Here is a 576,716-nt window from a genome sequence, read left to right as displayed (position 1 = left end):
CTCAGAAATGGAAGACTAGCTCTCTGAAATCAGACAGTTGACAAAAATGAAGAAAAAAGAATGAAAAGGAATGAAAAAAACCTACAAGAAATATGGGATTATGAAAAAAGCCAAATCTACAAATCATTGGCATCTCTGAAATGGATGGGGAGAAAGGTAACAATTTGGAAAACAATTTAGGATACCATCCATGAAAACTTCCCCAATCTTGCTAGAGAGGCCAATAGTCAAATTAAGAAAATAAAGAGAATCCCTGCCAGATTCTACACAAGATCATCCCAAGACACACAATCATCAGCTTTTCCAAGGTCAAAATGAAAGACAGAATGTTAAAGGCAACTACAGAGAAAGGGCAGGTCATCTACAAAGGGAACCCCATCAACCTAACAGCATACCTCTCAGCTGAACCCCTACAAGCCAGAAGAGATTGTGGGCCTATATTCAACATTTTTAAAAATATATATATTCAGCCAAGAATTTCATATCTAACCAGACTAAGCTTCCTAAGCAACAGAGAAATAAGATCCCTTTTAGATAAGCAAATGTTGAGGGAGTTCATTACCACCAGACCTGACTTACAAGAGATCTTAAAAAGAGCACTAACTATAGAAAGGAAAGACAGCTACTAGCCAGTACAAAAATACACTTAAATTCACAAACCACTGACACTATAAAGCCACCACACAAACAAGCCAGCATAAAAACACAATGAGAGCATCAAATTCATGCATACCAATACTAGCCTTGAATGTAAATGGGCTAAATGCCCAACTTAAGAGGCACAGAGTGGCAAGCTCGATAAAAAAGCAAGACCCAATTAATTAATTATATGCTGTCTTCAAGAGACCCATCTCACATGTACTGACACCCAAAGGTTCAAAATAAAGGGCAAGCAAATGGAAATCAGAAAAAAAGCAGGGGTTGCAATCCTAATTTCAGACAAAACAGACTTTAAGCCAACAAAGACCAAAAAAGACAAGAAAATTCCATAATGGTAAAGGGTTCAATTCAACAAGAAGACCAACTATCCTAAATATATATGCACCCAACACAGGAGCACCCAGCTTCGTAAAGAAAGTTCTTAGAGACCTACAAAGAGACTTAGATGTCAACACAATAATAGTGGGAGACTTCAGCAGTCCACTGACTGTATTAGACAGATCATCAAGGCAGAAAAGTACAAAGATATTCGGGACCTGAACTCAACATTGGACCAAATGGATCTGATAGACCTCCACAGAACTCTCTATCAACAGTAGAATATATATTATTCTCATAATCATATAGCACATTCTCTAAAAATCAACCACATAATTGGACATAAAACAATCCTCGGCAAATGCCAAAGAACCAAAATTATACCAAAAACATCCTCAGATCACAGCTCAATAAAAATAGAAGCCAAGACTAAGAAAATTACTCAAAACCATACAATTACATGGGAATTAAACAACATGCTCCTGAATGACTTTGGGGTAAATAATAAAATCAAGGCAGAAATCAGGAAGTTCTTTGAAACTAAAGAGAATTAAGAAATAACATACTGGAATCTCTGGGACACAGCTAAGGTAGTGTTAAGAGGGAAATTCATAGCACTAAACACTCACATCAAAAAGAAAGATCCCAAAGTAAGACCCTAACATCACAACTTGAAGAATTAGAGAAACAAGACCAAATCAACCCCAAAACTAGCAGCAGGCAAGGAAAACCAAAATCAGAATTGAATTGAAGAAAGTCAAGACATGAAAAAACATTCAAAAAATCAGCAAATCCAAGAGTTGGCTTTTTTAAAACATTAATAAGATAGATAGACTGCTACCTGGCTAACAAAGAAGAAAAGAGAGAGAAGACCCAAATTAACTCAATTACAAATGACAAGGGGGATGTTAGCATTGACCCTACAGAAATAAAAATAACCATCAGAAACTACTACAAACAGCTCTATGCACACAAACTAGAAAACCTAGAAGAGATGGATAAATTACTGGACACATACACCCTCCCAAGACTGAACCAGGAAGAAATTGATTCCTTAAACAGGCCAATAATGAGCTCCAAAATTGAATCAGTAATGAATAGCCTACTAGGAAACAAAAGACCAGGACTGGATAGATTCACAGCTGAATTCTACCAGATATGCAAAGAAGAGCTAGTACCATTCCTACTGAAACGTCAAAAAAAAAAAAAAAAAAAAAATTGAGGAGGAGGGACTGCTTCCCATTTTATTCTATGAGGCCAGCATCATCCCGATACCAAAACCTGGCAAAGACACAACAACAATAAAAACTTCAGGTCAATATCCTTGATGAACACTGATGCAAAAATCCTCAACAAAATACTTGCAAACCTAATCCAGCAGCACATCAAAAAGCTAATCCATCATGATCAAATAGGCTTCATCCCTGGGAGGCAAGATTGGTTCAACATATGTAAATCAAAAAATGTGATTCATCACATAAATATGACTAAAGACAAAACCCACATTATTATCTCAATAGATGCAGAAAAGGCTTTTGATAAAATGTACCACCCTTCATGTTGAAAACTCAATAAACTAGGTATTGAAGGAATATGTCTCAAAATAATAAGAGACATCTATGACAAACCCACAGCCAACAATATACTGAATGGGCAAAAGCTGGAAGCATTCCCCTTGAAAATCAGCACAAGGTAAGGATGCCCTCTCTCATCAGTCCTGTTCAACACAGTATTGGAAGTCCTGGTCAGAGCAATCAATCAAGGGAAAGAAATAAAGAGCATCCACACAGGAAGAGAAGAAATCAAACTATCCCTGTTTGCAGATGACATGATTCTATATCTAGAAAACCCCAAAGTCTCAGTCCAAAAGCTCCTTCTCTGATAATCAACTTCAGCTAAGTTTCAGGATACAAAATCAAAATACAGAAATCACTGGCATCCCTATACACCAACAGCCAAGCTGAGAGCCAAATCAGGAACACAATCCCATTCACAATTGCCACAAAAAATAAAATACCTAAGAATACAGCCAACCAGGGTAGTGATAGATCTCTACAATGAGAATTATAAAACACTGCTCAAAGAAACAAGCGAATGGAAAAACATCCCATGCTGATGGATTGGAAGAATCAATATAATCAAAATGGCCATACTGCCCAAAGTAATTTACGGATTCATTGCTATTCCTATCCAACTGCCAATGACATTCTTCACAGCACTATTAAAAAACTATTTTAAAATTTATATAGAACAAAAAAGGGGCCAGAATAGCCAAGGCAATCTTAACAAAAAGAAGAAAGGTGGCAGCATCACATTACCTGTCTTCAAACTACACATCAGGGCCATAGTAACCAAAACAGCATGGTACTGATAAAAAATAAAAATAATTTTAAAAAATTTAAAAAAACAGACACATAGACCAGTGGGACAGAATAGAGAGCACAGATATAAGGCCAAACCTACAGCCATCTGATCTTTGGCAAAGCTGACAAAAATCAAGGTCTAATATCCAGCATCTATAAAAAACTTAAATTTTCAAGAAATAAACCAACTCCATTAAAAAGTAGACAAGAGACATGAACAAACACTTTTCTACAGAAAACATACAGGCAGCCAACAAGCATATGAAAAAATGCTCAATATCACTGATAGTTGGAGAAATGCAAATCAAAACCACAACGAGAAACCATCTCATGCCAGCCAGAATGGTTGTAGAGAAAAGGGAACACTTATACACTGTTGGTGGGACTGTAAATTAGTTCAACCATTGTAGAAAGCAGTCCAGTGATTCCTCAAAGAGCTAAAAACAGACCTAACATTCAACCCAGCAATCCTATTACCGGGTATATACCCAGAGGAATATAAATTACTCTATCATAAAGTCACATGAATGTGAATGTTCATTGCAGCACTAATCATAATAGCAAAGACTTGGAATCACCTATATGCCTATCAATGACAGATTGGATAAAGAAAATGTGGTACATATATACCGTGAAATACTATGTAGCCATAAAAAAGAAAGAGATAATGTCTTTTACAGGAACATGAATGGAGCTGGAGGCCATTATCCTTAGAAAAGTAACACAGGAACAGAAAACTAAATACTGCATGTTCACACTTATAGTGGGAACACTTAAGTGGGAGCTAAATGATGAGAACTCATGGACACAAAAAGGGGAGCAACAGACACTGGGGCCTACTTGAGGGAAAAGAGTGGGAGTAGGGAGAGGAGCAGGAAATACTAAGTATTGGGTACTAGGCTTAGTACCTAGGTGACAAAATAATCTGTACAACTAACCCCCGAGACACAACTTTACTTATGCAAAAAACCTGCACATGTAACTCTGAACTAAAAAAAAAAAAAAAAAAGTTAAAATTAATTAAAATAGAATTAAAAAGTTTCTGAAAAAAAAAAAAGAGAGAGAGAGAGACTCAAAGAAACAGTCTTCCACCCCTTGACCATGTGCCTTGAAGACCCATTATGCAGAAATAGACAGGTGCGCAGACAAAATCAGCAGTGGGTGGACCACATTCATGGATAGGAATTTGCACAGCTTTCTCTGAAATGATCATTTTGTCACATGGACTGTAGGTCAAAACCAATTTGTTATGTGGGCAATGGAATTTATCTCACCTTGGGTTTTTCCCCAGCCAGTGATGTAACATTCAGTCTGGTTGGCGACTGCATAATTTGGGGATGGCAGACAAGCTGGGATTACTTTGTCAGTGATGATGGCAGAACTGAAAGAAAAGCATCAGCAGTTATGTTTCACTGCTCTGCTGGAAGTTGCAACACCCACAACCAGGCATCCCTGCCTTGAGGCCCCGGAGCCCTCTGAGCTGGCACTCTCTTTCTTCACTGACACAGAGCAACGTAGAACATAGCGTTTCACCCTCACATTTGCCTGTGGTTGCCTATGGACTACACAGATATAATGTTTCATTTGAAAGGCATCAGTTGCATACCAGAAATTGCTGGTGGCCTTCACGTTTGAAAGTAGAGATGACAAAGGCACACTTCTCATGTATATTCTGTGCACAACTGGAATCTCATGCCAAGTGCATCCTTTTACATTAATTGAATAGGGCATTGATCAGTGCACAGAATGTCTGACTGAGACGCCTCCAAGAGGCTGTAAAATTGCAAATGCATTTGTGTGCCCAGAGCAACTTGCTCCATCCTTGGATCCTCCACTTCCTCCTCAGTGAATGTTACTACACCATGGTTGTAAGAACCCAGTAAAATACTTGATACCAAATGAAAGTGAGAACATTGAGATGAATGTTTTCAAAGCTGCAACATGTATGGGGAGTCGTGCAAACTGGTTCTGTTATTGGGAATGAAGTCTGTCACTGACTGCTTGACTTGAGCCCAGCCCAGGGGACACAGAGCAGAGAGCTGTATATCATGGAGTGAACTGGGTCATGGACGTGTAACAGAAGACCAGTTGAGAGTCTGAATGTTATTCTGGGGCACATGTGAGTCTAGGACTGGTGCCAAGAGCATGTAAATGAACAACAAGCAAATATTGAAGGTGGGCCACTTGTTTTTCATTGCTAATTGGCTGCCCAATTTTTAAACAGTCTGCAGCACACACTGTCACATGGGAATGATGTTTTACAGTGACATATTTAGAAGGGAGAGAAAGGATAAACATACATTTTTTACAATTTAAAATTTTCACTATTACCAAACAAAAATATCCACTCAAAATACAACTCAACAATGCAGCAGTCATCTAACAGCAAAGAAATGCAGAGAAAAGCAAAACCACAGGTGACTCTGCATAAAGAGTGAATGTAGTCTCAAATCCTCAAAGAGCAGTATTTATTTCACTGATTCAATGAATGAATAATTAATTCAATGAATGAAATGAATACTCGTATTCAATTCTGATGTGCTTTAAGGATGAATATGCTCATTTTACACTTAGCACAGACTTTGTGTATATTGTCCCCTGTCCTCTACAGAAAGTTTCTTCCTCATTGTTAAAGTTTCCCTTTGGTACCAATTTTTTCTGTCCACATAAAGTATTTCATTTAAAAATCTCAGCATAAAATATACACTGAAAAGAGTCTGAAAGTGCTATGTGAGCTCTGGCATCTCCATTGAGCTCACTGTTCCCCTGCAGTTGTTCTTTCCCCAGTAGCTATTCCTTATTCTTCTTTCTTTGTGGAACCTCTCCCTGTGCATACACAGCTTTGTATTTAGCCAAAGACTTGAGGACTTTTCTTTTTCTTTTTTTTTTTTTCTGAGATGAAGTCTTGCTCTTGTCGCCCAGGCTGGAGTGCAATGGCTCGATCGTGGCTCACTGCAACCTTCGCCTCCTGGATTCAAGCAATTCTCCTGCCTCAGCCTCCCGAGTAGCTGGGATTACAGGCGTGTGCCACCATGCCCGGCTAATTTTTTTTTTTTTTTTTTTAAGTAGAGATGGGGTTTCAACATGTTGGCCAGGCTGGTCTCGAACTCCTGGCCTCAGGCGATCCGCCCACCTTGGCCTCCCAAAGTGCTGGGATTACAGGAGAGAGCCACTGCACCAGGCCTATTGCTTCTTTAAATAAGGGACAAGAAATTTAAAGAGAAAATAGGAAGCACCTTCCCCCACTGTAACTTATTAAGTAAGAAGCTAATTGATCATGTGGTAACAAGGAACCAAATAAAAACTGTGCCTCAAAATATTAGGAGCACTGCTTCAGTGAAATCATTTAAAGTAAATGCCCATATTAGTCATCCATTGATATACATACTTATTTTCCTAAGTGAATTCACCGCAATTCTGAAAATCAGTGAAAAGATCATCTCATGTCACTTCTACACAAAACCAAGTAGCGCATGTGACTCTCCATGTTTCAGGGCATACACATCCCTTTCCACCAGGGATCAATGTGCCCTGTGGAAAGCAACTTCTTGCCTTTTAAACTAAATTCAGTAAACAAAAATTGTTTTGTATAGCTGACATAGGATCACATCAATTGCACGAAAAACCTCAGTCTGTGGAAGGAACTTACAACGCTGAATGAGGCACGTTAAGAAGGCGTAACCCATCACATTGGATTTTCTGCTGTTCGAATTTTTTTTCTGGTCAAAAATACAGGTGCTAAGACTCCCCGAGTCCAGCAGATGTTAGAACAGAGGAAGGCAGAGGGCAGCCTCCCGCAAAACATCTCCTACTCCTGCCAGTTTCTAATCCAGGGTCCAGGAGCTGGAGCATCCGGGCTCCACATGCTTGCGCTTGGAAGCAGAAATGCCCTCCCTCAAACCCCACTTCTCCCAGGGGCTCCGACCCACCTACCTGAGGGTCAGTCCGGGAGCCAGCGTCTGGACAGAGCGGGGTCGCGCCCTGGAACACAGGGCAGGCGAGGAAGGAGAAGAGCCCAGCTGGCAGCGCAGGGGCGAGCGTCCTGCCTTTCCCAGCGGCCTTGGCCTGGCCATCCTGGCCCTGCGGGAGGGAGTCCGCCCACCCGCGCCCCATCCATGTCTCCGCCCCGTTCCCGCGCCCTGTGTCCGCGCCCCCGCCTCCTGTCCCTTGCCACCGTCTCGTGTCCCTCAGACCGCGCCTCCGCGGAGCGCAGGCGGCCTTGGTCCGGCCCCGCCTTGGACCCTCGCGCGCGCTCCAGAAGCATCAGTGTCCTCCGGGCGGCCATGGGCCCGCTGCGGCTCCCACCTTGGCGCCCCTGGATTGCTCTCCCCACTCTCAGCCTCACGCCCCCCACTACTACCACCTCGTATTTTGCAGCCTCAGGACATGAACCGTCTGCTGGCTGAAGTCGCTTGGGATAAAGCCCGCGACACGTTTCTGGAGCCGGAAACTCCCTCCCACCTGAGCATGGACAAAGTGTGGGGTCTGCTGCCCCCTGCCGCCCTGGCTGACGTTCGCTTCTGTTTGCACGCTGCCCACCAATGTTCCAACTAGAACATTTCAAAGGCAAGGCTGAGAATAAATGCTGTTTACAAATTCCAGAAAAGAAAAAAAACAATGTTGCTCTTCTGCTTAGCAATAGGTTTTCCCAGCCAAGCCAGCACTTCTGTGGGTTGTATTTAAGTCTTAAGTGCGTCAGAGCTGTTGCCTGCAGGCGCTGGTATTCTCCAATGGGGGAAGTTTGAGGACAATGTCTCTGAAAACTCCAGGCTTTTGGATGAAGCAACCTTTCACATTAAGTATGTAACATAAGACCTAGTAGAGTTCTCCTACGATTTACCCATCATGCAAAGGGACTGAGTCTCTGCAAAACAGGGCTTTCAAAGAACCTTTTTCAGGAGAAGAGAATGTTGGAAGAGCTGATTCGTTGCCTATTTGTTTTTGACTTCGCATCTAAACTGATAAAGGTATTTATGGGTATGGACAACAAATAATGAAAGGGATCAAAATAGGAATGTTTCATTCAGTTTAACCTGGCCCATGCAGTGCACTTCAGGTCCTAGACTCTGGTTTGAACTCTGCAATTTCTACCATTCCTTGGCTTTGTTTGTTTCATTGCTTGGACTTTCAGACTGATCAGAATTCTGTGAATACAGTAGGTGCTCGATAAATGCGTACTCTGGGTACTACCACTGATGCCTGTGGTAGTGACTGCAGATGAGCGGGCTCCGGCAGCAGTGAGGTGTGGGGCTGGAGGGCCTGGCTGTGGCATCCAATCCTGCTCCATCCGCCACACTAGCTGTGTGACTTTGGGGAAGCTATGAACCTCTGCTGAACTCTCTATTAGTAAGATGAGAGTGTTAGTAATAGCACCTCCCTCATAGGGTCCGAGTGAGGAGTAAATCAAATAACCTGTGTAAAGGACCTAGTTTGGTGCCTCGTATATGTGAAAACTACTCATGGGACAGGGGACTAGTATCCAGAATATACAAGGAACTCAAACATCTCCACAGCAAAAAACCAACCCAATTAAAATATGGGCAAATGACCTGAGTAGACATGTCTCAAAGAAGACATACAAATGTCCAGTAAATGAATGAAAATGTGCTCAACATCACTAATCCTCAGAGAAATGCAAACCTAAACCACAATGAGCTATTATATCACCCCAGTAAGGATGGCTATTATCAAAAAGACAAAAAAATAGCATGCTCGTGAGGATGCAGAAAAAAAGAGAAATTTCCTACACAGTAGGAATTTAAACTAGCACAATCACTCTGGAGAACAGTATGGAGGTTCCTTTAAAAACTACAAATAGAAGTACCATATGATCCAGCAATGTCACTACTGGGCATTTATCCAACAGAATGGAAATCATTATATCAAAGAGTCATCTGAAGCCCCAGGTTTATTGCAGCTCTGTTCACAATAACCAAAACATGGAATCAACCTAGTTGTCTGACCACCAATGAATGGATAAAGAAAATGTGATATACACATATCATGGAATACTATTCAGCCATAAAAAATAATGGAATCTTATCATTCACAGTAACATGGGTGAAGTTAGAGGACATTATGTTAAATAAGCCAAGAACAGAAAGGTTAGCACTGCATGTTCTCACTCATATATGGCAGCTAAAAGAAGTTGAACATAGGAAGTAAAAAGTAGGACAGAAAATACTAGAGGCTGAGAAGGATCCAGGGCAGGGAGGGATAGGAAGAGAGTTGTTAAAGGCTATAAAATTACAGCTTGATAGGAGGAATATGTCCTAATGTTCTATACCACTGTAGGATGTCAGCAATAATATAGTCAATAGTTTCAAATACCTAAAAGGGGGATGTTGAATGTTCCCAACACAAATATATAAAAAATGATAAACATTTGAGATGATGGATATGTTAATTACCCTGATTTGATCACTATACATTATATGTATTGAAAATCTCTATGTACACCATGAATATGTACAATTATTACTTGTCAATTAAAACTTTAAAAAAAAACAAACAACTTGATCTCATAGAATTAGAAAGTAGAATAATGGTTATCAGAGGCTGAGAAGGGTAGTTGGAGAGAGGACAATGGAGAAAGGTTGGTCAATGGGTCCAAAGTTCCAGTTAGAAATAATACGTTCTGGTTGTTCTATTACACACTAGGGTGACTATAGTTAATAATAATGTATTGTATATTTGAATAACTAGAAGAGAGGATTTTAAATCTTCTCACCACAAAGAAAGGATAAATGTTTAAGGTGATGGATATGCTGATTACCCTAATTGATCATTATACCATGTATCCATGCATTAAAACATCACACTATACCCCATAAATATGTATGATTCCTATGTGTCAATTATAAATGAAATGAAACATTTAAAAAAGAGCTTAGTATGGTGCCTAGACACTTTAGGCATTAATCAATCAAATAATATCAATCAAGATATTATTATTATTCCTCCTCCCAGCAGTAAATGGCAGTGCAGTGGTTAAAAGTAATCACTTAAGACCCAGATATTTGGGTTAGAATCTGGCTCTGCCAATTTCTGTCGGCATAACCTTAGGCAAATAAGTTTCAATGTCCTGATCTATAAAATGGTAATAATAACAGAGAAAACCTCTGGTGATTGGAGCACGGTATAGGTAAGTCATAGTGCTGTTTGTGCCTGGCACAGATGGACAAGCCTACAATAAATCATAGCTAGCAGTAAAATAAAAATCATAAAAAGGGTATATTTTGATTAGCCACCAATGCTTAATTGTCCTCTAAGGTAATAATGTAATTGTCTAATTTCACCTTTCCAGTTACTTGCTTATCGGAAGGTTGATAGCTAGGGATTGCCAGAGTGTCTGAACTCAGAGGCAACTTCCCACGTGAAGATCAAGGGCTGTCTGCAGCCCCTGATGGAAGCCTGGTTGCCAACATCAGTCCTTCCACTTGGAGCAATTCTTGTGCAGTCACTGATGCAAAGTAATATTGAAATAATTGCCTCAAGGATGTTCAATGGTTATTACTATTGACTGTGGCCTGGTAGGTGGAAAGGCTGCTCAGAGGGACCAAATGCAGCGACCTTAGCTCCCACAGTTATTTGTATATTGGAACTTGGTTTTGCGAAGTAGATCAAATGAAACTGAACAAGGTTTGCAATAATCCATCACTGCTGGCCAGACAGGGAAGGGTTTTGGACTAAGAACTGGGCTAAGGAACCCTGCAGGTTTGAGGTGAGTTATGAGTTGGTGCTCCCTTGCCTACAGATTATTTCAAAACAATGTCCCTACAACTTACTGAACTGGAATGTCAACTCAGTGGATTCTTTCTTCTCTGGCCACTCTTAAGGGACTCACATACTGCTGGATTCAGAAGAGGGCTTTTAAAAATTCGGGGAACCACCTTCCCTTACTGAGCTCTAACACTAAGAACCAGAGGACCTATTCTTTCATGAAGGTCAAATGACCTTTGAAAAGGGGGACCTCCTTTCTCCACAAATGACATTCTTTTCTTTTACAAGGCGCTTAGGGCTCCCCAAATTTGTGGCACACCCTGCCTTCAGGGGCTTGCCATAGTCTTTGGGTTAAAATGCACAATATTTAGCAAGACAGTCTCCCCAGTCATCTGGCCCAGTCTGGTTTCCTCTCTCACCCCTCCCCCAGTACTCCTCACCTGCTTATTCCGGTTTAACCAGGTGCCTTAGTCAGCTGGGCCTGCCATCACAAAATACCACACACAGGAGGCAGGGCGGTAGGGCTGGGGGTTAGACACAGACATTTATTTCTCACGGTTTTGGAGGCTGGATGTCCAAGATCAAGGTGTTGGCAGATGCAGTGTCTGATGAAATCTCTTTCCTTGCTTTTAGACAGCGCCACTCCTGGCTGCACCCTTACATGGCATCTCCTCAGCTTGTTCGAGGAGGGAAAGGAACGGTGTGTGTGTGTATGTGTGTAGATTGGTGTGTTCCTCTTCCTATATGGGCACTAATCCCATCATGGGAACCACACCCTCATGACCTGATCTAACCCTCATCACCTCCAAAGGCCCTGCTTCCAAATACTAGCACATTGTGAGTCAGGGCTTCAGCATATGAATTTTGGGGGGACACAAACCTTCAGCCCATCACATCAGGGATTGCAAACACAGTCAGCCTCAGGGGCCAGGCAGGTACAATGAATTCTTGGTGAGAGAAGGAAATTTAATATTTCAAATACAGTCGTTTGTCACTGACACTCCAGTCAGCCACACAAAACCAAGTTCACTGTCCCTCTCTCCTCTAAGTCCCCTCTCCTCCCCACACCCAGATTCAGCCCAGGGCAGCTCACACACTCCATTCCCAGCCAAGTGGGGTCGTGGCCCCTCCAACATCCCCAAGCTGGGGGTGCTTCCGGTAGGATGACGGGCCTGGAAGCCGAGTAACTAGCCGGCCCCAAGGACAAGGTGCCCACGATGAATGACGACACGAGCAAACCAGGCCACAGCTGATCCTCCTGAGGCTGCAGGGGCCCTGTGTTCCCACCCGTTCCCTCTGTGTGTCTCCTCATCGGGTGCAAAACCTCGACTCCCTCAGTTCTCCTGCCCCACCCCGCACCCTTCATGCTCTGAAGATGGAGGCGCCTTGTACTTCCGGGCGGCAAAAAGCCCTGAGGGAACCTCCTTCCGTTTCCTGCTGTGAGGACAGCGGACCCCCTGTCGCCGCCCAACTCCTTTGTCCTTTCCCCGCAGGGACTACCTTTCGTCGAGTGACAGCCCCACTCTCCTCAGGAACTCAGGCTTTGTAACCCCTTCTTTCTTCTCGCCGTCTATGGATGCTCTCCTGTGAGCACTGAAATGCCGTCTGCACTCCCTGGACCTCCAACTCCTTCTCTCTTGGCTTCATGGCAGACACATTTCTTCAGAGTTACCCTAATATGCTGTTTCCATTTTGTTTCCCACTGACTCTTCAGCTGTGATGCTGTGGTCTGAATGTATCCCTCAAAATTCACGTCTTACAAACGGTTTTTTGTTTTTTGTGCGTGTGTGTGTGTGTTTTTTTTTTTTTTTTTTTTTGAGACCAGGTCTCACTCTGTCGCCCAGGCTGGAGGGCAGTGGTGCAATCTCGACTCACTGCAGCCTCGACCTCCTGGTCTCAGGTGGTCCTCCCACCTCAGCCTCCCAAATAGCTGGGACTACAGGTGTGTGCTACCACACTTGGCTAATTTTTGATTTTTGGTAGAGACAGGGTTTCTCCATGTCGCCTGCACTGGTCTCAAATTCCTGAGCTCTAGGGATCCACTGCTTTGGCCTCCCAAAGTGCTGGGATTACAGGTATGAGCTGCTGCCCTCAGCCCAACATGTTGCAAACTTAATCCCCTATGCAACAGTGTTCGGAGACGGGGACTTTTGGGAATTTAGGCCGATTAATGCTGCTTTAAAGGGAGCTTGTGGGAGTGAGTTCAGGCTCTTTCACTGTCCTGCTGTGTGAAGACACAATGTTCATCCTCTTACCATCCGCCTTCTGCCACGTGAGGACACTGTAATAATTGGCACATTGATCCGGGGCTTTGAAGCCTCCAGAACTGTGAGATGATACATTTCTGTCCTATATGGGTTACCCAGGCTGTCATCTGGGTAATCCATAAAGGACTGTGACACTTTGTTACAGCAGCACAAATGGGCTGAAACATATGGCATGATTTCTCTTCCCACCCCTCTACTAACTCTCATCACCAAACTCAGTGAGCATTTTTTAGTCTTTATCTTTCTAAAAGGACATCTTGGTAGAGTGGGGACTGGAGCTCTGACAGTGCTGGTGATTAGGGTTGGCGTGTCTCCCTAGTTGATCTACAGTTGGGGCTTGGACACTGTTTTAAACTTGGGAGGAGCCTCCTAACCATCTAAACACAACCCTGATTCACCTGGTAGGCCAGAGCTCTGCCTGGAAGAAAAATACTGAGATGCCAGCACTCTAATGATTATTGAGGTGCAGGGATATAAAATCTTCTACAAATTGGGATGACTCTGGGCCAAGATCAATTTGTTAGAAACAGCCAGGCTTCCTGAGGGAATGTTCCATTAAGGGAAAAAGGAGGTTGGTTGGGCTTGACCAGGCAGTTTTCTCCCTTGGAGTCTCTCATAAGGTTACTGTCAGATGGTGGTACAGCCACAGAAGTGGCTCCATACCACATGGCTGGCTGTGCCAAGCACTCAGAGGTCTCCCCCAACACCATGATGTCAGGTTGAAGGGACTATTTGTTTGAGATAGAAAGTGGGACGAATGCCAAAAATCCATTTTAACCCTGCCACCACAGCACCAAAAAGCACATCCTTCAGCATGCTTTGTGGAAGAAGGATTGCATGTTTATGGCAATTAAATATTGCAACACTTTTGATTCCCATAAAACTGTACGTATTTACACCTCTGACTGAACACAAGGGGGGCTATCCTCTGAAATAGCAGAAATCTAACTTCCTGTGTGCAATGACAGCCAGAGCTTATTCCCCAGGTACCACGTGCCATAAATATACAAGTCCCTTTACCTAACAAAGACACAGTGATATTGGGGGTTCGTGCCACCACTAGTGGAGGGGGAGGAGACTAACCTGTGGCTCAACCTTCAGTGGAAGCAGATGTGCTTGAAGCTATTTGGGCAACAGAGTTCAAGGATTTGACCTGTGTCAACGTGGGAGAGAGGAGGATTATAGCGAGACACTTTTGGCAGGCTCTGGAAGGAGATGAATTATGGAACATGCATAAATAGAGAAGGATGCACAGGGAAACTAATAACATTCAGGCTCAGGTTTCCTTCATTGCATGAGTCCCATGGCAGATTGTATTTTCCAAGATGGCAGCCACAAGACTCCAACCACATGTACTCTTCTTACAGTGTGAGGCCGATAGTCCTCCCATGGAAAGGTGCGGTCTATATGTCCTTCCCTAGAACCTGGGGAGACTTGTGACTCTCATGTAGATGATGCTGGAGTATTTCCAGGCTAGACTGTAAAGGAGAAATAACTTCTGCCCGATTCTCTTGGAAGCCAGTTACATGCTTCTAGGAAGCCCGGACACATGGAGAAGTTCTGAGTGTTTTGGCCGATAGTCCCAGACGAGATTCCAGCAACAGCTGGGATTACCCATGAGATGTAAGTGAGGAAAGCTTTGAGATGGTTTCAGCCCTAACCACCACTGACCTCATAAGTGACCACAAGAAAGAGAATCCCCTGGTCAAGCCCAGCAGACCTTCAGAATTCAGAAATAAAATAATTCATCTTATTTTAAGCCACTATGTTTTGGGTTGATTCATCCCATAGCAAAAGACAACTCCAACAGTCCCTTTCTGAGGCTCTGGAGGGGCCCTGGCAATGTATTCATTTGGTCATTTGCTTTTGTCAAGTTTGCAAAAGCAGACATTTTAGCTGTAATTGGCTAAAATTCTGATCTCTTTCTACCCTCATGTTGGGTGGTGATGGAGATGATGTGGGCATTTTGAGGATCCAACAAAAGAAGAATTGAGTTGAGTCATTGAGTATGGGTTCCTTGGGATTTATTTATGTGGTATGGAGTCACTTCTATATATGTTATTACTAGCTGTCCCTGTGTAAAACAGATTTCAGAATAGTCCTAACCTCCCTTGTGCTGACTTACCTGGTGGTGTAACGTAAATATGCAAGACCATAGATTACATCACAATTGTGTCATATGACATGTGGATTTGCAGGAACATGGATGGAGCTGGAGGCCATTATCCTTAGCAAACTAACACAGGAACAAAAAACCAAATATCGCATGTTCTCACTTGTAAGTGGAAGCAAAATGATGAGAATGCATGGACACATAGAAGGGAATAACACACACTGGGGCCTATTGGAGGGTAGAGTGTGGGAAGAGAGAGAGCATCAGGAAAAATAACTAAAGAGGACTAGGCTTAATACCTGGGTGATGAAATAATTTGTACAACAAAACCCCATGTCAAAAGTTTACATATGTAACAAACCTGAACTTCTACCACTGAACTTAAAATAAAAGTTAAATAAGAACAATAGAAATGTACAGAGCTAGAAAAAAGTCTAGCTCCTCCCATCTGGGAATTATTCCAAATCTTACAGCTCCTGCACAAAAATAGTTTGGTGGAAGTTTTCCTAAATTAGCCAAGAATCCTGAAAACTTATCTTATATTATCAATCATGAGCTATGAAGCCAGAAGAAAAATGTAAATCTATCAACAATAAAATACTAGAGCCAAAATAGTTTATTATTCTCTTCTCTCATAGAATATGATATTACAACATTATTGAAGAGGCAATCAAAGAGTACGCAGGCAAAAATGTTGGGAAGGAGTATTACAGAGATAGGTCAGGAATTTATTTAATTAAAATTGCTATTTTACTGAGTTTTACATATATTTAGTGGTAGCGGTAGCCAGAGTAGAATTTGCTAGGAGCCTGGGCCATTGAGATTGGTATTATTCAGGTTATGTTGGGCTCATTTGCTGTCACCTTCTGGCACACACAGGATACATCTCACTTGATTTCTCACAAGTCTTTGGTACCCACGACCACTCCCACCTTTTTACAATTTTCACTTTCGCTGGTTTCTCTGGACTCACACCGTCAATTCTCCCCTCTGGCTAATTGCTCTCAGTCATCCCTAGAGAATTCTCTTCTTCTGGGTCCTTGCGTTGTTGAGGGCTTTACCCCAAGGCTTCTTTTTCTCTCTCTGAGCAAGCTTGTCCACCCCCATTGCTTCAACCCCACCTACCTGCTGACAACTGCTGATTCCACATCTCCAGCTCAGACCTATTTCCTAGGCCATACACCAGGAATTGGCAAACTTTTTCTGTAAAGCAAAAGATAGCAAATATTTTATCATCATTGTACCATCTCTGTCACATCTGCTAAGGTAGTGCAAATATAGCCACAGACAATAGTAAAAGAATGGGTGTGGCTCTAAATACAACTTTATCTTTTTAAATAGGGGCTGCCCCATGGGCTGTAGTTTGCCATCCCCTCCTATACATCAGGATATCCAACTCCCTTCTGGAAATTTCCACTTGAGTTTTCTCAAGTTCCTAAACATAACATTGTCCCCAGGCAATTTCATCTTATTCTCTCCTATGTGTTCCTTCTTAATGAATGATGCTGCTATCCATCAGATGTCCAAGCCAGAAATTCAGGCAGCATCCTTGATTTCATTCCCCACATTCAATCAGTCACAAAATCATGTCAATTCTACTTTCTCAATATCCCCCTAATCCATTCCCTTTTCTTTCTCCACTGCCTTCCTCAGCCCCTCTCATCTCTCTTACAATCTCAGCTTCTTACAATCTTCTTACCATGCTACAATCAGAGGGATCAGGCCACCCTTCGATTTTAAAAGCCTTCAGTAACAGTACTCTCTGCCTTTCTTTGGTTGAAGTCTAAGCTTCTTGAAACAGAGTGAGAAGCCTGGACAATTGGACCATTTTCCCATGTTAGCCAAATTCCTCTCATCTGCCTGTACCTCCTGCCTCTGGGACCCTGCACATACATTTCTTCTGCTTAGGGAATATGTAGCTGGTGATCAGTAACTATCTGAGGCCAGTATCCCATGGGCAGTAAGAAGCATTTACCAAGACGGTTGTAGATAAAGAAAGGCAGATTTATTAAAGAAAGTATAAAAACATGTTGCAAGGGAGCAATAGGCAGGCCAGCAAGAGAAGAGCTGACTGCCAAGAGACAAAGGCTTGCTGGGGATTTTATAGGATGTTGCTTGTACTGTGTGCTGAAGAGGGCTTTGTGCAGTGATGATAATGCCAAGGTTGCGGTGGACTAACCTGCATTTTTCTATCAGCTGAGGGCTTGTTGATAGCTGGGCATAGGAAGATTGTGAGTTATTTGTGCAGGAGGGCTATGGTCCTGGACCATGAAGAAAGGCAGACTACAGCTTATCTGCTTTCTCTTTCTGTTTTGCCTCCATCCCGCCAGCCTCACTCCTTTTGCCTAATTAGGACTCCATGGAATTCTTCTCCCTTCTCATCCCTCTGTCTGTCTTCTAAGTCTCAACTTGGGATGTCACTTCCTCTGGGAAGTGTCTCCTCACCTCTCAAGACTGTCTCTCTGTGCACCACTACAACAAATGGGACCTGGGCCACTTCACTTTTACAATTCCGGTTTACAGACCTGCATTGCCCCAAACCCACGAGACCAAAAACTCCCTGAGGGCAGAAGTGGCCCCTTATTTACTTTTGATTTCCCAGCACCTAGCACAGCACTAAACACTGTACCCACTGAAAGAACATCTGAAGGATGAGCTTTTATAGCAAAAGTGGTGTCCACTGACATTCCCTTCTCTCCTCCCCAACTTTGGATTGAGGAGCCCAGGAGCTGGTCAGGTGGCAGGATGAGATGAGAAAGGAGAAGTCATTACTTGGGGCCTCTGTTTTGCTGGTGCGTGGAGATGGTGGGTTTCCCTTGAATACCTGGGAGGCAGGAGCAGGCATGAATTACTCCAGCCTCCAGGTTCTGGACCCACATGGGGGGCTGCTGCTCTCTAGCACCCATTAGTCTTTAACCATCTGGTCTCCAGCCAGGGAGGGAGCGTGGTGGTGGTGAAGCCTCTCTATCCCACCCACTCATCCCAGGAGCTCATGAGAATCAGCCAAAATCCGAGTTCTACACCCTGAGTTAGGAACTCTATAACTTTAGACTTTCCCTAAACTTTGGGAATTCTCTTAACTAGTATGAAAGCAGTTACATCATCCTAGGTCCTCCTATAATAGACACATGTATCCAAATATAGGCACATGTATATGCAAACATATACATGTATACACATATATAAATATATACATATAATTTTTGTTTTGAAATAAGTATAAACACAATGAGTTATAAATATAGTACTGAGAGGTTCTTGTGCCTATGGCCCCGCCTCCCTCAGGCAGTATCTTACGTAACTATAGTTCATGATTACAACTGGAAAGTTGCCATTGGCACAATATCAGAAACTAGTCTGCAGACTTTGCTCAGATTTCACCAGGTTTTTTTGTGTGCTCATTTGCTTTCCTGAAAAGATTTTAATGTTTTTCTACATGACTTATCTCCCTGACATACTGTGAGATAAGATTTTTTTTTTCCTGTATGAACTTAGAGAACACTGAATGTGAGAGATGGGAAGGATGATTCGGTGCATCTCTGTTTTATCCATGGTGAGTCTGGACCTCAGGGCAGAATGACCCTCGACTCTCCTCTGGGGAGTCCTGGTGCTGCCTCAATGCCAGCTACTAAGTTATCCGGGATTGACGGTCTTCTTCTCTGCTAATATTTGTCGTAAGTATGTAATATGGCCATGCTTATTAATGATGAGGAGATGGCCAATGAAAATTAATTTTTTTCAAAGATGAATAGATACCAAGATTTTTTCAAGCACAACTCAGTTAAGAAAACATCACCTCACTGAACCCCGAATGAGTTAGATCTCACTTAGAAAGTGTCCCCTAGTGCCAGGCAAGTGTCTCATATTTGTAATCCCAGCACTTCTGGAGACTGAGATAGGAGGATCCCATGAGCCCAGCCTGGTAACATGGCAAAACCCCGTCTCTACAGAAAAGACAAAAAAAAAAAAAAATAGCTGGGCATGGTGGCGTGCGCCTGTGGTCCCAGCTACTCTGGAGTCTGAGGTGGGAGGATCGCTTGAACCCAGGAGGTTAAGTCTACAGTGAGCTGTGTTTGCACCACTGTACTCCAGTCTGGGTGACAGAGCCAGCCTCTGTTTCAAAAAAAAAAAAAGAAAAAAAAAAAGAAAAAGAAGGAAGGAAGGAAGGAAGGAAGAGAAAGAAAATAAATGTCCCCCAGTGGATTACATTTTAACCACTGTGCTAACAGAGAGATAGCCTGCTATCTCTTTACGGGACATGAGGGCTGATAAGCATCTCATTGCATGGTCCTGGGGACTGATGAACAAAGGCTAACATGTGGAAAAGGGCAACTAAAGAAAGAAGAGCTGCCTCCAGGTTAATTAGTACAAGTCTCCTCGCTGATATGCCCTATTACACTAAAACAGCAGTAAAAACAATCTGCACATTGGCATGGAGGGCACAGATAAACTTTCTGAGGACCCTTACCATGACAGAGGGATGCTGTACATGAGTCCTTAGTAGATTAATTAAGTTCTTGCTATTTCCATTTGGAAATGATACTGTCCTCTTGCGGCTATGCAGAGATGTTCATTTTGATGAAATGAGTTGTCCTAGAATGGCAGTTCCCAGGCAGCAGAGCCTGGGCTGGAGGAAGGTGGAAAGTGGGGGTGGCAAGGAGCTGGCAGGTGCAAATGTCAGGCCAGCAATGCAGTCCAGCTTGCATGGACATGCATCACCTAGGAAGTTGTGACTTGGCTGCAGTTTCCACTTCAGATGAGACGGAAGGGTGAACTGTACCTCACCTCCTGGTGAGGTTGATGTTTCCTGGTGTTTATAACTTTCTTTGTAAATACTTGCAAGGAATTTACCATTTTAATGCTGGAAGAGACGTCTATTCCTTCATAAGAGGACCTGAGTGGATCTTGATTGCAGGCCTTATGCAGGGCAGAGCTAAGGAAATTCAATTTGTCTCCAATCTTATTTGAATGTTCTTTTCTCTTTTTTTAAGACAGAGTCTTGCTGTCTCACCCAGGCTGGAGTGCAATGGCACAATCTCGGCTCACTGCAACCTCCGCCTGCTGGGTTCAAGCAATTCTCCTGCCTCAGTCTCCCCAGTATCTGGGACTACAGGAGCATGCCACCATGACTGGCTAATTTTTTGTATTTTAAGTAGAGATGGGGTTTCACCATGCTGGCCAGGCTGGTCTCGAACTCCTGACCTCATGATCCATCCGCTTTGGCCTCCCGAAGTGCTGGGATCACAGGCGTGAGCCACCGCACCCAGCCTATTTGAATGTTCTTATGCCTGCTACAAGTGCAGCAGCAGAATCTCCACACATTTTGCATTTGAAAGTTTTCTGTAGTTCCTTTAGCATACAGAGGCTGGGGAAGGTTAGAGACTGATTTGTACGTTTTAGACATATAGTTGATCATTGAACAACACATGTCTGAACTGTTACAGATTTTTTTCAATAAATGTGTCAGAAAATGTTTTGGATTTTTTGCAACAATTTGAAAAAAACTCAAAAGACAAACCATGTAGCTAGAAATATCAAAAAAAAAGTAGAAAAAGTTAAGTATGTCATGAATGCATAAAATATATGTAGATACCTAGTCTATTTTATTATTTACTACCATAAAATATATACAAAACTATTGCAAAAGTTAAAATTTAGTAAAACTTATTTACACAAACACTCACAGATCGTATATGGTGCTATTCTCAGTTGAGAGAGGCGTACATAAACATAAAGATGCAGTATTCAATTGTAACTGCATACATTTAACCTTAGCGCATACCACACTACTGTAATAATTTCGTAGCCTCCTCCTGTTGCTGTTGCGACGAGCTCAGGTGTTGCCAGTATCCACTTAAAACATGCTGTGGCCGGGCACGATGGCTCAAGCCTGTAATCCCAGCACTTTGGGAGGCCGAGACGGGCGGATCACAAGGTCAGGAGATCGAGACCATCCTGACTAACACGGTGAAACCCCGTCTCTACTAAAAAATACAAAAAAAAAAAAAAAAAAAAAACTAGCCGGGCGAGGTGGCGGGCGCCTGTAGTCCCAGCTACTCAGGAGGCTGAGGTAGGAGAATGGCGTAAACCCGGGAGGCGGAGCTTGCAGTGAGCCGAGATCTGGTCACTGCACTCCAGCCTGGGCGACAGAGGGAGACTCCGTCTCAAAAAAAAAAAAAAAATGTGCTGTGATGCTCAACATCCCGGCACGAGCAGTTCATCCCCAGTGTGCATCACAGTAAAAAGTGCCCTCTCCCTGTTCGCATGTATTTTCCTCCCGTTTCGTGCTGTACTGTAAACCTTGAATAACACCGTCAGCACTAGTGATGCTGGAAGTGCTCCCAAGAAGCAGAGAAAAGTCATGACATTTGACATTACAAGAAAAACTTCATCTGCTTGATATGTAACAGAGACTGAGGTCTGCAGCTGGGGTTGCTTCCATTTCAGACAGATGATTGATCTTGTAAACAGGCAGTGTAAACTTATTGTATGGATAAATACTGAACAGTACTGTAGATGTATTTTCTCTTCCTTATGATTTTCTTACAAGTGTTCCCTTTTCCCTAGCTTACTGTATTGTAAAAATACGATATATAATACATATAACATACAAAATACATGTTATTAACTATTGCTGGCCAACAACAGGCTATTAGTAGTTAAGTTTGGGGGAGTCAGAGTTATACCTGGATTTTCTACTGTGTATGGACAGGGTGCCAAGCCCCCAAGTTGATCAAGGGTTAACTGTAATCCTAAAAGAATCTAATATAATATTATACACAGTAAGTGGTCAATAAATAATGAATTGAACTAAATAAGAATACATAAATCTCAGAATATGTGCAACCTGATTGTAGTACACAGAGATCTCTCTCTATATATATATATCGTTTCTCAGTTCATGCCATTCTTTCAGGTAGAAAGCGCCTTATTTTGAATTAGTTGTCTTTAGAGCAAAAATCCCTCTAAGAGTGCAGTGCAGATTCCTATGCACAATCTGGAATAGTCCATTGCTTCGTGCCTACCCTGGACATGAAGGGCCGTGCCACAGCAGAAGTGTCTATGCGCCCACCCCTGTCTATACCTGAGCAACGCATTCATTCCTCTTTGCTCCTCTCTTACAGGCTACAGAGTGTGGTGGCTCCAGCACAGAGCTCTGCTCAACATCCCTCTGTGCTTTCATTATGCTGATGGATTATGAAGGTAGGGAAGAATGTACAGCCAGGAGGCCATTAGGAGGGCAACTAATTTACAAAATCACATTTGTAGAATTGAGTGCATCCAACAACTACCAGGGGAAAGTTGGGCAAGAGCTATACCAACACCACCCAAGTCAAAACCAAAACAACAGGAAAAGAAAATTATGTGGATATAGAATTTCTGACAACATCATTCCCAAGGTGCCTTATCCAAGAGGAACTGCTAAAATAATATTTTAAGTGGAAGTAAATACATGCTGGAAGCATTATATATTAGTAGAGTCTGTTTTTTTTTCCCCCAAAGTACTTTCTAAAGCACACCCAACATAAGCCCCCGAAGAGACATTCCACATTAAATATAAAACGTGTGTTCACTGCTGGTTTCTCAACTTACCTCCATCTTCTCTCCCCTTTAATGAACTGGGCCATGAGGTGAGTCAGAGAGGATAAAGGGAGTGGTAAGAATCTGAGGAGAAAAGAGAGTGAGGCTAAAATAGGAAATCAGGAAATGTGATTAGGTCCCCCCGTCCCTCACATGGGGCCGCCCTCTTATTGCCCAGCGTAGTTTCTTCTCGAGGGTTCTGCATGGTTCCTCAATCCCAGGGAATTCGCAGGACGTTCCATCCAAGACCACTGGGCTCCCACCTCTACTCTTTTGCTAGTTAACGAATAAGAAGGAATTTCACTGCCTGGAAACAGGAACGATGCTTTCTGGTCCTTATTTCACATCTAAAACAGAGAAGTCAATTGGATTATTCCTAAATATCTTTGAACACTAAAATAGAAGTTTTTTTTGTTTTGTTTTGTTTTGTTTTCAACAGCCAGACCAAAAATAAAAAGTTAGACAATTGTATTCCCAAGAGGGTACGGGCTGCAGAAAATACAGTTAAAATGGTTATCCATTCCCTGTAGGAATACCATTGAGATTGAAAAAAGAAAAAGCACATGTCATCTGTATAAGTCATCACCCACCCAGTGACAGACCCTGTCAAAAGGAATGTGTATTCCCTAGCACATTCCCAAATCAGCAAGTTCCCTTACAGATCATCAAGTGACATTAAAATAGAAGTTTTAAAGCATATGTACTATCTGGTCGCTCTAGCCTTAAGTCAGGGAAAAGTACAGATTCAACATTTAAAATTGACATAGACGCTTTTCACTTAATGCTACCACTCTTGCTTTATTTCATGAGAATGAGAATATAATAATATGCCATACGTTCATTTGGGTGAAAGATTGATGTCTTATAACATAGTTTATAATTACAGAAAACATGTGAATTCACTGGGAATAAAGAAATTTTGAAGATAATAAAATATTTTCACTTACGTTGTAATTTCTATGTCATTTGGTGTAGGATGTGGAGATATTAATGTTTACACCTAACTTAAGTCTGTCATCTAAGACCTGAAAGGGTTGCCTCTATCAGCTGCACCCCTGGGTAGCCACACAACCTCGGGGGAAGGCCTCAGCCCCATCCCTGGAACAGCAGGAATGAGAACAGCACTGCCTGTTGGGAAGATTGAGGGAAGCTATGAAGGTGCAGTGCTTGGCAGAGGGTCTCGTCACGGAAGGTACCAGCAAATGTGAGATACTTTTATGATTTTATTTTCTCCAAAAGAAAGGGAATAAAAGAAGAGGGGAGGAAACAAGACTAATTGCGAGAGATCAAGTACGAGGGGTGAGGGAAGGAGTAAGGAGACATGAAGGCAGCGTGGAGCAACCGAGGGGGGAGATGGCTTTCACCACTTCCCAGCATCTATTGCAGATTCCACCCTCAAACATTTTGTAAGGACCCTTTATTCAAGGTAATGTTTGAACCCTGCTGAGCCAGTGGTGTGGGTCTCTGAGAGAATAATTAACTTAATTTGACTATCTGGTTTGTGGATGCGTTTACTCTCATGTAAGTCAACAACATCCCGGGATTGGAACACACTTTCTGGGCACTGCTGGCCAGTCCCAAAATGGAACATAAGGAAGTGGTTCTTCTACTTCTTTTATTTCTGAAATCAGGTAAGACATAGTTTTTTTTTGTATAATAATTATTTTTTCTCCCACAATGTAGTAAAAATACATATGCCATGGCTTTATGTGCAATTCGTTTAATTTTTGATTCATGAAACTCCCAGTTGAAAATCTTGTATAAGATTGAGGAATTCTTCAAGAAATAAGTTTAATTTTCCAGTGAAGATTGTCAGAGTGCTGGAATGAATGGGCAGAGAAAATAATGGGTGATTTTTCTAATCTAAATGAGTGCCCCCACATAATGGCTGGTCTAATTGAAGAGCAGCCAACGTAGCTAACTATGCAAAGGATGGCTAAGCTCTTCGCCTCGTTCCCAGTTTGATTAATTTATATCATCTCTGTTACGGTGTTATGCTCCCCTCACTTGCAAGTTAAAACAATGAAATATCTCTGAATATATTCTGTTCCCTCACCAGTTCATGGTGGCGGTGGGGTCGGGGAGTCAGCATTTCTCTCTTTGTTATGGCCTGAATAAGGCTTTCCATAGGTATGCGTTTGCTGCTTATCCCTGGAGAAATTACACACATCCATTTGCCAGATGCTGTATGCAGATAGTGATTCAACAAATACTCACTTAGTGCTTGGGTTAGGTCCCCACATTTTTATACATACATACATACCTGTGTGTAAATGTCAGTGTGAGTGTGTGTTCTTTACAAACAGTAGCTTATTTAGCTCGTGGTATAGGTAGGGTGGCATATTCATCCTCATTTTATAAACAAAGAAATCTAGACTTAGGAAAATCATGTTTATTCTCAAATCAGGAAAATAAAGAAACCTGGATTTAAGCCAGGTTTCCCAGAAGGAATCTAGGGCTATTCTCACTTTTCAGCTTTGTTTAAGCCTTTGAAAGAATATTCTAAACATGTTCTAGTAGTTCTTTTTATTTTTTTTAAAAAAAAAAGCTTTATTGAGATATAATTAACATATAGAATTCACTCATTTAAGGCATACAATCCAATGGATTTCAATATATTGAGAGTTGTGCAGCCACCATCAGAATACATTTTTAAACTATTCATACCCCCAAAAAGGCACTCCATTCTCCTTAGCTGTTACCCCCAATCTGCAGCTTCTGGCAACCACTAATCTACTTTCTGTATTTATATCTTTGCCATTTTGAACATTTCATAGAAACGGAATCATACAATTTGCTAGTAGTTCTTCGTGTAAATAATGTATACATACTTGAAATTCAATCTATAAATTACCAGATAAAATTTTACAAGTTGCACTTTAGAGCCAAATACATTTGAATTTAGTGGAAGCCATTCAAGGAACTATCAAAGAAAATACAGAGCAGGAGAAAATTAAGCAAAGAAACTTTTGTAAGAAATCGATGTGTGTTGGGGGGTATGAATATTATATTTCAGCCCATGGAAACTAGAACATAGATCACTACGAACTTACTCAGCGGGCTACACCAAAAGGCTAGAACAAACTTCTCTGCCACAGGATTAACATATGTTTTAACCAACCTAGGGGGCACATTCTCTCATTTTTGGAAAGCAAGGCTTTCTGTGGATATATCATCTTTCCAGTATGTTGGAATGCCAGGGGAGAGGAAAAGGTTTCTTTTACAGCCATGCTTAGTGGGAAGTGGAGAAACATGTTCCATTTCACAAATTACTAAGTCTTTAACACATGCAAATATGCGTACACATTCACACACCACAGTGAGGAAGAAATTCTCACAGCATTAATAAAATACATTTGCATCAGTAGCAATATATATCTGCATTTTACCTACAATATAAATGTATTTTTCCACTAAAAGATTTGTTCGATGTTTCCTTGCCAGCAAATGAGCCCTATCAAATCCTATTGCCACATGAGTCCTAGAGGTGAATAAGAGAAAAGAAAATGGGGGAAAATTATTTCAAATTAAAAAGAAAAATGTTTGTTTATGATTTGGGATATTTCCTAGGAACAGGAGCTGGGGAGGGGATCTCAGCAGTGATGTGCTATGAAGCATAATAACATGACACAGAGGTAACTTAATTGAAGGGGGAAATAAATGGAAGTTTTCTTTTTTTGAACATCAGTTGTAGCCTGCTCTGCTATACTTTAAAAAAACTCTTCAGAAAGTTTAACTTAACTCACTGTAGGACACACTTTGTGGATTTATGGTGTGTTTTGAAGTCACATTCTGAGCTGTAGAAGTAACCAAAACACAACTCTTCTTGGAAATGAGAGTTCAAGTTGACAGAAAGTGCAAGGTGAAGACATGGATACGGGCCTAAAGCATCTATTTCTTTGCGATCTTTTGATACATCTCTCAAGTGCTTTTTGGTGGATTGGGTTTAGAATGCATCAGCCAACTCCTGCTCAATAATCCATTTTTCCAGCCTGGAGCATCTTAAATTGAGGAAGGACAAAGTCCCAGAGGTGGGGAGCAGGGGAACTTTGGCCTAGGACTTTGCATGAATCGATGAGGATGCATCCCCCTCCCTGTCCTGCCCCTTGTGCTCTGTGTACTCTCAGGAGGTCAGGACCGGCCTTTCTGAGAATGAGAATCTGTTCATTTGCCTTCCTACTGGATACTTGTCACCAGCATACAAACCAATGCGCTCTGAAGTGTGCCATCTTTCAGAACCTCCCCTGACCGCATGTTCCCTGGAGGGCTCGCTGTCTTCAGAGTCAGGCTTGTCTCCTGCTGCTGCCTCCACTGCTCTCCCAGTCACTCTGTAACCCACTCCCTCTGCCTGCGGCCCCCACCACACCTCTCAAAGTGGTCAAGGTTGTCCCATTGTCTTATTCCGTAGAGCTTGGCTATCTTCATCTTATTAGCCTCTTTTGGCCTCTCACGCCTGTGAAAATCACTAGCATTCTGTGCCAAGGATGAAGCTGGCATCTCCAGGCTTGAAGTCGAGCTGCCAAAGCTCAGTCAGGTGTCCGGAAGAGCCTCAGGACAGGAGACACTCTGTAGCCTTGTGGTCGGAGCACAGCTGAGGCCCCCTTGGCCACCCTCTGCCACGACCAGGCAGAAAGCAGCTTTCGGACAGATTCATTGTCTCAGATTTGATCTCAAGGAAAAACCAAGACCAGTATTTGTCCCAGGTTCTGCTTTTTTACAATTTCCTCCAAAATCCAGATACCTGTCAACACCTTGAAAAAACTGATTTCTCCCCAATTAGTAGTGTTGTGTGACTGTAGGAAGCCCAGTACAAAAATGGCCTGCTTTGCTGGGGAGCTTCTTACCCTCCAGTGTTTTGCCCAATTTTTGTCCGAGGTGGTAACGTAATTTAGTTCAGTTCTTATTTATTTCCAACATCATCCATGCACCAAAATCTCTGTATCTCAAGGGGGACCATTCAGAGGATGCCCCCCACCAGTTAAAGTGACAGTGTCAGAACCAAAGCACATATTGTAAGAAATCAAACAATGGCCTCCAAGTTCCATTTCTACCCAGGGATGAACAAATCAACATCAATCTTGGTAATACAACTGCCACTGGTGGTGCCTTACTTTTCTCTCATGACATGGCACAATCGATAGCAAACATAATTTGTTCTTATTTAAGGATTTATCTCCATTAATGTGGTAACATAGTGGTTCCATAGTTCTAACCTGTTTATCAATCCAGTTAATCTTTTACTATCTTGCAATCTGTTAATGAAACTGTTTTTCTTTGTTTTATAATTTCAACTTTTAGAGTCAGGGGTACATGTGCAGATTTGCTACATAACTAAATTGCGTGACACTGAGCTTTGGGGTACAAATGATCCCATCACCCAGATAGTGAGCTAAATACCTACTAAACAGGTAGTTTTTCAGCCCTTGCCTCCCTCCCTCTCTCCCTGGTAGTCCCCAGTGTCTTTTGTTGCCATCTTTATGTATATCCACAGGCCTGACTCTGTGTTCTTAACTAAACATTTGATCCATAGCTACCCATTCTACTCCCAGTAAACAGCAAGTTTTACTTGGTTAATGCTAACCAAATAGCTTAAAAGGAAGTCATGACAATTAGACATTGGCATTGATTTCCTGACCATTTGTTCCACTTGGATCTCCCATCTCTAGGTCAAGGAGAGCCTCTGGATGACTATGTGAATACCAAGGGGGCTTCACTGTTCAGCATCACTAAGAAGCAGCTGGGGGCAGGAAGCATAGAAGAATGTGCAGCAAAATGTGAGGAGGAGAAAGAATTCACCTGCAGGTATTTCCACTGTCGTTGCACCTACCCAGAAATCTGTAATTCGGATGGCAAGTAATTTACTCATAAATGTATTGACAATTTAAGAGGAAAGAGAAATTGATGGAATCAGAGTTTGGAACTGTATTTGCTCAAAGTATGTGAAGCCATACTAACAGCTTCTTGTTAAGGTTTATTGGAGTCTTCGTTAGAAAAATACCCTAAAAGGAAGTTATTTGTTTTTACACCGGACATAAACATTAGCAGCTATTGTTCTGAGCTCCAGTTTTTAACATGATCATCAGTAAATGTTTGCTGAGGATCATGTGAATGAAAGTGTCCTAGACAGATCTGAGCAATGACTTATAGTTACAAGATCCAGTGCCTGCCCTTTAGGATTTAAGGTATAGTCAAAGAAACTGGACATAATGTTAAAAAAATAAAAATAAAAAGACAGCCCAAGTGGGGTACTGCAATAATGTTAAAAAAAAAAAAAAAAAAAAAAAAGACAGCCCAAGTGAGGTACAGGCATAATCAATGCATGCTCTACCCAGATCCAGAAGAAAGAACAGTGCCTAAGGTTGAGGCAGCTAGAGGAGGCTCAGGGAGGAGCTGGGAACTGAGCTGGGTTTGGAGTTGATTGAGCTCTTGACAACCACCAGGCAGGCGGGGGAAGATGCGGCCCTGCAGCTTCTGAGGGGGACCATTAAGAGATCAAGTTGACTAAAGTAGAGACTTTATGTAGGTGATGGGCCTGGGAAGGTAGCTATGGATGCCAGACTGAGCACCCACGGCAGGACCACGGGATGGAGATGGGAGGGGCCAGGGCGGGGTGGAATGTGGAGCAGAGGTTCAGGGGAACTGATCAGAGTTGGGAGGTCACGGAGATAGCCTATCTTGGGGAATGGGTTCAAAGCAACCAGAGTTGCTTCTTTCCAACCCAAAAACAAAAATTAAGAGGATGAGTAAAGAAGAAGTAAAGCAGTTGAAACAGAAAGAAAGAGCAAATGATGAGGGAGGGAAGATGGGGCATGAGACAACAAGATTTACTGCCACATTGGTGTATTTTGTTCAGTACTTCATTGATGCCATGCCCAAATAACTGAAAGAGGCAGCAGTTCTGAACTCCCTGGTCCATCAAGAGATTCAATGATCTTTAGCATGTATCACTTATTAATAAACATTTGTTTTCTTTAAATAAAGAAAAATACTTATTGGATTTCCTGCTTTTTTCTGCAGGTCATTCCAATATCACAGTAAAGAGCAACAATGTGTGATAATGGCTGAAAACAGGAAGTCCTCCATAGTCATTAGGATGAGAGATGTCGTTTTATTTGAAAAGAAAGGTGAGTACATTTTCTTCCTCCTCCTCCTTCTGTCCTCCCCATCCTCCCACTCTTCCTCCTTGTCTATTCTATCTTTAATTTATGAGACCGGAGGAGGAAGGCACTATGGTGTCGTAAAATTGAATTCTGAGTTAGGACAGGATTTGATTACTAACTAGCCATGTGAGCTTGAGTATATTACTTCACTTCTTGGGTTTAATTTTTTTGTTGTTCAAAACATGAAACGACTGGATTTACAAAATCACTTCTCCACCTCTATGACCCTGAAAATAAGATTTTTGAAATATTATGTTATATTTAACAAGGAGATGGGAAGTCTAAGCATTCCTTTTGATCTTGGCTTCTTACTCTGCAGGGTGACCATGGTCCTTGGGCCCTAACGTCTGGACGAAGTCTTGTAAAATAGAAATACTGAGGTGTTTTAATCCTCAGAAACATTTGGATAGGGACACAAATCTTATTTTTATTCTTATTCACATTTTGGGAGACATGGTCTATATTTTTCTCAGATTTCTTAAATGTTGTCTTTTAAAAATGTGCAAAAGTTACAGTTCCTTTTCTATAGTTTATTTTAAAATGTGGGTCAATAGTCCCACTGTTTAGAATAAGAGGCAGACAGGATTTCAACAGAAATTGCATGCCTTTTTAGATGTGCAAATGTTTCATTAAGCGTATGAAGATTTGAAGGGATGTATGACACTTTAAAAACTGTTTCCTACACTGTGTTGGTGGCCAGGTATTAAGACCGTTAATAATAACAATTTAGCTCTCCAAATATTCTGCATCACAGGTGTTAAAGAGGACTGGAAACACCTTAGTTCTTGTATTCTTGAGGATGATTTGCTATATTGTGTCTAGTATCATGGCAAAACTCCAAGTCGCATTTTAAATAGTATTTATTTGGGTTGGAATTATTTCTACACATTAACTCATCTTCCTGGGTTTCATTAGCTGTAGGCATTGTACTTTCTTCCTTACCACTATTTATCTCTAATTCTTGAGATTAAAGTACAGATTAAATCTAAACTTTATCTGGTGAAGTTATTAGTTCTTACAAGTAGCAAGCAAGCAGTAAAGTAAATAGGATCACCTAATTGTACCAGATTAAAAAAAAAAAAAAAAGCCTGATTCTGTCTACAAAATGCTAACATTTAAATATGTCATTTGTAAATTGTTAACCAGAAGGAACATGGGAATGACTGTAGGTTGAGTTTGAAGTCTGAAGTTTGAAGGCTGTTTGCTTGTTTTCAAAGTGACAGAAGAGAGCAAAAGGTTATATAAACTCCAGTGGGTACATACAAACAAAAGAGAAGTGAAAAGTCAAAAGTCAGTCATTTTTTTTGGTCCTTGTTTCTTTGCTGTGGGATATTGACCTGCTGCTAACTTACCTGCCAGGGTTTTGCCAGGAACAGTGTTAGATCACATTTACTTCTGCCACTTGCCACTAGCCACACTGCCTTCACCAAGTCCAAGACCCTATCACCACTGGTTGGGGCTACTTGTAGCTGTGCACGTGATCTCTTAGAAATATAACTGCCCTGTTTAAAGCCCTTCCCAGTGCCCTTAAAATAAGACCCAAAGACTTTCCAAATGTGCTAGGGCCCGGCATTATTTAAGTAACCCCCGGCTGCTGTTTGCTTGGCTTGCTAAACTTTCCTACACTGGCCTTACCTCTGTTCCTTCACCACTCCAAGCACACGCCCTCCTGCCTGGGACCCTCTTCACCTTTGTCCTGCTGTGCCAGCTCCTTCTCATCTCCTAGGTGTCAGCCCAATCATCACCTCCTTTGCAAATCTTCCTTGACCCCTAGACCTCCCTTTCCTAAAGTACTTTGAGTTTACACTTTCGATGAGTGTCTTATGTCTACTGTAATACTAGGTCCCAATGAAGATGTACTTGCAATCATAACACATAGCATTGGGTTCCCAATGAAGATGTACTTGCAATCATAATACATAGTATTGGGTTAAAAGCATTAGTTTGCTGTAGGTATGTTAGGAGTACTTTCCCCAAGTGATTGATCAATGAATTAAAAAACAGCTAAAGTGGGTAACCTTAAATGATGGTTCAAATATACCTTAAACATTTTATATTTTCATTGAAAACACAAGTGTACCTGACACCTTTTGATGTAGAGCAGAGGCTTTTTTTCTTTGAATATGGGGTCACCAGTAGAAGGTCTCTGGTGCATTTCCTGCATAAACTATGCTCTAGTGCAACATCTACAATCATCACTTTCCTTATTTTTGAAGTGGACCATATCGCAACATTTATTAATCAATCTGAATGTGTAAAACCTTTAGATTTTTATGAGTTCCTCCTGAAGCTTTATAGTCAACTATATGAGTGGGTTGCCCTCCGTGGATTTGATAGCAATTTTTTTTTTTTTTTTTTTTTTTTTTGGAGACGGAGTCTCGCTCTGTCGCCCAGGCTGGAGTGCTGTGGCCGGATCTCAGCTCACTGCAAGCTCCGCCTCCCGGGTTCACGCCATTCTCCTGTCTCAGCCTCCGGGGTAGCTGGGACTACAGGCGCCGCCACGTCGCCCGGCTAGTTTTTTGTAGTTTTTTTTTTTTAGTAGAGACGGGGTTTCACCGTGTTAGCCAGGATGGTCTCGATCTCCTGACCTCGTGATCCGCCCGTCTCGGCCTCCCAAAGTGCTGGGATTACAGGCTTGAGCCACCGCGCCCGGCCATGATAGCAATTTTTTAAATGATTCATGTTTCAACTCCTTAAAAACATTTAATTTAGTTAAAAAACCAAACAAAAAAGAGCTTTGTTTCTTTTCACATTTATTTCTGAGTTTAGATCATCTTTAATTAAATATAACTGTAAGAAAGTTGGAAAATGCAAAGAAATGACTCGTTGTAAGCACATAACTCATGTAGGGGGAACAGACATGGGTGGGCACACTAGCAAACACCTGCCAGCTGCATGTGGACCCAGGTGGACACCGGACTGTTTTAAAGGCAGGAGAGGGCCCATTGGCTAACTGGTGAGTTGGTTGAGTGGATGCTGGTTGAGAACTTTTACTGCAAACTATTTACAGTAGACCACAATTTTATAGCCCTGTCTGGCACTTTTTCATATCCCTGGGAGCCTGAAGAAATAAAAGTGGGTTGGATCTCTTTCAGTCTCTGAAAAGCCTGCCATTCCCCCATCTAAAAAGCCTTTTCCCCATTCTCTCACTCTGTCTCATCATGTATGTAACATGCATCGTCATGAATTGATCTCATTTCATATTGTTTCCTTGAATATTTCCTGTAACCCCCTGCCTGATTCCACTAGAACGTGAGCTCCATGACGGCCAAGCCTCTGGCTGCACTGTGCCCCATGTGTCCCCAGCATCCTGGTGGGGCTGGATACACAGAGAGCTCATAAGTAGCATTTGAATATATGAATCAAAGTATGGAATGGCTCGGTTTACTGCAACCTTTTTGCAGATGGTCTTTTAGAAAGCAGAAACAAGGGGTCTGGTGCATGAGATCTTTCTCTCAACGTGACTGTGCTGTTGCAGACCTTCATGTGGTGTCTTGTGAAAGACTTTGACCACTGTGTGGACTTCCCTTCAGTATATCTTTCAGAGTGCAAGACTGGGAATGGAAAGAATTACAGAGGGACGATGTCCAAAACAAAAAATGGCATCACCTGTCAAAAATGGAGTTCCACTTCTCCCCACAGACCTAAGTAAGACTTTCCCTTTCATCTTTGTGTTCATCTACTGTACAGTTGTCCCTCTGTGTCTGTGGGATATTGGTTCCAGGACCCTTGTGGCTACCAAAATCCGTGCTTCCCAAGTCCCTTATATAAAATGGTGCAGTATTTGCATATAACCTACATACATTCTCTTGTATAATACCTAATATAATGTAAATGCTATGTAATCGTTGTTATACGGTATTGTTTTTATTTGTATTGTGTTTTATTGTCATATTGTTATTTTATCTTGTCTTTTTCAAGTCTTTTCCATCCACAGTTGGTTGAATTTGTGGATGTGGAACCCATGGATACAGAGGATCAACTGTATTTAGGATAATTTCATCACTTTTAATTCAAACCAGAATATGTGAATAAGCAGACAGAAAGAATCTTTTTGATGTTGATGTTCAATTATTTATAGCACCATAGTAGAACATGGTTGCTTTCTATTTTTTCTTGGGTATGGAGGTTTCTTGAAGACCTAGGACATAGAATAATGCCTAGTTAAAAACAAAATCAATGAAACTATGAGTTTTAGGCCAAATCTGGGAAAAGACCAAAGATGACTATGTTTGGGACTGAAGAAAACATATCAAGTTAGAACTCTCATCACATGTTCAACTCAAATTGTGGAGCAAAAGAGTAAATAAAATATAAAAATGAAAATGCAGATACGTGAAATTCAAATCTCGTAACTTGCCTATTATTTATTTTAGTGCATTTTTTGTACTTTTCCCAGTTTGGTGTTAGGTGGCATTAAGTTCTCAGTGATGACGCTTATCAAATAGGAAATTAGTGCCTGTTACTTATCCATTCCCCCAACACTCAACAAATTGCCTTTGCTATATCCCTATGAGATGAGCAGATCGAATATTCCCCATGAGATAATGAAAACTGATTCAACCAAATGGCAAAGTCAGGGACTATCGAGGGCCATGGAGACACTCTGGGCCATTTTTACGAGGTAGTCTAGGCTTATCTTTATGAGGCAACTGAGGTCTTGGGGGGGTGGGGTTACCCCAAATAGGTTCACAGAAGAACCAGAAATAAAATCTGCCTTTATAGACTGTAAGTCTTGTGATTTTCATCTAAATGGTTGTCTCTATACAGCAACACATCTCTAGAACTGAAAATAAGCTTAACTCCCTCCTCCATCCCCCATTAATTCAAGCTGCATTTCAGAGAAAACTAGGATTTTGGAATCAGACAGATCAACTTTGAATTCTTGATCTGCTTCTTCATAGCTATTTACGCTTAGGCACATTTTGTTTTGTTTTGTTTTACGTTGCCACTCAGTCTTCTCTTCTGTAAAACAGGGATAATAACACCTTCCTCAAATGATTTTTGTTATTAGGACTAAAAGAGAGAATGTGTAGAAAGATGTTAGTGGAATTCCTGGTGCATAGTTCACATGGACAAAACGGTATTAACTACGAGAAGTTTTACAGGGAGAAAGATAACTGACAAAAACAGGTGTTTGGAATGAATTAAGACCATGGCAGGCTTTTGAGGCCTTTATATTTCTCCTGACTGTGCAATTAAAATACTTTGACTCTCTAAGATTTGGCTGTCACAGTAGCAATAGTAATATTAGCTACTGTGCCAGAAGCAGCCTATCAATAGAGAAATTGAAAATCTGGCCACACAAATGCTGCAGCACCCAGCTGAAATGCATTTGCATGACAATCTCAGATGGGAATCAAGAGTGTCTCCTTTTGCCTTGCTAACAGCAAGCTGATTTTTAGAATATAGTCTAAGTGCTTCTTTTCCATCCTCCCCAGATTCTCACCTGCTACACACCCTTCAGAGGGACTGGAGGAGAACTACTGCAGGAACCCGGACAACGATGGGCAGGGGCCCTGGTGCTACACTACTGATCCAGAACAGAGATATGACTACTGCGACATTCCCGAGTGTGAAGGTCAGGAGTGGCTCTAGAAAATGTTTTCATTTCTACCCTTCACCCTATAAAATAATTTGTTGCAAAGCCCCTTCCCACAGGGATATTATTAATAATTGAGTAACGTATTCACCTCTCGGGAAGGAGCTAAACTTTGTTCAGACCCCCAGAATTAACCTGAATTTTTTTTTTTTTTCTGAGACAGAGTTTTGCTCTCGTTGCCCAGGCTGGAGTGCAATGGTGCGATCTCGGCTCACCACAACCTCCGCCTCCAGGTTCAAGCGATTCTCTTACCTCAGCCTCCCAAGTAGCTGGGATTACAGGCATGTGCCACCAAGTCTGGCTGATTTTGTACTTTTAGTAGAGACAGGGCTTCTCCATGTTGGTCAGGCTGGTCTTGAACTCTCGGCCTCAGGTGATCCGCCCGCCTCAGTGTCCCAAAATGCTGGGATTACAGGCGTGAGCCACCGTGCCCAGTCGACCTGAATTATTTTTATTAAAATACTGTATCAACATGTACAAATAAAAAACTACATCTAAACTCTAAGTACAAACTTCTTATGCTTAAAACTCTTACACAGTGTTAACCCCAAGACAGATTTGCAATTAAGTAGTTAAAATAAAACAACAAAATCAATAAAAGTCAAATAAACAATATACATTTGATGCAGTAAACTTTGCTGTTTTGCTGAAGCTAAGCAAGGAACCAGTTTTAAAATCAGCAATCCATTATTTTCATGGACTGACCAATTTAATAGTGCACCTCAAAGGTCAATGCTAAAAAATTAAAAAACAATCCTACCAAAAACAACTGTCTTCATTTCACATTTCTGGCTACATTTGTTAGTGCAAAAGGGAATGAATAAAGGTGAGATTTGTGTGACAGTGTGGATGTGGACTGTGTGACAACTCAGTTCCAACATCACTTCCACCTATTTGAATCACAGGGATCCTTTATTTGTACACCATGTTATAGGTACTTGCCCTTAAGTGCCACCAATGCATCACTTTTATATTGTCTGCCCCTGTTTTCCTTAGTACTCCATAAAATTCAAGTCACATATTACTCTGCCTCACCATGTTACTTCAATAATTCTGAATCAAAGTTTAAGTTTGCAAATAATTTTGAAAAAAAAAGAGCCAATCATGCTTCTCAACAATATAAAAAGAGAAGCGCTGTCACTTCAGGTGAATATTGTTCTCCATGAGGTCATGAGCATAAACAAAAACTCCAGACTAAAACCCTGAGAAGGTGCCAGCTCATTCAGTAGTCAATGGAATGATCAGAATAATTTCATACAAAGTTGTAAAGATCATTATTGAAATGAAGATGCCAAATATTGAAAACTCCTCATGGAGAACGTAGACTCCTGAGAATATATGCACCCCTGGCTCCCCACTGGCCTGAGCATCCTGGTTTAAGGACATGGCATCATGGAAATTCTGCATTTGGTCATGACTACGATAGTTGAGGGGGTATTGACTAAAATATGTGAATGCTACGGTTTAAAAGGAAAATGACATTTGGATTATGTTAGAAAATCCTGAGTCCTTATTACCAATTTTATTGCCAAGTGCCTGTTGTGAATTACATCAGAATGAGGGGCAAGTCGCACTTAAGTGAGTAGGATTCTGGTTTTTATTCTCTATTTTTTTTCATCCATTTCAGTTTTCTTCTTCCTCTCTGTCCTTCCTTCCCACTCTGTCCAGATGAATGTATGCATTGCAGTGGAGAAAATTATGATGGCAAAATTTCCAAGACCATGTCTGGACTGGAATGCCAGGCCTGGGACTCTCAGAGCCCACACGCTCACGGATACATTCCTTCCAAGTAAGTCTCACTGGGAAAAACATTCCACGTTTAAGTCTCTGCGGTTCTATCAGACATTTGCTGTTATTTAGATATTTTAGCATTCCTCAAGAAGTGAATGCCTGATGTTTTTAATTTCAAAGCTAACATCCTCCCACAAGATTGCAAGTGAAATACGCATTCTTGCTGCTCAAAATGTGGTCCATGGGTCAGCAGCAGGGATGTTTTCTGAGAATTTGTTGGAAATCCAAAATGTCACACCCTCTGAATCTGATTTTTATAATAACCAGATCCTCAGCCGATGTGCACACTCATTCAAACACTAATGTGGGTATGAATACATTAACATCTGTCTTGAGAAATACACACACACACACACACATGTTGCTGGTGTATTTCCCAAACATTTTTCTTTTCTCTTTACTCCTTGTCTTTCTTTTCCCTTCGTACCAATAAGATTCAAGTCTCCTAACCTTTGACCTATGAGCAGATATCATGGATTTCTGAATCCCTGGTGTTTTATGTGTATTTACATCAGTGCATTTTTCTGGAATGAGGATTCATAACTTCTATCAGATTCTCTAAGGGGACCATGAATTTAAAATGAGAATAAGCTTCTTGCTCTAGAAAGTCATGATGGTGCCTAGAATAAGGTCGTGTGAGTATTCTATTTCACATTAATTGTGCTGGAAAACACCTCCCATTCCACAGTCGCTTCTGGTCTTCCTCTTCATTCTTTGATGACTACAGGGCCATACCAGGACTTTCAATAATGCAGAAATGAGGTTAAGCCACAGATTCCACTGTGGAAAGCAGCTCTACTGAATTTGTATACCTCCCACTCCAAATAGCTAGCTTAAAACACAGCAGCTGCCATTTTCCTTCAAAGGAGAAATACAGGAAAGGCCTAAGGGTCCAAAACTGGGTAAAGTCACTTCCAGGAAACCAGAAGGAGAAGAGGATTGCTTAAGCCGCTGCTGGCTCCTCTTCCCATCCTAGTAAGCATTTACAATCTCAGAGAGGGAATGAATAAGCACAGAGGGCCACCAGGCATGGAGTGCATCCAACAGCCCTAGCCACTGGGCCCCACTGAGGAAGGATCCAGCCCATACTGCATGGTGAGACCCTTGCAGGAGCACAGCTTCTCCTCTTGGTTTTTCTAAGCTTCAAGGCTGGTGGGAGCAGAGCCTGGTAGATCAGAAGGACCATTCCTTTAACTTATGAAGATGCCCATTTCTTGGATCTATTAGGTATTAGATGAGTATCTTTAGTCAGGGAACACTTTGCATTTTAAAGACTGCTATTATTTGTGGTTGAATAACTAGAGTTTGCTTACATCAGCTTTCTAGATAGCCAAAATGATAAAGTCACTGATTCTGTTGAGTGATTTTTACACATGTAAACTGTTAGAAAAACAGTGCTTGGCAGCTGGACATGGTGGCACATGCCTGTAGTCCTAGTTACTTAAAGGGCGGAAGCGGGAGAATTGCTTGAGTGAGTTCAAGGCAAGCCTAGGCAATAAGTGGGACCCTGCCTCTAAAAACAAAACAGAAAAAGAAAGTCCTTGGAATACGGGGCCAGCCTTGTTTCCTAGTTGGCGTCTCTGAACACAGCCTTCATCCAATCACCTCCTCTGTGCCTGACTGTGCCTAGCACACAGCAGGTGCTCAGTGTTTGCTCTTGAAAGAGACTCATCCATGAACGTAAATGTTCCGTGCTACTAAAATATTTCTTGTCCATTCAGATTTCCAAACAAGAACCTGAAGAAGAATTACTGTCGTAACCCCGATGGGGAGCCACGGCCTTGGTGTTTCACCACCAACCCCAACAAGCGCTGGGAACTTTGCGACATCCCCCGCTGCAGTGAGTATGGTGCACACCCAGATTCCGGGATTCTGACCTGCCCTGTTCTTGAAATCAGAAGAAAACATGTGTCAGTGCCTGAGTGCAGCCTCTGAAAAGTGACCTACGAGTCCTATGGAATGTTATTGGTCTTTATTTTATTGCTGGTTTAAAACAGTTATGGTTATTGGTTACTGCAGGTGATTGATCAGAGCGTCCATTTATCATATTCTTCTTTCTTTGCATCTGAAACTTCCGCCTCAGAAGTTCACTGAAATGTAGGCTTTGGGTGTTGTTCGTCCTATTCTAATTTTCTCTGTGCTAAAAGGAAATCAGACCCATGCTCTCTGACACATGAATTTCATTTTAACCAGAGTTCTAATAGTTGTTTTGTAAACAGTGTCTTTGTTTACAATGTTCAGGTCTGTGGGTGTCCAGTTTTCCAACTTGGGGAGCAGAGGGTGAGGGGTGGGGGTGGGGAAGAGTTCAGGAGGAGAAGATGAAATGGCAGACCTAGTAGAAATGATGTGGAGTAAACAATTTTATCATATTTTTCTCTCTGAGAATTTGAAGCAAAGGATTACACACTAAGACAAAGACAGGCTTGAAAGGTTAAAAAGGATTCAGTGAGGGTTGGCCTCCCCTCCTTTCCTCTGACATGTGTCCTTTGAAAGCAGAAGTTCCTCAGGCATTCTCCCTTTTTGTGAATATCAATTTCTCTTTTTCCGGTTTCTCTTTTTGTCATCTTCTTTTTTTCCTCAAGAATGACTTGATTTCTGGATGCACACACTTTTCCTTGGAGGTGTTTTTTGCCTCCTTTCTATGGACTCTTTCCCTGTTGTTTGGCTTTTATGGAATGTTGGGTACCACTCAGTTATGTCTACTCAGTGAATAATTTATTCTTCAGGAAATAGAGTGGACCTTTGGTGTATGTGAGAATTTGGGGTGGGACGTGACATGTGTTGATACTTACCAGGTAGGAAGGACTGAGCAAAGAGAACATAGAAAGAAGCATCTACCCAAGTGTCTTTCCCTGGAGGAGTTCCTCATGAAGGGTCTCACAGGCATAGATGCTACTAAATTTATTTCTTCTGAAAACATGAACAATTTTCAAGTGCCAAATTCCAAGAGAGGCTGAGGAGAAGACAAGCAGGCCAGAGCACCCTGCAGCCATCCTCATTAACATCCATCTGTGCGTTCTCTATTTTAAAATTATTCATTGTAGGGCTGGACACGGTGGCTCAGCCTGTAATCCCAGCACTTTGGGAGGCAGAGGCAGGCAGATCATGAGGTCAGGAGTTCAAGACCAGCTTGGCCAATATGGTGAAACTCCACCTCTACTAAAAACACAAAAAAATTAACCAGGTGTGGTGACACTCTCCTATAGTCTGAGCTACTTGGGAGTCTGAGGCAGGAGAAAGACTTGAACCTGGGAGGTGGAGGTTGCAGTGAGCTGAGATCGTGCCGCTGACTCCAGTCTGGGCAACAGAGCGAGACTCTGTCTCAAAAAGAAAAACATTATTCATTGTAATTTATTTTTCCCATTCAAGCAACACCTCCACCATCTTCTGGTCCCACCTACCAGTGTCTGAAGGGAACAGGTGAAAACTATCGTGGGAATGTGGCTGTTACCGTGTCCGGGCACACCTGTCAGCACTGGAGTGCACAGACCCCTCACACACATAACAGGACACCGGAAAACTTTCCCTGCAAGTAAGTCCCCTCCAGTCTCATTCTGCTGCTATGGAATGTGAAATCCCATTGACTTTGCCTTAGCTTTAGTTACTATAGGAATGCAGGATAAAGTATTCTCGAAGAAAAACTGATCTAGTCATAAGTAAAGGAAATGAACTTTAGCACGTTTTCTCCCGTAACAGTTGTTCTCAAAGTGTGGTTCCCCAGACTTTTTTTTTTTTTTTTTTTTTTGGAAAGCTAAACTCACAACCACTTCTTTTTCAGAAATTTGGATGAAAACTACTGCCGCAATCCTGATGGAGAAAAGGCCCCATGGTGCTATACAACCGACAGCCAAGTGCGGTGGGACTACTGTAAGATACCGTCCTGTGAGTCCTCCCCAGTATCCACGGAACCCTTGGATCCCACAGGTAAGCAAGGGTATGGGAGCTTACTGAGGACCCAAGTGCTCTCCTTATTTTTGTACACCAGTGGCGTCATCACAGTATACAGTAGCTTTGTTAGTTTAATGCTATTGTGGTCAGACAGCGTGCCCTATATGATTTCAGTTATTTTAGATTTGTTGAGGTTTGTCTTATGGTTCAGGATATAGTCATCTCGGTGAATGTTTCATGTGCTCTTGAAAAGAACGTGTCTTCTGCAGTTGTGGAGTGGGATGTTCCCTCAAGGTCATTTACGTGAAGTTGGTTGCTGGTGTTCTTCTGTATCCTTACTGATTGTCTGTCTCCTCCTTCATTGACTACTGAGGATGAATGGTGATGTGTCCAACTTTAACTGTAGATTAGTCTATTTCTCTTTTAGATCATAACTCTGTTTTGTATCTTTTGAAGCTCTGTTGTTAGGCACATATTTATTTAGGATTGTTATGTCTTCTTGATGAAAGGACTCCTTTATCATTATGTAATGTTTCTTCTTATCTCTGGGAATATTCCTTCTTCTGAAGTTCTGAACTCTCTTTATGGTGATATAAATACAGTCTTACAGCTCTATTTTCACTAGTATTTGTATGATATATCTTTTAAATTTGTATATCTTTTAAATTTATCTCAGCTTTTAAATTGAGATGTTCAAACCATTTGCATTAATGTAATTGTTAATAGAGTTGAATTTATATCTACCATCAAGTTAGTTATTTCTTTTTGTCCCATTTAAACTTTATTCCTTTTTTCATCTTTTTCTGCCTTCATTTAGATTGAGTTTATCTCCACTACTTACTTATGAAATTAATTTTTAATGGTTTTAGTATTTTCTACAATGGCTAATACGGTGAAACCCCGTTTCTACTAAAAAATACAAAAAACTAGCCGGGCGACGAGGCGGGCGCCTGTAGTCCCAGCTACTCGGGAGGCTGAGCCGGCCACTGCACTCCAGCCTGGGCGGCAGAGCAAGACTCCGTCTCAAAAAAATAAAAAAATAAAAAAATAAAAAAATAATAATAATATACATTTTTGACTTTGCACATTCCACCTTCAAATAATATAATTCTACTTGACATATAAAAACCTTACATCATTGCAATTCTACTTCTACCCTCCCAAAATGCTACATTATTACTCTTTGTAATAGCAGCTTACTTCTACTATCTCACAATACATTGACACTATTTTTGCCCTAATAGTGTGTTTTAAAGTGATTACAAATAAAACTATTTTAAGTATTTTCTTTCTTTCTTTATTTTACATTTCTGGTGCTTCTCATCTTTTGGGGTAGATCTCAATTTCCATCTGGTGTCAGATTCTTTCTGTGAAAAACAACCTTTAGCATTTTTTGTAGCACAGGTCTCCTACTGCTGAAGTCTTTCAGATTTTCAGTGTCTGAAAAAGTATTTTGCCTTCAGTTTTTAAAAGTAATTTTGCTGAATATAGATACTGGGTTGAGAGTTTCATTCCTTGCAACGCTTTAATGATGATGTTCCATTATCTTCTGTTTTAAATAGTTTGACTAGAAATCCGATCTTTGTTCCTATGTTTTCAATAGGTCATTTTTCTCTGACTACCTTTAAGATTTTCTCATCTTTGTTATTCAACAGTTTGACTATGATGTGTTTATTATGAATTTCTTTGTGTTTAATCTGCTTGAGATATTCTGAGTTCCTAGATTTGTAGATTGTTGATTTTTTTCTTTTTTTCTTTTTTTTTTTTTTTTCTGAGATGGAGCCTCACTCTGTCACCCAGGCTGGAGTACAGTGGCGCAATCTTGGCTCACTGAAACCTCCACCTCCCAGGTTCAAGTGATTCTTCTGCTTCACTGCAACCTCCACCTCCCAGGTTCAAGTGATTCTCCTGCTTCAGCCTCCTGAGTAGCTGGGACTACAGGCATGTGCCACCAGGCCCAGCTGATTTTTGTATTTTTGGTAGAGACAGTTTTGCCATGTTGGCTGGGCTGGTCTCAAACTCTGACCTCAGACGGTCCATCACCTTGGCCTTCCAAAGTGCTGACAGTACAGGTGTGAGCCACTGTGCCCAGCCTAGATGGTCGATTTTCATTGTCCTTGTAAAATTCATAGCCATTATATGTTCAAATGCTTCTTTTTTCACTTTTCTCTCTCTGTATTTTCCTTTTGGGACTCTAAATACCCACGTGTTAGAACATTCATGTTGTTTCATAAATCTTGTAAGTTTGTTCTCCTCTTTTTATCAGTAACTCTTTTTCTTTCTTTGTGTATTGGTTTGGATTAAGTTCTAGTAACTATTACCAAGTTTATGGATTATTTTGTCAGTTGTGTCTAGTTATCTCCTCAGCCCACTGAGAGAATTCTTCATCTCTGATATTGTGACTTTTTTTCTAGCATTTTCATGTTACTCTTTTCCATAGTTTCCATCTCTTTGCTGAAATTCTCTACCTATCCATGCATACTGTCCACCATTACGACAAGATCCTTTAATATATTAACATAGGTATCACACAGTCCCAATCTGATAGCTTCCAGATGGCATCTTCTGTAAGTCTGACTCTCTGGATTGCTTTATTATTCAACAGTGGCTTCCCCCCCACCCTTGGGTTTTTGGTGTGTCTTGTAATTCTTTAATCAAACACTAGACATTATAAATAGAAGAACAGTAGAGGTTACAGTAAATATTATTTATACTTTGAAACGGACACCCTTCTCTTGCAAATATATGTTGTGGATAATTGAGTCAATGTAGTCACTAGTTTAACTAAATTTGGGATTTGTGATTGCTAGTTTTACCTTAAGTGCAAAACAGATATAAATTCCTCCAGTGATGTGCTGCTGCTATCTTTTGCTTAGAGTGGGGCCTGGGGTGCTGAAGAGTTTTCTCCAGATTTCAGCAGTCACTGCATGCCTGCACTACAGAGGAGATATCTTCATACACATAATCTAACCCCACTGACACTCGGCTGTTTCTTGTTGCTGAGTGCTCACTTTTTGGTGGACATAGGAGAATACTTATCTCCCTGGCCTACCTCCCTCTTAGGCCAGTTGAGCACAGCTCGGCTTTGAAAGTAGCGATTTTTCAGTGTTCTTTTGCCTCCTTCTGATGAAACTTGTACCTGTGGTGGGTTTGGAAAGAAAGAGTAGCAGGCTTCTGTTTCATTGCAATGCAGGATGTTGGACACAAGAGGATTCCCTGTAACTTCTCCAAGGGAATAAGATTTTTGGCTCCACCGCCCTCTGAGCTGTGGGATCTTTGCCTGCAGTCCTAGATGCAGGGCCATCTCCTGCCCTATCACCCAGAAGCTTTGGTCTTTGGCTTTGTTTGAGGAAGGATCTAGAGAAATGTGCAAAGGTTTCATGTCTGCCCCCGACTGACAGCCACTCACCACTCACAATCTGCACTGCCTAATGCATCCCTCTCTCATCTGCCCTCATGTTCTCATGAACACTCAGTAGAGATCCATAAAAAAGAGCTTGCACATAAGTGCAGTTTCCAATTTTAAGTACTCTATCTATTCTTTCCCACCCAGGTTTTAAATGAAATATTACTAAGAACTTATTAATGTTCTAAAATGCTATAAATCTACTTTTAATGTTAATCTGCTAATACAGAAAAGAGAACAGTCATAATTCTCAGAGGCTACTGTACTGTTTTTGTCATAAATTGCTTCACGCTTCTTTTTTTTTTCAGTATTTGCTAAGCTTGATTTCTTTTATTTTAATTTCAGCACCACCTGAGCTTACCCCTGTGGTCCAGGAGTGCTACCATGGTGATGGGCAGAGCTACCGAGGCACATCCTCCACCACCACCACAGGAAAGAAGTGTCAATCTTGGTCATCTATGACACCACACCGGCATCAGAAGACCCCAGAAAACTACCCAAATGCGTATGTCTTTGATTTTTACTGTAAGAGGGGCATCAGCCAAATGAAATTTCTGTTAAAAGAGCCATGCTTCATTCTTCAAGCCAACTTCCTAGGACCAAATTTCTCTTAGACCCAGAATGTGTAGAAAAATGTCTCAAGAACCTTGCTTTGGAAGAAAGGGCCTGAGAGAAGAGAAATTTTAGGCTGGCTATATTTCCTGAGTAGTTTTATGGAAGCAGGAGGATATCTGCAGGTGATGAGATCACATTAATTGAAAACTCAGGAGTGCATATGAGCAAATGCTTAGAAACAGTACCATTCCACAATGCCCACTAAATATCAGTGCAATATTTCTACCATAGAAATCTACCATTTTAACCTCCAACCCCTGAAATGAAGGTTGAATTTGCTATTTTTGTCTTGGGTCACAAGTATGTATACTTTATATGCTTTATATAAGTATGAATATATGTACACATATACATGTATACATATGCGTGCATATACACACATATATATGTATATCATATACTTGTATATACTTGTATATATATACTTGTATATACTTATGATATACTTGTATATCATATATGTGTGTATATATGTACGCATATATGTGTGTGTATATTAGAATATATATAGCGCATATATATATATATATATATATTCTGACCTGTATAAACATAGTGGGTCCTGAACACCCAGGTCTGAAAGGATATGGGTTGCTGGGAGATGAAGAACAAAAGCAGGATACACAGATGCTGAAAAGCGAAAGAGGCCGTTAGATGAACAGAAAACCAGGTCTAACAAGGACAGCCTTTCTTCCATAAATGAGTATACAATATATCGAAAAAACTGTTTTTACATATTGGAGAACAGATAAACTGAGATAATTTAGAAAGGGAATCAAATGAAATCAACCCCATAATACCCTCGGCTTTGTTCCTGGAGACCCCTCCTGGGCTGAAGAACAAGGAGATGAAGCCCAAGCCGACCACCGCAGTCTTGCTGAACTGAGGAAGGAGACTGGAGTTTGGGATTACTAAAACAACTGAGATTTTCTAAGCTAGGTAATAATATGAAAGGATTTGTACAGGAAAGGAGCTCCAGGAATGTCCATAGAAAAGTCCTCAAGTCTTTGGCTACACAGAAAGCTGCATATGCACAGGGAGAGGTTCCAGAGAGAAAGTAGGATAAAGAACAGCTGCTGGGGAAAGAAAAACTGCGGGGGAACAGTGAGTTCAATGGAGATACCAGAGCTCACATAGCACTGGGGATATCTGAGTTCTGACCAGCCAGAGGAGAGACCTCACTGAACATCTTGGGCATTCACCAGTCACCACATAAAGCCATAGTTTGGAAGTAGGATTAGTGTATTCCTATAATAAAGGCCACTCCAGAAGCAGCATAGTAAAGCTGAAAAGCAAGTCTAAAAACATCAACATGATCTCCAAATCAATTAATTGGTTGCCAGAAGAAACTTCAACCCTCTTTAGAGGCAAACAACAAAATCAAGTTGCTCAGTTATGTGGCATCCACAATGTGTGACCTAAATTTCTAACTTTACCAGACAGTGTGGTCCATAACCAGGAGAAAAAGCACTCAATACAAACAGACCCAGAAATGAAGAAATTGGCAAGAAGATTTGAAATATAGATATCATAATTGTGTTCAAGGATTTAAAGAAAACATGAACAGGAAAGAAACAAATGGATAATACCAACAGAGGAAAATTATAAAATAGCCAAAAGGAAATTGAATAACTAAAAAATGTACATGTTTAGTGAAAAATTTACTGGATAGACTTACCATCAGGTTAGACATTACAGAAGAAAAAGTTAACAAGAAAATAATTCAATAGAAGTGATGCAAACTGCAGTACACACATACAAAGACTGAAAAAATAAAGAAACGGAGCCTCAAGAATACCTGTGAAAATATCAAAAGATTTCATATATGTGTAAAGCAAGTCACAAGAGAGGAAAGAGATATTAGGACAGAAAAAACACTTGAAACAACAAGAAAAATCTTATTAGAAGCCAGAAGAAGAACACATATATTTACACAGAAGAATAGTGGTCAAAATGACTGATGCCTTCTCGTCAGAAATTACGCTGGTCAGAAGCGATGAGATAACAGCTTTAAAGTGATAGAAAAAAATAAAAAAGATTAACATAGAATGTTATATCCAGCAAAAATATCCCTTGAAAATGAATGTTATATAAATACATATCCTGCCTCCCCCCGGCAAATAAAAAAAACACTAAGAGAATATTTCATTACTAGGTTTATATAATAAAAGATGTTCTAGAAATCTATTTTGGTAGAAGAAAAATAGTGCCTCATGGGAGCTTTATACTAAGCAATGAAGAACCCTGGAAATGGCAAATGTAAAATATTTATATTTAATGTCTAATTTCTTTAAAAGATAATTGATGGGAGACCAATTTGGGCAGATCATGAGGTCAGGAGTTCAAGACCAGCCTGACCAACATGGTAAAACCCCATCTCTACTAAAAATAAAAAATTAGCTGAGCATGGTGGTGCATGCCTGTAATCCCAGCTACTCAGGAGGCTGAGGCAGAAGAATCGCTTGAACACAGGAGGCAGATGTTGCAGTGAGCTGGGATCGTGCCATTGCACTCCAGCCTGGGCGACAGAGCGAGACTCAAAACAAACAAACAAACAAACAAACAAAAAGATAATAATAGACTACTTGAAGTAAAATGATAGCAATGTATTGCTATTTTAACGTATGTAAAGGTAAAAATTTTTTAAATAGTCACATAAATAATGTAGGAGATAAATGGAAGTATACTGTTCTAAGTTTATTACATTATCCATGAAGTTATATAATATAAACAAATGGTTGAAGGTGGTAAGTTAAAAAGGGTTATTGTAAATCATAGAGCAACTAAAAAAATTTAAACTTAGAGGAATAGATAATAATAAGAATATTCCATTTATCCAAAAGGACAGAAAGAAAGAAAAAAGAATGAAGAAGATATGGCAAAGAGAGAAAATACATAGCATTATGGTAGACTTAAACTGAACTGAAAGCATATTTAATATACTCCTAACTATATGAAATATAAAGGGATTAAACATTGCACATAAAAGGCAGAGATTGTTAAGCGGAATACAATTCAAAGCCCAATTATGTTATTTTTAACATACATGCTCTTTAATTGTAAAGAGCTAGCTCAAAAACCAAGTGTGGAAAATGATGTATCATGAAAATAAGAATCAGAAGAAAGCTGGAGTGGTAATGTTAATCCCAAAGTAATCTACAAGAAATAATCCCAAGATGAAAAAGTTATTTCTTAAGTGAAAAAAGGTTTATTCATTAAGACTTAACAATGCTAACTGGGTTGTACTCTCATAAGAGCCCTTCTGATATATGAAGCAAAAACTGACAGAACTAAAGAGATGAACAGATAAGCCCACAATTAGAGTTAGAGATATCCTAATGTCTCTCTCCATATGGTTATACATCTTCCCAAACAAAATATAATAGAAAAAATGCACAAAAAATCAGAAAGAATACATATGTTTTAAAGGAAATTGTCAACCTATTTAACACTATGCCAAACTGCAGAATACACATTCAAGTATGCATGGGGCATTCACCAACATATACCATATGTGTGGCCTTATGGCAAGTCTCAACAGATTTAAAAGAATTAAAATGATACAGAGTCTGTTTTCTGAGCAAAACAGAATTAAATGAGATATAAATAACAGAAAAATTGGGAAATTATCAAATATTTGAAAATGAAACAACGCATTTCCAAATACTTCGTAATTCAAAGAAGAAATCACCAAGGAATTTAGAAAAGTTTTGAACTGAATAATAGTAGAAATACAATATATCAAACTTTGCATGATGCAGCAAATATTTTTAGGGTTTTATAACTTTAAATGCTTTGAGTAGAAAATAGAAACATGTAAAAATCAATGACTTAAGATAGCATTTCTCAAAGTATAGTCTGGAGAAACCTGAAGAAGTCTCTTGAGATCCCTTCAGAAACAGTCTATGAGGTTAAAACACTTTAAAATTAAAAAAAAAAAAAAAAAAGATTTTATTTACCATTTCACTTTCATTTCCTGATAAGTGTACAGTAGAGTTTCCCAGAGGCTACATAATGTTTGATCACATTATCTCTCTGATGGCTAATAAAATGTGTGATTGTCTATTATGTTTAAAAACATTTTTAGTTTCAGATGCAATAAATATTCATAGTATATATTACAAAATGAAAGCTCTTTAGGATCCCCAATACCTTTTAAGAGTTAAAGGGGTCCTAAGACCAAAAACTTTGAGAACTGTTGATTTAAGATAACTTAAAAATCTAGAAAAGGAGAAGAAAGTGAGATCCAAGGCAAGTGGAAGAAAAGAAAGAATGAAAATCAGTGAAATCTGGTGCATGAGAATATAGACAAACAATTGAGTAAATCTGTGAAACAGAAAGTTGGTTCTTTTCAAAGATCCATGTGATTGATAAAACTCTGCCTAAACTGACAACAAAGGAGGGAGTACCACCAACAACATCAGGAGTGAAAAAGGGGAAGAGTCATTGCTATAGGATCCTTTACATATTAAAGCTAATAAACAAATATCGAGAGCAACTTTATGTTGACAAATTCAATAACTTAGATAATATGGACTAATTCCTTAGGAAAAAAAAACAAATAAGCAAATTGGACACTGAATAAACTGAATTTCTAACCAACCTGATATCTATTAAAGGCAACATGTGTATATAATCTTTAACAGGTTAATATATATTAATAAATCAATAAACTTCCCACAGGCAACACTCTAAGCCCAGATGGCATCATTAGAAATTTTATTATTATTAAAAAGAAATCCAATTCTTCATAATCTGTTACAGAAAATAGAGGAGAAGGGAACACTTCTCAACTCAATTTGTGAGAAAAAAAAAAACCCTAGTTGTAAAAAAGTAGACAAGGATATTGTGAGAAACTATAGCACATTATGTGTTGTGAACATAAACATAAAAAGATGTAACAAAATTTTAATCATTAACATGATGAACATCCCAAACAAGTGACGCTTCTCTTCAAGAATCCAAGGCTGGCTTAACATCTACAAAACAATCCATGTTATCCAACATGTTAACAGAATAAAAGTGATAAATCATATGATTATATAATAGATTCAGAAGAAAAATGTGACAAAAAATTTAACACTCATCCATGATAAAATGTCTCAGAAAACTATGAATAGACTGGAACTTCTTTAACTTGATCAAGAGCATCTACAAAAGACCTCCAGATAACATCAACTTAATAGTAAAAGATGAATGTTTTCTCTCTAAGATTGGGAATAAGAAAAATACGTTTGCTCTCAATACTTCTAATCAGCATTTTACTACATTGGTCACAACCATTGCCATAAGACCTGAACACAAAACAAAAAGAGAGAAAAAAAGGAAGGAAAGAAAGAAAGGGCCTAAAGTTTGGAAAGGAAGAAGTAAAACAGCCTATATTCACAGAAAGCTTAATTAATGGATGCAGAGGGTCCTGAAGACTAATAATTAAATATTGCAAGATTGGAGAACACATAAGTATATACATGGACAATATATTAAAAGTAGTTGTATTTTTATACATTGCCAATAATCAACTGGAAAATAAAAATGTCAGAGCAATATCACTGACAATAGTATCAAATCCACAAAATATTTAGTGATACATTTAACATAATATGCACAAGAACTATATACTGCATACTAAAAAACATTGTTAAGGAAGAAGTCAAAAGATCTAAATAAAGATGTATCATGCTTATATATTAAAAGAGTCAGTATCACTTCTCACCAAATTCATCTTTGGATTCAGCCCATTCCCAATTGTTAAGGAAGAAATTAAAAGATCTAAATAAAAATATATCACGCTTATATGTTAAGAGAGTCAATATCACTTCTCACCAAATTGATCTTTGGATTCAGCCCACACCCAGGCAGATTCTCAGCAGTCTTTTTTTTTTTTTTAATGTGACAATGTATATGCTAGAATCACCAGGACAATATTTAAAGAGAAGAAAAAAGTTGGAGGACTTAGACTTACCCAAAGGTAAAGACTTATAAAGGCACAGTAAACAAGATATGTGGTACTGGAAAAAAAAAAGTATACAGATATAGAAATGGATGGTCCAACAACAGATCCACATATACATGATAAATTTAGTTTCTATGTAGGTGACAAGGCAATTCAATAGGGAAAAACATCTTTTCCAAAATCATTGTGAAACAACTGGATATCCATCTAGAAAACAAAAATAAAAACAAATTTTGACTTCTATTTTCCACCCCAAATTAATGTGCAAAAGCTCCTAGATCTAAATGTAAGAGCTAAAACTTAAGCTGAAATAAAACAATTCCAGGAAAATGTATAATATTTTCACAAACTTGAGGAAGGCAAAATGTTTTTCAGGCAGGACCCAGAAAACACTAGAGCTAAAAGAAAATAAATTATAATTTGGGCTTTCATAAAATGAAAATTATGTTCATCAAAAGTCATTGTTAAAAAATCAATAGGTAAGTAGAAGACTGGAAGAAAAATCCTCTCCATCCATATATCTGACAAATGATTTGTACCTAGAGTATAAACGTTTCTCCCACTCACTAACCAAAGGACAAACAACCTAATTAAAATGGGCAACAGAATTGAATAGGAAATTTCTCAGGGGACGATGGACAGATGGACAATAAGCACCTGAAAAAATGCTCAACATCTTAGCCATCGAAGAAATAAGAATTACAACCATCACGAGATGTCACCATCACTTAATGGGCATGGGTATCATTAAGAAGACACAACAATAAGTGCTGTCACTGATGTGGAGTGAGGATGAGCAGCTCTCTCACATGCTGGTTAAAGTACCAAATGGTACAGCCACTTTGGAAATCAGTCTGCTGGTTTTTTGTAAAGTTAAATAAATATGAGTCTACCCCACAAAACTGCAATTCTATTGCTGAATATTTACCCCATGGAAATGAAAACAGAAGTCCACAAAGAGATCTACAAGAATATTCACAGCAGCTCTAGTTCTTATAACCCCACACTGTAAACAACTACAATGTCAGTCAATGAGAAAAGGCCGGGCGCGGTGGCTCAAGCCTGTAATCCCAGCACTTTGGGAGGCCGAGACGGGCGGATCGCGAGGTCAGGAGATCGAGACCATCCTGACTAATACGGTGAAACCCCGTCTCTACTAAAAACTACAAAAAACTAGCCGGGCGAGGTGGCGGCGCCTGTAGTCCCAGCTACCTGGGAGGCTGAGGCAGAAGAATGGCGTGAACCTGGGAGGCGGAGCTTGCAGTGAGCTGAGATCCGGCCACTGCACTCCAGCCTGGGTGACAGAGCAAGACTCAGTCTCTAAAAAAAAAAAAAAAGAAAAGAAAAAAAAAAGAAAATGAATCGATAATTTGTGATCTATTCATATAATGGAATATTATTAAGCAATTAAAATGAAGAAGTGACTGACCCTCTCAAATAGGATGGATGGAAATCAGAAACATTATATTAAGGAAAGAAAGCAGATACAAAATTGTATGTTCTGTGTGAGTCCATTTATATCAGGTTTGAGGAGAGGCAAAACTAATTTTTGGTGAAGGAAACCAATAGTATTTTCCTCTGGCACTGGGAAGAGGGTAGCAGGAATTGAATGAGCCTTGACACAGGGTGTTTCTAGAGTATTGGAAGTGTTCTGTATCATATGGGAGTGTGGGTTACACAAGTATAGGTGATCAACAAAACTCACCAAACGACATTTAAGATCCATGCATTTCCACGTATGTTTATTGCGGCACTATTCACAAAAGCAAAGACTTGGAACCAACCCAAATGTCCATCAATGACAAACTGAATGAAGAAAATATGGCACATATACACCATGGAATACTATGCAGCCATAAAAAAGGATGAGTTCATGTCCTTTGTAGGGACATGGATGCAGCTGGAAACCATCATTCTCAGCAAACTATCCCAAGAACAGAAAGCCAAACACCACATGTTCTCACTCATAGGTGGAAATTGAACAATGAGAACACTCAGACAAAGGAAGGGGAACATCACACACCAGGGCCTGTTGTGGGGTGGGGAGAGGGGGAAGGGATAGCATTAGGAGATATACCTAATGTAAATGACGAGTTAATGGGTGCAGCACACCAACATGGCACATATATATATATATGTAACAAACCTGCACGTTGTGCACATGTACCCTAGAACATAAAGTATAATAATAATAATAATAATCTGTGCATTTCACACTATGTAAAAGTATACCTCAATTGAAAAGAGTGGAAATCTGTTTCAAGTGCTCAGCCTTTTAACACATTCAGTTGCTTGGACTACGAGCTTCCTCAAATGGGGTGTCTGGGCGTGAGACTAGATCACATGTGCAGAGTCTCTAGAGAGACAATGTTGCATTTCCATGGTACATAATACATTTCCCATTTTCTCAGACAGTCACAGGTCATGAATGTGAGGATACTGAGAGGTTGGAGCAACATTCTTGGGAGGCATGAAGGAGAGCACATTCTCCAAGATCCCCCCAGCCCGGGGTCCTCGCCTGCTTTGCCTCTTACTCCCTTGTTTTCGGACTCCTCCGTAGCTGCCCAGCCTCTTCAGATCCCATAGTCTACCCAGCAGTCTCCCTTTATGTCTTGAGTCCCACTGTTCTTTCAACTCATCCCCCATTCCCTCAGACCCGGAGTGGCTGTGGCCAGCAGAGGATGGACTGAGAGCAGGAGAGGAGGTCTTGCCCAGGAACCCACCCTAAAGAAATGGCATCCTGCCTGGGAATTAGTTTGCCAGGACGGCTTTGATAAGTCTTGCAGAAACAAACCCACTTGACACACCTGACACGGTATTGACAGTAACACTATTTTCATGGTTGTTTTTCATAGTAAAAGTAGAGCCCTTTAGTTACACTATGAGTACTTAGAGTAAGGTGACTGGCCCGGAAATGATACCATCTTGGATGTCATTTCCTCCTTGGAGAAATATATTTTAGTTCCAACGCACATGTCACAATATAGTCCTACAGAGAGAAATACAGAGAGCTAGAGAGAGATACATTTTTATGTGCATAAAAATATAAAATATACACTTTAAAATCTGTACCTGTTATTCCTGAGAAATGTATTTGGCAGAAGGTGGGAGGAGGAAATTCTGATCCTTTTATTTACAGATTTATGTATGATCTGAGTTTTTAATATGGAGCATATACTACATTTGATTTTTTAAATAAAAATTAAAATCTGTCTTTGAAATGTACACAGTTGGTCAGAAGTTGAGGACCATTTGTGCTTGGTACAACATTATTGCACCTATAATGGGAATATTTCAGAGCCACTTGTTAACACTTTGTTAGAACAAAACGTGGAGGGTGCTGGGTGCCCCTGAATATTCTCCCACCTCTTGTGACCTCTATTGTTTTGGAATTTCCAGTGGCCTGACAATGAACTACTGCAGGAATCCAGATGCCGATAAAGGCCCCTGGTGTTTTACCACGGACCCCAGCGTCAGGTGGGAGTACTGCAACCTGAAAAAATGCTCAGGAACAGAAGGGAGTGTTGCAGCACCTCCGCCTGTTGCCCACCTTCCAGATGCAGAGACTCCTTCCGAGGAAGGTAAGAAATCTGTGGCTAGACATCTACACACTTGGACCCTGGGATGAAAAACCATGGAAAATCTCACTGATGCAGAAGCCTTCCATGCTACATGGGAAATCAAATGTTTTTAGAGGGTCTGGCCATGTGGAAGGAAGCCTCAGTGCACTCTCTGGAGGAGGCAGAGGTGTGACTTTTGGCACAACGTGAGTGGGCTGTGCCTTTGGGACAGGTGCAAACCCTCCAGGGTGTTCAACTTAACCACTCACCTTGTTCTAAAATGGGTTATCTCAGCGTCCCAGTCCAAATTCCTATTCTATCATGCTGCCATATTTGTGACTCTTTCCGAGCCAATAAGCATCTCCAGTCATTTCTTAAGGTGGGCAGTGTTCACTGCAGTCTTCAGCACTGCAGTTTCTGAGGAATGTGGCCCCTGATTCTGTCATCCTAGAGAAATCTGACATGACTGTATTGATTCCATATCATCCTGGGTCTGTGCGGCTGTTCGTAAGCATCCATTTTTCCCCCTGTACAGACTGTATGTTTGGGAATGGGAAAGGATACCGAGGCAAGAAGGCAACCACTGTTACTGGGACGCCATGCCAGGAATGGGCTGCCCAGGAGCCCCACAGACATAGCATTTTCACTCCAGAGACAAATCCACGGGCAGGTCTGGAAAAAAACGTAAGCCACTTTGATTTGGACTCTTTTGCCTTTTGCTCACCAATCTTTGCAAACAGAATTGGTTCTGCATTACAGAAAATCTGCCTGGACTGCTCTTTTTCGTAAGTTGGGAGAGGGGGCAGAAGAAAATATTGGAAAGGCATCAGGGGCCTAAGCTAGAATATAATCAGCCTCAGTATAGAAAGTAGAGGCAGCACAGGCCAGGAAACCTCCACGCATATGAGGGTTCTCAGGCCTCTTCCCTTTAGTGACATTTCTTTAAAGTTTCCATTATTGGGCACTGTTTCTAGTTTCTAGTGTTTTATGCTAGGCTCCGGTAATCAAAGATGCCCTTTATGAAGTTTAAGTCAGATTTTTCTAGAAAAGATTTGGATGGGCCATCAGGTCACCATGGGACTTCCCTTAGCCTCATGCATTCCCTGCGATGGTTTCCTTTGGGGCCTGTATATAGGGAAGACTGAGATATAAGGAAAACCAAAGTGCCTATGTTCCCCCACTGTCACACCCATGCAACATAACACTTCTCACACCAGATGGGTGTGATTCCTCCTCACATCCCAAGCGAGTCTCCAGCAGATACCAGCTGGGTGTCCTACAATGTAACTCAGTCCTGACACTGTATCTGGAGACAGTGTCAGATCCCATAAGTTAAGGCTCAGTCCCACAAGACTGCCCCACTGCAGATGCCAATCCCAAGTTCCAGGCTGTGACCTGTACTTCTGCCCAACTGGATAAAAAATCTGTTTTTCTACATGACCCTCCTTGGGTTTGATTACTTTGCTGGAGTGGCTCAGAGAACTCAGGGGAACACGTTACTTTTATTTACCCATTTATTATAAAAGATATTACAAAGGATCCCAGTGAACAGCCAGACAGAAGAGATGCACAGGGCAAGGCATGTAAGCAGGAGCTTCAGAGCTTCCATGCCCTTTCCAGTGCACAAGCCCCTGGTACCCCAAGTGTTCAGCAACCCAGAAGCTCTCCAAGTGCAGTCTTGCTGGGATTTTATGGAGGCTTCATTACAGAGGCACAGTTGAATACATCATTGGCCATTGAAGACCAGCTCACCTTCAGCTCCTCTTCCCTCCCTGGAGGTTGGACGTGGGGGGCTGAACGGTTCCAACCCTCCAATCACATGGTTGATTCCCTTGGCAACCAATCCCATCCTAAGACTATCCAGGAACCCACCAAGAGTTGCTTCATTCGAACAAAAGATGTTCCCTTCACTCAGGAACCTCCAAGGGATTTAGGAGCTCTATGTCAGGAACTGGGGGGGCAGAGACCAAATACACATTTCTTATTCTATCACAGTATCATATGAAGGGAAGGACAACACTGCCTTTCTGTGTCTTGCCCCATAGAGGGTGCACAATGCATGGAAATAAATGTTTCTGAATCAACAGAAAACAGGCTTCATCGGGCAGGAGAGCACAGAGCCCTCCACGGAAAATGCACATCAATGATGTCCCACTGTCTTGCGGTGCTGGGGCTCTAAGACTTCCACTGGGTCAGGCTCCTGAAGGGGAGACCCAGTCCCCAAAGACCCCTCAGGGTCACCACTCTCTGTCCAGGGGGGTGGCCTTATAACTCCTTTTGAACAGGGGCACAGGACGGACGGCTTTAGAGCATTCAAAAAATAACTTTGCCAAAAAAATACAATAACAATAATAATAATAATAGAAAGGAAGGAAGAAGAGGCCGGACGTGGTGGTTCACACCTGTAATCCCTACACTTTGGGAGGCTGAAGCAAGTGGAACACCTGAGGTCAGGAGTTCGAGACTAGCCTGGCCAAAATGGTGAAACCTCGTCTCTACTAAAAATACCAAAAAAAAAAAAAAAAAAATTAGCCAGCCATGGTGGCGCACACCTGCAGTTGCAGCTACTCAGGAGGCTGAAGCAGAAGAATCGCTCGAACCCAGGAGGTGGAGGTTGCAGTGAGCTGAGATTGTGCCACTGAGCGCTCCAGCCTGGATGACAAGAGCGAGACTCCATCTCAAAAAAAAAAAGAAAAAGAAAAAAGGAAGGAAGGGAAAAGAAACACTCCCTTATGTCTTCTAAGGATAGACATGAAATGCATGAGCCTCAGAACACCTTCTCCCTCTCCTGCCCCACGTGAGCTGGAGCTTACATGCCTTCTTGTTTTCAGTACTGCCGTAACCCTGATGGTGATGTAGGTGGTCCCTGGTGCTACACGACAAATCCAAGAAAACTTTACGACTACTGTGATGTCCCTCAGTGTGGTAGGTTGCCTTCTTTTTGGTAAGGAAACTGCTTCCTTAACATGGATTTGCAACAAAAAAGGAAAAGGGCTTCTGAGCAGAGTGGTTCTCGGGAGGAGATGGCTGCCCTCTTCACCAGACCTCACTCTTCATCATGGGTATCTTGAACCTGTCCTACTACTGCCCACATTTGTTAGGGGAACACCCGCCCATCGCCCCAGACACACATAAATAAAATAAATGTAAAACTCCCAAAGAGCAAGCTTAGAGGTAATCTAGTCAGCCTCAGGATGGTCCCACTGAATGCTGCCATGTCCAGCATGGGATGCATGAAACATTTAGAGTCATTCAGATGAAAAAGTTTCCCCTTCTGGCCAGGTGCGGTGGCTCACGCCTGTAATCCCAGCACTTTGGGAGGCCGAGGTGGGCGGATCATGAGGTCAGGAGATCGAGACCATCCTGGCTAACATGGTGAAAACTCTAGTAAAAACACAAAAAATTAGCCGGGCACGGCAGCAGGCGCCTGTAGTCCCTGCTACTCGGGAGGCTGAGGCAGGAGAATGGCGTGAACCTGGGAGGCGGAGCTTGCAGTGAGCCCAGATCGCACCAGTGCACTCCAGGCTGGGCCACAGAGTGAGATTCTGTCTCAAAAAAACAAAAAAACAAAACAAAAAACCTTACCCCTTCCACTGAGAAGAAAGAAAATACAAACAGCAGGAAACAGGTAAGCATGTAATGCACATTGTAAACCTCAGATGGCCATCCTAGGAATTAGTGAAAGGTAGTGCAGCTCTTTAGCCCCAGATGGCCTTTCTCATAAGTTTACTACTCACAGGTCACATTAGTGACATAGCTTAGAGACTGCTTTTTGGGTTCCTTCCTATTGTTCTGAGACTTTTATTGGGAGTATGAGGCTTGGATCAGGGGAAAGGGAGCTGACATTAGCCCTTAAACAATTGGAATAACAAATCCATGGGTAGTTCTGGAAAAAAAAAAAAAAAGGAAGCTACTTGGAATTGTCCCATATTTAATATTCTGCTGACCAATCAATTTGTCCTAGTTACAGAAAGCCACCCTGGACTTCTCCTATGCATAATTTGGTTGCTTGTGGTTGGGTCTGCCATGTGGAGGGACCTTGAGCTGGGGGAAGGAAGGAGCTTGGCCTTCAAGTCCACTGAAGACCAGCATCCCAAGATTGCCTGGGGAGGTGGTACAAGGCAGTGATGACGATCATGAGAGCCACACTGCCCATCATCACATTTGGGCCACTCCTAGGGAGAGCAAGAGGGAGGAAGCAGGGGTTAGGATGATAGGAAAGATTCTACTTGGCCAGTACTGTTGTAATGCGGCATTGTGGTCTGTGGATTTAGTGTGAGTTAATAACTGACTTTTTCCTCGAGTGGGTGCTTTTGTCTGTTCTGCAGAAGCATCTTGGTGGCTCCTCTACCTCAAAGTCCCTCCATGGGGTCAGTTCCAGTTCTCCACTTCTGGCCCCGTCTGGTACACGCCACTGCCTCTCACTGCCCGGGCTCTCTATCCTTGACAGGCTGCCTTGAAGTTGAGCCCAGACTGACTTTCTTGCCTCAGACCCCACTACCGTGCCTGGGACTCATGCACCTTTGACTCTCATGGAAGGGAGGTGCAGTAGCTTCCCCAGTGCGATTCTGGTGTCCTCACCCACACTGAGGATGTACAAGAATCAGGTTCTTAGAGACTGGAGAAAGAAGGAAGAATGGGAACAATAAAGGACGAGTTGATGGGTGCTGACAAGTTGATGGGTGCAGCACACCAACATGGCACAAGTATACATATGTAACAAACCTGCACGTTATGCACATGTACCCTAGAACTTAAAGTATAATAAAAAAAAAAAAAAAAAAGAATGGGAACAAGATTTTTCCCAAGGACTGTGAGGTCCCCCACCTTACCTTGATGTGAGACAAGTGAGGTTAACCCCAAGCCTGGTGAGAAGGGTTCCCACCAGACACTTGGAAATCCTGAGGACTGTTTCACACAGAACGATGTGGTTTATTCAGATCTGACTCGTACTTGAGAAAGCTAGAACCTCTGGTGGTCAATGATTTTAATAACTATTTCCTTTCCACCAACATATACAGTACAAATAACAAATAAGTAAAAATAAATAGAAACGTTCAGTTTTGTTTTTAATAGTAGGAGCAGGGGTACCATTATTTCTGTAGTTACTCTTTTAGTACAATGATGCATGTCTACTGTATGTAAGGCATACTAGCAGAAATTGAGCTCAGCACTAGAGAAGATGATTGCATTCTACGCCTTGCTTCTTTTTTTAGAAAGTCTTCCACAGACAGATTCTCAGAACAGCCCATGGCAAATGTAAAGTTATTTGGAAAATCCAGGTTCCAGATTCACTAGAGCGTAGAATCTCTGGTTGGTTGGGAAGAAATTTCCTCTTACAGTTGTTATTAATAATTTATGAATAATTATTAGCAATATTAACATTTATATTTTTGAAGATCTTGAAGGGCTGGAGACAACAGAGAAGCATTTTTGAACACTCTCTGTAGCCCCTGCACTTTTGTAGGCATTGGTGGATGATACCAAAGATGGGACACTGTCCCTACCTCCAGAGACCTTGTGGGCTGGCTGCAGAGAGAAGGCAGGGAAGAGGAAAAGAAGAATAAAGGCCCATGTATTTAAGTCACCCCCACGGCCGTCGGTTAGTCATGGGAGGCTCCCCAGAGGAGCTGTCCTGAAGCTGGCTGAGAGAAGGCAACATTTCAACTTAGGACAGTAATCCTTGCTACATACAATCACATACACACACGCACACACATGCACACACAGAGACTCACATGGAAAAAGAAAACTTTGTGCCTTTCAGCAGTGATGACAATTATGGTTTTTAGTAAACTTTACACGGTTTAGATGGTGATGGTGATGATGATGAATTTGGGAAGGATGACACCGTGTTCTAAACATACTGCATGGAGTCAGAATAACAATGACAAATAACCCTTTGTCCCAATCAAGGTCTTCTCAGAAAATATCTCATTCTGATGCTAAACTATACCAATTTGTTTGATCACTTATCCAACAAAATAATTATAAAGTGCTTTTATTTTCTTGAAAAGAGAGGATCCTGTGTTGTCTACTACCACTTTTGAAACTTAGAGAAAATATTCCAAAAGATGCTTATGATTTTACTATTTAGTTTGGCCTTTGAGATGTCAAAAACTCAGGGCTTGGAATTTGTCTCGATTTACACCACAAAATTGCTACCTTGTCTCAAATGGGATTTCTTTCCCACCTTGTGCCACAGCATCCGCTTCATTTGATTGTGGGAAGCCTCAAGTGGAGCCGAAGAAATGTCCTGGAAGGGTTGTAGGGGGGTGTGTGGCCTACGCACATTCCTGGCCCTGGCAAATCAGTCTTAGAACAAGGTAAGAACAGGCCCAGAAATGATTTATACTGTCCCTCCACGTAAGCCCTGTAAAACCCTTCTACATTTACACAAAACCCACACAGCTAAGGCATCAGTACCTGCCCCTAAGTTTTCTGAAGGGGAAAAAAAGCTACAAAAATTGAAATATATATATATATATATATTATATATTATATATTATATATTATATATTATATATATTTTTATATATTATATATTATATATATTATATATATTATATATATTAAAAAATATATTTTTTTATAGGTTCTGTACTGTGAAAATGGCCAAAATTGCTGTCTTTTTCTTGATCTGGGCAGCTCCATCAAAATCTGTAGGCACAGTGGTTTACACCAAGTTCCAATATTGCTGGAAAATATTGAAGATGCTCCGAGGATTTCTATGGATATCCACTGTCTCATTGTCAGATGAAAAGAGAGGGAAGTTTTTAGAAATGTGACACTTTCTGGGTTGGGAGAGCAAGGACAAAATTATCTACAGTCTATCACAGGCAACAGATTTTTTTTTCTTTGGACACTTTTGTGAATCATTGAATTCAATTCAGAGGCTACTCATCCATTCATAAACATAAAAAAATTCTAGGTCATGATCCCCATAAATTAAGAGTGATCAGTCCAATCCCAGGGAACCGGGACATTTTGGGTATTGTTTCAGTGGAACATGCCTTTCATAAGTTCCATTTTCTTGGGTATCTCTCAGGAAGCATGCGTAGGAAACAGGCCCATCTGCCTGCCTGTTCTGCTTCCTCATCTCATTTCTACACCAGGACACCTGTGCTCAACTGCTGTTCTCCCGTAAAGAGACTCCTTTCCATAAATTTGTGAAATGCCATCGACAAACCTGATCGCACTGCATTTCACTCTGCTGTTGAGTTGATTTTTCTTTATCGTTTACTAAATCCCTGCTCTACAGAGCTTTCACCTTCCACATAGTTCAGATTCATTCCTTCCTAAACTGTGTGGTGGTCTACATCCTCACTGACTTATCAACATGCTGTCATCATGCACTTCCTGTCTCTATTCCTCTTCATTACAATCTGGTTCCAAGTGGCTCACACCAGTATTCTGAGCTATTACCTGCCCACACAGTCCTAGAAAGTAAGTGATTCAGGAAACATTCCTCAAAAGCGAAGTTTCTCAGGTAAGATCAGAAGACCCCCATGAGTCACTGTTGTTCAGAATCACATCTGGCTCCTTGAAGAGTGATTCATCAGACCTTGCATAGATCTTGTCATAAAAATGAAACAGACCTCGGGGGAAGGTCTTGGGCTAGTCGCTTCTGTTGGAGTCCTGGGCTGTGGGGTGGAAGTCACGACTGTAGAGCTTTATGCTGAGTCACTTAGCTTTGCTCTCCTGTGGACAGGCTGTGCCTGTGCCTCCCCAAAGCATCGGAAAAAGTGGCATAGATGGGCCCTTTTGAAAAATCCCACTCCTGGAGCACTGGTCAAAGATACTACCGTCCTGATGCTGGGCTTGCAGTCCTTTCCTTTGGGAATATGAACATGGTCAAAATTAAGTGAACGTGTCAGAAAGACACATTTTCTGTATGTTTTCTGTACAATGGAGCAGAACAAAGTATCGATTTGACTAAAATTTGAACTAAATCCTCTTTCTAGGTTTGGAATGCACTTCTGTGGAGGCACCTTGATATCCCCAGAGTGGGTGCTGACTGCTGCCCACTGCTTGGAGAAGTATGTTTAGGGGACAATTGACATGAGGTTTTGTCTTAAATACTTTTTCCCTCCTTTCCTCCTTTCCTTTCTCTCTCTTCCTCCCTTCCTTCTCTGGCTGTGACACTAGGGACCAGGCCAGGGCAATCGGATAAGAGAGAAGGGAAGGGTTTCTAGAGAGAAACTGCAGAGGAAAGACACAGTACAGATGATTTTGTGGGCCTGAATAAACTGCAGAATAGAGCTGTTCACTACCATAGGCATCAGTCTCCACCCAAACAGCCTGAGAACATTCCCTAACTGCCTGTTTCGAGCAAATCATGAATTTTGCTTCTTGCCACTCAGAAGTCACTAATTCTAAGTGGCCAAGGGTGTCAGGGAGACAGCATCAAGTTCACGGCACAGAGGTTACCTGAAGGGGCCGGACCATATTTTGCTCTTGACATCCTCATCTTTTCTAGGTCCCCAAGGCCTTCATCCTACAAGGTCATCCTGGGTGCACACCAAGAAGTGAATCTTGAACCGCATGTTCAGGAAATAGAAGTATCTAAGATGTTCTCGGAGCCCGGAGGAGCAGATATTGCCTTGCTAAAGCTAAGCAGGTACTCGCTCACCTGTGGTCTTCACCCTATGCTGGTGAAGATATTTGCTTTATGTCTGGGTTTAATGGGTCATGGTCACTGCATGGCAGTGGGGAGGGGCTGTCTATCACATGAAAGGCTCAAGGGCTCTGGGGGCAGCATCAGTCTTTAACCCCAGCCCTGCCACATGCTAACTGTGCTCTTGAGAAAGGCAGCAGGACTCAGTTTTCTCATGTGGAAAAAATTGAAATATGAGGTACTCTGCTACCCCTAAAACTCACGGAATGTTCACCAGTTCATCCACATTCATGATCAGAGAACAATGCAGTTATTCCAGGATGACAATTCTCCTTTCATCATAATACGTTTAAGAGAATCAAATAAGACTCTACTTATTTCAAAGCACTTGAAAAACCACAACATCGAGCTGGGTGTCTGGTGTGGATGCCTGTAATCCCAGCTACTTGGGAGGCTGAGGCAAGAGGATCACTTGAGTCCCAGAGTTTGAGGCTGCAGTGAGTTATGATCATGTCACTGCATTCCAGCCTGGGAGACAGAGTAAGACCCTGTACCAAAACAAAAACAAAGCAAAAAAAATTTTACAATGTCAAAAAAATCACAAATACAATTTATAAGTGCAAATTACATTATTATTATTGTCTTCTTTGATTTGATTTTCTCTTTCCTGTTGAAATGTTGTTTCATTAAGCCTGACAAAGTGATACGTTTGCTTATGTCACTTATTAAGTTAGTGCTGCTTGGAGCCAGATACTAGCTGAGTCAGCTAAGAAACAGCTATTTGTAGGAGAAGCAGATTTGGGACAGGTGACAAGGCACGCAGGGCGCTCGCTGTGCTGGCGGCTCTGGAAGACAGGGTGTCACCATGGACAGGGATGAGCATGGCCTGGATGGGAAGGCATGGGGCAGGAGCCTGAGCTGCTCTCCTAGACCTGGCCACAATCCCGGGGCAACTTCTCTGGGTCTGTGAACTGAGGAGTGATGTCCTGGGATGCTCTGACACTCTAGAAGGAGACAAGAGCCTTTCCAGCTCAGTCTTTATAAACAGTAGCTGATCTCCTTTGTGCTCTCCAGTGTCCTCCCCACCCAGCAAATGTGCAAGTAGAAGGTTCCTCATGGTCCTCAGAGAGCTGTGGTGTTCTGATGGTTTGAACAAATAATTTGGAAATTTTGGGTTTTGGAGTTCTCTGATAGGCTGATACATTTCGAGTCTAGAGTTCCCACCCCACATCCCCACTCCCTAAGAGCCTAGGGCATTTAGTGTTCCACCAGGGAACCTGTAGAGTGAGGACGTCTGCATGATAGGCTGGGCCTTCTGATGATGCTCAGAAGCAGAAAGTGTGCCTGCTTCAAAGTTGGTGAAAATGATGATTCTTGATCAAAATAGGGCATTTCTCATTTCCAATCCTTTATCCCCTTGAACTTACTAAAGTAGAATCAGGTCTAAAAACCAGAGTTCTAATGTTTGAGAGTCCCTGGGACTCTAAAGTATATGAATGTTCTTTGAACACAATACCATTTTGTTCAAGCAAGAGGCTTATTTCCAATCTTCTTTCATTTGGTATCAAGTATTTTACTGGATTCTTACAACTATGGTGTAGCAACTTTCACTGAGGAGGAAGTGGAGGATCCAAGGATGGAGCAAGTTGCTCTGGGCACATAATGCATTTGCAATTTTACAGCCTCTTGGTGGCATCTCAGTCAGACACTCCACGCATGGATCAATGCCCTACTTAGTTAATACGAAAGGACGCACTCAGCGTGAGATTCCAGTTGTGCACAGAATATGCATGAGAAGTGCACCTTTGTCATCCCTACTTTCAAAGGTGAAGGCCACCAGCAGTATCTTGCATGCAACTGATGCCTTTCAAATGAAACCTTATGTCTGTGTAGTCCATAGGCAACCACAGGCAAATGTGAGGGTGAAACGCTATGTTCTACATTGCTCTGTGTCAGTGAAGCAAGGCAGTGCCAGCTCAGAGGGCTCCGGGGCCTCAAGGCAGGGATGCCTGGTTGTGGGTGTTGCAGCTGCCAGCAGAGCAGTCAAACATAACTGCTGATGCTTTTCTTTCAGTCCTGCCATCATCACTGACAAAGTAATCCCAGCTTGTCTGCCATCCCCAAATTATGTGGTCGCTGACCGGACCGAATGTTTCATCACTGGCTGGGGAGAAACCCAAGGTGAGATAAATTCCATTGCCCACATAATGAACAGGTTTTAACCTACAGTCCATGTGACAAAATGAGCATTTAGGAGCAAGCTGTGCAAATTCCTATCCACGAATGTGGTCCACCCACTCCTGATTTTGCCTGGGTACCTATGTCTTAATCAGTCTTCAAGGCACATGGTCAAGGGGAGGAAAATGGTGTCTTTGAGTCTCTTTCTTTGTTTTCAGAACGTTTTTATTTTAATTAATTAATTAATTTTTAACTTTTATTTTAGGTTCAGGGGTACATGTGCAAGTTTCTGGTATATGTAAACAGTGGTTTGTCGTACAGATTATTTTGTCACCTAGGTACTAACCCAATACTTAGTATTTCCTGCTCCTCTCCCTCCTCCCACTCTTCTCCCTCAAGTAGACCCCAGTGTCTGTTGCTCTCTTCTTGGTGTCCATGAGTTCTCATCATTTAGCTCCCACTTGAAAGTGTGAACATGTGGTATTTGGCTTTCTGTTCCTGTGTTAATTTTCTAAGAATAATGGCCTGCAGCTCCATTCATGTTCCTGTAAAAGACATTACCTCATTCTTTTTTATGGCTATACAGTATTCCGTGGTGTATATGTACCACATTTTCTTTCTCATGTGTCACTGATGGGCATATAGGTGATTCCACGTCTTTGCTACTGTGAATAGTGCTGCAGTGAACGTTTATGTGTATGTGTCTTCAGGGTAGAATGATTTACATTCCTCTGGGTATATCACCAGTAATAGGATTGCTGGGTTGAATGTTAGTTCTGTTTTTAGCTCTTTGAGAATCACCATACTGCTTTCTACAGTTGTTGAACTAATTTACAGTCCCACCAACTATAAGTGTTCTCTTTTCTCTGCAACTTTGCCAGTATCTGTTATTTTTTGACTTTTTAGAAATAGCCATTCTGGCTGGTGTGAGATGATTTTTCATTGTGGTTTTGATTTGCATTTCTCTAACGATCAGTGATATTGAGCTTTTTTCATATGCTTGTTGGCCGCAGGCATGTCTTCTTTAGAAAAGTGTTTGTTAGTGTCCCTTGTCCACTTTTTAATGGTTTTTATTTCTTGTAAATTTGTTTTAAGTTCCTCATAGATGCTGGATATTAGACCTTTTTCAGTGCATAGTTTGCAAATATTTTTTCCCATTCTCTAGGTTTTCCATTTACTCCCTCGATAGTTTCTTTTTCTGTCCAGAAGCTCTTAAGTTTAATTAGATCTCATTTGTCAATTTTTGCCTTTGCTGAGATTGCTTTTGGCATCTTCATGAAATCTTTGCCCGTTCCTATGTCCAGGATGGTGTTGCCTAGGTTGTCTTCCAGGATTTTTATACTTTTGGATTTTACATTTAAGTCTTTAATTCATCTTTAGTTGATTTTTGTATATGGTGTAAGGAAAGGGGTCCAGTTTCCATCTTCTACCTATGGCTAGCCAGTTACCCCAGCACCATTTATTGAATAGGGAGTTATTTTCCCATTGCTTGTTTTTGTCAGCTTTGTCAAAAATCAGATGTCCGTAGGTGTGTGGCCTTATTTCTGGGCTCTCTATTCTGTTCCATTGATCTACGAGTCTTTTTTGTTTGTTTGTTTGTTTGTTTTTGTTGTTTTTACCAGTACCATGCTGTTTTTGTTACTGTAGCCCTGAAGCGTAGTTTGAAGAGAGGTAATGTGATGTCTCCAGCTTTGTTCTTTTTGTTTAGGATTGCCTTGGCTATTCTGGCTCCTTTTTGGTTCTATATAAATTTTCAAAATAGTTTTTCTTTTAATAGTGCTGTGAGGAATGTCACTGACAGTGTGATAGGAATAGCAATGAATCTGTAAATTACTTTGGGCAGTATGGCCATTTTAATGATATTGATTCTTCCAATCCATGAGCATGGGATGTTTTTCCATTCATTTGTGTCATCTCTGATTTCTTTGAGCAGTGTTTTGTAATTCTCATTGTAGATATCTTTACCTCTCTGGTTAGCTGTATTCTTATGTATTTTATTCTTTTTGTGACATTTGTGAATGGGACTGTGTTCCTGATTTGCCTCTGGGCTTGGCTTCTGTTGGTGTATAGGGATGCTAGTGATTTTTGTACATTGATTTCATATCCTGAAACTTTGCTGAAGTTGATTATCAGCTGAAGGAGCTTTTGGGCTGAGATTATGGGGTTTTCTAGATATAGAATCATGTCATCTGCAAACAGGGATAGTTTGATTTCCTCTCTTCCTATTTGGATGCCCTTTATTTCTTTCTCTTGCCTGATTGCTCTGACCAGGGCTTCCAATACTATGTTGAATAGGAGTGGTGAAAGCAGGTGTCCTTATCTCATGCCAGTTTTCAAGGGGAATGCTTCCAGCTTTTGCCCATTTAGTATGATGTTGGCTGTGGGCTTGTCATAGATGTATCTTATTATTTTGAAATATATTCCTTCAGTACCTAGTTTTTTGAGAGTTTTCAACATAAAGAATGGTAAATTTTATCAAAAGCCTGTTCTGCACCTATTGAAATAATTATGTGGGTTTTGTCTTTAGTTCTATTTATGTGATGAATCACATTTATTGATTTATGTTTGTTGAACCAAGCTTACATCCTGGGGATAAAGCCTACTTGATCATGACGTGATGAATTAGCTTTTTTATGTGCGGCTGGACTTGGTTTGCAAGTATTTTGTTGAGGATTTTTGCATCAATATTCATCAAGGATATTGGCCTGAAGTTTTTTGTTGTTTTTGTGTCTCTGCCAGGTTTTGGTATCAAGATGATGCTGGCCTCATAGAATGAATTGGAGAGGAGACCCTCCTCCTCAATTTTTTGAATGGTTTCAGTAGGAATGGTCATAACTCTTCTTTGTACATCTGGTAGAATTCAGCTGTGAATCTATCCGGTCCTGGGCTTTTGTTGGTTAGTAGGCTATTTATTACTGATTCAATTTTGGAGTTCATTATTGTTTCTTCAAGGAATCAATTTCTTCCTGGTTCAGTCTTGGGAGGCTGTATGTGTCCAGGAATTTATCCGTCTCTTCTAGGTTTACTAGTTTGTGTACATGGAGTTGTTTGTAGTAGTTTCTGATGGTTATTTTTATTTTTGTGGCACCAGTGCTAACATCCCCTTTGTCATTTCTAATTGTGTTTATTTTGATCTTATCTCCCTTTTCTTCTTTAGTAGCCTAGCTAGCAGCCTACCTATCTTATTACTGTTTTCAAAAAAATAACTCCTGGACTTGTTGATCTTTTGAATGAATTTTCATGTCTTGACTTTCTTCAGTTCAGCTCTGATTTTGGTTATTTCTTGCCATTGCTAGCTTTGGGATTGATTTGCTCTTGTTTCTCTAATTTTTTCCATTGTGATGTTAGGTTCTTAATTTGAGATCTTTCTTCTTGATGCTAGCATTTAGTGCTATGAATTTCTCTCTTAACCCTACTTTAGCTCTATCCAAGAGATTCTGGTATGTTGTATCTTTATTCTCATTAGTTCAAAGAACTTCCTGATTTCTGCCATAATTTCATTATTTACCCAAAAGTCATTCAGGAGCATGTGATTTCCATGTAATTGAATGGCTTCGAGTAATTTTCTTAGTCTTGACTTCTATTTCATTGTGCTGTGGTCTGAGGGTGTGTTTGGTATGATTTTGGTTCTTCTGTATTTGCTGAGAATTGTTTTATGTCCAATTATGTGGTTGATTTTTAGAGTATGTGCCATGTGGTGATGAGAATAATGTATATTCTGTTGCTTTTGGAAAGAGAGGTCTATCAGATCCATTTGGTCCAATGTTGAGTTCAGGTCCTGAATATCTTAGTTAATTTTATGCCTCGATCTGTCTAATACTGTCAGTGGAGTACTGAAGTCTCCCACAATTATTGCGTGGGCATCTAAGTCTCTTTGTAGGTCTCTAAGAACTTTCTTTATGAAGCTGAGTGCTCTTGTGTTGGGTGCATATATATTTAGGATAGTAGGTCTTCTTGTTGAATTGAACCCTTTACCATTATGTAATGCTCTTCTTTGTCTTTTTTGGTCTTTATTGGTTTAAAAGTCTGTTTTGTCTGAAATTAGGATGGCAACCCTTGCTTTTTTTCTGATTTCCATTTGCTTGGTAGATTCTCCTCCATCCCTTTATTCTGAGCCTATGGGTGTCATTACATATGAGATGGGTCTCTTGAAGGCAGCATACTATTGGGTCTTGCTTTTTATCCACCTTGCCATTCTGTGCCTCTTAGGTCGGGTATTTAGCCAATTTACATTCACGGTTAGTATTGGTATGTGTGAGTTTGATGCTCTCATTGTGTTGTTATGCTGGCTTGTTTGTGTGGTGGTTTTATAGTGTCATTGGTCTGTGTATTTGAGTATTTTTGTATTGGCTGGTAGCCATCTTTCTATAGTTGTGCTCTTTTCAAGATCTCTTGTAAGGCAGGACTGATGGTAACCAACTCCCTCAACATTTGCTTATCTGAAAAGGATCTTATTTCTCTGTTGCTTAGGAAGCTTAGTTTGGCTGGATATGAAATTCTTGGTTGGATATTTTTTAAGAATATTGAATATAGGTCCTAATCTTTTCTAGCTTATAGGGGTTCAGCTGAGAAGTATGCTGTTAGCTTGATAGGGTTCCCTTTGTAGATGACCTGTCGTTTCTCTCTAGCTGCCTTTAACATTCTGTCTTTCATTTTGACCTTGGAAAATCTGATGATTGTGTGTCTTGAGGATGATCTTCTTGTGTAGAATCTTGCAGGTGTTCTCTGTATTTTCTAAATTTGACTATTGGCCTCTCTAGCAAGGGTGAAGAAGTTTTCATGGACGATATCCTGAAATGTTTTCTAAATTGTTTACTTTCTCCCTGTCCATTTCGGAAATGCCAGTGATTTGTAGATTTGACCTTTTTACATAATCCCATGTTTTTTAGAGGCTTTGTTCATTCCTTTTCATTCTTTTTTCTTAATTTTTGTCAACTGTCTTATTTCAGAAAGCCAGTCTTCCATTTCTGAGATTCTTTCCTCAGTTTGGTCTATTTTGCTATTAATACTTGAATTGCTTTGTGAAATTCTTATAGTTTGTTTCTTAGCTCTCAGCTCTGTCAGATCCATTAGGTTCTTTTTTATAACAGTGATTTTGTCTTTCAGCTTCTATATCATTTTATTGTGATCCTTAATTTCCTTAGATTGGATTTTGCCATCCTCCTGGATCTTGATGATCTTCATTCCTATCCAAAATCTGAATTTCCATTCTTTCATTTCAGCCAGCTCACCCTTGTTAAGAACCCCTGATAGAGAACTGGTGTGGTTGTTTGGAGGGCATATGGCACTCTGGCCTTTATGTTCCTTTTTTTTTTTTTTTTTTGAGACGGAGTCTCGCTGTGTCGCCCAGGCTGGAGTGCAGTGGCCGGATCTCAGCTCACTGCAAGCTCCGCCTCCCGGGTTTACGCCATTCTCTCGCCTCAGCCTCCCGAGTAGCTGGGACTACAGGCGCCCGCCATCTCGCCCGGCTAATTTTTTTTTGTGTATTTTAGTAGAGACGGGGTTTCACCGTGTTAGCCAGGATGGTCTCGATCTCCTGACCTCGTGATCCGCCCGTCTCGGCCTCCCAAAGTGCCGGGATTACAGGCTTGAGCCACCGCGCCCGGCCTTATGTTCCTTTAACTGCAGTGTAGGTTGAATACAGCCAATAGACTTGTTCTTTGGATGTTTTTACAGGACCAAAGCCTTGTGCAGGGTCTTTATTTGTAGTTGATTTCTTGTCTTTGGTTTCATAGTGGGGTATGTTAGCAAGGTATTTTTGGTGTTGAAGCTTTGGGATGTGATCCATTTTTTATTTGTATATTTCCCTTACACCTAAAACAAGCAAAAAACCAGTAAAGGTCTTTCAGTCTCTTAATCCATAATTTCAGCATTCATATTGCTTCCCTAGGTAAGTGGGGTTTTCACCCAGCTGTCAAGTTAAGAGAGTTAGGTTATTTTTCATGTGAAATTAGCCAGACTGGGTTTCTAAACATGGTGCAAAACATTAACAACAAAAGTTACAATTAAACTAGTCTTCTTCCCAAATACCCGTAGGTCTAATATGTATGGGATGGGGTTAAACAGAGGGCTTACAGCAAGGGGAGAGGCAGACAGGTCCCATGGCCCCAAGTCTAGGATGACATTTGGTATTGGTTGATGGTTGTGGGTGAGAACAAGAGAGGGAACATTTGTGCAGGATGTGGTATCAGCACCTGTAATACATTTTAGGGATTCCTTCTTCTCTTTGCAGTATGCCCTGACAATAATTATATCCATCAGCCTAGCCCCCTTGGCTGTTGAAACACTAAGACTGTCTTAGGATCCCTGCTTCAGTTTCTCAGAAGTGCTGGTGAGGGCATTAGGAGTCTGAAGACCTGGAAATGCGTTCTGATTCTGCCACTAGCCAGACAGACCTGAACTAGGCATGTTACCTCTTTGTACCACTCAGCCCTAACCCCTCATTCAAAAACCCAGAATTTTCAAGTGGTGTTTTTCACATCAGCCTTTGCATAAGTTTTCATTTGAAGGAAGGTTTGTTTTGGTTTTGGTTTTGGTTTTGATTTTGGTTTTGGTTTAACCAAACGTTTAAAAACGAATGGTCTGGATGATATCAAAGTTGGCTTCCCTTTTTTTGTGTTTTTCCTACTATTTAAAAACTTCACCTCCTTGATTTCTTGATCTTTCTTTCTGCACTGCTGGGTCTGGGAGCATTGAGGTCAAGTAAAAGGTAGCTTGGCAAATGAGGAACACCTATGGGTGTGCCAGGCTGCTCCCAGTGTTTTACATTTTTAAAAATTTAAATGCTGCAAACCTCTATGAATTAGATATTATTGTTCCTAGTTTACAAATGAGGAACCTGAGGCTCAGAGAAGATGTGGGATGGTACAGACAAACCTGAATTGGAACCCTGGCTCCCACTTACTGGCTGTCGGGACTTAGAAAAGTCATAAACTCTCTGGCCGGGCATGGTGTCTCAAGCCTGTAATCCCAGCACTTTGGGAGGCCAAGGCGGGCAGATCACAAGGTTAGGAGCTCGAGACCAGCCTGACCAACATGGTGAAACCCCGCCTCTACTAAAAATACAAAAATTGGCCGGGTGTGGTGGCACACCCCTGTAATCCCAGCTACTCAGGAGGCTGAGGCAGAAGAATCGCATAAACCTGGGAGGTGGAGGCTGCTGTGAGCTGAGATCGTGCCACTGCACTCCAGGCTGGGTGACAGAGTGAGACTCCATGTCAATAGAAAAAGAAAGAAAGGAAAGAAGAAAGAAAGAAGAAAGAAAGAAAGAAAGAAAGAAAGAAAGAAAGAAAGAAAGAAAGAAAGAGAGAAGGGAGGGAGGGAGGGAGGGAGGGAGGGAGGAAAGAAGGAGAGAGGAGAGGAGAGGAGAGGAGAGGAGAAGAGAGGAGGAAGAGAGAAAGAAAGAAAAGTCATGGGCTCTCGTTGATTGTTTCCTCAGCTGAAATGAGGGCTGCAGGGCTGTTGGGGGAGAAACAAGAAGAAAGTGCATCAAGCACCGAGCACATGTTAAGCACTCCATCATGGCAGCTCCTGATAATAATATGGAATAGAGTTGTATCTAACATGACTCTTTCTTGCAAGTGACAGAAAATCCCACTTAAGTTGGATTAAGCAAAAAAGGGAAATTCTTAGTGAACTGAAAATTCTGCAGGCTCACATCATGGCTCCAGGCCCTGTCCAGCCATGGAATAGGCATTATTCTTGGGCACAAAGGTGATATTCTCGTGGCTGCAGATGCTGTGGTGGCTCTGGCTCTGCCAGGAAAGAAATAAGGAAGGCCACTCTCCCCATTACACAAACAATAGTTTTCCAGCTCTGAGAGGTCGAACTTGTGTCACCAGCCTGGCCTTAAACCCGTCACTGATTAACTCCAACTTACATCAGCTGTTCCATGCTGGAGGTGGACACAGGACCACACTTATACCAAGATGGGAGCAAAGGGTAGTTCCCTCAACAGGATTATAGGATATAGTGTGATAGGCTGCTGGGCAACCAAAAAGCAAACAGATCCTCTACAATTCCTCAACTGATGAAAGCACGAAACTAAAATCATAAAGATCTGTGTGTGAGTTCTGGCTCTCCCATCCTCCTTGTGAGACTGAGCAGTTAGTGAATCTCTTTTAGCCTCAGTTTCCTCACCTGTACCAACATATAAGGTCACTGTTAGGATTAAGATTATGCCTTATCATCATCACCATCATCACCATCCATATTGCAAACACAACTACCATCATCATCCCCTCAAACATCACCACCACCGCCACCACCACCACCATCACAATTATCATTACCACCACTATCACCATTGTCACCCTCAACATCATCACCATCATCACTATCATCACTACCACCATCATCACTATCATCACCACCACCATCATCATCACTACCACTACCATCACTGTCATCATTCCACCACCATCACCGTTAACATTACCATCACTATCACCACCACCACCAGCACCACCACCATCATCATCACTACCACTACCATCACTGTCATCATTCCACCATCATCACCACCATCACCATCATTATCAACCATCATCACCATCATTCCACCACCATCACCATTATCATCACCACCACCATCACCACCATCATCACCACATCAACCTGATAGTCATTATGATCACTACCACCATTAGCATTAGCATTACCACCACCACTACCATCACCATCACCATCACCACCACTGCCACCTCTATGATCATCACCACCCACCACCATCACCATCACCATCATTTCACCACCAGCACAATTATCATTACCACCACCATCACTACCACCCTCATCACAACCCTCATCACCACCATTCCACCACCGCCACCATCATGACCACCAACACCACCACCGTCACTATCATTATCAAAAGACATCACATAACCAGTTTGTAGCTGGGTCTTGAGCACAGAGCCCACTCACTGTTTCTTCAGTCCCACCACCAACCACCAGGACGAGTCACAAAACATAACTCAGGCCTGTTCATCAATTTTCTACATGTCAATAATGACATTAAATCAGTGGGTGTTCTCAGCTTCTCAGAGGGAGGTTAAAATTCTCCTGCTCTTCCCTTCGCGTTTCCAGATGTTCCCTGACTTGGATATTCCAAATGCAGAGTTTGGAGTTGTTGAGGCCAAGGGGTTTTTCCAGGTCAACCATCATCTGCAATCACTGAGCTGATCCTGATGCTGGACTTTCCCTGTTGCCCTCTCTCCAAGGCCCCATCAGGGAGGGCTTCAATCCTCAGGTCACCTGTGGCCTTCCGGCCCTCAGAGGTGCCATCTCTACATCTACCACTGGAAGGCAGCACCTACCCACAGACTGCATCAATTTCCCTGCAACTCATGGTGGGTTTTTCCCCTTATCAGGGTGTTTGCCTTGCTCAGAGAGCAGATCCCAGAGCAGTGACACCTAACTTAATTTTCAGTAAAATATTTTGAGAAGGGTGCTCCCTCACACATCTACACAGTCCAGGTGATGCACCCACTGCCCAGTGCTTGGTAGTCAAGAGGAGCTTCCTCCCTGCAGCTCTGCCCAGATAGGGCTGAACTGGGCTCTGGAGCGAGGCGCTGGGATGAGCCTCTTCAATGCAGCTCATGTAAACTCCAGAATCAGTGTCAGTTTTCTGAACCCAAGACAATGATCTAAACGCAGTCAAAGGCTTTGGGGAAAGAAAGAGAGAGTGCCTCGGTTCTTGCCTGTGTCATGCTCGCAAAGCAAAGAGTTTTGCAAAATTTCAATGAAACGTGGGCTTGCAAAATTAGAAAACTGGATTATTTGTGAGAACACTGAGACATCCCTGGGCATGTCTATCTGGAAAAACGACATTTTCTCTGGCAATTTTGCAGACATTCTATTTCAATTTGGCAAAGAAAATAAAGCAGTTTTTCACAAAGGCAGAAATACAATTAGAATGTTCACTCTCCCTAATTGTCAAAGAAGTGTAAATTGGAAAATGAATCGTGACGATTTCAACCTATTTGATTAGCTAATATTTTAAAAACTGAACACTCATACAAGTGAGGTGAAGTGATTGCTTTCTAGTGACACGGTACACCGTCATACCCTTTTACAAATAATTTGGCAACGTTATTGGGGGACAGAAATACGTCTATGTAATTTATGGGAACTTAGGCTCAGAAAATATTAAGGAATAAGAATGAACTTTATGAACAAACATGTGGAAGGTTGGAAGCAAGAGTGGGACCAATGTTCATGGGGAGGAAGCATTAGGGCACTGACTCCACAGACCCAGGCTCAAGCTGAACTACACAACCTCCTTATGCCTCAGTTTCCTTAGCTGTAGAAGAGAAATGATAAAAATGCCTATTTCATAGGACTGTTGCGAGGATTAATTGAGATACACCACATTAAGAGCTTGTGCCTGGAAAGGTTAATTCTTGGTAAATGATGACTATTCTTTTTATTGCAATAAAATATACAAAACGTAAGGTTTACTATTTTAACCCTTTTGGAAGGTACCATTGAGTGGCATTTAGTACATTCACAATGGTGTGCAACCATCATTATATTTCCAGAACATTTTCCTCATCCCCAAAGGAAACCTCATGCTCATTAAGCAGTAGCTCCCCATTAACATATTAGTTATGAAGACTGTAGAATTATACAAAACTCATGATACAATGTTGAGTGAAAAAATCAATATGTGAAATTTTGTGTTATGATGTAATTAGTAAAAGAAGCATATTAAAAGTTCTGAAAAAAGAATATATAAAATAGCAATTGCATTTTTCAGACTCTACATTTTAAACATTATTCTTTATAGTTGTAAAAGCAAAAAGTAGAGCAACAACAATCAACTCCAAACCACCATGACAAAGTCCAGATTGTTAAATCCAGGTCTCAGGAACAGAGAATCATATGTGATGTTTACACTCTGCAGGGTCAGAGACTTCAGCGGCATTGGTTGATGCCTTGTGTTCTGCAGCCTCACAAACAGACAGGAGGTCCAGCGCTGCTGCTCTGTTCTTCTGGAATTTCCTCCTGAATATGTTTTGGGTGCAGTAACCATTTATTTCATCTTTCTAAAAACAGGTACCTTTGGGGCTGGCCTTCTCAAGGAAGCCCAGCTCCCCGTGATTGAGAATAAAGTGTGCAATCGCTATGAGTATCTGAATGGAAGAGTCAAATCCACCGAGCTCTGTGCTGGGCATCTGGCCGGAGGCACTGACAGTTGCCAGGTAAGAAAAGATCAAGAGACCAAAGTTAGTCTTGTGCTCTCCCATCTCGGTCTCAGCCCCTTAGACTTCATTCCCCAGGTGGCAAATTCAAGGATTTTCCACCGAAGACTCCTAAGTGTTGCTCAGAAACTCCCTAGATCTGTCCCTGAAAGAGTATTCAGATCATCTAAGGGGATGTCTTGGGGCTTGAGTTCCAGATCTGTAGCAAGGGAGTTTTAAGTGCCATAACTACCTCAGGTCACTCACCCTCCTGGAGTGTGCTTGTGGCCAGGGACAAAAGTGGTGACTTTTCTGGTAGGGAAGGAGGTAGAGGGTACAGGACAGAGACCAACTGCACACACTTTACAGTGATGCCCAGGCTAGGCCAGTCTAAAGGGAACACCAACATAGGGAGAGATGTGTGCAGGATTCACAAGGGGTTTTTTACCCCCAGGAGAAACTAAGTGGTGTGGTTTTGCTGAACAGATTTTGCTAAGTACTTAAGCACTGCAGATGCTCGAGTAATATGTTCATAAGTCCCTTTCTGATTTCAATTACTGGGAAAATGTATATATGGATAATAGAAGGATGGCATACCATAATAAAAGACTGGCAGCCTAACCCTCACATGGATTTTTCTCCCTCTGTATAGGGTGACAGTGGAGGGCCTCTGGTTTGCTTCGAGAAGGACAAATACATTTTACAAGGAGTTACTTCTTGGGGTCTTGGCTGTGCACGCCCCAATAAGCCAGGTGTCTATGTTCGTGTTTCAAGGTTTGTCACTTGGATCGAGAGAGTGATGAGAAATAATTAATTGGACGGGATTACAGAGTGAAGCATTGACTCACCTAGAGGCTGGAATGTGGGTAGGGATTTAGCATGCTGGAAATAATTGACAGTAAACAAACGAGGACATTGTCCCCAGCTACCAGGGAAGCCAAACCTCAGCATTTTTTGTATTATTTTCTGACTGCTGGATTCTGTAATAAGGTGACATAGCTATGACATTTGTTAAAAATAAACTCTGTACTTAACTTTGAGTTAATTTTGGTTTTGGTCTTCAACATTTTCATGCACTTTGTTCATCCCACCAATTTTAAATGGGCAGACAGGGGGATATAGCTGCTTTTGATAAGGAACAGCTGCATAAAGGACTGGGCAGGCTGCAAGGTGACAGAGGGTAGAGCCAAGAATTCCTAAGAAGTTGTCCACGCGTTAAAGTTAAGCTGTTATCAGCATAAAATAGCCTGATATAACTATAAGACTTTTTTGTAAGCATCATGGTAACCACAAAGCAAAAGCATAAAGTAGATATACAAAAGATAAAAAGGAATCAAAGCATCCCACTAGAGAAAATCACTTAATCACACAGAAAGATAGTAAGGAACAAAGAGTCTACAAAACAACCAGAAAGCAATTAACAAAATGGTAATGGCAGACTCTTACCTATCAATAATTATCTTGAATGAAAATGGATTAAATTCTCCAATAAAAAGATATACAGTGGCTGAATAATTAAAAAATAAGATCCAACTACATGCTACGTACAGGACACTCACTTCACCTATAAGGACACAAATAATGTCCTTAAATAATGGGATGGAAAAAATATTCCAGCAAATGGAAACCAAAAGAGAGCACGTGTAGTTATACAGATTGAGTATCCCTAATCCAAAAGTCTGAAATCTGAAATACTCCAAAATTAATAAAATTTTAAGTGCCGACATGATGTTCAAAGGAATTACTCATTGGAGCATTTTGGATTTTGGTGTTTAGGGATGCTAAAACAGTGAATATATAATGTGTATTAGTCCATTCTCAGACTACTATAAAGAATACTACCTGAGACTGCATAACTATGAAGAGGTTAATTGACTCAGTTCCACAGGCTTAACAGGAAGCATGACTAGGAGGCCTCAGGAAATGTAACCATGCCGGAAGGTTAAGGGGAAGCAGGCACCTTCCATCAGATTTCATGAGAACTCACTCACTTTCATGAGAACAGCAGGAAGGAAACTGCTCCCATGATCCAATCACCTCCCACTGGGTCCCTCCCTTGACACGTTGCCATTATGGGGATTACAATTTAAGATGAGATTTGGGTGGTGACACAGCCAAGCCGTATCATAATGCAAATATTCCAAAATAAAAAAAATTTCAAAATTCTAAAAAACTAAATCATATTGTAATTCAAATATTCCAAAAAAAATTCAAAATTGAAAACACTTCTGGTTTTAGGAATTTTGGATAAGGGAAACTCAATCTACATGAGGTAAAACAGACTTTAAGTAAAAAACTGTAAAAAGAGACAAAGAAGATCATAATATAATGATAAAGACATCAATTTGTTAAAACAATTATAAATACTTATTAATATATATACCCAAACTTCTAATACATACATATAACAGCTAAAAAAATTAATAGATCTCAAAGGAGAGCTAGACTGTAATACAATCATAGTAGCAGACTTCAATAGCTCCACTTAGCTCCATAGTAGCAGACTTCAACAGCTCCAGACAGAGAATCATGATGGAAACATGAGACTTAAACTACACTTTAGGCCAAATGAACCTAACAGAAATATACAGAACATTCTGTCCAATGGCAGTAGAATACACATTATTCTCAAGTGCACATAGAACGTTCTCCACAATAGATCATATGTTAGGTCACAAAACAAGTAAACAAATTTAAGAAGATTAGAATCATACCAGGTATTCCTTTCAGATTATAATTGTATGAAACTAGAAATCAATGACAAGAGAATATTGGAAAATCCACAAATACATAGAAATTAATCAACATGCTCCTGAACAATCAATGAGTCAAAGAAGATATTAAAAGATAAATTTTAAAAAACTCAAAACTAATGAAAATGGGCACACTAACATACCAATAACTTACAGTATGCAGCAAAAGTGGTTCTAAGAAGGAAGCTTTTAGCAATAAATACTTACATCAATAAAGAAGAAAGATATCAAATATGCAACCTAACATTACACCTCAAAAAAATAGACAAAGAAGAAAAGAAAAACCAACCCAACAGTTAGTAGAAGGAAAGAAACAATAAAGATCACAGCAGAAATAGTGAAGTAGAGACTAGAAAAATGATAGAAAAAGGAAATAAAACTAATATTGGTTTTTAAAAAGATAAAAAATGACCAACTTTTAACTAGATTAAGAAAAACAAAGAAAACTCAAATAAAATCAGAAAGAGGAGACATTACAATAGATATTACAGATGTACAAACAATCATAAGAGAACAATTATATGTCAACAAATTGGATAACTTAGAAGAAATGAATGAATTCCTAGGAGTGAAAAACCTACCAAGACTGACTCAGAAAGAAATAGAAAATCTGAACAGAGCAATACTAAGTATAATATTGAATCAGTAATAACAAGTCTTCCATCAACAAAAAGCCCAGGACCTAATCATACCTGAATCACTGCTGAATCATACCAAACATTAAAAGAACTAACATCAATCCTCCTCAAACTCTTCCAAAAAGTTAAAGAAAAGGGAATGCTTTCAAGGTCATTTTATGAGGACAGCATTATACTGATATGAAACACAGAAAAGAATACTGTAAGGAAAGAAAGTTACAGGCAATACCCCTGATGAACATATGTGCAAAAATCTTCAACAAAACACTAGGAAATGGAATCCAACAGAACATTAAAAGGATCATTCACCATGATCAAGTGGGAATTGTCCCAGGAATGCAAGGATAGTTCAACATACGCAAATAAATAAATGAAAGGATAATGGATGATAAAAATGTGTGTATACATATGTGTATGAGTCTGTGTGCTATATACACATTGTTATATGTGTGTGTATATATATAGATATATATACACACACACACATACACACATTGTGTGTGTGTCTGTGTCTTATATACAGACACACACACAATGGAATATTTTCAGCCTTAATGAAGGAAATCCTGCCTTTGCATCAACATGGATGAACCTGCAGGACATTATGATAAGTGAAATAAGCCAGACACAGGGAGGAAAATACTGCGTAATTCTCACTTACATGTGGAATCTAAGAAAGTTGAACTCTTAGAAACGGAGTAGAATGGTGATTACCAGGGCTGGGGAAGGGGGAAATGGAGGGATATTGGTCAAAAAATACAAATGTGCAGTTTTGCAAGATAAATAGGTTCTAGAAATCTAATGTACAGAATAGTGACTACAGTTAACAATACTGTATTGCATACTTGAAATTTGCTAAAGGAGTTGATCCTAAGTGTTCTTACCATGTATACAAAAGTATGTGAGATGATGGCTATTTTAATTAGCTTGATTATGGTAATAATTTCACAATGTATATTTCTATTAAAACATTACATTGTACATCTTAAATATACACAATTTTTGTCAAGTGTGTCTCAAAAAACTGGAAAATATAATTGAAGAGTAATGGAAAAAAGTAAAAGCTATTATGTGTCAAAGGACATTATCAACAAAGTGAAAAACAACCTATGGATGAAGCCAACCTACTAACAAAGGCCTGGTATCCAGAATATATTAAAATCTCTAGGCTGGGCTCAGTGCCTGACACCTGTAATCCCAGCACTTTGGGAGCCCAAGGTGGGAGGATCACTTGAACCCAGGGGTTCAAGGCTGCAGTGAGCTATGACTGGGTCACTGAACTCCAGCCTGGGTGACAGGGTGAGACCACCATCACTTAACCCATTTCTTGTTCAGAAAAAAAAAAGTACAGCAGTGCAGCTCACTGCCAGCACAGTATTCTTTGAGCAAACAAGAAGAGAAATGGGGGGGAAAAAAAAAGAAAACTCTTATAATTCAACAACAAAAAGAAAAACAAGAATGTAAAGAGACATTTTTCCAAAAAAATATACAAATAGCCAACAAGTGAAATGATGGTTTCATTAGTCATTAAGAAAATGCCAATAAAATCATAATGAAAGACTTCATACACATTAGGATGTCTATAATTTTAAAAATAGAGAATAAGTGGTGGTGAAGATGTAAAGAAATTAGAATCCTGTCCATTGTTGGTGGGAATGTAAAATAGTTCAGCCACAGTGGAAAACAATTTGGCACTTCCTTAAAATGGTAAACATAGAATTACCATATGATCTAACACTTCTACTCTTAGGTATATAGACAAAAAAATTGAAAGCAAGTACCCAGATACCTTGCATGAGAAGGTTCATAACAGCACTATTAGAAAAGCCACAAGTTGTAACAACCCAAATGCCAATCACTAGATGAGGGGATAAACAAATTGTGGTTTATAGAGCCACAAAAGGGAATGAAGTACTGGTACATGCTGCATGGCTAAACCTTGAAAGCAAGGGCTGGGATGGGGGCATGGAAAGTAAGAGCTTACCGGGTACCGCATTGTATTTTGGGGCGATGAAAATGTTTTGGAACTGGATGGAGGTGGTGGTTGCCATGTACTACATAAAACTAATTGTTCACTTTAAGATGGCTAATTTTCTTATGAGAATTTCTTAATTATAAAATACCTTCCAGGTATTCTTTCTAAGGATGACACTAGATTTCATTGAGTATCAGATACAGAGATTTGCTCTAGCAAAATGAAGAAGTAATTTTTCTGAAAAAGGACAATGTGGGATTCAAGATATGGGGGATGAAACGTCAGAGAAGCAAGGGGATCTTCTGGATGACAGTCCATGGAGATCCCATGACAGCTGGACAGCAGGCCAGCCGTGTACCCAGGACTGGCCAGAGCAGGGACGATGGCTCCCGAGAAGCTCTAAGAACATCGCTAGATGGCCTAATGGGTTTGTGGGCATATTGAAAAGGTGTATAAAACTGAGAATTTGGAGTAGAATTAGAAAAATGACATAAAAGCTTACAGAAAAGAAAATAATGAATTCTAGGGAGAAATATAAAAGTATACTACATGCCTCAGTTATAAATAGCATTTTCATAGTCATGAAGAAATATGAACACTGAATATTTACTTAACCAAAATTACAATATATTACATAATTAGGTACATATAGCAAAAGGATGTGTGTGTATATGTAGTATGTATGGTGTATGTGGTGTGTGCATGGTATGTGCACGGTGTGTCTGTATGATGTGTGTATGGTGTGAGGTGTGTGCAGTGTGTGGCGTTTGTGTATGTGTGTGTACAGTGTGGTGTGTAGGTGGTTATGTGGTGCATATGGTGTCTGTGAGAGTGTGTTGTGAGTGTGCAGTATGTGTGTGAGGTGTGTGGTATACGTGGTGTATATGTGCATAGTATCTATATGGGGTGTGTGGTGCGTAAGGTCCATGTGGTGTGGTGTGTGTGAATCTGTGTTGTGTATAGTGTGTTGTACGGTATAAGTGTATGCATCGTGTCTGTGGTGTTATGTGGTGTGTGTGTGCATAGTATATATGGGATGTGTGTGTATGTGGCATGTGTGTAGTGTGTGGTATGATGTTGATGGTGCATTAAACAGAGTTAAATCCTAATATTCCCAGGTGGGAAGTCTATAGGTGTGTTAGTCCATTCTCACATTGCTATAATACCTGAGACTGGGTAATTTATCAAGAAAACACGTTTAATTGGCTCACAGTTCTGCAGGCTGTACAGGAAGCACAGGCTTCTACCTCTGGGGAGGCTCTGGGAACCTTCCAATCATGACGGAAGACAAAGTATGAGTAAGATGCAGATGGCGGCTGGGTGCGGTGGCTCACACCTGTAATCCCAGTACTTTGGGAGGCCCAGGTGGGCGGATCACGAGGTCAGGAGATTGAGATCATCCTGGCTAACATGGTGAAATCCTGTCTCTACTAAAAATACAAAAAATTAGCTGGGCATTGTGGTGGGTGCCTGTAGGGAGGCTGAGGCAGAATGGCGTGAACCCGGGAGGTGGAGCTTGCAGTGAGCCGAGATGACACTGCTGCACTCCAGCCTGGGTGACAGAGTGAAACTCTGTCTAAAAAAAAAGAGAGAGAGAGAGAGAAAAGATTCAGATGGTGGGAGCAGGAGCAAGGTTGGAGGAGGCGCCACACACACTTAAACAACCAGATCTCCTGAGAACTCACTATCAGGAGAACAACACGAGGGGATGGTGCTAAACCATTCATGAGTGACTGCCCTATGAGCCAATCACCTCCCATCAGACCCCACCTCCAGAGTGGGGATTACAATTTGACATGAGATTTGGGCGTGGACACAGATCCAATTGGTATCAATAGGTAATGATTAAAACTGAAAAAAGAAGTACCAGGGTCAGAAAGTTATTTAAAGAGTTGAAGGTAAATGCCAATAGGATCAGTGGAAAGAGTCGGAAGTGTTTGCCTCAGGAGAGAAGGAAATTCAAGCTTTTTTATAGAGCTTTTTGACTCTAAACTATGCACATACATAAAGTTGATTTTAGAAAACTAAAACTTTTAAAACGTTCCAAAACAGATTGGATGAGTACACACTTCATCATGATTGTGGCTGAGGGAGATTGGGTCAGAGAAGAGAGTATGAGACCAGGAAGTTCCAGGGATTGAGGAAAAGTTGAAATGCCGAAATGTTCACAATTGTTAATGGCAGGTTGTGGGAAAGTTGGTAAGTTGCTTCAGTGTTTGTTCACTTTGTACTTTTTCACATATTTAACATTTCTTAAATTAGTATAATAATGAACTATGTAATCAGCTACAGAGTTGAGGGTGTGGAGCTCACCCAGGACAGCTGAGCTACCAGTGTAAAATGAACGGTATTGTAAAAAATGACTATTTGAGGAATTAACAGAACTAGGACACCCTAGTCAAGGGTTGATAAGAAAGGACCCTAGGGCTCTGTCTCAGCTCTCCTGGCCACACCTGGAGGACATGGGCTTCTCCAAGGTCACACGTTCACTTTCAGGAGGTGTTGATGAAGGATATGGAGAGACCTGAAGCTCTGGGCGCTGCATGATCTGAGAAGAGAAGCTCCCGGAAGGTGGGAGCTGAGTTTCAGATACCTGAGGGCTGTCATCCAGCAGAGGGAGTAGGTGACGACTGGCCTAGGGAGAGACCCTTATCAAGGCTACATTCGTTGATGGCCTTCTTTGTGTGAGGCGCTGCTATGACTACATTAAATTTCCACTTACCTAAATCCAATTTTGTGCACTTGTTTTCTACTCTTGTAGGAAGGACAACAGCGACAACCTCAAACCAGTAATCTAGTCAAAGGAGCAATTCCCAAGGCACGACATGTAGGGAATGCAGATTCATCAGCACCCACAGAGACTACAGCGATTGCCAATAATGCCAGCTTAATGCCTGGCCTTGATCCAGCATGGATCGTGACCTCCACTTTTCTTTTGTGTTTACAGAACCACAAAAAAGTCCAGTGTTTTCATTCTTGTTGCTTGTTTCACAGGTCTACATAATCTACTTTTTAAAGTCAAAAACGGTCTTAGTGCTGGACAATAAAAGTATAAACTCAGTACAGTGCATAGTATCTTTTTCATATACATGTGAATATATATACGCTTTTACACATGTATGCATATGTATCATATGGATCAAAACACTAGATGGAATGGAATTTTTTAACTGAAATAATTTCCGGTTATTAAGCATATCAGCTACTTTTAAAGTATTAATTTTACTGTATTTATATTAATTATTGAAGCTTGAACTTCAGAATAGTGGAGAACAAAAGTTAAACATCGCAAGAAGATTTCTCCTTTATTACTTCTTTAAATCAGAGAAAAGACATTTAAAGAGAAAATAGGAAGTATCTTCCCTACTCCACATAATTTATGAAGTAAATTATCATACCATAAAGAGACACCAAATAAAATCTACGTCTCTCAAAACATTAGGAGCACTGCTTCTGTGAAATCAGTTAAAGTAAACACCCATATTGGTCATCCACTGAAATATATATTTTCCTAAGTAAATTCTCCACAATTCTGAAAATCGGTGAAAAGATCATCTCATGTTACTTCTACACAAAACCAAGCAGCGCATGTGACTCTCCATGTTTCAGGGCATACACATCCCTTTCCACTGGGGATCAACATGCCCTATGGGAAGCAACTTCTTGCCTTTTAAACCAGATTCAGTAAACAAAAACTGTTTTGTATAGCTGACACAGGACCACATCGATTGCACGAAAAAGGTCAGTCTGTGGAAGGAAGGTTACAAAGTCAAACAGGGCACGTTAAGGAGGCGTAACCAATCACATTGGATTTTCTGCTGTTAGAATTTTGGGAGGGTCAAAAATACAGGTACTAGGACTCCCTGAATCCAGCAGGTGTTAGAGGAAGGCAGAGGGCGGCCTCCTGCAAAACATCTACCTTTGCCAGTTTCTAATCCAGGGTCCAGGAGCTGGAGCATCCGTGCTCCCGGTGCTTGCGCTTGGAAGCAGAAACGCCCTCAACCCTCACTTCTCACAAGGCCTCCGACCCACCTACCTGGGGCTCAGCCCGGGAGCCAGCGGCTGGACGGAGCGGGGTTGCGCCCTGGAACACGGGGCAGGCCAGGAAGGAGAAAAGCCCAGCTGGCGGCTTAGAGGCGAGGGTCCTGCCTTTCCCAGAGGCCTCGCCCTGACCATCCTAACCCTGAGGGAAGGGGTCAGCCCAACCGCGCCCCGTCCACCTCTCCGCCTCCCGCCCCCGCACCGCGCCGCGCCCAAGTCCCCGCCCAGTGCCCGCGACTCCGTGGAGCGCAGGCGACCTTGGTCCAGTCCCGCGGGGCCCCTCGTGCGCTCCAGAAGCATCAGTGGCCTCCCAGAGGCTGGCTGAAGTCGGTTCATCTGCTTCATCTGCTGGCTGAAGTCGGTTGGACTGAACCCCGCCAAAGATTTTGGCAGCTGCACACTCACTCCCAGGGAGGTGAGGGCGCCCGGCGAAGTGTGGGGTCTGCCGCCCCCTGCCGGCCTGGCTGACGTTCGCTTCTGTTTCCACGGGGCCCAGCAATGTTCCAAGTGCAACGTTTGGAAGGTAAGGTTGAGAATAAATGCTGTGTGCCAATTCCAGAAAAGAAAAAAAAAAAAATGTTGCTCTTCTGTTTAGCAAAAGTTTTTCCCAGAACTTCTGTGGGTTGTATTTAAATCTTAAGTGCAACCGAGCTGTTGCCTGCAGGCGCTAGTATTGCCCAAGGGGGCTAGTTTCAGGACAACGTCTCTGAAAACTCCAGGCTTTTGGATGAAGCAGCCTTTCCACATGAAGTATGCAGCATCATGTACCAGGTCCTACGATTTACCCGTCATGCAAAAGGAGCAAGTCTCAGCAAAACAGGGCTTTCAAAGAGTCTTTTCAGGAGAAAAAAAAAAATGTTGGAAGAGCTGATTCGTTGCCTATTTGTTGTTGACTTTACATCAAAACTGATCACCTGAAAGGTATTTATGGGTATTAACGATGAATAATGAAAAGGATCGAAATAGGAATGTTTCATTCAGTTTAACCTGGACTATGCAGTGCACTTCAGGCCCTAGACTCTGGTTTGAACTCTGCGATTTCTACCATTCCTTGGCTTTGTTTGCTTCAGGCTGATCAGAGTTCTGATCAGAGTTCTGTGAATACAGTAGATGCTCGATAAATGCTTATTCTGGTTACTGCCATTGATGCCTGTGGCAGTAACTGCAGACCGGCAGGCTCCCGCAGCAACGAGGCCTGGGGCTGCAGGGCCTGGCTCTGGCATCCAACCCTGCTCCATCCGCCACACTAGCTGTGTGACTTTGGGGAAGCTATGAACCTCTGTGGAACTCTCTATTAATAAGATGAGAGTGGTAGTAATAGCACCTCCCTCATAGGGTTGGAGTGAGGAGTAAATGAAATAACCTGTGTAAAGGACCTAGTGTGGTGTCTTGTGTTGTGTAAACTACTCATGGGACAGGTGACTCGTATCCAGAATATACAAGGAACTCAAACATCTTCACAACAACAACAACAAAAAAATTAAAATATGGGCAAATGATCTGAATTATCAAAAGAAGACATTACAAATGTGCAACAAGTGTATGAAAATGTGCTCAACGTCACTAATCCTCAGGGAAATGCAAATCTAAACCACAATGAGTTATTGTCTCATCCCAGTAGGATGACTATTGTCAGACAAAAAATAACACATGCTGGTGAGGATGCAGAAAAAAACGGGAACTTTTCTACACAGTTGGTGGAAATTTAAACTACTACCGTAATTCTGGAGAACAGTATGGAGGTTCCTTAAAAACCTACAAATATAAATACCTTATGATCCAGCAATCTCACTACTGGGCGTTTATCCAATGGAATGGAAATCATTGTATCAAAGAGTCATCGGCAGCCCCAGGTTTATTGCAGCACCAGTCACAATAGCCAAGATACGGAATCAACCTAGTTGTGTGACTACACATGAATGGACAAAGAAAATAAGGTATATACATACAATGAAATACTATTCAGCCATAAAAAATAATGGAATCCTATCGTTTGCAGCAACATGGATGAAACTAGAGGACAGTATGTTAAGTAAGCCAAGAACACAAAGGTAAACACACACTCATAATGTTGCCATAGGTGGCTATTAAGGTATGAGCAGGGCAGGAGAGGGCTTCCCCCACCACTGCCCAAACACGCACCAGGAGTGTTGCCAACCATCAGGTGATGGTCAGGATGGTTATTAACGGTCTCTCTAAAGTAATAATTGGTCACAGCTGGCACAAGTGAAAAGCAGTCTCCCAAGAGATAGAAAACACCTATCATCAGCAGCTTCCTGATAAGATCTCAGGAATTGGGCAAGTGGGTAGAAGGGACCTAAGACATCAGAGGCATACCAATGTATAAAACCCCCAAGTCCAAAGGTCAAGGTGCACACTTGCCTTTCAAGTCACCCGCTTGGCCCTATTCCAACTGTACTTTCCTTCCTTTCATTCCTGCTCTAAAGTTTTTTAATAAACTTTCACTCCTGCTCTAAAAACTTGCCTCAATCTCTCCTTCTGCCCCATGCCCCTCAGTCAAATTCATTCTTCTGAGGAAGCAAGAATTGAGGTTGCTGTAGACCCATATGGATATGGATTTGCCGCTGGTAACAATATGCGGCAGCTAAAAAAGTTTATCTCAAAGAAGTAAAAAGTAGAACAGAGGACAGTAGAGGCCTGGAAGGGTGGAGAAAGGGGGAATGGGGAGAGCTTGGTTAAAGGCTACAAAATTACAGCTAGATAGCAGTAGTATGTTCTAGGGTTCTGTACCACTGTAGGATGAATATGGCTAACAATAATATAAAGTTTCAAGCAGCTAGAAAGAGCATATTGAATGTTTCCAACACAAATAAGTGATAAACTTTGAGATGATTGGTGGATATGCTAACTACCCCTCTTTGATCTCTATACATTATATGTATTGAAATATCTCTATGTACTCTGTGAACATGTGCAATTATTATTTGTCAGTTATTTATTTTTTATTTTGATCTCATAGAATTAGAGAGTAGAATGGTGTTTACCAGAGGGTGAGGAGGGTAGTCGGGGAGAGGAGAATGGAGAGAGGTTCGTCAATGGGTACAAAGATCCAATTAGATAGAAATAATAAGTTCTGCTGTTCTGTTACACACTAGGGTGACTATAGCTAATAATTATGTGTTGTACATTTCAAGGTAACTAGAAGAGAGGATTTGGAACCTTCTAAGAAGGAAGGATAAATGTTTAAAGTGAGGGGTATGCTAATCACCCTGATTTGATCCTTATACAATGTATCCATGCATTGAAACATCACACTGTACCCCATAAATATGTACAATTATATGTGCCAATCATAAATAAAACTTCTAAAAGGAGTTTAGTACAGTGCCTAGCATATAGCGATTAACCAATCAAGTATAGCCACTATTATTATTATTCCTTCCTCCCAGTAGTAAATTACAGTGCAGTGGTTAAAAGTAATCACTTGAGACCCAGATATTTGCGTTGGAACCTGCCTCTCCCAATTTCCACTGATGTAACTATAGCGAGTTTCAATGCTCTGATCTATAAAATGGTAACGACAATAACAGAGAAAAATCTGGTGATTATATCATGGTATGGATAATTCATAGTGCTGTTGGTGCCTGGCACAGATCCACAAACTTACAATAAGTTATAGCTAGTAGTAAAATAAAAATTCTAAGCAAGTGTATTTAGATTAACTACCAATGCTTAATTGTCCCCTGAGGTAATAATTCTTTATCTAATTTCACCTTTCCATTTATTTGCTTACTGGAAGATTGATTCCTAGAGGAAGGCTGAGTCCAGAGTGTCTGAACTCAGTGACAGCTTCCCACGTGAAGGTCAAGGGTTGTCTGCAGCCCCTGGTGGAATCCTGGTTGCCAACGTCGGTCCTTCCACTTTAGAGCAGTTCTTGTGCAGTCTTTGATGCAAGGTAATTTTGGAAGAATTGCCTCAAGGACATTCAATGGTGATGACTACTGATCGTGGTCTGGGTAGGTGGAAAGGATACTCATAGGGACCAAATGCAGTGACCTTAGCTTCCCTAGTTATTCATTATTTGAACGTGGTTTTCAAAGTAAGTCAAATGAAACTGAACAATGTTTGCAATAATCCATTACTGCTTGTGGGACAGGGAAGGGTTCTGGAAGGGACTGGGCTGGAGAACCCCGCAGGCTTGAGATAAGTTATGGGTTGGTGCTCCCTTGCCTATGGATTCTTTCAAAACAATGTCCCTGCAACTTACTGAATTAGATGTCAGCTGGGTGGATTCTTTCTTCTCTGACCACTCTTAAGGGACTCACGTACCGTTGGATTCAGAAAACGGCTTCTACAAATTCAGGGAACCACCTTCCCTTACTGAGCTCTAACACTAAGAACCAGAGGACCAATGCTTTTATGAAGATCAAATGACCTTCGAAAAGGGGGAACCTCCTTTTCTCCACAAATGACATTCTTTTCTTTTCCAAGGGGCCTGGGGCTCCCCACGCTTGTGGCACACCCTGCCTTCAGTGGCCTTTGTGTAAAAATCCACAATATTTAGCAAAGCAGTCTCCCCTCCCCCAGTAATCCAGCCCAGTCTAATTTCCTCTCTCACCCCTCCCCCAGTGCTCCTCACTGGCTTATTTAGGTCTAATCAGGTGTCTTAGTCAGTTTGGGCTGTCATCACAAAATACCATACTTGGGGTTTAGACACAGACATTTATTTCTCGCAGGTCTGGAGGCCGGAAGTCCAAGATCAAGGTGTGGGCAGATGCAGTGTCTGGTGAAATCTCTCCCCTTGGCTTTAGATGGCCTGAATCCTTGCTGCACCCTCACATGGCATCTCCTCTGCTTCTGTGAGGAGGGAAAGGGATGGTGTGTGTAGAGATGGCTCTCCTTATTGAGGCGTGCATCCCATCATGGGAATTTCATCATGGCCTTCTGCCACATGAGGACACAGTAATAAGGGGTCACCAGATGCTGGCACCTTGACTGGGGACCCCGCAACCACCAGAACTGTGACACAGTCCATTTTTGTCCTCTATAGATTACCCAACCTGTGACATTTTGTTACAGCAACACAAACAGACTGAGACATATGGTGTGGCTTCTATTCCCACCCCTGTAGTGACTCCTTTGCTAAATGGGAATGAAAGGAGAGAGGAGGAAACCAGACTAATCAGGAGACATGAAAGTGTAATGGTAAGGGGAGGAGTAAACGGAATAAAGTCAGCGTGGAGCAGCTGAGGGGAGGAGATGGCTTTCGCCACTTCCCAGCATCTATTGCAGTTTCCACCCTCAAACATTTTGTAAGGACCCTTTATTCAAGGTAATGTTTGAACCCTGCTGAGGCAGTGGCGTGGGTCTCTGAGAGAATAATTAACTTAATTTGACTGTCTGGTTTGTGGATGCGTTTACTCTCATGTAAGTCCACAACATCCTGGGATTGGAACACACTTTCTGGGCACTGCCGGCCAGTCCCAAAATGGGACATAAGGAAGTGGTTCTTCTACTTCTTTTAATTTTGAAATCAGGTAGAACAAAGATTTTTTGTATAATAATAATTTTTTCTCCCACAATGTAGTAAAAATATATATGCCATGGCTTTATGTGCAATTCATTTAATTTTTGATTGATGAAATTCCTAGTTCAAAATCTTGTATAAGATTGAGGAATTCTTCCAAAAATATGTTTAATTTCCTTGTGAAGACTGTCAGGGTGCTGGAATGAATGGGCAGAGAAAATAATGGGTGATTTTTCAAATCTAAATGAGTGGGCCCACATGATGGCCAGTCTACTTGAAAAAAAAAAATAGCCATTGTAGCCAACTATGCGATGGATGACTAAGCCCTTCACCTGGTTCTCAGTTTGATTAATTTACATCATTTCTGTTCAGGTGCCATGCTCCCCTCCCTTGCAAGTTGAAACAATGAAATATCTCTTTGAATATATTCTGTTCCTTGACCAGTTCACGGAGTGGAACTCAGTATTTTTCTCTTTGTTAGGACCTAAGTAAGGCTTTACATAGATATACATTTGCTTCTTATCCCTGGAGAAATCACAGGCATCCATTTGCCAGATGCTGTATGCATACAGTGACTCAGCAAATCCTCACTTAGTGCTTGGGTTAGGCCCCCATGTTGTTATACATACATATATGCGTACATACATACATACACACCTGTGTGTGAGTGTAACTGTGAGTGCGTGTCCTTTACAAATACTAGCTTATTTAGCTTGTGGTGTAGGTAGGGTACTATATTCATCCCCATTTTATACACAAGGAAATCTAGACATAGAAAATCGTGTTATTTGCCCAATGACCAAACTCCCAAATCAAGGAAATAAAGGAACCTGGATTTAAGCCAGATTTCCAAGAAAAAATTTAGGACTCTTCTCACTTTTTCAACTATGTTCCAACCTTTGAAAAAATAATCTAAACACATCCCAGTGTAACTGAAGAGCAGGTCAGTTGTTTGCCACTTGCAGAACCCAATTAAGAAGAGAGAAGTCTGGTATAAAGTGATTTACTTCCAATGCTAGCTCAGGGGAAGAAACACAGGAGTCCTGCTGTACCACTTCACTTTTGGAGCAGAAAGTGGCACTTTTGAAAGGTAGGGGAGGAAGCAAGGTGCAGGGGTCCATGCTAGCTTCGGAGCCTTATCTGTCAGCTGACTGAACTGGTGACTGCTAGTACCTTTATAAGCAGGCTGTTGTCTCTTGAGGCAACTCCCTGGAGGGTGAGAGTTCTCTAGTGGGTATGCTTTGGTTTATAAATGGAGTGTGAACTCAAGAGTTCCATCTTAAAGCACATAGTTAGATGAACTTGCCCTGTAGGGAGACTCTGATGAAGGGAATGTAAAAGACCATATTTGCATTTCTAAAGGGCTAAGTAGGAAATGGGAAACTAGGAGAATAAAGAAAAAAGAGAAAAAAAATAATGAAGCTATATTGGAGAAATGGAGGTCCTCGGTCACACTAGTAGGCTCTCTTAAACAGCTTTATTGAGGTGTCATTCACCCATTTAAGTCATACAATCCAATGGATGTAAATATATTGAGAGTTGTACAGCCACCTTCACAATAAATTTTAAAATATTTTCATACCCCAAAAGGCACTCTACTCTCCTTTACTGTTGCCCCTCCTCTGCAGCTTCTGGCAACCACAAATCTACTCTCTGTTTTGGACACTTCATATAAATAGAACCATACATTTTGATAGTTGTTCTCCATATAAACAATGTCCAGATGCTTGTAATTTAATATATAAATTACCAGATACAATTTTACAAGTTGAATTTAGAGTCAAATACATTTGAATTCTGTGGAAGCCATTCAAGAAAATATCAAAGAAAATACAGAGCAGGAAAAGATTAAGCAAAGAGACTTTTGGGGGAAATTGGTGTTTATGTGTGTGTGTGTGGATGGGGGCAGGGCATATTAACATTCTATTTCCGCCCATGGAAACTAGGACGTGGATCACTATGAACTTATTCAGCGGGCTACACCCAAAGGCTAGAACAAACTTCTCTGCCACAGGATTAACATATGTTTTAACCAACCTGGGGGGGCACATTCTCTCATAAGCTCTTTTGGAAAGCAAGGCTTTCTGTGGATGTGTCATCTTTCCAGTGTGCTGCAATGCCCAGGGAGAGGAAACAGTTTTATAGCCATGCTCAGTGAGATGCAGAGAAACATCTTCCATTTCACAAATAGTACTAAGTCTTTTCTCTTACACATGCAATATGCACACACATTCACATGCCACAGGGAGGAAGAAATTCTCACAGCATTAATAAAATAGAGTTACTTCAGTAGCAACATACATCTACATTTGCCTATAATATAAAAGTGTTTTTTCCACTAAAAGATTTGCTTAATGTTTCTTCACCAGCAAATAAACCCTAATAAATCTCATTGCCTTATGAGCCCTGGAGGTGAATAGGAGAAAATAATCCTTGGGGGAAAATTATCATTTTCAGAGAAAATCAGAGAAAAATTTGATTCTTTTTGGGATATTTCCTAGCAACATGAGCTGGGGAGGGAATCTCAGCAGTGATGCACTATGAAGCATAACACGACACAGTGACAGGTAACTTAGTTAAAGGCGGAAATAAATGGAAGTTTCTCTTTTTGAATATCAATTGTAGCCTGCTCTGCTACATTTCAAAAAACATCTTTAGAAAGTTTAACTTAACTCACTCTAAGACTTTACAGATTTATTGCGTGCTTTGAAGTCACACTCTGAGCTATAGAATTTCCCAAAGCACAACTCTTCTTGGAAATGAAAATTCAAATGGGAAGAAAATGCAGAGTGAAGACATGAATATGGGCCTAAAATATCTACTTCTCTATGATCTTTTGATACATCTCTCAAGTGCTTTCTGGTGGACTAGGTTTAGAATGCATCAGCCAACTCCTGCTCAATAACCCATTTTTCCAGCCTGAAGTGTCTTAAATTGAGGAAGGACAAAGTCCCAGAGGTGGGGAACAGAGGGACTTTGGCTGAGGACTTTGCGTGAATCAGTGAGGGTGCATCCCCCTCCCTGTCCTGCCCCTTGTGCTCTGTGTACTCTCAGGAGGTCAGGACCGGCCTTTCTGAGAGTGAGAACCTGTTCATTTGCCTTCCTACTGGATACTTGTCACCAGCATACAAACCAATGCGCTCTGAAGTGTGCCATCTTTCAGAACCTCCCCTGACCGCATGTTCCCTGGAGGGCTCGCTGTCTTCAGAGTCAGGCTTGTCTCCTGCTGCTGCCTCCACTGCTCTCCCAGTCACTCTGTAACCCACTCCCTCTGCCTGTGGCCCCCACCACACCCCTCAAACTGGTCAAGGTTGTCCTGTTGCTTCATTCCATGGAAGCTTGGCTATCTTCATTTTATTAGCCACTTTTGGCCTCTCACCCTGTGAAAATCACTAGCATTCTGTGCCAAGGATGGAGCTAGCATCTCCAGGCTTGGAGTCGAGCTGCCAAAGCTCAGCCAGGTGTCCTGAGGAGCCTTGGGACAGGGGACACTGTAGCCTTGTGGTGTGAGCACAGCTGAGGCCCCCTTGGCCACCCTCTGCCACGACCAGACAGAAAGCAGCTTTTGGACACGTTTGATTTCCCAGAAAAATCAAGGCCAGTATTTAGCCCAGGCTCTTCTTTTTTACAATTTCCTCTAAAATTCAGATGCCTGTCAACATCATGGACAGATGTATTCCTCCCCAGTTAATAGTGGTGTGTCACTGTAGTAAACCCAATACAAAAATTGCCCCCTTTTGTAGGGGGGCTTTTTACCTTCCAGTTTTTTGCATAATTTTTGTGCAAGATGGCAACATACTTTAAGTTCAGCTCTGATTTATTCCCAACATCATCAGTGCACCAAATTTTTTGTATCTCAAGAAGAGACCATTTAGAGGATGCTTATCACCAGTTAAAGTGACAATGTCACAACCAAAGCACATATTGTAAGAAATCAAACAATGGCCTCCAAGTTCCATTTCTACTCAGGGATGAACAAATCAACATCAATCTTGGCAACGCAGTTGCCACTGATGGGACCTTACTTTTCTATCATGACATGGCAATCAAGAGCAAATATACAATTTATTCTTATTTTAGGTTTTATGGTTAGAACAGGAAGACAGCTAGACATGAGCAAGAGGGGCAAGCCCCTGAGAAAAGGTAGGTGTGGAAAATCTCACACCCCAGAAATTGCCTGAGTCCTGCATGCTGGATATGAGCAGAGGAGGGGGAATACTTAGGCAGAGAGGAATGCCCCTTAACATGCCCAGCAATCGCTCACCCTGTAGTTAACTTTTCCAGATGTCACCAGGCACATGCCGATAGGGAGGGAAGAGGGCAAAGGAGAAATTCTTAAGAGATACACAGCTGCAGTTAGTATAGATCTGAGTGCTATGCAACCTTCCTGGTGTAGCGGCAATGAGCAAGGGAGCTGGTAGGTAGAAGTTGTATCTGATATGGTTTAGCTGTGTCCCCACTCAAATCTCATCTTGAATTATAGCTCCCATAATTCCATGTGTTGTGGGACGGACCCAGTGGGAGATAATTGAATCATGGCGGCAGTTTCCCCCATACTGTTCTCATGGTAGTGAGTAAGTCTCATGAGAGCTGATGGTTTTATAACAGAAAACCTCTTCGGCTTGGCTCTCATTCTCTCTTGTCTGCCCACGTGTAAGATGTGCATTTCACCTTCCACCATGATTATGAGACCTCCTCAGTTATGTGGAACTGTGAGTCCACTTAACCTCTTTTTCTTTATAAATTACCCAGTTTCGGGTATGTCTTTATCAGCAGCATGAAAACTGATTAATACAGTCTCCAACGCCAGGACCATGCATGCACATCAACTAATACTAGGGGAAGGTCCCACAAGCCTAGAGTGAGGCTAGGACTTAAGGCAGGAGCAAGAAATCTAGACAAGGAAAAAAGGCAGAGACTTAAGACAGAGGTGGAAACTTCAGGAAAGAGTTTGACATCATAGTAACCCAGTGCAGAACTCTTGGAGAGCTTTTGGCTCCCTCCCTTTCAACAGCCCGCTCTGCCTTATCTTTCAGGGTGTACTGTCTCTCTGTGTAAACTCTCTGCTTTCTACCTTCATTCCATAAATTGTCTTTTTTGGCTAAATTGGTCACTTAGCAGAATTCTTTCTCCCAAGTAAGACTAAGATCTGAGGATTCCTGCACTTCCAGATAGCATTGTATTCATTAATGTAGTAACACAGGAGTGGTGACATCATTCTAACCTGTTTGTCAATCTAGTTAATCTTTTAATATATTGCAATCTGTTAATGGAAAAGTTTTTTGTATAATTTCAACTTTTATTTTAGATTTGGAGGTACATAAGCAGGTTTGTTACATGAGTAAATTAGCCTATTTTGGCCTCTCACCCTGTGAAAATTGCGTGACACTGAGATTTGAGGCACAAATGATCTCATTACCCAGGTAGTGAGCTTAGTATCCCACAAGTAGTTTTTCAGCCCCTGCCTTCCTCCCTCTCTCCCCACTCTAGTAGTTGCCAGTGTGTCTTTTGTTGCCATCTTTAGATCCATGTGTTGAACTACTTTCTTCATTAAACATCTTGATTTATAGCTACCCATTCTGCTTCCAGAAAAGCAGAAAGTTTTATTTGGTTAATATGAACCAAATAGATTAAAAAGAACTCATGACAATCAGACTTGCTGATTGCACTGGATGCTTCAGTGTTCAGTATCACTAAGCAGCAACTGGGGGCAGGAAGCATAGAAGAATGTGCAGCAAAATGTGAGGAGGAGAAATAATTCACCTGCCGGTATTTGCATTGTCGTTGCACCTACGTAGGAGTCTGTCGTTTGGATGGCAAGTTATTTATTCACAAATGTATTAATGATTTAAGAGGAAAGAGGAATTTGTGGAGTCAGGGTTTGGAACTGTATTTGCTCACAGTATCTGAAGCTATACTAACAGTTTCTCGTTAAGGTTTATTCGAGTCTCCTTTAGAAAAATACCCCAAAAGGAAGTTATTTATTTTTACAGTGGACATAAACATTAGCAGCTATTATTCCGAGGTCTAGTTTTTAACATCATCATTATCAGTAAATGCTTGTTGAAGATCATGTGAATGAAAGTGTCCTAGATAGATCTGAGCAATGACTTATAGCTACAAGATCCAGTGCCTGCCCTTTACTATTTAAGGTGTAGTCAAAGAAACTGGATATAATGTTAAAAAAAAAAAAAAAGAAAAGAAAAGACAGCCCAGGTGAGGTACTGCGAAGTGGCGTAATCAATGCATGCTCTACCCAGATCCAGAAGAAAGAACATTGCCTAAGGTTGAGGCAGCTAGAGGAGGTTCAGGGAGCGGGTGGGAGCTGAGCTGGGTTTGGAGTTGAGAGAGCTCTTGACAAGCACCAGGAAGGCGGGGGATGATGTGGTCCTGCACCCTCTGATGGGGACCATTAAGAGATCAAGTTGGCTAAAGCAGAGGCTTTGTGTAGGTGATGGGCCTGGGAAGGTAGCTATGGATGCCAGACTGAGCACCCACGGCAGGACCATGTGAATGGGGATGGGAGGGGTCAGGGGCCAGTGCGGGGTGGAATGTGGAGCAGAGGTTCAGGAGAAGTGATCAGAGTCGGGAGGTCATGGAGACGAGCCTCCAGAACTGGGAGACAATAAACTTATGTCATTAAAGCCATGCAGTGTATGACCCTCTGTTATTGCTGCCCTAACAAATGGATACAGGTAGCCATTTAGATTGTCTGCTGAGCCCACTCACTAATGATCTGATAAATATATACTCATGTCTGTCCCTCTGGGTATTTGTGATAGTTTTTCTGAGTTATATGTCATAAAATAGGATAGCTGCATCATCTGGTATTCGTATGACCAATATCACTAAATAATGACAGATTTCTCTTCAGAATCACTCTATCAGTTTACGCTTCCTCCATAATGCGGGACAATTGTCTGTTCCCCAACTTCCTGAGCATTTTCAGATTTGTCAGATTTTTGTCATGTGCTTTTAGTATGCCCTGCATTTCCCCTGTCTGGAAATTACCTATTCATAACAATGAAGTTTTCTAATTGAAGTGTAGGATGATTCTCTTAATAATCAGAAGCTGTACCATAAGTACCTTCCCCCACTCTTTGCTCTTTTTAATCTTTTATGCGATTCTTTGATAAGTGGAAACTTTTATTATTCTTTGAAAAATATAAACTTTTATTAATATTTTCCTTCCAAAAAAAATGCATTAATCATGTTTATAGCCTACGAATAGAAATATATAGCTTAGGAATTATTTTCCTATTCTGAAATCAGGGCTAACCCCACCAAATCTTCTTCAAAATGTTTAAGATATGCTTTACACATTTAAGTCTCTGATTCATGTGGAATTTTTCTGTGTGGTGTGAAATAAGGATAATATTTGTATCCCATGCTTCAGACATATTTATTGTCTGATCCATTTTTCCCATTGGGGTGCAATGCCAGGGCCATCACACATGGTATTTTCATGGATTCATATTTCTGTTGCCAAGCTTTTGATTTTGTTCCATTCATCTATTCTTCTATCCATGAACCAACGTCACCTAGCCTTAATCGTGTTAGAGCTACAATAATATATAGTAATCCATTTTTTAGGATTATATGTAAATTTTAAATGCAGTTTAAGTTTCACAAAAGTTCATATAGGAATTCTGATCAGAATTGTATTGAATTAGATTTATTTCAGAAGAACTGACATCATTTAAGAGCCATAAGTCTATTGCCCAACAAGGATATATTAGTCCATTCTAAGACCATCATAAAGAAATACCTCAGACTAGGGGATGTATAAAGAAAAGCAGTTTAATTGGCTCATGGTTCCACGTGCTGTACAGGAAGCATGACTGGGGAGGCCTCAGGAAACTTAAAATCGTGGTGGAAGGCAAAGGGGAAGCAGGCACATCTTCACATGGCTGGAGTAGATGGAAGAGAGATGTGGGGAAGTGCTACACATTTTAAACAACTAGATCTCCTGAGAACTCACTCACTATCCTGAGAACAATACCAAAGGGGAAATCTGCCCCATTATCCAGTCACCTCCCACAAGGCATTGTCTCCATCATTGAGGATTACCATTCAACGTGAGATTTTGGTGGGGACAAAAGTCCAAACCACACCAAAGGATGTATTGGAGAGTTGCTCAAAATTGTGTTATTTAGCCAGACACACTGGCTTGATCCCATATTCCCAGCAACTCAGGAGGCTGAGGTGGTAGAATTGCTTGAACCTAAGAGTTCAAGTCCAGCCTGCGTAATATACTAAGAACTCATTTCAAAAAAAAAGTGATTATTGCCTGACAATTTAATATGGATGTTTTAAAATACGATTCCAAAAGAATTTTGAAAAAGAAAATCCTTTCTAACACATAAGTAGTTTAGTTTAAAAATATTTAATAGCCATTTTATATAAAAAATTTGAGAATTACAGATTATGTAAATAAATTGATTATTATAGAATATACATACATATGTCAATATTTGTTATTCATATCTGCCTTTAATAGATCCCTGGTTATTTCTGAAGTTTTATTTTTACCATGCTCTTATTACTTCTTAGTTGCTCACAGAAATGTATATACCTTTCTTCAAAGTCATGTTTTGTAGTTATAAAATTGGAATTATCAACTTTAATCAGTTCATCTCTGTGGACCCAAATATGCTTTATAAAAATATTGCCACTGTATATGCTAGAATTGCAATGTGTAGAACAACTACTATTAGAGAATACTGTCAGTTATAAACTTGTCACGTAAATATATAAATTTTATAGCTTACATTTTTCCAGAGTATCAGTCTTTTGGTCTTGTTTCGCAGACCCTGTCTTCGGCAAACACGTGTATCAGATAACTCACCAAATAATAATTTACATTGTGATTATTTTGCCAAATGTAGGTGCTACAAAATTCAAAGATTTCTTATGTTCCTTCAATTTTGATACAGGATATAAATTTATTTAATTAAATGTAGGAACACCGTCAAGTGATTATTCTCACAAGATGTTCCACAAGTATGAATTTCAATATTGAAATTTGTGCATCATTATTTTTAGATACTTAATACTACATATTTTCTAAAACGTTGCTTAACATATATAGATTTGTTATTAATTTTTTGAAAAAATGTTTTTAAAATTTGATTTTCATAAAAATATTTTATAGGACCACCAATATAATAAAACTAATTTTTTTGATCAGCAAATAAATATGTTGTTAAATTATGTCATTTTAATTATTCTTTAAAGCCCTCTTTCCCTCTCTAGAGTACCAAAATTGGACAATAAATTCTGTAGTCAGTCTATATATTCCCAAACTCTTCGTAGTCTGCTTTGGTAACTTTTCTTTTTACTCATTTTCCCTCTTTTTTTTTTTTTTTTTAATTATACTTTAAGTTCTAGGGTACATGTGCATAACGTGCAGGTTTGTTACATATGTATACTTATGCCATGTTGGTGTGCTGCACCCATCAACTCGTCAGCACCCGTCAATTCATCATTTATATCATGTATAACTCCCCAATGCAATCCCTCCCTCCTCCCCCCTCCCCATGATAGGCCCCAGTGTGTGATGTTCCCCTTCCCGAGTCCAAGTGATCTCATTGTTCAGTTCCCACCTATGAGTGAGAACATGCGGTGTTTGATTTTCTGTTCTTGTGATAGTTTGCTAAGAATGATGGTTTCCAGCTGCATCCATGTCCCTACAACGGACGCAAACTCATCCTTTTTTATGGCTGCATAGTATTCCATGGTGTATATGTGCCACATTTTCTTAATCCAGTCTGTCACAGATGGACATTTGGGTTGATTCCAAGTCTTTGCTATTGTGAATAGTGCCGCAATAAACATACGTGTGCATGTGTCTTTGTAGTAGAATAATTTATAATCCTTTGGATATATACCCAGTAGTGGGATGGCTGGGTCATATGGTACATTTAGTTCTAGATCCTTGAGGAATCGCCATACTGTTTTCCATAATGGTTGAACTAGTTTACAATCCCACCAACAGTGTAAAAGTGTTCCTATTTCTCCACATCCTCTCCAACACCTGTTGTTTCCTGACTTCTTAATGATTGCCATTCTAACTGGTGTGAGATGGTATCTCATTGTGGTTTTGATTTGCATTTCTCTGATGGCGAGTGATGATGAGCATTTTTTCATGTGTCTGTTGGCTGTATGAATGTCTTCTTTTGAGAAATGTCTGTTCATATCCTTTCCCCACTTTTTGATGGGGTTGTTTGTTTTTTTCTTGTATATTTGTTTGAGTTCTTTGTAGATTCTTGATATTAGCCCTTTGTCAGATGAGTAGGTTGCAAAAATTTTCTCCCATTCTGTAGGTTGCCTGTTCACTCTGATGGTAGTTTCTTTTGCTGTGCAGAAGCTCTTTAGTTTAATGAGATCCCATTTGTCAATTGTGGCTTTTGCTGCCGTTGCTTTTGGTGTTTTAGACATGAAGTCCTTGCCCATGCCTATGTCCTGAATGGTACTACCTAGATTTTCTTCTAGGGTTTTTATGGTATTAGGTCTAACATTTAAGTCTCTAATCCATCTTGAATTAATCTTCGTATAAGGGGTAAGGAAAGGATCCAGTTTCAGCTTTCTACTTATGGCTAGCCAATTTTCCCAGCACCATTTATTGAATAGGGAATCCCTTCCCCATTTCTTGTTTCTCTCAGGTTTGTCAAAGATCAGATGGCTGTAGATGTATGGTATTATTTCTGAGGACTCTGTTCTGTTCCATTGGTCTATATCTCTGTTTTGGTACCAGTACCATGCTGTTTTGGTTACTGTAGCCTTGTAGTATAGTTTGAAGTCAGGTAGCGTGACGCCTCCAGCTTTGTCCTTTTGACTTAGGATTGTCTTGGCAATGCGGGCTCTTTTTTGGTTCCATATGAACTTTAAAGCAGTTTTTTCCAATTCTGTGAAGAAAGTCATTGGTAGCTTGATGGGGATGGCATTGAATCTATAAATAACCTTGGGCAGTATGGCCATTTTCACGATATTGATTCTTCCTATCCATGAGCATGGTATGTTCTTCCATTTGTTTGTGTCCTCTTTTATTTCACTGAGCAGTGGTTTGCAGTTCTCCTTGAAGTGGTCCTTTACATCCCTTGTAAGTTGGATTCCTAGTATTTTTTATTCTCTTTGAAGCAATTGTGAATGGAAGTTCATTCCTGATTTGGCTCTCTGCTTGTCTGTTACTGGTGTATAAGAATGCTTGTGATTTTTGCACATTAATTTTGTATCCTGAGACTTTGCTGAAGTTGCTTATCAGCTTAAGGAGATTTTGGGCTGAGACGATGGGGTTTTCTAAATATACAATCATGTCATCTGCAAACAGGGACAATTTGACTTCTTCTTTTCCTAACTGGATACCCTTGATTTCTTTTTCTTGCCTGATTGCCCTAGCCAGAACTTCCAACACTATGTTGAATAGGCCCTCTTTTCTTTCTATAATTTTTGTTGACTTTCTTGTTTTGTTATAAATACATGACTTTGGATGAATAAACATTGCATTGTTATTTAAATGTTCCTTGCTGCTGTTTTTTTTCTTTTTAAGCATATCTACTTCACTGTCCCCGATTCCAACTTATTTTATATTTTTTAATCTTAAAATTTTGTTTATGAAAAGACACACACACACACACTTAGAATAACACTCCCAGGGCCAAAATCCTCTAAAGATGATGATACCCTTAGGCAAACTAAAACCATAGTGAGATGCTGTTGTGAGTCCCTTTTGCATTGCTCTGAAGGAATACCTGAGGCTGGGTAATTTATAAAGAAAAGAGGCTTTACAGGAAGTATAGCACCAGCATCTATTCCACTTCTCGTGAGGCCTCAGGGAGCTTTTACTCACAGCAGAAGGCCAAGTGTGAGCAGGATATCACATGGCAAGGGAGACAGTGAAGGAGACTTAGCAAGAGAGTGAGGGGTGGGGGATAAATCACTCTTAAACAACCAGAGTTAACCACTCTTAAACTCAGAGCAAGAGCTCACTCATTACTGTGAAGAGGGCACTAAACCATTCATGAGACATTCATTCCCGTGTTCCAAACACTTCCTACCAGGCCCCACCTCTGACACTGGGGATCACATTTCAACATGAGATTTGAAGGGCACAAACATCCAAACCGTATCACATGCTAATTACACCCTGCAGAATAGCTAAACTTAAAAATACAGACAAAACAGTATTTACAAGGATGTAGAACAACTGAGACCCTCATATATTGAGAGTAAGTGTGTAGAATAGTACACCCACTTTGAACAACTGTTTTTTTCAATTTCTTATAACATGAAATAAATGTCCACAGGGAAATTTAGTGACAAATGTTTATGACGGTGTTATTGGTAACAATCAAAAAGTGGAAATCATGGCCAAAAATTGATATTCATATGTCCATCAACAGTGAACGGGTACAAAGTTTGGTAATATTACTACAATGGAACATAACTCAACAAGAAAAATGAGTGTGTTGTGGATATATATAATAACATGGAGGAATCTTATTGACATTGTAAAAAGGGAAAGAAACCAGATACAGACACATACACATGTATTTCAACATGGTAAAAATTATAACAGTGGCTTCCTGGGTAGGAGGGTGTGCTGTGGGGTGAGTGGGTAATGCAAGTCAAAGGAAAAAAGCATTATTGATTGAGGGAGGGGTTTACACAGGTGTCATAGTCATTGAACTCTACTTTAAATCAGTGTGTTTTATTTTATGTAAATTGTAACTTAATGAAGATGGTCAGAAATCCCATGGTTTTTAACATTTCTAAGTTCAAAAAAAACTAATACCAGAAACTATAAGCAAATCTATATTTATATATAATCAATTTAAATATATTTTTCAGTGTAACTAAATAATTGCTTTAAGCCTGTGATACATTTTGGGGAATAAAATACAACAAAATCAATAAAAATTCTCTTTGTTAAATTCAATAGTCTGTTGGGAGTATTTAGATTTTATTCAAATTTCTTTCCTTGCTATTATTTCACCATATAAAAAAACTAAATAAAGCAAATAGATTGGATGCTGTTATTCCCAACTCCTGTTAAGGAAACAAAGTTAAATAATTCTCTTATGTATGAAAAAATACAAACAAGGAGCAAGTAGCGTCTACATATTTTATTACCAGCCAACAGACTTTATATTGGATGAATATTTCCCAAACTGTGTTTCATAAAGCAGTAATTCCCCATAATATCTATTTCAAAAAATACAAATTTTGGCAATATATCTTTGCCAATTTTTGAATAAACAAATATAATGGCATGTATGAGGTATTTTAAGAAGTTGTGCACTATTTCTTGGAAATTCCGGAAGTTGCTTACCACATCACTTGGTATATAAATGCATTGACATTTAGCCAAGGTGGCATTTTTCATAAGGAACCCGCGGTGGACATGTGTGTTGTCAAGTCTTTCAACATATGATTACAAATGCATGTGTTTCTTTCTGTATATGGCTTTTAAATATTCATCATAAAGTATAAAAATAACATATCTTTTTGTGTGTTAAGAAGTTTACAGTTCCACGTTGACACAGTTAGAATGATTTTGTACATCAGTTAATTTACCAATGAGATGTTTTGTTGTTTTCAATAATCCAAACATAAATTTTAGTATTAATGTTAATGCTCTGTCAGTGGATTTTAAAGAAGTGTTCATGAGCAAAAGAAAGAGATGTTTACAATACATAATAGATCTCATTGCTATTTTATTTTTTTGTGACGGAGTCTCGCCCTGTTGCCCAGGCTGAAGTGCAAGGGCACGATCTCAGCTCACTGCAATCTCCGCCTCCCAGTTCAAGTGATTCTCCTGCCTCAGCCTCCCAAGTAGCTGGGACTACAGGCATGCGCCACCGTGTCCGGCTAAGTTTTTGGATTTTTAGTAGAGACAGGGTTTCACCATGTTAGCAAAGATGGTCTCAAACTCCTGACCTCAAGTGATCTGCCTGCCTCAGCCTCCCAAAATGCTGGGATTACAGGCCTGAGCCACGGTGCTCAGCCTTGTTGTTATTTTTAACATTTATCTTCTTGATGGTAGAAATGTTTTTGATACATACAGCAAGAATTTGTTCTTACAGAAATTGATACCTATTTCATATATGGAATAGTTTCCAAGTCTAAAAGGCAACTTTTGGGTCAGTGCACTATTCAAGGGCTCATAGAAGATCTGATTTACGAATATGAAATCCCATAGAATAGTGCCTAAACCGAAAGGCCCCGCTTTATGGTAAAAAGAAGTACAGCAGTGAACATATGGCAGTGGGACCCATCCATTTACCATATCAACCAAAACCTCTCTACCTGTAAGATTGGTTTCTTTTTTAAAAAATTAAAAATTAAAAAATTAAAAAGCTATGGTGTTGGTCTGGGGATGACACCTTCTAAAGTTTTGGCTCTGCCCTCAAAGGTGCATTTGGCTCTGTCCTCAAAGGTGCATTTTCATCCTTTGAGTGAATGACCATCACATGGTGCTTTGTCCCCACTAACTAGAAAACACGGATGATAAACTGGATATATGAAATGGACAATGGCTAGACCATATATAAAAACAGGACACTGACACATAATCTTCAGCAACCAGTCCAGGAAACCAAATAAGGTCTGTTAACAATCAGCCCAAAAGAGTCAGGACTTAATTAAGAACTTCCAGCTTCCTTAATTTTTGCCACCTTTATAACTTTGGACAACCAGAGAAAGTAAAATGTACCTATGAGAACTATGTTCAGGGATATAAGGAAAACCTGACCATCAGAGAAACAATTGCAGAATATCAAGAGAAATAAAAAGAATTAAAGAGCCCAATTGAAATTAAAGAACTGAGAAAAGGCAATCTCTAATGAAGAATTCACTGGATGGCCTTATCATAACGTTAGACATTACCGTAGGAAAAGTGAACTAGAAAATAATTAAATAGAAACTAGACAAACCACAGGAAAGACACACACTCACACACACACACACACACACACACAAAGACTGAACCAACTGATCAACAGAACCTCAAGGACATCCATAAAAACATCCAAACATTTCATATACATGTTAAGCACGTCACAGAAGGAGAGCAAAGAGATATTGTGACAGAAATTGTACTTGAAGCCATGATGGCTGACAACTTTCCAAATATCCAGAAAACAAGAAACTTACAGAGTCAAGAAGCTCAGTGACTCAGATATACAATTCTAAAGAGCAAAACTCTGTGCTCTACTCGGGGACATCATAGTTAAATTGTCCCAGTTCAAAGCTAAGAAGAAAAATCATTTCCAGAAGCCAGAGGAAGGAAAGATCCTTTAACGTAGAGGAGCTATGACAAAAAAAAAAGGCTGATGCCGTCTGGTCAGCAACAATGCAAGTCAGAAACTAGGGAATAACATCTTTAAAGTGATGAAATAGAAACAAAAGATCAACCTAGGACACTGTATCCAGAAAAAAAAAATCCCTTGAAAATGAATGTATACAAAGGAATATTCTGTACCTCCCCAAAACAAACAAACAAAAAGCTAAAAGCTTGTCTGATTGGCAGTTTCCCATAAGAAAAGGTGTTAAGGACCAGGCACATTGGCTCACACCTGTAATCCTAGCATTTTGGGAGGCCAAGGTGGGTGGCTCCCTTGAGGTCAGGTGTTCAAGATGAGCCTGGCTAACAGGGTGAAACCCCATCTCTACTAAAAATACAAATAATTAGCTGGGTGTGGTGGTGCATGCAGGTAATCCCAGATACTCTGGAGGGTGAGGCAGGAGAATCACTTGAACCCTGGAGGCAGAGGTTGCAGTGAGCCAAGATCGCACCACTGCACTCCAGCATGGGCAACAAAGCGAGACTCCCTCTCAACAGAAAAAAAGAAAGAAAAGGTGTTAAAGTCAGGAACGGTAGCTCACGCCTGTAATCCTAGCATTCTGAGAGGTCTAGGCAGGCAGATCACCTGAGATCAAGAGTTCGAGACCAGCCTGTCCAGCATAGTGGAACCCCATCCCTACTAAAAATACAAAAAATTAGTCGGTCGTGGTGACACATGCCTGTAATCCCAGCTACCCAAGAGGCCAAGGCAGGAGAATCGATGGAACCCGGGAGGCGGAGACTGCAGTGAGCTGAGATAGCGGCACTGCCCTCCAGCCTGGGTGACAGAGTGAGACTCTGTCTCAAAAAAAAGAAAAAGAAAAGATGTTGAAGAAAGCTATTTAGGTAGAAGGAAAATAATACCAGGTAAAAACCTTAATCCATACTATGTAATGGAAGAAGCCTGGAAATCATAAATGTCAAGTTCAATGTAAAAGATTGTATTCATCTAATTTATTAATGTCTTTGACAGATCGACTCATTGAAGCAAAATGTATTTTTTTAACATATGTAAAGGCAAAAGTTTGAAAACAGTAGCATCAATAATCTAGGGAATCTGTGGAAGTATACAGTTTGTGATGTCATCCATGATGTTAGGTAATATAAATGTGGGGTTACGTGGTTGAATGCAGTAGGTCCAAGAGGGATATTGTGAGTCCTAGAGCCACCACCATCATTAAAACATAGAGGAATAGATAATAATTAGACTATTCCATTTTCCAAAAGAACGAAGGAAAGGAAGAGTACAAAATAAAGCAGATGAGGTCCAGGCAGAAAATGCATAGCATTCTGACCCGCTGAGACTCAGCCCCTCCTAAGTGAATTCCATGAAACAGGATGATACACTGGACATGAAAGGCAGAGACGGTTAAGTTGAGTAAAACACAAAGCCCAGTGAGGTTCTTTTACAATCAGTGCCCTTTAAATGGAAAAACTGGATGGAAAACCAAAGTATGGAAGTGCTAGTCCTGGAACACGTGAAGCAGAGGAAAGCTGGAGTGGCAATGTCAAGATCAGATAAAGATTTCAGGACAAGAAATCAGACCAAGATCAGAAGGACATTTCATGAATGAAATGGGTTCATCCATGAAGACGTACCAAGGCTAAATGTGTTGTACCCTAATAAGAGCCCTTCTGATATATGAAGCAATGACTGAAAGAACTCAAGAGAGAAATAGATAAGCCAATAACCAGAGTTAAAGGTTTCCTTGCTTCTCTCTCACTATGCTTATAAATCTTCCCCAAACACAATATACTAGAACAAATGTGCAAAAAATCAGGCAAAATTCTATTATCCCTGCAAAATGTTGACCTACTAAACATTATGCCAAACTGCAGAATACACATTCAAGTGTGCATGAAGCATTTGCCGAGGTATACCCTACATGGGGCCTTTCAGCAAGTCTCCATAGATTTAAACGAATTAAAGAGTGTGTTTTCTGAACACAACAGAATGAAGTAATGTACGAATAAGGAAAAGTTTGCCGACTTCTCAAAGATTTGGACGTGAAAAGGCACATTTCAAAATATTCCTTGAGACATAGAAGAAACCACCAAGGAATTTAGAAAAGTTGTGAACTGGATAAGAAAAGAACACAATCTATCCAAACTTGCAGGATGCAATGAATGTTTTTAGGGTTTTCTCTAATGTGTGATGCTCTTAGGAGAAAACAGACATGTAAAAATCAATGATTTCAGACTGCAGTTCTCAAAGTGTGATCTGGAGAAACCTGAGGACCCTTGAGATACCTTCAGAGAGAGTCAATAAGGCTAAAACACTTTGCATTGAGAAAACGAAGATTTTATTGGCCCTTTTGAGACAGAGTCTCGCTCTGTTGTCCAGGCTGGAGTGCAGTGGCATGATCTCAGCTCAATGTAGCCTCCGCCTCCCCAGTTCAATCGATTTTCTTGCCTCAGCCTCCTGAGTAGCTGGGACTACAGGCACGTGCCACCATGCCTGGCTAATTTTTTGTTTTTTCAGTAAAGATGGGGTTTCACTGTGTTAGCCAGGATAGTCTCGATCTCCTGACCTCATGATCCGCCTGCCTCAGCCTCCCAAAGTGCTGGGATTACAGGCATGAGCCACCACGCCCAGCCCAGTTTTGGTTTCTAATGCAATAAATACTCATCATGTATACTGAAAAATGAAAGCTCCTTAAGATCCCCAATACTTTGTAAGAGTCTCAAGGGTCCTATGAGCAAACACTTGACAGTTGTTGATCTAAGATCACAACTTAAATATCTAGACAAGGAAAAGCAAAGAAGATTCAAGGAAAGTGAATGGAAGGAAATAAGCCAAACTAATTACATCCAGTGGACAAGAAAATAGGCCATCAAGGGAGTAAATCCGTGAAACAGAAAGTTGGTTCTTTGAAAAGATCCATATGACTGACCAAAGTCTGGCTAAACAGATGACAGACCAAGGAGGGAGCATATCCATCACCATCAGGAGTAACAGCAGAGAGGCGCCATTGCTATAGCATCTTCCAGGTCTTAAAGCTGAGAAGATATTGAGAACAACTGTATGTTATCAATTCAAGAACATAGATAATGTGGATCGATTCCTTAGGAGAACAACAAATCAGCAAACCAGATGCCAAATAAATCACATAGTCCTATAGAGAGAGATACAGAGAGCCAGAAGGAGGTAAATTTGTATATGCATAAAACAATCTACAAGACACACTTCAAAGTCTTTCTCGGCTAATCTGGAGGAATGTATTTGGCAGAAGGTGGAAGGAGGGTATTTGGATCCTCTCTTGTACACCTGATGTTTTCTCTCAGTTTTCTTCTGGAACATAGATAACTTTGGATGTGTTATAATAAGAATGAGAATCTGTCTTTGAAATGTTCAGAGTTGTTTCAAAGTTGAGAACTGTTTGTGCATATTAGTGTGAATATTTCAAAGTCGCTTGTTAACATTTTGTTACAGCAAAACATAGAGGGTGCCGGATGCCATTGTATCTTCTCTCATCTCTTGTGACCTGTATTGTTTTGGAATTTGCAGCAGCCTGACCAGGAACAACTGCGAGAATCCAGATGCTAAGATTTGCCCTTGGTGTTCCACCACGGGTCCCAGTGTCAGGCGTGAGTACTGCAGCCTGAGGCAATGTCTGGTGACAGAATCAAGTGTCCTCATGACTCCCACTGTGGTCCTGATTCCAAGCACAAGGACTCCTTTTGAACCAGGTAAGAGGTATGTGGCCAGACAACCACACCCTCGGACGTTGGGATGAAAAGAGTTGCAAAATCTTAGTGATACAGAAGCCTTCCATGCCGCACGGGAAGTCGAATGCGTACTCAGGGTCAGCCAATGGGAAGGAAGCCTCAGCGCCTTCTCTGGGGAAACCAGAGCAGTGATGTTTGGCACCCCGTGAGAGGTTGGTGGCATTAGGATGGGTGCAGACCCTCCAGGGCTCTAGATTTACCACTGCCCTGGTTATTCAACAGATCGTTTCAGTGTCCCAGTCAAAATGGGTATTCTAACCTCCTGCCAAATGTGTGATTAACCAAGCCCATCATAAGCCATTCCTGGCATTTCTTCAAGTAGGCAGCGTTCATTGCAATCTTCAGCTTTGCCGATTCGGAGAAATGCAGTTTCTGAATCTGTCGTCCTTGAGAAACCTAACACGACCTCGTTAGTTCCTCATCGTCATGGGTCTATGTAGCAGCACATAGCCAGCAAATGCTCCATCTTCTCAGCCTACCTCCATCTTAGGCAGGCCCTGCACACCTAGGCTTTGAGGGGAGGAATTTCTCAGTGTCCTTGCCCCTCCTTCTCACAGAACTTGTATCTGTGTCGGTGTTTGAGAAGAAGAGTAGTGGACATCTGCTTTGTTGCAATGCAGGATCCTGGGCCCAAGATCCCCTGTCTCCCCTCTAAGGGAATAAAATTTGGGCCTGTACCTCTCACTGAGAGACAATGTGTCTTTGCCTGCAAGTCCTAGATGCAGGACCGCTTCCTGACCCATCCGCCAGAAGCCGAAGGCTTTGGCTTTGGAGGAACAGAGGTCTAGGGGAGTGGGCCAGGGTTTCACGTCTGCCTCCCGCTGACAGCCAGTCACCACCTACAGCCTGTACAGCCTGATACATACCACGATGGTCTCCTGCCTTGTTCTCGTGAACGCCCAGAAGAGGTCTATGCAAAAGAGCATGCACATGACTGCAATTTTGAGTTATAGGTACTCTGATATGTTTTTCTTTCCCTGATTTTAATTGAAATATTTATGACAACTTACTAAATTTCTAGAATCGTTTGAATCTACTGGGTTTTTTTATTTTACATTTCGATTTGTGTGCTAATATAGAAGCGTGAAAAGTGCTAATCCTCAGATTATTCTGCTTCGTGTGTCATAAATTTTTTCACATTTATATTTTGTAGGCAAGACTGAGCTTGATTTCTTCTTTTTAAATTTCAGCACCTGCTGAGCAAAGCCCTTCAGTCCAGGAGTGCTACCAAGGTGATGGACAGAGTTATTGAGGCACATTTTTCACTCTATCACAGGAAGAACATGTCAGTCTTCGTCATCTATGACTCCACACTGGCATTGGTGGATTTTATCACACTATCCAAATGCATATATCTGCCATGGTAGCCATAAGGGGAACAATAGTCAACTAAAATTTCTCTTAGCTGACTCATTCATCAAGCTAACTTCTTAGGTTTAAATTTCCCATAGGCCCAAAATTTGTAGCAAAATGTCTCAGGAACCTTTTTCTTCAGGCAAAGGGTCTGAGTGAAGAGAAATGTTAGGCTTGCCATCTTTCACAATAGTTTGATGGAAGCAGTAGGATATACTGAAGTGGCGAGGTCTCACTAATGTAAAGCTCAGGAGATCAAATGATCAGATGCTTAGACCCAGTCATTCTGCGGTGCCCATTAAAGATCCCTGCAGTCTTTCAACCATGCAGTTCTAGCACTCCCACCTCTCTTCCCTGGAGTGAAGTTTGTGTTTACCATTTTTGACATGGGTCAGGAGTAACAAATTCATACATATTTACGTGTGAACACTAACCTGTCTGAACACACCGGGTTCTAAGCACCAGTTTTCTGAAAGGATATGGGTTGTCAGGATAGGAAGAGTAAAAGCAGAAATGCACATAAGAGTTGGGAAGTAAACAGATGTGGAGATTAAAATGGGCAGGTACATGGACAAAAAAAAAAAAAAACAGGTCTGACAAAAACTGGTCTCTGGCCATAAGTGAGTATGAACGATATGGAAAAACTGTTTGCACATGTTGGACAGCAGGCAGTACAACCTGAGATAATTTAGAAAGAGAAACAAATGAGATCAACCCTGTAATGACCCTGACTTTCTTTCTAGAGGCCCTTCCTAGACTTAAAGACAAGCAGTTTTAACCAAAGCAGACCACAGCAGTCTCGCTAAACTGGGGAGAGAGACTGGAGATTTGTTTTCTAAGAAAACTGAGATTTTTCTAGGCTAGGTAATAATGGAAAGGCTTTGGGGGGAAATGGAGCTCCAGGAATATGCATAAACGTCTCCTTGAATCTAATATAAAGCTGCATATGCACAGGGAGGGATTCTACAGGCAAAGTAGGGCAAAGAACAACTACTGGGGAAAGAACAACTGCAAAAGAACAGTGAGTTCAATGAAGATGCCAGAGCTCACATAGCACTGGGAGGTGTTTGAGGTCTGATCAGCTCGAGGAGAGACACCTCACTGAACATCTTGGGCATCTAGTAGAAACCCCCAAAACGCAATACTTTAGGAGTAGGATTAATGCATTCCTAAAGGCTACTCTAGAAACACCCTAGCAAAGCTTAAAAACCAAGACTAAAAGGATCCAAGTGATCTCAAAAACATTAGTTGCCCGCCAGAAGACAACTTAACCTGCTTGTAGATAAACAACAAAATCAAATTGTTCAGTTATGAGGTATCCACAATGTGTGACATAAATTTAAAAATTTACTAGGCATACAAAAAGCTTTTAGTGTGATCCATAACCAGGAGAAAAAACAGTCAACACCAATAGACCCAGAAATGATAAAAACAATGGAATTGGCAAGGAGATTTAAAATGTATGTATAATAATTGTGTTCAAGGATTTAAAGCAAACATGAACAAGAAATGAATAAATGAATAATATCAAGAAAAAGAAAAAATATAAAAGGGCCAAATCAAAAGTAAAAAACTAAAAAAAGGCATCTCTGTAATGAGAAAAATCACTAGATGGCCTTAAAGATAAAGCTAGCTAGAAAACATTAGGTTTGTGCAAACCACAGCACACACACAGAAAGCCTGAGAAGATAAATAAACAGAGCCTTAAGGACATCTATGAAAATATGAAAACATTTAATATATGTTTAAAGCAAGTCAGAGGGGAGAGGAAAGAGATATTGGAACAGAAAAAGTACTTGAAGCAGTGATGGCTGAGGACTTTCTAACCATGGAGAGAATGATAAACTCACATAGTCAAGAAGCTCAATGAATCAGATAAAGAACTTTTAAAAATAGAACTATGATTTATTTGGATACATCATAGTTAAATTGTCCATAATCAAAGATAAAAAGTAGACTTTTATTCGAAGCCTGAGGGAAGAAACATACCTTTATATAGAGTAACAGTGACACAAATGACTGATGCTACATTTGTTTGTTGTTTCAGGCTTCCCAACAGGCAGTGCTGTTCTCATCCCTAGTGTACGAGGGAGGTGCTGAGGCCTTCCCGAGGTTGTGTGCCTAACCAGGGGTGCAGCTGATAGACACAACCCATTCAGGTCTTAGGTTGCAAACTTAAGCTAGGTGTACCCCTTAACATATCCGCCTCCTATACCAAACTGGATCAAAATTACAATATAAGTGAAAATATTTTATTGTCTTCAAAATGTCTTTATTCCCAGAAAACTCACATTTTCTGTAATTATAAATTGTTATAAAATATCAATCTTTCCTCCAAATAAATTCATGGTGCATTATCATATTCTCAGTCTCATGAAGTAAAGCAAGAGTGGTAGCATTAAGTGGAAAGCGTCTATCTCCATTTTAAATGTTGAATCTGTACTTTTCCCGGCTTAAGGCTACAGCAAAAAGGTAGTATATTTGCTTTAAAACTTCTATTTTAGTGTTCAAAGATATTTAGGAATAATCCAATTGACCTCTCTGTTTTAGATGTGAAATAAGGACCAGAAAGCATCGTTCCTGTTTCCAGGCAGTGAAATTCCTTCTTATTCGTTAACTAGCAAAAGAGTAGAGGTGGGAGCCCAGTGGTCTTGGGTGGAACGTCCTGCGAATTCCCTGGGATTGAGGAACCATGCAGAACCCTCGAGAAGAAACCACGCTGGGCAATAAGAGGGCGGCCCCATGTGAGGGACGGGGGGACCTAATCACATTTCCTGATTTCCTATTTTAGCCTCACTCTCTTTTCTCCTCAAATTCTTACCACTCCCTTTACCCTCTCTGACTCACCTCGTGGCCCAGTTCATTAAAGGGGAGAGAAGGTGGAAGCAAGTTGAGAAACCAGCAGTGGGCAGATGTTTTATTTTTAATGTGAAATGTCTCTTGGGGCTAAGGTTGATCTGTTTGAGAAAGTACTTTGGGAAAAAAAAAAAAAACAGACTCAACTAACATAAAACGTTTCCAGTATGTGTTCATTTCAACTTAAAATATTATTTTAGCAGTTTCTCCTGGATAAGGTGCCTCAGGAATGATGTTATCAGAAATCCTATATCCACATTCTTTTCTTTTTTTTTTTTTTTTTGTCATTTTGTTTTTGACTTGGGTGGTGTTGGTATAGCTTTTGCCCAACTTTCCCCTGGTAGTTGTTGGATGCACTCAATTCTATAAATGTGATTTTGTAAATTAGTTGCCCTCCTAATAGCCTCCTGGCTGTACATTCTTCCCTACCTTCATAATCCATCAGCATCGTGAAAGCATGGAAGGATGTTGAGCAGAGCTCTGTGCTGGAGCCACCACACTCTGTAGCCTGTAAAAGCGAAGCAAAGAGGAATGCGTTGCTCAGATATAGACGGGGGTGGGTGCATAGAGACTTCTGCTGTGGCACGGCCCTTCATGTCCAGGGTAGGCATGAAGCAATGGACTATTCCAGACTGTGCATAGGAATCTGCACTGCACTCTTAGAGGGATTTTTGCTCTAAAGACAACTAATTCAAAATAAGGCGCTTTCTACCTGAAAGAATGGCATGAACTGAGAAAAGAGCTATATAGAGAGAGATCTCTGTGTACTACGATCAGGTTGCATATATTCTGAGATTTATGTATTCTTATTTAGTTCAATTCATTATTTATTGACCACTTACTGTTTGCAATATTGTATTAGATTCTTTTAGGATTACAGTTGACCCTTGATCAACTTGGGGGCTTGGCACACTGACCACACACAGTAGAAAATCCAGGTATAACTCTGACTCCCCCAAACTTAACTACTAATAGCCTGCTGTTGACCAGCAACAGTTAATAACATGTATCTCATATGTTATATGTATTATATACTGTATTCTTACAATAAAGTAAGCTAGGGAAAAGGGAACATGTGTAAGAAAATCGTAAGGAAGAGAAAATACATCTACAGTACTGTTATGTATTTATCCGTACAGTAAGTTTACACTGCCTGTTTACAAGATGAATCATCTGTCTGAAATGCAAGCAACCCCAGCTACAGACCCGCCTCCAGTACGTATCAAGCAATTCAACTTTTTCTTGTAATGTCATGACTTTTCCCTGCTTCTTGGGAGCACTTCCAGCATCACTAGTGCCACTTCATATGGATCCCACGGTGTTATTCAAGGTTTACAGTACAGCACGAAACAGGAGGAAAAATACATGTGAACAGGGAGAGGGCACTTTTTACTGTGATGCGCGATTCACTGGGGATGAACTGCTCGTGCTGGGATGTTGAGCATCACAGAATGTTTTCAGTGGATACTCGCAACACCTGAGCTCATGGCAACAGGTCCCATTTAATGGTATTAAATGATAAAATAGACTAAGTATCCACATACATTTTATGCATTCATGACATACTTAACTTTTTCTTTATTTTTTTCGACATTTCTAGCTACATGGTTCGTCTTTGAGTATTTTTCAAATTGTTGCAACAAAACTCCAAAACATTTCAAACCTGTGTTGTTCAAGGATCAACTACACATCTAAAAAGTATAAATCAGTCTCTACTCTTCCCCAGCCTCTCTACCCTAAAGAAGCTACAGGAAACTTTAATGCACCAGATTTGTGGAGATTCTGCTGCTGCACTTGTAGGAGGCATAAGAATATTCAAAAAAGATTGGAGACAAATTGAATTTCCTTAATTCTGCCCAGCATGAGGCCTGCAATCAAGATTCACTCAGGTCCTCTTATGAAGGAATGGATGTCTTTTCCAGCATTAAAGTGGTAAATTCCTTGCAAGTATTCACAAAGAAAGTCATAAACACTGCCAGGCATGGTGGCTCATGCCTGTAATCCCAGCACTTCGGAAGGCTGAGACAGGCGGATCACCTCAGGTCAGGAGTTTGAGACCAGCCTGGCCAGCATGACGAAACCCCATCTCTACTAAACATACAAAAATTAGCCAGGTATGGTGGCACACACCTGTAAACCCAGCTACTTAGGAGGCTGAGTCAGGAGAATCACTTGAACCCACGAGATGGAGGTTGCAGTGAGCCCAAATCATGCCACTGCACTATAGCCTGAGTGACAGAGCAAGACTTAGAACAAAAGAAAGAAGGAAGGAAGGAAGGAAGGAAGGCAGGAAAGAAGGAAGGAAGGAGAGCGAGAGAGAGAGAAAGAGAAAGGAAAAAAGAAAGAAAGAAAGAAAGAAAGAAAGAAAAGAAAAGAAAGAAGAGAGAAAGACAAAGAAAAAGAGAAAGAAGAAAGTCAAAAGAAAAGAAAGAAAGAAAAGAAAAGGAAAGAAAGAAAGAAAAAGAAAAGACATAAATGCAAGGAAAGGTTAACGTCACCAGGAGGTGAGGTGGAGTTCACCCTTCTGTCGCACCTGAAGTGGAAACTGCAGCCAGGACACAACTTCCTAGGTGACGCACGTCCATGCAGGCTGGACTGCATTGCTGGCCTGATATTTGCACCTGCCAGCTCCTTGCCACACCCACGTTCCACCTTCCTCCAGCCTAGGCTCTGCTACCTGGGAACTGCCATTCCAGGCAAGCTTATTTCGTCACTATGAACATCTCTGCATAGCCCCAAGAGGACAGTATCATTTCCAAATGAAAACAGCAAGAACTTAATTAATCTGTTAAGGGCTCATGCAAAGCATCCGTCTGACATCATAAGGGACCTCAGCAAGTTTATCTGTGCCCTCCATGCCAATGTGCAGATTGTTTTTACTGCTGTTTTAGTGTATTAGGGCATATCAGCGAGGAGACTTGTGCTAATTAACCTGGAGGTGGCTCTTCTTTCTTTAGTTGCCCTTTTCCACATGTTAGCCTTCGTTCATCAGTCCCTGGGATCATGCAATGAAATGCGTATCAGCTGTCATGTCAGGTAAAGAGATAGCTGGCTCAGCACAGTGGTTAAAACGTAATCCACTGGGGGACATTTATTTTCTTTCTCTTCCTTCCTTCCTTCCTTCCTTCTTTTTCTTTTTTTTTTTCTTTTTTTTTTTTTGAAACAGAGGCTGGCTCTGTCACCCAGACTGGAGTACAGTGGTGCAAACACAGCTCACTGTAGACTTAACCTCCTGGGTTCAAGCGATCCTCCCACCTCAGACTCCAGAGTAGCTGGGACCACAGGCGCACGCCACCATGCCCAGCTATTTTTTTTTTTTTTTGTCTTTTCTGTAGAGACGGGGTTTTGCCATGTTACCAGGCTGGGCTCATGGGATCCTCCTATCTCAGTCTCCAGAAGTGCTGGGATTACAAATATGAGACACTTGCCTGGCACTAGGGGACACTTTCTAAGTGAGATCTAACTCATTCGGGGTTCAGTGAGGTGATGTTTTCTTAACTGAGTTGTGCTTGAAAAAATCTTGGTATCTATTCATCTTTGAAAAAAATTAATTTTCATTGGCCATCTCCTCATCATTAATAAGCATGGCCATATTACATACTTACGACAAATATTAGCAGAGAAGAAGACCGTCAATCCCGGATAACTTAGTAGCTGGCATTGAGGCAGCACCAGGACTCCCCAGAGGAGAGTCGAGGGTCATTCTGCCCTGAGGTCCAGACTCACCATGGATAAAACAGAGATGCACCGAATCATCCTTCCCATCTCTCACATTCAGTGTTCTCTAAGTTCATACAGGAAAAAAAAAATCTTATCTCACAGTATGTCAGGGAGATAAGTCATGTAGAAAAACATTAAAATCTTTTCAGGAAAGCAAATGAGCACACAAAAAAACCTGGTGAAATCTGAGCAAGGTCTGCGGACTAGTTTCTGACATTGTACCAATGGCAAATTCCTGGTTTTAATCATGAACCATAGTTACGTAAGATATTGCCTGGGGGAGGTGGGGCCACAGGTACAGGGACCTCTCAGTACCATGTTTGTAACTCCTTGTGTTTATAATTATTTCAAAACAAAAATTATATGTATATATTTATATATGTGTATACATGTATATGTTTGCATATACATGTGCCTATATTTAGATACATGTGCCTATTTTTGGAGGACCTAGGATGATGTAACTGCTTCCATACTAGTTAAGAGAATTCCCAAAGTTTAGGGAAAGTCTAAAGTTATAGAGTTCCTAACTCAGGGTGTAGAACTCGGATTTTGGCTGATTCTCATGAGCTCCTGGGATGAGTGGGTGGGATAGAGAGGCTTCACCACCACCACGCTCCCTCCCTGGCTGGAGACCAGATGGTTAAAGACTGATGGGTGCTAGAGAGCAGCAGCCCCCCATGTGGGTCCAGAACCTGGAGGCTGGAGTAATTCATGCCTGCTCCTGCCTCCCAGGTATTCAAGGGAAACCCACCATCTCCACGCACCAGCAAAACAGAGGCCCTGAGTAATGACTTCTCCTTTCTCCTCTCCTCCTGCAGCCTGATCAGCTCCTAGGCTCTGCAATCCAAAGTTGGGGAGAAGAGAAAAGAATGTCAGTGGAAACCACTTTTGCTATAAAAGCTCATCCTTCAGATGTTCTTTCAGTGGGTACAGTGTTTAGTGCTGTGCTAGGTGCTGGGGAATCAAGAGTAAATAAGAGGCCATCTTTGCCCTCAGGGAGTCTTTGGTCTAATGGGGTTGGGGCAATGCAGGTCTGTAAACTGGAATTGTAAAAGTGAAGTGGCCCAGGTCCCATTTGTTGTAGTGGTGCATAGAGAGACAGTCTTGAAAGGTGAGGAGATACTTCCCAGAGGAAGTGACATCCAAGTTGAGACTTAGAATACAGCCAGAAGGATGAGAAAGGAGAAGAATTCTGTGGAGTCCTAATTAGGCAAAAGGAATCAGGCTGGTGGCACTGAGAGAAAAAGAAAGAGAAAGCAAATAAGCTATAAGTTTGCCTTTCTTCACGGTCCAGGACCATAGACCTCCTGCACAAATAACTCACAATCTTCCTGTGCCCAGCTGTTACCAGGCCCTCAGCTGATAGAAAAATGCAGGTTATCCCACTGTAACCTTGGTGTTATCAATACTGCACAAAGCCCTCTTCAGCACGCAGCACAAGCAACATCCTATAAAACCCCCAGCAAGCCTTTGTCTCTTGGCATTCAGTTCCTCTCTTGCTGGCCTGCCCGTTGCTCCCTTGCAACATATTTTCATACTTTCTTTAATAAATCTGCCTTTCTTTATCTACAACTGTCTTGGTAAATTCTTCTTACTGCCCATGGGATACTGGCCTCAGATAGTTGCTTCACCTGCCACACATTCTTTAAGCAGAAGAATATGTGCAGGATCCCAGAGGCAGGAGGAGAAGGCAGATGAGAGGAATTTGGCTAACATGGGGAAATGGTCCAGTTGTGCAGGCTTCTCACTCTGTTTCAAGAAGTTTAGACTTCAGCCAAAGAAAGGCAGGGAGTACTGTTACTGAAGGCTTTTAAAATCCAAGGGTGGCTTGATCCCTCTGATTGCAGCATGGTAAGAAGATTGTAAGAAGCTGAGATTGTAAGAGAGATGAGAGGGGCTGAGGAAGGCAGTGGAGAAAGAGAAAAAAGAATGGATTAGGGGGATGTTGAGAAAGTAGAATTGACATGATTTTGTGACTGATTGAATGTGGGGAATGAAATCAAGTATGCTGCCTGAATTTCTGGCTTGGACATCTAGTGGATAGTAGCATCATTCATTAAGAAGGAACACATAGGAGCAAATAAGATGAATTTATCTGGATACAATGTTATGTTTGGGAACTTGTGAAATCCCAAGTGGAAATTTCCATAAGGGAGTTAGATATCCTGATGTATAGGAGGGGATGGCAAACTACAGCCCATGGGGCAGCCCCTATTTAAAAAGATAAAGTTGTATTTAGAGCCACACCCATTCTTTTACTATTGTCTGTAGCTACATTTGCCCTACTTTAGCAGATGTGACAGAGATGGTACAATGATGATAAAATATTTGCTATCTTTTGCTTTACAGAAAAAGTTTGCCAATTCCTGGTCTAGAGCCTGGGAAAGAGGTCTGAGCTGGAGATGTGGAATCTGCAGTTGTCAGCAGGTAGGTGGGGTTGAAGCAATGGGGGTGGAGGAGCTTGCCCAGAGAGAGAAAAAGAAGCCCTGGGGTAAAGGCCTCAACAACACAAGGACCCAGAAGAAGAGAATTCTGTAGAGATGACTAAGAACAGTTAGCCAGAGGGGAAAATTGACAGTGTAAGTCCAGAGAAGTCAGTGAAAGTGAAAATTGTAAAAAGGTGGGAGTGGTCGTGGGTACCAAAGACTTGTGAGAAATCAAGTGAGATGTATCCTGTGTGTGCCAGAAGGTAAGAGCAAATGAGCCCAACACAACTTTAATAATATCAATCTAATGGCCCAGGCTCCCAGCAAAGTCTACTCTGGCTACTGCTACCACCAAATATATACAAAACTCAGTAAAATCGCATATTTTAATTAAATAAATTCCTGACCTATCTCTGTAATACTCTTTTCCCAACATTTTTGGCCATGTATTCTTTGGTTGCTTTTTCAATAATATTGTAATATCATATTCTATGAGAGAATAATAATAAACTATTTTGGCTCTAGTATTTTATTGTTGATAGATTTACATTTTTCTTCTGGCTTCATAGCTCATGATTGATAATATAAGATAAGTTTTCAGGATTCTTGGCACACTTAGGAAAACCTTTATCAAACTATTTTTATGTATGAGCGGTAAGATTTGGAATAATTCCCAGATGGGATGAGCTAGACTCTTTTCTAGCTTTGTACATTTCTATTTTTCTTATTCAACTTTTATTTTAAGTTCAGGGATAAAAGTGCAGGGTTGTTACATAGGTCAACATGTGTCCTGGGGGTTTCTTGTGCAGATTATTTCATCACCCAGGTATTAAGCCTAGTACTCATTAGTTATTTTTCCTGAGGCTCTCTCTCTTCCCATCCTCCAACCTCTGATAGGCCCCAGTGTGTGTTGTTCCCCTCGATGTGTCCCTGTGTTCTCATCATTTAGCTCCCACTTATAAGTGAGAACATGCGCTATTTGGTTTTCTGTTCCTGTGTTAGTTTGCTAAGAATAATGGCCTCCAGCTCCATCCATGTTCCTGCAAATCCACATGTCATATGACACAATTGTGATGTAATCTATGGTCTTGCATATTTACGTTACACCACCAGGTAAGTCAGCACAAGGGAGGTTAGGACTATTCTGAAATCTGTTTTACACAGGGACAGCTAGTAATAACATATATAGAAGTGACTCCATACCACATAAATAAATCCCAAGGAACCCATACTCAATGACTCAACTCAATTCTTCTTTTGTTGGATCCTCAAAATGCCCACATCATCTCCATCACCACCCAACATGAGGGTAGAAAGAGATCAGAATTTTAGCCAATTACGGTTAAAATGTGTGCTTTTGCAAACTTGACCAAAGTAAGTGACCAAATGGACACATTGCCAGGGCCACTCCAGAGCCTCAGAAGCAGCCTGTTGACGTTGTCTATTGCTACCCTGCGGAAGTTGGTATGAATATATTGCTATGGGATGAATCATCCCAAAACACAGTGGCTTAAAATAAGAATTGTTTTATTTCTCTCACAATTCTGGTCTGCTGGGCTTGGCCACGTGATTCTCTTCCTTGAAGTCTCTCATGAGGTTACAGTTAGATGGTGGCTAGGGCTGAAACCATCTCAAAGCCTTCCTCATTCACATCTCATGGGTGAACCCAGCTATCGCTGGAGCCTCATCTGGGACTATTGGCCAAAACACTCAGAGCTTCTCCATGTGTCTTGGCTTCCTAGCAGAATGGCAGTTGGTTTCCAAGAGAATTGGGCTGAAGCTAATTCTCCTTTACAGTCTAGCCTGGAAATCTTCAAGCATCATCCACGTCAGAGTCACAAGCCTGCCCATATTCTAGGGAAGAACACATAGACCCCACCTTTCCATAAGAGGCGTATGGACCTCACCCTATAAGAAGAGTACATATGGCTGGGGTCTTTTGGCTGCCATCTTGAAAAATACAATCTGCCATTGGATTCATGCAAGGAAGGGGCCCTGAGCCTGAGCATTACTAGCTTCCCAGTACATTGGTCTCTATTTTCTCATGTTCTATAATTCATCCCCTTCCAGAGCTTGCCAAAAGTGCCCCCTTAAAATCCCTCCCTCTCCCACCTTGACACAGGTGAAATCCTTGAATTTTGTTGCCCAAATAGCTTCAAGAACATCTGCTTCTACTGAAGGTTGAGCCAGAGGTTAGTCTCCTCCCACTGGCCAGTGGAGTCAGTGGTGGCACGAACTCCCAATATCACTGTGTCTGTGTTAGGTAAAGGGACTTCTATATCTACAGCAGGTGGCACCAGAGGAATAAGCTCTGGCTGCCATTGCACACAGAAAGTTAGGCTTCTGCTAATTCAGAGGATAGCCCCACATCATGTTCAGTCGAGGGGTGTAATCACATACAGATTTTTGGGGACTCAAAAGTGTTGCAATCTTTAGCTGCCATAAACATGCAATCCTTCCACAAAGCATGCTGAAGAATGTGCTTTCTGGCACTGTGGTTGCAGGGTTGGAATGGATTTTTGGCATTCGTCCCACCTTCTATCTCAAACCAGTAGTCCCTCCAACCTGACAACATGGTGTTGGGGGAGACCTCTGAGTGCTTGACACAGCCAGCCATATGGTATGGAGCCACTTCTGTGGCTGTACCACCATCTCACTGTAACCTCATGAGAGACCCCAAGGGAGACAACTGCCTGGTCAGGCACAGCCAACCTCCTTTTCCCCTTAATGGAACATTCTCTTAGGAAGCCTGGCTGTTTCTAACAAATTGATCTTGGCCCAGAGCCATCCCAATTTTATATCCCTGCAACTCAATAGTCATTAGAGTGCTGGTATCTCAGTATTTTTCTCCCAGGCAGACTGCTCTGGCCCACCCGGTGAATCAGGGTTGTGTTTAGATGGTTAGGAGGTTCCTCCCAAGTTTAGAACAGTATCTAAGCCTCAACTGTAAATCAATTGGAGAGACACCCCAACCCTAGTAACCAGCACTGCCTGAGCTCCAGTCCCCACTCTACCAAGATGTCCTTTTAGAAAGATAAGGACGAGAAAATGCTCACTGAGTTTGCGATGAGAGTCAGTAGAGGAGTTGGAAGAGAAGCCACTTCCCACTCAGCCTGTCTGTGCTGCTGTAACAAAGAGTCACAGTCCTTTATGGATAGAGACCAATGTACAGGGAAGCTAGTAATGCTCAGGCTCAGGGCCCCTTCCTTGCATGAATCCAATGGCAGATTGTATTTGGCAGATGACAGCTTGGGTAACCCGTACAGGACAGAAATGTATCGTCTCACAGTTCTGGAGGCTTCAAAGCCGCTAATCAAGGTGCCAATTATTACAGTGTCTTCACGTGGCAGAAGGCGGAGGGTAAGAGGAACATTGTGTCTTCATACAGCAGGACAGTGAAAGAGCCCAAACCCACTCCCACAATCTCCCTTTAAAACAGCATTAATCGGTCTAAATTCCCAAAAGTCCCCGTTTTCCAATACTGTTGCATGAGGGATTAAGTCTATACCATGTCCGGCAGGGCGCACTGTAATCCCGTACTTTGGGAGGCTGAGACAGTGGATCTCTTGAGCTCAGGAATTTGAGACCAGCCCGGGCAACATGGGGAAACCCTGTCTCTACCAAAAATACAAAAATTAGCCAAGTGTGGCAGCACACACCTGTAGTCCTAGCTCTCTGGGAGGCTGAGGTGGGAGGATCACCTGAGACCAGGAGGTCAAGGCACTGCACTCCAGCCTGGGCGATAGAATGAGACCCAGTCTCAAAAAAAAAAAAGTTTGTAAGACGTGAATTTTGAGGGACACATTCAGACCACAGCATCACAGCTGAAGAGTCAGTCACAAAATGGAAACAGCATATTAGGGTAACTCTGAAGAAACGTGTCTGCCATGAAGCCAAGAGAGAAGGAGCTGGAGGCCCCGGGAGTGCAGACGGCATTTCAGTGCTCACAGGAGAGCGTCCAAATATGACGAGAAGAGAGAAGGGGTTACAAAGCGTTGAGTTCCTGAGGAAAGTGGGGCTGTCACTCTAGGAAAGGTAGTCCCTGTGGGGAAAGGACAAAGGAGTTGGGCGGCGACAGGGGGTCCGCTGTCCTCACAGCAGGAAACGGAAGGAGGTTCCCTCAGGGCTTTTTGCCGCCCGGAAGTACAAGGCGCCTCCATCTTCAGAGCATGAAGGGTGCGGGGTGGGGCAGGAGACCTGAGGGAGTCGAGATTTTGCACCCGATGAGGAGACACACAGAGGGAACGGGTGGGAACACAGGGCCCCTGCAGCCTCAGGAGGATCAGCTGTGGCCTGGTTTGCTTGTGTCGTCTTTCGTCGTGGGCACCTTGTCTTTGGGGCCAGCCAGTTACTTGGCTTCCAGGCCCGTCATCCTGCCGGAAGCACCCCTAGCTTGGGGATGTTGGAGAGGCCCTGGCCCCACCTGGCTGGGAATGGAGTGTGTGAGCTGCCCTGGGCTGAATCTGGGTGCGGGGAGGAGAGGGGACTTAGAGGAGAAAGGGACAGTGAACTTGGTTTTGTGTGGCTGGCTGGCGTGACAGTGACAAACGACTGTATTTGAAATATTAAATTTCTTTCTCTCACCAAGAATTCATTGTACCTGCCTGGCCCCTGAAGCTGACTGAGTTTGCAATCCCTGATGTGATGGGCTGAACGTTTGTGTCCCCACAAAATTCATATGCTGAAGCCCTGACTGACCATGTGCTAGTATTTGGAAGCAGGGCCTTTGGAGGTGATGAGGGTTAGATCAGGTCATGAGGGTGCTGTTCCCCTGATGGGATTAGTGCCCATATAGGAAGAGGAAGACAGCAATCTACACACACACACACACACACCGTCCCTTTCCCTCCTCCCACAAGCCAAGGAGATGTCATGTGAAGGTGCAGGGAGGAGTCGGACCATCTGAAAGCAAAGAAAGAGGTTTCATCAGACACTGCATCTGCCCACACCTTGATCTTGGACTTCCAGCCTCCAAAACCGTGAGAAATAAATGTCTATGTCTAACCTCCAACCCTACCACCCCACCTCCTGTGTGTGGTATTTTGTGATGGCAGCCCCAGGTGACTGAGACACCTGGTTAGACCAGAATAAGCCAGTGAGGAGTACTGGGGGAGGCCTGAGAGAAGAAACTAACCTGGGCCAGATGACTGGGGGAAGGGAGACTGCCTTGTTAAATATTGTGCATTTTAACCCAAAGGCCATGACAAGCCACTGAAGGCAGGGTGTGCCACAAACTTGGGGAGCCCCAGACTCCTTGGAAAAGAAAAGAATGTCATTTGTGGAGAAAAGGGGCCCCCCAACTTTTCAAAGATCATCTGACCTTTATAAAAGAATAGGTCCTTTGGTTCTTAGTGTTAGAGCTCAGTAAGCGAAAGTGGTTCCTTGAATTTGTAAAAGCCCTTTTCTGAATCCAGCGGTACCTGAGTCCCTTAAGAGTGGCCAAAGAAGAAAGAATCCAATGAGTTGATATTCCAGTTCAGTAAGTTGTAGGGACATTGTTTTGAAATAATCTGTAGGCAAGGGAGCACCAATCCATAACTCACCTCAAGCCCAGTCCCTTCTAGAACCTTTGCCTGTCCGCGAGCAATGATGGATTATTGTAAATGTTGTTTAGTTTCATTTGACCTACTTTGCAAAATCAAGTTTCAATATACGAGTAACTGTGGGAGCTAAGGCCACTGCATTTGGTCTCTCTGAATATCCTTTCTACCTAGCAGGTTGCAATTGGTAGTAATCACCATTGAACATCCTTGAAGCAATTCTTCCAAAATTACTTTGCATCAAAGACTGCACAAGAACTGCTCTAAGTGGAAGGACTGATGTTGGCAACCAGGGTTCCACTAGGGGCTGCAGACAGCCCTTGACCTTCAGGTGGGAAGGCGTCACTGAGTTCAGACACTGGCAATCCCTAGCAATCAACATACTGTTAAGAAATAAGCAGAAAGGTGAAATTAGACAAAGACATTATTACCTTAGAGGACAATTAAGCATTGGTGGCTAATCTAAATATACCCTTACAATTTTTATTTTGCTACTAGCTATGATTTATTGTAGGCTTGTCCATCTGTGCCAGGCACTAACAGCGCTGTGACTTCCCTATACCATGCTACAATCGCCAGATTTTTCTCTATTATTATTACCACTTATAGATCAAGACATTGAAACTCATTTGCCCAAAGTATGCCAATGGAAATTGGCAGAGCCAGGTTCTAACCCAAATATCTAGGTCTTAAGTGATTACTTTTAACCACCGCACTGCAATTTACTACGGGGAGGAGGAATAATAATAATAATAATTAACTATTTATAATTATATTATTATATTAATAATATAACTACATTACTAATATATAATAATATAATAATATATTATTATATATAATAATAAATAATACTTGATTGATTAATGCCTACATACTAGGTACTTTACTAAGTTATTTTTTAAATGTTTCATTTCATTTGTAATTGACACATAGCAATTGTATGTATTTATGGGGTTCAGTGTGATGTTTCAGTGCATGGATACATTGTATAATGATCAATTAGAGTAACCAGCATATCTATCACTTTAAACATTCATCCTTTCTTTGTGGTGAGAAAATTCAAAATCCTCTCTTCTAGTTATTTTGAAATATACAATATATTATTATTAGCTATAGTCACCCTAGTGTGTAATAGAACAGCAGAACTTAATTTTTCTGTCCAGCTGGAATTTTGAAACCATGGACCAACCTCTCTTCTCTCCCCAGCTACCTTCCTCAGCCTCTGGTGACCACTATTCTACTCTAATTATATGAGATCAAGCTTTCAAAAAAAATTTTAATCAACAAATAATAATTGTGCATCTTCATAAGGTACATAAGATGTCTCAATACATATAATGTGTAGTGATCAAATCAGGGTAATTAGCATATATGTCATTTCAAATGTTTATCGTTTATTATATATTTGTGTTGGGAACATTCAACGTCCTCCTTTTAGCTATTTGAAACTATTCTCTACATTATTGTTGACATCCTACAGTGGTGTAGAATGCTAGAACATATTCCTCTTTACAAACTGTAATTTTGTAGCCTTTAACAACTCTCTCCCTATCCCTCCCTTCCTGGGACCCTTCTCAGCCTCTAGTATCCTGTTTACTTTTTACTTCTTGAGATCAACTTCTTTTAGCTACTACCGATGAATGAGAACATGCAGTGTTAACCTTTCTGTTCCTGGCTTATTTAACGTAATGTACTCTAGCTTCATCCATGTTTCTGGGAATAATAGGATTTCATTATTTTTTATAGGTGAATAGTATTCCATGGTATGTGTATACCACATTTTCTTTATCCATTCATGGGTGGTCAGACAACTAAGTTGATGCCATGTCTTGGTTATTGTGAACAGAGCTGCAATAAACCTGGGGCTGTGGAGGACTCTTTGATATAATGATTTCCATTCTGTTGGATAAATGCCCAGTAGTAAGATTGCTGGATCATATGGTACTTCCATTTGTAGTTTTTTGAGGAACCTCCGTATTGTTCTCCAGAGAGATTGCAGTAGTTTAAATTCCCACCAACTGTGAAGAAAAGTTCCCCTTTTTTCTGCATCCTCACCAGCATGTGTTATTTTTTGTCTTTCTGATAATTTTTGTCACCCTAACTGGGGTGAACTAATACCTCATAGTGGTTTTGATTTCCATTTCCCTGCAGATTAGTGATATTGAGCACGTTTTCATATATTTATTGGGCATTTGTATGCCCTCTTTTGAGAAATGTCTACTCAGGTCATTTGCCCATATTTTAATTGCATTGGTTTTTTGCTGTGGAGATGTTTGACTTCCTTGTATATTCTGGGTACTAGTCCCCTGTCCAATTAGTAGTTTACATAACACTAGGCACCACACCAGGTTCTTTACACAAGTTATTCCATTTACTCCTCACTCCAGCCCTATGAGGGAGGTGCTATTACTACCGTTCTCAACTTACTAATGGAGAGTTCAGCAGCGGTTCATAACTTCCCCAAAGTCACACAGCTAGTGTGGCGGATGGAGCAGGGTTGGATGCCAGAGCCAGGCCCTCCAGCCCCACGCCTCACTGCTGCCGGAGCCCGCTCATCTGCAGTCACTACCACAGGCATCAATGGTAGTACCCAGAATAAGCATGTATGGAGCACCTACTGTATTCACAGAACTCTGATAACTCTGAAAGTCCAAGCAATGAAGCAAACAAAGCCAAGGAATGGTAGAAATCGCAGAGTTCAAACCAGAGTCTAGGACCTGAAGTGCACTGCATGGGCCAGGTTAAACTGAATGAAACATTCCTATTTTGATCCCTTTCATTATTTATCATTCATACCTATACATACTTTTAACGGGATTAGTTTTAGTTGCAAAGTGAACAACAAATAGGCAACAAATCAGCTCTTCCAACATTTTCTTCTCCTGAAAAGGCTCTTTGAAAGCCCTGCTTTGCAGAGACTTGCTCCTTTTCCATGACGGGTAAATCGTAGGAGACCTGGTAGATTATGGTACATACTTAACGTCGAAAGGTTGCTTCATCCAAGAGCCTGGAGTTTTCATAGACATTGTCCTGATACTTCCCCTTGGGCAATACCACGCCTGCAGGCAACAGCTCTGACGCACTTAAGGTTTAAATACTACCCACAGAAGTGCTGGCTTGGCTGGGAAAACCTTTTGCTAAATAGAAGAACAACATTTTTTTTTTTTTCTTTTCTGGAATTTGCAAACAGCGTTTATTCTCAGCCTTGCCTTCCAAACGTTCCAATTGGACATTGCTGGGCAGCGTGGAAACAAGAGGCGAACGTCAGCCAGGCCGGCAGGGGGCGGCAGACCCCACACTTCCCTGCGCGCCCTCGCCTCGCTGGGAGGGAGTGTCCAGCTCCCAAAACCTGTCGCGGGTTTTGTCCCAAGTGACTTCAGCCAGCAGTGATTCAAGTCCCGAGGCTGCAAAATTCGGGGTGGAAGGAGTGGGGCGTAAGGCTGAGAGTGGGGACAGCAATCCAGGGGCGCCAGGGTGGGAGCCGCAGCGGGCCCGTGGCGGCCCGGAGGACACTGATGCTTCTGGAGCGTGCGAGGGGTGCCCCGCGCGACAGGACCAAGGCCGCCTGCGCTTCGCGGAGGCGCGGGCACGGGGCGGGGGCGCGGGTGGGCGGCCCCTCTCCGGCAGGCCCATGATGGCCAGGCGAAGGCCGCTGGGAAAGGCAGGACGGTCGCCCATGCCCTGCGAACTGGGCTTTTCTCCTTCGCCCGCCCTGTGTTCCAGGGCGCGACCTCGTTTGGTCCCACCGCTGGCTCCGGAGCTGAGCCCCAGGTAGGTGGGTCGGAGGACCTGAGAGAACTGGGGGTTGAGGGCATTTCTGCTTCCAAGCGCAAGCGCGGGTAGCCCTGATGCTCCAGCCCCTGGTCACTGGATTGGGAACTGGCAAGGGTAGGAGATGTTTTGCAGGAGGCCGCCCTCTGTCTTCCTCTGTTCTAACACCTGCTGGACTCAGGGAATCCTGATACCTGCATTTTTTACCAGGAAAAAATTCTAACAGCAGAAAAGTCAACGTGATGGGTTACGCCTCCTTAACGCGCCCCATTTGACCTTGTAAGCTTCCTTCCACAGACTGACCTTGTTTTGTGCAATCAGTGTGATCTTATGTCAGCTATGCAAAACAATTTCTGTTTACTGAATCTGGTTAAAAAGGCAAGAAGTTGCTTCCCATAGGGCACTTTGATCCTTAGTGGAAAGGGATGTGTATGCCCTGAAACATGGACAGTCACATGCGATGCTTGGTTTTGTGTAGAAGTAACATGAGATAACCTTTTGACTGGTTTTCGGAATTGAGGAGAATTCACTTAGGAAAATAAGCACGTGTATCAATGGATGACTAATATGGACGTGTGCTTTAACTGATTTCACAGAAGCAGTGCTCCTGATATTTTGAGACACAAATTTTATTTGGTTCTTCTTTACCGTATGATCAATTAGCTGCTTACTTCATAAGTTACAGAGGGAGAAGGTACTTCCTGTTTTCTCTTTAAATCTCTTGTGCCTTATTCAAAGAAGCAGTAGAGCACGTGCAGTGCCTCACTCCTGTAATCCCAGCACTTTAGGAGGCCAAGACAGGAGAATTGCTTCAGCACAGGAGTTCGAGACCAGTCTGGGCAACATGGCAAGACCTCATCTCTACAAAATATACAAGAAAAAGTATCCGGGTGTGGTGGTGCACGCCTATAGTCCCAGCTACTTGGGAGGCTGAGGTAGGAGGATGATTGAGCCCAGGAAGTCAAGGCTGCAGTGAGCCGAGATTGCACCACCGCACTACAGCCTGGGTAACAGAGTGAGACCTTGTGCCAAAAAATAAATGTTTTTGAAAAAAGGAAGTAATAAAGGAGAAATCTTTTTGCTACATTTAGCTTATCCTCCACTATTCTAAACTGTAAGCTTCGATAATTTATAAGAACAGTAAAATTAATACTTTAAAATTAGCTGATATGCTTAATAACTGGAAAATATTTCAATTTTTAAAAATTGTAGGTGGGGCACGGTGGCTCACACCTGTAATCCCAGCCCTTTGGAAGGCCAAGGCGGGTGAATCACTAGGTCAGGAGTTCAAGACCAGTGTGACTAACATGGTGAAACCCCATCTCTACTAAAACTACAAAAATTAGCTGGGTGCGGTGGCATGAACCTGTAATCCCAGCTACTCAGGAGGTTGAGGCAGGGGAATCGCTCAAACCTGAAAGGCGGAGGTTTTAGTGAGCTGAGATCACGCCACTGCACTCCAGCCTGGGTGACAGAGCAAGACTCAGTCTCAAAAAAAAAAAAAATTCTATTCCATCTAGTAATTGACCCATATGATACATATGCATACATGTGTAAAAGTGTATGTATATTCATTTGTATATGAAAAAGGTATATTATACATTGTACTCAGTTTATACTTTTATTGTCCATCACTAAGACCTTTTTTGACTTTAAAAGTGGGTTATACAGACCTGTGAAACAAGCAACAAAAATGAAAACACTGAAAACACTGCACTTTTGTGTGCTTCCGTAAACACACAAGAATAGTGGAGGTCAGGATCCATGCTGCTGGCCAGGCATTAAGCTGGCATTATTGGCAATCGCTGTAGTCTCTGTGGGTGCTGATGAATCTGCATTCCCTACATGTCGTGCCTTGAGAATGGCTCCTTTGACTAGATTACTGGTTTGAGGTTGTCACTGTTGTGTTTCTTACAAGAGTAGAAAACAAGGGCACAAAAAATGGATTTAGGTAAGTGGAAATTTAATGCAGTCACAGCAGTGCCTCACACAAAAAGTGATCCACAAATGTAACCTTGATAAGGGTCCCTCGCTAGGCCGGTCGTCACCGACTCCCTCTGCTGAATGACAGCCCTCCGATATCTGCACTCAGCTCCCATGTTCCCGGAGCTTCTCTTCTCAGACACGCAGCGCCCAGGTCTCTCCGTATCCTTCATCAACACCTCCTGAAAATGTGAGACCTTGGAGAAGCCCACGTCCTCCAGGTGTGGCTAGGAGAGCTGAGACAGAGCCCTGGGGTCCTTTCTTATCATCCCTTGTTCGGGTGTTCTGTTTCTGTTAATCCTACAAATAGTCATTTTAAAAAATACCATTCATTTTAAACCAGTAGCTCAGCTGTCCCGTGTAAGCTCCACACCCTCAACTCTATAGCTGATTACATAGTTCATTATTAAGCTAATTTAAGAAAAGTTAAATATATGGAAAAGTACAGAGGGAACAAACTTTGAAGCAACTTACCAATTTTCCCACAACCTGCAGTTAACAATTGTGAACATTTTGTCCTTTTAACTTTTACCCAGCCCCTGGAACTTTCTAGCTCATCCTCTCTTCTCTAACCCGATCTCCCTCAGCCACAATCATGATGAAGTGTGTACTCATCCAACCTGCTTTGGAACATTTAAAAATTATTTTAATTAGTTTTTAAAAATCAACTTTATATGTGCTCATAGTTTAAAAAGTCAAAAAGTTCTATAAAAAAGCTTGAATTTCCTTCTACCCAGAGGCAAACACTTCAACCCTTTACACTGATCCTATTGAAATTTACCTTCAAATCTCTACATAACCTTCTGACCCTGGTACTTCTTTTTTCTGTTTTAGTCGTTACCAGTGGACTTCCCACCCTGCAATATTAGGATTTAATTCTCTTTAATGTACCATCAACAATATACCACACACACACACACACACCATACATGCACTATGTGCATACATACCACACACACCACATACCTCACACACACACCACACACCCACAACACACCATATGCCATGTGCACACACAGATCACCCACCACACGCTGCACACGCACACCATACATACACTATGCACACACTCCATACTTACACCATGTACACACACCTTATATACCACACACCTCCCACACTCCACAAATCCATAACACACATACACTCACAAACACACCATGCACACCATACAGCATGCACACACACATACCACACCCACACACCATGCACACCCTACTCTTCATTGTTTGAGGAACCTCCATTCTGTTTTCCATAATGGCCACAATTTACATTCCCCCCAAGAGTGTGCCAAGCTTCCCTTTTCTCCATATCCTCACCAACACAAGTCATCTTTTGCCTTTTTGATAACAGTCATTCTAGTAGGTTTAAGGTGATACTACAGTGTAGGTTTTTCTTTTGTTTTTTATTTTTAGAAATAAGTCTTACTCTGTCACCTAGGCTGGAGTACAGAGGTGCAGTCATAGCTCACTGTAACTTCAAATTCCTGGGTTCAAGCAATCTTTCTGCCTCAGCCTCCCAAGTAGCTAGAACTACAGGTACACAATACCACGCCCAGCTACTTCTTTATTTCTTTGTAGGGACAGGGTCTCACTATGTGGCTCAGGCTGGTCTCAAAACTCCTGGCCTCAAGCAATTCTCTCTTCCTTAGCCTCCTAAGTGCTGGGATTACAGGCGTGAGCCACCATGCCCATCCCATATGTTTCTTTGATTTGCATTTTTCTGATGAGTAGTGAATTTGAGCACCTTTTTATATACCTGTCTGCCATTTGTCTATCTTTTGTTGATAAATGTCTATTCAGGTCCTTTGCCCATTTAAAAACTTGGGTTATTTGGGTTTTCTTTTTGCTTATTGAGTTTGAGCTTCTTACGTATTTTTGAAATTAACCCCAATCAGATGTATGGTTTGCAAATATTTTCTCCCATTCCTTATGTTACTTTTTCATTCTGTTGATTGTTTCCTTTGCTGTGCAGAAATGTGATGCAATCCCATTTGTCTATTTGGTTTTTGTTACCTTTCCTTTGGGGTCATATACAATAAATCAATGCCCAACCCAATGTCAAGAAGCTTTTCTTCTATGTTTTCTTCCAGTAATTTCACAGTTTTAGATCTTACGTTTAAGTTTTTAATCTATTTTGAGTTATTTTTTGTAGGTAGTATGAGATAAAGATCCAATTTCACTCTTGTCTATGTGAATATTTAGTTTTCCCAGTACCATTTGTGGAGAAGACAATCCATTTCCCATTTTGTGTTCTTGGCACCTTTGTCAAATATCAGTTGCATGAGGATTTATTTCTGGATTCTCTATTTGGTTTCATTGATCTTTGTGTCTGTTTTCATGCCAGTACCATACTGTTTTGATTACTGTTGCTTTGTAATATATATCAGAGAATATAATGCTTCCAGCTGTGTTCTCTGCTCAAGATTGTTTTGGCTATTCAGGTTCTTTTGTGGTTCCATATGAATTTTAGGATTGTTTTTCTTTTTTTGTAAAGTATAATTATATTGGAATTTTCATAGGAATTGCATTAAATCCATAGATCACTTCAGATGGTATAGACATTTTAATGATAGTAATTCTTTCAATCCATGAACACAGGCTGTCCTTCCACTTATATGTGTCTTCTTTAATTTCCTTTATCAATGTTTTATAATTTTCAGTGCACATGCCTTCCACTTCTTTGGTTAAGTTTATTCCTAAGTATTTTATTCTTTTTGGTTCTATTGTAAATGACATTGTTTTCTTGATTTTCTTTTAAAAATAGTTGTGTATAGAAACAATACTGACTTTTATATGTTGATTCTGTATTCTGCAACGTTACTGAATTCATTTTATTAATTCCAACAGTTATTTTGTTGAGGCCCTAGAGTTTTCTACATATATGATCATGTCATCTGCAAACAGAGTAATTTTACTTCTCCCTTTCTGATTTGCATGCCTTTGCTTCTTTTTCTTGTTTAATTACTCCAGCTTGGATTTACAGTACTATGTTGAATAGAAGTGGTGAGAGTGAACATCGTTGCCTTGTACCAGAAAATCTTTCCATTTTCCCCCCTTTGATTATGATGTTAACTGTGGGCTTTTCATATTTACCTTTGTTGTGTTGAGATAAGTTCTTTCTATGCCTATTTTATTGAGTGCTTTAATAATGAATGCATGTTGAACTTGTCAAATGTTTTTTCTCTATTGAGATGATTGTGTTGTTGCTTTCTTTTATTTTGGTAATGTGGCATATCACATTGACTGATTTGTGTATGTTGAACCATTCTATTAATGTGCTGTGGGATTGGGTTTTCTAGCATTTTATTGGGGACTTTCACATCTGTGTTCATCAGGGATATTGGCCTGTAGTCTTCCTTTCTTGTGATATCTTTATCTGGCTTTGGTATTAAGGTGATGCTAGACTCATAAAATGAGTTTGGAAGTTTTCCTTCTTCTGTTTTTTGGAAAAATTCAAGAAAAGTTGCAATTAATTTTTCTTTGCACGTTTAATAAAATGTACCCATGAAGTCACCCAGACCTGGGCTTTTCTTTTTAGGAATGGGAGTGGGGTTGATGACTGACTCAACTTCCTTTTGTTATTGATCTATTCAGGCTTTCTATTTCTTCTTGATTCAGTTTTGGTAGGTTGTATGTATTTAGGAATTGATCCATTCCTTCTAGATTATCCAATTTGTTGGTGTATAATCATTGATAATAGCTCCTTATAATACTTTTGTTTCTGAGGCATCCATTGTAATACCTTTTTTATTCTAGTTTTATTTATTTACATTTCTCTCTTCTTTTCTTAGTCAAGCTAAGAGTTCGTTGATATTGTTTTCTTTTTCAAAAAGCCAAGTCTTAGTTTTGTTGTTTTTTCCGAAGGGAATGGAGTTCTCTTATCTATTTGATTTACTTTTGCTCTGATCTTTATTATTTCCTTTTTTCTGCTAACTTTGCTTGGTTTGTTCTTTTTCTACTTCTTTGAGATGTAAAGTTAGGTTGTTTATCTGATATCTTTATTTTTTTGATGAAGGCATTTTTTGTTATAAACTTCCCTGTTAATACTTCTTTTGCTGCATCCCATAATTTTTGAGATATTTTGTTTTCATTTTCATATTTTTAATACATTCTTTGACTTCCTCTTTGACCTAATGGTTGTTCAGGAGCATGTTGATTGGTTTCCATGTATTTGTGATTTTTTTTTTTACTGTTATTGATTACTAGTTTCATTCCTTTGAGATTAGAAAAGATATTGAAATGAATTTGCTCTTCTTGACTATTTTAAGATTTGTTTTGTGACCTAGTATGTGATATATCTGATGCTGTGTGCACTTGAGAAAATGTGTGTTCATTTGCTGTTGGTTGGAGCAGTCTGTGTATGTCTGTTAGGTCCATTTTGTCTTTAGTGTTGTTAGTTCTGCTGTTACTGCTTTTCTGTCTGGATGATCTATCCATTATAAAGAGTACAGTATTGAAGTCACCTACTATTATTGTATTGCTGTCTGCTTCTCCCTTCAGGTCTGTCAGTGTTTGCTTTATATAATTAGATGCACTTGGATGTTGGGTGAATATATACTTATAATTGGTATATTTTCATGATGAATTGACCCTTTTATCATTGTATAATGACCATCTTTGTCTCTTGTAACAGTTTTTAAAAGTCTATTTTGTCTGATGTAATTATAGCCACTCCTGCTTTCTTTTTGTTATCATTTGCATAGAATGTCTTTTTCTATCTTTTCATTTTCAGCCAAGATGTGTCCTTAAAGTTGAAGTGAGTCTCTTGTAGGCAGCATGTGTTTGATCCTAGTTTTTATCCTATTCAACTACTGTATGTCTTTTGATTGGAGAATTTAATCCATTTACACTAAAGTAATTATTGATAGGAAAGAATTTGCTTTTGTCATTTTGTTAATTGTTTTTCTGACTTATGCCTAATTCCTTTGTTCCTTTCTTCCTGTCTTTCTGTTGTCTTTTGTTAAAAAAAAATAAGTTTTGGAGTGGTATTCTTTGGTTCCTTTCTTTTTATCTTTTGTGTATCAACTAGAGATTTTTTTTTCTTTTGGTTATCAGGAGGCTTACAATAAACATTTTATAGTTGTAACAATCTATTTTAAGTTGATAACATTTTAACTTAGATTGCAGACAAAAACTACACTTTTACTTCTCCTTCATTGCATTTTGTTATTGATGTCACAATTTACATATCTTTATACTGTGTGTCCATTAATACATTATACCTATATTTATTTTGAATACTTTTGTCTTTTATACTAAAGTTAAAAGTGAAATATATACCATCATTACACTATTAGACTATTTTGAATTTGACCATATACTTACATTTGCCAGTGATCTTTATATTTTCATATACTTAAATGTTACTAATTAGCATCCTTTTGTTTCAACTTGATGAATTCCTCTTAGCATTTCTTTTAGGGGAGGTAATTCTAGCAGTGATGAACACCCCCAGCTCTTGTTTGTCTGAGAAAATCTTTATCTCTCCATTTCTACAGACTTTTTTGTGTAGAATTATTGGCTAACAATTTTATTCTTTCAGCACCTTGAATGTAACACCCCATTCTCTCCAGTTCTGCAAGGTTAATGCAGAAAAATTTGCTGATAGCTTATGAGGAGGCGAGCAGCTTATATGTGATGGTCACTTTTCTTTTGCTGGTTTCTAAATTTACTCTTTGTCTTTGACTTTTGCCAATTTAATTATAATGTGTTTTGGTATAATTTTATTTGGGTTGATCCTCTTCGGGGATTTTTGAGGTTGACATTCCTGACGTACATATTCCTTGCAAGGTTTTGGAAGTTTTCAGGCATGATTTATTTAAATAAGGTTTCTGTTTTCCTCTCTCTTTCCTTCTAGGAAAATAATATATATATCCATAATATATATATTGTTTCCCTTTATAATGTCACGTAAATCCTGTTGGCTTTCTTACTTTTTTTCATTTTTATTTTTTTTATCATCTGACTGGATAATTTCATTGACCTGTCTTCAAGTTCACAAATTCTTTCTGATTTGATAGAGCATGCTGCAGAAGCTCTGTTGCATCTTTTTTCCATTTCATTCATTGCATCCTGCAGCTCCAGAATTTCTGTTTAGTTCTTTTTTTATGATTCCTAACCTTTTGTTGAAATTCTAATTTTGTCTTTGAATTGGTTTTCTGATTTTTATAGATTTATCTATTCTTGTTCTCTTGTAGCTCACTGAATTTCCTTAAAAATGGTTATTCTGAATTATTTGTCATACAATTCATATATTTCCTTTTCTTTGGAGTCAGTTACTGGAACTTTATTAGTTTCTTTTGGTGGTGCCATGTTTGCCTGCTTCTTCATGATCCATATAGCCTTGTGTTGATGTCTGTTTATTTGAAGGAGCAAACACTTCTTCCTGTCTTTACACACTGATTTCTGCAGGTAAACACACCCTGCCACGTCCTCAGACTGATGAGACTGCCTCCAGGATTGTAATTGAGTGAGGTTGGAATCAGGTCACATGGATGCTGCAAGGTCTTCAGTTGGATCCACTTGTTACTGGAGGGTGCAGGCAGGCAGGGTTACTGCTGGATCCCCAGGTGCATGGGACTGACTCTGGGGCCACGATCAAGTAAGGCTGGAGCCAAGCTACAAAGACGCTTCTTGGTCTGCGCTTGAGTCCACAGATGGTAGGCCTATTATCAGGGTAGACAGGTGTGGCTCCTGCTGAGTCCCTGAGTGGGCTTACACCTGGATGGATGCCTCTGGAACTGTGGAAGAGCAGAGGTGGAGCTGAGTCACAGAGCTACTTCATGGTATGCAGTCAGGACCAAGGTCAGTAGTCTTGTTACCAGAAGTGTTGATGGGTATAGGGTGCGCTCACGGTCCCTAGGCAGCCAGGCCTGCCTCCAGACCACCATTAAATGGAGCTGGAGCTGGACCACAGGGCTGCATCAGGATACACAGTCGGGACTGAAGTCAGCAGGACTACTACCAGGGGCACAGATAAGTGTCACTGCATTCCTGAGCAGGCAAGACTGACTCAGGACGATGGTAGAGTGGGGCTGGGGCTGGGCCACAAGCCTGCTTCAGGATCCACATTCAGGATAGGGGCAGCAGGTCTGTCACGGGGGGCATAGACAGGCGTGGGTTATTCTGGGTTTCTTACCAGATGGAGCTGGTTGCAGGCTGCAGCCAAGTGGGGCTGGTGCCAACTCCGTAGGAGGATGGGGCTGCTTTTAGTGTACAGCTAGGACCACGTTCAGCAAGCCTCCTATGGGGGTTCAGGTCTGCTTTCTTAAAGTACCTCTCCTCAGTCTTGGGCTTTAGCGGAGTTTCATAACCTCCTACCTGGATCCTAGAGCTCCCACAGAGGCGCTTTTGTCCATGAATGGCTGCCAGATTGTTGTTTGTGTTGAGGAGATGGAGGATGCAAGCTGGAGACCTCCTGTTCCACCATATTAATCATATCACTCCAGTTTTTCTTTCGTTGTGTGTGCTTTTGGTATCATGTCCAAGAATCCTTTGTCAAATTCAAGGTCATGAAGATGAACCTTATATTTTCTTCTAAAAGCATGACAGTTTTAGCTCTTATATTTATGTTCTTTTGCATGTGGCTCTCCATTTGTCCCACCGCCATTTGTTGAAAAGACTGTTTATCTCCATTGGCACCCCTGTTGAATATCAATTGACTCAGTAATCTTACTATCTTGTATGTCTATACATGTCTTAACTCTACCTTTGTACCTAATTAACAGCTTGGCTGGGTAAAAAGCTCCTTTTTACTCAGAACTATTTTTTAGTTTCTGTTGCGCCATTGAGATGCCTTCTGCCATTCTCATTCTTTATGCTTTGCGTGCAACCTATATTTTCTCTGTAATAATTTATAGGACTTTTGTAATGCTAGTACTCTAATACTTCATTATGATATACACCCATGTGGGTTTGTTTTCTGCGTGGGCCATTTAATTACACAAATTCACGTCCTTTAGTTCTAGAGATTTTTCTTCATCTTCATTATAAACACACATATACACACATACATATGCATACATGTGGTTCACTTTTACATTGTTCATATATATAAATACACAGACATTATGACATCTCAGTGATATATACGTGCACATTTTAAGATTTTACCCAAGAATATATGGATATTCTTTTACATAACCGTAATACTCTTTCAACATACTTTGAAAAATTAAAAATAATTCCATAACATTATTTAATACCCTGTTTACATTCTAGTATCTCTAATTGTTCTCAAAATGCCTGTCGTAGTCATCATTGTTCTTTGAGTCAGGATCCAGTCAATGATCACATATTTCATCAGATTGTTGTGTCTCAATTCTTTCTTAACCTAGACTAGCCCTACACACACACACACACACGCACACACACACACATAATATATACACGCACATTTTCTCATTGTTCATTAAATTTGATTTTCCTGATTAGCAAGAATTTGATTTTTTTTCTGTAGATTTCTTCCTACTAACCTGTTGCGAACTTTTATATTCTGACTTGCTTTTGTTTTCATTTGGTTTTTTTGAGATGGAGTCTCTGTCACTAGGCTGGAGTGCGGTGGTGCAATCTCGGCTCACTGCAACCTCCACATCCCGGGTTCAAGTGATTCTCCTGCCTCAGTCTCCTGAGTAGCTGGGATTACAGGCGCCCACCACCATGCCTGGCTAATTTTTTGTATTTTTAGTAGAGAGGGGGTTTCACCATGTTGGCCAGGATGGTCTCGATCTCTTGACCTCATGATCTGCCTGCCTTGGCATCCCAAAGTGCTGGGATTACAGGCATGAGCCACCATACCCAGCTGTTTTGTTTTATTTTTAGACACACACAGGGTCTCTATGTTGCTCAGGCTGGTCTCAAACTCCTGGCTTCAGGTGATCCTCCTGCCTCAGTTTCCCATATAGCTGGGGTTATGAGCACAAGTCACCACATCCAGCCATTTTTTAAAAATATTACCTATCCCTCCCGATGTTCCTTTTCCAAGTCATGATAAAAGCACCGAATAGAACTGGACTGATGACACAACCCTCTGACATGGCACTAGAAAACACTCTTTCAGTGGACGGTGATCTATCCAGCAAGAATTTTTGGATACAGTAATGTCACCTGCTATAATTTCAGTTCATGCTTCTGCTTTTTGCACAAGGCTAGTGTGAGCATCCCTGTGCAATGGCTTATTGGGAAATTGATTTGCATTGCACCAGAGGCAATCTTCTCATCTACCTGCTTACTCATCAGGCTGAAAAAGGAAACACAGACCACCATTCATTGTGTGGCCACAAGGCACTGTGAATTTCACACAGACTACCATTCATTGTGTGGCCACAAGGCACTGTGAATTTCATACAGTATATCTAAAGCCTACAATACTCACCAGAATAAACTATTACTGCCACAATGTAAGAGATGAGTGGAATGAAGCTCAGAGGTAAAGGAATGGGTTTAAGTTACAGTCTTATCCAACTCCAAAAACCATTCTCTTGCTATTCCTTCACACTGCTTATCAGGATCACCATGTCCTGATTTTTTTCTGAGCATTCGGTCTCCTATTTCCTTTCTAAGTGCTCAGCAAAACATTTGCCAGCCCAATTCTTAATTTCATTATCATCAGCAAAATGAATAATCAGAATTAATTAGTGAATGGCTTCTTCCTAGCACCCCTTTAAGAAACTCCCCTGCAGTCTACATGGGCACTAGCTTCAACCCTTGACTTTAAATAACAGTCAGTAATAAAGAATGTGGAAGCCTAATAATAAAGGGTTTGGGTTTTTAATTATTAAAAAAAGTTTTAAATTAAATCTTCTCCAAACACAGACACACACACACACACACACACACACACACACCCGACATGTGAAAATCTCAGAGACAGACAACTAATGATTACTTTTATGCAAATTTATGTGATAGTAAAGAAATGCACAGTAGGTATGAATCTTTACATTTTCCTTACCTATCAAGAAATAACTTTAAAGAAAATAGGAATATTGTTTAGTATAGGAAACTCTGGCCAATAAGCTGAAATCTATACCTGCATCTGGAAGCCTCACCTGAGAGATGGCTAAGCCTATTTCTTAGCTCCCAAATCACCTTGGTGCCTATGCAATCTCCTCATGGGTGATAATCTGAGAAAGCTGTAAAATTCCTTCTTTGATCCCTCTGGGACTTCGCCGATTGGGGTGGCTCTTTTCTTTGGTTCAATTACATCAGAAAATAATTAAACATGTTGGAATGAATAAATAAGTCAACTTCCAACATTTTCTTTATTTTATTTATTTTATGTTTGGAGACAGAGTCTCACTCTATCACCCAGGCTGGAGTGCAGTGGCACAATCTTGCCTCACTGCAGCCTCAACTCCCCTAGGCTCAGGTGATCCTCCCACCTCAGCCTCCCAAGTAGCCGGGACTATAGGCTCATACTAACACACTCAGTGAATTTTTATTTATTTTGTAGAGATGGAGTTTTGCTGTGTTGCTCAGTTTGGTCTTGAACTCCTGGGATACGTGGTCTGCCCACCTCAGCCTGCCAAAGTGCTAGAATTATAGGCAAGAGCCACTACACCTGGCCCAACATTTACAAATGCATAATTGGCAAGAGCCACTACACCCGGACCAACATTTTCAAATGCATAATTGCAAAGTATTTGTCTTTTGAAAACTTTACATTATAAATTTTTTAAATAGAAATAAAAAGTGATTAGAAAACCAAAGATTAAAACGAAAGGCAATAAAATATTGGTTATTCTTCCATGTATTCATACAACAAATGTATGTGGATTGTGCACTGTATCATAGGCCCTGGGACAAAGCTAAAATGAAGAACAGGCAGGCATGGCCATAGCCCACACTGAGCTCACAGGTGAGGGGGGGTGACAGACATGGACACAGGCAATTACACTCAGTGCGGGAAACCCACAGTGGGGAAGCAAGGGGTGGTGGGTGTTCATTGGAGGCCTAACCCAGCATTAGTGGAGACAGTCAGGAGAGACTTCTGAGGTCATTTCTGTGCTGATATCTGAAGGAAGAATGAGTGAGAAAAGTTGTCTGAGGGCATGGGGATGGAAGGAATAATCTTTCAGGCAGAGGGAAGAATATTTGTAAGATCTAGAGCTAATTGAAAGGCACGCACATTGGAGGATATAAGCATAACTGATAGTGCCTGTGAGATGGGTATTGCCAAAATGTGAAGCTGGAGAAGTAAACCAAGATCAGATCATGAAAATCTTAACAACATACCAGGGAGTGACATATTGGGTTGACATTTCAGCAGGGTAATGCTGTGGGTAGGATTCAGTTAGGAGGATGTTAAAATAATGTACGTGCAAGGTGACCGTGGCCTGAACCAGGATAATGGTGAGTGTCTAGGGAAGCAGGTGACCAAGGATGGACTTGAATGGATTGGATTGGGAAGTAGGGGTAGAGTGGTAGGCAAGAAATAGGGAGAGGTGGAGTACAGAACCCAAGTTTCTGATTTGTGTAAAAGGTGATGATGTTCACTGGAGAACATCAGCAGGAGAACACAGGAATAGCAAGAGATGGCAGGGAATGTGGGAAGTTGACGGGTGGGTTGAATGTTTAAGTAAAAACATACAGACAGGTATCAGACATATATGTAGTCTAAGGAATGTAAGCATGGAGTTCCCAGCACAGAGAGGCTTCTTGAAGCTTCAGGAGTCCACGTGCAGGGTGAGAAGGGAAGAGAGGTCAAGGCACAGTCCCTAAGGAATTCCAGCATCAAAGGAGGAGAGCTTTGGAAGACGAGGAAACATGGAGGAAGACATAGGCTTTTAGGGAGACAGTGGAGTATGATGTCACAGGCTTGACAATGAACAAAGGTGCGGTTGCACATACATTGGTGCACAGAAAACATTCTTTCTGAGACTCAAACTTGAGCCCACTGTTTTCTTGTTCAGCTACTCTGTTCCTGGCATATTGATATAAAGGTTTATAAATAATCCTGGCCTGGGAACTTAAACTCTGTGTGACGAAGCCAAACACAGAAATAATAGCATCAGTGACCAAAACAGTGTATTCATTACAGAACCTGAAAGTGCTCATCACTTTGTGGAATTTTGGTTAAACTGTCTTACTACCCATTCACAGGTAGCCCCCTCCTGAGAGAGGCCCACCACAAGGGTAGTGGAGGCATAAAAAGTCCTTCACTCCTCAATGATGAGAATGAGAGGCTAGCCACTGGTGGAAAAGATGGTGGGCTTCCAGTGGGCCGAAAGGCGAAAGTAGTGGTCACTGATGTTCCAGGCTGGAGCGAGCCCATGTAGACACCCATGATATGGGGATGCAGAAGAGAGGGCAGCCCAGGGATTCTGGAGAGGTACCACACTCAGATACAGCCCAGATCCAGGGACAAGAAGGGAGTGATTGAAAATCGATAGAGAAAGCATCGGCCCTTCCTTCACTCACTGCTTCCTACAAAATTCCTAGCCATTAAGACTCTCCTCCCACTGCCCCCAGGCAGGAGGGCAGAAATTTTATCTCTGCAGAAAGGGACGTGCCAGAGACGGGCCTCTGGACACTGACATCTGGGGCTACCCCTGGGAGAATGAGAACACCCTTCCTGAGCACCTTAGGAACACATTTTGTTGGGGCTGGTTTTTCTGTGGGTGGGAGGCAGGCTTGGGAGTCATGTTCTGTGTGAGGGTTGTGATTGGATGGTGTGGCCCAGCAACAAGTCGCATCACCCAAAGGCATTGGGTGCGTTGGGTTGATTGTCTGAAGCCTGCCAACAATGATTTTGGGTAGCAGTTCTATTAGAAAAGTCATGAAATTATATTATGTAAATTGGACCAAGCCCATTGCCATTTAGTTCATTGTTTTATAACCGGTTCATGACGTTAAAAAAAAAGAAAGTGAACATTAAAAAGTTCCATTCATTGGGGTGGTGAAGACCCTAACTTTTGTCTACCTTTGTTTGTTTGCGTGCTTGCTTTTTGTCTTGGGATCTAATTTATTTGTAATTATTTGTCTTGTATGTAGTAACCATCACTTGCTCCCTAACCATTGAAAAGAGAATTTATTGACGAGTTAAATCAGAGGCCATCTCTTACTCAACCTTATCAAATTCTTTCTTTCCCAGTTGTTATTTACTGCACCAGCTGCCGCCCCACCTGCCAATTCTCCTTCAGATATGTCTCCTCTGCAGCATCACTTAAGATGTTTTTATTAGAATTAGAAAGTATAGCAAATCATAAGTTTTTTTTTCTTTCCCTATTGCTTCTGTACAAAATCTCCCCATTTATTTTCTTTGAAACTATTTACAAGTGATTGCTTTAACCCTGCTCCCTCAGCATACCCATGTTTATGTTATCTTTCTTTTATCACAATACATTGAGCTGCCCCTCACGTGGATTCCTCATTTCGATATTATTGACACTTCTTTTATCTTTACTGGACTGCTTCTCCGTGTGCTTTTATGACAGTCATCCTGTCAAGGTTTTCTTTCAATCTATTTGACACATTTTTTCCTTTTTTGTTGTTGTTGTTCTTTGTTTTTCAAGATGGGTCTCGCTGTGTTGCCCAGGCTGGAGTGCAGTAGGACCATCATGGCTCACTGCAGCCTTGAACTTCTGGGCTCAAGGAATCCTCCCACCCCAGCACTCTGAGTAGTGAGACTACAGGCACGTGCCACCTTGCCCAGCTGTTTTTGTTTGTTTTTTTCCTTTTGATGGAGATGGGGTCTCACTTATGTTGCCCAGGCTGGTCTTGAACTCCCAGCCTCAAGTTATCCTCCTGCCTCAGTCTCCCAAAGTGTTGGGATTACAGGCGTGAGCCACCGCACCCAACCTTCCTGTGTTATTAAAGGAGAAATCTTAGTAATGAATAAAAAAAGACTTTAAGGTATAATTGACAATAAGTTGGCCTTTGCCATTTAAATAAGGAAATTGAGGGCAACAAATCCTCTGAATGTGTACAGAAAATGCTGCTGGGGAGTGGTTTATGAATTTTTAATTAAAGAGATCAGAGCCAGGCAAGATGGCTCCCACCTGTAATCCTGGCACTTTGGGAAGCTGAGGCGGGCGAATTGCTTGAGTCCAGGAGACCAGCCTGGGCGATATAGTGAGGCCTCTTCTCGGAAAAAGAAAGAAAATTTTTTAAATTAGCTGAGTGTGGTGGCACACACCTGTAGTCCCAGCTATTCAGGAGGCTGAGGTGGGAGGATACCTTGAACCTAGGAGTTCAAGGCTGCAGTGAGTTATGACCCCACCACTGCACTCCAGCCTGGATGACAGAGCAAGACCTTGTCTCAAAAATAAATAAATAAATAGATCGGAGGCATTACTACCGTAAAGTATTTGCTATTGCTTTTTGATGTCATTATAACAACCAGCATGTTTTGAATATCAGAATTATCTGTGACATTAAGTATGTATTTCAGCAACTATTAAAACTACATGCAATGATGGCTCACATTTGTAATCCCAGCACTTTGAAAGGCCAAGGTGGGTGGATCATTTGAGGTCAGGAGTTCGAGACCAGCCTGGCCAACACGGTGAAACCTGGTCTCTACTAAAAATACAAAAATTAGCCGGACTTGGTGGTACACACCTGTAATCCCAGCTACTTGGGGGGCTGAGGCAGGAGACTCGCTTGAACCTGGGAGGCGGAGGTTGCAGTGAGCCAAGATCATGCCACTGCACTCCAGCCTGGGCGATGGAGTAAGACTCCATCTCAAAAAAAAAACAGCAACAACAACAACAAAGAAAGGAAGGAAGGATGGAAAGAGAGAGAGAAAGAAAGAAAACAAAAGAAAAGAAAGAACAACTATATGTATGTAATCTATTGGATTTCTCAGAAATGTATTTTCCAAAGCAAAAGAAGAGTTTTATTTGACTAGTTTATGTTCATACTATGTTATCTTTTATGCATCTACAGATCAAAGATTACTTGTAACTATGTCAATGTGCCAATGCCCAGAAGAAAGATAAAAATATTTACCAGCATTTCTAGGAAACGAATGATATGGATCAAACAACAGGATATTTTTATTTTTCGTTCACATTTTTAATGAAACCATTCCCCCTTGCATCACCAAAAGTTTTTTCTAGTCAAACAGAGAGAGAGAGAGCTCAATATCACATGTGGTGGCTCAAGCCTGTAATCCCAGCACTTTGGGAGGCCGAGACGGGCGGATGACGAGGTCAGGAGATCGAGACCATCCTGGCTAACATGGTGAAACCCCATCTCTAGTAAAAAATACGAAAAACTAGCCAGGCGAGGTGGCGGGCGCCTGTAGTCCCAGCTACTTGGGAGGCTGAGGCAGGAGAATAGTGTAAACCTGGGAGGCAGAGCTTGCAGTGAGCTGAGATCGCGCCACGGCACTCCAGCCTGGGTGACAGAGCGAGACTCCGTCTCAAAAAAAAAAAAAAAAAAAAAAATCACATGTGGAAACTACCTCAGAGTTTCCTATGCCTCATTTGTTGTTAGGAATCTAGACATTGTAAAAACTCAGAATATCCTCAGGTTTTCATTTTGTTTTGGTTTTGGTTTGGGGTTTTTTTTGAGACAGGGTCTTGTGCTGTCACCCAGGCTGGAGTGCTGTGGTGCTCTCATGGCTCACTGCAGCCTCCACCTCTTAGGCTCAAGCAATCCTCCTACCTCAGCCTCCCAAGTAACTGGGACCATAGCTGCCCACCTCCATGCCCAGCTAATTTTTTGTATTTTTTTGTAAAGATGGGGTTTCGTCGTGTTGCCCAGGCTGGTCTTGAACTCCTGAGCTCAAGCTATCTGCCAGCCTGGGCCTCTCAAAGTGCTGGGATTACAGGCAGGAGCCACTGGGTGCCACCTATCCTCGATTTTTACCTTAATGATTTCAACGGCTATTGCAAATAAGTACAAATGTGTGTGTTTGCTAGATTGGGAATATAATTAGTGAACTCTAGGAGATACTTTTAAAATTGCTTTTGATGATAGGCTTAGGGCCAGTTACATTATTATTCAATGGTATCTTCTTTTTTTTTTTTTTTTGAGACGGAGTCTCGCTCTGTCGCCCAGGCTGGAGTGTGGTGGCTGGATCTCGGCTCTCTGCAAGCTCCGCCTCCCAGGTTTACGCCATTCTCCTGCCTCAGCCTCCCAAGTAGCTGGGACTACAGGCGCCGCCACCTCGCCTGGCTAGTTTTTTTGTATTTTTTAGTAGAGACAGGGTTTCACCGTGTTAGCCAGGATGGTCTCAATCTCCTGACCTCGTGATCCGCCCGTCTCGGCCTCCCAAAGTGCTGGGATTACAGGCTTGAGCCACCGTGCCCGGCCCTATTCAATGGTATCTTAATTTCAAGAAGAATGTAGACTCGCAGATTCAGGACTAATTAAAGTGGAAAGGCACATTTACAGATAATCACAGTCTGTTTTTTTTGTGAGGCACATGAGTGGAGTTTCAACTTACACTATTGTTAAACCTATAATGGCATATCCATAGCCCTCCGTTAATCATTTTTTTGCCTCTTGGTTTATTTTCATATTTCCTTTGAAAGAAAAATACTAATAAAATTACATAAAGGATTTCTTTTCATAATTTGATGACCAAGAAAAGTAATTAACACGTAAGTCTATTATAGCTAAAATTATACTGAAAATACATCTTCACACACCTCATACCACTACTACAACATATATTTGCCTGAGTTCCTTTCCTCTCCACGCCCTAATTTCCTCAAAGCAAAAGGACCATCCCACTACAGAGTAAAACCCTTGGTAGATAGAAACAAAACAGCCAGGGAAGAGTCAGAAATCCAGTTAGAGCCAGCATAGCACAAGATAATCAGTCATTAAAAGAAGTCACATATTTAGGTTTTGCAAAACGTTTTTAAATTTTTTTACTTTAGATATAAAAGGCCAGACTCATTTTTCTGGATTATATCTCACATATATTTTGAGGTTTTGCATTTATAAAACAAAACCATGATTTCCTATGTGTACAATTTCTTGAAAGCGTTTCAACAAACATTTAAGTTTTAATTTTTGTTAAGGAATTACACCAAAGGCCTCTTTTAAAATCTGGTTTTGGGGGGGGGGTTGTTTGTTTGTTTTTTAGCTAAAGTTACTATTTTCCAACTACATGGTACAACACGCAAGCACCTCTGGGCATGTGCACACAAGTGCACAACACACAGCCTCAGTGTTATGGGCAGAAAGCTTATTCACCAAAGACCTATTTTTAGATGAGTGCTGTGCCAAACTATACTGTTTCATTTTTTTAGGTTAAGAGCAATGTTTCATTTAAAAAATGTTTTAGAAAATGTGTTCAAGCTTTCTTGGGAATAATCCAACTGTTTTGCTAAACGTTCCCCTTTCTTCGAGGGTACAGAAATACAAAGAGTATATTCAATTTGTTACATAAAAGAATACTCAAAGAAGACTGAAGCTACCTCCAGTTAGCAAGTTCTTTGCCATTCAGGTAACAATTCATCACGGTTTGACAAGATCACTTTTTAAATTTAGGCTTAAGAAGGAAGGCAGAAATAGCTCTGGGCAGAGAGGAAAGGTTCACATGGATGTATATAATGTGTTGTGATTTGATATTTTATCCCATACCCATATTATAAATAAGCACGACTGAAGTACAGTGTAAAAACCTCCAAATAGTCACTGTGCTAAAACTAAGCATGTTTTGTTAAGAGAAGTGGTATCTACGGTACTTTTCATGATAAAATGCTTATTTTCCTTCCCCTCTCAAAAAAAAAAAAAAAAAAACTTTACAGACTTCTTCATAGTGATTGTATAGTTTGTAATTTGAAGTTCAAATTACATATGGTTAGAGGAGTGCGGTCAATTTTCATTTACAAACTTTGTAGATTATGTGTAGGTAGTTTGCTTTCTTTGGCAATCATTTAAAATCTAGCTGGCCTTTGCTTGCTGGCCAAACACTTCCTGGGATTTCTCTCCTTCCAGAGACCTCTTTAAATTTCCCTAGAGTGGTTGCAAAAATAACTGCTTTTAAAGATAGGCACACCTACTTACGAGAAAGGAGCAAATGCCTGGGGTATCTGAAGCTAATGGGTGTTGTTTTGGTAATCTCCTATTTTGAATGATGATATGAGCAGGCAGTGTGTCATTCACGGAACCAGCCCAGGTGCCAGTCTCCTACCAGTTTGCTTACCTCCAACTACTCCAGAAACAAGTTAAATGATGACTCAGGCCTGGTGTTGTGCTATATTTTAGCACTTAAAATGATTCAACAGAGTATATATTGATTTTATAGTTCCTTTGTAATGAAACCTTGGGAACCATTGTGTTTTTTAAACATAGACAAATGTATATATTATTACCTACCTCGTTGAAATCAGCAACTTTCAGGAATCTTAAAACAATGATTCCTCTTTGGGAGTCCTCTTTTGGGAAACCAAAGCCCCATTATTTTACTCGCTCATATACTAATATCACACTCATTTGAGATGAGAATTAACCACATGTAATACCTGCAACAGCCATTCTTTCATTAAACAAATGTGTCCTGACCTCCTGTTCTCTATCAGGACCATGCCAGGGGTGAGGCATGCAAAGATGAAGGAGGTAATCCCTGTCCTCCAGGAGGTCAAAAACTAAGAAGGAAAAAAAAAGCTAAGGAGGGAAACTGAGCCATAGAGAAATGATTATAATAGAGTTTAGAATATGCAAATGTTAGTGTGTGCACAGGGTTTTCTGAGAACACAGAGAAGCTTGGTCTGGGTGGGGCAGGCAGGGAAGGCTTCCTAAGCGAAGACGCCCGAATTGAGTCAAAGGGGATGAGCACCAGCATGTGGCCAACCAAGCAGGGGGAAGACACGTGTGGGAAGCGGGTGGTACTGGCAGCGGGGACAGGCCCATAGGACACAGCAGCAAATGCACTAAAGAGCATGGTGCACCAGAGGACCTATCAATAGTTTAGCCCTGTTGGCACACGGAGTGAGAGATAAGGAGGAGCAAGCAGGGGAGTTGGAAAGGTAGGCGGGGCTGGCGCATGGAGGCTCTGGGGCTTTAATCAACTTGGACTTCATCTTTAGCCCATAGGCAGCCCATCAAAAGTTTTAAGCGGGGGGAGTCACGTGGTCAGAGCTGCATTTTGGGTAGATCAATGTGTAGAGGACAGAATTGAAGAGAGCAGGACTAGATCCCTGAGAAGAGCTGGGAGACTCTTCTAGTAGTTAAGGTGAGGAGTGAACTAGATGGATTAGGAGTGGAAGGTGAGACGGCCTCCAGAAATGACAACCTTTAGATCAGCAGAACTTGTTGAGTGATGAGATATGAAGGGTGAAGGAGCAAGAGAAGCCAAGAGTGACCGAAGCGCTCGAGCTCAGAACACTGACAGCTAGAGAGATGGGAGCAGGGAACAGGGTCCATTTTGAGGGCAGATGATGGTGGAGGCTTTCCCTCCACCTGCCAGCCCCCTCCGGCCACACACACACACACACACACACACACACTGTTTACATCTTTGTCTTGCTCCCGTAATGCGCCATACTGTCCCCACAAGAACATTGTAGCACTTCATTTTAATTACTTGTCGGTCTTCCTCACTAGTCTGTAAGCTAACTGACGATATGAATGGTGTTTGCCTTCTTCATTGTTCATTCCCAGAGTCAGCAGACTGCCTGGCACAGGTAGGCATCAATAAATAGGAATTAAAGGACTATGTTCCATTTCAGATCATAATTAAGAATCAGCCATACATTTTCAGTTAGTTTTTTGCAATGTTTTTATGACAGACCTGCTGGAGTTGTTTAATAAAGAGACTCCATCTCAAAAAACAAAAAGAAAGAAATTCCTGCTCTTTATAAATTACCCAGTCTTGGGTATTCTATTATAGCAGCACAAAGGAGGCTAAGAAAACATTAAGCACTTTACTGAGTTAAAAAAACAAAAAAACCAAAAAGTTAGAAAAACAGAAAGCCCAGACTCTGAGTATCATTGCCATTAAACTGTTTCCCAACATTTTGGGAAATAAGAAATAAGAAATAAATAAGAAATAAATCTATTCAAGTTTGGGCGTGTTGACTCACGCCTGTAATCCCAGCACTTTGGGAGGCTGAGGTGGGTGGATCACCTGAGGTCAGGAGTTTGAGACCAGCCTGGCCAACATGGTGAAACCCCATCTCTGCTAAAAATACAAAAAATTAACCGGGCATAATAGTGGGTGCCTGTAATCCCAGCTATTCAGGAGGCTGAAGCAGGAGAATCGCTTGAATCTGGATGTTGCAGGGAGCCAACATTGCTCCATTGCACTCCAGCAACAAGAGTGAAACTCCAACATGGGAAACAAGAGCAAAGGTCAAAAAAATAAAAATTAATTAATAAATCCAAGAGTGGCATTTGCAGTTTTCTGTGTGCCTCCCCATTGTCTTATGACCCCAGTGGTTGAACAAGGTAAGAAGCGGGTCCAAAGAAGACATCAGCATCCATCGTGTGCTCCGTGAGTGCCTGCGTTCTCCCCAAAGCCGCTCACTGTGTGCTGCAAGCTCTCTTTTGTTGCCAGTGCCTGTCCATCCCTAAAAAGCTTTGCATTGATTCTGCTTCTAAATGGTTTTCCCTTTTTGCAAAGCATCATTTATACCCCCAGAGAAAAGAATGCAAGCTCAGAGGCGTCTTTGTCCAAAGGAACTTTGAAGGCAGATTCCTTGAGCTCTCAAGACATTCCACAGACAGTAGTTCCTTTCCTCATGGATGCATGTATTTAACTCTGGCAGGAACCTTTGACATATTTTTTTCCATAGTTCCTTTTATTGTGATTCCCTAGGAACATTTCAGTGTTGAAAATGTAAGTAGAAAAGAAAATATGCAATATTCTTGCTAGGTTTCAAGCAAACAAGAAACTCTTGTTTTACATTTTTTTGATAATAACTTTCTGATGAAAACTATGGGTATAACTTGCTTACATGGAAAGTGTGTTATGAAATAATGTGTACAGATTACATTTCTGTGAATCAAGTCCTACTAGGCGAGATGGTTAAAGGAATTTGTTTTGCTCTTTTTTAAAAGTGCAAAGTGTATTTTATAGGGCAGTCTCTTAACTTGCCTGTGTGCTAATCCTATGCATTATTACATCAGAATAACTACTTCCCCTGACCCTGACCCAAGTCATGGCTACTTCTTCACCTTGATGACCATTAGGGTCTCCTCACTAGCCCCTTAATTCCACCCGTGCTTTTAGTACAGCATCCTTAGTGATTCCTTTAAGACATAAATACATTTTGAAACTTAACTCCTCTATTCAGAACACTCCAACAGCCCTCCATTTCCTTGAGAGTGGAATCCAGAGTTCCTACAATTGCACTCACCTTTTTGACCCAGCAATCCCATTACTGAGTATATACCCAAAGGGTTATAAATCGTTGCATTACAAAGATATATGCACACATAGGTTTATTGCATCACTCTTCACTATAGCAAAGACATGGAACCAACCCAAATGCCCATCAATGATAGACTGGATAAAGAAAATGTGGTACCTATACACCATGGAATACTAAGCAGCCCTAAAAAGGAATGAGATCATGTCCTTTGCAGGAACGTGGATGAAGCTGGAAACCATCATCCTCAGCACACTAACACAGGAACAGAAAACCAAACACCGAATGTTCTCACTCCTAAGCGGGAGCTGAACAATGAGAACACATGGATACGGGGTGGGGGGGTACAACACACACTGGGGCCTGTCAGTGGGGAACGAGAGGAGGGAGAACACCAGGAGAAATAGCTAATGCATTCAGGGCTTGATACCTACGTGACAGGTTGATGGGGACAGCAAACCACCATGGCACGTGTTTACCTGTGTAACAAACCTGAACGTTCTGCACATGTATCCCAGAACTTCAAGTGAAATAAAAATAAAAATAAACGTACAGGCACTGGCTTCTCCCTCCACCCGGAATGCCCTTCCCTACCTACCCACATGGCCATTCCCCTCGTCTCTTTGAAGACTTCCCTCAACTTTCACCTTCCCAGGAGGCCTGCTATGACCACTCTGTGTAAAACTGCAGTCCCCCCTCACTCCCTCCTCCACTTTCCCTGCTCTGTTTTTGGGGTTTAATACACTATCTAATACACTATCATGTATTTCTAATACATGCTACACTATCATGTGTATAATACACTATCATGTATTTGCTTATGTTTATTGTCCTCATCACTAGAAAGTAAACTAAATGAAGACAGAATCGTTTCCTATTTGGATGGCTGCTATGTCTGCAGTGCCTAGCCTGGTTCCAGTACAGAAAAGAAATCCAAAACATTTATTAGATGAACAAGTGCATGAGTTCCTTGGGTGTTTTTCATGTGTAATCTAAACAGAAGCAAATTTTAATTTTCTGTATAGTTTAAAACTACAAGAAGGGTAAAGTCCATTAATGTGTGTATTTTGAAAACTAGTTTTTGTAAGCCAAGCACGGTGGCTCACACCACTAATCCCAGCACTTTGGGAGGCTGAGATGGGTGGATCGCCTGAGCTCAGGAGTTCAAGACCAGCCTGGGCAACATGACGAAACCCTGTCTCTACCAAAAATACAAAAAAATTAGCCAGGCATGACGGTGTGTGCCTGTGGGCCCAGCTACTCAGGAGGCCGAGGTGGGAGGATCACTTGAGCCTGGGAGGCAGAGTTTACAGTGAGCCGTGATTGTGCCACTGCACTCCAGCCTGGGTGATAAAGCGAGGGCTGATCTCAAAATAAATAACTAGAGAGAAATTCTTTTTTTCTTTTTCTTTGCGCTGGTCCAAGAATTTCCTAAACCTGGGGAGGCATAAGAGATAGTAGTAAGAAAGCCCAGACTTAGGGCTTGGTCAGGGCATTTGACCACTCTCAGTTTTTGTCTCAGTAAAATATGCATAAAGATAGCTGCTATTGTTGGGAGGATTAGAGATAATGTACGTGAAGTGCCTGGCCCACCTCGATGACTACTACCTAAATGAGCTTTATGACATTCTTTGGATCTGTCCTCAGCAGTCCCAACAACTTAAGACATCTAGAGAGAAAACAAACAAGCAACAAACAAAAAACTCCTGTTTCCTACAGGGAGCCCTTTGCCTGCCACACCTGAGGAGCTCTTTTAGAGACTGCGTAGTGAGGACATCAAAGCTAGGCACCATCCTGCAGCTGGGAAGGAACACTGAGTCAAGGACCAGATCCTCTCTCCTGGCCCAGGATAAAGCAATTGCTTCCTTCTGTAGACTTGGTGCGGCTCGCATTTTGCATCTGTGGACTCAGGTGTTTTCAAGTCTTTTCCGTGTATCATTGTCCCACAGTAGTCCTGTGAAGGAGATAAGGCAGCTACAGATACTCTCAGCAACAGGCTCCAAACGACATGCCTGTGGCCCCGGGGTGTCCTGAACTTCAAGTGAGTGCCCATTTCTGCAACAAATATTTGACTCCTTGTTTTCTGCCAGGTGCTGTTCTAGGCACTGAGAAGAAAGTAATGTCTCTGTTCTCATGGAACATACGTTCTAGCGGAGCGGAAAGGAACAAGAAGCAAATACAAGTAAATATGCAACATGCCAGGTACACAGAGTGATGGGCTGCAGATGTGCTGGGGACTGGCATTTGACAGAGAGAAATCAAGTAAAGCCTTGCGAGAAGATGACATTTGGGAGGAGACTGAAGCATGTTGCAGTGCTGATGCGGCAAGGGCAAGGGCCCTGAGGCAGGACCACACCTGGATGCCTGAAGCACAACACGAAGGCCAAAGAGGCTGGAGCTCAGTGGGTAGGTGGGAGAGAGTCGGGAGAGGTGCTCAGAGAGCATGCAGAGGATCAGGGCTTGCCTGCCTCTCTAGGCCATCATAAGGTTGGATTTTTACTGTGAGTGAGATCAGATGGGAAGCACTAAGGGTTTTCAGAAGGGGAGTGACAGCATCTGACCTACCTGTTATCAGAATCATCTGGCTGAGGTCACCAGACAGGAGGGAGCCAAAGGGAACCAGGGAGAGCAGCTTGCAACAGGTGCAGCCGGGAGGTATTGGCAGCTGAGACCAGGCCTGTGGCCATGGGGTGTTGAGACGTGGTTCGACTCTGGCTATATCTTGCAGGTAGAACTGGAAGATTTTCCTGAAAGGTTGGACGTGGCGTTCAGAGAAGTAAGAGATTTTAATGACAAACTCCCAAGTTTTTGGCTGGAGCAAATCGAAGAATGAGGTTGCCATGAACCAAAAAGAGAGATTGCAGGTGGAGCAGATTTTTGTGCGTTTTGTTTGTCTGATTGTTTCTTCAAGGAGTGTAGGTCAAAGCAGGAATTAAGCTTGGGGCATGTGAAGTTTATTAGATATCCAAGGGGAGATGCCTCACAGGCATGCTGGTAAGATGCTGGTAGGAGCCCAGGGCCTCATCTGGTATCAAGATTCATCAGTGTTTAGAGTGTAGAGGCTGCTTAAACCCACGAAAGTAGAAGAAATCATCTCAAAAGTGGTGTAAACAAGGCAGCAGCCAGAGGTTGCAATGCAGTAGGACTCTAGCATTTGCTGGTTAGGGGAGGGAAGGAACCAGCACAGGAAGCTCACAAGGTGTGACCCACAGCAGGAGGAGAGCTGGGGAGAGATGGTGTCTGGAAGGCCAGGGAAGAAAGTAGGGGCTGGGGTGACCTCTGTCTGTCATATGGTGCTGATAAGTCAAGCACCTGAGATCCGAGATGTGACTGTCCTTCTAGCAATGTGGATGGGGGTAGCTTTGGTGAGCTAACCACCCATTCTTTCTCACATATACACACACACACACACAAAAATGTATATATATACATATATATAAACAAGATTAAAGTCTCAGGCTTTATTGGTAAAAATTAAAATCTCAGACTTTAATATTATTTTTTATGTTGGCAAGATGAATAAATTGTTTTCTATATTGGAAAGAGAAATATTTTTAACAATAAAAAATCCAAGGGGGAGCTTGGATTTTTATTTTTAGGTTATAACTTAAAAAATTTTTTATTTATAGAGCTGGCCAGGCGCAGTGGCTCACACCTATAATCCCAGCACTTTGAGAGGCCAAGGTGGGCAGATCACCTGAGGTCAGGAGTTGGAGACCAGCCTGACCAACATGGAGAAACCCCATCTCTACCAAAAAAATACAAAATTAGCCGGGCATGGTGGCGCATGCCTGTAGTCCCAGCTACTAGGGAGGGTGAGGCAGGAGAATCGTTTGAATCTGGGAGGTAGAGGTTGCTCTGAGCAGAGATCGCACCATGGCACTCCAGCCTGGGCGACAAGAGTGAAACTGTCTCAAAAAAAAAAAAAAAAAAAAAAAAAAAAAAAAAAAAATTTATAGAAATATACAGAAACAGAAAAATTGCTCATAATCCCATCCTCCAGAGGCATTTTAATGCATTTTTTCTTATATATTTGAGACCATGTTATGTATGTATATTTTGGGCATGTAGAACCTTCTTTTATAAGTATAATATATCCCTAGGTCATTGAAAGCACTATGCACACATTATTTTTAGTGACTAGACTGCATATCCTCTACCATGATATGCAGTAATTTATTTCATTATTCCTCTGCTACTGGATCTAGGTTCCCAAATGTTTACTATTATATATAGTATTGATAATCACTTCCAAGCTCTCACTGGAAGTTGGTTGTATAGGATAGCTAGCTAGAAGTGATGGAAATCAAAGGGAGTCAAGGGTGCACGCATTTAGAACTCTTACTACCTATCACCAAATTGCTTTTGAGAAAGTTTGTGTGAACATATACACTCACCCAAAATGAAGGTCTTACCACTCTGTGTCGGCTCTGATATCATCAATTGTGTTCAAATGTGTCTTTCTGATTATGAAAGCAATATTTTCACTGAAAATTTGAAAAACCAGAAGTGCATAGAGAATTTTAAAACACAGTAGAGACAAGAGTCTTTTAATATTTTTGGATTTTTTTATGAATTAGAATCATACCTTGTGTGCTCTCACACACATACTATATATAGGCATATGTATTTATTGCTTAATTTGGCGTTACTTGGTGAAGTGTTTTCCATGTCACTAAATATAATTCCCAAACATGGCTTCTAATTACCCTGTAGTGGGAATTAAAATTGGAGTTGGAGCGCTATTACTTATTTGGTATCCTGTGATTGCTGAGTGTTTGTATCCATTTTTAGGATCAAAAATAATGCTTATATTCAAATCATCATATGCATCATTTGATTCTTCAATAGAAACTCCTAGGCCTGGAGTTACATGGTCAAAAATGAAACTGTATTAGAAATCTTCCCCCAGAAAGACTATACTAATTTTTGCTGCTACCTACATTGTGAAAAAGGAATGCTTGTCTACTGTGGCTACCCCAACACTGTGTATCAGTCATTTTTCAATTTTTTGGATAGTAGGGTAGGAAGAGTTTTTCTGCGATGTCTGCCTTTTTTCATGAGTCTATTATGGATTCCAAAGATGTGGCTTTTGTTCATGTCTTTCATCAGTTTATCTGTTGGAGTTGGGTATTCTTCTTGGTTATCTGGCGAAGCCATTTATGCAGTAAGGGTATTGATGTTATGCCGTATTTGGGGTAAGTATTGCCCCCACTAATTTGCATTGATTTTATAATGGCATTATATAATATATAAAGTTTTAAGATCTTATGTAGTCACATTTATCAATATTTTTCTTTTAATTTTAGAAAATTCTTTGCCACGTGACAGTAATATACATCTACATATTTATAAACTATAACTCAAGATTTCTCTTAACTGTTTTAAAAGTTATTTATTTCGCCGGGTGTGGTGGCTCACGCCTGTAATCCCAGCACTTTGGGAGGCCGAGGCAGGTGGATCACAAGGTCAGGAGATCGAGACCACGGTGAAACCCCGTCTCTACTAAAAATACAAAAAATTAGCGGGGCTTGGTGGCGGGCGCCTGTAGTCCCAGCTACTCGGGAGGCTGAGGCAGGAGAATGGCGTGAACCCGGGAGGCGGAGCTTGCAGTGAGCCGAGATCGCGCCACTGCACTCCAGCCTGGGAGCAGAGCAAGACTCTGTCTCAAAAAAAAAAAAAAAAAAAAAGTTATTTATTTCTGTGTATAGCCAAAGGTAATACCCTAAACTGCCTTTTTTCCCTAGGAGTAACTAAATTTACTCACATCGGCCAGGAATTTCTATGACGTATTCCAAATTCAGCCTCTCACTGAACAATTCCAGAGCAAGGCAACATAAATCGTAAGTGACCTATTTGAACAGTTCTAATAGTGTGGCTTTGTTTGGGAATCAGTCAGCGTATCACAATCTGCACTGCAGTCATCAACAGCTCACATCTCTTCTACGCCTTGTCTGGAAGTGAAACCCCTTATTTCTACCTATAGCCCATGGGCCAGAACTAGTCACATGGCCCTACCTAATTGCAGGGGCCTGGGGAAGGCGGAGAAGCCAATGGAGTGGTTTGGGAGCATCACTCCCCTGCTTCCTGCCATTTGCTATCTTATTACCCCGAGAACACAGAGTAAGGCTTTTTCATATGTGTTTTCAAATATTCCAGAATAGCAATGATATTGCCCTTCCCCACATATACCTGTTGCCATGCACGTACAAATCCTGAGTCCTTGGTAGTATTCTGATTTTCAGGAAGACAAACCCCTGTTCTTTTGATTGTTCATTCTTTCTATGATGTGGTTTCTCATCTCCTTGTCATCCTGGTGACCCCTTTCTGGATGCTTTGTCACTTATTAATACCCAAAATGTCTTGTGATTAAAAGAGAGATGTGTATTCTACTTATTTTTCCATTTCATTAGCTTTTGGTCTTATATTCTTGAAGGCAGAGCCTTCATCTTCTTCTCCTTGATAGCCCCTTCCACTACACCTTCCTATCCAGCTAGCGCAAGGCCTGATTAGTAGCTTCTCAGTTTGCCGAATGAATTGTACACCAGTAGTTTCCATTGACTTGGGACTGTGATTCTAACCAACTCAAGAACCCATATCCTAGAGCCATTACCAGAAGCAATTCATTCAGTTACTCTTAACTGCTTTCTGTTATAATCTGCTCAAGTCATACCATTCCATACCATTTCCGTGCTTCAGCCTCTCGGTGCTCACTGCTGCTACATGTTTTCCCATTGGGTCTTGATGAATCACTGGAGAGTGAAAAAGTAGACAACCTAGAAAGACAATGTCGCCAACCTGACAGTGATTGTGAAAATCTTGAAGTCTCTGCTGATGTAGAATGAGGAGGAAGAAGGGACTTTTTAAGACCTCTTCTCCAACTCCTCATACTCTTTTTAGATAGGAAAATCTGCCTTATCAGTCTTGTATTCGTTGAACAAAAAGGCTTCCTTCTTTGCCACCCTCCCCCACAGGGAGCTTCATTGTTCCCACAGAGGCAGATGGTGACGGTGGGGCCGGAGGAGTCTGTAAGGGCCAGACTTTTTCGCAGATGCTTCTGCCAGGAAAATTTGCCCTGGTGACATTTGAGAGTGTTTACAGGGCAGTATAAAGTTGGCTTCTGTATTACCCAATTATCTGTGCCTTATTTATGTTCCAAGCCTGTTTAAAATGCTAAGCAGAAATACTTGCATCTTACAAGCCATGATAAACGCTGTGCTAAACATCTGTGTGATAGCTCGTCATTACATGTATATTAAACCCTTGTTGGGACCCAGAGACACAGGTAGTTCTAACAGCCTGGATTCAAACTTTTATTGGGACACCTAAGTATACTGAAGCTTGAGCTTAACTTTCCCCTTTAACCTACCTAATAGTTTCCAAACACACATTCATCTACTCATCATCTTCTAACTTCCTTCATTATCATGACTGAGTGCTAGGAGTCTATTCTTCAAAAGAGCAAGACTATCATTATGCCTCCCTTGAAACCAGTGAAGTCCAACTCATGTCAAACTGCCATTCATTAAATGCACACTAAATGCATCTTTAAAACCCAACAGTTCTATGCACTACCCTAAAGGTATTTTCTAACATTATTTCCAAAACACTTTTTTGTTCCAAGTAATGTGAGTAGGCCTGGCAATTAACTAATTTCCAGCCAAGCCTGAAATATCAAAGGTTAGTCCTCAGAGATGGTAGTGTGCAGAAGAATGGGAGCTCTTGTTTGAAAATTCAGCTGTGTTGATTTTACAAGTCAGGACTGGAAAACGGCCAAAAGACTTTATTAGCCTTCTTTTCAGTCTTTCCTAAGAATTCTCTCATATCTAGGATGCCGATTACACTCCACAAATTCATGCTTATTTTGTGGTGCCCTGGGGGTGCCTGCCTGCTGTTATCAGTAGAGTTAACTGCAGTGGGTAGAGGTTTGGGACTGAAAGAATCCATTTGAACCCAAGGACAGGGCATCTGTTTCCCCTGGCATCTCAGTCAAGTCAGTGGCTCGTAGGATGCCCCAAAGAAGAGGAAGGACGTTCCAACACACATTCATTCTTTGAGGCTTGGCTGGTGTCTTCGTGCTGACTGTAGCCTGGTTTTCTCCTGTCTCTGTTGACTATCCTGAGCCTCCTTTTAGTTCCTATTACTCTTGACTCAGAGGTTGGAATCTTTATTGCTTTCTCAACTGTGCTTTTGCTTCTCCATTCCTCACCTCTGGCCCTTTCTATCCTCAGGCCCTAAGACTCTCTCCCTTGGTCTGCCCCAGCTCTGAGGATGGGGTCTACAGAGCCACACTCCCCAGGTTTAAAAATGCCTGCTCTTATCACTCAGGAACATGACAGAGAAAATCCAAATACAATGTGTTTATGGTATGATGTGTCTCAATTTGAATGTACTTCAAGAAGAGGAACATGAACAGTTTAAAGTGCAAAAACTGAAATTCATTCAGAAATAGATGTTAGTAAACTTTTACATACAAATGCAAAATATATAAAAATGGTGAAGTATTTTGTATGGACAGTGAACCCTGCACAGAAATTTTTTTGTAGCACAGCAATAAGCCCAGATTTCACATAGAGAAGAAGCTGGAAGCTGGGATGATACACAGATTATAAACCTATCAATCTTTAAAAAGTAACCTATTCCCCCTTCTCCATCAAAAAAACATAGTCATGTACATTCATTTCTCTCTAGTAGTATTCATTCTGGTAAAGACTGTGTTCACGTTGTCATAATTAAAGGTCTACAAATTGAGAAACTTTCATAAAAGTCAACTGTCAAAATGTCTGAAACATGTAAAGTGTTGATATAATTGAAACCCCTCTTCAGTACTTGCTAAATACATGTTTCCCATCCCTTAACATCAAATACACCATTGTATAGCTATGTTTGGAGTTTAGGATTACAAGGCCTGGTGGATTCAAAATACCACAGAAAAACAACTTACTCTGGTCTTTTCTAAATTCATCAATTATTTTAGAAATAACTATAAACTACATAACTGGAATGCTTTTTAAAAAAAAAAAAAGAAACATTGTATCAGATTGACTGGTTATTTGGGATACAATACCCTCCACATTGTAGAAGGTAATAAAAAATGGTCCTAAAGCTCACCTGCTCACGAATTCCAAATAACTTAGGTAGATACTCCCTGCCTCAAGGAGGTGAGGCATAACTCTCCTCTCTGCAAATGCAGGCTGCTCATTGTATAGTAATTTCCTTCCAAAGTGTACTAAACAGAGAACAGAGTAACTTTACACTGAGAAACCTACAAACACTGTCAGGCAGGTGGTCAAGGTGAATGCCAGCAGCGATACGTGCCCTTGACAGGATGTGATGAGGAGGGCTCTTCACCTCTGTGATCTTCCTTCCAAAAACCCGTAACCTTAGTCTAACCATGAGGAAAACATCAGACAAACCCCAACTGATGTCCTTTCTACAAAACACCTGACCACTACTCCTTAAAACTATCATCAAAAATCAAGGAAAACCTGACAAACTGTTAGAGTCAAGAGGTACCTAAGGATACATGATAATTAAATGTACTGTGGTATCTGTGAGAGGACCCCTGTGTACTTTAGTCAATAATAATGTATCAGTGTTGGCTCATTAATTGTGACAAGTGTACCACACTAATTGAGATGTTATTAACCGGGTAAACTGTGTGTGGAGGTTACAGGAACTCTCCGCGCTGTGAGTTCACAGTGGTTATATAAATCTAGAACTATTCTAAAATAAAAATGTATTTAAATAAATAGTCCTAACAAACCATCCAAATGGGCCAAATGTGACTTTCTGTACAACGAAGTATACTTTTTAACAACTGACTTCCAAACCACCACGGCTGCTACATCTGATTCACACCCAGCGACCTGTCTCTAGACCTAATGTGGGACAACTTCTTTTGAGTGGTTCCACGTATCTGAAGCCAGGTTAGAAATTTCCAGGAGTCATCTGAATGTGCGTCTACCCTAGAACAAAGTCCCGTGCGGATGTGTTAGGATGCATTTGCCGTCCATTGCCTGCCTAAACATTCCTTCCTACCTTCTGAGTCTCGCTGCTATAGAAGTTGAAAATCCCAGCCCCCAGCCCAGGGCTGTGTCCTCTCGTCCACTGTCAGACACACCTGTGCCAAGTGTAGAATCAGGAGACAGGTGGGAGGCATCTGCCCAGTGGCAGTGCTGCGATGTGGCTAGGGGCAGTGTGGGCTAGCAGGATGGGCTTGTAACAGGGCACCAGCATCCTCCCTGGACCAATTCTGCAGCAGCCTGTGGGCATTTGTTCCTATCCATGAAACCCCAAACCTGGTTTTCTGGCCCTCCCGGCCAGGCTGAAGCCATGCATTATTCTTGATATCCAATTATTTATTTTAATATGCATATGAAAGGCTGCACGAATTATACAAATGTGGCCTAATTTTCACCAAGCAAGCAGATCCTTATTAGGACTCATAGTGAGAAACAAGACCCTAGAAACCCCCTTTGCACCCCGTATCAGTGCACACTGATCCCAAAAGGTAATCACTCTTGTGACTTCTCAGAAAATGGCTTGCTCATAATCTAGTTTTGCCTGTTTTGAAGTGGAATCATACAGTGTACTCTCCAGTGTTGGGCTTTTTTGACTCAGTATTTTGTGGTGAGAAGTTTCCTTCTGGTTCACATCATTGTAGCTGGTTCATTCTGACTGAGGTGCTGTTTTCCATTAGAAGGATATACATACCACAATCCATTTATCCATTCTACCGTCGATAGACATTTGGCTTGGGTCCAGGTGTGACTCCTATGAATAGTGCCACTATGAACACTCTTGTACGTGTCTTTTGGTGCTAGTATTTTAAAAGATAAATTCCCTTTTTACTTAAACATGCCAGAATTCACGTTTGTTGCTTTTAGCTAAGAACTCTTATGCTTGAAGTTACTGCAGCTGTAAAATCTCCAGAGGCTCTGGTCATTTCAAAGCTGAAAGCCAAAGATATTTGGAACAGCGAAGGTAGAATTACATGATGATAGCTATATGTGATGATTCATGGTATGATGCCAGTTCTAAAGTGTTATATATTCTTATGCTTAAGCTTTGATATTTAAAGATCACTTTGTATCCGCTTTTGCTTTTTTAATCTTGTAAAGCTATTTAGCCAAAAACAATACTTCAGTCTGACAATGCTAGTTTTTAATGGGATAGAAAAAAAAGATGAATAGCAGTATTTCTTCATCTCTACCCAAGAAACAGTATACGTTCTTGTTATGGTGTGCATGAGAAGATCAACACTAGGCATTTTGCTACATTTTAGACTCATTTTGTTCAGAGATCTTTAAGGGTTAGTAGGTCTGAGTTTTTAAAATATTTTATTTCTTGCAGTGCTTAACACAGCGTCTTATTAATACGGTTAATTAAACTGATATTTGCATTATAATGACATAAGCTTGTGACAGCACTTTTGAATCAAAGTGCAATTAAGTCAATACTATTATTTTCTTAGGCTCAGCTTGAAAGACATTTAAAGAGGAGTTACAATAGCAGACTGGTTCAGTCACTTGTTAGATGGACTGTTGTTTGTACTGAATTCTTCTTATGGTAGATTAAAATGAAATATTTTAAGGGCTTGGTCCTTTTCCAAGTAATAAGTATTCACATTGTTATAGTCCAGTGATTTATTGTTAATGATTTTATAGTGCTTTCAAGTCACCTCTGAGTTATTTCTCATTCATGTTAATATGGGCAAAGCCCACTCATAACCAGGGTTCTGCAAAGGAATAGGGGAATACTCCTAGTTTATAATTTTTAACAATTAGATTAGAATGATATTAATAGCCCTCTATCTGGTATGTTTTATAGTGGAAATAATTTTGGGGTTAAGTATGCAGGGGTTCAAATATTGGCTCCACCACTTACTGGGTCTGTGACTTTGAGTCACATAGTGACATAGGTAATGTCCCTAAGCCTCCATTCTATCAATGAAAATGGGGTCATGGCATTTATTTTGCAGCACATTTGGGAAGCTTAGGTGAAATAATGCATGTAAAAATGCCCACACTGTACTTAGTGTCAAGTACCTACATGTTAATTTCCTACCATCTGCATTTCATTTTTAAAAATCTTCTCTACTTTAGACATGATGCCTGATTCCTAGATGTTTCTTAGTTGATTAGCATACCCTGTGATTTCACTTCTGTCTGCACTGGACAAAGCAAGCCTTAGAACATCATCCACACAACACCCGTAAGGGAACTACCCACTCAGGATCCCTGCTGGCTGGGCAGACAGGTGTGGTGTTCCATCATCTCCATCTTCCCCCAGCCTCCCAAGCCATAACCAGCTGGACAGGCATCTGGCCTGAGATAAACAAATCCATAAGCTGGCCAGGGATATATCGCACTGGAAGTCGAGTGGGCCAAAACCATAATCTCTGTTAGGAAAATGCGCTGGCAAATGCTGGGCAGCAGCTGAAAGGATGTCTGTCAGGAGTGAGAGTTTGAACCATGCACTCTGAGTCCATAAGGCTGTTATGAGGTGGAGGAAGCTGGCCAGGAGAGACAAGGGACAGCTAGGAGGGGCCAAGTCTCCATGTGGCCGAGCATCAGCCCCTGACCTGCCTTCTGTCAGGTTCCACTTCCATTCCTCTTGTGTCCTTATGAAAAGCCCTGTTTTTCCTGAGTTGGTTCAAGGATGCTTCTGTTCCTCGAAGCCAAAATAGTCTGGACAGAAAACTGTCTTAAATACACATACAGGAATCACAGAATCCTCCAGGAAAACTGTGATTCGCTCACATCAAATTTCATGGGAAGGAACACCTTCAAAACTATTAGCTTTGGAAGGATAATTAAGGACACTACAGCATGAAAAATGAGATGTCATTGACTGAGAGAGGATCTTGCTCTGTGGCCCAGGCTAAAGTGCAGTGGTGTGATCATGACTCACTGCAGCCTTGACCTCCTGGGCTCAAGTGATTCTCTCGTTTTGGCCTCCCCAGTAGCTGAGACTACAGGTGCAGACCACTATGCCCAGCATTTTTATTTTAAATAATTTAAGACCACCATGCCCAGCTTTCTTTTCCTTTCTTTTTTTTTTTTTTTTTTTTATAATTTTTAGGGACAAAGGCTTGCTATGTTGCCCAGGTTGGTCTTGAACTCTTGGGCTCAAGCAATCCTCCCACCTCATCATCCCAAATGTTAGGATTACAGTCATGAGCCACCATGACCAGCCGATCTGTCATTTAAAGGTTAGGCTTAAAACTATGTTATTTACAGGATTAGATCTGATCTTGAAATAGAAAATAAGGAGTTGGCATGCCAAAAATACTCCACTGATTCCTGTTCAACGATTTTTAGTGAATCATTTCTGTACTTTCCTTCCTGTTGCTCCTTGTGATCATAGGAAGCTCTCTTCCTACAACCACATTCAGATTCTGGACTAAAAGATACTGTATGAGTGGAAGCATGATTTTACATGGCAAAGATTCTAATATGTTGCTGTCAAAGTCTGTGTCAAGTCCAGATGTTTGAGAGGAAGCTAAAATGATAGCACCAAATAAGAGTATCTTTTGCTCATGTGTCTGCTAACAGCATGAGTGTGTCAAACTTGAGGAAATGCATCTAGAAGGCCCTGCACGATGTTAAAGGAAGCACCTATAAATTCTCATGCTGGGAACTCTGTAAGCCACCAGAATACTTTAGCTGATGACACTGAGTCTCAGTTTGTGCTGAGATAGACATCGTGGCACTGTCTCCTCTCACAGCATTGTGCCTTTTGTACAGCTCGTGGGAACACACATAGACATTAGAGAGAGCGTACAGGAATCTTAGGCTGAGCAGGGCTGCAACCAGAGTATGTTAACATTTCTCATAGGTGCACTCAGAGTTCTAAGTGCTTTAAACTGTTTTTTTGTTTTTTTTTTTTCTGATTTATTTTACTCATTTGGTCTTACCTAGATATGTTTATTTGTGATTATTTGCTTAGCACCTGCTATGCAAAATCCAGTAAAGAATTCCCAATTAATGTCTGTGGCATTTTTTCTTCACTTTCATTTGAGCTCCTGAATCTTTTTCCATCTTTCCACCTGTGTATCCCCAGCACTGGGGGCAGTGGCTGGCTCATAAGAGGAACTCAAAATCTGTACTTATTAAATGAATAACTTTGCAGTGTTTTGACCTCCAAAAGGAACTTGATCCTTTGAGGGTGATTTTACATAAATGAAGCAGAGAGGATACAGAAGGTATTGGACTTCACGTGTTGGCTCTGATATTTATTAGCTGTATCTTAACTAAGGAAGCTAACCTCTTGGCCTCGATCCCATTCTGTGAAATAGGGATAATATCTAACTGCCTTGCAGGTTTCCTCCCAGGACTAAAGGATGGAGTGTATGTGATGCTCCTGGCACAGAGTGGTGCTCATGATCATGGCTATAAGTCTTCTAAGAGTTAAGTGGTTGAGAATGAGGACTTGAGAATCAGACCATGGGCCTAGTCTACCATTGTCTTGCTGTGTGGTACACGTAAATCACACGGCACTGAGCCTGGCACACAGTGAATGATGGGTACATCAGTACCATTATTATTAACAAAAGTCAATTATCATTACGGATATTATTAAGTTACTTCTTTAAAGCAACGTATAACAATATTCAAATCCATTTAGAAGGAAGAGAAATAAAATTTTAGAAGAACTCAAGATGAGAAAATTCTGTAACACAGCACCAAATTTAGCTTTGGGTTTCTGGGCAACCATGGCAATAGAAAGAAACACAACAGGTTACATCATGATTATCAGTTATAATTAGTCCACTAGAGCTGTGCTTCCCATTACGGGAACTGGTGGCCACAATTGGCTGTTGAGCATTTGAAACATGGCTCATAGGAATAATAATGTGCTGTAAGAGTAAAATACCCTGAATCTTGAAGACCTGCTATGAAAAAATAAAATACCTCGCTAATAAACTTCTATATTGGTTGCACAGGGAAATTGTAGTATTTTGGTTATTTGGATTAAATAAAATATATTATTAAAATTACTTTCACTTATTTCTTCTGACTTTTAGTATGGCTGTAGAAAATCAAAAATTTCATATGTGGCTTACATTTGTGTCTCACATTATATCTCAATTAGTCAACATTAAACTTTTTTTTACTCTCAGTATTGTAAGTAGAATTTATACTATTTATATTAATATAAAATATCATAATTATAAAATCATTATATAATTATATATTATAAACATTATAAATATATAATAAAATATATAATGCATGGTAGAAATGTATTAATAATAACAAATATCTGTAATATAATGATTAATAAAATATAAATATAAAATAGAATATTATATATTCATTTATTATTATATACTTTCTATTGTTTATAAAAGAGGCTTTGGATGTTCAAATGGGTAATAGCTTCACCTACAATTTTAAAGAAAATGTGATAACTATCTTGGCAGGGAGAGAAGTATTAATATTAATAATCATAATAGCTACCATTTATTGAATGCTTCCATATGTGCCAGACACAGTCCTAGTTTCTTTGCATATATCAGTCATTTAAAAACTCATAAGTGGTACAATGAACTGAATGTTTATGTTTTCCTCCAAATTCATATGCTAAAACCTTATCACTAGGTGATGGTATGAGAAGGCAGAACTTTCAGAAGGCGGTTGGATGAATGGGATTGGTGCCCTTATAATAGGGGCCCAGACTGGGCGCAGTGGCTCACACCTGTAATCCCAGAACTTTGGGAGGCTGAGGCAGGCGGATCACCTGAGGTGAGGAGTTCGAGACCAGCCTGGCCAAAATGGTGAAACCCCATCTCTCCTAAAAATACAAAAAAATTAGCTGGGCGTGGTGGCACACGCCTGTAGTCCTAGCTACTTGGGAGGCTGAAGCAGGAGAATCACTTGAACCCAGGAAGCGGAGGTTGCAGTGAGCTGAGATCACACCACTGCACTTCTGCCTAGGCGACAGAGCAAGACTCCGTCTCAAAAAAAAAAAAAAGAGGCTCAGGGAGTTGCCTCACCCCTTCTACCAGGTGAGGACACAGCAAGAAGGCACTGGTTATGAACTGGGAAGCAATCCACACCAGAAACCAAATATGCCAGTGCCTTGGTCTTGAACTTCCCAGCCTCCAGAACTGTGAGAATGACATTTCTGTTGTTTATAAGCCACCAATTTATGGTATTTTATGATAGCAGCCTGAACAGACTAAGACAAGTGGTATGATTATTCTTACATTAAACCAAAACCCTTCATGACTGCCATAAGATATAAAAATATCTTCTTCTACCTCTTTGGTATCATTCACAGCATTGACCAAGATGCAATAAGTGGGTGTTGCATCTATTGCTCAATAAGTGGGTGTTGATCAGTAGAATACCTCGTCTTTCCCTATGTCCCTCAGCTCAGTAATAGCAAGATATGTAAAGGCCTATGAAATTAGGGAATACATTGTCACCTGGAATTTTGTTGTGATTTGCAGTCTGCGAGAGGAACATTGTGTGAGAAATATCAAGTGAGAGTGGAAGAGTCTGCAGAGGGCCTCCCTGGGGCTCACCTGTGCTTTTGCTTGAGCCTCACTGTGTCAAGGTAAACTGAGTCAGAAAACCATGTCAGCAAAAAGCATCTCCAATTTTTTTTTTAAAATCTCAAGTACTGTGAAGAAATATGTTACAGCTTGTTTTGAAGGAGTTCATAAAAACTCTCAAAGAATAGTTTTCCTAAGAGGTAAAAGTGTAAAAGACAGCAAATGAATCTGGTCTGCTTGTCCTCAGCCAGATACACTCAACTGGAACCAGCAGAAGAAAACCATGCAATTTAGGAAGATACGTTTTAAAGTTTAACTGTATGCCACAAATATAAAGATGAGTCCTGCTCTAAGTGTGAATTGCAAGAAGAGCCAAAAAAACTTGTCTCTAGTTTAGGCGTCAAGACTTCTGAAGATGGGGAAAGCTTAGAAGTCACTTGTGTTAGCCTGTTCTCATGCTGCTAGTAAAGACATACCCAAGACCGGGTAATTTATAAAGGAAAGAGGTTTAATAGACTCACAGTTCCATATGACTGAGGAAGCTTCACAATCATGTCAGAAGGCAAAGGAGAAACAAAGGCACGTCTTAAATGGCAGCAGGCAAGAGAGCTTGTGCAGGGGAACTCTCATTTATAAAACCACCCCATCTCGTGAGACTTATTCGTTACCACAAGAACAACATGGGGGAAACTGCCTGCGTGATTCAATTATCTCCACCTGGCTCCACCCTTGACACATGGGGATTATTACAATTCAAGGTGAGATTTGGGTGGGGACACAGCCAAACCACATCATCATTCAAAAGTGGTGGGTGTAGCTTTGGAAAATAGGTCTAATGAGCAAAGAATATGGTAGGCTATGTTATTTTTCTGAGGAAAAGCGAGGAAGTTAGTAGTGATTTAAGCTCTCAGCTACCTGTGACAGTTTGAAGGTTTTCCATTAGATGAAACTGAGTCCTTGGCCATGCTCATTGGAAAGCAGCATATTACACATAGCTGTCCTCCCTAAACACAGTGACCTTGACCTGCACAAGGCATTTTGACAACAGCTTTCCTAAATTCAGGATGCTTCATCCATGTCTTATTAGTTCTCAAAACACACAATGAGGTAGGAAGGATGCAGTTACTCATTCTTCTATAGGACTGAATTTGAGAAAATGAAATATAGAGCTTCAGGAACTGGCCCTTATTTGCATAAGTGGATCCAGGATCACAAAGAAAACGCTTTTCATAAAATATAAAGCTTTTCCTGAAGGCTGTGAGACAATTTGCAGGAAAAATTTTGCATGTTATGCTTTCTGAATTGCAGCAAATACATTTTAATTCAAAACTCCTTGCACTCAACCAGTATAAAATACCCATGACTGAGGCCACGTTTCACATTTCCACAAGGTCATTCTTCAGTAGTTGATGAAGGCACAAAAATTCTCTATGTTGGGTCATTAGATCTGTGGAGCCCACAGAGCCCTCCACACCTTGTCACAAATCAGAATACAAATTTGTCTGATCAGCTGGGCCTGGCTCATGCCTGGAATCCCGGCACTTTGGGAGGCTGAGGCAGGAGGATTGCTTGAGTCCAGGGGTTCAAGACCAGCCTGGGCAACTTAGTGGTACCTCCTCTCTATGAAAAATAAACATTAGCCAGGAATGGTGGTGCGTGCCTATAGTCCCAGATACTCTGGAGGCTGAGGTGAGAGGATCTCTTAAGCTTGGGAGATCAAGGCTGCAGTGAGCCGTGATCACACCACTATACTCCAGCCTAGGCAACAGAACAAGACCGTGTCTCAAAAAACAACAACAAAAAATTCTTCTGATCACATTGGCAAGATTCTGCAGCTTAAAAGCTGCCATGGTTTATTCATTTCAATGAACTACAATTTTTGTTCCAATATAAACATCTCAGTAAGGCCATTGATGATCAGAACCTAAAACTACAGCTAACTGAAACCCGACTCCAGTGTTGGTGGTTTTTAAAAGCTACTTACGTGGAAGCTGGGTAGCAAGTAGAAACCCGTTTCCAGCAGACACAAAGGGCTGCTACTGCCATGGCTATGACTCATCTCGATTCATAAATGTAGACATGGCTCTTAGGCACATTAGATTGCGATACAAGTTGATTTTTAAAAAATATTTGTCATAAAAACATTGTTAGCATCAGAGCATAAAACTAATAGCAATTTAAGGTAAGCATGAGGGGCTGGGCGCGGTGGCTCATGCCTGTAATCCCAGCACTTTGGGAGGCCGGGGTGGGCAGATCACAATGTCGGGAGTTCGAGACCAGCCTGACCAACATGGTGAAACCCCATCTCTACTACAAATACAAAATTAGCCAGGCATGATGGCATGCACCTGCAATCCCAGCTACTCAGGAGGCTGAGGCAGGAGAATCGCTTGAACCCGAGAGGCGGAGGTTGCAGTGAGCCGGGATTGCGCCATTGCACTCCAGCCTGGGCGACAGAGTGAGACTCCGACTCACACACACACACACACATACACACACACACACACACAAAGATAAGCATGAGGGATCTCTGGCTTCATCATAATTATCTTTATTGAAAGGTTCCAAGGAGAATAACAAAGATTTCAAAAAGATTCCTGTGTCTCTTCCAGCATCATACCACTGGAAAATCTAGGGGCACCTGGGATTGTCATTGAGGGGCTTTTTGCTTATTTGTGTGTTCAGAAATTAGCTCAGAACTCGCGCTGGGCTGGTTAGGAATGGCCTCAGTGTGATGATGGTTAACCCACTGACCATTACATTCGGAGCCTCCTGCTTGTCAAGGCCACAGCCATTGCCATTGACTTCTTCAAGTTCCTTCTGCTCTCCCGGTTGCCCCTACTCCTCTCTAGGCTGCCATGGGTGTAAATAGTTGCTCACAAGTCTTGTGGGCTGAGCCCTGGGCTTTATTATTTGACTAGTGAGCCTTTTCCAGGTGTTAGTTGTTGAGGAGAATGTAAAGGAAATGGGAAACCTCTGCTCCCCCAGAGAATGCAGTCCAGCCAGGGAACAAATGTAGCACACACAAGACAATCAAGTCTCAGGCCAAGGCTGTGCGGGAGGAAGTGGCCATGTGGGCCAGGAAAGTCAGGGCAGGGGATGAAAGGGGCCGCCTGGGAGGCTGAGGACCTCATCACGAAGGAGGTGGGGTAGCAGCTGGATCCAGAAGGATGAGAGCGGGGGTGTGGCTGGGCAGAGAGCAGAGCGGACACTTACTGTTTGAAGCTGTTACTGAAATGTCATGCGTGCTTGTCTTATCTCCCAGCTGGGTTGCACACTCCCTGGGGTAGTGTAATGACCTTTCCCTCGGTAACCCGCGCAGAGCCATGCATACAGTAGGAGAATAATACACCTCTGCGAAATGAGGTCATTCTGAAAGTGTTCAGAAATAAAGTCAGGAAGTTAATTTGCAATTACTGAAACTTACTATTGGTAATGAGACATCTTTTGAAAATGATTGTTATTCTCTTCTGAAGATCTCAACGCATATATTCATGACAAAACTTGACTGGTTATCTTAACTTGTTAATTGTTTCATGCTGTGATGTTGACAAGGTTTTTTTCTTAAACTCAACATGAGGATTTTTTTAAAAACAAACTTTTATCCCAACCTAAAGTGCATCAGAGCCACTTCTACAAAGCAGGGAGGGTGATTTGCAAAACATGGCCTAGAGGAACTGGCATTTTGTTTTGTTTTGTTTAATAATTAGGAGATGAGCTCATTGAACTTGGACGCCTGATAGCAATGGGAAGCCGACTCTGGACTGCAGATGTAGAAGGTCCACTGGGTGGGACTTGTCCATGTGCATAGTGTGCAGTGAGGCTGCAGTGTGGGTAGTGACGGGACTCCCTGTCGCCACCTGCTCCACTGGACCCAGGAACTAGAGGTGAAACTAAGCAAAGAGAAAGACTGCATGTGGAAGGCAAGGAGTATCTTCACACAAATGCGTTTTCCTATTTTTTTTTGACATTAACCAACAACTCTTACTTTGTATTGATACAAAGCACCTTAGTTTCTTGTCTTCCCAAGGAGAAATGGGAGCAAACCCAGTACCCAGATAAAAGAATCAGAACACCCTCCCACACACCTGCCCTCATGTGGCTGAGGCACTCGGCCAGTTCATAAACAAGCCATGGTGATGACCTACAACAGACGCGTCCCAACCTGGCAGACCGCAGGGGACATGAAGAAGCTTGGCCTGACATATTCTGACGTGTCCCAGCCTCACACTCACGTGGTTCCTGGGCACCCAGAAAAAGGGGGCCTGGGAATACTCCTATTGAGAATCTGGCATGAATGAATCACACCAAAGACTGCCAGCTAACTGAGAGATTTACAGTCTCCAACCTTGAGTTCTGAGTGTTTTCAGATGTGGACAGGGCTGAGACTCTCACGTGACATGGCATGGGTCCTATGTCGAGGCAGACTCCTGCTCTGTGCTGCTACTAGGGAACCGCAGCAGCTTCGAAATGCATTCTAATCCGCCCTCTTATTGTGACAGTTTGTATTGTCCTTAGAACCTTAGACTCTAAACTGAGAAAAGTAACAGGCTGTCCAGTAGCCACTGTGGATTTGCATGCAAAGTGCAGATTGACATTTGAAACTCTTCACTTTTTACCCCCCACTCATCTTTTCAACCTTGTCGCCCAGATCATCTGAGTGGTCTCCATCCTGCAATCCCTGCATGCACCTTTGCTTTCTGTCCTTCCCTCTCCCTCAGTTCTCTCCCACCCGCCATGATTTGAATGCTTGCCCCTTCAAGCAATGTAATTGCCATTGCAATGGTACTGGAAGGTGGGACCTTTCAGAGGTGTTTGGGTCATGAAGGCTTTATTTTTCTTATTGTGGGAATGGGTTTGTTATCCTGGGAGGGGGGTTCAACCCTCTTGCTGCCTCTCCCTCTCCCCCTTTCTGCCCTTCCTCTATGTGATGCCTTCTGTCGTGTTATGATGCAGCAAGAAGGCCCTTGCCAGATGCTAGCACTTTGATCTTGGGCTTCCCAGCTTCCAGAACTGTCAGCCAATAAATTGCTGCTCATTATAAATTACCCAGTCTATGGTATTCTGTTATGGCAACATGAAACAGATTAAGACACCACCCTTTCTGTCTAGTGACATCCCATTTGTCTCTCAAGGCCCTGCTCAAATGCCACGTTGTGCTTGAAGCTATCTGTTTAATCAGCTCCCTTAGAGTGATCCTTCCCTCTCCTCTAAGAAAGGCCCACATATATTGGTTTAGAACAATCATGTTTGGTAAATGAATAATCTACCAATTTTAGCTTGATGACCCATTGCTCAATATAATTTATTAAGCTTACTTTGCCACATCAGGTACAGAATTAGACACTGGGGAGAGCAGAGATGCAAAGAAAGCCAATGAGCTAACAAAACACCGGACTCTAGTTTGCACACTGATGTGCAGTATTTCTAATGTACCCATAAACATATTTTTATGCAACATTTATACAAAGGTTTAAATTTCATATCAACAGATAATTATTCTCTTTAATATAGAAGTATAGTATTATATGTATAATAAATATTTAAACATACTGTATATATTATATTACATACTTATAAATCTATTATTTATACTTATTTCTAAATGTGAACTGAATAATTTGTTTAAAATATAGATACCTGGGTCCTGCCCCAGCGTTCTGATTCACTTATTCCTAGATGAGGCCAAATGATCTGTGTTTTCATGTAGAGATTCCTAGGCTAGTGGTTCAAGGACCTGCTGGGAGAGACATGAGCCTGGGACGCCCTGGCACTGCTCGGACCTCTCCTCCTTCCTTCTTTCCTCAGATTTGGTTATCGAAAAAAAGAGTCAAACTCTGTAAAATATTGGAAGAGGTTTGTTCACAGCCAAATATGAGTGACCATGGCCCGTAACGCAGCCCTTAGGAGGTCCTGAGAACATGTGTCCAAGGTGGTTGGGGTGCAGCTTGGTTTTGGATGTTTTAGGGAGGCATGAGACATCAATCAAATACAGTTAAGAAATACATTGGTTTGGTCCAGAAAGGTGGGACAGCTCAAGCAGGGGCCCCCAGGCTATAGGCGAATTTAAACATTTTCTGATTGACAATTGATTTAGTTTGTCTAAAGACCTGGGATCAATAGAATGGAAATGTTCAGGTTAAGATAAAAGCTTGTGGAGACCAATGTTCTTTTGAAGTCTTATAGAGGCTGCCCATAGAGGCAATAGATGACAAATGTTTCCTGTCAAGGCTTTTAAAAGGTGCTAGACGCTTAGTTAATCTCTTGAGGATTGGGAGGGCCTGGAAGAAAAAGATCTAGCTATGTTAGTAGAGATTCTTTACAGACGCAAATTTTCCCCCACATAGGACAGCTTTGCAGGGCTATTTCAAAACAGGGCAAAGAAACATGTTTTGGGGTAAAATATTTTGACTTTCTTCCTTGTCGCATAATGTTATGCCAGAGTCAGATTGGAAAGTAGTCACAATATATAGGGTTAAATAAAACCCATCTCATGAGAATTGATGGTTTGTAGTACGTGACTCTCCAGATCCCTTAGACAGGAATTTGGGCAAGAGGAAAAATAAAAATCAGAGCTTAGTCCTCACGGTCCTCTCCAGTCTTGGACTCAGTGAGAATCCTGTGTGCTGGCTAATTTTATGTCATCTTGGCTGGGTTATGATGCCCAGACACATGGTCAAGTATTATTCTGGGTGTTTCTGTGAGGGTGCTTTTGGATGATATTGACATTGAAATCAGTAGACCTTGGGCCAGGTGTGGCTGCTCACGCCTGTAATCCCAGCACTTTAGGAGGCCAAGGTGGGCAGATCACTTGAAGTCAGGAGTTCAAGACCAGCCTGGTCAACATGGTGAAACCCTGTCTCTACCAAAAATACAAAAATTAGTAGCTGGCCTGAAGTCCCAGCTACTCAGGAGGTTGAGGTAGGAGAATCTCTTGAACCCAGGAGGCAGAGGTTGCAGAGAGCCAAGATCACACCAATGAACTCCAGCCTGGGGGACAGAGTAAGAACCTGCCTTAAAAAAAAAAAAAAAAAAAAAAATCCGTGGATTTTAAAAGCAGTTTGCCCTCCATAATGTGGGCAGGCCTTATCCAGTCAATTGAAGGCCTACATAGAACAAAAGCCTGACCTCCCCTGAGCAAGAGGGAATTGTATCCACAGACAGCCTTTGGACCTGAACTGCAATGTCAGCTCTTCCTTTAGTCTCCAGCCTGCCGGTCCACCCAACTGATTTTGGACTTGCCAGCCTCCATAATCATGTGCATCAATTCTTTAAAATAAATTTCTTTCTATACATGCTGTAAACCAAAAAGTGTCTGAAACAGGTCTCAATCAGTTTAGAGGTTTATTTTGCTAAGGTTGAGGATGTGCCCGGGAAGAAGAGACGCCGCTGCAGACAGGTCTGTGGCCTGTGCTTTTTCCAAAGAGGGTTTTGAGGACCTCAGTATTTAAAGGGGAAAAAGTGAGCAGGAGGAGGAAGAGGAACAGTCAATTACGCATTTGTCTTGCACTCTGTAAATCTGCATTTTACATAAGATAAATAGAGTAGAAGAAGGTGGGGAGACGATTTCTAGTCTTGTCTTTGTCCCCTACCTGTGAAGATGTGTTGTTAATTTACATTGTCAGGATGAGGGAGGCCACCTGGGGATATATGTGGCCTTCTGTCTTGCAGTTACCGGTTTAGGAACAAAACAAAGGCATTTTTGTTGTTTTTTTGTTGTTGTTGTTGTTTTGTTTTTTTTTTTTTTTGAGTCAAAGTCTCACTCTGTCACCCAGGCCGGAGTGCAATGGCATAATCTTCAGCTCACTGCAACCTCCACCTCCCAGGTTCAAGCAATCCTCCTGCCTCAGCCTCCCGAGTAGCTGGGATTACAAGTACCTGCCACCATGCCCAGCTAATTTTTGTATTTTTAGTAGAGATGGGGTTTCACCATATTGGCCAGGCTGGTCTCTTGGCCAGGCTGGTCTCAAACTCCTGACCTCGTGATCTGCCTGCTTTGACCTCCCAAAGTGCTGGGATTACAGGCATAAGCCACTCCACCCAGCCTGGAAGGCTGTTTTTGTGTGTGACTCAGTTCCCAACCTTAACTTTTCCCTTTGGCATCATGAGTTTGGGGGGGTCCCAAGATTTTTTTTTCCTTTCACAATGCTCTTTGTTCTGTTTCTCTTGAGAACCCTGACTAATATGCCTCTGATAATTTGAACTCAGCTCCTTACTGTGGAGCACATGCAGTCAAACCCCATGCCTGTGCCTCCTGGCACATGTAGCAAGAGGCTCAACTCCATCAGAACCATATAGGGAGCCCATGGAAAGTACAGGTTCCTGGTCTGCCTCCTCAGAGGCTCTGACTCAAGAGGGCTTGGGTTGGCTCTGAAATATGCAATTGCAGAGTAGTTGGCTATTTTTTTTTTAGTATGTGACTCTAAGTCATTTCAAAATGTGAGTTCCTCTAGTGTAGAGCGCTGTGAAAAGCACAAACATCAATAAAAACCAATCCTTCTGGGGATTTCAGAAATCGAGCGAGAAATTCTATTTTGTAGTATTTTTTGAGTAACAGAACCACACTGACCCATTGTGCTTAGTTGAATAGCATCACCCTAAAATACACGTCTTTCCCGGAATCTCAGAATGTGATTATATTTGGAAATAGGGTTGTTGCAGAGGTAATTAGTCAAGTTTAGATGAGGTCAAGCTGGAAGAGGGTGGGTCATTAGTTCAGCATGACTAGTGTCCTTATAAGAAGAGGAAAAGAGACACAGAGACAGACACAGAGAGAAGATGGCCACATGATGACCTGTATAGAGATTGGAGTCATACAGTTGCAAACCAGGGGATGTCGAGGACCTCTGGCAACCACGGAACAGATTCTCTGCTTCAGCGTCCCCCAGAAGGAACCAACATTTCTCACACCTTGAGTTTGCACGTCAAGCTTTTAGAACTGGGAGAGAATAAATTTCTGTTGCCAACCAGTTTGTGGTACTTTATTATAGCAGCCCTAGAAAACTAATATGCCCACCCACTGTAAGCAACTGGAAAATGGGACAAAATATGTAAAACAACTATTTTCAGACATTGAACAACTGGTAGTGCAGGTCTGTGATCCTTGAGAGAAGGCAAACCAATGGGGTGGGGCAGCACCCATGTGAACAAGCATCCCAATCAGGGCTAAGTGTGGCAAGTTCTCCATTTGTAGTACTGGGTCCCTACTGGAAGGAACTTTTCACAATGGTCAGCAGCTGGTTATCTAAACTGCTGCATTCCCAGCTGTAGCCTGCACAGTGCTGTTTAGATTGGGCACTAAGTAAAATACTTGAGGACTATTCTTGGGCCACATTTCCTAAGCTGACTGTCTTTGAAGGTGTGGACCTATAACAGTGATTCTCAGCCCTGGTTGGACATTAGAAGTACCTGAAGAATGTTTTCAACGTGTGGGTGCTGGGGCCCCATCTCAGACGAATTAAATGTAGATCTATTAGAGAGATGGGATCCAAGCATTACTGTTTTTTACAACCTCCTCAGATGACTGTATCGTGCAGCCAAAGAAGACACTCATAGATCTTTATCCTACTTTCCAACCAGTCACTAAGTCTCTTTTAATAATCCTGCTAAAATCTAATGTATACAGATTTTTTTCTTGTGGGTGTCCTATAAGTTACCATCTAATATTACGTAAGTGCATTCTTACATATTCTTCTGAATAGGTAGACACTTTGTGTCACAGGTTATTGTCATGTTAGTGTCTTCCCACCCCACTCTAGGCACTTTTCCGCCGAGAGCCACATCAAAGCTTCTTGGTGCCCACGAGGGGATTCCTGGCTCAGGCCTGTAATCCCAGCACTTTGGGAGGCCGAGGCGGGCAGATCACGAGGTCAGGAGATAGAGACCATCCTGGCTAACACCGTGAAACTCCATCTCTACCAAAAATACAAAAATTAGCCGGGCGTGGTGGCACGTGCCTGTAATCCCAGCTACTCAGGAGGCGGAGACAGGAGAATCACTGGAGCCCGGGAGGCAGAGGTTGCAGTGAACCGAGATTGCACCACTGCACTCCAACCTGGGTGACATAGCTAGACTCCGTCTCAAAAACAAACAAAAAACAAACAAACAAACAGTAGAAATCTGGGCTTTCACAGTTCTGCAGGTCGGAAGTCCCAAATCAAGGTGACAGCAGACCATGTTCTCTTTGAAGGCTGTAGATGAGGATCCTGCCTAGTCTCTTTCTAGCATCTGGTGGTCTGTCTCAGTCTATTCTTCCCTTCTTGTAAGGACACCACTTACACTGACTGAAGGACCCAACCTACTCCAGTATCTTACTCATGTTAACTTGATTATGTCTGTAAAGGCTGTCTTTCCAAATGAGGTCACATTCACAGGTACCAGGCGTTAGGACTTTGCTAGGGCTTGAATGTTTATGTGTCCTCCAAAATTCATGCTGGAACTTAAACCCCAACATGATAGTATTAAGAGGTGGTGCCTTCGGGAGGTGATTATGTCATGAGGGCAAAACCCTTATGAGTGGGATTAGTGACCTTATAAAAGGGTAGCTTGGCTTTTTTTTTTTTTTTCTTTTTTTGCCCTTCTGTTTCTCCTGCCATGTGAGGATGCAGCACTTTTTCCCTCTGGAAGAAGCAGCATTCACCTTGGAACCACCTTGACTTTATCATTCAAAGTCACCAGATGGGGAATCTGCCAGTGCCTTGATCTTAGACTTCCCAGCTTCTGTAGCTGTGAGCAATAAATGTGTGCTACTTATAAACTATCCAGTCTCATGCATTTTGTTATAGCAGTATGAACAGATGAAGACAGACATAAACATATCTTTTTGACAGATGCAATGCAACCCATACCACCACCAGGACTGCCACATGCTTGCTGATTTCACCTGGTAGGGGGATTTAGCTATCTTGGCTTGAATGTAATACCTCCATATTTTCTCTTGGTCATCCTCTTTTTTTTTTATTTTATTTTATTTTATTTTATTTTTTTATTATACTTTAAGTTCTAGGGTACATGTGCATGACGTTTATATCATGTATAACTCCCCAATGCAATCCCTCCCTCCTCCCCACTCCCCATGATAGGCCCCAGTGTGTGATGTTCCCCTTCCCGAGTCCAAGTGATCTCATTGTTCAGTTCCCACCTATGAGTGAGAACATGCGGTGTTTGGTTTTCTCTTCTTGTGATAGTTTGCTAAGAATGATGGTTTCCAGCTGCATCCATGTCCCTACAAAGGACGCAAACTCATCCTTTTTTATGGCTGCATAGTATTCCATGGTGTATATGTGCCACATTTTCTTAATCCAGTCTGTCACAGATGGACATTTGGGTTGATTCCAAGTCTTTGCTATTGTGAATAGTGCCGCAATAAACATACGTGTGCATGTGTCTTTGTAGTAGAGTAATTTATAATCCTTTGGGTATATACCCAGTAGTGGGATGGCTGGGTCATATGGTACATCTAGTTCTAGATCCTTGAGGAATCGCCATACTGTTTTCCATAATGGTTGAACTAGTTTACAATCCCACCAACAGTGTAAAAGTGTTCCTATTTCTCCACATCCTCTCCAACACCTGTTGTTTCCTGACTTCTTAATGATTGCCATTCTAACTGGTGTGAGATGGTATCTCATTGTGGTTTTGATTTGCATTTCTCTGATGGCCAGTGATGATGAGCATTTTTTCATGTGTCTGTTGGCGGTATGGATGTCTTCTTTTGAGAAATGTCTGTTCATATCCTTTCCCCACTTTTTGATGGGGTTGTTTGTTTTTTCTTGTATATTTGTTTGAGTTCTTTGTAGATTCTGGATATTAGCCCTTTGTCAGATGAGTAGGTTGCAAAAATTTTCTCCCATTCTGTAGGTTGCCTGTTCACTCTGATGGTAGTTTCTTTAGCTGTGCAAAAGCTCTTTAGTTTAATTAGATCCCATGTGTCAATTTTTGCTTTTGCTGCCGTTGCTTTTGGTGTTTTAGACATGAAGTCCTTGCCCATGCCTATGTCCTGAATGGTACTACCTAGATTTTCTTCTAGGGTTTTTATGGTATTAGGTCTAACATTTAAGTCTCTAATCCATCTTGAATTAATCTTCGTATAAGGGGTAAGGAAAGGATCCAGTTTCAGCTTTCTACTTATGGCTAGCCAATTTTCTCAGCACCATTTATTAAATAGGGAATCCTTTCCCCATTTCTTGTTTGTCTCAGGTTTGTCAAAGATCAGATGGCTGTAGATGTGTGGTATTATTTCTGAGGACTCTGTTCTGTTCCATTGGTCTATATCTCTGTTGTGGTACCAGTACCATGCTGTTTTGGTTACTGTAGCCTTGTAGTATAGTTTGAAGTCAGGTAGCGTGACGCCTCCAGCTTTGTCCTTTTGACTTAGGATTGTCTTGGCAATGCGGGCTCTTTTTTGGTTCCATATGAACTTTAAAGCCGTTTTTTCCAATTCTGTGAAGAAAGTCATTGGTAGCTTGATGGGGATGGCATTGAATCTATAAATAACCTTGGGCAGTATGGCCATTTTCACGATATTGATTCTTCCTATCCATGAGCATGGTATGTTCTTCCATTTGTTTGTGTCCTCTTTGATTTCACTGAGCAGTGGTTTGTAGTTCTCCTTGAAGAGGTCCTTTACATCCCTTGTAAGCTGGATTCCTAGGTATTTTATTCTCTTTGAAGCAATTGTGAATGGAAGTTGATTCCTGATTTGGCTCTCTGCTTGTCTGTTACTGGTGTATAAGAATGCTTGTGATTTTTGCACATTAATTTTGTATCCTGAGACTTTGCTGAAGTTGCTTATCAGCTTAAGGAGATTTTGGGCTGAGATGATGGGGTTTTCTAAATATACAATCATGTCATCTGCAAACAGGGACAATTTGACTTCTTCTTTTCCTAACTGGATACCCTTGATTTCTTTCTCTTGCCTGATTGCCCTAGCCAGAACTTCCAACACTATGTTGAATAGGAGTGGTGAGAGAGGGCATCCCTGTCTTGTGCCAGTTTTCAAAGGGAATTTTTCCAGTTTTTGCCCATTCAGTATGATATTAGCTGTGGGTTTGTCATAAATAGCTCTTATTATTTTGAGGTACATTCCATCAATACCGAATTTATTGAGCGTTTTTAGCATGAAGGACTGTTGAATTTTGTCAAAAGCCTTTTCTGCATCTATTGAGATAATCATGTGGTTCTTGTCCTTGGTTCTGTTTATATGCTGGAGTACGTTTATTGATTTGCGAATGTTGAACCAGCCTTGCATCCCAGGGATGAAGCCCATTTGATCATGGTGGATAAGCTTTTTGATGTGCTGCTGAATCCGGTTTGCCAGTATTTTATTGAGGATTTTTGCATCGATGTTCATCAGGGATATTGGTCTAAAATTCTCTTTTTTTGTTGTGTCTCTGCCAGGCTTTGGTATCAGGATGATGTTGGCCTTGTAAAATGAGTTAGGGAGGATTCCCTCTTTTTCTGTTGATTGGAATCGTTTCAGAAGGAATGGTATCCGCTCCTCCTTGTACCTCTGGTAGAATTCAGCTGTGAATCCATCTGGTCCTGGACTTTTTTTGGTGGGTAGGCTATTAATTGTTGCCTCAATTTCAGAGCCTGTTATTGGTCTATTCAGGGATTCAACTTCTTCCTCGTTTAGTCTTGGGAGAGTGTAAGTGTCCAGGAAATTATCCATTTCTTCTAGATTTTCTAGTTGATTTGCGTAGAGGCATTTATAGTATTCTCTGATGGTTGTTTGTATTTCTGTGGGGTCGGTGGACTTTATCATTTTTTATTGCGTCTATTTGATTCCTCTCTCTTTTCTTCTTTATTAGTCTAGCTAGCGGTCTGTCAATTTTGTTGATCTTTTCAAAAAACCAACTCCTGAATTCATTGATTTTTTGGAGGGTTTTTTGTGTCTCTATCTCCTTCAGTTCTGCTCTGATCTTAGTTATTTCTTGCCTTCTGCTAGCTTTTGAATGTGTTTGCTCTTGCCTCTCTAGTTCTTTTAATTGTGATGTTAGAGTGTCAATTTTAGATCTCTCCTGCTTTCTCTTGTGGGCATTTAGTGCTATAAATTTCCCTCTACACACTGCTTTAAATGTGTCCCAGAGATTCTGGTATGTTGTATCTTTGTTCTCATTGGTTTCAAAGAACATCTTTATTTCTGCTTTCATTTCGTTATGTACCCAGTAGTCATTCAGGAGCAGGTTGTTCAGTTTCCATGTAGTTGAGCGGTTTTGATTGAGTTTCTTAGTCCTGAGTTCTAGTTTGATTGCACTGTGGTCTGAGAGACAGTTTGTTATAATTTCTGTTCTTGTACATTTGCTGAGGAGTGCTTTACTTCCAATTATGTGGTCAATTTTGGAATAAGTGCGATGTGGTGCTGAGAAGAATGTATATTCTGTTGATTGGGGTGGAGAGTTCTATAGATGTCTATTAGGTCCACTTGGTGCAGAGATGAGTTCAATTCCTGGATATCCTTGTTAACTTTCTGTCTCGTTGATCTGTCTAATGTTGACAGTGGAGTGTTGAAGTCTCCCATTATTATTGTATGGGAGTCTAAGTCTCTTTGTAGGTCTCTAAGGACTTGCTTTATGAATCTGGGTGCTCCTGTATTGGGTGCATATATATTTAGGAGAGTTAGCTCTTCCTGTTGAATTGATCCCTTTACCATTATGTAATGGCCTTCTTTGTCTCTTTTGATCTTTGATGGTTTAAAGTCTGTTTTATCAGAGACTAGGATTGCAACCCCTGCTTTTTTTGTTCTCCATTTGCTTGGTAGATCTTCCTCCATCCCTTTATTTTGAGCCTATGTATGTCTCTGCATGTGAGATGGGTCTCCTGAATACAGCAGACTGATGGGTCTTGACTCTTGATCCAGTTTGCCAGTCTGTGTCTTTTAATTGGAGCATTTAGTCCATTGACATTTAAGGTTAATATTGTTATGTGTGAACTTGATCCTGTCATTATGATATTAACTGGTTATTTTGCTCGTTAGTTGATGCAGTTTCTTCCTAGCCTTGATGGTCTTTACATTTTGGCATGTTTTTGCAGTGGCTGGTACCGGTTGCTCCTTTCCATGTTTAGGGCTTCCTTCAGGGTCTCTTGTAAGGCAGGCCTGGTGGTGACAAAATCTCTAAGCATTTGCTTATCTGTAAAGGATTTTATTTCTCCTTCACTGATGAAACTTAGTTTGGCTGGATATGAAATTCTGGGTTGAAAATTCTTTTCTTTAAGAACGTTGAATATTGGCCCCCACTCTCTTCTGGCTTGTAGAGTTTCTGCCGAGAGATCTGCTGTTATTCTGATGGGCTTCCCTTTGTGGGTAACCCGACCTTTCTCTCTGGCTGCCCTTAAGATTTTTTCCTTCATTTCAACTTTGGTGAATCTGGCAATTATGTGTCTTGGAGTTGCTCTTCTGGAGGAGTATCTTTGTGGCGTTCTCTGTATTTCCTGAATATGAATGTTGGCCTGCCCTACTAGGTTGGGGAAGTTCTCCTGGATGATATCCTGAAGAGTGTTTTCCAACTTGGTTCCATTTTCCCCCTCACTTTCAGGCACCCCAATCAGACGTAGATTTGGTCTTTTTACATAATCCCATACTTCTTGCAGGCTTTGTTCATTTCTTTTTCTTCTTTTTTCTTTTGGTTTCTCTTCTCGCTTCATTTCATTCATTTGATCCTCAATCGCTGATACTCTTTCTTCCAGTTGATCGAGTCGGTTACTGAAGCTTGTGCATTTGTCACGTATTTCTCGTGTCATGGTTTTCATCTCTGTCATTTCGTTTATGATCTTCTCTGCATTAATTAGTCTAGCTGTCAATTCTTCCACTCTTTTTTCAAGATTTTTAGTTTCTTTGCGCTGGGTACGTAATTCCTCCTTTAGCTCTGAGAAGTTTGATGGACTGAAGCCTTCTTCTCTCATCTCATCAAAGTCATTCTCTGACCAGCTTTGATCCGTTGCTGGCGATGTGCTGCGCTCCTTTGCAGGGGGAGATGCGCTCTTATTTTTTGAATTTCCAGCTTTTCTGCCCTGCTTCTTCCCCATCTTTGTGGTTTTATCTGTCTCTGGTCTTTGATGATGGTGACGTACTGATGGGGTTTTGGTATAGGTGTCCTTCCTGTTTGATAGTTTTCCGTCTGACAGTCAGAAGGACTGTCTGTTGGTCTGTTGGAGATTGCTTGAGGTCCACTCCAGACCCTGTTTGCCTGGGTATCAGCAGCAGAGGTTGCCGAAGATAGAATATTGCTGAACAGTGAGTGTACCTGTCTGATTCTTTCTTTGGAAGTTTCCTCTCAGGGGTGACTCCACCCTGTGAGGTGTGGGGTGTCAGACTGCCCCTAGTGGGGGATGACTCCCATCTAGGCTACTCAGGGGTCAGGGACCCACCTGAGCAGGCAGTCTGTCCGTTCTCAGATCTCAACCTCCGCGTTAGGAGATCCACGGCTCTCCCCAAAGCTGTCAGACAGAGTCGTTTGTGTCTGCACCGGCCCCCGCTCTTTCCCGTGTTGGACTGCAGCTGTGCACTGTCCGCAGAGGTAGAGTCTACAGAGACAGGCAGGCTTCCTTGAGCTGCTGTGAGCTCCACCCAGTTCGAGCTTCCCAGCGGCTTTGTTTACCTACTTAAGCCTCAGCAATGGCGGGCGCCCCTCCCCCAGCCTCGCTGCTGCCTTGCGGATAGATCGCCGCAGACGGCTGTGTTAGCAGTGAGGGAGGCTCCGTGGGCATGGGACCCTCCCGGCCAGGTGTGGGATATATTCTCCTGGTGTGCCTGTTTCCTTAAAGCGCAGTATTGGGGTGGGAGTTACCCGATTTTCCAGGTGTTGTGTGTCTCAGTTCCCCTGGCTAGGAAAAGGGATTCCCTTCCCCCTTGCGCTTCCAGGTGAGGCGATGCCTCGCCCTGCTTCAGCTCACGCTGGTCAGGCTGCAGCAGCTGACCAGCACCGATTGTCCGGCACTCCCTAGAGAGATGACCCCAGTACCTCAGTTGAAAACGCAGAAATCACCGGTCTTCTGTGTCGCTCGTGCTGGGAGTTGGAGACTGGAGCTGTTCCTATTCGGCCATCTTGCTCCGCCCTCCCCTTCTCCTCTGGTCATCCTCTTTAAGCAGAGGACTTTTATCTACCCAAGCAGAATTCTGTGTTCTTGCTATTTGAAGTGCAGCCCAGCATCCCACAGCTGCTACATCACCTGTGATGCTTGACAGAGATGCAGACTCTCTGGTCCCACCTCAAACTTACTGACTTGGGAATCTGCAGCTTACCAAGATGTCCAGGTGATCCATGTACACTTCAAATTTTGAAAAGCAGTGGTTTGCATAACAAAAAAGATTCAGCTTCTGATATGGTTTTGATTTGTGTCCGTGCCCAAATCTCATGTCAAATTGTAATTCCCAATGTTAGAGGAGGGGCCTCGTGAAAGGTGATTGGATCATGGGGGCAAACTTCCACCTTACTGTTATCATGATAGTGAGTGAGTTCTCATGAGATCTGTTTTTTTTTTAAAGTTTAAAAGCACGTCCCCCTTCACTCTCTCTTCCACCTTCTCCAACAATATAAGATGTGCCTGCTTCCCCTTCATCTTCCACCGTGATTCTAAGTTTCCTGAGGAATCTCCAGCCATGCTTCCTATACAGCCTGCAGAATTGTGAGTCAGTTAAACCTCTTTTCTTTATACATTACCCAGTTTTAGGTGCTTCTTTTTTTTTTTTTTTTTTTTTTTTTTTGAGGCGGAGTCTTGCCCTGTCGCCCAGGCTAGAGTGCAGTGGCCGGATCTCAGCTCACTGCAAGCTCTGCCTCCCGGGTTCCCGCCATTCTCCTGCCTCAGCCTCCCAAGTAGCTGGGACTATAGGCGCCCGCCACCTCGCCCGGCTAGTTTTTTGTATTTTTAGTAGAGACGGGGTTTCACTGTGTTCGCCAGGATGGTCTCGATCTCCTGACCTTGTGATCCGCCCGTCTCGGCCTCCCAAAGTGCCGGGATTACAGGCTTGAGCCACCGCACCCGGCCAAGGTGCTTCTTTATATCAATACAAACATGGACTAATATAGAAAATTGGTACCTAGGAGTGGGGCATTGCTATAAAGATACCTGAAAATTTGGCAATGACTTTGGAATTGGGTAATGGGCAGAGTTTGGAACAGTTTGGAGATCTTAGAAGAAGACAGGAAGATGTGAGAAAGTTTGAAACTTTTTAGAGACTTGTTGAATGGTTGTGACCAAAATGCTGATAGTGATATGGACAATGAATGAAGTTCAGACTGAGGTGGTCTCAGATGCAAATGAAAAACTTATTGGGAACTAGGGTAAAGGTCACTCTTACTATGCTTTAGCAAAGAGACTGGTGGCATTGTGCCTGTCCTCTAGGGATCTGTGGAACTTTTAACTTGAGAGAGATGATTTAGGGGATGCAAACCAAAAATGAAATTTAAGGCCCCCCCAACCATCTGAATGGACTTCCTCCTAGGCCATGGCACTTTAAAATTTAACCTGAAAGACTGGTTCAGACAATGATAGGAAGTGGGGGTTGGACATGCCTCATTATGCCTATTCAGCATTAACATCAACACACACCTTAAGTCTGATAAGACATATTTACAACATAATCTCTCTGAAGCCTGCCACCTGGAGGTTTCACCTACATGATAAAACTTTGGTCTTCACACCTCTTATCCCAACACAGACCTTCCTTTCTATTGATAAATCTTTCAACAAATTGCCAGTTAGAAAAATGTTCAATCTACCTATAATCTGGAAGCCCCTGCTTCAAGTTGTCCCACATTTCCAGACTGAACCAATGTATTTCTTAAGTGTATTCAATTGAAGTCTCATGTCTCCCTAAAACGTATAAAACCAAGCTGCACCCCAACCATCTTGGACACATGTTCTCAGGATCCCCTGAAGTCTGTGTCACAAGCCATGGTCACTCATATTTGGCTCAGAATAAATCTCTTTAACTATTTTACAGATTTGGACTCTTTTCATCAACAGGTATTTGGCAGAAGAAATTTCTAAGCAGCAAAGTATGAAAGATGTGACCCAGCTGCTTCTAACAGCATAATCTCATGTGTGAGCAAAGAGACGATCTGAAACTGGAACTTATATTTTAAAGGGAAGGAGAACATGAAAGTTTAGAAAATGTGTAGCCTGACGATGTGGTAGAAAAGAAAATCCCATTTTTCTGGGGAGGAATTCAAGCTGGCTGCATAAATTCGCATAAATAAAGAGGAGCCAAATGTTAATAGCCAGAACAATGGGGAAAATGCCTCAAAGGAATTTCAGAGACCTTTGTGGCAGCCCTTCCCATTACAGGCCTGAAGGCCTAGAAGGGAAGAATGGTTTCATGGGCCAGGCCAAAGGCCCTGCTGGGGCAGCCTTGGGACACTGCTCCCTGTGTCCCAGTCGTTCCAGCTCCAGCCATGGCTAAAAGGTCCCCAGATACGTCTGAGGCCACTGCTCCTGAAGATGCCAGTTATAAGCCTCGACAATTTCTATGTGGTGTTAAGCCTGTGAGTGCACAGAGGGCAAGAGGTGAGGCTTAGGATCCTCCACTTAGATTTCAGCAGATGTATGGAAATGCCTGGATTTCCAGGCAGAAGTCTGCTGCAGGGGTGGAGCCCTCATGGAGAACCTCTGCTAAGGGCAGTGTAGAGGGGAAATGTGGAGTTGAAGCCCTCACACAGAGTCACCTCTGGGGCACTGCCTAGTGGAGTTGTGAAAAGGCGGCCACTGTCCTCCAGATCCCAGAATGGTAGATCCACTGGCAGCTTATACCATGTGTCTGGAAAAGCCTCAGGCACTCAACACTGACCTTTGAGAGTATAGTCCCAGATAGACTACTGGCTAGACATAATAGGGAGACAGATTTGGGATTGTCACAAGCATTAATATATCCTATGAATAAGATTTGGTAGCTGAGCCCTGCAGAGCCACAGGGACGCAGATGCCCAAGGCCTTGGGAGCCCACCCCTTGCATCATTGTGTCATGGATGTGAGACATGGAGTCAAAAGATATTATTTTGAAGCTTTACAATTTAATGACTGACCTGCTGGGTTTCAGACTTGCATGGGGCCTATAGCCCCGTTGTTTGGGCTGATTTCTCCCTTTTGGGTCAGGTGTATTTACCTGATGCCTGTACCCTCATTGTATCTTGGAAGTAACTAACTTGTTTTTTATGTTATAGACTCATAGGCAGGAGTGACTTGCTTTGTCTTAAATGAGACTTGGACTGTGGACTTTTGAGTTAATGCTGAAATGAGTTAAGACTTGGGGGACTGTTGAGAAGGGATAATTTATTTTGCAATGTGACAAGGACATGAGATTTGGGAGGAGTCAGGGGTGGAATGATACGGGTTGGATTTGTGTACCCACCCAAATCTCATGTTAAATTATAATCTCCAATGTTGAAGGAGGGGCCTAGTAGGAGGGGTGATTGGATCATGGGGGTGGGCGTCCCCCTTGCTGTTCTCACAAGATCTGGTTTTTTAAAAGTGTGTAGCATGGCCAGGTGCAGTGGCTCACACTTGTAATCCCAGCACTTTGGGAGGCCAAGGCGGGCGGATCACGAGGTCAGGAGATCGAGACCATCCTGGCTAACACAGTGAAACCCCGTCTCTACTAAAAATACGCAAAAATTAGCCAGACTTGGTGGCAGGCGCCTGTAGTCCCAGCTACTCGGGAGACTGAGGCAGGAGAATGGCATGAACCTGGAAGGTAGAGCTTGCAGTGAGCCGAGATCATGTCACTGCACTCCAGCCTGGGTAACAGAGCAAGACTCCATCTCAAAAAAAAAAAAAGTGTGTAGCACCTCCCCTTCACTCTCCCTTTTTCTCTGGACATGTAAGATGTGTTTGCTTCCCCTTCACCTTCCACCATGATTGTAAGTTTCCTGAGGCCTCCTCAGCCATGTTTCCTGTTCAGCCTGCAGATCTCTAAGACAATTAAACCTCTTTTCTTTATAAATTACCCAGTCTCAGGTAGTTCTTTACAGCAATGCAGGAATGTACTAATACACCTTCCTTTTATACCGGTGAATGATCCTGATTGTTGGAAACACATAATGCCCTTAGTTTAGATTGAAAATTAACCATTAGACAGTCTTTTCTCAACTGTCCTTCAAGTATGTATAGTCCTTCAATTATATTTTGAAATGAATTTGAGGTAAAAACATTCTGAAGTTAAGATTTCAAATTCTCTTAGTTTAAGCAAAATTAGTTAAGTCTGAATTGTCAAGTAAATTATTATAAGCAAAACCTTCTAATAGAATTATCTCCAGCCAGTACTCTCCAAGTCTGAAAGGAGTTGGGGAAGGGAGTGATTAATCTGGAAAAAAAAAATTTTTGTGTTGTCATTTTAGTGGAGAACCATGAAATAATTGTTCTCAAATGTCAAGTAGATTTATTTTATATAGTCCCAGATAGACTACTGGCTAGACATAATAGGGAGACAGATTTGGGATTGTCACAAGCATTAATATATCCTATGAATAAGATTTCTCAAAATATGGAACAGACTTCCTTATCGAATTGAGAAATTTGACCATTGGACACTTTCGTGATTGATGGAAGGTCTTGTTCTCAGAATAAGGGTAAATTAGATGCCTTTCAGCATGTTTCCAACTCAAGGACTTAAAGATGTGGTAAACTACTCTGAAAATGTAAACTTCAGAAGGATGAGTCCTTGACTTTGTGGAACTTATTTCTGGCCCTTGGTTGGCTCAAAATATTTCTGATGTGCATCAGAGCCCTATCTCAATAAAAAATCAGTATTTAAAAGTCAATTTCCATATTTATTTATTATTACTTTTTCCTTACTTCAGTCAGAATGATGTTAGAAGCCTTTTGTTCGTTAGTAAGTGTATCTAAATAAGCAGCCAGTAGAACTAGAAGGATTCTCTACTGTCAGTATAAAAATCTAGGTTATATCTATTCTTCATAGTATTTTTGTGACAAAGGGTTTCATGTATTGTGGAGTTAACATTGCTTTTACCTCCTTATCTGAATGTCTATTTTTTAAATGTAGGTTTCTGTCCTTACTTGTGTCCACCTTGGCTGTCTCCAATTCTTGTGAATGTCTGTTGCACTTAAAAAAAAAAAAAAAAAAAAAAACTTGTTTATGATGTTTCTTATAGTCTACTTGTACTACAGTAATTTATATCTGGGGTTTATTTCCCCATTAATGTATTCAGGCTGTTGCCCAGGCTGGAGTGCAGTGATGTGATCACAGGTCACTGCAGCCTTGACTTCCCAGGCTCCAGTGATCCTCCCATCTCAGCTTCCTGAATAGCTAGTGGGAGTGTGCCACCACGCCCAGCTAATTTTTATACTTTTTGTAGAGACAGGGTTTTGTCATATTGCCTGGACTGGTCTTGAACTCCTGAGCTCAAGCAGTCCTCCCACCTTGGCCTCCCAGAGTGCTGGGATTATTTACTGGTGTGAGCCACTGCACACAGCATTCATTTATTAATAGACATTTTACTGAACGGGTACTGCCTACAGGGTGTTATTCTAGCTGCTGAAGACACAGTGATAAGCAAGAAATATTACCTGCTCTTGAGAAGATCACAAGGAAGAAATACACATGTAATCAATCAAGTATACAGATGCAGATAGGTGATATAGGGCTAAAATAATGGTTTGCCAGAAGTGCTATAGGAACATTGAGGAGGAGCACCTAGCCAGTGGGTTGAAGCAGGCTAGTGGTGGAGCACAGGGAAGTCTTCCAAGAGTGGTGTGGGAGACACACGAACAGCATCGAAAGGAGAAGTGACTTTGCCATGTGGAAGTGAAGGGCAGAGGCCTCTGGCAGAGGGCATGGGAACTCCTTGATGTGATGTCATCTCAGTTCTCCTTGCCTGGTTCCATGTCATGTACATGCACTTGGTGATTTTAAGGGATCTGAAAATAATACAAGAACTGCAGCTTGCTGTTTCTGGTTCTCTAGGCCTTGTACACGGACATCTGAAGGAGAAATGAAAGGATGAGAATCAGGCATGGTCTCTAGATGTTTTGGTGGGAAATCACTGAAATCTTGGCTCATAAGAAGAGTGAGCTCCCTCAGAAATTTCCATTTTTTAAGCTATCTGTTCCTCATGTTAGTAAGATCCTGGAGACGGGTTTTGGGAAGTCAGAGCAGGAATGAAGAAATGTGGGCTCTCCTGGTTTTAGCTGCCTGCGTGTCCCAAAGGAAATGAAGTGGGTGCTCCTCCCTGTGGGTTAGCACATGCTCACGTTTTATATGTTGGAGGTCACGTTCTTTCCCTTTATTCGTTTCAATCATTTGTGTAATTCCACTATTCTAATTATTTTTTGAAAGCATGCAGTCTTTAATTCTTTGTCTAATGATTTGGAGCCCAGGGGTTTCATTTTAGATTCTTCATACAGAGGAGAATGTCTGCAATAAAGGGTGATTTACGTCATGGTGGAGAAATAATAAAAACAGGCAAATCACCTCTCAGAAAATAAACAGTGGAGGTTTTCTCCAACTTCCTACTACTCAGCCAAGAAGGATGAGATTTAAGGTTGTAAGGACTATTTTAAAAGTGTGTAACTACTATTCACAATGGCCAAGACATGGAATCAACCTAAATGTCCATCAGTGGTAGACTGGATGAGGAAAATGAGGGACATATACACTGTGGAATACTATGCAGGCATAAAAGAACAAGATCATGTCCTTTGCAGCAACATGGACGGAGCTTAGCAAACTAATGCAGGAACAGAAAATCAAACATCCATGTTCTCATGTGTAAGTGGGAGCAAAATGATGAGAACACATGGATACATTGAGGGGAACAACACATACTGGGCCTATTGGAGGGTAGAGGGTGGGAAAGGGAGAGGATCAGGAAAAGTAGCTAATGGATACTGGCTTAATACCTTGGTGTTGAAATAATCTGTACAACAAACCCCCATGACACAAGTTTACTTATATAACAAATCTGCAGATGTACACCTAATCTTAAAAGTAAAATTTTAAAAAGTTTACTAGCTTTTGTACATATCCAGTGTTTCTTTGGTGTTTTACCAGTAGATAGAAATAGATGCCACTGTATCATTATGAAACAAAAAATCAATGTGTGTCATGCTTAGTTTAGGTCCTTTCCACTGGACATGAGGTTTGCATTGCTCTCTTTTACTGAGTCTGCCTTTCTCTGCGTGTGCTGGAGTGAAAATTAATCAGCCCCTCTGGTCATGAGCAGATTGCATGTTTGCACTGTCTGTCTTTCTGCCTCTTAGAGCTGGGCGGAGCTGTAGAGGAGCCACCAGAGAGCAGAGGGCCAGAACCGCTGAAGTCTTTGTCTGAATGTTCACACAGGAATCTGGTGAATCTGGGAATTGAGAAACCAGAACAGGAATGAAGAAATGTGGGCTCTCCTGGTTTTACCTGCCTGCACTTCCAGAAGGAAATGAAGGGGTGTGCTCCCTCAGGAATACCACAGGGAGGCGAGGAACTTATTTTAAGTAAAATGCAGCAACACGCTAATAATAATTTAAAAAACTATAGCCTTAGAGTTTTTCTTTTTAATAGCAGACATAACCCTATTTATCACATCGCTTGTTTTATTGAGACCATCCTGGCTAACACGGTGAAACCCTGTCTCTACTAAAAAATACGAAAAATTAGCCAGGCGTGGTGGTACGTGCCTGTAATCTCAGCTACTCAGGAGGCTGAGGCAGGAGAATCTCTTGAACCCGGGAGATGGAGGTTGCAAGTGAGCCGAGATCATGCCACTGCACTCCAGCCTGGGCAACAGAGCAAGATTCCATCTCCAAAAAAAAATTTTTTTTTTATAATCCTGTGGCAAAATTCGTAAAATTGACTAATATACTAGCCTTGAAATATGCTAAGGTGTTACAATTATGCCCTTTGACATTTATCTGTATACATTATATAGAGATGAAGTTTGAGACTTCATAATGGTGGTAGCATGTATCCAAGGGTTTTGAATTTTTTTGCCAAAGCAGAACATGCATATGAATATGTAACTGGTTTTGTGTATGTCAAAATTGGGCTTGAAAGCAATATTCAGAATGTTACGTAGCTCAACCTAGACTAGGTCTTCAGTAGAACCTTAGCTTTTTAAACTCATTTCAAAGTAAAGAAATTCCACAAGGGCTATGTGGATTCAGTCTTGAGGACAAAGAGTGAAAGGTAATTCTCCGAAGATTTTGTTGTCATTGTTTTTAAAAACATGATTAGGCTGGGTGCAGTGGCTTATACCTGTGATCGCAGGGTTCTGGGAGGCTTGAGGCCAGGAGTTCAAGACTAGCTTGGGCAACATAGTGAGGCCTCAGCTCTACAAAAAAAAAATGTTTAAAATTAGCTGGACATGGTGGTATGCATCTGTAGTCCCAGCTACAGCAGAGGCTGAGGTGGGAGGATCACTTGAGCCCAGGAATTTGAGGTTACAGCGAGCTATGATTATGTCACTGCACTCCAACCTGGGCAACAGAGCGAGACCTGTCTCCAAAAAAAAAAAAAACAAAAACCAAAAAACATTATTAAAGATCATGAGACAATAAGACCAACCATGTGCTAAACAAGAATAAAAATTCAGAGACAAAAATCTAATAATATTTTTTAAAAAACTATTTCATGAATGCAACAATACTTACTGAGTTCCTACTAACACCATGTTGGGCACCAGAGACACTTGGTCCCTAGGCAAAGGACAGAAGAAGGAAGAATGGCTTCTTTCCTGAAGGAGCTTACACTATAGCAGAGAAGGCAGAAAAGAAATCTGCAGGCTGTGAGGAGTTCACTGGGAGCCCTGGAGACAAAGTGGGGGCACGGGGTGAGATGAGAGGGTTGTTGGCCAGAGAACAGCTTTCCTGGACCCAGCATGGGGGTGGGGAGAAAACGCACAACACTCACATTGACTATTTAGCACCAGTTAACTTAGATTTCTATATATGATGCATTACTTGATTAGGTAAGTGTAAATTTACTTGGTTTCTGCTAAAATAGATAGTATCCTCAAGTGGAAATTAAAAAACAAGAACAAGCCACAGGTCTCCCGGATGCTGATTATACTTGCTAAGTGTTTTGTGACTTGAATGCACGTGTCTGCATTACCATGTAGCTTAAATTCGGTAGTCATACCAAAGAATACGTAGTACAATGCTGTTTAAAGAAGATATTTATTTTATTATTTAACTTTTAAAGTCTCTAATATGCCTTCTAAGAAGGGTTCTGGCTCAGAAAATTGCAGAAGAAAATCGAGTAGAGAACTAGAATTACTGAAACCTAAGAAATACTTTTACTGAGCTTTCTTTACACAAGAAAATTAATGGAAATGAATTATACATGGATACCAATTTGTGATTTTTAAAAAATTTATAATTTTTAAAATTAAGATAAAAATTAATTTCTTTTGAATACTTTGTTTTATCTCACCCTTTACTAAGCTGTTAGCTTGGTCTGTTGTGCTTACTGCTACAACCCCAGCATCTAGTACAGTTCCTGACACATATATTCACTTAATAAGTATTTGTTGAATGAATGTTGTTGAGTAAATAAGATGAAGGTCAATTCAGAAATTCAGCACTATCAGGCTATATACATAATATAGGCTATTACAAAAAACTAGAATGAAGCAGTTCCTTTTAACAACAGAGAAATGTCAGTAACATACTTTGAGCACAATATAGCTAATTTCACAACTGGTCTTTAAATATAACATACCTATAATCAATTTAATGTTTTTCTTTGTTACCAGCATTGTTCATAACGTGCGTTTTACGTATCAAAGCTCAACTAAGTGAGGTTTAAGAAATCTGCACATTTGAATGTACTTAAAAGATTCTGCTTTTGGATTAACTCTGGATTTCACCCTACGGGAAATTATGTAAATATTTCCAACTTAAAAAAAAATGTGAAGCCCCAGTGCTAAGAGTAAATGATTACTTGGAATTCTAACAGGATTTCTGTAACTCTGAAATAATCTTTAGCTTTTCTTCCTCCCCCCACCCCCTCAGTGTAGGAGCATTCCAGTCCAAGTTTCTGGGAGATCACTATCGAATCTTGTGACACTGGGGTGAGAAGTTCTGCAGGGTTGAAATGAGGGGGTCACTTTAATGGTCTGGAATTCCGGAGACTTTATTTCAAGTCTTAAAAATCCGAGCTTGTGGAAGGCTGCGCTATCAAGAGACTGGAGTTGCGAGCGTCGGGGTGACGTCCGTCCTCCTGGAAGGTGGGATCCTGGGATCCGGGTGGCAGGTCCCTGGGCGGCGACTCTGGCCGGGCTCACAGCGCCGCGCCCGCCCAGCTCATCGGCCCTACCCAGCGTCCCTTCCAGATCGACTACCGCGCAGGAAGCCTCAGGTCCCAGCTCGCCGCACAGCCCGGCCCCGCTTCACAGTGCCCCACTGCCACCGGCCGGGGCGAAACCGGGCGAGCTGGCGAGACCTGGCTCCGGGACCGAATCGCACCGACACTTGACGGCGCTCCCCGCCCCTCCCTGCCGCCGTCTCCGCCCCCGTTCGGTCGGATTCCGGCGCCCGCCGCCTCCGCCGCCGATCTCGGAGGCTTGTCCCTCGCCGCCCACCGTAGCCCCGGCGCTCGGCCGGTCGCCGTTTCCAAGATGGCCGCGGCGCGCACGGCTCCTGCGGCAGGGTAGAGGCGGAGGTGGAGCCGAGTCACTCCCGCACTTCGGGGCTTCGGTGCCCCGCGCCAGGCTGCAGCTTACTGTTGGCCGCGGCCATGCGGAGCTCCGTGCACGGATGAGAGAAGCTGCTGCCGCGCTGGTCCCTCCTCCCGCCTTTGCCGTCACGCCTGCCCCCGCCATGGAGGAGCCGCCGCCGCCGCCGCCGCCACCACCGCCGCCGCCGGAACCCGAGAGCGAGTCAGAACCCGAGTGCTGCTTGGCGGCGAGGTGAGTGTGGCGGCCGCAGTCGGTCGCTCGCAGAAAGCCGGGCGGGTCCTGGCCCGAACTCGGTCGGGCCCGAGGGCCTCTGCTTCCCGCCAGGTGGGGAGGGAAGCATCCAGGCTCTGCAGGCTGGGGCGGGAGGGGCGCGGTGCATCCTTGGGTCCCAGGGGACCGCGGCCGAGTCTGTCCGGCGACTTCTCCCGGAGTTGCGGCTCCGCAGGGTTGTGCTCGAGCGTGTTGCTAGCTCCCCTTCCCTTGCAGGCTCTCCCAGCTCACCCTTAACGCTGCGGGGGCTGGGAGCAGAGTGCAGCTGCCTCCCCTGCCGCTAGCTTCGGAAGAGTGGCCTCACTGAAATGCCTCTCATCATTGCTGAACGCAAGCGGTCCCTCCCGTCTGCCCTCATTCGAGTAAATGAGACATTCGGAAATCGAGTGCGTACTGGCTATTTCCCCGCGTTCTCCTCCTTCTCTCCTTTTGCCCGCTCCAGAGAGTGCCTGTCATCTCTTCGGTGAGAAACTGCACTTAGACTATGCAGACAGACACGTTGCTTTCCTCTTCTGAGGGCCCCTTACTGTGCTTTAGTGCTAGTATTGTGCAGATTGTTGCTCACACGTGCACATAAAGTAAGGATTCATTTGTCTGAAACTTTGCTGCTGCAGGAAGCTCTAAGATGGAACTTCGGTAACCAAGGCATTTGTTGCTTTTTCTTCCATAGAGACTCTATTAACTTACCTTTATGTCTTTTTTTTTTTTTTTTTTTTGGGAGAACAAACTCACCATAACTGAGAATTTCCCTCTTTTTACGTGCCTGTGTTTGTATGTTCAAATGTCCTCTTACTCCCTGTCCTTTGCATCCGAGAGTAAACTTGCAAACTGCTGCCCCCTGTCCCCAGTAATGAAAATACCTCGGCAGCTCCTCTTGGCATCTTATGGTCTTAAGAGCTCTATAGTTCTAGGAATAAGGCAGTAAAGTGTCCTCTTTTTCTTGCTTAAAGAAAATTCACATCTGTAGCTGTAGTTAGAACTGAACACAGGACCCATATTCTTGCTTGTCATCACTCAGTTGGCCCAAGCAAATTTGTTTTATTTTTATAAGCTGTGAAGAAATTAGTTGCCTCTCTTAATTCTGAGATAGTTCTGGGTACTTTTAAGGAACAACTCTGAATAATGGTACAGGGTGTAATGAGAATTCCTTTGGTTCCTTTTGAATACATCTAGTAGTTTTAGAAATTTTGTCAGAAAGTTTATTATGAATTTGTTAACGGATTCAGTTTTTGAGCAATTTTGATACCTTTTTCTTTAAAATTAATAGTGAACACTTAATGCTTAAAATAGGCCATTGTCTTTACTTCTATTAACCCATTGAATCCTTTCAACAACCCTATGAGGTAGGTCCTATTATACTGTCTTTTTTTTAACAGATGAGGAAACTGAGGCACACAGGTTAAGTATCTTGTTTAAGGTTTCACAGCTGGTAATGAAGAAAGGTCTGGCTGCCAAACCCATGTCTTTAACCGCCATGAAGAATTCATTATCCAAATGGGCAGATCAGAAATTAGAATTCTGTATAACCTACTCTAGAAAGAAATGGAAGGGCAGAGAAATGAAAATGTGCTGCAAAATTGACTGCTTCTTCAGTGTTAAAAAGAAACCTTGATTTTTCTGTCAGGCTTCTGTCTTTGTTATAATAAAAATAGGTCAGGATAATGGGTTTCATCCAACTGTAAGTGAACAGCAGTGTACGGAACAAGAAGGCCTTAGAAATATTTTTCTTAGCAACATTGCAGTTAATTTTACAATAGCAAATCTGTAAAACAGATTACTTGACAAAGCTGTTGTTTTCTCTTTTTTATGTCCTCATTGTCACCAGCTGCTCTTCAATACACAGAACTGACCTCTGACAGAATTACTGTAGATCTTTGGTAAAAGATGTTGCAGGGGCTATCTAGTTTGTTCATTTTTTTTTTTAAACCGTTTTAAAGGAGCTCAGTGTACATGTTCAAAATGTGTGAAATGCCACCTTTTTTTTTTCTCACAATTTTCTTTTGTATTTTATTTCAGTAGTTTTTGGGGTACAGGTGTTTTTGGTTACATGGATAAGTTCTTTAGTGTGATTTCTAAGATTTTGGTGCACCTGTCACCCAAGCAGTGTACACTGTACCAAATATGTAGTCTTTATTCCCTCACCCCCCTCTGAGCTTTCCCCCAGTCTTCAAAGTCCATTATGTCACTCTTATGCTTTGCATCCTCCTAGCTTAGCTCCCACTTGTAAGTGAATATGATGTTTGATTTTCCATTCCTGAGTGACTTCACTTGGAATAATGGCCTCCAGCTCCATCCAAGTTGCTACAGTTGCCATTTTTTCGTTCTGTTTTATGGCTGAGTAGTATTCCATGGTGTATATATGCCACATTTTCTTTATCCACTCATTGGTTGATGGGCATTTAGGTTGGTTCCATGTTTTTGCAGTTGTGAATTGCAAATTGCTGCTATAAATATGTGTATACGTGTGTCTTTTTCATATGATTACTTGATTTCCTTTGGGTAGATACTCAGTAGTGGGATTGCTGGATCAGATGGTAGTTCTACTTTTAGTTTTTAGGTTTTTTTTCGTTTTTTTGAGACAGTGTCTTGCTGTGTTGCCCAGGCTGGAGTGCAATTGCGTGATCTCGGTTCACTGCAACCTCCACCTCCTGGGTTTGATCAATCCTCCTGCCTCAGCCTCCTGGGTAGCTGGGATTACAGGTGCCTGCCATCACGCCCAGCTCATTTTTGTATTTTTAGTAGAGTTGAGGTTTCACCATGTTGGTCAGGCTGGTCTTGAACTCCTGACCTTGTGATCTGCCCGTCTCAGCCTCCCAGAGTTCTGGGATTACAGGCGTGAGCCACTGTGCCCGGCCAGTTTTTTAAGGAATCTCCATATTGTTTTCCACAGTGGTTGTACTAGTTTACATTCCCACCAGCAGTGTAAAACAGTTCCCTTCTCACCACATCCATGCCATTGTCTGTTTTTTTTATTATTTTTAAATTATAGCCATTCTTGCAGGAGTAAGGTGGTATCTCATTGTGGTTTTAATTTGCATTTCCCTGATAATTAGTGATGTTGAGCCGTTTTTCTTACGTTTGTGGAAAATGTGCGAAATGCCACCTTTTAATACGTGGGAGACCAATAATGTGGTAATTTATGCTGCCAGGTTAACTGGTTTTGCCACAGACTAGAATAAAACTCTGTTTGCCTTCTTTGTCACGTACTTTATGTCTGTGTGTCGTTGATTAGGAAGGTTGTATTAATGCACAGGCCTTTTGTAGAACTCAGGCCTGTACCTGTTGGCCTTCAAAGCTGCCCGGCAAGTGCTCCATCGTGGCAGATGCAGCCAGCCCGGCACATCTGCTGCATGTGTGCTTTCCTCCTGGCCCAAGAGAATTATGCAATGACCCAACAACACAAAACAGGTGGAGAGGTGAGAGCCCTCTATTCTAGTTTTATTGCTTGCTGTCAGTTGCGGATACTTTTGTCCTTAGTTTTGATAAAGAATTCATGATAAGGATAGCAGTTGTTATTGTTAGTGATTAAACTTTGAAATAAACATTGCTTATCATTTCTTTTTCAAGCTTCCGGGGCAGTTTTAGGAGGATCCTGAGGTGACTAGGAGAGCTGTTAAAACTAACTTGGAACAATTTACCTTTGTGACCTCTTGGATCCGTACACTAAAAACACAGAATCTATTGGATATTAAGGCTGATATAATGATCTTGTTTACTATAACCTTCCATTTAAAATGTTTATATTAAAAATAGCCTCATTGTTCTCATTGACTTTATGAGTACATGCTGCATAAATATAACAATTAACTTTTTTAAAAAAATGACTTTATTATTTACTTTAAATATTTATCGTAAATTCATTTGAAAAACTGGGTTTCACTACTAACAAACTAGTTGAATGTCATCACTCCTAGGCGATTTGATCTGTCTCAGCTTGAATGTCCACGTTGAGCCTGTGTGTTTCAGTCTTGACCTTCTACGTCACCTGTTCTCCCTGGAGAAGTCAGCTTCCTGTGGCGCTCCACACTGGTGGTGCAGTATCAGTGATGGTTGTGGCTTTAGACCACTGTAATAGTAGATACCATTGGCAGGGATGGCTCTAGGCAGAGAGGAGTCATCAAACAGCAGTGATGGCAGAAACTTCATATTTTCAACTGGGGACTTGTCTCTCAAGAGGACTTTGTGGTTCCCTTTAATTTTCTGTCATTGTTAGAGGCCACTCTGTTTCCTTCACGTGTGCTCTCATGGTGTCCTGCAAATCTTGTTCTGAGCTCTACTGAAATATGGGACTATAAAGGTCTTGCCTGCTCACTGGATACATTTGTTGTAATAACTTCCTGTTATTTAGTAATTCCTCATTCCTTGTGACTGTGATTTTACTCATAGCATTCTGTTGTCTCAGCCTTGTCATTTGACCAGGTGGTATGTATGCTGTTTAAAGACTCTTTAACCTTGCCTATTAGTAGGCTATTGGAAATAGTTTCTTTAAAGAGAAAATGGAAAACATGTGAGAGAAGGAGATTAGCTGAAGACTCCGTAGGTCTTTATATAAGCTGGCACTCCCTTGGCACGATAATCAAGGCCCAGACACTGTGCTTCGCTTCTCAGGCACAGATACTCAGCTTTGTCTGTACACCTGGTTAGTCAGTGTATTCTCTTGCCTGTAGAAAGCCAAAGTATAATTAAGAGATTGATTAGTAAGCATGGTATTAGCAAGGGAAATGAGTTGAATGATCCCACTGACTCGTGTTAGCAGACGAGTGAGGTGGACTTGGATCCCTATCAGGTGCACCCCTGCTTCTGAATGAGAGGCAGTGTGATCCAGACTTACTCTTAGGTTTTTATTTTCTAGGCATCGCACAGACTGCTTTTTTCCCTCTTGTCACAAACTTTCCTCCATTGTTTGGTTTATAGTGTGTTTGTTTTTGGTCTTCAGTCTTTAGAGATTATAACAAACCTTGCTTTTCCTGCTTTAATTTGGGGGTATATTTTATCCTTCTCCCTTTAAGACTTTTTTTTTTTTTTTTAAACCTCAGTGGTACGGTATATTTTTACTAATGGTGAGTCTCAGAGGATCACCTTATTGTCTCCATTCCCCCCCGCCCCCATATTCTCCCCATAATCTCTGCCCCACCGCCTCCCGCCAAGAAGCCTCTAGCATAGTTTCTCAGAATGGTGTGGCAAAGATGTCAGTCGGTGGTGCTTTCATAAAATTCTTTTCGAATATTGTGTTTGAAAAGGATCATGATGGTATGTGGCTTTTCTGGATTTAAATCATAAAATTCAATTTAAAGAATTAGAACCATATCAGAATTCTGTCCAGTTATTAAAAACTGTGTTTTTAAATAATGTTTAGTGACATGTGAAAGTGCTCATGATACAACTCCTTTTGGGGTGGTACCTGAGTATCTATTTTTAAGAAAATTCTCAAGTATTTCGGGTGTATACATACTCACCACTGTATTGAGCAAAAATAAGCAGACTATAAAACAGTATTTGCAGAAGATGGAAGCCAACATTTGAGGTGGATGTTCATTTCATACACATATTTGTCCACCAGCTATGTCTGCCCTACCTCCCTGTCTTCCTTCTACCTTATTTGGGGGAATTCCTCTCTTGACTTAAACCACATGGTACATATTGGAGCTGCTCTCTTCTTCCAGATGCCAGGCCATAGGCATGACATTTGACCCAGTCCAAGCCAATTAGGATTCTTTCCTGGGATTTTTCAAATTGGAGCTGGGAGAGAGAAACGCCGATTTTGCTAAAATACATGCTGAGAAGTCATGAGCCTAGAGCTAGCTTCCTGAAGCTCCTACAGAGGACCTAGTCTCAGACAGTGATGTTAACCCCCAGAGAAAAGCAGAGAGGCTGAAAGAGGTCTATGGCCACTTGCCTTTAAAAAAAAAAATAAATAAATATAAAGAAAGAGATGGCAGTCTCTCTATGTTACCCAGGCTGGATTCGAACTTCTGGCCTCAAAAGAATTCTTTTGCCTCAGCCTCCCAAGTAGGTGGAACTACAGGTGTGCACCACCACAGTCTCAGCCAGTTGCCCTTTTATGCTAGATTTGTCCCTATTTTTCTCTTAATTTGATGTGAGCTAATCTCTATTTGTGCTTAAACTATTGAGTTAAGCTTTTTAAAATCCTAATACTCAGTGTGATCCCATTTTTAAAAGTGTATGTGCATAGAAAAAAGATATAAAGAATACATGCTAATTTTTCCTAAAACTTTTTATGATGAACATGTTACATGTTTTATTTTAAAATAAGCTAATCAGAGAGCCTAAATTCTTAACTAGGTCATTTATAATCTTAAATTTCCTTATGTTGAATTGTTACTAAAAACTGAAATTGATGAGAGTCCATATGTCATATAAAGGGAATATTGTTGCCAAATTTTAAATGATTTTATTTATTTTTGGTATCTGTGAACTGTCTGAGCTGGCTGTAGTAGCAAGCTGCTTTTAAAAAATTATTTACTTCATCTTGGGTAAGAGATTATGTAGATTAGAAACAACTCCAACAGTAACAAAACAAACACAGGACTTACGTTAGGGTGGTCTTTTACATTAATAGAAATACTTAAAATCTAGAACTGTGTTCTCAACATGTGTATTGTGTTAACATGCTTTCCCCATTTTAAGGGGTGTACTTGGAATGTCTGTATTTTAAAAGATACATCATTCCACTGGCAGTGAGTATGGTAGGTGCATTTTTAGACCCCTACAGATCTCACACTGTGTAATCGAGTGCCTTTGCCTTTAAATATTTATTCACTAACAGGCAACAGGACGTTTTGTTTTTGAATTACAAGAACATTCGTGTTTTGCAATTTGCAGACCTACCTCAGCAGTATTGGTTTCATGGGTCATATGGATGCCACGTGTTTATAAATTAGCAGGGAAAGCTATTAAGAATATATTAGGCAGTATATCAAAAGCATTTCACACATGGATTTCATTTCAGATGAAATAAGCCTTCTGTGGAGAAAAGTAGATACTGAGCTTTAAAGCTGATAAGATTTGATGTTTTCGGTGGAAGCTTTTTTGTGTGTGAGCAGGCTATTTGAAGATACTGCTGAAATGTGGAACTTTCTGAATAGGGCTTATTACAGAACAGCTAGTTTAGAGTTGTCAAATTAATAGAAATTGTCAACCTTTTTAGTCTTTCAGTGGAGAACTTTTGGAAGATAGTACATTTATTTAAAATCCTAAAGTCTTTTTATGTGGGAACATAAAAATGTAGATATAGCTTGGTTTTCTCACAAAATTTTTGGAGTTAGTTTGTTGTATGTGTAAGTATTTAGTTCTTACTCAGATAAGGATGTAAACATTTGCTAATACAAGTTCCTACAGACGATAGGACTCTTAGTGTTCATTTCATCCAACTTCCTAGCTGTTGCTTACAGAATTACAAGAGTTGAGCTCTTGTAAGATCATCTGGGCTGCGCGTCTCGTTTTAGAGATGAGAAAAATGGCCTAGAGGGGCTGCAGCTTTCCCAGGTCACAGCTTAGGTTCCAGATCTGCAGGCCCTTCTTCCCTTACCCTTGCATTGCCATGTGCTCCCCTGGTCAAGGTCCAAAGCCAAGGTGTTCTCCAGCCACCCGCCATACATAGCCCAGCTTCAGCTCAAGCCTGTGTGCACAGTTACTTGGCAACCATGGAATGCTGTATTTTCTGGATTAATTGGACTTGACAGGATCAAACGAGGTGAAAGATTTGTTTTCAGAAAAAAATGCAAATAGAAAATATGAAATCCTCTTAAAATTCATCATCCACATTTTTTTTCCCTATGAAACTTTTCTTTCTTGCTCACAGAATAAAGAGCCAATGCTCAGACGTTTTAAGATGTGTTATTTTCAGGGATCCGTCTGTAGATCAAGAAGACAGTAAGATTCTAACTTCTGGTCTGTAGTAGTGGTTTTGAAATTGTGGTTATGGTTGTGACCTACAGTAAGAAATACATTTTACGACAGCGTGTGTGTGCCTTGTAACCAAAACAATTTTGAAACAATATTTGACCCTGCAATATATGATACACTCAAATAATTCTTATTCTGTTCTATTAAAAATTGTTCATCATACCCTACTAAATTGATTTTATTACCCACAAATGGGTTGTGACCCTCAGTTTTAAAAGCATAGCTCTATCCAAAATAAAAAGGATGCTGTTGTACTTTGTACCTTTTCCCTTGAGACTGAATCAGGAGAACAAGTACAGTGTTAAATAGAATTTTGGAGAAGCTCGGCAATACTTTCTTCTTGAAGACAGCATTGTTACCGGAAGGCAAGAGTAAGAATGTATCTATGCTTGTCTCTCAATGTTGTTTTCTTGGCTGCTTATCCTTAAACTACAAGAATTGTAAAGATCAGTTTAAAATCTAGGATTAATTTTAGAGTAAAATTGGGATTGGCGTTGTGTGAGTACTTTAGGTAATTTGTTGATCTTTCTCTGAAATACTAACCTGTGTTTAAAATTTTTCACATAGAGCATTCCTTAAGAAAAAAAAGAAACTCATTTTCCCCTGATATATATATGTATATGTGTGTATATATTATATATGTGTATGTTGTATATGTATATATAACATGTTGTGTACACATATATACACATGTGATATACACATATACATATAAAATATGTGTATATTATATACACATATGTGTATATCACATGTATATTACATTATATACATATGTGTATGTATTTTATCTATAGTATATATGTACACATATGCATACATATGTGTATATTATATAGATGTATACACATATATAGTATGTGGTATATTATATATACATATATGTGTACACATATATAAGAAATAATCCAAATAATCCAAATACTGAAAAATGTACAAAAATGTTTTTATCAAGTTATTAATGATAGGTGGAATCATGTATGTCTCAAACTATGTGTTGTAAATGTTATCAAATAATTCAAACAATATTTTCACATCTATATATTCTGTATATGCATGATGTATATGTCATATGTAAACTGTGTTAGGGTACAGCAGTTTCACTTCAGGTCTTAAGCATTGCTTACTTTAGGGTCCATGTTGGCATTTCCCCCGCTTCCCCCCAGAATAGATGAGGTCCTTCTGTTACGTGTCTCAGAGCCCCTGCAGTTTGCCACTGTTTGTAATTATATATTTGTGCACATATTTGTTTATTATGTTTGCCTTCAGTAAAATCCATGAGGTCTGGGGCATCGTCTATTGTTTTGCTTACTTTTATAGCCTAATTGCTGGCTCATTGTCTAACAGTTAGCAGGTTCTTTGCCGACACTTGTATGAAGGAGGCAGAGCATAGGTTTTGGTAGTAGATAGGCTTTGAATGTTACCTTTTGATAGCTAGCAGTAGGATTGTGGGGAAGTAATTTAGCCTCTGTTTCCTCATTTGAAAGGCAAAAATAATAACATCTTCCTAGGTTGTTATTAAGAGTAAATAATTCCTCTTCTGTAGTCAGTGCTCAGTATTAGCTGTTATTATTACATTTCTATTTTCTTCCTCTTTTTGGACTTAAGGTGAAAGAGGCAAGTCTTATAGTGATTTTCTTAAAAAGCCACCAAATATACATTGAGGCTAGATACTTTTAAAAATAGCTGCAATAATCTCCATTCAAGAAACATGTCCCCGCCAACCACCCCTACCCCCGTGTCTGCAGAAGCCATAGAAATAAGAATAAAGTTCTCTTTTTTGGACCTAGCTTTTCCAGATTCTCTCTTTTACTTCAGTTGTGGTTTATTTGGTATATTATTCCTACAGGTGTTTGGAATTCTGACTGGCCTTTGGATCATCATAAATCATGCTACTAACTTAAGAACTGTAACGCTACAGATTGTGATTGTTTAGGTTAATAGGCACAGCTGTCTTTTTCGGTGGAAATTCTTTTTCGTTCATTTAATTTGTGTCTTTATAACTTGGATTAATTTTCTTTTCATTTTTTTAAATGTTAAGAGGAATAGTTTTCAGATTGATCTAGCCACTGCCTAAGAAAAACGAATGAAATCTTTTCACTTAGTAAAACTAGGTTGATCTAGTTACTGCCTGAGAAAAGTGAATGAAATCTTCTCACTTAATAAAACCAACTTAATCAGTTAGAAATTTTCCTGATTATAAAGGTAACATATATCTATTATGGAAAACTATGAAACATATAAAGAAGAAAATAACCAATTCTAATTCTGCCATCTAAAAATAGTTACCATTAATATTTTGGCATATTTCTTTTCTGTGTATTTTTTTTTAACAGTTTGTTTTTACAAGCTACCATATACCATGAGCATTTTCCTATGACAAATGATGGCAAACTGTATTTCTCTTGATGTATATCCCATAATTTAATAGTTTGAATTTGATAACGTGATATAACGTATGGTTTGTGATATATATGATTCCACATTACAATTAGTGACTTGATAGAAATATTTTTGTGAATTTTTCAGTATTTTGGATTGTTTCTTTAGGATAGCTTCCTAGGTCATAAGATATTTAGAGTTTTAAGATTTTTGAGAGGTGTTGCCATATTTCTTTCTAGAAAGGTATTAAGTTATTTTATTCTTACCAGTGTGAAAGACAAAATGCACTGGATAACTTTAGTTACAAAAGCATATTCTCCTAAATTGTAATGAGGTATAGATAGCTTAAGAAGAAAGGACTCCTTATATATTCGGAAAATAAAACATTAGTAACAGCAACAATATTCTCAACAGAATCCACAGTCATCCTTGATTAGTTCATTCAGTCCTATGTAATTCTTTTTCCACTTGATCTTTAGTTAGCTGTCTCATGAATGTATCTTCTTCTTGATTAGAGTTCTAGAAATCTTGACTCAGTCCACTGGTATCTTCTCAAAGTTGTTTAAACTACATCAAAAGACTGTACTGCAAGGTACCTGGCAAAGTCCTTTTCCGTGGGTCCCAAGACAGCTCTTCTTTGTTGAAGACGGACACTCTGGTCTGTAGCTGATTGTAAGTGCTGTCAGGGAAGCAGCAAGGTAAAACAAAAACCTATCTGTAGATGACAAAATAACTTAAAAGTGGCTGTAGTTAGCTTATTACTATAATTTTCAAAAGTGAAAGATCCAATGAGAATTCATTATAAGAACAAAGCAATTAATAAGGATATTTGATTGGTCGGTTGTTATACAAGACAAGATTAAAGTCATTCCAAAATTTTTTTAAAGAAAATATTTATGTAAACATAAGGATTCTATTTTCAAGAAAGAGTGGCTTTTTATGTAAAAAGTATTCTATAATTGGAATTTTTATAAATTAAATGCAATATCTACTCTTTCTTGAAAATGGAGTTAATCTTTACTGGGAAATAAAAGTGTGTAATATATAATCTTTACTGAGAAAAAGAAGTTTAGCTATAACATGTGTTAGTTCTGATATATGCCAACAATATACCAAGCATATAGTTAAAATATACCAACAATATCAGAGAGAGAGATTATGTAAGTCCGGAATATGTGCCGAACATCTGTCTGTGCGTATTAATGAAACATAGATATCTAAGTGATGTGAATATCCAGTTGAAAACCACTGGCTTGGAAGATGCTAGATTCAAGTTAAACAAGTTGGGACCTAGTGAACATTTAAAAAACAAAACTGAAATTATGACTAGTAATGCTGTGCTTTTGTCTAATATTGAACAAAGTAGCACCAGGACTCTGATAAATAGCAATGTATCGTCTTCAGTGAGAGCATTGACAATTTTCTGGTGACTTCTGTAGCAAGCAGAGTGTGAAATTTTTACCACATTTTACCCATACACATTTAACCTTGAGAAGGCTAAGCATCTCTTCTGACTTGACAACTCATCAATAACAACATGCCAGATAAACCTAATTATTTTCTAGCACTTCTTTTTTTAAAAGGTGAAAGAACAAATCTTGTGATTGTTTTGAGGGGCACCATCTGGGAAATCTCAAAGACAGTTTTAGGTGCAAATGATATTTATGATTTGATTTTGGTAAGGTAAAGTATCGAAAGTTGTCAGATTTGAAAAACTTCAATTAAGATAGGATCATGGGTTACCAAGAAATAATAGTTGACTTTATATTTAACCCAAGTGACAATAAAGATTTTGAAAGTAAACATAAGTGGTAACATGATCATAAAGAAACTTTCATGAAAGAGAAACTTGTTCCTTAAATAATCAAGGACATAATAAGTCAGCATAAACCACAGGAGGTTATCATGGTAAAACAGAATCTTCCTGTCTGTGCAGATAATGTAGATAGTAAAGAATACCTTATACAATCTTCTATTAAGAGCAAACCAGTAATCTGAGAAACATTTGACATTGAAACAGAAAACACAATTTTAGTTTTGTATCAGTATAACATTTGATACTAAAGATCTTTTTAAAAACCTTATTTAAAACCACCAAACTTACCAGTCTTGACCATGACAAATAAAATTCCTTTTCCATGAACCTACTACAACTTTCTGTATCAAAATGAACACATTCATTAATGGACTAAAAATAAGACACAAAAGTATATAACCTTTTTTTTTTTTTTTTTTTGAGATAGGGTCTTAACTCTGTTGCCCAGGCTGGGGTACGGTGGCACCATCATGGCTCACTGCAGCCTCGACCTCCTGGGCTCAAGTGATCGTCCCACCTCAGCCTCCCCTGTAGATGGGACTATAGGCACATGCCACCATGCATGGCTAATTTTTAAATTTTTTGTAGAAATGGGGTTTCTCCACATTGCCCAGGCTGGTCTCAAACTCCTGGGCTCAAGCAATCTGCCTGCCTCGGCCTTGCAAAGTGCTGGAATTAGAGGTGTGAGCCATTGTGCCCAGCTTTAAACTTAAATTTTGTTTAGTAGTCAGTGTTTTAGTACTCAGGAATGGTCTGGGCATCTAATGAATACCCATTGATTAAGTCAATTATTAGAAGTTTCAAATTACCTGGAGACAGACCTTCGAAATTATCTTCAAGCCGATGTGATTATTGAAATAAAGTTTGTCAGATAATGATTAAATTTGGTTAAATAGAAATTTACCTTTTTTAGAATCTTAAGCATTAAGTAGTAGTAATGTTAGCTTATTTGATTAATAAACCTGTATAAGTTTAGGAAGGACATTCACCAGTAGAATAAAAATCTGTGTATATATTTAACACACTGATAAGTCAGAGAAGACATAACTGTTTTTTTGTTTTGTTTTGTTTTTTGAGACAGTCTTGCTCTATTGTCCAGGTTAGAGTGCAGTGGCACTATCTTGGCTAACCGCAACCTCCGCCTCCCAGGTTCAAGCAGTTCTCCTGCCTTAGCCTCCCGAGTAGCTGGGATTACAGGTGCCTGCCACCGTGCCTGGCTGATTTTTGTATTTTCAGTAGAGACGGGGTTTCAGCATCTTGGCCAGGCTGGTCTCGAATTCCTGACCTCATAATCCGCCCACCTTGGCCTCCCAAAGTGCTGGGATTACAGGTGTGAGCCGCCGTGCCCGGCCCACATAGCTGTTTTATTAAACTAACAATATAAATAGTATCAGTTGCTAAAGGTTTACCTAAATTGTGTGAATTTGAATTCTTAAACTGTTTCTGAGTTAGTTTCCATGATCTGTGTCTTCTTTTTTCTCACATTGAATTAAAGGTTCAATTTCCTTGACTTCTGAGCATTTTAGGACTATTCAATTTATAGAAGGACAGCTGGCCTTCCGTATCTGTGGGTTCTGCATCTATGGATTCAACCAACTGCAGATCGAAAGTATTCAGAGTAAAATTGCTTCTGGGTTGCACATGTATAGACTTTTTAAATTCTCGTTATTATTCCCTAAATAATTCAGTGTAATAATCGTATATATAGTAATTATGTTGTATTAGGTATTATAACTAATCTAGAAATAAAGTATATGGGAGGATGTGCATAGGTTATATGCAAGTACTGTCATTTTATATCAGACGGTTGAGTATCCCAGATTTTGTTTTTCCAAGGGAGGTCCTAGAATCAATCCCTCATCGATGCTGAAGGATGGCTGTACTTCTCTGCGAACCAGCCAGAATTGAGCTCTCTCCTTTAAGGGATTTTGTAGCTTATTTGAGAATATCACCTAGAGGTAGGAGAATATACAAACTATACACTCACATAATGAGAGGTAAAGGCCTTTCATAGTTACAGACAAACATACAGACACAGAGAGAACACAAAGAGAAAGCCTATATATTCAATTTTAAAATTTTAGTCATGGATCAAGCATATGCAAATGTAACATTCCCCAGTCCCGAGATCTGCTTCTTGGTGGTCATGAAATTCCTAATTTATTTGAGCTCAAAGTAAACAAACAGAAAAAAATAATCAGGTTCTCTGTCATCTTTCTCCTAACAAAAAAAAATCCCTGTTATAACCCATTCGTGTATGGAGATTGACAGACTGTAAAATCAAAGTATCCGGCAGCAGAAATAAAGCACATCTGAGTAAAAATCAGTTCCGTACTGTGCTGCGGATGAGCAAGGTCCAAAGCACAGGACCAGGAGTTGGACTCGTTATTGTGTCCCCAGGTCGCAGGCCAGAAACAAGGCACAGGGGAACCGAGAGGCCTTGTTACCTGGGTGGAGTCAACAGGGATCCGAAGGCAAGGTCTTCGTCCTGCTTGAGGCCTGGCATCAAAACAAAGGAAAAATGCAGTGGACAGTTAAGGAGACGATTTTATTCGGGATATTACAGTGGGGAAGGACATTCACTAATGAGGAATGTCTTGAAGAGGAGGGAGAAAAGTAGGGTTTTATAAAACATGGGAATTACTGAGGAAGATTGAGGGGCTCATTTTACAACATGCAAGGGCATGGTGGTCCTTTGAGTTAGCCATTTCTTGGAACACAGAAGGTGGAAGGATTTCCTATCTGTTGCTCTCTTAAGGAGCACAGGGCTCAGATAAAGTTAAACAGTTGTCTCAAGTGATGGGTGTGTAAGTGCCCAACTCAGTCTGTCCTTTATAGCATTGAATATTTTCATTTGTATCAAATAGTTTGAAGTAATTAATTTTAAATACCCAGACATGATCCTGTAGAGCTTCTGAAAATCTGTAAATAAAGGTTTTTCTCCTTTTTAAAAAAATTGCTTTGGTTCCTATTTGGTGCTTCTGCTCTTTAACAGACTTTGTTTCTAGTGGTCATGCTTATTTAACTTATAGCTATTGAGCTTTTCGAGAGTAATATTTCATTAAACATAAAAGGCTATCACTTGTAATATGCATCAATAAATTTTATATGTCACTAAGGAAAAACTGCAATGAAACAATGACAGTGCTTTTTTATATCAGTTATAGGGTACAGTGAAATATCAGAGATGTTAAAATTAGGGGAAAACGTGTTTTAAAATGAATGAAATATGGCCTTGACTCTTGCTTCTAATTAAACTTTTAATGTGATAAATATGGTAAGGCATAGCTATTGTCTTCTATAAAATTCTGGTAAACCCATAAAGAGTAGAAAGAAGGTAGGAAGGCAGAAAGTGGGATAGAGTGGAAAGTGGGATGCAGTGATGATATTTATTACATAATATTTGATGTAACTTCAGTCTACCAGTAGGAACCTTTGTTGGGTAGAAGCTGCATACTCACTTTTACTGGGTGTTTTCTGGTATTTCTCTTCTAGGAAGCTGTTTGTGATCTTAATTTAACCAGTCTTTTGTTGGACTTTAGGATGTTTCTGTTTCTTTTGCTGTTATGAACAAGGTTAAAAGCATTGTTTTTAGCTCAATCTTTATGTCTATTTAAGATGTTTTATTAGAGTAAAATCCTGGAAATATAATTACTGTATCAAAGTGTGTGTGTGTGTGTATAAATATGTGTAAAATTATAATCCATTTTATTCTTTACAAAATTTTACATACTGAATTTTATGTATAATGGGCGGAGCTATGTAAACGTTGACATAATGTGGTAATAGATGAAACAGGAGCGGGCAGTTGACCATTTATGTAGGACCTTGTAGGTTCCCCTCTACTTTGTGTTTAAATTTTTGTATGATATTTATTGTTACATAATTTATCAAAGACGTATTTGTGTATATTACATGTGTAGCCTGATAAATTGTCCAAAAGTGAATATAGCGTTACAAAGTTTACCTAAGTGAAGAAATAAAATGTGAGCAGCATCCTGGAAAATCTCTTCCTACTTCCTACACACACTACCCTTTCTTTCCTCATTCTCCTGATGTTTACTGATACTTTACATCTACTACTTTCACTCAGCATGGTGCTTGTGAGGTTCATCTATGTTGTTTTGGTGACAGTGGTGGTTCTTTCATTCTTGCTACTGTAAAATACTTGTTACTGTAAAATGTGTAACATTTTGCTCAATGGGTATAATGTTTATACCCATTGTATAAATGTATCATGGCATATTCATTGTTTTAAACCATCTGAACCTTTTTTTTTTTGAGATAGAGTCTTACTGTCACCAGGCTGGAGTGCAGTGGCATGATCTCGGCTCACTGCAACCTCCGCCTTGCAGGTTCAAGCGATTCTCCTGCTTCAGCCTCCCGAGTAGCTGGGACTACAGGCGTGTACCACCACACCCAGCTAAGTTTTGTATTTTTAGTAGAGAAGGGGTTTCACACCTGTTGGCCAGGATGGTCTCTATCTCTTGACCTCATGATCCACCCGCCTTGGCCTCCCAAAGTGCTGGGATTACAGGCGTGAGCCACTGCGCCCAACCTGAACCATTTTTAAGGGTACAGTAGTGGTGTTGTTAAGTACATTTATTTACACTATTGTGCAACAAATCTCCAAAACTCTTTTTATCTTGCAAAACTGAAACTCTATACCCGTTAAAGAACTCCCCATCTACCCCAGTAAGCACTGTTCTACCTTACAGTTTCATGAATTTAACTACTCTGGATATCTCATGTAAGTGGAATCACACAGTATTTGTCTTTTGCTGATTGTTTTATATCACTTGGTGTAATTTTCTTAAGGTTCATCCATGTTATAGGGTGTCAGAGCTTTCTTCCTTTTTAACACTGAATATTATTCCATTGTGTGTACATATCATACTTTATCCATTCATCCATTGATGAACACTTTGGTTGCTTCTATCTTTTGGAATATGTGCATTTAAAGAAATCTTTGAAATGCTCTTCAGAATATTTGTGTCAGTTTCCACCAGGAATATATGAGTTTATTCTTGACATTACAATAATAATTTTTAAGTCTTTGCTAGTTTGATAAGTTGAAAAACCCTGAGAACACATGGACACAGGGAGGGGAACACCACTTACTAGGGCCTGTTGGGGGAAGGAGGTGGCGGGGGAGAGCACTAGGGAAAAGAGTTAATGCATGCTGGGCTTCATACCTAGGTGATGGGTTGATAGGTGCAGCAATCCACTATGGCACATGTTTACCTGTGTAACAAACCTGCATGTCCCGCACGGGTACCCTGGAACTTAAAAAAAAAAAAAAAGCTCTTAGTTTTAAATTCTTGCATTTTAAATTGTTTGTGAGGTTGAATGTTGTTTTATGTCTCTCAGCTATTTACGTTTCTCCCTATTATATTTTAAAAATTATTCATATATCCTCTTGACTGTACTACTTGAGAGTGGTAACTGTTATCATAGGTATTCCATTTATCTCTAAGTGCCTGGTACTATATGCACCACATGAGATGCACAGGATGTTTGGTAAATAAATCAGTAACTTTCTTTGTTGACCTGTTAGAACCTCATAAAATTGTATCCTTATAATGTTTTTTGGTTTGTTACAACTTGTTTTTAAAGTATTTCTTAAATAGTTACATAATAAATAATCTCAAGTAATATTTGTTAGAAATTATCCAATTATCCCTATTTTAGGCTAATAAAAATGTTTATTTTTAATTAAATTTCTTGGGTCAATACAATATAGTGTATGTGTTTTGTTTTTTAAAATGGTTTTTAAAAAGTTCACTTAAAAATCACGTTATTCCATTAAATTTTGTTTTCCTACTTAGTCCAAGTTTATTGCACAATTGCCTACTCTTTATGTTTGTTTAATCAGAGCAGATAAGCTTGACAGTGTTACTAAGCCTAGGTTGAGAATCATTACTAATCACTTCGTTATATTTACTATGACTAACCCCTGTTAAATACTCAAACACTGATAGTTTAAGAAGTTTAAAGAAGAATTTATCCTTCTACCTGCAGATATCTGATAGAACCTACTTGTAGGTTGCAATTTTATGCAATTTTTGAATTCACTACTCTGGAAATTTTGAGTTAAGGTTAATTAATTGAAGGCTGTGAGATTATTTTTATTGTGTATAGCTTTGGGTGTGGTTTTTTTTTTCTGTCTTTTATTCCTCCGAGTGTTAGAAATGTATGATCCTTAGAGTACCATAAGGCAGTCACTGAAGAAAGAACTGTACCACCTCTGGTGCTTTTGCTTTAGACACTTCATTGGTGTGTAATTCTCAAAATTCTTGTAAGGAGAGTGAATAAATGAAGAGGACAGCAGAAAGAAAGGTGGGAAGGAGTTAGGGATGACAAAGAAAGAGAAGGTGGGGAGAAAACAAGGTCCTGTGTTACTTCAAATGACATTCATGTCCTAATAGGCTCATGAGAGGGACGTCTGATGAGGAGTTTGAAAGTAAAATGCTTTTAAGGAAAGTTTCTCTGGTAGAGTAAACCCAAACGACTCTTTTAATGCAACGGTTCCTAAACAGGCATTGAAGTTACCAACCTCCATGCAGGTAAATTGATAAAATGAGTGTGGTGACTTTTTTTCTATAAAGTTAAATTAATTTTTCAGGATTAAATGATGTTTTTTGGGAAACAGTGGTGACAGTAGATTTTAGGTATTTTCGGTGTCTGAGTAAAATGGTGGCAGTCTTGTATTGGTTGCCTTTCAACCCCCTCTCCCCTCTTCACACACTTAATTTTAGGTATGTCTTGAACAGAAATAAAGAATTTAAAAACTGTTTCTTTATACTCAATTATCTGAAGAAGTACGATGTCAGAAGTAAGTGAAGGAAAATGCTTCTGGAAATGCCAGAAACTGTCATGAAACTTAACCCCAGAACTGAGCTTTTATTTTGCGAAGGAAGCCCTTAGAGGTTTATTTGGCTCTTTGAATATCTGAGTGTTGTTTAACAGAGAACCAGAGGAGGAGTATGTGTGTATTGAGGAACAGTTACTAAAAAGGGAGAGCAGTTAGCCTGACTAGGTGAATGCAATAGTAAAGCTTGACTGTACTGACGCGTAGTCAGTAGTAGCTCACTGCTGCGGTCCATCCTACCCATCTGGTTTATTCCTTTCCTGACAGACTCATTCATGCATTAAGTGCTGGCTGTGTATTAGGCAGTGCTAGTGCTAGACCATGGGGCCCCAGCGGTGAATGAAATTGTTATGGTCTCTGCCTAGTGACTGGGTCCTTTGAGAACCTTGATTAGGCCCAGAGAGCTTTTTGAGTTGGCGATCTCCCCACCCTCAGATTTAGCTGCAATTAGGGTGGCCACGCATTTCAGTTCGAGTCCACATTCATGAAGAGGCCTTAACTTGCATCCCTACACCAGTTTGCCACTCAGCAATAGCCAAGTGTGAGGCTTCTTTAAGCTTGAGATCCAGGCCCACTAGTCGTGCTGAACCCCTTGCCTCTGAGAATTTAGAGTCTTAATTCACTGAACATCTTCCTAGTTCCTGAACATTCTCTGTTCTTTCTTAGCTTCATTCTTTTGTGTGGGTTGGTTCCTATGCGTCAGTTGCCCTTTCCTCTATTTTCTTTTGAAATCATTTCAAGTGGTGTTTCTCTTGGGAATATTCCTGTACTCCCCAGCCAGATACTCTTTTTATTATACAAATCATAATCTAAAGCATCCCCTGCCTTCAGAGAATTTATAAGCTAGTTGGAAAAGATATAAGATGATAGAAACGATAATTCATGGTCTGGTGCAGAACTGTAATAAATTGACATCTATAATCTATATGCTATCATTCAAGTGGCATAACATGTTGCTTTATATAATTATTACAAGATCTTATAAAATAGACATGCATTTTCAGATAAGGGAGGTGAGCCTTTAAGAGATGTATTAGTGCAGAATACCAGGAACCTGGTCTCAAATCCATATTTGTGACTCTATTTTATATGTTATTTCCTTAGACATAAACGGGAAAAGACGTTGTGGAAGATTTAAATAATAGTTTATTACGGCAGTAAGAGAGATCACAGGAATCATTAATTGCTGAGTAAACTATGCAGGGATGGGAGGAGGTCCTTTAGGCTGAGGTGGGAATGATATCTAAATGTACTGTGAGCATTTGCCATGTTAATAAAAATATTGTAACATCATTTAAAAATGGTCCCATCATATTTCATTTTATGATTATACCATAAAGCTGGAAGTTACTACCAGTTTCTTCTTCTAGACAAAACTGCAGTAAACCTCTCGGTACATACCACAAGCTTTTCTGGCTGCTCTCTTTTTTTTTTTTTTTTTTTTTTTTTTTTTTTTTTTTTTTTGAGACGGAGTCTCGCGCTGTCACCCAGGCTGGAGTGCTGTGGCCGGATCTCAGCTCACTGCAGGCTCCGCCTCCCGGGTTCACGCCATTCTCCTGCCTCAGCCTCCGAGTAGCTGGGACTACAGGCGCCGCCACCTCGCCCGGCTAGTTTTTTGTATTTTTAGTAGAGACGGGGTTTCACCGTGTTAGTCAGGATGGTCTCGATCTCCTGACCTCGTGATCCGCCCGTCTCGGCCTCCAAAGTGCTAGGATTACAGGCTTGAGCCACCGCGCCCGGCCTCTGGCTGCTCTCTTAAAATAATTTCCTGAAAGTAGAATTTGAAAGAATTTTGAACATTTTTAAAGGTTTTAATATCACAATAATTTCCTCTGGAAAGGCTGCACAAATGTGTATAGGTCATATTAGTGCTTACCTTACTGTATTCTTTCTAGCTTGGAGTATTACTAAGAACTGTTTGCTAATTTCATAGGCCAGAGAGAGTTATCTTGTTTTAATTTGGGTGTCTGGTTATTAGCATAGGTGAAACAGTTTTCGTGTTTTATTGCTATATAAATTTATTTTGTGAATTGTCTTTTTGTTTGCTCATTTTCTTGTTGGTATTTTGCAGCTTTTCTTAATGAGCCTTTTATAAATTTAAGACACTATCCTCAGTTTAACTTTTAATATGGCTTAGGTAATTTTTTTATACATATATAGAAGACTTAAGCATTCTTTTTTTTTTTTTTTTTTTTTGAGACGGAGTCTCGCTCTGCCGCCCAGGCTGGAGTGCAGTGGCCGGGTCTCAGCTCACTGCAAGCTCCGCCTCCTGGGTTACGCCATTCTCCTGCCTCAGCCTCCCAAGCAGCTGGGACTACAGGCGCCCGCCATGTCGCCCGGCTAGTTTTTTGTATTTTTTAGTAGAGACGGGGTTTCACCATGTTAGCCAGGATGGTCTCGATCTCCTGACCTCGTGATCCGCCCGTCTCGGCCTCCCAAAGTGCTGGGATTACAGGCTTGAGCCACCGCGCCCGGCCGACTTAAGCATTCTTATAGTTAAATCTTTCCCTTTAAGTTTTCTTTCATTTGTTTAACACTAGAAACCCCAACACATGAAATTAAGGGAAATAATTTCAGGTTCATTTTCTAGCAAAATAAATGATGCAGGGCAGGCAAGCCCAAAAGTGGGGTTTAGCCCGTGGGGTTCTTGGCTTTGCCCAGGAAAGAATTGAGGGGCACACCAGAGGCAGAAGATAACAGCTTTATTGAAGAGGCATTGTTACAGCTCTAGTGGTGTTAAGCTCCATGACTGCTCCTGCAGAGCAGGGCTGCCCCGTAGGCAGAGAGTAGCAGCTCAGGGCAGCTCTGCAGTCATATTTATACCTGCTTTCAATTACATGTACATGAAGGGGCAGTTTATGCAGAAATGTCTAGGGAAGGGGTAGTCACTGCTAGGTCATTGCCATGGAAAGGGGCGGTAACTCCTGGGTGTTGTCACGTCAGTAGTAAACTGATAGGGCACACCGGTGGGTGTGTCTTATGGAAAGCTGTTTCTGCCTCATCGCTGTTTTAGCTAGTCCTCAGTTTGGTCTGGTGTCTGATCCCTATCTGTGGAGTCCAGTCCTGCCTTCATTGTAAACTCTAAAAGAGCTTATAATACAGGTTTTATGTATTTTGTATATCACATAGTAGGCACTGAATAATTGGTGGTGGAATGAATTGTCATTAACATGACTTTTCTAATAACCTTGCTGGTTCTTGGCACCTCTTTATGGAAAATGCTCTCATTTTCTGAGAATTAGTCAACTAATTAAAGACAAAGGAGGGCCCTTTCCTTTTAGGCTTCTTACGCAAGATTTCTACCCCTTTTGTACCACTGAGTATTACATCTTATGTACCTGGTAAAACTTTCTTCCTGGAAATGGTGTTTGAATGAGAGTTAATGTAGAACCTGTCATAAAATCCTCATTTCCCCTTGTTTTAGTGTAAGTAGGTTTGCTTTCCTTTCAAATCCTGCTAGTTTACGGCCGGGCGCGGTGGCTCAAGCCTGTAATCCCAGCACTTTGGGAGGCTGAGACGGGTGGATCACGAGGTCAGGAGATCGAGACCATCCTGCCTAACATGGTGAAACCCCGTCTCTACTAAAAATACAAAAAAAAAAAAAAAAAAAAAAAAAGACAAATCCTGCTAGTTTGCTAGTGCTTTTTAAAATTAATTTTTCAGAATTTGAGTAATAGGTGATTATTAAAGTGAGTTAATTTGGTTATGCAGAGAGCTGTTCCATATAGTTTCCAAATTTATTGCTATTCACAATTTCTTCTAGAAATAACAGGTAAGATAGTCCCTTTTTTTGTATGAGGAGGCTGAAATCCTATACTAATCTTAAAGTATATATATTTGAATTCTGGACTACCAGAAAACATTGTGTCTCTAGGATATCAGAAAGTGTTCTCACTGGAATTGGAATTCACACGGAGAGGAAGAGAACTGTAACGGTAGGGCTTTTGACTTTACTTATTTTTTGGATAGCTTTGTTGAGATAGACTTCATATGTCATCCACCCATTTAAAGTGTCCAAATCAGTGGTTTTAGTATATTCACAGATATATGCAACCATTACCACAGTCAATTTTCAAACATTTTAATCACCTTGAAAAGAAACCCTGCACCACTTAGCCATTACCAACCCCCTGCCCGATCCCCAACCCTCCCATTGCTAAGTAACTGCTAATTTACTTTCTGTCTCTGTATATTTTCCTATTCTGAACATTTTATATAAATTGAATCATATAATATGTGTGTTTTTTTGTGACTGGCTTCTTTCACTTAGCGTAAGATTTTCAAGTTTTGTCGTAGTATAAATTATAGTGCATTCATTTGTATGGTTTCAGCAGTATTCTATTTAATGCGTATCTTTGTCCATTTGTATTGCTGTAAACTTTGCCAGGGACATGGATGGAGCTGGAGGCTATTATCCTCAGCAAACTAACACAGGAATGGAAAACCAAACACCACATTTTCATTGAGAGCTGAACAACGAGAACACATGGACACATGGTGGGGAAACAGCACACACTGGGGGCCTGTTTATGGTGGAGGGAGGGAGAGCCTCAGGAAGAACAGCTCATTGATGCTGGACTTAATACCTAGGTGATGGGTTGATCTGTGTAGCAAACCAGCATGGCACACGTTTACCTATGTAACAAACCTGCACATCCTGGAACTTAAAATGAAAGTTGAAGAAAAAAAATCAAGTCGCCACCATCACTACCACCACCAACAGAAGAATACCTGAGACTGGGTAATTTATAAAGAAAAGAGGTTTACTTAGATCACGGTTCTTCAGCCTGTACAGGAAGCATGATGTCAACATCTGCTTCTGGTGAGGGCCTCAGGAAGCTTCCACTCAAGGTGGAAGGAGAAGGGAGCCAGCATGTGCAGATCACGTGGCAAAGGAGGAAGCAAGAGGCGGTGCGGGCCGGGGGGAAGGTGCCAGGCTCGTTTTAACAACCAGCTTCTAGGGTAGCACTTGCGGGAACACATAGAGAGAATTCATTCATTACTGTGAGGCCGGCACCAAGTCATTCATAAGGGATCTGCCTCCATGACCCCAGACTCCTCCCATTAGTACCCACCTCCGACACTGGGGATAAAATTTCAGCATGAGGTTTGGGCGTCGGATACCCAAACTATAGCAGTGGGAGTACTATGTGTTGTTTTTCCACTCCAGCAGTTCATGGACATTGGACTGTTTTCACCTTCTGGTTATTATGAATAATACTGCTATATAAATTAATGTATAATGATTTCTCCATATCCTTGTCAACATGTTGTCTGATGTTTTGATTATAACCATCCTAGTGCGTATAAAGTGCTATTTCATTATGGTTTTGCATTTTTCCAGTGGTAGTGATTATCTTTTCAGGTGCTTGTTGACCATTTGTATATCTTTTTTGGAAGATTGTTTCACTGTTTTTTTGTCTTTTTAAAATTGAATTTTAAGAGTTCTTTTTTTTTTTTTTTTTAGTAGAGACAGGGTTTCACCATGTTGGCCAGGCTGGTCTCGAACTCCTGACCTCAGATGATCCACCCGCCTCAGCCTCCCAAAGTGTTGGGATTACAGGCGTGAGCCACCATGCCCGGCCTTTTAAGAGTTCTTTGTATATTCTTTATGTAAGTCTCTTATTAGATACGTGATTTGCAAATATTTTCTCTCATTTCGTGGGCTGTCTTTTTTACTTTCTTAATTGCATCTTTTGTGTAAAAGTTTCTAATTTTGATGCGGTCGATTTATCCGTTTTGTCTTTTGTTGTTTGTGCTTTTGTATCATATTTAAGACCTCATTGACAAATATGAGATCCTATGGCTTTACCCCGTTTTCTCTTACACATTCTGGTTGTTACATTTTGATCTTCTGTTCATGTTGAATCAATTTTCACATATGGTGTGAATTAGGGGTCCACCTTCATTCCTTTTCTTGTAGCTGGTTGTCCCAGCACCATTTGTTGAAAAGACTGTTCTTTTCCCGTTGAACATTATTGGCACCCCATTGAAAATCCATTGACCCTAGACATACGAGTTTATAGCTGGACTCTCTCAGTTCTGTTCCACTGATCCCGTGTGTCTGTCCTTATGCCATCATCACACTGTCTTAATTACCTTTGCTTAGTTTTAAAAGTTGGAAAGTGAGTCCTCCAGCTTTACTGTTTTCCAGGATTGTTTTGGTTGCCGTTATCTTTTAACGCCATGTATTCTTGCACTCGGAATAGTGCTTAGCACATCATAGCTGTTTGTAAGTGTTTATTGCATGGATGGTTTAAAGTACCCAGTGCATCTGCAGTTGGAATGGTGAATTAATATCTTTAAACAGAATTGTCTAGCTGTGTCTATTTTTCAGCATTTTGTAACATATCCCAGTCCCTTGTTATTTCTATGTTAATAAAAGTTGCTAGTAATGTTATGTATCTTGGGAGTATATTGCTTTATTAAAGGTCTTGTGTGCACTGAAAAAAGAATTATAGAAGCGAAAAAAGAACAACAAAGGCCTTAGTTTAACCAACATTATATTAAATTATAAGGAAATGTTTAGGTTGTATACAGTTAAAATTATTCTTGGTAGAGGAGTGATACATTTGTATAATTAAATGTAGGTTTTTGGAAATTGAGTGGTTTCTTGTCTTAATTAGTATATTAGAATTGTTATTTCGATGATCCTAGCTAAGTCAAAACAATTTGGTGGCATACTTGTTTCTGTTAATGATGTTTCCCCCTCAGTAATAGAGATCAAGGGAATAGAACTACTAACTGTTTTTCTGACAAGCATATAAGGAACTGCCAAAAGTGTTATTTATTTGGTCTTCTGGTACCATCTGTAGTTGAGAAGTATGTCACTTTCTATTTATTTGGATATTTTAAATAGTATTAGCTTCGTTAAAGCCTAAGTTTTAGAACTTTTATATGCCTGAAAATTAGGTCCACAAAAAATCTTTGTGATCTTATGTAAATTATGGAAACTGGGGCCCAAAGAGGTTAAATTTTTACAAAATAAATGGGTTGAATTTGACTATCTGTAAGTATGTTAGCCTCCAAAATGAGATGATTTTTGCCTTTTTATGTAAAGTAAACATAAACATATACATATTTTTGAACAAAATTTCCTTTCTCCTTTGCTTCCTAAAGACACTGCTGTGTAATCCTATTATATAATACTTAGCTACATCATGTAGTCAGTCACTTTGAAGGTTGAAGGTCAAGTAGTTTTTCCCATATGTGTGATGAAGCTGATTGTGCGTCATTTTATTATAATCCTAAAAATACACAGAATAGCTTTTTAGATTAAAAAATAAAAATATGCTGGATTTTAGTGATGTACAATAAACTCTTAATGCTATTTGGAATAGACTTGAGTATAGAGCGACTGTTTCAGACATTAGACAGCAGATTGTGCAAGATAGTAATCCCTGAGGCAAGGGAAACAAATAAGGCCAGCCTTTTGATTACCCTGGCTTTTGCCTGGAAGCCTATTCCAGACTGTGTTGCAGGGAGGAATACCAGGCAAAGCAGAGTGAACTTGCTGAGTAGAGGAAGCAGATTGGAGTTTGAGGAGGCTGAGGCAGTTGGAAGTTGAGGGTAGAGTTCTGGAGAGGAAAGGGTGATCTAGAAAAAGAGCTCCAGAAAATTTATATAAGGCCTCCTTGAGTCTTTGATGAATAGATTGTGTGGAATAGAAACTCAGCAAATTAGGTAAACAGCTGTTGAGGAGCTGTGAGCTGTGAAAGGTTTGCAGAGCTCACACGAGGCTGAGAGGAACTTGAGTACCAGTTGGTTGAAGTGGAAAGTCTTTGTTGTGTTGGACATTTGGGACATTCAGTAAAGACTTGGAAAGATCACAGCTTAGTAGTGAGGTTAGGCTGTTTCTAGAGGAAAAGCTTCTATGGAATTGACTTTAACTAAGCTTGAAAACAAATCTTAAAAGAATCAAAAGGAATTTGAGATAATTTAGTAGCCTACAAAAATACTCAAAGTCTAATCCTCTTTAAAGGAAGACAGTAAAATTCAGATAACAGCAACAGACAATTCATAATATCCAACATCTAATCAAAATATGTCAATAAGCAAGAAAATATGACCTATAACCAGGAGAAAAATTAGCCAACAGGAACAATCCTAGAGTAACAGATGATGGAAGTACCAGGAGTTGCTAAAATTGTATGATTATAATTAGGCTCATGTATTTAAATGAAAACATGAATATTGGAGAAAAAAGATGTAAAAAAGATCCAAATGGAACTTCTGAAAATGAAAAATGCATTATGTGACATGACAGATACGCTGGGTGGGGTATCAACAGAGTAGACACTGCAGAAAGACATCAGTGAATTTCGGGATATAACAGTAGAAAATATGCAAAATGCAATGCAGAGAGAACAAAAACTGGAAAAAATGTACCAGAATACCAGTGACCTGTGGGATAGTATCAGGTGGTTAGCGTGTGTATTGAGTTTTAGGAGAAAAGAAAGAGGAGAACTGAAAAAATTTTTTTAAGAAATAATGGTTGTAAATGTTTCAAATTTGAGAAGTGCTATCAACCAGATTCAGAAAGCTCAGTGAGTTTAAAGTAGGATGAACACAGAAGAAACCCCATCACTGGAAGGTCACTGCTTAAATCTCTTGTTCATCTATAGTTTTTATCTTTGTTGCCTGTCTTAAAAATAACTTTGTTCTTATAGTGGTTTTTTTCCTTCTAATTTTACATCTCTGGTGTTATATTTTGGAAACATTCTCCTTTCTCTCATTTACCAAATCAGTTTCTTCCATGTTTGCTTAAGATCTCTCTCTTTTTTTTTTTTGAGACGGAGTCTCACTCGCCCAGGCTGGAGTGCAGTGGCGTGATCTCAGTTCACTGCAACCTCCACCTCCCGGGTTCAAGCGATTCTCCTGCGTCAGCCTCCCAAGTAGCTGGAATTACAGGTGTGCACTACCATACCCAGCTAATTTTTGTATTTTTCTAGTAGAGACGGAGTTTTGCCATGTTGGCCGGGCTGGTCTCGAACTCTTGACCTCAAGTGATCCACCCGCCTTGGCCTCCCATAGTGTTGGGATTACAGGCGTGAGCCATCTGGCCCAGTCTCTTTCAAAAGGCTTTTTTATTCTGTTTAGTCATAACCTTAATTATGAACCATTTAAGGAGTTTTCTAATTATTCTTGTTAACTGTTACTAGATAAAATGTTAATTTATGTTAACCTTTTTTTTTTTTTAATTTTTAAAACTCAAATTTGTCTGAATACGTAACCATTTTTGTAGGGTATATGGAGGCCAGTATCACTCCAAACATGAAACAACAGTGTGTCATAAAAGATGGAAAATTATTTCGTTCAGTGAATCTTTTGACATTTACATGATTTTGTAAAAAAAATCAGTTTTGAATAAATCCTATGTATGTGGGTGGGTGGAGATATCTCTGTCCCTGGCTAGTACAAGAGGAACTTTGTAGCTTGAGCCTTGGCATTGAATTAGTTATGCATCTGACACCTGTATCCTTTAAGTGTTGAATGCACGTCACCGTGAGATATTTCTAAAAGAGAACCTTGCTAAATATGTGATAAATATTAGGTCAATGCTTCTTATCCTTTTTTGGATCATAGCATTTGAGAACCTGACAAAAACTATAGACTGTTTTTTTTTTTTTTTGAGACAGAGTCTTGCTCTGTCACCCAGGCTGGAGTGCAGTGTCTCCCTGCCCTCACATGTGCATTTTTTTAAGTAAACAGTCCTAGGCCAGGCACGATGGCTCACGCCTGTAATCCCAGCACTTTGGAAGGCTGAGGTGGGCGGGCACAAGGTTAGGAGTTTGAAACCATCCTGACCAACATGGTGAAACCCCGTTTCTACTGAAAATACAAATATTAGCTGTTCGTGGTGGTGCATGCCTGTGGTCCCAGCTACTTGGGAAACTGAGGCAGGAGAATTACTTGAACCCAGGAGGTGGAGGCTGCAGTGAGCTAAGATCACACCACTGCACTTCAGCCTGGGTGACAGAGCAAGACTCTGTCTTAAAAAAAAAAAAGAAAAGAAAAATGCACACATGCACATAATGAAAATTTACATCCAAGTTCAGGGAATTCTTAGTTTTCATGGTTGAAATATAAAGTAATAACAGCTTTGATGCCATAGCTATTTTTTAAATATTCCCTGTGTTTTGTACATGTTGTGTTTAATGATACACTGTGAGACATTTCTTTTCTAAAACTATATGTGGTATTTATATTGGGAATACACAGGGCCTTTAAGCCCCACATTTCCAGTGAATTCCACATTGACCTTATGTGTTCAACCACAATTACCAATTATGTCCTCCTTAGTGAAGAAAGCTTTCAAGTTAAAAATAGGAGGTTTTATTTTTTCTTCTAAAATTTTTTAGACTCATTTACATTTTTTCTGAGTTTACATAGCTTTTAATTAAGAAAGTTACAGTTTTCATGAGATAAACCTGTGTGTATCTTTGATTTCATCTTTGATGTTGGGTCATGTTTTATTCCCTCTTAGATAGTAACTTGCCATTTGTAAAGATTTTATAATTCCAAAAGGCATTGTTCCTCTCAAGTGAACAATTCTTTTCCCACTGTTAGCTACCAACAGGTCACTTGGTCTTGATTGCTGGAGTATAGACAGAAGCTGTTGGGGATAAGACATAACGTAGTCTGTGCCTGCTCCTGCCTGCTGCTTCTGGGACTCGGATTCACTCTGCCTGCCCTGCCCGCCCTGGCTCATCATGAGCTCCTTTCACTCTCAGATGAGCCCTTGAGCCCTGCTCTCTTCTGCCTCAGATCCTCTGCACATGCTGTTCCTTCTGTCTTAGCGGCCCCCACTTTCCGCCTCCTTTTTCTGGGCAATTTCTTCAGAACTTTTAAGTGTCAGTTGAAATGCTTCTCCTTCAGAGAAGCTTTCTTTGTTACCATCTTCCCAGTTCTCCAGGTTAGGTCCTATCTGCTGGTGGACTTCGTCCCAGCACTTTGTTCCCTGTAATCTTCCTTCATAGCATAGTTCATAAGTATACTTGAAATACACTTGTATGTAATTCTGTGCTAAGTCTCCAGTTCTCTGTAGATTGAAAGCTCTATGAGGGCAGGAACAGTAATGTGTTTTTTCCTCTATTCTTAGCACACCTCTTGTCTGATGGGGTCATTGTTGAAATAAAGACATGACAGTGATTTCCCTTGAGGAGCTATTAGTGTTATTTGACACACAGTGTGGTATGAAACAGATAATGTGTATTTTCAACTGTAAGTAAGTCAGTCATATTATTAAAGACCCAAGAAAACAAAAGTGAATAAAAGAAAATGGTATACATTTGACACATTGGTATATCTTCTTGGTCTCATCCGTCACAGAATCCTGTTCTTAATGAAAAAAAAAAAAAGTTGTTGTTAATTCAAAATTACCATTCTCTAGTTTAAAAAGCCCATTTTCTATTTCAGCACACACACACCTACACACACCCTGGCTCATGTGAAAGGAACAGAGAGACTCAAGCCTGATCTGATGAGGTTCTGTTAGAAGTGCTGTACATTGACCTTCCTGGAAGGCAGGGTGTAATCCCTACATTTGGTATGGAAGATAAATAGCTATCTGAAAGAGACGATTTCAGTTAGACCTTTTATTTGACATATACAGATAAATAAACCAGGCAGAATCCCCGCTTTTTCTTTCATTTAACTTGTAGCCAAGCTAGGTCTCCCTGGAACTGAATTTAGATGCAGTATCTTATCCAGAATAATACCTTTATTTATAGCTGAGAAAATTGAGATCTAGGATGGTTAAAATGCTTCACCAAAGACGTAAGTCCTAGAGCGGACCAGAAAACTGGCTCTCTGAACTGCCAGTCCATACTTTCTCCTGGTCTCTCTCTTGTGCTATGCTCTCTTTCCACCTGGAGGGACTTTGTCCCACAGGAGAAGTGATCCTTATCAGAGTGAGCTACAAGTGAATGGTCTGCTGAAGATGGGAGGGCCTTGGGCCTTGGAGTTCGATCGGGAATCCAGTTCTGGCCCAGACACTTGCAAGATGAGCCATCCTTTTCCCTACTCTGGGGCCTAGGAATTATGCTAGTACCTGTAGGAGTCCTTGGGTACCTAGTACGTAACAGAGCGCCTCTCATCATCAATAGGAATTAACCTCCTGTACAAAGGATCCTTCCCTAAAATGGTTCTATAAGGTTCTGGTAAAGATGAAATGAGACTGTGTATGATATCAAGCATAGTGCTTACCAAGCATGGTGAGTACTCAGTGCCTAATGGTAGCAATTATACTGTTACAGTGAAAATTCTTCATAACTTAGTAAGTAACAAATTATAGAGCTGATTCAAAACATAAACAAATATAAATGTTTTATTCCTATTTAATGTTATTTTATTGTTTTTTGACCATTGTCTTAATTTTGAATCTTCATTCATCTGTCTTTTGCAGCTTTTTATAAAAAGTAGCACTGGAGTTTAACTAGTACAGTGTTTTTCAATCTTCCACCATTTGTGTAACACCTTACAATTTTTGCTATATCCTTGTACCACCTATCCTATTATTTTCCTTTTTTTAAAAATTTATTCTCTTTTTAGGAAGTCTGTTTTAGAAGGAAACTTTATCATGATAGTAAATATGGAAAACCTAGATAATTTTGCCCTAAATAGAAAATAGTTGTAACAATAAATGACTTTAAGCACATTATACATGTGCCTCCAGAAGTCTTTTAATTACCACATTATGAAAAACATTGCATATGGTCTTCCATCATGCTGACCTAGAGCCATTAATCAGTATTTTTAGGTTATGCTTCTTCACTCAGCCTCCTGGAGGAGGAATGGTAACTTCTCCATAAGAATGGAAGAGCAGAACTTGCCGTTAAAGTAGGAACAAAAGACATTATTTGTGGCAGTTGATCAGACTCTGTTTATGGCACTGGTCCATGGATCACTTGCTCCTGTAATGATTATTACAATAAATATTTCCAAGCCCTGTTTCAGACTTCCTGGTCAGAATTTCTTGTGGAAGATACTGAAATCTGTATTTTTAACAAGAAGGTCAAAAATTCTGATGCACATACCAGTTCTGGCAGTCACTGTTTTAAATGGCATTTTTTCAGCCTATCATTTTGAAATTGTTTACAACCACAATTATCAGTGTATCTATAAAGAATTGCTTAATTTTATAATTTTACATTTTTAAGTTTAGTTTTGGCTCTTAGTCTTTTATACCTACCTGTACAGTAACATCATGATTTTTCAGCAGTCATGAAACTGTTCCATGTAATGTAATTAGTCTTAAATAAACTTTTAATTTTAGAATAGCTTAATTTAAATTTTCTTTCTTTTTTTTTTTTTTTTTTAAGAGATAGAGTCTCACCCAGTTGCCCAGACTGGAGTACACTGGTACAATCATGGCTCATTGCAGCCTCGGAATTTTGGGTTCAAGCGATCCTCTTGCCTCACCCTCCTGAGTAGCCGGGACTACAAGTGTAGACCTCCAAACCTGGCTCATTCTTTTGTTTTTTTGCAGAGATGTGTGTCTCACGATATTGCCCAGGCTGGTGTGAAACTCCTGGCTTCCGGTGATCCTCCTGCCTCCGCCTCCCAGAGTGTTAGGATTACAGATGTGAGCCGCCACACCGGGCCCCTAGAGTAGTTTTAGATTTAGAGACAGTTGCAAAGATAGTTCCTAGAATTCCCCTATACCCTATGCCCGGTTTCCCCTTTTATTAAATTTTATAGAACTTTATACATTTGTCACGACTAATGAACCAATATTGACACCTTATTGTTAACTCAGAACTTTATTCAGATTTCATTTGTTTTCCCCAGATGTTCTTTTTCTGTTCCCAGATCCTATCCAGGGACCACATTAGTGTGTCTCCTCAGCCTCTTCTTGGCTGGTAACGGTTTCTCACACTTTGTTTTTGATGACTTTGACAGTTTTGAGAAGTAATGATTAGTTATTCTGTAGAAAGTCCCACAACTGGGGTTTGTCAGGTGATTTTGTCTTAGTTTGAGGTTATGGGTGTTTAGGAGGATTATCACAGAGATGAAGTGACTTTGTCATCATATCATATCAGAGGCACGTGCTGTCAGCATGGCTTACCACTGATAGGTTAACCTTGACCGCCTGTTTGTTGTCAGGTTACTCCATTATAACGTTACTTTTTTCCCCACCTTTCTGTCACCAGAAATGTAGCCCACACTTAAGGAGTAGAGAGTTCAACTCCACCTCCTTGAGAGGGAAGTAGGTAAATTATTTGGATTTTTATTTTCTATACAGGAGATATGTATGTATGTATGTATGTACCTGTCTGTCTGTCCGTCTGCCTGCCTGCCTGCCTGCCTGCCTATCTATCCATCCATCCATCCACCCACCCACCCAGTAGTTGTCAATATGGGCTCATGGTTGTAATCCAGTGTTACCTCATTTATTTTGTTGCTCAAAGTGCCCCAGCTTCGGCCAAATGAGAGCTCTTTGAGTTGGCTCCTGTGTCTCTGTAACATACCTGGTGGTTCTGTTTTTGAATATTCCTCACTTGCTGGTGATGCAGGATGCTCAGGCTTATACTGCACCTTCCTTGCCCTAGTCCCACAATCAGCCATTTCTCCAAAATTCTCTTTATTGGAGAATGGTATTGGAAACCAAGATCTAGTCCCTGGATAAACAAGCTCTTTCTGTGCTGTGAAAGCAAAGGTGAGAGATTTTTGTGCCCCGATTGTCCTAGTTGGCCTTCCCCTCTCTAGTTTCCATTTTCCTTCTCCGAATACTTTGGGAGAATACGTCATATGCTCGTATTTCCTTGTTTTATCCTCCCAGCAGTTGGAACTAATGTTTTGAGTGTGTGATGTGTGTCTTAGGCCATATTTACAGTTAACTAATTTTGTAATGCAAATTTTAAGAAAAAGTAACTTCAGCTAAGGAGATCCAGGCGGCTCATCTGTCCCCTACAGAGATGGTTCTTCAGTTGCTTGATTTCTAAGAATGCCAGTGATATAAAATGTTTTTTCCACAAGTAAATTTAATTTAGAATAAGGAGATTTTAAAAAACGTTCTTATTTGCAAGAAAAGAGAGTGGGTAGAAGACTGTAATTCATTCTTTTTTTTTTGAGACAGAGTCTCGCTCTGTCGCCCAGGCTGGAGTGCAGTGGCCAGATCTCAGCTCACTGCAAGCTCCGCCTCCTGGGTTCACGCCATTCTCCTGCCTCAGCCTCCCACGTAGCTGGGACTACAGGCGCCCGCCACCTCGCCCGGCTAGTTTTTTGTATTTTTTAGTAGAGACGGGGTTTCACCGCGTTAGCCAGGATGGACTCGATCTCCTGACCTCGTGATCCGCCCGTCTCGGCCTCCCAAAGTGCTGGGATTACAGGCTTGAGCCACCGCGCCTGGCCTGTAATTCATTCTTGAATGAATTAACCTTTAATTAAAGTTTTAAACGTTTTTCTTGTTTCTCTGTAAACTCTTTCATGTTTTGTCTTTGGCTTAGCCCCTTTGTTTTTCCTCCCAGCTTTTGACAGTTTTTTATCTTCTAAGTTTTCCTGTCTTAGCCCTATGGTTCTCTTTAGTTAAGCCTAAAACAACTGTTTGAATGAATCACGATGTTTATTTTTTGTTGCTTTCCTTTGAATATTTTTTGGTTGGCATTTCATGGTAGAATGTACCCATGGTGATACTGACGTGTCATAATTCTTTCCTTGTTTCAGGGACATGCTCCCACCTGTGCTCCCTGCTGCACTGTTGTGCAGTCAGGCCCAGTCTAAGAAGGAAGGCTTTTCTTTTCTTTTTTTTTTTTTTTTGAGATAGAGCCTTGCTCTGTTGCTCAGACTGGAGTGCAGTGGCCTGATCTCACTGCAAGCTCTGCCTCCCGGGTTCACGCCATTCTCCTGCCTCAGTCTCCCTAGTAGCTGGGACTACAGGCGCCCGCCACCACACCCGGCTAATTTTTTTTTTGTATGTTTAGTAGAGACGGGTTTTCACCATGTTAGCCAGATGGTCTCGATCTCCTGACCTTGTGATCCGTCCGCCTCAGCCTCCCAAAGTGCTGGGATTACAGATATGAGCCACCAAGCACATCCAGAAGGAAGGCTTTTCTTATAGTTTTGATTTGCTTCTCACTATCCTATACACATATGATCTGGTATTTATCCTCGAAACTTTGGATGAAGATATATATAGACACACTCACACAATTTTTGGAGGTAGTAGATTTGGTAAAAAAAATAAAGCACCCCTGCAAAATGTCTTATTCTTTGTCCTCTGTTTTTAAGTACTCAACTATTTGCAACAAAATTGCAAAAATAACAGAAATAATTACTTTGTAATTTTTTTTTTTTTTTTTTGAGACGGAGCCTCGCTCTGTCGCCCAGGCTGGAGTGCAATGGCACAATCTTGGCTCACTGCAAGCTCTGCGCCCCGGGTTCACACCATTCTCCTGCCTCAGCCTCCCGAGTAGCTGGGACTATAGGTGCCCGCCACCACGCCCAGCTAATTTTTTTTTTTAAATATTTTTAGGGGAGAGGGGTTTCACCATGTTAGCCAGGATGGTATTGATCTCCTGACCTCGTGATCCACTGCCTCGACCTCCCAAAGTGCTGGGACTGCAGGCGTGAGCCACCGCGCCCAGCCATGTTTGTCTTTTTATGTGTTATGGGACTCATTTGTATTGGAATGTCCAAAGAGTTCGCTCTCTTTTTCTTTTGATTTTCTTTTTTTTTTTTTTGGAGTTCTCATTGGAGAGTCTTTCTGAATTGAATTAATTAGTATAAAGTCTTTAAAGTGTTTTGCTATGTTGTTATTTATATAGTTTTATGAGAGTTTATTTTCTGAAAGCCTTCATCTGAATTATAAATAGCTTATAATTATTTTTATTTCTAATGATGAGTAAAAAGTTTATCCGTGTGGGCTAATTTGTCTCTTTACATATATTTGTTTTCTATCTTTATGCATTCTTTTTTGTTTTATTTAGTTGAGGACTGATACAATATGCTGTATAAATCTATGAGTGAAACAAGACTTTATGCCAGAAGACATAAATCAGGCAGGCCTCAGCCACTTATCTACTTGTCCAAGACCTGGTCCTATTCATTTCTTTTTTCTTTTTTTTTTTTTTTTTTTTTGAGACAGAGTCTTGCTTTGTCACCCAGGCTGGAGTACAGTGGCAGGATCTCCGCTCACTGAAAGCTCCACCTCCCGGGTTCCCGCCATTCTCCTGCCTCAGCCTCCCGAGTAGCTGGGACTACAGGCGCCCACCACCACGCCCTGCTAATTTTTTTGTATTTTTAGTAGAGACGGGTTTCACTATGTTGGCCAGCGTGGTCTCGAACTCCTGACCTTGTGATCTGCCCGCCTCAGCCTCACAACGTGCTGGGATTACAGGCATGAGCCACCGCGCCCAACCCTATTCATTTCTTATGTAAAACTTACCAACTGATGTTCACAGCATCATGAATACTGATAGCTAATAGGCTGCTCTAGAATATAGAATGTGATACAGGCAGTGATTTTCTGTCCCCACTAATTGAACTGTATACTTAACAAGAGTTGCTGGTTTGTTCCTAAATCTATTTAGATCTGTACTTTTTAATTGTGATTGTGTAACTCAGTAGACTGTTATACAAATCTATGAAATGTGAGTGTGAAAGAGAATTGTAGCTTCTACATAAACTAACTTTTAATGCTTTGCAAAGCGTCAGTATAGGTGAATAACTTGCAAAACAGTTGCCATCAAATTAGGTGTAAGAGAGAACTGTGAAAGCTTAGGAAAAAAAATCATGAACATCCAGAAAAATCACTCTACAAAAGTATTTAAATTTTTGTTGTATTTTAGAGAAATAGATTGTAGATGCTGCATTGTGCAACATCTGATAAGCCACAAAGTTGACTCAGAACTTCCATCAGTGGACCCACACTAAAAGACAAGGCTGTAGCCCTCATCAAAGTAGTGGTGGATTAAAACCCATTCATGGGTTGAAGCAAAAATAAAATGTAAGGTTTGTATGTGTGGCAGTTATGTATTACAGTTTAACAAACCATACTAATGTTTAATGGCTTAAAATAAAAACCATTTATTAGCTGTCATAGTATTGAGTGGTTTTTCTGCTGCTTATGGTGTTGGCTGCAGAGCAGGGACAAATGGAGATTCAAAATAGCCTCACTCTCAGGGCTAGCAAGTTAAGTTAGTGCTGGCTGTCAGCTGGGAGCTCTGCTAGTTTGAGCTAGCTAGCTTCTCCTTCATGCACTTCTCCACCTAAGTTGGGTTCCTTACCTGGTGGCTAGCTTTCCCAGGAGTACACAGGTGGCCTTCTTAAGGTTTAGACCCGGGAGTGGTCCAGTGTCATTTTTGCTACATTGCATGGGTTAAAGCAGTCACAAAGTCATTCCACATTGAGAAGTGGATATGCAAGTTTGTGACCATGAGGAGGCCAGTTTCATCAAGGACCACCAAAGTAACAGCTGCCACAGTATATTGTTTTTTGTCTGCATGTTTCATTTTTAGTGTTTTTCATGTATGTATGTTTAATTAGCTGTCCAACCACAAGTTCCCATAGCATTGGATCAGACTTCTAAATTAAAGTGTTTGCAAGAAAACAGTAATTTGGTAAAAACTTGTATTCTTACCAGTAAGTGTAGGGGCATAGGGATTTCAGCCCATGTTAATCTGATTCCAAAACATTGCCTACATCATACCCCATTGCTGTCATTTTGGTTAGTAGAGAGTCATCTTTGCACCCAGGGTTACAGAATCACTTAAACAACATTATTGTCAAAAATCAACAATCCTTCATTTTTGTAGCCTTTAAAAAATATATTTTAAAAATAGTGAAATGTTATGTATTTAAAGGGATTTGGATAACGATTAAATCCAAAATGTAAAAGATAAACTTATTTAACTTGACTTGTTTGTTCAATCAGCAAGTAGTTTTGAACACATAATCTGCACCAGCCACTGTTCTAGACACCGGAGAAGCAGTGGTAAGGATGACAAGCTCCTGCTCTTCAGTAATTGTTGGGGAGATAGTTTCTTACTCATTTCCATAGGAAATGTGTGTGTGTTTTTTTAATCTACATTTGTTTTAAAAAGATGAATTTTCATTAAAAAAGTCTAAATGTCTACCTTGAAAAATAACCAAGATTAGTTAGGTTTGTAAAGAGTCTATGCTCTGAATCAGTGCAAAAGTTAAAATAGTACATATTAGATAAGCTCGAGGTTTGACTGTTCACCTGGAGGTGAGCTGATAAATGTTCAGCTGTAGGTTGATGATAAAGATAACTAACTTATTGATAAATTGACTCGTGTAATAGGGATAACGTATTAATAAATTGGCTTTTGTAGTATGAACCAAAAATACAACCTCAAACTGAGCTTAGCTCCCTTTGATTAATCCTGCAGACCAAGCAAGCTATACAAATTGTTTAAAGGAAAAAGAAACCTAGAAAATCTATCCCTTCTGCCTATATCCCTCCTCTCTTTCCCCCAATAGCAGAAATCTCCCTAGTACTTATTACCTAATAGAGAATAGGTGGAGGTGGAGGTAGATGAGAGAACTTCACACAGATGAATATTATACTTCACAAGTGGATAAAATATCCTTTTATTTCGAAGGATGTCACTAAATGAAGAGTTTTTTGTTTTTTGTTTTGGCCGGAGTGGTGTTGGGGGGCAGGGATGGCTTTTGCAGAACCACAAATGTTTTCAGACTCATCTAATCCGACTTCATCATTTTACAGATAGCTATTTCAGGTACCATTGTGGTTTTCCTAATATGTCAGAGTAGAACTATTTAACCCCAAGTAACTTGAATTTTTGTTTTGTTTTCTTTTCACACATTTTTCCTTTAAAACCTACACCAAACTCCTTTGGGTTGAGTTCACGACATACTTTGCCTAGACCAGATTGTAGTGTAATAATAGTACTTAGCAGTGTTGGTAAAAGAGTGAAATAAATGTTGTTTTACGTGACTGTCAGAAATTTAGTACCAGAAAGACATTTCACATTTGTATGTTATTAAACACAAGTAAGACAAATGTTTCAGGGCAGCTGATGTAGACCTTGCACTGCTTTCCTCATCCCAAATCATTGGTATCCATGTAAACATTTTCATCTGGTCAGCTGACCACATTAGCTCATCTCACATGAACGATTACAAAATGAGGTTTTGGATGCTTACGGTTAATTGAAATGATGCAAGTTCTTTTGAACTTACCACTAGTATTTTTCTAGATTTTGTGTATAAGTGTTTTTTTGTTTTGTTTTAAGAAAAAAGAATAAAAGTTTGCTTGATTTCTTTCCCTCTTATGTTACTTCTAAGCTAAGGCTCTCAAACTAAGTTTTCTCTGGCTGCTTTTAATATTTTTCTCTTCATCATTGGTTTTCAGCAGTTTGGTTATGATGTACATTACAACAGACTGGGAGTTTTCTTTATAGTTATTTTGCTCAGAGTTCGTTGGATCTGTGAGCTTATGGTTTTCTCCAGATTTGAAAAATTTTCAGTCCTTCTTCAGAGATGTTTTTCTGTGCCTTCCTTCTCTAGTTTTGAACTCCAGTAACACATGGTTAAACTGCTTGATACTGTCACACAGGACACTGGTACCCTGTTTGTTTTTTTTTCTCCCAATCTTTCTCTCTCTGATTCATTTTCGATAGTTTCTGTTGCTGTATCTTCAAGTTCACTGATGTTTTTCTCCTGCGTCTGATCTGCTGTTAAACCGACAGAGTATATTTCAGATATATTTTTCATCTTTATAATGTCCACTTGAGTCATTTCTGGTCTGTTTCTTTCGGTTTTTCTCCTGGTTTGGATCATATATTTTTTTCTTTGGTATTTTTGTTTGTTTGTTTGTTTGAGCTCACTCCTAGGTGAGCTTCTCTTTCAAGGTGAAGCGGATGAACAAGAACTCAGGTTCTCTCAGTGAGCACAGTGACCTCCAACGCCTGTGATATGAGTGGTGTCAAGCATTTAGTGAACACTTACTATCTTCTGACTCTGTGGTTAAGTATTCATTATTGGGTTTAATCCTCATAGGAATAAGTGTAAGTCTAAGTATTTATTATCCTTATTTTATAAATGTGCACGGTAGAGACAAAATTTGTCCACGGTCCGCCCAGCTAATAGGCAGTACAGCTAGGATTTAAATGTGGGTCTACTACACCACCAAGCCTATGCTGCTTATCATTCCAAACAGTGTTATTAACCACTGCAACACATGGAAAATAAATAAATGATTTTGATGCTTATAGCCATGTTTTTTTTTTTTTCTTTTTTCTTTTTTTTTTTTTTTGAGGCGGAGTCTCACTCTGTCGCCCAGGCTGGAGTGCAGTGGCTGGATCTCAGCTCACTGCAAGCTCCGCCCCCTGGGTTACGCCATTCTCCTGCCTCAGCCTCCCGAGTAGCTGGGACTACAGCTTTGTTTGTCACCCAGGCTGGAGTGCAGTGGCACCAGCTCAAGTGATCCTCTTGCCTCTGTCTCCTTGAGTAGCTGGGACCACAGGTGCATGCCACCACACCTGCTTTTTTTTTTTTTTTTTGTGGAGATGTGGTTTTGCCATGTTGCCCAGGCTGGTCTCGAACTTCTGAGCACAAGCAATTTGCCCACCTCAACCTCCCCAGGTGCTGGGATTACAGACATGAGCCATTGCACTTGGCTGGTAATTTTTTGATAGGATGGAAAACATTTGTGAATTTTATTTATTAGGTGCTAGACTCTTTTTAAAAGAAAGTTTCTTTAAATACTGTTGGATTTTGTTCTGACATGTATGTATTACTAAGTTGCTTGGATGGAATGTAAACCAGCATCTTTTCCAACAAGTGAGAATACCATGTTGACCGCATTAAGTAAATCCTAAGAAAGTATTAAATTCATTTTAATTATGAATTATAAGTATAGTGGCTGGTAGTACCATATGACATTTTCCTAACTCGTTTTCTGTGATGCTTAATGAGTAAGAAGGGATAAAATATACTGTGTTTTGTCTTATTTTAATATTTTGTTTATGACAGTAATCATCTTCATTTAAGTGTGATTTTTACATGTTTACTATTAGAATAATTAGATAGTTTAGAAATACTTTGAAGTCAGTAGTTGTTCATTGTGTCTATGTGAATGTATAAGGATAAGACAGATGACTTTTGGTTTTGTAATAAATGCAGATGGGAAAACAAGGGATTGTTAGCTTCTGTAGAATTATTACAAGGATTTATTCTTGTACTTTTATTTGAGAGTACAGCCACATTAATTTTTCCACGTGTAGAGCAACAGTTTGTCCCCAGTTGGAGGATAGCACAACACAAATACTCTTCTGGGTCCCCAATGTGTAGTCTTCATACAAGTTAGCCTTTTTATTATATGTACTTTCTTAGACCCTCTTTATCTGCTAATGCACAGAACTCAATTCCCATGGCATGTAGATCCCACAAAGGTACTTATTTATTTATTTTTTTAAAACTCAGCTGTGCTTGTCATTTTAGATCATGACTCTCCTCAGGTTGAGGGGCTTGACATTTGGGTCACTGAGGTTTGATATTGTCAGTCCCTCTTCACAAAAATTCTCCTCCACTTTCACTCTGCGTTGCGTTAATTCGTCATCCACACGGTATAGCCAGATACTAGCAAAACAGACCATTTTATATTTTTCATAGCCCTTTATTTCTGTTACTTTAATTTTTTAAAAGAAATCTTTACAACTGAATTTCCTGAAATAGTTAGAATGTAGACCTTTAAAATTCCAAATTATTAGTTTTAATAGTCTTAGAAAGATTCAATAATGGATGCTTCACCCATCCAGGACAGCTGAGATGTGGCCTTAGCTTCTGAGTTCACATTCCTCCTCACCACAAAGGATGTGTTTTGAAAGAGATTTTGTTTGCTTTTTCGTATCTGACTTCATTTTTTAATTATCTTGGTATTCCCTGCTGTCTGGCTTTGATGTATTTAACCGACTAAACATTTGTGCTATAGTTTCCTGGCAGTTACCATTCTTATGTGTTAAGTGCATTATTATGAAAAGCACTGAATGTTTGAGAGCACTCTATGCTGGACACTCCTGGAGATTCAAAAGTAATAAAATACAGTCTTTTCTTGGAAATTAAATGAAAACAGAAACCTTATAATAATGAGTTTGAAAGAATTCAAAAGATGTTTAAAATGTCAGAAGTGCTTCCAGGCCTATACCATGCCGAACTCCTAGGTGAGCTTCTCTTTTAAGGTGAAGCGGATGAACAAGAACTCAGGTTCTCTCAGTGAGCACAGTGACCTCCAAGGCCTGTGTCAAGCATTTAGTGAACACTTACTATCTTCTGACTCTTTGGTTAAGTATTCATTATTGGGTTTAATCCTCATAGGAATAAGTGTAAGTCTAAGTATTTATTATCCTTATTTTATAAATGTACACGGTAGAGACAAAATTTGTCCACGGTCCGCCCAGCTAATAGGCAGTACAGCTAGGATTTAATTGTGGGTCTACTACACCACCAAGCCTATGCTGCTTATCATTCCAAACAGTGTTATTAACCACTGCAACACATGGAAAATAAATAAATGATTTTGATTCTTATAGCCATGTTTTTTTTTTTTTTTCTTTTTTCTTTTTTTTTTTTTTTGAGGCGGAGTCTCGCTCCGTCGCCCAGGCTGGAGTGCAGTGGCCGGATCTCAGGTCACTGCAAGCTCCGCCTCCCGGGTTACGCCATTCTCCTGCCTCAGCCTCCCGAGTAGCTGGGACTACAGGCGCCCGCCACCACGCCCGGCTAGTTTTTTGTATTTTTTAGTAGAGACGGGGTTTCACCGTCTTAACCAGGATGGTCTCGATCTCCTGACCTCGTGATCCGCCCGTCTCGGCCATGTTTTTTAATCAGTCAAATCAACTATTACACAGCGAGTATAGAAGAAGTGGGTGTAAGAAATTTCAAGTTAATCTGTAAGTTTACACTTCATTGTGTGATATTATGAGACTTATAAATGTAGTTTAAGGAAATAGGCAAGTGCATTTAAAACGTATTTCTAAATTTGCATATGGTTTAAAGTTAGCTTTCAGGACATTTAACTTGTATGTCTTGTGTGTACACACGTGTTTAGGAGCACGTGTGCATTATCATAAAGTATTTAGAGTGGTCTTTAAAAATGCGGTTATTAAAAAATCAGTTTTTGACCCATTAGGGGTCTTTTATAGATTTCAGTTCTGGAAATTTTTATAATTCTGCAACATTTTTATTTTTCAAAAGGTAATTTCTTTTCTGCAGTTTTGTCGATCTAATTCAGTCATAATGGACCATATATTGTAGAGTGACTTTTCTGTTTCGCTCATGACTTTGAAATAGCTTTGATTGTATATCAAGATACAAATTGCCAGGAAGAAATGGTTTATATACTGAATATAATTTGGAGTTATGTTTATAAAATATAAAGCATATTTTATAAATGTTCAGAATTAGGTAGACTGTGATGGTACATATTTGGAAAGAGTTTCATGATTGATTCCTTCTGGTTCACTTTTAAAGAATTGTATTGGCTCTCAATTGGTATCATTAAATCTTATTTTGTTAGCTTTGCAGAAATAGAACTTTGTCAAAATCGTGATGATTTGAGAAGTTGGCTAGGGATAGAGAATTGGCAGGCAGTGTTTTTAGAGAACAAATTAATGAGAAATTGCATTTTGAAGGTGAAAAGAAACATTTTTATTTTTCTTCTTTTACAGCATCCTTCTCCCCTGCACCTTGCTTGAGCTCTGCACTGTGGTTTTTTTTCTTCCCAATTTTTTATTGTGTTACAATACACATAAGATAAAATTTAATGTTTTAATCATTTTCAAGTGGTTCAGTGGTATTAAATACATACGTAATGTCTGTGCTGTAATTTTTATCGGAGAACTTAGAAAATGGACCTGCCATACTTTCTCAGTACTTCCTGCTTTGCTGTGTGGATCATAGCAAAGTGCTCCTATACATTCTGTTTTCTGTGTGTTTCAAAGAGAGAAAGAGGCGAGGCACTGAAGTTCAGAGCAGGACTGAACTTGCCCACTCATCAATTAAACTGTCAGTAGCTAGCACATAAGTACATTTTTAATTCTGTCTGATTTGTATCTTCTAGTCCTTCGCTGTTTTTTCCTTAAGGCGTAAGTTTTTAGTTCTATATTTCTTTTGTGTTAGAAAGAGCTCTATAAACAAGAGAAACAAAGCATAACAGCTCCACCCATGTGGTACTCCCTGTTCATGGTAAGAGCAGTAGCAGTCACAATCATTACTCTCTTCAAGCGAAAGAAAAGTTCTCCTTTTGAGTTTTCACAGGTAAAAACAGAGGAGAAGTATGGTGCTGAAGAGATGTTTACGTACAAAAGTTTTACAAAGAATTATTTTAAAAATTATATATAAATTTGAATTCACTTACTGTGTTACTGAATATTTTCCCTATGCACTGTCTTTCATAGGCAAGAGGGTACATTGGGAGATGCAGCTTGCAAGAGTCCTGAGTCTGATCCAGAGGACTTCTCCGATGAAACAAATACAGAGAATCTGTATGGCAACTCTCCCCCCAGCACACCCCGACAGATTAAACGCATGTCAACCAAACACCAGAGGAATAATGTGGGGAGGCCAGCCAGTCGGTCTAATTTGAAAGGTGAGTCTTGTACTTTAAAAAAGTTGTACGAGAGGGCATGGCACTTGATTGATTCTTTCTGCAATAAGGTTAGCAATTTCTTTTATTTTTAATTTGATGTTCATGCTCCTGTTAAGTTCCATTTTTTATTTTTGAATGATTACTGTTAGTGTTCATAAAAGAGACACATAGTTTTCCAGAGATAGAAAGGTTTGTCCTGAGGATGGTTAAAGCCAGCTTTGCGCGAGGCATTTGAAGATGTGAAAGAGGGCATATGTTTCCCAGTGTACTAATCCAAGATGGCTACGGGTTCCATGGGATAGATGGCCTTCTGTTCTTTCAGTCTCTTAGGCTGAAGTTTCTAGATTCTCTCTGCCCAGAAGTGGTATATTGGGGATTTGAGGAGAGACAGAGCCAGGCTGTCTTCCCCTGGATTCCCTCTGCTCTCTGCTGGTGCCCCGAGGTGCTGCCTTTAGGGTATAGGGCTCTCTTTTTCACACTAAGCACAATGACTAGATGGTACCTCTCACCTAACAACCGTGACAGAACCTGCTTTCTACTTTTCTCTTTCTTTAGGATCGTAAAGTCCACATATTGCTCTACTAGAAGTGGAGAGTTTTGTGCTTTTTTTCCCCCCAGCCTCCTTTTAGTGGGATGTAACTGTTCTTTTTTTGTGGTAGATGAATTGAATGATAGATACTGCACTGTAGCCTCCTTGTGCCCTACGTGATGGCCTGGAACCCTGTGGTTTTAGAATTTACCTGTTAATCATAGCAAACCGGTTGTCCTAAAACAAATGCCATATATTCCTGGAATTTATTCAGCTATTACTGCATGAGATGTGGATTTTAGTCTTCATCTTGCCTGAGAAATTTCTCACTGTTGACCTCACACTCATTTCTACCTCTCCCTTTCTGTAGTCTGTGTTCATTCTTCCTCTTTGTTCTGCTTCCTCTTTCTGTAGATTTCTTCCATATATTGAGCTTTGATGGCTGTTAGTGGCGTCTTCACTTTGCATCCCCATCAGAGCCCTTCCTCAAGAGAGAAGGAGGGCAAGAGGATTGGGTTTTGTTGTGTTGATTTGCTTGAGTGAGATCCTATCCAAGGGAAGTTCCCAAGCAGGAAAGAGTCTTTCCCACAAATGATTTTTCCACATAAGATACTTCTTATAAAACTTGATTTGCTGTAATTTTTTAACCTACCCCTTTGGAAACTTCCCATTGCAATTTGTCATCTTGAAAATCATTTCTTGTGCATTTTCTCAAAGAAATTTCTCAAATGATTATGGAAGTTTCTTATCTATGGTAGGAATCAGTGAAGTAGCATCTACTGAATCAACATTGGTTAATAAATATTTGTTTTGTGTTAGTAAAGTGAGATGATGTCGGTAGTACACTTGCTTTTTCTTGTTGATTCATACTATTTTAGAACATGAGTTGAGAACACAATTTCCCCTTTTTATACATTGAGAAACTGAGGCCCAGGGTTTCAGGGCAACTCTTTAAGTCCAGAAGGCTTGAGATAGTGTCAGGACTAATTTGTACCACTAGTTCTCATGGTACTCTATTTGGACTTCTTCTAGTACAAGCAACAGCGGTTACGCTTATCTGAAGGCAATATTTGAGTTGACTTTGTGGTCTTTCACTAATCAGTGAGACAACCAGTCACTAGATGTTTGTTGAGGTTCTGCTGTCCTGCTGGGCTGTGTGAGAGACAGAGGGAAGGGAAAGGATTGGCCCTTTTCCTCCACAATTTTTAAAATTGTTTATTTCATGAAATTGTAGAATTTTAGAGCTGGAAGGAGCCTCAGAGATTGTTTGCTCAAGTTCCTGCCATTTTTCAGATGAAGAAGCTAATGCTCACAGACCCTTTGATTTATAGCTGTGTGATAGCAGACCCAGGACACCAAAATCCTTAATAACTTATTCTTTTTCTTATTGCAAAAGATAATGTGTTTGTTGCAGGAAATTCAGAAAATACAGACAAAAAAAAAAAAAAAAATCACCCATTGAACCTGATACACAAAAGTAGCTTCTTTTACCATTTGTAAAAGCTTGACTACAGACTCCATAGCTTTTTGCTATATATGTTTATGTTGTTGTACTATCTTTACTATTTTATAATGGCTTCTTAAATTTAATGTTTTACGAACTTTTTATGTCACAGAATAACCTGTACTTTTTAATTTAAGTGTCTGCTATATCATTTGTAGCAGCGTCTTCACAGTTGTCATTAGCAATTACTGGGTGCTTACTGTGGGTTAAGCACTGTGCTTAGCACCTCAAAAGAATTATCTTTTGAATACTGTAATAACCCAGTAAAGTGTTGGTCTTATATAATACAAATTAAGTATCCCTAATCCACATGCTCCAAAGTCTGAGGCCTTTTGAATACAGACATGATGCTCCAAGGAAATGCTAATTAGAACATTTTGGACTTCGGATTTTTGGATTTGTGGTGCTTACTCGGAAAGTATAATGCAAATATTCCAAAATCCAAAACACTTCTGGTCCCAAGCATTTCAGATAAAGGACTTTAAACCTGTACTTATTTTATGGCTAAGGAAACTGGCTCAGAGCAGTTTTACGGCTTTTAATTTTAAATGTCTCAGTCACATATATATTAGAAAGTGGCTTCACATGTATGCCAGCTGGTGAATTATTTCTTGCCAACATTCTTGTTTATGAATGCCAAGACAAGGTGGAAGTGAGATGCCAGCGGTAGACAGGTGGGCCATTTTAATGTTTTAGTCTTGTGTTGTGATGGTTAATAGTCCTTGAGAATTTGTTTGTTCTCAGACTATTGCAGCACAACATAGTGGACAAAAGCAGAAACTTGGTTGCTCGATCGCGCAGACTCCAGTCCTGGTTCCACCACCTTCTGCATATGCAGCCTCCATATATCATTTTCTTTACCTGTAAAATCATCTGCCTTAGAGTGTCGTGAGGATTATGTATTCAGTCTTAGCTATCATCATTATTATTGTAAACTCAGGATTTCTTTTTTTTTTCTGAGGTGGAGTTTCACTCTTGTTGCCCAGGCTGGAGTGCAGTGGCACGATCTTGCCTCACTGCAACCTCTGCCTCCCGGGTTCAAGCGATTCTCCTGCCTCAGCCTCCTGAGTAGCTGGGACTACAGGCACACGCCACCATGCCCAACTAATTTTGTATTTTTAGTAGAGACGATGTTTCACTATGTTGACCAGGCTGGTCTTGAACTCCTGACCTCAGGTGATCCACCTGCCTCGGCCTCCCAAAGTGCTGTGATTACAGGCATGAGCCACCACGCCCGGCCGTAAACTCAGGATTTCTTCCCAACACGTACTACTTTTTTTCTTGACTTAAATCTTAAAGCAAAATTAAATAATTATGTTGTTGACATATCCTTATTAAATGGTGTTCCCATTTTTAGGACCCTGAGTTTTAGATTAAATGATTGTCTGAAGTCATGTGCATGTGGCTACTGTTCCTGCTTCTGTCGCGCCTGGACTACACATTTCCTTGTATGTCTTCCTAGTCCTTTGCTTTATCTCACTACATATGCTGCTAGTACAGTTTATTGTTATTGTTGTTGTTGCCTGTCTTTCCTTCCTTCCATCCTCTTCCTCTCTTTTCTTTCTTCTACCTTTCTCACTCTTTCTCTCCTTACTCCCTTTTTTCCTTTCCTCCCTCTGTTCTTTCCTTACTTCTCCTCCATTCTTTCCATTGAATTAGCATTTGAGTCACTCCGTAGGCATGTGCTCTTTTGGAATATGAATAAGACCTAGTTCCAGGTCAAGTAGGGAGTACCCAAATGACCAACAGTACAGGCTCCTCTGGATGCACACAGGAGGCAGTGTTGAGAAGACCTGGGCTTGGGAAGACTTCTAGAACAAGTGACATTTGTGCTGTGACCTCAAGGCTGAGTCAGGAAGACCAGTATTTCAAACTAGCATGTGACTCCTAATAGTATATTGGCCCCCTCAGTATTTTGAGGAGTTTTTTAGAATTAATTCGATTGGTCAGATTTATTTAAAAAGCTGTCCAAGGAAATGTGAACTGTTACATTATTTCTTTCTCACTGCAACAGGGAAAGGCTCTCTGAGTCATACTATTAACTTTAGAACTGTGGTCAGAGTTGGACTCATCTTTTAAACAAACAGTCACCAATAACATTTGCATTTTTCAGATTATCTATCGTTGTGTAACAAACCACCGCGAAACTTGGTGGCATGAAAGAGCGGTTATTTTATTGCTCATGATACTGTGGTTCAGGTGTGTAGGCAGGGCACAGGTCATCCCTGTCCAGGATGTCTGGAGCCTTGGCTGGAATAGCTCAGTTGGCTGGAAACATCCTGGCTTGGCTGGGGCCCTAAGTCTGAGCCCTCATTTTTTTGTCTGCATGGTGTTTGCTGGATCTCAAACGTCCACGATGGCTCCCTCACTCACATGTGTCTGTTACTTGGGCTGAGAGGGCAGGAACAGCTGAGGGCTGGCTGGCACGGGTTTCTTTCCATGTGACCTTGCACATGGCTAGCCTGGGATGGTCCCTGGGTAATTGGACTTCTTACATGGCAGGTGTCTTTCCTGAGAGCAAGTGTTTTGAGATACCAAGGTGGAAATTGCAGGGCTTCGAGGACTTAGCTTCCGCAGTTGTGTAGCATCACTTCTGTTGTGTTCTCTTAGTTCCATGAGGCTGGCCAAAATTCACTGTGGGAGGGGACTGCTCAAGGCAGCCGTACCAGGTGGGGTTTGTTGGTTACTTTGGGAGGTTAACTCCTACATGCATTCATTGTAAAGCTTTGGGGAATTAGAATCTGGTCAGTCATACTGTCTTTGCGTCCCCTAGTCCCTAACCCACAAAAATGCAAAAAAAAAAAACATCAAGTGCATCCCTGAAGTAATATAAGGACCTAGAAAGGTAACTGAGGGGATGCTTTAGAGGAAGAGATACTAACCAGCAATACTGGCTTTTTAGCTATGGTAGCCATGCTCATGAACTGATTATACGGGTATGATTCTTGAAATGTTATTACTGCTGTAGGCTCAGAGTAGCTACTAATGTCATGTGTTTGTTTTTTATAATTGTAAATTCAGATGTTGAGAAAATTGGTAGCCCTAATAGTGGTGCATATGTGTAATTAGACAATTGACTCATTGAAATTATTTGATGGAATTATAATAGTGCTAATTTCCTGCAAATCATTATCAGTGACATGTTAGAATGGGAAGTTACAGACAGGAGAAATTAGAGATAAAGCATTGGTACTAAGAAGAATGCCTGTATATTAATAAGCTCTTAGTTTTCTAAAGATAAGAGAGATGCACACCATAATATAGCATTATGGAATTTTACAAGGTTAGTTGAGTTAGAACATCCGATATATAACTGCTCTTTTCTACTTAGTAATAGGTGGAGGCCATTGTTCTGTGTAAGCACATTGAAACTAAAGTGTTGTTTGGATCATTATAACCATGTTCCCTATAGTATGTTTCCATATTTTCAAACAAAAAATACTGTTGTGGGGAGCATCTCTGTTCATTTATCTTTACTCATATATGGAGTATTTTTGTAGATAGGGTGGAATTGCTGTATTGAATGGTATGTGTGTTTTAATTTGGTAGATATTGTGCATTCTGCGAAAGTACTATTCATTTTGAATCTTCTACTAACAATGTATGAATACCTTGTTTCTTTGTATTTTCTATATTATTAATATAGAAAATTTTAAATTGCCAATTTAGCTGTTTAAATTTGCCTATTTCTCATTTTACATTTATCTTTACTAAGGAGAATATAGTTGGGGATTGTGGTTGAATGAATTAGGCCAGTATGAAATTTACTGGAAATATGAGACTACATATAAGTACAATATGTAGACATTTATATGGTGTGTGCAACCTACACACACACACAGATATATACAGCTTCAGAAATGTCTCACTTGAATCACAGTATTTAATTGAATGCAACTATTTACAAAATGTGAAGAATCAAAGAGAGTTCAAGTTATCAGAGCCCTATTACTTTATATTGCAGTCATGAGGATTATGGGCCTCCGGAAACTGCAGATTTTATTATGTCATGTGTGCGTTTTTGTAAGGAGTCCATAGTTTTCATCAGATTCACAAATGTAGTCTGTGACCCAAAACAGGTTAAGAAGCATTGACCTAGATAACATTTACCATGAATTTAACAAAACTGCTCAGCTTGACATGGGTTGCACTCAAAGGATAAAGTCGTCAGATGCATAGCAAATTCAGAATCAGTGCAAAGGCTACAAGGCCTCTTCCACACTAGCCAAGAACAGATACCCCCCCAACTCCACATATGCTGGTTTTACAGAAAATGACTTTTTAAAAGGTCATAAATGTCAACAAGTTTGTTCAGTAAGAGGATATTATCTTTGTGCAGATAGGGATAGAAGGGAGACAGCAACTCCTGTGAGGGGCACCCACTTTTTCCCCATTGATCAAACACTGTTTTCCGTGCTGCTGGCCAGTGGGTTCTGCAGGTGCAGTTAACCTCCCTAACCTGTTTTGTTGAGTTAATGAAAGGGAGATTGTCTTCCGTGGGCTGACTTAATCAGAAGCCTGGGAGCTACCTGGAGGAGAAGCTGAAGCAGCCATGGCCAGAGCGTGAGTAGGAGAAGGCTGTGGGTAGAAGGCCAAGGTGGAGCAGAGCTAGAACTGCTGCCCTGGAAGGAGGGCGTACAGCAGGAGGACCAGCCCTACCTCTAGCACCTGCCCGAGGGACATATAGCTCTAGGATTCACTTTCTCAGGACCCAACCTGACTACCTGTCAGCAAGTCCGTGAATGCTGACCATGCTGATGCCTTCCCAGCACCTGTCTGTGGGTAACTATCTGTAACAGGAGCCCCTGGGGGCTGGAGTGCAGTCTACTGGCCTCTCTAGGCTGCCGGTCATCCCTGGTCCCTCCCCTAACCCTGCTGAGGCCCAGGACCCTCAGTCCACAGGCATCTGTGAGGGAGCAAGGAAGTGAACCCCTGAGATATGGCCATTTGCAGGGCTGTTGCATGGAGGACGTGCCTCTAGGGGCCCAGCTGGTATGGGAACAAGGGTAAGGCCAGGAGCCTGTTGTGGGCTAAGGCTCCAGAGAGGACCATGGCCATTGCAGCAGCAGCTTTAGATCTGGTGACTTTCAGGAGCACAGGAAATCATCTTCCTGATGCCTCTGGGGCATGGCCCCCAAATGCACTTGGGCCTCAAGTGGGGCTGCCCTGTGCAGCCACTCCCACTACAGCTTGTACAGGGCTCTAAGCTCAGTGTCTTGTCTTGGACCTTTTAGACCAGTGTGGCTGTTACATGGAGAGTTGACCAGCAGAAACTGGTATCTCTACTTCAGTGTGGACCACTTGTGATACCAGATGGACAGAAGGTGGACAGACCCCACCCACGGACAGGCAGATGCTTTCAGGGAGGGTAAAGGCCTTCAGTTATTGTTTCTTTTTGTTGTTGTTGTTAGAGATGGGATCTCACTATGTTGCCCAGACTGGCCTGAAACCTCTGGACTCAAGTGATCGTCCCGCCTCAGCTTCCAGAGTAGCTGACCCTCCTGGTGCGTGCCACCACCACAAGTTTCAGGCCTTCTTTTAAAGGGCTTTTATGTGATTAAGTCAGGCCCACTCAAGAAAATCTCCCTTTTGATTAAACAAAAATGAGCTGGCTAAGGGCTTTAATTATATCTACAGTCCCTTCTTAGCAGCAGGATGTTAGTGTATGTTTGAACAGTGGAGACAAGGTACTGTGTACTACAGAATGACTGCTGCATCTCATGGCCCAGCCTTCACCAAAAGCTGAAAATTCCTGTTTTATTGGGAAAACTTTCTTAATTTATATGATAGTTTTAAAAAAGGCATTTTATCTAAAGACTGTGTTTGAGTGTTGGGTAAGGATGATTAGCTCTGCATTACCTGGAAGTCTGCTATCTGACTTCCCAGTTGATGTAACCTACCAGGTAAACTCAAATGAACTCAGTAAAAAGTACATTCAGTTTATCTCATAGTTTCAGTAGGTTAAATAGGAATTTAAAAGACACCCAAGCCAAAGCCCTTTTCAGAATGTTGCTGGGTGATCACTATCAGCTTCATTTTGCATTTCTATTCTAGAACTGCCATAGCGGGATGGTCATCAGCCATAGCTGGATTACAGAGATAGAGCAAATATTTTGCAATTTATATGAGAATTTGTACACACACACAAACACACACGTGTCCCTGTTAGGAAATATCTCAAGGGGTGTGTGTGTGTACATGCATGCGTGTGCCTATGTGTGTGTAAATGTGTGTATCTGCTAACAGTAGTGAGATTAGAATGTTTGATTTTTAAAGAATATCATACTGATGTAAAATGGAGCTGGTAAAACGGTTACAAGTCGGATTCAGTTTGTATAGCTAGTGAAATGTTTATGTCAACCAGAGTGGATTTAAATCCATATTTCAGCTCTTTAGTCCAAATGTAGCCTGACTTTCAAGGTTCTGGTTTGTGTTTCCAGGCTTCCATGTACAGACTCGATGTCAGCCACACTCTTTTCTTTGCTGCCTTTGTGTCTCTTCTTGCTCTTCTTTGCTGGCTTCAGATACACTCTTGCATTCTTTGCTTCCCTTATTTAAGCTTCCATTCTTCAAGGCCCCAAATCAAGTACTTGCTTTTACTTTAAGCCTTTACAGACTAGTTAGCCTACGTAATCTTTTGTGGTACTCACTGACTTAGCCTTTCCTTGGTCAGTTGGTACTGGCTTGCAAGCACCTTTGACAAGTCCAAGGATGGTGTGGTGGCACCAACATGGGCTAGGACCCCACTTCTAACATTAACCATCTGTGTAAACATCTGTGTTCTGTGGTAATCTTCATCATCATATTGTTATGAACATTACGACAGTATCTGTAAAGCCCTTACCTGGACAACAGAAGCTGGATAAAGCAATTTCTCCAAATGTGGAGCCTTTGTAGCCATGTCAGAGATAGTGGAAGCAGGCCCAGGAATGTGCCCGTTAGCAGGAACGCAGGTGATTCTGAACATACACTGAAATTTGAGAAACTTGAATGAGATGATCTCAAGCCCCTTCAGGTTGCTGACTTGTCTAGTATTCTAGGTCATCGTTGCTCTGAAGATCGTCTTATACTTAAAGATTATTCATCTGTTTACATCTCATTTGAGAGCTCAAATAAGGCTGGTTTCTAAAATTTGGAAAATACGTATATTGGAGAACATAAAAATTGCAAGAGTTTGATTAAAAATATGATTAATACATATTCTAAAGAGCCATTTTTAGTTGTAGATGGTGGGAATTCATTTGTTTGTCTTATATCCATCAGATGAATCATATTGCTTGTCATTGGTTCTTTTCAGTTTCGTTGTAAAGTTTTCTTTTTAAAAAATGTTCAATGTTCTTCTGATTTTACCGGAATTATTGGTGACTGGCCAAAGGAAGAAGTGTTCCAGAGGTTTGCTTTAATTGTGCTACGAAAATCACACCATTTATTTATTTATTTTTATTTGTGTATTTTTTATTATACTTTAAGTTCTAGGGTACATGTGCACAATGTGCAGGTTTGTTACATATGTATACATGTGCCATGTTGGTGTGCTGTACCCATTAACTCGTCATTTACATTAGGTACATCTCCTAATGCTTTCCCACCACCCTCCCCTCACCCCACGACAGGCCCCAGTGTGTGATGTTCCCCTTCCTGTGTCCAAGTGTTCTCATTGTTCAGTTCCCACCTATGAGTGAGAACATGCGGTTTTTGGTTTTCTGTTCTTGTATTAGTTTGCTGAGAATGACGGTTTCCAGCTTCATCCATGTCCCTGCAAAGGACATGAATTCATCCTTTTTTATAGCTGCATAGTATTCCATGGTGTATATGTGCCACATTTTCCTAATCCAGTCTGTCATATATGGACATTTGGGTTGGTTCCAAGTCTTTGCGATTATGAATAGTGCCACAATAAACATACGTGTGCATGTGTCTTTATAGCAGCATGAAAAATCATACCATTTAATTTATAGTCACTTGGGAGATCAGGTGTCCCATTCATCTTAAGTTATTAGAAACTATTTTTGTAGTGCTGTAATTAGAACTTGCCAAATAAAACATTTTATATATCTAACCCCTGTACTTTTTATTCATTTTCCTTTTCAGAAGCTCTGTTTGCGTTTGACTTTTTTGTTAGTTGCAGGGAAGTTTAGTATTTTTTTTTTTTTTTTTCTTAATCGATATGTTTATTAAAAACATAGACTAATGATCCTGTGCTTAAAAGTCGTTGTGGTTGTGTGTTGATTTCCACAAAAATAACTATTAAGAGACTCTTCACAAATACACTCTGGCAGAAAAGGTAAACAGAAATGACTGACAAGACAGTGCCATTTCAGACACAGCTCCCTCAATACTTGCTAGAAAATGGAGTTTGACATTATTTACAATTATACCAGTATTGTCAGAGGCGAAATGTCACAGGAATAAGGGTACACCAGATCATGATATCGTTTCCTACTTCCCAAATAGTTTTAAATTTTAGCTTGAACGTCAGTTACCAGACCCAAACTTGTTCTTAACAAGCAGAATTTTATGTCCATTCAAGAGTCTCTTACACCTTTCTGGGCCTATTCACTTGCAGAGAGGAGTCGAAACTGTAACCAGGCTCTTCATATTGTGCATTCATATGAGATGTCCAGTCTTCATATGCTGTCCAATTTCTTTAATATAAATGGAGCCTCCTTGCTCCCCGCTACCGTTCAGCTCAGTTCAAGGGCCCCGATGGCTGTAGGATTAGAGTTAAGGGGTGCCCGCCGGTGAGCTCCCCGCTAGTTCACAGTCACAGCCTGAGAGACACTCACTGACTCGCAGCAGGGCCACGTAGATGAGAAAGTTCCGTATGGAGGAGATCACATCCTCGCGCATCTTCCGTTTCATCTCCTCCGGGTCCAGCTTCGGCGCGAGGCCCTCAATCCGGAACATCGCGGCTCTGACTTTGCAGTTTCCAGATGCCGCGCTCTCCTCTTCCCAGTGGGCGCCTCCGGAAGTTTAGTATTAATAGGAAACCAAACAAACAAGCACACCTGTCCATTGGTAATAGGCTTTTGGTTGTTATTAAAAAGTTCCTTAGTCATGTCAGAGTGGGTAAAAACAAAATGTAAAATGCTCAGGGAAATTCCTGTATCTAAGTCTATAGACTTCCCCATCCCCCAGCACCCTAATGTTGTTCTCAGGTCTCCCTTAATTGATAAGTCCCTTATGATTTTATAGAGGCCTAACTGATCTTCAGTTGCCAGAAAGCACTGTTGGGTTTACTCTCTGTGTGAGTCCATTTTGTGTTGGCTATAAAGGAATACTTGAGACTGGGTAATGTATAAAGAAAGAGGTGTATTTGGCTCATGGTCTGTATGCCATACAAGTATGGCACCAGTACCTACTCAGCTTCTGGTGAGGCCTCAAGAAACTTTTACTCCTGGCAGAAGGTGAAGAGGAAGCAGACATGTCACATGGAGAGAGAGGGAACAATAGAGAGCTCTCACATGAACTAATAGAGTGAGGACTCACTGGTTACCGTGGGGAGGGCACTAAGCCATCCGTGAGGAATCTGCCCCCATGACCCAGACATCTCTCATCAGGCCCCACTTCCAACATTGGGGGTCACATTTCAACGTGAGATTTGGAGGGGGCAAACGTCCAAACCAAATCACCCTGTCTCTCCTTCTGTCACAAGTCTTATTTTAAAAAGGTAGCTACTGCTGAGGTGGAGTAATTGGTATATCCTTTTTGCACAGTAGCTAGACTGGAGTCTGTCTATTTTAAGTTTGAATTGCATCATTATTTAAACGAAGATGTATACATTTATATTTTTTCCAGAACCAACTTGGATTATATTTTGGGGAGAAAAAAAAAAAAGAAGCTTCTCCGTCCCATCTTGCTCCTTTCCCAATTTGCTTTTCCTTAAACATACTATGTCGGTCCAAATGTTAAACCATTGCTTTATGTGAACACAAAATTTCAAAAAATTGTGTAATATACTGTTTTGTATCCTGTAGGGTAAACTTAACAAGATTTGTATTTAACTTATAAAAGTTAGTTTTTCAGATTTGCTAAAATGAGATTATGTTTATGTAGAAAAATGGGCTTGTGGCATTTTTTTCTCTTAGGTTGCTTTAATTGTTGGAATAAAGGTCTAGGATGAGAAGCTTCATGTTATTATTTTCATGTTTTGCCCCTGGTAAGTGTAGCGTAGATTTGGAGTAATGCTTGTAGCCAGTCTTCTGGGATTATTAAAGTCATCCTAATGACTGCCATTTAATCCTTGGTTTTCCCTTAGGACCTTTCAATCTAGGTTAGAAGAACTGGAATAAATTATGTAAGAAAAGTAATACTTTTTCACTGTCAACTATTACTTTCCAATTATAAATTGCATGCAGATAGTCTGTGGCCATTATCAATAATGCAGCACAATAGTTTTATAAAGTATTTTAAAATCCCAAAACCTAAGCCAACAAGATCGTTTTTTATTACACAATGTTTTGTTTTCTTTGATTCAGAATCATTTATTTGGATGTACATGATAGTTCATACACGTTCTATTCTAAGTCCTTATTGCCTTTCTTCTGCGCACTTTCTTGGATGTTCTTCTCTCCTATCACGGTATTAAATAATATCTGTACATACTCATAATTTCCAAATCCATTTCTCTGGATTTCTCTCCTGAGCCCAACATCTATGTTTTCTTAGTTACCTATAGATATTTCCACATGGATGTCCCATAAGCATGTCAAATTCAGTGTATTAGAAACTAAATTCATTTTCTTTACCTCCAGTCCTACACAGTGATACAATGTGTATGTCATTTTGTGTTTCCCAGTAGTAAAGTATAATATAAATTCTCTTGAAAAATATAGTGGAGTTAAATGTGGAAGCACTTGTCACTTTTGCTTTCAAAATACCATTTTTTAACCAAATAGTATGTATGTGCTTTGTTAATAAAGGTATAAAACACAGAGTTAAATGCAACAGAGCAAGAGATTTAAAGAGTTGGTCTAAGCAGTTTTTTTTGATATAAATAAGAGTTGATAAGCATTTATAGCTAGAAACAATAAAACTGTGAAGAAATTTTCTTAAATGGGCTATATAAAAAGTTTAAAGACATTTAGAAGTAAATAGATTAGTACTAAAGATAAAAATTCTATCTTAAAAATTTTAAATTTAAAAAATAACAGTAATATTTGTATACTAAAATACAGCAAAAAGTCTCTATGGACACATCAGTTTAAAATCTTTTTTAATGGAACGTAAAGTAAATTTAATATAAGGCATATATAATATAAGGTTAATCAAGCTATAAGTGCTTTTGGGAAATTTGTTTGAAAATCCTTATTTTAAAATGAATTTAAATCAATTAGGAAGTAAATTGGTTTTAAGCAAATTTTCATTGGTGCATTGGTTTGTGGTGTATTGGTTTGTAACCCATGTAAATATACCCTGTCCATCAAATCTGAAGATAGCTAATATGTCTTTAGATATTATATTCACAACTAATCTTTTATATATTCACAACTAATCACCTAAAACTAGGTGATATTATATACTGAGAAAATTATATAATAATTCTTAGTATAATTGTTATATTAATATATAATAAAATTCTAGTATATAAGAAATATACGGCCGGGCGCGGTGGCTCAAGCCTGTAATCCCAGCACTTTGGGAGGCCGAGACGGGTGGATCACGAGGTCAGGAGATCGAGACCATCCTGGCTAACACGGTGAAACCCCGTCTCTACTAAAAAAATACAAAAAATTAGCCGGGCGAGATGGCGGGCGCCTGTAGTCCCAGCTACTCGGGAGGCTGAGGCAGGAGAATGGCGTAACCCGGGAGGCGGAGCTTGCAGTGAGCCGAGATCGCGCCACTGCACTCCAGCCTGGGTGACAGAGCGAGACTCCGTCTCAAAAAAAAAAAAAAAAAAAAAAAAAGAAATATACACTAAGAAATTACAATATATTCTGAGGTAAAAACAGCTTACAATTGATGGTGTGTTCTTATAATTGGAATTTTTATTTATTTAAAGAGATCTTTTATACTTTCTGATATGTAGATACATATTTTACTTATGCATATATATATGTTTTTAAAAAATGGGCCGAGCATAGTGACTCGTGCCTGTAATCTCAGCACATTGGGAGACAGAGGCAGGAGGATTGCTTGAGCCCAGGAATTTGGGACCAGCCTAGGAAACATAGTGGGATCCTGTCTCTACCCAAAAAAAAAAAAAAAAAAATTAGCTGGTTGTGGTGATGTGTGCCTGTGGTTCTGGCTACTTGGGAGGCTGAGGCGGGAGGATCGCTCGAGCCCAGGAAGTTGAGGCTGCACTTCAGCCTGTCTCAAAAAAAGAAAAATGTAAATGAAATATATTGGCAAATATGTCCCTAAAATTTACTTATATCATCATTGATTATATGTAACATTCTGATATCAGAGATGTTAGCATATGAAAAAATGTGTGTCCTAGATTCAATGAAATAAACTATGCCTTGAGAGTAGAGGATAGATTGGGATGGCATTATAGGTTTGGGCATTATCGATATATGATGTGGAAATGAATGAGATCACCCAGGGAGAAGAGATCTAAGATTAGCACTTTGAGAAACATTAACATTTTATGTAGTGAGCAAAGTTCCAAGGAGGTATTTGAAAAGAAGGGAATTAAGGAAGTATAAGAACCCAGAAGCAACAGAATGAAAGGATTTCAGGAACGTAGAGCAATTAATAGTGTTAAAAGTGCCATACAGGAAAGAGGATGTATGTGTGTTCATTTCAAAGCTTGGAGTCAAATTATAGAACCTTTTCTAGTTGTTTGAAAGAAATGTGTGATTTTTGCTTTTTTCACATGAATTGTAAATGATTTTATGTGCCGGTATAACATATTAAACAAATTATACCAAATTAGTCTATATGTCTTCAGTCTTGATAATTTTAAATTTAAAATGTTATTGCCCACTTGTTTGTGGCAAAGAAGAAATAAAGGCATAGAATAAGGTCAATGTTTTTGCCTGTCAGCTTTCAGTTTTTTATGAGAATAATCTTAAGGTGCCTTAAGGATTCTTGCATCAATCTGCGTAATTTTACCAATGACACAAGTGATCCAGATAATTTACGTGATTTCCTGTTAAGTTTACACATTTACCTAATGACAAATGCAGGAATTAAGTATATTTTCTCATCCAAGTTTCCGTCCGATCTCCCATGCTGTTTCTTCCTTCTTAAATTGAAGGTGATTACTTACAGAAGTTTGGTTAAATGATTTGATAACTATGCTTTGTAGCATGGAAATTAACGGCTAGTTTAGGTGATTAGTTGTGAATATAAGAGAATATAGCAAATACTGGAAAAACGGAATTTTTTTAAAATATAGAGAAAAATGTCATATATTTTTTGATTCCTTTAATTTTCAGGATATGGTATGCTGTTTTTCTTCCATTTGCAGCCTAAAAATATAAATACGTGTGAATATCGGTTTTATTGAATATATTGAGAGTAGCTTCATATTTTAGAGTTAAATAATGTTGTTTATTTTTTTTAATAGAAAAAATGAATGCACCAAGTCAGCCTCCACATAAAGACACTGGAAAAACAGTGGAGAATGTGGAAGAATACAGCTATAAGCAGGAGAAAAAGATCCGAGCAGCTCTTAGAACAACAGAGCGTGATCATAAAAAAAACGTACAGTGCTCATTCATGTTAGACTCAGTGGGTGGATCTTTGCCAAAAAAATCAATTCCGGATGTGGATCTCAATAAGCCTTACCTCAGCCTTGGCTGTAGCAACGCTAAGCTTCCAGTATCTGTGCCCATGCCTATAGCCAGACCTGCACGCCAGACTTCTAGGACTGACTGTCCAGCAGATCGTTTAAAGTTTTTTGAAACATTACGACTTTTGCTAAAGCTTACCTCAGTCTCAAAGAAGAAAGACAGGGAGCAAAGAGGACAAGAAAATACGTCTGGTTTCTGGCTTAACCGATCTAACGAACTGATCTGGTTAGAGCTACAAGCCTGGCATGCAGGACGGACAATTAATGACCAGGACTTCTTTTTATATACAGCCCGTCAAGCCATCCCAGATATTATCAATGAAATCCTTACTTTCAAAGTTGACTATGGGAGCTTCGCCTTTGTTAGAGATGGAGCTGGTTTTAATGGTACTTCAGTAGAAGGGCAGTGCAAAGCCACTCCTGGAACAAAGACTATAGGTTACTCAACACATCACGAGCATCTCCAACGCCAGAGGGTCTCATTTGAGCAGGTAAAACGGATAATGGAACTGCTAGAGTACATAGAAGCACTTTATCCATCATTGCAGGCGCTTCAGAAGGACTACGAAAAATATGCTGCAAAAGACTTCCAGGACAGGGTGCAGGCACTCTGTTTGTGGTTAAACATCACGAAAGACTTAAATCAGAAATTAAGGATTATGGGCACTGTTTTGGGCATCAAGAATTTATCAGACATTGGCTGGCCAGTGTTTGAAATCCCTTCCCCTCGACCATCCAAAGGTAATGAGCCGGAGTATGAGGGTGATGACACAGAAGGAGAATTGAAGGAGTTGGAAAGTAGTACGGATGAGAGTGAGGAAGAACAAATCTCTGATCCTGGGATACCGGAAATCAGACAGCCCGTAGACAACAGCTTCGACATCCAGTCGCAGGACTGCATATCCAAGAAGCTTGAGAGGCTGGAGTCTGAGGATGATTCTATTGGCTGGGGAGCACCAGACTGCAGCGCAGAAGCAGGCTTTAGTAGACATTGTCTGACTTCTATTTATAGACCATTTGTAGACAAAGCACTGAAGCAGATGGGGTTAAGAAAGTTAATTTTAAGACTTCACAAGCTAATGGATGGTTCCTTGCAAAGGGCACGTATAGCATTGGTAAAGAACGATCGTCCAGTGGAGGTAGGTTTCCAGTAGGCATTAATACGATGATGTCCTTAGTTCCATTTATTGATTGTAAATTATAATGTTGGTGTTATGTACTTTCATATTCTAATATTTTTAGCACAAATGGCAGTTATAAATTGCACATTTAAGCATTTCTGTAAAGTACTATGATAGATGAGAAATAGATCTATGAAAACTGCATGAAATTTGGTGAATTAAGTGCCAGGTGGTATGTGGAGGGAATAAATTCAACCATGTAAATAGAGGATGGCAGAGGACAGGCCGGGTATAAATAAATACGGAAGGAAGACAATCATAGTCGTGGATGACGACAAGCTGCATGTAAGTCAGGAAAAAAAAAAAATCCACATCACACTCAGGTGTTTTAAATGAATAGGGCACCCAAGGTCACAGAGAGAGTTCTTTCTTTATCCTTTGAAGTTGTTTTCTCTCTTTTGATGAGCATGTCAAGTTTTGGTCACTGTATTTTAAAGAGATGTAAATTATAGAGAAATGTCAGAATGATCAAAGGGAAAAAGCCAGCACTATCTGGCAAGGTTAAGGTGTTCAGTGCAGATGATGCAAGTTTAAGGGAAGTCCTGATTGTTGTCAGATATGTGTTTCGAGATGTGTAGATTTTTGTGAGAGGAATGTGCCCACTAGAGGAAGTGACTTGAAAACAGTATAGATTTGCTTTTGATAGCTTGGCGTGTTATAAATTCCTTATTGTAAAGGGCATAAAGTTAATACTAGAAAAGGGCATTTTGTGGGATATCGCTCTTGAGAGTCCAAAATAGTATTGTACAAGTGATTTTGCTCTTCTGGTGAGTCTGCACGTTCATCTGGCTAAAAGTGAAACCCAAATCTTTGCAATACCTGATCCCCGTGTGAAGTCTGTGATTCTGAATTTTAGTGGCTATATACATATATATGTACAGTCCCCTCGGTATCAGAGGAGGTTTGGTTTTGGAACTTCCCACGAATCACAAAATCCTAAAATGCTCAAGTCCCTGATACAATGATGCAGGATTTGTGTTTAACCAATGCACAGCCTCGTATGCTTTAAATAGTCTCTAGATTATGTGTAATGCCGTATGTAATATAAACGCTATGTAAATGGTGGTTAATACTGTATGGTTTAGGGAATAATGACAAGAAAAAAGTTTGTACATGTTCAATACAGATGTAGTTTTTCTTGCCAAATATTTCTGATCTGCACTTGGTTGAATTCATGGATGTGGAACCCACGGATATGGAGAGCTAATTGTATATACTTGTTATTTTAATTTTTTTAACTTCAGTGTTTTTTACAGAACTGGCTTGCTTTAAATTCATAAACGATAAACAACTTGGAAACTGTGGAGAACAACTGAAGAGAACTTGAGTTTGCAAGATTTTAATATTTTATTCTGACAGCCAGATTATGAGCCCTTAGGAGAAAGGGTTAAGCATTCACATGAATTCAGGAGGATGTTTACAACACGAACCAGTGCTTTATAGCTATATTTTAAGAGATTTACTTTGAATATTATTTTGATTGGAAATCTGAAACATGAATGGCTGGAGTGGTTTAATTTCATTAAGGACATATGTTGGCAAGACAGGGTTGATGTTTAATTTGTATTGTGACCACTGATTTTGAAGTAACTTGAATGAAGAAAAAGTCCTGGCAGTACCGACATCCCTTGGTATCTTATCCCAGGGGGATTTGTTCCAGGACCCCTGTGGACACCCAAATCCTTGGATGCTCCAGTCCCTATATAAAATGGTATAGTATTTACATGCAACCTATGTGCATCCTCCTGTTGCTTTAAATCATCTCTAGATTATAATACCTAACACAATGTCAGTGTTACGTAAATAGTTGTTATACTGTATCTTTTTTATTTGTATTATTACTATTACTGTTTTAGAGACAGGATCTCACTATGTTGTCCAGGCTGGACTTAAACGCCTAGGCTCAAGCAGTCCTCCTGCCTTAGCCTCCGAGTAGCTTGTATTACTGTTTATTGTTGTATTCTTATTTTTAATGTTTTTTCAAACATTCTTGATCTACAGATGCGTATCCCACGGATTCAGAGGGTGACTGTATAACCTCACCTCTAATTCAGTGGTTCTCATAGGAGAGCAGCACGTGAGAAGAGGCCACGGTGGGACACGGGTGGGGTGGACATGTCGGGCTTCCGTAAACTGCTTCACCCACCCTCCCTCCCCAGATTGTCTTCTTCCTCTCCAGGCTCTTCATGGTGATTAACTATTGCTACTAATGAGGATTGTATCCCTTAGATATGTTATAGCAAGAAAAGTTTGAGAACAGGTGCCCTACATTTTATATTAGAACTCATGTTGAAAAAAGACAATAATAGTTTCCCCAGAGTTTTGAATTCTTACCTGAGTTGTAGTTCTTTGGTTTGACCAGTTGAGATTTCACTGAAGACGTCATCTTTGTTATAGAAACAAAGAAACACAAATTCAAAGTTTATAAAGTGTATAAATGAAAGACTTTATTAGAATTTTGTGTGGGTTGTTTGCTTTTCAAAAAATGAACTACAGAAACCCCTGTTGTTTTAAATTTTGGTTCATAAAATGCTAAGTGTTCATCAAATAATGAAAGAGTAACAGAGAGCCAAAGTGGGACTTCTTCGTATTGGTGATTAATCCAAACAAACAAAAGATAAGGCTCTCAATTCTGATTAACTTAGTGGGAAAGTAAGATTTTATTTTTATTCCCACTTTAGGAACATAATTTCTGTAAAGGGAGGCGTGTGTATGTGCGTGTGTGTGTGCGTGGGTATGTGTGTGAATATGTGTACAGTCCCCCACTCCCAGGTTTGTTTTAGTCATTTTACTTGGTGTGTCAGGAAAAGAGTCACAATTTTGAAGTCCATTAAGTGGGTTTCATTCCTCACTGTGACCCTTTCTCACCACAGAATGTTGTAAATTGGAATCTTTCTGACTCGAAGCCTTTGCATTTGTAGAATGGGTATAATACTACCTTCTTACCTACCTCACAGGGTGGTTGTTGTGAGGCTGAAAAAGATGTGTGGTAAGTGGTGTATGTGTTCCCACACTGCTGTAAAGAAATGCCTGAGACTGGGTAATTAATAAAGAAAAGAGGTTTAATTGGCTCATGGTCCCATAGGTTGTATAGGAAGCATGGCAGGCAGCATCAGCTTCTGGGGAGGCCTCAGAGAGCTACAGTCATGATGGAAGGCAAAGCCAGAGCAGGCAGTTGTCATGGCAGGAGCCTGGGCGGGGTGAAGGTGCTCCATTCTTTTAAACAACCAGATCTCTTGACAGCTCACTCACCATCATGAGAACAGCACCAATGGGATGGTTCTAAACCACAAGAAACCCGCCCGCATGATCCAGTCATCTCCCACCAGGCCTCACCTCCAACACTGGGGATTACTGTTCAACATAGCGTGGGGACACAGATCCAAATCATATCAAATGGTAAAATGCTATACAAGTCAACCACAAACTTTTACTTTTAGAAGTTTTATTACTTTTTTTTCCTTGAAGCTAACTGTAAATATGTGGGTGCAATTATACTTTTATTTTTAAAATGTATTCTGCCTTTTAACCTCTGCCAAATAATTGTAAATTTTAAGGGCATACATTTTAAGCAGTAAAACCTTTTAGGTTTAAGGACTGTTTTTTGTTTGTTTGTTTGTTTTGAGGCAAAGTCTCATTCTGTTGCCTAGGCTGGAGTGCAGTGGGTCATTCTGTTGCCTAGGCTGGAGTGCAATGGGACGATCTCTGCTCACTGTAACCTCCGCCTCCCAGGTTCAAGCAATTCTGCTGTCTCAGCCTCCTGAGTAGCTGGGATTTCAGGTTTGCTCTACCACACCTGGCTAATTTAGAGATGGGGGTTTCACCATGTTGGCCAGGCTGGTCTCAAACTTCTGACCTCAAGTGATTCATCTGCCTCAACCTCCCAAAGTGCTGAGATTACAGGCGTGAGCCGCCGCGCCTGGCCAGTGTTTTTGTTAATTGTTAAAATACCTGAACTGACAAGGTGCCACAGATTGTACATAATGCATATTTTGCAGTTTTTATGGTTTTGGTGATAATAGGAATGAATATAGGTGAAGGATTTTGTAGAAAAGAAGAAATACACATGTGATATTTGATTTTTCTTATCTATGTCTTTATATTTTTTTATTAAATTACTTGTAACCAGTGTTTGCAAAGCACATGTGATGTTACATTTAATTTCCCTTTGTTTGTAAGCATGCTTACAAAATAATTTTTTTTTTTTTTGAGACAGAGTTTTGCTCTTGTTGCCCAGGCTGGAGTGCAATGGTGCCATCTCAGCTCTCTGCAATGTTTGCCTTGGGGGTTCAGGCGATTATCCTGCTTCAGCCTCCAGAGTAGCTGGGAATACAGGCATGTGCCACTACTCTTGGCTAATTTTTGTATTTTTAGTAGAGACGGTGTTTCACCATGTTGGTCAGGCTGGTCTCAAACTCCTGACCTCAGGTGATCCACCCGCCTCCACCTCCCAAAGTGCTAGGATTATAGGTGTGAGCCACTGCACCTGGCCCAAAATAATTTTTCTCTAAAACTTTATTATATTTCAAAATATTTTAAAAGAACTGCAACTAGTGATACTAAAAAAAAAAAAATCTGCAGTTTGTTTTCATAATATGAATGCCATAAATACCTTTAATGGTTTGTTCAAAATTATATGAAGTTGTAGCTCCGTACCTTCTGGAAATTGATTTCCTCAGGACACATTTCTAGTTACATAGGCAGTCTGGAATTTAAACACATGGATTAGTTTCCAAAGTTCCCTTGAACAGGCAGTTGTTTGGGATCTTGAAAATACTTCTCTATAGAAACAGTAATGTAAATAAGACAGTCTCAGATTATCAAATGAAGCTTATTTAAATCCATGTAACTGAACTAATAATACCAGCTGCAGTTTTATCCTGACTGTAAGGACTACCATAATATAATAGGAAAAAAGAAGAGGAAACCTTCCCTCCCCCATATCCATTTGTGGGGCCAGATACAATCCAAGATCTTTTTTATATTTTTTCATCTATCTTCTACTTCTCTTATTCCACTGCTGTTTAGAACATCCCAGAATTTTATTGTTTGTACTTATTTTTCCCACTTTGCCGTCATGCCAGTTCTTCTGGTCTGAGTGTTGTTGATCTTGGATGTTAGGGATGAATGTATCAGCCATTTCATAATGTATCATGGTCTCCCTCTGACAGGGATTGTCTCGCCTCCAACTCTTGCTCCTCCTTCATTAGATGTGCTTGTGTGGTGACCCTTCCCAACCCTGCTTAAAAGTTAACAAGAGTCTTCTCAGCAGTCTAGTAGTTTCCAGGTGTCCTTCCCAACAGCTACTGTAGCTAAGGATGGGTTTTGTAATACTATTTACAGTTCAATTTAGCTTAGAAATTAAAACCATGTAAACATATATAAAAGATTTATCCTTAATATCAAAACTACTCCATACAATTGTATTTTTTGGAACAAACTTTTCATCTTGGAGTAATACCAGATTGATAGAAAATTTGCAAAGATAGTGCAGAATTCTTATATGCTCTTCATCCAGCACCCCTTAATACTACTTCTCACTTACCCTATACATTTGTTAAAACTAATATATTAACTTTGATACAAAGTGCTGTTAATAAACTTATTTGGATTTCCCACTTTTTCTACTAATTCCCTTTTCTGTTCTAGGAACCAGTTGAGGACACCACATTGCATTTAGTTGTCACGTCCACGAATCTGAATTTGTCTGATGCATTCTCATGATTAGACTGGGGTGATGGGCTTGGGGATGGATGCCACAGAGTTGAAATGCCCCAGTCGCATTGCATTGTCACTGGTAATGTTAACCTTGATCGCTTGGTTAAGGTGGTGTCTGCCAGGTTTCTCCAGGAGTTACCATGTGTTCCTTTCCATACTCTACTTCTTTGGAAGTAAGTCACTACACACAACCCACTCTCAAGGGGAGGGAAATTAATCTCTACCTCCTGGAGCGGGGAGTATCTAATGTATTAATTGGAATTTCTCCAGGTGAAAGTTTTGCTTCTTCTCATTTATTTGGTCATTTATATCAGTATGGACTCATAAAAGTTTTCTGTTGTTTTTGCTTTGAGTTATAATCCAATCCCATTGTTACTGATTTTGTTGCTCAAGCTGTTCTTCTTTTAGCCCATTGGAGCTCTTTCAGTTGCCTTCTGTGTCCTTTGATACGCTCCCCTCCTTTGTTGTATTATTTTCCTTTTGATTTGCTTTTTGAATCATTTCTTTCTTTCCGGCACCACAAGATGCTCTGGGCTTGTCTTGTATTTTTCCCTCTTTCTGTCCTCTGGTTCCTTTTACTGGATAATGGTATTTAGAAATGAAGATGTGGGCACTGGGTGTGTTCATTGCTATCAGGTTGTCATTGCTTTTGGGCCTTCTCAGTGACAGAATTAGAAAATACAGGTATGTCTTCTAACCCGTGTATACAGGGATCTGTAATTCCGTATCTATCAATCTGAAATAACCATGCGTTCATACTGATGTCTCTGGCTCTGATCCAGCACAAAGTTCATTCTGACTTTCCTCCCTTGCTTATCTGTAACTTTCTTCTCTTACAATGATAAGCCTGGCTCCCATGACTGCAATTAATTACACTTTTGTTCAACCCTACCATACATGTAAAGTAGTTTCAGAATTGCTGACTGGTACCCCTGTGAGGAATAAATTTATCAGCCGAGGTTTTTCTGTCAAGTTCCTTTTGTCTTTAGCCTTAGTCAAAACACTATTCTCCAAAGTAACTTAGGTCAGCACCTTTTTCCTTCACCTTCCTCAGTGAGGTGGTATCATACTTTTGTAATTTAATTAGATTCATTTATTTCATCTGCATTGCATCCTGGGATTCTGCAAAATCCTGATTGACTTTTTAAAATATGCATACTCTAAAGTTCACTCTGTAATGTATAGTTCTGTGGGTTTTGTGCAATTTAAAATGTTAAATACAAAATACTATAATATGGTTATTTTGTGCTCCTTTTTTGATTTCCTTATGAACTTTATTTTCAGAAGAGAAAGATGAATATGTTTTAATGTAATGTACAAAATGTATAATTGTCTGACTTTGTTGCCTCAAATATTAGGAATATTTTTGTTTTGGTTACTGTCTTGATTGCTTTCTTTAGAATTAGAAATGATCATGTAGTTATTATAAATTTAATGGCCAATGAAATACTCTTTGTCTTTGGATTCTAACAATAGTTGTGCTAATTTTTTCCTGTACACACAGGAAACACTGAAGAGGTTGCCGTTTATATTCAAAGCAGACAAACCATGTAGGAACTAGGAAATCTATAACGACAGCTACCGTTTATTGACTCTTACAGTGTGCCAGAGTCAACAACCCTATGAAGTGGTGGTGGTATTTACATTTTACAAATGAAGAAACCAGTTTAGGTATAGTAGATAACTTTCACAAAAATCACAGAGCTATAGATTGTTAGAGGGATTCAAGTTCAGAATTCTGGGATACCAGACTTCATGCTAAATGGTTTCCAAAGCTGGCTGTGCCTCAGCATTACCTAGAGGGCTTTTTGAAAATGCGTGTGCCTAGCCATTCTGAGAGTAGGACAAATCAGAATCTCCCAGTGGGGGATGTGAGCACTGACATTGTTAACAAACCTCCTGCGTGCCTCACGTGGAGCCAGACCAGCCGCAGTGTAGTTCTGGTGCTCACTGGAAACACTGATTAGGCTCCAGGGCTCCTCCGCCCCATGCCGTTAAGATCATGCTGCTTAATACGGTTGTTAGAGTTAACTTTTTACTTGTTTCAATCATTCCCTATCTGATTTCATGAGATTACAAGAACTTTTTAATTGAATGACACCACCAACAAGCACATACTTGCTCATTTGCCTTTAGGTTTTCTGTTTTCTTTTCTTTCTTTTGAGATGGAGTCTCACTGTCGCCCAGGCTGGAGTGCAGTAGCCCGCTCTCGGCTCACTGCAAGCTCCGACTCCCTGGCTTACGCCATTCTCCTGCCTCAGCCTCCTGAGTAGCGGGGACTACAGGTACCCGCCACCACGCCCGGCTACTTTTTTTTTTTTTTTTTTAGTAGAGACGGGGTTTCACCATGCTAGCCAGGATGGTCTCAATCTCCTGACCTCGTGATCCGCCCACCTTGGGCTCCTAAAGTGCTGGGATTACAGGCATGAGCCACTGCGCCTGGCCAGTTTTCTGTTTTCTTAAACATACCAACATACAAAGGAAAGTAGGAAGTTGTGTACATTATTTTGGGCTATAATGAGCAAACTGACTCAAACTGATATAATATCACAGGTAAGCCAGAAGTCATCAGCTTTCAGCTGAGAACTGGATCCCATGATAACAACAGCACAATGGTAATATTATGAAGACTAGTAGCTAGCATTAACTGAACACTGGCTGTATGCTGGGGCAAGGAAGAGGGCTAAGTAACTTATCAGGTCACACACCTAGAAAGTGGCAGAGCCCGGATATGAACCCAGAGCTCTGGCTATAAAGCCATGTATGCTCTTGACAGTGTACAGTCCCCCAAAGTTACATTTTGTCCCACACAGTGTTTTAAATGTTTTTTGACTTAGTGTCTAACATTTTTACGTGGGAAAATCCAGATTTTGTGTTTTCCTTGAAATACTGGGAAGTCTGTCAACACTGGGTCCACATTCCCACATGACTAGCAGCATAAGGGCTCCAGTTTACCACAGTATCCATGGTTCATCTTATGGCCGCCCAAGTGCACCTGTTTAGATCACTTACTGGGCCTGTGTAGGAATTTCAGTTTGTGATAGGATCCCAGTATAGAATCACAGAAACTGACTTTTGAAGGGTAATGTAAAGGCTATTTGTATCTAACACTTCATTTTTAAAAACAGTATGCTTTTGTTTTATTTATTGAAGTATATTTTTAAAGTTCCTGTCCTCTGTCACTGCTCAGAGTAATTATCATCTGGTTTATATTTTCTGGAGTTTTTTGTGATTCTATAAATTATCTTTGTTATGTAATACATGTAATTAGTTAAAACAAATGTGATAATGCTGTACATATCGTACTACAACTTGAGGGGTTTCTCCCATGTTGTCTAGTTTGGATATATATATATATATATAATATATATATATATATATATGGCTCTCGTTGTTAAATTCCATTTAACTGTTACATGGTATTCCATTATATGAATGTACCATAATTATTTCGCTCTTGATGGAAATTTAGTTTTTTTGCTTGTGTAAATAATGTAGCCACATTCTTGTACACACCCCTTTATGAACTTAATCTGTTGTTTTTGTAAGAATGGTTAATTGAAATGGAATTGTTAGGTCATGGGGTATGCACATTCACATCTTTGATATATGTTGCCAAATTGCTGTCCAAAAAGACTATACTAATTTGTACTTTACCCAGCAGTATAGGAGAAATTTGATTTTTCCTCATTTTGTAACCATGATCAGCAAAAAATGTCATTTCATTGATTGATTGATTGATTGATTGACTTTTTTTTTTAAGTCAGAGCCTCACACTGTTGCCCAGGCTGGAGTGCAGTGGCACAGTCTCGGCTTACAGCAGCCTCCACCTCCCAGGTTCTAGCGATTCTCATGCCTCAGCCTCCCGAGTAGCTGGGATTAGGCGTGTGCTACCACACCTGGCTAATTTTTTGTATTTTTAGTAGAGATGGGTTTCATTATGTTGGCCAGACTGGCCTTGAACTCCTGGCCTCAAGTGATCTGGCCACCTTAGCCTCCCAAAGCACTGGGATTACAGGTGTGAGCCACTGGCACCCGGCCTAAATCTTTCTCTTCATTTCTGGTGACACTGAGCCTGTTTTTCCTGTTTATTGGCCATTTGCATTTCTTTTCGCTTTTTTGTTTATTTTGTTCATTTTCTGTTAGGCTGCCTTTCTATTATTGATCTGTTGGAACTATTTATGAATATGATTCATTTTTCTATGATGGTTGTAAATATTTCTTTCAATTTGCCTTTTAACTTGCTTGGGATACTTAACACTGTATAGAAATTTCACATTTTTATATAGCCATGTCTGTTATTATTTTGTGACTACCTTATTTTATTTGTACTGAGAGATTATTTTAAAATTTTATAATTGTCATGATTTCCTTTTTACACTTTGAATCAGTTTGCACATAATGTCCATGTGTTGTCATTTCTAAAGTGTTTTAGTCTATAGATTCTCGCCTGCTTTTTTTTTTTTTTTGCCATATAGCAGAGTTGTTGATCCTGTAGGGTCTGAATTTTTTATGATTGTGTCCCCAGTTGGCCCACATGTTTCTATTTTCTGTGTCTTCTCTGTGAGTTGGCTGTAAAATCAGAGTGGCTTGATCGAATCCAGGATTTTTTTTATTGTTGATTGTATTAACACTACTTTCCCAGGACACACGTATCTGACTCTTTGTGCCATTAGTAGTAGTTGATGAACATTGCCTAGATTCCGCAATTCATTAAGGGCTCAAAAGTGAGGCTGTTCTAATTCTCCTATTTCTTACTCATTTATTAGCTTCTTTATTATTCATTTCACTTATTAGATATGACTATAAGGATGAACTTTTCCTCACCTATTTTATGGTTACTTAGTGGAATAGTTGACACAAATGGCAAGATAAATGTGCTTGATTCTTTCCCTTTTATTTACTATTTTTAAAAATAATAATGTGGTTTATTGGTGACTATTGATATTAGTCTGATTTTGAACTCATGAATTTAAACATATTTGGTATGTCTCAATCCATGGATGTCATTACTGTAATCTATTGAAGTAATTATTAATTATTATAATTAATGTTCACATCCCGTCTTTGGATAATGGAAACATTCAATTGGCTTGACTCCTTTTTTCACAGCCCTTTGATAACTTCCATGCTGTTTAGTGTAACTGGCTATTCTAGTCTGACACTGTATCTGTTGCAGGCTGAGTGTCAGATATATTTTGTTTTTCTTTTTCTTTCTTTCCTTTTTTTTTTTTTCTTTTTTTTGAGACGGAGTCTCACTCTTTTGCCCAGGCTAGAGTGCAGTGGCATGATACTGGCTCACTGCAACCTCTGTCTCCCGGGCTCAAGTGGTTCTCGTGCCTCAGCCACCTGAGAGCTGGGATTACAGGCATGTGCCACCATACCTAGATAATTTTTTTGTATTTTTAGTAGAGACGGGGTTACAGCATGTTGGCCAGGCCGGTCTCAAACTCTGACCTCAAGTTATCTGCCCGCCTTGGCCTCCCAGAGTACTGAGAGTACAGGCACCAGTCACTGCGCCTGGCTGCTGAGAATCAGATATATTTTTAAGGAACCCTAGTTCCTTTTATTGAGAAATGGTATGTTCTAAGACCACAGTCTGGACATCAGCGTTGTTCATTGCAACTGAAATTGTGGCTTGTCATTGTTTTACTCTAGTGGACAGATGAAAACACATACACAGAATGCATCACAAGTCGTTTCTGATACTTCTGATTCAAATTCAGGATTTCAGATTTTTGCTTAATCTCTTCTGACTTAATCCATGAGAGGCCTAATTTTCTGTGATACCAGCGTGATAAAATATCAGATACTGACTATATTCCAGAATATACAATCATCTCAGTGTGATTATTGGAAACCAGTTCCAGTTTTGTTTTTGACCATCCTTAGGTTGTAACCCTCTGTGGATGTAACATCAGATAACTGCATTTTAAAGACTTTTGGAACATTTCTTCTCGTGGCCCTGCCACTGACTAGATATACAATGATTCCGTTCTTTTTTCTACTGCAAAATAATAGCTTCATTGAGATACAATTCACATAGCATAAAATTCACTGTTTTAAAGTGTTCAGTGGTTCTCTATATTTGGAGTTGTGCAACCATCGACACTGCAGCCATCCTCACTGTCTAACCTTGGAACATTTTTATTGCCCCTAAACGAAGTCCTGTACCCTTTAGCTGTCACCTCCACAATTCATGTGCTCACTAGCCCCATCCCTAGGCAACCGCTAATCTATTTTCTGTTTAGGCATTAATATTTGTCTGTTAGGCATTAATATTTGCCTAGCCATATAAATGGGGTCATACAGTATGTGGTCTTTTGAGACGAGCTTCTTTCATTTGCATAATGTTTTCAAGGCTCATCCTTGCTGTGGTATGTATCATTCCTTTTTATGGCTGAATAATATTCCATTGTATGGCTATACCACATTTTGTTGATCTATTCATAGATTTCTTAAAATTTTATTTTTAGGTATTGGTTTTTAATTTGTTTTTATAACAATTATATAAAATACTTGATTTTACAAGAAAATCTAAATGTATTCTCAAAGTTGTTTAGCTTCTCTGACAGGGATAATCTTTTAAAACATTTTATGTTTTATCCTTCTATTTCTTAGTGTAAGCTTTTTGGAAGTATGTAGTTTTGTTTATTTACTTTCAATGTTTAAGATGAGTTTATTTCCCCCAAGATGTCTTTGTATTAATATCTTTACATAATGCCCTTCATATCCCCCCTTCAATTTTTTAATCTCTTTGTTCCCAACTTTGAACTATATTAGAATTATCCTTTTATTTCTCAAGTTTTCATTTAAAGTAATTTTCTTTTACTGCCAGTGAAATGCTAAGGTATTTCATATGCCCTTTCCTTTTCCCCAGATGTTAGTGATGTGGTATTATCTATATTATCAGGTCATACAGCCATGTATGACAGTACTTTTTCCCTCATAGCTGTCATTTAATCTCAGTTCTTCAGGGTTGTGTGTATGTGTGTAGATAAAATATTTATAATAGACATGTAGATAGAAGTTTCTCATTTTCTTTAAAGGCTCATTTTTAATTAATGTGTCCCAGTCTCTTGCATCATTCTGGCTGAGTGACACCTGTTCTTTAGTAGATTTCTGAGTAAGGACTCAGGAGGACAGCCTTTCCTGAGTTCTTCCATGTTTCTAACAGTTTGCAACATTTATACTTGAAAGTTTGTTTGGCTGTCCATAAAGTCTTTGGTTTATATTTTCTTTCCCTGGATCAATTTGTTATTCATTGTCTTTTGACAGGAAGCATTGATGTTGAAAGGTCTGATGACAATGTGATTTTTTGTTTCCACTTACAAGACCTTTGTTTTGTTTGTTTGCTGAATACCTAAAGATTTTTTTTTTTTGTCTTCAAACTCTGCTAGTTTTACATGGTGTTGGTTTTCCAATTTGATATTTTCAGATACATGGTGTATACTTTTAATCCATAGTTTTGTTTTTTTGTCAGTCTGTTTTTAAATTTCTCGTGAGTTTCTTAACTTACGGTTTCACATCTTTTTTTTTGCTTCACTGACCCAGTTCTCTTTGGGAACGGCTCTTTATATATTTTGGATCTACTTTGCCTGCCTTCTCTGTCACTTCATTTCAGACCTTTTCTTTTTCTTAGTTTCTTTTTGAGTTACAAAGTTTTCTTTTGTTGACCTCATTTCAGTGAAGGTATTAACTGTCTTGTTTATTTGCTCTAATGTGCCTTCTAGTTTGTTTTTGATTTGGGAAATAAAATTGACTTGATTTTTGATTTAAAAATTAAATTCTGAGTTCTATCACTGGGTTTTTTTTATTCTTAATTCTAATTTATGTCATTCTTTGATATTTTTTATGATTTTCTTCATTTCTTTTAGCTTATTTCAGAAATCGGACTACGTTTTCATCTGTTTAGTGGACATGTCTTTCTGGCAAGCGCTCAATGTCTGGAGGATTATTCTCCTTTTTCTCTCTCTGCTTATAATAACCTTGTGCTAGATTTTACAACAGTTTTTTTCTGTTGCTTATTTTTAAACATGATACTTGTTACCATGAACTTAAAGGAGAGAGGGAGTTAGGAAAGTGTTTGGGATCGGGGCTCTCAGTACCTTCTTCTCAAGTTTCAAACCATCTTCTCTGTTACTGTTTGAGGTCTGTGGACTGTTCTTCCCATGTTCTCGATCTCCTTTCCTCCTATTATCCTTCACTGGGGAGTTGGATTTCAGTTGAGCAGTTTTTTTCTTGGTGTGGAGCCCAGAATTCCTGGAAGGGAATTTTGGATACTAGTTTTAAGATATTATGGGGCCTAAACCACTCCAGTCCTTTCAGACCTTACTGCCAACCCCTTGCCTTCACTCATGAATAGTGCCAAAATAACTCCTAATTTCACAGAAGTTCTCTGTAGACTCTGAGCTTTTCATAGAGCACTCATCATGACTTGGGAATCTGCCCCTTTACGCCCTTCAGACACCCTGTTAATTTCCTCTGCTTCCCTCCACTAACGCTGATACCACATGGCACTTGGAGCTGTTCATGGCTTTCCCGCCACCTCTTCTCTTTGGGGAGTCATGAAGACCACTTTTCATCTAGTTTCTTTGAAGGTTTTTCTCACAGAGTTTTGGTTTTGCTGTCCTCGTTGCTCCATTTTTATGAGAGGGTGTTGAAGGGAAATTGAAACCCTGTTACCCCCACTTTTCCCCATAATTCTTTTTTTTCAGTTTGACCTGTACTAAATTGCCAATATTTGATCATTTTCAATGATTGAAAGTGGGAATTTTTATAAATTTTAACCTAATGCAGAGCTCTATCTTTAGATTTTACAACATTGGGAATTTCTTTTTCCAAATGTATTGTTCGACATGTATTTTTGTGTTTAATACATGTTTTGATTTCCCATAATAACCAGTAAGAATTTCTAAAACAACTACATAATTTTAGAAATGAATGCTACTTGTGATACTGTGAGGTATAGTATGAGGTAAGCATGTCATTATTTTTCTGTTAATTGCTTATAATATACATTACATAACGCATTATTTTCCAACTTCTTTAAACTGCTGCCTACCTTTTTTTTAAAACATTAAATTATAGATAATTGGGTATGTTTCTGTGTTCTGATCTGTTTATTACTGTGCAGGATTTTTCTGTTTTAAATAGAGTAGGCTTATTAGTAAGGTTTGGTATCTTGTAGGACAGTTTTGCCCATTCTTTCTTTTCAGAAGTTTCTGTGCTGTTTTTATTTTTGTGCATTACTTTCTTCCACATGAACTTCATTATGGATTTGTCAGATCCACGCAACATGACATCAGAATTATTATTGTAATTACATTTCTTGGTCTTAATATAGAATCTCTAAGATGGAGAGCACCCTTTCAATGATTAGAAAAGACACAAGATGGAAATAAAGATTTTATTACTTGCAAATTATGGAGGGTACACAGCACACCTAGAGGCCGCTCACACAGAGGTCAGGAAGTGCAAGCAGGGAGAGAGGGAGGGACCCATGGGCCAACGCCTTCATGGAGTCCAAGGTATTGTCCAAACAGGTTTCCCTCCGGGAAGCTTAATTGGTGGGTTTAAAGCAAGCAGGTACAAGTTGCAGGAGGTCATGCTGTTACAGAGGTAGTCACAGTGCTATGTCTGCACTGTCCATGAGAGGTAGGAGGGTCAGGGCCAGTGAAGCAGGCTGTGTGTAGCTGTCCATAGGGAGGTGGTCACCAGGAGGAAGTTGTATAAGGCAGGTATCTGGATCAGCCACATTGAGAAACTGGGAGGCAGTGTAGAACTGCACCCTATGTCAAGGGTGACAGAGCCCTGCTTCTGCTATGAGAAGGTGCCACTTAGATTCAAAGTGCATGCCAAGGCAACATAAAATTACAATAATTTACTATGCATTTTTATACATGTCCTTATATTATTGAATCTTCCCAGTGTGGCTGGGCTTGATCTGGGGTTTTCCACCGTGTGTGATCCTGTACTCTTCACTGGAATAAGATGATGACAGATACGTGTTCCTGCACTGCACTGTCCCTTTCTGCGCTCGTTGGTTTTATTGTAATAGTTTGGAATGCAAGAGCCAGGTCTTGTCTTTATAGTGTACTTAAAATTGTGTTTTTAATATTTCATTCTAGAACTCGAATTATAGCCAATATCCAAATTATCATCATATAGTTGTATCTGCCTATAGAGATTGAAAATCCCTTATATGATATGCTTGGGACCAGAAGTGTTTTGGACTTCAGGTTTTTCTGGATTTTAGAGTATTTGCAAGAATGGATACCAGTTGAGCATCCCAAACATGTCAGTGCTGAAAAAGTTTTGGATTTCGGAGCATTTCGGATTTGGGGTTTTTGGATTAGGGATGCACAACCTATATAAGTTTTGTTAAATTTACGGCTTTTCACTTCGTTTGCTGTTTTTCTTTCCCTATCTTGTGATTTTTTTTATTCCAGTCTAGTTGTCATTTAACTAGACTCTACCATAGCCATACTTCGAATAGTTTTTCAGAGGAGGTAAATCAATTGTACTTTGAGTTTGTCCCTATTCAGAGGCTGCTGCTGCTTCAAGTCTCAATGATATTTTGACTGTACCAAATGCTTTTCTCCCCTTTTCCTTTTGTTCTTTATGGAACTCCGATTGTTCTTATGTTTGAGCCCTTAGATCTGACATCCATGTCTCTTGTTTTTTACTCAAAGTTTCCATTTCATCTTTTTTTTTTTTTTTTGCTGAGTTATAGTAGTAATTTCTGCAGTTAATTCTAGATTATTAAATCAGTTTTAGCAGTGTTCATTCTATTTTCACTGTCTTTCTTGAGTTTATTTCAGAAGTCTTAATTTATTATTTTCTAGAGGACTTTAATGAGATCTCGTATTAGAGTATTTTTATTGTTCTCTCCTGTTTTCTACATTAAATCAGTATTAATTGAACCCAGCTGTTCTGATTCTTCCCTTTGGTCTCCTGTTAAGGAAATTGCTGTTTCCTCTGAAGTGCTGAATTTTTGAACCATCTGCTCCTCTCTGTCTGGACATGTATTGACATACCAAGCACCTCCAGCAGGAAGGGGTTTCCTCCGTGATTGGAGGTCTGGCCGTTGGCTCTCTCAGGCAATGTGGTCTTGCACTTTTTGAAAACTAGGGATCCTGCCTTTGGCTCAGCGAGCCTGTAAACAAAGTCAGCAGGCTGGGACTGCTTGGAATCCCAAAAGAATTGTTTAGAATTTTATCTTAGAAAGTTGGCTGAATTTTATAAAACATTGTTTTCTGATGTCATTATACCGAAGGCGGTGGAGGGAAGCATTTATAGTGTCTAAAGCCTTTACTTAGGCATAACTTAAGCTGTGAACCCTGAATATCTGAGACAGGTCTGTTACTTTAGAAAGTTTATTTTGCCAGCGTTGAGGATGAACGCACACCTGTGACACAGCCTCAGGACATCTGGATGACATGTGGCCAAGGTGGTTGGGGCACAACTTGGTTTTATGCATTTTAGGGAGACATGAGACATCAATCAGTATATGTAAGATGTACATTGATTCCATCCAGAAAGGCAGGACAACTGGAAGCAGAGATGGTTCTTGCAGGTCACAGGTAGGTGAGAGACAAAACATTGCATTCTTTTGAATTTCTGATTAGCCTTTCCAAAAGAGGCAATCAGATGTGCATCGATCTCAGTGAGCAGAGGAAATATGATGGGGGCAAGTTTGCCCTAAGCAGTTCCCAGCTTGACTTTTGCCTTTAGCGTAATGATTTGAGGGCCCCAAGATTTATTTTCCTTTCACAACCCTGACCACATTTATCATAAGTAATTATTTTAGTGGCTATTTTAGAAATTCTTGCCTGTTAGGGAAACCCAAGTGTGTACTAATTTAAGTGCAGAAGTATGTATTAGATGTGGAAGGATAAATTGATCTTGTTTTCCTTAGTGCTAATGCAGATTACTACGTGGAAACAGTATGTTCTACCAACTTTATATTTTAGTGCTTATATACTAACGTTACTTCATGTCAGGTTATAATAGATTAAAAGTCTATGTTTTAAGAAACAGAAGGGCCGGGCGCGGTGGCTCAAGCCTGTAATCCCAGCACTTTGGGAGGCCGAGACGGGCGGATCACGAGGTCGGGAGTTCGAGACCATCCTGGCTAACACGGTGAAACCCTGTCTCTACTAAAAAATACAAAAAAAACTAGCCAGGCGAGGTGGCGGGTGCCTGTAGTCCCAGCTACTTGGGAGGCTGAGGCAGGAGAATGGCGTAAACCCGGAAGGCGGAGCTTTCAGTGAGCTGAGATCCGGCCACTGCACTCCAGCCCGGGCGACAGAGCGAGACTCCGTCTCAAAAAAAAAAAAAAAAAAAAAAAAAAGAAACAGAAGAATTTTTGTTTTCAGGCATTTAATTTTTATGGGAATTTTATACTAAGAAGAAGGCATATCCTCATTTCTATCATTAAATGTATCTCAGTTATGCCAAGTGTATATGTTATTTTTTTGAAAATCAAAGCATCCACTTGTAAAACTGTAGAACTTGTCAGCCTATCACTATAATAATTACTGTTGGCATTAAGGAGTACAACAGGGAATTTGAGGACTAAGAACTTGTTAACAAGGTTGATGATATCATATGTTCCATTCTTTAGTGTTAGATTGTTAATAGCTGGGGAAGAAGAGACACTGGCACTTTTATAGGAGCGTTTACCTATTAATTTATTCATCAAACATTTGTTCAGCATCTATTACGAGGCAAGTACCGAGCTAAGTTTTAGAGACCCATAGTTAGTTAACTGGAGATAAACAATCCTTTTCATGGAAATGATGATCTAATGGGTAAATTGATAAAATAATGCATTACAGTAAAGCATGATAAACACAATGGAGGAAGCATTTGCAAGGCACAAATACTGTGAGAAACGGGAGAGATTAAATGAGTTATTTGAGGCAGTCACGGAAAACTTCATAGAGGAGGGTGGCATCTGGGCTTCTTCCTAACCAGGGACAGGACACTGTCAGCAGATCAGAACTTCTGATAATGAAAGGGATTAATTTGTGCAAAAGCACAGAGGCATGTTTTTTATGGGTAAAGGAGAAAAAGGTGGTGGCAGGAGATAAGGATCAAGATCTATGCAGGGACCAGGCCATTAGGCTAAATAAAAGTGTCTCACACTTAGGACTGTCAGTGACGCATTGTGTTTTACATTAGAAAGGGTGCTGACGAGTTGATGGGTGCAGCACACCAACATGGCACAAGTATACATATGTAACAAACCTGCACGTTATGCACATGTACCCTAGAACTTAAAGTATAATTAAAAAAAAAAAAAAAGAAGGGCTAAGACAAGCCTTCGAACAAAATCACTTTGTGAGTTATTGAGAGGTCCGTGGATTGACGTGTTGTAATCAGAAAAACAGTTGAAGATCCACAGTGAGTTAAGGCAGTTAGAGTGTTAGAGGAGAAGACGGATTTAAGGACTGTTTAGTAGAACTGATAAAGCATGTTAAACATCTGCATGTATGGTTCAAGGAAAGAAAAGCGTGGAAGGCCATGAATGGGGATTAATTAGTGAAAGCCAAGCTGTCTGTTGGAAATGCGAAAAACACAGAAACAGGGAACCATCGTGAAGAAGATGATAGCCATAAAAATTAGTCCACTCTGCAGCTGAGGCTCTTTGTGATTCATGGAGTCTTCTGAAAGTTCCAGATGTGGGAGTTTGTGCAAACCTGACTTAAGATATGGCTGCTTCTATTTGCTGTAAAGCAACTAATGGTCCAGTAGGAGAGACCAACATGTTAACAGTGGTGATTTTACAAACGTTATTTATAGTATGTTTTTAAAGTGTTTTTCCCATATGTACAGCGTGCCGTTTAATCTTGATAAGAAGTAGATGATAGCTCTGTTTTTAAAATGAAGAAACCAACCCTGAGAGACTACTCAGTGCTTCCACAATCACGTCGCTAATTGACTCGGAACTAGCTTTTCTGATTTTTGGATATTGGTTGTTTTCTCATTAAGCCACACAGTCTCTATCATGAAAGTCAAGGTAAACTCAGGGTTTAGAGTGTTTTGGTTGGCACGCTGTTGGGGGCGAGAAGAAAGTCACTGGAAAGGTATCATGAGGTGAACCTTGAAAACTAAGGATTTTGAAGTGGAAAATAAAGAGGTGAGCATTTCCAGGTGGGAAGGAAGCATGGGCAGCCAGACTGGTAACGGCACACGTGTGTGAGGGTTGGTTGAACGTGTCAGGTGGAGGCAGGAAAGAAGGCAGCGCTGGGGGGTGAGACTGCATAAAGGAGGATCTTCCATAGCAGCTCAAGTTGTTTGGGCCATATTTGGTAGGCAGGCAGGTCGGGGGCAGCACTTGGAAGTGTCAGATGAGGATATCATTCATGAATGCAGCAACAGTTACTGCCTGCTATAATCAGTGCCAGGCTTGGGGACGGTCCTTGGTAGTATAGTGTTAAGGAAGTGAAAGTCCTTGCCCTCAGGAAGTTCTGTCACCAAGTTATGGTGGAATGTGAAATACTATCATGGCAGGGAGTAGGGGTTCTGGTGGGGAATGTTGAGGAGGGAATAAACAGTTTCCATGGAGCAGGGAGAAGGTGGATGAGGACCAAAGGGAGGAGAAGCAGGGGCCTTGGGGAGCCAGGGAGGAGTGGCCAGGTGGAGAGAGAGCACTCCCAACACTCCACATCCCCTACTTTATGGGGAAAGGTGTAAGGAATTTGAGAGGAACAGCTAAAAGAACCGGGGGAGTGGTGGTGGCGTAGGGAACAATGCAACACTAGGGTTCCCAGGAAACATCAACAGAAAACTGAGTCGTGCGAACCAGGTTGATCTTAACAATTTTTTTATTTTTCTATCAGCGTCATTCAGGACAGCTCAGGAGAACAAATGAACAGAAGAACTAGTGGAACTGATTAGTTTTTGTGTTTTCATAAATGCCTACCTAGGATGAGCTGTTACTTGATTTTGTTATGTTTTTTCTAATTTTAGTAATTCTGTGTTTTTTTTTAATCCAGTCTAGAGATAGTTTTGGATAGTGCTGTATATAACCTTAAAAATAAAATGTTCTGATCATTTCAAGTGTGATGCAAAAATGTTAAAGATGAACCTGATTCTTCTTCTAATATACTTTTTTGATAAAAGTATTGCAGTTTGGTTTTAGTTTTCATTATAGTTTCCAGCATTCTTAGAACTTTTTTGATCTATGTTGAAAATGTTGATTTATTGAATTCATTAAATTATTAAATGTTCTTTTCCCTGTAAAATTAGAATTTTGTAGATTCATTAGCATGTTGTAGAGAATAATAGTTTATAACCACAACCATAGGACATTGTCTTGTATGCTCTTTTAATCTGTGCTTGTTGAATTTTTGTTATAGTTTTCTGAATTTCCAGATCCCATGTGGGGTTCAGATTATGTGCAGTTGTCAAGGACACCGCCTTCATCTGAGCAGAAATGCAGTGCTGTGTCGTGGGAGGAGCTGAAGGCCATGGATTTACCTTCATTCGAACCTGCCTTCCTAGTTCTCTGCCGAGTCCTTCTGAATGTCATACATGAGTGTCTCAAGTTAAGATTGGAGCAAAGACCTGCTGGAGAACCATCTCTCTTGAGTATTAAGCAGGTTTGCTTCAAAGACTCTTTAAAATATTTAGCAATTATTATCCTACAGCTTACCATTTTTATTTTAAGAGTTCCTTTTTTTTCTTAATTGTCGCAAATAGTGAGAAATGAGTGTTTGTTCATGGTTTTAAGCTGTATTTTTTAGGCTAATTAAAAATGTTCTTTATATGCAGTCCTCAAAGATAAGATTGTGGTTCATCCTTTCTGTCATCCACTTACTTGTTCTAAGTGTTTTAAAGTTTCAGTCTTTGAAGTCTAAAATTTAAAATTCATTCATTAGAGGTAGAGTATAAGATTCTTAAATTTGGCCGGGCGCGGTGGCTCACGCCTGTAATCCCAGCACTTTGGGAGGCCGAGGCGGGCGGATCACAAGGTCAGGAGATCGAGACCATGGTGAAACCCCGTCTCTACTAAAAATACAAAAAAAATTAGCCGGGCGTGGTGGCGGGCGCCTGTAGTCCCAGCTACTCGGGAGGCTGAGGCAGGAGAATGGCGTGAACCCGGGAGGTGGAGCTTGCAGTGAGCCGAGATCGCGCCACTGCACTCCAGCCTGGGCGACAGAGCGAGACTCTGCCTCAAAAAAAAAAAAAAGATTCTTAAATTTATTTATTTTTTCTATTTGAAGTACATGTATACAGATAAATGTCTAGAATAGGCATAGGGGAGGGCTTTGGACTTTTTGCTTAAACAGTGGTGTGGTTTCAACAGTAGTGACAGCCTATGATTTCTTCGTTGTCGTTCATTCTGGATGGATCTTACGGGTGTTTGCTATCCCAGGAGCAGCAGAGGAATGGGTAGAAGCAGTTGTATCCAGAGTGAGTGCTGAAGAGGGTCTATATTTATGATTTATGATATTAACATATTGACATTCACCATAGAAAATAGAAATTTCCAGACCTTGTCCCCAAAAGAAGAAAGGTTGGTCTGTTTTTTGTAGATTGTACGTGTCTATCCCATAGGGATTGAAGGGCTAAGAGCTCCCCGGCTCTGTGAATGGTGAGACAGAGCATAGGTGAGCAGTACAGATTGAGGAAAGGCAGGTGAATACAGGTCATACACTAGGTACAAAATAGGATTTGTTTGTTTAATTAGGAGTAGAATAGAATGACAAATGAAAGTCATTTGGAGATTGTCCCCTGCATCTCATTTCCATCCCTTCGGTTCATACCCAGCACCAGCCAGAGCTCTGTTTCCACATTAGCTCCCCTTCCTTCTCACCATCTTGTTTCTGGTTCTTGTCTTGCTGTCCACTTTGGTCTTGCTTTTAACTCATCCTCAGCGTCGCAGTGGTTATCTAGGACATTTTGGTAAAAAACTTCGCAGCTCTCTTCTCTATAAAAGAAATACTTCAGAAATATAGCCTGCTTTACTTCAGAAATATAGCCTGGTAAAGCAAGGTGAAGTTTATCTTTTTGCTTATGGGGCTGTTGTGAGGACTAAATAGTATTGTATGTTGTAATACTTTGAAAAATAAAAACAATACTTAGATTAATGTAGCATTGCTAGAGTAAAAAGAAAGTAGAAATTTTGGTTTAAATGCATTCAAAGATCAGTTATAAGCACCTAAGTGACATCTTTAATAGATAAATTGATAATTATATAATCTGAACAGAACACTTTTTGTTAGATTTTACTGTAGCCATAGCTCTCTTACAGTGGATAATTACTTTTAAAACATTTCTGGGAGAGACTTCTGTCAATAAAAACAATCCATGTTTATTTTAGAAATTTAGAAAAGTCTAAAAAATGATACAAACAAAAATCAAAATCAAAAAATAATTTAAAAATCCTGTTATTCTGACATTCAGCGATAACTGCTATAACATTTTGGTGTATTTCCATCCATTTGTTTTTCCTGCACATAACTTCCTACACATACAAGTAAGTATGTGTGTGTGTCATTTTTTTCCCTTTAAGTATTTTTCAAAAGCAAGAATTTAAATGGCTGCAATAGTAGTCTACTGTATACGCACATCACAGTTTATTTGGTTAATCACCATTGATTTAAATAACATTGTGATAAATATGCTTGTATAGAAATCTTAGTTTAGATCTCTGATTATTTCTTGAGTGTAAACCATGACAGTAAATAGATGAGTCATACATTTTAGCCTTTAGAAAGTTTGTATCAGTTTACCTTTCTATTAGCAGCAGTGAAGCTTTCGCTAACATGTATGAAACTGAATGTGACCGTGTGATCTCATACTATAGTCCCTGTTCATTAGAATTTGCGTACGTCGTGTCTCAGTCTTTTGATTAATGGGAAGGGCTTTCCAGGTTGTCTCATTTAAACCTTCTGCCAACATTTGGCAGGTTATTACCTATTTACCTATTCGATCTATATATTGCAAAATTGCCCACCCTTTGTTTTTTCCGTTGATTTTTATCTAATTTCATCACATAATATTAAGTTGGTTGGTTGGTTTTGCTGGTTATTTTTTGATGGTAGACTGGGCCACACATCACAGTAGGTAAACTATGCTGAATTATTGTGAAGGCCACCTGCTTTGTGGTATATAAGTACCTTTGAATCTTTATTTTGTTTTTTATTAAAATTTTCCAATTTCAGTAGGAGATTTTTCACATTTCTGTTAATGTAAATTAGTAGAAAAATTGATTTTATTCTATGGGATTTACTTTCTATCTAAGTTTGTTGGTAAGAGAATTTATTTTAGCAAAGCAGTAATTACCTACATGGTATTTTCTCTGTGTATCCATGCTGTAGTATTATTTTATTTTCACTATTTTGTTGCTACTCAATTAAGACTACTAAGGTATTTACATAAAATGAACTGATCAAGAATCTAGAAACTATTGTAGGTTTTTTAGAGGTTCCTTCTGAGTGTTTTGAAGATTTAAGTAGGAAGATGTAAAACACTGACTGTCTGGTTGGAGTTTATGGCTGCTGGAACCTGTGCGTGTTGTTTTGCAGCTGGTGAGAGAGTGTAAGGAGGTCCTGAAGGGAGGCCTGCTGATGAAGCAGTACTACCAGTTCATGCTGCAGGAGGTTCTGGAGGACTTGGAGAAGCCCGATTGCAACATTGACGCTTTTGAAGAGGATCTGCATAAAATGCTTATGGTCAGAAGCAGTGGGGAGGAATCTTTCTTTCTTTTCTTTCTTTTCTTTCTTTCTTCTTTCTTTTCTTTTCTTTCTTTTCTTTCTTTTCTTTTCTTTTCTTTTCTTTTCTTTTCTTTCTTTCTTTCTTTCTTTCTTTCTTTTCTTTCCTTTCTTTTCTTTTCTTTCCTTCCTTTCTTCTTTGTTTCTTTCTTAAACTTTTTTTAAAAAAGTAAGCCTGCATTTCCTTGTTTTGCAAACAACGTTGGCATACCCATTCGGATAAACTTCTCTAGTAATGAATTATAGAAATGATCCCTGAAAGTATTGCTTGTGTGTGCGTGTTGTGGGGGGCGGTGGTGGTGATCTTGAATCAGAGTCTTTCCATCTGGTATTAGATTACATGTGTTTCTCTGAAATCCACATTTTTAAAATTCTCAATTGTTTTTAAGTTGGAGGACATTTTTGACATATGTTAACCTAGTTCATTCTTTACTTGTAGAATAGTTCATCTTATGGCAGAATGGCTCAGAAGTAGAATCAAAATATGGTCCTACCTTAGTGAACCATCTGTCATCAGCCATTTTTATAATACCTACAATGTGCTGGGGACCTTGCATGGCTCAGGGAGTGTTGAAGATCAACAAGACACTCATAGTCTGGTGGGACTAGGCATGGTAGATGCTAACACCCCCGAGGGCTAGGTGCTAGCAGAGAAGCTTGCTGAGTTGTTTGGGAGGCACTTCCAGTGAGGAAGCTGAATCTTAAAAAGATGAGTTAAGGATTAGTTAAGGAACCTGGCACATTTGAGGACTTGTAAATAGTTTGGGCAGGAGTAGACCTATTTTTATTTTATCCTAAAAAGAGACCTCCTGTTTTCTCACATACACCAAATGTGCCCTGTGCTTTTAACCTGTGTTCACATTCTTCTTTCCTGGTAGAAATGCCCCCTCCTCCACTTTATATGCCTATTTAAGGCTTACTTTCAGGTTTGATTTTTCTCTAGAAAGCTTTATCTGACAGTTTTAACTTTTAACCTATGTTTATCTATACCTTCTTTGAACTCTTTTTAGCAGTTACCATTAGAACTATATGATTTAACTTTTAGCCTATGTTTATCCATACCTTCTTTGAACTCTTTTTAGCAGTTACAATTAGAACAGAGACTCTTTTCTCAGGTTGCCCTAATTAGACTGAAAGCTTCATGAGCCAAGGGCTATAACTTGAAATTCTCTTGTTTTCCGTAATGTCTGATAGTGTTCATGTATCGTAAATACACCTTAGATTCATTAGGGTATATACATAGATAATTGCATAATGTGACAGGTTAATGAAATAATAAAGAAAACTGTGTCCTTGTAGGTGGGGTGCATTCATTCTTGCTTAACATTTACAGTGTCCTCTCTAAGGATGGCTGCAGCACCTGCAGATACCACTCTCACTTTCTAAGCGGGAAGAAAAGGGGAAACAGACCTTACCAGCCAAGTCCAGACCTTTTTATCAGAGCAATAGGAGCTCTCCCGGCAACCCCACCCAGCAAATTTCCCCTGCCTCTTGTTGACCAGACCTATTGCATGCCTCACTGTTGTCATGGAGGCTGGGAATTCACATGTTGAGCTTTCCAGCCTCTGTAGTAGAAGTAGAGAAGGAAGAATGTGGCTGAGAATGAGACATATTATATCTGGCATATTGCAAGAAATCATTTTAATGAGTTAGAAATTATTCTATATAAAAGACCTAAGTGTGTAAAATGGTTGTATTTTGAAATACTATATATTTATTTTCTTTTTTGAGACAGGGTTTTGTTCTGTCACCTAGACTGAAATGCAGTGGTGTGTTGATGGCTTCCTGCAGTCTCAACCTCCTGGGCTCAAGCGATCTTCCTGCCTCAACCTCCCTAGTCACTAGGACTACAGGTGTGTGCCACCACACCTGGCTAATTTTTAAAAATTTTTTTATAGAGTCAGAGTCTCACTGTGTTGCCCAGGCAGGTCTTGAACTCCTGGGCTCAGTGATCCTCCTGCCTTGGCCTCCCAAAGTGCTGAGATTATAGGCATTAGCTACCACACTTGCCCACTATCTATTTCTTATGTCAAAAAAATCTTTATCTTGAAAAGTTGTGGAAAAAAGCAACAAGCAAATTATTATTTTTCTCTCTTTATGGGTAACTAAACCAGAAGTTTAAGAAGACACAATACTTTGGGAGGCCGAGACGGGCGGATCACGAGGTCAGGAGATCGAGACCATCCTGGCGAACACGGTGAAACCCCATCTCTACTAAAAAATACAAAAAAACTAGCCGGGCGAGGTGGCAGGTGTCTGTAGTCTCAGCTACTTGGGAGGCTGAGGCAGGAGAATGGCGTAAACCCAGGAGGGGGAGCTTGCAGTGAGCTGAGATCCGGCCACTGCACTCCAGCCTGGGCGACAGAGCGAGACTCCGTCTCAAAAAAAAAAAGAAGAAGACAGAATATGCTTTGCTTCACAAACTGTCTTTGCTGGCCCTTTATCCTGTAGTGGCAGGGGAGCAGGGTGAGGAACATCAGGCATGTGAACCACGCCTTCCTGGTCAGCCGGTTGGTGAGCCTGTGTGATAGTGGAAGCCTAGGCTAAGTGACTTACCAACATTCCCAGCTAGTTAGTTTTAGAAAGGCTTAGAGTTTAGTTTTGGCATTGCTGTCAATTATCTGCATCTCTTTTCTCACACATGAAAAAACTGGAAACTGTCAGTGTTTTAAAATTATGGCCTATAATGTGCTAGAAGAATCAGGGCAGGGGTGTGTTCTGAGGACTAGGGGAGCCCAAACAAAATCAGTGTTTCTGTTAGGAAGGAAGGAAAGAATAGCAATTGAATTGGCAATCAAATTATGTTTAACACAACACCCTTGTCTGGAAACTCACCGAAAACAGCAAACAGAAAAATTCCTTCTTCTGAGAAGGAGGAAATTGGCCACAGTATCCTTTCCCATACCCTTCCAAAATAAAAAGACTGTTAGAATTATTTGCCTTGAAATGTAAACTAAAATGAAGATGAACCCAAGCTCTAAATACTTTTCCACCTTAGGCCCAGAAGGCCCACGCAGAGATTAACTAGAGCCTTGATATCTAGGGGTGTGACAGCCATAACAGAAGCCGAGCATGTCTCTCCAGGGCTTCTGTTGCTGACTGAAGAATTGTCTGACAGAAGGAGCAGAGCGACACCACAGCTTTCTCTGGTTGCCAGGAAGACTGCTGAATGGGAGCTGTCTTACCAGGAGGAGGGGAAGCAGTGATGAGCAAGTTGTGATGCAGAAAGTCTGTGACCTTGGGGGCTTTACTCTGTGTTACGACATCCACTGTACTCGAAAAACAGACCCTGAAGCATGTAGGTCAAAGGAGATCACTTTAGATTTGAGGTGTCAAATCTAAATCTGAGCTATGAATTGCTACCTCATTTCCTGGGTCCCTGGCCTCAGAAGTAACCAAGACAATAAACAATAATACATGATATAGGAATATGTGATAGCCTTAAGGAAACCACTTAAAAGGATTTATAAGGATTGAAAATATGAAAGTGATGGGCGAGATATGGTAGTTGTAGAAGGCACACGAGAGAGCTGACGTGCACAATTTGAGTTTCTGCAGAAGAATAAAGAGCAAAGGAGCAGGGAAGCTCTTAAGTTTTCATCCTACAGATTAATTATTGGGTATCCACTGTGTGCCAGGCAGGCACCATGCGGGGACCAAGGAACTAGTGCCGAGCATAAACTCCTTCTTAGAGTTTAAGAATGGGGGGGCCGCAGTGATGATAGAACCTTGTGAGCAAGACTACAGCTGAGAAAAATGCCCTCAGGAAAGGCACAGGTCTTTGTGGACTGCGGTTAGATTTGACTTTGTGTGGAGGTCAGGCTTCTCTGAGGAGGGAGCATTGCAACTTATCAGAAATTTATACATGTTATAATCCAGTTCAGGTAACAGATGAAAAACTTAGACCAAACAATACTATATGTTGTAATTTCTATAATAAGAGATTGTTTTTAAAAGCTTATAGACTAGAAGGAAATATAGTCAATTCATGATCATTATTGCCTCTGGGGAGGGAGGAAAGAGATAGAAGTGAAGTGAGAACAAAGGAGAAACTAACTTTCTGGTGTCTTATTTCTTATTGAAAAAATATCTATATGCACCCCAGAACTTAAAAATTAAAGAAAAATCAACAACATACCTAAAGCAAATATGACAAAATGTTAACATTTGTTTATTCTGGGTGATACTTGTGGAATACTTTTTAGAATTTTTTTTAGCCTCTTTTTAATTTGTAAAGAGAGAGACCAAGAGAAGCCCCTTTTTGGCAGCAGGTGCAGTTCATGTGGGAAAGGAGCCCGGCAAGAGGAAGGCACCCCAGGCAGCCCGTGGGGCTCCGGCTGCAGTTGGGGAGTAGGCTCTGGATCCAGAGCAGATGTGAGAGGACAGTTCAAGGCCATTCCAGAATGCACATGCAAGTCCTTGGGTTAGAGGATGTAGCATACATACAGAAAGTATAAGGATTCAGAGGAAACGTAGACAGTGAAATGGCAGGACTCGGGTGGATCAAATGTGGACAAGGTGTTGGGATTGACTGTGGGTGTCCAGCTCCTGCTGCTGGGTGAGTTGAGTGGTGAAGATGTGAGTCCAGTAGGAGTTTTAAATTGGGCTGAGGGCATTTGAAAGCCCTCAGGCTTGATTTTGCTAAGGGAAAGAGATGGGAAAAAAAAAAAAAAAAAATATATATATATATATATATATATATGTATTAATATGTATATATGAGAAAAGGGTGACGTTCCTCAAACTTTTGGAGGAGATGGGTCTCAAAGCACAAGCATTGGGATTAGGAGGAAAAATAGTTCCTCTGCTATAAAGAAGGGAGAAAGAGAGAATATAACCCTGTAGGTTTGCATGTTTGGGACCAGGAAGATGAAAGATTTTATACCAAATGACTTCTATTTTTGTGTGGAGAGGTAGAGATCATCTGCTGAGATTGGGTGGGGATGGGTGTTGGCAGTTGGAGGAAAATGGGGAAGTTTCAAACTAGTGGCTCTAGAGAGAAGGCAGGTGAGCTAAGTAGAGATAGAAATACAATTCCCAGAAATGTTACGTGGCTGGTGATTATGATTAGTCCCCCGGCTTCTCGAATGTGGGCAAGGGGAATGGGATGGTTAGGCTTAAGCCAGTTGTGGGGTCTTGACCAACAGGTGAGATGAAAAGACAGGGGCTGCAGGGTGCGGGCAGCAGTGGGGACGCCGGCATGCTGATAGCAGTGCTATTGAAAGGATAAGACCATGGGATCTGAACTGAAGCTGGAGGAAAGCAAACAAAGGAAGGAGTTGTGAGTTGCAGAAAAATGAGCAGTCAGTGGACTGGGGTTCCAGATAGGGCTAAGACAAGTTGCAGTGGAAGTGGTTGAACAAATGTGAAAAGAGGAGAGGAGGCTTTATTATCAGGTGTTTGAGCAGGTGATTTGGGAGTTGGAGCAGTTCTGGCGATGACAGGATCCGAGGTGGAACCCCATCAAAAGTGGAGGAAGGGCCACTGGAGATGGAGGCAATCAGGAAGCTGGACTGAAGAAGTGTTTGGTGGGTTTTCCGCATGATGCTAAGCCATGGCAGGGCGGCCGAGCCCGAGATGGAGGGAAGACTGTTAGGTGAGGGCCGATTAGAATTGCATAGGTAGCAGTCTAAAGAGGGGGCCAGTGGTGTGGCTGATGACATAAATCTTAAAGGGGCAGGGTCTTTCTTTTGTTTTGCTTTCTAAAGAAGAATATGTACAAATTATGGTTTAAAAGGAGCAGCTGGGGCTGGCTGCAGTGGCTCTCGACTGTAATCCCAGCACTTTGGGAGGCTGAGGCTGGTGGATCACCTGAGGTCAGGAGTTCGAGACCAGCCTGGCCAACATGGCAAAACCCCGTCTCTACTAAAATTATAAAAATTAGCCGGACGTGGTGGTGCACGCATGTAGTCCCAGATACTGAGGAGGCTGAGGCAGGAGAATCACTTGAACCTGGGAGGCAGCGGTTGTAGTGAGCCAAGATCATGCCGTTGCACTCCAGCCTGGGAAACTGAGCAAGACTCTGTCTCAAGAAAAAAAGAAAAAAAAAAAAAAAGCATTGGGAACAGGAGGAAGCTGACTTTGCAACCCTTGATTGCATAGAAAGACAAAGAGTTGGCCAGGCGCGGTGGTTCCTGTCTGTAATCCCAGCACTTTGGGAAGCCGAGGCGAGTGGATTGCCTGAGATTGGGAGTTCGAGACCAGCCTGACCAACATGGAGAAACCCCATCTGTGCTAAAAATACAAAATTAGCCAGGTGTGGTGGCCTGTGCCTGTAATCCCAGCTACTCGGGAGGCTGAGGCAGGAGAATCGCTTGAACCTGGCAGGCAGAGGTTGTGGTGAGCCGAGATCACGCCATTGCACTCCAACTTGGGCAACAAAAGGAAACTCCATTTCAAAAAAAACGAAAAAGACAGATAGTTGTCCCTTGGGGGCTACAAGGAAGAAGTGCTGTCCTCAGGAAGGAGAAACACGGAGATGGGGGAGCTCACCAAGAAGTGAAAGGGTGGTTCTGAGCCTAGTGTTGAGGACGGTAGACCCATGAAATGCAGATTCTGCACACACAACTCTACTCATACCAGACCCAGGACTGCAGAGTCACACCACATACCTGGAGGGTGGAGGACTCAGACACAGTGAACGATATAGCAGAAGAAAGTTGTTTTGAAATAAAGAATAGACTTCAGGCTTGCCTACTGAAAGTTATTACTAGGTCTCAGAAAAATATCCTTCCCAACAATGAAGTCTGAGATGTAGCCTTGTGAAAACACTGAAACCCAAGGATAAAGAAAGGAATCCTGTAAACATCTGAGTGTGGAAACCTGAGTGTAGTCACCTTCAGGATGTGGGAGAGCAGTGGTGGGTGGGTGCTCGGGCTAGCGTCAGACTGCTTCACGCTGAGTCACACTTGGCGTTGGAAGGGAGTGGAGTGATGTCTGAAAAGTTCTGAGAGAGAGAATGTGTATGACTCAAATATTTCCTACCCTGTCAAGCTATTATTTTAAGTAAAGGAGTCCATGGACAGGGTTGTTCTAGAATGCGGCCATTGCAAACCTGTTGAGAAAAACTGCTTGATAGTTGAACCCTGCTGACCACGAGATAAATCCAAAGGAGGATTTAAGAATGGGAAAGCTGTTGTAATAGGACTTGTGGTGGGCATCAATCCCACTTCAGAACAACTGGATATTTTGGTTGTAGATCATCATTTATATGTTGCAAGCCTTGAAAACATTTTATCACACAAATCTGGATGTTAGGAAGGGATGGTGCAAAGAAGGGGGTTGGCGTCCTCCTCTCCGCACATAAGGCACCGTCTCAAGCTAATGTAGGTCATTAAGTGAAGATCCTAACCTCTTAAAGGAATAATGTTGACAGTACATTCATAATGAAAAGTTCTAGGTGCTGTTCTTTTGATTTTTTTCCCCTTTATTGTACATTGTGAACATTTTTGTTACTTTGTTAGGATTTTGAAGGGGTTGTCAATAAGGTGTGAAATTGCTGGGGAGTTAGTTTTGTGATTTTTTTTTTAATCCTCATTCAGACCTCAGCTAACAGTGGTGAGAACCTTGCCTCTCTCAGTGCTCCGTGCCTGTGACATTCCCCCTCTTGCCCTGTGATGTGTCGCTCGCTTCAGGTGAGAGTGCTGAGTTGCTAAGTTCTACTCTCAAATGTCTCCCTTTACATTTTGTATTTGAAGGTGTATTTTGATTACATGAGAAGCTGGATCCAAATGCTACAGCAATTACCTCAAGCATCCCATAGTTTAAAAAATCTGTTAGAAGAAGAATGGAATTTCACCAAAGAAATCACTCATTACATACGGGGAGGAGAAGCACAGGCCGGGAAGCTTTTCTGGTAGGAATCCTTGTGCTTCTGAATGCGACGCTCCCACCTTCTCACTGTCACAGCATTTACTCACAGATCGTCTCCTATGTGTGTGTACGTTGAGTTACATGAAAATTGCAATGATCCATATCTCCTATGTGCGCCCTCTTCCAAGTTTTGAGTGGTGTTTCTCAATCGGGTGATTTTTTTCCCCTTGGGGACATTGGGCAGTATCTGGAGACACTTGACGGTCATGACTGGGAAGATGCTCCTGGCAGTGAGTGGGCAGCGGGGAGGGAGGCTGCTGCGTATCACGGCACACAGAACGGCCCCACCGCAGGGTTATCCACTCAGATGTCAGCTTTGAACCTTAGCACTTCTGCCCTATAGTGAACCCTTTTTCCCCCCAATAGAAGGAAGGAGAATGTAAGTCCTTCAAGGGTAGAATGTACCCGCATATGTCAGTCTTGGTGGGAATGTGCAGAACTTAAGACGTATTTTAAGTGTATTTTTACTGCCACGGTTTGGGGAATGTAGTGCTCATCACAGACTCTCTTTATGAATTGGGTGTGCGTAGGGTGAGGGAATAGAAGTGTAAACAAGGGGGAATCATGAAGAGAGCAGTGCAGTCACAGGGCTGGTCTGTCAGTTCTAGGAAATGAACATCTTGCATGCAAGCTTGGGATCGCTGGGCACAGGCCGCATCTCCATGGTCTTTGCTGGTGGCCACTGCACCTCGGACATGCTTTGACTCAAATGAGATCAGTGTCCTTCTGTGCTTTAGATTCTGCTGCTGTCTTTTGGCACCACCTACTCCCACTTGTCTCATCAGCCATTTTATTTTCTGTTTCCCTTTTATAAAGTATTATAAGAACATGCCTATTCTAGTCCTGGACCCCATTGCATTTTATCTGTTGGATTACAGCGGCAGCTTCTGCTGCCTACCCTGTCTCCCGGTTCCGTTGGTGTGACTTCTGCAGGATTCTAGCTTTAGCTTTGTTCTTGACTCTGCTGATCTTTCCTGTGCTCACTCTCCTAGAATCTTGTATCCACTTCTGTGTTCTAATGGCCAGTTCTTTTTACATCCTCTCTCTTTATTTGGAGTGGACAGTGAACTTGCTCTCCTCTCACAGCTTCCTCCGTTGGGCCATAATCCCCAGGCTGTCTTTGCTTGTCTGTTCAGCTTGGTGCCCATAGTCAGCCTTTTTAAAAAGGGCATTCATTGTCATTCGCAACATCTCTCCCCGCTTACTTTTCCGTGATTCTGCTTTGCCTAATTCCTTCTGTTTGCATTTTCTGTTTCCGTCAAGCTTTGTTGAAAAAATGTTTTTAAAGGTTACTGTTTAGTTTCACTACAAATTCATGTTTAATGTCACCGTACCCTCACTTCCTCTTGTCAGTCTTTGTGTTTCTATCTTTTGCTTGTCCTTCAAATTCCCTAGAGTGCAGTCCCTGGCCTTTGCCTTCATGATCCTTGCTCTGAGAAGCTCAAGGGCTTTTTCATTCTCCCTTCTTGTGAACAGTCCACTTTTATTGTAGTTCTGGACTCCACTGCATTTTATCTGTTGTATTGGAGCAGCAGCGTCTGCTTCAAACACTGTTTCTCCGAGGGTCAGTCAGTGTTGGAATCAACCCTGACTCTTTTGTTTACTGAACACACCACCTCGACTCTCTTTGGCTGTCCTTTGAGGGTATATCCAGAATCTGACCTCTGCCTCTCAAGCAGTCCACACTTCCACTCTTCCCAGGTTGTCATTTCTCATGTGTGTTACTGCAGTAGCTCTCTAAACAGTCTGCCTACTTCTGCCTGAAGCCTCCTAGAGTTTATTCTCAACACCACAGCCAGAATGGTCTGGTTAAAGTATATGTTAGACCATTGTCTCCTCTCAGTTTCCCAGTGGCTCCCCATCTTACTCAGAAAACGTAAGACTGCCTAACAATGGCCCGCAAGGCCTGACATGGTCCGATTTCTCATTACATCTTTGTCCTCCTTCCGGACCCTCCTGTGCTCACTTCCCAGCCACAGTGGCTTCCTCACTGTCTCAGGCCAGGCGTGTTCCAGCCTCAGGCCCTTTTCACCAGCCTGCCCCTCTCCCTGGAGTGCTCTTCCTCCCAGTTCTTTTCATGACTTGTTTCCCCACTTCCTTCAGGTCTTTATCCAGATGTTACCTTCTCAGTATTTTTAAGATGGAAATTCCTACCCACAACTCCTTAGCTTTTTTCTCATTCCTTTTCTCCATAGCCCTTACCAATAACATGAAATACATTTCCCTTTTTTGTTTTATTTATTGTTTTTCTCCATCCACTGGAGGGCTTGTACCAGTTTTGTTTGCTGCTGCTTAGTACATAATAGGCACTCAATATTTGTTGAATAAGTACATTCTAGTTTTTTTAATATAATGTTCTTTTTAAAAGCATGTTTCCAATCAGACCCCTTTCCCAATAAGATATTTTAAAATTTACTCTCTCTGCTTATCAGATGCCAAACTAATGAGCATGACATCCATTGCCCTCCACAGCGTGGCCCCAGGACTTTCCCCTGTCCGTTTGTAGCCTAAATACCCACTACTCTTCAGATTGGATGATTTTCTTTTTTCACGAACATGCTTGCTTGACCGCATCTTCATGCTTTTTAATCATATTTATTGTTCTTCTTGGACTCTCCTTCCGCCTTTTCCATGTTCTTCTTCGCAGATTTTCCTCTTCCTGGTATTAGTCCACCTGTTAAAATTCTGCATTTGCCTGCAAGGCCCACTGCAGGGGCTTTCTGGACGTGAAGGCATGCCTTGAGCTGGGTCCGAAACCGTACCTTCGTGGGGCTTGGTCTTTCTCCTCCTCCGACAAGCCTAGCACTTGCCTCCTGCCACATCTGATATATTGGTTCTATACTTACCTGCTCTCTGTTACTAGATCATAAGTTCTTTTCCTTGAACATCCTAAGTCAGTAAACTGTTGTTGAATTTTACTTCACTCATTTAGATTCATTTTATATACTGGGGTGTACGTTTTAACACTAGTATTTAGAATTGTGTACTCAATGAGAAGGATCAGTCACATAGAGTATTTCATGTTTAGTCACTATGCAAAGCTAATTGTAGGGGAAATTCGTAAGAACAGTTGCAGTTAAGGAATTCACTTTCCCCCTTATCCTTAGTTTGAGGCCATTTTATACCATTTTCAACATTTAAGATAGAAATAACATTTGTGTACTAATCCCGTAGCTACTATGAATCAGTTTAAGATTTTAAGGTTTATAGTGAGATACTGTGGTAATAGAACAAAGGTAGGTACATGCCATAATCCAGATTTCTACTTTTCCACATCTATGGTTTTATATTAAAAGAAGAGAAATTTTTCATTTTTGATTTTTAAACTATTACAGTAGCTGAGCCTTTCAAGTTTCTCCGTCAAGAATTAGGCTATGAGTGGGGACAATTTTTCTTCTCTGTTTTATTTTTATTTTTGTTCCCTTAGTGACATTGCAGGAATGCTGCTGAAATCTACAGGAAGTTTTTTAGAATTTGGCTTACAGGAGAGCTGTGCTGAATTTTGGACTAGTGCGGATGACAGCAGTGCTTCCGACGAAATCAGGTTGGAGTTGTGCTTCCTTTCCTCTTCCACTTCTTCTCTCGTTGTTTTCTTCCTCTTGGTGAGATCCTAGAAGGAGCGTTGTTCAAACCAAATTGTGCTGGCCTAGAAGAATTTGGGCAGTAGATGTAAAGGGATTTATTTATAACTGTCTTGTCTTTTCATGTGATTTCTTAGTTATGGTTTTATGTGAAATTTTCTTTGAAGGGGAACTTAAAATTTATTTAGCGTGATAAAAATAGTGCTAACTGGCTGGGCTCGGTGGCTCACACCTGTAATCCCAGCACTTCAGGAGGCCGAGGTGGGTGAATCACGAGGTCAGGAGTTCAAGACCAGCCTGGCCAAGATGGTGAAACCTTGTCTCTACTACAAATACAAAAAAAGTTAACTGGGCGTGGTGGCACACGCCCGTAATCCCAGTTATTCGGGAGGCTGAGGCAGAGAATTTCTTGAACCCAGGAGGCAGAGGTTGCAGTGAGCTGAGATCGCGCCACTGCACTCCAGCCTGGGCGACAGAGCGAGACTCCATCCAAAAAAAAAAAAAAGCTAACTTAAGATAAAGAGATAAGGTTGACTAGAAAAAAATGAGTAGAATTTTCTTGATCTGCATTGTCTGGGATGCCTTTGTATTAGTTTCTGTTCTTAAAAAATCTATGTAGTGGTCCATTAATGATATTTGGTACATTTTTATTCTTAGTATATTCCTTCTGTTGAACTTTAAACTTAAGTGTATGAAACTGGTTTCTCTGTTGAAATTCCTCCAATCTGTATGGATAGTATTCAGGTCAAACCTTTTGAAATTGCTACTCTTTGTGGTATATATATCAGGCATATAGCAACTTTGTGGCCGTATAATCAGCAAGGTCATATGATTCAAATTTAGGGAATGCTCCAATAGAACTGACTTCTCCAAAGCTAAAATGTTTTCACTCACCATTCAAGGTTTGATGAAAAACACATTTTGAGTTTCAGAACACCTGGTATGTTTTTATGCCAAGGTTAAAGAAAGAAGTTCCCACATGGGTTCTCACCTGGGAAAATATTGAATAGCTGAGAAATGGAATAAATAAGTTTGTAGATCTTACAGTTTTGAGAGCTAACATGGTGGGTTCAAAATAACTCCAAGCATGTAGATTCCAAATAAACATGAGAAGTCAGGAATGAAGATGGTGAACTAGAGAGTGGCTCTCATGACACTGTTTACTCATGATAGATCTAAAAGGGGGGGCAGTGGGCAGTGTTGGAGCCGCTTCTGGCTTGAGGGAGCTGATCGTGCACATCTCTTCCCATTTCATTGCTCAGTAACATCATACTGCTGCCTTGAAATTAGCTATAATGGGAGTATTTACACCACAGAAATAAGCGTGCACTGCGTAAGATAACTATCTTACAGCCAGTTGTTAAATATTTCCCAGACCACACTGTGGATATTTCTTTTTAGATTATGAGCCAGGAGTTAAGAACTTAACCTGAAACTCCAAGAAATGATCATAATGAAATCTTAAGAAAATTGAGCTTCCTCTTATTTGAAGGTTATTCAATGTGCCCTGCTTACATTGAAAGGATATGAATATTTTCTACAAAACTGTCAGGAGCAGGCTTCTGAATGTTTTGACTACATCCTCAATAATTGTTTGTTCCCATTTAAAAATCTGCAGTCTTTATTTATTACTGTGATTTGGAATTTGCTTCATCTTTGTTGTTAAATCACTCTTGCACCTCTGGGGTATTCCCTACTGTGTTCTAACTGGCCTTGAATCCACTTGGCAGGAGGTCTGTTATAGAGATCAGCCGAGCCCTGAAGGAGCTCTTCCATGAAGCCAGAGAAAGGGCCTCCAAAGCACTTGGATTTGCTAAAATGTTGAGAAAGGTGAGCTTGCAATCCTGATTGATTAGTACCTTTTATCTTATTTTTCTTTTATCTTATTTTTTTAATACTAACTCTAAAGAAGTTTCTTTGTAACTGTGATCCTAGGACCTGGAAATAGCAGCAGAATTCAGGCTTTCAGCCCCAGTTAGAGACCTCCTGGATGTTCTGAAATTAAAACAGTATGTCAAGGTAAGTACTTCAGGTGGTGTGATTGAAACATTTTGCCTTTCCTCCTTTATTTTAAAACAGGCAAACTTTTTCTTGAAGGTCCAAATAATAAATATTACAGGCTTTGAAGGCTGTACCACAACCCCAGTTGTAAGACTGTCCTGTAATTCACTTGTGGAATAATGAAAGTCTTTTTCATACTTGACTTATTAACTTGTCTTAAGAGTGTAGATAAATACTAGAAAATTTACTCATGCTGTTTATTAATTTAGTTACACATATTTAAAATAGTGTGTATAAAGAGATAATATTTATTTTAAATAGTGGTTTTGTTTTTCACCCTTATATTTCCTGATGCATTTCAAAGGTTTTACAGTGAGTCTTTGACATCAAGATCCTGGTCATCACTAGAGCCACTTTTTGAGTCAGCAGCTTTACTCCACTTTAAGTTGTTTGAGATTTAGCACTGTTAGAATCCGTATGTGATGTCATCACTGAACATTTTATCCCAAGCCCACAGTTTAATCCCACTCCTATACTGAGAGTGGGAGGCATGACCTGCATCTTGCCACCACATGTGTACCCTTTGAGAAATTGATCTCAAGGAGCCTTCTTATGATGACCCCCTGGCTCCCTGCCCTGGAATAATTAGAGAATCTGTATTAACAATTTTTGCCTTTTTCCCAAGCCAGGTGATTTTCTGTAAGCATCACAAACTAGCAGTGGTTGAGGTTTTTTCAGGCTGTCTTGCCTCCCCCTCGAGTATTTTCTTTGTTGTTAAAAAGAAAGCAGTGAGGAGGATGTCCAGTAATTGGGGAGACTCTGTAAGGCCTCTCCTCCAGTGCGTTCACAGACTCCTCCTGCCTCCTCCAGTCGCACTGAACCCAGCTTCCTTCCTGCAGTTCCCTCACTGCTCCAATTCGTGCCCTTCCCACATCCCCTCCCCAAACCTGCCTCTGCTTTCCTAGGTTCATTTGTTTGTTTTAAATAACATATTTCTCTAATGTACAATGTTCCTTAAGATTTTGGATTATTTCTTTTGCAGGTACAAATTCCTGGGTTAGAAAACTTGCAAGTGTTTGTTCCAGACACTCTTGCTGAGGAGAAGAGTATTATTTTGCAGTTACTCAATGCAGCCGCAGGAAAGGACTGTTCAAAAGATTCAGACGACGTACTCATCGATGCCTATCTGCTTCTGACCAAGCACAGTGATCGAGCCCGTGATTCAGAGGACAGCTGGGGCACGTGGGAGACACAGCCTGTCAAAGTCGTGCCTCAGGTGGAGACTGTTGACACCCTGAGAAGCATGCAGGTACATCTCACCTCCGACTTCTCAGCAGTGTTACTTAAAGGACTTTTAGTAAGAATGAACTGTTAGCCGCTCATGAATGAGGGGTGCAGCTACCCTAGTAATCACAAGTATATACGTCCCAAAAATATGCCTCAGTGTGTTAATAGGTAATTTTGCAGCGTAATTTGTACAATATATCATTCTGTTAAGTTAAATTATTCTGGAATATTTGAAATAAACCGTCTTTCTGGTTTATATCTTTTCTTAGTTCAGTCATGTAGTTAGACCTGTGGAGCTATGATCTAAAAGAAATTATGTCACTAATATAATTTGTAGTTCTAGAAATCCCAGTTCTCCAAGTATTCAGGTTTACTGGTTATTTAATTTTCACTTTTTGTAGTGAAGATTGTCCCCTCCCTACCTAACAGGGACCTTGTGACAGTTTCTATAACTCATTAGTTATAAACTGTGAGCAGCTTTCTCATTTATCTGTGTTCAGCTTAGGAACAGTCATGGCGAGTGTTCATATGCACCTTGAGCTCAGTCTCACAAGAACTGAGTATACACTGGCCTGCTGTGTCCCTTCACCCCAACAACTCTACTTTTATGTTCCGTCTCAGTGAATGGTTCCACTTCACTCACATGTTTAAACCAGAAGTGTGACAGCTAATATAAATTCAGCCTCCCACCTTTCCAGTTAATACCTTGCCAGAAGCATTTCCAGTCAATGATCCTTTCCCTGCATCCCCAGAGCAGCTTCTATAGTCAGAACTTTACCATCCCTCTCCTGAACTATTGCAGTTTCTTACTTTGAGTTTCCCTGCTTCAAACCTCACCTTCTGTCTCTCCAATTCTGTGTTTGTTTTTGTACTTCCAGAATGATCATTTTATAATACATCTGATTGCATCACAGATCTACTTAAAATACTGCAAGGATTCTTTATCTCTTGAAGAACAAAAGTAATAAAGTCTTGATTTCTTAATGTTTTATACATTATAATACATCTGATTGCATCACAGATCTACTTAAAATACTGCAAGGATTCTTTATCTCTTGAAGAACAAAAGTAATAAAGTCTTGATTTCTTAATGTTTTATATAAGGCCCTTCAATTGATGTCTCTTATTCCTACATTTTCCTTCTTCACACTGCTCCAATACACACACGCACACTCACACTCTGCACTAGCAGTACTCAACACTTGAAGTTCTAGGATAGCTCAAAGATGTCCTGCCTGCAGTCCCGAGGGGTTCTTCTCCATGGTGCTGAATATCCCAGCTGTCAATGCCCACTGAAGTGTGTTGCTATGTAGGAGAAGCTTTGCTTAAAAATGACTTTCTGATCAGATGGTTGTTGGCCTGGTATCCCTGAGATTGGCATTGTTTTTGGACTGGTGTTGAACTAGAATAACAACTAGTAACTGGGTTGGTTTTTGTGTCCTGTGCTTGATTTTCCTCCCAGGTGGATAATCTTTTACTAGTTGTCATGCAGTCTGCCCATCTCACAATTCAGAGAAAAGCTTTCCAGCAGTCCATTGAGGGACTTATGACTTTGTGCCAGGAGCAGACATCCAGTCAGCCGGTCATCGCCAAAGCTTTGCAGCAACTGAAGGTATCACGCTGTTCTCTACATTAGCTGAGATTTTTCCTTTTTGATGAAATACTGTGGAAGAGTCAGTGTGTGGTAATGTGTGTAAGGTAATATCATCCAAGGAACTTGAGCTCTTAAATTGACCACCCACTCACCTCTCTTCCCAATACATATTTTCTTACGTCTAAACTACAGATTCTGAGATTCCTGAAGCTGTAGAACTTTGTAATTGGAAAGGATAGAGAATTGAACTTTATGTAACTTATTCATGATGACTACATGACTGGCTAGTGGCAAAGTTGAAAATTTAGGAATATAGGCCTCTTCATTCCCAGTGTAAATTTCATTCTCCTTTCACAATCTCCAGTATTTGCTAGAGGTATTCCATATCAGTAGTGTGTAATAGAAGATTTATTGTTTTGCTTAATAAATCAACCAAATTAAACATAATAGAAAAAAGTTGCAGAGAAGCACAAAGGCCTTTCAAAGTTTATAACAAGCCACAGCCTGGCTGTCTTTTTCCATTATTTTCTGTTTTTGACACTTTCTGTTTTGTATCCCATGTATCAGTCTTGATCTCGTCCACACTTTTGCAGACAATCAGTTACGTCTTCTCACTCACATTAAGGCTTAACTTCTTGAAGAAGAAGCACTCTCTGAAGTTACAAGTCATTTCATAAACATTTGTTTTTCTTCTGTCAGTCTGATTTGTCTAATTTATCTATAAACATTTATTAACTAAATATTTAGGTTCTCTCTCTTTATAGATTGCTGGAAGAATATTTTGTAACCATAGTAAGGGAATTGCCTGATGGAGACCTTGTATGCACTCATGTGTAAGGGTAGAAAGGGAGACCAATTTGGAGCTGTTGTGTTGCCGACAGAGGTGACGAAAGCTCGAGCTATGGCAGGGCTTCTCAGCCTCTTCAGTGTGGACATTTGGGCCGGTAATTCTTTGTTGTGGAGGTCCGTCCTGTGCATTCCAGGACGTGTAGCAGCATTCCTGGCCTCTACTTACCATATCCCAGTAGATTCCACTTTGTCCTCCAAATTTTGACAGTCTAAAACTTCTCTGGACAATGTCTCCAGACGCTGAGGGGAGGGCGAAAAATCCACCCCAGAAGAGAACCCCTGGACTAGAAAGTAGCAGGGACATGAGGACAGCCTGATGCGAGGACACCGTGGAAGTCGTCTAGAAGTACGTGGGCTTTTTCACTCTGTGGAATTGCACCCATACTTATGGTTGAGCATCCGTCCAAGAGGAGAAAACAACAGGTGGTTGATGTATAAAAATATTGAAGATAAAAGCATCTATTCCAAGAGCAGATTACAACTAGACTGTATCATTTTAAATGCATTTTTTCTCTTCTACAGAATGTCAAATAAAATGACATCATTTCTCCTATATTTGGTAATTCCTTTTGATAACTAAAAGTGGCCGAATTGTTTTGTAGTGGTTAATGTCTGTGTGATGATGAACGAAATCTTTCTTTAAAATGTGGTAAGTATTGTATGATTTGCTTCGTTTTGCATTAATCCCGGTTTGGACTCTTTAGAATGATGCATTAGAGCTATGCAACAGAATAAGCAATGCCATTGACCGCGTGGACCACATGTTCACATCAGAATTCGATGCTGAAGTTGATGAATCCGAATCTGTCACCTTGCAACAGTACTACCGAGAAGCAATGATTCAGGGGTACAATTTTGGATTTGAGGTAGGTTCAAAATAAGAGGAAACACACACTACAGTTTAGTAATTGCTTGATAACTTACAGAAAGTTTTAGGAACCTTTTACAGTAAATCTGATATTGTAATCACAGCGTAATCAAGAATATCATCTTACATCACTGCTGTGTATCGGAGATGTTACTGTACTTTTAAACTGTTAGGTAGTTGTCAGACTTTTATTTGGTGCCAACAGCCAACTACTTAACATTTTAAAACTTTAAAGAGGTGTTTTATATCATGAAAGCACATTCTTAATTTAAACTTAGGAGTGAAACATTTATGAAACTGCATATTGAAACACTATACTTTCCATAATTCTTCATAATATTCAAAATATAGAAATTTTAATTGGATTTCACTTTTTGTTTTTAGAAAACATTTTAAACAGACATGGCATTATAGTGGGTGGTATTATTTAATGATCATTTTCTTAATTTTGATATACATGAAATCTTCTTACAGTATCATAAAGAAGTTGTTCGTTTGATGTCTGGGGAGTTTAGACAGAAGATAGGAGACAAATATATAAGCTTTGCCCGGAAGTGGATGAATTATGTCCTGACTAAATGTGAGAGTGGTAGAGGTACAAGACCCAGGTAATGACCAAGTAGGATATTTCTGAAATACGTCATGTGGGGTTGGGAGTATTTGTTCATATATGTCCTATGGGATTTTTTTTTGAGCAGATGACACAGAAGGGAGCACCCTAAACTCTTTGGTGATCAGGTTTTTTTTTTTTTTTTAATGGAAAAATATATAGGGAAAACTACATAATTCTTGGGAAAAAAATTTTTTAAAAATTTGTTCCAAATTGGAGTTGTCTTTAAGGGAACTCATGTTCTCCTTTGACAAGTCTTCCTGATGACTAATGTTTTTTCCTCCCTCGTGAAATTTATTCATTAAGAAACCGTTTTGGAATTTGCAGGGGTGAAATGGGTGAATCATCTGTGAGGCTCAATAGTAGCTCCACTAAAGTAAACATAGTCATTAAAGTGTCATGACTATGTGAAAAATAGCTGAGCGTTCTGTAATTTGTAATGGAGGAGTAGCATGGGGCACTTTTAAAAAGTCATTAAGCAATTTCTCCAAGTTAGAGAAAACACATTTGCTGTGCCTGAGACTCAAGTAGGAACTTTGTGTTACAAAACTCATAAATAATTGTTGAATTACAAATAAATAATTGTTGAATTACAGATGGCACCTATCATGTCTAAAATCCTCTTCCATGCTTCCTATTGGTTTCAAAACAAAATTAAATTTTAAAAAATTATTCTCCTTTCCAAAAGGTCACACTGTAAACTTACTGAACCCAGGCAAAAAAAAAAAAAAAGAAAAGTGTTTTGTCCTAAATAGTAATTATAATTATGTTACTTTTCAGTATTGTACAGTCTAAAACTGCTACAGCATTGTCTTGGTTGTTTTGTGATTGCCGAACTTTTTCATGTACCAGGTGGGCGACTCAAGGATTTGATTTTCTACAAGCAATTGAACCTGCCTTTATTTCAGCTTTACCAGAAGATGACTTCTTGGTATGGAATATTCTAAAGGTTTTTTCATTATAAAATAAGCCAGTCACTCTTTATTTTCTGGTTGTGTATGTTTTATATGTAATAGTGGTTCTTTTTTTTTTTTTTTTGAGACACAGTCTCGCTCTGTCACCCAGGCTGGAGTGCAGTGGCTGGATTTCGGCTCACTGCGAGCTCCGCCTCCCGGATTCACGCCATTCTCCTGCCTCAGCCTCCCAAGTAGCTGGGACTACAGGCGCCCGCCACCTCGCCCGGCTAGTTTTTTGTATTTTTTAGTAGAGACGGGGTTTCACCGGGTTAGCCAGGGTGGTCTCGATCTGCTGACCTCGTGATCCGCCCGTCTCGGCCTCCCAAAGTGCTGGGATTACAGGCTCGAGCCACCGCGCCCGGCCGTAATAGTGGTTCTTACATATTTTTCATGTAATGATAATGCTGAGAAATTTAAAGTACTCCTCATAGCAGAGTAAGATATTTTTTTCTTTTTGTAACATTAGTGTTCAACTAAATCAATGTCTAGTTTGTAAACCCTGGCCCTTCTAACATATTTGGTAGTTTTATATTTTTACTGCTATCGTAGCTGCTGCTTTGGGGCAGAACAAAAATTAGCTCTTTTACCTCAGTGTGCATCATTTGAGAGCATCTCGCTCATGTTAAATATTATCACTGTTAGTCTGATAAATGTCATCAGATTAGCATGATGTTGCTAATAGTGTGAATTCATTTATTTTATTCTCCCAGTAGTAGAGACAATTACATGAGAAGTTCTTTGCTTGTACACATTATTGTGTTATGGGAAGTTGACAGCTAATTTGCTTTTACTTACAAAAAATGAAATACACTGTATTATTTTAAATTACATACAGTTTGTGTTTATACCTATTTTCTTTTAAGCTAACTGAAAATAGTTTGGGTAGCATGTTTTTAAAAATACACTGAAAATTAATTTGTGCTACTTCCATAATTAAGAAAGCATGCCTGTTTTCTCTACTTTTCCCAATTTTTTTTGGTTTCTAGAGTTTACAAGCCTTGATGAATGAATGTATTGGCCATGTCATAGGAAAACCACACAGTCCTGTTACAGGTTTGTACCTTGGTAAGACAGCCGTTACAGCATTTCTTCTGGAACACAATGATTTGAGTGGACAAATCCTCTTGTAATTGCAGTCGTTTAAAATGGTATAAGAGGTGTCTTAACAATATTTAGGAAAACGACAATGAGAGGGACAGAAATGAGGTGTGTAGACAGATAACTCCACAGCAATCTTTCTACATCCGACAGGAAGATTAAAACGTCAGCCATAAGCTATTCCATGCTAGCCAGCAGTATTCAATTAATACATTTTTTTCTATGCCAGTATACCATTCTTTTTTCCCCGTTACCATCTTTTCTGATGGGGAGGAAAGACTGGAGGAGGGTGTTGTCTGCCAAGCAGGAGAAACCACCCCTGCTACAGGTGGCTGCAGATCACTTCCCTGTCCCTCCTTCCTCACCTTTGAGGACAGCAATGTCCATTTCTCCACAGCTGTCCCAAGTACCCACCTTCCCACCAGCTGTAGTAAATTCTGATTTGGTTTTACTCTTTAAAAAATCAAGTTAAGGTATGCTGCTATATATATTACTTTAACTACAATTTTTGATTACAGTTTATGTACAATTTTACAGTCACATTGATTAACGCTTTTACAGTGTATGTCGGAATGTTGAAAACAAAATATATGTCAAAAAAAGCTGTGTCTTATGCCATTCTTGAGATAGTTTGTAAATAAAACAAAACTGTATTTATAGTAAACACCCAAAAATGAAAACTTAGAAATTTTATGCAATTTAAATTACACAAAATATAATTCATAAATGGTACATTTATTGAACATCAACTATATTTCCTATAGGGTACTTGCTAGCTACAGAAAATTAGTAGAATGGGTTTTAATTGTCGGTTTTTTAATCTTCAGTTCATACCTCTTTTTCTCCCAAGGTTGTTGTGAAAATGAAAGTTATCATTTGTAAGACTATTTGAGCATTTTATATAAAGCATGCTATTGTCTTATCAGGCTTTTGCCTAAGCATATTATGAATAATTTTGATTTTCTGATCTCTTAAGACGTTCATGTTTCTCTAAGAACACATGATTGATAGTTCAGTAAGAATTACTTAAAAAATATTTTATTACATAAGGAATCGTTTTCATTGTGGAAAAATTACAACATAGAAAAAGTATCTAGAAAAATATGGAAGATGTACATTTAGAAAATTTATCAATGTAGAAAAAAGATGACAAAAGACCAAAGAAAACCGACTCGTACTTCCTTAATCCCGGGTAACATCTGAGTCGCTCACCTTTCAGTATGCCTGCCACTCCACCCTGCAGTGGGACATTTCATTAATAGCGCTCTCTGGAGACCCACATGGTCCTCTGTCCTCTCAGCCACTGTGGGTTAGTGGAACGAACTGTGGGGACCTGGACAACAATTGACCTGGGGCTGCTCATTTAACATCATTGAGCCTCCCTTTTTAATGAGTGAACTGGATGCTAATGAGGAGTAAATAAGTAATAACATTGTATAAATTCTAGTGTTCCATACACAACAGGGGTCATTTGATTTTGTGTTGTTTTCTTACAAAAGAAATGAATGAAAATGAGAGCACATCAACTGTCATTTTGTTACTGTTGCTTACTTTCTTCCTTTCCCTCTGTTGTAAGCGCATAACAAATAACAACCTGGTATGTAAGCTTCCATATTTTCTGTAGATTCATATAATCACACAAATACATTCTACCTGTACCTTTCTCTGCGAGCATTTCATCACACAGTCATTTATAGGGTGGTTTGTTTACAATTGTAGAAATGTTTCTGTGTCAACAGGTATCGATCTCACTGGTTCTTTTCATTGGCCACACTGTGGCTGTCATGAATGTACTGTAATTCTTTCTACCATTTTTTTTATGGGCTTTTTTTGTTTTGGCCATGAAAAGCATCTCCATAATCAGTGTTTACCAATAGTGAAATGTGAACATCCATTTTGTTTATTAGCCATTTGAATTTTCTTTCCAATGAAGTGGAAAGTTTTGCAGTGTTATGTATACCTCCTATTAAAATAATTGCTTTGTTTCATGCAAAACATATATATGCACATGGTTTTTTTAAACAGAATGTCTTTATTTGTAGGAAAATTTTTACTAATTTTTGACTAGTTCCCAGTATCTTTGCTTAATTACTCACCAAATCATTTTTTTTTTCTTTTAACCTTTGTTACTATTGAATTTCTTCCATTTGCCATTGTAATAGCTAGGATAATGAATCAGAGAGACAAATTGCCTGAGGTTTTTTTGTTAACAGTCCCTTTAAAGTTTTGTAAATTCTGCAAGGGAACTTCAGATCTCTCCATTTTTACTACTTCTGTCTCTCTTGTTTCACCTTATTAATAGGAAACAAAATCATGAAGAAACAGGATTTCCATTTAGGATAAAACTTATTTGGGGTAAAATATATATAGACTGAAAGTATTAACATGAAGAGAAAATATGACATTAAAAATACTAAGAAGGGTTAAAACAGATTGTTAAAAGTCAAGAAGAGAAAAAGCATGTTACGGAGAGTAGGCAAAATATAACACATGTCCATTAATATTGACATCTAGTTATTGGGAAAGTGGAATTGTCAGCATATTTGTAATCACTAGATAAGATCTCTAATTTTAAATTTTATCTAGTTTTAAATTTTTATTTTAAATTTTATTCATATATATCTATTACCAGAATATGTAAAAGAAAAAGAGAAGAAAACATGCTCTTGAAAAAAATAATAACTCAGTTAAATCTACCTGATCTGGTTTAAAGGAACTGGAGTAAAACTCCGTGCACTCAGGAAAATGACAGCGACCTCAAAGGCAGGACCTCTCAAAATGTCACCAGTGACCACAATCTTTTTAACGTGTAGATAACATAAGAACTCCTTTTTATTAGGAGTATCTCTAAAATGAGTTAAATCATTTGTTTAGCTTACATTATGTATGTTTGACTCCAGTATTTTAAAAATGTTTTTTGATGGAGAAAACTGTAAATATATAATAGGGCTTTACTGACTTTTAAAAAGTGACATTTTCCATAATATTTGTATATGTAATATTATTTTTTACTTATATAAATGGACTTACCTTGGTCATTGGCCCAAATAAGTGACATTCCATTTTCCATTTGACTGTTTGGTTTGATGATTTTCTGTGGACCATATTAACAAGTTGCATTTGTTGCCATTTTTGCTGGCAGCCATTCATCGGAACAGCCCCCGTCCTATGAAGGTACCTCGATGCCATAGTGACCCTCCTAACCCACACCTCATTATCCCCACTCCAGAGGGATTCAGGTATTTGGTGCTTGTCTAGTCATTTGCTTTACAGAGTGCTCTCCGATATGCATGCTGATACTTTTGAAACTACTAGATGCTTGCTCTGAGAGCTAAATACCTTTTCCGTGTTGTTCGTACATTTGTAAAAGCTCTTTCTTGCATTATCTTGAAGCCTTTAGTCGCAAAAGAAAAAGATATGCAAATTTAAAACAGACCTGTACCTTTCAAGATAACTTCATTTCTCAGCTTATTTATAACCTCAAGCTACTAAATGCTTTCAGGCTTTGGAGTCATTTTTTCCTTTCCTGCCTTTGAAAAATAACCTTCGGAAAACAAATTTGAATGTGGATAGTGTAGTCAACATTTGAAAACAATACGAAATACCACTGAAAGTGGAGAAAAACTGGAATGACTTTTCCAGATTCAATTTTTATCTGCATATGTAATTACAAAGCAACGTAAACACTAAGTGAATTCAGAAACTATAGTACATTCACGATAACTGCCTTGAATGTGGTGGCATTTCTGCATCTTGAGGTAGTGAGCACCTTCTCTCGCTGTATAATCACTTTTTAAAAGTGTAATTTTATTTAACAATATTTGCTAGATAAGGACCACAGTTATTTATTTTTTTTTTTTTAAAGCTGTGTGGGGACCAGGGTGCAGTGACTCACGCCTGTAATTCCAGCACTTTAGGAGGCCGAGGCGGGAGGATCTCTTGAGCACAGGAGTTGGAGAACAGCTTGGGCAATGTAGCAAAACATCGTCTCCACAGAAAATACAACAAAGATAATAGCTGGGTGTAGTGGCCGTTGCCTGTAGTCCCAGCTACTCAGGAGGCTGAAGCAAGGAGGATCACTTGAGCCCAGGAGGTCAAGGCTGCAGTGAGCTATGATTGCGCCACCGCACTCCAGTCTGGGCAACAGAGTGCGATGCTGTCTCAAAAAAAAAGAAAAGCTTTGAAGTTAGGTTTTTTCTTTTTTACACCTAGACTCAAATCTCAAAGAACAATTTGCATTTTATATTTTTAAACATATTTCACCCCTTGCCATAATTTATTTTTAATTGAAAAAGATTTTCAAGTCCATTCCCTCTTCTCACATGTGTTCCTGAAGCTTTTCTTCTTGTCTTAGCACTCGGAGCGTGCCTTCCGACGCGCGGAGCCACGGCAGCCCTGCTGCTGCTGCTGCTGCTGCTGCTGCCAGTCGGCCCAGCCCCTCTGGTGGCGACTCTGCGCTGCCCAAATCCATCAGCAGTGCCCATGATACCAGGTAGTCTCACCCCACCAGCGTCCCGTACCCTCATCACCCCTCACATGTGCTTGCACAGTGACCATAGCATTAGGGTGTGTGCCGGCTGTTGTTGGGCTGCTTTGCTGTGGTGTGTGAGTGATGCTGTAGGGCCTTCTGCAGGTTGTCACAGCCTGAAGGCTCTGGCACCGACCAGCACGAATAGATACTTGTCTGATGTCAGTATTTCTTTGGAGCTGATATTAGCCAAGATGTCCAAAGACTTTGCGAAGAATAACTTGATGGAGTATCATAGGAAAGGACTGGTCCACAGCAGAAGGGGACATGAGCATTTTGCTTCATGGAGCCTGGAGTCATGAGGTGGTTAAAAGATGACATCTAGTTAATGATCTGAGGTGGTAACATTTTATTTTTTGGGGAAGAGCAGTTTTCTAACCAAATATTCTATTTTAAATAATTGTTGATTAGAAGTAGTTTATAGAACTGGAAAAATGAGTTCATGGGGTTTGTATGTCATATGGACAATAGATCAGTACTTGAGAGAACTCTCAGACAACTTGGCAAGCCCCAGAACAGTTAAGTCTCGCATTGTCTTTTGTATTAGTAAGGAGGGTCTTGTAGGTTTTCCCATTCTAGTTATATTTTGGCAGAGGATTTCTTCATGTTCTCCTATCCTAAGTGGAGGAAGAGCTGTTGTTCTCTCTAAATTTCACCCGTATACCTAAGTAGGAGGAATGCTGTCAGTATTCCCATCTTCCAGTGCAAGTCAAACCAAACTATTTAGGTTGAGGGTATCTGATCTTAAAAGATCAACTTGTGATAGAACCTGGGGCTCTGTGTTCAGCTCTGAGGAGAAAATAGTAGAGTTATCAGGAAGATGATGCCTGGCTTTAGATTTTAAAATAGACTAAAATGTTTTTACACTTACTTTAATAACAGTCTAAAATTTCTACAAATATTTGCAGTCTTTTCACTCATTAATTAATACTTCTAAATTTTAGTGAGAAATGTCTATAACCTAAAAAATGTCAAAGTATTTTACAGCTTAAGCAGTCAACTAAAAAAATTAACAACATTGAACAAATTCCCATTTAGCTTCCTAATTTTTATGTTTAGAGCTTTTCATGGCTGATATCTTCATATATGCTTTTATATCCCTATGAGGGCTGCCAAAACTGTCTTCTTTATTCATGCAGTACAGACTGAAGTGCTTTGGTCTAAAACACAGTCATAATTGAGGAGAGTGCTGGCCCCCTGTGGCTCCTGCCTCCCACACCTGCTCTGTCCATGTTCACATGAGACTGCTCCTGAACTGGATAATGGGGAGTGACCTCCCTCTTTTGAAAGGTTGATGTGCTGTGTTTTAAGGCATTTATAAGTTGGTAGTGTGGTACATTACGTGTATTTTAGTATAAGAGTTAAATACTACAGTTGGCCTTTTCATGGAGTTTAGTCTTTGCATAAGCAGTTTTTCAGCATTTCATCTTAAATGCATAGCATTTCATAAGTATTCATCTTAAGTTTATACATACTTAGACAATCTTGGATGTTTAGAAATTTTAATGGTATCATAGTGTGCTATCTTGAAGGACATTTTTTACGTAGGATTCCCATTCACTTTACTCTCCCTGCTGCATTCAAGCCCTGCGTAAGCCTCAGTGCCTTCACAGTGAGCCTGGTTCGTGGGCCCAGGAGTCACTGGTGGATTCGGCTCACTGCTCCTGAGGCAGACTTCACAGACCCGAGGTCTTGTTTCTCAGCACAGCTGTGGGTTTGTGAATGTGCCACGGGGAGGCAGAATGACACCAGTGTGTGCATCCCTGCCACAGCCATGGGGTATAGCCCTCGCCTGTCTTACAGATACTTCAACCAAAGTTCCACGTCAATTGACCCTAGAGGTTTCGATAAGTATTTTTAATTGATTTTACTTTACCTAGGAAATACCTCTTCTGGGCTTACCTTACCATCATTGGTACAAACACTTTGCAGTGGTGCTGTTGCTGAGGCTTGCTCCTGCTGGCTCTCAAGAGCTGATGGCAAATGTTTGAGAAATTTGGCAAGTTGTTATACCACAGAAATTGGCAAACTCCACAACTCACCTCCCCATCCCCCACATCCCCCTCCAGAGCTAGTTGTTCAGCATTCCCCAGTATGCCACTTCATGAGTATATGTTCTTGCCTTTTACCCATGCAAAAATCTCTTAAGGACATGGAATTGGCCAGTCTCACCTGTGGGAAACTGGGAAAATTAGAGGTGTTTAGTGACTTCTTGGTCTCACCAGTGGTCTTTAGTGCTGCTTAGGAGTGGAATAGGCTTCCTGACTTCAATACCAGAGGTTTTCCCATCAGATAGTGCTGAATTTTTGATGAACTATATGGCAGTAGAAATGTCCCCATCACTTCAGACTTGGCAAGTACTATACTAGATTTGAGGGCTTAGGGAAATACCAGAAAAATGCATATTTTATAATTTGTAAATGTCTGTACAATAGATCATGTTGCCTTCAACCTATCAGTGTATAGTAAGAGCATAAATGCTACCATACTTCATTATGTCATTCACTTAAAAATAATACACTAAATGACTTGAATAAACTAATGCCAAATTTATATGAGGTTCTTCGATTATTCGAATTACAATTTTAACACATTCCCTATTTAGTTTTAGTTTTTACTCTTTATGGGTTCATTCTGGTTGCTGAACATTTCACTTTATTCTGGAAAAGCACCTCATTAACTTTGTTCTTTAATATATGAAGCTTCCTGCTCTTTTGCACTTTTGCTTGGCTACTGCTTGAGAAACCTTTAGGTATTGCCTTCCATTTTCTTATTAAGAAATGTGGAATCTTTTGTACCATGGAATGATTTTAGTACTTTAAACGTAATTAAGACATAAATATAATTTGATGGTAACCTTAGAGATCAGCAAGATTTGGTTAATACGGTTTTATTCACCCTGGGCTTGAGTGATGGAGCTTTTCACATGTCAGTGACACTTCAGTAGTGCTGTGTTTTTATCTCTGTTGTTAATGTAAGACAAGGTTTGATGCAGGCAGGTGTTCTCAGGCTCGGGTGTTGGCTATGGAGAGATGAAAATAGAGCCCTCCTTCCAGACTCTAGAGCTCTGACAGACTGCAGAGGAGGGTCTCCACAGCAGCGCTGTTCGCTTAGGGGAAAAATTCTGGTGGGTCTGTCCTGTGGGTTTTCTGCTGCCCACTAGATGCCAGTAGCACCTTCCCAGAGGTGTCTAAGACATTGCTGGAGACAGAGTTGTTCCTGGCAGGCAGAGTTGCCCCCAGTTGAGAATTAGTTCCTCTAGAAAAATCTCACAGATCTTTCATTTTAAATTCTATTGAATTGATAGCTCAATTGTTAAAAATATTAAAACAGGGGTTCCAGCGTCCCTGAAAATGATCGATTGGCTTCCATAGCTGCTGAATTGCAGTTTAGGTCCCTGAGTCGTCACTCAAGCCCCACGGAGGAACGAGACGGTGAGTGTTTTAAGGTGGTGGCTGCATTCACAATCAGCCTAATCACAACCAGCCTAATCATTTATCCCAGTTCGCCAGTTTCTGTCGTTAATGCCTTTATGAGGATTCCTTGAAGATTCGTTTTTTTGGTCCTTTCTAAAGGAATGAAGGGTAGGAAGCAGCAGAGCTTTCTGAGAAGACTTACTGCTGAGCACGTTGGCCTTTTGATACAGATGCCTTTTTAGCTCTGTTAGCATTTTATAGGTCTACTTTTATTGCTTTAAAAATATTCTTCTAGATATTTTAACTGTTGAATACTTTTATTTATTTAAAAAATACAGAAGTGACACTGTGTTGGTTGATCATATGTAGAAATTTCATTTATAATGCAGCCCTCGGAAACCTTTGCTCAGGAACCACATTGCTGCCTCCATTGGAGCAGGGTTGGGGCTCCTGAAGCCGACGTCTTGAACGAGGTCCCCAAGGAGTCCACTTTTTGCACTGTATTCTGTTGACTGTTACTGGTGAAAAGATGAGTGTAGTTAAAATCCTGTAACCCCATTAACTTCTTAGTTGGTGCAGTTTTTAGAACTGATTGCAAAGATAGTTTCTCACACCCACATCAAACACACCAAAAATCAGTAAACAGAAAGGACACATTGCTTTTAACCATTACCCTTCCTTTCAGTTGTTCTCAAGTAAGCGTATTTATTTCATAAATCTTAATTTGTATAAAAATAACTTCCTGCAGAACCAGCGTATCCAAGAGGAGATTCAAGTGGGTCCACAAGAAGAAGCTGGGAACTTCGGACACTAATCAGCCAGAGTAAAGGTGAGCGGAGTGTTGAAGTTAAACAAACAGACAAACAGACAAAAAAAAATGGTTACACATAAGGGGAGCAGTTTCAGATAAAACTTGATTTAGCTTCTGAATTATTAGACCTCCTCCATTACTATTTTGTGATCTCACACCTCTGACATCACTTTCTATCGTGTACTGTGTTTGTGTACATTTCCTATTTCTTGTAACAAACTACACGCGCCTTTGGGTCTCTAATCTGTTTTACTCATCTTTATATTCTTAAAGCAACTTAGCATAACTTTTTGTCCATGGTAGAAATATAATAAACATTTGTGAAATAGCCATTCATAAATTAGACATTGAGGAAAAGAACTTACCTTACAAAGCAGGTGATTAATATTAATCAAAAGGACAAATAGCAGAAAAATCACTGATCTGGTATTTAATGATGTATAAAATGCTTTCATGTCTTTTTTTGCACAACAATATTGAGCAATAGGCAAAATAGATGTTGTTCTCTTTTTATAAAAGAGAGTTTCTAAGCAGCCCAATAATTTGGCCAAGGTAGTCAATGACAGAGTGAGGACCAGAAGGCACTTGTTACAAGTCCAGTGCACTCCATGGCAGCTTCCCTTTGAACTGTGTGTGACTGACCAGAAGAGTATTTGTCTTCCAAGGCCCAGAGATGTCTGGAAGGATTTTGTGGAGGGAGGAGACTGGGCTGGCCCTCTGAAGGGAAGACAGGTCTGCAGCAAGCCAGGAGGAAAGGAATAGAAGGAAGAGCACCCGGAGGCCTCGTGACTGCAGAGGAGAGCCACTGGGCCGCAGATGCCAGTGCAGGAGAAACTGGAGGGTGAGGGGAGATCAGATCATGGACAGCTGTCAGTGACCAGCTAAGTAATGAAGGCTTTGTCCAGAGGTGGTGGGCAGCCCCAGAGGCTCTTGAGCAGCTGGTGTGTTTGGGATGTGGGAGGCTGGGGATGAGGAAGACGCTGAGATGGTGTAGTCAACTAGCCAGAATTGAGGAGAAGGTGGGCAGGCTCGTTAGAATGCCGTTGCGGAAATTCCGTATAAATAATATGATTTTGGACTAACGGGGGATTTAAAAGAGGTAATGGCAGCAAGAAACAACTGACAAGCCTGCTGACAGAGTAGGTGTGTGTCGAGGGTTCAAGTTGCGGAGTTTTCCTAGGCTTGAGCCTGGTGACAGGAAGCCAGTCTCTTCAGTGGCTCACATGTAATCAGCAGTTCCCAAGGATACCAGATCTTTGCCATGTTTTTCAAATCAAGTACCTTGTGGTCAAGTAAACTTGGGAACCACTTGCGATTTTGTTTCTCTTGTGAGAGTTACAGTTCACACTGACATATTAAAGACAAATGGCTGGGTGCGGTGATTCACGCCTGTAATCCCAGCACTTTGGGAGGCCGAAGCAGGAGGATCACCTGAGGTCAGGAGTTCGAGACCAGCCTGACCGACATGGAGAAACCCCATCTCTACTAAGAATACAAAATTAGCCAGGTGTGATGGCGCATGCCGGTAATCCCAGCTACTCAGGGGGCCAAGGCAGGAAAATTGCTTGAGCCCGGGAGGCAGAGGTTGTAATGAGCCGAGATCACACCGTGGCACCATCGCACCACTGCAGCAAGAGTGAAACTCCGTCTCAAAAAAAAAAAAGGCCAGGCACAGTGGCTCACGCCTGTAATCCCAGTACTTTGGGAGGCTGAGGTGGGTGGATCACGAGGTCAAGAGGTCGAGACTATCCTGGCCAACATGGTGAAACCCCGTCTCTACTAAAAATACAGAAATTAGCTGGGCAGGGTGGTGGGTGCCTGTAGTCCCAGCTCCTCGGGAGGCTGAGGCAGGAGAATCTCTTGAACCTGGGAGGCAGAGGTTGCAGTGAGCCAAGATTATGCCACTGCACTCCAGCCTGGTGACAGAGGGAGACTCCATCTCAAAAAACCAAACAAAGAAAACAAGGAATCTTGATAAATTTTTTTAAAGCATTTCTCAGAAATATTTGACTGTGGAGTGCATGGCCTCACTGCTGTTAAAATCTTGCCCAGTGCTGCGTAGATTTGCTGTGTTGTATATTGAGGCAAAGGAAACAAATTTGGATCCATATTTTAAAGAAATGATTATAATAAGAAATTATAGGCCGGGCGCGGTGGCTCAAGCCTGTAATCCCAGCACTTTGGGAGGCCAAGACGGGCGGATCAGGAGGTCAGGAGATCGAGACCATCCTGGCTAACATGGTGAAACCCCGTCTCTACTAAAAATACAAAAAACTAGCCGGGCGAGGTGGCGGGCGCCTGTAGTCCCAGCTACTTGGGAGGCTGAGGCAGGAGAATGGCGTGAACCCGGGAGGCGGAGCTTGCAGTGAGCCGAGATTGCGCCACTGCACTCCAGCTGGGCGACAGAGCGAGACTCCGCCTCAAAAAAAAAAAAAAAAAAAAAGAATTATAATTGGACCATTATAAATCTTTCAGAATTTCTCTTTTCAGATTAACCTTACAGTCGTCCCAGCCTTCAAGGATCTCTTCATCTGAGCCAGAAAACTTAGGCTCTTGGGTAATTAGGATATGGTATGAAAAATGCTGTCATAGAGAAGAGGACAAACCATGGTTTTCAAGTTGCGGGTTGTGAACCATAAGTGGGTTGTAAAATTTTAGTAGGAGTGATCAGCATTTTTTAAAAAAGAACATGATGAAATCAGAATCACATGTAGTAAGGGTAATAGCTCACAGAACTGTTAAATGTGTAAAAAGTATTTCTTACTGTGAGTCATGATAAAACAAGTTGGAGAAATAGAGATACATTGCCTGATGGGAAAATGGGGAATAATGGCCATAGCTAATGTTATTGAGTTTTACTGTGTTCCGGCCACTGGGCTAAATGCTTTACAGGTATTATTTCATGAAATCCTCACAGTAGGTCTGTGAGACTGGACTTTTTACCTTTATTTTACAGATTAGGTTTTTAATGTTTAAAGAAGTTAATTGCCTTGCCTATTGTCAAACACCTAGAAAATGGCGAGGCCAGGATTTTATCCCAGGAATTTTGATTCTAGAGCCCTTTTTCTGTACTCCTCCCAGAGAAGGGAAAATCCTTCTCATCAGAGATGGCTTCCTAGAAGAGGCATGGCATTTCCGCTGCACTGTGTGAGTGAGATTCACTCAACAGATGCTCAGGTATGAAGAAGGTGTTTTAGGCAGAGGGAAAGGTGTAAAAGTAATGGAAGCAAAAAGTAGTTTGGTGTGTTCTGTAAGAGTCTTTCATTTTGGCTAGTTTGAAAACAGAGAAAAGACAAACTGGGTCCACATTCTGCAGGCGTTTGCATATTTGGTTAGTAGGTAGTGGAGCACCATGAAGTAGGTGTTTTTTTCGGTTTTTTGTTTTTGAGACTTGGTCTTACTCTGTCACCCATGCTGGAGTGCAGTGGCGCAATCTGGGCTCACTGTGACCTCTACCTTCCGGGCACAAGGGAGCCTCCCACCTCAGTCTCCCGAGTAGCTGGGACTACAGGCACGCACCACCACACCTGGCTAACTTTTGTGTGTTTTTGTAGAGATGGGTGTCATGCGCGTCCATGTGAAGAGACCACCAAACAGGCTTTATCTGAGCAATAAAGCTTTTTAATCCCCTGGGTGCAGGCGGGCTGAGTCCGAAGAGAGAGTCAGCGAAGGGAGATAAGGGTGAGGCCGTTTTACAGGATTTGGGTAGGTAAAGGAAAATTACAGTCAAAGGGGATTTGTGCTCTGGCGGGCAGGAGTGGGGGTCACAGGGTGCTCAGTGGGGGAGCTTTTTGAGCCAGGATGAGCCATGGAAAGGACTTTCACAAGGTTAATGTCATCACTTAAGGCAAGGACTGGCCATTTTCCCTTCTTTTGTGGTGGAATGTCATCAGTTAAGGCAGGGGCAGGGCATGTTTACTTCTTTTGTGATTCTTCAGTTACTTCAGGCCCTCTGGGCATATACGTGCAAGTCACGGGATGGGATGACTTGGCTTGGGCTCAGAGGCCTGATAATGGTGTTTTGCCATTTTTCCCAGGCTGGTCTTGAACTCCTAGGGTCAAGCGATCTGACCACCTCGCCTCCCAAAGTGCTGGGATTACAAGCATGAGTCACTGCTCCAGTGAATTAAATTTATGTAGGACAGTAACATGATCACATCTTATGTTTTAATAATATGGCAAACAAGAGCGTGGAATGGAGAGAGGAGAAACTAGAGGCATTTATATTACTGCAAGATTTTAGCCAACGTTCTTGGGAAAGGAAATCGTTTTTGTGTGACTAGCTTATATTTTATCTGTGTACTGTATAAGGGGTGGCATATGCTGGAATTCGTAGCGTTTGAAGAACTTTAATTCACCTGTTTATCTGAGTAGATAATAAGGTTTGCTGTAATGGAGTGCTAATATATATTGCTCTGTCGTTACTGGTTTCTCTTTTGGAAACTGACTTGATAACAGGGATTGGGACTAATGAGGTTTTGGTTCTCTCTGCAGATACTGCTTCTAAACTAGGACCCATAGAAGCTATCCAGAAGTCAGTCCGATTGTTCGAAGAAAAGAGGTACCGAGAAATGAGGAGAAAGAATATCATTGGTCAAGTTTGTGATACGCCTAAGTCCTATGATAATGTCATGCATGTTGGCTTGAGGAAGGTGACCTTCAAGTGGCAAAGAGGAAACAAAATCGGTAAGGAAATTAAGGAACGTGATGTCAAGATAGTCCCTGTTAGAAGTAGCAATAGTTACACTTCTTGAGGTTAAATCCTATAGAGTTGGCCCTTTTTTGTTGTAGATATAACAAATATGCATTGTTACCTTTTTGCAGAGTGGTCTGGATTTTGTTTGTTTAATTTGTAAAATGTATTCTAAGAGCAGTACAAAAGAGGTTTCTAAGTGGTTCATTACATTGGATCGTTTTGCTTAATAACCCTGGAAGTTGCCAGTGTAGAGGCACCAAAAATTGACCCATTTGTTCTAGTCTCTCTCTCTCTCTCTCTCTCCACACACACAGACACACACACACACACAGACACACACACACAGAGGACATGATTTGAAGAGAGACTGGATACAAATGAGGACAAGACAGTCTTCTTTTCTAAAACATTGCCTCATTAATTAATTAATTTCCAGGTGGAATTGCTTCTTGTAAAATAACTAGTGGTAAATTATGTGAGGGAAGAAGTCTTGTTTGTTTCAGATCCTTTCCCCACTTAAATGTATTTATCTGTCGCACATCTAGATCTGAAGGGGACGAACACAGTTGTATTAATAATATGGGACTTTGTCAGCCTGAGGAAACCCGATGTTTCCTTAGAGCTATCAAGGAGGGCAAAAACCACTGAAAACAATCAAGTACTTTATAAATTGGATTAATTACTGTTATCAGTCTTGTTCAGGCACATATCCTCTTGCTTTAATGTCCCAGAAGGTATGTTAGGGGATTTTCTGCTCCCACACACACACACACACACGGACATGTGCCAGTGAGGTAGACAGTGGCCAGGCTTAGTCCTGGCTGTTTTCTTCTGCTTGGAGCCCCAGCCAAGATCTCCTTGAGGGGTGTGAGGGCTCAGAAGTGTACAGCAAGGCTGCTTTTATTGGTCATTTTGATGCTTCTCCTGGGATTTACCAAAGTTGGTTCTGCTCTATTTAAAGATACTTGTAGGTAAGACATATTAAAGAGATTGCCTAAAACTTTAGTTATCAGGGAACATTTAGAAAAATTTTGGATCTTGCAATAGTAAACTGCGGTAAACCTAATTATAAATATATAAATATACATCCAAAATAATTGGACGGTATTATTGCAAGTTTAAGGAATGTAAAACAGCCCGCTGCAGTGGCTGGAAGTGCAGTTTGTTTGCGTTGTTCGCAGGGGAAGGCCAGTACGGGAAGGTGTACACCTGCATCAGCGTTGACACCGGGGAGCTGATGGCCATGAAGGAGGTGAGTCACCTGGCTCCCTGGGGCCTTTGGGCCTGGCGGCTCTGGGTGATAGAAATTCCGTAAAGACGCTGGTGGTGATTCAGTTCTCTGTGCATAGAGCTGTCTTCAGCACCAGCACTGCGACAGTCAGGACCAACCAGGCAGATGCACTGTGATAACACACACAGACAGTGAAGGGGCTTACGATTCCAGAGAGGGTAATAAGTCAAACAGTTCTAACAGCACAGGTGTGAGCAGTGCCTACGAGGGTGGCAGAGCTAAGTTTGGTGAAGGCTTAGAGGAGATGATTAACAGTAGTGTCTTATGGGGGCACTTTTGGGGGAGAAGATAACAGTTATGATAAGCTTCAGAAACAACTGGCATTGAAACCACTGGAAGTAGGATGAGGAAATGGCCAGGGAACCTGAAGTGGAAACAGGACTCACTGCTGTCTGTGGAGACAGCTGGTTTGACATGGAAGGAGAGGAGGAGCGGGGAAGGGAGGCTCCAGCGTCTTGAGCTTGCTGTGGGGCCGCATCCTCCTCTACACGATGCTCCTCACTCCACTCCCTCCCGGAGCAGAGCCTCTTCCTCCTCTGTGCCCGCTTCCTCCTCTACACGATGCTCCTCACTCCGCTCCCTCCCGGAGCAGAGCCTCTTCCTCCTCTGTGCCCACTTCCTCCTCTACACGATGCTCCTCACTCTGCTCCCTCCCGGAGCAGAGCCTCTTCCTCCTCTGTGCCCGGGACCTGGCCGTACTTCTGTGACTTCACTCCAGCTTGGCTATAAACTTCCTTTTTTCTTAATTTTTTGTTATTTTTAATGGACAGATCATGATTATATATATATTTATGGGGTATAAAATGATGTTTCAATGTATGTGTATAATGTAGAGTGATTAAATCAGGCCAGTTAACATATTCGTCACCTCACTTTACAGATTCGATTTCAACCTAATGACCATAAGACTATCAAGGAAACTGCAGATGAACTGAAAATATTCGAAGGCATCAAACACCCCAATCTGGTTCGGTATTTTGGTGTGGAGCTCCATAGAGTAAGCCGACCCTAATGACACTCTTTGTGTGAGGAATCAGTGAGGGCACAGAATGGAGTCCTGTTCTACATCACAGGTCTTCTCATTTCAGAGCACAGTAACTTTGCCTAATTCTCAGGAAATCTCCATGAGTTACATCATTTCTGCCTTCTCTCTGAAACTAGAGGAGTTCTTCCTAAAATGTAAGTTGTAGACTGTAGTCATTAACCCGACATCATAAAGCACTGAAACCCATCCCGCCAGTCAGAAGATTCTTCTAAAACGCCCCTGACACCACTTCTTGTGACTCTTTCTCCATTTTTTTGCTGAACCACTGTTGAGTACACTGTTAAGTAATACTGGTTTTTCTCTTGTATGTATTTAGGGAGCCATTGTGAAATGAGAGAAAATTCAAACCTCAAATTGAGTTTCCCCCTTGTGTTTAGAAATAAACACATCGAGGGAAAGAGGATGACTTGGAGCATCGTGGTGTAGAGCATGAGCTTCCAGGGGAAGTTGGAAATGGATCATTTTTAATGTTTTTACCAATTATGTTTAAAAAGGATGTGTTTCAGTACTTAATAATGTATTTGTAGGGACAACCCTGTTGGTCCCTGTCTGAGATTATATAGCAGACTTAAATTCAGAGGATAATAGAAATTGATTCCCTGTGATTTGGAGATGTTCTTATCCCCAAGAGCTGTATAATTCCAGACAGAGGAGGCAGGCAGACACCTCTGTAGAGGACTTGGAAACGACTGTTGTGAGACACATTCAGTACTCAGGATGCAAGTGTAGTATACCGTTAGAAAGAACATTCCTTTGGGGTGTGACCTAGGACGTTTTCCAGATTTTTCACTAGCGTACGTGTAAGGAAAACCGTAAACACAGAGCTGCCCTTTATTCCTCCCGCAGGAAGAAATGTACATCTTCATGGAGTACTGCGATGAGGGGACATTAGAAGAGGTGTCAAGGCTGGGACTTCAGGAACATGTGATTAGGCTGTATTCAAAGCAGATCACCGTTGCGATCAATGTCCTCCATGAGCATGGCATAGTCCACCGTGACATTAAAGGTAATCCCACACCCGCCTGGCTGCTGTGGGTTAGAGCCACTGGTACCCAGCACGTGGGAGGTGCTCTGAAGACACTCATCCCATTCCCACATGTGATTTCTCTAGATGGAAATACCTTTCATTGAAATATGGCTCTGTAAGGATCCTGTTTTCAGAAGCAAGGTAGAATCCATGTCTCTCTACCCAGGAGTCCACTCTGTCTTTCTGTTCAACACTGCTTTTAGAGAAATCTGTTTTCCCAAAATGAGGTTTGCTATTTTTATAGGCCGATTTGGCATAGCCCATGTAGTTACCAGACATTCGTGATCAAAGCAACCTTTTCTTCTCTCCTATCAGGATTCTTGTCTATTTATATATGAAAATCATGACTATGGAAACCGACAGTAAATCAGATCAGAAATGCACATACAAATTTGAGGCTACGTTTTTGAGACAAGAATGGTGTTTACACAAACCTTGAAATCGAGTTCTGCTGAAGGTTAATTGGCCACGCTGATGGATTAAAAGTGCTTTTCTCATAGCACGGGAGGAATAGCTGTGCGTCTGTCTCAGAATGGTCACCGTGGCATTTGCCTTAACCATACCATGCCCTCCCCCTCACCTTTGTATTTGCAAGTCTTAAGGATAATTAAAATGGGGAAGTATTTTTGTGCCTAATTGGCCCTAGGCTGAAGAGTTTCATTCTGTCCTGTAGTCTGAGGCTAACCTAAACACATTCACTCAGGAACCGACCTGACTTCTGACCAGGGACGAGACCCAGTGTAGGGGCCTGTTTTGGATGACACCAGTCTGCTTTGGTCTGGGTGTAAGAATTGTTCGTGCTCTGTAATGTGGCTCACCCTGAATCACGCAGCATATGCCAGTCTTGTTGGTGACCTGCCTGTCCACTGCCTTGCTTTGGTGTCTCGGGTCATTCTGTTGTTGGCTTAATTAGCTCTTTATCAGGCTATAGCGTTGCCCACGTGTAGTCATTCTGCCACAGACACCACCCTCAGTCTCTGTTCACTGTCACAAAATGGTGTCTTCATGTTTTATTCCGTGGCAGGAAGAGACTCCCTTAGAATCTGAACCAAGTCAGCTCACTGATACCCTTACCGAATGCTTTCTAGTTCAGCATGACTAAGAAGGTACAGATGTAGAATCGTTCGAGAAGATCAAGCTGCCCTTGTAGTCAGTTGTGGGGAGCATCAGCTCTGGGAGCACTGATTTATGAGGATTCGCTGTTGACCTCAGCTCATCAGATGGCTGCTTGTCTATTCCATTGGCTCTGTGTTGTTGCTTTTTGAAGGCGGTACCACAGGACACGATGCCAGAGATAGCATGACTTAGTTGGAGCAGTAATATCTTATAGCCTAGAGCAAAAGGCCAACCTGTCCTGAGAGATGAACAGTATCCCCAAATTCTAACTAGACTACACGTTAAGCATATATATTGCTTGTAGGAATATTTGACAATTGCAGAACAGTTTTCAGTCACAAACAAATCCAAGGGCCTCAGCTGGGAATCTGAAGAACTGCAGTGTGTGTGCAGTTCTCATCTATGTGTCACTTCCTGTTTCAGACGCTGCTGATTGTACACATCTCTAATTCTCCAGACTGCCACCACAAGCATTTGTGTTTTGTATGCGATTTCTTTCTAAGTATCTCTGTGGGTTATTAGTGTTAGAATTTATGCATGTATTTCAGTTCAGAATTTATTGGTCAAGGCTACCTGCGCTGCTGTTAAAATGTTGTTGTTTTGTATTAACATTTGTGAGTGAGTAAGGCTTACAAATCTTTCTGTGATTACACTTTGTAAGTCAAGTTTCATAAGCCTTTCTATTGTTCAGTTTGTGAGTGAAGTTCCTGGTAGTTTAGATTACCACGTAACCTTGTCCACATTGTGTTTCAGAGGCTGCGTAACAACTGCTTGTTTCTTTTTAGGTGCCAATATCTTCCTTACCTCATCTGGATTGATCAAACTGGGAGATTTTGGATGCTCAGTAAAGCTCAAAAACAATGCCCAGACCATGCCTGGTGAAGTGAACAGCACCCTAGGGACAGCAGGTAGGGACCAGCTTGTTTGTTCTTTGCGCTCTGACTTCATGTAGCATGCTTGGGACCTGCATGTTCCCTTCACCTTTCTTTGTCAGTAGAGATGGAAGAGCAGGTAAAGGTTTTCAGTCGTGAGAAGGACTGCTTCCTCACATACTTAGGCTCTCACCCAAGACTGGTAAATTAAATGACTCATTTTAGGTTACAGGAGAGAGGAAAGCCTCTTTTTCTCACCAGAACAGCTCTTTTGTTGCTTGCATTGTCTTTCTTAAAGCCATTGTAGTCTGAACAACACTGTGGTTCAATGGTGATGGTTCGTTTTGATCACTTAGTACCAGGAAATTTTGCCTCCTCCTTTGCAGGTTAAATTTTCTATTTTCATTGTGCATACAATTAATTTGAAAATGTGTACATTCAAACGTTGTCTTTTAAAAGAGAATTTGTCCCTTAAAAAGTTCGTTCAGCAGGTTGATTTGAACTGTCTAAGTTTTTGATGTTTCCTATTAATGCAGGAAAATAATATTGTACAGTATTAATTTATTGCTTGGTTCTATTAATATGTGGTGATATGTTTATAACCCATTACTCTCAACATATCTGTGACTTTTAAAGCATACATGGCACCTGAAGTCATCACTCGCGCCAAAGGAGAAGGCCATGGGCGTGCAGCCGACATCTGGAGTCTGGGGTGTGTTGTCATAGAGATGGTGACTGGCAAGGTAAGTGGAGCCCCCACACCTGGCGGAGGAACTTCAGAAGGGCACTGTGCATTGACAGAACAGTAGTTAATGGATTGATTATTCATTACAAACACTGTAGACACTGAATAATGAACATTATTAGAGACAAAAATCTGATCCATCGAAAGAAACAGTAAGATTAAGACAACTGACAAACTAGGAAACAAATATTTGTAAGCTATATGCCACAGAGAACTCTCAGGAATGAATTTAAGAAGCATAAACCTCTCATTAAAATACAGGGAAGCAGGCAGTTACAAAAAGCAACATTAATAAGTTGGAAACATACCCACACAAAAACCTGCACATGAATGTTAAGGCAGCGTTATTCATAATTACCAAAACTTGGAAGCAACCAACATGTTCTTCAATAGGTAAATGACTCAACTGTGTTATATTCATACAAAGGAATATTACTGAGCGATAAAAAGAAACATACTATCGAGCCACAGAAGGACATGGAGGAGCCGTGAATGCATGTGGCTAAGTGGCAAAAGATGCCAGTCTGAAAGGCTTGCACTCAGCAGTTCATCTCATGATATTTGGGAAGAGGCAAAACCACAGGGACTGTAGAAAGATGAGTGGTTGCCAGGGACTGGGGGAACAGAGAGACGAACAGGACGGAATTCTTACCTACTCTGTAGGATACAGTGATGATAGATACATGTCAGTATGTGAATGTCCAAACCCGCAGAATGTGCGACAGAGTGAACCCTGATGTAAACTGTGGACTTCAGTTAACAGTAGTGCATTGACATTGGTTCATCGCTTCTAAAAAATGGGGCACACTAACATGAGATGTACATAGTAGAGGAAACTGTGGGACAGAGAGGGATATGGGAACTCTCTGTACCTTCCAGTTAATTTTTCTATAAACCCAAAACTGCTCTAAAAAGATTATTAACAAAAGAAAGCATGAAAAGATGACAACCTCATTAACCAGACTTATATATTTAAAAGTGAAATCTTTTTACTTAGCATGTTAGTGACTTTTTTTTTTCTTTCTTTTTTGAGTTGGAGTCTCGCTGTGTCACCCAGGCTGGAGTGCAGTGGTGTGATCTCGGCTCACTGCAACCTCCACCTCCTAGATTCAAGCGATTCTCCTGCCTCAGCCTCCCAAGTAGCTGGGATTACAGGCATGTGCCACCACGCCTGGCTAAGTTTTGTACTTTGGTAGAGACAGGGTTTCATTGTGTTGGCCAGGCTGGTCTCAAAAACTCCTGACCTCATAATCCACCCGCCTCAGCCTCCCAAAGTGCTGAGTGACATTTTTAAAGATTGAGAATTCTCACTTTAAGAGAGTATATAAAGAAACAGACATGTTTTGGACAGAAATTCCATGTGGTGGGGCTGCTCTGGAGATGTTTCCAATCTCTGTCAAAATTTTAAATGTGCATAGCACTTAAACCAAGAAGTTTTCTGCTTCTGAAAATGTATCTTGTGATGATAATATTAATGAGCAATTATACAAACGTATAAAGACGCACATACTGCGTTATGTGTAGCTTACTGTACACATACACTATTATAGCAAAAAAGTTAGAGACCGTTGTTCCTAAGTTAAAAGTTAGTGTTAAGTTACTAGTAGGAAATCAGTTAATTATAATGTAGCTATGCCTTGCAGCTGCTGAAAGAGATCACATATAAGTGCTCAATAAATATTGGCTAACATTATTTCTATTAGCATTAAAATAGAAAGGTGGTGGTTGTGATATCTGTGTTATTCCAGTAAAGCCACACATGAAAGAGCAGGTTCTCATATTGAAGAATACATATTGGCAATAACGAAACAATAGTTTAGAAATTAGAATGCCATACACACTTAGTTCCTTCCCCTATGAATCTCATTTTTCATAGGATCATAATGAAATAAGCTTTGCACTAATGGAATGTTTATTTTTCAATAAGGTAGCATATTAACCATCCCTCTGAGAGAATTGGGTTTTGTAGACTTTTTTATATCATTTTATATATTACATTTTTTAGTTGCATGATGATGGTTTCTAGATAATGTTGGACTAAATAGTGCACCCCAACTGGAGTAGGCAAACTATGCTGGCCACCTGTTTTATAAATAAAGTTTTGTTGCAACAGTTATACCATTTACATGTTGTCCATAGCTGCTACCATGCTGCCGTGACATAACTGAATAGTTGTGATAGAGATCATATGGCCTGTCAACCTGAAAAATTGTTTGGCCCTTTTAGTAAAAATTTGCTGTCCCCTAATATATGTATTAATTATGAGATGCTTAAAAAGGGACTGAATATTTGCATTGTTTGTGGCTATATAATATTAAAATCTGATTTTTTTAAAACATCTTTTTTAGAGGCCTTGGCATGAGTATGAGCACAACTTTCAAATTATGTATAAAGTGGGGATGGGGCATAAGCCACCAATCCCTGAAAGATTAAGCCCTGAAGGCAAGGACTTCCTTTCTCACTGCCTTGAGAGTGACCCAAAGATGAGATGGACCGCCAGCCAGCTCCTCGACCATTCGTTTGTCAAGGTTTGGCAGATGACTGGATAGTCTTTTTCGTGTTGAAGTGTTTTTAAGTTCTGTTTTGTATCCAGACGTTAATGAAGTTTTGAAACTTTAAAGTAGCTATATCTGAAGTGGAAAGGAACTAAATGTATTATTATGCCAGGGATTTTGTATGTGTTTTTTCGTTTGGAAAATGTTCATTGAGGTTCTTCTACTTGATCTCTTTTGATGGTGCATTTGAGATACACTGGAGACAGTAAAATGGAATTTTAAATGGGACTGGATGAAAGAGTTTCCACTCTTGAGAGTGTGTAGTCTACTTGGAGGGTCAAGACAGTAATGACTAATCATTACACTAAGAGCTGTGATAATGCTAGGTAAGGTTACTCAGAAGAGGAATTTAATTAAGTCAGCCAATCTCAGTTCTTTTTTCTCTAGAATGAGGTACTAGAGGCCAGAAGTGGGGGAGCGTGCATGGAAGACAAAGTAAAGAAGCTTGGAAACGCTCACCCTTCAGAGAGAGTGGGATGATCACAGAGCCCTGTGTAGGTAGATCCTGGTGAACACAGGATGTGGAAAAGGGCAGGAAGATAAGGCTAGAACAGTCACCAGGAGCAACATGAAGGAGTTTCCATTTTATTATAAACATAAATGATGACATAGTGTTTTAGAAAGATCACTCTAGAGGCAAAGGAATTGAGAAGGTTCTGATGCAGCCAAGGGGTTGGGAGAGGGCGTTGCAGGTGAGTGATCAGTGGCATTTAAGAGTTAGAGTGTCGTGACTAACCCCAATTGGATGTGAAAGGTGAGTGAGGGGAGGAGTCTAGGGTGGCTCTCAGGTTTCTGGTTTGTGTCCATTTGCCAGAGTAGAGAAAGAAGCAGTTGGGTGAGGGGTGGGTCCGGAGGTGGTGGGTCCTCTTTGGTGGATGAAGCTTGGGGTACGTTTGGAACATCTGCTTGGAGATTTCAGATGGGCATTTGGATATCTGGGGCTGGCACTCAAGAGGGATTTGGGGTAGGGCACAGGTGTGGGAGACAGAAGTATTGCTGGGAGGGTCCACAGAGGACAACGGGATGAGAACAGAGCCCTGGAGAGAAAAGCCTCGCAAGACCCCTGCAGGAGAGCCCCTGGGAAAGGAAAGGAAGGGGCAGAAGAGTGGGGTGATGCTCTTCTTGGTAAGTGGGAGTAAGGGGCAAGCAACTGGACCAGCTATGGAGATGTTAGGGATTTGTAATTAAATAACAATGTATGTCTTAGTTATAAAGTGCCTAACAATTTGTATTGACCTGAGAGTGCACATACGCATTTTAGAAAATGCTTTCATTAGTCAATTCCCAGGCTTAACTTCAGAGCAGTAACTTACCTTTGCCATTGTTCATTACATTTCTTAAGCCTTTCCCTCTGTGACCAGCACTGTGCTGGGAGCATCAGGATGAGTGGATGGGGCCTTCCCCGTAAGGCTCACACTGTGTGTATGCACAAGTACACATCTGCCTCTGCAAGGGCTCAGCTCTCTCCTACTTCCTCACAGGTTTGCACAGATGAAGAATGAAGCCTAGTAGAATATGGACTTGGAAAATTCTCGTAATCACTACTGTATGTAATATTTACATAAAGACTGTGCTGAGAAGCAGTATAAGCCTTTTTAACCTTCCAAGACTGAAGACTGCACAGGTGACAAGCGTCACTTCTCCTGCTGCTCCTGTTTGTCTGATGTGGCAAAAGGCTCTCTGGAGGGCTGGTGGCCACGAGGTTAAAGAAGCTGCATGTTAAGTGCCATTACTACTGTACACGGACCATCGCCTCTGTCTCCTCCGTGTCTCGCGTGACTGAGAACCGTGACATCAGCGTAGTGTTTTGACCTTTCTAGGTTCAAAAGAAGTTGTAGTGTTATCAGGCGTCCTATACCTTGTTTTTAATCTCCTGTTTGTTGAGTGCACTGACTGTGAAACCTTTTACCTTTTTTGTTGTTGGCAAGCTGCAGGTTTGTAATGCAAAGGCTGATTACTGAAATTTAAGAAAAAGGTTCTTTTTTCAATAAATGGTTTATTTTAGGAAAGCTCAGTTATATTGTCTTTTAATGGTTAACAGCTTATGAGGCAACCCAGTATGATTCAGAAGTCTGTCATTTTCACTTACCTGTTCCTCAAAAGGAGGAGCACAATCGTGTGTGCTAAAGGTGGTCACTGGGTTCGGCGTCCCTTTAGGATCGCCTCGCTGAAAAGCAAAGGAAATAAATGAAGCAATACTAGTGACGTAGGGTGGTTCTTTTTAATTATTTTATATTAACCAGCAAATTTATAACAGATAAAAGTTTAAGCCTTGTTATCACATGTTGGGAGTTCACTTTATTTTTAAACCAAGCTGTGTAGGTGCTAGGTCAGTGTAAATACTGCTGAATGAGCTGATGAGAAAGCATCTTCTTCAGAAGTAAACATTTCAGCAGTTAGCTTTCTAAAATAGCCCCAAATTATACATCATTGATGGTGTTCTTTTTTTTTTTTTTTTTTTTTTGCTATTACATTTTTTAAAAAGATTGACCATAAAGCTTCCTGAAATCTTTTTGGAAGATCACTGACTCCTTACACATAGCCACTGACCCTGGGCAAGTAATTTCTCAAGCAGGTTTTGTATTCATCTTCCTTTAGAAGAGTAGATCCCTTCAGCCAAGAAGTTAACGTCCAGAGAATATAGGCATCACAAAAGGATTTATACAACCACTTAGAATTTTAAGACTTCTTAAAATATAGCTTTTTTAGTTACATTTTACATAATATTTGAAGGGTACAATTCAGTAACCTTTAGTATAGTACAGTTGTGTGATCATCGTCACAACCCAATTTTAGAACATTCCCATCACCCCCAAAAGAAATCTCATGTCCATTTGCAGTCATTCCCCATTCTCACCCCCAGCCTTAGGTAACCACTAAATGATTTCTTGTTTCTATAGATTTTCCCATTCTGGACATTTCCTATAAATAGAGTTTTATAATATGTGGTATTTTGTATTTGTCTTCTTTCACTTAGCCTGTGTTTCTGAGATTGATCCATGTTGTAGCAGGTGTTATTATTCCTTGTTATTACTGAGACTGTTCAGACTGCCACACGCTTTATTTATCCATTTACTAGTTGATTGGGTTGTGCCCACTTTTTGCTTATTACAAATAATGCTTCTCTGAACATTCCTGTAGAAGTCTTCGTACAAAAATGTTTTCATTTATCTTGGGATTAGACTTGCTGAGTCGTGTGGTAAATCTATGTTCAACATTTTCAGAAACTTCCAAACTGTTTTCCAAAGTGGTGCACCATCTTATACCCCTACTAGCAATGTGTGAGGGTTCCAGCTGCTCCATACCCTCTCCAATACTTGCAATTGTGCTTTTTTTGGATAATGTCCATTCTAGTTAATGTAAAGTAGTATCCTGTTTTGATTTGCATTTCCCTAAACTTCCAAACTGTTTTCCAAAGTGGTGCACATCTTATACCCTCCGACTCGCAATGTATGAGGGTTCCAGCTTCTCCATAATGCTTTTTTTTTTTTTTTGATAATGTCCGTTCTAGTTAATGTGAAGAGGTATCCTGTTTTGATTTGCATTTCCCTAATGATAGTGAACATCTTTTCACGTGCTTGTTGGATATCTTCTTTGGTAAAACATCTATTCAAATCATTTTAAATTTGGGTTATTCATCATATTATTGGTTTGTAATAATTGTTTGATATGTTCCGGATATAGGTCCTTATGGGACATATGATTTGCAAATCCCCCCCCCCCCAGTCTGTGGCTTGTCTTTTCATTTTGTTTTAACAATGTCTTTTGAAAAAGTACTATTTAAAAAAATTTTTTTGAAGTCCAGTTTATCAACTTGGTCTTTGTTACTTGTGCTCTCGATATCCTATCTAAGAAACCATTGCCTGACCCAAGGTCACAAAGATTTACATCTGTGTTTTTTCTAAGAGTTTTCGAGTTTTAGCACTTACATGAGGCCTGTCTTTAGTTAATTTCTGTGTGTGATATCACATAAGGGTCCACATTCATTCTTCTGCGTGTGAATATTTATTTGGCCCAATATCATTTGTTGAAAAGGCGGTTTTTTTGGCATCCTTGTTGAAAATCAGTTGACCATAAATGAAAAGGTTTATTTCTGGACTTCCAATTATATTCCGTTAATCTCTATGTTTATCTTATGCCACACCATCTTACGCCATACTGTCTTGGTTACTATAACGTTGTGGTTAGTTTTAAAAATGGGAAGTGTGCGTCCTCCAATTTTGTTCTTCTTTTTCAGAATCATTTTGGCTGTTGGGATAATTTGCATTTCCATGTGAATTTTAGGATCATTTTGTTAATTTCTACATAAAAGCAAAACAAAACTACCTGTGATTTGGATTGGGATTACATAGAACTGTAGAACAACTTGAGGAGTATTGTTTTCTTAATCTTTCTTTCAATCAATCTTTCTAAGATTGTCTTTCAATCTTAACACAGGATATATCTCCATTTATTTAGGTATTCAGCACTGCTTTGTGATTTTTGTCGTATACCTCTTGAACTTGTTAAGTTTATAAGTATTCTTTTTATTGCTACTATGGGTGAAAATAATAATTTCATTTCCAGATTGTTCATTGCCCCCCCATACACACACACACACACACACACACACACACACACATAGAGAGAGTGGATATATACACACACACACACAATTGATTTTTATGTTTATCTCTCATCCTATGCTGAATTCAGTTTATAGTTCTATTGTTTTTGTAGGCTGCATAGGATTTTCTACAAATAAAATAATGTTTTCCATGAATAAAACAGTTTTACTTCTTCCTTTACACTCTAGGTACCTTTCATTTCTTTTTCTTGCTTAATTGCACTTGCTAGACCTTCCAGTACAGTGTTGAATAGTGGTGATGAGAATGGACATCCTTGTCCTATTTTTGACATTTTTATCTTAGCTGGAAATTACTCCTTCTTTCACCATTAAGTATGGTGTTACAGGTTTTTCATTAATGCCCTTTTTCCATTGGAGGAAGTTCTCTTTTATTTCTGGTTTGTGGAGAGAGTTTTTGTCATGAATGGGTGTTTTATTTTGTCAGATGCTGTTTATTGAGATGATTGTATGGTTTTGTACTTTATTGTAATATGGTATATTACATTAATTGATTTGGGGGTGTTAAATCAATCTTATATTCCTGGGATAAGTCCTAGTTGATCACTGGGTGTATTCCTTTTTATGTGTTGCTGCATTCATTTGCAGTTATTTTGTTGAGGACCTTTGCTTCCATGTTATATGAAGGATATTGCTCTTGTAGTTTTATTTCTTTTTTTTTTTTTTTTTTTATTTTATTTATTTTTTTATTATACTTTAAGTTCTAGGGTACATGTGCATGACGTTTATATCATGTATAACTCCCCAATGCAATCCCTCCCTCCTCCCCCCTCCCCATGATAGGCCCCAGTGTGTGATGTTCCCCTTCCCGAGTCCAAGTGATCTCATTGTTCAGTTCCCACCTATGAGTGAGAACATGCGGTGTTTGGTTTTCTCTTCTTGTGATAGTTTGCTAAGAATGATGGATTCCAGCTGCATCCATGTCCCTACAAAGGACGCAAACTCATCCTTTTTGATGGCTGCATAGTATTCCATGGTGTATATGTGCCACATTTTCTTAATCCAGTCTGTCACAGATGGACATTTGGGTTGATTCCAAGTCTTTGCTATTGTGAATAGTGCCGCAATAAACATACGTGTGCATGTGTCTTTGTAGTAGAGTAATTTATAATCCTTTGGGTATATACCCAGGAGTGGGATGGCTGGGTCATATGGTACATCTAGTTCTAGATCCTTGAGGAATCGCCATACCGTTTTCCATAATGGTTGAACTTGTAGTTTTATTTCTTTTGATGTCGTTTTCAGGATAATGCTGGCCTCATAGACTGAGTTTGGAAATTTCCCTCTTCTCTGTTTTCTCAGAGATTGTGAAGGATTGGGGGTGTGTGTGTGTGTGTGTGTGTGTGTGTGTGTGTATTTTTAACCAAATTGCTTTTCATGTTTGATAGAATTCAGTAGTGAAACCAGCTAGGCATGAGTGAGTTCTCTTTTTGGGAATATTTTAAGTTACTAATCCAGTCTTTTTGCTTCTTGCAGGTCTATTTGGACTTCATTTCCGTGTGTGCGTGTGTGCAGCTTTTTAAAAAAATTATTTAAATGGGTTTTTGGGGAGCAGGTGGTGTTTGGTTACATGAATAAGTTCTTTAGTGGTGATTTCTGAGATTTTGGTACACCCATCACCCGAGCACTGTACAGTGTACCCAGTGTGTACTATTTTATCCCTCACTGCCCTCCCACCCTTTCCCCTGAGTCTCCAAAGTTCACTGTATCATTCTTATGCCTTTGCGTCCTCATAGCTTAGCTCCCACTTAAGAGTGAGAACACAACAATGTTTGGTTTTCCACTCCTGAGTTACTTCACTTAGAATAATGGACTCCAGTTCCATCCAGGTTGCTGCAAATGCCGTTATTTCATTCCTTTTTGTGACTGAGTAGTATCCATACACATACATGCATACATACATACACACTACATTGTCTTTATCCACACATTCACTAATGGGCATCTGGGCTGGTTCCATATTTTTGCATTTGTGAATTGTGCTGCTATAAGCTTTTCCTCTGGGTAGATACCCAGGAGTGGGACTGCTGGATCCAATGGTAGATCTACTTTTAGTTCTTTAAGAAATCTCCGGCCGGGCGCGGTGGCTCAAGCCTGTAATCCCAGCACTTTGGGAGGCCGAGACGGGCGGATCACGAGGTCAGGAGATCGAGACCATCCTGGCTAACACGGTGAAACCCCGTCTCTACTAAAAATACAAAAACTAGCCGGGCGAGGTGGCGGGCGCCTGTAGTCCCAGCTACTCGGGAGGCTGAGGCAGGAGAATGGCGTAAACCCAGGAGGTGGAGCTTGCAGTGAGCTGAGATCCGGCCACTGCACTCCAGTCCGGGCGACAGAGCGAGACTCCGCCTCAAAAAAAAAAAAAAAAAAAAAGAAATCTCCACACTGTTTTCCATAGTGGTTGTTCTAGTTTACATTCCCACCAACAGTGTAAAGATGTTACCTTTTCACCACCTACACACCAACATCTATATTTTTTTAATTTTTTTATTGCCATTCTTGCAGGAGTAAGGTGGTATCTCATTGTGATTTTGATTTGCATTTCTCTGATCATTAGTGATGTGGAGCATTTTTATGTAGGTTTGTTGGCCATTTGTGTATCTTCTTTTAAGAATTGTCTATTCATGTCCTTAGCCCACTTTTTGATGGGATTTGTTTTTTTGTTTTTTTTCTTGCTGATTTGTTTGAGTTCCTTGTAGATTCTGGATATTAGTCCTTTGTCGGATATATAGATTGCAAAGATTTTTTCCCACTCTGTGAGTTGTCTGCTGATTACTCTGCTGATTATTTCTTTTGCTGTGTAGAAGCTTTTTAGTTTGATTAAGTCCCATCTGTTTACCTTTGTTTCTGTTGTATTTGCTTTTGTGTTCTTAGTCATAAAGTTATTTGTCTTAGCTGATGTCTCAAAGGGTTTTTCCAGTGTTACTGTCTAGAATTTTTATGGTTTCAGGTCTTAGATTTAAATCTCTGATCCACCTTGAGTTGATCTTTGTATAAGGTGAGAGATGAGGATTCAGTCTCATTCTTCTACATGTGCCTTGCCAATTATCCCAGCAGGATTTGTTGAATAGGGTATCCTTTCCCCACTTTATATTTCTGTTTGCTTTGTCAAAGATCAGTTGACTGTAACTAAGTATTTGGCTTTATTTCTGGGTTCTCTATTCTGTTTCATTGGTCTGTATGCTTGCTTTCATACCAGTAGTACCATAATGTTTTGGTGGCTATGGCCTTACGTTTTAAAGTCAGGTAATGTAATGCCTCCAGATTTGTTCTTAGTCTCGCTTTGGCTATACAGACTCTTTCTTGGTTCCATATGAATTTTAGGATATTTTTTTTTCTAGTTCTGTGAAGAATGATGGTGGTATTTTGATGTGAATTGCGTTGAATTTGTAGATTGCTTTTGGTAGTATAGTCATTTTCACAGTACTGATTCTGCCTATCCATGAGCCGGGGATTTGTTTCCAGTTGTTTGTGCCATCTGCGATTTCCTTTTAGAGGTCTTGCACCTCCTTGGTTCAGTGGGTATTTTTGTTTGTTTTTGTTTTTGTTTTTTGCAGCTGTTGTAAAGAGGTTGAGTTCTTGATTTGATTCCCAGCTTGGTCACTGTTGGTGTATGGTAGGGCTACTGATTTGCGTACAATTAATTTTGTATCCAGAAACTTTGCTGAATTCATTTACCAGTTCTAGGAGTTTTTTGGAGGAGTCTTTGGGGTTTTCTAAGTATACCTTCATCATCAGCAAACAGCAAGAGTTTGATTTCCTCTTTACCAACTTGGATGCCCTTTATATCTTTCTCTTTTCTGACTGCTCTGGCTAGAACTTCAGTACTGTATTGAACAGAAGTGGTGAAAGTGGGCATCCTTGTCTTGTTCCAGTTCTCAGGGGGAATGCCTTCAGTTTTTCTCCCTTCAGTATAATGTTGGCTGTGGGTTTGTCATAGGTGGCTCTTATTACCTCAAGGTGTGTCCCTTCTGTGCCAATTTTGCTGAGAGTTTTAATCATAAAGGGATGGTGCATTTTGTCAAACACTTTTTCTATTGAGATGATCATGTGGTTTTTGTTTTTAGTTCTGTTTATGTGGTGTATCACATTTATTGGCTTGTGGATGTTAAACCATCCCTGCTTTCTTGCATGAAACCCACTTGATCATGGTGGATTATATTTTTAATAAAGATTCATGTTGAATTCAGTTAGCTTGTTTTTTGTTAAACATGTTTGCATCTATGTTCATCAGGGATATATTGGTGTCTAGTTTTCTTTTTTTTTTTGTTATGTCCTTTCCTGCTGTTGGTATTAGGGTGATAATGGCTTCATAGAATGATTTAGGGAGGATTCCCTCTTTTTCTTTCTTTTGGAATAGTGTCGATAGGATTGGTACCAATTCTTTTTTGAATGTCTGAAAGAATTCAGCTGTGTATCTGTCTGGTGCTGGACTTTTTTTGTATTGACAATTTTTTTATTACTATTTCAGTCTCACTGCTTGTTATTAGTCTATTCAGAGTTTCTGTTTCTCCTGATTTAATCTAGGAGAGTTGTAGATTTCCAGGAATTTATCCATCTCTAGATTTTTCTAGTTTATGTGCTTAAAGGTGTTCATAGTAGCCTTGAATGATCTTTTGTATTTCTGTGGTATCAGTTGTAATTGTAAGGGTAAACTGAGGCTGGAGCCGAACCGGGAATGAAGACACAAGGCAAATGGCAGTGAGAATAGCCTTTTTTAGGACTCGCAGGCAAGGTTCCTCGGTCCAAAGGTGCGGGCCGAGGAAGTCGCGCTGAGGGAGGAGGGTAGGGGCTTTTTATAGCCCGAGAGGTAGGGAAGCTGGTTGTGCAAACAGGGCCTGGGGGGTCTTGAAACTACTAGGGCAGGAGTTGAGTAAGGGTCATGAGGAAGGGGTCTTTGGAAACTGTTAACCGAAACTGCTGTTTACAAACTTGTGGAATGCAGGTGAGCTGCAGGTCATGGGGGAGTGTGGTTGCCCAGCCGGAATCTCTGACGTATGCAAGTCTGCGGGTGTGTACAAGGGTGAAGGGAGTCTTTAACAAAAGGTCTGCTACGCCGGATAACGCCACCATGTTGGGTCTAGATTCCTGCCTAACAGTAATATCTCCCATTTCATTTCTAATTGAGCTTATTTGGATCTTCTCTTTTCCTATTTTCCTTAGTTTTGCAATTGGTCTATCAATTTTATTTGCCTTTTCAAAAACCAGCTTTTTATTTCATTTATCTTTTGTATTTTTTTGTTTGTGTCAATTTGGTTTACTTTTGCTCTGATCTTGGTCATTTCTTTTCTTCTACTGTGTTTGGGTTTGATTTGTTCTTGTTTCTCCAGCTCCTTGAGGTCTGACCTTAGCTTTTCTGTTTGTACTCTTTCAGACTTCTTGATACAGGTATTTAATGCTATGAACTTTCCTCTTAGCACCACCTTTTCGGTTTTGATAGGTTGTGTCGCTATTATTGTTCTGTTCAGAGAATTTTTAAATTTCTATCTTGATTTCATTGTTGACCCAGTGATCATTCAGGAGCAGGTTGTTTAATTTCAATGTATTTGCATGTTTTTGAGGGTTCCTTTTTGAGTTCATTTCCAATTTTATTCCACTGTGGTTTGAGAGAGTACTTGCTATAATTTTGATTTTCTTAAATTTTTTGAGACTTGTTTTATGGCCTATCATGTAGTCTGTCTTGGAGAATGTTCCATGTGCTGATTGAATAGAGCAGTTGTTGGGTATCTAGAATATTCTGTAAATAACTGTGAAGTCCATTTGTACTAGGGTATAGTTTAAGTCCATTGTTTGTTGACTTTCTGTCTTGATGACCTGTCTAGTACTATCAGTGGGGTATTGAAGTTCCCTCTAGTATTGTGTTGCTGTCTATTTTTTTAGGTCTAGTAGTAATTGTTTTATAAATTTGGGAGCTCCAGTGTTAGGTGCATATATATTTAGAATTGTGATATTTTCCTGTTGGTTTAGTCCTTTTATCATTATATAATGCCTCTCTTTGTCCTTTTTTGTCCCTTTTTTTTTTTTTTCTTTTTGAGACAGAGTTTCACTCTTGTTGCCCAGGCTGGAGTGCAGTGGTGTGATCTCAGCTCACCGCAGCCTCTGCCTCCCAGGTTCAAGCTATTCTCCTGCCTCAGCCTCCTGTCTCTTTGTCTTTTTTAACTGCTGTTGCTTTAAAGTTTGTTTTGTCTGATATAAGAATAGCTACTCCTACTTGCTTTTGGTGTCCATTTGCATGGAATGTCTTTTTTCACCCCTTTACCTTAAGTTTATATGAGTCTTTATGTGTGAGGTGGGTCTCTTGAAGACAGCAGAACCTTGGTTGGTGAATTTTTAGCCATTCTGCCATTATGTATCTTTTACTGGAGCATTTAGGGTTTACATTCGATGTTAATATTGACCTTAGAGGTACTATTCTATTCATTGTGCTATTTGCTGCCTGAATACCTTTTTTTTTTTTCCATTGTTTTATAGGTCCTGTGAGATTCCTGCTTTGAAGAGGTTCTATTTTGATGTGGTTCCAGGATTTGTTTCAAGATTTAGAGCTCCTTTTAGCAGTTCCTGTAGTACTGGCTTGGTAGTGGTGAATTCTCTCAGCATTTGTTTGTCTGAAAAAGACTGTATCTTTCCTTCATACATGATGCTTAGTTTTGCTGGATACAAAATTCTTGGCTGATAATTGTTTTGTTTAAGGAGGCTAAAGATAATACCCCAGTCCCATCTAGCTTGTAGGGTTTCTGCTGAGAAATCTGTTAATCTGATAGGTTTTGCTTTATAGGTTACCTGATGCTTTTGCCTCACAGCTCTTAAGAGTCTTTTCCTTCATCTCAACATTAAACGGACGACTATGTTCCTAGGCAATGATCTTCTTGTGATAAATTTCCCAGGTGTTCTCTGAGCTTCTCTATTTGGATGTCTAGATCTGTAGCAAGGTTCAGGAAGTTTTCCTTGATTATTCCCTCAAATATGTTTTTCAAACTTTTAGATTTCTTCTTTAGGAACACCAGTTATTCTTAGGTTTGATCATTTAACATAATCCTAGACTTCTTGGAGGCTTTGGGCTTTGTTCATTGTTTTTAATTTTTTGTTTCTTTGTCTTTGTCAGACTGGGTTAATTGGAAAGCCTTGTCTTCAAGCTCTGATATTCTTTCTTCTGCTTGTTCAGTTCTATTGTTGATACTTTCCAGTGCATTTTGCAATTCTCTAAATGTGTCCTTTATTTCTAGAAGTTGTGGTTGTTTTTTATTTAGGCTATTTCACTGGAGATTTTTCCATTCATATCCTGTATCATTTTATTTCTTTAAGTTGGACTTCACCTTTCTCTGGTTCCTCCTTGATTTAATAGTTGACTTTCTGAATTTTTTTCTGGCAATTCAGAGATTTTATCTTGATTTGGATTCATTGCTAGTGAGCTTGTGTGATCTTTTGAGAGTGTTAAAGAACCTTGTTTTGTCATATTACCAGAATTGGTTTTCTAGTTCCTTCTCAATTGAATAGACTATGTCAGAGGGAAGATCTAGGACTCAAGGGCTGCTGTTCAGATTCCTTTGTCCCACGGGGTGCTCCGTTGATGCGGTGGTCTCCCCTTTCCCTGAGGAATGGGGCTTCCTGAGGTCTGAACTGTAGTGATTGTTAATTCTCTTGTGGATCTAGCCATCCAGTGGAGCTCCTGGGCTCTGGGCTGGTCCTGGGGAGTGTCTGCAAAGAGTCTTGTGATGTAATCTGTCTTCATGTCTCAGCCATGGATACCAGCACCTGCTCTAGTGGAGGCAGCAGGGAGATGAAGTGGACTCTGTGAGGGTCCTTGGTTTTATTTTTGTTAAGTGAGCTGGTTTTATGTTCGTTGGCCTCCAGCCAGGAGGTGGTGCTTTCAAAAGCGTGTCAGCTGTGGTGGTATGGGGCTGATGAGGCAGTGGGCAGGGCCTTAGAGCTCCCAAGACATTATGTTCTTTGTCTTCAGCTACCAGGGCAGGTAGAGAAAGATCATCAGATGGAGGCAGGGTTAAGCGAGTCTGAGCTCAGCCTCTCCTTGGGCAGGACTTGGTGTGGCTGCTATGGGGGACGGGACGGGGGTGTGGTTTCCAGGCCAATGAAGTTATGTTCCGGGGGGGATTCTGGCTGCCTCTGCTGTGTCACACAGGTCACCCAGGAAGCGAGGGAAAGCCGGCAGTCACAGGCCTCATCCAGCTCCCAAAAGGATGGTCTCATTCCCACCATGTCCCCAACAGAAGCAGGGAGTTTATTACTTCCAGGCAGCCAGTGAACCGGCCGAGAACTTGCCCCAGGCTACAAGGCTCCCCGCTAAGAAAGCTAGCACTCACAGTTCCGCCGCCGCCCACAGAGCCTGCAGTGACAATCCGTCTCCTTCAGAGGGTCTGTGGATTCTCTTCGCTTTCCTGGTATGTGTAGTTCTTGGAGCAAAAGTTGATGATGTGGGTCTCCACACACTGCTCTGTCCATCCGAGTGGGAGCTGCAGGTTAGTCCTGCCTCCCATCTGCCCTTTGCCCTCTCCAGACTCTCTCCTCTAGTTAGTTTCAGTAATTTAAGTCTGTAGGAATTTGTCCATTTTAGCTGAGTTGTCTGATTTGCTGACATACAGTTGTTCATGGTATTCCCTAATAATACTTTTAATTTTTCTAAGGCTGGTAGTGATGTCGGCTTTTATTTGTGTTTTCTCTTTTTCTTGGCTAATATTCAATTTTGTTAGCCTTTTCAAAGAATCAACTTCTGATTTCATTAATACTCTCTTGTTTTGCTGGTTTCCCTTTTTTTTTCCATACTCATCTTTATTCTTTCCTTCCTTCTGCATACTTTGGGTTTAATTTATTCATCTTTTTAAAAGTTTCTTGAGACAGAATGTGGTCAAGACAAAAATGATGGTAAAAATAATCTTTCAGACCATTTTTTAAAATAGTTTGTAAATAGAGCTTATATCTGAAACATTCTAAAGGTGCGTTCTCAATATGAAAAAAAAAAGTAATAATATAAAATCAAGGAGTAGCTTTTTTTCCCCTTCTAGATACCAGCCTCAGTCTGCTGGGATTATATTCCTTAGCGCAGGGTTGGCGGCCCTTTCCAGGAAAGGGCCAGAGAGTGAATATTTTTGGTCTTGTGGTCCATACAGTCTTGGTCACAACAACTCAGCTCTGCTGTTGTGGCACAAAAGCAGCCATAGATCATGTGCAGGTGAATAGAAGTGGCTGTGCCCAGCAAAACTTTATTTACAAAGCAAGCTGCAGGCCAGGGTGGGCTGTAGCCAGAATCAGCCAACCCCTGCTCTAGAACACTAAACAAAATTAAGAAACAGTATATTCTTCTTAGTCTAGCAGAGTTTATATAAAAGAGTATCCTCTTTCAGAAGCAGTCCCCTCTGGGAGCTGGATGTATAATGCTACCTTGTTTTCTGTACTGCAGTAAAAAGGTGGACTATACTCTGCTCAGGTGTGGTGGCTGTGAGATAACAAGACTGATTTCCTGGGCTTATACAGGATACTGAAGGCAGCTCTAACGCGGGACTTTCAAAGGCATGTTGTGTTGTGACACTGGAAATGAGGTGTCATCTCCCAGGGCACAGCAGCCATTAAGATCCATGGACATTCCTTTATGTTTACAGACTCTGTTTAGGTTTTAAAAGCTTTCACAAAAGTCCAAAACGGCCAAGAGGAGTTTCAGCTTGCTGTTGAAGACTGTATTTCTATCTATGGCAGTATGAGTCTGTCCTTTGAAGCTTGCTCTTTTTTTTTCTGTTAAAAGGAAGATCAGCAGATTTTCCCGGAAGGGATCAGTTTGTTATTGGCCATGTGCTGAAGCAGGTAACTTGTTAGTGTGGTGTCTGAGGTCATGGCGAGTCACTGATTTAACGTTGTGATGTGTTTATCATCATCCATCCCTGTAACCTAATAGCCTCGCACATTCCCACCCTCCCCTGAATTAGCAGAAGGGTCACAGGCTTTCCACTCTGAGGCGAGTCCTCTGGTACCCGGCTCCAGTGTTCTGGCATGTTGTCAAGTCACTTTTTCTCTTCTTGAGACAGCTGTTGTCAGCCATAGGAGCAGTTCTTTTCATATATCATTAGGTGGTTTGTTCTTAGTCTGTTGGAATCATTCCTGTTGCAGAGTGACTTACTGCAGACACGTGTGCAACTTCGGTGGTTTTCTACCCACCATGCATTCTTATGTCATCTCTCCTCCTCAGAGTCGATGGGGTTCCTTTGTCACACAACTCCAGGATCTACTGTTTCTATTGCATTTTATTTATTCTTTACTCATAATCTTCCTCAATTGCCTCTGCTTCCACTTCAGAGTTAATTACTGTAAAAAATTTTTTTTGTTTTGGGCTGAAATCAACTTCATCATATTGCTTATTCATGCTCTCTATACTTGACTGTTCCTGTGCGTATTTGAATATTGCTGTCTCCCCTCACTGTAAGTCATTCATCTCTGCTTCCCAAGTTCCTTCTGTAATCGTTTTCTAAAACTGCCTTGGCTTTCCCCGGCCTTGCTTCAGTTGGTCACTACCTTTTTAGAGAATGTCAGAACCGACGCTTACTATAGGTGTTCTGACAGTAGCAAGAGCACTGCATTCTGTGCCATGGATTTATACTAATCTTAATGCAACAAAACAGACATCCCTGCCTTCATGGACTATATAGTCTGTAATCAGGGAGACAGACAGACCTTGAATAGGTAGTTAAATGTGAGACATGCCCCCACTCCAGCCCCACCCCCAGCCCTTTTCTCTCATCCTGGTGAGAGATGATGGGGGATTGGCCTAGAGAGGGAAGTTCAGGGAAAGGCTCTGAGGAATGCAGTCATAAGGAAGGAGAAAAACAGTGAAGCCTGGGGAGAGGGGCAGGGAGAGCATGGCATCATGGTAAAGCTGGAAGAGGCGGGGGGCAGGGGGACGCACTGGTGCAAAGGGCTAGAATGACCCAGACCAGGCAAGGGAGGTAGCAGGGGTCCACTGCAGGGCTGTCCCACTTTCCCTAAAGATACTGGGTGAGGCAGTGTAGAGATGTGCGTTTTTCCAAGTTAAAGTTTCAGTCAATTTTATTTCATACAATCCAGTAAGCTGTGCTGTCTAGTGGTATCCACACATACTTTATTAGTTTTATCTTTGTTCAACCCACCAACAAAAATTTGGAAAGATTGCTACACATGACAGAGCGACAGAACCCTAGGTTGACATGACAGCCCATATTATCAGTTCTCTGTTTCACATTAAAAAGTTACCATTCATTCAATCCAAACATCCACCGAATCCACACATTCTCTCAAAGACCAGCATGGTTCTGTCTAATACCTTGCTATAATTCCAAGTCATTCGTTCTCATAACTTATTTGAAAAGGCACATTTGGTCAGTCTGATGTCATTCTTAGGGCATCTTTGCTCTCTCCTAGCCATTGCTGCCTGCTTTTATGTACCTAAAAGTCATCCATTTAATGATCTGTTCCTGAATGTGGCTGCAAAGCAGTCTGTAAAACCCACTCACTTTCCCTCCTTAAATTGCCTCCCTCAGGTCTGTTTCCTCAAAGATCATCCCTTAGTGGTTCACAATAATCATGAACCCTGGGGACAACTGAAACAGGCTGAGAGGTAAGAATTCGTTGTTCACTTAGAGCAACTCGTTACCTGAGCTGAACCGTGTGTCTTCCACCCTTACCCATGGTTCGATCTCTTTCCTTGACAGAACAAGCAAAAGAGCGGCTGCTCCATCTCCCGTGAACATCTGTTGACTGTGGGCAGCCTGGGCCAGCCTTGTTGTTATTTGCCTCAGATGCGAGTAAGGAAGCTCCAGTTGTAGCCTTGGCTCAGCCCAGGCCATGCCCTTGTTACCCGGAGGCTGGCTCTGCAGCATTGTGACTTAGACACTTTACAAGTCTGAGCCATCCTGTACTAGTTCATCAACTTTCCTTCCTCGTCATCTGCAAAGATCCAGAGAGAATGGCATTCCGAAATTCCATGGATGACTTTTCTGAATTTCCTAGAATGTTTGGCAAAGATCTGGCTAAAACTAGTACTATGGAATAGAAACGGAAAAGTGACATTTGTATAATTTATTTTGGAAATGCAAAGGAATTATTATGCAGCAATCTTAACTTTGTGGACGTACCACTCACCTCCCTTAAAATTCAACAGAACCAGAGGTGCCAGAAATGTCAAAAATAACTAGTCATTCCAACGTGTAAAACAAGACTGCCTTGTTTAAAAAACAAAAAATTAAATGTAAAAGTTGTATGACTCTTACCCAGTGAAAAGCTTTACTAACACAGCCCTGGGTGCTATTTCCAGATACTGAAAAGATCTAAGCAGGTGCTTAAGAACTGCTTTTTAACCCATTCACAACCTTCATATTAAACTAGGATGAGGCTGCAGGAGCTGAGGAAGCGCTGGGTGGGAACCTGGATGTCCTTTCCCAGAGAACAGCTTTGCTATTTCACTGGTAACTCTGCAACTTCCAAGTATTGACTGTGCAAAGTACTCAAGTTCATTTGGGCCTAATTATTCTTAAGAAAGGTGGTTCCTTTTTAGAAAAGGGAAGCAGAAGCTAATTGACATTCCATTACTCAGGCCTCTAGTAAGTGCCCCCTTCATGCAGTCACTATTCACTGAGGTCCCTGCTGGGGGGCAGGGCCGGGCCATGAGCTCAGGAGCCCATCCCTGTGCTCAGAGATGGGACTCCAATGAGGAGACACACTATGTAGGTGCAATTTCTGATATCTTAGTTTTTGACCAAAATAGCAGTAATTTCAAACAGTTGAATGCCGTGATCACTACTGTGCCAGTTGGTGACGAATGCTGTGAATGGTATTGAATGTCCTGGACCCAGAGGAACAGCAACATGTCCTTAGTCCTCGGCCTAAGAAGTCCATCAAGTCCTTCTCTCAAGTTGTACGTCTGTTGTTTTCAAAAGCCATTGTGACAGGTCTAAACCCTGGAGTATTTGGTTGATGTTTAAATGTACTTGACACTCCGGAAACACTCAACCTAAGCCCTGGATGCAGGAGGCGGGGACACCGAGGATGTGAATCACAGTGCCGGGATGTGCTAACTAACGCCTAGAGCGGCGTCAGGCCCCGTGCTGGCTTAGGGGATTCTGTGAGGACCGCGCCCTGGGCCTTCGTGACGGGCTCCGGGTTTGGAGTGCAGAGGGATTGGCGTTTGTAAAGATTGCTTGCTTACCCTTTGTCTGGCATGCACGTTCAGGATGTGACTTCAGCTTCATTCATACTGGCCAAAAAAAAAAAAAAATTCTAAACATTGTTTTCAATTAAATTCCTGAAGATATTTGTAGGGAAACACCCTTCTGAGATGCAACCAATTTCTTGTCCACACAGCTACCATATCCTTATATAGATGGGGAAAAATCCAGACAAGCGGGAATTTCAGCACCCGGCTTGAAGCCCCTTAATGGTCCCTTGGCAGAGGCAAAGAATGAGCCCAGAGCCTGAAATTCAAGATGCTGGTCTCTTCTGAACACACTGTGGAGCAACGCAGTGCACCTGCAGATGCAGCACTCAGCAGCCTGGAATGCCAGCTCACGTGCCCTCACCTAGAAACGCCTTCTCGGCTGAACGGCTGCTCGCTTTCAGCAGCACCTGTCAGCATAGCTCAGTTGCTTCTGCCCCCTGCGCCGAGGTGTGACTAGGACCAGAAGAGTCAGAAAGCATGGCAGAGCTAGCACACTGTGAGCATGTTGCGCGTGGGCTTGCTTAGTATTTCCTTCTCGATAAACATCACTTAGGAGCTACGTCAATTAAGGCATCATAAGACACAGGTGTGATGGAGGCATTATGAGGAGACTACTCCACAGGACCTTGGAGAGTTGCATTTTGTGGGGGCTTTCCTTGAATCTCAGGGGGAAGGAAGCAGTGGCCTCCTGGTCAGCTACAGACACAGGCAGGTTAGGGCCTGTCTTGCTTTCATGTTCTTTTAAACACAAATGGCAGGTCACAAATATTCCTCTAAATATTCCTCCGTACCGCCTAGGGCCCCTCAAGAGACGTGCAAACCAAAGTATTTGTTTTTATTTTCTCTTTAACCTAGTAAGTATGTGAAAAGTCTGGACCATTGCTTTAGAGAAGGCTGGATTAAATCTCTTGTTCTGAGCAGGAGTAGGGACCCTAGAGAATCTTCACTGGATACCTTTCGTCACACTTTGGTCAATAGTTACGAATAAGTTCTAAAGCCTATGCGAAGCCCGTTCTGTTTTGCTTGGGGACCAGCCAGCCCACTCCTCCACTCCAGTGGGGTCTTCTTTGTGTCTTTCACATCAACTATTACAAGTTTTGGCTGGACAATTAATGACATTTACATCACTGTCCCACATATGGATATATTAGAAAAACCCTAATGTTTTAACTTTTTTTTCATCATCAGCTACTTTTACAAGGCTTTGCGTGCATTTGTTTAGGGAATACAGCAGTCAAGAGAGACTCCAGTACTACTGTGTGATCATATGAAAAAGGTTGGTTTTCTCTGTCAAAGTCAACAGGGTGGTAGACTAACTCACAGAGTGCCTTACTTCTTCCTCCCGATTAATCATGTTCACTTTATAGTGGCAGAATCAGTCCAGTCCCCCAGGCCTCAAGCTGCATCTTCCGAATGGTTGGTGTCTTTTAATCGAGTCCCCGTGGGCTGCGTTTCCTGGAAGAAGTCCATTAAATTCCCTGCCTCTGTAAGCTGCAGGAGTTGCCTAGGATATGGCCCGTCACGTCTGGGGATGACCCTGCATCGCTCTCCAGATTTCACTCAAGGTTCGTATTTTTCTCTGCCACCTTGAATTACAGAACAGGCGCTCAGTAGTGTGGTAAGCTTTAAGCCAAAATGAGATGGAAAGGTGGAAAAGACAGGAAGCGTAGCTCTTAGTCCATAGAGCTCTACTTAGGGGACAAAAAGATAGCTTAAGCTCCATGGGTTTTCACCTCGTAGAAAAACTAACACCCTGGGGACCAAAGCAGTTCTTTGCTGAGGAGATGGTGACCTCCGTGTGACCTGAACATGGGGGAAGATACCAGAGGAGGAGCGATGAGCTTCTGTCCAGGAGTACCCGTGGTTGTCTATGTCATTAAGGGTGCAGGGTGGAAGGAAACCAGGTTCCCAGGCCGCATAACAACATTGTTCTTCGTGGACAGGTCAGATGACTGATGAGAAAGAGGTCCAGATCTCTCCCCAGCATGCCACATTCTCTTTCGGCTCTAAGGCAATTCCAAACTTAGCGTTCACTTAGTTATTTCCTAAGAGAATTCTGCCTGCATTCCTCCAGCCTGGCACCCAAGGCCCTAGCAGGCAGCCTGTTTGCTTGCTTGTGTTTTGTGTGATACCAGAGCCAACTCAGAAGAAAATTGAATGTCTGTGGGCCCTTGGATCTACGTTTTCAGAACTTAGATTACCTCTGTGTTGAATGGAAGAATGACAATGAGAAAACACATTTTTGGTACGGCAGGAAAATTTCTGAGCATTTTTGAGAAGTAGCAACACAGAGGCAGCTTTCTTGTCTTTTATCCTTGGCTTAGTGCTTTAGGATTCTTAAAGTGTGCCTCTTTTACCCTTGGCACACCCCAAGAGGTAGATATCATCACCCCCATTTTACAGATGGGGAAATTAAGTCAGCAAGGAAAAGTGTCACCCAAATCCTACAGCCAATGAGCTGCAGAGTTCAGGTGAACAGCGTAACTCAGCATCACGGACCCCTCCAAGAGACGGGCCCGATAATCCAGGCACAGGCCCACAAGGGCGTGTTCACACACACACAATGCTATACACCATGCACACCTCCACTTCTCCAAGGGCCCCTCTTGCCTAAGGTCATGTCCTGGGCTTTTGCCCACAGATCTCTGCCCACACAGATGTCTGAACACGGTGCTTCATGTCCCTGTGCGGGATGGGCAGATGTGCTGGGTGCTCCTATCAACCCTGCCTGCAGGGCCACCAGCTAGTTAACTCAGGCCCTGGGCTCTGCAGTAAGTTCTTCGCACAAGTCAGCCAGGATTTGTTTTCTTTTTCACTTCTGCAGATTCAAATTCATTTGTATCAACAATGCATTATTGTCCTGTAAGCAGAGGGAACGTCTCTAGAGCTGTCTCGTAACTCCTTGGCTTATCTAGTTTGGTTGTGCTTGGTAAACACTTAATGACTAAATGAGCAAATAGCCAAAAACATGACTGCGTAGACTAGGCCTTATTATGTTTGGTCAGTTTTTGTATGGAGCAGTTCATTCCTTCTCATGTTACCATGGCAACACAGGCAGTTTTTCTCAGCAACCTGAAGCTGCACACCAGGAGAAAGACGTATCCTGCCTAACTCATGCTCCAGATGCCCATCGGTCCAAGTGCCTTTGGTGTTTTGGCCTAAGATGACTTAATAGCTAGTATTTAATTGTTCTGCAAAAATAGCACTGCTTTTAGTTTCTTCTTCTTTTGCATTTTTGGCACCCGTTGGCTGACAGCAGTCTGCAAAGGCCACTGGAGATGCTACTGGGCAGAACTCTTCCATGGAGTAAAATGGGAGCAGACAGGAGCCCAGAAGAAAGGCAGAAGCCTGGGGGATTTTTGTACGTGGGATGTTGGCTCTGATTTGACCGTGATCAGAGCAGGACCTGGCTCCTTGAGGGCTGCAGACAAGCTCTACATGCTGGGAAGGGGCGAGGCATTTTATAAAGTGAACCTGCCTTTTATTAGGGGTGACTTTGGCTGTCACTGCTGAGAGGAGCAGTCGATGCAAACTCATCTCACAAGTCGCTACAGAGTGTCCAGGCTGTATGTTCATGATGCTTATGTTCAATTTCAAGATCAGTTTCTTCAGGGAGTTGGGCACATCTTCAAGACTTAGGCTGGGAGACTGCACTGCAGAGACCTAGCGAACCTCTCCCTTGCTGTGTGCCAGGGACACGGTTGGTCTCCACACACATGCTTGCCATCTCTGCCCTCACAAATGCTCATGGGCACCTGGACCTGTGTCTCCTGCAAGGAGCTGTGCTGGCCGCCCGCCCCTCTCAACTGCCCACACCTCCGCGGCTGCTGCCTCCTGTGGGCAGGATCTGAAACACCAAAGCCATGGGCAAGGGCAGGATGGAGGGCAGCGGTCTAGGTAAACATACACCACAGATGACCCAGACAAGCACTTTAATTTTTTTTTTTTTTTGGAGGCATAATTTAGTCATCTCACCTAAAGCACTTTTCACTTTATCTCTGGCAACCAAGGGTTACAGAAAACTCAGCACCAAAGGATGAAAGGGGAACTTGTCCCCTTCGGTCCCCAGCCCTGCCCTCCCCTGCAGCCTAAAATACCCTTTCCATGATCACAGAACAAAGTTCACACTCACCACACAGCCATTCTCACACACACTCGCACAAAAAGAAAACCAAAGCCCACTAAAGCACATGGGGGAAAAAAGATTACAAAACATCTTCCTCCCCATCCGGCCTTCAGACCAGACTCCCTGGCTGGAGAGGCCGTGACTTCCGCCGTGCCCAGCAGGGCTCACCCAGCCTTTGTCACCATGTCCCACTGAGGAGGATATGCAGAGGCCACCAGTTCCCCAAAGTTCCCTTCGGATGGTGACACCTCCCTGAGTCAGTCATTCTGTTTCTGCTTGCTGTCAGAGTTGCCGTAGGCAGAGCCCTTGTCAATTTCCGTCACACCAATCATCCATCGAACTCCCATGGAGGCTGCAGAGACAAGGAGAGCAGATTTAGGAGTCGCCCGAACAGACTACAGGCCCATTTGCCCACAGAGCATGTGAGAAGGCCCGTGGCCACAAATCACAAGCACCAGCTGGGAGCTGGCGGGTTTGAGGTGACATCATCCTCCCAGCTTTACAGTCATCCTTGAGTGTGGACATCTGTGTGACATGAAGAAAAAGCAAGGCTGCTCTGCTGGGGGTTTTCCTCCTTGGACCCTGAAGGTGAACGATTTGGCAAGCCATGCACAGCTGTTCACAGGGACTCAGAGAAATCCCGGGCTTCCTCTGCTGGCTCCCAGGTAAAGAGGATTCTCTTGTGAATGAGGGGCAGGAACTTAACAGGGCATGTTCGGCGAAGTTTTATAAAGAACAGACCAGGAGCCTGAAAGATGCCAGAGCTCGAGTACCGAGTGCCCAATGAGTTTCAGCACTGCTTTTGGTGCAAGTGTTAGAGCAGTGAGAAAACCCCCGCCCTTCCCTCTGATGGCAGGATTTGCCAGCACCAGAGAATGGGCAGGACCCTCGTGGGAGCCCAGTTTCATATAGGAAGCTGGAAAGCAAGGCCCAGTGCTCAGAAGTTGCAATTTCAACTACTCCCTCTGGAGAGGGCAGATTTGGTGAGGTCTTGGGTGCAGGGCCCAAGACTTAATCATTTGATGTGCTCAGCACTGGGCATGGGGCTTGGAAAACAGTCCGTTTATAGTAAATGTTTAAGAATGGATAGACAAATAAGTGAATGAAATCCCCCAAATCATGATGCACAGGGTTACCTAGCATTAGCATCGTGGTCAATTAACTGGGACATGGATGGAAGAGCCTGGGATGGGTGAATCAAGCCCAGCCAGCATGAGGCACGCATCTCCCATGGCTCATTTACAAATGGGAAGACTCCTGCATGGAGTGTGACAGTAGCAGTGAGAGTGGAATTCTTGTAGAGCAGAAAAAAATCAGTAAAATGTGAACCCTGTGGCCTTCGAAGAGGACTAAGACACAAACACAAAGTCCTTCAGGGCAGAATGCAGTCAGGCGCAGGCTCAGGGTGATGGGGCGGGGCAGTCAGCTCCTCAGATGCTCCTGGAGACGTCCTGTGTCCACACTGCACCCTGGGCAGTGCTCAGGCTTCTTTTTTTGGTGCTCGCTACACACCTGGGTGGCCCTGTCTGCAGCCTTCATCCTGAAGGGGCCTTCTCCAAGAGGACACGGGTCTGTGTGTGCCTTGCTGTTGCCTGCTATTGAAACAGAAGGGCTGAGCTTGCCCCCGCCCTACCAGGGACCCCTGGCCAGCCTGAGCAGCATGGTGGGGGATGGGGCTGCCCCCATGCCTGCCTTAAGGAGATGAGGTGCTTTCTTCTCCATCCTCTTACTTTTTTTCCTTACAAGGTGTGGGTGTTAATATTTTAATTTTTTTTTTTTTTTGGAGACGGAGTCTTGCTCTGCCCCCAGGCTGGAGTGCAGTGGCGTGATCTCGGCTCACTGCAAGCTCCTCCTCCCGGGTTCACGCCATTCTCCTGCCTCAGCCTCCCGAGTAGCTGGGACTACAGGCGCCCGCCGCTATGCCCGGCTAATTTTTTTGTATTTTTAGTAGAGACGGGGTTTCACTGTGTTAGCCAGGATGGTCTCGATCTCCTGACCTCGTGATCCGCCCGTCTCGGCCTCCCAAAGTGCTGGGATTACAGGCGTGAGCCACTGCACCCGGCAATATTTTAATTTTTAACATTAAAATGCATCTTAATTTTTCAAAAGACTAGTAGGGTCTATTTGAGGCACAGGAGCCAGCTTGTTCACTGCAACCACATGCTCTAGAATTGGTTGGGTCAGTCGGAATGAATGAGATAGGTTTATGTGCTGTGACCTGTTTTGGTGGTTATGATTCATTAGGTGAAAAGGCTCGTTGAAGAAACTCCACTGACAGGAATTTACATATGCTTGAGACTGGAAAAAGCATGTGCACCAAATTGTCATTAACGATTATCTGGGAAGTAGGCTCAATGGGAATTTTGTCCTGACACACTTTCAATTTTCTGCGCTTGCATATTGCTTGGGCCTTTTATACTGAGCATACTGCAGCTTTGTGTTTCACAGAAGATAACTGAGACCTGTCCGTCTGAAAGCAGCACGTGACCTCTGTGTGCTTGGACAATGTGCCATCTCTCCCAGGCTCTCCAAAGCCTCAGAGAGGATGCCAGGCTTGGGGAGATGGGGCCTTTCACAGGGAAACCCCGAAGTCTTCCTTGCTCCAGGAAGCATGGGCCTGCTGTTCACAGGGCAGGAAGGAGGCACAACAGGCTGCCCCACCACAGAGGCAAGGAGCAGGGTGCACAGAGGCTTGATGCCAAGAAGCAGCAGTAGCCCGAGAATCCTGGTCACCTGGGGCCAGCGCAGATCTGTGAAAAGCTCTGTCAGCAAGCGTCTCCACTCAGTGTCATCCACCTGCAGCAAAGGAGAAGCCACAGGCGCCTCCAGGGGAAGGCAGGGAGCTGCCTATACGTCCCCACTGGCCTCCAGCACAGGGCTTTCTTCAGAAACAGGAAATGATGCCAGCGAGCAGAGCTGTCTGCAGGGGACGGGGAGGGAGCACTCACAGCTGTCGGGGAGTGGAAGTGGCAGCTGCATCACCACCCAAGAGGGAACATGTGAAATCCAGCCCCAGGTGGGAGGCTGGACCATCCAGGCTGTGGAGTGGGTCCTGGGTCTGGTATTCAAGGGCCTCGTACTCATCCTGAAGTCTAATTTTTTTCCCTGTGATTTGCAAGCTAAGCCTGCTCCTCATCCATGGCACAACTGCCTACACAGATGGCCTTGGTCCCAGCCCTGATGCCACCTCTCCCAGGGTGGTGCTGTTAGCACCCACCAGCCCCTTGCCCTCCACTCACCCACGAAGAAGACAAGGATGAAGCTGGCCAGCGTCAGGGAAGACCCGCTCCTGATCATGCTGACCAGGAACTGGAAGAAAGGGTAGAGCACCAGCGAGGCCCAAAACAGCCAGTTCACGAGGGTCCAGGGCCGCCGGGGGGGCACCATGGGCGTCTCTGGGAAGGTGCCTGTCCTGTAGTACTCCTCCTGAAAGGCATCCTGGGGGACAGGAAAGAGGACTGGGCTCAGTGGCAGGTCCCTCCCGAGGCCCCGCTTCCAAGGGAATCGCAGAGATACACGGGTGCCATGGGGGCTCGGCGGAACTGGGGTCTGGGGCTCCTTCCAGAAAGCACTTTGTAGGCAGCTGCTGTCTTCTCAATGCTGCATCTGGCCGCCCCTCCCACAGGGGCACTGGGAGTGGCAGGGCGTGGAGCATGAGGCCTGGCCTCAGGCCAGCCTGGGCTGGGGCTGGGATCCACCCTCTGTGGGTAGGCGCCTGCATCCCTGAGCCCAGGCCCGTCTGTCTGATGGGGCAGCAGTGCCTTCCACGACAGGTCGGCTGCTGCCCGAAGCTGCCCACAGGGGACACTCCGTGGAGACCTGGCTCGCAGTCAGGAGGAGCTCGCCACACAGCCCGGTCCGACACATGCCCTGCCTTCCTGGCCTCCACAGCCCGTTCACCTCGGCTCCTGCGGGACAGCCCACCCACACCTACCACCGTGTTGGCCACTGGAGGGCTCTGAGGGCCGTGATTCAAGGCATCATGAATGACGAAAGCTTGAGGGCTGCTGGGTATGGCTCTCGGAGGTGACAGCAAACTCAGGACTGGGTGTCCAGGGTGACTGACTCTTCTAAGTGACTGTTAGACCGTGGAAAAGGTAAACAGCCTCATGTCCTCCCACTAAGCAGATTCTTAGTGGGAACCACGCACTCATCCACATCCACCCCCAGGGTGTGTGTGTCACAAACAGCTTGCAGAGCAGCTACTCCAGAGCCCTCATGGCGCTCCTTGAAGTCCCTGGGTGAGAACAGGGGACTCACGGCCCCACGTAAATGCACTGCAAAAGAACGCGGTGGCCCTTCCCTGGGTGTCTCATGTCACAGAGCTCCCGCTCAGGGACTGGGGCTCAGCCACAAGGAGCTGCTGGATATAATGGAGGGACCGAGGAACCCGACAGTCAGCAGGAGTGCTCAAGCAGCTGGGAGCTGGGCTGAGCCAGGACCTGGGGGGAACAAGGGGCTGTGGCACCAGGATTCCCACTGGCCCATCTAAGGGCAGGTCCTGGCTGTGAGGGGGGGCCAGGGCAGGAGCCACCTCCAGGGAGCAGAGCTGAGCCAGGCAGCCACAGGGAGTTGCCCGGGTTGTATTGTGGGCAGCTGCCTCAGCTGTTGTAAAAGCTGCACATGGCTGATAGCATGCACGCCACACAAAAACAGGTGTGGGTCCTGGTGAGGCCCAGTTTGTGTCCCATAAACTAGCCTAGTAACGTCCCAGTTCTCTAAGGAGTCGAATTTTCTGAAAAATGAGCTTCCATATAATTGAAACTTACTTACACTACCTTAAATGCTGAATATTTTCCTTTAACAATTTGAGATAGAAAAGTCTAAAGTATCTCATACTTTTCTTCTTTTCCATTCAGGGTATACTGAGTCATAGGCTTTCTTGGCCTCTCAGAGTCACTTTTCATACTAGTCCACACACTAATTAGGCCATTTTGCAAGGAGAATCCCCAACTCCTTCCCTGGGCAGTTCAGGTGCCTCTGCTCTGCCCTCGGCCCCCTGCAGCCCATTAACAAGCCTGGTCTGAAGTGTCACTTGTTGCGTGACTCTGCTCTTGGACATCGGCCAAGGGAAGCTGTGAGGGCTCTCAGGGGAAGTCACATCATCAAGCAGTTGAAGAACAATCGACGTGTGTGCCAAGCACTCCCACCCTCAAGCAGTGAGAGCGATCAGAGGGTGGAGGAGACAAGGAGGTGAGCACCATGACAGTCAGGAGCACGGGCAATGCCCAGAGAGGTGGCATCCGACTCCGCCAGGGTAGGAGGCAGCACTCGCCTGCCCACCAGAACGGGGTGATTTTCTTATCCCAGGTTGGGGCCACAGGGCACCTGATAACTAGACAAGGTGGGTGATATTTTGTGCCTTGTTTTAAAAAAAAAAAAAACAGCTTTCTTAAGGTGTCATTTACATGCCATAGAACTCACCCATTTTTAAAAATTGGCAAATGTGGCTTTTGAAATTATTTTCCTTAACAGTCTTTTTAGTACTGTAATATAGTATAGTAATACCACAAAGGGGAACTCACCTTTTCTGTCTTGTTTCCAGAAAGACATTTGCTAGGCCAAGATTTTTTTATTTGCACCTCTTGCAAGAAGGAAAAAGCACTCCCTTTTCTAGGAGCCGCAGAACTCAGAACTTCCCATTCACTTTATGTTTTTATTTTTTGAGACAGAGTCTCACTCTGTTGCACAGGCTGGAGTGCAATGGCACGATCTCCTCTCACTGCAACCTCCACCTCCCAGGTTCAAGTGATTCTCCCGCCTCAGCCTCCTGAGCACCTGGTATTACAGGCACCTGCTATCATGCCCAGCTAATTTTTGTAGAGATGGGATTTTACCATGTTGGCCAGGCTGGTCTTGAACTCCTGACCTCAGGTGATCCTCCCGTCTCAGCCTCCCAAAGTGTTGGGATTATAGGTGTGAGCCATCGCGCCCAGCCCGATTCACTTTAAAGTTTTGTCTGTGGTTTAAAACACTAACTCTCACCCCCTCCCCTCACTTATGGCCCCTGACATTGCCGCAGGACCTCCCATAGACTGTCGCGGAGAGAACAGCACAGCCAGCTCCGGCCAGACTCCAGGCTCCGGCAGTAGAATGTCCATGGCCAATCTTGGTCATGGGCCCATTTTGTAATAAAATTTGCCCCACAGGGAAAGGCCTCATGTTTTTTGTTTCTGTGTGTTACCGTGTGGCATAGTATAAAGTTGGAACTAGGAAATGTAGTCACTGAACGAAGGAGAGTTGGTTTGTTTCCAGAAAGAAGCATTAGCCCACAAGCTGAAGAGGACGAGATCCTATTGAGAGGCGGCGGATCCCCGAACAAACACCCGCTGCAGCCCGCGACAAAGGCACTTGGGAGGAGGCGTGCGGAGGAGACTCCACACAGCACACCCGCTCAGCTTTCCCAGGCACTCAGCTCAGCAAAGAAATTGTGTCTTAGGGCAGAATTAAGGAGAAGAAAGGAGGGAGAAAAGGACAGGGGCAAGAACAGGAAAGAACAAAGAATAGAAGAGAAAGTTGGGGAACAGAAAGGAAGAAGTAGTTACTCTTAGTCAGCAAGTCTGGGTGGAGAGAGGCTCTGTGAGGACCTCAGCGCGCAGACATCACCCGAGTGCACGGCCAGGACTTGCAAAGGACTTACCATGGGGGTGAAGCCTTGAGGCTCCCTGCTGCCCTTCTAAGGAGCAGTACCCTTATGGTTTAAATAAAAAAACAATTGGCCGGGCACGGTGGCTCAAGCCTGTAATCCCAGCACTTTGGGAGGCCGAGACGGGCGGATCACGAGGTCAGGAGATCGAAACCATCCTGGCTAACACGGTGAAACCCTGTCTCTACTAAAAAATACAAAAAACTAGCCGGGCGAGGTGGCAGCGCCTGTAGTCCCAGCTACTCGGGAGGCTGAGGCAGGAGAATGGCGGGAACCCGGGAGGCGGAGCTTGCAGTGAGCTGAGATCCGGCCACTGCACTCCAGCCTGGGCGGCAGAGCGAGACTCCGTCTCAAAAAAAATAAATAAATAAAAATTAAAAAAATAAAAAAACAATTGCCAGTCCCAAAAATGGTTCTTGCCCTTGAAGGTGAGGAGCAGGAGACCACAGTGTTTTCCACGGGCCACCATGCCTGCACCCGGAGCTCTGCACCCACCCAGAGCTGCTTCCGACCTTGGCCTCCACAAGACAGCTCTGAATGTAGCTTTTTTTTTTCACTTATTTCTCTTTAGAGATAGGGTCTTACTCTGTTGCCCAGGCTGGAGTGCAGTGGTGCAATCATAGCTCACAGTAACCTTGAACTTCTAGGCTCAAGTGATCCTCCCACTTCAGCTTCCCCAGTAGCTGGAACTACCGGTGTGGACCACTAGGCGCACCTAACTTGTAAACTTTTTTTGTAGACAGGGGTTCTCATTACGTTGCCCAGACTGATCACAAACCTGGGCGACCTCTGGCCACAAGTGATCCTCCAGCCTCAGCCTCCCAAAGTGCTTACTCCCAAAGGGATTACTGGCAAGAGCCACTGTGCCCAGCCTCACCTATTTCTTAATGTGCACCATTAATGGCCAATTTATAGTCCCTTCTGCAAATGTCAAATTACAACCTGAAGAAGTACTTTAAGTTAGAAATGAAAAGTTAGAATCTGTTCACCCCATACAATTAAGAAACCATGATGGCTATTGTGACCTTCCTGGAAAAAAGGGGTTCTGAGGTTGTAGGTTCAGCCTGAGAGCGAGTTCATTTGGGAACTGCTTTTTCCACAGAAGATCACACAAGGTCATGAATGGTTTCTCAAAGCCTTCAAACAATAGGAGTCCCAAATGCTGACAAGCAAGAAATATTGTGCATTTTTCATAAAGCTAAATCAGGTCAACTCAAAGGATGGCCCTGCTTTCAGAGATGCTGCCTTTCCCATATTAAATAATTGTGTCACTGGTAGGTGGCGAGTTTCTCTTATGCTTGGAAAGACCAGAATGTTGGCACACCTCTATTGGCTGCCTGCCATCCCCTCCCATTTTGCAGAAACTTTACCTGTCCACGAAATTGAAAAGTCGGAGAACTACTGCCCTAAAATCCCAAGGTCAAAATCAACAGAATTGTCTTTTGACATACACCACACTTCTGACTGAAAGGGTGATCATTAAAATGAAATTCTACTTTGACAAGCTTGGTGGGGCACCCAGATTTGGGGCAAGTAAAGCTTTAGATCTAGGCTCCTAGCAAAATAGGCTGATACAGAAAGGAATTGTCCCTTGACGTCTATTCACCACTCTGCTTGGAGGAACCATGCACCACTTCCCCTTACTGCTCAGCGATCTTCTCGGAAAGGAAAAGGGCCAGCCTCCCAGGTTCGCTCACAGACACATACTGCTTAGAGAACTCGGTGTCGTCCCAGCCCTGCACGGATAGAGAAAGGGCCTGGGCTCCAGCACCTGGCTTTGATCGGTGAGCTGGAAAACTGGGTAAATCACTTAATCCTTCGGACCTTAACTTCCTCATCAGTAGTGTAAGAGCTTTGGAGTAGATGATCATTTTGAGAACCCTTCCAAATTGAACACTATCATTTAAATGTAAACATAGTTTAGAGGAAAACACCGTAAGAGACTTTAACAAGAAGGAGATGTGCCTCTTGGTTTACATGATGACCACAGTTCTGCCTGAACACAGGAGAGGAAGGGCCCATTGAGAAAAATCTCCTTTGCCTTGATGGATTTGAGGGCCCACATTTATTGTAGATTTGTTTGTGTGGCTCTTTACAAAAGAGGCTCATTTTCTAAACCTTTTCTTAGCATACTCTTCTTTCTGCTAAAAGTAACATTTTAGGCTGGGTGCGGTGGCTCACACCTGTAATCCCAGCACTTTGGGAGGCCAAGGCGGGCGGATTACAAGGTCAGGAGATCAAGACCATCCTGGCTAACACGGTGAACCCCCTTCTCTACTAAAAATACAAAAAATCACCTGGGCATGGTGGTGGCGCCCGTAGTCCCAGCTACTCGGGAGGCTGAGGCAGGAGAATGGCGTGAACCCGGGAGGTGGAGCTTGCAGTGAGCCGAGATCGCACCACTGTACTCCAGCCTGGGTGACAGAGCGAGACTGTGTCTCAAAAAAAAAAAAATATTTGGCTACGTTCTTTATTTCCAAGAGAGGGTCAGCTCCGGACTCATGAATAACCGGCTCTGTGACGTCTCACCCACCGGAGAAAGGCCTGCTGCCACACAGCCGCACGGCGCACCCACAGCTGCAACACGAACGGACCCCCGGCACCCAGTGCACTGACCTTCTCCTGGTAGAGCTTGTGCAGCCAGGCCGAGCACCTGTCATCGTCTTCAGGGATGTCTTCCAGTGGGATCCTCCTGCAAAGGCAGAGAACAGCTAGCAGGGAGGAGGTGACGCCCACCCCACAACATACACTTTCCAGTAACGGTGCTGCCATTTTTTGTTTGTATCTAGGTAGCCTAAATAATGTGGAAGTGAAGAGAGTAATGCAAGTGATAGAAAGAAGGGGCGTTCCACATCCACACTGGAGAAACACAGGCCAAAATGCAATTATGATCCATGAAGGAAAAACCCAGGGTCCAATTCAATGACATAGACAGATGCTGTCAGAACAGGGGACACTTGCCTCATTCCATCTTCCCTCCCAACTCACAAAAAGGCCCCCAAAACCTGATTATTTGCCTCTTCCAAAGAGGACAACAGTGCCTCAGTTTCCACATGAGACAATCCAATATACACAGAAGTGATGCATCAGAGACAAGATCCTAGTAATTTCTTCTGAGTCAAGTAACCGACTTACTGGTAATGGCAGATTATCTCCCATCAAATGATTCCTGTGGCCTCTTGGTTAGCCTTGAGGCAGACTTTTTCTGCAAAAGTTTTGACAAGTCAGTGATGTGGACAGTGGGGAATTAAATTATTCCCAGATGCAAGTAGCCAGGGCATCTTCCCCAGGCTCCATGGCTCAGACAGGGGTCCAGAGTCACTGTACACCAGCGATAGCTCAGAGACTTGGGTGGCTGTAGGGACTGGTGCTGGCAAGGGCTTGCTACTCGATCATTTACAAAGAGCCCATACTGAACACGGGGAGGAGTCACTCTGCCATCTTTGCCGTTCCTACTTGTTCTCAGGTTGTTGGCTCTTGTGATTTCAAGGGATGTTCATTTATACTCAGTTTTGTCCATGTCAAAGTCTGCATCTGGCTTGATTTCCCAGGTTATTTCACTCCCTTCTATGGCCTAAGAATATCTTAGTGAGAAGATTTTAGAGCTTATCTATCACACTAGAGTCTGTTAAGAGAATAAACGATGGGATTCCATCTTAAAACAGATTATAGTGAGCGAATTCCTTTTCAAGGCAGTATTGTACAGAGGTAAGTTTTTCACATAATTAGAACTTACCCCATAAGCTCCTCCGGAAATATCCTTTCACCTTTTCTGTTCCTGCGCACACTGTACTTCTGTGAATCCTCTACTTCTTTGCTCTTTGATCTACTCTGCTTTGGAAATGAGATCTCTCAAGTCTGCATAATATTTCTTTATTTGGATAGTGGGAATGTAGTGAGTTTTGCCCTTTTCAGCAACTTGACGTTACCGCCCTTGATGTTTCAGTGCTTTGTACTGACGTATGTTCAGAAAAATGCCTCCATCATTTTTAATGGGCAGCTACGACAAAAAGATGTGTGTTGAACAGCATCAATGCTAACCTTCCTCTGGGGTCAAGTGTGTCATCTGGCTTCAGTGAGTGAACGTGCCAGTATCATTTTGGTGCTGATTCTCACACGTGCTTTGGAGAGCTGCAGCTACCTCAGAGGTGAAATAATCTTCTACATGTCTTGGGGTTTTCCCAAATAACTGAGTCCAGCTGGCCACTGAGTGGAGCTCCTGCCAGCTGTCAGCAAACACGGGGAATAAAACCTCACTTTACTCCTAGGAGAAGGTCTAAAGGTCTCCTTCAGGCAGGTAGGTGATTCTCCTGCCTTCATATGCCACAGAACTGAGTCACAGGGCAGACTCTCGCCTGCACCATCAGACAAGAAGTCAGTGATGATGTCAATGCTGTCCTATTTTGATGGGAAAGCCAGCGTCATTTTTAGATCAGAAGCTACTTAACTTTGGCCGCCAGTCCACCAAAACATCTCCCAGGAAAGCTGGGACATTTGGTGTGGCCTGGTGGGAATGTAGGGCCCTGGATTTTCATGGGGCTGTTTGTAATGTGGCTTCCGTAAGGTCTTGAATCAGAAGGTTATACGCCCCTGGATTAGTTCTCCATTAGTGGGCATTTCAGATTCTCTTGATTAGCATTCAGAGAAGGTGACCCACAGCACAACAAACCAGTCCGGTCCCTGACCCCTGTCACTCTGGGTTTTAATACGTGAATTGCCATTGTGTTTAGTATCTGCTGCACCTTCCAATTCTGTTTCCCACCGAAACAGAGGTGTTCGGCTCATTCTATAGGCAGGGAAGGAGAACTAGTTTGACTAATATGTTCTAGAAGTATCTTCAATAAAATCACTAATAGCCTGGAACATAACACATAAGTAAGACACTGCAAAAGACTTCTGCATTTGTGTCTAGACCGCCTTATATAAATACACATCTGTGTGTATTCCATATAGCAGACCCACCGCTCAAGAAAAGTGTCAATAACACATTCTCTTCACACCAACACCAAAATAATTATAAAATATGGCCTTCCATGTGTTCAACCTGAGCTCTCTGAAACGGAAGAGTTGATTACAGAGGATCCAGAAAGAGCTGGGATGGAAGGAGACTTCAGCAAATCATTCTCAACAGTAGGATGTGTCAAGTTCAAGGCAAAACAGACTGCAAAGAAGTCAGTGTGACCCAGGGATCCCTGGAAGAAAGTCTCTAGGTCATTTGTGATGTGTTTACTTTGAAACAGGCACTGTCTTTTCTGGAAAGGAAACCGTTCAACTTACCTAACATACAAATCTGCATGGTATTTCTTTCCGTTGAGGACTCCCAGCAGTGTTGGATTTTCATTATTTCTGAAATTGAGTGTACAGTCATATACAGCTGAAACTATAAAAAATAAAACAAATACAAAGCAGTATATAGCGTGTGAACCCAATTTTGTTCTGTAGATACACACATTGGAAGACAATAATCAAATGGCTAACTGCTTATCTAGAAATGGAGTGGTCGGATTTCTTTTTTTTTTCTATATGGTCCACATGTTCTACACTGAATGTGTATTATCTTTTGTAATCATAAAATCCCACTAGAACTCAGTAATAGAAAACAGGGTCATTGCTGAAGTCAGATCACTTTTTCTATTTATTTATTTATTTATTTATTTATTTTGGAGATGGAGTCTCGCTCTGTCACCCAGGCTGGAGTGCAGTGGTGCAATCTCGGCTCACTATAATCTCTGCCTCCTGGGTTCAAACAATTCTCCTGCCTCAGCCTCCCAAGTAGCTGGGGTTACAGGCACCACCACTACGCTCAGCTAATTTTTGGATTTTTAGTAGAGACAGGGTTTCACCATGCTGGTCAGACTGGTCTTGAACTCCTGACCTCAAGTGATCCGCCTGCCTCAGCCTCCCAAAGTGCTGGGATCACAGTGAGCCACTGTGCCCAGCCCAGATTGAGCCACTGTGCCTAGCCCAGATCACTTTTAAAGCAGTACTGCAAAGTCAGGTCTAGGGGTGCCACAACGATGACTTGTAACTTTCTAATGTGCCCAGCCTATCATTCAGTCAAGAAACACCGGAATTTAAACAAGTGTGGATGATAAGAAAAATTATTCCAAAGGAAACTAAGGAAGTGTCTCAGTTACAGCAGCATAACCATTCTGTGAGCATTATTTTCCCCTAGAAAAATAAGATAGCTACAAATTATCCTAGGATACTGATGAGAAACTCCTTAAGGAATTGGATCATACTCAGTTGAAGCTTCTTGGATCAAAGGATGGAAGAATATAGAAGGAACGAGTGAGGGAACAGAGGAGATACATGCACAGTGGAAACTGGCCACTTGCTGAAGTGTAAGAGCACCAGACGGTAGGAGTAACAGGTGGGAACCCCGGCGGCTGCCACCTTTTCCCACCGGTGGGATCTTCTCTTGGGCAGCTGGGGCTAGGTCTTGTCCTGGAGAAGGGAGCCTCTGTCACACAGCTGCTGAGATGACAGAGGCCAGGCACTTACTGCAGGGCCCAGCACATGGTTTGTGTTCAATAAATAATGAGCCCGATACTTCACTGGGAGCTTTACATATGTGCAAATATTAATAAAAGGAGTGGGAGAATGGCAGGAAGGAGGAAAGGCACTTGGTCTGATTGGGAATGTGCAGAACCAAGATTCAAAAACAATAAATCACCATCTGTTTTCTTCTACCTGCTGCTTGACCACCGTGCGGGGTCTGCAGGTCCACTGTCTGTGCCACCGGGCAGGGGTCCTCCTGATGGCCTGCAGGAGAGCCTGGGAGCAGCGCCCGGAGTGCCCGAGACCACTCGCCCTCGCCTTGGGGCTGAAGGCGGGACTGTTCTCCTGAGCCCTCCTGAGGAGCAGCTGCCTGGTCAGGGCTGCTGGGAGAGAACCTGGATGCTTATCACATTTCTCAGGCATTTTAAAGCATCAATGGGGATCTGTAGGAACAGCTGTTCAGGCTGTGTGGACCGTGACTGTAGTGTCCTAGGGCTTCCCAGTAAGAAGGGGCCACAGAGCTCACACAGTTCAGTGGTTTTGATGCCTCCTTTCCTCTGACCCGCTCACACAGGGGCCCACGAAGACAACAGAAGAGGCTGACTCTGGTTAAGCAAAGGTGGGGAGAACCCACGGGTTCCCCAAAGAGCCGCCTAAAAGTCAGTGACTTGTACAACTATCTCATTTTCCAAAGCAAAACCTCAAAAAAAGCATCTTGAAAGGAGAGCCAGCCTGATTCTAACTGCAAGGTGCGTCGGAAGGAGTGAGAGCAGCGGCTGCCGGCCCCCGGCATCCAGGAGCACATCCCAGCTCGCCAGGTATTGGCTGAGTCACACTGCACCCGCTCCTTAACTTCTCTGAGTCCCAATGTCCTTCTCTGTGAACTGAAAGCAAAAAGAAAAAGGAATCTCCCTTCCTGAGTCCTGTGAGGACATCCTACATGTACGGTGCGTACAGGGCCTGGCATGTCAGACGCGCCGGAGACCGGTGGTGGCTATTATTGGAGAGAGCCTTGTTAACTCCGTGATGAACAGGACAGAGCTGGACGGCCTTGCGAGGCAAAACCTAGGCAAAGCTCAGTCAGGGAGCCGTGCTGGTCCAACCCAGAGGGGACGGATCAGGATGGGGACACGCAGCCCTGCAAGCTGGGCAACCCCACCAGGGGCAGAAGGTGAGACGTGCAGTGGGAGGCAGAGGGCCCCAAACAACAGCAGCCTTTGATCAAATGTTTATCATGGGCCAGGTGGGATGCTGAGCTCTTTATCCAGCTTTTCTCATTTAATCCTCTTTGCAACCCTAACAGATTTTGCAGAACTCAGAGCAAACTTAGGACCAGAGAGGTAAGGTCACTTGCCCAGAGTCACAGAGGTCAGCAGAGGAAACAGGATTCAGTGAGGCCTCCTGATCAGGGAGCCCCCAGGGTCTTGACACTGCTGGACAGTGCAGAGTGCAGCAGCCTGGGAGGTGGAGCAGGGGTCGAGCAATGGAAGCATCCTTGGCCCTGGGGCCCAGGGTTGGTGTGGGGGCAGGGACTGCAGGGGGCAGGCTAATTCTGACCCTTGGGCTGAGCCCAGAGCAAAAGACACATGTAGGCAGCTGGTGCCCCTCTGTGCCACCGACCTTCTAAGAGGCTGGGCAGAGGGGAAGGAGCTCGGAGGCGGCTGGCCTGGTGGGCCCTCAGTTCTGCAGGCCTGAGTTTGCTGCCGAGACTCCAGAGCCTGCTTTTCTCTCTTCTCTCTGGGAGTAAGAGCTGCTGCCAGGATGTTGTGGGGATTGAAGGTGACACTGTGTGTGGCGTGCACGGCACTGTGCCAATAGAGGTCATCAAGGAACATTGGTGACCAGGAGAAGGGCGATGAGGAAGCAAGGGAAAGAATGTGGGGAAGAAGAAACTGGTTAACAGGGCTAAGGGCAGGGCAGGCACACAGAGGGGAGAGGGGGCCAGGGGCACAGCCCGCCTGGCCTGGGTTCCTGCAGCCCAGAAGAAAGCGAGGCTGGCGCTGGCCTGGGTATGCAGGGGTATGTGAAACAGGCAGCAGAGGCCAGCAGAGAGTGCGGCCCGGGGCCTTAAACCACCGCTTCAGCCAGTGGGTCACCTGGGGACTTTTAGAGGTACCGATTCACCAACCCTGTTGCTCCAGAGGTCCTAATCGGGGGTCAGTCAGGGCTGGAGAAACCAAGGGGCCCCGATGCAGCCCCGGGGAGGAATTTGGGGCCCCCCGCCCTTTGCCGCAGAAGGAGGAGAGGAGACAAGAGGATAAGGCTGAGGAAGGCAGCAGCATGGGGCCAAGAGCCGCATTCAGCTGGGCTCTAGCTCCCTCCAGGAAGAAGCCAGCTTCACCTGAAGTGCTCTGCCTGAGAAGGAGCACAGGAAGCTGCCCCCCGGCCTGCAGCCCAGGGAAAGGGCCAAGGGACTGCGGGGGTGTGGGGAGGCCGGCTGTGCAGGAGACAGAGGGTGTTTCTAACTGGAGACAGAAGGGCCAAAAAGAAGACAAAAGCATGACAAGAGGCCAGAGGCAAGTTGTTGCTATTTCCTTCTTATCAATGGCCATTTAGGGTTCCAGACTCCGAGGTCAGCTGCGACAGGCCACAAGGTCAGAGTTCAGCTGATGCCAATGGGTGGGCAAGAAATGACCCTAAACCCAACTGTGCCGTCTTGGGCCTGCAGGCCTGGACCCAGGTTACCCCATGGACCATCCAGGCACCCAGCACATTTGCACAGCAGAGGGCAGTGCTGGCCCGGGCACCCCAGGAAAAGCAGGCACAGGCCCACCCCAGGTGCCAGCCAGGGGTGCAGGGGCCATTTGTCCTTGGTTCCCAGTCCCAGAGACCAGACTTGAGCAGCCACTCCGAGCTCCGAGCCTCAAGTCAGCCGGGAAGTGCTGGCAGGAAGCAAGCTCTGCCCATCCGGAGCTGGGGCTTGTCTTCCTCGCTGCCGCGGGGAGGCCCAGGACCACACACTCTTCCTTACCTACATTTCTCAAGCTCCTCACGGTGATGGCGAAGCCCTTGGTTCGCGGTAACAGGTGGTGCTTGAGGCGGGGCAGCCCCTTGGCCCGGGCCACCTGCATGCTGATCTCATGCTTCTTCTCCGTGAAGCGCGTGCCCTCACAGTGGATCAGGAACTGAAGGAAGGAGGCAGGTGTCACACACAGCCCCACAGTCACACGCGGCCCCGGGGTCACACACAGTCCTGGGATCACACACAACCCCTAGTTCACATGCGTCCCCACAGTCACACACGGCGACACGATCGCACAAGTCATTAGGTCACACACAGCCCTGGGGTCACACACAGCCTGGGGTCACACACAGCCTGGGGTCACACACAGCCTGGGGTCACACACAGCCCTACGGTCACACACAGCCCTGGGGTCACACACAGCCCTGGGGTCACACACGGCCCTGGGGTCACACACGGCTCTATGGTCACACACAGCCCTGGGGTCACACACAGCCCTACGGTCACACACAGCCCTGGGGTCACACACAGCCCTGGGGTCACACACAGCCCTGGGGTCACACACGGCCTGGGGTCACACACAGCCCTACAGTCACACCCAGCCCTGGGGTCATATATATGTGGCCCCATGGTCACACATGGCCCCATGGTCACATATAGCCCTGGGGTCACACACGGCCCCACAGTCACGTGTCCTGTGGAAGTCACACGGGGGTCCCATGGTCACAGTCCTACAGGAGCCCTTGGGGACACAGCTGCTCTGGTGCCTACGTACAAAATATTTCTCAGGGTAGTCCCGGAGGTGCTGCAAACTGGTAGCAACTGTCTTGCGATCCTGCTCCCACTTGCGCGAACAGAAGACCATCTCGGTGAAGTACCACATCCAGCCGATAATGGGAACGTAGGCCAGCTCTTTCTTGGCCAGGACCTTGGAGCCCTGAAACAGAGGAGGGAGCCCAGGTGCCCATGAAGGAGACGTCAGAGCCACCTCCTGGGGCTGTTAGATACTGAAGTAGAAAAAGAGGAGGGGACACTCACACCAGATGCCTCGGGCCAGTCCCAGAACACATGTTGTCGAGGCCATGGACCCTGATGCCCTCCCCACCCTTCAGCTAGAGGTCCAGGTTGAGCTCACCCTGCCAGTGTGGGGGCAGGAGGCAAGGGGACCGTGGTTCTCAGCATGGACGGCAGGAGTCAAGAAGGCAGCAGCAAGCAGTCATGGATATTCAGGGTCCTGACAATGCTCCCACCACCATCCAAAGGGTTTCTAGGTGATCACCACCATGCACTCACTAAGCCTACTGTGCAGCTGTGTGACACTAATTTATGTACCTCTTTTCTGCGGATCTCATTGAGTTTTGTGATATTACAAAATATAGTAATTCTTGATCGCTGAAAATGTCAAATGCTAGAAAATGTAGCATTCCTGGGCGTGAGGTTACATCCTTCTTGAATAGTTGTTGGCCAAAGATTCATTTGAATCTGATTTTTCCGAGACAGCTCGGCCTACTCTGCTGAGCTCTGCAGTTGAGGCAAACGGGAGTCTCCGCTCATAGAGCAGGCTGCGGAGCCCAGTGGGATCTCCGGGCACAGCTGGTCCAAGCTGGAAGTAAAACCCAGACCAGGAGATGTGCTCGGTGCCCTCCACACCTGCTGCCTGCCAGCATGTCCTTGAGGCTGAGACGGGGCAGAAGCACCTGCCAGAGACCTTCTTGAGGCTGACGCAGGTGCGTGAGCGAGGCCCCAACAGGTCCCCTCTGGGGATCCTCAGGGCAGTCCTGGGTCCCTAGGGCTTGGTGTGGCCCTCCCTAGCCAGGCGTCCACTACATCAGACCCCTACACTGAGGAAGACCAGGGCTTCAGTGGGGTGGACGGGGCAGCGGAGACACAAAAACAGCTTTTTATCTGATGGATGTTTATCTTTTCATCTTAATTTTGGAACTGGCCAAGATGCTCCTTGATCAATGGGTCGATGACTGAGCCCAGGATGTGAGCCATCAGGGCAGCCCGAAACCTAGGATGCACACAGCGCGGAGAGCCCCGGCTTCAACACAGCCCTCTCTCCTCTACTCCCCATTACACCCATGCCTCTCCACAGCTCCAGCTCAGCACGGGGTCAGTAAGCCGTGTCCCCCAACCTACTGGCAGAACAGAAAAAGGTCTAAACAGCCAACTGCTACCCTACTTTAAAAAAACAAGACACTTCTTCCCTCACTTGGAGTAGAAAAGGCAGATACCTTGCAAGTTTAGCATCTCCATTTTCTGATGGAGTTGGTTTTTCACACAAGTCCAACATGCAGATTCTGTCCAAGAGAACTTAGCCATAAAATCGGACTCCGGGACCATCCCCGTGGGTGGGTGAACTCACCGGTACGGGTGTGAGGGCTTACTGTATGCTGTGCCCATGATATTTTTTTTTTTTTTTTTTTTGAGACGGAGTCTCACTCTGTCGCCCAGGCTGGAGTGCAGTGGGCGGATCTCAGCTGGGTTTACGCCATTCTCCTGCCTCAGCCTCCCGAGTAGCTGGGACCACAGGCACCCGCCACCTTGCCCAGCAAGTTTTTTGTATTATTTTTAGTAGAGACGGGGTTTCACCGTGTTCGCCAGGATGGTCTTCATCTCCTGACCTCGTGATCCACCCGTCTCGGCCTCCCAAAATGCTGGGATTACAGGCTTGAGCCACCGCGCCCGGCCCATGATATTTTTTAAAATTAAATTTACCTGAACTCATTCCAAACATGCGACAATCTGACGGAGCTGTGAACGACGATTGGTTCCGCAGCCAGGAGGGGGCCACAGACTAAAGCAGCAGCTATTGGCCCTGGGAAGGTTGGTGGTCCCTTGCAGCCAATCATGGCTTCTGCTGGGGAAAAGCATTCAGGGGGTATTTCCTGTCCACAGTGCTATAGTGGGTCCTAGTGGTTGGCCTCAGACGACCTGCTGCTAAATGGAAACGATAACTTTGACAGTGATGCGGGTATCTAGACCCACAGGTGTTCACCTGGGACGGGAGTCGCTATTTCCATCCCTGTTAGATCACCAAAAGCTGTTTCAATGCCCCACAGTAGATGCGTCCCATGGGTTATGGTGTGTACTATATCTTGTACAACACTACAGAGGAGTCAGCAAGCAGCTGCCCTCGGGACAAGCTGGCTCCTCTGCTGCTTCTGTAAGTGACGTCCTGTGGCCACACAGCCTCTTGGTCATGTGCCTCTTGTCTGCAGCTGCCTTCACGCTACACACAGGAGTGTTTTGTGATAGACACACTATGATCCATAAGGCCTAAACTATTCATTCTCTGGCCCATTCCAGATAACATTTGCCAACCCCTGATTTAGAGCCACTAAAACTTGTTTTCTATGAGTGTGTAATGGCTAGGCAATTGTTTATGGTAAAATACTAAATTTTTAAAAGATCTGGAACAAAGGTGAGTCTATAGCATGATTATAACTTTATGAAAAAAAGTAAAGCAGAGAAAAATAACAGTAGTTGTTGCTGGACAGTCATTTATAAGTGATTTTTACTTTGTTAGATTTTCCAGTTTTTTATTATAAACATATTTCACAGTATTCCTGTAACAATGTCATTTTTAAGAGGGCGTTGACATCAGCGTGCCTTCACCATCTGCTTTGGGAACATAACTGAGGCACTGGGTCAGAAACAGTTTTGGCTTTTTTGTTGTTTTGTTTGTTCGTTTTCTTTTTAGACGGAGTTTTGCTCTTGTCACCCAGGCTGGAGTGCAATGGTACAATCTTGGCTCACTGCAACCTCAGCCTCCTGGTTTCAAGTGATTCTCCTGTCTCAGCTTCCTGGGTAGCTGGTATTACAGGTGCCTGCCACCACACCTGGCTAATTTTAGTATTTTTTTGTAGAGACAGGGTTTTACCATGTTGGCCAGGTCTAACTCCTGACCTCAGGTGATCCGCCTGCCTCGGCCTCCTACAGTGCTGGGATTACAAGTGTTTTTGATGATCAAAAGGAACAGAAAAGAAATAACTTTCTTTATACTGACTTAATCCATCCTTCAGCCTTAAAATTTTGGATATTATCAATATACCTAGTTTTGATGTTAATTATGTTTGGTAAGAAACATGTTAAAATATTAAGGTAGAAGCTTTTACTTCTTCAAACTGAAGAAATGTCACTCAATACCCTTTCCCTGGCAGGGCTGCATGAAAGAAAAGCTCTGGAATGAGACAGTCCTGTTTCTAACCAGGCTCTACCATGACCCGGCTGTGTGACTGTGCTCAAGACACCCAACCTTCCTGAGCTTCTGTTTCCCCTCTGTGTGACGAGGAAGACAACACATATCCCCTGGTGTCCCTGTAAAGACTGACTGATGTATGGAAACATCTACAAAAGCACAGAGTTCAGACTCTGAACTCTGACATGGGCGTTGACTAACTCGTAACTATTATATTCATCACAGAGCAAGCAGTGTCTGAACACCTCTTTATTCAACCCATTTTCTAAGCCATACTGTAGCGTCATAGTAACAATAGACTACATTTATTTAAGCACAACTGAATAGTCCCTGTGCACAGAGTTGCCCAAGTTAACTCACTTATGACAAACAGACTAGAAACTACCATTAAGACATACAGACAGTTCCCCAGGCAAAAAGTGCAATATGCTATAACTGCCATGGCTTTCCCAGGCCACTCAGAGGCTTCCATGCGTGACGCCAACAGCTTTCAGAGAGAGTACAAGAAAATATACCAATTTCACCAATGCTGGATTTATTTCGGAGGCCAACCTGAAAGGATTTACCGATGAGTTAGATTTATCAACAGATCTGTCTAGACACAAGCATATTTAGACAATCTAAAATTTCAGATGGAGTAACCCACTATGGAGAGAGACAGTGAAAAGGAAAGTTGTCTTAGGGTAGCTGCTTGGGGCTAATCTACTTGGCCCATCCTGAGGACCCCCACAGCTCGGGGACGCAGCCAGCCCCAGGACCTGGTCTGCAACTCTGGCAAGTGGGCCAGCCCTTGCAGAGACCCTGGGCATTGGGAAGAGCTGATGCAGAGAGGGCCTGAGACCTGGTACTCCGACCCTGACTTTCAGAAGCTCCACAGACTCTGGGGTGAAAACGGATCAGAATGAGGCCATTCTAGTTAAGATTTTCTCCAAAGTGGCTATTCACTAAGGCTTCAGATGAAGATTCCAAACCCCGGTGCTGCATGCAGTATGGCTGGGAGCAGCAGGGTGTCCTGCTCCTGTACAGCCTCCACCCCCACTAACACCAGCAAGGAACCCCTCAGGGGCTGAGGCTCTGTGGCCAGCTTTGTTTGCAAACGTCCAGTCATTGCTGAAGGTTTCCCAGTAGGGTTACCAGTTAGTCAAATGAGCCAAGGTCGTTTATTTCTACTAAATATATAAAATGAGGTATCTTAAGCAGAACTTTGAAAACAGGTGAGATGTTCCTTAACAATAAAGCAGGCTAAACAGCCTGCCTTTGAGTCCTTTGACTGTTTTCTTGACTACCAGCTGGAGACACTGTAGCAAATGTTTCAGTTCCCTGGAGCCCCAGACAAGCCATCCAGCCCTATAGCTCCAGAGTCCTCATGAGTCCCACATAGCACAGCCTCCATTCTAATGTATGGTGCATAAGCTCATCGAATTGGAATCTTCAACCCAAGGCTACTCTGTCTGTGCAAAGGTATTGATTAAGAAGCCCCCTGTGCCAGGCACTCTGCAGGTGCTGAGAACACAATGCTGGTTAGGATTACCTGTGGCCTTGAGGTGCCCAGAGTCTAGAGGGAAGGGAGAAACTTTCAGTTTCTGTGTTCCATTTCTGCCACTAAACTCTGCCAGTAAGTTGTTGTACAGACCCCTTCTGACAAGAAGGTATGCACAAGAGAGGATGGTATGGGCCTGGAATCTCCGAAACCTGTCCCAAGTTATAGCAAAATGCAGAAAAGACTGGAGCTCAAAATAATGAACCAGTTTCTGTGCACGCATGCATGTATGTGTGTATGTTCATCAAAAGGTGAGAGACTCCATTTTTTTTTTTTTTTTTGACATGAAGTTTCACTCTTTTTGCCCAGGCTGGAGTACAATGGCGCGATCTCAGCTGACTACAATCTCTGCTTCCCTCAAGCGATTCTCCTGCCTCAGCCTCCCAAGTGGCTGGGATTATAGGCGGCCACCACCATGCCTGGCTTGGTTAATTTTTTGTATTTTTAGTAGAGCCATGGGGTTTCACCATGTTGGCTAGTCTGCCCTCGAACTCCTGACCTTCAGGTGATCCACCCACCTTGGCCTCCCAAAGTGCTGGGATTACAGGTGTGAGCCACTATACCCAGCCTTTTTTTTTTTTTTTCTGAGATGGAGTCTTGCTCTGTTGCCCAGGCTGGAGTGCAGTGGTGCAATCTCGGCTCACTGCAACCTCCACCTCCTGGGTTCAAGCGATTCTCCTGCCTCAGCCTCTGGAGTAGCTGGGATTACAGGCGCCCACCACCACACCCAGCTAATTTGTTTGTTTGTTTGTTTTGTATTTTTAGTAGAGACAAGGTTTCATCATGTTGGCCAGGCTGGTCTCGAACTCCTGACCTCAGGCGATCCACCCACCTTGGCCTCCCAGAGTGCTGGGATTATAGACTCCATTCTTGCCAACTGCGGTAGCACAGGTGTGCCTGGCCTTGCTCACACTGCATTCCTTTCTCTTGCTTTCTGCCTTCTCTGATGCTGAGAGGAAAATGGTGTAGACCTTACACTGCCAGAAAATTCTCAAGAGAGTCTCAAAACAAAATGAACGCTGTTCCACAGTTAGTCACAGCCGCAGGGGAAATGCAGACAGCAAACACGAAATGAAAGCACTCTCTAAGAATTCACCTCAGGCTGGAATTAGAGACTTATCCTCTATCCACGTGGGGAAGAGTACAGGGCGCTCTTGCACTCCTGATTGGCCTCCTCCAGCCAACCTCCCCGTTTACCAGGCCCCAAACTATTCTGGGTTTGACAGGCATGCAGATGTGCAGAGAGAAGAGGACCATTCGGAGGACGAACATGGAGGCTTGAACCAGCAAGATACTGATCACTCCTGGCTCTGCTTTGAGGGGCCATGGGCACGGCTGTCAGGACACAAAGATAGGAGAGGAGCTCCCTGCACAAAGCCCTCGTCCACCCTGCCTGGACACAGGTCCTCATGGCCCCTTCCCAGTTTCTCTTCTGAACGGGCAGCCCAGCTCTTGTGGGATGGCATTAGCCCTGCAGATGCGAAGACAGAGCAGAAGCAGTACAGGGGCAGGTGGGAAAACAGGATGTCCCCAGGACAGAACGTAATAGGAGCGATGGGCCTTGCCTAGCACTCTGTAGCCAATAGGTGCTTGCTGAACAGTTGCAGGAAGCACAGGCGGACGGGGCATCAGAGGGCCCTATGCACACAGCAGGTGGGAGTGAGAAAGGGGGGCGGTTCATGGGATGATACTGAGTCAGTGTACAGCAGACAGCACAGGCTGCGAACGTTTACTGAGGCTGTGCACAGAGGAGGAAGAAGCCCCATGCTTTAAGCAACCCTGACTTTATGATTGGTGGAATCAGACTCTGGCTTGTTAAAGACACTGCCAGAGGATCCTGGTCAACAGAGAAGACCCCAGTGTGTCCATCGTGGGACTAGACTTTTACAGGCGAGCATGCGCTTCCACCTCCAGGATGGTAGTCGGTATGAACCCGCGGTGCAGCCATAGTCCCATGAGCTGCCCACTACTTGCCCTGGCCAGTGGTTCACCTGGCTACCTCGGTCATCACCATTATCAGGTTCCTCATCCATGTGATTCCAGATCCCAGCACACCTGCCAAACCAGTGAATGGTAAGAGGCAGAAGGTGGCATCCCTGCCCACTCCTGCTGCCTGCACAGCTGAGGATGAACTCACATGATGGTGGGAAGCACAGGGCATCTGCCATACACTCAGGTGATGCCAGCGGTGAGGAGGGTGCAAGACCACCCTACAGAGCTGACGAAACCATGGCGGTGCGAATCTGCCGAAAACACCTCTCAATCTGTGGAAACTTCTAACTTCTCTTCAGCCAAAGGGCACTTGACAAGCGCATGTGTAGGAAGCTGGGGTAAAGGTGAGTGAAACAATGCTGTGCTGTGTGAACATGGTCTCCTGGAGAAACCACACACAATCAACACTCGCTGGACACGGATTTTGAAGGTATATCAACTGCTATCGTTGTCATCATCGAAAATCCTTCTGTTTAAAGAGGCAGTACAGGGCTTTATGGGCACCCTCCCACGCAGGCCCTCTGCCTAGGAGGGATAAAGCCACTCTCCCCCTCTCACCTTTCTCTGTGCAAAGAAATGCAATGCTGCTATTTTTCATTTGTTTTATTTATTGACTTATGTTTATAGAGATGGGGATCTCACTATGCTGCCCAGGCTGGTCTCGAACTTCTGGCTTCAAGTCATCCTCCCATCTTGGCCTTCCAAACCACTGGAATTACAGGCATGGGCCACTGTGCCAGGCCAGAAATGCAACATTTCAATCTGTGTTCAGGCCCAGCTGTATTATATGTTTACTAAGAGAGCAAGGGAAGGTCTTAGACCAAACGTCATGTCACCGTGGGGTGGGCAGCCGCCGAGGGGCCCTGTGATCCCGGCCTCCTGGCATCCACGCCCCTGTGCACTCCACCCCACATCCCTGAGGCATGGGCTGTGCTCACTGATCCACTTCCAACAAACAGTCTGGATAGAAGGGATGGCAGGTCTCTCTCGGGCCCTGGTTACAGAAGCTTCATGGCTGCTGCCTGGGTGCCCACTCACTCTCTCTTGCATGGCTCACCCTCAGGGGTGCAGCTGCCATGTTCCGGGAAGCCGTGTGTTTTAAAACAAGCCTGTGTGGCGAGGGATAGAGGCCGGACAACAAACCCGTGAGCGCGCTTGGAGGCAGATCACACACAGGCCCCTCCTGAGAGGCGCTGCCAGGTCCCCCACTCAGCTGCACCTGGATTCCCGACCACACAGGCAGGGGATCTTTATGACACGCTTGTTGTTTTAAGCCGCTGTGTTTTGGGTCTCATCACGCTGCCATGGATAACTAACCCACATGGCTTCTTTTTTTTTTTTTTTTTTTGAGACGGAGTCTCGCTCTGTCGCCCAGGCTGGAGTGCTGTGGCCGGATCTCAGCTCACTGCAAGCTCCGCCTCCCGGGTTTAGGCCATTCTCCTGCCTCAGCCTCCCGAGTAGCTGGGACCACAGGCGCCCGCCACCTCACCCGGCTAATTTTTTGTATTTTTAGTAGAGACGGGGTTTCACCGTGTTAGCCAGGATGGTCTCGATCTCCTGACCTCGTGATCCGCCCGTCTCGGCCTCCCAAAGTGCTGGGATTACAGGCTTGAGCCACCGCGCCCGGCCCCACATGGCTTCTTTAAGCATCTGAAGACAAATATCTCAGTTGGCCCGGCAGATAAATATTGCTAATATAATAATAGCTACCGCTCATGGCCTGCTTGCCAGGGCCTGGCGCTGCCCGGAGACTGAACGATCATGCTCTTATGTAACCAGCCGGGGCCTGCAAAGGGAAAACAATAAGCAAACGGGGACGTGAAGCCTCAGGAACCTGACCTGCGCTTGCACACCACGGTTTGTCGGGCACTTTCGTGACCTGTGCCCCAGCTGACCGCGTGTCACTCTCATCTCCAGGGAGGAAAGGCTCAGCGTGTGACTCCAAGATCGACCAAAGCCTTCAGAGCCCTGGCACACGCCAGGAAGCGCCGGCTCCCAGGAGAACCAGAGCCTCTGGGGACAGGCACTGCAGTGAGCAGTGGCCACATGGGATCTTAACTACATTTAAAAGCTTGAAAGCCTCTTTGTTAAAAAGACAATTCCGTTACTTTCCCCCAAAAGACCAATTTTACATTTTAAAATGCCACTTTCACGAATTTCTGCAAATTTCATTGACTTCAATTTAAACTCATTTCCTCTTGGGCTGTGGTAGGTGAGGATGAAATATGCCTGGCCAGGAACCTTCTTCTGCTCCTTTCTTCTTTAAAAAGCAAATTCCACAGACTCCAGAAGGATCTCAACATCATGTATTATTTAAGAAAAAACAGAGAGATGAATGAGGTTTTTCTTTTTTCTTTTTTTTCTGAAGGTCATTGAAGACAAAAGACGCTGCTGAACAATGAATATAAGGCAATGCTGTTCCTTACCCCTTCCAGGGTGGCAGAGATGAGAACCAGCCATCTTACCCACCGTCATGTGTCCACCTGGGCCACAGCTCTCCAGTAGCTGGAAAAGCTGTTCCCTGTGATGTGGGGAGGGGGTTCCCTGGGAGTGTACAGGCTGGCAGCTCCCATCCGCCCTGGCCAGCGCCTGCCATGTGCCTGCCCCACTCTGTCCTCTCCTGGTGCCTGCTCTGTGTAGCACCTTGCTTTGTGAGAATGTGCACAGCAATGGCACTGGCTGTTTCTGTGGTGTCTGGAGAAGAGAGGACTCAGGGCTTAAGGAAGCATTTTAGCAAGAATCCAGAAACCCCAAGGCCCCCATTGAGCAAGGCTCCCAAACTTCCAGCGAGAACAGAAAGGCACTGCCCTGGCCCCAGGCTCCCAGACCTGCCTATTTCACCTGTAAGTGGAGCCCCCAAAGACTCTAATCCTAAGCATAGTTTCCACCATCAGTGGCAGGGCGCAGACCCCCTGACACACAGCATTAGTTGTTTGGGTGTTGATAGTAATGAGTGAAGTCCTATAAATACAGTATCACTGACGAAATGAAGGGTGGAAAGGTGTGGTCCCCAGGCTGCAGGTGGGATGGGCGCGCTGTTGACTTGCTTTCTGGCATCAGCGCTCCCACCCTTATGCCCAGAGTTGTAAAGTGATCACGGATTCAGAAGCCTTTGGGAGTAAAACCCTAAATGGTGCTGAGATTCAATTCCCACTCCATGAAAGTCTCTTCCTGTCTCTGGGCTATGTCCCCTCTCTGGGCCTGGGTCCCTCCCTGCATGTGTTGTGGGGCTCACCTGCTCCCTCATCTGTGCCTGTCCCTGTGCCTGCTAGTGCTGGGCATCTGGGTGCTGCTCAGCATCTCTGCGCATGGCCCTGCTCTACCAGCTCCTGCAACGCCATCCCCAACCCCAGGAAGGTGCGGGTGACTCGTCCCCCTCAGAATGAGGCCTTCACACATCACAAGCCAGGAAGGTGTTAAAAACCTGGTCCTGACTGCAGCTGGCCTCGGTCGTTTTAGGATGGTCAGGGCCCTGTTTCTGGAGCGGGTCTTAGGCCCCAGGGCCCTTGCTTTTGTGTCCCCAACATCTTCCAGGGGAAAGAGCAGCTTTGAAAGCAGACATAGGAGCTATTGTCCTCAGGCCAATCACTCAGCCAAACTGAGGCTCTGGGGATTTATTTATAAAATGTGGATAATAATATCCTAAGAATAAGAAATTACAGAAATAAAGTGAACAGCACACAGAGTGAGCTCGTGGGCGTAACACCACCAAGGGGCAAGCAGCAATTGGAAGGCACCCCCAAGTTCAACAGGCTTTCTGTTCTACCTCAGAGACTCCTGGTCCACGAATTATGAATGTTTCCACATTCTAAGCATGAACACTACCAGAAGGTACTTACAAAGCCTGGAAGATCACCAGCTGCCTCTAAACTACCGTTTGAATTCTAGGAGACGCTGGCATCTCAGAAAGCCTAGCTGTAAAGCTGGTAAGACAGGTGACCTGACAGTCAAGACACACCGGCACCCCATACCCTTCCTCCTGGGTGGGAGAGGAACCCTGCCATTCACCATTCACCCCTGGGATCCATGACGGGGTTAGGACCATGACATTCTAGGGGGTGATCTCTCGTCAGAGAGAATAAATCCACAGAGCTGTAACTCAGATCTCTGCCCAAGTTCTCAGAGAATGGTAGTTACTAGAACGCTTGCTCTTGTTCCTAGAAATATATTTGCGTGCGTGCGCACACGCGCACACACACACACACACACACACGTGTACACACAAGCAGATATCAAGTTAGCCCTGGGAGAATAAATAGGAAAACAAAAGGAGAAGCAGTGGCCAGGAGGCTCTCTTCATCTGCCTCCAGGAACCAGACCCACTGAACCTTCTAGTCCACTGTGTCCTCCATGGCCTCATAGCCCCTATCTCGAATCTTCTATATTCTAAACACCATGATTTTGTCTTCAGGGGATACCAAAAAACAAGGTGATTTCAGCAGCCCCCTTATCTATCTACAGGGCATTGTTCCCAGGTGCAAAACCTTATCTCCAAGTTCTGGAGCAAACTCTTAGGACCTCTCCTGGCCCCCGACCAATGGACACGGTGATTCCTACTGGAATAGCTGAGAGCCGCAGATGGCTTTGATACAGCTACGTGACACAGGCTACATGCTGCAGTGTGTTACAGATGACAAAAGCCAACTGAAGAGACCCTGTTCCAAAGGCACGCAAGCTACGTGCAAGAAGTCAAACTAGTAGGGGAAAAAAACAGAATTTCAGAATAATTCTGATTTTTGCAGTTCACTCCCTCACTTAGGGACTCAAAGTTCTTAAGCCTTCAAGGATCAAAATGCAGAGGTGATGTCTGCCTGTTAGCCAAGGAGGCAGCAGAGCATGGAATGAAGAATTATGGATGGGAGTGAAATCCAAATCTAATTACAGTTGTGTGGCTCTGAGCTGAATATTAAGCTCTATATGACTTAGTTTTTAAAAAATGGAGTGTGGCACATCATCTATTCATGTTGCTGTAAGGATTAAATAAATGAATCGCATGTAAAATGGCTGGCAGGTAGCAACTGTCGAGTGCCTCCTATGATTGCCCATAAGAAGCTGTTAAGCCTGACTCCAAGCAAGAATAAAAAGCAGTTTATTAGGACCATTTCATCAAGTAGAAACTCTGTTGATTCTTCTGCAAGTTCTGAATGACCAGGAGCAAAAGGACAAGCAGTGGGACTGAACCAGAGAAATGTGTGAAGCAGGAAAGAATGTACTTCCGACTTACCCCTAAGAGCCCAAAGCGTTCGGACAGGCTCCAGCCACAGAGAAAGTCAATTTCAAACTTGTGGTTGAGAACCACGATGGCGTTTTCCTTCCCATAGTTGGCGTAGGCGCGCGGGTCCGTGAAGATGGTGCATTCCGTGCCCGACCACCACTCCAGCAGCATCACCAGCTCTGGAACAAACCACAACAGACAGACATTTACTACACACAGCCTTGTCCTGGGAGCCCTCCTGAAAGCAGGGCTCTGCCCTCCCAGCTAGGGGAGAAAGCAACTTCTAGGGGCAAAGTTCTGGATCACTGCAGCACAGACCTTGGTCCTTGAAAGGGTTCAGAGTGGAAGGAAAAACGAGAGAGACTTCACAGCATTCTCCAGGGAAGAAGAGGAGGATGCCTGGAGAAGGTAAATGACTTACATTCCTTGATTCAGTACCTTGGGGGAAAATAAATCAGAAAGCCAGAATCCGTCAAGAATTCACACCCTTGTGTTTATAGAACTCTGAAAGGCAGCGTGAGAGGAGGCACAGAATTCTTAATATCCTGGAAAATCACTAACTGGGATACTTATAAACTCCATCAAAGAATATTAAATACCCAACTTTCCTCTCCCATTTCTGACACTTGAGGGCAGGGAAAGAATGGAGAACGGTAGATCCAGCCGCAGGAGTCCCACCTGCAGGGCAGAGGGAGTGAGAGTCAGCCCACGACTGGTCTGAAGAGAACCATCAAAATAGTCTTTGTAGGTGCTTGTGAAAAGAAACAGATTCTGTTTCCAGGCAATGACGACCACTTGCAGTTTCTTCTTCAGTGATGCCTCCCATCCCAGGGACCTATTCTCAATCTGGCAGGCTCAGGAAAAGCCTCTATGGTAGAAATTTTCCAGAAAAACAGCTGAATGTGGGTGACGGACTTCGAAATGGGCTCTTACAGTTGATGATGTTCAGTAGGGGGTGGGCGCCTGAGTGCTCTGCGAGGGCTGTGCCTCCCCCCTGTTTTTTTTGTTTTTTTTTTGAGACGGGGTCTTGCTCTGTCACCCAGGCTGGAGTGTAGTAGTGTGATCACGGCCCACTGCAGCCTCAACCTCCCAGGCTCAAGTGATCCTCCTACCTCAGCCTCCTGAGTAGCTGGGACTACAGGTGTGCTCCACCAGGCCCAGCTAGTTTTGTTTTGTATTTTTTGTAGAGATGCAGTTTTGCCATGCTGCCTACTGGGTAGACTCCTGGGTTCAAGCAATCCTCCCACCTCAGCCTCCCAAAGTGCTGGGATTACAGGCGTGAGCCACCGTGCTGGGCCATGTGCCCCCTTTTTTAATCACCAGTTGGTGAAACATACACGCAGCAGAGGACCCATTCCCTCCCCACCCCATCCCTACCCTACAGGCAGGTGCATTTGGCCTTCACTCCAACGGTAAGCCTAGTATCGTAGCTCAAGTGGCTGTCATTGGAAACTTTTCTCCTCCAGGTTGGAGGCTAGAGGCTTGATGGGGAACACCAGAGCCCTCTAGAAGGCATCACAGTCCAGTTTTTATGCAGTGAGCGCTGTGGGACTTCAGACAAATTCACCTCATAACACCACAGTGTCTCAATCTTTGGAATGGGGTTGCCCCAAAGCGTTTTGTGAGCATAAAGCGCATAACACATAGTGTGTGCTCAGTGTACAGCACATTGTAAGTTCCCAGCAAACTGAAGCTATCAGTCTCCTTAAAAATGAACAAAACTACTCCCCTTCCTTCTCCAGAAGTGAACAATAAAAAGTGTCTACCTGTTTCTAGGAACTGAGAAAATATCAAGCTCCCATTCAGTTGTTCCACCAGGCCATGGCATTGGTGGAACCAGAAGCGCAAGTCAAGGAATCGTGACGCGTCCTGGGAGTTGGCTGTGGGGGCAGGAGTGGGGAGGGGGGCTAGGGTAACAATATGCAGCCGGGCAGGGCAGCCTGACAAAGGGACGGAGGGACAATTTGTTACCATGGGGTACAAAGATGGCTGTAGTGCTGGGCTGAGTTTTTCTAAGCGCAAGGATGGGAAGGATCAATCTATTCCATTACTGGCCAAGGAGCACAGACAAGCGCCAAAGCACAACTCCACAGGGAATCAGGGAGACAAAGCTGATGCTTCCAAGAGACTCCCATTTCCTATGTCACAGGCCAAATGCCTCTCTGTGGTTCCTGCCCAAGGCCACTCTCACCGCCCCCTACCCCACTCACATGTTCCCCAGCACCCTCCACAGCCCCACCACAGCTGTAACTACAGCATGAGGCTATCTCCTCTACTACAGAGCACAGGCACCACGAGACAGTAACTGTACTGTTTGGTCCACCCCGACCTTAGCCTCAACTCCAAGACTCAGCAAGTGCCTGGCACACGGATGCTTTCGACAAATGCCACGTAATTACTTAATGTGCGCAAGCACTCTGCGAGGTTCAGGAGATGAGCAAACATTCAGATCAGATCCTGGCCCCCCTCCAGCCTACTGTTCAGGGAAAAGACAGCTACACAACCACACAACAACGTGACAGGGAAAGGAGAAAGGCCTGCTAATAGGATGGCTGCTGAATATTGTCCTCATGGATTTGGGAGTCAGACATATACGGGCTCCGATCCTGGTGGAGCCACTTACTACTCGTGAGACTTCGGGCATGCTTCTCAGTGTCCCCCTTCTCTGTAAAATAGGGACAGGTAAACGCGTTAGAGAGGCTGTGGTTATTAAACAACAGCATGGACTCAAGGCACCTAGCACGACATTGGGCATAGTAGGTAATCCATAAATGGACAGCTTTTTAATTACTATTATATGCATGATAATTTTATCACACACAAAGGCTCTGTGACCCCTGAAGGGGAGAGGAAGGGTGGGGAAGAGACAGAGGCAGATGGAGAGAAACCCAGAGAAAGAGCATCACAGAGATTTCCGGGTTACCAGAGTAAAGAGGTATGATTTATGATTTCATTCTAAAGGCAATATAAAAACCACTGGAGCACACACACCAACATCCAATTTAAATAGACACACACCAACATCCAATTTGCATTTGAAAAAAAATCACTCTGACTGAAACAGGAACAGACTGGAATAGGGAGGCGAGCTAGGGAGTGACTACATCAGCACAGTGAGAGGGGACGGTGCTGGCACCAGGTGGGGGAAGACCAAATTTCCCACTCATCTCAGTAGGCTGTTCACTAGACAACTAAACTCTGAACCTCATTGGATAGAAGAGTTTTATTTCCCTTCTTTCTTTTTTCCTTTCTTTTTTTTTTTTTTTTGAGCTGGTGTGTCACTCTGTCACCCAGGCTTGAGTGCAGTGGCGCAATCATGCATAGCTCACCGCAGCCTCAACCTCCTGGACTCAAGCAATCCTTCCACCTTGGCCTCCCAAAGTGCTGGGATTACAGGCATGAGCCACCACGCCTGGCCCCTGTATTTTTTTTTTTTTTTTAATCAAATGATTTCACTTTTTTTTTTAATTCACAGAAACACATTTATACAGTCACATTGTAAAATGATTCAAACAACCCAGAAGTATGTACAAGAAAATATAAAATTCCTCTAAATACCTTTGGGATGTGTTGATTAAGCTGGCCTGGACTACATTTCCCAGACTTCCCTTTCTTGGATATTTCTGGTTAGGGGGCATAAGAGACACTCTTGGGAGGTTTGGAAGGTGGAAAGGAAATAGCACCGTTCTGTAGGTCATGCATGTTTTTGCTGATCTGCTGATTCACGTCTTCAGTGCAAAGCAGCAGCTAGGCCTGCTACTTCTCCTCCTTCCCCTGGATCCCCCACCAGCTTCTCTGAATCCCAGGCCAGGTGCTTGTGTTTTGCTCTGTGATGAAGTTCCCAGCTTCTGCAGGACATCCACACCACCAATGCCAGATGCAAAAGAACTCATGCAAGTTTTAGCCCATTCTCATGGCAGCCCCTTCTCGTGCTGAAGAGCCCTACAGGAACTGCTTCCATTTGAGGTGTGATGTCTGTCACTCAAATTAGATGCCTCTTTTTACCATCATGCATCAAATGCCAGGGCTTTCTAACTGCTCAGGGCTCAGGGCATGCAGCATTTCAAGCACGTTCAGCCTGTCCTTCCACTTTCACCATCAGTTCAGTGGCTGCAGATCTTGGAATTCTCTGCCTCGTTCTCTTCGCACAAGATTCTGTCCCTGTACGCTCACTCATGGAAAGGGCAGTGTCACTTTCTTTCAAAGGACATATTATTTAGAACCTCCAATTTAACTTAGAAAGTTACCAATGGGCACCTGGGCAATCCATCCTGACCAGGAGCTATCAGCAGGTGCTGCACAGCAGAGAGGACTGTAAGAAAGCAGGACTTTCTGTTGTTTAGTTAAGGGAAAATCACTTATTGAGAGTTTCAGGCTGCAATCCTGTAACTAGCATTACAATGCCAGGAGCCCTACCTGGGTAAATCTAAGAGAAGCAAAGATAAGGTATTTGCTCTTTGTCTTAGTCCATTTTATGCTGCTGTAACAGAATAGTTGAGACTGGGTAATTTATAAAGAACAGAGATTTATTTCTTATAGTTCTGGAGGCTGGGAAGTCCAAGGTCAAGAGGGCTGCATCTGGCATGGTCCTTCTTGCTGTGTCATCCCATAGGGGAAGGCAGAAGGCAGAAGGGCAAGCAAGCATGTACTCAAGTGAGAGAAATAAGGGAAAGGAACTGAACTCATCCTCTTAGCAGGAACCCACTCTCTGAATAACTGACCCACTCCTGCAATAACGGCATTAACAAGGGCAAAGCCCTCATGACCTAACCACCTCTTAAACGCCCCTCATCTCAACATTGTTTCATTGGGAATTCAGTTTCTGGCTGGGCATGGTGGCTCACTCCTGTAATCCCAGCACTTTGGAAGGCCAAGGTGGGCGGATCACAAGGTCAGAAGATCGAGACCATCTTGGTTAACACAGTGAAACTCCATCTCTATTTAAAAAAAAAAAAAAAAATTAGCCAGGCGTGGTGGCAGTCGCCTTTAGTCCCAGCTACTCAGGAGGCTGAGGCAGGAGAATGACGTGAACCCGGGAGGCAGAGCTTGCAGTGAGCCAAGATCGCGCCATTGCACTCCAGCCTGGGCGACACAGCAAGACTCTGTCTCAAAAACAAAAAATAAAAAATATAAAAAAAATAAAAAAGTTTCCAACACATGAACTCTGGGGAACACATTCAGAACACAGCAACCCTGAAACATTTACCTTCTTGTCTAGGCATCCAAACTAACACACATTAAAGAACCAGAAAAAGCAACCGAGGCTTTAACTTAATAAGAATTGGAGCCATTTGGTAGTTAATTGAAACACAGTATATCTGGGAATGAAAACAATGCATCAAATCACAATGAAAGCAGGAGAAGAGGAAAGAGGGAAGGGCTTATGACCTCCTACAGAAAAGCCCAGAAACTGTAAATGACATGCACTAAGAGGAACCCTCTGTGGGAGAAGTGCAAGGAGGAAGGACATGGTCAGCAGAGATCCCAGGATCTGGAGATTCTGAGTCTTGCCCTTTAGGGTGAGTGAAATGCATGGCCCAACCACGGACACATCCACTCAGGGCAGTGACCTCCACACCTGCCAAGCACAGGGGGCACCCCATCCAGGTCTGGGGTACACACAGAATGTGGGACTCACTGCAGTGTGTAGAGGGCATCCCAAGGTGCACACACTGCAGGGAATCCCAGGGAGCCAGGGCCACCAAGGAAGCCTGTCCCTAGCCAGGACAGCCACCCGGGAAAGGCCAGCTGGACAGAAAGCCACAGGACAGAAAGGGAAGCCCGCCACCCACAGACATGCAGCCAGGGCTTCTTCAATATCATATGGCAATTTTTGAAACTTTTGTCATATTTTTATTATTTTTTATTATTATTATTATACTTTAAGTTCTAGGGTACATGTGCACAACATGCAGGTTTGTTACATACGTATAGATGTGCCATGTTGGTGTGCTGCACCCATCAACTCATCATTTACATTAGGTATATCTCCTAACGCTATCCCTCCCCGCTCCCCACTCCCCCTATCCTGACAGGCCCTGATGTGTGATGTTCCGCACCCTGTGTCCAAGTGTTCTCATTGTTCAATTCCCACCTATGAGTGAGAACATGAGGTGTTTGGTTTTCTGTCCTTGCGATAGTTTGCTCAGAATGATGGTTTACAGCTTCAGCCACATACCTACAAAGGAGATGAACTCATCCTTTTTCATGGCTGTGTAGTAGTCCATGGTGTATATGTGCCACATTTTCTTAATCCAGTCTGTCACTGATGGACATTTGGGGTGGTTCCAAGTCTTTGCTATTGTGAATAGTGCCGCAATAAATATATGTGTGCATGTGTCTTTATAGCGGCATGACTTTTAATCCTTTGGGTATATACCCAGTAATGGGATCGCTGGGTCAAATGGTATTCTAGTTCTAGATCCTTGAGGAATTGCCACACTGTCTTCCACAATGGTTGAACTAGTTTACAGTCCCACCAACAGTGTAAAAGTGTTCCTATTTCTCCACATCCTCTCCAGCACCTGTTGTTTCCTGACTTTTTAATGATCGCCATTCTAACTGGTGTGAGATGGTATCTCATTGTGGTTTTGATTTGCATTTCTCTGATGGCCAGTGGTGTTGAGCATTTTTTTATGTGTCTGTTGGCTGCATAAATGTTTTCTTTTGAGAAGTGTGTATTCATATCCTTTGCCCACCTTTTGATGTGGTTGTTTTTTTTCTTGTACATTTGTCTAAATTCTTTGTAGATTCTGGATATTAGCCCTTTGTCAGATGGGTAGATTGTAAAATTGTTCTCCTATTCTGCAGGTTGCCTGTTTACTCTGATGGTAGTTTCTTTTGCTGTGCAGAAGTTCTTTAGTTTAATTAGATCCCATTTGAAAACTGGCAATTTTGTCAATTTTGGCTTTTGTTGCCATTGCTTTTGGTGTTTTAGTCATGAAGTCCTTGCCCATGCCTATGTCCTGAATGGTATTGCCTAGGTTTTCTTCTAGGGTTTTTATGGTTTTAAGTCTAACATTTAAGTCTTTAATCCATCTTGAATTAATTTTTGTATAAGGTGTAAGGAAGGGATCCAGTTTCACCTTTCTACATATGGCTAGCCAGTTTTCCCAGCACCATTTATTAAATAGGGAATCCTTTCCCCATTCCTTGTTTTTGTCAGGTTTGTCAAAGATCAGATGGTTGTAGATGTGTGGTATTATTTCTGAGGGCTCTGTTCTGTTCCATTGGTCTATATCTCTGTTTTGGTACCAGTACCATGCTGTTTTGGTTACTGTAGCCTTGTAGTATAGTTTGAAGTCAGCCTCCAGCTTTGTTCTTTTGGCTTAGGATTGTCTTGGCAATTTGGGTTCTTTTTTGGTTCCATATGAACTTTAAAGTAGGTTTTTCCAATTCTGTGAAGAAAGTCATTGGTAGCTTGATGGGGATGGCATTTAATCTATAAATTACCTTGGGCAGTATGGCCATTTTCATGGTATTGATTCTTCCTATCCATGAGCATGGTATGTTCTTCCATTTGTTTGTGTCCTCTTTTATTTTGTTGAGCAGCAGTTTGTAGTTCTCCTTGAAGAGGTCCTTTACATCCCTTGTAAGTTGGATTCCTAGGTATTTCATTCTCTTTGAAGCAATTGTTCACTCATGATTTGGGAGTTCCCTCATGATTTGGCTCTCTGTTTGTCTGTTATTGGTGTAAAGGAATGCTTGTGATTTTCGCACATTGATTTTGTATCCTGAGACTTTGCTGAAGTTGCTTATCAGTTTAAGGAGATTTCGGGCTGAGATGATGGGGTTTTCTAAATATACAATCATGTCATCTGCAAACAGGGACAATTTGACTTCCTCTTTTCCTAACTGAATGTGCTTTATTTCTTTCTCTTGTCTGATTGCCCTAGCCAGAACTTCCAACACTATGTTGAATAGGAGTGGTGAGAGACGGCATCCCTGTCTTGTGCCAGTTTTCAAAGGGAATGCTTCCAGTTTTTGACCATTATAATATTGGCTATGGGTTTGTCAAAAATAAATAACTCTTATTAGTTTGATATACATCCCATCAATACCTAGTTTATTGAGAGTTTTTAGCATGAATGCTGTTGACTTTTGTCGAAGGCCTTTTCTGCATCTATTGAGATAATCATGTGGTTCTTGTCTTTGGTTCTGCTTATATGCTGGATTACGTTTATTGATTTGCACATGTTGAACCAGTCTTGCATCCTAGGGATGAAGCCAACTTGATCGTGGTGGATAAGCTTTTTGATTGCTGCTGGATTTGGTTTGCCAGTATTTTATTTAGGATTTTTGCATCGATATTCAAGGATATTGGTCTAAAATTATCTTTTTTTGTTGTGTCTCTGCCAGGCTTTGGTATCACAGTGATGCTGGCCACATAAAATGAGTTAGGGAGGATTCTCTCTTTTTCTATTTATTGTAATCGTTTCAGAAGGAATGGTACCAGCTCCTCCTTGTACCTCTGGTAGAATTCGGCTGTGAATCTGTCTGGTCCTGGACTTTTTTTGGTTGGTAGACCATTAATTATTGCCTCAATTTCAGAGCCTGTTATTGGTCTATTCAGGGATTCATCTTCTTCCTGGTTTAGTCTTGGGAGGGTGTATGTGTCCAGGAATTTATTCATTTCTTCTAGATTTTCTAGTTTATTTGCATAGAGGTATTTATAGTATTATCTGATGGTAGTTTGTATTTCTGTGGGATCAGTGGTGAGATCCCTTTTATCATTTTTTATTGCATCTGTTTGATTCTTCTCTCCTTCCTTCTTTATTAGTCTTGCTAGCAGTCTATCAATTTTGTTGATCTTTTCAAAAAAACCAGCTCTTGGATTCACTGATTTTTTGAAGGGTTTTTTGTGTCTCTATCTCCTTCAGTTCTGCTCTGATCTTAGTTATTTCTTGCCTTCTGCTAGCCTTTGAATGTGTTTGCTCTTGCTTCTCTAGTTCTTTTAATTGTGATGCTAGGGTGTCAGTTTTAGATCTTTCCTGCTTTCTCTTGTGGGCATTTAGTGCTATAAATTTCCCTCTACACACTGCTTCAAATGTGTCCAGAGATTCTGGTACGTTGTGTCTTTGTTCTCATTGGTTTCAAAGAACATCTTTATTTCTGTCTTCATTTTGTTATGTACCCAGAGTCATTCAGGACTGGGTACACGGAAACTGAAAAACCTTCTTTTTACTCTTTTTTTCTCTGAACTTTTCTTCTCACTTCATTTCATTCATTTGATCTTCAATCACTGATACCCTTTCTTCCACTTGATCGAATTGGCTACTGAAGCTTGTGCATGCGTCATGTAGTTCTTCTGCCATGGTTTTCAGCTCCATCATGTCATTTAAGGTCTTCTCTATGCTGTTTTTTCCAGTCAGCCATTCGTCTAATCTTTTTTCAAGGTTTTTAGCTTCTTTGCGATGGGTTTGAACATCCTCCTTTAGCTCAGAGAAGTTTGTTATTGCCAATCATCTGAAGTCTTCTTCTCTCAACTCGTCAAAGTCATTCTCCGTCCAGTTTTGTTCCATTGCTGGTAAAGAGCTGTGTTCCTTTGGAGGAGAAGAGGTGCTCTGATTTTTAGAATTTTCAGCTTTTCTGCTCTGGTTTCTCCCCATCTTTGTGGTTTTACCTACTTTTGGTCTTTGATGATGGTGATGCAGATGGGGTTCGGTGTGGATGTCCTTTTTGTTAGTTAGTTTTCCTTCTAACAGTCAGGAGCCTCCGCTGCAGGTCTGTTGGAGTCTGCTGGAGGTCCCCTCCAGTCCCTGTTTGCCTGGGTATCACCAGTGCAGGCTGCAGAACAGCAAGTGCTGCAGAACAGTAAATGTTGCTGCCTGATCCTTCCTCTGAAAGCTTCGTCTCAGAGGGGCACCTGCCTGTAAGAAGTGTCAGATGGCCCCTACTGGGAGGTGTCTTCCAGTTAGGCTACTCAGGGGTCAGGGACCCACTTGAGGAGGCAGTGTGTCAATTCTCAGATCTCAAACTCCGTGCTGGGAGAACCACTACTCTCTTCAAAGCTGTCAGACAGGGACGTTTAAGTCTGCAGAAGTTTCTGCTGCCTTTTGTTCAGCTATGCCCTGCCCCAGAGGTGGAGTCTACAAAGGCAGGCAGGCCTCCTTGAGCTGTGGTGGGCTCCACCCAGTTCCAGCTTCCAGGCTGCTTTGTTTACCTAGTCAAGCCTCAGCAATGGTGGACGCCCCTCCCCCAGCCTCACTGCCACCTTGCAGTTCGATCTCAGACTGCTGTGCTCCCAGTGAGCAAGGCTCAGTGGGTGTGGGACCCTCTGAGCCAGGCACAGGATATAATCTCCTGGTGTGCCGTTTGCTAAGACCGTTGGAAAAGTGCAGTATTAGGGTGGGAGTGTCCCAATTTTCCAGGTACCATCTATTACGGCTTCCCTTGGCTAGGAAAGGGAATTCCCCAGCCCCTTGTACTTCCCAGGTGAGGTGATGCCCCGCCCTGCTTCGGCTCACACTTGCATGGGCTGCACCCACTGTCTGACAAGCCCCAGTGAGATGAACCCAGTACCTCAGTTGGAAATGCAGAAATCACTCGTCTTCTGCATCACTCAGGCTGGCATCTGTAGACTGGAGCTGTTCCTATTCGGCCACCTTGCCATGGTTGATCACTTTTGTCATATTTTTTAAATTTCAGTTTGCCAAATTTTGCAGATGTTATTTTGACTGTGCTGCTCCCTGAGGGCTCAGTGAATGCTGTCTCTCTACAAAGCAGTCACACTCGGATTCTGCTCTTCCAGCCACATCTGGCTCCGACCAGTTGCTGCTGCCTGTTCTACAAACCCCACCTGGAAACCTCACAGAGCTGGTGCCCAGTTCCTCAGGGTGATGACCGGAGAGGGTGCACAGCACAGTAGGTGACCTCTGCGAAGTCCCAAATCATTGCCTGCTATTTAACCACTGCCTGCTATTTAACCATTGCCTGCTACTTCAGGGGCCAACTGAAGAACAAAACTCAGCGGGCCATAAAAAGGTATATTCAGAGGCACAGATTTGGTTTTATTACATTTGCTATTGTGCTGTTCAGCTTAAGAGGTTACTAATAGGAAAAAGAAGCAGATAGACAAAAAGAAAGTGACATTAAGGAAGAGAAGCCCTTGCTGTCCTATCTGTAAATATGGCAGAGGAAAATGATGGCATAATGTTTACTGAGTTCATTTCCAACATGCGTGGGTTGTAGCCCACGCCCCCAGAATTAGGACGTGGGTGGCTGGGAGCCGAATCCAGACACAAGGGCCCAGCACCACTCTCTAAGGTTGCTGAAGACACTAAAAGCCATGATTATACAAAAGACGACTGCGGTGCAGGGGGCTAGAGAAGGGAAACAGGAGGATCAGAGTATACGATCACACCTTGATCTCAGGCAGAGCTGTGGTCAGTTCCTTACCTAGGACATAAAGATTAAAATGCCCACCTCAAAGGTTTGGTGTGAAGAGCAGATGCTAAAATATTTAAAGCACTGAATATATGTCCTGCATCAGCCAGTACATTTTTCTTCTCCTGATTTCTACTACATTTGACCTTTGAACAACATGGGTTCATACTTCATTGGTCCACTTATACATAGATTTTCTTCTGCCTCTGCCACCCCTGAGACAGCAAGACCAACCCCTCTTCCTGGCCTCCTCAGCCTACTCAACATGAAGACAAGGATGAAAACCTCTATGATGATCCACTTCCACTTAGGAATAGTACATACATTTTCTCTTTTTGATGATTTGTTTAATCATGTTTTCTTTTCTCTAGCTTACTTTAGAAGAATACTGGATATAACACATATACAAAATACGTGTTAATCAACTGGTTGTTACTGGTAATAACCATCAGCTGTAGGCTATTAGCCCACTGTAGGCTATCAGTCAACTGTAGGCTATTAGTAGTTAAGTTTTAGGGAGCCAAAAGTTACATGTGGCTATTTGACTCCAAAACAAAATAAATCATTTAAAATCAGAGAAAGACAGGAAAGAAATTATGAAGCATGCCCTGAATCCACTTCTAGGCAGCCCTGAATCTGCTATTCCCAAAGCCCTCCTTGTTCTCAGCCTCTACTCCTCTCTAAGCAGTGGCAAGACCTGGCTGCATTCTGGTCAGGATTCCAGGGGTCCCTATCTCCCTGGAGACCCCAAAAATATTTCAAGCCTCCAGGCAAGCTCTTCCCTGATGCAGGTAGAGAGGGGTCTTAGGCTCCCCTTCCCCACCATTCCCCAAGGCTCCTGCTCCCTCCTTGCTCCACCAGGTGGGCCCAGCTCCTCTCTGGAGCCCATTCCAGAAATGCCATGGAGAATTCTACTAAAACAGGGAGGCAAAGACCCTGTAGGAAAGACCTCACAATCCAAACGCCGCTGATGGAAACCCTGAGGAGTACAGAGTTCATTGTTCAAGCCCACGCCAACAGTCAGAACCTCCCACAGCTGCAGATATGGGCGCCGTGTTACACTAGGAAATGGCCTTATGATCATTAGCTCTGTCCAACTTTAACAATTATATAATTACATAGGTGACTGCTATGAAATATAGTACGTATAATTATATATTTATAATAACCTTTTATCATTTAGCTTTTAACTGATAATAATTTAGGTTAAAAATTAAAGCCCTCATCCTTAGAAGCATCCAAAATGCCGAAGCGAAGCTACTAAGTTTCTGGCACCTGAACGTGGTGTCGTTCTTCCCTGTAGCGGTGCTGGAGGGCAAGCTCTGTCCCCTGGCATCACAAGGGGGCTAGGAGACAGGACGGTGCCTTCACACTCACAACACCCTCACCTGGAGGTCGGTCGTCAAGTTACAAGGTACCCACCAGACCCTCTCTGTGCCTGATAAATAAAGCCAAAACAGACTTGGTTTTATTAGATTTGCTATTGTGCTGTTCAGCTTAAGAGGTTACTAATAGGAAAAAGAAGTAGATACACAAAAAGAAAGGGGAGTTAAGGAAGAGAGGCCTCTGCTGTCCTATCTGTAAAGAGGGAGGAGGAAAATAATGGCACCCTCTCCAGTCACCATCCTGAGGAACCGGGCATCAGCTCTGTGAGAGGTCTGATTTTTATTAATAGAAATTAATAAAAACACAAAGTGAAACTATTAGCACAGAATAAACAGAAAGGCACCACCCAGCTCTAGCCCGAGAGTTCTAGATGCAGGTGTGAAGTGGGTCCCAGTAACGCCGTGAAGGGGAACAGTGCGCAACAGCCCAGTGCTTCTCTTGTGTCCTGGTGCTCAACGCAGTCTGGGATTGCTGAGGGAGACGGGCTGCCTGCTGCTCCATCATCTGCAGGTTCTATTGTGGTGCCAAACAGTCCCTTTGTGCACTAGGCAGCTAGCTCCAAGCTGTGCCACACTTACACTTCCTCCCTTGTCCCCACTCTGTCCCCTCTTCTAAGCCTCCCCATCCCTCCAGGCTCAGTTCACACCCATACTTCCAGGAAACCTCCCCTGGGCGTCAGGCCATGAAGACATGGTGGGGGTGGGGGCGGGCTTCCTAACTGGCCAACACTAAGTGAGCTTGGCTCCTGTGGGCATTTGCTGGTATTTTATTTTTAACTTTTTTTTTTTTTTTTGAGGCGGAGTCTCGCTCTGTCGCCCAGGCTGGAGTGCAGTGGCGCAACCTCGGCTCACTGCAAGCTCTGCCTGTCGGGTTCACGCCATTCTCCTGCCTCAGCCTCCCGAGTAGTTGGGACTACAGGCACCTGCCACCGCGCCCGGCTAATTTTTTTTTGTATTTTTAGTAGAGACGGGGTTTCACCGTACTAGCCAGGATGATCTCAATCTCCTGACCTTGTGATCTGCCCGCCTTGGCCTCCCAAAGTGCTGGGATTACAGGCGTGAGCCACCACACCCGGCCTATTTTTAACTTTTTAAGACAGTCTCGCTCTGGTGCCCAAGCTGGAGTGCAGTGGCACGATCACGGCTCACTGCAATCTCCGCAACCAGATTTCAGCACTTTCTGTGACACCAACTGGGAGCCCAGCTGTGCCTGCCCCATCCCAGAATCTCCCAAGCATCTACTCTTCCCACTCACATGTCCACACCAACAGATGGCGCTCAGGCTAGAAGCACAGGGTCCAAGAAGGTCAACCTATTGAAAGCCATCAGGGTTATATTAGGGAGTGATTTTGCCCCCTAGGGGACAAAATCTGGTTCTTGGAGGGAGTATGGGGTGGACAAAAATCTTACTCTTTTATGTGTAAGGCACAGATATGTCCACAGCACATGAATGATAGTCCCTCTACAGTATTAAAGCATCATGGGAGATGATTAGGGGGGAAAAGTGTCTGAAAAGGCTCCTTAGAGGGGAAATAATGAAGACATTTGAGTAGCACCGCAACCCATCTTTGAGCCAGACCTGTCTGCTCTGAACAGGCAGTGGGGCAAAGCATATTCTTGATGACACCAGTGCTCAGCACAGCCCAGCCCCTCGCCCCAGCATGTCGTCCCAGCCTCTCACCCTATCCCCTCACCCCAGCCCTGTACCCCAGCCTCTCACCCTATCCCCTCACCCCAGCCCCTTGAGGTGCCCATTTCCACGCCACATGTGCCCCTGGCAGGGTGTGAAGGAACCACCTCGGCCTGGAGTGCTCTCTGGAGCTCACGGGTAAAGGATTGCTGCCACGGGCACTACGTCCAGTTCGGCGCAGCCTGGCTCTTGGAGCCTTCCAAACAGGGCAGTCTGCCAGCGGCTGGTACAATAAGGCCTGAGAGGTGGGCAGTGCTACTCCCTGCCCGTGACACAGCCTCCAAAACCCAGGAGAGGGACACTGGGCACTGCTTTTGGGAGAGAGCCCTGACATCTGGAGATTACAGCACATGGACGCAGAGTGGACAACTTCAGGAGTGGACAGGGCTTCCCATCCCATGGCGGAATAAAAAGCTCACAGGTGGAGCTTTCAGAAGAGGAAGCGCCAAGGGATGCCACTGGCTCGAGTGAGGGTAACAAGAGGCAGGGAGGGGCCTGGCACTTCCCACCCTCAATGCACCTCGATGGGAGAAGAGGATGAGGAAGGGCCTAGAGCTTCCCCCTGCCCCCGCCGCCACTGCCACTCTGGTGCCCTGACATTGAGATTTTAAACTCCCTTCCCACAGAGCAGCCCAAGATCATGAAGCCACAACACCATGTGTTTCTGATGACCCAGGCCTGAACCAGTTCATTTTCTTATCCATCAGGTGCTGATGTGCAGCCTGCTGACACCCAGCGCTGCACAAGAGCTTGGATGTGGCAGGGAAGCAAAACAATCCTAGTGGCCAACCAATAAACACACAGCCAGTCACATCACTATAGAAAGTGCTGTGAGAGGCCAGGTGCAGAAGCTCACAACTGTAATCTCAGCACTCTGGGAGTCCCAGGCAGGCAGAGCACTTGAGGCCAGGAGTTTGAGACCAGCCTGGTCAACATGGTGAAAACCTGTCTCTAATAAAAATACAAAAATTAGCTGGGCATGGTGGCGCATGCCTGTAATCCTAGCTACTCAGGAGGTTGAGGCAGCAGAATCGCTTGAACCCAGGAGGTGGAGGCTGCAGTGAGCTGAGATCCTGCCACTGCACTCCAGCCTGGGTGACAGAGAGAGACACTCTGAGAGAACGGAAGGGAAAGAAAAGGAAGGGAAGGGAGGGAAAGGGAAGGGAAGAGAGGAGAGGAGAAGGAAAGGGGAAGGGAAGGGAAGGGAGAGAAAGGGAAGGGAAGAGAGGAGAGGGGAAGGGAAGGGGAAGGGAAGGGAAGGGGAAGGGGAGGGAAGGGGAAGGGAAGGGGAAGGGGAGGGAAGGGGAAGGGAGGGGAGGGGAAGGGGAAGGGAAGGGAAGGAAGGGAAGGGAGGGGAAGGGAAGGGAGAGAAAGGGAGAGGAGGGGAGGGGAAGGGAAGGGGAAGGGAAGGGGAAGGGAGGGGAGGGGAAGGGGAGAGAAAGGGAGGAGAGGGGAAGGGAAGGGAAGGGAAGGGGAGGGGAGGGGAGGGAAGGGGAGGGGAGGGAAAGGGAGGGGAGCTGAGGGGAGGAAAGGGACGGAGGGGAGGGAAAGGGAGGGGAGAAGAGGGGAGGGGAAGGGAAGGGGAGGGGAGGGGAAGGGAAGGGAGGGGAAGGGGAGGGGAGGGAAGGGAAGGGAGGGGAGGTGAAGAGAAGGGAAGAAGGGAAGGGAAGGGGGGAAGGGAGGATAGGGGAAGGGAAGGGAAGGAAGGGAGGGGAAGGGAAGGGAAGGAAGGGAGGGGAAGGGAAGGGAAGGAAAGGGAAGGGGGGAAGGGAAGGGAGGGGAAGGGAAGGGAGGGGAAGGGAAGGGAAGGAAGGGAGGGGAAGGAAAGGGAAGGGGGGAAGGGAAGGGAAGGGAGGGGAAGGGAAGGGAGGGGAAGGGAAGGGAGGGGAAGGGAAGGGAAGGGAAGAGAGGGGAAGGGAGGGGAAGAGGGGAAGGGAGGGGAAGGGAAGGGAGGGGAGGGGAAGGAGGGGAAGGGAAGGGAGGGGAAGGGAAGGGAGGGGAGGGAAGGGAGGGGAGGGGAAGGGAAGGGGAGGGGGGAAGGGAGGGGAAGGGAGGGGAAGGGAGGGGAAGGGAGGATAGGGGAAGGGAGAATAGGGGAAGGGAAGGAAGGGAAGGGAAGGGAGGGGAGGGGAGGAGAGGGGAGGGGAGGAGAGGGGAGGGGAGGGGAAGGGAAGGAAGGGAAGGGCGAGGAAGGGAAGGGAGGGGAGGGGAGAGGAGGGGAGGGGAAGGGAGGGGAAGGGCGGGGAGGGGAGGGGAGGGGAGGGGAGGGGAGGCTGATCCTTTTGCAGGGTCTAGAAGGCCTCTCAGATGACCTGTATGCGAGGAGAGACCTAAGAGAGAGGGGAGCCAGCCTCGTGGCTCACTGGAGACATGGGAAAGCAGGGTGGGTTTCCACATTCAAGGACAGCAAGGAGGCCCAGGAGGGTGGAGCTCAGTGGGCAAGGAGGAAGGGGAGGAGAGGGTGCCAAGGGGCCTCTGAAGGAGGTCTGGCTCTTACTCTTGGTGAGATAGGAAATCACTGGAAGTTTCGCATGATGTATGACTTGATCCACCTGAAATATGGTCTACTAGAACCTGTGCCACAAAGGGATTGGTTTTGCCCATTGGTGTACATCCAGTGCCTAGAACTGGGGACACATTTCAGAGCATGACTTTGGCTGCTGTGTGGAGAACGAAGTGCAGCAAGATATGGGTGGAAGCCAGGTGTTAAAGCAGGCTACTGCAGTCAGCCCAGGAGGGGTGGTGGACTCAGTGGGCATGGTGGGAATGGTGAGAAAGGATCATATTTAGGAGGATATATGCTACAGGTAGAGCCAGTGGAACTTGTTGTTGGGTTCGACGTGGTGTAAGAGACAGAGGAGGATTCAGGAGTGAGGCTAAGGTTTTTGTCCTGAATAGCTGGGGAAGGACTTGTTGTTAACTGGATTGAGGAGCATGGGAGAGAGGCAGGTGTGTGGAGGGAGACAGAGGGGCAGGTGATGGAGGAGTCTGGCATTTGGGTTTGAACACATCAGTCATCCTTGGCTTAGTGGTGGGTGCTGGCGACGTTCTGTGCAGCCCTGGCCTCCCCTGGCCCTGCCCCAGACCCCCTGTTCTCACTTGTCATCCTCTGGCCTCTCTGTCCCTGCTTCCTCCCAGGTTCTGTGGTCCAACTCTGTTCCTCTCCTACACCTGGCGGCACGTCTCCTCACAGCCCGTGCCCGGTGAGTCATCAGGGACAGTTTACCTGCCAGGTTTCCACCCATCTGGGCACTTGGCAAGACTAGCAATCTAACTACATCAAACCTAGGAGCGACGAGAGCTTGGTATTCATAAACACCATCAGCCCTTAGATTTTGTTCTCTGAACACCGTACCTGTGGCGTGTATAGTATTCCTGGGACAACTGTCAAAGCATCAAGCACCCATACGTAACTTCTAGTTCACAGGCAGGTCGAGAGGGAGGAGTAGGTTAAACATCCTCACGGTGAGCGCTCACACACCCAGAACACAGGAGGTTCTACCAGGCAGTGCTGGGCTTTTCACAAATTAAGGAAAAAAGGGGTTGGGTGGGGTGGGGTGGGGGTCTGTTCTAAATTAAGAGAAAGTTCAGAGACATAAAAACTAAATGCAAGGTATAGGCCCTATTTAAATCCCCATTTAAATACTCTAAATGTTAAGAAAGAGAGAGAGAAAGAGGAAGACAGCTTGGAAACAATTAGAGAAATCTGAATATAGGTGGTATTACATTATATTAAGAATATAATTAATTTATATTCTTTTGATAATGACATTGTGAATATGTTTTTAGATGTCTTTTTTTTTTTTTTTAAGACAGGGTCTCACTCTGTCACTCAGTCTGGCATGCAGTCGTGCAATCTCAGCTCACTGCAGGCTTGACCTCCTGGGCTCAGGTGATTCTCCTGCCTCAGCCTCCCAAAGTAGCTGGCGCTACAGGCCTCCCAAACTGCTGGAATTCCAGGCCTGAGCCATCACACCTGGCCAAGATGTCTTGATTCTTTATAAAACACATCTCATGACCATGTGGGGTGCTATTTCATGACATACAATGTCTGGAATTCAATTTTTACATTTTCATCAATCAACTCGATACCTGCCAGTAGGATGAAATATTTAAAGTGAGATCTAGATTCTTTGACTTTGGAGAATCCTTATGCTGTTCTCTCTACTCTTACATAGATTTTACATTTTTCATAATAAAAAAGTTCAAGAAACAAGTTGCCTCTTCCACAGAAAATATGTCCAGAAAGCAATGACTCATCACAGCAGAGGCATCACCCGAAACCTCTCAGTCCTGGCTTGGGCACCGCTACCTCTTCTCTAGGAGCAGCAGGGAGAGAGGCAACGACGAAAATGGCATAAAACTGTTCACTCCTAAAATGTAGACCAAGGCCATGCCTGGATTTTCTTTTTTTTAAATTTCTGAAAGAGATGAAGATTAAAATGCAATCTGAAAATACTTTGCATTTCAATACCACTATATTTGAAGCGATTAAAAGGTCTAAAATTCCCGAAGAGTAAAAGGAGTCCCTTTTCTGCCCCTCCTTTGCTCACTGCATGCAGTAGTGAGAAATTCCTGAAATCTTCCATTTTCTCCTCACCCCGTTACCAAGGAAAGTCCCACTGCCTACTCTGGGCTGAGGGCAGTCAAGCTACTGAGGCTGGACCTTCGAGCCCCCAACTACTTGGGAGGCTGACTGGCTATGGGCAGCTCCAACCCCCATGCCTCAGTCTCCTGATGGCTAACCTGGAACACTCATGCTTAAGACGAGTGAATCAGAGCCTGACTAACGTGACGATGAATCACATTTCTCAGCCTGCAAAGCTGGGGATCAGACTCTGGAACGAGGTACAGGCAGTCTGTGGGAAACCCTACCACCTCCCTGCTGTCTCCCAGGGCTCCTCTATTTTCAGCCACACGATACATTTCCAAGAATTTCAACTTGGAGCAACTCGTGTTCCTGTGCACACCACCGACGGCCCCTGCAGTCCATCGCTCGCTGCCGTCACTGGTTCCGTCCGCCCACACTTCCCATGTCCACCACCGCCTGTCCTCCCTTCCATCTCCGGTGCTGCCCTCCTTGCCCCTTGATGACCCTCCACCCGGTCTCTCTGCCTCCAAAGTCACCCGCTCCACATGCCAGTCTCATGCCTTGCCGCCACTTCGTCCTGTTAGAAGCCTCTGCTGGCTCCGCACCATCAACCAGATGACTGCAGGCTCCCCAGCAAGCCCAACTCCAGGCCACACCCTCCTTCCTCCACTTTTCCCCACTGCACTTCCTGAGTTCAATCCCAGAGCAACTGCAACGCTGTTCCTGGAGCTACCTAGAATTCTCTATACCTACCCCAAGCTCTGGGTTCTTGCTCAAGCTGTTCTCTTGGCCCAAAAGACCCTTCCTTTCTAAAGGATGTCCAGCCTTTTCTGTTTTCCAAGTTACAGTTCAAATAAGACCACCCACTGCCCCCTCACCTCCCTTAGGAGTAATTTCTCTCTCTTCAACTCTCCTAAATCCCCCATGAGGGACACAGCCTCGGACTCTGAAGTCAGACCTGAATTTGAATTCCCATTCCACGATTTACTAATAACATCGGCATATTTCTTTTCTTTTTTTTTTTTTTTTTTTTTGAGGCGGAGTCTCGCTCTGTCGCCCAGGCTGGAGTGCAGTGGCCGGATCTCAGCTCACTGCAAGCTCCCCCTCCCGGGTTTACGCCATTCTCCTGCCTCAGCCTCCAGAGTAGCTGGGACTACAGGTGTCCGCCACCTTGTCCGGCTAGTTTTTTTGTATTTTTAGTAGAGACGGGGTTTCACCGTGTTAGCCAGGATGGTCTCGATCTCCTGACCTCGTGATCCGCCCGTCTCGGCCTCCCAAAGTGCTGGGATTACAGGCTTGAGCCACCGCGCCCGGCCAACATCGGCATATTTCTTAACCTTGCTGGCTTTCAGTTTTATCTGATATCACTCACAGAACTGCTGTGAACATCTAAGAAGAGAAGATGAAAGTTTGCAAAAGAACTGTGAGTGAGGATGACATTGTTGGTCACCCTTTTCTTGGAACCTCTCTCTCCACCTTCCGTACTTTCTTTCTCACATTCTAGTTACAGGCACGTTTTGTCTTGTTCAGCATTCTTCTACCATAAAGTGTGCTTTTCCCAGCGGGAGGGTCTTGTCTTGTTCATTTCGTGGTTGTTGCTGCCCACAGCATGCAAGGCAGGGTTTGCCCAACCATGGGTCTCAGCAAATATTGGAATTCGACCGTACGGGTGACAGCTGGAGTTGTGTAGCTAAGGAAAAATTCACCAGGATCCAAATCACAGCAAAAATCAGTTAAGGACAGTATGGTCCTAAATCCCACTTAATTTTTTTTTTTTTTTTTTTTTTTTTTTTTTGAGACAGGGAGGGTCTCGCTGTCTCGCTCAGGCTGGATGGGGTGCAGTAGCGCAATCTCAGCTCACTGCAACCTCTACCTCCCGCATTCAAATTCTCCTGCCTCAGCCTCCCAAGTAGCTGGGATTACAGGTGTCCACCACCACGTCCAGCTATTTTTTTTGATATTTAGTAGAGACAGGGTTTCACCTGGCTGGTCTCAAACTCCTGACCTCAAGTGATCTGCCCAACTCAGCCTCCCGAAGTACTGGGATTACGGGTGTGAGCCACCGTGCCTGGCCCAACTTTTATTTTGAAAGCACCATTATAAAATAACTAACCTGTTTAGGAATATTTAAAGCAACTTGTAAAATCTACACAAGATAAATACCTGCTCTAAATTTTCATCTAATTAATGTCTTCCCTCACCTTTCCCTTATTGAAGTATAATTTGGCTTATTTTCATTATCCAAATTCATTACCCACAGAGCAGAGAAATATGTATACATTAAAATGCAGTTTTAATATGTATAAATATATATAATAAAATGCTATATATGTACATTCTAATTTTGAAACAGATAAATTAAGATGCTAAAATAGACACAATTACCAAAATAATTTTTACAGGCAGAAATGTGGAAGGGACTCTAAACCAGTAGTTTTTTAAAACACAATTTCTTCACATGATACATTGATTGCCTCCATATCTCAGCCTAGGAGGCCTCGGGATATTTAATTTTGTCTCTTATCTAGTAGAAAACCATATTTTTCAGTAGAGCAGCTTCTAATTATTAAGGATTATGTATAAATTGCGTATTTTTCTATCAGACTTGTGATAAATTAGGTCACCAGATAATTCTGAGATCCTCTCCTTACATCGGTTGTTTCAAGTGAAACTTACTAGTGTTTCCAACAACATAATATTCTGTCCCTATTAAGATGACCAAGTAAAATACAAGGTACCCAGTTATATTTGAATTTCAGACAAATTACACATTATTTTTTAGCATAAGTATGTCCCACGCAATAACTAAACAACATTATGAGGCATGCAGTATCTGGGACACATACTAAAAAATTGTGTTTATATGAAATTTAAATTGAGCTGGGTGTGCTGAATTTTTATTTGTTAAATCTGGTGATTCCAGTCCTTATGAACCCAGCCGTCACCATGGTAACAAGCACGGCCGTGGCTCCGGGAGGGCAGCTTGGGGAAGAACTGAACAGGGCACCTCTGGGTTGAGCAGCCAGCAGCCATTGAATGGGGATTCCGTAAACATCATTCCCTAGAATCCCGAGAGCCACCTGGCTAGATTGGCATCGCCATCTCATTTCACCAATGGCAAATGGAAGAGAGATGGCTTTCTCAAGGTCATGTCCATTCTGGGAAGCAGAATTCCTGTGCCAGGGGCTGCTGTCCCTGATGCCAAGGGCTCAGTCCTCCTGCTTTGCTGGCCTTGTGCATGTGCAGAACACGTGTTTCTTAGAATGTTAATAATTTTCAATAAATCTGTGCCTCTTTTATATCTCCATCTTTAAAACATCCCTGCGAAATCATTTTGCCAGGGTTTTATCTACCAGGTGAGCTTTATCTAATCAAGCTATGAGGCTGGTGAGTGGGCACACAATGGTGTTGCTAAACCCAGACTGCCTGGCAGCCCTGGGAAGACCAAGGCCAGGAATTAGGAGGCTTTTCCATCTGCGTACTGTCCTGCCTCCTCCCCATCTGGCTCTTGGGGTGAAGTCTAATGAGTGTGCCAAGACCAGCAGGGTGCCCAGAGGTCACAGCTCAGGTAATGGGTGGGGTCCAGGGAAGGGACACGAACAGGATGGAGGAGCAGGGAAGAGGAGGAAGGCATTGAGGAATTGGGTTGAAGAGAGAACTCACATGTATTGTACACATACTGTAGCCAGGCATTGAGCGAGGCTCGTCACCTGCGGAACTCACTTACTTAGAACCTTAGTTGCCTGTCCGAACTATCCCTCCTCTGCACAGATTAAGAAGCTGAGGCTCTGAAAGTCTTAGCAACTTGCCCCAGGCCACTGAGAGGGTGCAGACTTACGTCTGTGCTGTGCGCCTGCACAGGGCAGATCCAGGCCAGCTGCACATCTGTCTCCGGGCCCCTCTTCCACCTCACTGTCTCCACCTGCCCCTTCCTCACCCACCGCCCTCCTAACCGCTCTCTCCTCCACCCGAAAAAGGGCTGAATGCCAACCTGAAATGCAGTTCTTTGAGTATTTGTTTTCATTTTCAAGAAAGCACTGAGTTTTGTGCAGGCCCAGGCTCTGTTGTCTCATCAGTTCTGAAATGCTCCGTTGATTCACATTTTAACACGCTGAAATCAGGGTGTGTCTCAGGATTGATGGCATCCCTTAGTTTAATTGGAGCATTTCTTTTCCTTTCTTAGAGATGCATAATAAATATGCACCTTACGATCAATGACTAGAGTCTATGAAACACAGGAATTAAAACAAAACAAGGTGACCTTAGGAAGCTGATGTCATTTAGATGAGCTGTATCTGAAATGCAGCCATGTATCTCGGAAGTGCCAGGGTCAGGGGAAGAGAGGGATGAATAAGGAACACAGGGGATTTTTAGGGCAGTGACACTCTGCTGCAGGACATTGCCATCATGGGCACATGACATTATGCATGGTCAAAATAATGTATCAATATCGATATTGGTTCATCAATTGTCACAAAGGTACCAGACTAATGGAAATGTTGGTGCTAGGGAAAAGACAGAGAGAGAGAGAGAGAGAGAGAGAGAGAGAGAGAGAGAAAGAGAGAGAGAGAGGGAGGGAGGGAGGGAGGGAGAGGGGGAGGGAGAGAGGGAGAGGGAGAGGGAGAGGGAGAGGGAGAGAGAGAGAGAGAGAGAGAGAGAGAGAGAGAGAAAGAGAGTATATGGAAACTATCTGTACTTTCTTCACAAATTTTCTGTAAACTTAAAAGTGGTCTTAAAAAATAGCCCATTAATTTTTTTAAAAGGCAGAGTGATTTGATCCTTTTATAGCTCTCCCATTAAAAAAGGTTAAAGAAAATACATAAAATACTATTTTATGTTTCTGATTCTCCCGCTACCTCCCAACTGGTTTTAGCTATCTGTGACCAATCAGTAGAGCGCTCATGGAAAGCTTTACCCAGAAGAAACCAAGAAAAAAAAACAAGAACCGATCCTTAGACCTTAAGATATTGATCAAAGGAGTAGAAAGATTCTCATTCCACCTTAACTTCTGAATATTCCAAATCTCGCTCTCTAATTATGCCAATGGAAAAGAAAGACAAGCAATATGCCAAGACAGGTCTGAAGGAAAAAGGAACAATTTACATATGATCTAAAATATCCATCTTTAGAATAAAGGCAAGCAGAAATTAATTAATCATTAAAAAGTCAAGTCTATGGTTCTTGGGTAGTAATTAGATGTATTTATCCAATAGACTGTAATCTAAGGTTATAACAATAGTCAGACTTTGTTCTTTCTTCCCAACAAATATATCCAGATGTTCAGAAGAAAAACGTTTTTTCCAGTCTGGATTTCCCATGAAGTCAGATTGGTTAGACCCATGCTAATCTTGGTTCAAATCTCCCTGGCAACCCTGCATTGGTTTTTTAACTCCTTAAGAACATAACATGGAGAAGGCTAATCATTTGATTCCAAATACAATAACATTCACTAAGTGCTTACTATGGGCCACACCTAGTGACAAATGTTTTACAAACATTATATATGTAACAAAGCAGTTAGCGTATACTTGACAGCCGAGAACACCCGAAATGCAGAGGAGTTAACATAAACACCTAGGATCACAAAGCCAGCAGATACCACACCCAGACTCAGCTCAGGCCTGTCTCACTTCACATCCCACACTCTAACCCACTGTGCTGTGCTGCAAATTAGGAATAAGAAGTATGTAAAAGAGTTAAAATGTGGTACTTAGGAACTGAATGAAACCAGGAAAACTATACCATCGCCATACAAATTCAGTTGGAGAGATGTCATTCTGAAAGCTGACTCAGACCAAGGGGGCCAATCCCACCTGCCCCACCATGCCCCTAAAATTAGAATATCTGGGGAACCAAGTATCTGAGACACAAGGAAGGACACTGTCCACTTCCAGCAGCTCTGGAAGTGGGTGAAACTAGAACCAGACAGGACTAAAGATGTATACATATTTTTTCTACCTGTCATAGTCCTGTGGATGTTGATTAATTACATTAAAAGTACAAGGTTAAATTGCAGCTGTTTGACTTTTGTGGACTGACATTTAAAATACCAAAAACAAAGATTGTGTACGATACCAATTACCCGAGTTGGGAGGCTGTCTCTACACCAATCCATGATGTAGGTGCAGAAGAGAGTTACACATAATATGGACAAAACTAAACTTCAAGGAGGCCAATGTTGCCTCAACAAGCCAAGGCTGGTTTGATTTCCTGACTACAGTATTTTCTAGCTGACAATCTTGAACAAGTGATTTAACTGTGTTTCTTTCAATGGTGCTTTCAATTCTCAATTCACCTTCCTCTCCTCTGGTAAAGACCAGAGTTGGGCAGTGTGTAGGGAAGTATAACTGTTCTTGGATTTACAAGGATTGTCCTATTTAGTGCTTTCGGGTTTTTTTTGTTTTTTGTCTCATGTTTCCAAGGTGCCTTTCTTCTCTCTTCCTTCTCCCCGTCTTTTGCAATAACCATTTTTTCCCTCTACTAGTTTAGAAGTTATCCTTTTTTTTTTTCTCTTTTTTTTGGAGACAGAGACCTGCTCTGGTGCCCAAGCTGGAGTGCAGTGGTACAATCTCAGCTCACTGCAACCTCTGCCTCCCGGGTTTAAGCAATTCTCCTGCCTCAGCCTCCTGGGTAGCTAGGATTACAGGTGCCTGCCACCACACCCAGCTAATTTTTGTATTTTTAGTAGAAACGCGGTTCCCACATGTTGGCTAATCTGGTCTCAAACTCCTGACCTCAGGTGATCTGCCCGACTCAGGATTCCCAAGTGCTGGGATTACAGGTGTGAGCCACTGCGCCCGGCTGCAAGTCATGCATTTTTTAAATATCTCAATTTATCCTTCCTAGTGTCTTTTATGTTATTCTGGCCTAACGTTCTAATATTGTCCTTCTAATTTAACTCCACAAGACTTTCTGATTGTTTATACAGTGTTCATTTATATCTATCCACATATCACCTTTTTTTCTCTTCTTTCATTCTCATATCTCAGGCCATCCATCTGAGAGCTTTTTCCTTTTCCTGAATAATTATCTTTAGCATTTTCTTTAGTGAGGATATGATGGTGAAAAACACAATTATTGTTTATCTGAAAATGTGTTTATTTTGCCATTATTCTTGGAAGTTATTTTTGCTGGATGTAGAGTTCTAGACTTAGAACTTATTTTTCTTTCGGCACACATTAAAGATACGATTGCATCATCTTCTGGCTTCTGCTGCTGCTGGGAAGAAGTTAGAGTGTCGCTCTTTGGAAGGTGGCCTGTCTTTTCTCTTCTGGTGACATTTAATGTCTTTTATATTTTGGTGTTCCACAGTTTCACTATGATGCATCTATGTGTGACTGCTTTTTTCTTTTATTTTCCATGGGTTTCATTGGGCTTCTTGAATCTTTGGATTAGTATTATTTGCCAGTTCTAGAAAAGTCTGAGCCATTATCTCCTCAAATACTGTCTCTTTCTTCCCCCCATCCCCATTTTCTGGAAAGACATACTTAATCTCTTTCCTATGTTTGTTAAAAAATATTTTTTCATGTCTGTATCCCTGCTGCATTCTGGATATTTCCTTCTGTTGTGTCTTCCAGTTCACTAACAGTCTTTCCAGCTGTGTTTAAGCTGACATTAAACCTATATGGTGAGCTTTTCAATCCAGTAGTTTCTTATTTCTACAGGTTCTTTTGATTCATTTTAAAACCTCCTAGGTTAATTTTTACAGTTTATTGTTTCTGACAGGTGCCACATGCCCAGTCCAAGACTATCTGAAGCTAACATTATGGTTAGAGATTTCTAGAGCATCTGGGTGATTTGAATACACACTGCAAATCTGCAAGCAGGCTGCTCTTTGGTCACCACTTTTCAGAGACTTTTATTATCTTCAGCTCAACTCAGACCAATACAAACTTCCTTGTTGGCCACTAGACCTGTGGGGTGATCAACCTTCCTTTTGGCTCATCTTTACATTGAGGTTACAGCCTTTCACGGTTCCAGTTTTATGAAGGAAGAATCCCTGTTAGACTCCAAGACAGACTGGGCTTTGACATCTGTGTTGACACTGCTGGAATGCTGACAATCGGATTTGCCTGACTTTGTGCATATCCTCAGCAACGCTGTGGTGCCCTGACTATCTGCACTGTCTTCCCTTAGATTTTGCCTGGTATGTCCTTACTATCTTGACAGCTCTTTGATACTTTTAAGAAGATTTAAAAATATATTTTATCCAATATTTTTAGAAGAAAGGTCAGGCAAAATAACCTAAGCTGCCATATTGTTGAAAATGGAAGTCAATTCTGCTGAAGGTAGTTTACTTTTCTAAGCCATAATTTTCCTGTATGTAAAAGAAGGATACATGCAATCATCGTCTACAGCTGTGCTGTCCACTCCATTAGCCACCAGCCACATGAGGCTGCTGAACATGTGAAATGTGACTAGTCCAAACTGAGATATGCTGTAGGCATAAAATACACACTGGGTTTTGAAGATTTCCAACAAAAAAAGAGAATGCCAAATATCTCATTAATTTTTATAATGGATACATTTTGAAATGGCAATATTTTGAACAGATTATGTTAATCAGATATATTATTAAAATTAATTTCACCTATCTCTTAATGTGGCTACCAGAAAATTTAAAATTACATGTGTAGTTCTCATTGTAATTTGAATGCACGACACTAATCTAAAAGATAATGTTTCTTGGCAATGTTATAACAACACTTTACGAGCCACTCCTGTTTCCTCTGTCAGCCAAACCTGGTCCCCATTCCTTTGCAGAGTAGTGTGTGTGTGTGTGTGAATGTGTGCATGCATGTGTATATATGCATGTCTGTATATGTGCGTGTGTGCATCATGTGTCTATATGTGTATGTGTGCATGTGTGCATGTGCATGTGTATATGTGTGTGTTTGCATGTATATATATGCATGTCTGTATATGTGCGTGTGTGCATGTGTCTATATGTGCATGTGCATGTGCATGTTTGCATGTATATATATGCATGTCTGTATATGTGCGTGTGTGCATCGTGTCTATGTGTGCATGTGTGTATGTGCATGTGTATGTATATGTGTGTGTTTGCATGTGTATATATGCATGTCTGTATATGTGCGTGTGTGCATTGTGTCTATATGTGTATGTGTGCATGTGTGCATGTGCATGTGTATGTATGTATAGGGTGTTTGCATGTATATATGCATGTCTGTATATGTGCGTGTGTGCATCATGGTCTATGTGTGCAGTGTGCATGTGCATGTGTATGTATGGTGTGTTTGCATGTATATATATGCATGTCTGTATATGGCGTGTGGTATGTGTCTATGTGCATGTGTGCATGTGTTTGCAGTATATATGCATGTCTGTATTGTGCGTGTGTGCATGTGTCATGTGCATGTGTATGTGGCATGTATGTCTATGTGTTTGCATGTGTATATATGCATGTCTGTATATGTGCGTGTTGCATTGTGTCTATATGTGTATGTGTGCATGTGTGCATGTGCATGTGTATGTATGTATAGGTGTGTTTGCATGTATATATATGCATGTCTGTATATGTGCATGTGTGCATCATGTGTCTATGTGTGCATGTGTGCATGTGCATGTGTATGTATGTGTGTGTTTGCATGTATATATATGCATGTCTGTATATGTGCGTGTGTGCATCATGTGTCTATATGTGTATGTATGTGTGCATGTGCATGTGCATGTATATGTGTGTGTTTGCATGTTATATATGCATGTCTGTATATGTGCGTGGTGCATCATGTGTCTATGTGTGCAGGTGTGCATGCATGTGGTGCATGTATATAGTGTATATGTGCGTGTGTGCATATGTGTCTATGTGTGCATGTTGTATGTGCAGTGTATGTATATGTGTGTTTGCATGTATATATGCATGTCTGTATATGTGCGTGTGTGCATCATGTGTCTATGTCTATGTGTGTATGTGTGTATGTGCATGTGTATGTATATGTGTGTTTGCATGTGTATATATGCATGTCTGTATATGTGCGTGTGTGCATCATGTGTCTATGTGTATGTGTGCATGTGTGCATGTGCATGTGTAGGTATGTATATGTGTGTTTGCATGTATATATATGCATGTCTGTATATGTGCGTGTGTGCATCATGTGTCTATGTGTGCATGTGTGTATGTGCATGTGTATGTAATATGTGTGTTTGCATGTGTATATATGCATGTCTGTATATGTGCGTGTGTGCATCATGTGCCTATGTCTATGTGTGTATGTGTGTATGTGCATGTGTATGTATATGTGTGTGTTTGCATGTGTATATATGCATGTCTGTATATGTGCGTGTGTGCATCATGTGTCTATATGTGTATGTGTGCATGTGTGCATGTGCATTTGTATGTATGTATATGTGTGTTTGCATGTATATATATGCATGTCTGTATATGTGCGTGTGTGCATCATATGTCTATGTGTGCATGTGTGCATGTGCATGTGTATGTATGTGTGTGTTTGCATGTGTATATATGCATGTCTGTATATGTGCGTGTGTGCATTGTGTCTATGTGTGCATGTGTGCATGTGCATGTGTATGTATATGTGTGTTTGCATGTATATATATGCATGCATATGTGTATGCATTTGTGTGTACGTGTATGTGCATATGCATGTGTATATGTTTGCATGTGCTTGCATGTGCCCTCCACAAGACTGTTTCTTGACAGAGGAAACTTATTTTGTCCATCTTTAAGTTATCAGACTTGGTGCCTGTCACATTACAGGAGTTCCTTAAACACTTGAGAAATTAATGAATAAAATGGTTTCCACTGATGATCTGATACACTTAGCTTTTAAAGAGGAACAACTTCCTTACTTCTAGTTTCCCTTAGAAGGGATCCTTCCCTAGACAAATTCCCGCCTTCCCGCACCTTACTTGCCCCAGGAGATGTTTTGACGACCATCTTCCAAGTCCTTGCTTAATTTCTCAAATTGTTTAGAAATGTAACTGTGAAGAATACTATTTATTGAGGACTTTCTGGGGATCTCGATATTAAGTAAAAAATTAAATACATTCTTCTTTTCTCCAAAAGAATATAATGCAATTTAATTTAATCACACCAGAAGCATCATTCAGAACTTGAAGCAAATGTCTCATTTAACCAAAAACCAAGCTGAAGGATAATTCAAGATAAGAAACTGGCTCCTATTTTCAGGGTAAGAGTCCTGCTTTTCCTTTCCAGTGGCAGTCTTCCCAAAATAAGAGAAAAAAAGTAACTATTCAGAGCAGACAAGCACTGCAGGACAACCACTGCACGGGTTATAAACACCTTTTAAATGAACATTCATTATATGGCGTGCCCTGCAAGGAATGCTCCTACCATTCCAAGATTTAAAGCCACCTAGAAATACAGCAACTTCACGATCATCAGAATGAGAAGTTTGTCCGTAGCCAGTCATCTTTAAAAGCCCAAAGTGTTTCCCAGTGCACACTTCATGTAACAGTTCACTCAGCATGTCCACGATGCCTGTAGTAAAAGCAAACATTGCAGAACTTCATCACGTGGTCAAAGCTGCAGAAGGAGGAAGAGACCTTGCATCAGGCTGTGTCATGCCTCGGTCACCTTTGACTATTCTGAAGAGGACAGAACTCTACGAAGGCCACTCTCTGTCTCTCAGATCCAAAACTACACATGCAGAGAACCTGGAGACACTTAGGGAGGCATGCCATGCCCTCGGGGCTCATCACACAGGCATGGCTCTATGCTTCTCTCTGGGGCAGGTGTCAGGGCCAGCAGGCAGACTGATTGTCTAGCAGTAGCATTAGGGCAAGTCTTGAATGTGAATGTTCTCAAAGTCTGCTCCGATCCTATCTGTTCCCAAAGCTTCCTGACATTGTTCAGGCTCTCCCCACCATGTGCAGAGGCAGCTCACACCCGCAAGGCTCTGTGATTCATGTGCTGGATATTCTAGAGCCCTTGAAGGTGCCAGGACTTTCGGACTTGCATAACTTCATGAGGCTTAATGACACCCAATCCCAAGCCAGAAAGATATCCCTGACCTCTTTCTAGGATGATGTGGTTTGCCGTCTGAAGGGCACTGTCTTTCTAGGAGAAAAGAAATAGGACCATAGTAAGTGAAGGCATCAGACACTGAGTGCTGACGCTTTACCAAGTAACAGCAATGTTAAGAAAAAGCCAGGAACTGGAGAGACCGGGGGCTGGAGGGAAATCTGCAGAAAAGGTGTCCTGGAAACTATGAAAGTGTTTGAAAAGGAAAAAAGGAGGCAGTCAGGGCAAACCCAACAGATAAGTCACATCAAATAACACCCAGTACCTGGGTTGGGGATGATTAAGTCAGCGAGGGGTAGGACCATGGTCCTACGCAGGGTCCCTAATAGGTCTGACGCAACGGAGTTAGGGTAAAGACTAGAGTTACGAATCGCAGTTCAATCCAATGTGTTAAGAAGCAAGGAGAGGGTCCCGCACGGTGACTCAATGCCTGTAATCTCAGCATTCTGGGAGGCCGAGACAAGCGGATCGCTTGGGGTCAAGAGTTCGAGATCAGCCTGGCCAACATGGTGAAACCCTGTCTTTACCAAAAATATAAAAAATTAGCCGAGTGTGATGGTTTGCACCTGTAGTCCCAGCTACTCAGGAGGCTGAGGCAGGAGAATCTCTTGAACCTGGGAGGTGGAGATTGCAGTGGCCCAAGATCGTGCCACTGCACTCCAGCCTGGGCAACAGAGCGAGACTATCTCAAAAAAAAAAAAAAGAGCAAGGAGAGGAAAAATTAGGGGAAGGAGTGGTCAACTGGATGGTCAAGAAAGTCACGTCAGGTCCTGCTCACTGAGCAAACACTTGGGCACTTACTAGGTGCCCGGAACTGCTCCAGGCACTGGGGAAGTCAGCTGTGAACATGAGGCAAAGTTGCTGTCCTCTTAGAACTCCGTGTCCAATGGAGGAGGCAGTAACAGAAGTTCACAAGAGGTGAGTGCTTCACAGGAAAATGACACCAACAACTTTCCCAAACTTGTTCCATGGAACGGATCCAGGAACACTTTAATTTGCCGATGCTAACAAGTGTTTTAGGAGATGGGTCATTTGGAAAAAAACGAGATAAACCAATGCTTTTCCCTTTGGCCTTCTCCGAACATTTAATGTGCTAATGGACAGTGAGCACTTTCAGAGAGGGGCCAGGGCATGGAAGCCCAGACCTTGCACTGCTAGGGATGTTAAAGAACTAGCGTTCCATAAAACAGTTTGGGAAATGCTGCTCTAAGTGATTATTGATGGAGTAAGTACACCTGCTTAGGTTTATTTCTTAAAATGTTATTCCATGTGGTCACGGTAAATATTTTCGACATCTAAACCTAGTCGGCCCCTCCTCTGGGAAATCTTCCACAGTGATAGCTGCCTCTTCTGACTCCCAAATGTTCCCAATGCACCCAACAGGCTCTCTCTCCTCCTACCTCAGCCCTGTAGGAATGTACTGACCGATGTACGCATTACTCCTGGGGCTGATGTTTTCCTCTCCGAACCACTCTGCCTCCTTGCCAGACATCTTTACATTCCCTGCAGCTCCTAACCTAGAGCCGTCATCTTGCAGGAGCTCCTAGAAGGACTGGACAGGTGGAATGGTGGGAGGCTAGAAGGAGAGCCTGGGAAGGAGACCACTGCTCCAGCCCCAGGGAGGTCACCCACAGAGGGCACCCAGGGGAGTTAAGTGCCTGCCGGAGTTCTGGAAATAAAATGACTTACCTGGACTCTAGAGGAAATGTCCTCATCAATAAATACCCACTGTTGATTGACTGAAATGTGGTCTTGGCCTCACTGTCAATAGCAATGAAAAGCTACACATAGGGTTTACCCAGACAATTCAGGCTGGCAACCTGTTGGTTCTATTTTAATAATTTCTCTTTTCGACACGATGCATTTTCTATTTCTGTTTCTCCCAGCTCTTCTTCAGTCTCTCATATTTCATTCTTCCCACTCTTCTGTTTTATATTCCCGTGACTATTCCATAATCAAGAACACATGTTTATTGTACTAATATGCTTATTGAAGAGTTTTGTGTTTCCTCTTCTCAATATTAAAAGTGGATATGCAAAAGATATTTATATTCTTTCCTAAATAGAATAAAAACCTCTAAATTATACTTCTTGCTTGTACCTAAATATAATCTTCAAGTAATTTTTCATGCTTTGGCAAGTGGCTCTCAGCTGAGAGTGATTTAACAATCCCCTCTCCTCTGGGACATTCGTCAATGTCTGGAGACATTTTTCATTGTCACGATTTGAGAGGGGGATGCTACTAATTAAGGGTAGGAGCCCGAGATGCTGTTAAGCATCCTACAATGCACAGAACAGTCCCATGACAAAGAACGATCCAGTCCCAAGTGTCACCACAGCTGAGGTTGAGAAATCTGTCTTATGGCCATGACAGTGAGAAAAATAAACCAGGTGGCAAATACTACCTTTAGGGCAGAATTTAGACACATAATTGCTCAGGCTGGGTTACATCCTGGTCCCACCATCTACTACTTGTGAGACTTTGGACATGCTATTTAACCTGCTGTGCCTCGGTTTCCTCATCTGTCATGGTTGTTATTAGGTTTAAATAAGCTCACATGTAGAAGGAACTTCACGGAGTGCTGAGAACACTACATGCAGTCTGACTGTCTTTTCCTTTATGCTGACGGAGTGCGTGAATGTTAATAGGGAAACTGACCTGGAGCTTACATGTTGTTTCGAGTAAAGACAAAATTACATAGCTTGTTAAGGGGTAAATATCTTGCTTATATTATCCAAGATTCTATATTTTAAACTCCAGCAACTCCTCAAATATATGCCAGAATTACTGCTGATATTGATTCCTTTTCTGAAGCCCTAAGATTTCCTTGTTGAAATTCATGATGCAGTAAGCCTTTGGGACAGATTACGTATATTAATTCTAAAGAACATCTGGATATAACAGAAATGCTTAATAACGCAGGTTTTAAAATGATTCTAGTTTGGTAATTATAGAGGAATTACAAAACACACACATTAATTGGCCTCAGTCTTTTCTGCATAAATAGCACATTGCAACACTGTGCATCGGACTTGCAGAAACATACAAAAAAGCTTTTCTATAGCACTGCAAACGTCTTCAGCAGGCATTCGTTCACCATCTCAACACATCTTCTTGTCATGCCCACCCCCTCCTACAATTCTTTCAGTATTCAAAGCTCAGGCTAACGAGACCAACTTCAAGGGCTCAAACCACATGGCTGGTGTGACGGTCAGTTTTATGAGTCTACTGGCTAGAGTACAGACCCGGTTATTTAATCAAATACCAGGTGTTGCTGGGAAGGCATTTGGTAGATGTGGTCATACACACACACACACACATTATTTCTTAAGGGAATGACTGATTCTGCTGCCCACACCGGCTCCTTGTTGATGACAATGGCAGACCAAGCTGCCTGGGGTTATGGCTGTGGGCATGTGATATGGTTTGGCTCCGTGTCCCCACCCAAATCTCATGTGGAACTGTAATCCCCAATGTTGGGGAAGGGGCTGGTGGGAGGTGACTAGACCATGGGGTGGATTTCCCCCTTGCTGTTCTCGTGACAGCAAGTGAGTTCTCATGAGATCTGATTATTTAAAAGTGTGCACTATGTCCCTTTCACTCTCTCTTCCAGCCATGTAAAGATGTGTCTGCTTCCCCTTCGTCTTCCGCCATGACTGCAAGTTTCCTGAGGCCTCCCCAGCCATGCTTCCTGTACTGTGAGTCGATTAAACCCCTTTTCTTCATAAATTACCCAGTCTCAGGTAGTTCTTCATAGCAGTGTGAGAAGAGACTAAAGCAGCTTGACATCAATGCTGTGTAAAGACTCTGCCTCCTGCCCCCCGAGAACACCGGCTTGTTCCCTAAAAGGCTCCCAGAGGCACAAACTCCCTCAACACTGCCAGGGCAACGGGGAAGGAGAAAGGGAAAGGAAGGGCACTAAGGAGGGCTTCTAAGGGCCTAACTTTGCATTGCGATGAATGTGGACAGAAGGAGGAAGGAAGAAATGAGGACAGACAGCAAAAGGAAAAACTAGAAATTCTGTGTTCATCCTTCAGCCAGGTCCCTATGAGAAAAACGTCAAATTGTACATGACTTCTATGAGAAAATCACAGCAGAATAATGCTAATGAGTGAACACTTACCTATTTATGACTCATGGAGAAAGCATTCGATAAGTGTTAACTAATATTTCACATTAAGGCCTGTGTGCCAGATACTATAGGAAGGGATGCACAGTAAATGATGGGGTGCGCTGTCTGAATTCAGAGTTTTATCTTAAATCGTATGCCATTTTATCTCCAAATAACCACAGTGCAATCTTAATTATCTATGAGAAGGCCTGCACTGTCTTTGGCTCCTTCTATTTCCACCCAGTATCTAACCAGAGCTGGTCTGGACCACGGGAAAAACAGTGTGTGTGCTCGGGCATAACCAGAGGCAGCGTAATCTCATTTTTTGATTGCTCAGGATTACTCTGGAGAGAATTATCAGCACCTCTTCTTTTCTTCAATAATCATATTTACTACATTGACTAGGGACACCATAGGTCCCTCCTCTGCTCTTTGTAAAGAATCGGGGACAAACAAGTGACATATTGGAATTCAAATGAGGCTCCATCTGTTCCTGGAGCCATACAGTCCATGTGTTACACTGCCCTCGCAGGATGGCTCTTGTCTCTGAGAAGGTTATTCTATTTGGCCACAATTTCTGATCCATCCAAACTCATAAACACAGAGACCTTCTATTGCCTCGTTTTAGAATGGCAGATCCCAATCACACTTTGCATTTTGGCTGGAGCTAAAACAACACGCTTCAGCCTGGGGTCACTGCAAAGCTGGGCCAGCCTGTGATCCTTTCCATCAGAACAACAGGGAGAACTGCAGCTTCCTGCAAATGCATCATTTTGCTCTCTAGCCTGCCACCACAATTACAGCTCAGCCAAGGAAGTCATCATGAGCCACACAGTGTTGCAAAGGAAACCTTGTCCCATTGATCAACTCAGGTTCCTCTGCAATATTGATCCTCCAGGTCCTTTCTGGAGAAAATGAGCTGGCAGGGGAGTGGGGATTGGAGGCTGTTCAAGAGAGACTTAATTCTGCACGTACTCAGATAAGGTGAAGGTTAAGAAGCCATTAATGAAAAATGACAATTTTCTTTGGGACTGGATTAATGAGCTCTACAGTCCCAAGAGGGAGGTTAAAGTACCAGAAAAAAAGGAAATTACAGGAACCAATTTACCTTTTTTTTCAGTCTTATTTTTATTCAAAGAGCACTTCAGGTTAAAAATAGAACCTAGAAGTAAGAAAGTCATTTGTAAAAACCAGGAGAAATGGTTTTCTGTTTCTTTAATTAGTTACTTCTGGTTTTCAAGGCTGTCATCCAAATTTCCCCACCATGAACTCTACCTGCGATGTACCAGGAACTCCACTGCAATACAGAGCCTCTGTCTTCTGCAGCAGGGCTTCTCAACTCTAACAAGTTGCATCACTACAATTTGTTACAATGCAGATTCCTAGATCTGAAGGGAGGGGCCTGAGATTCCCCATTTGTAGCAACTCCAAGGTGATGCTGAGGCTGACTTCAAAAGATAGGGGTAGGTAAATTACTGTGGCCCAACTAGGGCCAGGTCCTGCTCTCAGCTCTTTAGATACATTGGCTCTCTTCATTCTCTAACTAGTGCAAGAGGAAGAGGAAGTCCCATTTCACAGACAATTAACCATACTTTGACAACCATTCACCTGTAATTCTTTTCCCATTTCCAATGTTCTTGGATATGCCAATGTTCACATTAGATGTGTGAACTTTGATATGCCAAGTAGGATGCCAGTAAGAAAGATGCTTACTAAATGCCAGGATAAGCCATTTTAGACTTATCAACGTGTTCCTCCTCCAGAAAGTCTACCTGAGCCAGGAACCTGGACAAGGAGGCTGTCATATATACACCCAATACACACTCCTGCATGCCTATATGTCAGGCTCTAGGTACTGGTTATCTATTCCTCATAACCAAAATATGATGGCTCAAAATGACAAAAACACTTATTATCTCCAACAGTTTCTGAAGGTGGAGAATTCAGGACTGACATGGCTGAGCGGTTCTGGCTTGGGGTCTCTTGGAATGTTGCAGTCAAGATGTCAGCTGGGCCTGCCTGAGGCTGGCAAGGTGGTGCTGGCTATTGGCTGTAGATCTCAGTTCCTCTTCTCATGGGCCCATCTGAGGGATGCTTGAATGTCATGGTGGTTGGCTTCCTCTGGGATGACAGAGGACAGAGAAAAAGAGAGAGGAAACCAGGCAGAAGCTATGGCCTCACCCCGAAAGTTACAAAGCACCATTTATGTCACTTAGTTGAAGAGAAGAGAGTCACTAGCCTGCACTTAAGAGTTAGGGAAACGGGGTTTCACTTTTTTCAGGAAAGATTGTCAAAGACATATTTAAAAATGATCATCTACAGCAGACTGTATTTTCCAAAGATGGCTACAACAATATTGTATATCCCCCAGGCTCTTCTAGAACATAAGTCATTCCCCCATCAAGAGGTAAAATGGAATTTCCCCTTTCTTGATCTAAGAGGGCTACTAATTTGCTTGTAACCAGGATAATGTGGCAGAAAAAATGCATGACTCTCAAGGCCACGTCATAATCTTATGACCCGTGAATGGGGACACTGACTTTTGGAGCCCTAAACTACCAGCTAAGAAATGCTACTCCCTTGAAGCTGTCTGCCAGGGGGAAGCCTGGGCTACATGGACAGGCTGCTCCAGTTGACAGTTCCAGTTGAGGTCCCAGCCAACAGCCAACATCAACCCCTAAGTTTGTGAGTAAAGACACCAGCCCTTGATTTCTATCCCCTACTCTGGAGTCTCCCCACTGGGAACCAGGCATCCTGGAGAAGAGCCTAGCTGTTCCCACTGGGCTCTGTTCAGAATCCTAACCCAATGAATCCACTGGCACAATGAAATTGTTATTTTAAGCCTGCAAGTCATGGGGTCATTTGTTACTCAGCATTTAATAACTGGAATATATCCTGCATTTATCATTGTCTGTTGTAGTCTCTCTCTCCCATTAGGTTGTCAGATTGTAAGTCTTCTAGGGCCTAGGGCTATGTCTTACTCATTGCTATAAAGCCAGCACCCAGCATAATGCTTAGTATGTAACCCGTGCTCAACAAGTGTTCACTAAATGAATAATGAATCAATAAAAGTGCTTGGAATTTTGCGGGAGTTTTCTTTTTCTTTTCTTTTTTTTGGGGGGGGCGGTGGGGGACTCTTGTCCCTCAGGCTGGAGTGCAATGGCGTGATCTCAGTTCACTGCAGCCTCCACCTCCTGGGTTCAAGCTATTTTCCTGCCTCAGCCTCCCGAGAAGCTGGGATTACAGGCGCCCGCCACCAAGCCCAGCTAATTTTTGTATTTTTGTATTTTTATAGAGACAGGGGTTTCACCATGTTGACCAGGCTGGTCTCAAACTCCTGGCCTCAGGTGATCTGCCCGCCTCAACCTCCCAAAGTGCTGGGATTACAGGCGTGAGCCACAGCGCCCAGCTGGGAGAGTTTTCTTTGTCTGGAATTTATGAGACCCCACTGGTTTGAAGTCCTCCAGCTGAGTTATCACCATCTACCTGTCCAGATCAGTATTACATGCCATGTCTCCACCCCTTGTAGTTTTTGTTTGTTGGCTGGTTTCAGTTTCCCCCTGCCCTGTGTTTAACCTTCTAAATTCACATTGAAAGCATTCAATCAGCGACTCTTTATGATGCTACACAAAGACTTGCATATCATTAACATAAATAAACAGCAGTAATAATCTTAAAAATGGTTGTGACCTTGAAGCCGAAGACACTCATCATTAATGTTGATTCTAGGTTGTTAAATGTTTAAAAACAGTTTCAGACTCTTGAGTTGACTTGACCTTCTCAAGACTAAACACAAACTCAGGAATGTGTGTTTTAAAAAACTTAAATTTTTCTCAGTTGCATTTGGAGAAGATGAATGTATCTAAACTTCTCATTAGTAAATGTACATAAGAGGGATTTGTGTGTTTATTAATAATTTTGTCTGTCTTTCTATATAAAGGTAGAGTATAGGTTAAACATGTCTGAAATTTGAGGAGATGATCTCTAAGTTGGTATGAATACATTTTCAATCACTGCATTCTGAAAATGTCTTTCAAACTGAACCACTGCCTTATTATTTTACTGGATTTAACAGTGATGCATGTCTCCAATGTAATACTCACATAACCAATGTTATCACCAGCTCCAACCTTAAAGGTAAATACTTCAGTTACTACTTAGTCCCGCTTCCAAAATTCTCCCTTTCCAGCTATATTTATCCTTCAGCTGAAGACAATTATCTAGAAACAGCACTGGATTCTTATTATCTCATGATGAAGTTTAACTCTCCCAAATTTTACAAATGTTAATTAAATCTTAAAAGGCAAACAAAATATCAGTCAAAATTGATGTACGGTTGTTTGTCATCAGCAGCTGTTAAAAAAAAAAAAGTCCCCCAAATTCACAGAATATGAATGCTACAGTGCCAAGCAGAGAGGATACAGACCACGACGGGGCTGATCAAAGAGGCAGGAGCTTTTCCCCCAGAAAGAAACACATATATTCAGTGAAGCAAAGCTTTGAATAGTTCTTTATTCCCTTTTTTAATGATTACAGAGTCAGCTATAAGAATAATTTCAACTGTGGTTAAGAAAAAAGAGTCACCTCCAAATTAGAATGATCAGCAATTTTTACAATAAACCGGGTATGAACAACGACATGACGGTGTTGATGAAAAGGCACTGGACAGAAACCAGGAAGGAAGCCGGCCTGAGCCCTCACCACTGGGGACTGGGCAGAGGAGTCTGAGTGTCGATCTGCGGGCACTTTGTGCTGGAAGGGACGTTTGGGAAGCACAGCAACGCCCGCTAGTTTGTTCAGAGTCAAAACACATCACGATTCTCTGGCACGACTGAACCTAAAATGCGTGTCTTCTACCTCTCGTCCACCTGATCTCCCTCCTGGCTGCCCCACTAGACAGTGGGCATGCACATCCCACTGACCAGAGGGCCTTATGCCAAGCTACTCTCCAGGCATGGTCAAAGAAACTCAAGCAGGGGAGCCAAATGGTGAGAACCAACCCAAAGAGAACATGGGGCAGTTGTAAGGCTCCTTTCTCCTCTATGTCCTGTGGTGGAGGTTAGAGTGTTCCTTTCCTGCACTGCTGCTGAACAATAACTCAGGCACTATCAAGAATGACCTAGAGGGACACTCAAAGGTCAAAAGCCTGAAAGAGCAGCTCTCCCCAGCCAGAGAGAGCAGAGGCACATTTACAGCACATCTCATGGGGAAACTTAAAATCCACTTACTTGGTTTCTACTCAAGATGTCGCCAATTACCATGGAACATCAACTAGATAAATACCTAGTTTTAAAGCAAGAGGCAATTGCACTTTCGGGTGGGGGGGGGTAAGCGGTAGACAATTTCCCACTGGAAGATCACAAAATATCAAAACACCAAGTTGAAGGGAAATCAATTCTAAGAAACAGATCAGAAGAAAAAAGCCACAGAAAGGGTTCTTGAAATTACAATAATAATAATAATAATAACAACAACAACAAACATGCCAACATAAAACCTTTTATTCTTTTTTGATCTTCTTTTCACAGTTGTTTATTCTAAAACAGGAAATTAAAATAGCTCTTCCAGATTTCCAGTTCTGGGATAAGATTGAGTAGGCACACTTCTTCCTATTGCAAAAAGCACAACTAAAAACCCTGGACACTACATGTAAAATAAACATAAGAGACTCTGAAAGGTGGAGATAAGAAGGTAGACCAGCTAGGGAACACCTCAGGATCTGAGGAACATCATGGTGGAGAACTCTTTGTACTCGTATGTTTTTTCATGCCAGTGGGACGTAGACAAAAAAAGCTCCAAGAAAAGCCAGCTCTCTCTAGCTAAAGGATCAGGAAAGTGGCAGCCTAGCAAGCCTGAAAACCTCTAGACAGTAACTGCCCTACACCAATCGAACTCATGGAAAAACTGTGGCCCTACCCCAACCCCCATCAGCAAAGATTGGGGTGGAGGCTGTAATCTCACATCTTCTACCTGCTGGGTGACTGATGTCAGAGAAGGCTAAGTGGGGAGTTGGAACCTCCATCATCCTCCAGTGATAATGAGACCACCCTTTCCTCAATGTAACAAAGCACTCCATCCCCTCCCAGCCAGCACAGCGTCCTGGAGGACCTGGTGGGAAACCTGAACTCCCACCTTTGCCCAGCAGTAATGAGATGCCCTTCTCGATCCAGGTGTCACTGGAGGCAGAGTGGGGAACCTGGACTTCTACTCTTACCTGGCAATAACAAGGTGGCATCCCTTGACCCAGTGACACAATGGCAGAAAAAATCTGTTAAAACAAGTTTAAGTAAGACCCACAGTCTAATAACATAATTCCCCAAATGTCCAAGATACAACTGAAAAATCACTTGACATGCCAAGGACCAGGAAAATCACAACTTGAAAGAAAAAAAGACAACTGACACATGCCAACCCTGGGATGACACAGATATGGAAGACATTTAAGAAGAATTTTCAAACGGCCATCATAAAATTGTTTCAATAAGCAATTATAAAGACACTTGAAACAAATTAAAAAAAAAAAATCTTGACAGACAAAAAAAGATTTTCGAAAAAAGAACCAAATGGAAAAAGTAGTTGGTCAAAATAAGAAACTCAATGGATGAGCTCAGCAGAAGAGTGAAGGAGACAGAGGAAAGAACCAGTGAACTCAGAGGCAGAACAATAGAAATTAGACCATCTGGACAACAGAGAAAATAGGCTGAAAAAAAGTCCTTTCAGTTATCTAATGGAATATTCCATGCAATTCCTGGTTTCCTTGAAAGTATAAAGCTACTGGCTAGGGCCTTTTTCCAATGCAGATAGGAATTTAAGAGTCTTGTGTTTCTACCAAATCTTTGTAGACAGTGTTATCTCTCTTTTGCAAAGAAGTGATTCCAGACAATCCTCTGGAAGTAAAATTGCTAAATGTCTTTAACTGCTTAAAAGTAGTAATGAAATCAGCCACTGAAGATATAAGAGTTCCTCTCACTCCTAACTGCTCTTTTTGTATCCGTCTTCTCTCCAGTGAGTGCCAGTGCCCTGCCTAACACAAAGGCAGGAGCCATGAGAAAACAAAACTCCTGGGTTACGTGATCAGTCTCTAGGCTTTTTTGGGTACCAATTGCCATGCAGTGCACTGAGCCATGTTGTAAAGATGCTATAAAGCTGGGTGAACACATTTAGTAAGAAGATAAAACAAGTATAGTGCAAGGAATGTATGCTTTCAACAAATACTGGCCGGGCGCGGTGGCTCAAGCCTGTAATCCCAGCACTTTGGGAGGCCGAGACGGGCGGATCATGAGGTCAGGAGATCGAGACCATCCTGGCTAACACGGTGAAACCCCATCTCTACTAAAAAATACAAAAAAAACTAGCCGGGTGAGGTGGCGGGCGCCTATAGTCCCAGCTACTCGGGAGGCTGAGGCAGGAGAATGGCGTAAACCCGGGAGGCGGAGCTTGCAGTGAGCTGAGATTCGGCCACTGCACTCCAGCCCGGGAGACAGAGCGAGACTCCGTCTCAAAAAAAAAAAAAAAAAAAAAACAAATACTGATCAGTGCCTGCAAGGTACAAAGCACTGCTCTCTACAGTTGGAGCCCTAGACTGAGATCCCTCCAATAGGCTCCACTTCCAATGAAGTAGCGACCTGCGGAGGCAGAGAGAGATGACAATAAACAACCACCATAAAAAGTAAATGAGTTAGTATGTTAGAAAGTGATATTCCTTTGATAACAGATGGAAAGGTAGAATAGTAGAAGGGAAATGGGGATGGAGTGGAGGTTGGATATGGGGCAAAGAAGATGAATTCACTGAGAGCAAGATACAGTGACCCAGTGTTGGGGAAAAGGAAGTCCTAGAGGAGGAATTGCAAGGGAGAGAGGGATTCTGAGCAGCAGGTTGAGTGGGTGGGGACAGGAGTGTGGCCCCAGCCAGGAGTGGAAAACAGCCTGAAGCTTGAGTAGGAGCCCAAGGCTTAGCAAGATGGATGCAGATCATTCAAGGCATGCCCTGAAGACCTTTATCTTAGATATTCTTATGAGAGGTAGAATGATGAGAGCTGAGAGTGATGGTAATAACCCTTTCCCAGGCTTTGTTAGTAATATTTCCCCCACCTCACAATCCTGTTAAGTCTTGTTCAGAACAAGGCTAGGCTGAGTTCCAATTCTAATAAGAAAAAAACTGAACTGTCAGAAAAAGAGATTTTCTGAAAAGCAAGTATATATTTTACATTTCAGTCTCCTTTTTTATATGAACGTTAGCTACCAAGACAAGCACTGTGTTACTAAAAGTAAGCTACTCAGTATTCCGAGACTCTCTCCAGATGTGCCCTCTGTGGAACTGCCCTAACAAGGGGCTCTTGTACATTTATCATCTTTCTGGCTTTGGCAAGACCTCCCTTTTGTTCCCACCTCGAGGGCTTCTTGTTCTTAACAGCTCAATGAAACTCATGTACACACTTATGTATACAAATGCACACACAGAGCCCCCCCCCGCCCCAACATCTGCAGGTTTAAGGGCTTTTTTTTTTTTTTTGTCCATGATGTTCACAAAGTTTAAAACAAAACCCAATAAAGCATAAGATAACCACTGTCTCCTTAGGTCAAATTTGAATTCACTTAAAACAACAATAACAAAAAAATGCTTGCAATGAACAACTTGGTTAAAAAAAGGTAACTATCATTCATTACTCACATCTTCAAGATTCACAGCAACAGAAAAACAATTAAGAAAAAAGAAATGCAAAAGAAGTCTATGTGTTCAAAAGAAAACTATTTGGTGCTGATTTATTTAAACAAAAAATGCTTTCCCAAGTATTTACATAAGGCACAATAAAATTTGATTTGAAGTCTATCAATTCATAATTTGTAACAATTCAAGCAGAAGGCCAGGATGAAATGCACAGCTGCCTAACAGGAAAAAAATCATTAATAATCAGGTCAAACAATGTAACCAGAACTACCATTGGGGAACACAAGCAAACCCACACCAGAAAGAGTCCGCAGGATGGTAATCATAACCTTATGTTAATTACTGGGGGAAAAAAAAACACACATCAAACAGGAAAAGCTTTCAAGGAAACAAAAGTGTAAACCAAATCAAAGAAGCTGGGTTGCTCATAAATCAGCTTGAAACCTGGTGATAAATAGGCAGATATCACTTTGGTGCCAGAATGAGGCATTCCTCATCAAAGTGGAACTTTGATGAATGACATGAGTTCTCCCACTCCAGCACCCTCTGGAGAAGAGCTGAGCAGAAAGTCACCATCAGGAATCCCAAAGGCTTGCCTGGAGGTGATGGCTGCTTTCTTCTCTACTGGCTTGAATTAATCCATGGGCACCTATCAATTTCACCAACAGCTGTGACACTGTACCTACCATGGGGCTGGATAAAAGGGCTTCATTACCACTCCTCTATGAGGAAAGCCTTGCCAAGCCACTAGAAACTTTTTTGCAAATTTAGCTGTAAAATACATTGATGGTTCTAACAAAGACAGAAAGAGAAGGGAACTTTTCTGTTCCCTTTTTGCTGAATTTGATACTCTGTTCCACAGCCTTGGGCATAATGAGGAGTTGGGACCAGTAGAACAAGGGGACTCTGAAAGCACAGACCAGGAGACACCCGAACTGAGCATATTCATAGCAAGACTCCATGTCAGACCCTAATGGGCTCCTTGAGGGTCAGAGAGGCAAAGCCTTGGATATTCCCATGGAGATATAAGCCCCCAAAGAGCAGGGAATGGGTCCTTATTTGTCTGTCCAGCTTTCGGAACAGTATGCACCTTAAGCAGGTGTTCAACCAATGTTTATTGAGTAAATGAAGTCAATCAAGGCATAAATAGATGATTGGTCAGAGACCAGGCAGGATGTGATGAAGAACAGAAATATCAGGAGGTGAAACAGGGTATGTGGTATGTTCACACCCCAGCAACATAGATAGCCAAGACCCCTGTGTTTTGTTTTGACTAAAATAGTTGCAACAGAGGTTACTTTTGGGTTTTTAATGAAGAGTATGGTTTAGACACTTAGGAATGTCTTTGTTTAAAAAAATTTTTTTTAAGTGCACTGTAAAAGAGTCTAATCTCATAACAATTCTCCCTTTTTGGAGACCCAGGATTCAGTGTGGGTTCTGCCCAGAGCTCAGAGATCCAGTTAAAAGATAGGAAGTCCCTATCTAAATAAAACTGGTCTCCTTATACAATCCTATGATAGATTTCTATAATTTTATGCTTGATTTGGCATCCATCTTTAATTTCCCTCTAGTACCACCAGACTTTTTCTTTCTGTACTTTATAATGTAAATTTTGCTATTTGATTTTCACGTTAGTTGTTTCCTTCAATATGCAAATTTAAGGCTATTTAGCTGACCACTGCCTAAGAGTGTGAAACAGATTATCAAGAATCTGAAAGTCTAAGATAGGAAAAAACGAAAAAGGTTTTTATGAATCTATAAGATGTACTCCTATCGGCATGCCTAATACATCTATGTATTTATGTGTTGTGTATACAATGTTTCACTACTGAAAATATATAAAGGGCTCCAATTAATTAGTTTAAGAAAATTAAAGCACTTGAATCAAATACTTTATCAGGAAAAAGAAAGAGACTAGTCAAATGCTTTTTCAAGTTTATGTAACTTAAGTAATATATTTAATAAATAAGCTAGCTTTAAAATTATTGGTAAAGTAGTATTAGAAATGTCTTAAAAATTGCCAGCACCTATTTTTGTTTGCATTTATTAATCAAGCAATTTCATACTTATCCCTGCCAAAAACTATAAGGTGTCAAAAATTTGGCATAGGGGTTACAAAACTATAAACCCAGCCCAAATCAGAATGATCTTTCCTTGTGTAATCTTTAATAAATAAAACATTAATATTGGTTAAACAGAAATAGCTACATCTTAAATTTAGTAAGATTACCATAACTTATAATATTGTGGCTTTAGGCAGTCTAGCCCACAGGCAGTAAAATTTGTTGTCATCTTTGTTTCAAAACTAAACTATAAACTCGTTCCTCCAAAAGTTAATTTGGCCTATGCCCAGGAATGAGCAAGGACAGCTTGGACGTAAAAAGCAAGATGCAGTCAGTTAGGTCAAATCTTTTTCACTGTCTCAGTTATAATTTTGCAACAGTGGTTCCATAACTTTAAATGATGACTATCACAGTTTCCATAAATAATCTAGGTAAAGAAAATAAAATACTTAGGTAAATGTAAGAGAATAAATACTTGTAGACAAACTCATCATAATTTAGAATCTAAAGTTATACTAAATTAAATAATAGATATTTCATTATTTGGGTATTTACCAATAAAAATATATTTGCAGGGAAACATTATCTCTAAAAACAAAGGGTGCCCTTTTAAAAAGGAAGATGAACAATTTTTTGTCTAATTCAAAGCTTATTTAAAAGTCATGTATAAAACAAGGTAAAAGGAATGAGAAAATAAAATAGATACAAAGAAAGTTATAAAGAGATTTCCTTCACAAGAAAGCTTAAAAAGAAATAATTTCATGTGAGAAAAAAATCTTGTATGGTAAATTTAGTCCTAGAGTAAAATGACTGGTTATTTAAGAAAGAGGGATGTTCAGGACAAACTAGAAAGTCCAAGCATGTCATGAATAGTCTATGTGAGTCACAAAAAGAGGATTTGTTTTAAAAAAAAACTTTTATATGATCAAGTTGTCATACTAAGTTTGGTTTACTTAGGAAAAAACTGAAATTACTTTTTTTTCAATTAAGGTTATTATATCCGTGTATCGTGAGGTATGTACTTTTAAAGTACTTGTGACACTGAGTTACAGGGCTTTGAGTCCTGGGTCTAAAAAGGACACCAAATCCTACTACATTTTAAACACTGACAGCAATTAAAGCCCCATCTTCAGGTCCCATAGAAGATGCCAATCAAAATAAACTACATTCCTGAGACACAGGGCCAGAGATTAAAGCCATTTCAACTAAAGGCCCAGAGACTATCGTGGAAGAGGTGAGTGCATGAGATTGTAAAGACCGATTCTGAAAGATAAAATAAGTTCAGTTTCTCTATAAACTAATCATTAATGTTGCAGGGCACACTGAAGCAAGACTAAAATATGGGCCCCTGTGTCAAATTAACAAAGTTTCCTTGAAGCATTAACTGACTCCTCAATAAACATTATAAAGGTTATAAAAGGCTTATGGAAGCTGTATCTTATGGTCAAGATTAAAATTTTATAGATTGCTTACAAAATTTTGAAAAACAAATTTAATTGACTTTGTGCTATTTTTATTAGGGCTTATTGTTTGGAACATTAAGTCTCCTCTCTTAAAGAATGAAGATGTTTGCCTTCTTTGAAAACCTTGAGTTATCACTTTGGTTAAATGAATGACCCTATTTGATGACATCAAAAGTATTAAACCTTTGATATTTGACAAACTTTCCAAAATCAAATTATAAATTATGTCTTTTTCTTACCTAATTAATCCTTTAAGACATTAGATTCCCTAGAGTCCAAAAGTGACATAATTTGGCTTATTTGGTATAAAAATTATACAGGAAACATTGTCAAATATGAAATGATGTTTGGTTTTCTTTAGGTTGTATTTGTATAAATGTTATTGGTATGTGTTCCAAAATCAGGGTAAACTCCTGTAATTCTAATATGACTTAATGTACATTATCAGTAATAATTATAATTTTTATGTTAAATTGTTGTGTGCCACAAGGTAACAAATTTCCTTGTCAATTGTGTCTTTCCCTATGGCTACCTAAAACCTTTTGTCTTCTATGGACAATTGTCTTGTTTTGGTCCTCCGTAGAAGGTGGTTTTATAATCAGCTATAGAACTCTAACAGGTGTTCTTAAATGCAGGTTTCTGATAACTAACTTATAACAATACAGTTATTTGCATAAGTGTAGTAAGAATCAATTTTCACTTGTAACAGGCCACAGTCAGAGAAACTGTTTATTTTACCAAGACTTTGACTGAAATGGTGTGCTCTCCTTTAAGGAATCAAACTTGACTTATGAAGCCAATAAAAACCCCTTGGAAAAAAGTGGCCTCATACCTTTGTCTATGCAGGCCCTGCACAGGGTTCCTGACCTGTGGTAGGTAAACAGTGTCACTTTCTGACAGGTCCAGGAGCCTCAAGTTTATCTTGGAACCTCAAGAGGAGAGGATCACCCAACTCATAGGTATTTGATGGCACAAATCCATGGCTGGGCTTGGCTTTAAAAAAGTCTTATCTGAGATTCCTCCTATGGAACACAGTTCCACCAAAGCCAATTTAAAAGCCTATGTAAAAATGATTATTCTTGCTGCACTGTATACAAATCATTAGGCCAAGTATAATAAAGCAAACCAGTCCTACCATGATTTCTCTTTAGTAAAAATGGGAAACGGAAGAGAGAATAATTATGTTTCAAAACTGTAGTACACCTGCTGTTAGATTCTAGTCTTATCTAATGTTTTTCAATTTTTATTATTTTCTACAATTTGGACTGAATTCTAAGTTTTCTGGGCTACAAGTCTTAAAAATAATGTTTTCAATGTTTTGTTCCTTCCTTTTTTTCCCAATTTTTCCTAATTCGGAGTCACTGAAAACTAAGCTGTGCTTTTGTAAAGCCCTGTGAACTGAAGCCAGATAACTTAAACTTCAGAAGAAAACAACAGCAACCTATTGACATACATAAGCCACTTTCATACCTGCCTACTGATGTATGGGCTTCAGAGTAATGTGGTCTATATTGATTTTTCCAGGATTGTTCTTTTGCTTGTTGTTGTTTATCTTCCTTCCTCTATTTTCTCTTCATAGAACAACTTTATAAAAATGAGCTTTCCTAATAACTCAGAACCTCCCCGTGTAGGAATAAGTCATCCTAGTCATGAGAGATTAGACAAAACCTGGGAACAGAGACTCATCTTCTTCTAAAATGCTTTCTCCAAAAAATTTTTTTTAATTTTGGGGAACGTGAAAGGAAAATATCTTAGGCCCCCAAGATCACTTAAAAAGAAAATTCAAGCTGGGAACTGCTTAGGGCAAACCTGCCACCCATTCTATTCAAAGTCATCCCTCTGCTCACTGAGATAAATGCCTGTCTGACTGCCTCCTTTGGAGAGGCTAATCAGAAACTCAAAAGAATGCAACCATTTATCTCTCACCTACCTGTGACCTGGAAGCCCTCTCCTTCCTTTGAGTTGTCCTGCCTTTCCAGACCAAACCAATGTTCATGTTACATACGTTGATTGATGTCTCATGTCTCCCTAAAATGTATAAAACCAAGCTGTACTTTGACCACCAAGGCACATGTTGTTGGGACCTCCTGAGGCTGTGTCACAGGCACGCGTCCTCAACCTTGGCAAAGTAAGCTTTCTAAATTTACTAAGGCCTGTCTCAAATTTTGGGGGTTTCAGAAGCCTATTGCTCCTAGGCTGCTCACCTGTACAGCATGTGACTGTACGGAATACTGTAGGGCACTATAACACAATGGTAAGTATTTGTGTATCTAAAATAAACATAGGGCTGGGCACAGTGGCTCATGCCTGTAATCCCAGCCCTTTGGGAGGCCAAGGCAGGCGGATCACTTGAGGTCAGGAGTTCGAGACCAGCCTGGCCAACATGGTGAAACTCCATCTCTACTAAAAGATACAAAAAAATTAGCTGGGCATGGTGGCACACACCTGTAGTCCCAGCTACTTGGGAGGCTGAGGCCGGAGAATCGCTTGAACCCAGGAGGTGAAGGTTGCAGTGAGCTGAGATCGGGCCACTGCACTCCAGCCTGGGCAACAGAGGAAGACTCCATCTCTAAAAAATAAATAAACAAACAAACAAACAAACATAGAAAAGGTACAGCAAAAATACCGTATTACAATCTTAGCAAACACCATTGTAAATGTGGTCTACTGCCTGAAAAGTCATTATGGGGCACGTGACCGTATTTCAAAACTATCTATGTTGACCTCCAAACCTGTTCTGCTGGCCTTCCTTAGATAAGACTGAGATAAAGGCAACAGGCCCATCTGCAGTTTCAAAAAATCAGACCAGATCCAGCTTCGTACTAACAGTTTTTTCTTTGGTAAGACTACCAGCTACATTTTTTATGTGACATTTTAAATACTTATTTAAATACCCCATAGAGACTGTCTAGATGCTTCACATTTCTATAGGCTTGAGTACAATTTTAATACTACTACAAGAATCTTCACAATTTGGCAAGCTACATTAATACCCTATTTAACTTATGATCCTACTCTTCCATAACTCAAACACCGCATGTGTTGTAATCTGTTGCCTAGTTAGCAAATCTCTCTGTAGAATTAGGCTTCCACATATCTGTGGGTTGAAAATGTTTACACATCCCAGCGGACATATTTGTGCTGAATCTCAAGGTTTTTGAAGCCATGGCTCATTCCTTCTCTGCCATTTCCCATACTCTTGGATTTGCAAAACACACATGGGTACCCAGCAAACAGACTGCAGTGACTCACCCTGATCTCGTGCTCAGTGATCAGGTTCAGATACCTTGGTCCTTCAGCATGAGTGTGGTTCTCAGGTCTGTCTCTCTGGCACATGTTACAGGTAAAACCCATATTCTAAATTCGTAACAAGAAATTTTTGAACCTAAAACATTCTAGTATTTACATTCTGAAGCCTAGCACGTGCCTCAAACACTGAGATCTGTGCAATAGCTGAGAGGTATGCCCCCTTGGACCACACAGTAGAATAACCTCCCCTACCTTAAAAAAAAAAAAAAAAAAAAAAAAAACAGAAAACACAAAAACACAAGATCCAAGTCTCCTGTTGATAGCTCAAACTCTAAAAGTCCCACCAGCCACCAACCCATTATAATTTCTGCTTTTTAGGTAGATATACACATTCTTTTATTCTGAATACAGCATTACCTTTCAAACGATACACCAAATTGAGTAGAGTAGACAGTAAAGTTCATCTACGTTTACAAGCAAAACTTTTTGCATGCACCCTGCCATGAAGGGCTATCAACCTTCCTCTGCCCCCAGACCTGGAAAGCTGTCCAGGCTCACACATACTTGCCTCTCTCAACTGCTCCATGTCCAGTTGACTAGGATTAAAGAAAACAAACACAAAATACCATTCAGCTAAAGCCAGATTTGCGAGGCTGCCAAGAGCACGCTTCCCTCCTGCCTTGACAAGGCTTCTTCATAGTCTGACAAAGGAGACTAACACTCTTAGACACAAATAGAAGTTGGAGATGTCTCTGTTTCAAAAAGGGTTCTGAACCCACATTGGGCTGGGTGGGAATAACTCAATGGTTATGACTGAAGCAAAGGGTCAATGCTTTCAGGGCTCTCAGAGTAAAGCCATGAAACAGAAGAGGCAACAGCAGCCCCCGTCTCTTCTGTCCTCAAGCAGATGTCTACAACAAGTGTGTCTCTTGTCCAGGATAGCAGACAACCTCTGCAACTGACTTCTTCAATCTTCAGGCTCACTCTTCTTAGCACAGTGAAACGCTTCCGGGCAATCGTTCTTTCCTCCTTCTTTCCCAGCTTCCTCCCTGTGCTCCACTGTGGAAGCCAAAATGCTGGGGCAGCATCAGCCCCAGTATCCCGGGCCCCACCCCAGCACTCTCTTAATTCAGATGATTTTCCCCAGTGTATTAGTCCGTTTTCACACTGCTGATAAAGACATACTCAAAACTGGAAACAAAGAAAAGTTCAAAAGGTTTAATTGGACTGACAGTTCCACATGGCTGGTGAGTTCTCAGAATCATGGTGGGAGGTGAAAGGTTCTTCTTAGGTAGCCACCGCAAGAGAATATGAGGAAGAAACAAAAGCGGAAACCCCTGACAAACCCATCAGATCTCGTGAGACTTACTATCGCGAGAATAGCACGAGAAAGACTGGCCCCCATGATTCAATGACCTCCTCTTACTTCCCTCCCACAACACATGGGAATTCTGGGAGATACAATTGAAGTTGAGATCTGGGTGGGCACACAGGCAAACCATATCACCCAGTGCTGCCAGCTTCTGCCTTAATTTGACTTTCCCCTCACACGTGGCTTTGATTCACCTTTGCCCACCTGCTAATGCGGTTCTCATGTTGCACGTGTTCTTCACCTTCAGGCTTTCCTGTCCTTGTCACAATTTCCTTTTAGGTGTTTTATCATTAGGGCTTGACTCAGCATTTCAGCAATGAAAGATGAGCGGACAGTGGAGAAGGCAAGCCAGGGGAGGGTCGGAGTGAGCACAGGCGTGGGGACGCGAAAGGACAGGGGAACACCAGAGAACTCGGTCATCCGCTTGGGAGACAGGGAGGAGCTGAGCTGGAAAACCTAGCCTCGGGTCAGAACTGGGCTCCCGTCAATGCCTGGTACGTGGTAACAGAAGGTGCTCAATAGATGTCTACCAAGTTGAATCAAGGGGCATCTCACTGAGCGTGCTTTAAAAAGCCTTATGGTGTGCCAGATGGAGGACGCATTAGGAGAGGCTGTGGTGGAGCCCTGTGTTAACAGACTGTCACAATGTTGCAGGCGATATCCGAGTCCAGAAGAGATGCTTCTCCCTGTGTGTCCCTGGGGGAGTCCATCAGGTGCATGGTAATCCAGTAGGAAGGCATTGGCATTATGCCTACGTTTTCTCTTACTAATCGTATTCAGCTCTAGTTGGAGACATAGGTATATATAATCTGTTCCTTTCCATTTAAAGAAGTTGGCTACTGATGTAGAAATTGTACATGAACAATGTCAATTTATGAACACCATAATTACCCTGGTGAAAGAACTGGCTGGGAGGGGCATGGCATATTCAGAAATCCTCAAAGCCCTGGAATTGGAAGAGGGAATCCAGCCAGAAACCTCCTCCCCTAACCCCACCTGCCCAGGCCACTGCCCTGGGACAGGCTTCACAGGCAGCACAGCTGGTGCCTCTGCTCCTGTGGGGCCCTGCGCATACCAGCTCTGAGTTTGTTCTTGTTTGGATAACACTCAGAGCTCACTGTCACTAGACTGTGATTGGGTTGAAGGACAGGGTCTCTTCCTCATCTCCCAACTCACCTGGTAGCATAGAGCATGTAATATGTGATGCCTGTAAAGACCAACTGAACACGCACGCATTCACCTGGAATGCCCTGTGATGGCTGGTGTCTGTGTCTGATGAGTTGGTGCCTTGTTCTTCTGGCAAGAGAATCACATGCCCTGGGGTGGGCATGCAACCTGCACAAGATGACTGTAGATCTCCACCCCCATCCACAGTGACGGTGCCAATGGTGCTGTGCTGGAAAATGTTTAACAACCAGCTCTTGTGCGGCGGGGAGGAAGCAGGTGGGAGGAAAAAAAGCCCTGATTTACAGTTCTGCTGATTTCTATGGTGCAAATATTCCCACAAAGGTCAATGTCAAGCTATCTATATGAAATGAATGAAGAAGTTGGGAAGAGATTACCAAGTTACCAGAACTCCCTTTTAAAACATGCACAACTCCATCTGCCGGCATGATGGTCTAACTAAGTGGGGAAATCACAGCAAGAATATCTTCACTTTACATTTGTCTAGCACGTTACAATTTATTTCCCTCATCTTACAATAAAAAAACCAAGCCCAGGTAAGTTGACTGAGTCACCAAGGTGGTTAGGCCACTGTTCAGAAGCCAAGACTCCAGGCTCCAAGTGTGTGTTACCATAACACCAGGGCAGGATCCTCTGCTCCACGGCCCTAGCACAGTATGTCCACATTGAATATACCCAAAAATAGCCACATGAAAGCTACAAAGGCAGCCATAAGGATGCTAGAAAATAACTGCTCTCCTCCACACTTTCCATATCATGTAACCATATACTCTGAGGCGGAAGAGGTGAAAAAACACTGCATCTACCAAACAGTATGATAAAACACTGTATCTACCAAAGAGTTTCTAGGATTTTTCCTTCAAAACAGACTGTGGAATTGGAGAATACTTTTAATGTAATATTTCCCCTCCTTTCAGGAGAACCAGAATAGGACCAGAGAAGGGAGGTCTCAAAATGCTTGACAATGCCTTAGATCCCATCTGGGCCCAAGATAAACTGAAATAGAGAAAAATATAAAAATACTTTTTGCCATTAGGATTCCCTTGCTTTAGAGCTTGTTTTTATAAAACCTATTTCCCCCTTACTTTAAGGGTGCTATTTACATTTTTTTTTAAATTTTTTTTTTTGAGACGGAGTCTCTCTCTGTTGCCCAGGCTGGAGTGCAGTGGCGCGATCTCGGCTCACTGCAAGCTCCACCTCCCGGGTTCCCGCCATTCTCCTGACTCAGCCTCCCGAGTAGCTGGGACTACAGGCGCCCGCCACCACGCCCAGCTAATTTTTTTTTATTTTTAGTAGAGACGGGGTTTACCATGTTGGTCAGGCTAGTCTCAAACTCCGGACCTCAGGTGATCTACCGGCCTCAGCCTCCCAAAGTGCTGGATTACACGCATGAGCCACCGCACCTGGCCCCTAACAGCGTATTTAAAGAGATGACACAAACGCCGGATGAACGTGCTGAGCAAGGAACACATGGTAAAGGAAACGTGTGAGGCTTTCCCTCCGGTCAGCAGAAAATCCACCCATTGGGGCTGGGTTTCCAGCATGGCAACCACTGGCTGGACCTGAGTGGGGCAGCTGCCCCCAGGTGAGGTTCCTACACAGTTTATATACAGTTTGTCACCTTCCTCCACGTCCAATGTCACCAGCCCCACTTTACTCCTTTGAGTTCCTGGATTTAAGAGGTGGGAAAAAGGATTTCTTGGCCTGGTCCATGGATAAAAGCAAGGTATTTTATTGCATAATCTCTCATTTCCTATCTTATCAATAAAGTAAAGGTGGGGTGGGAGACATAGAAAGGAGGAAAAGGGAGAGAGAAATAGAGACCATATTAATGTGTCATTTACCAGGAAATTGGACTTCATCGCCACAGTAGAAGGAAAGACTTAGAACACAGACTGGATTCATTTCCTGAGGCTGCCAAAGGACCACAGACTGGGGAATTTAAGTAACAGAAATTGATTGTCTGAGTTTTGGATTCCAGGAACCTCAGATCGGGGTGTTAGTAGGGTTGGTTCCTTCTGAGCATGTGAGGGAGGATGTGCGTCACGGCTCTCTCCCAGCTGCTGGGAGCCAGGTGTTCCTTGGCTTGCAGGGGCCATTGTCCTCGTATCTTCACATCGTCTTCCTCTCTGCATGTCTTTCTCTGTGTCCACATTTCTCCTTTTTATAAAGACACAGGCTTGTGGGATTAGGGCCTACCTTCATGGCCTCATCTTAGCTTGATCACGTATGAAGACTCTGTTTCCAAACAAGTTCACATTCACACGCACTGGGCTTTGAACATCTTGGAGGGATATAATTCAGTCGTGACACCAAGCACGCAGTTCTTTCCTCTCAGTTCCTTTTCATGAATGACTGCAATATTTGGGACGAGGGTTGATTATGCTCTGCTCAGGTCCTGTAAGGCACAGCCTGAAACACCTTCCTTGTCATCCCTGGTCCCAGGTCCTCTGCCACACCCAGCCTGGAAGAGGCAGTCAATCCATCCATCAATCAATCAAAGGTGCTGATGAATTTCACCACACTTGATTTCACAAAGGGCTCACTTTATATTTTCCTTTTCTACTCATTCCAGAAGCTGTTCCTTATTTTGTCCTTTTTTGGTGTTTGGGTTTCATTTTGTATTTTTTCCAGTTTATAAAATACAAGATCATTGTGTAAAACATAAGACATCCAGATAATAAGACAAATTTCTAAAATCATCTCTACTTCCTAAAAATAGCACTCTGAGAAGTTTACTTCCAGTCTATATTTATAAAATTGGTATTCGAATGTACCAACAGTTTTGTATTATGCTATTTTTACTTAATAATATTTAGTAAATGTTATCGCTAAGTAATATGTACTTAGTAATAAAAAAAGTAAGTAAATGTTATTACTTAATAATATTTAGTAAATGGTTCAAGGGAATAATGACCCAGCTGGGCATCTTTCTATAAAAGATTATGCATGGACAGACTTTTTTTTTCAAATTCAAATTAATAGTTTCTCAAGGCACATTTTGAACAATTGTTCAGGTCAAGACAAAAATAAATCTTGAAGTAAACCGATGGTCACAATTATTTAAATTTCTGAGGGATGGATACTTGGAGCCCATCTAGTGACAGAGGGTCAACGGCTGCAAGTTGCTGCTAGGCGCCACTGTATGCATGCCCGCTCTCCTGCAGGTGTCTGTGGATGCTTCCTCTGGCCTCATTCATTTGCACAGCCTCATGACACAGCAAGGTCATGATGACATTTGATAGGTTCATCTCCTTTGGGTGCCTGGCTGCCTGAATAAACCCATTTAGCCACTTGGTGATGCCAGCATATGCTTCTTCCACCTACTGAACCACCTTTCCTCTTGCCAATCACAATTCCCCTCATTCCTCAGCACCTGGCTGGTGATGCTGCTTCACGGGGACGTCACTGTGCCCTGCACAGGATGGCTGGGCTGTCCTGTTCCCTGCACACCCTGTGTACCTCCAGTCTAGCCGTCAACTCGCTGCTCTACCATGCTGGGTCTCTGAGCCTCCTCCACTAGACTGGGTCCCTACCGAGGACAGCAGCTGCACCCCTCTCATCTCTGTTCTCCAGGTGCTGACCCCAGTGCCTGGCCCCCTGGGCTGAGCTCGGGTGCATGTTTGTTAAAGAATGCCTGCTGGGCGGCGACAGGCATTCTGCAGTGAATTAGCATGCACAGGTTTGATCCTAGCAGATGTCTGCTTAACATCATCCTTGGGTGTTAAAATAAAAACTTGCATAGCATTTGACATTTGCTTATTTCAAAGTGTGGTAGAAAAAAATGGATTTTGGAATCTCAGCTCTCTTCCTCACTGTCCAGCCTTAGGCAAGTCATCCATCCGCTAGGCCTCAGTTAACAGGGGAATTGCCTGTTCGCAGAGTGGTGGTGTTAGTAAATGAGGTAATGGCTAGGAAAAGTTTAGCACAATGCTTAATACATAGTCAACACATGACAAATGTAGCAAGTGTAACGACTGCTGCTGAAAATACCTGCCCATTAATGACTGTGCTTCTCTTTTTATTCCATAGCCTCGTGGAGTGGCACCTCAGAAGTCACAGGTTTGAGAGCACATCACTTACTACACTGACCAACTGGACACATGGCCTCACCTCCAGAGCTTGGCTCCTCAAATGCACGGCAGGGCTGGGTTGTGCTAAAGTGAAAGGCTCTTCACTCAAAGACTTCCTGGTCCCAATCTCTGCCCCACCACTTCCTGTGTGGCCCTGGGCAAGTCACTTAAACTCTCTGTGCCTAACTACTCAAAACAGTTCCTGAAACAGTAAGTGCTCAATAAATACTAGCTGGCTAATAAAAAGGCAGAATCAGGAAGTGTTGTTCCTCTTAGCTTGCACAGATCGCGATTTTTTCATTTTTCTCCCGTCTATCATTCCAGTATCATGTACATTCAGATACTTAAATTCTTTAACTTGATAAATAATTTTAAGTGAGATCTAAATTAAAGCAATTTCTGGATTGCTTCTGCTACATTCCATTTGGCATGCTGACTTGCTAGCCTCATATGGTCTTTTGTTGCTGTTTGTTTGTTTGTTGTACTATCCATAAAGCTTTACTAAGAGAGGAGAAAACAGAACAAGGTCCATTTATGCCCAAACATGGGATGGATGGATGGTTCTGTCCTGTTAATGCTGATTAGTATAACATGTGGCAGGTAGCGCTCGTTTTGTAAGAGATTGTAAGATCTTTAGAAAACCAGACTGCAGCCGGGCGTAGTGGCTCACTCCTGTAATCCCAGCACCTTGGGAGGTCGAGGTGGGAGGACTACTTGAGGTCAGGGGTTCAAGACCAGCCTGGGCAACATGGTGAAACCCTGCTATACTAAAAATATAAAAATTAGCCGGGCACGGTTATCCACCCTGACTCTTTCGGATTACCTCCTGCACCCTGACTCCTTCCGATTACCTACTCCAGCCTGATTCATTTGGATTACCTGCTCCACCCTGACTCATTCCAATTACCTACGCCACCCTGACTCATTCGGATTACCTACTCTGTCATAACCATTTTTCCCGCCAAAGCACTCACCCGTCACTCTCTTTAAATTAGCCAATGGGAATTGGGTTAGCCTGTGCAGTCTAACCCTAGCCAATAGGGGAAGGACAGAGCAGCAGGGGCCATGTGCTTCAGGGATGAGAACCCCTTCCTCTCCCTTGTCCAAGTGTGCACTCACCATTGCTCCATCTATAAGGGCGCACCCTTCTATAGAAGTAACTTGCCGGGGGCGGAGCAAGATGGCCGAATAGGAACAGCTCCAGTCTCCAACTCCCAGCGCGAGTGACACAGAAGACCGGTGATTTCTGCATTTTCAATTGAGGTACTGGGGTCATCTCTCTAGGGAGTGCCGGACAATCGGTGCTGGTCAGCTGCTGCAGCCTGACCAGCGTGAGCTGAAGCAGGGCGAGGCATCGCCTCACCTGGAAGCGCAAGGGGGAAGGAAATCCGTTTTCCTAGCCAGGGGAACTGAGACACACAACACCTGGAAAATCGGGTAACTCCCACCCCAATACTGCGCTTTAAGGAAACAGGCACACCAGGAGAATATATCCCACACCTGGCCGGGAGGGTCCCATGCCCACGGAGCCTCCCTCACTGCTAACACAGCAGTCTGCGGCGATCTATCCACAAGGCAGCAGCGAGGCTGGGGGAGGGGCGCCCGCCATTGCTGAGGCTTAAGTAGGTCAACAAAGCCGCTGGGAAGCTCGAACTGGGTGGAGCTCACAGCAGCTCAAGGAAGTCTGCCTGTCTCTGTAGACTCCACCTCTGGGGACAGCCCACAGCTGAGGTCCAATAGGGGAAGCAGCTGGGGCGGTGCAGACGCGAACGACTCTGTCTGACAGCTTTGGGGAGAGCAGTGGATCTCCCAACGCAGAGGTTGAGATCTGAGAACGGACAGACTGCCTGCTCAGGTGGGTCCCTGACCCCTGAGTAGCCTAGCTGCTAGGGGCAGTCTGACACCCCACACCTCACAGGGTGGAGTCATCCCTGAGAGGAAACTTCCAAAGGAAGAATCAGACAGGTACACTCGCTGTTCAGCAATATTCTATCTTCGGCAACCTCTGCTGCTGATACCCAGGCAAACAGGGTCTGGAGTGGACCTCAAGCAATCTCCAACAGACCAACAGACAGTCCTTCTGACTGTCAGATGGAAAACTATCAAACAGGAAGGACACCTATACCAAAACCCCATCAGTATGTCACCATCATCAAAGACCAGAGACAGATAAATCCACAAAGATGGGGAAGAAGCAGGGCAGAAAAGCTGGAAATTCAAAAAATAAGAGCGCATCTCCCTCTGCAAAGGAGCACAGCCCATCGCCAGCAACGGATCAAAGCTGGTCAGAGAACGACTTTGACGAGATGAGAGAAGAAGGCTTCAGTCCATCAAACTTCTCAGAGCTAAAGGAGGAATTACGTACCCAGCGCAAAGAAACTAAAAATCTTGAAAAAAGAGTGGAAGAATTGACAGCTAGACTAATTAATGCAGAGAAGATCATAAACGAAATGACAGAGATGAAAACCATGACACGAGAAATACGTGACAAATGCACAAGCTTCAGTAACCGACTCGATCAACTGGAAGAAAGAGTATCAGCGATTGAGGATCAAGTGAATGAAATGAAGCGAGAAGAGAAACCAAAAGAAAAAAGAAGAAAAAGAAATGAACAAAGCCTGCAAGAAGTATGGGATTATGTAAAAAGACCAAATCTACGTCTGATTGGGGTGCCTGAAAGTGAGGGGGAAAATGGAACCAAGTTGGAAAACCAAGATATCATCCAGGAGAACTTCCCCAACCTAGTAGGGCAGGCCAACATTCAAATTCAGGAAATACAGAGAACACCACAAAGATACTCCTCCAGAAGAGCAACTCCAAGACACATAATTGCCAGATTCACCAAAGTTGAAATGAAGGAAAAAATCTTAAGGGCAGCCAGAGAGAAAGGTCGGGTTACCCACAAAGGGAAGCCCATCAGACTAACAGCAGATCTCTCGGCAGAAACTCTACAAGCCAGAAGAGAGTGGGGGCCAATATTCAACGTTCTTAAAGAAAAGAATTTTCAACCCAGAATTTCATATCCAGCCAAACTAAGTTTCATCAGTGAAGGAGAAATAAAATCCTTTACAGATAAGCAAATGCTTAGAGATTTTGTCACCACCAGGCCTGCCTTACAAGAGACCCTGAAGGAAGCCCTAAACATGGAAAGGAACAACCGGTACCAGCCATTGCAAAAACATGCCAAAATGTAAAGACCATCAAGGCTAGAAGAAACTGCATCAACTAATGAGCAAAATAACCAGTTAATATCATAATGACTGGATCAAGTTCACACATAACAATATTAACCTTAAATGTAAATGGACTAAATGCTCCAATTAAAAGACACAGACTGGCAAACTGGATAAAGAGTCAAGACCCATCAGTCTGCTGTATTCAGGAGACCCATCTCACATGCAGAGACATACATAGGCTCAAAATAAAGGGATGGAGGAAGATCTACCAAGCAAATGGAGAACAAAAAAAAGCAGGGGTTGCAATCCTAGTCTCTGATAAAACAGACTTTAAACCATCAAAGATCAAAAGAGACAAAGAAGGCCATTACATCATGGTAAAGGGATCAATTCAACAGGAAGAGCTAACTCTCCTAAATATATATGCACCCAATACAGGAGCACCCAGATTCATAAAGCAAGTCCTTAGAGACCTACAAAGAGACTTAGACTCCCATACAATAATAATGGGAGACTTCAACACTCCACTGTCACATTAGACAGATCAACGAGACAGAAAGTTAACAAGGATATCCAGGAATTGAACTCATCTCTGCACCAAGCGGACCTAATAGACATCTATAGAACTCTCCACCCCAAATCAACAGAATATACATTCTTCTCAGCACCACATCGCACTTATTCCAAAATTGACCACATAATTGGAAGTAAAGCACTCCTCAGCAAATGTACAAAAACAGAAATTATAACAACTATCTCTCAGACCACAGTGCAATCAAACTAGAACTCAGGACTAAGAAACTCAATCAAAACCGCTCAACTACATGGAAACTGAACAACCTGCTCCTGAATGACTACTGGGTACATAACGAAATGAAAGCAGAAATAAAGATGTTCTTTGAAACCAATGAGAACAAAGATACAACATACCAGAATCTCTGGGACACATTTCAAGCAGTGTGTAGAGGGAAATTATAGCACTAAATGCCCACAAGAGAAAGCAGGAAAGATCTAAAATTGACACTCTAACATCACAGTTAAAAGAACTAGAGAGGCAAGAGCAAACACATTCAAAAGCTAGCAGAAGGCAAGAAATAACTAAGATCAGAGCAGAACTGAAGGAGATAGAGACACAAAAAACCCTCCAAAAAATCAATGAATCCAGGAGTTGGTTTTTTGAAAAGATCAACAAAATTGACAGACCGCTAGCAAGACTAATAAAGAAGAAAAGAGAGAGAATCAAATAGACGCAATAAAAAATGATAAAGGGGATATCACCACCGACCCCACAGAAATACAAACAAACCATCAGAGAATACTATAAATGCCTCTACGCAAATCAACTAGAAAATCTAGAAGAAATGGATAATTTCCTGGACACTTACACTCTCCCAAGACTGAACCAGGAAGAAGTTGAATCCCTGAATAGACCAATAGCAGGCTCTGAAATTGAGGCAACAATTAATAGCCTACCCACGAAAAAAAGTCCAGGACCAGATGGATTCACAGCTGAATTCTACCAGAGGTACAAGGAGGAGCTGGTACCATTCCTTCTGAAACTATTTCAATCAATAGAAAAAGAGGGAATCCTCCCTAACTCATTTTATGAGGCCAACATCATCCTGATACCAAAGCCTGGCAGAGACACAACAAAAAAAGAGAATTTTAGACCAATATCCCTGATGAACATCGATGCAAAAATTCTCAATAAAATACTGGCAAACCGGATTCAGCAGCACATCAAAAAGCTTATCCACCATGATCAAGTGGGCTTCATCCCTGGGATGCAAGGCTGGTTCAACATTCGCAAATCAATAAACGTAATCCAGCATATAAACAGAACCAAAGACAAGAACCACATGATTATCTCAATAGATGCAGAAAAGGCTTTTGACAAAATTCAACAGCCCTTCATGCTAAAAACGCTCAATAAATTCGGTATTGATGGAACGTACCTCAAAATAATAAGAGCTATTTACGACAAACCCACAGCTAATATCATACTGAATGGGCAAAAACTGGAAAAATTCCCTTTGAAAACTGGCACAAGACAGGGATGCCCTCTCTCACCACTCCTATTCAACATAGTGTTGGAAGTTCTGGCTAGGGCAATCAGGCAAGAGAAAGAAGTCAAGGGTATCCAGTTAGGAAAAGAAGAAGTCAAATTGTCCCTGTTTGCAGATGACATGATTGTATACTTAGAAAACCCCATCGTCTCAGCCCAAGATCTCCTTAAGCTGATAAGCAACTTCAGCAAAGTCTCAGGATACAAAATTAATGTGCAAAAATCACAAGCATTCTTATACACCAGTAACAGACAAGCAGAGATCCAAATCAGGAATGAACTTCCATTCACAATTGCTTCAAAGAGAATAAAATACCTAGGAATCCAGCTTACAAGGGATGTAAAGGACCTCTTCAAGGAGAACTACAAACCACTGCTCAGTGAAATAAAAGAGGACACAAACAAATGGAAGAACATACCATGCTCATGGATAGGAAGAATCAGTATCGTGAAAATGGCCATACTGCCCAAGGTTATTTATAGATTCAATGCCATCCCCATCAAGCTACCAATGACTTTCTTCACAGAATTGGAAAAAACTGCTTTAAAGTTCATATGGAACCAAAAAAGAGCCCACATTGCCAAGACAATCCTAGGTCAAAAGGACAAAGCTGGAGGCGTCACGCTACCTGACTTCAAACTATACTACAAGGCTACAGTAACCAAAACAGCATGGTACTGGTACCAAAACAGAGAAATAGACCAATGGAACAGAACAGAGTCCTCAGAAATAATACCACACATCTACAGCCATCTGATCTTTGACAAACCTGAGAGAAACAAGAAATGGGGAAAGGATTCCCTATTTAATAAATGGTGCTGGGAAAATTGGCTAGCCATAAGTAGAAAGCTGAAATTGGATCCTTTCCTTACCCCTTATACGAAAATTAATTCAGATGGATTAGAGACTTAAATGTTAGACCTAATACCATAAAAACCCTAGAAGAAAATCTAGGTAGCACCATTCAGGACATAGGCATGGGCAAGGACTTCATGTCTAAAACACCAAAAGCAACGGCAGCAAAAGCCACAATTGACAAATGGATCTCATTAAACTAAACAGCTTTTGCACAGCAAAAGAAACTACCATCAGAGTGAACAGGCAACCTACAGAATGGGAGAAAATTTTTGCAACCTACTCATCTGACAAAGGGCTAATATCCAGAATCTACAAAGAACTCAAACAAATATACAAGAAAAAAACAAACAACCCCATCAAAAAGTGGGGAAAGTTCGAGACCATCCTGGCTAACACGGTGAAACCCCGTCTCTACTAAAAAATACAAAAAACTAGCTGGGCGAGGTGGCGGGCGCCTGTAGTCCCAGCTACTCGGGAGGCTGAGGCAGGAGAATGGCGTGAACCCGGGAGGCGGAGCTTGCAGTGAGCTGAGATCTGGCCACTGCACTCCAGCTTGGGTGACAGAGCGAGACTCCATCTCAAAAAAAAAAAAAAAAAAAAAAAAAAAAAAAGTGGGGAAAGGATATGAACAGACATTTCTCAAAAGAAGACATCCATACAGCCAACAGACACATGAAAAAATGCTCATCATCACTCGCCATCAGAGAAATGCAAATCAAAACCACAATGAGATACCATCTCACACCAGTTAGAATGGCAATCATTAAGAAGTCAGGAAACAACAGGTGTTGGAGAGGATGTGGAGAAATAGGAACACTTTTACACTGTTGGTGGGATTGTAAACTAGTTCAACCATTATGGAAAACAGTATGGCATTCCTCAAGGATCTAGAACTAGATGTACCATATGACCCAGCCATCCCACTACTGGGTATATACCCAAAGGATTATAAATTACTCTACTACAAGACACATGCACACGTATGTTTATTGCGGCACTATTCACAATAGCAAAGACCTGGAATCAACCCAAATGTCCATCTGTGACAGACTGGATTAAGAAAATGTGGCACATATACACCATGGAATACTATGCCGCCATAAAAAAGGATGAGTTTGCGTCCTTTGTAGGGACATGGATGCAGCTGGAAACCATCATTCTTAGCAAACTATCACAAGAAGAGAAAACCAAACACCGCATGTTCTCACTTATAGGTGGGAACTGAACAATGAGATCACTTGGACTCGGGAAGGGGAACATCACACACTGGGGCCTATCAGGGGGAGGGGGGAGGAGGGAGGGATTGCATTGGGGAGTTATACATGATATAAACGTTATGCACATGTACCCTAGAACTTAAAGTATAATAAAAAATAAAAAAATAAAATAAAAAAAAAAAAGTAACTTGCCTTGCTGAGAATTAAAAAGAAAATTTTATATTCGAGTGCTATTTCTTTTGCAGCACCGAAACTTTATTTATAACAATTCCCCGTCACTTCCCGAGGTCTCCCAGGAGATACACCCCTTAGAACTAGAAAGGAAAACAAGGAAGGTTGCTCTTCGTCCGTTTCTGGAAGCACCCCCACTAGCCCGTCACTGCTGGAGGTGGAGGGATCTCGTGATGTCGAGCCGTCAGGGTGTGCGAGTCCAGGTGAAGGCAGGCTGTGTTTGCCTGTTTCAGCTGTGCAGCGTGGACACACTTCAGAAGTGAAAGGTACCCGCAGGTGACAGGGTAAAAAGAGGAAAAGCTGTCCCAACAGATAAAACTCCTGGAATCCTTGCTCAGTCCAGGGGCCAGGGTTTTGCCTTCGGGTTAGAACCTTACACCCGCAGGCAGAAGGAGGCCTGGGCGGGTCCGAGAGGCTTGGGTCTTTTAAATTCCTTTCCGTCTGACTTGACTCACCAAAGACACTGTTGTGCAGCTACTTTGAAGGGCAAGATCACCAGTTGTAGGATCATGTCCACCCACAGCCAGTTATCTGGGAAGGTGATCACCATCTGGGAACTGATACAGATGACTCTTTGGACCTTCAAAGAGGGGACCCAAATTTGAGGCTGTGACCTCCCAGCAGAGGTAGCCAGTAGGTCCTGCCCAACCCTACATTTTGACAGGCTCGAAGGCAGTGATATGAAGGGTTAGGACAGGGGCCACTCAGGGACACTCCCTTTCTGACATCTTAGAGATGAGTAAGTATTGGGACAAATGAAGGAGTCAAAACCTGTTTGGAACTCAAAGAGTGAAAACTCCGCTTAGATTGAAATGAGAAAAAGCAGCCCTGTCATTAATCAGGCGGGGAGGAGAGGCACAGAGGAAGCCGGCTGCAGAGTTAGCAGAACAAACTGCTTCTCTCAAGGTCATGGGGAGGAGAGGCACAGAGGAAGCCGGCTGCAGAGTTAGCAGAACAAACTGCTTCTCTCAAGGTTATGCAGTGGTTGGAAAAGCCACAGCGATGCTCTCTTTGGGGGATCAACAGCTTTCTTACCCACGACGCCACAGACTTCCCTTGTATTTTCATTTGTGGGGTTGGGGGGTGGCCCACACCCAGTTGTTGCCTGGCCAAGTTGACAAACATCAGGAAGCTGCCACCCTCTGTCTTTTCTCACTTCTCGGAGAGTCAGAAAGGCAGCCAGGCAGCGCTGGAGAGCTAGGTTCACTTGGTATAAACTTTTAACACATAGAATGAAAGCAGATGATCGCACATGGATGCGGCCAGGATTGCCCTCAGTTACCATAGCGGAGGCTCCTGAGAGGTCACCTTGCCTTCCCTGTGCTGCCGGCCAGGAGGGTCTGCAGCTGGTAGGAGTGTCCCCAGCCTGCTGATGGTGGGTTAATATACAGCCATGACAGCAAAATGAAAGTGCTGGCCCAGCACCCACAGCATCATCCTGAGGCCATCAGAATGACAGATGACCTCCCTCGGGGGAGCTCCTAGGTAAAGCAGGGAAGAAGAAGGAAGAAGGAAGAGAAGAAGGAAAGCTTGTTTTGTTTTATAACTTAATAATCCAGTGTGCAAAAAGTACTTTGTCCATAAGGAGGAGGAAATCCAAATTCAGGCCTCACCTAGCAGGTCGCCTGGCAGTCACACACCTGGAGACAGTTTCCAGTGCTGGCAGAAAAGCGAATCAGTCTGCTAGTGTCTGGGATTAGAATGGCATACACAGGAAAGCACACAAAACCAACAGCTCGCACACCTTTCAGGGCAGAGATTCAGAAACACCAGCCTCTAGTAGGTCTCATGTTATGACTCATGTGCCAAAGACTGCTCTGTTCCACAAGTTTGTCTTGTTAGGTTTTCAAACCTACCTGGTGACACCTTGGTCAATAAGCACATGAACAGACTCAAAATTGAGGCACCCTTGCCCAGAGGAGGGACTAAAAAGCACAAGTCCCCAGCCCAGATGGAAGACCTGACTGCCTTTTCGCCCCAAGGCTCTGGCTGGGCGGAATATCTGCTTCCTCTCAGGAAAGCAGTGTGGAGATCTCTAATTCTCCGTGGTCGTCAATTTCAGACAGGTTCCACTAATTACATGACTTGCTCTGCACTTTCTCCAGCAACTCGGAACTCCCAGTCCTCTTGCATGCACAGCCCTTCCTGCCACTGTTCCTGATTGTTACCAGGCCCTGATCCCACCTTCCAGATAGGAGCAGACCAACTTCTGCCAGGCCTCCTGGTCACTGCCAAATCCCTTCTAGAGTAGCAAATCTGAAGTGACTTAGACATCCTGAAGTATGTTACAAATGTTTATTATTATGCCAGGGAGGCACAGATACCATTTTCACCACTACACGCAGTAGTGTTGTAAGAGGTAATATGGAGCTTACTCTCCTTTTGTGAACCTTCTACAAATACAGTGGCAAACACTCATCAAGTGTGCGGTGCGGTGGGGGTGGTGAAAAGGAAGTAAACAACTTCCCAAGAGGAAAATCAAAAATTCTAAACCCTTTATTAGAAAACGATTGGAAGCCTGGTCAACTCTTCCATCCCTTTACTTCAAATGTAGCTGAGTGTTTTGAAGTTACCTGTCCAAGTAACGAACCAATAGGAAGATCAAGACACCCTTGCCAACGCCCCCACTCTTCCTCCTTCCATGGACACAAATTCCAATTTCCATCCTAAATGTGATGTACTTTAAGGAATGTCTAAAGCACTTTCAGACAGAGCATCTCATTCTGCATTTTGAAGCAGCCATTGTGATTGGTCCCGTTATTTGGACTCAGAGAGTTTATGTGGCTCACCGAAGGCGATGGATGGAGCCTGTAGCGGGGGGGCAGAATGTGTCATTTTGCAGGCTGGCACTCCAAATTCTCACTCCCTTCTTGCCACCATGTGGCCTTGCCCATTGAAGGAAGATGTGTAGCTGGGCATCCAACAGCCGTTTAAAACCGTAAACATCATAGTCCAGGAATATTCAGTGGCAGGCTCCAGCTCATAAAGCCTGTTCACAGCAACACTGAATTTGGAAGCACAGCACCAGGGCTGGGGGTGTGGGGTGGGGATGGTCAACACTGAATTTGGAAGCACAGCACCAGGCCTGGGGGTGTGGGGTGGGGATGGTCAACACTGAATTTGGAAGCACAGCACCAGGCCTGGGGGTGTGGGGTGGGGATGGTCAACACTGAATTTGGAAGCACAGCACCAGGGCTGGGGGCTGTAGAATGAGGCTGGTGTATGCTGTGTTTCATTTCACTGGCCCTTTCCAGGACAATTAGGTCATTGGCAATCCTTCCCACCCCCTGCCTTTTTTTTTTTTTTTTAACCCTGACATTAATAGATTCTCCTAATCTTTCTGTTTTGTTTTGAAATCCACAATGTCAGAAAGGAAAAAAAAGCCAGGCTTGGCCACCTTTCCCTAGAGATTAAATGGCACATCCTGCTTAGTGGAAAGGCAATGAAATTCTACCCTTCACCCCTCTTCTTCGAACTTTCTTCCTTCTTTTTACCTTAAAGAAGCTGGCTCCATCCTCCCTTCCTCCTTCAGCATGCCAAGCCAGCCTGACTTGGCCTTTCCTTTCTACAAATCTAGGCAAAAATAAGACAAAGCGACCCTCTAAAAATCATCCATCGAGATTATATTACTTTGAACTTGTTATTCATGAGGTTGGTTGCTGCCAGTAGAATAAAATTCTCTGCTCGGTGTCTCGGTGTGTCCTGCTGTTACCCAGGCTGTCTTTACTGCTTGTTTTGTCTCTATTTGTCTTTTACATCAGCATGGCCTTTTGCATGAGAGCTTTACCACACCAGGGCTGGTAACCGCTTTGAACTTACTTGTTAACACACCAAGCTCTTAACAAATATTTAATGAGATAAGAGACAAAGACATAGCTCTGCTAGAAAAGCGAACACAGAGATGGAAGGGTTCCGTGTCTCAAGGAAACATTTTTTTCTGCCTTTTCCTTAGAAAATCAGCTGCAAATGATGAATGCTCATGACTGTCTAAGCTCAGAGTGACTCATGCACCAGAAGACACAATTAAAGGCATGAACAGTTTCTATCTTAAGTCAGAGGGAAGCAGAGGAGAGTTACAGCACAGACGCTGCAGAGTCATCTCCTAGCTAAGCTGCTGAATTCACCACGAACTGTCTCCTCCTCTGGCTGATCAGTGGCCCAGCAAGGTTTCCTAAACACTCTTTTTACATGGCCTTGGTTACTGTGAAATAATTGACAGATGAAGTCTGTCAATTATCTAGAGCAAGGAAAAGGAAGCAGGAAGAGAACAGCCCTGCTAACACGTATGGGGATACCAGAAACGGAGAATCCTGGCGAGGATTCTCTCAAACCTGGGGATAGCTTGCACGGGCTTATCGCCATGAAGTGCCCATGAGCCACCCAGGATCATCACCCTCACTTTCTACGGTATTCTCTTTTCCCAGCAGCCAGCACTGCTCCTCTAAAGGGAGAAATCTTCTCCCCTTCCCGCTTCAGATTTTTAAAAAATGCTTCTACTATTGCTTGGCCCAAAGCCCTAGGAAGCCTTCCTCCGGGGACATAGGCAAAGGTCATTGCTGGGGTGCACCTGAATGGAGGTGCTTCCTCTGGGGAAGAAGGCACAGAGCATCACTGGGTATACCTGGATGGAGGTGCTTCTAGGTCCTTCAGTGAAATTAGACTGCCCACCCTTCATTGCACCCACTTTGAGATGCCAGTTATCTTAGATGGTTAATTCTTGAGTTTCATTTGGAGTTTGTTCTAAATAATTAATTTGTGATGGATAAAAATCTGCCTTGCTTTCTGAATTTGTTGCCCATCTTAATTTCCACCAGAAACAGATATGCTAACGCATCCTGGGAAAAATATCTCCACAGTCCTGCCATAAACTTAGCATATCTTTACCATCACTCAAAAGAAAAATATGGTGCTCTCGTGGACTCTGATTCCAAATCCTGTTTCTTATTTCTTAACTCCAAACGAGAAGCTCAAGTCTTAACCATCCACTTGAAATTTGGGTAGGGGTTATCACAGTACAAACATACAGGATTTCACATTGCAAACTAACAGATTTTGGAATCTCCATAGGTGCATGCGAGTCATGTAAATGCAGGTTTCAATGAAAAGCGTAATCAGTATTGCTTTGTTAAGTTTAAATTCTGCTTAAATAGAGACCAACTGCTAGAGGGTAAAAAGACATTTAAAATTATAAACATCTTTTAAATCTCAGTCGACTATCTCCTTTCCCTTGATTACAAAAGCTCGTCTCTCTTCAAACAGCTACAGTTCCTGTTCAAATCATCTCCTACTGTCTCTGTGCTGTTTGGACAAGTTTTTCCTTTTTCTATACCACCGTAGAAGCATACATACTAGGAGACCATTGCTGAGTGACGTCTATGACAAGGAAAAGTACATTGCGTTGTATTGGATTGAATTGGTGGTTGTACCCAACAGGCCACAGACAAATAGACTAAAGTTGCTGTTTTACAATGATAACTCAATCTTAGGATCTTATGAAGACTTTCAAGACATATTTCTGTAAAGCATTATAATACAAGACATGGAAGGTCTTGCACTCAAACTATATCTGAAATAGTATCAGGCATATCTGCAAGTTCTGAGTTGGTGAAAAAAGTCATAAATAAGGATATGTCTATGCCTTTTTTTCCTTACAAGTTAGTATTCTGAAGTTTAACAACTAAGACTGGATCAGTGGTAATCCACTTGGATAATTATACATAGCTTGAATTGTTTTGATTCAAATTCAAATTTGATCATTTTATTTAAATGGTATCAAAAATATATCAATAATTTTGGACTCTTGACATAATCTTAGATAGCTGATATTTCTTCGTAGCCAAACTTTTTAAAAGCTCATATTTTAAAATATATTCATACCTACATATATCATTATTAATATCACACTGCGTTCTCTACTTTTGAGAATAGGTATAGGCTTAAGGCTAATCCATACCAACAGCAAAATGCATTTCTAGATGTCCCAATATACTCATTCATCTTTTCAGTTGTTGAAACTCAGGCCAGTCAAATTGGTCATGTTTGAAATGGCCTAGCATAACCAAACATACAGACACATACACACACACAAATGATGTACTTAAAAGTGGAGAAATAGGAGTAGGGTTGTGGATTGTATCAATGGCAGTTTTCTGGTTAGAATATGCTATTTCAGTTGTGCAAGATGCTACCATAGGGAGAAACTGGCCAAGGAGTGTACAGGATTTCTCAGTATTATTTGTTACAACTTTATATGAATCCATTATCTTAAAATAAAAAGCTGAAGAAAAAGGCAAGGAAGAAAACAATATAATATACTGCCACTCGTTTTTTAAAAAATATATGTATGTATATGTATGTATCTATCTATATAGACATATACACAGAAAGATGCACATGCATTTACAAGTATAAGAGCTATATGTATGCTATTTCTATAAGGATAACTAAGAAAGAATTAATACTGATTGGTTCTGAGGATAACTAAAGAAACTAATAGAATGCGTATTTACTTTTCGTCGTATACCTGTCTGTGGCTGTTGAATTTTGAACGACTGGCATTATTCATTCAAAAAATAATTTTGGGGGATTGAGAACAAAGTAGCCATTTCAAACCTAAAACAAACAAAAGCAAAACAAAAAACAGCTCAGCACACAATGAAAGCCTAGTGAATCCATATCAAGAGCCGTAATTCTGATACACACCCACAATAAAGACGAAAATATAGAATCTTAAGTATCTTACGGCTTGAGATGCAATAGGACAGTCTGCAGTTGATCTTCCGGAAAAGCTGCTTGTTAATTGGCCAGAGGAGGAGAGTGAAGAGCTGAACGGTGTTGATGATTAGCCCCGAGGCAATAAAGACGTAGCAGAAGACCAAGTGGCACAGGAACTGAGACTTCAGCAGTCCCGCGAGGTCCATGATGTGTGGACGCTCTTATTCAGAAATAAATAAATACCCACAGTCAAAGATTTCCAGAAGGAAGAAAGATCCAGGACTCAGGAAGGCGTCTAAAACACAAACAAATAGGAAATGTTAGCAAAAACACAATGTGCTTTGGGAGTCAGAAAAAAAAGTGCTCTGAAAAGAAAAATATACACTTGAGGTTAAACTCATTGTGCCTTAGTTGATTTATCTTTATTTTGCCAACATTGATGTAGTGCTTATTTCCTGTCGAGCATAGTCTAAGCCCTTTAACAATAATCCTTCCTTTCATTCTCCCAATATCCCCTCAGGTTGGTACTTCCATTACACGTGAGGAAATTGAGGCCTGGAAGGTGGAGCCACTCCACCAGGGTTCACCACTTCCCAGCTGGGCAGTAGCTGAGCCAGCCATGGAGCCCTGGGTACCACTTGAGTGATGGCTGCCCACAGGACAGGCCACAAATCCGCCTTCCCCTCCTGCTGCCATCGTGGCCTGAGCCCCATTCTCTCACCCCCAGCCCCATGCCATCTCCCTTCTCTCATTTGCCTCCTCCAGATCCCCGCTCACCCCTCACTTCCAGCAGGACTGCCCTGAAGTCAAGCCTGCCCTGGACAAGGACGAGGACATACCCAGAGTGGGTGCCACCCCTCAAGCACCCAGGACTAGGGAAGCATTTACTTGAAAACCACCACTGTTTCTCCAGCACATGAGAGCCATCATTGGCACAGGGTGGGAGCTTAATGTTTAAAAATATTTGTAGAATGATTTAGTGAAGGTAGACAAGGGCTCAATTTTGAGGATATCAGTAAATACAAATAACTATGAAGGTAAGAAAACTACCCCCACCACACCCTGGTCACACACACACAGACACACACACACACACATCCTTAAGGGTTCTGAAATCAGAAAGAAACTCAACACACACAAACAGACTCACAGTCCTCTAATCAGTCTCCAGCTCAAAACAGAATAATGAAATGACTTTACAGTTTGGGAAATAAACGGTTTCCTTTGAGGAAAAGGGCAGGAGTTTCAAATACTCTGATGAAAAGGAAAGCTAAGAGCAGCGGACTCGCTTGTCCTGGAAGCAGAAGAGCCTTGCAGACGACCCCAGGAAGACGTCTAATGTTACAACAAACTTTCTAACAATAATAGTGGAGAGGCCCTAAAATTGTTACAATCTTTATTAATAATGAACAATCTGTATACAGATGGTCCTCGACTCATGCTTCCACTGAAAATTCCCAGCTTTACGATGGTGTAAAAGCAATATCCATTCAGAGAAATTTTAATTCGAGGTCATACAACTCTTCTGTTTTTCACTTTCAGTATAGTATTCAATAAATTACATGGGCTATTCAGCACTTTATTATAAATTAGGCTTTGTGTAAGATGATTTGGCCTAACCGTAGGCTGACGTACATGTGCTGAGCACATTTAAGGCAAGCTAGGCTAAACAATGATGTTTGACAGGTGAGGTGTATGCAATGCCTTTTTGACCTACAATATTTTCAATTTGCAATGGATTAATCGGGATGTAATCCCATCATAAATTGAGGGGCATCTGTAAGAATTTCACACATATGATCTCATTTTAAGGCTCCTATGAATCCCACAAGATGAGTATTCTTATCATCCCATTTTTCAGAATAAGAAACTGAGGCAATGGTGAGGTTGGGCAATTGCCTATGCTTGCCACAATCGGTAGCTGATCTTGGGGGTCAGTTTTAACTCTGAGCTCTTTCTCCTGCATGTGTCAGGAGTGTTTTGCTCCTGAGATGTGAGGCAGGAGCTCTCTTGGGCTCAGAACACCCCTTTACAGAGCAGCCCAGAAATTACCCCAAGGGCAGAAGACAGCACAGCTTTTAGTGCGGTCACTCCTGGGCCATGCAGGTTGGCTCTGAGGACGGTTTCAGGCATACGGAGAGTCACAGGAGGCATGTTTGCACTTACTGGAACTATCTGGAATTCAGGCTGTATTCTTGCAAGATTCCTATACATTTCTGATAGAAGGGAAATGGGAAGAAGCTTTTGGCCTGATTTCTCTGAAATCATCTTAGCTCCACTGAGACATCCCATTCTCTAGGCCCCAGAAGCTCCACTCTCTGGCGCAAATCCAGGCCCTGCAGGGTCTGAATCATCACATCTCTGGCCTTCGCAGACGGCACTTCCACAGACATTTCCAGGCTGGAAAGCTCCGTACTGAGTTTCAACACTCTCAGGCTCCCGTTGAGGAATAGGCGTTAAGCTGGCAGCCCCTGCTCAGTGCACTTGACTTTGGGAGCCACATAAATAGGATGGGTTTACATGGGTTTGCAGTTTGGCAGCAGTAACAGTTTGATGTTGAATATTCATGCAATGTGCCCATTGTCCCCGGATTAGCCACTAATAGCATCAAGACAATCCGGTCAGGCCAAGCTCAAGTTTTCACTAGGTTTCTGGGGTCTAGTGTTTGTAAATTACTTGACAAATCCATTGCTTTGCCAATTCTACACTAAGAAAAGGAAGCCAGCTGACATCGGAAATGCAGGGGATTAAACACTGCCTTCCTCAGTGTCCAGTTTAATATTAGGGCATTAGGAAGAAAAATTAAGAATTCTTTTTTTCCTTATAAGATTTCAAGGTAAACTGAAATTTTACCATATGCCCTCCAGTAAAACCCTCACTAGTAATGCATGAACCAGACTCTCACATGGCATTGGTGAAGTGTAAAGAGGAACCCCAAGCAGAGGAGCCTAAAGAGAAATCAGACAAGGCTTGGTGTGTTTGGGGTCTTAAGTTTCAGCTCCACTTCTGTCCTCAAGGCCCATTTCCTAGCCTGGTGTGTGGTCGTTGCATGTGGGCTTGAGAGTTCAATTGCCCGAGAGTGCGGCTCTGCTCTCTCTCTTCTTGGTTGTATACTGGAACCCTGTTTTGGGCACATTAACTATTCTGCACCTCAGTTTTTCTATCAGTAAAAAGGGACAACAGAGTCTGGCCGGGCGCGGTGGCTCACGCCTGTAATCCCAGCACTTTGGGAGGCCGAGGCGGGTGGATCACGAGGTCAGGAGATCGAGACCATCCTGGCTAACACGGTGAAACCCCGTCTCTACTAAAAATGCAAAAAATTAGCCAGCCGTGGTGGCGGGAGCCTGTAATCCCAGCTACTCGGGAGGCTGAGGCAGGAGAGTGGCGTGAACCCGGGAGGCGAAGCTTGCAGTGAGCAGAGATGGCGCCACTGCACTCCAGCCTGGGCGGCAGAGCGAGACTCCGTTCTCTGGAGGACAGAGTCTAAAAAAAAGGGACAACAGAGTCTAATCAAAATCCCAGAGAGGCTATTGCTTTTTCATTTTGTGAAACTTACGCGGATTCTCAAATTTATATGCAAACGCCAAAACAAGAATAGTCAAGGCATCCTCTGAAGAAGAACCAGAAGTGCTGTGAGGTGTTAAATAATTTAACTGACTTTAGAATGAGGGCTGAGTATTAAAAGAAACATGGCTGAATTATGTCGGGGCGTGTCTGGAGGGCAAATGTGTGACATAGGTCTTAAGTTCGTTCCAGATAGAGGTTTTGGGGACCCATCTGGATTAGTCCATTCTCACACTGCTATAAAGAAATACCTGAGACTGGACAATTTGTAAAGAAAAGAGGTTTAATTGGTTTATGGTTCTGCAGGCTGTTCAGGAAGCACAGCGGCTTCTGCTTCTGGGGAGGCCTCAGGAAGCTTTTACTCATGGCGGAAGGCAAAGGGAGAGTGGGCATCTTACATGGCAGGAGGAAGAGCGAGAGAGAGAGATGGGGGAGGTGCCACACACTTTTAAACAACCAGATATCAAGAGAACTCACTCATTATACAGTACCAAGGCGGGACGATGTTAAACCATTCATGAGAACTCCACCCCCGGTGATCTAATCACCTCCCACCAGGTCCCACCTACAGCGCTGGGGATTACAAATTCAACGTGAGATTTGGGCAGGGACACAGATACAAACCATATCAGCGTCTTTCCCATCCTGAATAAAACAGCACTTTGTCTTCTAATGTGGCAATTAGCCAAGTTCATGTCATGCTGAGGAAAGATGGTATAAATATCTGGCCAGCGATGAAAATAGCTGGAGAGAAACATTTCAAAACTACTTTGCCTATTTCCCTTTTAGCTTTGGAAGTACCTACAATGTGACGGAAAGACACTTTTCAGCAAATCCACTTCAGTAGCTTATTATACGAGGCAAGGATATGACAAAGAACTTATGCTGTTTCTGAGCATATCAGAGCGGTACTCATGGAGTTTCTGGATCAACAGAGAACTAGAAAACTGCTGCTATGCCATATTTCTGTGAAAAAAAAAAAGAAGATGCTTCTTACTATCAAGGCCAAACATGATGAATTCATGTGCTTGACAAAGCAAAGATGATGTATTGCCTTTTTCTGGGTTTTGGTACTTATGAAATGAAACAGCAGGTGTTTTCCCATCAGTGAGCTCAGAAGCAGCGTTTAAGCTTTACTTTTTCCTGAGATTCACCCCATGACCTTGAAAGACCCTAGGGATGGGAGTGCAGGAGGTCAAATCCTACTGGGAATTCACTTTCAACAAGTTCACACAATGAAATCTGGCTACAGAAGCCGGCACAGTTACCTCTGGGGGCAGAAAAATGACCCGATGAGGGCTTAAAGCAAATATTAAAAGTCAGCAGGAGGCCGGGAGCAGGGGCTCACACCTGTAATCCTAGCACTTTGGGAGGCCAAGGTAGGCAGATCACTTGAGGTCAGGAGTTCAAAACGAGCCTGGCCAACATGGTAAAACCCCATCTCCACTAAAAATACAAAAAAAAAAAAAAAAAAAAGCTGGACGTGGTGGTGGTGCCTGTAATCCCAGCTACTCAGGAGGCTGAGGCAGGAGAATCACTTAAACCTGGGAGGCTGGCAGGGCGTGGTGGCTCACGCCTGTAATCCCAGCATTTTGGGAGGCCGAGGTGGGCGGATCACGAGGTCAGGAGATGGAGACCATCCTGGCTAACGTGGTGAAATCCTGTCTCTACTAAAAATACAAAAAACTAGCCGGGCGTGGTGGTGGGTGCCTGTAGTCCCAGCTACTCAGGAGGCTGAGGCAGAAGAATGGCATGAACCTGGGAGGTGGAGCTTGCAGTGAGCCGAGATCATGCCACTGCACTCCAGCCTGGGCAACAGAGCGAGACTCCATCTCAAACAAACAAAAAAAAACCTGGGTGGCAGAGGTTGCAGTGAGCCAAGAGGTGCCACTGCAACTCCAGCTTGGGTGACAGAGTGAGACTCCATCTCAAACAAAAATAAATAAATAAAAGGCAGGGGGAGGCTTCTCTCCAGATAATGAGTCCCAGACAAACTACAACCTAGGAAACTAAGGCAACATGCAAAAATTGTGGAAACACAAAGACATTTTTAAATCATAGAGAATAGGAAAAATGCCAGGAAACCCTATCTGGATACATTATTGGAATTTTCCAGAAGGCAGCACCTGACCCATGAGCTCAATATACATCACCTGAAAATGACTGCACCAGCATTTAAAACACAGACGAAAAGCAGTTGTCACTAGGAATCATAACAGATTCAAGGAGACATAATCTAATCCAAATTACCTTTATTTCCCAGGCCACTGGTAGATTAGTAGATACTGAATTTAGCCAATCATTTGCCAAAGTCTCTGGCAGTCCTCAAGGGCACATATTGAAAAAGTGTTGGCTATGAGTCTGTGTGAAAAGAGCTCATGGCTGTTTGAGAAAGCAGGTAACCGTCATTAACATTAGCACGGCTTCTTACTAAATACCAGAAGGAGTCTCCTTCAGCACCACTTGGATATAAAAACTGAGTCATTCATAGAAGGATGGGAGAGACAAAGGGGGTTAAATACACAGGGGATGTTGACTATAAGCCAACAGTGTACCAAAGTGGGTAAGTCAACTGGTATAGACCTTTAGAGAATATTAGAATACACTGAGTGGGAAAAGTTCACAAAGAAGTATAATTCTTAACTGTAAAATAATAATGTGTGCATATATGTCATTCATACCTACCTCTATTACTATATCTATAACTATCTATTAATAGTGGCTAAATGTTGGCAGAAGAATTATGGCTGATTTCCTTTTCTTCTCTGTGTTTTATCATCCTTTTTTACGACGAGAATGAAATCCACCCCATTTGGGGCACAGAACTGGACAGATTCCATTTCCCAGCCGCCGTGAAGGTGAGGTGAGGACGGATGATAGGCATATGCCACAAAGGTGAGATACTTGCAAGGCTCGGAGGGAGAAAAGGTACACTGCTTGCCAACGTGAGGAAGGACCACAGGGTTGACATGCTCTATTAAAGTGAGCAGAAAGGTGATCATCCAAAGCACCAGATAAGAGAAATTCTGAAATGTGCAGGCAACGCGAGACCACCTGGAAACCAAGCACTGATGTGTGTGTGTGTCTGTGTGTGTGAGACGGGGGTCGGGGGGGCAATGCAGCATAGTTGTTGGAGCTTCTGCTGTGCAGAGGACACTGAGAGTCAGGCAGTCTGGCTACAAATCCAGGGTTGGCCACTTTACAGCTATGGAAGTTGATTCACTTACTTGGCCCTCACTTTCCTCACGTGTAAAATCAGAACAATAAACTTCAGCATGAGGTGGTTGTAAGGATCAAGTATAGTAAGGCATTTGAAACACTTGCCAGGATGCCTGCAACAGGGAGCACCCAAGTAATGGGAGATTTTTCTATCATTTGCAAGAAGGCAAAGAAGGAGCATCTAGGATAGATGACTTCGTCTCCCTGGGAAAGCCAATGAGATGATCAACTCAGTTTTCCTTCTCTACATATCTAGATCAAGACATTGTCTTTAATTTACCTGTAATGTGTTAAAGCATCCTCCCCTAGATGTTTTCATTCTAACCTATACTTTTTTGCTAGTGACTCAGAAATGGGAAATAATGCAGTCACAAACACTCACGTGTACTTCACCTTCCTTAAATATGTAATCTTCCCAAAGCGTGGGATGGAAATGAGGTGATAGGGTTTGGCTGTGTCTCCACCCAAATCTTAGCTTGAATTGTAGTTCCCATAATCTCCACGTGTTGTGGGAGGGACCCAGTGGGAGGTAACTTAATCATGGGAGTGGTTACCCTGATACTGTTCTCGTGATAGTGAGTTCTCATAAGATCTGATGGTTTTTTTTTAGGGACTTTTCACCTTTTTGCTTGGCACTTCTCCTTCCTGTCATCATGTGAAGGAGGTTGCATTTGCTTCCCCTTCTGCCATGATTGTAAGTTTCCTGAGGCCTCTCCAGCCCTGCAGAACTGTGAGTCAATGAAACCTCTTTCCTTTATCAATTACCCAGTCTCGAGTATGTCTTTATTAGCTATGTGAGAATGGACGAATCAAGACACATAAAAATATGTTAAAGTGCAAACGAGACAAATTCTCTCGCTCTAGCACCAAATCTCTCAGGTACCATTTCTACCATGAAGTTCTACAGACACAGACAGCCAGGCATATACATGCTCCAGCACAGCGTTTGGTCGACGGGACTCCTGAAGTGAGTTATGTATGGTGTAAGGCAGATGGTACCATATGCTGCCCAGCCTATGTTGGTGAAAACATAAGCAAATGAAAGAAAACTCAGAATTTCCCCATGAAAGAATCCAAACCGCATCCTTCTCGAAATACAGAGAGCTGTCAGTTTAATGCATTACATTAGGCAACAAGATAACCTTAGTTAAGACTTCATGTTCTTATTCCAAATTCTGAAGCTATGAAATAAGCATGAACTTCAGTCAAACTCAGGAAGACAAGCTAACCCTGAAATGGGATTAACTCTGCCACAAGCTGGATTTAAAAGGTGTTTATGTGTTTGTTCTTAATATATATTCACATTGCAGCACTCAACCAGGTCAGAGTTGTAGAAAAGGCTCCAAAGAATTCAGTCCAAGAAGAACTGCTGAAATAATGCTCCTGCCCAATTTAGCATCATCATTAAAATCTAAACACCTTATTGAAGCTCTTTTGACCTCAAAATCCAGAACATACAAAAAGAGATCAAAGAAATGAATGCAAATTATTTTATACCACTTTTTACATTCCAAACTAGGCTTTTTGTTTTTAATGATAATACTCCACTCTACAGAGATGAGGTAGAATGGGACTCCTAGCCTCAGTGTGAATACAAATCCATCTTTTTAGTAAGCAATTTCACACACATATAAGGACCTTAAACAGCTTCATACCACTTAATAGTAAACAATTTCTGACTATCTCAAGGACAAAATTAACTTTCAGAAAATTCCCCATATATAAAGATACTCAACCACTACGGTTTCCAACACCAAAAATTAGAAACAATTTGTATTTCCGACATAAGGAAACAAAAAACTGAATTATGGAAGACCCACCAAATGGAATAGGTGAAGTGTCACTAAAATAGGTTTGTAGTAAAATGAATACATTCTCATTATGATATTAAGTGACAGGATACAAAATCATGTGGAAAAAATAATCACAACTCTAAAAAACCGGAAGAAAAGAAAGCCTTACCAAAACACTAACAGCAGTTATCTTTGTGTACACACTCACTCACACACACACACACACAAGTCTCTCCACCTGGAAGCCTGGGCTGGGTTCAAAACTACAGCTTCAGCATCTTGATCCTTAGGAAGAAACTGACAAGGTGCACTCCAATATCCCTTCCAAGCCAAACACATGGATGCCCTCCCAAGGCAAGTCTTCCTCAACAGTGATTAAGGGATCCAGCTCTGCCGCTCTTCCCCAACTCCCATCTACAGAGAAGATTCCCAAGTGGCCCAGGTTAACCAGATGAATAAAAGAAAATAAAAACGGCCGGGCACGGTGGCTCAAGCCTGTAATCCCAGCACTTTGGGAGGCCGAGACGGGCGGATCACGAGGTCAGGAGATCGAGACCATCCTGACTAGCATGGTGAAACCCCGTCTCTACTAAAAATACAAAAAACTAGCCGGGCGAGGTGGCGGGCGCCTGTAGTCCCAGCTACTCGGGAGGCTGAGGCAGGAGAATGGCGTGAACCCGGGAGGCGGAGCTTGCAGTGAGCCGAGATTGCGCCACTGCACTCCAGTCTGGGCGACAGAGCGAGACTCCGCCTCAAAAAAAAAAAAAAAAAGAAAAGAAAAACTTCAGGGATTGGCAAAGACAGCAGCACTGTTAAAGTGCGGACAGCTAGCAGATTGTTTCTGAACCAATATTTTGGTCTCCAGGACACAGAATCCCCACGGACTGCGGTGCCCACAGAGGAGAGGGGAGTGGATGCAGTCCCAGGAGAAATGAGGGAGCTGGTGTCCAGCACACATTACATTCAGATCGCCAGCACTCGTCAGGTCGGATGAATGTGGCCAGAGTCTCCACGAGGCAACTAACTTGTGCAAGCCTGAGGAAGGTGCTCAGTTCTCACTCCTGGCAAACAAGGCTGGGTTCAGTTTTGACTCCCTTAGAGTTTGGTTGGCCTAATTCCTAAAACAAAACAGGAGAGAAAGTATTCTAGACTGGATTTAACTGTCTTTGGGACGAGCTCTAAGTAAAATAGTCCTCAATTTAAAAAATCATCATCATTGGCCAGGTGCGGTGGCTCACACCTGTAATCCCAGCACTTTGGGAGGCCAAGGTGGGTGGATCATGAGGTCAGGAGTTCAAGAACAGCCTGGCCAACGTGGTGAAACCCCCGTCTCTACTAAAAATACAAAAACTAGCCGGGCGAGATGGCGGGCGCCTGTAGTCCCAGCTACTCAGGAGGCTGAGGCAGGAGAATGGCGTAAACCCGGGAGGCGGAGCTTGCAGTGAGCTGAGATCTGGCCACTGCACTCCAGTCTGGCGACAGAGCGAGACTCCGCCTCAAAAAAAAAAAAAAAAAAAAATCATCATCATTGGCCAGGTGCAGTGGCTCACACCTGTAATCCCAGCACTTTGGGAGGCCAAGGTGGGTGGATCATGAGGTCAGGAGTTCAAGAACAGCCTGGCCAACGTGGTGAAACCCCCGTCTCTACTAAAAATACAAAACTTAGCTGGGTGTGGTGGCGGGCACCTGTAATCCCAGCTACTTGGGAGGCTGAGGCAGGAGAATTGCTTGAACCCAGTAGGTGGAGGTTGCAGTGAGCCGAGATCGCGCCATTGGACTCCAGCCTGGGCAACAAGAGCAAAACTCTGTCTCAAAAAAAAAAAAAAAATTTATCATCATCTGATGGTATGGCAGAAGCCTATACAAAATTCACGTATTTTAAAATTTCATAGAATAGTCCTTTGTCCAGTACATGATGTCTGTTAAAACAAACCACACTCTGAAGAAACCGTAAATCACATTATGTCCTCTAATAAATAACCTTTAGTCCCTCTTCAAAGCCCCACTGTTGCATGATGAAAACTCAGGTCTATGGAAAAGTGATGCTTCTAAGTTTATATTTAATAGTTGGTTCTGAGTAGCTTGTGAGAGAAAAACAAATTGACAAGAGCTTTTATACCTAGTCCACAGAAAGCTAGACTCAAGCAAACACAGATGGAAAACCTCAGTAACTTACTCTGTCATGAGAAGAAATAAGGCAGAAGGAAATTAAACTAAGTATTCTCTAAGGCTTTCTGTAGCTTTAACTGCTATGAGATGAAAATGTTTTTGTTTTTGTTTGTTTTCGAGATGGAGTCTCCCTCTGTTGCCCAGGCTGGAGTGCAGTGGCGTGCTCTCGGCTCACTGCAACCTCCGCCTCCTGGGTTCAAGCAATTCTCCTGCCTCAGCCTCCCAAGTAGCTGGGATTACAGGTGCATACTATCATGCTTGACTAATTTTTGTAATTTTGGTAGAGATGGGGTTTCACCATGTTGGCCAGGCTGGTCTCGAACTCCTGACCTCAAGTGATCTGCCTGCCTCGGCCTCCCAAAGTGCTGGGAAGATTTCAGGCGTGAGTCACAGCACCTGGCCGAAAATGTTTACAGTTAAACATCACAGGGCTTCTGAATGATAACCAGTGCTGCAGCATCCATATAAACACGTTTAGCATAGATTATCCCATTCGTTCTCACAAAACCCACTATGGGAGGCATTGCCATTCTCATATTATAGATGCAAAAACCACGGTTTAGTTAGAGGAGGTGAAGTGTAAAGGGCTAATGGTGAGTAACTGTGGGGGTCCGGCCTGGGCCAATCTCATGCTTTTAACCACTCTTAACACTTTCTATAAGACAAGAAGCCCAACATGCTAGACTTCATGAACTTCAGCCTTCCGGGACCCCTGGGATTTCAGTCCATGGTCTTGTTTCTGACTGTTGGAGTGGTCGTGAGTATTTAAGCGACTTCCCTTTCAGCCTGGGGAGCCTCAGTGGTACCTTTTCTCCAAGTAGAAGGCCACAACCTCCAAACCCCATCCAGCTCGCCCACAGCCTCAGGGGGCTGAAGGGTGCAGACCTCAGAGTAGGTACACATTCTGAAGGTGCCAGCTGGCTAGATGCATTTCCAACAACCGAGGGTGTGTGAGCTATTTTAAATGATGCTCAGCAGAGGCATATTTTAAAATTATGCTCAGTCTGTGAAAGTCTCCAAAAAATTGTATCAATTCCTAATGAAAAATCCAATATGATAAAACCCCAAACTGAAATGAAATGAGAAAAATTAATCTTCCAAACAGAGAAAACATCCACAAAATTATATTCTGGTTAATAAGGAAACCTTGGCCGGGTGCGGTGGCTCACACCTGTCATCCCAGCACTTTGGAAGGCCGAGGTGGGTGGATCACCTGAGGTCAGGAGATCGAGGCCAGCCTGGACAACATGGTGAAACTCCGTCTCTACTAAGAACACAAAAATTAGCTGGGTGTGGGGGCACGTGCCTGTAATCACAGCTACTCGGGAGGCTGAGGCAGGAGAATTGATTGAACCCAGGAGGCAGAGGTTGCAGTGAGTGGAGATTGCACCACTGCACTCCAGCCTGGGCGACAGAGCCAGACTCTGTCTCAAAAAAAATTGTTTTAATTAAAAAAAAATAATGAAACCTTTTCAAACATGGAAAGAAGGCAGGATGCATGTTGAAATTGTCAGTTTCATCATCGTCATTGCTGCCACGTGGCTGTGGCTGTCAGCTCAATACTAAGCCTATGAGGGCTGGAACGACACAGGAGCTGGGGACACTGAAGGGGTAGCTCTCCCCTTGGGGTTACCAAAGTGGGGAAATGGCCCAAGACCCGGCCCTGGGCCAGCAGAAGCAGACGTGAGGTGGCTGGCATCCCCAGCCGGCACTAAAAACAAAAAGAGAGAGCTTTATTCAGCACCTAAACCACCTCCCACTCTACCCCCACCGTCACCAAGGCAACGTGGTCAGGACTGGCAGCTCACATCAGAGCCTCGGCCATCCTGCGCACATGGCCCACCACAAGGCTGGGTGGCCAGAGCCTGCAGGAGAGGTCCTGTTTCCTAGTTGTGCAATCTTGGGTCAGTAGCTTATGCTCTCTGAGCCTCCAGGTCTGCATCTGCTAACGGAGGTAAAATTCCCTGCCTCCCACCGTGCTGTGACAATTACACACAGGAATGCACAGAAAGCACCCAGCACAATGGCTGCATGAAGAACCCTCAGTGGAAGTCCCTGCCTCCCTCCTGGGCTGACCAGTCTCCTCCTCCCTTGACCCCTTCTCCCTGGACCCCAACCATCACCAGCTTTTCTTATTCACTTCTCCACTGTGGCTCTCATGATCCATTTGTATATTTCAGTAAGATTTTCCTCAGGTGGACATTTTTATCCTGACATCCACTCATCTCCAGGGTGACCCTGAGCTGAAGTGACTCCTAAGACCCTCAAAGCCCACTCACAAGTTTTAAGGAAATGATTACGTCCTTATTCCCAGCCCAGAGGAAGAGAGTTCAAAGTCATTGGTTTTGAGGCTGTCTTCCTAAGAACAGGTTAACTGTCAATTCCCTACATAAATCTCATTGAAGAAATGAGTTGCATATTTGATGTAGGCCTTGTTCCCACCGTGTGGAAGGGAAATAAAAACTGGTATTGAGAAGACCAAGATCCTCATCACTTTGGTGCTCTTCGAATGTACCTGTGTTTTCCTGATCTCATGTTTGAGATCAGGAAAGTCTGTTGACTTACAGCGAGGAGCTGAGGACAGGATTCTAACAAAGACAGAAAACGCAAAGAACAGGTAGGTAACAGTGCTTCTGCCTCCTGCAAAGAAGCAGGAAGTCTTCCGGGCAGGGGTGAGGATGGGGCTGACACCAGCGCAGACAGCACGTTCCTGTGTCACCAGCAAATCATGGCACCAAAGAAGACTTTTTAATAAAATCTGATCTTTAATATTTCAAAATACAACAAAAACAATAATAAAAAGCTTTTCAAGCTAAGGTTGATGGTGAAATTTACAACGTTGGCAGTTTCCTTAAGCTTATTTTATCATTTAGTATTTTCATGTTTAATAACCATTGGGAAAAGGGTTACAAGCATAATCTTTTCAGTATTTCAGCACTCTACAACCTTTAAGCTGGCTCCATTATGGCTAAAGAAACTCACATTTTGATGCTGTGTGAGCCAGGAAACCATGGGGATCATAATACTGAACCACCAGAGATAGCGAACCGCGTTCTCTGACATCTCCGATCCAGTAAAGCCGATAAGGTTGCACACATCTCTCCCTTTGGTCTGGCCTAGCCCACCTACTCTGTCTGGGTCAACTGCTCTAGTAAGAGTGATGCCTTCCAACACTTAGCCTCACTGTCTTTGGCCCCCTGAGCAAAGCTCCTAATCAGTGAAGGTCACCAACCACAGACAGATGGGCCAAAACCCCAGGCCTGGGGAGTCCCAGTGTCAGAGACAGGCTATCTCAGAAAACCAAGGAGATGCGAAGTGATAGCAACCAGAGCCAAAGGCCACGTAGCAAAAGCACGTGGGCATGAGAACTCTCCTGCAAATGCTAACTTAATTTCACACACATGCCTACTGTCAAGCGGTGCACCAACTGGCAACTCATTTTGCACTGGCCTATGCAAACCAGGGTAGAAACCTCCTTGGGAACCTAGAAATGGTGGAATAAATGCAGCAGGGGAGGTACCCAGTATTTAGAGTCAGGGGACCTGAGTGTGATTCTCGATCATCGATCCTCATCACGTCACCTCTGCGTGTTCAGCTTCCTCCTTTGTCAATCCGACATACTGGCACACTCGCCGGACCCACGGGGTGGTGGGAGATGGTAGGAGGTGATGGATGTGGAAGCCTTCTGCAGGGCAGATGCTTAGGCATCGGATAGCAGTCCCAATTTTATGGCTGAGAAAAATGGGAAATGGAGCCACTTGTGCATGTGCCTTTAACCACAGTGCTTCCCATTCATGGAAACTAACACGGCCTTAAGCACCCTAGAGGGCTTACCAGGAGTAGAGCTCAGAGGAGGCACTCTGCTGCCTCTATTGTGGCCACAGGAGCTCACTTTTAGTGGGGTGGTTCAGTGAGGGATGGCTCAGGGGAGCAGTTTAGGGGGATATAAGCAAGTGGCCATTCATTTTCTTCTGCATTTCAGAGACCAAAAAGCAGGCTCTTTTCTCTTCCATGGGCCCTTCCCTCTCCTCGGTGTCCGTGAAGTGCCCTGATCCTTGAGTTCTTGGAGATCCTGTCATTGCCAATCCTAGTTTCTGGTAAGGAGTGCGATGAAAGCGGGAAAATCAATATGGCTGGATTTTAAATCTCTCATTTCTTTGATTTTTCATAAAGGATGCCAAATGAACCCAGGCACCTTCCCCAGCTTGATTCATGCATAATGGACCTGAAGAGAGACTTATTAGAAAACAAATGCACTTAAATGCTTTTCTGACATGAATCATTTATTGAAGACAGAATTGCTGGCTTCGAGTGCCCAAAATAAGTTGACTTGCCGTATCCTTGTTTCTAGATAGCTCTGAAAAATGGCCACAAGAATATTGAAGTACTTGGATATGAAGGATGCTTTTGAGGGCATTACAGACTGGCTATTCCTCGAAAAGTTTCATTAGCAGCAGCAGTGATCAAACATGTCTCAGCGCCTTCTCTCTCTTTTCTTACTTCAGTCATCAAGCTCAGGAGGAAAAAATGCTTGGAGAAGTGGTGAGATTCTTTCCAATTTTTAAGCAGAATCCAGGACAGAGTTGTTTAATTCATGCATACATTCATTCGTCCATTGAAAAGTATATTCATTCATTAGGTTCCCATCCAAGGAGCTACCCGTTCATTCATTCAGTTCAAAATTCATTGATTCATATGTAAGTTCTAGCTGCATATTAACATTGCATTAGACTTCTGAGCACAGGCACAGGGGATTCTTTTTTTTTTTTTTTTTGAGATGGAGTTTCGCTCTTGTTGCCTAGGCAGGAGTACAATGGCATGATCTCGGCGCACAGCAACCTCTGCTGCTGGGTTCAAGCGATTCTCCTGCCTCAGCCTCCCGAGTAGCTGGGATTACAGGCGTGTACCACCACACCCAGCTAATTTTGTATTTTCAGTAGAGATGGGGTCTCTCCATGTTGGTCAGGCTGGTCTCGAACTCCCGACCTCAGGTGATCCACATGACTTGGCCTCCCAAAGTGCTGGGATTACAGGCGTGAGGCACCCCACCGTTCTAGCATAGGGGATTCTTACAGAGCCCCTTGCTAGGTTTTGAGTGGTAAGTACCATGCCCAATAAACTAAAGTGCTTACTGAGTAATACATCCTGGGCCTGGATGACTTCTACCCCTTCCACTTCTTACAGAACAGATAAATACTGATTCAGTCTGAGTCTCTAGATGACCTAACATAATTTAATTTTCATAATGGTAACAATGAATTGTCAAAGACAACGCAAAAGTAAGAGCATAAATGGATAAAGTCCAGGGTTTCTTTCCCATTACATGAAGCACAGGGCAGATGACACACCAAGTTATTCTCCCTGCAAAATCCACGTAGATGAACCCACAAGATTGCTCTCCATACCATTACATGCTGTAAGCAACAGAGTCCTCTTCCTACCAGCACTGAAACTGCATGAGGCGGTATGTAAAACTGACATGAAATTACTCAAATAAAAGCAAATTACCTGCGGAATCCCCTGTAGAGGAGGAACTCAGATGTCGGTTGAGGAACACAGAGTTGACTTTTTTTTAAACAAAGAATCTTCTGTTAAAACACAAATCGAGTGAAACTAAAGGAAATTATACTTGCTGTGTCAATGACTTAGGCAAAGCCAGGAATTTGTGGAAAGGTAAAGTCACTCCATTATAACAGTAATTCATTATACAAAGTGTGTACAACTCTAAAATGTAGACATTTTACCACCTAGAACAGCTATTGACAACATTTTGGTTTATTTTCTTCTTTTCTTTGTGAATGCACAAAGCTTTCCCCTCCCCTTTTCTAGATAAAACCATTTCAGAGGCTTTTTTTATTTTTAAATACACAGTAGTTGAACTCCTTCATGTTAAAAACTCTCAATAAAATAGGTATTGAAGGAACATTACTTAAAACAATAAGAGCCAGCTATGACAAACCCACAGCCAACACATCATACTGACTGGGCAAAAGCCGGAAGCATTCCCCTTGAAAACTGGCACAAAACAAGGATGCCCTCTCTCACCACTCCTATTCAACATAGTATTAGAAGTCCTGGCCGGGCATAGTGGCTCACACTTGTAATAACAAACTTTGGGAGGCTGAGGCAGGTGAATCACTTGATGTCACGAGTTCGAGACCAGCCTGGCCAACATGGTGAAACCCCATCTCTACTAAAATACAAAAATTAGTCACGTGTGGTGGCACACACCTGTAATCCCAGCTACTCAGGAGGCTGAGGCAGGAGAATCGCTTGAACCCAGGAGGCGGAGGTTGCAGTGAACCGAGATTGTGCCATTGCACTCCAGCCTGAGCGACAGAGTAAGACTCCATCTCAAAAAAAAAGAAAAAAAAATGTCCTGGCCACAGCAATTAGGCAAGAGAAAGAAATAAGGGGCATCCAAATAGGAAGACTGGAAGTCAAACTATCCCTGTTTGTAGATGACAGGATCCTATAGCTAGAAAACCCCAGTCTCAGCCCAAAAGCTCCTCAAGCTGATAAACAACTTCAGCAAAGTCTCAGGACACAAAATCAATGTACAAAATTCAGTAGCATTCCTATACGCCAACAATAGACAAGCCAAGGACAAAATCAGCAACAAACTCCCATTCACAACTGCCACAAAAAAGGAATAAAATATCTAGGAATACAGCTAACCAGGGAGGTGAAAGATCGCTACAAGGAGAACTACAAAACACTGCTCAAAGAAATCAGAGATGACACAAACAAATGAAGAAACATTCCATACTTGTGGATAGGAAGAATCAATATCATTAAAGTGTGCATACTGCCCAAAGTAATTTACAGACTCAATGTTATTCCTGTTAAACTACCAATGACGTTCTTCACAGTACTATTAATAGAAAAAAAACTGTTTTAAAATTCATGTGGAACCAAAAAAGAGCCTGAATAGCCAAGGCAATCGTAAGCAAACAGAACAAAGCTGGAAGCATCACACTATCTGATTTCAAACTATACTACAGGGCTACAGTAACCAAACAAGCATGGTACTAGAACAAAAACAGACACATAGACCAATGGAACAGAATAGAGAGCCCAGAAATAAGGCCACACACCTACAACTATCTGATCTTCAACAAAGATGGCAAAAACAAGCAATAGGGAAAGGACTCCCTATTAAAAAAATAGTGCTGGAATAACTGGCTAGCCATATGCAGAAGATTTGAAACTGGACACCTTCCTTATGCCATATACAAAAATTAACCCGAGATGGACTGAAGACTTAGGCGTAAAATCCAAAACTATAAAAACCCTGGAAGAGTCTGGGAGCAGTGGCTCACGCCTATAATCTCAACACTTTGGGAGGCCGAGGTGGGTGGATCACGAGGTCAGGAGTTCGAGACCAGCCTGGCCAACATGGTGAAACCCCCATCTCTACTACAAATACAAAAAGTTAGCCGGGCTTCGTGGTGCATGCCTGTAATCCCAGCTACTCAGGAGGCTGAGGCAGGAGAATTGCTTGAACCCAGGAAACGGAGGTTGCATTGAGCCAAGAATGTGCCATTGCACTCCAGGTTGGGCAACAGAGCAAGACTCCATCTCAAAAAATACAAAAAAGTAATAATAATAAAATAAAAACCCTGGAAGACGACCTAAGCAATACCATTCTGGACATAGGAATGGGCAAAGATTTCATGACGAACACACCAAAAGCAAGTGCAATGAAAGCAAAAATTGACAAATGGGATGTAATTAAACTAAAGAGCGTCTGCACAGCAAAGGAAACTATCAACTGAGTGAACAGACAACCTACAGAATGGGAGGATATATTTGCAAACTATCTATCTGACAAAGGCCTAAAATCCAGCATCCCTAAGGAACTTAAATTTATAAGAAAAAACACACAAAACCATTAAAAAGTGGGCAAAGGACATGAACAGACACTTTTGAGAAGACATACATGAGGCCAACAAACATGAAAACAAGCTCAACATCATGATCATTAGAGAAATGCAAATCGCCGGGCGCGGTGGCTCAAGCCTGTAATCCCAGCACTTTGGGAGGCCGAGACGGGCGGATCACGAGGTCAGGAGATCGAGACCATCCTGGCTAACACTGTGAAACCCCGTCTCTACTAAAAATAAAAAAATACAAAAAACTAGCCGGGTGAGGTGGCGGCGCCTGTAGTCCCAGCTACTCGGGAGGCTGAGGCAGGAGAATGGCGGGAACCCGGGAGGCGGAGCTTGCAGTGAGCTGAGATCCGGCCACTGCACTCCAGTCCGGGTGACAGAGCGAGACTCCGTCTCAAAAAAAAAAAAAAAAAAAAAAAAGAGAAATGCAAATCAAAACCACAGTGAGATAGCATCTCACACCAGTCAGAATGGCTATTATTTAAGTCAAAACATAACAGATGCTGGTGAGGTTGCGGAGAAAAAGGAACACATACACCATTGGTGGGAGTGTAAGTTAGTTCAACCATTGTGGAAAACAGTGTGGCAATTCCTCAAAGACCTAAAAACAGAAATACCATTCGACCCAGCAATCCCATTACTGGTTATACACCCAAAGGAATATAAATCGTTCTCTCATAAAGACACATGCACGCTTATGTTCATTGCAGTACTATTGCAGCTATTCACAACAGCAAAGACGTGAAATCAACCTCAATGCCCATCCATAGTAGACTGAATAAAGGAAATGTGGTACATAGATACCGTGGAATATTATAGAGCTATAAAAAATGAGATCATGGCCTTTGCAGCAGCATGGATGGAGCTGGGGACCATAATCCTTAGCAAACTAACACAGAGACAGAAAACCAAACATCGCATGTTTTCACTTACAAGTGGGAACTAAATGAGGAGAACACATGGACACATCGAGGGGAACAATACACACTGAGGCCTGTCAGAGGGTGGAGGGTGGGAATAGGGAGAGGACCAGGAAATATAACTAACAGGTACTAGGTTTAATACCTGGGGACATAACAGTCTGTACAAGAAGCCCCCAGGACACAAGTTGACCTATATAACAAACCTGCACCTGTACCCCTGAACTTAAAATAAAAGTTAAAAATAAATATACACTAGTCAAGATTTATTTTAAATCTGTTTTATATGCTCTTTTCTAGCCTTTAATGTGAGATCATATTCAGTTGCCATATTAGAATAGAAATATCCTTCTTGCAGTTATACTAGACATATCATAATTATTACCTAAATGCCTCATTATTATATTTAGGCTTCTTTGTGTTTTTTCAAGAATAAATAGTGTAATGTTTAACAATTCTGGGTGCAACTTTTTTTTTTGTTTGTTTGTTTATTTCTTTGTAATATATTCCCAGAAACAACATTTCTGCATTCCAGAAACAAACATTTTAAGGTACCTGGCGAATACTGACAGTTTGCTTGTGTTGTCAAATATTGCCAAAATATTTGTAGCTGTTTATATTCTTTTTTTTTTGAGGCGGAGTCTCGCTCTGTCGCCCGGACTGGAGTGCAGTGGCCGGATCTCAGCTCACTGCAAGCTCCGCCTCCCGGGTTTACGCCATTCTCCTGCCTCAGCCTCCCGAGTAGCTGGGACTACAGGCGCCGTCACCTCGCCCGGCTAGTTTTTGTATTTTTAGTAGAGACGGGGTTTCACTGTGTTAGCCAGGATGGTCTCGATCTCCTGACCTCGTGATCCGCCCGTCTCGGCCTCCCAAAGTGCTGGGATTACAGGCTTGAGCCACCACGCCCGGCCGCTGTTTATATTCTTACTAGCAATATATATAAATACTCATTTCGCTACATGTTTGTCAGCAATAAGAATTCTCATTTAAAAACAATGAGAAACAAAATTAAATCTTTATACAGTCTTACATTAACCTGCATTTCTGAATGGCCATGAAGCTGCATGTTTTAAAATATTTATTAAATGCTGTTTCCCCTTCATGACTTTTTTATTTATTGCACCTTTATCCCTCGAATATTGCTTTCTTAAATAGAATAACATCTCGCCTATTCCATTTAGAGTGACCAAACTTTTCAGTTTGTTTATTTTTATTTTTAGCTTATTGGAGGTTTAAATAATGATGAAGTAAGAACTGTAATTTCTTTCATAATGTTTAAACTTAGGACTTCCTTCTACCCTTATTTCTTATCCTGCAGAAAACTGATAAATGTTCACTCATTTTGTCTAGTTTTGCTATAGTTAATTTTGTTTTTAGCTACTCGATCCACCTCACATTTATTTTTGGTTACAGTCCTCTGTGAAGATTTAAATGGATTTATTTCCAAATAGTAACCAGTTGTATCTAAGACATTCGTTGAGAGATCCTTCCCTACCTCATTGATTCATATGCAGTCTCTCCTACATTGAATACCAATAAACAGAGATGAAATGAACTAAAGGGGTCAATTCTCTAACTGTTCCTTTTATAGATGAGAAAGCTGACAGCTAGAATATTAAGTGACCTGCCTGTCACTCAGCCAGTCAGGACAAAGGAGGGCTCCACCAAGCTTGTGTGCCCCCAGCTCTTTCCTTGGCCAAGGCCTCTCCACCTGATTTCCTCTTCCTCTCCCAGAGGCTGCACAAGGTTACCTGTATTACAGACCAGCCATTCCAGCCACTGGTTAAAGACCCGCAGGGAGGAAGGAAGCTGCGCCTGAGAGCTCCTGTAAGTTCATTTGGGCCAACGTATTCCCAGGTGGGAATGAGGGGAGCCAGGTGGATGCCAAGCCCACTTCCCAGGCCTTACGTTTCCCATTCAAACACAGGAGACGTGCTCTTGATACACATAAGGGCACTGATATTTTACAAATCTACCTATAGGGCGGTTTCTGCAGGAGGAACAAAAGCAGAGACAGGGAGCAGCAGTTTAGATTCTTTTAAAGGGATACATTACCTGTTAGAGATTAGGGAATGGAAGGCCTACGACGGTAGGGAGTTGTAATTATCTTCTTAAACCATTTATGCCAGAGATTGTAATTTTTTGACTTTTTTTGCACAAGTGAAAAATCAGACCTTGGCAATGACCTTGAGCAGTAGGATATAAATAATTCCCACATGCTTAGCGTTCCAGTAATGGAACACTAGGCATAGTGGGTTAATGGTTATAACTGAAGTGCCAGAACTGGAATGTGTGCAGCAGTAGAGGGCGTGACGAGGCCTCTAGAGGCCCTGAGACCACTTTCCTTTGACAAAACTATAGCCTCTGACATGGGGTTGTGGGCGGCAGTCAGTGACTCGTTTCTTGCAGTGGTAATGGGAGAGTCCTCTCTCCAACCCAGACATTTGCTTGATTCATGGTTATTTGGGGTAAAAGTAAATAAATGTTTCACGTTGTGAATTCCCAAACTTTGGGGAATTCCTTCATAAACTAGATGAATTCTGTGTCTTGAATTCTGCTTCTGCTTTTAGGTTATGAGCTCCATCAGGGTCAAATATATTATAAATGCATTAGAAAAAACGTGAACAATTATAAATGAATAAATAGAAAATAATTATAAAATCTGAAAAGGAAGATTCAGCAATTTTGCTTCTTCTAGAAATTCTCCAAAAATACAACTGGACGGGCACAGAGGCTCACACCGATAGTCCTAGCACTTTGGCAGGCCGAGGCGGGAGGATCACTTGGGCCCAGAAGTTGGAGAGCGGCCTTGTCAACACGGTGAAACCCTGTCTCTACAAAAAATACAAAAATTAGCTGGTTGTGGTGGTGCACATCTGTGGTCCCAGTCACTGAGGAGGCTGAGGTGGATCACCTGAGGCTGGGAGGTTGAGGCTGCAGTAAGCCAAGATTATGCCACTGCATTCCAGCCTGGGCGACACAGTGAGACTCTGTTTCAAAAATAAAGAAAATACAATTAAGTCAGAACAGAACGACTTAGGAGGGTCAGGAAAAACAATGAGGAAGTGTATTTAGTGACACAAAGAAGTTTACAATACAGAGTCAACAAAAATGTATATGAGTCCGGTCATGGGGGCTCACATCTGTAATCCCAGCATTTTGGGAGGCCAAGGCAGGCGGATCACGAGGTCAGAAGATCAAGACCATCCTGACCAACGTGAAACCCCGTCTCTACCAAAAATACAAAAATTAGCTGGGCGTGGTGGCAGGAACTTGTAATCCCAGCTACTTGGGAGGCTGAGGCAGGAGAATTGCTTGAACCTGGGAGGCAGAGGTTGTAGTGAACCGAGATCGCGCCACTGCACTACAGCCCGGGTAACAGAGTGAGACTGTGACTCAAAAAAAAAGAAAAAAATAATGAATATGATATGATCTGACTTTTAAAAGGCAAAAAAATTGTGTATCTCTCAAATTAAAAAAAATAAATATTTTATTTGTAATATAAACAAATATATTGCACCCCCAAGGTTGAAATTCATGTGTTTCCTTCTGTTTTTATTCTTTTACTGTATTAACATGTTTTCTAAACAATATGTAATTGATGTTTGAATCCTTTTGTGAGCTCCTTTCTACATTCAACACTGCTATTCTGAAACGTTACATATCTAGTTTTAGTTATTTTAAGTACAAAGGAGTATTCTTTTGGATGACTACCCCAAAATTAACCTATTCCCATACTGACGGATATTCAGGTTATTCCCAATTCGTTTTCAGTGCTATAGACAATGCAGTAATGAACACTGGACTTGGAACTGCTGCCTCATTCTGACATGCACACCTCTGATTTTACTATATATTAGTAAATTGCTTTTTAAAATGGTTGGACAATTAACAGTTCAGGTGGATGTTTGGGGTTAGTGAGATAATAGGAAATACTCATTTTCTTCTTTATGCTTCTCTGTATTTTCTAATTATTCTACCAAGAGTATTAACCACTTGGTTAATACATTTAACTTTTTTTAAAAAAAGAAAAACTTTTCTACTGCATTTTTTTTTTTTTTTTTTTTTTTGAGACGGAGTCTTGCTCTGTTGCCCGGTCTGGAGTGCAGCGGCCGGATCTCAGCTCACTGCAAGCTCCGCCTCCCGGGTTCACGCCATTCTCCTGCCTCAGCCTCCCGAGTAGCTGGGACCACAGGCGCCCGCCACCTCGCCCGGCTAGTTTTTTGTATTTTTAGTAGAGACGGGGTTTCACCGTGTTAGCCAGGATGGTCTCGATCTCCTGACCTCGTGATCCGCCCGTCTCGGCCTCCCAAAGTGCTGGGATTACAGGCTTGAGCCACCGCGCCCGGCCTTCTACTGCATTTTTTAAGATCACATGAGTATGTTAACATATGTCACTTGATATTGAAAAAGCTCTGTGACTTACTAGTGGACCCATTGTACAGCTAAGAAAATAGAGGCTCAGGGAAGTCATATGGCTTATTTTCTTTGGTCACTAACCTGCTCGGGTCCCTACCTTCTCTGATCCTCAGCTTCTTCCTGTCATTCACATCAGCCTAACTGATAACACTATTGAGGGCATAAAATAAGATGATGAATTAGAAATAGTAAAAAATATTAAGTGATTCATATACGTATATACATTTAGATGCAACCCGCTCAGCTAATATTTATAGAGCATCTACTGCGTGGCCCTGGTGATCTTTTCTCATGGCCATGTTCTTTATGTCCTTTCACTCCTCTGCTTACAGTAAGAAATAACTAAGTATTGGGAAATCGAGGAGAAAATGCCTTCTTACAAGCCCTCCAGCTTCCACTCCACTCAGTCCTTCTCATGGAAAGCAGCATGCGTTAGCAAACCTTAGATTTACTGAGGCTACTTACAACTTCCTCTGTTAATCCTTGGTTCTAAGCTGTAACATTCATTTAATTCTCAAAGATCTGTAAATACTGACTCAATTTAGAGAACAAAAATGGATTCAATACTAAAAGCCACTGCGTTTGGGTTTCACATCATTGTCTTCACAGGACTTCCTGGTTTCTAAGAAAGCAAATCCTGGCAAGGCTGGAGAGCTCCAGAAATCCAGTGCCTGGGCTCACAAAAGCCAGCCCTGACTTCACTAAGAAAAAGCCTCAAACTGCCGAACACACCCAGCAAGCTGTTCTCATCATTCCGAGGCCATTGCAGAGCCAGATACGGTTACGCAGCCTTCTGAAGCAAAGATACACTAAGTCTAGACAGGCCCTGGTTCCCTGTGATAAACTCCAGATCATCACCACCACAGGGCCCTGCTCCCAGATACTTCATCTTTCCCTGTAATACCTCACACATACACTTCTCCTTCATTAGCTCTGTGATAATAACTTGACGTAGGTCCAAAGAGCAAAGGAACTTGGATTTGAAAGTCCAAGACCGCTCTGCAAAATACCATTGCTTCTTTCACTTCAGAAAAGATTTTGGGAAGTGAATGAAACACATCCAGCTGTGGTTCTTCTGATGTTAGAGTTACTAAACGACCCAGAAACTCTGCTCCTAGGAATCTACTAAGGAGAAACGAAAACATACATCCACACAAAATCTTGTACACCCACGTTCACGGCAGCATTGCTCTCGATAGCCAAAGGCCGAAACAGCCCCAGTGTTCATCAACTGATGCGTGGATAAATACAATACAGTATATCCATAAAATGGAATATTCTCCAGCCACAAGAAAGAATGAATTAATTACTGCCACATGCTACAACATGGATGAACCTCAAAAACATGTTAAATAAAAGAAAGCCATCACAAAACACCACATACGATACGATTCGGTTTATATGGAAGGTTCAGACTAGGCCAATGTGTGGAGACAGAGAGTGAACTTGCGATTGTCTAGGGCTGGAGCGGGCAGGACTGGGGAGTGACTGCTGATATGTACGGTTTCTCTTTGAGGTGCTAAAAATGCTCTCAAAGTAGATAGTGGTGATGGTTGCACAACCATGAATGTACAAAAAGCCATTGCATTGCACACTTTCAGCAGGTGAATTTTACGGTATGTAATTATATCTCAATAAAGCTGTATGTAAAAACAAAGAAACAAAAACTGGCCCCACAGAAGACAAAACATAAGCACAGTCAGCCTTCAGTCCACACAGTCATGTCAACACAAAGAATGACATGCTGTTTAGATGAAGGAAATGAGCCACAGAAAGTAATCGGGGAGTTTCAGCCTGCAGGAAAAAGCCATTCCACCCTCACCCAGGCAGAGCAAGGTGTCCAGGAGAGGCCCGTTGGCAGGATGTTACTGCCCACCGCAGCACTTGCAAGAAGTAAAACAGACCCCCCCCTCAACTGGAATGATCTCTGAGACTGGTCCATAAGTAGGACTGGCCCTTACCCTGGATCCTGAGTATAGGCAACGGGGAAAGCTGGAAGGATACGAAGACCTGGCTAGCACCCTAAGTTTCCCAGGCAAGAGGAAATCAACCCCAAGCACACATGGTGACGGCAGCGATCGCCACCATCTAGAAGAATTAGGCTTTGTGCCTAAGATAGGGGAAAAGGCTTCAGTGGATCAAATATTTTCTTCTCCTTCCTGTGAGGCTGCTTGGAAAAGCTGAGATTAAATTACGCTCTGCTGATGTTCCCCACCACCAGCGCTGCTCTCTGCCGTGTGTCATGGATGAACATGTTTGCTGTGTTCACATGAAATGTGGGGAGAAGTTTCAGGGTTGAAATACATGACAGACATGACACTCACGCTATGAAACCATCTTCCTCTGATAGCCACAGAGCGGAGCTGACACATCCTCCCTGGAGCAGGCTTGGGAGGCAGAGACGGCGTCTGGTGGCTCCCCCACTCCCTGCAGCCTGTACGCAGTCGACACTGACAAAGAGAGTTCGAAAAGAAATCTGGTGGATTGCCAAAAGCGTCATTAATTAATGAAATCAGTGGGAAGATAAATAATTGAAGGGAAAGAAATGGGTTCATCAGTTTGGCAACACTGAAATTTTCATGCATTCTGCCTAGGAGACGAATAAGTCCACAAGACAGGCATTAAGAATGGATGTGCCCTTTTCTCTAGTTTTAGGTCTGGGAGACTCTCCGCTTTCCCAAAAGTCAGCCTTTGACATCACGATGGAGACGCCTGTTGCGCTCTTCCTGCAGACCAGCCACCTTCGCCAGTGGGCGTGGAGGCGGCTGTCTTCACTTTTCCTCTAAGTCCTCACTAAGAATTTTTCTGTGCCCTAAATGGGATGTTGAAGATGGGGGTAAAGTGACAATGAAAACAGCACTTGTTTCTAACATGACCTTTGGATCAGGATAAAAGTAGTAAACTTAAAATTAGATGAATGCTAAAATATTCCAAATATCCATCACCCGGTGAATGAAGAAATAAGAGATGGTACAGCCACAGGACGGAAGACTACTAACAAGAAGGAACCAACCCCGGCTCCATGCATGCCATGGGTGGACCTCAAACATTATGCTAAATGAACAGAGCCAGACACAGAACAATACATAGTGAATGATCCCACTGATAGGCAATACCCAGCAAAGGCCAAATTACAGACACAGAAACTGGATCACTCCCTGTCTGGGCTACAGACACATGTGAGGATGGATCCCATGGGCATGAGGAGACTTTTGGGATGAGAGAGGCGTTCTAAGCTGGATTTTGGTGATGGTTACGCAACACCAAATGTACCAAAACTCATTGAACTATACATTTAAAATGGGTGAATTTATGGTATGTAAATTATATCTCAGTAATGCCATTAACAAAATTAAATAAAGACAGAAATATTTAAAAGTGCTGAAATCCAACATCAAAAATATGATCAAAGGGTTCCTGAAATATAAGAAGTCAATTTAAATTAATTTTCTTCATGGAAATTCAAAAGGAATGTGGGCAAGAAGGAGAAAGAGATGTGAAATAGAAAAAAGGAAAAGACAGCCTTAGTCCCACTTTCTATTTCATATGGAAGTAAATACAAGCTTATTCTGTTGTTCCATTAGCTATGAACCCACCTGGTCCCAATTCCCAGGTCACAATCATATACACAAGGATGTGGTGATGTAGTCTGTCAAATGTTTACTTTACAGTATCACCCTTGCTCTGGCACTTTCTCAACTAACTCACCCAGTAATGGTACCAATGAAATCAGTGAGGTTAACTCAACATGATTTAGTTTTGGTGCACACATGCTGGCTCCATGGGATCATTTATTACTTCCTACGTTAAAACACTTAGGAAAAAACTCATGCATGCTAGAATGGAAATTCTGGTATTTACACTTCCCAACTTTGGAAAACAGGGAATTTTACTTATCTTCGGTCTTATGATACTTTTTTCCCCCATGAGACCGCAAAGACTGAGAGTGGCAGTTCAGAGAGGAAAACTCTGCGTTCATTCTCTTCCCTAAAAAGTGACTTCCCTTGGCTGCAGTAACTGAAATAACTCAAAACGACTGCACTCTCATCTTCAGGCTGCTCTGTCCTTTCCCATTTGGAAACAAATTTCCCGCAAACGGGTTGGCAGATTCTCCAAATATCTGAGAGTATCCAACAAGCATTTTAAAACTTGTTTTGTACAAAGTTATCTTCTCTGGATCCGTAAACTTTTCCACCCCTTGGTGGAAATTTTCAAATGTATATTTATGTTCATGTCTTGAATCATAAGACAAGCAAAATACAGAAAGAAAAAACACAACGAAAATGGACACAAGAGAGCAATCACCTCTCACAGTCCTGGAAAACAGGAGAGTTCTCTTAATTGGGGCAACTTCAGCCTTGGACTTCACCACCTACATATGTTGGGAGATGGTTTTTATTTCTCCTCCCCACCCCACTCCCCCCTAAAAAAACATAGAAACACCACCCACAGAGAGTCATTATTCAAGCTAGGTTGTAGCAAGACTCGTTTGAAAGTTTAATCACATGGCTAGATGTGAAAGACTTGGGGACTATTTTACCACAAGCATTTAATTTTTTTTTTTTTTTTTTTTTTTTTTGAGAATGAGTCTCACTCTATCGCCCAGGCTGGAGTGCAGTGGCGCAATCTAGGCTCACTGCAACCTCCACCTCCCAGGTTCAAGCGATTCTCATGCCTCAGCCTTCCAAGTAGCTGGGATTACAGGCACCCGCCACCAGGCCCAGCTAATTTTTTATATTTTTAGCAGAGACAGGGTTTCACCATGGAGGCAAGGCTGGTCTCACACTCCTGACCTCAAGTGATCCTCAAGCCTCGACCTCCCAAAGTGCTGGGATTACAGGCATGAGCCACCACACTCGGCCTTAAGTTTTTTTCAATTGGCAAAAAAAAAAAAAACTGTACATATTTATAGTGTACAACATGTTACAATGTATGTTTACATTGTGAAATGATTAAATGAAGCTGGCTAATGTATTGATCACTTCCCATACTTATTTTTCTTACGATGAGAAAGTTTAAAATCTCTTCTTTTAGCCATGTTTAAATACACATTATTCTTAGTTATAGTCGCAATGCTGTATAACAGATCTCCGCACCTCTGAGGCTTTGACAGCACCAACCATCCTTTCTATATTGAGATAGTCCCAATATGACGTTGGCTGTCCATAGCGCGTATGCTTTGAGTTGCTGGGGATCATGGACTTTTGTAGAGACACCCGATCTTTTGCAGGGCAGTCTGGAGTTGGTTGAGTCTAGAGTTAGTGAGTTTTCACACATGTGCCACACTACCAGCACGTGTGAAAACTCACTAACTCTAGACTCAATGCAGGAAAGGTTACATCATTTGCCAGGCCTGGTCAAAATGAGAATGTGGGGTTCCTTTTTCAAAAACTATCAAGAATTTCAACAAGGGAGAACAGAGCCTTACCCCGGAAGTGTGGGGTCCCAGGTCACCGCACAGTTCATGTGCCCAGGAGGGCTCTCTGGCTCCGTGGCACCTTGACCCTACCACAGGGCAACTCCTCAAATATGACCAACTCAGGAAGAGAGTTAAGAACTGCCGAAATTAATGAAAATCTCCTGGTCAGGGGTTCACTTTTTACAACGTCAGCACCTACTTGATGGTATCTATGCACAGGCTGCACCCCCAGGGCCGAGTCGTGAGTTCACCATTGAGTCACACCCTGGTTCTTGCCTCTCTTCTCAGACCCATCCAGGAGTTGCACAGGAAGAAACTTCCATTTGCCTAGCACGATAAATGTTTGGCGCTGGGGAGTCTCTGGAAGTGAACTGCATGCCACTGTAACAAGCTAAGAACCGCATGTGGGGACAGGGCTTTAACAAAAACACAGTGGGATCCAGCAGCCTCTGACTGCTTCAGGCTTCAGTGAACTGCTAGGATGACAGACGGGCCATTACTCCCACCGCACACGGGAGTTTCCACTTTTTCTTATCCCTTTCCATAGGCGATGCCTTTCATTCCTGCAGACAGCGTTTATGAAAGAACCAGCCTGGGGAATGAACACTGACCAGTCCCAAGGAGCTTGTCAAACTGCAGGAAAGCAAGATAAGAAATGCACATTGTAGAGTCCAAGACTAACTGCTACTCTCCTGGAATGTGCAGCGTGGTTTGAAAATAAAAAGCCAGGCCCGGCGCAGTGGCTCACATCTGTAATCCCAGCACTTTGGGAGGCTGAGGCAGGCAGATCACTTGAGGTCAGGAGTTTGAGGTCAGCCTGGCCAACATGGTGAAACCCTATCTCTACTAAAAATATGAAAATTAGCCGGGTGTGGTGGCACACATCTGTAGTCCTAGCTACTCGGGAGGCTGAGGCAGGAGAATCGCTTGAACCTGGGAGGTGGAGGTTGCAGTGAGCCAAGATTCCGTACTCCAGCCGGGGCCACAAAAGGAGACTACATCTCAAAAAAAAAAAAACAGGATTCAGCCTGGGCAACATGGCAAAACCCCCTCTCTACACAAAATACAAACATAGCTGGGTGTGGTGGTTATGTACCCGTAGTCCCAGCTACTTGGGGAGGGCTGAGGCAGGAGGGTCACTTGAGCCAGGGAGGTCAAGGTTGAAGTGAACTGTGTTTGAGCCACTGCACTCCAGCCTGGGTGACAAAGTGAGAGACTGTCTCAAAAAAAAAAAAAGAAAAAAAAAAAAGTCAGTGTTAGGACACCTGATTTCATTAGGCAAGGCCATGAGGAGGTCAGGAAATCTCCTTTGAGGAGTGCACACTGCACACTGAACCACATCTTTGCCTTCTAGAATTTCCTAGAATTTCCTGAGCAGGGCTCACTCTGGTGCTCCAAGCTCGTGTATTCCATTCCACCTGCCTGATGCCCTTCCCTCCCCCTTTTCTCCCACTGTTGACTTGCCAAACATGTTTATCCTTCCAAACCCTGCTTAAGCCAGCTCCTTCTCCTCCCTGCCTCCCGTTGAACAGTCAGGTGCATCTTTCCCTGTTCCTCACAGGCCCTTCTCTATTGGCCATGGAGCTCACTGTCACAGAATGTAGCCACTACTCACTGCACGAGTCCATGAGACAAATGAACAGAAAAGACCCGGCACAGTCCTGGGCCACATGGCATTGACAAGTGCTATTTCCTCTCATGTGTATATCTGCCGTCCCACGAAGCAGGCTCCCTGAGGAGCTCAGTGTCTTTCACCATCATATCCACAGCTCCCAGCATGGACCTGGCATAAGAGGTGGTTAATAAATATCCATAGAATGAATGAACTGAATGGTCAGTCACATCCACCACACTGCTCCAGGAAAACGCCCAGGTCACGGCTAACTCATGATGGGACCTGTCAGAGGGATGTAGCTGCTACCCTGTGACCGGGTAAGGCACCATCATCAACAAAGCCAAAGGAGGGATATTTTATCTTCCACAAATCCAGCTCATCATGTAGTGTTTGTAAACTACATTTGACATGGGACAAGTCAGTAATTGAGCTCTACGTCTTTTCTAGGAATACATGTTTGTAAGAGGGTTTCATCTGCCTGGGTTTGCCCTCTTTATTCCTCTTCTCTTTCTTTATGAGTGGACCTCCGGCTTCTGACTGCATTTGCCTGGCAAAGAGCTGTGAATGCTGCGTGTCCAGAGAGGCTGGAGAGTGAACAGGCATTGACCTTCACCCCTGGGTAGGGGCTCCTGGGCCAGAGACCCAGTTTGCCTGCATGAGCTGTGCAGCCCTGCAGACTGCTGACCCCCAGGCTCCCCATCTGTGAAATGGAGATAAGAAGAGTTCAAGTCAAAGGCTTGTGGTGAGGATTATCCGTAGACCTTTGCCTGGTACATCATCTTAAATGTCGCTGTGCTCATCATTATTGTCATTGTGCCATCACCACGGCCTGGGTCCTGGCTCTGCATTTCTTTTTGTCAAAGTCACCCTCTTCTTGCTAGCCACCCTCCTTCTATCCTGAGGTTCCAGTCCTCTCAGCACAGAATCACTTATAGAACTTAAAGAAAAAAAAAAATGAACCTGAATTGGTTGGTCCAAGGTAGGGCCCAGGGAGGCCTTTTTTTTTTTTTTTTTTCTGAAACGGAGTCTCGCTCTGTCGCCCAGGCTGGAGTGCAGTGGCCGGATCTCAGCTCACTGCAAGCTCCGCCTCCTGGGTTTACACCATTCTCCTGCCTCAGCCTCCCGAGTAGCTGGGACTACAGGCGCCCGCCACCTCGCCCGGCTAGTTTTTTTGTATTTTTTAGTAGAGACGGGGTTTCACCGTGTTAGCCAGGATGGTCTCGAACTCCTGACCTCATGATCCACCCGTCTCAGCCTCCCAAAGTGTTGGGATTACAGGCTTGAGCCACCGCGCCCGGCCCAGGCAGGCTTTTTAAAAATGCTTCCTAGGTAATCCTCATGTGCAGGCAATGTTGAGAACATGGGTTAGACTCTGCCACCAGGACCTGAAAAGCATGATGGAGCTGCAGCCATGGTGGCCAGCTGCCATGTCTGTCCCCGCCACACAGGGGCTGCTGCCCACTGCTGTGTGTCAGCTCCCCAAATCCCAAATTCTTCCACAGCTGGCTCTATACTAGCTCATTCTTTTTTTTTTTTTTTTTTTTTTTACCCCCTCCTCATTATTCTCTCATAGCAAATAAAACTTGGTTTGCTTGTCCCTGGGCAAAGTCCCCAGCCCAGAGTTCCTCCTTCCACATCTTATTGTAAAAACACAGATTTACTGGGGCTGTTAGGGGCTGAGTTCTCCTCTTCTGACCCACTGCAAGCTCTACCCGGCTTCTTCCTTCACTCAGAAGGTTTGGGTCTGATTCTTCTTCAATCCCACGGGGGAGTGAGACCCTCACAGTGAGGGGCACCCTTTGGGTAGCTTCTTGGGATCTGAACTGGCAAATTTCACATGCCTCTTTTGTTTCGAGTTCAAAAGATAACTCCAGTGGAAAAAAAAACCTCTAGGAGAACACGAGGATAACATCATAAACAGAGCTGATGAAAGATGCCAGCAAGCCGTGAGAGCTGAGGCGGCCAGTCCTTGTCTCCAGGGAATGACAGAGGAAGAGAGGCCAGAAGGAGCAGAGCAAGCCCTGGGCTATTCCAGAGAAAGCAAGGGAAGGCCCAACAAGGTGAGTGACCAGAGGCAGAAGAGACAGACCCAAGCCACCCTCCATCCACCCATCAGACCATCAGAAGAGACAGAGAAGGAAAAAGAGCAAAGGCAGGTATATTCTCAGGGTTTGGGGGGTGTTACTCACACCTCCCTGCCCCACCCCTCCCCACCACCAAGATTCCCAGCCACCACTGGGGGATGGGTGGGGGAGGGGCAGGAACGGGGCAGAACTCTAAAACTGCTGTCCTTCCCAGATAGACTCCCTTAGAGAACACTCAGCTCTGTTTCCTTCTCAAAAGTCCCCACAGGTTTCCCTTCAGCAGGGAGCCTGTGCGGGTCTGGAGCTGTCTCCTCAAGGTATCCAGGCAGTTGACTGTGGAAGTCTGCTTCATCTTAAAATTCACATAAATGTTGTGTATTATATCATGGTATATTCATGTTTAATTTTTTAAAAAATTCTTTTCCCTTGGCTGTTTCGGCAACACAGATGCCTGAGTGAGACGGCTGGGTCCCTCCTATGCTCTGGACACCCCTTGTTCACCACAAAGCGGCCCCCGCAGACGGCGCCTCGGCTAAGACCTTTGCATCCACCCTGGACGTCTCGCTGGCCGGGTCAGGAAACAGGGCCGCACTCACATGGACAGAGGATGGGCCAGGCCAACTCACACCAAGAAGAGGAGGCCTGGTCTTGGTGAGTCCGAGGACCCACGGAGGGTACGGAGGGGGCCGTGCTGGGGGCCAAGCCCAGCTGCGTCCCAGCCCCGCTCCGCCAACGCTGCGCGCTGCACAGCCTCTGAGTCAGAGGTCCCACGGAGGGTACAGAGGGGACCAAGCTCAGCTGCGTCCCAGCCCCGCTCCGCCAATGCTGCGCGCTGCACAGCCCCTGAGTCAGAGGTCCCACGGAGGGTACAGAGGGGGCCAAGCTCAGCTGCGTCCCAGCCCCGCTCCGCCAATGCTGCGCACTGCACAGCCCCTGAATCAGAGGTCCCATGGAGGGTACGGAGGGGGCCGTGCTGGGGGCCAAGCCCAGCTGCGTCCCAGCCCCGCTCCGCCAACGCTGCGCGCTGCACAGCCCCTGAGTCCGAGGTCCCACGGAGGGTACGGAGGGGGCCAAGCTCAGCTGCGTCCCAGCCCTGCTCCGCCAACGCTGCACCGCACAACCCCCGAGAGCCCCCAGTCTAGTGGCTCACAGGGAGGGTCAGAAGGAGGCAGGAACCAGTTCCAGGGTCTCATACATGGAAAGTTCCCTCATCTGGAACCTGTAAATCCTCCCTCTGTCCAGACAGACTGAACATTTTTAGGAAACGGCAGCTGAAGGCGGGCTGGCGGTCATAGGGCACAGCCAGGTCGTGATCTTGCAAGCGCCTGCTTAAGGAAGGCGCATTTTCCCTGGTGAGGAAAGCTATACGGGAGCTGCTGAAGACCAGGCTCTCTTTAAAAAGACAAACAACAGGCTGGGCATGGTAGCTCACGCCAGTGATCCCAGCCTGGCCAACATGGTGAAACTCTGTCTCTACTGAAAATACAAAAAATTAGCTGGGTGTGGTGGCGGGCACCCGTAATCCCAGCTACTAGGGAGGCTCAGGCGGGAGAATTGCTTGAATCCGGGAGGCAGAGGATGCAGTGAGCCAAGATCGTGCCACTGTACTCTGGCCTGGGCAACAGAGCGAGACTCGAAAAACAAAACCAAACAAGAAAAAGACAGCAGTTCAGCCATTGGGGAAGACAGAAGGAATGGAAAGCAGGAGATAAGTCCTAATGTGGCAAAAATTGGAATGAATATAAATAATTAAAAGAATTAGGCACATTTTAAATATCTCTCTGCTCCTCTCCCCCAACCTCCTCTCAAACTTGAACCCTATTATTCCTCTAGAGATGGAGGTCAAATGAGGATTTTAGTAATACCGCAACATTTTCATTATATCATTTGGTCTTAAGTAACTTCCAGATTTCCACATGATTTGGAGGCCGCTTTATGGTGAACAAGGGGTGTACAGAGCATAGGAGGGACCCAGCCGTCTCACTCAGATGGGAAGTCTTTTCACCCTAAAAGAAAATTCAGGAAAATTTCAGGAAAGGCAAGAATATGAAATGCATGTCCATGTGATTCTATTACAATATTTAGAGAGTAAAATCACAGTGTGCTCAGGTATTGCTAGCTCTGGGGCTTTGGGAGAGTTAGTTAACCTCTCTGTGCCTCAGTTTCAAGTTAGATTAGAGAAAATAATTGGCAACCCACAGGGCTGGGGGCAAGCTGAAATGAGATCCTATGCAAAGCAGACCGCTTCCAGTAAGTGCTGCGTAGCACATGTTGATTACAAAGTACATAAATGATTATATTATAAGGTGTAATATAAGTGACCATTTGGGAAGAATATCATTGGAAAGTGACCTTTTTTCCCCCTGTATTTACTATCTCAGGGCGTCAAAGACACCGTCCATACAACAAGTCACCAAACCCTGCGGGCTCTCAGACCTGTGCCTTGTCTGCGCCTCCCCTCCCAGAGCTGCAGGACCCTCAGCCGCTGCTTCCTGCTGCGCCAGCCCACCTCGTTCCTCTATTGTTTAGGAAAACTCCAGCCTCCTGCCCTGGCCCGCCTCGCCCACCGGCCCACTCTGGTCTGTGGCACTCCCTGAAAAGCGTGCACACTGGGACCAATACTCCCCGCTTCCAGACCAAAGGCGGGGGCTGTTCTTCTCTAGGAAGTATTTCAGGGAGCCCAGACTGGGCAGGGGTGGCGAGGCGTTCCTCTGGTGTGCCCGCGTGTCCCCGCCCTGTGAGTCTTATCCATTGTGTGGGAACCCCTCACTGAGGTTTCTGTCTCGCCCTCTGGGCAGCAGGCTCCTCAAAGGCACTCGCAGAGTCGGCTTCCTGTGTGTATTCCCATGGGCTGAATATAGGGGTTCCCTAAGAAACACTGAAAGGGGATTCTGGAGTTGGGTGGGGAGCTGGAATAACTGGCCCCACTTCTGTCGACCTTTGAGATCCTGAAAGCGAGAAGGGAGATGGGAAGACAAAAGGGAGGGACACAGCAGTTATGAAACCCTCAGGGTCCCCCAGGACTAGTTATGGGACCCCCTAGAGTCCCCCAGGGCTGGGGAGCTAAAGCCTAACTTCAGGCAGGGCAGGGTGCTGGTCCTGGGAAGGAAGTAAAGGTGGCTCCTCCTGTAAGTGAGAAGCACCAGGGATGGAAAGGGAAAGGCTTGAAATACCAGCAACTGTGGCGATGGATGCTAGGAGGCAAATTAATACTAGTGAGAACTGGGTGCTGGATTACTACTCACTGCTGGGCTGGGTGCTGGATTAGTACCCACTGCTGGACTGGGTGCTGCATTACTACTCACTGCTGGACTGGGTGCTGGATTAGTACCCACTGCTGGACTGGGTGCTGGATTACTACCCACTGCTGGACTGGGTGCTGGATTACTACCCACTGCTGGACTGGGTGCTGGATTACTACCCACTGCTGGGCTGGGTGCTGGATTACTACCCACTGCTGGGCTGGGTGCTGGATTACTACCCACTGCTGGGCTGGGTGCTGATTACTACCCACTGCTGGGCTGGGTGCTGGATTACTACCCCTGCTGGGCTGGGTGCTGGATTACTACCCACTGCTGGGCTGGGTGCTGGATTACTACCCACTGCTGGGCTGGGTGCTGGATTACTACCCACTGCTGGGCTGGGTGCTGGATTACTACCCACTGCGGGCTGGGTGCTGGATTACTACCCACTGCTGGGCTGGGTGCTGGATTACTACCCACTGCTGGGCTGGGTGCTGGATTACTACCCACTGCTGGGCTGGGTGCTGGATTACTACCCACTGCTGGGCTGGGTGCTGGATTACTACCCACTGCTGGGCTGGGTGCTGGATTACTACCCACTGCTGGACTGGGTGCTGGATTACTACTGCAGTGGCGCAGTGCTCACTGTGATGGTCAAGGAAACAGCAATGAAATCCCCAGGTGGGAGCAGGTTGTGAGTACCTCTCTGGATTCTTCTTGAGATATGTTAATCTGTTCACTCCAAAGAGGTTTGGGAAAGGAGGCTTCCTAAACTGGTGGGTGGGGAGGGGAACGAAGAGGGCCTGTCTGCACAGATCTGGGTGTGGAAGGGGTCCTATCAGATCATCGAGCTCGCCCAGTTCCTCGCTGCACCGGGCTGCCTTGGTGCCAGCATGACCCCCACGCAGACTTATCAGGGCAGAAAGCACTAAATATTTGAATACATTACGGCCATGTGTCTACTTTTAAGTTGGTTTACGATTATTTTTCAATTCCCATGTAAAGTATTTCTTCATTTAAATTAATGAATTGCCACTTTTGTTGGGACCCTATTAGTCCTCAGAAATGGGTTTGCTTTGATTGGACCAACCGGATTCCCGAGTGTATCTGACAGGGCTGGGAATTCCCCCTCAAGCAGTGGTTCTCAGTTGTGGGCAAGTTTGTTCCTCTAGGGGATTTTTGGCTGTCACAAGTAGGAGTGGGGTGACTCCTCCTGGCATGTGAGAGGCCAGGAATGTGGCTAAGCATCCCGTTCTGCACAGGTTGGCCTCTTCCACAACAAAGGATTACTGGGCCCAAAATCTCAACATGGAGATTGAGAAACACCTCACCCTCAAGGAATGTCACCCTTGAGGCCCTGGCCAGGAGGCCAGCGATGAGGCAACGCTGATCACCTGACTTCTTGTGCCCATCTCTCCTCTAGGCCACAACACACATTCAGTGCTAGGTACTCTGCTCTCTGCTACAAACGGTGCGATTACACCTGCATGCCATCAATGAGCATCAGTGCAGTTATGAAGAGAGGACTGTAATCATTGTCATGGAATGTAATCATCTAGAAAAAGTGACTGTGTTATGAAGGATGAATGGGGTGATGGGAGAACGTCAGGAAAGCAGAGGCTGGAGGCAGATGCTAGAAATGGACTCACAGGCATAGAAATGGTTCCTATGTAGGCTACCCACACAAGAGGCCGAAGAATCTGCTCACCATCTGCCTTGCAACCGGCCCTTCCCCCAACAGAAAAGAGACAAGAAAAGAAATGAGCCCGATGACTTACTCCTGGGAGGCAGGACACAGTCTGAGATGATTGCATTGATTGTCTGCTGATGGCTGCAGTATCCTGGGAAGAAGATGTGCTTGCATGGACAGATAAGTTCTTTAAAATTTCATCCATCTCGGTTAACCTCTACCCACAGAAGACTGACAGCTCACGAGGAGCCCATGGAGACGGGCAAGAGACCAAATTTCACTCCAGGATCAATTCACGTCTCCCATTCTCATTTCAGAGTTCATCTAAGATAAGCACTGGCAGGGTCTTCGCAGATAATAATTTTCCTTCAGACTCAGTGGTGGATTTGTGGAAAGTCCACTGAAGAACAGAAAGCCTCTGACTCCATCCACCTACCGCCTTGGGAACTCTGAGAGCAGCCACCACAGGTATCCTCGAGAGTAGCTGCTCAGTCAAGTTCAATCCCTGGTTAAACACTGGTTTTAAGAAGAGTTCATCTTTAATTTAATGTATGTACTGCATTGTCACTCAGATGGTTCTAATCACAAGGCCCTTTCCCTTCTCCCACCATCTCTGACTAAACCACAATAAAAACAACACTCCCTGAAAACTATAGTAGCTTGTCATATAAAGTACTGCTGTTAGTTTTTCTCCAAGTTCTAAAACACTACCTTTTCTTGCAGTAATTTTGCTGCTCTTAACAACTAGGATGAAAGGCATGCAAAGGTCTACACAGCAGAGATTTGTTCATTATTTGAAAAATATTAGCTGGGAGCCGGGCACAGTGGCTCACACCTGTAATCCTAGCACTTTGGGAGGCTGAGCTGGGCAGATTGCTTGAGGTCAGGAGTTCGAGACCAGACTGGCCAACATAGAGAAACCCCGTCTCTACTAAAAATACAAAAAAAAAAAAAAAAAAAAAAAATAGCCAGGTGTGGTGGCACATCCCTATAGTCCTAGCTACTCAGGAGGCTGAGGCAGGCTTGAACCCAGGAGGCGGAGGTTGCAGTGACCCGAGACTGCGCCACCACACTCCAGCCTGGGCAACAAGAACAAAACTCTGTCTCAAAAAAAGAAAAGAAAAGAAAAATATTAGCTAGGCATGGTAGTACACACCTGTAGTCCCAGCTACGTGGGAAACTGAAGCGGGAGGATTGCTTGAGCCCAGGAATTCAAGGCCAGCTTAAGCAACAAAGTGAGACTGGCCTCTTAAAAGAAAGACCAGTCTCACTTTTAACATTTTAAACAAAACTAAAAAATAAACTTACTACACATCTGTTATGTGCCAGGCTCTGCACTGGGCATGGGAGACAGACTATGGAATATGCTGTGGCAAGGTATGAATGTGCAGGGGAAAGCAGAGCCCAGATGATCTGAGTTCCCATCTCAGCTCTGCTCCTCCTTATGATCTAACTGAGTTGCTTAATCTCCCTCATCTTTACTTTCTCTCTCTGTAAAATGGAGCATGATGAGCGTGTTCACATGCTCGTTTTGTTATGAGGCTAAAATGAGTTAATAAATGTGAAGTCCATGTACTGGCACATAAGAAGCCCTCAATCAAGGCAGGCTGTTATCATTCTGGCATATCCTGTAGGTCAGTCACCTCAGTGTCTCTAATGACCCCTGCAGGTTACCTGGCATATCCTAGACTGAGGTATCATCTCCTACAGGAATGTTTTATTCTTCTATAAAAAAACACAATGGGGGCCAGGCGCGGTGGCTCACGCTTGTAATCCCAGCACTTTGGGAGGCTAAGGTGGGCGGGTCATGAGGTCAGGAGATCGAGACCATCCTGGCTAACACAGTGAAACCCCATCTCTACTAAAAATACAAAAAATTAGCCAGGTTTGGTGGCGGCACCTGCAGTCCCAGCTACTCGGGAGGCTGAGGCAGGAGAATGGCGTGAACCCGGGAGGCGGAGGTTGCAGTGAACTGAGATCCGGCCACTGCACTCCAGCCTGGGCGACAGAGCTAGACTCCGTCTCAAAAAAAAAAAAAAAAAAAAAAAAAAACACAGTGGGATACATGTGCAGAATGTGCAGATGTGTTACATAGGTATGCGTGTGCCCTGGTGGTTTGCTGCACCTACTGACCCATCCTCTAAGTTCCCTCCCCTCGCCCCACCCTCCAACAGGCCCTGGTGTGTGTTGGTCCCCTCTCCTTACAGGAATTTTAGTGTCTGGCTTCAAAGTACCATAAAGTTCAAAATGCACCTCTCATCTTGGAGGATCCTACACAGAAATGACCATGAAGCAGTTGTGGTGTTTAACCTGAGCAGAGATGCCTGTGCCAACCAGAGTTATTGGGAACAGCGTCATGCTGATATTATCTGAGTTTAAAATAACCAAGAAAAAGAAGAACTTGCTAAATGTTTTCTCCCAAGGTCAGCCAAGCAGAGGGGTGTGGTTTTCCAGAGGAACTTTGTCATGCTGCCCATAGAATTTCCAGGCTGACGGTGGAACTTAAGTGGGGGGAAACAATTCTAGTAAGAAGAGTTTCATGAGAAAGTGCTGCAACGAGGTCTCAACGCTCTTCGTGTTGAGTCTCTAGAGCCTCCGCTAGTTTCTGGATGCACTGCTGTTACAATATAAGACTGAAAGGTGTAGGGGGTTGAAACCCACTTGTTTTTATCAGAACAAGACACAGACTTGCAGTATATTATGAGAAATGGGCTCCAAAGAACATGAGGATATTCAGTAAACGAATGGGTATGTAATTGGACACAGGTAGTTTTTCTTTTTTAAAATGCTATACTTTAAGTCAATGTGGGGGCAGCTATTGTCACCTGGAAATCTATGAGTAATTCACTATGAAAGGGAATCTTGAGAGATTCTCTCTCTCAGCTTCTTTCAGAAAGAGAATACACAGGCCTTCTCTTCCTCTGTGTCTCCTGTATTAGAAATTCCACTCTTCCCATTTAGTTAACTAACAAATGTTTACCATCCTTACGCTCAACCAGCATGGAAGATACAAAAAATATATAAAATGGACAACAGTCAACAGCTAACCACTTGATCCCTCTGTGCCCAGCACAGTTTATGCTGTGTGTGAACAATTTATAAAACTGTTCAATGAAAGAAGCATCCTGTTTCATTAGCCAATAAATGCTTCTATTAGAATACCCCAGGGCAGGCGCGGTGGCTCACGCCTGTAGTCCCAGCTGCTGGAGGAGGGGGGCTGAGGCAGGAGGACTGCTTGAGCTTAGGAGTTAGAGGTTGCAGTGAGCCATGATGGCACCACTGCACTCCAGCCTGGGTGACAGAGCGAGACCCTGCCCACCCCCCCCAAAAAAGTCATACCCCATGGTTTAGGGGGCTGTTTCCACATTGTCTTCCTGATAGATCCTAAGCTCCTTTAAGGAAAAACCAGTTTCCCATTTATTGCTATGTCTATAATATATAGTGCCTGAGACATGATAGTCAACACTATTTGTTGAATAAATGAAGGGATGGATGGGTGGATGGAGGACAGATGGATGTATCATGTATATGTGAATGGATGAAGGAATGGTGACTGAAAGGTAGGACTTACGATCAAGGGAAGAAGTAGAGCAAATTAGATTGGAGAAACAAGTTAAGACAAATAATGAAACCGATGGGAAATTTTTGTGAATCAAGAGAGAGCCAAGGAAAAGAAGACAGGTTAGATGGATTGTTCCATGATAATGTTAAAAAAAAATTATACTCCTTTTAAGATATTTCCTCTTATTCAGTCATTAGAAGAAAATGGATATCAGCCAGTCATGGGGTTTCCCTTGGAAACTCTTTAGACATTTGACAACTATAACTATTTAAACTGTATCTTGTTTTGCTCACAGTTGCATCTGTGGGACCTGACACATATTAAACACATAATAAACATCTGTTGAAAGAAAGAGTTCATGCTTTAAGCTTCCTCTTTCCTACAGCCAGGCAGCAATTGCAGACCCAAGCCCATGCATGAAGCCAGATTTCAGAGTTCCAGCGCTTCCTTTCCAAACTGATTCGCACACAAAGAATAATGAATTTGAGTTGCCCAAGCTCTAGGAAATGTTACATGATTATTATGATTATATTTCAAAATATGAGTGATGAAAGGCGTTTCTCCAAAGATTTAGATGTCAAACACCTTTCAGAAATGTGAATGTGGGCCAGGCGCGGTGGCTCACGCCCATAATCCCAGCACTCTGGGAGGCCACGGTGGATGGATCAACTGAGGTCAGGAGTTTGAGACCAGCCTGGCCAATATAGTGAAATTCTGTCTCTACTAAAAATACAATAAAAATAAAAAATAAATCAGCTGGGCGTGGTACCACCTGCCTGTGATCCCAGCTACTTGGGAGGCTGAGGCAGGAGAATCGCTTGAACCCAGGACGGGGAGGTTGTGGTGAGCCAAGATCACGCCATTGCACTCCAGCCTGGGCAACAGAGCAAGACTTCATCTCAAAAAAAAAAAGAAATGTGAATGCAGCTTTGTCCCATAACCATTGGACCTCCTTTCCAGAATAAAGGAGACTGCACAACATGTGTGACATTTATCAAACCCTCATTTGAGTATCCAATAATTTAAAACAACGGCAATGGCAGGAATTATGAAGATGACATTCTGGGTAAGTTCCTGGCTCCCTCCTCCCCAGTTTCGTACCTGTTTACAGTCTAGTGTAAGTCTGGCCTTTTGTTGTTAAGATGAAGCTAAAAAAAGATTGGATTAGGAAGAATTTTGCCTTCTGTTCAGTCTTTCTTCTAACAGTCTTTTTCTGATTAAGAAAAACTCATCCCCAAATCTACATCTACTTACTCTTTCAACCAGCACAGAGTATACCTGCTCTACTTCTATAATAAAGACTGACCTCTCCCTTCTTGGAGTTAAGAACCCTGAACCATGATCCATTTCTTACTACCCATCTTTGCTATCTAGCACATCCTCTCCTTCTGCCCTTGAACCATCTGCCTCCTCTCCTATAAAGCTTCAGCAGCAGGATCAAGACTCTCCCACTAGTGTTCTTCTCATACTAACTGCCTCTCCTTGACTGGCTGTTACTTCCCCCTTCCTTCCAGCTGTGTGCTCATCTCTTCACCACCCCTGTTTGGTGGATTTTAAACTTGAGAGCACAGACAACAACTGCTGCCTTCTTCACCAATTCCACAGCAGAGCCTCGCAGACAGTGAAATCCCAATACAGTGACGACTGACTCACCCTCTGGGTGTCACCTGTCAGCCTCTTCCATGGGACCCCTACATTTACTTTCTACTCATAGCTCCACTTAGCTTCCCCAGGCCAAAGCTGCTGTTTGAACCTCCACTCAGCATCTGAATATCAGAAAGTGTTTTGTTTGTGCATTCGGTTTGGGTTTTTTGTTGTTTCTGTTTTGGCTATGCTTCCGAGGAAGTCTTGCTCTTTTTCCTTCGAATTCTATTCCATTAGGCTTTTTTGCTGTGAAACTGCTGAGTCTGGAAACTCAAGAGAACCGACATGGCAGACTTTGACTTACATGCTGTCAATCTGCTTTGGAAGGTCATGTGGCAAATCTGCCCTTGAGGACCATTTTCAGGCAGGAAAAACAGTAATTGAAGCCTGGCTGTGCTTTTCAGAATTCTTTGCAAACATCAAACACTCACAATGCAACCGTTTCTCTGTGTACTAACGTGCTTTTCAAAATGAGTGTCATATTCTTTTTAGTAATACTTTCCTATGTTTTATGCCCTTTAAATAGTTCTCGTCTTTAACTCCATGTAGCTCTAGTTTGTTTTATGCCATATGCTATTTTGCCCCATTTTCAGGTAACTTTTCTACCTGAATTCCTTAGGACCTCTGGATTTACAGCAGATGTTATAAGGCATAGATGATAGCATATTTAGATAAGGATCACAGCAAACAGAACCTCATTGAAACCACCCGTTCTTCCTGCTTCCAGGGTTGCTCGAGGTTTATAAGTAATGATTTTGGCTTTAGCAGCCAGAAGGTATGATGAGGGCTAAGTGACCCTCACACATGTTTATCCTAAATTATAGATAATTTTAAGAGTCAAGAATGGGATTACTACTTATCTGTTTTATAAAGGCTAATTATTTGGGATGCCCGTCAGAAGAATGGTATCCCTTATCAAACACTTCCTTAGACGTACTGAATAAAAGCATCAGTTTAGCCGGTACCTGTTAAGAGGCCTATTGGGACTATGTCTTTCTAAGAGATGCGTTATTTTATTCTAATTATAATTAACTTTGCTTATTACTAAGTAGATAATAATTTTCTCATTTATTTTCTCAATATCAATTTTTCTCCCCAGAGAGAACATTCAGAAGATGTAGTCCTTTTAACGTAGAACTCGAGATGTGCCCGTTCTCCCTGCCCGCCTCCCATGTCCCTAAACACACACACACACACACACACACAAACACACACAACACACACAAACACACACCTTCTCCCTTCTCTCCAGATACTTTTTTTCCAACTGAGAGTGGTTGACTAATCACAGATGAGTTAATCCTTCCACAGTTTTGAAAAAGTCTAACAACCCTCACCTGGAAGAGAGTGAATAGCGTGGCTAACCCACCTAAGAACAATGCACGAAAATGAAAAACGGAGAATCCTGCCGGGCAGTTAATTTGTTACTCATACTTGTTGAACTTAAGATTTGGAGCTAAAGAAGTGCAGACGAGAGCAAAGACCCGTCTTTTAAATATTTAGGCTTTTAGGCAAACCTGGGCAGGCAATATCACATTTATCAGTGCGAATTCTCCAATGCTCTCTAAAACTTTATTTCAATGATCTCACCTCCTGTAAGGAATTAATTCCCCCTTAGCTTGACCACAGGATCAATATCATATCTTGAGAAGTGTTTAGGTTTTCTAAAAAAAGACCAGACACTGAAGACTTACATAAACATCAAAGCATTCCTTTTTTAATTCCTCGATATGATGGAGAAATTCACAGGCCGAAAATTAGGTAAATAGAGAGGTAATTACCAATGCCTGTTTCCTTGACAACTCCCCTCCCCCACCCCTCCCGTGATAGGGAAAAACCAAAATGAAAGTGAGGAGGGGTAGCCACAAGCCAGCCTGGATTTTAGCAAACCAAAGCAAGAAGCAGAGCAGACAGCTGCAAACTAGACACGAAATACAAATAAATCAATGTATATCAGGGCTGCATATTGTGTAGTATTTTTGTGGTTGCCATAGAAACGTCAGCGACGGAAGAACATGTTGCATGACACAAAAGAGAGCAATATGTAATAGGAACATTCCCCCCCCACCACCCCCCGCCCAGCTTCGTCTATGGCAGAGAAAATGCTTTAGCCCCGGGAGGGGGCTGGGTGGGTGGGTAAATGAAGCCAGGAACAGCAGCTTGAAATCACAGCCCAGAAAGGGACGCTCACCCGGCCCAGCACAAAGCGAGGGTCCTTTGTACAAAAGGACCAGCAGAGCCTCTCTTCGCCTCCCTCCAGGCGCCCCCTGCACCTTTCCCCTGCCTGCCTGGCACTCCCCCTCCCCCGAAACCTACCCCTTCCAGAGGTCCTAAGGAAATCCAGCCCAGGAGAGAAAATATGATAGGAAGAGGAATGCAAACGTGAGCCACACCCAGCGGGAAAGGTGCCTGCGAACGGCACCAGGAGCACATACCTCCTTCCTGGCAGCCTTTGGCACATGGACTTAGAAACCAGAAGCTGAGACGGAGCCGGCTGGGTTCAGAAATTGCCACTAGTTTATAAGAGCTGTAAGTCAGCCAACACTGGAAAGAAAAAGCGAGACTCCACCCATGGGGTGGACCCTTCAGGAAGGAAAAAAAAAAAAAGTGGTCCTCAGCTGACGTCTCTCCCCACCCATGTCACTTCCTTTTAAAGCTACAAGTTAGCAGTTGCCGAGAGGGAAGAGCGAGCTGGTGTAATATGAGTCACTCCCTTCCCCTTCCAATTAGTGTAAGGCAGTGCTTCAGTTGGCTTCACGTTTGAAATCGCTTTTGAAATCTGGCTCGGGAAGCTGCCAGAATAAAATAAAATAAAAAAATCAAGGCCCCCCTGGAAGTGGCCTTGCTTTCTCTCGCCTTTCTCCCAAATCCTGTTGCATCCCTGCGCCCTAACGGCTCCTCCAACCTCAACCCAGACTCTAGCTCCGTCTGTGTTGCAACCTGGAAATTGTCCTCAGTTGGCTCATTTTTAATTCAGCAAGCATAGGATCAATATGCCCACCCTCAAAACTCTCCTCTCACCTCTCCTCGCTCCGCCGTGCTGGAAGGAGATTGCGTTGCACTCAGAAGAGTCTAAAACCATCTTGAACAAAATAAGCCTCAGCACTCAAGAGATTGAGATGTTAAGAAATGGGATGAAAGAAGCTTGGAGGTCGATTGATGTGTTTTCTGCTTTCAAACCCTGGCACTATGGCTGATTACCACTACACAGGCGTGCACAGCCATGCACACACACACCGTCGCATGCTCACATGCACATGGCATTTACGCAGGTGTATTACAGAGGGTCTGGGTAGATCTTTATGGTAAAATAGTGTCGTCACAGTTTTAAAAAGGGTGGGCTGTTGGGAGTCCAGAAATGCTAGGTTCTAGAAAATTATTTCAATTTCAAAATACTGAAGGTGTATTCATTTCAAATGTCCACTATTACAGCCATTGTCAAAATATTTAACTATTTACTTGGCTCCTGTGTTAACCCTGTTCTTTAGATGTTTACAATCTATAAAGGAAAAATACATGTGCTCACAAATAGCTCGAGCACATTGCAGAATTACTAAGAGCTATGCAAGTGTCAAAACCAGTGTGTCATGAAGACAGAATAGAAAGTGCTTTTTTGATTGCGATGGGGGAAGACATTGATCATTCAGGAAACAGGGTTTGGAGTGGGTCCTATGGGAGGTGGCATTTTTCTTGTCTGTCATGAGAAAGAAGAGAGTGAATCTGAACAGGGTGGAAGAGAAAGGACATGTGAAGCAAAAAAAAAGGATCAGAACAGAAACCCATTTGTGGCAATAATTGTTTTAATATCCATGTGAAAATAAATTTGACCACAGAGTAATGCTTATAAAAGATGTTTATAAAAAGTTTCTTGTAGTCATCATCTCTCATAACTTTTCTTTTTTTTTTTTTTTTTGAGACGGAGTCTTGCTCTGTCGCCCAGGCTGGAGTGCAGTGGCCGGATCTCAGCTCACTGCAACCTCCGCCTCCCAGGTTCATGCCATTCTCCTGCCTCAGCCTCCCGAGTAGCTGGGACCACAGGCGCCCGCCACCTCGCCCGGCTAATTTTTTTGTATTTTTAGTAGAGACGGGGTTTCACCATGTTAGCCAGGATGGTCTCGATCTCCTGACCTCGTGATCCGCCCGTCTCGGCCTCCCAAAGTGCTGGGATTATAGGCTTGAGCCACCGCGCCCGGCCTCTCATAACTTTTCAAACTATGTTTTACCACACATGTGCTTCTAGGTTTGGTGGAAACTTGAGTTTTTCAAAGGATTTTTCAAGTAGAGTTACACTTTTTCACAGTTGAATTCTGAATGGTAATTTATTTCAAAACCTACAAATTGCATAAATTCCTGCTAATATTATAAGTACAGTCAGTGATTTCAGTGGAAATGATAGGAAATTTAAAATCTGGACAATTGTAACTTTTATCCTGATCACAGTACTTTAACATCCTCATTCCATTATTACAATTATTATTGTGCTTGTTATCACTAACACTTTCCTGTCTAGACAATGTTACTCAGCCTCAATTATCTCAGATACAGCTGAGAAATATGGGAGAAAAAATTTACTATTTCTAAAAATTTAGCATAGAAATACAAAATTCATGGATTAAATCCTATGCTTTGTTTTTTTTTGTTGTTGTTTTTTTGTTTGTTTTTTTTTTTTTTTTTTTTTTGAGACAGAGTCTTGCTCTGTTGCCCAGGCTGGAGTGCAATGATGTGATCTCAGCTCACTGCAACCTCCACTTCCTGTGTTCAAACAGTTCTGGTGACGCAGCCTCCCAAGTAGCTGGGATTACAGGCATGCACCACCACACCCAGCTAACTTTTTGTATTTTTAGTTGAGACGAGGTTTCACCATGTTGGCCAGGATGGTCTCTAACTCCTGACCTCAGGAGATCCGCCTCTGCCTCCCAAAGTGCTGTGATTACAGGCAGGAGCCACCACGCCCAGCCCTATGTACACTATTGAGTGCCATTTAGAGTCTATCCTTACATACCCTTATTTAGCTATTTCTATCTATACAAGGAATCGTGAATATTTCCAGGTCACAACATAACAACTCAGTTCAATGAATGTTTATTGAGCATCCATGCTAGTTGCTGAAGATACAAAAACACAGATAAGTCATGGACATTGCTCCAAAGTGCTCAAAGTCTTAGAAGGGAAAGCGAAACGTAAACAATTAAGACCCAGTGGAGGCAATGATTGATATTTGTACAAGGTTCAGAGGTGATTCGAGGATGGGAAAAGGAGAGGGAGGATACATCCACATAGTTTCTTAGGTAACAGTGGACTCTAAAAGGGGTGGGGGTGGACAGTATACTCATCAGTGAGATGGTAAGAAATAAATACTGGGAGTTGGAGAGAGAAGAAATAAATTGAAAAGGAGTTACAAATCATAAACTGGTAACTTAAAAAAGATATGTACATGGTCAGTAAACAAAGAGGCAACCTTACATTAAAAATACAAGTCACAAAGTAAGGATGTTATTTCTTTGCCTAGTCACTTGTCCAACACTCAAAAAGCTAGAATGTGCAGTGGAGAGAATGCCATGGGTTCTTCTGCTGGTGATGGCAAATTGATAGAATTTCTGGAATTCAATTAAATAAGATTTTTCATGAGCCTTTAAAATGTTCATACCCCTTAATCCAATAATTCGACTCAGAATAATTTATACCAAGGACATAAGCAGAGATAAATTCAAAGATTTGGGAACATGTATATTCATCAGAGCCATTTATAATAGTAAAGTCTGGAAACCATCTGAGTGTTTGAAGTAGCAGGTTAGCTATGGAAATGATGTAACATATGATGAAATACCCTACAAAAATTTAAAATTCTATTTTTGAAAGACCTAGGGAAATTCATGGTATCCTAAGTGTAAAGGGAACTAAGCTATATATAAATTATGGTCCCCTTTTCATGATTCTGTAAGTATATATTACAGTGTGTGTAGTGGGTTGAATAAATGTCCCCCACAAATTCATGTTCACCCAGAACCTCACAATGTGAATTTATTTGGAAACAGAATCTTTGCAGATGTTAATCAGCTGAGATGAAGTCATTCTGGATTAGGATGGGCTATAGATAATACCTGGTGTCCTTATAAAAAGAGGAGAGGATAGAGAAAGACACACACATAGAATAAGACCATGTGATGGCAGAGGCAGAGACAGGAATAATGTGTCTACAAGCCAAAGGTTGCTGGCAAACACCAGAAACCAGGAGAGATGCATGGAACAGACTCTCTGAGAGCCTCCAGAAGGACCCAACCCTGCTGATGCCTTAATTTTAGATTCCTGGTCTCCTGAACTGTAAAAGAACAAATTTCTGTTGTTTTAAGTCACACAGTTTGTGGTAATTTGTGATAGCAGCTCTGGGAAACTTAATGCAGTGTGATAAAAGATCATGAAACTGTTAATAATCATTACTTCTGGAGAGTGAGATTGAGGATGATTTTTATCTGCTTCTTTGTTTGTGATTGCACTTTGGAGAACTTTCTACGATGGATGAACTTGTGTGACTTTTACAGTAATAAGATTAGGACTCAAAACCAAATAACCCATCATTTCTGAAACTGTTTCTGCAGTTTAGAACAGACATAAAAAATAATCAGTGATGCTTAAGACATGTTGAGTCCTGAGGAGTAACATATTCTCAAAGCCTACTGAGAGGCAGAATTCTGCATATCTCAGAAACTTCTTTAAACCTAAGTTTTGGTATTTAAAATGATGGATATCACTTATCTGAAATGTGAACTTACACACTATGTATAACTGTTGTGCTAGATAGTGGAGTCACTAACGGCATTGTTTCAAATTGCCCATTCTGTTAGCACAATGTTATTACACATTAACAATACTTTTGCTTTATTTCCATTTGCCTTGTTTTGTGAACATTGATACAATATCCACACAAACCTATATACTGAGTTTTAAAATGTTCTCAAGTTATAAAATATGCAGATATAGATTTGCAACTATGACTACCTCATTATGTGCTACACTGGAAATTGTGGCTGCTTAGAGGAGACAAAAGAAAATTGTAAATGCTAAAGTTAATTTGATATTTGGGATCTATAATCTTATATTTAATAGTTATATATGTCAATTAAACATCCAATCAAGTTTTTAAAATGTCATATGTTTTTATGACCAACAAACTCTTAAGGCTCTCGTTATTATTACAATCATTTCACGTACAATCAAAGACGTGTAACATTAATATGATTGGGGAAAGTGCAGAGGAACTAAGAAAAATTTCCTCCTTTACCAACAATGGTTATGACCTAAGTCATTCCCATAAGATGGGTGCATTTACAGAACCTTCTGTTCTATTGATGAGATCTCAATGAATCTTAATACTGAATTTTATGCTAAAAATTGTTCTTGATATTTACTTAGCTTTTTACTCTTAGAGACATCTTCAGGTCAATTCAGCCTGGCTGAGATGACCCCAAAAACTACCGTGTCCTGAATGCAGGCAATGAGCAACTTGAAATCATAGCATGCAAAAGCAAATCTACCACAACAGAAGGAACTGAATTGAAATCAATTAATGCATAATTGATTGGCAGCAAATTGAAAAGGATACCAGTTTCACGATCCGATTTTAGAAGACAAGGTAATAAGTTGCCAATACTGAAACCTAGCACTTGTATTCTTCATAGCCAAGTGACAAGACAGCACATTAGTTCAAGCAGTAGTTAACTTGGGATGATTCTTCCTGTCATTGCATGGTATGTGATTTTTTTAAGAACAATTTTCATAAGCATGCATTACTTTTACAAACAGAAAAGTAAAGCTATATTTGTACCAGCCTGGGCAACATGGCAAAACCCTGTCTTTACAAAAAACACAAAAATTAGCCAACCATGGTGGTACATGCCTATAGTCCCAGCTACTTGGGGGACTGAGGCAGGAGGATCACCTGAGTCCTGGAGGTCGAGGCTGCAGTGAGCTGTGTTCATGCCACTGCACTCCAGCCTGGGTGACAAAGGAAGACCCTGTTTCAAAAAAAGAAAAAGTTATATTTGTTTTCTAAAATAAATATTTATTGTTACCCATTGTTGACATAATGCTTTTCTTTATTTGGTAGCTGTTATAGCTTACAGCATGATGGCATCTTGGAGGGTGGCCTAATTGGAGTGTGATCCTGAGCCAGCAGCATCAGTATCACCTGGAGGTTTGTTGGAAATGCAGAGTCTCGGGCCCCACCCCAGGCCTGGTGAATCACATACTGCATTTTAACAACATCCGCAGAAGATTCACTAAAGTTTGAGAAGTACTTGGGTCAATCCAAATCCCTTGTTTAACAGAGGATGGATCAGAGCCAGGGAGGCTGGGTTTGCTTGACCAGGGTGACACAAGTAACAGGAAGCAGCACTGAAGCAGACTCAGTGTTTAATGATTCTCACCTCAGAATTCTTTCTACTAAATTTCCTAGGATTTCAGATCCAAAGGCAAGGCTGAAACAAAAGTCTATCAACATGAAAGAGTAAAAAAAGAATTTCTACTTAAACTCATGATCATTCTGCGAAGTGTCATTAAAAGTCCATCTGTAGTACATGCATTTTGAGTTTATATAGAGAGTCCGTTTTACCCCCCCAAAATAGCACTGAAATTAGGCAACTATCAGACAAAAGTTGGCAGAAGTTATAGGAGATCTTTTCTCCATGATCGCTCATTTTATCTTGGTTTAAAGCCAAAGCTATGTCTAGTTCAATGAAACTTAGCTTCAAGATTGATTTGCAAGAGAGGCAGCAGAAAATAAAAGGATCCCAGCTGGCCTCCGTGTCTCTGCTCTTGCCCCCTCCAGTCTGCTTCTCACCCACAGCCTTTGCAAAAGTGAGTTTTGCAAAACAAAAATGAGAACATGCTGCTCTCCTCTCTGAATTCGGGTACCCTGAGAGTCCCCTGTATTCTTTTAATAAATTCTAGCATTAAGCTAGCTCTGTCACTTGCAACAAAGAGTCCTAATTCTTAAGCTTTTGGAGACTCACCTTCCTTATACACAAAATTCATGGGTCTAGTTGTGATGTTCAAATGAGACAGAATGTGTGAAGCACCAGAAATAATGTAGAACCTCAAAAAATGACCACTCTTTCCTCCTCCCTCCACCCCATCTGTTAATATACAGATAACTTTCAGATCTAGATTTCCAGTTGGCATGTTTTTCCTAAACCTCAGACAGTTATCCAATAACCTGGTAAATATCTTCATTTATCTGTCCTAAAGGAAGCTCAAATTGAGCAAGTCCAAAAAACAAATCATTTGGTCCCAATTTGGCCAGTTCTCTGGAGTCTAATTTCCAAATTTTCTAGTTCCACACTTTGGTGCAACTGATGACTTTGAAGTTATCTTCTATTCTTCCCTGTTCCTCTTGCTTCTCTTCCCCCAACCAACCCTTAAAGCATCCTATTATTTATCTTCCCTCACAGCCCCCAAAGCATCCTGTTAATGCTCTTCTCCAAGATATTTCTCCACAGTCCTCTCCTCTCCTCACCACTGCTCCTGGGTTAGTACAGGGCCCTTCCACTCTTGAATGACTTCAAAGAAACCTCTTCTACTTTTTATTTCAGCAAAAAAGTCAAATTCCTTAGAGTGACATGCAAGATGTTTCATGATCCGGCTCTCTCTCTCTCTCTCGTTTTATTTCTTATCTCTTTCCATACTGTCTGAGTCTGTTTTCTACTGCTATAACCGGTTACTACAGACTGGATCATTTATAAAGAACAGATGTTTACTTGGCTGACAGTTCTAGAGACTGAGAAGTCCAAGAGCATGGCATTATATCTGGGAGAGTAAACCTGTGGCAGATGGCATCACATTGTGAGGAAGCATGCACGAGAGACAGAGAGAAAATGAAGACCAAACTTATCCTTTTATCAGTATCCCACTCCCGTGATAGCAAACCCACTCCCCTGAAAACAGCATTAATCCATTTGTGAGACCATAGCCCTCATGACCTAATCACTTCTTCAAGGTCCCACCTTCTAGTTCTGTTACCTTGCCAGTTAAATGTCAACATGAATTTTGTGGGAACGTTCAAATCACAGCACAACTTTTCCAAGAACCACCCTTACCTCACCCCTCATCAGCTGGCTAACCTCCCATAGCCTTTAAGACTAGCTTACCATCCCCTCCAGGAAGCCATCAGCCCAGCTCCTGTCAAAGACAGGGTTACCTGGCCGGGCGCGGTGGCTCAAGCCTGTAATCCCAGCACTTTGGGAGGCCGAGACGGGCGGATCACGAGGTCAGGAGATCGAGACCATCCTGACTAACACGGTGAAACCCCGTCTCTACTTAAAAATACAAAAAACTAGCCGGGCGACGAGGCGGGCGCCTGTAGTCCCAGCTACTCGGGAGGCTGAGGCAGGAGAATGGCGTAAACCCGGGAGGCGGAGCTTGCAGTGAGCTGAGATCCGGCCACTGCACTCCAGCCTGGGCAACAGAGCGAGACTCTGCCTCAAAAAAAAAAAAAAAAAAAAAAAAAGACAGGGTTACCTTGTATTAATCTCTTTTAATGCATTTCACACAATGGAATTTAACTGATTTTTATGTTTATTCCCTACTAGTTTGTGAGGGCAAGATACTTGTTTTCAAAGATCTGGAACAAGAGTCCAATAAATGCTAATTGAATGAGTGAACATTATCACTTGAGTCTTTTTTTTTTTTTTTTTTTTTTGAGACAGGGCCTCTCTCTGCTGCCCAGGCTGGAGTGCAGTGGCACAATCATGGCTCACTGCCACCTTAATTTCCTTGGCTCAAGCAATCGTCCCTCCTCAGCCTCCTAAGTAGGTGGGACTACAAATATGAGCCAACATACCTAGCTAATTTTTAAATTGTTTTGTAGAGATGAAGTATCACCATGTTGTCCAGTCATGTCTTGAACTCCTGGGCTGAAGTGATCCTGCTCCCTTGGCCTCCCAAATGGCTGGGATTACAGGTGTGAGCCACTGCACCCCTCTGTGTCACTTTTTACCAGGGTCAGTTGGGACATTCTGTTTCCACTCCTGTAACTCAAATGAGTTTCTCTTAGATATCACTTTTATTCTTGGTTTTTATATATTATACATACATTTAAGAAAAAGTTTTAAGTCTCCATAAAATCAACTTTCTCCTTTTTCTTATTCACATTCTTTTTTAGTCTTTCTTTATATGCATGCATACTTTATTTAGCTATAACCATAGTGGATATATAAGACTGTTGCCATATTTTTACCTAGCACAACCTAAACACATTTACTTATCAGAATTGTCCTAATTATCTTCTTGATATTTTTCAAGTATTCTACCTACTTAGCATGTAGTATTTTTCTTAATTGCCCTCCTGTGGGATATTGTGCATGGCCAGTCTTCACCTACTGTGGCTCATTCTTCAGTGGCACTTGCTTCTATGTAATGCGCACTAAGAACTTTGTGTCAGATATATTTTTTTTCTGTTTTATAAATGAGGACCTGAAGCTCAGCTTTGTTTTGTCACTTCCTCCAGGTTAGCTAGTAAATATCAGAGGCTGGATTTCAAGTCCAGTGTGCCTAACTCAGAAGATCATATACTTTACCTCTATAGTATACCACCACAACAACACACACACTTTTCTTCTTTTGGCCAAATTTCTAAGATGAAGTCCCAGAAGAAGAGGGTTTTGTGACTAATTACGTGCACTACTGAATGTACCAATACTCATCACCACTTTGCTAATGCCTGAAAAATGTTTTGAAAATTTTACAATTTTGGTGAATACCAATTTTAATTGTTGTACCTTACATGTGAAGTTTAAGGACTTTCTAAGTGTTAGTTTTATCTGTCTTATTTCCTTTCTTATTTCCTTCCTTCCTTCCTTCCTTCCTTCCTTCCTTCCCTCCCTCCCTCCCTCCATTCCTTCCTTCCCTCCTTCCTTCCTTTTCTTTCCTTCTTTCTTTTTCTTCTTTCTTGGAGACGGAGTCTTGCTCTGTCACCCGGGCAGGAGTGCAGTGGTGTGATCTTGGCTCACTGCAACCTCCACCTCCTAGCTTCAAGCAATTCTCCTGCCTCAGTCTCCCAAGTGGCTGGGATTACAGGTGCTCGCCACCACATCTGGCTAATTTTTGTATTTTGAGTTGAGATGGGGTTTCACCATGTTGGCCAGGCTGGTTGTGAACTCCTGACCTCAAGTGATCCACCCACCTTGGCCTCCCAAAGTGCTGGGATGACAGATGTGAGCCACAGCACCCAGCCACCAGCAAACATTTGAAAAGATGGTCAACGTCACTTGAACACATCCATCAGAAATGTTCAAATACAAAAGATGAAATATACCTGCTGTTGGCAGGAATGTGAAGCAATGGGAGTTCACACTGCTGGAGCCAAGGAAAGCAAGGCAACTTGTATGGGAAAGTCACGGAACAGATTCTCCTAAAGTGAAGATACGCATACCTGTGACCTGGAACTTCTGCATTTAAGCACACACCATTAAAAGCAGCACTGGGCCGGGCATTATGGCTGACGCCTGTCATCCCAGCACTTTGGGAGGCCAAAGCGGGCAGATCACTTGAGGTCAAAAGTACAAGACCAGCCTGGTCAACATGGCAAAAACCCATCTCTACTAAAAATACAAAAAAATTAGCTCGGTATCGTGGCACACACCTGTAATCCCAGCCACACGGGAGGCTGAGGCAGAAGAATCGCTTGAACCCAGATGGCAGATGTTGTGGTAAGCTGAGATCATGCCACTGCACTCCAGCCTGGGTAACAGAGTGCAAACAACTGCAAACAAACTGATATTCATAAAAACTAGAACAAGTAAATAAATTGTGGCATACTTAAGCTATAAGATACCACTCAGCAATGAAAATGAATAAAACTCAGCTAAATGCAACAACATGAAAATATATCACAAATATAATTTGGACCCCATGAAGCCAGACACCAAAAATTACCACTCTCTGATTCCAAGATAAGTTTAAAACTGGGGACAATGAGTCTATGTGTCAAGATAATGTTACAAGTCTTTGTGGTTACCTTTGGAGATGCAGGTGGGGTGGGGAGTGGGAGGGGTAGGAAGGGGGCTTCGGAGGTGCTGGTAATGTTCTCCTTCTTGTTTGGGGTCATCATTACATGGCTGTGTGCACTTTAGGGAAATTCATTGATATGTGTACACTTATGGTCTGTGCCCTTTTTTGTATTCATGTGATTTCAATAAAAAAGCTAAAAAGAAAAAATATTCACTCCAATTTCTCCATCTGTTGTCCAAGAGAAAACTCTAGATCTCCCTCCAAAACAACAGATTTTAGTCTCTCCCAGTCCCATACTAATTTTGAAATATCTTTTTTCAGGTTACCCAGGAATGAAATGGATTCTAGCTTTGGTTTCTGAAAAGGGCTTCAGGAACACTATCATAGGTAAGCCTGGCCTATGTGATATGATTGGCATACTCTATAATAGTTTGCATTTGTTGAGACAACCTTTGCGATTATTCTGGTTTTTTTTTTTCACCTGGGTCTGTTTTGACACTTTTCCTTATTATAACAATATGTCATACAATTTAGTATTCTTTTTAACAGCAAAAAATATATTCCATCAAGCCTCTGCTACTTGATACTAACCCTTTGAAGATCGGCTTGATAAATATTGCCAAGAACTACTTACGTAACTCAGGTTGATTCTAGAAAGAGGTCACATCCTATATGAATATAACTTGTCTAAAAGGAACACTGGCTGGAGCATTGCTTTGAGATTACAGCCTGATCCTGTAGTATCTTTGTGGGAACAGTAAGGTATCTTGGCTGAGCAGAGGTTTCATACAGAAGCTCCTACTTGATTTCTAAACATTCACAACCTTAAGTAACATTCATTAAGGCAAAAGCAAACTCTTAAGGAAAATGAGTTTCTTTCTTTCTTTGTCTTTTTTTTTTTTTTTTTTTTAGATGAAGGCTCACTGTAGTCTCAAACCCCTGAGTTCAAGCAGTCCTCCCACCTCAGCCTCCCAAGTAGTTGGGACTACAGGCAAGGGCCACCATGCCCAGCTAACCACACCTGGCTACTTTTTCTAGTTGTTGTTGTTGTTGTTTTGTTTTGTAGAGACAAGATATTGCTATTTTTCCCAGGCTGGTCTCAAACTCCTGGGCTCAATCGATCCCCCCACCTTTACCTCCCAAAGTGCTAGAATTACAGGCATGAGCCACCACACCTGGCCTGAATTTCTTTTTTTTCTCTTGGGAAAATTGTTATATTGTTTTCTTAGAATTCAGCATCTAGGAAATGAGATGTTTGTCTAAGTGTATAAACTTAGTTAAAAAATAAGTTCTGAACACCTAATGTACAGCATGGTGACTACAGTTAATAATGCATTCTATGCTTGAAATTTGCTGAGAGTAGATCTTACACATTCTCACCACAAAAATAGGAATTATGTGAGGTGATGGATGTATTAATTAAGTTGGTTTTGGTAAGCACTTTACAATGTATTCATATATCGAATTTTTATTTGTCAATTATGCCTCAATAAAGCTGAAAAACAACACAGAAACCCAGCAGCCGGCTTAAATCCCAAAGAATGAGAGTCTCTGCAGTTTATTGTATACTCACCCTGTTCCAGGAAGAACAAATGAAAACATATGCTAAGTACATTGCATGCGTATTTCATTTGTTTTTGTGTTTCACAAAGCTATTCTTTGATATAGCATCCCTGTTTTAAGGAAGAGGAAACTGAGGCTCAGAGGGGCTGAGAACTTCCTTCAAGGGGAAGCAGAACTGGACCTAACTCCAGGACAGTTAAGCCCTAACCCTAAGAAGTTCTCAGAGAGGCCAAGGATTCCCACAAGGGTAAGTAGAGCTGTACCTAACACCAGGGAAGTTAGACTGTAAAGCCTGTTGCCTCGGGCACCATGTCCCCTTCCCTACTCCACCTTCTCACTAAGTAGATTCAGGGGTTTGTCTCCCTTGCATTTTCTTTTTTGTCCAGATGCACAAGTCATTTTAGCAAGCAATCTTGATAATTTCCTCTCTTATTTCATCCCCTAAAACATGACATTCCCAGGATCCTCTAGAGCTCAAACTGACAACTTAAGAAAATGCCTATAACGGTCAGGCACAGGGGCTCATCCCTGTAATCCCAGCACTTTGGGAATCTGAGGTGGGTGGATCACCTGAGGTCAGGAGTTCGAGACCAGCCTGGCCAACATGGCAAAACCCCATCTCTACTAAAAATACAAGAAAATTAGCAGGGCGCGGTGATGTGCACCTATAGTTCCAGCTACCTGGGAGGCTGAGGCAGGGGAATTGCTTGAACCTGGGAGGAGGTTGCAGTGAGCCGAGATCACAGCACTGCACTCCAGCCTGGGGGACAGAGCAAGACCCTGTCTCAAAAAAATAAATAAACAAAAAAGAAAGAACGAAAATACCTGTGGTGAGCCAAGTAACCATGCTTGTAGCCCCAGTCGCAGCAAGATTGATTTCAATGTCTTCTGTTGGTGCCTGTGGCTCCCCGTGGGTGCCTTGGCCTCTTACATGTGAATATAGAGCCACAAATCCCAAGAAGTAGCTGTGACACTGATGACTGGCCTAGAGAAGGCTTGTCTCTGGAAAAGGCTGAGGTGGCTCAGTGGTGAGAAGTCACTCTTTCCTGGGGAGTCCCACCTAGCTGGAGGTACAGGGCAACCCCTCTTCCACCTGCATTTGACTGCGAGGCACTGAGGAGGCAGGTGGGGAGAAGAGTCAAAGGTTAAATTCTACAAATGATTTCAGCCAGTGCCCAGGAAGGAGCAGGTGTTTCCTGCAAGCAGCTTAGTTTGCACAAGCCTCATTCATCACTCATTCATTCATTCATTCCACACACATGTGCCTGCTGGGAGGCAGGCCCTCTTCTGGGAGCCTGGCATTCTTCAGGGAACCCAACAGACTCTGGGCATTGTGGAGCTTTCCTTTCTATTGAGAAGAGACTGAAAACAAAGGACAATTATAATAAAAAAAATTGCCTAATAAGTTAGACATTGATATTTAGGGAAGAATGATAAAGTAGAGTTGGGGAGGAGTCCTGGGAGGTGAGCAGTTTGGAATGTGAATAGGTCGGTGATGAGGTCAGCGCCGGCCTCACTAAGGTGAGGTTTGAGCAGCGATTTGGGGGCAGGCAGGAGCTATCTCCATGATGCACACCTGAGCCAAGCGCATTCCGGGAGGAAGGAAGCAGCCAGGGCCATGGCTGTGCAGCAGAAGCATGCTGGCTGGTGGGAGCACCAGGAGGCTGCGGGAGAGGGAGTGGTCTGGAGGAAGAGAGGAGGAGTTAGGGTTCCAGAGACCACAGGGTCACAGGGGCTTTGCAGGATAGAGCAAGGACCTTGGGCTGTTTTGCCAAGTAACATGGGGACCCGCTGCAGGGCGATGGGCTGAAAAGTAACATGGCATGATACATGTTTTAAAAGAGTCACTCTGGCTGGCATGTTGAGAAAAAAACCATGTGAGGCACAGGACAATGCAGGGAAAGGAATGGGAGGTGGTTGCAGTGACCAGCAAGAGGCACTATTGAGGTAGCCCAGGAGGACCAAGGACCTGCTGGCAGATTGGACGTGGGGTGTGAGAAGAACAGAGTCAAGGCTGGGTGCAAGGCTTGTGGGTGCGCAGCTGGGGGGACAAGACTACCTGTGAGTATGGCAAGGAATTGGGGGAACAATGAGTGTTGTTTTTCACATGTTTGGGTTGAGACACCTTTTCATTACCCGAGTGGTGATGGGCCGGAGGCAGCAGGAGCCTGCTGTTCAGGAGAGAGATCTAGGCTAGAGATAAACATTTTTGGAGGAGTCACCATAGACGGTATCACCACGAAACTGTGTGAAATCATCATAGGCTTGGCCAGTGAAACCCAGCATGCCCAGTGACATTTGGACTCCAATAGTGAAGGCTCTTTAGCATAAGTATGTCTTGTGCAATTTTTACTTTTAACTAAGTAAATATTTGGGGCCATGCAATATTTGGGACATATTTATGCCATAAAACTCTTTGTCGTTGATCTGAAATTCGATGTTACTATGAATAGGAGGGCTGGATTTTTATTTGCGGATGCTGGCAGTGCTGCTTTGGGACAGAGAGCAGGCACGGCAGAGGTCTGAGGATGGAAACCCGGGCTCTGCAGCACTCAGAGGAGGGAGAAGAGTAGGAACAAATGAAGGAGTCTGAGTGATGAATGAGGCAGAGGAAATGATCCTAGAGTAGGGCGTCCTGGATCCCTGGGTCAGGGGGAAAGAGCGTTACAGAGGAGGCAGGGATCTGCAGACGTCCAGTCAGACAAGGACTGGAGTTAACTGTCCGATTTGGCAACGGGGGAACCATTGGTCACCCTGACAAGGCAGCTGCCTCCCAGCAGCCTGAGCGTTTTCAACACTGCTTAGGAACTTTGAGTTTCTGGCAGCAGGGGCCTGCAATGCTCTGAATTAGTTCATCCACACTCCATTAGTAAAAGCATTCAAGGTGACTTTCACCTTTGTGCTCACTGTAGAATCTCTTTTTTTTTTTTTTTTTTGAGATAGTCTCACTCTGTCACTCAGGCTGGAGTACAGTGGCGCGATCTCAGCTCACCGCAACCTCTGTCTCCTGAGTTCAAGCGATTCTCCTCCCTCAGCCTCCTGAGTAGCTGGGATTACAGGCACAAGCCACTACCCCTGGCTAATTTTTGTATTTTTAGTAGAGATGGGGTTTCGTCATGTTGGCCAGGCTGGTCCTGAACTCCTGACCTCAGGTGATCCGCCCACCTTGGCCTCCCAAAGTGCTGAGATTCCAGGCATGAGCCACTGTGTCCACCTGAATCTTTCCATCTTGAAGAGGCCCTAGGGGAACACAATCAGTGGAGTTTTCAATGGATTCGCCACTAGCACCCTTCAGAAAAGGGCAGCCTTGCATATGGGTGAGGAATTGAGTAGATAAATGGTAACGTGCACTGATAAAAATAGGGAACTGGCTGCGTGCAGTGGCTCACACCTGCAATTTCAGCCCTTTGGGAGGCTGAGGTGGATACATCACTTGAGATCAGGAGTTCAAGGCTAGCCTGGCCAACATGGTGAAACCCCGTCTCTACTAAAAATACAAAAATTAGCTGGGTGTAATGGCACACGCCTGTAATCCCAGCTACACGGGAGGCTGAGGCAGGAGAATCGCTTGAACCTGGGAGGCAGAGGTTGCAGTGACCCAAGATCGCGCCACTGCACTCCAGCCTGGGTGACAGAGCAAGACTTAAAAAAAAAAAAAAAAAAAGGAAACTGACTGATGATAAAACTGGAGGATTTTCCCACAGGGAGCAGCAGGAAGTGAGGCCCATCCAGAAACTGGAGTTGCAAGAGCAGGGGAGCTGGAGGTGCCCACCACCTACAACACACTAGAGCCACCTTCCAAAGCTCAAATCCCACATATGTTTTTCTGGAAAAAGTAAGCATTGTTGGTACCACTTGAATCTTCTACATCTTTTAAAATATAGTTGTTTCCAGCCAGGCGCAGTGGCTCACGCCTATAATCCCAGCACTTTGGGAGGCTGAGGTGGGCAGATCACTTGAGATCAGGAGTTCAAGACCAGCCTGGCCAACATAGCAAAACCCCGTGTCTACTAAACATACAAAAAAATTAGCTGGACATGGTGGCATGCACCTGCAAATCCAGCTACTCGGGAGGCTGGGGCAGGAGAATCACTTGAACCCGGGAGGCAGAGGTTGCAGTGAGACAAGCTCCCGCCATTGCACTTCAGCCTGAGTGATGGAGTGAGACTCCGTCTCAAAAAAAAAAAAAAAAAGAAAAGAAAACTATTAGCCTGGGAGCACGTCTGTGCACAACCTCAAATTATCTACTTGCCTTTTAAAAAAAAATGTTTACTCTTACAACGTTGTGACTAACTATAGAACCCGTGTACTTAATCCATTTGGTTTTCATGAGTTATCCCCCTAAAAAACTCAATGACATAACTTTGAAAAATAATTTGCATAGAGCTCTATAAGCAAATTATTATATGACTATTTATGAAAGCCTTTTGTGTATTGCACATTTAATCAGAAAGGGATGTTAGTTAACTGTGCTGCTGGTCCTTTAAAAAAATATTTGGTCAAACACAGTGGCTCTCTCCTGTAATCCCAGCACTTTCCAAGGCCAAGGCAGGAGCATCGCCTGAGCCCAGGAGTTTGACACCAGCCTGAGCAACATAGTGAGAGTCTGCCTCTACAAAATAAAATGTAATTCAAAATAATTATTATTGACTTAAATGGAAAATGTTACACATTTATAAATTGTTTGTGAAAACTTACTCTGGTACTGAAGTTAATGTGTCTAATGTATTCTTTCCAATGTTCTTTGATTTTTTTGGAAATAAGTATTATTTACTCCTTGTTATCTGCCTAGCAGTAAAGTGGTGAGGCCCTACTCCACAAATTTTGTGACTCAAACTTCGTTTCTATTAAAGCAGTGGCTATAAAACTTCAGAATATACTAGAATTCCCCAGAGGGCTTATTAAATCATAGAGTTTCTGACTCAGTAAGTTGGCGGGGGGAATTCTGAGAATTTACCTAAGTTCCCAGGTGATGTACCTGGAGAATAACTGTATTAGAGCATATTTATTAAAAAGTTCCCCACACAGGGCTGGTGCCGTAGCTCGAGCCTGTAATCACAGTACTTTGGGAGGCCAAGGCAGCAAGATCACTTGAGCCCAAGAGTTTGAGACCAGCCTGGGCAGCAGAGGGAGACCCCATCTCTACAAAAATAAAAATAAAAATAAAAATAACTAGTTGGGCTTGGTGTTGCATGCCTGTGGTCCCAGCTACACAGGAGGCTGAGGCAGGAGGATCACTTAAACCAGGAAGTCGAGGCTACAGTGAGGCATGATTATGCCACTGACCTCCAGCATGGGTGACAGTAAGACCCTGTCTCAAAAAGAAAAAAAAAAAATCCACACCCACGAAAAAAGTTCCCCATACAGAACCACGTAGGGGCCGTGAGGAACATCTGTCCCCATTTCCTGCTTTATGGATGAGAAAACCATGGTGCAGAATAATGAATAAATGTCAGCATCGCTCCGGGGTCCATGTCCAATCTCCCAGAATTCCATAGGAGCTCATTGCAATTTCCATCCACTGACATTTCCCTCATATCTGTTCCAGGCAGAGAGGAACTAATTTTTTTTTTTTAATCTCTCTTAGTCAAAAGGGAACCTATTTTTAAATTTGTTTAAATTATGCAAGTTTGTTCTTTCTTTTGATAATAGGCAGAAAGGAGTTTGAATCAGGGCTAGAAGAAAGAAATAGCCTTTGTAAATATCAAGGACTTTCACGTTTCTGACTATCCTTCTTTGAACTTGAACCTCAGCCTTGCTTCTCCATCTGAATTAGATAAGCCACACCTTTGATGCCTATGGTCCTTTGGGAAGTTCCTCCCCACAGACCCCTGAGGAGGTACCCTGAAAAAATCCTGGCCGCTCTCACACACAGCTGCTAATGTCTTGGCCTGTATGACTTGGTCCCTCTGATTAGAGGAAGGGGCTCACTCCTGTCACCAGGGAAGGCATTTGGCTGCTCCCTGAGCCCTCCCAGGATCACCCGAACTCTACAAACCTGCCCTAATCCCTGCTACCTGGGCCCCACCCAGGCACCCCTACTCAGGTCCTGGTGGCTCAGGGAACCCTGGGAGGTCTCCATGGACATGGGGCACTTATTTCCCCCATGCTTGGATATCGACCTGTATCTGGGGGGTTCTGCTGCCCCCAGTCAAGGTTGCACACAGGAGGCTGATGCAACAGGCAGCAGGTCTCCTCTGACACACTTGAAAGAGCCTTGACAAAAATTATAACTAAGGAAATTATGACAGTGAAAGTGATCAGACCTAATTGACTCCATCTTGTTTATAACCGTTAAGCTGCCCTGTTCATTCTTGGGCATAGGCCTAACTTTGGGAAGGAATTCAGTTCATGGCTTGACTTGAAACAAAATAGATAATGGCCCTTTCCTGAAAAGACCCCCTTTTTGTCTGGGGACCAGTCTGTCTTTGTAGGACAAACAAATTAGTTACAAGATGAGAAATTACAGTTTAGGGGTCATGTAACCTCTGGCTCCTAGAGTCTGAACCTCCCCAAATTGTTCTTGGGGATAACATCATTATTGTCAAATCTAAGATCACTGCTTGAGATATTTTGTAGACCCTACACTGGCTGGATCAACTAACATCAGCCAGACCTGTAATCTGAACCAGCTCTGCCATCGCACCCAGGAACAGAAGACAGTAAGGAAAGCTCACTTCGACCCCTTGTGATTCCATCTGCAACCTGACCAATCAGCACTCCCCACCTCCTAAGCTCCTACCCACCAAATTATCTTTAAAAACTCTCATCCTGGAATGCTCAGGGAGACAGATTTTCATATCAATAAAACTCTGGTCTCCTGCACAGCAGGCTCTGCGTGAATTACCTTCTCCATTACATTTCTCCTGTCTTGATACATCGGTTCTGGGCAGTGGGCAAGGTGAACTCATTTGGCAGTTACAATTTTGGGGGCTCATTTGGGATTGCCCCTGTCGCTCCCCATGGTTTGGTAGCTCCCCTCCAGTGATGGATCCAGAGGCCGGTCCAAGCAGGTGCCTAGTTCTCTTGAACTGGGGGCTGACTCTGGAACCGGCCTCTACTAGCGGGACACTGCTGACCCAATGAACATGGATTTAACTGTAACGGAAAAATAATTCTGGGGAAACATCCCATAACTGTAGCCTGTCACAGAGTGTCTGTCTGTAGCCCCATTGCGGGTGTTTGTCTGTAGCCCCATTGCGGGTGTCTGTCTGTAGCCCCATTGCGGGTATCTGTCTGTCCGTAGCCCCATTGCGGGTGTCTGTCTGTAGCCCCATTGCAGGTGTCTGTCTGTAGCCCCATTGCGGGTGTCTGTCTGTCTGTAGCCCCATTGCGGGTGTCTGTCTGTAGCCCCATTGCGGGTGTCTGTCTGTAGCCCCATTGCAGGTGTCTGTCTGTAGCCCCATTGCGGGTGTCTGTCTGTCTGTAGCCCCATTGCGGGTGTCTGTCTGTCCGTAGCCCCATTGCGGGTGTCTGTCTGTCTGTAGCCCCATTGGGGTGTCTGTCTGTAGCCCCATTGCGGGTGTCTGTCTGTCCGTAGCCCCATTGCGGGTGTCTGTCTGTCCGTAGCCCCATTGCGGGTGTCTGTCTGTCCGTAGCCCCACTGCGGGTGTCTGTCTGTAGCCCCATTGCGGGTGTCTGTCTGTCCGTAGCCCCACTGCGGGTGTCTGTCTGTCCGTAGCCCCACTGCGGGTGTCTGTCTGTCCGTAGCCCCACTGCGGGTGTCTGTCTGTCCGTAGCCCCATTGCGGGTGTCTGTCTGTCCGTAGCCCCATTGCGGGTGTCTGTCTGTAGCCCCATTGCGGGTGTCTGTCTGTAGCCCCACTGCGGGTGTCTGTCTGTAGCCCCATTGCGGGTGTCTGTCTGTCCGTAGCCCCATTGCGGGTGTCTGTCTGTAGCCCCATTGCGGGTGTCTGTCTGTCCGTAGCCCCATTGCGGGTGTCTGTCTGTCCGTAGCCCCATTGCGGGTATCTGTCTGTCCGTAGCCCCACTGCGGGTGTCTGTCTGTAGCCCCATTGCGGGTGTCTGTCTGTCCGTAGCCCCATTGCGGGTGTCTGTCTGTCTGTAGCCCCATTGCGGGTGTCTGTCTGTCTGTAGCCCCATTGCGGGTGTCTGTCTGTCTGTAGCCCCATTGCGGGTGTCTGTCTGTAGCCCCATTGCGGGGTCTGTCTGTCCGTAGCCCCATTGCGGGTGTCTGTCTGTAGCCCCACTGCGGGTGTCTGTCTGTAGCCCCATTGCGGTGTCTGTCTGTCCGTAGCCCCATTGCGGGTGTCTGTCTGTCCGTACCCCATTGCGGGTGTCTGTCTGTAGCCCCATTGCGGGTGTCTGTCTGTCCGTAGCCCCATTGCGGGTGTCTGTCTGTAGCCCCATTGCGGGTGTCTGTCTGTCCGTAGCCCCATTGCGGGTGTCTGTCTGTCCGTAGCCCCATTGCGGGTGTCTGTCTGTCTGTAGCCCCATTGCGGGTGTCTGTCTGTCTGTAGCCCCATTGCGGGTGTCTGTCTGTCTGTAGCCCCATTGCGGGTGTCTGTCTGTAGCCCCATTGCGGGTGTCTGTCTGTCTGTAGCCCCATTGCGGGTGTCTGTCTGTCTGTAGCCCCATTGCGGGTGTCTGTCTGTCTGTAGCCCCATTGCGGGTGTCTGATTTGGTGAATGTTCTAGACGCTGCCAACAGCCCCTTCCTTCTCCTGCTTTGTTGGCCTCTCTGGAGGTGCTGCTGACTCATGGTAGCCTCTCGGGGTGTCTGTCTGTAGCCCCATGATGGGGTATCTCACTGGATGCAGAATAGGAGACGTGTTTGAAGGAACACTCTTGGTTTGAGACTGAGTCTAGAATCTGTGTCGTGAAGGTCATTTTACCCTGTGCCTATGTGTGTTTTTATGTGCAGAGGGGAACCCTGAAGGAATTGCTGATGGACGTCCAGCAGGCCTAACTCAGGGAGGCTGTCTGTTCTGTGCTCCCTAAAGACGGCATTGGGTCACCGGCCGGAGGTTATCTCTCCTCCCTGTGAATGAACTGCAGACAAGGACCAACAGGAGAAAGTTTGAGCCTTGCCAGATCGATGTTGGGTGCTGAATGAAGTGACTAGTGTCTGTTTTGTTATGTGTATTTTGCCTGTTTTGTGTAGTGTATTTATTATGTATATTTTGTTGTGTGTATTGTGTTATGTGTCTTTTACTGGGATAGAAAATGTTAATTTGGTTCCCCATAGCCTGCTGGGCAGCATCTTGCAAAATTAAGAATTTTTGCCTAGGGTTCCATAAAACAGAAAAGGGTGAATTTTTTTTTTTTTTGTAAAGTGGCTTGACCTCTAGAACTAAGAAACAGGGAACAAGGTCATCAAAAGCCCCTTTGTTCTTCCGGAAGCTGCAGAGAAAGGGAACCTGGAAATCTAGTATGCTGGCAAAAAGGGTAAGAATGTCTTACTAGCCAATTTCTGGTATCCTTCTCTCTCTCTCTCTGCATGTGTATGTGTGTGTTTTTCAGTGTAAATGGTAAACATCACTGTTTGTCTCCTCTGGAAACGTTTGATTAATAGAAACAAAGGATTTGTGAGACTAGTCTTGGGGTATAACAAACCTGGTATACTCTGTGCTATGAGCTTGCCTTTCTGTGTTGTTCTGTAATAGAGGGTTATCACAAGATAAAATGTGAGCATAGAACTCCTAGAAGCCTGCTTTTCAAGTCAGCCTGGCAGGCTGGTCAGTTACAAACTTTACTGGGGATCCCTGAAATCAAAACTGGATGAAGTTTCTCTTTGTTTTATGTCCTTCAGAGCTTAACCATGTGACCATGTGGGATACCTTCGTCTCTGCCATCCAGAGGACTGGAATTTTGGGGTTACTGTCATAGTTAGCCCTACAAATCATCTTGAACAGTTAAAAGCCTTTGCAAGCTTGAAATGGACTCCTCTAGGCTCCTTCTGGAGTGAACAACAAACCCCACACATTTCTGTAGCTCAGTAGCCAAGGCTTTGTCTTCTGACAGGTGGCTCAGATTCAATTCTTGGCTTAGAGAATGAGTCCTTTCTATTTTGTCATTTGTGTAACTTTTTGCCATTTATTGATTCTTTTCCTGCCACAGGAAGCTTCTGATTTCCTGTCTTGAATTTTCCTTTCTCTGAACTACTTTTGGGAAGATGCTCAAAATGATTTTAATTTTAAAAAAGAAAAGAAACGAAACTGCTTACTACCTCTTTGGGAGACCTTATGTGTCCCTGGTTAGGTAATAACCTTATTTAAAACTTATTAATTTCAGCCAGGCGCACTAACTCACGCTTGTAATCCCAGCACTTTGGGAGGCTGAGATGGGCGGATCACAAGGTCAGGAGTTCGAGACCAGTCTGACCAACATAGTAAAACCCCATTTCTACTAAAAATACAAAAATTAGCCAGGTGTGGTGGCTTATGCCTGTAATCACAGCTACACGGGAGGCTGAGGCAGAATCACTTGAGCCTGGGAGGCAGAGGTTGCAGTGAGCTGAGATTGCGCCACTGCATGCCAGCCTGGGCAACAGAGTGAGACTCTGTCTCAAAACAAAACAAAACAAAGTCTTACCAATTTCACATAAGAGGTTACCTATGGCAAAGTTCAAAAGCCAGAAATATTGATTGTCTATCCTGACTAGAGTCTGATAATAAGAAATGTTTTAAAAAATTAAAAGAGCGCTATGGTTAAAATCAGCTTAATTAAAAACAGATATCCAAGCACGCTCTCTATTTTTTTAAAGGGCTTTCTCTCTCTCTCTCTCTCTCTCTCTTCTTGGGTCTTGGTTGTTTTAAGAAAAAGTTTTTATTTGTTTGTTTTTCTTCTCAGGCAACTGAATTATTTCTCCATTTTGCCCCCTTGCTATCCTTGATGCCCACATGCGAAAACTTAATTTCTAACAACTTCCATTCTGGAAAAAACAAAATACCAACAAAAAACCCCTCTGTTTTCCTCATGGAACCCTGTAAGTTGGAAGCAGATAAATTTCTCTCAAAATCTAAGGCTTTCGTTGGTTTGATATTATGTTACCTAACATTTTTTTTCTGTGACTTTTGGGAGCATCAGCCATTTCTTTACATTATGGCAGAAGTTTCAGCCTTGGCGTGTAATGGCATGTCCCTCTTTTTTAGGCTCTGGGATACAATATAAAAATGGGACCCTTAACTTTGGGGATTTGTTTCTTCCCTTCCAGCTATGCCTACTTATTATCCCCTAAAAACTACAGGCTCTCCTGACCCTGTCCCTTGAAGGGCTCCACCCTGAAACCAGTAATCCAATTAAGAAACTTTAAAGAACTGGCAAATGAAAAAAATCTTACAACTACTGGATCTTCTGTCTGTATTTATATGTGTTGTGTATGTATTATTTATATAAAAGAGCTCTAATCAATTGACTTAAAGAAACACTTAAATATTTTGTCAGGAAAATTAAAACGAATGCCTTTTAGTTCACATGACTTTAACCATCTTTCAGAAATAAAGCCAGTTTTAAAGATTATTGGTAAAATAGAAACATCTTCAAAATTTAGATATTTGGTCTAAATTAGGTCAGATATTAAGTTTACTAAATGCTTTAAAGTCATAAACTGCTTCTTTGACTTTCAAAAATTGTTTATCTACCTTGAAGCCATTAAATTCTAGATAAGGCCTAGAGAAGTGTAGAATTAACCATGCTTCCTAAATATACAAAAAAAAAAAAGATTATAATGAAAAGAGATTTTATATAAGAAAATATCTTGTCTGTAAATTCTTGTCCTAAAGTAAGTTCACTGGCTATTTAAAAAGAGAGATGTTTAGTGCAAGACAGAAAGTCTAAACATGTCATAGATGGTCTGTGTATGTTGTAAAAAGATTCGTGAAAGGGAATTTATACAAGAAATGTTGTACAATTCAAAGGTTGTTAGGCCTCCTAAATGCTTCATAAAATACTTCGTAAAATGCCACTATGACTTTTACTGTACAACTTGCCTACTTTACAATGAAATAAGGCCTGGGACATGTGAAATTGACTGTGCCCCCTAACTATACTGGAAAGAGTCAGAGCTTCTGGTGTCCTGTGTCCACACCTGGTATATAATTATCACTTACTCAACAGGTTTTTTACCAAAAATGAAGTTGCTAAGAGTTAACAGTGTAACACTTGAGACTAGTGAATAAACAGTTCTACACACAAGGTGTGTAAGGAAAGCAGAATGTACTTTTGGTATAAAAAAGATTATAAAAAGATCTGGGAGTGTGGATTTCTTGCCTCAGTTTAGAGGCTTAAAGGATTGTTTTAAGCAGGGTAGGCAAAATCTAAAGGTTTGAACAAGTTATGGAAGGTTCACAAAAATTAGTTGTAAAAGATTCTGTGTGTGAACGTATTGACTAAAGTTAAACTGACGTTATTCAGTTCTCCCATAAATTGGACATTTGAATAAAAGCACAACAGAGTTTTCTTAGAACATTGTTTTGCAATAAAAAAAATTGTAAAGGGTTATAAAAGGCTTATACAAAGCTTATGGTCAAACTAAAACTGGAAAAATTTATAGGATTTTATCAAAAACTAGCTTTAGCATTAAAGATGCACTAATACATACATGACATTTGTTTCTTTCTTTTGAAAAAGATTTTTATGTAATATTGAGAGACACTGAAAGATTTTTGTTTGCCTTTTAAGTAAACTACAAAAATAAGGGGAGGGGAAGGAAGAGAGGAGAGAAAACTGGCCTCAAACTATATTCACTGGGTCTTGTTGCTTAGAAAGCCAAGTCTCCTCTCCATCAGAATAAAGGTTTTTTTTTCCCTTTTTAAAATTTTTGAGTTATCATTTTGGCTAAATAAATGACTTACGGTAACCTAGAATTCTATTTTGTAATATCCAGTGTTTTAAATCTTTATATTTAACCAACCTTCCAAAATCAAACTTAAGTTAAAAACAAGAAAAAAAAATTAGGTCCCCTAAAGTCCAAAAAAGACATATTTGACTTAATGTATTAAAATCGTACAGGAAACATAAAATATAAAATGGTGTATAATTTTCTTTGGTTTATGTGCATATGAATTTATTAGTGTGTGTATACATAATTATGTAAGAGTCCTATAATTCTGATATGCCTCAGTATATGTCATCAGTAATAATTATAATTGTTATGTTAAATTATTGTGTGCCACAGAGGTAACAAATTTCCCTGTTAAGTGTGTCTTTGACCGTGGCTTCCCTAAAACTTTTTTGTCATCCACAGAAAATTGTTGTCTTGATTTGGTCCTCTTTAAAAGTTGGTTTTAAAATCAACTATAAAACTCTGACAAGTGTTCTTAAGTACAAGTTTCTGATAACTTTAAAGATTATAACATTAGAGTAAAGGAAAAAAACCTTTCAGGACTCATAGAGAACTAAAATATTAATGAATATCAAACAGAATGAGAATTAACTAAATGGACCGAACTAATAAAAAACTGAAGTAATCTTTTTAAATTTTTTTTTGCTTAAAACATTGCTGACCCTTTTCATTTTTCAGATCAAAAGCAACTTTTCTTTTGAACTATTTCCAACTTTTAACAATTGAATAAAATATACTCCTGTGAAAAAAAAATTAGAACATATATTTTTTCTCTCTACCTAATTTCTCCACAATTTAAAAACTTTTGTGAGCATTCTTTACTTATGACAATATGGGTATTTACATAAGTACAATAAAAGTGTTTTATTTTACAACAGAACACAATTAGAGAAACTGGTTATTTCACCAAGACTCTGACTAGAATGACATACTTTCCTTTAAAGAATCAAACTTGACTTGTAGAACCAATAAAAACCCCTTGAGAATACTGGCCTCATACCTTGTCCACACAGTCCCTACACAGTGTTCCTGACCTGTGATAAATAAAGAATGTCACTTTCTAACAGGCCCGGGTGCCCCATGTTATCTTGGGACCTCAAAAGAAGAGGAATTTACCCAACTCCTAGGTACTTGAGGCTACAAACCCATGACAGGACTCGGCTTTAAAAAGTCTCATCTGAGATTCCTTATGGAACAGAGTTCCATCAAAGCAAAATTTAAAAGCCTATGTAAAAAATAACTATTCTTACTGCACTTTATACAAATAATCAGGCCAAGTATAATAAAATTAAAATTTATTTTACAAACAAGTCAATCCTATTATGATTTGTTTTTAATAAAAATAAGGATTGGAAAGAGAAAAATTATGTTCCAAAAACTATAGTACACCTGTTGTTGGTTGTATTTGAGTTTTTATTTTTATTTTTCTTCAATTTAGACTTAATCCTAAATTATTTATAGACTACAGATCTCCAAACTAGTATTTTTAAATATTTACTTTTAAAACTGAGAATTATACTCCTTATCCTATAACTCATTATTTACCTTACAGTACACTGTCCACTTAAATCTGTGCTAAAACTATAGATGGGAATACTAACACTTTTGTCATAAAAGCCTTGGAGGCTGGGTGTGGTGGCTCACATCTGTAATCCCAGCACTTTGGGAGGCTGAGGTGGGTGGATCACCTGAGGTCAAGAGTTCAAGACCAGCCTGACCAACATAGAGAAACCCTGTCTTTACTAAAAATAAAAAATTAGCCAGGCGTGTTGGTGCATGACTGTAATCCCAGCTACTTGGGAGGCTGAGGCAGGAGAATTGCTTGAACCAAGGAGGCGGAGGTTGCAGTGAGCCAAGATTGCACCATTGCACTCCAGCCTAAGCAACAAGAGCAAAACTCCATCTCACAAAACAAACAGACAAACAACAACAACAACAACAACAACAACAACAAAAACCCTCGGACTCCCAGCCCAGCCTATGCAAGTATGCTCAGAACCCTCAGACAACTACAAAGTGCTTCTACCTGGAAGTTGACTCACCTGGGAGTCAACTCCTACTCCCACTATGCCCCCTGTCAGGAGGAAGAAGCCAGAGTGATTGATGGCCATTTCCCATCTGCATAGCCCACACCTTAAGAATAAGATGCTATGAAACTCAAAGGGAGGGATTGAAACTGCCTTTGCAAAAATTATATCTAAGGAAAGTATGACAGTGAAAGAGATCAGAATGAATCGACTCCATCTTGCTTCTAACCTTTAAGCTGTCCTTTTTCATTCCTGGGCATAGGCCAAACTAACTTTGGGAAGAAATTCAGTTCATGGTTTGACTCTGAAACAAAATTGATAATAGCCCTTTCCTGAAAAGACCCCCTTCTTGTCTGTGGACTAGTTGGCCTTCGCAGGACTAACAAATTAGCTACAAGATTAGAAATTAAGTTTAGAGATCAAGCAACCTCCGGTTTCAAGAGTCTGAACCTCCCCAAATTGCTCCTGGGGATAACATCACTATTGTAGAACCTAATATCAGCGCTTGAGATGTTTCATAGATCCTACACTGGACGGATCAACTAATACCACCTAGACTGGTAATCTGACTCAATCAGTTCTGCCATCCCACCCAGGAACACAAGACAGCAAGAAAATCTCATTTCAACCCTGCTATGATTCCATCTCCAACCTGACCAACAGCACTCCCCACTTCCCAAGCTCCTACCTGGCAAATTATCTTAAAAAACTCCAATCCCCGAATGCTTGGGGAGACTAATTTCAGTAATAATAAAACTCTGGTCTCCCACACAGCTGGCTCTGCATAAATTACTCTTGCTCCATTATAACTGTCCTGTTTTCATAAATCAGCTCTGTCTCGGCAGCTGGCAAGGTGAACACATTTTCTCCCCAGTCTAGAGAGAGAACACAGGACCTTACATTATCATGAATTTTCTAAACTCTTTTACGACATAAACTCAGCTCTGGAAATCCTGTATCTCTTTCTCTTAAGCTCTTATCTTGGTTTATTTTGAAAGTCAGAAGCTAACCCAGCATCATTCACAATAGCCAAAATATGGAAACTACCCAAACGTCTATCAAGAGATGAACGGATAAACAAAATGTGGCATATTCATACAATTTCATGTTATTTGGAAATATAGGCCGGTGCCTGTAGTCCCAGCTACTCGGGAGGGTGAGGCAGGAGAATGGTGTGAACCTGGGAGGTGGAGGTTGCAGTGAGCTGAGATCGTGCCACTGCACTCCAGCCTGGGCGACAGAGCGAGACTCCGTCTCAACAACAACAAAAAAAGAAATAAGTACTGATGCATGCTACGACATGGATAAATCATGAAAACGTCATGCTGCATGAAATCAGTAAGACACAAAAGGACAAATATTGTATGAATCCACTTATATGGGCCTAGAATAGGCAAATTCATAGAGACTATGCAATAGAGGTTACCAGGGGCTTGAGACCGTGGGTACAGGAAGTTATTATTTAATGGTGTTTTAGTTTACTATGGCTACTGTAACAAAATGCCAAAACCTGGCTGGCTTAAAAAAATAGTTAAATAAAAATAGTTAAAATGGTAAAATGCATTTTCTCAGAATTCTGGAGACCAGAAGTTCGACATCAAGATGCTAGCAAGATTGGATTTCTTTCTCCTTGGCTTGCGGATGGCTGTTTTCTCCCTGTGTCTTCACATGGTCTTTCCTCTGTGTCTGGCGTGGCTGTGTCCAGATCTCCTGGTTGATTTATTTATTCATTCATTCATTCATTCATTCATTCGTTTTTTGAGATGGAGTCTTGCTCTGTCGCCCAGGCTGGAGTGAAGTGGAGCGATCTTGGCTCACTGTAACCTCCGCCTCCCAGGTTCAAGCAATTTTTCTGCCTCAGCTTCCCGACTAGCTGAGACTACAGGCATGTGCCACCACAATTTTTGTATTTTTAGTAGAGATGGGGTTTCACCATGTTGGCCAGGCTGGTCTTGAAGTCCTGACTCAAGTGATCCGCCCACCTCGGCCTCCCAAAGTGCTGGAATTACAGGCGTAAGCCACCGCGCCTGGCCCAAATCTTCTGTTATTATAAGGGTACCAGTCATGTGAAATTAAGGCCTACCCCAATGACCTTGTTTTGACCTACTTACCTCTTGGAAGACCATGTCTCCAAATACAATTACATTCTGTGGTACTGGGGTGTAGGACTTCAACATAAGAATTTTGGAGACACAGAGCAGCCAATAGCAAATGAGGACAGAGTTTCTCTCTGGGATCATGAAAAAGTTCTGGAAGGGAAGAGTCATGATTGTGCAACACTGTGAATGTACTTAATGCCACTGAATTGTACACTTAAAAATAGTTAAAATGATAAATTTTATGTTATATTTTGTAAAATTTTTTTCAAAGAAAAAAATCAAAAGTTAAGCAATGTCTCTTTTGGTCTCTTGATGTATGGAAAGTCTTAGCTTCCTGGGCCAGAGGGATGTCCAAGGGTGAAGGGGGGAACACAAAGCTATCTTTGGTATCTCAGTGTTGACGGCCGTCATGTGCAGAAGAGCAGACTGTGTCCTTGTCAAAGCCCACGGATGGGCCAGTGCAAGAACTACTGCCTGGGGTGTCAGGCATGGAGAGGGCGGGCCTTCAAGTTTGGAAACAGCACATGCCTGACGCGTGAAGCTGCACAGCCCGCTCCTGAAGCTATGGCCAGCAGGAAAAGACAGGAACCCTCGCATGCTCAGGCCAGGACTTAAGTGGCTGGATTCCAGTCCTGTAGTGCCAGCAACATATTTTATATGTTTTTTTATATTTTATATGTTCTTTATATTTTATATTTCATAACCTTTCCACCGGGCAAGTCCCTTCTCTAGGAACTGAGGACTAAACTCTGATTTTTTTTATCTTGCCCAAATTCCTATCTAAGGGGTCTGGGGAGTCATGCCTTACAGACTATAAATTCTCATCAGATGGATTTTATTTAAATCCATATACCGTGACTTACTTTCCAAACTGATTCTGGCATTACAAGACAGTCAAAGAAAATAAAAATATTTTAGCCCAAAGCATGTTTCTTTGCCACAGCTTGAAATGGCCCCGCAAAACTGTCCTTTGTGGGGTAAAATTTGCATCTGTAAAGAATCTCTATTAGCATAGCTAGATCTTTTTCTTCCAGACCCTCCCAATCCTAACAAGATTAACTAAAAGTTTAGCACCTTTTAAAGGTCTGAATAGGAAACATCTGTCATCTGTTGACTCTAAGGGCAGCCACAGTAAGACTTCAAAAGAACCTTGGTCTCCACAATCTTAAACAATTTTTTTTTTTTTTTTTTTTAGATGAAGTCTCACTCTGTTGCCCAGGCTGGAGTGCAGTGGCGCGATCTTGGCTCACTGTGACCTCCACCTCCCGGGTTCAAGCAATTCTCCTGTCTCAACCTCTGGTACTACAGGTGCCTGCCACCACACCTGGATAATTTTTTTGTATTTTAAGTAGAAGCGGGTTTTCACGATATTGGTCAGATTAGTCTCTAACTCCTGACCTCAGGTGATCCACCTGTCTCGGCCTCCCAAAGTGGTAGGATTATAGGCGTGACCCACTGCACCCGGCCAGTCTCCACAATCTTTTATCTTAACCTGAACATTCCCTTTCTATTCATTCCAGGTCTTAAACAAACTCATCCAATTGTCAACCAGAAAATGTTTAAATTTAGCTATAGCCTGGAAGGCCCCACCCCCAGCTTTGAGTTGTCCCATCTTTCTCAACCAAACCAATGTATTTCTTAAATGTATTTGATTGATGTCTCATGCCTCCCTATAATGTATAAAACCAAGCTGCGCCCCAACCACTTTGGACACATGTTCTCAGGACCTCCTGAGGGCTGTGGCATGGGCCACAGTCACTCATATTTGGCTCAGAATAAATCTCTTTAAATATTTTACAGAATTTGACCCTTTTTGTCAACAGAACTTTAGGTTTTCACCACCAGATGAAAGCATTGAACCAGATTATTTTTGTGCCTTCTCGAAACTCCAACATTCTATGAGTCTACCTAAACCATTAGTGTTCTGACAAATGTTTGTTGAATGAGTCAATGTAAACAGAAGGATTTGTGCTCCCTTGAGAGAAACCTAGGGGAGGTCCCAGGTCCTTTTTAGGGCAGGGAGGAGCTGGATGAACCTGGGTCTCTGCCGCCCTTGCCAACAGGAGTTCTGGGAGTGCTCCCTTCCCCAGGAGGTCACAGAAAGCAAGCACGTCCAGTATGCCAGAGGATTCGAACTGAGAGAACTACTCTTTTCCTTTAAGAGTGACTGTTCATCTCAGGATAAAATGGGAAAGGAATGACCGAACCAACAAAGCATAAGAAAGAAGAACTCGGAGTCCAGGAAAGTCCTGGTGAGTGAGGGTCAAGGAGACAGAACCATGGAGAGAGGGGCATGTCCTCAGGAAAGACCAGGTCTCTCGCTCCTCTGGACTCTGCCCTGGGTTCTGCAGCTGTAGGTCAGGCGGGTAGGTATCTGTGGGCGTTGTGGTGGTGCTCTTGTCTATTTGGCGGGATATGAATTGAAAAATGAAGACGTCATGTGGCTTTAGCTAAGAGGGAGGGAACAGAGATACAACCACTAAATCCCTTTCTTTTAATTTTGCAATTAATTGCAATTTTAAAATAATTTTAAGACAGAGAGATTCTTGGTATTTGGAAAGCACTGAGATCTTAGGAAAGAAGATGCTGACCGCATTGTAAATACCCAACTTCTGTTTTCTGGGATAATCCTATTTCTGAAAGAAAACTGGAAGTAGATATGGCATGTCAACTTTAAGTGCTATTATACACACAACTATAATATGTTCTTTTGGCTTCGGAACACTAACCTTGAAAAGGCGCAATTTGCAATCTCCTTGTGCCCAGAAGGCTCTGAAGAAGAAACACAAGTGAGACAGGTACACTTTGTGCCCATTGTGCACCGTGGCGGGTGGGAAGCTCCAGTAAAATCAATTTTCCCCTATCTGAACCTTTCATCTGGAAACAACGAAACAGTTTTCAGATTCCAATGACTTTGAAACATTTACACAATAGAGGACAGGCTTGACTCTTCTCCTAACTAGCATATTCAGAACATAATTGAACTTTTTCCTTGTTGACTCACTATGAATCATTACGAATCAAAACCATAAAATTTTAGTACTAAAAGGGACCCTACAAATCAGCTAGCTCCGATTTTTCGTATTCTAGATGCCCAAATGCTGGTGTGATTGGAACTGGGTCGGGGGAGCTGGTCTAGAACCCATGACTTCAATTCTTGTCCAAGCTCAGAAGGCCGTGTCCTGGGCCTGGTGCTCATGGCATGTTAACGGTGGCGGGGGGCGGGGGGTGCCTCTGTGGCTGTGGGTGCCACCCAGGCCAGCTGCCCGCTGGAGAAATGGGCTTGGTCTCTTCCTGCTTCGCATACTTTGACATCGGCTCATTGTGGCTCTGTCTCTGCTCTCCTGGGTAGCTGGTGACCCTGTGCGGGGTGCAGCGCCTGTGCTGTCTGCTTCTGAAGGTAATTCTCCCCCCATCAGGGTACTCCCTACACTCTACGGGCAGGGGCCTCCCAGGGCCTTTCCCCATGGAACCCCGTCTGCTCTCAGGCCTGCTGCCTCGGGGCCTGGGGCCTGGATGGCTTCCTTTCCTCTTAACAGCCCCCGTCTCCCACACCTTCTGCTCCACTTACAGGACTGGCTGCCAGGTGGGCCGCTCAAACCACAGACATTGATTTCTCAGATCCGGAGGCTCGAGGTCCAAGAGCAAGGTGTCATCAGGGTTGGTGTCTCCGTGGCTTTGTTAGACAGCTGTCATCTCCCTGTGTCCCCATGGTCTTCCCCCTGTACCTGTCTGTGTCCCAATCTCCTCCCCTTAAGGGGACACCAGTCATATTAGGGCCTAACCTAATGGCCTATTTGAACTCAATCAACTCTTTACAGACCCCATCTCCAAATACAGTAACGATATGTTACGACTTCAACATACATACAGGGGTTACACTTCTGCCCAATACGGGCCCCTTTCACTTTTCAGCTTACCATAGATCACTCTGGGGAAATACACTTTTTTTTTTTTTTTTTGAGACGGAGTCTTGCTCTGTCGCCCGGTCTGGAGTGCAGTGGCCGGATCTCAGCTCACTGCAAGCTCCGCCTCCCGGGTTTACGCCATTCTCCTGCCTCAGCCTCCCGAGTAGCTGGGACCACAGGCGCCCGCCATCTCGCCCGGCTAGTTTTTTTTTTGTATTTTTAGTAGAGACGGGGTTTCACCGTGTTAGCCAGGATGGTCTCGATCTCCTGACCTCGTGATCCGCCCGTCTCGGCCTCCCAAAGTGCTGGGATTACAGGCTTGAGCCACCGCGCCCGGCCAATACACTTTTAAGGTTCCAGAATTGTATAAAATTCTTACAGCCAAGATCTCTGAATTATAATTTTAGTCTTACTTGCAGGATGGTAAACGGAACGAGGAAGGATGGATGGAGTCACTCACTGATTCCACAAGGATTTTTTCACACATCATTGCAACACAGGCAGTGACTGACGCCACCACCTTTGCCCTGGAGACTGGTTTCTGGGCCCTGCTGGTGCGGGAGGAACATTAAGCCCAGGTGGCTGCCTCTGGACTACAGAGCAGGAGGCGCAGGAAGAGCTGGGGTCAGGGACATCCAGGAACGGCAGCCCTGGAGCCAGAAAACGGGTGGAGGGTTCCTGGGTTGGCAGTATCACGGGCGGTTTTAACCCCTTTCTAGTCCTGTGCCCTTCCCCTTAAGTGACAGTGGGCTAAGAAAAGGCCACAGAAAATACACTGGTCACCTGGGTGCTAGGGAGTAATTAAAAACCAACTGAGGCTGGGTGCGGTGGCTCACGCCTGTAATTGCAGCACTTTGAGGAGGTCAAGGTGGATGGATCATCTGAGGTCAGGAGTTCGAGACCAGCCTGGCCAACATGGTAAAACCCCATCTCTACTAAAAATACAAAAATTAGCCAGATGTGGTGGCAGGTACCTGTAATCCCAGCTACTCAGGAGGCTGAGGCAGGAGAATCACTTGAAGCCAGGAGGCAGAGGTTGCAGTAAGCTGAGATTATGCCACTGTACTCCAGGCTGGGCAAAAAGATAGAAACTGTCTTGAAATAAAATAAAAACCAACTGAAAGCCAGGTGCAGGGGCTCACGCCTGTAATCCCAGCAGCTTGGGAGACTGAGGTGGGGGGATTGCTTGAGCCCAAGAGTTAGAGACCAGCTTGGGCAACACAGCAAGACCCCATTTCTAAAAAAAAAAAAAATTTTAATTAGCTAAGCGCATTGGCACATGACTGTAGTCCCAGCTACTTAGAAGGCTCACTTGAGCCCAGGAGTTTGCAGCTGAAGAGAGCTATGATCATGCTACTGCACTCCAGCCGGGGCAGCAAAGTGAGACCCTGTCACTAAAAGCAATAAAATTTTTTAAAAATACAACTGAGCAGCCGGGCGTGGTGGCTCACGCCTGTAATCCCAACACTTTGGGAGGCCGAGGTGGGCAGATCACGAGGTCAGGAGATCGAGACCATCCTGGCTAACACGGTGAAACCGTGTCTCTACTAAAAATACAAAAAAAAAAAAATAGCCAGGCGTGGTGGCAGGCGCCTGTAGTCCCAGCTACTTGGGAGGCTGAGGCAGGAGAATGGTGTAAACCAGGGAGGCGGCGCTTGCAGTGAGCTGAGATCACGCCACTGCACTCTAGTCTGGGAAACACAGCGAGACTCCGTCTCAAAAAAAAATAAAAATAAAAATAAAACTGAGCAAGTTGTTCTTCTCAACTATGTCTGAGGAGAACAAAAACTTCTTTGTAGGTACAGTGGATTCACAACTCGGCATCTGGTCCCACAAAACCAGACGTTCATCCAGCTGAGCCCAGGACTCCTGAGTGCCTGTCTCTCCATCCTTCCTGACACAGACCTCGGTGCCCGCAGCCTGTCCTCCTCAGTGTCAGGGAGCTCTGTCCGGGCCCTTCCCACGTCCCATCCCGGACTGGCTGTGCAGGGAAAGCCACCCCTCAGCGTCTGCCCACTCTCTGAGCACTGAACCCAAGCAGGGCACCCAGGCCACCCCTCCTCCTTTACTCATTTTCTTACTCATCTAAAAAGGAATAACTGAGAAGCTGGCGACCAACCCTGCAGGCTGGATGTGCTGCTTGAGAACTAAGAGCCCCCAAGAGATCAAAGATGCCAGAGAAAGGGGAATAAATAGGCCAGGCGCGGTGGCTCAAGCCTGTAATCCCAGCACTTTGGGAGGCCAAGACGGGCGGATCACGAGGTCAGGAGATCGAGACCATCCTGGCCTACACGGTGAAACCCCGTCTCTACTAAAAAATACAAAAAACTACCCGGGTGAGGTGGCGGGCGCCTGTAGTCCCAGCTACTCGGGAGACTGAGGCAAGAGAATGGCGTAAACCTGGGAGGCGGAGCTTACAGTGAGCTGAGATCCCGCCACTGCACTCCAGCCCGGGTGACAGAGCGAGACTCCGTCTCAAAAAAAAAAAGAAAAGAAAAGAAAAGGGGAATAAATAGAGCAACCTCCCAGAAGACGCATGAAGGATGCAAGAACACAGATGACAGAGGGGTTGCTTTTATCAGTGAAAAGAAATAATTCTGACTCAGCAAGAGAAGGAAAGGGGAAGGAGGAAATGGACGGTCTCAATTTACTTAGGATGTGGGCGTTAGCAAGAGGTCAAGTCCAATGATTTTTACAACTAAAAGGGACCTTGAGGACCACCTGACCCAGCTTTATCTGTAGCTAGGACTCAGAAAGAAAAACAGCGTATTGCAAGTTATACTGAGGCCTCATTGGAACTTTAGGGCATGCATTTGGGGTGGAGCAAATCTACCAAAACAGAATTCTGGGGTTGGACCTCCAGATGGTAGCACGGCTGAGGCTGGAGTTAGGTTGTCTGTGAGGGTCAAGGATGGGGGCATTGTCTAGGACTGCCAGCTGAGGTGGCCCATAGATCGAAGGTATTAGAGGGCCAAGGAATGGCCGGGCGCAGTGGCTCATGCCTGTAATCCCAGCACTTTAGGAGGCTGAGGTGGGCGGATCACGAGGTCAGGAGATCAAGACCATCCTGGCCAACATGATGAAACCCCGTCTCTACTAAAATTACAAAAACTAGTTGGGCATGGTGGCATGTGCCTATAGTTCCAGCTACTCGGGAGGCTGAGAGAGAATCACTTGAACCAGGGAGGTGGAGGTTGCAGTGAGCCAAGATCACACCACTGCATTCCAGCCTGGTGACAGAGTGAGACTCTGTCTCAAAAAAATAAAAATAAAAAAAATAAGAAGGCCAATGAACCCTGATGTTGAGGCACGTATTACTCAGCATTCTCTAGAGGGACAGAACTAAACTAATAGGATAGATGTATATATGAAGGGGAGTTTATTAAATAGAATTAACTCACGATCACAAGGTGAAGTCCCACAGTAGGCCATCTATAAGCTGAGGGGCCAGGAAGCCAGTCAAGTCCTCAAACCTTATAAGCAGGGAAGCCAACAGCGCAGCCTTCAGTCTGTGGTCAAAGGTCTAAGAGTCCCTGGCAAACCACTGGTGTAAGTCCAAGAGTCCAAAAGCTGAAGAACTTGGAGTCTGATGTTCCAGGGCAGGAAGCATCCAGCACAGGAGAAAGATGGATGCCAGAAGACTCAGCCAGTCAGTTCCTTCTACCTTCTGCCTGCTTTATTCTAGCTGTGCTGGCAGCTGATTAGATGGTGCCCATTTGGATTGAGGGTGGGTCTGCCTCTCCCAGTCCACTGACTCAAATGTTAATCTCCTTTGGCAATACCCTCGCAGGCACACCCAGGAGCATTACTTTGCATCCTTCAATCCAATCAAATTGACACTCAGTATTAACCATCACAAGGTGTCAGAAAGGTCAACCTGAGTGTGAACATCACTACGTGTGATCTGGCTAGCTGGCGGCATCCCATGCCATCTTCCATGGCCTTCTGGAAAGCCCTTCTGAGCCAAGACAAAGCAGGGGGTCTGGTCCATCTTCTTTCTGATTTATATTTATGTGTCCTTTCTGCTTTCCCCTTCACTAAATATCCATCCAAGTGCCGTTGGGACATCCGCATCTGTGGTGCACCTGCAGCACGAAGGCCTGGCACAGGCTGAGGTGAGGGACTCCCTATAGCACAGGCTCCTCTCCAGGCCTCCTTGGACTTGGCCAGGAGACCTTGTGATATGGCTCCGATGAGCGGAGGAACACCAAGTTCTTCATCTCACGTCATTGCAAGAAACCACAGGTACACACAGGGAGTGGTTTTAAGGAGGGGAGAGTTTAATAGGCAAGAAGGAAGGGAGAAGAAAGAAGGAAGAAGCTCCCCTGCTCAGAGACTGAGGGAGGTAGGCTCCAAAGCCTAGAGAGAAGATCCTGCATGGTAGATACAAAGAGGCGGGAGGAGGCGGTGTCTGATTTGCATAGGGCTCAGGGGATTGGTTTAACCAGGCATGTCATTCATATAGCCCTGGCCCTCCCACCCTAGCCTTTTAATATGCAAATGCAGGGCGCCATGATATTCTACACATGTGGGGATATGGAAGGGTAGCCTTGTTGCCAGGCTTATACGAGGGCAAGGAGAAGAGGGCAGGAATCACCATGTTTGAATGGAACTAGTTTCTAATGGCCTGCATTTGCATATCAAAGACTGCCTGCCCAGCTCTAAGAGCTGGGGCTTTCCTGTTAGTCAAGAACCGTTTGGGCCAGGCGAGGTGGCACATGCCTGTAATCCCAGCACTATGGGAGGCCGAGACAGGTGGATCACCTGAGGTCAGTAGTTTGAGACCAGCCTGGCCAACATGGAGAAACCCTGTCTCTACTAAAAATACAAAAAATTAGCCGGGCTTTGGAATGAGTCAGGGTGGAGAATGAGCAGGTAATCGAAAAAGGTTGCTTTACGAGGAAGTTAAGTTTAAAAGTAGAAGACAAAGAGTTGAACATATTGACATATTGATTATTTGAAGAGAAATTTAGAACTCATATCTAACAATCCCTGCTCTTGCCTTTCCTTACAGTTCTTTCTCTTCAAACTTCTTTAACATGTCTTGGCTTAGTTGTTCTGTTTGATTTTCCAAAAGAAGCTTCTCTGGATAAGGTGGAGGATAGTTAAGGGAGGTTTTAGTAAGTGCCATTTTTATGAACCTCTGCACCAACCCACAGATGCATGGTGTGACACAGCACCCATTACGGCTGCGAGGGAAGTAAGAATTGAGGCCATTATCCTTTCCATTTACTAAACCACTTTTCTAGCCATCCTGTAAAGGGGTCATTTACCCCTGAGTTGTTAGCTAACTCACTGGACAGAGCAGTCAGACCCTGCAATGCCTTTGTTATACTTCCATCAGGGGTGGTGTTGTTTGGGATGAAGGTACAACATTGAGTTTTAATCATGATGCAAACTCCTCCTCTTTCTGCTAATATCAAGTCTAAGGCTATCCTATTTTCCCAAGTCATCTGGCTAGTAACCCCTAATTGCTCAGCTATTCCTTTAACTGCATCTCTAGTGTAGTTAATAAATGGCTGTTGGTTGTAGTAGATGTAGTTTATCCAATCTACATTTTTATTAATTGTCACCCACCAAAATATTGACTCAAATTCTGCAGTTATTTGATTTCGGACTTTAAATTGATCTGGTATTCCTCATGGGATTCCAATTGCGTTTAAACAGACATGAGAGTTGAAAGACCAATAAGGGGCTTGTCTTGCATTACAATGTCTTATTTTTCTTTCCTGTGGTTGATGAAGTGCCAGGGTGAAAGGGATAACCAATTGGACTAAAGCACAAGTGCCACTCCAGTTATTCAGCAGAGTGCCCAGTAAAGGTCCATCACAATACCACCACACATCCGCTCGGGGATGAACAAGGGCTGACTGATTGAGAAGCTCTTGAAAATTCTCAAGCTCTCTGCATCCCCTCAGGTCTCCAAGGAATGCTAAGTTTCCTCCCTGTTGTGAGAGATACGAAGTGAACTTAGTGTTGGGAGACGGAAGCTGGATGGCCCTCGGGGGCTGACCCACAGGGTGCCGGACTTCGGGATATAGCAGAGAGAGAGCATGACACAACTTGTTACTCCAGGCTGTAGAATCCTGGAAAAGAGCTACCATGCAGCCCATGCCTAGTCAACTGGAGGACCACCCTATTGAAAAGGGGACAATCTGGGCCTCTGGCCTGCCATGCACACAAGCATAACAATTGCTTTTGTTTAACGTTTGGACAGAATATTTGATCCTTTCCAACCAGGCATTTGCATCTTGGTATCCTGTTTTAATTGCCAACGTTTGTTTTAAGTCTTTAACTTCTACGATAGCTATCTTGGTCTTGTGCTTAGATGGAAGAGGAGGAATTATTCCACTCTGAGAGGTTTTGGAAGAAGGCGTAAAAGAAGGTGCAGGTGGCGGGGGATCAAAGAAATGCATTTTAAAGAATCCAATAGGGTCTATCCCTGAAACCTCAGCCCCCATACCATAAAACTGGCTTAAAGAAGGGAACTGGCTTGGAAAGGGGAAGAACTTTGAGGATTCACGATAATAACCTGTATAGGATTGCACTAGTTTAGCTGAGTTAATGAGGGGCTGTCCCTCTAGTAACATGAATGTACAGTTTTAGGAAATTACAAAAACCGGTTGGGGCAGTCCATCCTTGCTCTTTAGTGGTCCATAGAATGTTGGACCAACTATGGCATAAAAGCCCTACATCAGGATGGCAAGACTCCTGGTAGACACTGGGGTCTTTACCAAAATCTCCTCGGATTCAATGGTCCCAATTCACTAATGCCTAATCTGAGGAGAGTCAGGAGGGACAGAGGTACTTTTCTGAAGTAGAGAGCTGTCTTTGACTTGGCAAGTTCCCACAGGGTATAAAACAAGGCAAGCATCAAATGCAATAGTTTGAGGTGAAATTGACTTGCTTATGTTAATAACTAGATGGTCAGCAATAGAATGAGGAAGGAAGAAAGAGTAATAGAATAGATGAAAGAGAATTAAATTTTTCTTAGCTTTAGTTTGGTAGGGTTTTCCCCAGGGACTATGGCCCACAACTCTGGAGGGGGTGGCACTTTCTTGACTTGGGTGTGATGAGTCCATCCCCTTTCCGCTGCAGGAACAGCAGTCTCAGTGGTTAGCAGCACAAGGTAAGGTCCTTCCCAGGCTGGCTCGAGTTTTCCTTCTTTCCAACCTTTGATGAGAATGTGATCCTCAGGCTGGTGCTGGTTTACCAGAAATTCTAGGACTGGTACCTGTGCTAAAAGACTTTTAGTTTTGAGAGAAAGGAAAGTGGAAGATAAACCAAGTATATAATTTCTAAGAAACTGATCTTTGGTTTTAAATGTGGGGACATCAGTAATGGACTTTATAGTCCTTGGCGCCTTCTTACTGAGAAATTTTCTTTAGCACCTATTTTTATTATTTTTTTAGACCAAAGAAAGTCAAACACCGTTTTACATTTGCCCATGCTTCCTGTCAGATATTTATATCAGATAAGCTAAATTTCACCTTTATATTAGTGTGTTATTAACATTAAACTTAATTTTAATAAAATCTTGTAGATGTGTTTATCCAATTTTTAATGTCTGACCATAAGGTAAGATTTGTATAGATTCTTTTGAAACTTTTATAATTTTTGTAAAGAGCAGGTTAGTGCTTTAAGAAAAATCTGTTGTGCTTTTATTTTAATGTCCAGTTCTCAGAGAAACTGGACATTAACTTTAGCCAATATGTTTACACATAGAATTTTCTTTTCAATTAACATTTCAAAACTTGGTTAAACCTTTAAAACAAACTTTTTTTTTAGCCATTTACATTCTTATATCTCCTTATAACCCTTTTACCAAAAGCATATTTTACTTTCCTTACACATCTTGCACATAAACTGTTGCTTCAATAGTTTTACATTCAGGAGGCCTAATTACTTTTCAATTATACAACATTTCTTGCAGAAACTCCTTTTTATAACTTTTTTTCCACAACTTTCACAGACAATTCTTCAACATACCTCAACTTTCTGACTTGTTGCAAACATCCCTTTCTCTAAACAACCAGTTCATTTATTCTAGGACAAGAATTTACCATATAACATTCCTTTTTACATAAATTCTCCCCCCTTCTTTGTTTTTTCTCAAAGATGATAACATTCTTTTCCAAAGCGAACTTCCTTCATGTCTGTGGACTAGACTGTCTAAGGCCACAAGATAAGAAGTTAGGATAATACATGTTACACTCTTAACTTTTAGCAAACTTTACTTCTGTTGAAAACCTTGTAAGTTTGGGATTTCAATTATTCTTTGCTATTAATAAGACCTTCTTCAGTCCATAGTAACTTAGAATTGGTATAAATGGTTCCTTCCTGATTCTGTAAGTACTTTAAGGCTTGGCTGAGTGCAAACAGCACTCGTGTTTGAGCAGAACAACTGTTAGGGAATTTTCCTAACTCTGCTTCTGCAAGAGTTTCCTTATCACTTACTGAATACCCATTGTGTCTTTTTCCTTCAATCCTCTGTGAGGAACCACCTATGGTCCTGCACCGAAGGAAGTTCCTCCTAGGTCTGGTTGGACCTTTGTATGGTAATTGAGATTTAGGTCCCCTGTTAGGAAACCTGCTGGGTTAAGAGAATTTTCAGTGGTTAATGTTAGATCATCTTTTTCTAACAGAATAGCTCATACTTTAAGGTTCTTGAGTCAGTAAGCTATCTTTTTTTTTTTTTTTTGACTTAGGATAGTTCTGACCTGATGAGGTGTGTTCACAATGAAGTTTACTCTAAAAATTTTTCTACTTTCTTCTGTTAGCAAAGCAGTTGCCGCTACAGATTGAATGCATTTGGGCCATTCACGGGTTACTGAGTTAAGGATTTTTGATTAGGAAGGCTCCAGGTTGTCAGTCGCCTCAGTGCTTTTGGGTTACAACCTTGTTTACACTGACAACAAGGTGGTGGTATTGGAGTGTTATAGGGTCATGGAGGAGACCTTCAATTATTAATTACAGGTTTTAAATTTACCCTGGCTTTTAAAGGAATAGGGTACACTGTTTTCTCTTTACTACTCTCTTTCTGACTCCCTCTTTGTCTCTGTCTCTTTCTCTCTCTCTGACTCTCTCTTTCTCTCTCTTTGACTCTGTCTTTTTCTCTGCCAGCCACTTATGCTGCTGTTCACCCCTCTCCTTCCCTTCCCCTAGGGGAGGGACTGGTGGGAGTGGAGCGACTCTTCCCCCCCGCCCCCCCAGAAGAAAGGAAAGGGGAATTCTGAATATTTTTCTTACTACAGGAGGTTTGTGTGAGGTTCAACCCCCCGAAATCTCAGGAAGGCTCAACCCCTCAAACCAGGCCGTGTCTTGCCTTGCTGCTCTGGGAAGTTGACCTGTTCCCTCCCTTTCCCCCTCTGAAGGTCCCTTGCACACTTCCCACTTGTGTGGCCTCTCTGGCTGCTCCCCACAAGGGAGCATTAGGCCCCTCTTGGTGTTGGCCTACCTGTATAAATCCCTGGCAGGATCCGCCCTAAGCCATATGAGGTAGCTACGGAACCGAGGAGGATACCCACTCACTCCCTCCAGCAGTAGGACTTGTCACCATCCGCACGAACACCACCACAAGTACGGTCGTTTGCGATCATTCACACACACACACACACACACATTTAGCCCTCCAGAATGTTACCAACAAGGAAGTACTTTACCGGCTCCCGTGGCTTCTCCTTCCTTGGTCTGTGCACAGTCATCGCCTCAGTGTGTGAGGCTCCTTTAAGCCAGGTTGTTGGCCAGTTTCTTTCCGCCTTGCTGACAGCTGGGGTTAATCCTCCAACTGGGTGGGTCCTGATTGCTCATCCCTGAGGCTGCCACAAGGGGGCGGGGCGCGCCTCCTCACAAGAGAGAACCAGAGACCGCCCTGGAGGGGAATAAAAATCACGGGGAGCCCCCAAATTGTTACAAATAAAGTTTCAGTGCTGCAAAAGAAATAACACTCGAATAGAAATTTTTATTTGTAATTCTCAGCAAGGCAATGTACTTCTATAGAAAGGTGCACCCTTACAGATGGAGCAATGGTGAGTGCACACTTGGACCAGGGAGGGGAAGGGGTTCTTATCCCTGAGGCATATGGCCCCTGCTGCTGTGTCCTTCCCCTATTGGCTAGGGTTAGACCGCACAGGCTAAACTAATTCTGATTGGCTAATTTAAAGAGAGTGACAGGGTGAGTGGTTTGGTGGGAAAAATGGTTATGGCAGAGCAGGAAATCGGAATGAGTCAGGGTGGAGCAGGAAATCAGAATGAGGCAGGGTGGAACAGGTAATCGGAATGAGTCAGGGTGGAGTAGGTAATCGGAATGCATCAGGGTGGAACAGGTAGTCAGAATGAGTCAGGGTGAAGCAGGTAATTGGAATGAGTTAGGGTGGAGCAGGTAATCAGAATGAGTCAGCATGGAGTTGGTAATAGGAATGAGTCAGGGTGAAGCAGGTAATCTGAATGAGTCAGGGTGGAGCAGGAAATCCGAATGAGTCAGGGTGGAGTAGATAATTAGAATGAGTTAGGGTGAACAGGTAATCCGAATGAGTCGGGGCAGGTAATCAGAATGAGTCAGGGTGGCACAGGTAATCGGAATGAGTCAGCATGGAGTAGGTAATCAGAATGAGTCAGGGTGGAGCAGGTAATAAGTCAGGGTGGAGTGGGTAATCGAAAAAGGTTGCTTTATGAGGAAGTTAAGTTTAAAAGTAGAAGGCAAAGAATTGAACATACTGACATATTTATTCTTTGAAGATAAATTTAGAACTCATATCTAACACAGGCATGAGCCACCGCACCCGGCCCGTATCTGCTATCTTTAAAGAGAGACATATACACATTATATATATATATATATGATGATGGCCCCATAAAATAATAATGGAGTTGAAAAATTTCTAAGGCCTGTTGATATCTTAACTGTCCTAACATCACAATGCAGCACTGTAAACAAATCCACTGTGGGGCCAATCATATAAAAATCCAGCACATACAATTACATACCATACATAATGCTGGGTAATGATAAGAAATGACAGTGTGTCTGGTGTAGGTATTACTAGCCTATACTTTTTATCATTTTAGAGTGTATGCCTTCTCTTTATAAAAAAAAAGTTAACTGTAAAACAGTCTCAGAGAGGTCCTTCAGGAGGTATCCAGAAGACGGACTGTGATCACAGGAGATGGAGCTTCACGGGTGGCCTTGCCCCTGAACACCTCCCAGTGGGACCAGACATCAGAAGACAGTGATATTGGTGATCCTGACCCTGTGTGGTCTTAGGCTAATGTGTGTGTGTTTATATCTTTGTTTTTAAGAAAAAGTTTTAAGAGAAAAAAAAAAAAATTTAAATAGAAAAATGCTGATAGAATAAGGACATAAAGCAAGAAAATTTGTTACAGCTGTACAATGTGTTTGTGTTATAAGCTGTGCTATTACAAATGGGTCCGAAGGTTTTTTAAAAATGAAAAAGTTTTAAAGTAAAAAAGTTACAGTAAGGTAAGATCAATTTATTATTGAAGAAAGACATTTTTAAATGAATTTAGTCTAGCCTAAGTGAACAGTGTTGAGTGGAAAGTCATGTCCTCGGCCTTCACACTCACTCTCCACTCACTCACTGACTCAGAGCAACTGCCAGTCCCGCAGGCTCCACAGTCATAGTAAGTGCCAAACACAGGTGTACCAATTTTTGTCTTTTATACTGTATACTGGATTTTGCTGTACCTTTCTTTTTTTCTTTCTTCTTTTCTTGGAGTTTTGCTCTTGTCACCCAGGTTGGAGTGCAGTGGCATGATCTTGGTTTACTGCAACCACCTCCTGGGTTCAAGCAATTCTCCTGCCTCAGCCTCCTTAGTAGCTGGGATTACAGGTGCCCACCACCAGCTAGTTTTTGTAGTTTTAGTAGAGACGGGGTTTTGCCATGTTGGCCAGGCTGGTCTCGAACTCCTGACCTCAGGTGATTCACTCACCTTGGCCTCCCAAAGTGTTGGGATTACAGGCATGAGCCACCGCTCCTAGCCCTTGCTGCACCCTTTCTATGTTTAGATGCACAAAAGCCATTGTGTTACAATTATCTACAGTATTCAGTAAAGTCCCATGCTGTACAGGTTGGTAGCCTGAAGGAAATAGGTGCATCATGGGCTATACCATCTAGGTTTGTGAAGTGCACTTTATGATGTTTGCACAACAAAGTTGTCTAAGAATGCATTTCTTTCTTTTTTTTTTTTCTTTCTTTTTTTGAGATAGAGTCTTGCTCTGTTGCCCAGGCTGGAGTGCAGTGGCGTGATCTTGGCTCACTGCAACCTCCCTCCTCCGAGTTCAAGCGATTCTCCTGCCTCAGCCTCCCCAGTAGCTGGGATTATAGGAGTGCACCACCATGTCTGGCTAATTTTTGTAGTTTTAGTAGAGACGGAGTTTCACCATGTTGGCCAGGCTGGTCTTGAACTTCTGACCTCAGGTGATCTGCCCTCCTCAGCCTCCCAAAGTGCTGGGATTACAGGTGTGAGCCACTGTGCCTGGCCCTAACAATGGATTTCTCAAAACATGTCCTCATTGTTAAAAGAGGCGTGACCTTATGTACACAGTATATACACATTATACATGTGTGTGTATATGTGTATATATACATATGTGTGTGTATATGTGTATATATACATGTGTGTGTGTATATGTGTATATATACATATGTGTATGTGTATATGTATATATAGTGGCAATGATCATGCTGGCAGGTTCTACAAAATCCTCTTTGTACCTGAACACTGCTGATCCGACGAATGTGACCACAGTGGAATCTGTATGTGTACATATACACACACATATGTATACACTTTTTGCTAAACTGTTTGATATCATAGACATCATGATACTTTACCCCTAAATATATATCTCTCAAGAATAATGACATTCTCCTACTCAATTACAATATAATTATACTCTTCGGGAATTATACATTGCTTCAATAGTAGGATCTAACACAATGTCTTCTACAGCTCGTTTTTTTTCCAGAGATGATGTAATTTTTAACTTTGATTCTGCTCTCTTGCCCCCCTCTGATTAACCTGCTCCACTCAGGATCTACCAAGAGAGGTCACACATAAGGCCCCAAATAACTAAGGGAATGGAATGAATGAAGGCATGGATGCACACATGTGAAAATCCTTTCTGATGTGTCTCCAGGACCTGGAAAGGCGCACGGCCCGGTGTGGGAATTCAGTGACCTTCAAGCCCTTCTCATTGGTCTAGACAGAACCCTTACACCTGGCAGGATATGCATTTTGCAGCTGAGGCTTTTTTTGAGTAGTTTGGTGATATTTAAGTTCCTGGTGATTAGGGAAACCGTCAGGAGCTTGGCAAACCTATTCGAAAGTGCAACATATTAAAATTCCTGTTAATCATAGATCTTAAAAGCTCTGGGCTACAACACTTGGTTAAAATACCAAAAATGCAAAGCGGTTATTATGAGAAAACAAAGCTGGGGAAGTAGGTGGCACTGCCCTGTAGGAGTCCACATTCAGCAACAAAAGAGGGCACAGGCTCTGCTGTGGTCACATTCATTGCATCAGCAGTGTTTGGTACAAAGAGGCGTCTGTGAAACCTGATGGCACGATCATTGCGCAGGGCACACCATTGAACGAAGGCAGACTTTCCCCTTCGATGAAAGGATAATTTTCTTCTTATATTTGACACCAATTAGCTCTAGCAGAGAATTCTATTTAAAGCAATCCCTTGAAATTAGACCACGTAGGCCAAGGGCGGGGCTGTGTATTCGGCCCTCTCTTCCTAGCAGCTCTAGCGATGTGCCCTAAGTATGGGAGGAGAGCATTGAAAAAGTTAGACATAAAAGAGATATATTTAATCATCATGACTACTTAGTATCCCAACTTAGAAGAAATAGTTGGATTTCAATCTCTTTTCCCAATCCAACAGTTCGTTATTTTCCTTTTTTCTTCCAAAATTTCATACACATCCCAAGTTTTAGCATAATGATATCAGCAGCAAGTTGTTAAATAAATTCTGTGGGCTCATCAAAGCAGTTATCTTCAAGTGTTCTATGAAACAGCATTGGTTTAGTGCTGATTGCATTATAAGCTTGAAGAGCACTGCACTTTAGAAACTCCAGCTTACGAAGAATTTTCTGCTTTTCATTTTGGCCTCCTTTTCTACTAACCAATGTGTGTGAAAACCTATAATGTGGCTTTTCAGGTTAGAGGGTGAGTTTTTTAACCCTTCCCTGGCTCTCAACACTATCCCTCTCCATCTCCAGCCTTTGAGTTCTGTCTAGCACTCACCATAGGATATGTCCTGCTGAAAGCCTCATTGTTCCACATCTGGAGAAGATCAGTTGCTGTGCACAGCTGCATGGGAAGTGGATCCAGTCCCCAGCTGGATCTAGGAACAAACTGGTCCCTAGCAGCTTGACAGCCGCTCATTGTCTAGTCAAGGGGGTTGCTTTCTTTTCCTGGAAAATGTCTTCCGGGGTACATTTGATAGGAAGTTTTCACTGCTCATAAAGTTAGGGGGAAGGAGACTGGCAGCTCAGGGCAGAGGTACCACAGTTATCAAGTTCTATTTGTTTTGCAAACTCTACGTTTTCTTTGTTATGTGTTTCCTTTGTCCCCATGAATCTTGTGGCCATCTCTTAGTCTACATTCACGGTATTTTCTCCTGAACAATGGTTCTTCAAATATTACCCAAAATGAAGGAGGGAAGGATCATTTTTAAAAATCCCAAATAGTTCTATTTTATTTGTACAAGTGAATAATTTCCTACAGGATAAAATAAAAGACATTGATAATAAGAATACTAGCATCTATTGTTTAAGAAGCGAGGTTACTATTACAATAGTGGAACTTAAGGACATGTTTTGGTTATTTTATAAATTGCATTATTCTATCCTGTATCTTTTAAATTGAGTAATAGATTTCTTAAAGGAAGCAATAAGATATTAGAACAATCATCATATTTGATAAATACAATGACAACCAGTAAAACTGCCAGCTCCTTGGATGAAAAAAGCATTATATTATTCCCACTGTGAAGGGAGGATAGTGACATTAGATAAGAGTTAGGGAAGTGAAATTGTGGGCAAAATCAACCTGTGTCTTTATGAAACTTTGTCTTTATGAAACATTGTCTTGGATGACATTTCACCTAGTCACCAATGCCTTCCAATGACGCCACCTGTTTGCTTTCATGCACCTGTGGGAAGCCAGAATGTTTGATTCTGGCACATTTTTTACAGTTTGAAGTAAAACCACTGACCGAACTTGATGGATAGAATGAGGAAATAATCCCTGTAGGATAATCTTCTCCACCTGGTAGTGATGCATTCACTTTGAGGCTAACGATGCAAGTGAAAAAAAAAAAAATCTTAGTTTGACAACTCCTGTCCCTAAACAAAGTACTGTGCAGAGAAGCAGTTAAGATCCCGAACCCTGGACTCCAACAAAGTAGGGTTAGATTACTTTCTAGCTGGGCAAACTTTAGTAAGTTAACTTCTTCAAGAATCTGTTTCTTCCTATGCTAGATGAAGTCAACTCTTTCAGAGGGCTGAAAGAGAAAAGCGAAATGAGATCACACATATGAAATGCTTAGCATGGTGCCTGGCACATAAGTATAAATAAATAACAAACAATTGCAATTAGTATTATTAACTCTAATCAGATATTGTTGTTTTAAACAAGGGAGTCACTCAAAAAGGTGTATGTAGACTTCTCTGTAAGAAAAAAATATATATATGTTTACATACACATACACACACATATACATATACATATGTGTGTGTGTATATATATATACACACGGCTAGGGTGTGTGTGTGTGTATATATATGTATGTGTATATATATATATATATAATATATATATATATACACACACGGCTAGGTCTTAATGCCTCTTTCCTCAAATCAAGGCAAAAATCTGTTTCCTTGTCCAGTTACTTCTATTTAGTTTGGGAACTAGGCCTTCCAGTCCATGCATTTGTATTTAATTCTATTCCCGGCCTGCTTAAATTAGAATGAACCTCAAAGATAGAAGACCAAGACATATAGGTACTTGTATACCTATATACAACAAGGTATATAGGTATTTATTTTCATAATGAGAAAAAAAATCTAGTTTTTACCCATACATTCATTCAAGACACATTTATTAAACACCAAATGGGTAACAAGAATGAACGTATTATTAACAATTTTTCTCTCAGAAAGATATTTCCTATGTTCTATATTTCTTATCTGTAGATTCTCTTTTAATGTTTGTTTGCATCTTGCAAATTTCCATGTTACTTTCTGGCTTAACTACCTCAGGCTGGATATGGGAGATGATTTTATACAGAGTTAAAACTTTTTCTTTTTTTTTTTCTTTTTTGATACAGACCCTTACTCTGTTGCCCAGACTGGAGTGCAGCGGCACAATCTCAGTTCACCACAACCTCCGCCTCCTGGGTTCAAGCGATTCTCCTGCCTCAGCCTCCTGAGTAGCTGGGATTACAGGTACATGCCACCACGCCCAGCTAATTTTTGGATTTTTAGTAGAGATGAGGTTTCACTATGTTGGCCAGGCTGGTCTTGAACTCCTGACCTCAGGTGATCCACCTGCCTTGGTCTCCCAAAGTGCTGGGATTACAGGTTGAGCCACTGCACCTGGCCAAATTTCTTAAATATATGTATAATATATAAAAACCAAGGATAAAAGTGATGCCTACAAATAAGCTCATTTGAGTTACAGGAGTAGAAACGGAGTGCTCCAAATGTCCCTGGTAAAATGTGGTGCACCCAGGCACAGTGGCTCACATCTGTAATCTCAGTACATTGGGAGACCAAGGTGGGTGAATCACTTGAACCCAGGAGTTTGAGACCAGCCTGGGCAACATGGTGAAACCCCCATCTCTACAAAAAATTTTAACAAAATTAGCCAGGCTGGGGGATGCACGTTTGTCCCAGCTACTCAGGAGGCTGTGGTGGGAGGACTGCTTGAGCCCAGGAGGTCAAGGCTGCAGTGAGCCATGGTGGTGCCACTGCACTCCAGCCTGGGTGACAGAGTGAGACCCTGTCTCTGAAAAAATGAAAATAAAAGTAAATAAATAAAACAAAATGTAAAAGCCTACCTCATATTTGAAAACAAAGTCTATATCACTATCCTAATTTCATGTCAAGTCAAAATTACAGAATACCCAATGTTTGTGAACATTTTTAAAAGGTTTTTAGAGGGACAAAAATGCTAGCACTCATTCTATTTGTGAGCATCATCTTTTTTGAGGTGGAAAATCTAGAATGTTTCACATCTAACCTAGAGAATCTGAAATGCCCACTAATGGAGACCCAGTCCAGGGGTGTATAACCTTCACGTCTGACCCGAGTTTCTGCGGATCATGTGGCTTGTCCACGGTATTTCCGTGTGTTGTTGTTGTTGTTGTTGTTGTTTTTAGAGCTGGGATTTCACCGTGTTGCTTAGGCTGGTCTTGACTTCCTAGGCTCAAGTTATCCACCCACCTCAGCCTCCCAAAGTTCTGGGATTATAGGTGTGAGCCACTATGCCTGGTCAGAATGGCTATTATTAGAAAGATAAAAAAATAACAGATGCTGGGGAGGATGCAGAGAAAAGGGAACGCTTATCCACTGTTGGAGGGAATGTAAATTAGTACATCCTCTATGGAAAACAGTATGGAAATTTCTCAAAAAGCTAGAAATGGAACTACCATATGATCCAGCAATCCCTCTACTGAATATTTATCCAAAGGAAAAGAAATCAGTATGTCAAAGGGATACCTGTACTCGTATATTTATTGCAGCACTATTCACAATAGCCAAGATACAGAATCCCTCTAAGTGTCCATCAGTGAACGAATGGATAAAGAAAATGTGGTACTGATACACCATGGAATACTACTCAGCCGTAAAAAAGGAATGAAATTCTGTCATTTGCAGCAACATGGCTGGAACTGGAGATGATTACGTTAAGGTAAACACAGGAGGACAAATATCACACGTTCTCACACATATGTGGGAACTAACAATGTTGATGTCATGAAGGTAGAGGATAGAATGATGGTTACCAGAGGTGAGGAAAAACATGTGTTGGGGAGGGGGCATGAAGAGAGATCTGTTAATAGGTACAAACATGCAGTTAGATAAAGGGAATAAGTTCTAATGTTCCAACGAAGAGTAGGGTGACTATAGTTAACAACAATGTATTGCATATTTCAAACTGTATATTTCCAAATAGCCAGAAGAGAGGACTTTAAATGATCCTAACACAAAGTGATGAGAAATACTTGAGGCAATGAACACCGTGAACACCTTGACTTGATTATTACACAGTCTCTGCATGTAATAAAATATCACTTCTGCCCCACAAATATGTACAAATATTTGTATCAATAAAAAATTGTAAAAACAACAAAACAGCACAAATGGTAAAATTCCACCATTACTGATCATCTCTTGAACACCAACCCAAAACATCTAGTAGGCAAGTTCTGGCTTATGTCCAAAGAAAAGCCATTGCTTACTTCAGCAAATTGAGGTTTTAGCTCAACATCCAAAATGGAATGGAAGACACAGCTAGTTAAGAAGTGGTACTGGTGGTCGGGCGCAGTGGCTCACGCTTGTAATCCCAGCACTTTGGGAGGCCGAGGTGGGTGGATCACAAAGTCAGGAGATCGAGACCATCCTGGCTAACATGGTGAAACCCTATCTCTACTAAAATAATACAAAAAAAAAAAATTATCTGGGCATGGTGGTGGGCACCTGTAATCCCAGCTACTTGGGAGGCTGAGGCAGGAGAATGGCATGAACTCGGGAGGCAGAGCTTGCAGTGAGCTGAGATCACACCACAGCTGGGCACGGTGGCTCACGCCTGTAATCCCAGCACTTTGGGAGGCCAAGGCGGGCAGATCACCTGAGGTTGGGAGTTGAAGACCAGCTTGACCAACATGGAGAAACCCTGTCTCTACTAAAAATACAAAATTAGCCAGGCATGGTGGTGCATGTCTGTAATCCCAGTTACTCTGGAGGCTGAGGCAGGAGAATCACTTGAACCTGGGAGGTGGAGGTTGCGGTGAGCCGAGATCGCACCATTGCACTCTAGCCTGGGCAACAAGAGCGAAACTCCTTCTCCAAAAAAAAAAAAAAAAAAAAAAAAACAAGAAAAAGAAAAAGAAGTGGTACTGACAATAGAAAAATAGAAAATGACATTATTATATGTAGATATCTGCCAATTATATAAATTGAGAAGCAATAACAATAGACAGTAGAGTCCACTTGGTATTGTGAAAATAATGTGTGATAAGAGGTCCTGTGGATGAATTTTGCACTTGACATCACTTTGTACCTGGGAAAGTGATTTGATAAACAGAAACACTAAAATACGCCACGGTGCATTTTTGTTTATACAAATAATTCACACAATCTTTTTAAATTTACAGAACATCTTGACAATTAGAAAGTCCTCAGTGGAGCTGGGAAACTGAAAACTTTCCAGGGGAAGCAGAAACCCAGGTTCTGTTACTTTGCTTCTGGAGACTTGAGCTTTTATTGTAAGTGAATTCCAGCCCTCTTGGAAGGGGAAGGAGCCAGGGATACTCCTGTACAGTCCTTATTTATCCACAGGCAAAGTACAGCCTCTGGAAAGATTTTACTGAATTGCCTTAATTTTATGTTTTACCTCTGCTCTGAGGCCAATTCTCCTGTGGCTAAAAGAGCAGTTTACAATTCACTACCAGAATAACCTGGGCTTTCTCCAAAAATGGTCATGCTCAGTACATCTTCCCACAGGAATTACACTGCTGTTACCAGATGATTTCAGCCAGACGAGAAAACAGTCTGCAACCAAGAAATTTAGGTCAAAAAGTGCCCTGGTGAAGACAGATGGGGAATTTGAAAGGAAGACACGAAATAAATCTAAACAGACAATGTTGTAGAAATAGTGTAGGGCATCACATTCACAATGGGGAGGTGGTTTTGCCCCCAGGGGACATTTGGTAACGTCTAGAGACAATTTTGGGCGTCACAGTTGGGGGTGACAATGAGGGTGCTCCTGGCATCCACTGGGAAGGAGCCAGAGATGCTGCTAAACATCCTACAGTGGACAGGACAGTCCCACAGGAAAGAATTCTTCAGCTCAAATGTCAGCGTTGCTGAGCTTGAGAAACCCTGTGTTAGAGAAAGCAAAGTAAGTTTGGATTCGTGGGACAAATGTGCCAACGAGGAGTTTGCATGGATTTTTATAGATTTGTGAATCTGCAGGGGGCTTTTTTCTTAGCTGTCTTTTTGCAAAGAGTTCACAGCACTCTGACCTGAATCTGGGGTGCAGGTGGGAAGGGAGACTGTCCCATGGGAAGCACTCTTTGGGGCAGGTACCTGAGATTTTTCCAGAAGTCTGTAGTGATGATGGCTGGACAGGTGGAGCCCTCCTCACTGCTGGCCCAGGCAGGACCACACTGATGCTCCAGTCCTTTGAACACAGCCATGTCTGGGGGCAAAACATGGGCTGAGACCCAAGCAGGGCTGAGACACAAGCTTTATGTCTGTGATCTTGTGATTCCAGGTTGGACTAATCAGAGTGTGGACCCAGAAAATCTGAGACAGTTCTCAGTTAATTTCAAAAGTTTATTTTGGCAAGGTTGAGGACATGCACCTGTGACAGCCTCAGGACGTCCTGACGACATGTACCCAAGGTGGTCAGGGCACAGCTTGGTTTTATACATTTTAGGGAGACATGAACCATCAATCAATACATGTAAGAAATACATTGGTTTGGTCTGGAAAGTGGGGACAACTCAAAGCAAAGGCAGGAAGACTTAAAGCAGGGAGGGGGCTTCCAAGTCACAGGTAGGGGGGAGACAAATGGTCACATTCTTTTGAGTTTCTGATTAGCCTTTATGACGATTAAATTTGTTTTTCAGAATTTTGTAAACAACCTATACAATTTTAATCTTGATCATAAGATGTAACTTCCATAAGCGTTTTATAACCTTTATAACCTTAATTAAGGAATTGGTTAATGTTTCAAGAAAACCTTGTTATTCTGACACAGGAGTCCCTATGCTGGTCTTGCATCAGTGTGCCTTTGACATTAATGATTAATTTACAGAGAAACAACTTACTTTATCTCATAAAATTGGCCCTTATAATCTCACATGCCCACCTCTTCCATGATAGCCCCTGGGCCTTGAGGAGTTGAATGGCTTTAATTTCTGGCCCTGTATCTCAGGAATGTAGTTTATTTTGATTGGCATCATCTACAATGCCAATCAATAAAGATGAAGCTTTGACCAGGTGCGGTGGCTCACACCCTGTAATCCCAGCATTTTGGGAGGCCGAGGTGGGCAGATCACCTGAGGTTGGGAGTTCAAGACCAGCCTGACCAACGTGGAGAAACCTCATCTCTACTAAAAATACAAAATTAGCCAGGCGTTGTGGCACATGACTGTAATCCTAGCTACTCAGGAGGCTGAGACAGGAGAATCGCTTGAACCCGGGAGGCGAAGGTCACAGTGAGCCAAGATGACACCATTGCACTCCGGCCTGGGCAACAAGAGTGAAACTCCGTCTCAAAAATAAATAAATAAATAAATAAGTAAGATGAAGCTTTAATTGCTGTCAGTGTTTAAGATTTAGCAGGACTTGGTGTCCTTTATAGACCCAGGAGGCAAAGCCCTGTAACTTAATGTCACAAGTACTTTAAAAGCACATACAGAAAGATACACAGATGTAATAACCTTAATTTAAAAAAAGTTTCAGTCTCAGTTTTTTCCTAAGCAAACCAAACTTAATAATAATAGTATAGAAATTATTTTGATAAAACATAAAATCTGTTAGGCCAGTTACCAAAGGGCAAAAGAAAAACTTCTGTAGTATACAGAATACTATGTTGGAAGAAAACATTTCCTTTAGACCTTTAAGAAAACATGCCCTTTAAAAGGGGAGAGAAGGTTGAAAAACCTGGGATGCAATAAAAATTGAACTTTGGGTTAAAAAAAATTAATATCTCTTGTAATTTATTAAGAGTAAATCAACCCTTAAGAAAATCTCATTGTTCTGACCAATAATTTAGGGTATACGTGTTGTTTTTCTTACATCAAGCCCAATCTCTAGGAAGATCATTATAATTTCCCTTTTATTGTAAACAATTTGATCATATAAAAGTTGTTTTTTTAAAATAAATCCTCTTACTGTGACTTATACAGACCATTTATGACATGCCCAGACTTTCTGGTTTCTACTGAACATCCCTCTTTCTTAAACAACTAGTCATTTTATTTTAGGACTAAATTTACCATACAAGATTCTTTCTTATATGAAATTATTCCTCTTTGAGCTTTCCCTTTTTTTATTTTATTTTTTATTTATTATTTATTTATTTATTTATTTATTTATTTATTTATTTGAGACGGAGTCTCGCTCTGTCGCCCAGGCTGGAGTGCAGTGGCCGGATCTCAGCTCACTGCAAGCTCCACCTCCTGGGTTTACGCCATTCTCCTGCCTCAGCCTCCCGAGTAGCTGGGACTACAGGCGCCCACCACCTCGCCCCGCTAGTTTTTTTAAAAATATTTTTTAGTAGAGACGGGGTTTCACCGTGTTAGCCAGGATGGTCTCGATCTCCTGACCTTGTGATCCGCCCGTCTCAGCCTCCCAAAGTGCTGGGATTACAGGCTTGAGCCACCGCGCCCGGCCTTTTTTTTTTTTTTTTTTTTTTTGAGATGGTTACTTACTCTGTCACCCAGGCTGGAGTGCAGTGGCACGATCTCGGCTCACTGCAATCTCTGTCTCCTGGGTTCAAGCAATTCTCCTGCCTCAGCCTCCCCAAGTAGCTGGGACTACAGGTGTGCACCACCATGCCTGGCTAACTTTTGTATTTTTAGTAGAGATGGGTTTTGCCTTGTTGGCCAGGCTGGTCTCGAACTCCTGACCTGAAGTGATCCATTCACCTCGGCCTCCCAAAGTGCTGGGATTATAGGCATGAGCCACCTTGCCTGGGCTAATATAACTTTAGATTCTAAATTATGATGAATTTGTCTACAAGTATTTATCCCATTACATTTACCTAATTATTTTATTTTAAGTGTTTTCCTAGATTATTTATGAAAACTGCAGTAGTCATGATTTAAAGTTATGAAACCACCACTGGAAAATTATAACTGAGACAGTGAAAAAGATATGACCTAACTTGGTTCTATGACTTCATCTTGCTTCTAACCTCCAAGCTGTCCTTGTTCATTCCTGGACTTTGGGAGGAACTTAGTTTCGAGTTTAGCTTTCAAAGAAAGACAGTAACAGTCCTTTCCCAAAACAAACCTCCTTACTGCCTGTGGACTAGACTGCTTAAAGCCACAAGATTGAAGTTATGGTAATTTTACTAAATAATTCAAGATGTAGCTATTGTTTTAACCAATATTAATGTTTTATTTATTAAAGATTACACAAACAAGGATCATTCTGTCTTGTGCTGGGTTTATAGTTTTGTAACCCCTGTGCCAAATTTTGACACAGTATCCCTGCCAGTATTTGGGAGGGATAAGTATGAAATTGCTTGATTAATATATGCAAACAAAAATGTATGCTGGTAATTCTTAAGATGTTTCTAATATTACTTTACCAATAATTTTTAAACTAGCTTATTTATTAAATATTTTACCTAAGTCATATAAACTTGAAATAGCATTTGACTAGTCTTTCCTTTTTCTGATAAAGTATTTAAGTGCTTTTATTTTTCCTCAAGCCAATTAATTAGAGCTCTTTCATATATTTTCAGTAGTGAAACATTGTGTACACAACACATAAATATAGGTGTATTAGACATGCCAATAGAAATACATCTTATAGATTCATAAAGACCCCCCATTTTTTCCTATCTTAAACTTTCAGGTTCTTGATAACCTGTTTCACAATCCTAGGCAGTTGTCAACTAAATAGCCTGAAATTTGCATATTAAAGAAAACAACTCAGGTAAAAATCAAATAGCAAAATTTACATAAGGTACAGAGTGAAAAAGCCTGGTGGTGTTAGAGGGAGATTAAAGATGGATGCTAAATCAAACATAATATTATAGAAATGTATCATAGCTTTGTATAAGAAGACCAATTTTATTTAGATAGTGACTTTCTATCTTTTAACTGGATCTCTGGATTCTGGGCAGAGCCTATGCTGAATCCTAGGTTTCCAAAAAGGGATAATTATTTTGAGGTTAGACTATGTGATGTTTTTACAGTGCATTAAAAAAAAAATTTTTTTTAAGTGTAATATCAGCACTTTGGGAGGCTGAGGTGGGCGGATAACGAGGTCAGGAGTTCGAGGCCAGCCTTACCAACATGGTGAAACCCTGTCTCTACTAAAAATACAAAACTTAGCCAGGCATGGTGGCGTGTGCCTGTAATCCCAGTTACTCAGGAGGCTGAGGCAGGAGAATTGCTTGAACCCAGGAAGCAGAGGTTGCAGTGAGCTGAGATCGCGTCACTGCACTCCAGGCTGGGCGACAGAGTGAGACTCCATCCCAAAAAAGAAAAAAAAAGAAAAAAAAGGACAAAGTCCTAGGAGAGAAAAAAGAAAAACAAAAACATGAAGGCCTTTTAAATACATACACACACACACACACACACACACACACACACACACATCTTGGATGTTAGCTTTTAATTAAGCTGATTTTTAACCATTGAGCTTCTTTTAAAAAAATCTTTTTAAATCTCATACTATATTTCAGCTAGGACAAATTGCTGCCATTTCAGAAGTACCAGTGTAGGACTTCCTGAGGCTTTGTCACAGGCACATCCTTAACCTTGGCAAGATAAACTTTCTAAATTGATTGAGGCCTGTCTAGGATACTTTGGGTTCACTAAATTGGTAATCACGAAGGGATTGTAAGTGGAGGGACCCCGACCTTTGACAAATCTCTGGTGGTTGCTTGGTACCAGTTGGAGCCATCCCTGTGGCTCAAACCAACAGGAAAATTTGCTGAGGCCGGGGCGCCCCCTCCCTCCAGAGTATCACTGTTCTCTCAAAATTTGGTCAAGTTCTAAAGTTTATTTTGCTGTGCAAGTCCTTTTGTGGAGTTTTGCTTGCTTCCAACAATGAAGGCAAGTTTTCCTGCTTCCATGATGATGGAAGGCAGGCAACTCCTTTCTGGACTTGTGGCTCACTTCCAACAGGCAAGGCAAGTTTGAGTTTTTCCCCTGTTTCTAGCATGGTAGAGAGCAGTCCTCAACCTGGGACCCATTCCTAGGTAAGTAGCTTTTTTTTTTTTATCTTGGAAATTCTTCTTATGACTAAAGTTAAGATTAACAACCAGCTAGTATTAATTACGCCTTACCATTAGAGCGCTCAGTAATCGTATAAATTGGGCAATTGTTTGTTTTGCTTAACTCTTGTTTTTGTTATTTGTTTCTGTTTTGTTGTTGTTTGGTCTTTTTCCCATTGGGTTTGACCAACGCCATCCAACTTGATCAAATCCAAAGAAAAGTTTCAAATTATGGGGAAAAAGGCCTCTGACTTGGCTACATTCCTGCAGCTGGAAAAAAAAGGGAAAAGAAAAAAAATGGCCAGCAAAAGGGAAAAAAGGGAACGAGTTTTGATTTTGACTCTCCTGGGGCTTTATTTCCGTAACAAGGCCACGTTTTTGCTAGCCAAGCCAGACTGAAAGAGCCATGGCTGTCGCCCCACACTGCAGTTCAGTAGCTTAGTTCTGCCCTTTTTTTCACTACAACAGCCTGGGTTTGGTTGTAAATCAAGTCCTTTTCGGTTTGATATTTGTGCTACTTTTGAAATATCCGCAGTTTGTCCCAGCTAAAATATGGTAATAAGATTTAAAAAATTTGTTTTAAGGAGCTCAGTGGTTAAAAGTCAGCTTAATTAAAAGCTAATATCCAAAGTGTGTGTGTGTGTGTGTGTGTGTGTGTGTATTTAAAAGATCCTTTTTTTCCTCTCGTAGAACCTTGTTTTTACAAGAAAAGTTTTTTCCCTTTTTTGCTTCTCAGTCGACTGAAATCTGTTTTCTACATTAACTTTTGCAGCCTCTCGTTGCTCTTGACACATTGCTATATGAAAGACCTAAAACATTTACAGCCTGTGATTCCTTAAAGAAAACACAGAAGGTATCAGACTCCCCTTTGGGGTGAAGCCTCTGGGTTTTATTTTGGAACCCTAAAAGTGTAAACAGACAAGTTCACCCCATGTCTTAAATTGCTTGCTTTGGTATTGCGTTACCTGATTTTCTTTTTTTTTTTTTTCCTGACTAAAATAGTTACTTCAGCAGAGGCTACTCTTGGGTGTTTTACTTAAGGAAGAGTGTAGTTTAGACACTTAGAGAAATGTCTTTATTAAAAAATAAGTGCACTGTAAAAGCATCATGTGTTCTAGTCTCATAAGAATTATCTGTTTTGGGAGACAGGATTCAGTGTGGGCTTGCCCAGAGCTCAGAGATCCAGTTAAAAGATAGAGACTAAATTTAGAACTACCTATCTAAATTAAATTGGTCTCCTTATGCAATCCTATGATAGATTTCTATAGTTTCATGTTTGATTTGGCATCTGTTCTTAATCTCTCTCTAGCACATCAGACTCTTTCCCTCTGTATTTTGAGATGTAAACTTTGATATCTGATTTTTTCCCCCTAAGAGCTGTTTCCTTAATATGCAAACTTAGGGCTACCTGGCTTACAATTGCCTATAAACCTAAAACAGGTGTAAAAAGTAAAGTAGAGGTTCCTCTTCAAAGACTTTCCTCCCTATCTAATTAGGAATAAATAGTAACTTCTCTTAGAAGCAAAATTTATTCAAAGACCTGTGCTAACATTCATAAATATCTGCTAGCCATAATAAAGAAATCAATGTTCTTTATGTTCTTAGCTCCGACAATTTAGCCTAAATTTTTCCCAGACAAGCTTATACTGGTCCAAGCAAGCATTAAGTCATTGCCTATTTCTCTTCCTTATTTGAAGGTGTTTTTACCTTTCTCAGCATTCCACAAGCACTTAAATCCCTTATCAGAAGAAATGGAGACTTTAACAACCTCCTCCCGGGTTCAAGCGATTCTCCTGCCTCAGCCTCCCGAGTAGCTGGGATTACAGGCATGCGCCCTGCTAATTTTGTATTTTTAGTACAGACGGGGCTTCTCCATCTTGGTCAGGCTGGTCTCGAACTTTCAACCTCAGGTGATCCATCCACCTTGGCCTCCCAAAATGCTAGGATTACAGGTGTGAGCCACCATCCCAGCCTTGGTCAAGTATTTTTATATTTATCTCTGCTAGGTGTCAAAATTTGGCAGGAGGGTTATAAAGCTATGAACACAGTCTGGGCCAGGCACGGTGGCTCACGCCTGTAATCCCAGCACTTTGGAAGGCCGAGACAGGCGGATCACAAGGTCAGGAGATCGAGACCATCCTGGCTAACACGGTGAAACCCCACCTCTATTAAAAATACAAAAAACTAGCCGGGCATGGTGGCGTGTGCCTGTAATCCCAGCTACTCAGGAGGTTGAGGCAGAAGAATGGCGTGAACCCGGGAGGCGAAGCTTGCAGTGAGCCAAGATCGCACCACTGCACTCCAGCCTGGGTCATAGAGCAAGACTCTGTCTCAAAAAAAAAAAAGAACACAGTCCGAAAGAGAATTATCTTTGTGTAAAATTTAACAAATAAGACATTTAACTCTGGTTAATGAAAACAGCTAAATCCTGAGTTACTGGTAAAACAGAAGAAAAAAACACCTCATTTATGTAACCTTAAGATTTTCTTAGAAATACCTTAAATTCACAGGCTATAAAAAACTTAATGGGGAAATAACTTCAAATGATAACTATTGCAGTTTTCATAAGTAATCTGAGTAAACTATTTCAAAACGTTAATTAGGTAAATGTAATGGCATAAATGTCTGTACATAAATTTGTCATAGTTTAAAACCTAAAGTTATATTAAGTTAAATAACAGAGTCTAATTAAATGTCTAACTTCCAATTTTTAAAAAATTACAGGAAAACATTTTTCAAAAAAAAGTGTTGTTAAATGAAAATAATTTTTATCTAATTCAGAGATTATTTAAAATTTATTTATGATGGCCAAGCACAGTGTCTCACGCCTGTAATCCCAGCACTTCGGGAGGCTGAGGTGGGTTGATCACTTGAGATCAGGAGTTCAAGACCAGCCTGGCCAACATGGTGAAAACCCATCTCTACTAAAAATTCAAAATTTACCCAGGTGTGGTGGGGCATGCCTGTAATCCCAGCTACTCGGGAGGCTGAGGGAGGGGAATCTCTTGAACTTAGAAAGCAGAGGTTGCAGTGAACCAAGACCACACCACTGTACTCCAGCCCAGGCAACAGAGCTCTCGAAAGAAAAAAAGAAAAAGTTATTTATGAAACAAGGTGAAAGTAACCACCTTTTTTTTGGCAAGAAAGGTTAAAAGGAAAATAATTTTGCGTGAGAAAAAAATCTTGTATGGCAAAATTTTGTTCTAAAATGAAATGACTATTTCATTTTCTTTTTTTTTCTTTTTTGTTATCTTTTTTCTTTATTATTTCCTTCTACTATTTTCTGCTGGCAGGAAGTGACTGGTTATTTAAGAAAGAGGGATGTCTAGAATAAAACGGGAAGTCTAAGGATGTATAAATGACTGTATCCAGTTTTCTATAATTAAAGGGAAATTATTATAATAGTCTTTCTAGAGATTGGGTTTGATATAAAAATATACTTATACACTAAATAATTGGTTAGAACAATGACTTTTTTTTTTTTTTTTTTTTTTTGAGACGGAGTCTTGCTCTGTCGCCCGGTCTGGAGTGCAGTGGCCGGATCTCAGCTCACTGCAAGCTCCGCCTCCCGGGTTTACGCCATTCTCCTGCCTCAGCCTCCCGAGTAGCTGGGACCACAGGCGCCCGCCACCTCGCCCGGCTAGTTTTTTGTATTTTTAGTAGAGACGGGGTTTCACCGTGTTAGCCAGGATGGTCTCGATCTCCTGACCTCGTGATCCGCCTGTCTCGGCCTCCCAAAGTGCTGGGATTACAGGCTTGAGCCACCGCGCCCGGCCACAATGACATTTTTAAATGTACTAATTGACTCTTAATAAAATTACAAGAGATTCCATTTTTTTTTTTAACCCAAAGTTCAACTCTTATTGTGTTTTGCTGTTTTCAGTTTTCCCTCCCCTTTGAAAAGGCCTGAGATAATTAGTCTCTCCTTCAACTCATTTTCACCTCCTGGAATTTTTTTCCTGGGGTTCTAACTATTTGTTGTAACTTGATGCTAAAAATATTTTATCTTAAAGTTCTAAAGGAATTGTTTTCTTCCAACATAACATTCTGTGCTTCTGGCTTTAAATTGTACTATGAACCTGAAAATTTGCACTTATTACCCAGGAAACACTCTTCTTATGTCTAATTGAAGTACTCTTTTCATTAGTTTTGACTTGCAGTTTACCTAAATGGATTCCCCAGAGGGAACAGCAATCCCACTGTAGAAGGTCTTCTCTTTGCCTTTTGGTAACTGGCCTAACAGGCAAATTTTATGTTTTATTGAAATAATTCCCACGCCATTGTTATTGAGTTCTGATTTTGCTTAGGAAAAAAAAAACTGAGGTTTTTTTTAAACTTAAGGTTGTTACATCCATGTAACTTTCCGTTTTTTGCTTTTAAAGTCCTTGTGCCATTAAGTTACAGGGCTTTGACTCCTGGGTCTAAAAAGGACATCAAGTCCTGCTAAATCATAAACAGTGAAAGCAGTTAAAGCCTCATCTTCAGGCCCGGTAGAAGACGCCAATCATAATAAACTATGTTCCTAAGACACAAGGCCAGAAGTTATAACTATTCAACTCCTCAAGGCCCAGGAATTGCTGTGGAAGAGGTGGCTACGTGAGATTGGAAGTGCCCATTTTGAGAGAAAAAATTAGTTCAGTTTCTCTGTAAATTAACCATGAATACTGGAGACACACTGATGCAAGACCAGCTTCTGGGCCCAGTGGCAGATTGACAAGGTTTTCTAGGAGCGTTCACCCGCTCCTTAACAAGAACATTGTAAGTTTATAACGAATTTATAGAAATTATATCTTATGGTCAAGATAATTAAAATTTAATAAATTTGTTTATAAAATTTTGAAATACATATTAATTGGCCTCATGCTATCTTTTTTAAGTCTTACTGTTTGGGAAATTAAGTCTCCTCTCTCAAAAAATTAAGGTTTTTTTTTTTTTAAATCTTTGCGTTATTACTTTGGCTTAATGAATGTCTTATTTTACAGTGACCTGTAATTCTATTTTGTGATGTGAGATGTTTTAAACTGTTTTTTTTTTTTTTCTTTGAGATGGAGTTTCACTCTTGTTGCCCAGGCTGGAGTGCAATGGTGCAATCTCGGCTCACTGCAACCTCCACCTCCCAGATTCAAGCGATTCTCCTGCCTCAGCCTCCCGAGTAGCTGGGATTACAGGCATGCACCACCATGCCTGGCTAAATTTGTATTTTTAGTAGACACGGGGTTTCTCCATATTGGTCAGGCTGGTTTTGAGCTCCCCAACTCAGGTGATCCGCCCTCCTTGGCCTCCCAAAGTGCTGGGATTACAGGCGAGAGCCACCATGCCCGACTTTTTGTTGTTGTTGTTGCTTTGTTTTGTTTTCTGAGATGGAGTCTTGCTCTGTTGCCCAGGCTGGAGTGCAGTGGTGGGATCTTGGCTCACTGCAACCTCCGCCTGCCAGGTTGAAGTGATTCTCCTGCCTTAGCCTCCTAAGTAGCTGGGATTACAGGTGTGTGCCACCATGCCCAGCTAATTTTTGTATTTTTAGTAGAGATGGGGTTTCACCATGTTGGTCTAGTTGGTCTTGAACTCCTGACCTCGTGAATCGCCCGTCTCAGCCTCTCAAAGTGCTGGGATTACAGGTGTGAGCCACTGCGCGAGGCCCTCCACCTGGAGCATCACTGGTGGGCAGTTGTGGCATCAGGCACTGTTTCTGCTCTCATCTGCTCTGGCTGGGGCAGCAGGATTGGTTTCATTCAAAAAACAACTGGTTTTCATGGCAGGGGCAATAGTGAGCAGAGCAGAGAATGGGCACTTGAGCGTCCTACTGGCTTTCTTCTTGCCTGAGGCTAGTCCTCCTTGAGCCAATCCTATGTCTTCTAGAGCATTTAGTTGCTCCTCTGTACTTTCAACTTCTGGCTACTGCCCTGTAGTCAAAAATGTGCTACAGACTTAAAACAAACACCTCGCCACCACCTTTTATCTCTCCTACCATCGAGTACCCCCCAAAATTAGGGTTACCTGAGCATGGTGTCTCATGCCTGTAAATCCAACACTTTGGGAGGCTGAGGCAGGAGGATCACCTGAGCCCAGGAGTTCCAGACCAGCCAGGGCAACAAAGTGAGACCCTGTCTCTACAAAAAAAAAAAAAAAAAAAAAAAAAAAAAATTAGCCAAGCATGGTGGCACACACCTGTAGTCCCAGCTACTTAGGAGGCTGGAGGATAGCTTGAGTCTGGGAGGTCAAGGCTGTAGTGAGCTGTGATTGTGCCACTTTGTGCCACTGCACTCCAGCCTGGGCAACAGAGTGAGACCCTGTCTCCAAAAAAAAGAAAATTAAGGTCATATTTGTTGTTTACTTCTCTACCTTCCATTCATTCATTTTTGGTGACAGCTTAATTGAGATAGGATCCAACATATACAATTTACCCATTGAAGTGTATAACTCAATAGTTTTTAATATATTCACAGATTGCTCTCACCCCTAAAGGAAACCCTGTGGCCATTGGCAGTCACTCCCATTCCCTCCTCTGCCCAGCTGTAGGCAACCACGAATCTACTTTCTGTGTATTCTGTGCCATTCATATAAAATGGAATCATACGTTAAGTAGGTGTTCCTTTGTGTCTGGCTTCTTTCTCTTTGCAGAATGTTTTCAAGGTTCATACATTTTGTTGAAACAGGTTTTACCATTCTTCATTTAAAATGTCCACATGTAAGTTATCATACATGTGTAGGGATTCAATTCTTTGGGCCATTTGCAAATAATGTAGCTTATGCACATATAGTGCAAGCAAAATTAGGTGCAAATAACAAGTATTAATATAGAGATACAGCAAGGCATAGGAAAGGAAATTCAGCAGTTGAAGAGGTTTTGTGGCCTGAGAGTCTTTCTAGAATTGTTTGATCAAAAAGGCCCTGAGATATCCTCAGGTCCACCATCGGATCTGCACAGTGACCACCCATGCCACCACCTGGTGTGTGAGGGCCTGGTGACAGTTCACTCACTACTCAGACCCATTGGAAGATATTTAAGTCAACAGAAGCACCTTCAACTCTAACAGAACACCTGGGGCACCCTGGACTTCTCTACCTTTGAGGACTTCTCTACCTTTGAGTCAACTTCTCTACCTTTGAGGACTACGCAAGTGGAGACTGTAGTGTAGCCATATTCCCACATGAACCCCAGTAAAAACTCCCTACCACATATTCACAAAGGAGGCTGGTCGATAGATTTCTATTGGCCTTCTCTAAGTAATGACTTTCATTTTTGTCTTTGAAAATGATGCATCCTTGTTATAAAAATATTCAAGTGATATGGAAAAGCATAAAGAAGGAAGAAAAAGCACCCCAAATTTCACCACCATCCAAAAAGCCAGTATCACCTTAAGTGAGCATCATTCCAGTCATCAATGTTTGCCAAGCATACAGATGGAAGGATGGATGGTGGCTAGAAACCCAAAAAACAATGATTTTATTTTATAAAAAGGAGATCATACTATATGTGCTCTTTTTTTCATGTTAAATAATACTTTTTGGCCAGGTGCAGTGGCTCACACCTGTAATCCCAGCACTTTGGGAGGCAGAGGCGGGTGGATCATGAAGTCAGGAGTTTGAGACCAGGCCAACATGGTGAAACCCTGTCTCTACCAAAAATACAAAAATTAGCTGGGTGTGGTGGCAGGTGCCTGTAATCCCAGCTATTTGGGAGGCTGAGGCAGGAGAATCACTTGAACCTGGGAGGCAGAGGCTGCAGCGAGCTGAGATCACGCCATTGCACTCCAGCCTGGGGGAGGGAGACTTCGTCTCAAAAGAATATATATATATATATGTGTGTGTGTATATAATTTTGTTTCTTAGGAAATTAGAAGAAAAATAAATGAAATGGACTGGACTGCTAAAATTGTGTAAGCATTTCTTTAGATTAGTCCCCTAAAATTGCCTCTAATGTTACATCATTACAATAACCACAAAGGGGTCAAGACTATATTCTTTTAGCCACAGGTTTAAATTGTAGACAACCTGGATCAACTCTGCTCTATAAAACCGGGTGAGAGGCACTCTTCTGCCTCTTCCGACCTCTCTTCCCCAGCCTCCTAATTTTTTTTTGTCCCTATGTATTGTAAATATAATTTCTCCAGGGTTGGTTTGTTTGCTGTTACTTATTTCTTTGGATTGATTCCCTGGGAATCCATGTTTACCATCTGTCCTTTAGCCGTGGCTTCTGTTCTTATCACTGAAATTATGTGTTCACCTCTGATCAGATTATTAATTTGGAAGGAAAATATTTATTCTAAAATAAGCAATTAGAGATGTACTTCTAATCTTGTACAAGTAGGTTGACATAACAAATTCTCTTGAGTCATTTCTTTACAGTTTTAAGCTATCATCTAAAATTATTATTTTGAAGAGTCTATTTATTAAAAATGATTCATTGGTAACATAAAGAGCTACATAAAAAGTATTTCTAGGACTTCTAAGATTCAAGTGTTTACTGAACCTGACCATTGGAGGTCTCACAGACTGTCAGATTCCAGCAGGTGCAAATAGAGCCACCTTTTTCCCACCATCCCCGATTCTCACATGCAAACTTGGCTCTGGCTCTGCTCCTGTGCTCTGCAGCCTGGCTCACAGGACTCCAGGCCCACAGTCATCCAGGAAGAACTTAAGATGTATCCCAGATTCCTCTCTTACTCTTTGGTCACATCCATTTATCACGTAAGTAGAGACTTATGGCCTGCAAAGCCTAAATTATCTACTCTCCGGTTTGTACAGGAGCATTTGCTGGCCCCTGGAATGTACTATGGTTTCCAGTCTTCATGAACACACTTGAGTTCTGGGATTCTCTGATTTCATAATGTTATTACTAAAGAATTTTCAGACCAGCATGGTTCCCTTGCATGACCATGGCACGGCCAACTTTGCAACTGCCATTTCTGTAATACTTTTTTCCCTATCAGAGTCACCATCAGGGACAGGAATAAACACGCATGCGTGAGCCAATTCAAATAAAAGTTTTGCGGTACCTATGAAGCACGACTGGGAACCATAGGACCTTGTTGCTGTCACCTTGTCATTCACTCTTTCACATGAACCTGATAAGCAATCATGACTCTCCTAAGGGGTTGAATGAGGAGGCCAGCGTCCTCCGACATGATTGAATGATGCTGTTGATAGGCCACTACCAGTTATCAACTGCCAGGCATGCTTCCAACTGCTTCTTGGTGTTTGGTGACCCACCGTAGAAATGCGCTATGTTCAGAGTTACTTACTTACAAGGGTGTGATCACTGTGTGTGTCTCTGAATTCTATCGTGGGGTCTCTGATTCCCATCTTGTGCCTTATTCCTGGTGCTTAGAGTTCTTGCAAACACTCGAAACTGAAAAGTGTTTTTGCATTTATGTTTTTGTTATTGTTGAAATTACGCTGCCCTAGGGGTTGTCAACTACTTTCAGAGACAAAAAAAACAACAACAACAAAAAAAAAACAAAAAAAAACTGGTGGGAGGTGCTGCATCGCATTCTTCAGAGAAGAGGTAGCTAGTATTTGCTAAACCAACTAGGAGACCCATTTTAACTAACATTGTTTGGGCTACCAAGATAAAATGAACGAAAAAGCTTGGTGACTAAAAAAACTTCACCTAGAACAATAAATAAGCAGGAAAGGCAAGAAAAGAAAAACAAATGATAATGACTTTTCAGTTACACCCAAATTAAAAGGAACGATGGCAGTTTTTCTAACTGATAGTTTCTTTGGTGGCACTTGGCATGTGTGGTTCTACAATGCCACAGTTTCAAATTGTTTTGCACAGATCCAAGGTGGGTGGGCAATGAAGGGGGATGGAGTGAACCCCTTAACTGACGATTATTCATGATTGGCCTCTACTCATCCGTGAAATCAACAAATACAGCAAGGAACTGCCCTCATGGAGTTAGCACTCTAGCTGGGGAGACCAGCAAAAACCTAATACATAAGTAAACTGTATAATATGTCTAGATACAGGTGAGCACTATGGATGTGATGGGTTGACCTGATAGGCCTTCAGGAAGGGAGGAAGCCGACTGATGTGTGGGAAGAGCATGCCAAGCCTAGAGACCCACGGGGAGCTCATACCTGGAAAATCAGCTGGAGAAAATGGAGACTCAGTGGTGGCTACCCGGAACTCCAGTGAAATCATGACATCTAAATGCCTTTGTGAAAAATGGTCCTGAAGATAAAGCCAGATGCTAAAAGAGAGCTGTTTCAGAATTGAGAGAGTCTCAAATACCACGTGGCAAGTCCCTTGGGAGTATAAAGCCTTGATAGGCTTCAGTTGATCCTGTTTTTAGCGGGATAAGCTTCTTTGGGAGGCATCCGTGTGGGAAGTGTCAGCCTCTTAATTAGTTTGGCTTGAGGGAGGATAGGGGTAAATTTCAGAGATGAGTAGGAGCTTGTTAAGTAAGCAGCCTGAGCCAAAGGGTGCTGAGCCTACGAGGGGGCCTGTGAGTGCATGTTGCTTCTTGCGACCTGCTACTCACAGGCAGGGTGACTAACCCACTCCCCTTTGCCTGTAACTATCCTGATTTTATTTTATTGTTATTTTTTTGAAACGGAGTCTTGCTCTGTTGCCCAGACTGGAGTCCAGTTGGACAATCTTGGCTCACTGCAACCTCCACTTCCTGGGTTCAAGCAATTCTCCTGCCTCAGCATCCCGAGTAGCTGGGATTATAGGCACCCACCACCACGCCCAGCTAATTTTTGTATTTTTTTGTAAAGATGGGGTTTTACCATGTTGCCCAGGCTGGTCTCAAACTCCTGATCTCAAGTGATCCACTCACTTCAGCCTCTTCAAGTGTTGAGATTATAGGTGTGAGCCACTGTGCATGGCCTGGACTTTTAAATTACATATGGAAATGTAAAAGAAACATTTATTAAATTAATTAGCATACAGTAGATCATAATGAATTCCTGAAAAAAATGTCACTTTAGAAATCTATTGACATGGAAAGATGCTCATCATATATTTTTAAGTGGAAATAAGATGCAAAATTGTTTCTAGATGGTAGTTTTTGTTTTCTTTTTTGCCTTTTTTACTTTCTGTAATGGACACGTAACCATGTAATAATAATTTTGTAATGAAAAAAATATAGGCTGGGTGTGGTGGCTCACGCTTGTAATCCTAGCACTTTGGGAGGCTGAGGCGGGTGGATCACGAGGTCAAGAAATCGAGACCATCTTGGCCAACATTGTGAAACTCCATCTCTACTAAAAATACAAAAATTAGCTGGGCGTGGTGGTGCATGCCTGTAGTCCCAGCTACTTGGGAGGCTAAGACAGGAGAATCGCTTGAACCCAGGAGGTGGAGGTTGCAGGAAGCGGAGATCGCGCCACTGTGCTCCAGCCTGGGTGACAAAGACTCCATCTCAAAAAAACAAAAAACAAACAAAAAAAAATATCAAGAAAACCTTACAGGGAGAAATACTGAGTGGTGATTTGATGCTAAACAGCATCTCTCAAAAAAGATACTCTTTGAGTTTGAAATTAAAAATCCAAGAATTGGCCGGGCGCGGTGGCTCAAGCCTGTAATCCCAGCACTTTGGGAGGCCGAGGCGGGAGGATCAAGAGGTCAGGAGATCGAGACCATCTTGGCTAACACGGTGAAACCCCATCTCTACTAAAAATACAAAAAATTAGCCGGGCGAGGTGGCGGGCGCCTGTAGTCCCAGCTACTCGGAGGCTAAGGCGGGAGAATGGCCGGAACCCGGGAGGCGGAGCTTGCAGTGAGCCTAGATCGCGCCACTGCACTCCAGCCTGGGCGACACAGCCAGACTCCGTCTCAAAAAAAATAAAAATAAAAAAAATAAAAATCCAAGAATTGTGGATGAAACAAACTACACACAGAAACACACTAGAGTTTCATTCTGCACATGCAGTGGGAGTTTTCAGGAATATCTAGCTTTCAGTTGAGAGGACCTGAGGCACCGGAGAGCTGGGGGAGGAGCTCCAAGGCAGATCCCCTTGACCAGGTATCTCAGGGACTCTGACATAAGATTACACTGATCTGAAAGCAATGGTTTCCAGTCTGTGCTAGACTTATCTTTGTAATGGAATTTTGTTGTTGTTGTTGTTGAGACAGAGTCTCACTTTGTTGCCCAGGCTGGAGTGCAGTGGCATGATCTCGGCTCACTGCAACCTCCATCTCCAGGGTTCAAGCGATTCTCCCACCTGCCTCAGCCTCCAGAGTAGCTGAGGTTACAGGTGGGCACCACCACACCTGGTTAATTTTTGAATTCTTAGTAGAGGTGGGGTTTCACCATGTTGGTCAGGCTGGTCTCAATCTCCTGACCTCAGGCGATGCGCCTGCCTTGGCCTCCCAAAGTGCTGGGATTACAGGTATGAGCCACTGTGGCCAGCCTCTTATGGAAATTGGTGCTAGCACAACAACTTACCTTTATAGGAACACTTCTGGGACTGTCTAGAAGATAATGCAATACATGTATATGCAACATGAGTCACCCGCCTCCAGCATGAATCCCTAAATCTACAACTGTGTACTCAAATAGATATTCCTGGCACTTGTCATCACTTTGCATTAGTTTTGTGTTTTCTGTTATTTTATTCTGTAGTTTCCAATGACTGGTTCATTTTTTAATAATAGCGAACAATTACCCAGTGCTTCCTTTATCCTATGCACTGTTCTAAGTGCTTTAGGTAAATTAATTAATCGTCACAACAACCTAATGTGGTGCATGCTATTCTTGTCCCCAAAGTTCTTACACAGGTGAGTTTTGGAGGTGGGGTTCCCACCCTGGCGCCCGGAGCTCACCCACTTTCTCGGCTGCCTCTTGCTCTATCATCACCTGGGCCACCATTCCCATGACCTTTGCACTTCCTCGGAGTGTTTCCTGTGGCTACTGGCACCCAGGGGACCTCCGTGTGTGCCTCTTTGCCTAATGTATGTACAGGCCCTATCTCGGAATGTTCCATTCCAGATCCCTCCACCATGGGCTCATTGTGAAATAAACAATGCGTGACCACTAAAGCAGTTCTTTGAAAATGCAGCGTCAACACACTCACACTGACAGCAATGCAAAGTCACTGAAATTTTCTAGAATGACATGAGAGAAAAAAAGCCTTTCACACAGTCTTTTCCAATGCAAACTTCTCTTTTAAACACTTATTAGAAAAGTTTACTAGTAAGGCAAGAAAGTAACTTTTAGATTTTTTTTGAATGAGGGTTTGCTTTTTGGAACCCTTTCAAATTCTGATAGCCTTAAAAAACTGCTCTTATTTAACAAAGAGAAACAGCCAGGGTTAATCTGGAGCTTGGAGTTGATATGAGAATGGCCATTTCATCACCAGGCAATTCCTCCAGGCCACAAGTGAGGCCCATGGAGTAACACAGCCTGTGATTCCCTCCCTCACCCTTCACATCGATTGAAAATGTATCTTCAAAGACAGGACTCAGAAGCTCTCTTGATGCTTTTATTGACAATTTAAGTACAATCTTAGAGTTGTCAGATAATCTCAACACATGTCACAGAAAACAGATTTTTTCTGCAAAGACTTTATTTCTATTTTTTGATACATTCATATTTTGTTACATCCTTCCTGTGCAAATAATACTGTGATTCATGTTCATGTGTAGTGGATGATTTTGCTTTTTTATTTGAGACAGAGTTTCACTCTGTTGCTCAGGTAACAGAGTGGCACCATCTTGGCTCACTGCAAACTCTGCTCCCTGGGTTCAAGTGATTCTCCTGCCTCAGCCTCCCGAGAAGCTGGGATTACAGGCGCCTGCCACCACGCCCAGCTAACTTTGTATTTTTAGTAGAGATGGGGTTTCGTCGTCTTGGCCAGCCTGGTCTTGAACTCCTGACCTCGTGATCCACCTCAGCCTCCCAAAGTGCTGGGATTACAGGCATGAGCCACTGCACCCAGTCTGCTCTAACTTATTTTAAGAATCACTGTTCTATTCTGGAAAGGGAAAAGACCACCACCAAGAAAGGAAAGGAGACCAAGCTGGACAGTCTAATGGTTTAACAGGGGTTCCTAGGGTGCCTGAGCTCGTGGGAGCAAAGCTTGTTCAGGCACCGCAAGCCCAACGCAGCATGCAGGCTGGGAAGGTGCAATCATGCAAACATCATCAGGAAGAAAGCTATGGATGATGGGAAACACTGTGTGGTTCCTGTGACAGAAGGGAGCCACCTGATTTGTCGCATTGGGCCAGCGTAAGGAACTGCAATTTAGTGGGATTGCCAGCGACACTAAGTCAGGCCCTGATCAGGGTCTGGACTCCGTGTGGACACAAGCCACTGGCTGCCAGGGCTCATGCCTGCGACCTCTCTTTTTTTCCCTTACTATAGAGACTTTGATCTCTCTACCATTTCGACGTGAGCTTTGGGCTTCCTGTCGCAGGTCTGTTGTCACCGTGGGGCCATGCTGGTGTCGGCAGATCTTCAGACAGTGAAGCCACATGAAGCTGTGGATGCTGATGTGGCTGTTGCAGAGCCCAGTCTGTCCTCAGTGCAGGGCCTCTGAGAGGACAGGACTGTCCCAGGTGGCTGGAAGAAATGGATTATCTCAGGCAGTTAGGAAAAGAGGGACAGGTGTCCCGGGATGTGGAAAATTTGAGTTCATCCCCTCTCTTTCCTCCAGCAAGGATTTCAGGTGCTACATCTAAAAAGAGAGGCCCTGTTGCCGATTTCATAATTTACAGAGTCTCTAAATCCAAGAGGGCCTCCATGTGCTAGTGATACTCATGCCCTCAGTTATGTCCACGATCTTCCTGAGAAGTCAGACAATACAAGTAGAACAAAAGATAGTGGTTGTGCTTTCTCTTCTGCGTAGTGTGCGTAAGAACATGAGGTTTGCCGCATGTCGTGTGGTTAATCTTTTGATTGTGCTGTGAATGGCTGAAAAAAAAGCTGAAAGTTTGATTGAACTGAAATCCAATCCATGTCAACATAAGGAATATTCTAGTGAGTTACTGTCCTAAGAGAAGGTCTCTCCTGGGGAACCCCTGGGTGTGCAGAGCTCCCCGGGACTTGCAGATTGGATGGAGAGGGTGTGCCAAAGAGGCATAAACTATTCTGATGGAGACAGTCAGGCACGCCTTCATTTCAGTAGTTCTGGAAAGGCTCGTCTTTAAAGATTCTGGTTTAATAATGTTCACTTTTGTTAAGATTGAATATCATTTTGAAATCATTTCTAAACATGTCTCCTTTATAGGCACATTATCCATTAAATTTACAGTGGAGTTAAATGTGTTAGCAAAATCTCCAAGCTGCAAAATGAATACTCAAAATCAAACTATAGATGTTTTGGTAATACCTTCAGAAAAACAATTTCTTTCTAAAGTTGCAAATCATGAAATGGAAGAAAAGTACATTAACTTGATTTCTTCCCTGTAATTCAAACATTCAACATTCAAATTAACTTTCATAATTTCTCACTTAGTTGACAAGTTGATTTATGCATAGTTGGCATTTCATTAACGCAATTTATAGAGATGGAATTCTTAAGGATAAACACATTTTTTTGACTATTGCCTGTGGTTCTTCGGGAATAGATGCTTTCTGAAAATTTAAATAAGAACATTACTGTGAAAGCCATGAATCTAGTTTTGAGAACCCACTGCAGTTCATTTTACAGAGAAACACCTTGTCGATGCCATCTTCACGGTATTTACTGAAGGTAAAATGCAGGATATTAAACGCGAGAACTCTCTCTCCAGCTACTCATCCTGCCTGACTTGAATTCAGGTGAGAACGACCCATACGAGATACCTGGATTGCACTTGAATCTGTGCTCCGGGATTTGTGTCATCCAGAGGCCGAGAGCACCTCTTGCTGGTGTCACAGACGGCTCTGCTGTTTTGTGTGGACAAACCGAAAGGGATTCAGGAGCTTCTTCCATAATTTTGCTCTGCTGTTTTTCATGGACATAGTGAAAGGGATCCAGGAGGTTCTTCTGTAATTTGGCTGTAGTTGGACTTTGAAAAAAACTTGAAGAGTGTGTGTGTGTGTTTGAAAAGAGAATTAGCAAATGAAGGTAGGACACTGTGTATGCTCCCCCAGGATGGGGCGATGGGGTGCCTGGCTGCCCTGGCTACACGTCGAACCAGTGGTCCCCCATGCAGACGCGGTTCCACTCGCAGCCACAGTTCCAGCACCACTCGAGCCTGCACTGGGGCTGCGGACACTTCATGTGCATGCAGCCTCCTGTTGTGGGGAGAAAACAAAGGTGTGGTGGGTTCGCAGCAAGTACCTGGAAAACACGCATTCCCAAGCCAACATGCTAGCCTAGACATCACTTTCTAAGTGATTAATAACAAGCAATACAAGGGCAGAGAGAAACTGAACTGAGGGAAAAAAATCAGAAAGCACAACAGGGCAGCTCTAAAGTGATGATATTCATTAAGAAACGAATGCAATTGAAGTATGTCACTTTTGTCGGTAACACATTTTATTTGTAAATCTGACTTTATTCTCCTGAAAGGGGATTTAGAGACAAACGCTTCATGTTTCACAGATAGGGGTCAATTCCTCATTTAAATATATTTAAAATATTAATATATTTATATTTAAATATATTAATTAATAACATTTGATATAACAGTATAATGTATAATAATTTAAATATATTTTGATTTATTTTTGCCCTTTCTATAGTGCTACTTACTTGGCTTGGCCAAATTCATAAAACAGGAACTGGGATAGCATATTACAATTATTATTATTTCTATTATTATTATTATTATTTTTGAGACAGAGTTTTGCTCTTGTCCTCCAGGCTGGAGTGCAGTGGCATGATCTCGGCTCACTGCAACCTCCACCTCCCAGGTTCAAGTGATTCTCTGGCCTCAGCCTCCCGAGTAGCTGGGATGACAGGTGCCCACCACCACACCCAGCTAATTTTTGTATTTTTAGTAGAGACAGGGTTTTACCATGTTGGCCAGGCTGGTCTCGAACTCCTGACCTCAGGTGATCCTCCCACCTCAGCCTCCCAAAGTGCTGGGATTACAGGCGTGAGCCACCTCACCCAGCCAGCATATTATTTTTAATAGGGAATATGTTCCTTAATGCTATCCAAAATGTTAATTAAGATGAGAGGGATAGCAAGGAAGTTACCAGCAATGCTAGGTATTCTATGTATATTATCTCATTCGCTTACCAAAGCACTGTGAGATAAGAGCATCACTCTGCTATAGAATTTTCCCAAGGTGAAGCGCTTTTAAATGGTGAACACAATGATTTCACCAAAGACTGTGTGAGTCCAATGTCCCTTCTTTTACAGAACGGGTTCTTTTCAGCATGAGAGGAAAAGTCCCTTATCTTGGGACTTATTTTGGAATTATTCACCTCCCTCAGTTATTAAACATAGACTCCATGAATTTCTGGAGCGCAGACACCCCGGCTTCAGTCGCCGTCGGGGAACTGAAGGGAGGAGGAAGTGATTGTATGAGGATGTACAGAGAACTGCTTCTGTCGGAATTTCCTGGATAACCCCAGCAAATGCAGTTTCTTGACTTGAATCCTCCCTAGTGTTGAAAGTGCTCCATTACTCACTCTTACCAATTATCTTGTTAATTGATTTTTCCTGCCAAATTTTCCAAGTAATTGCTTTGGTGCTATCTCACTTTTATTATCAGAAACCTGGCGTGAGAACTTACACTCATTTAACATATTTATGAATATATAAGAATAGGCATTTATTTTAAGATAACTTGCCTACATGTAAAATCCCCTGTTTTCCTAATTCTTTCTGGCTTGCTTTAAAGATCATAAATTACAGATGTGTGGAAAATAAAGGAGAAAACTTACAACACTTTTACCTTCATACTTTCCACTTAGGTTTGTGCCATTTTCAGCACATATTGAATGGCTGTATATTTATGATGTAAATAATATGTTATACACCATGTGACATTATAAAACCACTTAAATTTCTCTAAAATATAATATTTTATCATATCATAAATATATCATTATTATATCATGTATCGTAAAATATATTCAATCAAAATTATTGAGCAATGCATTAAAACTTAATGAACTGTTAAAGCAATTCTAAATGAAAGGGTAAGAAAGTTTCCTATTGTGATATTTAATGTATATAAGCATATATAAACATAAATATATATGGTGTGTGTGTGTGTGTGTGTGTGTGTGTGTATTTATTTATTTATTTATTTATTTTGAGACGGAGCCTCGCTCTGTTGCCCAGGCTGGAGTACGGGACACAATCTGGGCTCACTGCCACCTCCGCCTCCCGGGTTCAAGCGATTCTCCTTCCTCAGCCTCCTGAGTACTTGGAATTACAGGCACCTGCCACCACGCCTGGCTACTTTTTATATTTTTAGTAGAGACGGGGTTTCACCATGTTGACCAGGCTGGTCTCAAACTCCTGACGTCGTGATCTGCCCACCTTGGCCTCCCAAAGTGCTGGGATTACAGGCATGAGCCACCACGCCCGGCTGATAGATGTGTTTTTCATACACAGGCCTTAACTCATAACTCCCATAGCTCTTGTTACGGTCTTTTGTTATAACGTTGGGGCAATTCAGGCCTCAGAACAGGCCCCAGGAAAGAGAATCTTTCCCTCTGACCTTTCCTTGACTTCCTTTTACCAGCCCAGGGCAGGACTGGAACCTTCTGCTGCTGTTCTGACTGTGGGTTATAAGACCCAGATTTCAGAAAGAGTCCTGTCCATCCCCTGGAGGAAGGAATGCTGCACAGAGAGGCCAAGAAGAATCTAGACCAGCAGGCCTTGCAGGGTTTCCCCACTCCATCTATTAGCCTGAGATCAAAGCCTTTCTGTCCCATCGCATTTCAACACGTCCGTCCATGCTTCCATCATGCCTATCCCAGGAAGTCTCCACAGAGGGCCCCAGACGACAGGGTTTGTTGAACACATGGAGGCTGCTGAACACATGGAGGTTTCTGGTGGGTGGGGCACCCAGGGAAGGCTTGGAAGCTCTGCGACCCTTTCCCCATACCTCGCCCTCTGCATCTCTTTATCTGTATCTTTTGTAATGTCCTTTATAATAAACTGGTAAATGTGTTTCCCTGGGTTCTGTGAGCCACTGTAGCAAATAACAGAACCCAAAGAAGGAGTCATGGGAATCCCAATTTGAAGTCGGTCGATCAGAAGTTCCGGGAGCCCAGACTTGCGACCGGTGTCTGGCAGTCCTGTGGGACTGAGCCCCCAGCCTGAGGGATCAGACACTATTTCCTGGTAGACAGCGCCAGGGTTGAAGAGCAGGACACTCAGGCGGGGTCCACTGCAGAACCGATTGCTTGCTTGGTGCGTGGGGAAAAACCCCCGCACATTCCGTCACAGAAGTCTTCTGTGCTGACTGTTGTTATTGAATGAGAGAATAGAAGAAGCATGTTGTTTGTTCTACACTGAGACGGAATGCCAAAAATGAATACCAAGCATTTAATGCATCTGGGATACTAGCATTGTAAATAATATCTTGTTACAGAAGCTAGAATTACAATGGCCTGGTACAGTAAGAATGGAAATGGGAAGATAGGATATTCACATGATTAACTTTCTTTCCTCCCTAGTGCTTAATATACACAAGGCCATATAGCTAGACCCCAGGCCATGGAGGAGCATGGAGGACCACAATTCTAAAAGCTTTGCCAGCTTAAAAGTAAATGCATACAGGAAGCCACTGAAACTTCATGCAGATTTGTGGATATAGACATGAAGGGAATGTGGCTTCCTTTGTAGTGAGTTCTGTCTGCAGATGGACACTCAAACCATGAAAATCTCAGCCTATGCCAGGCACTCAACATCGTGGCTCCGGCCAGCAATTCTTCCATTAGATTTAATGAGAGCCTGGAAGTCCCTGAACAACCTGAAGGTAAATTTAAGGAGCACCACACACTCAGTCAGGGAATGGAGCCAGGATCTCATCTGCTTGAGATGGAAGTGAAGAAATTTCTGGAGACTGGAGGGGATTATAGGAGAAAGTACCAGGGTTTAGCCTGTGCTTAAAATGGAAATTCCTCGCATTATCATTCAGCTTCTCTGAGGGAAGAAGGGCATTCTTGAAACACAACTGAGTATGTAACAGGCCATGAACCTTGGTGAGAACTAGGTAACATCCTTGGTCATAGAGGCTATGTCTTGTTTCAGTTATAGTGATGCACTTTTAAACAGTTTAGGCCATCGCTAATAAGCTTCAAGTCTCAGCTTTTCTATTTGTAAGTTAAAAATTTGGAGGTAAAAAATTAAGTGTTTTCATTTATAGTACATCACAATATTTCCAAGAAATAGCCCGACGGGGAGAAACTTTCTTACAGTCACGAACCATATGACTCCTGAAACTCCATCTTTGGAGGCGCCGGCATGTTCTGAGTCCAGGGCAGATCTGATGAATAATTTTCCTGCTTCTCACCACAGAATATCTCCCTGCCTCACAGGATCAAGTCCGAGCCCCAAACCTGCGGTTCGGGGACCTACATTCTGCATCCTACCTACTGCTTCAGCTGAGGCTCCTGTGTGTGGTGCCTGGAACACCAGCAGCAGGGGCTGCCTCCACACACTGGGTCGTGCACACCAGTGCCTTTGCTCATGCAGTCCTGGGGCCTAGGATGCCTCCTCTTGCTCCTCCTTGTCTCGCTCATATCTGCCCATTCTTCAATTCTTGACTGGTATCATCTCTTCCAGGAAGCCTCCTCCTCCGGGTCTGTGTGCCCTGATAGCTTTCTTCCCTATATTATTTTATTAAAAAGATCTGTTTATGTGTCTTTCTCTAAACTGTTTACAAGCTAAGTTTTTGTTTGTTTGTTTGTGTTTTATTTATTTTTTTGAGACGGAGTCTCACTGTGTCACCCAGGCTGAAGTGCAATGGTGCAACTTGGCTCACTGCAACCTCCACCTCCTGGGTTCAATTGATTCTTGTGTCTCAGCTTCCCAAGTAGCTGGGATTACAGGTGCCTGCCACCACACCCAGCTATTTTTTTTTTTTTTTTGTATTTTTACTAGAGACAGGGTTTCACAGTGTTAGCCAGGCTGGTCTTGAACTCTTGAACTCAAGTGATCTGCCAGCCTTGGCCTCCCAAAGTGTTGGGATTACAGGCGTGAGTCACTGCACCCGGCTTACAAGCTAAGTTTTAATTCGGTAAATATTTATTGTCCGGGCACTCTTCTGGGATTGCAGCCTAGACAGTCAAGGTCCCTGATCTCACCGGCTTATGTTCTAAACGGCGACAGACAGCAAACGTGTAAATGAACAAAGTAAGCAATGATCTGGGAAGGAGATGGTGCTATGAAATTATTATTAAACTGGTGGGTGGGACTCGTTGGGTAAAGGAGGAAGCAGACGCTGAGATGGAAAGGGAGGAAGGCAGGCTGGGCAGAGGAGAAGCCCAGCTCAGGCACAGCCTGAGAGGCCTGAGCTGATGCCCAGGAGCTCTGGGGCTGCGGCAGCTCTCAGGGTGGTCCTGAATTCGGTTACTGGGTTGGGTATTATGACCACCTCCAAGCAGCAGTCATGGGACACGAGCTCTCTGGGGAAGGGAAGGGAGCCAGAACTAATTCTCTTGGCAGAGGTGATTGCCCAGAGAGCTCAAGGCCATCCGCAGGCAGGCCCCCCGCAGAGGAAACGGCAGTGCTGCCCCCTCCAGAGGTCGTATGGTGCTGACAGCGCCCCCCACAGGAGGGCAGGGGTCTTTGGCAGGGTGGTAAAGGGCGGTCTCACTGAGAAGAGGTCAGCTGGGCTGAGATCTGAAAGACAGGAAGGAGCCAGCCATGGGCAATGACGACACAGAAGCGTCCTGGGGGGGACTGAGGGAGTGGGAGTGGGACTTGTGTGGTTGCAATGTCAGCAGGGACCCCCGGGGAGAACGGCAGGACTCACCTGGCCTTTGAGAAGTCTACACGTCTATGTAGAGGATGGATCGTAAATATGCGAGAGTGGAGGCGAGAGCCCCTTTGGGAGGCTGTACTTGGAAGAGGAGGTGGGCAAGCAGGGCACTGGCTGGGGATGTGGGGTCAGAGCTGGGCAGATGCTGGATCAGAGCATGGGGAAGGCCGTGGTGACCGGGGCGTAAGGAAATGGGTAGAATGAAGGATGAGCTGTAGCTTATCCTTGAGGAACTGGGCGGTGCTGTTGATGGAGGTGGGGTGCGCGCTAGAGGAAAAGGTTTTCTAGGAGCAGCTAGAGCTCTGCTTTGTAAAATTTGAGCTGTCCATTGAACAGTCAGTGAGACACTAAGGAAGCAGCTGGCTATTTGAGTCAGACCCGGGGATGAGATGAGGGTGGGGTGTAGATTTGGGAGCCATCAGTACAGGGATAGTATTTAAGGCCACAAGACTGGGCTGTGTGTTATGTGTCACAAAGGCGAAGTGTCTCAGGTGTCCCCACAAGCTGATAGTAAGTGCTGAACCAAACAACCACGGAGGACAGAAACAGAAAGCAACAGGCCCAGGCTCGCTGACCACTTCCTTTTTTTGAGACAGAGTCTCGCTCTGTCGCTCAGGCTGGCGTGTCAATGGCGTGATCTCAGCTCACAGCACATTCTGCCTCCCAGGTTCAAGTAATTCTCGTGTCTCAGGTTCTCAAGTAGTTGGGACTACAGGCATGCACCACCATGCCCAGCTAACTTCTCTATTTTTAGTGGAGACAAGGTTTCCCCATGTTGGCCAGGTTGGTCTCGAACTCCTGACCTCAGGTGATCCACCCAACTTGGCCTCCCAAAGTGCTGGGATTACCGGTGTGAGCCACCACACCCAGCCTCACTGACCACATCTTATCTTGCAAACTGCCACCACCAGAGCCTGGGCTAACGAGGAGGCCACTAAGCCATGGACCCCAGACCCGCTGGGTAAATTCTCCACCTGCCGTGCCTGTGACACCTGCCAGAAGAGGGAGCATGGGTGGGTGTTTAAGGAGCCCCACTGAAGACAGAGACCTGGCTGATTTTTACTAATTATTTCTCTAAGGTTATACAACACACATGTTTATTACAGAAAAGCACACAAAGAAATAAAGTCCTCTTTGACCCTGTCATGCCTAGAGCTACTCACTATGACATGGTAACGTCTTGTTTCCAGTCTTTTTCTTCTGATTCTATTTCTTCCTATACATACACTTATTTCAAAACTGACATCATGTACTACTTGCTTTGAAATTCTGATTTCTCACTTAGGATGGATGTAAACCTTTCCACCACGCCTTCATAACTTCTTCATCCACACGAACCAGCACACGTCTCATGCAGTGCATTTGATACACTGTCTCCGTTACTCCTCCTGCCCATCCTGTGAGGAAGTCCCATTGAAATCCATCTTATGAGTGAGGAAACTGGTGCTCAC

At 42.3% G+C, this 576,716-nt stretch overlaps 4 protein-coding genes across 9 annotated transcripts in view; 2 read left to right on the top strand and 2 right to left on the bottom strand.

Moving 5' to 3' along the window:
- The first annotated feature begins 24,494 nt into the window (after window positions 1–24,494).
- PLG (plasminogen) lies at window positions 24,495–78,020 on the top strand. Its single transcript, XM_033234282.1, has 19 exons — window positions 24,495–24,655; window positions 28,691–28,826; window positions 30,042–30,148; window positions 33,718–33,832; window positions 35,626–35,765; window positions 37,455–37,575; window positions 39,299–39,417; window positions 40,947–41,109; window positions 41,356–41,501; window positions 45,217–45,376; window positions 54,839–55,020; window positions 55,535–55,683; window positions 57,831–57,924; window positions 61,205–61,325; window positions 62,964–63,038; window positions 63,479–63,619; window positions 65,691–65,797; window positions 76,853–76,998; window positions 77,630–78,020. Exons 1-19 carry the CDS (start codon window positions 24,607–24,609, stop codon window positions 77,789–77,791), a joined length of 2,433 nt encoding a protein of 810 aa, XP_033090173.1. The 5' UTR covers window positions 24,495–24,606; the 3' UTR covers window positions 77,792–78,020.
- Window positions 78,021–197,879: 119,859 nt separating this feature from the next.
- MAP3K4 (mitogen-activated protein kinase kinase kinase 4) lies at window positions 197,880–329,071 on the top strand. 5 transcript variants are annotated; one of them, XR_004442715.1, is made up of 28 exons: window positions 197,884–198,234; window positions 242,648–242,838; window positions 258,388–259,751; window positions 280,880–281,122; window positions 284,054–284,200; window positions 291,937–292,094; window positions 295,539–295,655; window positions 297,423–297,522; window positions 297,628–297,711; window positions 298,736–299,002; window positions 300,443–300,592; window positions 302,128–302,289; window positions 302,766–302,899; window positions 303,754–303,832; window positions 304,844–304,922; window positions 308,098–308,194; window positions 309,310–309,447; window positions 312,817–312,917; window positions 313,648–313,728; window positions 318,205–318,396; window positions 319,588–319,658; window positions 320,578–320,694; window positions 320,786–320,876; window positions 321,589–321,748; window positions 323,671–323,793; window positions 324,394–324,500; window positions 326,851–327,030; window positions 328,539–329,071. XR_004442715.1 is itself a non-coding variant. In XM_033234277.1 (27 exons), exons 1-27 carry the CDS (start codon window positions 198,083–198,085, stop codon window positions 328,557–328,559), a joined length of 4,815 nt encoding a protein of 1,604 aa, XP_033090168.1. In that variant the 5' UTR covers window positions 197,880–198,082; the 3' UTR covers window positions 328,560–329,071. The 5 variants fall into 5 exon arrangements, 4 of the variants coding, with proteins under 4 accessions (XP_033090168.1, XP_033090169.1, XP_033090171.1 ...); XM_033234277.1 differs by lacking the exon at window positions 320,786–320,876 and having other exon boundaries at window positions 197,880–198,234; XM_033234278.1 differs by lacking the exon at window positions 320,786–320,876 and having other exon boundaries at window positions 304,844–304,910.
- Window positions 329,072–342,759: 13,688 nt separating this feature from the next.
- Window positions 342,760–495,463, bottom strand: AGPAT4 (1-acylglycerol-3-phosphate O-acyltransferase 4). The gene is made up of 9 exons (XM_033234276.1): window positions 495,246–495,463; window positions 449,607–449,873; window positions 378,066–378,235; window positions 365,881–366,042; window positions 365,115–365,268; window positions 360,920–361,022; window positions 358,259–358,334; window positions 352,236–352,434; window positions 342,760–349,348 (listed from the first exon to the last, which is right to left on the bottom strand). Exons 2-9 carry the CDS (start codon window positions 449,782–449,784, stop codon window positions 349,254–349,256), a joined length of 1,137 nt encoding a protein of 378 aa, XP_033090167.1. The 5' UTR covers window positions 449,785–449,873; window positions 495,246–495,463; the 3' UTR covers window positions 342,760–349,253.
- A 71,389-nt stretch (window positions 495,464–566,852) lies between these two features.
- Window positions 566,853–576,716, bottom strand: part of PRKN (parkin RBR E3 ubiquitin protein ligase) — a 1,404,897-nt gene continuing 1,395,033 nt past the window's right edge. For both annotated transcript variants that reach the window (XM_033234273.1, XM_033234272.1), the window contains exon 12: window positions 566,853–569,605. In XM_033234273.1, coding sequence (XP_033090164.1) covers window positions 569,493–569,605 — 113 coding nt within the window. In that variant the 3' untranslated portion in view covers window positions 566,853–569,492. The remainder of the gene's footprint in view (window positions 569,606–576,716) is intronic.

Source organism: Trachypithecus francoisi, unplaced genomic scaffold (genome assembly GCF_009764315.1).
Source record: "Trachypithecus francoisi isolate TF-2019V2 unplaced genomic scaffold, Tfra_2.0 Lachesis_group15, whole genome shotgun sequence".
Taxonomy (NCBI): domain Eukaryota; kingdom Metazoa; phylum Chordata; class Mammalia; order Primates; family Cercopithecidae; genus Trachypithecus; species Trachypithecus francoisi.
The sequence above is the reverse complement of the archived record's forward strand: the minus strand, read 5'-3'. Positions and strand labels throughout refer to the sequence as shown.

What these genes read in the sequence shown, in the direction of transcription:
- MAP3K4 (XM_033234277.1), top strand. Translation starts at nt 198,083, where the DNA reads ATGAGAGAAGCTGCTGCCGCGCTGGTCCCTCCTCCCGCCTTTGCCGTC. An exon ending in TTGCTAAAATGTTGAGAAAG is followed by an intron (nt 297,523 to 297,627) that starts GTGAGCTTGCAA and finishes CTGTGATCCTAG; the next exon opens with GACCTGGAAATAGCAGCAGA. An exon ending in AATTAAAACAGTATGTCAAG is followed by an intron (nt 297,712 to 298,735) that starts GTAAGTACTTCA and finishes TTTCTTTTGCAG; the next exon opens with GTACAAATTCCTGGGTTAGA.
- AGPAT4 (XM_033234276.1), bottom strand. Translation starts at nt 449,784, where the DNA reads ATGGACCTCGCGGGACTGCTGAAGTCTCAGTTCCTGTGCCACTTGGTC. An exon ending in ACTACCCTGAGAAATATTTT is followed by an intron (nt 365,269 to 365,880) that starts GTACGTAGGCAC and finishes TCCTTCCTTCAG; the next exon opens with TTCCTGATCCACTGTGAGGG. An exon ending in CATGCAGATTTGTATGTTAG is followed by an intron (nt 358,335 to 360,919) that starts GTAAGTTGAACG and finishes CTGCCTTTGCAG; the next exon opens with GAGGATCCCACTGGAAGACA.
- PLG (XM_033234282.1), top strand. Translation starts at nt 24,607, where the DNA reads ATGGAACATAAGGAAGTGGTTCTTCTACTTCTTTTATTTCTGAAATCA. An exon ending in GGGCAGGTCTGGAAAAAAAC is followed by an intron (nt 55,684 to 57,830) that starts GTAAGCCACTTT and finishes TCTTGTTTTCAG; the next exon opens with TACTGCCGTAACCCTGATGG. An exon ending in TGGCTGGGGAGAAACCCAAG is followed by an intron (nt 65,798 to 76,852) that starts GTGAGATAAATT and finishes TTCTAAAAACAG; the next exon opens with GTACCTTTGGGGCTGGCCTT.